We start from the raw sequence: 576,716 nt of genomic DNA, 5'->3' as shown, positions 1-576,716 counted from the left end.
TGATACTTCTGACAGACAACTTTCTATCTCTGCCCCTAACATTTGGACTTCATAGCATCCGCAGAAGGCATGGATTATTGTTAGTTTTACGCTTAAGACATGACTCTGCCGTTGTGCTGACGTATGCGATTTTTCTCTTTGTATAATACATTCTATACATTAGTTTATACTGGATTAAGTGTACATTTTTGTTATTGGTTATTATCCTATACTGGGAGGTTGAGATAATGTATGATAATGTAATTAGCATGACATTGTAAGAAAACAGCAAACTTTCCAGGACATAGACATGTCTTATATGGGCAGAAAGCGTAAATTCTTGTTCATCAAACTGCGCTGTCCAATTTACAGTAACTATTACAGTGAAAAAATAGCATGCTATTGTTTGAGGAGAGTGCAACAACAACAAAACTTTTATCACGGAACTGGTTTGATGCATTCCCCTCTGAAGGTAAATAATGTACTTATATTCAGTAGTCTTGCTCTGATTTGTCATCCTGAGGGTCACAGAGATAACATGTAGCATAGTTTTGTTTGATAAAATCAATTTTTATATTCAAATGTAGGAACTGGGTTCTACAGTTTGAACCCCTGCTGTCTCTGGCTCCACACCCACCCCACCTGGCCAACTAGATGTGTGAAAGTTAGTGTATAGGCTAATGATCCATCATGTATGAAATTCCTGGGAGTGTATAAACTTTAGATTTTGCATTATCATATCATTTTTGTATGTTCTCTATAGTTATGTGTTTGAAAATGTATCAATTTACCAATTCGGCACATTTGGGCATACTTGCAATGCTTCACTGGATCAATCTGAAACTTTGCAAACACACTACTGTGTGTATAGAAAATGCATGTTTTTTTTGTTTGTATTATCTTACCAGATCTAATGTGTTATTCTCCTACATTTAATTTCACATTTCCACAAACTTCAAAGTGTTTTCTTTCAAATGGTATTAAGAATATGCACAGTCCCCAAGAACAAATTCCAGAAAGCGTACAGTATTATATAGAGCCCTTATTGCATGGAACTTCCTTCCATCTCATATTGCTCAAATAAAGAGCAAACCTGGATTCAAAAAGCAGAGAAAGCAACACCTCATGGCACAACGCCTCTCCTCTAGTTGACCTAAATAGTTTGTGTGTGTGCATTGATATGTAGGCTACGTGTGCCTTTAACATTTCTTTATGTAGTTCAGTTCTTGTGCTGTTCTTGTCTATTGATGTTCTGTATTATGTCATTCTGTATTATGTTTTGTGTGGACCCCAGGAAGAGTAGCTGCTGCTTTTGCAACAGCAAATGGGGATCCTAATAAAATACCAAAAAATGCCAAATATCCTTGCTTCAGGTCCTGAGCTACAGGCAGTTAGATTTGGGTATGTCATTTTAGGCGAAAATTGAAAAAATGTCCGATCCTGTTATTGATGTTCCAACATTCCCTCCATCATGTGCCAATATCACTTATTTTTAAGTCTTGGAGAGCTTAAAATGTTCCATTTGATTCTGAGTTGTATTTGCCCATATTAAGTCAGTTAGTTATGACTGAGTATACTGTACTTAAAAAAATGTATTCAGTGGGGTAATTGGTTTTACTGAGAATAAATATAAGAACTAATTGTTCATATTTAATTGTGCCAGCCAGTGTGTGTGCTAATCTGATTGCAGATTTCTCCGACCCCATTTTATAAAAGAAATTGATAACAGAAATCATAATTGTGTTATCTTGTGTGTGTTTCCAACTTTGTTACCTTCAGAGAATGTTCCCAACTTTGTAACCTTCAGAGATCGTTCCCCGCTACCTTTTATACAACCAAAAGAGAATGTTCAAAGAGCATGAAGAAAACTGCCCATTTCAACCTTCAACCTGGGAAACATTGGTGCAACATTATTGGAACGCACAACCTTCAGGGAACATTCCCAGAACCAACATTTGTTTTCTGGGAAGTGTCCTTTTTGTCTTGTAATTTCACATTTGGAAGGTGCATTGAAACAATTAGCTAGCATCTGATTTCATAATTTCTAGAACAGCCAGCTAGCTAACAAGCTACATAAATAATGCACTGAAATGAGCTTCTCTCGAGGGGATCACTATGGTAGCTAGCTATGGCTATTCTCAAGAACAAGCAAGCCACTATCTGAGAAGCATGTCTGACTGATCGAGCATTCTACTCAATGCATTGTTAATGAGCGCTGATTTAATCAAAAGTGCATTACAGTGGCTGGAAATACAAGTACATTGCAAAAGGAGGTAAACACTTAGTAGGAAAAGCTTTTATCATAATTTTTGTCACCAGATGTTAGATGTAGTATAATGTTAGCTAGCTATCTAGCTAAGATTGAGGGGAGACCACCGGACTTTAGCTCGCTAATGTTAGCATTGCTACATCATTTTGACAAACTTGGCTAACTAATGACAACATTGCCATCCGTTTGACGACAAGAAAATGACGGCGAAGTTGTTTCCTACTAAACATTTGTTTACTTTGTTTACTTTCCTCATATTTCCAGGCCACTATAATGTTATTTAGATGAAACAGTCGTTAGCCTTCATCTAGCCTCTCCCGAGTCTCCAAAAACCTGATGATCAGGGTTTCAGGGGAAATGGAAAGACAGCCTGTGACTCGACATCTGGTTTTGAATGTTAGCAAGGCGACACTCCATCTTAACTCCTCCACATTTGCTGGATTGGTTGAACACTGCAGAAAGAGAACCACCCCCGACCAGTTGATTTTCCTTCTCGTCAAGACCAATATGTACAGGGTATCTACAGTACATATGAATTAACCGTACTAATCATATTTCATTCATGTACAGGGTCTACTTTGACACAAGAAAACAATCCAGACTAAGAATTTGCTGAAGGTAACCTCATAATGAATACTAAACTCAGCAAAAAAAAAAAAAAGTCCTCTCACTGTCAACTGTGTGTATTTTCAGCAAACTTATTGTGTAAATATATGTATGAACAACAAGATTCAACAACTGAGACATACACTGAACAAGTTCCACAGACATGTGACTAACATAAATTGAATAATGTGTCCCTGAACAAAGGGGGTCAAAATCAAAAGTAACAGTCAGTATCTGGTGTGGCCACCAGCTGCATTAAGTACTGCAGTGCATCTCGTCCTCATCGACTGCACCAGATTTGCCAGTTCGTGCTGTGAGATGTTACCCTACTCTTCCACCAGGGCACCTGCAAGTTCCCGGACATTTCTGGGGGGAATGGCCCTAGCCCTCACTCTCCGATCCAACAGGTCCCAGACGTGATCAATGGGATTAAGATCCGGGCTCTTTGCTGGCCATGGCAGAACACTTACATTCCTGTCTTGCAGAAAATCTCGCACAGAATGAGCAGTATGGCTGGTGGCATTGAAATGCTGGAGGGTCATGTCAGGACGAGCGTGCAGGAAGGGTACCACATGAGGGAGGAGGATGTCTTACCTGTAACGCACAGCTTTGAGATTGCCTGCAATGACAACAAGCTCAGTCCGATGATGCTGTGACACACCGCCCCAGACCATGAAGGAACCTCCACCTCCAAATCGATCCCGCTCCAGAGTACAGGCCTTGGTGTAACGCTCATTCCCTCGACGACAAACACGAATCCGACCATCACCCCTGGTGAGACAAAACCGCGACTCGTCAGTGAAGAGCACTTTTTGCCAGTCCTGTCTGGTCCAACAACGGTGGGTTTGTGCCCATAGGCGATGTTGTTGCCGGTGATGTCTGGTGACGACCTGCCTTACAACAGGCCTACAAGCCCTCAGTCCAGCCTCTCTCAGCCTATTGTGGACAGTCTAAGAACTGATGGCGGGATTGTGCGTTCCTGGTGTAACTCGGGTAGTTGTTGTTGCCATCCTGTGCCTGTCCCACAGGTGTGATGTTCGGATCGACCAATCCTGTGCATGTGTTTTTACACATGGTCTGCCACTTCGAGGATGATCAGCTGTCCGTCCTGTCTCCCTGTAGCGCTGTCTTAGGCGTCTCACAGTACGGACATTGCAATTTATTGCCCTGGCCACATCTGCAGTCCTCATGCCTCCTTGCAGCATGCCTAAGGCACGTTCACGCAGATGAGCAGAGACCCTGGGCATCTTTCTTTTGGTGTTTTTCAGAGTCAGTAGAAAGGCCTATTTTAGGGTCCTAAGTTTTCACGACTGTAACCTTAATTGCCTACCGTCTGTAAGCTGTTCGTGTCTTAACGACCGTTCCACAGTTGCATTTTCATTAATTGTTTATGGTTCATTGAACAAGCATGGGAAACAGTGTTTAATAGACTGCTAAATGTGTTTTTGTTTTCTCTTGCTTTGTTTGTTATTTTCCATATTATGTCTGAGAAGCTTCCCAGGAGGGAGCTAAACATAGTCCATGTTAATATATGAATCCTTAGAAACAAGAATCATGAAATCAGTAACTTGCTAACGTCAGATAACATTAATATATTAGCATTTCTGAGATTCACTTAGCTAGTTCCTTTGATACAATAGTAGCAATACAAGGATATACCATATATAGAAGAGACAGGAATGCTTATGGGGGAGGTGTTGCTGTATACATTAATAGTAAAATCCCAGTAATGCTTAGAGAAGTGTTATTGAAGAAATGTGGCTGCAGATTCACCTGCCTCATCTAAAGCCTATTATTTTGGGGTGTTGCTATAAGCCACCAAGCGCTAACAGTCAGTATCTAAAATAATGTGTGTGAAATGCTTGATAGTGTACAGTCGAAGTCGGTTGTTTACACACCTTAGCCAAATACATTTAAACTCAGTTTTTCACAATTCCTGACATTTAATCACTGTTTTAGGTCAGTTAGGATCACCACTTTTATTTTTAGAATGTGAAATGCCTTAATGATAGTAGAAAGAAAGATTTATTTCAGCATTTATTTATTTCATCACATTCCAAGTGGGTCAGAAGTTTACATACACTCAATTAGTATTTGGTAGCATTGCCTTTAAATTGTTTAACTTGGGTCAAACATTTCGGGGAGCCTTCCACAAGCTTCCCACAAAAAAAGTTGGGTGAATTTTGTCCCATTTCTCCTGACAGAGCTGGTGTAACTGAGTCAGGTTTATAGGCCTCCTTGCACGCACACACTTTTTCAGTTCTGCCCACAAATTTTCTATGGGATTGAGGTCAGGGCTTTGTGATGGCCATTCCAATACCTTGACTTTGTTGTCCTTAAGCCATTTTGCCACATCTTTGGACGTATGCTTGGGGTCATTGTCCATTTGGAAGACCCATTTGTGACCAAGCTTTAGCTTCCTGACTGATGTCTTGAGATGTTGCTTCAATATATCCACATAATTTTCCATCCACATGATGCCATCTATTTTGTGAAGTGCACTAGTCGCTCCTGCAGCAGAGCACCCCCACAGCATGATGCTGCTACCCCCGTGCTTCACGGTTGGGATGGTGTTCTTCGGCTTGCCAGCCTCCCCCTTTTTCCTCCAAACATAACGATGGTCATTATGGCAAATAGTTATATTTTTGTTTCATCAGTCCAGAGGACATTTCTCCAAAAAGCACGATCTTTGTCCCCATGTGCAGTTGCAAACCATAGTCTGGCTTTTTTATGGCGGTTTTTGAGCAGTGGCTTCTTCCTTGCTCAGCGGCCTTTCAGGTTATGTCGATATAGGACTCGTTTTACTGTGGATATAGATATTTTTGTACCTGTTTCCTCTAGCATCTTCACAAGGTCCTTTGCTGTTGTTCTGGGATTGATTTGCACTTTTTGGTGTTTATACTTGCGTACTATTGTTTGTACAGATGAACGTGGTACCTTCAGGCGTTTGAAATTGCTTCCAAGGATGAACCAAACTTGTGGATATCTACACAAAAAAAATTCTGAGGTCTTGACTAATTTCTTTGGATTTTCCCATGATGTCAAGCAAAGAGGCACTGAGTTTGAAGGTAGGCCTTGAAATACACCCACAGGTACACCTCCAATTGACTCAAATTAAGTCAATTAGCCTATCAGAAGCTTCTAATGTCATGACATCATTTTCTGGACTTTTCCATGCTGTTTAAAGGCACAGTCAACTTAGTGTATGTAAACTCCTGACCCACTGGAATTGTGATACAGTGAATTATAAATTAGATAATCTGTCTGTAAACAATTGTTGGAAAAATTACTTGTGTCATGCACAAAATAGATGTCCTAACCAACTTACCAGTGCATGTTTTCTGGTTCAGGTTATTAACTAACTTACCAGGGCGTTTACAAATACTACAGGAATAAGATCATCCACATGTATTAATCAAATTTTTACTAATACTGTAGAACTCTGTTCTAAAGCTGTATCCGTACCCATTGGACGCAGTGATCACAATATAGTGGCTATAACTAGGAGAATCAAGGTTCCCGAAAGGTCAAACCCGGGTATATAGTGACGCTTCTAGCACCGATGCACCAGTCGGGAGGCCCTAATGTTACCAATTATTTTAATGATTACTTAATTGGCAAAGTGGGCAAACTTAAGCAGGAAATGCCAACAACAACTGAGCCATCCTATTCATGCATAAAAAAAATGGTAATGAAGGAAATGCATTGGAAATTTGAATTTGGTCAAATTTGTGTTATCGATCAATAATGACAAACCTCCTGGCATTGACAACTTAGATGGAAGGCTACTGAGGATGGAAGCTGACTCTTTGGCCACTTCTATCTGTCATATCTTTAATCTGAGTCTAGAGGAAGGAGTTTGTCCTCAGGCTTGGAGGGAAGCCAAAGTCACTCCACTACCCAAGAGTGGAAAAGCAGCCTTTACTGGTTCTAACAGCAGACCAATCAGCTTGCTGCCAGCTCTTAGCAAACTGAAAACAACAGACTTTCAGCATGCTTATAGAGAAGGGCACTCAACATGTACTGCACTGACACAAATGACTGATAATTGGTTCAAATAAATTGATAATAAGAAGATTGTGTGATCTGTACTGGTAGATTTCAGTCCAGCCTTTGATATTATTGACCATAGCCAAAAACGTACAGTACCAGTCAAAAGTTTGGACACAAACCTATTCTAGGGTTTTTCTTTATTTTTATTACTTTCTACATTGTAGAATAATAGTGAAGACATCAAAACTATGAAATAACACACATGCAACCACCCTTTGCCTTGATGACAGCTTTGCACACTCTTGGCCTTCTCTCAACCAGCTTTCATGAGGTAGTCACCTGGAATGCATTTCAATTAACAGGTGAGCCTTGTTTGAAAGTTAATTTGTGGAATTTATTTCCTTCTTAATGTGTTTGAGCCAATCAGTTGTGTTGTAACGAGGTAAGGGTGGTATACAGAAGATAGCCCTATTTCTTAAATGATCAGGTCTATGTTATGTCAAGAACAGCTCAAATAAGCAAAGAGAAATGACAGTCCATCATTACTTTAAGACATGAAGGTCAGTCAATCTGAAACATTTCAAAACCATCAAGAGCTATGATGAAACTGGCTCACATGAGGACCGCCACAAGAAAGGAAGACCCAGAATTACCTCTGCTGCAGAGGACAAGTGCATTAGAGTTGCAGCCCAAATAAATGCTTCACAGACTTCAAGTAACAGACACTTCTCAACATCAACTGTTCAGAGGAGACTGCGTGAAATCAGGCCTTCATGGTCGAAATGCTGCAAAGAAACCACTGCTAAAGGATACCAAGGCTACTTGCTTGGGCCAAGTAACATGAGCAATGGACATTAGATCGGTGGAAATCTGTCCTTTGGTCTGAGGAGTCCAAATTTGAGGTTTTTGGTTCCAACCACCGTGTCTTTGTGAGACAGAGTAGGTGAACGGATGCTCTCCGTATGTGTGGTTCCCACCGTGAAGGATGGAGGAGGTGTGGGGGTGTTTTGCTGGTGAAACTGTCTGTGAGGCTGTGTAAGGGCAATTTGACCAAGAAGGAGAGTGATGGAGTGCTACATCAGATGACCTGGCCACCACAATCACCCGACCTCAACCCAATTGAGATGGTTTGGGATGAGTTGGACCGCAGAGTGAAGGAAAAGCAGCCACCAAGTACTCAGCATGTGTGGGAATAAGCATTCCAGGTGAAGCTGGTTGAGAGAATGCCAAGAGTGTGCAAAGCTGTCATCAAGGCAAAGGGTGGCTACTTCAAAGAAGCTCAAATATTAAATATATTTTGATTTGTTTAACACTTTTGGCTACACATGATTCCATGTGTTATTTCATAGTGTTGATGTCTTCACTATTATTCTACAATGTATAAAATAGTAAAAATAACTAAAAACCCTTGAACGGGTAGGGGTGTCAAACTTTTGACTGGTACTGTATGTTTTATGGCTTTTCAATCTCTGCCATATTGTGGATTAGAGCTATAGTCGCTTGCGAAAGTATTCACCCCCTTGGCATTTTTCCTATTTTGTTGCCTTACAACCTGGAATTAAAATGTATTTTTGGGGGGTTTGTATAATTTGATTTACACAACATGCCTACCACTTTGAGGATGCAAAATATTTTTTATTGTGAAACAAAAGGCAAAAAACAGAAAACTTGAGCGTGCATAACAATTCACCCCCTCCCCCCCCCCCTTGCTACTTTATGCTGTGCCTTAAACAGTCTTGTCTGTAGTTGTCAGTTTAATGCACTAAGATCTTCAGGAGTCTATTTAAACTTTTCAGAAAACGAGGCACGACTCAGGCAACTTTCAGCCATTTTGTTGCCACAACAGCTCCATCTTTCCATGGGAGAGCATCCTCACCTGGCTGATAGTGGACCGTTTCAGCAGGATCTAAAAGACAGTAGGTCTGCTGAAGCACCTAGAGGAGCTGCTGGAGTTTAACCACACACAGCAATGGTTTTTGGTCAGGTGGCCCACTACCCTTCTCATGGTTTCCTAAGGGTTGGAAAACAAAATAGAATAGTTGAAAGGCACACTGTCAGGTTGGGATTTGATGAACCCTAAACTAATATAGAAAATAATGTATTAAAAAATAACTTCTGTAAACTTCTAATCAGGCAAGAGCCCCCTTACAGTCTCTGGTACTGTCCCTTGAGCTGATATAATTGTTCACTATTGTAAGTAATCTGACCATAATAACATTTAATTTAGAAAGTAATATCAGCACCTGAAGAAGAATGTGAAGTGGGTGGAAGCAAAGAGGATTGTAACTGCATGGCAATGAACTTGGCTCCTACTTCGGCTGGCAGACATCTTCCTGGCCTCAGTAATGGTCAGCAGACTGCACCGAGTGGTGAAGGACAGCAGGCCAATGGAGGCTGCTGAGAGGAGGACAGCTCATAGTAATGGCTGGAACGGAGCAAACACAGGGAAACTATGTGTTTGATGTAGTTGATACCATTCCACCAATTCTGCTCCAGCCATTACCATAAGCCCTGGGTGTGTCTTTGTCTGTCTGTCTGTCTATCTGCCTGCCAGCCAGTATGTCTGTCTTGGAGTCCCAGAGCCCGTCCTCACCAATTAAGGTGCCACCAACCTCCTGTGATGGGGGTCAATTACTTTTTTGTTGCCTGGAAATACACTGCTCAAAAACATTAAGGGAACACTAAAATAACACATCCTAGATCTGAATGAATGAAATATTCTTATTAAATACTTTTTGCTTTACATAGTTGAATGTGCTGACAACAAAATCACACAAAAATTATCAATGGAAATAAAATGTATCAACCCATGGAGGTCTGGATTTGGAGTCACACTCAAAATTAAAGTGGAAACCCACACTACAGGCTGATCCAACTTTGATGTAATGTCCTTAAAACAAGTCAAAATGAGGGTCAGTAGTTTGTGTGGCCTCCACGTGCCTGTATGACCTCCCTACAACGCCTGGGCATGCTCCTGATGGTCTCCTGAGGGATCTCCTCCCAGACCTGGACTAAAGCATCTGCCAACTCCTGGACAGTCTATGGTGCAACGTGGTGTTGGTGGATGGAGCAAGACATGATGTCCCAGATGTGCTCAATTGGATTCAGGTCTGGGGAACGTGTGGGCCAGTCCATAGCATCTATGCCTTCCTCTTGCAGGAACTGCTGACACACTCCAGCCACATGAGGTCTAGCATTGTCTTGCATTAGGAGGAACCCAGGGCCAACCGCACCAGCATATGGTCTCACAAGGGGTCTGAGGATCTCATCTCGGTACCTAATGGCAGTCAGGCTACCTCTGGCGAGCACATGGATGGCTGTGCGGCCCCCCAAAGAAATGCCACCCCACACCATGACTGACCCACCGCCAAACCGGTCATGCTGGAGGATGTTGCAGGCAGCAGAACGTTCTCCACGGCGTCTCCAGACTCTGTCACGTCTGTCACATGTGCTCAGTGTGAACCTGCTTTCATCTGTGAAGAGCACAGGGCGCCAGTGGCGAATTTGCCAATCTTGGTGTTCTCTGGTAAATGCCAAACGTCCTGCACGGTGTTGGGCTGTGAGCACAACCCCCACCTGTTGACGTCGGGCCCTCATACCACCCTCATGGAGTCTGTTTCTGACTGTTTGAGCAGACACATGCACATTTGTGGCCTGCTGGAGGTAATTTTGCAGGACTCTGGCAGTGCTCCTCCTACTCCTCCTTGCACAAAGGCGGAGGTAGCGGTCCTGCTGCTGGGTTGTTGCCCTCCTACGGCCTCCTCCATGTCTCCTGATGTACTGTCCTGTCTCCTGGTAGCGCCTCCATGCTCTGGACACTACGCTGACAGACACAGCAAACCTTCTTGCCACAGCTCGCATTGATGTGCCATCCTGGATGAGCTGCACTACCTGAGCCACTTGTGTGGGTTGTAGACTCCGTCTCATGCTACTACTAGAGTGAAAGCACCACCAGCATTCAAAAGTGACCAAAACATCAGCTAGGAAGCATAGGAACTGAGAAGTGGTCTGGTCACCACCTGCAGAACCACTCCTTTATTGGGGGTGTCTTGCTAATTGCCTATAATTTCCACCTGTTGTCTATTCCATTTGCACAACAGCATGTGAAATTTATTGTCAATCAGTGTTGCTTCCTAAGTGGACAGTTTGATTTCACAGAAGTGTGATTGACTTGGAGTTACATTGTGTTGTTTAAGTGTTCCCTTTATTTTTTTGAGCAGTATATGATGGCATTGCAAAAGTAGGCAAAAGTTTAACAGGAAACAACTATGCCATCATTATCATGTTGTCAAATGGATGGTGATGTTGTCATTAGCTAGCAAATTTAGTCAAAAATAGCTAGCAATGGTAATGTTAGCTAGCGAAATTCCGGTGGTCTCCACTCAATCTTAGCTAACGTTTTACTGAATCTAAAGTCAATCTGGCAGCATCAAAATTATGACAAAAGCTTTTCCTACAAATGATTTGCCTCCTTTTGCAATCTTTGTATATCCAAGCCACTGTAATGCACTTTTGATTAAATCAGCGCTCATTGAGAATGCGTTGAGTAGAACGCTCAATCAGTTGGACATGCTTCTCAGATACAGGCTTGCTTGTTCTTGAGAGTAGCCATAGCTAGCTACCATAGTAATCCCTCGAGAGTAGCTAATTTCAATGCATCATTAATTTAGCTTGCTAGCTAGCTAGTTGACTGTGCTAGAGGTAATATAATGCTAGCTAATTGTTTCAATGCACCTCCCAATGTAAAATTACAAGACAAAAAGGACCCTTACCTAAGCTGTTCCTCTATGTCCCCTTGGTTGTGAAGGTTAGGCAGCATGCTAGCTAATCTCGTTCCCAGATACTTCCACCAAAAGGCGCACTCCATGGGGTCTAGAATATGAAGTAAATGCTTGACTGTGTTTTAGGTCACCACATATCCTTCTTGGATGCATTTAAGATGTATTTGTTTGTGTTCATGAAGCTTCCCATGTCGGCCCAGTTGATCAAGAAGAAATAAAGCTATATCAAGGAGGTTCAGTCGTTTTTTCCATTAGTAGAGTCTTAGAGAACTCAGTATTCTCCGCAATGGATGTAAACTAATGACAACACCATCTATATTGCTCATTACACTAATACTGTATCTCCCAATGCCTCAAACCGAGGTGAAAATAAAAGTCGATCAACTCAAGCAAACCGGACATAATGTCAACCTGTGCATGAGAGGAAGCCAAGCTTAACGTTTCAGCATAATAAAGGCTATTTCTCTTAATAACGTGCAACCGGATTGTCTTGTATCATTATAAAGTTATCTTTCTCAAATTAACGAGATAATTGATTATTTCATTATAGTTTCTTTAATTATTTTGTAATAGTGTGATATTATCTTATAATAATTATATACCCCCAAAAATTATGCCACTGTATAATATATCACAATGGTCAAATAAATATGGTAACATTTCTATCGTTGCTTTCTGTTTTGTTCCTAACTAGTACATCGGCAGTCTGGACGTGGCTCGGCCGAACAGCAGAGTGGAGATTGTGGCTGCTATGAGGAGAATACGGGTTAGTTGTCCCCTTCATCTAAACAAACTAGTCACCTACCTCACCTCAGCTACTGTTGTCCCGTTGTCGAACCTGCCACATAATGCCCCATTGGCATGTAGGCCATGGGGTAAATCTATCTAGATATGTGTTGGGGCTAGAACATAAAGGGCGACAGGCGAAAGGGCGACCGAAAGGTTGCAAGATCAAATCCCCGAGCTGACAAGGTAAATAAATCTGTAATTCTGCCCCTGAACAAGGCAGTTAACCCACTGTTCCTAGGCCGTCATTGAAAATAAGAATTTGTTCTTAACTGACTTGCCTAGTTAAATAAAGGTCAAATTTAAATAAATAAAAAATGAAGGAACTGTTTGAAAATTGCTGGGTTGGGGTGTGGATTCAACTCGAAATGTAATTATATGCTTCTGTGTATTGATTTTAAGAAAGGCATTGGTGTGTATGGTTAGGTATAGTCATCCAACGATTGTGCTTTTTTCGCATATGCACTTTTGTTAAATCATCCCCCAGCGTTGCATTGATTATATGCAATGCAGGACACGCTAGATAAACTAGTAGTATCATCAACCATGTGTGGTTATAACTAGTGATAATGATTGATTGATCGTTTTTTATAAGACTCGTGGAGTGCAATGAGGGGCAGGTGGTTAGAGCGTTGGACCAGTTAACTGTAAGGTTGTAAGATTGGATCCCCCGAGCTGACAAGGTGAACATCTGTCGTTCTGCCCCTGAACAAGGCAGTTAACCCACCGTTCCTAGGCCGTCATTGAAAATAAGAATGTGTTCTTAACTGACTTGCCTAGTTAAATAAAGGTAAAACATTTTTTTTTTTAAATTGGCAAAATCGGCGCCTAAAAATATTGATTTCCGATTGTTATGAAAACTTGAAATCGGCCCTAATTAATCGGCCATTCCGATTAATCGGTCGACCTCTACTTTGAACGGGGTGTATCAAGAATGGTCCACCACCCAAAGGACATCCAGCCAACTGGTAGGTGGGGGGGATAGGCTAACGAGTAGCCTTCAGAATGTATCCTATTGGAATATAATCAAATAACAAGAGGCCTATTGCAACCAAAACAACAAGCAGGACCCACAGGGAAACCCACCCATTGGTCATTCCCCACCCAGAACCATTATGGAAGGTCAAGATTCGTTTTGCCTGGTGGATGAAGCCGCATCTCAGGTTTAGCTTGCGTGGCTGGGATCTCACCTTGTTGTAGGTCAGCCTCTGTTTCAGCAGTTCGGCACTCAGATCTGGGTAGATGCTGATCCTATTCTCCGCATAGGTCAGATCCCCCGATTCCGCTGCGAGGCAAACAATTTACGCTGTGACTTCAAAACTGTGGATTCGTATAATCATACACCCTGAGATCCATTCAAATTAAATCACATTTTATTTGTCACATACACATGGTTAGCAGATGTTAATGCGAGAGTAGCTTCTAGTTGTGCTTCTAGTTCCGGCCATGCAGTAATATCTAACAAGTAGTCTAACAATTTCACAACAACTACCTCTTACATACAAATGTAAAGGAATGAATACGAATATGTACATATAAATATATGGATGAGCGATGGCCGAACGGCATAGGCAAGAGTGGCCAACTCTTTCTGTTGTCAGGTGTTGAGAACCGCCATGTTCCCACAAGTGAATTGTGAATGGACAGAATATGCCAGCTGCTGGAGTGAGATAGACCTAGGCCCAGTTTCCCAATAGTAATGTAACTAAGGATTATGAGTATTTTATTTTAACGATGCACCTTTCCTACAACAGCCAAAGATGTAACATGCTTTTTCCCAAAACGCCACGCAGAGAGAACTGTCGCTAAGTGCGTCTTTGGAGCGTCGCTAAGTGCGTCTTTTGGATACTGATGGAACGAAAAAAAGGGGAGCGCTGCTATCAGATCAGCTTTCTCCATTCAAATCTTTCCTTAAAATGTTCATCTTTCTCCATTCAAATCTTTCCTTAAAATGTTCATTATTTCACTATACTGACGACGGATCAGCTCCTAGGGAGATATCATCACCTACGGCTGCAAATATTGAGGTGGATTATTCTAATGCTTACTCAATAAAATGTATTCAATCACTGATTTGGCACATCATTGCGCACATGTTCGGCTACACATCATAAAAGATATTGGGACAAATTACAGATAGTACCCTACAAGTATCAAAATAGAACTCAATTGATTGAACATGAAAGGCATTTCAATATGATTGAAATAGTCCTATAGCCTACTGTTTATATTTTATTGCAGTCATCTCGGTTTTTATTTTAAGCATCTTTTTATACATCGCTTGTTGTGTCAATTGCAAAGACAAGTTATCGGCAGTCACAGATATATGGATAAGCCATGTGATTCTATGTTTAGCGGAGATCTTCTGTGTATAAAGTCATGCGGGAGGGCAAAGAACAACGCACTTAGCTGTTCGACGAGTGGTCTGAGGCAGGCATTATATTACAAGCTTATTTAAGTGCAACGTTAATGAGGGTTTTGGGAAACAGCTCTGAGATTTAAAGATGTTCCTACAAAGGTTCAATGAACTTAACGATTAACTTAGCCTCAACATGCTTTTGGGAAACCGGGCCCTGTAATACAGTGAGCGTCCCACACCTTAATGTCAGTTATTTGGAAATAAGCCTGTTTCTTCAAAGATATTTTGCAAAAGAAAGCCACACATTTCAATGCATGCCACTGGAACTGGAGTCATTTTTGAACATTTTTTACAAGCATTCCGTACAATAGAAATAAAGTATTTCATTGTTTACCATGGCAAATCCACTGTGGCAATTTATCAGACAATTTGAATGAATGGAAACTAATTTTGGTTGAGCTATTATTTTATTATCCCCCACATGGAGAGAAAGAGAACTGCTCTTTTTCAGGGACTCACTGGGCTCATTTGAATTTCCTGATGCACCAGGAAAATTCTCTGCAACAAAAGAGTGATCAAGTTCATATCCGACATCTGTAGGCCTACTTCCAAAGTTTTTAATTTTTCTTCTTAGCTCAGCCTCTGAATGTCATAGAGATTAACCAAAGACCATTAACCCCCAAATGCATCAGAGGCGTGTCTTTCTTGTGCCTTGTTTTTAGCCCAAGGCATCGTCGTTATAGATCACTTTCTATATTCAGAATCCATTTTAGTTTCTTCATAATCTTAAACTAGCAAAAATTAGGCTATGGCATACACTCACGTAGGCCTACCCCCTCAATTCAAACACTGGTATTAGCTTAACACACCAAGCCCTTCACAGCACAGAGGTATTTAAGTAGTGGTGACACTACTGGAGGAACTGGCTGACAAATCTATGGATGGCCTATAATGTAGTATGTCAAACACTTAGGCCTACCTCTTGTTTCTTAAATAGGAAGAAATAGGCTCCAACACAAAGCCCTCTTGTTAGTTAATTCAAATGAAAATGAATACTTAGCCTAATTTCAGCACCATGTGCTGGCCACCTCCCGATTGATTTCTCCGCGGCTGCCGCTTCTCCGCGGCTGCCGCTTTTCAGCACCACAAGACTGTCATGGAAGTTACTTGAGTCTAGCTTATTGTGAGATCAATAACTCTGATAAAAAAAGACAAATCATGGGCAACAAAACATGTTGTTTCGTGGCCTTTGGAGAGGCAAATATCAGAGGAGTGTGACAAATAGGAACCCAGAGCCAACGGCGGCAACCCATGTCAGTACTGTGCATAGCTAACGTATAGGGAAAGTACCAAAATCCCTTGATGTAAACCGTGGATAAAACGCACTACCCTCCCCTGGGTGGCCCTTCTACCGCCTCCAGTACAATTTGACCTCACCACCAGAAAGTGTGACAAATCAACAAATGATTCGCCTTGCAGGACTAAATTGGCATAGATAAGCAACACTGGAACAGACAGAATTTAGTACTCAGGTTTTTAGGCTTTTGTAAAGTCTATGGTGACTCTTTTTCATGTTTTCGTGTGAGAGTGTAGTAGGGCTGTAGTGCAGATGGTCGGACGGTGATCAGGGATGGTGATCTTTGAAGTGAGGCAGTGGGGTGGACATACTTAATAATAGAAACTGCTTTTGGAAGTTTCTCTCTTTTTCTTTGTCCGTCTTAAAATGTAGCCTCTGAACTCAATATTCACCACCATCCTGTGTTTCTTGTCTTATGACCATTTACTTTTCCTATGTCCTGTTGATTCCTACACTGCATGATAATGTTGGCTGTTTGGTAAAAGTAGGCTATGTCATCACTGTTTTAACAGTACATACAAAGGTTATAAGGTTATCGTTCGCTCCTGGTCCTAGCTTACAAAGTCCTGTAAGTGCATGTGAAGTTAGATTTCTATCTCAAAAGAGATTCCTGTGGAACATCACGTCTCCTCAGGGGAAAGTTTTCATCTTTAGTTTTTTTCAAATATGTTCAATTCTCCCATACACCCACCACACCACATGGCTTGCTATCAGTCATTGTTTGTTATTTTTAGACGTTGTTACTTAAGAGGTTCCCGTAAAGGTGCAAACTGCTTGAGAGCCGAGGATCGCTGCCCAGAGCGCGTAACGCTGCTGGGGGATAACAGCAGCTGCTGTTGTTGGCAGGAGAACAGGTTATATGTGAAAATTGTTAAATCAGGCCTTGTTACATTTTTACATTACAGTGTCCTTATTACTGTGTAATTATTCCAGTAAGTACAATATAGTCCTAATAAATATTGTAATTTGTTCATGTTGAACATTGTGGTATTAGCTTGTTTGTACTCATACTGAATGACTGAACTGATAGAATCATAGGGGTCAACTACTGGTTGTATAGGGCCTGCAAATGTAAATATGCCCTTTGCCTAGCTCCCTCTTTACTGTATGTGCCGGCATACAGGGTATAGGTCTGGGTATAGGGCATTGGTATGGGTTTGAGTGTGGGTATGGATATGGTGCACATGGATATGTATGGGTATGGGTGTGAGTATAGGCATGGTGGTGACTGCTCCTCCAGCCCTTGTGTCTCCCACGCCACATCATCTACAGTTCTCCATTAAATCCTTTTGTCTCAAATTAACTACAGAGGTTTCATTTAAACAGCATTACAGCCTTGTTAGAGAGCGATAGAAAAGAGAGGGAGAGAGGGGTACAGACAAATACAGAAAGAGAGAGAGTGCTAGACAGAAAGACGGGTAGAGAGAACAGAGAGAAAGACAGACAGAGAGACAGAGAAGAGAAAGACAGGCAGAGGCATTGTGTTTCAGTGATTCACTCTCAGCATCTAATTTATTTGGCTCTTCAATTATCCTGCTGCCTGGTGTTTACCTGTGTCTATGTGATTGACAGTAATGAGATGGGATCCAGGCGCCTGTCAAATTAAACAACCTCTACTCCATTAATGTCCTGTCCTGTTCTCTGAAGTGGGAGGGATGCTGCTGGGTGTTAAAGTCTTAATGTGATGCTACTGCTGCTCTCTGAGGATATAGCAAGCCTACATCAGGGATCATCATCTACATATAACACTGGTCCTGGAAAACTGCACGGTGTGCAGGCTTTTGTATGACATTTTAGAATGTTTTTCCAGAGCGACTTACAGTAGTGAGTGCATACATATTTTCCATACCAGTCCCCTGTGGAAATCAAACCCACAATCCTGGTGTTGCAAGCGCCATGCTCTACCAAATGAGTCCAGCACTAACACACAACTAACACACCACTGCTTACCCATATCCTTCTTATGTGTAATGTCTGGCTTCCCCACAGGGAGACTGGGTTGGCAGATAGTAGGTCTGTGTAAATAGCTCAGTGGCTTTAATATAAACTTTCAGCAGTGTGGCTGTACTGTAGGGCCTTACGGAGTAGTGCTGTGGGAAGGAGTGATAGCTAGCTAGCCTAGTGTTGTACCAGATGCTTGACTCACACAGAGGTCTAGATCAGTGATGGGCAACTCAAGTCCTCAGGAGCTGGAGTGGTGTCACACTTTTCCCCCCATCCCTAGCAAACATTGCTGATTAAACTAATTGCCTTCAACTAAATCATGATTAGTTGATTGGAGTCAGAATATGTTGGCTGGGGCTGGGGAAAAAGTGGTCGTGTCTACACTTGACGTACACAGTGGGCAACATCATCAGCACTCCTCCCACAGGTCTACAGAAAAGTTGTGCTTTGGGACCGAGAGGCACCTTTTCATTATAACGTTGAGGGATGTTTTGTTTGGCTAGAGTTATGCTAACTCATTTGCAATCTTTTTAGCGCTGCTTGCTAGCTTGCTGGCTAGCTACAGAGGCTAGCTGGCTACCTAGCTAAAGTAGTTAGCTACAGCCATCAGTTGTTGTTGTGTTATTATAATATTTTGGCTATTCCACAGTTTGTAGCATACGGCATTTGAATATAGCGTGGGAACAGACACAATGTGGACATGGTAGACACATTTAAATGTAAATGTAGACACATGACGTGTTCGGAATTCCATGATCAGAACTCCATTATCAGAATACAAAAGCTTAATTAAGTTAAGTTTAGACACGGTCAGTGTGACACCAAACAGGCCCTAGAGGACTGGAGTTACCCATCCCTGGTCTAGATTATCTGTGGGGCTATATAGTCATTTGTGTGGAGCAGTAAGATATGCAGAAGGCTCAGCATATATGAGGATTCCTCTCCCATCTATCCTCTCTGGCTGTCAGTGGGACTCATTCTGGAGTTCCTGCCCTCTCTATCCTCCCTGAAGAGCAGGTCACACACTCAAAGACCCAGTGTGTACGTGTGTGTGTGTGTGTGTGTGTGTGTGTGTGTGTGTGTGTGTGTGTGTGTGTGTGTGTGTACACCCTCTCTCGACAGCAGCAATGTGCCGTCAACAGCACTGACCCAGAGTGTGGAAACAGAGCCAAGACACGCCATCCTTCGTTTCCCAGAGAGACTGACCACTCTAAATCAAACCTTACCCTCCTCTCCTTTTTTCCCTTCCTCCCTTTCTCTCTCTCCCACTCCCTCCTTTTCTCCCTTCGTCTCTCTCTCTCTCTACTTTGCTCCCTGACTCTCACTCTCTCACCTTTCCTTCTTCCCTCCTCGATGTCCTTTGCTAAGCAATACATTAAGCGAGTCATTTCATTCTCCCTTCATTAAATGGAGGCTTGAAACTTTGGCTGATTCACCGGTTCTCTTCTGAGAAGCAGCACAGACTTTTGTCAGGCCCTGCCGTAACTAATGGAGATGCTGCTCTAATTTCAGACCCCTTTTTAATTAAGTTCCACAGCTCAAGACCAAAAATGTAAAAGTAGGCTACAAAAAAGTTTACTAAAATTATTCCAATCCTGATTAAAATGCAATGGCTGTTTAGCATATTGGTAGGCTGGCTTTAGGACCATGCAGAGCATCTCTCACGAGAGAAGCTGCCAGCCTGCACAGCCTTTCTCTCAGCATACAGTGCTAGACAGTTTGATTTTATTTTCAGCCGTTTAGGTAGTGCGGCGATTTTTTTGAATTTGATGTTGGCATTTGAAGTTGACCTTGTAAGCTTCGTGGCCAGCTGTTTTATGCACCGGTTACACATTGATGTTGGCATAGGCGGCACGTCCATTAGGCTAGGGGAAGATAAGCTTCCCCTAAAGTAAATTAAATTACAGAAATAAATAAAATCATTCAAAATACTACACCAGAGGGCATGATTTGGCCACAAATTATCATTACATTTTTTGAGCTAATGAGCTGTGAATTGTTTTAAGCATGTCATTTGGGCAGCGCATTTGGCAAATAGCCTACCAAAAAGTTGATTGTTGAGTTGCAGTGGTCAGTGAAAAGCAGTTAAAGAGTAGATAACATAAACTTAACCATATGTAACATATGGATTTGCATTACAATACGCATCAAAAGTCCCAATGCAAAGTTATACCTCACTTTTCTATTTTTCTAGATATTGCATAAAACTTCTGAAGAATGCCAAAGTCATTCCAGAAAAAAACATTTGCGGGGTGTGACTTAGTATGGAGGTCCCGGCAAGCCAGCCTATTCCCTATGTTGTAAACTCCAACAGAAATAAATAAAAATGTATAACTTAATATTAAACCAAATCGTTTGCACTCATGACTACTGATTTCAATTAAATGTTCAGCTAACTTACTTTATGAATATATAGTTACAAATCAGCTTGCAAAGATGCTAGTCAACTAGCCTGTTAACGGTAGTCCTACTAGCTAGCTAACATTAGCCCTACCAGCCTGCTAACATTACGTTAGCATTTGATGAGTCAGCCAGTTGCTATCAACAACTAGTTTACAGCTACATTAAAGTAAACCAAAGTTTTTGAAATACATAACCACATCTAACCAGTTATCAAAGAATGTTATATGCAATTAACGTTATCTTAGCCAGCTACCTAGCCAGCCAGTTAACGTTAGATATTTTAGCCAGCTAGCTGGCCTAGCCAGCTAACGTTACAACAAGGGAAGATCAGCAAGCACAGGCAGTAACCCATAAAACATAACTAAAACGAAACCCTCCGGCAGATAAAAAAAAAAGCTAAGAGAGAGCAGAGACTTACATATTGACATCTGGGGCCCATCATGGTAAGGACTGTAGGCTGAGTTAACTATCAAACAAAGCAAGAGCTAGTGAGAGCAGCACGTCCGATGTAAGAATCCTAGCTAGCTATTTTAGCTGCATTTGACTGCAGAGGAAACTTCCTCCAGAAATAAATGGTTAAAATGGGATCACTTTCCCGTTTCTGAGAGTGCACTGGTGCTTAACTTGTAGTGTAGGATATGGCTCCACATGTTGGCAATGTTGATTGTTAATATTGCTAGCTACTTTGCTTCTGAGAATACACCCTATAATGTCACCTCATTCATAACTACGGCTGAACCACATAAAAATAGCGTGTTGTAGGTGCTCGTGCAGCAAGGATATTCCCATGCCAATAACCATGGGGTCTGCGCTGTCAGGAAAACTTTCAGACAATGTCCACGATGACAGAGAAAGGAGTGGGCTGTATGACGCAACATTCTGGCTTCTCCACGGTCTGCCTGGATGTCAATATAGAAATAGAATCCCCACTAATCTAATGCAATAATTAACTCAAATAATGTTCCACCACTCCCCCTACCACTAGTAGTGCACTTTTTAGAAAGTTCAGAACCGTTGCCTACAGGCAGTTTATCACCTGGAATTGGGGCTATCTGGGGCAGTGCCAATTCCAGCGTGTGAAATGGAACAAGAAATAGAGTCTCAAATGAGGAGAACATGCTCTACACAGGCTTCAAGTTCAATAATAATTCAAACACGTTGTTACCTTTTTATTAATATATGTTATGCCAATACTGGTACAACACTTTCATCATGGGTCTTTTTTTTATCTGTCAACATTCTACTTTGTGGACACAGTCCCTATAATAATGAAAGTTATTATAGGGACAAAATACATAACTAGTTCAATACAAAATACATAGCTAGTTCAATTTACCCGGTTTATCTCGATCACTGCTGACACTCGAGAGGTAAAGTTACCGGTAGGAAACAGAGGTTGCAGGCTTCACCTTCACACTCGGCAAAGCTCCTGGTTTCAGTCGCATTCCGAATCATGCCTTCCGCTGGTTATAGCCATCGAAATCCTCTGGGGTTAAATGAGCACCGCATACAGTAGTGCCTGCGGTTCCCTTACTCCAATCCAATCGCTTCATCCTGACAAACCGGTTTCACTTCAAAGCTAGCTTCTCGTTTTTAGGCCACAAATGAGTCGTAATGAATGTTGGGTCTGAAATTAAAACTAACACTGGCTGCTTGCTACAACTAAATTACTAAGTCTTTGACCACATTGTGTTGTTGCTTCGGTGAGTAAAAACGAATGATTCCTACCTATTAAATAAGCCTAGGCCCATCACAATACTTCAAAAAAGCAAATGGTTATTGCTAAAGAGAGATGACAAAGAAAATAATCAAATCTGTTTCTAGTTATCAAAATTATCATCTCCCAATTGAGTGAACAGTAACCTATGTTATTGGCACCAGAAGAGAGCATCATCCATATACCCGGTAAGTGTGCGAATATTCACTGTCTTTATCATTGGATCAGATGATAGCGTCGACAGAGATGGTCGCCTCGCTTCAGGTCCCAAAAGCATTTCACTACACTCACATTAACATCTGCTAACCATATGTATGTGACCAATAAAATTTGATTTGAAAATCACTGGAAAGTTGTTTTGGGGGGGACAACAATTCCCTCCTCCAGGCAAGATGGACGTCATATTGTAAAATTTGTGTCTCCCATTTTCGTAAGCCTAGATTAGATGGTTGCATTCAAGAGAAGTGTTTTTACTGATCTGTTTGTCAGTGTCAGCAGAGTAGGCTACTAATTTGTCGTATTAAAAAATATGTTGCTTATGTCTTCAGTCATATAAGGAGAATTGAATGAAATGTTTTTATAAGGGCCTCCCTAGTGGCGCAGCGGTCTAAGGCACTGCATCACTGTGCTAGAGGCATCATTAGAGACCCGGGTTCGATCCCGTGCTGTATCAAAAACATCCGTGATCAGGATTCCCATAGGGCGGTGCACAATTGGCCCAGCGTCATCCGGGTTAGGTGAGGGTTTGGCCAGGTGTGTTTTACTTGGCTCATCGTGCTGTAGCGACTCCTTTTGGCGGGCCGGGCGCCCCCTGCGTCACAATGAGATTCTATAAACGAATATAGTCCGTTGCTATATCAACGGTGTGATGATGATTAAAATTAATGATATAATGATTAAATGATTAAAATTTGAGATCATTACATTATGTTCTTTTCATCATCGCTATGCAAACAAGGCTGATTTCCGCAACAATTTCACAGTTAAGTTTTGTTTAGCTAATCAAATGGAAACATTTCTTCAAACTACTTTTAGGTACCTTGCTAACATTACAACATGAAATCCATGTCTTAACGTCTTGGTGACGGGGGTAGTATTGAGTAGCTTGGATGAATAAGGTGCCATATTATTAGTAGTATTGGATACAAATCCAACCAGGAAGTGGGAAATCTGAGGTTTGTAGATTCATCTAAGTGATTGCCTATCCAGTATGCTGTGTCTATGGGGCCAGATTGCACATCCTAAGGCTTCCACTAGATGTCACAAGTCTTTAGAACCTTGTTTGATGATTCTACTGTGAAGGAGGGGGGAATGGGAGCTGAATGAGTCAGAGGTCTGCCAGTGTGTCATGAGCTGACAACGCGCGTTCATGTGAGAGTTAGCTTGCGTTCCATTGCATTTCTACAGACAAAGGAATTCTCCGGTTGAAACATTATTGAAGATTTATGATAAAAACATCCTAAAGATTGATTCTATACATCATTTGACATGTTTCTATGGACTGTAACGGAACTTTTTGACTTTTCGTCTGCTCGCACCTCATGAATTTGGATTACTGGGCTAAACGCGCAAACAAATAGGAGGTATTTGGACATAAAGGATTTTATCGAACAAATCAAACATTTATTGTGGAACTGGGATTCCTGGGAGTGCATTCTGATGAAGATCACCAAAGGTAAGTGAATATTTATAATGCTATTTCTGACTTTTTTGACTCCACAACACTGTGGGTATCTATATAGCTTGTTTTGGTCTCTGAGCGCTGTACTCAGATTATTGCATGGTGTGCTTTTTCGGGAAAGCTTTTTTTTTATCTGACACAGCGGTTGCATTTAGGAGAAGTGGATCTAAAATTCCATGCATAACACTTGTATCTTTTAGCAATGTTTATTATGAGTATTTCTGTAAATTGATGTGGATCTCATGTGGCTCTCTGTTTATATCTCTATGGTTGCCTCGATTGGTTCTCAATCAGAGGCAGCTGTTTATCGTTGTCTGATTGGGGATCATATTTAGGAAGCCATATTCCTTGGATAGTTTGTGGGTTGGTATGTCTATGTGTAGTTGCATGTCAGCACTCATGTTATATAGCTTCACGTTCGTTATGTTATTTTGTTTAGTGCTCTTCATTTAATAAAGAAGAATGTATTCTTATCATGCTGCGCCTTGGTCTCCTCGTTATGACGAACGTGACAGAACAACCCACCAAAATAGGACCAAGCAGCGTGCTAAAAAGGGGTGGACATCTTGGACCAGGGAGAAAGAGGAGTGGAGGACATCCTGGACCTGGGAGGAGGTAATGGCAGGGGACAAGACCCTGCCATGGTAGCAGGTGGAGATAGCACAAGAGGAACGGCGTCGATATGAGGGTACATGGCTGGCAAGAAGCCCGAGAGGCAGCCCCAATATTTTTTTGTGGGGGGACACACGAGGAGATTGCACGAGTCAGGTCGGAGACCTGAGCCAACTCCTCATGCTTACTGTGGGGAGCGTGTTACTGGTCAGGCACCGTGTTATGCGGTGGAGCGCACGGTGTCTCCAGTGAGCTATTCTAGCCCGGTGCGCTCTATTCCAGCTCCTCGCATTGGCCAGGCTAGAATGGGCATCCAGCCAGGAAGGAGGGTGCCGGCTCAGCGCTCCTGGTCTCCAGTGTACCTCCTTGGACCAGGATATCCTGCGCCGGCTTTGCGTACTGTGTCTCCGGTGAGTCTACACAGCCCAGTACTTCCTGTGCCAGCGCCCTGCGAAAATTAACATCCAGCCAGGACGGGTTCTGTCAGCTCTACACTCCAGACCTCCATTACGCCTCCACAGTCCAGTATGTCCTGTTCCTCCTCCCCGCACTCGCCCTAAGGTGTGTGTCACCAGCCCAGTACCACCAGTGCCGACACCATGCACCATGCACCAGGCTTCCAGTGCGGCTCCAGACTCCAGTACATCCTGTTCCTCCTCCCCGCACTTGCCCTGAGGTGCGTGTCCTCAGCCCGGTACCACCAGTTCCGGCACCACGCACCAGGCCTCCAGTGCGCCTCCAATGCACCTCCAGGGTCCAGTACGCCCTGTTCCTCCTCCCCGCACTTGCCCTGATGTGCGTGTCCTCAGCCCGGTACCACCAGTTCCGGCACCACGCACCAGGCCTCCAGTGCACCTCCAGGGTCCAGTACGCCCTGTTCCTGCTCCTCGCACTTGCCCTGAGGTGCGTGTCCCCAGCCCGGTACCACCAGTTCCGGCACCACGCACCAGGCCTACAGTGCGCCTCGCCAGTACAGAGCGTCCGGCGACAGTACCCAGTCCAGAGCGTCCGGCGACAGTACCCAGTCCAGAGTTTCTGGTGACAGTTCACACACCGGAACCTCCAATGACGGGCCACAGTCCGGAACCTCCAACGACGGGCCACAGTCCGGAACCTCCAACAACGGACCCCAGCCCGGGGTCTCCAGCGACGGTCCCCAGCCCGGGGTCTCCAGCGATGGTCCCCAGCACGGGGTCTCCAGCGCCGGTCTCCAGCGACGGTCCCCAGTCCAGAACATCCGGCAATGATCCACGCAGCAAGGGTCCCCAGCACGGGGCCTACGGCGAGGATCCGCAGTCCAGAGCCTCCGGTGACGATCCACGGCTCAGTACTAGAAGAGCAGACTCAGTGTAAAAAAGGGGGACCGTGTCCAGAACCAAAGCCGCCACCAAGGTTAGATACCCACCCAGACCCTCCCATATAGGTTTAGGTTTGCGGCTGGGAGTCCGCACCTTTGGCGGGGGGTACTGTCATGCCCTGACCTTAGTTTTCTTTGTTTTCTTTATTATTTGTTTAGGTCAGGGTGTGACAAGGGTGGTTTGTGTAGTTTTTGTATTGTCTAGGTTTTTTTGTATGTTTATGGGTTTTTTTCTAGTTTAGGCGTTTATGTTTATATATAGATTGGTTCTCAATCAGACGCAGCTGTTTATCGTTGTTTCTGATTGGGGACCATATTTAGGTAGCCATATTCCTTGGATAGTTTGTGGGTTGGTATGTCTGTGTAGTTGCATGTCAGCACTCGTGTTATATAGCTTCACGTTTGTTTTGTTAGTTTATTTAGTGTTCTTCATTTAATAAAGAAGAATGTATTCTTATCACGCTGCGCCTTGATCTCTTCTTTATGACAAACGTGACAATCAAAGGGTAACTTACGATAATGAACACACCTTGTGAAACAGCTGTGATAACCGACCTGGCAATATTCAAGATTTTAGTTTCACAAATTTTTTGTACACTCACATGGCAAAGCCTCCAATAGCCTACTCAATAAATTGGATGCAGTCTATCACAGTGCCATCCGTTTTGTCACCAAAACCCCATATACTACCCACCAATGCGACCTGTATGCTCTCGTTGGCTGGCCCTCATTTATACTCGTCGCCAAACCCACTGGCTCCAGGTCATCTACAAGATCCTGCTAGGTAAAGTCCCCCCTTATCTCAGCTCACTGGTCACCATAGCAGCACCCACCTGTAGCACGCACTCCAGCAGGTATATCTCTCTAGTCACCCCCAAAACCAATTCTTCCTTTGGCCGCCTCTCCTTCCAGTTCTCTGCTGCCAATGACTGGAACGAACTACAAAAATCTCTGAAACTGGAAACAGCAGCTCACAGATTACTGCACCTGTACATAGCCCATCTATAATTTAGCCCAAACAACTACCTCTCCCCCTACTGTATTTATTTATTTATTTTGCTCCTTTGCACCCCATTATTTCTATCTCTTTACCTCCCTTATCTCACCTCATTTGCTCACATTGTATGTATATAGACTTATTTTTGTACTGTATTATTGACTGTATGTTTGTTTTACTCCATCTGTAACTATGTGTTGTTATATCTGTCGAACTGCTTTGCTTTATCTTGGCCAGGTCTCAATTGTAAACGAGAACTTGTTCTCAACTTGCCTACCTGGTTAAATAAAGGTGAAATATATATATTTGTAATTAAATCATAGACGAACATACTGAATTCTGGTGTGTGGAATATAGAGGTGGATGCTGTGTGGGTGGGAGGTTCTATCTGTCACTTGTTCTCAACAGGCAGCCAGGGACTTGAAGAGGATGTCTGCAAAGTCCAGGCACTGCTTCTCTCTTTGTTCTGAGTGTTTGCAGTGCTAGTGTTTTTAGTTAGTCTGTGTATCTCACATATTATGTGCCCCGTATGATAGAGCAAGATAACTTTCTTAGCAGATAATGACAACATGACAGTAACAGTAGCTGCAGATGATGGGCTGGAGGGTGGTTGGTAATGGAGTACATCAGGTGGATCCACATCTGGGTGTTGGGCAGAACCCCTAGGTCCTGGAGAACAGGAGCAGAGTTAAAAGGGGACAGGGTAGGAGACAGAGGTAAACAAGCAAGCAGGTTACATTTTTCTGTGAGAAAATATGATGGATTAGTGCAGTGTTATAAATGGGAGATATGTACTTTTCAACAGTTTTGGAAGGAAAACCTGCCTCAAGCTGGTCCGCCTCTGATCCAAACTCACTGGCTCTGGTGGATGGGATAAGGCCTGGGGGGCTCGGACAGCCGATGGTCCTAAAAACGTTTGGAGAGGTAAATTGAAGAGGTACATTTTTATAAGCTCAGCACAACTACCATTTCTTGCTTTCTCAAATGTCAATCAAAGCTTTTAACATACTTTGTCTGTGTAGAGCGTCAGGGCGTCAGGGCTTCAGTGGTCGACCATCCAACTGTTCCAACTGAAGAAGATTGTTGGCTTCGACCGAAGTAACCCTAGGAAGACAAGTAGAAAGATATCAGTGTTAGTGAAACTAAAACTAGCTTCAAGTTGCAAATCGTTATTTTCTGAGATGTTTTATATTCACATTAACAGATGGTGACCCCAGCTAGGAGCGACCTGGTTTCCCAGGTCTCACCTTCCATTCGTCCTTCTTCCAAACCAAGTTATTCGCCCGGATGTTGTAGCACTTGGTTCTCTTCTTGATTCTGCTCCGGTAGCTCTACTTCTGTTTCTCCTGAGCCTTGTCGATGTTCAGTCTCACCTTGATTGATAAAAGCAATAAATGCAATTATATTTCAAATTACAAATACATTTCTTACATAATGTAAGAATATACATATTATACATATAATATAATTGAGATGTTATCTCTTGGAGGACCAGAAAATAAATTAACAGCGCACAATCATTTTTATCTGGTCAAAAACCTCCACACCCTTTGGTCCTTGAAGGTGTTCTGATCTGTTTCAACAACTTCCACCACATCAGGAGGGGTTTCAGTGATCTGAAAGGACATTATACAAAAATAACAATAGACAAACAACAACACTAAGTCAATCACTACAGTATATGCAATAATTGTATCTACAATTACGTTGTTTACATCAGTCAACAGCTGCAGCTCCTGTCTGTCTTCGGTGGTTTCCTGGACGCTGCTGTTGTTTGCAAAGAGAATTACCTTCAGGTTGTTCTCCCACCATCCCTGTAGCTGGCTAGCTGACTAGGTAGGTTGAGGTACAGTGGCTTGCGAAAGTATTCATCCCCCTTGCCATTTTTCCTATTTTGTTGCCTCTAGCCACTGGGATTTTTGCCCATTCCTCAAGGCAAAACTGCTCCAGCTCCTTCAAGTTGGATGGGTTCCGCTGGTGTACAGCAATCTTTAATTCATACCACAGATTCTCAATTGGATTGAGGTCTGGGCTTTAACTATGCCATTCCAAGACATGTAAATGTTTCCCCTTAAACCACTCGAGTGTTGCTTTAGCAGTATGATTAGGGTCATTGTCCTGCTGGAAGATGGACCTCCATCCCAGTCTCAAATCTCTGGAAGACTGAAACAGAATTTCACTGTATTTAGCGCCATCCATCATTCCTTCCTTCAATCAATTCTGACCTGTTTCCCAGCCCCTGCCAATGGAAAAACATCCCCACGCTGCCACCACCATGCTTCACTGTGGGGATGGTGTTCTCGGGGTAATTAGGTGTTTGTGCCAGACATAGCGTTTTCCTTGAAGGCCAAAAAGTGCAATTTTAGTCTCATCTAACCAAAGTACCTTCTTCCATATGTTTGGGGAGTCTCCCACATAGCTTTTGGCTAACACCAAACGTGTTGGCTTATTTATTTCTTTAAACAATGGCTTTTTTCTGGCCACTCTTCCGTAAAGCCCAGCTCTAAGGAGTGTGGGGCTTAAAGTGGTCCTATGGACAGATACTCCAATCTCCGCTCTGGAGCTTTGCAGCTCCTTCAGGGTTATCTTTGGTCTCTTTGTTGCCTCTCTCATTAATGCCCTCCTTGCCTGCTCTGTGCGTTTTGGTGGGTGGCCCTCTCTTGGCAGGTTTGTTGTGGTGCCATATTCTTTCCATTTTTTTATAATGGATTTAATGGTGCTCCGTTGGATGTTCAAAGTTTCAAATATTTTTTTATAACCCAACCCTGATCTGTACTTCTCCACAACTCTGTCCCTGACCTGTTTGGAGAGCTCCTTGGTCTTCATGGTGTTGCTTACTTGGTGGTGCCCCTTGCTTAGTGGTGTGACAGATCATGTGACAGATTATGTGACACTTATATCGCACACAGGTGGACTTTATTTAACTAATTATGTGACTTCTGAAGGTAATTGGTTGCATCAGATCTTATTTAGGGGCTTCATCGCAAAGGGGGTGAATACATATGCACGCACCACTTTTTCATTTTTTTTTATTTTTTAAATAAGTTATTTTTAAAATTTCACTTCACCAATTTGGACTATTTTGTGTATGTCCATTACATGAAATCCAAATAAAATCAATTTAAATTACAGGTTGTAATGCAACAAAATAGGAAAAACACAAAGGGGGATTAATACTTTTGCAAGGCACTGTAAATAAGTACAGCAGCTAGCAAAGTCAATCTTAAAACAACTTAAATAATTTCTTCCTATTTTACAATATGTTCTATATAAAGACAAATATGTTGCAAAGAAAGTGTTCTCTTTCCAGTTTTTTTGGTCCTCTGAAACAGTAGGTAGTCAGCAGGTAGTCACCGGCAAAAACACCATCCTTGGGGAGCAATTCTGAGGTAATAATTTTGTGCGGACTGAGCGAGAGCTTATGAGGTGAAATAGAACTTCAACTGCCTGCGTTCTCCGTCCTTCGCGACCGCTACCAGGTAAAACAGAGCCAAGTAACCAGCATAGCAACAGACGCTTTGGTTCCTTACGTAACCTGTCAGAATTTTGCAAGTTCTATGAACAGCCCTAGCAACGGAAGCTCTCGAATGCCATTGTGATGCAGGGGGGGGCACACTTTTAGGTTTGACACCCCCAATGAAATGAACACCCCCACCTCTCTGTCATGGTTTAAACAATTTATTTCTATGTGGTGGCACTGTCCATCCTGTAGTGCTCAATTTCAGCCTCAGCTGAGCTCCTTTACACATCGATTTTCAAATCAAATGTATTTATATAGCCCTTCATACATCAGCTGATATCTCAAAGTGCTTTACAGAAACCCAGCCTAATACCCCAAACAGCAAGCAATGCAGGTGTAGAAGCACGGTGGCTAGGTAAAACTCCCTAGAAAGGCCAAAACCTAGGAAGAAACCTAGAGAGGAACCAGGCTATGAGGGGTGACCAGTCCTCTTCTGGCTGTGCCGGGTGGAGATTATAACAGAACATGGCCAAGATGTTCAAATGTTCATAAATGACCAGCATGGTCAAATAACAATAATCACAGTAGTTGTCGAGGGTTCAGCAAGTCAGCACCTCAGGAGTAAATGTCAGTTGGCTTTTCATAGCCGATCATTAAGAGTATCTCTACCACTCCTGCTGTCTCTAGTGAGTTGAAAACAGCAGGTCTGGGACAATGAACAGTCCGATGAGCAGGTCAGGATTCCATAGCCGCAGGCAGAACAGTTGGAACTGGAGCAGCAGCACGGCCAGGTGGACTGGAGACAGCAAGGAGTCATCATGCCAGGTAGTCCTGAGGCATGGTCCTAGGGCTCAGGCCCTCCGAGAGAAAGAGAGAATTAGAGAGAGCATAATTAAATTCACACAGGACACCAGATAAGACAGGAGAAGTACTCCAGATATAACAAACTGACCCTAGCCCCCCGACACAAACTAATGCAGCATAAATACTGGAGGCTGAGACAGGAGGGGTCAGAAGACACTGTGGCCCCATCCGATGATACCCCCGGACAGGGCCAAACAGGAAGGATATAACCCCACCCACTTTGCCAAAGCACAGCCCCCACACCACTAGAGGGATATCTTCAACCACCAACTTACTTTTCCTTTGTACTTCCTAATTTTTTGCTGTAATTTCATTTACCCTCCACCATATGCCTTGGCTGAGAGGGTAGGCTACCGGCATGTGGTGTAGGCCTTGTGGAGGGTCAACTAAATTAAATGCCTTTTACCCAACTTTTCATCAAAACAAATGCATCGAAAGGTTAGGGCGCATTACTTTTTTCACAGCGACCGGCAATCAGAGTTTACTCACCTATTTTTTTTAACACAACATCACTGGCTACCGGTATGCCTATTTGAAGTTCATGATAATACACATGAATGTCATACAGTGGACACATAAGCCTATAAGCCCATGCATGCAATGCCCTGATACATTTTGTGCTAAAATCTCTGACAGCAGAACCATAAGATGGACAATTATTGTTTTGGGAAAGTATCCTAAAAAACAATGAACAAATAGGCTATAAAGTTTTGCGTATGCTACATATCGAAACACAAATTTGTTATGGCTGCTTTTAAGGACATGTAAATATGGCTCATTTGGCCAACATCCCTCAATTTTTGATGCCGCTGGCTGCGCCAAGATCTGAATTCATATGGATGTCCATTACATTTCTCAAATGTCCAGTAAATTAAAATCTTCCCTTTCATGTTGTCCAGCACCAAATTTTGCTAATGGAGACTCTGAAATGGCATATAGTTTTTATGAAGGTTTTAGAATATTTTCATGTAAATCTGTCACCAATTGGATGTAAACCTAGCTATTGACACCCTCAAGTCCCTGGCAAGTGCACTAGTCCAGTGTCACTTTGATTATGCCTGCACATCACGGTTCACCAGCAGCCCCAAACATCTAAAGAATAAGCTACCAGCCAAACAAGCTTGTAAGAATAGTACTTAAACTTCCCCCTAATACTCATCTGGAGGTTGAGCATTTTTTCATCTAATGACATTCAGAGATTGTCAAGCCAAACCTTCGATACTGGGTAGGCTTACCACGTAGGGAGGGATATATTTTCTGTTTGTCGAGATTTACATCATCTATTTAGAGTGGCGTTGAAAACGCAAACCATGATATTGAATTGCCCGAAGTCGGTAGGCTTTGTTTATTGGTTGTGTTGTGCATTGGCACAGAAACCTACAGTATGTAATTATAAAAATGGCATCAAAATGTTGAAAATCAGATTCCCCCTAGCTGATCATTGTCTGCAGTCGGCTCTGATCATAGTGTAAGGGAGGGAGAGTGAGTATGTCTGTGGTGGTTGGCAAACCCTCAACCTTCTGGCCCGTAGCCCTGAGTGGCATTGACTGTGCCACAAAAGCATGCTGAAATGGCAAAGTCGACATCCACGTTTATAAACACAGGGTCGCTACAGTTAGTTATTTTTGGTCATAAACATTATTTTCAGTTAATTCTATGAGGGGGGTGGTGTTCAGTTCATTTTACAGTACAAGGGGAGGGTCATGTGAAAATATGTTTAATGCTGGGGAGGAGGGTCCATTTTTTTATGACACCTTAAGTTGGACCAGCCCCTGCCCCCCAGTACATTTCGATCTGTCCCTTACCACTTTTAAATCTCATACTTGTGTTTTTAATTGCTATATTGTATTTACTTCATCACCGTGGCCCTTTTATTGCCTTTACCTCCCTTATCTCACCTCATTTGCTCACATCGTATATAGACTTGTTTATACTGTATTATTGACTGTATGTTTGTTTTACTCCATGTGTAACTCTGTGTCGAATGTGTCGAACTGCTTTGCTTTATCTTGGCCAGGTCGCAGTTGTAAATGAGAACTTGTTCTCAACTTGCCTACCTGGTTAAACAAAGGTAAAATAAAAAATATAAACATTTTCATAATTGGATTTCCCTTACGAAAAATGTATCAACCCCGATAGAAATGCCCATTAATATGTTAAGGATATGTTTTACTGCTTGTTGGCAGAGCTCTCAGGGGAATTACTCATTCAGGAGGCACGGTCTTAGCTTAGTGCACTGTACATTAATAAAGATATCAGCAGAGATTCCCCTGTTGCCTCTTTAGAAGATGACAAACTCATCTAGCAGCCTTAGTGTGTTGTCAGCCTACTGAGGTGTGTTTCCTTCCCTCCACACACACACAGCCCTCGGAGCCCAACAACACTCTTCATCTTGTCACAGGGTAATGTAGCCCAGAGACTGCAGCTGCTGCTGCTACTTCATTTAGACATGAAGCTCCCTGGTATTAGAGGCCAGGTAGAAAAGGTGGCTTCTGTATTGGAGAGGTAATGGCTTTTCCTTAGCAAAATGTCAAATGAGAAATCCCCCTAGCTCTACTGTTCAGCCTGGCTGCTAGTGCTAGGCTCTGAGAATGAATGTAGGCATATTAAATTGGCTACCCTACACACATACGCACTCACACACACATATGCATTCACACACCCAAGCACACAGCAACACCATGGAAATCTTGAGGGTAGTCCTAATCTGGAGAGCTGTGATCCACTATGGAAATTGTTTGCTGGTGAATCACTGTCATGTTCATAAACCAATGGCCTCCTCCACAGAGAGATAGAGACAGCTGTGATCTATGCATTTCACTGTAACTGATGCAAATCAGTGTTAGTGATAGTGTTATTCTTCAACTGATAGTGTACTCTTATAATCTCCACATGGCACAGCCAGAAGAGGACTGGCCACCCCTCCAAGCCTGGTTCCTCTCTAGTTCTCTTCCTAGTTTCCAGCCTTCCTAGGGAGTTTTTCCTATCCACCATGCTTCTACATCTGCATTGCTTGCTCTCTGGGGTTTTAGGCTCGGTTTCTGTATAAGCACTTTGTGACAACTGCTGATGTAAAAAGGGCTTTATAGATACATATGATTGAAATTGAATTACTGCTACCTTGAGAACATAATGGATTCTGCTTGAGCGCTTCAAAGTCAAAGTGCGATTCCACGCCAGAGGGATATATTTTTGGTATCTCAAATTATGGCAATTCTCAAAATGTAACTTAATTAGGAGGAAGGATGTTTAACATGCTTTTTACCTTTATATCACAAACCATTTTTGAGAAATTCATGATGAATTTTAAACCCACATTTTAGAGCACACCATAACGATTATTTTTTATTTACCTTTTTTTAACTAGGCAAGTCAGTTAAGAACAAATTATTATTTTCAATGACAGCCTAGGAACAGTGCCTTGTTCAGGGGCAGAATGACATATTTTTACCTTGTTTTGCAACCTTTACGGTTACCCAAAGTATAATGACACAAATATGTTGTCTGTATCATTTACAGTTCACAGATCATAGGGTCTTACAGGAGGCATGTATAGGTCTAAAAAGGGCCTAGAATGGCCACTTTCATCATGATTTTTTTTACTCCCGCTGGCATGGAATCGACCCATACTTTTCTCTGTCTTTCTTCAAATGCTCAACCTTTCTTTAGGTAAAGTGTATTTTAAGAGAAACCTCTGCCTCCAGCAATGTCATGACAGTATTACAACCACAGACCAGACCACACACTATCATCCCACTCCATGCCAAACCAGCACAACGGGAAACACCTCAAGACACATCTTTAAGACAAGTGTCAGCATTTTCTTTGAGCTGTTAATGGAGGTGTCAAAAAAATCTATTCAATAGTTTGTAGTCTATTTACCACTATGGGGAAGTTATTGGAGAGAATCACAGAGATATGAGGCTAACCAAAAGGATCTAAGGATCTAAGGATCATCAGCAGAGATTGGCTGGCTCATTGGACCGTGTCCTGCATAGTTAGCATACTTAGCATACCTCTGCAATCAGTAAATGTTAATAGTCCACAGAGAGCTGTTTGTTTACAGTGTGTTTCAACATTATCATTAGCAGGAAGTTCCTCTAAGCTCCTGGGTACTTAGTGTCACATTACCTCATCCTCTATGTTTGGTCAGTGTTTACCCCAGAATGGATGGCTTACATCAGTGGTCACCAATCTCCAAGCCATTTCTAGTTGATCACCAAACATTTCTGTAAAAAAACAATGATAAAGCCTTGTGTTCCTATTTGTTTCATTCATTCATTTTGCGCCGTTGGCAGTAGGTGCACATGATTCAGCAGCCCTAGTGCCGGGAAAGCAAAGTATTCCCATTTTGAGCCATTCATGTGTCTGATGCACAGGAGGTTGGTGGCACCTTAATTGGGGAGGACGGGCTCATGGTAATGGCTGGAGAGGAATTAGTGGAATGGTATCAAATACATCAAACACATGGTTTTCATGTGTTTGATGTCGTTCCACTTGCTCCATTTCAGCCATTAGTATGAGCTGTTGTCCCCTCAGCACCCTCCACTGGTCTGAAGGTAGAACTCCGCCTTCCCAGCAGGCCCAGAGAGCGAATCAAGTGCACCTATAGGCCTACCCCTGGCCAATCAGATAGCTCAGATCAACGTGTCTGCACAGTTTCCTCAAGCCATAGACTGTAAAAACAAGCCTCGAACACACAGCAAAGTTGATAATGTGAGACTTTTAAACCTTTAAAACCATGACAAGGGAGAGACTCAACGAATACAGCTAAGAACTGCTGTTTATATGAGTAAATTCATGTTTAATTTGTTATGCCTTGATCTGTTTCACCTGTCCTTCTGCTTGTCTCCACCCCCTCCAGGTGTCGCCCATCTTCCCCATTATCCTCTGTGTATTTATACCGGTGTTCTCTGTTTGTCTGTTGCCAGTTCATCTTGTTTGTCAAGTCAACCAGCGTTTTGTTTCTCAGCGCCTTCTTTTCCCCAGTCTCTCTTTTCTTGCCTTCCTGGTTTTGATCATTGCCTGTCCTGACTCTGAGCCCACCTGCCTGACCACTCTGTCTGCCCCTGAGCCTGCCTGCCATCCGGTGCCGTTGCCCCTACTCTGGATTACCAACCCCTGCCTGCCTTGACCTGTCGTTTGCCTGCCCCTGTTGTTGTAATAAACATTGTTACTTCAACACAGTCTGCACTTGGGTCTTACCTGAAACGTGATATATTCAGCACTGTCAACATTTTGTTCAACAGTTTTATAAGCCATAAAATGTGCATTCTCCCTACTTCCACTCACACTACAAACAGCACTGCAGCTGCAATGAATGAATATAGCAAAGTGTTTCACTTTCTCTGGTCATAGGAGGAGAGGCAGCCTCACCCCTGTTCCATCTCTCCCCTCAGACTGACCATCAGATGCAGGTCATCAGTCCAGTAAAAAAAAGCAAATTATTATGCTCACTCAGGTGTGCTTCACAAGTAATACAACAAATGATCTATTACCAACATTTTAAAATATATTTTCACAATGGTCTGTTTTGTTTTTCCAAGTTTCTGTTTCTCCCAGTTTTTTTCAGGTTTCGTTCTCAAAATCCCCAAAATGTTCAATTAATCAGTAGACCACTTTTGAGGTCTGGTAAAAAGCTAAGAAATGTATGTTTTTGGGTGTAGTTACCCTTTAATTAAAGTGCACACCAGCATAATCCCATTGTGTGGTTAGGATGTTTTTGTAGCGCTCATGTGATTGCAGAGTTTGGAAAACAAATGGCAACTGGATTGATCCAAATAATCATGAAATCATTCTGCCAGGTAGGCAGAGGCTACTTTGTAGTTTTTGGGAAAGCCTTTCCATCTCTACCAGAAGAAGGTTTATCATTAGCATCATCGCTAACGGCTACATAAAGTGTAGTAGACATACACGTGCACTTCGCACACACACAGACACAGACTGCGGCATTCCTATGCTGTTTCAGAAAGTTGCAGGAAATACGAATCATTGATGCATTTTGTTCATGTCTTATGATTTAACTTGGGCAAATGAATGAACTTTCTAATAAGTTCAACACATTCAGTTGATTTCTACTCATTTCAGTAAAAGTTTGAATATTGTTGAATTCTGTTTTAATGTCTGGATTCCATCCGCATTCTCAGCAAAGCAGATTTTGCCTGACTCGAATAGAGCCGATCAATCATCTGAGGTAATACCTCACTTCTCTCTCTCGCTTGCTCTTTCTCTCACTCGCTCGCTTGCTCTAACACCCACACACACCTCTCTCACCTCAACACCTCCTTCTCTTTCTCACACACACACACACACACACACACACACACACACACACACACACACACACCTCCCCTCTTACTCCCCTCTCTCTCACTCCTCTCTTTCCTCTCAGTCCTCACCTCTCCCCCATTTGCAGGTGTTTTTACATGGTGATGTTCAGTCTGGAGTCAGGCCGGCCTGGCAGAGAGTGAGGCAGTGAGGGGCCTTCTGTCAGCTTAATGATTTACTGCCAGTTCTGCATTATAAAAACATTGTGACCTCTTAGAGCGTATGTCCACTTCCAGCTGATTTATAGACTGGCCTTTTCAAGTCTGCATCCTCTGTGTTGTCAACATAGCTGTGTGGAGCCAACACTGCAGCTGGGATGATGAAAGTGCATTTTGATCCATAACTATCCGTACCCACCACACTCTTTGGGTTTTGCTTATATGCAAATGTCCTGAAGAGAAGTCAGTGGAGCTGTGGAATTATGGGAGATGTGAAACAGATCTGAGCAGCCAGCCATAAAGGCCAGTCCAGACACACAGACTGCACAGCATTTTAATTCCAGGAAATAATTTCATTAGCATGCCTCTTATTGGACACACAAATGGCTGAATATCATATGGTGATTTGACATATCCAATTAACTGGTCCCATTCTGTTTTCTACAGCCGCTATTAACTCTCTCTGTTGGACACCAGCGTTGTGTTTATTAGCCCACATTAATGGTCTGAAACATACGTGGTGAGGCTCTTTTCTTAACATAATGAGGCAGGCTTAGGCAGGAAAGCACAGCAGTGATTGTATTCCCCGATGAAGCATTTGCAGTTTTATAGGCTACTGTACAACAGTATAAAACGTAACAATGTTCAATGATAGATTGAATCACCTCAATAAAAAGTCCTGAAAGTATTTACCCGAAAAGGTTATCCCAAAATGCAAGAGGCAACTACACTGAGTTTACAAAACATTAGGAACACCGACATAGACTGACCAGGTATTATTCCTTATTGATGTCACTTGTTACATCCGTATAGATGCCACTTGTTAAATCCGTGTAAATGAAGAGGAGGAGACAGATTAAAGGAGCATTTTTAAGCCTTGAGACAATTGAGATATGGATTGTGTGTGTGTGCCATTCAGAGGGTGAATGGGCAAGACAAAAGATTATGCCTTTGAACTGGGTATGGTAGTAGGTGCCATGCGCACCAGTTTGAGTGTGTCAAAAACTGCAACGCTGCTGGGTTTTTCACGGTAAACAGTTTCCCTTGTGTGTCAAGAATGGTCCATCACCCAAAGCACATCCAGCCAACTTGACACAACTGTGGGAAGCATTGGCGTTAACATGGGCCAGCATCCCTGTGGAACACTTGTAGAGTCCATCCCTTGACGAATTAAGGCTGCTCTGAAAGCAAAACGGGGTGCAAATCAATGTTAGGAAGTTGTTCCTAATGTTTTGTACACTCAGTGTACGTCTCCCTGTGGAAATGTTCTTCCAAATAGGGTTCATTTTGACTGAGTTATTGGGATTAATAACATGTTTTTCTTCACCAGGTGCTGTCTCTCTACTTTCACACACAGGTTTAGAATGTGGTGGGCATGTATGAACCTTGCGAGACCATACTGCGAACATTAGAAAAAGTATAAATCTAACCTGGACGTCTGTCTCAAAATGCACATCGGCCAATTAAAATTGTTAATTTACTTGCACGTGGTAGAACGTTACATTGTAGCTGGTCCCATACGATAACCTGGAACATGTTAGCCATTTGCTAACCTCACCAGGTGGCAGTGATTATTTTCTGTAACAAATTTGGTGTCACCCTATCTGCACAAACCAATAGCATTTCTTAAATGGAGTGGCTACGGTTTTGTATTTTCATATGAAGCATAGTACATGTAAGTGTAGGCCTACACGTCTGTGTAATATACCCTATAGTGGCGGCGATTATTTATGTAGCAGTGCGAGTAGCATATGTGTCGGTCTGTAAGAGGGATTCCAATAAGAAGCTCAGCATTAAATTCATTCGTCATCTTGATTGACAAGGTTTTGGCTGCACTTCTCTTGACAACATGTTAACAGAATAAATGGAATCATACATTTGAAAGGAAAAAACAACATCTCAACTGTGATTCGAATTTTCCGCAAATGACAAAAATCATCAGGAGCCAGGCTCGCAAAACACTGTGAGCTAATCGTCCAGTTAAAAAACGGTGCGTGTTTTCGGAACTTTGATTAGCAGATGGTGCTGTTGGGAACAGCTAGCATGTAGGCTTTGATCATGTGCAACTATGTCAACAATTGTAATTGGCTGATATGCTTAAAATTGAACTAAAATGCAAATAACTTTTTCTAATGTTTGCAATTACAGCCCCAGCACGTTTGCAAGCTGTCCGACTTGGCTCACAGAAAGAGTCATTCATTCGTAACTTAACATTTTAAGGCAATGGCAACTTTTCTTTTTAATTTGATACAACTAAAATAACTAAAAGTTGAAACAACTAAAACATTTGACAGTGTGCAGGTTGGCATGCGTAGCCTACATGCTGTATCATTAGAGGCCAGTGATCGTGTGGGACTGCCTGCTGGCTAGCAGCATCAAACAACATGCCTAACATTATAACTATCGACTAACACATGATCAATCACTTAGGGCTGTGTAACAGTGTGTTTGTGTGCGTGTGCGCGCACGTGTGTGTGTGTGTGTGTGTGTGTACGTCTTCCTCTGATCTGCTGTGGCTTTGTTTAGGCTAGTTTTGATTGGCTAGTTGTTTGAGGGCGAGAAAGAGGAAGAAACCTCAAACACAAACAACAAAATAACACCACTGTGTTTTAGACTCAGTTCCTTAAGCCTCACAAGGACGTTGTGTGGCAGGAGAGGAGATGTCTGTGGTTGTCTGGGCTCAGGGTAGAAAAGTCTTAAAGCACAGCTCTAGAATCAGCTTATTATTATTGTGTAATGCCCTGGCCTTTAGTATAGCCACTGTGTTGATATGTTCATAACAAGTTCCCTAAGGGAGAGCCTCACACACACACACCACGGGCTGAGAAGGGTGTGTGTGTGGGATGGGGTAGACCTTGGAGGCTGGGGATGTGAAATGTCAACAGACCCTCTCCACCATCACCCCCTTCTGTCGCTCCATGTCTGCGGCATTCTGGAGGCTATGTTGTTGTGTGCGTGTGCGTGTGTGTGTGCGTGTGCGTGTGTGTGTGTGTGAGAGAGCCAAGCTCAGGAAGGTGTTTCATGTATGGGGAAATAGGAGAACATGTTCTGTATCCAGTTTTACAGAGGGTATGGGCATTTCTGCTTTATCACAACTCGGTTAATGAGTCAGTCATTCACACACACTCAAAGACACACTCAGGGAAAGTAACACATTTAATGAATCATAAAGACCAGGGCCAAAGGAAGGTGAGGGATGAAGGACTGTATGACTTTGTCCTCCAAAGAAAGCCCTACAAGATTGCTTGTTATGCAAACGTATAACTTTACTGTTGCATGCATTGAATGGAGACATTTTCTTGAAAAATGTTCAGGTATGTTCCGGAACTTTCCCCTTAGAGCTCCCTCATGCTACAGATTGCCCCTCCCTGTCCATTGAAGTCTGCTTAATCTGCCATCTTAGTAGTAATTAGTCCCAATGAGGATCACCTTCCAGCCACTAGACATTAATGTCATACAGACAAGCTGCTTGGCTATGACAAGGCAATGGGAAGTAAATATCTCTCTCTGTCTCTCTCTCTGTTTTCCTCTCTGTCTCTCCTTCTCACCGAGTCTTTCATCTCTCTCTCCCTCCCTCCTCCCTCCCTCCCTCCCTCAAAAAGTTTAGTTATTGTAACTGGGCGATGAACCAACACATTACGGCTGAACCAGTACAGTACAGAACATTAGAAATAAATGCCCTCAGAAATACCCCCAAATTAAACCTGAAGGTCTGCTGACAGTCTGCAACTTAAAGCTGATGGTCTGCACTTCAGCTTTCAAATCCGAAGTGTTGGAGTACAGAGCCAAGACAACAAAACATGTGCCACTGTCCTAGTACTTTTGGTGCTCACTGTATATCGATAGTGTGTGGGCAGCACTTTCTCCTCAAGTTAAGTTTGAGAGCACATCCAGATTTTGACAATTAGCTACTAAGGGCCAACAAAGCTTGCATGTTGTTATGCCTCATCTCTCACTGTTTGTCCACTTAATATCCCTCCCCCCACCAAATGTCTTCCACTTTTCCAATGCTTTTGTATGAGAGACCAGGATCAGTAAGTCCTGAATCTACCACATATTGTTTTGTTTTACTGTTTTCCTCTCTTATTGTAGCTGAAGAGCAGTACTCTTTTCGGACACTTTCCTACTCCTGCAATAGCCTATTCAAAGAGAACCTTGTCAACTATGTTACCTCCAAGTCTCCAAAACCTACTTCACCTCCACCAGTACCTCATAACCATATCCAGCGCCGACAGAGATGGCCGCCTCGCTTCGCGTTCTCAGGAAACGATGCAGTATTTTTTTTATTTTTATGTATTATTTCTTACATTGATACCCCAGGAAATCTTAAGTTTTATCACATACGACCAGGAATACGACTTTCCCGAAGAAGATCCTCTGTTTGGACCACCACCCAGGACAATGGATCGGATCCCAGCCGGCGAACTAAAACAACGACGCCGCAGGAGGGGCAGAAGAAGCCGTCTTCTGGTCAGACTCCATAGACGGGCACATCGCGCACCACTCCTGTGTTTACTACTCGCCAACGTTCAGTCTCTTGACAACAAGGTAGACGAAATCCGAGCAAGGGTTGCCTTCCAGAGAGACATCAGAGATTGTAACGTTCTTTGTTTTGTGGCTCACTCGAGATACGCTATCGGAGTCGGTACAGCCACCTGGTTTCTTCACGCATTGCGCCGACAGAAACAAACATCTCTCTGGTAAGAAGAAGGGCGGGGGGGTATGCCTTATGATTAACGAGACTTGGTGTGATCATAACAACATACAGGATGTCCTTTTGCTCACCTGACCTAGAATTCATTGCAATCAAATGTCGACCGCATTATCTACCAAGAGAATTCTCTTTGATTATAAACATAACCGTATATATCCCCCCCAAGCAGACACATCGATGGCCCTGAATTAACTTGATTGGAGTCTATGTAAACTGGAAACCACATATCCTGAGGCTGCATTCATTGTAGCTGGGGATTTTAACAAGGCTAATCTGAAAACAAGACTCCCTAAATTTTCTCAGCATATCGAATGTGCTACCTGGGTGGAGAAAATCCTGCACCGTTGTTACTCTAACTTCCGCGACGCATACAAAGCCCTGCCCTGCCCTGCTTTCGGAAAATCTGACCACAACTCCATTTTGTTGCTCCCAGGCTATAGACAGAGACTAAAACAGGAAACGAGCATGCTCAGGTCTGTTTAATGCTGGTCCGACCAATCTGATTCCACGCTTCAAGATTGCTTTGATCACGTCGACTGGGATATGTTCCGCATAGTGTCAAACAACAACATTGATGAATACGCTGATTCGGTGAGCGAGTTTATTAGCAAGTGCATTGGTGATGTTGTACCCACAGCAACTATTAAAACTTTCCCCAACCAGAAACCGTGGATTGATGACAGCATTCGTGCAAAACTGAAAGTGCGAACCACTGCTTTTAATCAGGGCAAGGCGACCGGTAACATGACTGAATATAAACAGTGTAGCTATTCCCTCCGCAAGGCAAACAAACAAGCTAAGTGTCAGTATAGAGACGAAGTAGAGTCGCATTCAATTCGCAGACAAACTAAATAACTTCTTTGCTCGCTTTGAGGTCAATACAGTGCCAACAACACGGCCCGCTACTAAAACCTGCGGGCTCTCCTTCCCCTCAGCCAACGTGAGCAAAGCATTTAAACGTGTTAACCCTCGCAAGGCTGCAGGCCGGCGCCCAGACGGCATCCCTAGCCGTGTCCTCAGAGTGTGCGCAGACCAGCTGGCTGGTGTGTTTACGGACATATTCAATCAATCCTTATCCCAGTCTGCTGTTCCCACATGCTCCAAGAGGGCCACCATTGTTCCAGTTCCCAAGAAAGCTAAGGTAACTGAGCTAAATGACTATCGCCCCGTAGCACTCACCTCCGTCTTCATGAAGTTCTTTGGGAGACTAGTCAAGGATCATATCACCTCCACCCTACCTGACACCCTAGACCCACTCCAATTTTCTTACCACCCCAATAGGTCCACAGACGACGCAATCACAATCACACTGCCCTAACCCACCTGGACAAGAGCAATACCTATGTAAGAATGCTGTTCATTAACTACAGCTCAGCATTTAACACCATTGTACCCTCCAAACTCGTCATTAAGATCCTGGGTCTCCACCCCGCCCTGTGCAACTGGTTTCTGGACTTCCTGACAGGCCGCCCCCAGGTGGAAAGGGTAGGAAACAACATCTCCACCCGGCTGATACTTAACACTGGGGCCCCACGAGGGGTTCGTTCTCAGCCTTCTCCTGTACTCCCTGTTCACCCATGACAGCGTGGCCATGCATGCCTCCAATTCAATCATTAAGTTTGCAGATTACACTACACTGGTAGGCTTGATTACCAACAACGATGAGACGGCCTAAAGGGAGGAGGTGAGGGCCCTCGGAGTGTGGTGTCAGGAAAATAACCTCACACTCAACGTCAACAAAATATAGGAGATGATCGTGGACTTTAGGAAACAGCAGAGGGTGCACCCTCCTATCCACATCGACGGGACAGTAGTGGAGAAGGTGGAAAGTTTTAAGTTCCTCTCCGTACACATCACGGACAAACTAAAATGGTCCACCAACACAGACAGCGTGGTGAAGAAGGCGCAGCAGCACCTCTTTAACCTCAGGAGGCTGAAGAAATTTGGCTTGTCACCAAAAACACTCAAACTTTTACAGATGCACAATCGAGAGCATCCTGTCGGGCTGTATCACCACCTGGTATGGCAACTGCTCGACCCACAACCGTAAGGTTCTCCAGAGGGTAGTGAGGTCTGCACAACTCATCACCGGGGGCAAACTACCTGCTCTCCAGGACACTTACACCACCTGATGTCACAGGAAGGCCAAAAAGATCATCAAGGACAACAACCACCCGAGCCACTGCCTGTTCACCTCGCTATCATCCTGAAGGTGAGGTCAGTACAGGTGCATCAAAGCTAGGACTGAGAGACTGAAAAACAGCTTTTATCTCATCAGACTTTAAACAGCCATCACTAATATTGAGTGGCTGCTGCCAACATACTGACTCAATCTTTAGCCACTTTAATAATTCAAAATTGGATGTTATAAATGTATCACTAGTCACTTTAAACTATGCCACTTTATATAATGTTTACATACCCTACTCATCTCAAATGTTTATACTGTACTCTATACCCTCTTCCGCACCTTGACAATGCCGTTCGGCCATCGCTCATCCATATATATTTTTATGTACATATTCTTACTCATTCCTTTACATTGTGTGAATAAGGTGGTTGTTGTGAAATTACTTGTTAGATATTACTGCATGGTCGGCACTAGAAGCACAAGCATTAACATGTGTATGTGACAAATACAATTTGATTTGATTTGAGTTTGCCGTCCAGGACCATTAGTCACCTCTTATAGGAAGGGTTTAACGGGGCAGCTCACACAATGGTGTGAAACTGGCACCGATTGTCACGACTTTCGCCGAAGTTGGCTCCCCTGCCTGTTCGGGCGGTGCTCGGCGGTCGTCGTCACCGGCCTACTAGCCGCCACCGATCCCTTTTCCTTTTTCTGTTTGTTTTGTCTTATTAGTTGCACCTGTGTCTAATTGTGTTTTCCTGATGTGCTTCCTTATTTAAGGCTAGTAAACCCGCCCTTGTTTTGTGCGGGATTGATTTTGTGTTACGTGTTGTTCGTGCTCCAGACCGTATACCCTGTGTTTTGGGTTGGTCAGTATTACCCTGTGTTTTGGGCATTGTATTACAATGTGTTTGGGGCATTGTATTTTGGTGCCATATTAAAGTGCACTTTTCCCTTTGGAACTCTCTGCTCTCTGCGCCTGATTCTTACCTCACACACCCAGTCCCTCGTGACACCGATACTGAAACACATTAACCATTTTAGTACAGTGTCAAAGTCCAACAGCCCCTTATTCCTTCCGGAGTCGCTGCAGATCCGACTTTTCTGGACCTCTCTTCCTAATGGCCAAAGGTCCCAATGCTTCTGCGCATGTGCGGAATTCTCTACGCACAGTCTCTGTTCTACTCGTAGAGAACAGGCTACTCTGGCGAATGTTGCTCGTTTAATGAAGTCAGATCAAAGCTGAATCAACGTCTGCAAGATGACATGATGATAGTATTGTACATAACAGAACCGAATAAAATAGCATAGTATAACATTATTGTAAGACAAAAAATACGACCTCATTTTTGTGCAAATGGGCGCATTTTCCTCTCATGCAGCCACAACTCAACAGCGTGCCTCTAGGCAAAACATGTGCTTTGATTTAAACAAAACACAGGTAGGTTACAGTTTTGTTCACACCATCTGTTCTAAATCCGTTCACTATAGCCAACATAATAAAAAAAACAACACTGTACAGAAGATCTAAATGTATATTCCCATGAAACTGATTGTGATCAAGTGGTTGGCATGCAGATGCTGCATGGACGTTTCACTGGTAAAACGTAAAGAATTATCCACGATTGACAGTGAGCAATGTGAAGGGAGGATGACCACAAAAACGTGTGCGTACTGCAAAGTAGAGGTAAAGAAACATGAGCAAAACATGATACAGATCTTTCCCAGGGGGGCGGGACGGGGGCGGAACGGGATAGTTACCAACTGATCTGCAGCCTCTGCCTGTTCCTTTATTTCCTTTCCCTTCTCCACTCCCAATCCCCATTGTTCATGCAGTAATGGATCATGGATTGGCAGTAGCAGTAGAGTCGACAACAGTAGTCAAGCACAGAAAGAGGAGGGAGTACGTGTGTATGTGTGTGTATTCGATCATTGTGGTGTTGGGTGGAGGGAAGCTTAGGCCTATCGTATTGCTCCACCAGTAACATGGTATTCCCATTAAACTGTGACTGTTATCCACCACAATGAAATCGGGGAAGGGAATGTGGATTAGTCTCTGTCCATCCATCTGTTCGTTTGTATTTTAGTCACCCGTGATATTTTAGAAAGCACTGGCCTGATTTTGACTAAACTTGAGTGAAGGATGTGTCGTGCCATAGCGAACCTGCATTTATGGTTGAAGTCTGAAGCTTACATACACCTTAGCCAAATACGTTTAAACTCAGTTTTTCACAATTCCTGACATTTAATCCTTGTAAAAATTCCCTGTCTGATCTGGCATACTCACTAACCACAAATGCTTCGTTTGTAAATTATGTCTGACTGTTGAAGTGGGCCCCTGGCTATCCGTAAATGAAAAAACAAGAAAATTGTGCCGTCTGGGTTGCTTAATATAAGGAATCTGAAATTATTTATACTTTTACTTTTACTTTTGATACTTAAGTACAGTATATTTAAAACAAAATCATGTTTGACTTTCACTTACTGTTAAAGTCGGAAGTTTACAAACACCTTAGCCAAATACATTTAAACTCAGTTTTTCACAATTCATGACATTTAATCCTAGCCAGAATTCCCTGTTTTAGGTCAATTGGGATCACCACTTTATTTTAAGAATGTGAAATGTCAGAATATTAGTAGAGAGAAAGATTTATTTCAGGTTTTATTTCTTTCATCACATTCCCAGGGGGTCAGAAGTTTACATACACTCAATTAGTATTTGGTAGCATTGCCTTTAAATTGTTTGACTTTGGTCAAACGTTTCAGGTAGCCTTCCACAAGCTTCCCACAATAAGTTGGGTAAATTTTGGCCCATTCCTCCTGACAGAGCTGGTGTAACTGAGTCAGGTTGGTAGGCTTCCTTGCTCGCACACACTTGTTCAGTTCTGCCCACAAATGTTCTATAGGATTGAGGTCAGGGCTTTGTGATTGCCACTCCAATACCTTGACTTTGTTGTCCTTAAGCCATTTTGTCACAACTTTGGAAGTATGCTTGGGTTCATTGTTCATTTGGAAGACCTATTTAAGACCAAGCTTTCACTTCCTGACTGATGTCTTGAGATGTTGCTTCAATATATCCACATAATTTCCTACCTCATGATACCATCTATTTTGTGAAGTGCACCAGTCCCTCCTGCAACAAAGCACCCTAAAACATGATGCTGCCACCCCCTTGCTTCACGGTTGGGATGGTGTTCTTCGGCTTGCAAGCCTCCCCCCTTTTCCTCCAAACATAACGATGGTCATTATGGCCAAACAGTTCTATCTTGGTTTCATCAGACCAGAGGACATTTCTCCAAAAAGTATGATCTATGTCCCCATGTGCAGTTGCAAACCGTAGTCTGGCTTTTTTATGGCATTGGCTTCTTCCTTGCTGAGCGGCCTTTCAGGTTATGTCAATATAGGACTCGTTTTACTGTGGATATAGATACTTTTGTACCTGTTTCCTCCAGCATCTTCACAAGGTCCTTTGCTGTTGTTTTGGGATTGAGTTGCACTTTTCACACCAAACTACATTCATCTCTAGGAGACAGAACGCGTTTTCTTCCTTCGCGGTATGACGGCTGCGTGGTCCCACACTTGCGACTGCGTGGTCCCGTACTTGTGGCTGCGTGGTGTTTATACTTGCGTACTATTGTTTGTACAGATGAACGTAGTACCTTCAGGCATTTGGAAATTGCTCCCAAGGATGAACCAGACTTGTGGAGGCCAACAATTTTTCTTCTGAGGTCTTGGCTGATTTCTTTTGATTTTACATGATGTCAAGCAAAGAGTCACTGAGTTTGTAGGTAGGCCTTGAAGTACATCCACAGGTACACCTCCAATTGACTCAAATTATGTCAATTAGCCTATCAGAAGCTTCTAAAGCCATGACATCGTTTTCTGGAATTTTCCAAGCTGTTTAAAGGCACAGTCAACTAAGTGTATGTAAACATCTACCACTGGAATTATGATACAGTGAATTATCTGTCTGTAAACAATTGTTTGAAAAATGACTTGTGTCATGCACAAAGTAGATGTCCTATCCGACTTGCCAAAACTATAGTTTGTTAAGAAATTTGTGGAGTGGTTGGAAAATGAGTTTTATTGGACTCCAACATAAGTGTACGTAAACTTCCAACTTAAACTGTACAAGATTACACAAAGGCGGGAGCTATAGTAATGAACTGAAATTTGTGAGTCACACCAGAGAGGAAGAGGCGAAGCGAGAGGGATAACTGGGACCAAATCTGCCTTCTCCAGCAGGTGGCTTTTTTATTTGAATGTTTTTGCTCAGCCAGCCAGGAGTTTTTGTATGAGAGTGTGGCATTTGGATTAAAAGATGTAAAGGCTTATTTGCTACGTGTGGCTTATTTGATTGAATATACATTTCGTAGTGCTTAGGTTGTTACGAGTGTACTGATAAGTAAGACACGTGACATCCCGGTAACTTGCCCTCTCATTGGCTAGATTGGTCCCACTTGAATGGTCCCACCTAGAATGGTCTCCTCCCGACTGCCTTCTAGTATGAGTCCTAGTCTCTTTAGCTAACATTCCATTCCTTGCCACCCCGGATTTACAGCTGGGGTTTTCTTAGGTTGTTGGAAATAACATTCATAGAATTCAAATTTATAACAAAGTCAATAACAAACATTTCGCTATTAGCTAGGCAAGTTGTATTTTGAGGCTTAAAATCAAAACTAAGATTGCAGTATTTAGTTTGAGAATTTAGACATGAGCTAGCAACTTTTGACAAACTGGTTTCATCTGGACAAACAAAAAAACGTTGCTTAGCAATGTTGATATTTGAAGATGGCAGAAAGGCCAGTCTCTTTGGCACATGACATGGAGTACAGGAAGTAGATTAGCTAAAGAGACTGGTACCCAGGTGTTGTGACGTTGTATTGATCAATGTTACCACTGCTGTTCATCGAATGATTAACTGTTTATAATTACGTTATTATTGACTCAGTAACCTGGGGCACCATGGGAAAGTTTGGTTTTATTGAGTCTCTATTTCCCAAATGAACTCAAAGAATATCAGAATATCGATTTTACAGCAGTCGCTAATTAATTATTTTCCTCTACAGTCTCATCCTGTATGGGGCGGCAGGTTGCCTAGTGGGTAGAGCATTGAACTAGTAACCGAGAGGTTACAAGATCGAATCCCCGAGCTGACAAGGTAAAAATCTGTCGTTCTGCCCCCTGAATGCTGTTCCTAGGCCGTCATTGAAAATAAGAATTTGTTCTTAACTGACTTGCCTAGTTAAATAAAGGTAAAAAAATATATAAATAAATCCTGAATGTTGCATAATCTGGGAATATGCATAAACCCGAGTCCCACTAAATAAGTCCGTACCACACCAATTGAGTTGATTATTTATTTACTAACAAACTAAAACGATAATATAAGATGTGCATACTGTACACAATATGACACATTTTGCACAAAATGGGGATTTAAAAAGAGAGAAAAGCACACTTGGGTACATTTGTAAACTGTGCTTAGTTTAGCCCTAACCTTGCCCCGAACTGCCGCGCTTAAGGGTCAGAATATAATGACGTAATTACGTGTCGAAGGTCTCCGACGGGGTATTTCCTCGTGGACTGAGTTCCTCCTTTTCCTCTGATAGCAGCACCTCTGTTGTTACTGGGTGTAACTCTCTGATTGTCCACACGATGTGAGTGTCCTTTCTCTTAGTGGTCTGTTTCCTCGCCCTTGTTCTGAAAGGGGATCTTCTGAGTATGGTCAGCCGTGTAGCCCAGGGCTCCAGCATAGGAATGAAAGCAGTGTAGACACACGATTCCTTGGAGAGTGGTAACCAGGTGGTCCTGCTTGAGTTCACCTTCTTAGACACAGCTACTCATCCATAGCATAGATTGTTAAAAGGTTCCTTTGTCTTCTTCGACCTCGTGTTGCGTTTTGGGTTTGCGCCTACCTTGGACCTTGGCTGCAGCTCGTGGTCACCTAGTCTGATATGTTAATTCTTAACTCACATGTTTTATACCCTCGGGTCAGAAAGGGGCGTTTCCGTCCAAGTTCTCTGGGCATCGCTAGTTATGAGGCAAGGTCTTGATTTTACACAGATCCAATTTAGACAACTAACTTCACATTTCATCTTTACAAAAACATTCTCTTTGATCAGGACATTTTCCACACAACGTACAGTATGCAAATATCAGGTACATATTGTGAAAACTCTTCAAGTTACAATGTTTTCGTTATAACGCCGCCTATAAATCTTTTATAACATAACAAAAACGACATTCCTTTTCATGTTCCATCTATCTACCACCATTTTGGCATTACGAAACATATTGTCCCAAAGTCCATTTATTGAATGTTACAGTTCTGAGGTAGGTTCTCCATAGGCCCATCATACATTCCATTCCTCAGTGAGAGGACAAAGGGATTTTTCTGCTGCCTTGAGATTTACAATGGGCGTGAGGTGTCATAAAACCCCTCACCTCCATTCCTGACAATCTCTCCCCCTCTGGTGGGTGTGAGAGAGGACTCTGTATGAGTGTGGTCCCCGGTAACCTGACCCGAACAGGTCAGTCATGACACAGGCTAACATCCTTCCATTTTTTAAGATTTAGTTTGAATTTTGTTAGTCACACATGATATCCCAACTGGTCCAAGGGGGAGTGCTGGATAATTTGTGGGGGATGGCATGTATACTGTTGCCTTGTTCTCGAATAGAAGGGGATGGACCTGTGACCGGTGATTCCGTGGAACCCCCAGCATGATTATTGCCCTCATCTCTCTCTGTTTGCCATACACTACTCGCTACGATAGCTCTGTTTATACACATAATTATTCACACTTTCACTGGTGACACTGAGAATGCTGATCGCCTCTCCGCTAACCAGAGTGAGAACATTCTCTCTGGTTGGATATGACCAAGGAATTAGAATCAATTGGGAAGTGGGCTGGCGGCCATGTTGGTTGTACCATTTGGAAAGTTGAATGAACTTGTTCTCTTCTCTCCTGAGAGTGAAGCATTGCTAATGTCCTTCATAGAAACTAGAGTTGTCGTTTTCAGCCCGAATCTGACAGTTCTCAGGCTAAACTTTTTTTTAAATACTTTTCGGGATGGAAAAATGTTTTCAGTGTGAACTTAAATGACTAAAACCAGATTGAAAAAATATAGAAAACATAATGGACATATATTTTTAAATAAGATTTGAGAACCAACAATCACCAAAATAAAATCTAGACAGTCATGGAATTCCAAAAATGATGCATTCAGGAGTATCCCCACAGATTTTCTTATCATGTTTGATCAAATGAACACAGATTTAGCCATGGCAAAATGTGTAGAATTGTAGGAAATTAGCATTAAAACAGCTAAATGTGCTCTCCCCTGCCAGGATGGGTGCATCTAAAATATTATTGTCCAGGGCCCGGGCTGAATTCAGCCGCTCCCATTGCCACACCCCTGATCCACCAACCACCTAAGCCACTTTTTAATGCAGAAAAAACTCTGGATTGATTGAGATATATTGAAGTAAATTATGTTAAGACAGCTCAATGGTGGATATATTATATACATCTACTATAGCCTATACAAGAGTCAAGAGCAAAACAATGCTAAATATGCATGCTAAATATTTCTGATCAGTGATAAATGAGCTACCACCTCCACTTATCAGTCCAGCCAAAGATCAATTAACCAAATATACAGACAGAGATTCAGTGAAACAAAACCACATTGATTGATTTTCAGACAATTCACAGGCTTTTGGTTGGGAGTAGGTTACTACGCAATTGAATAGAAAAATCTACTTGTTAAGCTTCATAACATGCTACGTAAATGTTCTGATCAGTGCTAATATATGATCAAACTAGAATAAAGATGATAAAAAAGGAAAATACAGAACCAGTCAAAAGTTTGGACACCTACTCATTCAAGGGGTTTTCTTTTCTACATTGTAGAATAATAGTGAAGACATCAAAACTTTGAAATAACATATGGAATCATGTAGTAACCAAAAAAGTGTTAAACAAATCAAAATATATTTTATATTTTAGATTCTTCAAAGTAGCCACCCTTTGCCTTGATGACAGCTTTGCACACTCTTGGAATTCTCTCTCCCAGCTTCACCTGGAATACTTTTCCAACAGTCTTGAAGGAGTTCCCACATATGCTGAGCACTTGTTCGCTGCTTTTCCTTCACTCTGCGGTCCAACTCATCCCAAACCATCTCAATTGGGTTGAGGTCAGGTGATTGTGGAGGCCAGGTCATCTTATGCAGCACTTCATCACTCTCCTTCTTGGTAAAATAGCCCTTACACAGCCTGGAGGTGTGTTGGGTCATTATCCTGTTGAAAAATAAATGATAGTCCGACTAAGCGCAAATCGGAGGGGATGGTGTATCGCTGCAGAATGCTGTGGAAGCCATGCTGGTTGAGTGTGCCTTGAATTCTAAATAAATCACAATAAATCACAAACAGTGGCACCAGCAAAGCACCCCCACATCATCCTACCTCCTCCATGCTTCACGGTGGGAACCACACATTCAGAGATAATGCGTTCACCTCCTCTGCGTCACACAAAGACACAGCGTTTGGAAACAAAAATCTCACATCACACCAAAGGACAGATTTCCACTGGTCACATGTCCATTGCTTGTGTTTCTTGGCCCAAGCAAGTCTCTTCTTATTATTGGTGTCCTTTAATAGTGGTTTCTTTGCAGCAATTCGACCATGAAGGCATGATTCACATAGTCTCATCTGAACAGTTGATGTTGAGATGTGTCTGTTACTTAAACTCTGTGAAGCATTTATTTGGGCTGCAATTAAGAAGGAAAGAAATTTGACAAATTAACTTTTAACAAGGCACACCTGTTAATTGAAATGCATTCCAGGTGACTACCTCATGAAGCTGGTTGAGAGAATGACAAAGCTGTCATCAAGGCAAAGGGTGGCTACTTTGAATAAATATATTTTGATTTGTTTAACACTTTTTTGGTTACTACATAATTCCATATGTGTTATTTCATAGTTTTGATGTCTTCACTATTATTCTACAATGTAGAAAATAGTAAAAATAAAGAATAACCCTTGCATGATTAGGTGTTCTAAAACTTTTGACCGGTAGTGTATGTAAATTAGATATTTCTGTATTTCAAAAAAATTGAAAAACATGTTTTCACTTTGTCATTATGGGGTATTGTGTGTAGATGTGTGAGACAAAATATATATAATCAATTTTGAATTCAGGCTGTAACACAACAACATGTGGAATAAGTCAAAGGGTATGAATACTTTTTGAAGGCAATGTACATTTGCCTGTCTTTACAGCCAACTCTGTTGAAAGTTTGATGTTGCCCCTAGATGCTGATCTAAGGTACATTTTGAGGTTATGCTCCTTATACCACAGCATTATTGAATACTCATTTTTGGTTGGCTTAAATGGCATTCATCCCCTACTTACCTGTTTTGGGTAAGCTGATCCTAGATCTCTGCAAATGACCAACGTCTACCCAGTGCTAAATCAGCCAGCTGATAATCAGGTTGGCGCCATGCATCTTGGGACTCTGTACTATAGATCAGAGGTGCACAATTGGGGGACCTCTGTCCGGGTCCGGACCGATTGAAGGTTCTATCTGGACCTTGGCACATTTCTCATAAATAATTGTTAAATTAAATACTGATGAAACAACCCTTTTTTTCGATGTACACATACTGGGAAGGTCCCAGACAGCGCCCCATACTACTGTGTGTTGTCCAATCACGTGTGTTATTTAAATCACTTCACGAAACTCAAAGCGAATGTTTACAATGCATGTTAGGCTCTAATAAAAAGTGCCAATGTGAAGCACCACTACAAGACAAAGCAAACATATCCACAGCAGTCTGAGGTGAAAAAAATGAACAAACTCAAAGCCCAGTACGATCGGTCCACCAGAGTCTTCTCCAATGCGTTCACTGTCCAACAACATGCAAACGAATGTTCACTAAAATTAGCTTGGATTTTCGGTCAACACCAAAAGCCATTTACTGACAGGGAAGTGGTGATGTAGTGCATGAATGCTGTTGCTGAAACTTTACTTGACGGTAAACAAAAAGACGAGCTGTGTGAAAAGATCAAGCAAATCCCAATGTCACGTACAACAACAGCAAGAAAGAGTGACATACTAACAGAGGATGTTTTAACACAGCTTGATGAAGCTATTCGGAGTGCACCATGCAGAGCATTAGCTGTTGATGAACCTACTGATGTGAGTGATACTGCCCAGCTTCTAGTTTATGTTAAATTTTACCACACAGAGAAGAAGGAATTCTGTGAAGACCTGTTAGGTGTAACACCACTTGAGACACATACAAGAAGAAAGGACATACACATGGCCATAAAGGAGATGCTGAGAAGAGGGGATAGATCTAAAAACAAGTGGTCTCTATCACCTCAGACTGCCATGATAGGAAGAGAGAGAGAGGAGCTGTGGCACAGCCTGATCTCACAGTTTACCACTGCATCATTCATCAGTCTGTCCTGTGCGCCAATCTGTCAGAGTATGCTGAAGTGATGAATACAATGATGAGACTCATCAACTTCCTCAGGGCATCCTCATCTCATCAACATCGCCTGCTGAGAGAATTCCTGAATGAAGTTGAGGCAAATGCAAATGACCTACTGCTGCACAACAACATAAGATGGCTCAGTAAAGGCAAGGCGTTGGAACGCTTTGGGTCCATTCGAAAGGAAATAACAGCTTTCCTAGTACAGCTCAAGAGTCAGAAGGCAAGACGAGAGCAAAATGGATATTGTTGCTTTTTTTGTAGACATGACACCTTAATGAGCTCAAAGTGAAACTACAGGGCAAGAACAATTCAGTTTGTGATTTGATGACATCTGTCCGCTCCTTCCAGAGGAAACTGGAAGTGTTCAAGGAAGATCTTCAAGGAGACTGTGCACACTTCCCAAAAGTGCAGGAACAGATTCAGGGTGAGAGAGATGTTTCTCTTCATGTTGACTTCATAGATAAGCTGATTGGAAACTTCAGAAATCGCTTTGACAGCTTCAGCCTTGGACAACAGCTCCTTCTAATTGAGAATCCATTAGTCATCACAGATGTCAGGGGATTTTCAAAGGAGGTGACACAGACCTTCAAGTGGGCACATGCTGGATCTCTACAGATAGAACTGATTGATCTGCAAGCAAATGTTGCACTAAGAGAGCACTTTCAGCACTGTCTGAGACTGTTTTCCCTGGTCTAACCAAAGTAGCACTACACACCTTGACCATGTTTGGCTCCACATACAGTTGTCAGTCTTCTATCTCCACTATGAACATCATTACAAATAAGTATCATTATAGACTCACCAATGAGCACCTACATATGTGCATGACAATGGCACTGACTCCATTCCAGCCAAGGTTCAAATTACTGGCAGCGCAAGCAAAAGCCCATTTCTCTCACTAAAGAAGAGAGATGGACAAGTGAAGTGGGAGAGAGTAGGAGAGATAAATATTAAACATGTGGTTTGTTATTTGTTCAAAAATCAAAGCACTTTTTACAGAAACAGGCACTTTTGTAATTTTTTTGTGAAGCTACAGTCTTGTTTTGCTTGAAATGAGAACATTTATTTATGATTATATTTATTTTACTGTGTCTGCATTGAAAATGTGCAATAAATATTGTTGAAATGTTTTTGAAATGTAGTACTTTATTAGGTATACATATACAAAAACTACATATGCCCCCAAATCATAGCGCGCATTAGACATTTTAATGGTTTGGACCTTTGGGGGGAGAACATGTTAGTCACTAGACCTCTTTCAATTCTAATTGTGCACCCCTGCTATAGATCTATTAATCCAGTCGCTTTGATCTGGCTTCCTCTTCTCCTGCCTGCCAGTTCTTTGAAACTCCTTTCAGAGGATTACAACTGGATAATTATTTCACAGCAAAGCCAGTCAGTGGAGTGAAGTTACTAGCTCAGATAAAAGTGTAATCTATTGTGTCTCTTCAGAATTAGGGCCTCAGTAGAGTGCCTGCTTTCATCCTATTTTACAGAATCCGAATCAGTGCTTTCAGAATCCCCAGGCTATAGATATGGATAGAACTGCATGAAAAGATACCAAGTTCATCCAAGGATCTCCAATATTGCAGTTGTACAGTCATGACTATGAAATGGATGCACAATTGTTCAACATGGTTTGAATTAGGGGCTGGCTGACACTTAGTGAGAAGCACTATTATAAACGCAAGGTATAGTCATCTTCATCATCAATGTCCCTTTGTCCAGCATTTCCCTCAGTTATGAACTGTATAATGATGTATTGTGGCCAGTGTTGTTGTTGCATAATACAGTCAGTACATTTGATACTGTGTCCCGTTGTGGTCCACCAGCTGGGTAATGACATGGCTGGGCTATAACATGTCTAGTCAGGCACTCCAAACAATTCACCATCAACCCATTTAGCTACACACAACATGATGGAATCTCACAATTATTATACAGTGCTATAATTGGATGATGACAACAGTGTTTAATCATGCTCTGTGCCCAGCGAAATACTGGCTGTTTTAACCTAGCTCCGTGGTCAGAGCACATAATGGCTGCAGTTAAAGAAGCATATCTGACGGACTGAGAGCTCTAGTATTTGAAGGTGTTGATTGAAGGTGATGGTACGTCAGAGTGGATCAAAAGTGAGGAATGTACAGACATAAGCTACAAAAGAGCTCTCTCTCTCTCTCTCTCTCACACACACACACACACACACACACACACACACCATCTATCTCTATCTCTCTGGCTTGCTCTCTCTCCATTGTAGAAGGGCTGTGAAACAAGGGTGCATCACTCACAGAGACGTGTTTAGAACTGTGTTGAACTACACTCACGTATAGATAAAGATGAACAGAACTGTTAGTAGAACTACAGAGCAGAACATGAACATCTCTCGCCCACAGAGGTAGATAAGAGGAATAAAGCAGAGCTGGTGTCTGAGAAGACCAAGTTAGACCTGGGTGCTTCTCTTTTACCACGGCCAGGGGTAAAAGAGAGGTGTATTGTATGAGTGGAGTTTATTGAAGTAACAACACTAAAAGGGTTGTGGTGTCCAGTAATTAGTCAGTGTGTGCTGCATATAAAGCGCTCAGACATCATATCAGTTTGGTGGTTATTCATGTATCCTTTGTGTAGAGTGTGTTAAGTAGACTAGGCCCAATGTTATTGTCGAGATGTCAGCCACTGAAATGTGTGCCACTGAAATGGTTTCCCCTCATGTTTTTGTATTCAGTTGTTGTGTTGGCCTGAATACCGCCCATCTGGCCTGTGTGCCTTGTTACATGGATTGCTAAATGCATTTCTCCTCTCACTGTAATGGCTGGAAGAGGCTGTCCTCTGAGACAATCAGCCTGCAGTTACCTCTACATGGGCCTAAATGAAATCCAATAAGAGGAATGGTGATATGAAGAGACCATGCAGCATGGGATCTATCCTCTCAGGAATTGGTGTGTGTGTGTGTGTGTGTGTGTGTGTGTGTGTGTGTGTGTGTGTGTGTGTGTGTGTGTGTGTGTGTGTGTGTGTGTGTGTGTGTGTGTGTGTGTGTGCGTGCAAGTCCCGTTCTTACAGGGTCAGAAAACCAATTTACAGGGTAAGAAAACAAATTTGTCAGTTTGTAAATTGGGTCAACTATCCCTTTAACATGGGGCTGGGACTCTTTATAAAAATAATCACCTAATAGATGGGTTAGCTGACAACGTCACAAAAACGATGCGCACGCTTCAATTGGTCCGTGAGTTGTTGTGATTCTAGATGGCCAGATAGCTACCAACATGTGCAAGCAACTGCCATGTAGGGAATCTTAAGTGACTTGTTTCAGCTTGTTTTATCTTGATACCATGTCTTGTTTTGAGGTGGTTTTGGCTAATTTCATGTCAATGCTAATATGGCAAAATTTCACTAGCTAACCAACAACTGTAACAATGTATTTGAGAGACAACAAGTGCTCATTGTGCAAATGTATTCATGTTTTCAATAAACATTCGAGACAAAATATAGTTTACATGTTGTCAACAATCTGAGCCAACACTGGTTGTTTTGCCCCAGAGTTGTGCACGTGTTGGTTTTGTTGCTAAACAACCAACCCATTTATAGCAGGAACCACACCATGGATGGACTTGAAGCCCATTGAAAACCCGTGGTTTGAATTGAAGAGGGTAGTCCATAAGCGCAGACAAAGGATATCAAGGATCTGGGGAAGGATTCTGTATGGAGGAATGGTGTAAGATCCCTCACTAAGTGTATTCAAATTCATAACACATTTTAGAAAAAGGCTCAGTGCTGTTACCCTCGCAGGTTATTAAAAACAGGTGTCAATTATTTTGACCCATACCTTACTTGTTAAGCAAGATATTACTTGTTAATCAAAATATTTTTCTCTGAGCAATTGTATTAGTATAAAGTAGAATTTCCCAGTTTGAGAACACAAGATGAACTCAGAATTTTAATTATTTATTTTATACAGTCATTTTTCCTCAGCTAAATTAAGGGTGTCAATAATTACGGATCCCACTGTAGCTCTTTCCACTACTAATGTGTAGCTAGCAGACAGATTGAAATGTGTCAGTCTCCTCTCCTTTAGAAAACAATATACTGTACGTAAGTGGCCTTAACTGAAATATCTGTTTTTTCCATCCTAGCCAATATTTATTCAGTTAAATTGTGTTGTATTGAGATGTGACTAAGCCTGTAGGATTTGGCACTGGACAGGACACCACTGGTAACTGTAATCTTCTTTATCTGTCACGCCGGCAGAGCAGAGGTTTCTCTCTTCTGTCCTATCTGTCAGACAGAAAGACAACATGTTCCACATTGTTCTCTACAAAACACACATTTGCTTGTCTCTCTTCTCTCCCTTAGTGGAAGTTATACAGAGTGTTTGTTGCCAACAACAGGCTCCAATAGACATTAATCTGTGCTGGAAGAAACTCACAGAGGACAAAATAGCCATATTTATGAGTGCTGGCCATCTGTAGTTGATATAGTTGGATCACTCCAGGCTTACAAAACCCAAAGACGCACATCTACCCTACGCTTTCCTGTTTAAACTTTCCACATTTTTCCAATCACAGCTGCCAGATTTTTCAATCACACTCGGGAACATCCCCCTCGCCTGTCACCCTTGTGATTCCCTGCTATTTTTCATATTATGCAAATTGAGATCAGAGTTTCCGAGAGGTTCATGCGAAGATGACAATGGAAACAGCAGGTTTGTTACCGGTGTGGCAAATCAGTGTAGGGTAACAGCTGGAGATACAGGAAGAGTATGGAGAGAGAGAGTGGCCTTGTCCAAAATCGGTCTTGCCTACTTTTAAGGACCCTTTTAGGTATAATATACAGTGCCTTCGGAAAGTGTTCAGACCCTTGACGTTTTCCACATTTTGTTACGTAACAACCTTATTCTAAAATGGATTAAATAACTAAAGATGCTCAGCAATCGACACACAATACCCCATAATGATGAAGCGAAAACTGTTTTTTAGATTTTTTTTGCAAATATAGTCAAAATGTTAAAAACGTATTTACATAAGTATTCAACGCCTTTGCTAAGAGTCTCAAAATTGAGCCCAGGTGCATCCTGTTTCCATTGATCATGATTGAGATGTTTCTACATCTTGATTGGAGTCCACCTGTGGTAAAGTCAATTGATTGGACATGATTTGGAAAGGCAGAATTTGATTTGGAAAGGCACCGGTCTATATAAGGTCCCACAGTTGACAGTCCATGTCAGAGCAAAAACCAAGTCATGAGGTCGAAGGAATTGTCCATAGAGCTGCAGCATTGAAGGTCCCCAAAAAATTCTGCAGCATTGAAGGTCCCCAAAAACACATTGGCGTCCATCATTCTTAAATGGAAGAAGTATGGAACCACAAAGACTCTTCCAAAGCTGGCCGTCCGGCCAAACTGAGCAATTGGGGGAGAAGGGCTTTAGTCAGGGAGGTGACCAAGAACCTGATGGTCATTCTGGCAGAGCTCTATAGTTCCTCTGTGGAGATGGGAGAAACTTCCAGACGGACGACCATCTCTGCAGCCCTCCACCAATCAGGCCTTTATGGTAGAGTGGCCAGACGGAAGCCACTCTTCTGTAAAAGGCACATGAGAGCCCACCTGGAGTTTGCCAAAAGGCACCTAAAGACTCTCAGACCATGAGAAACAAGATTCTCTGTTCTGATGAAACTAAGATTGAACTATTTGGCCTGAATGCCAAGCGTCAAGTCTGGAGGTAACCTGGCACCATCCCTACGGTGAAGCATAGTGGTGGCAGCATCATGCTATTGGGATGTTTTTCAGCGGCAGGGACTAGTCAGGATCGAGGCAAAGATGAACGGCACAAAGTACAGAGTGATCCTTGATGAAAACCTGCTCCGGAGCGTTCAGGGCCTCAGACTGAGGCAAAGGTTCACCTTCCAACATGACAACGACCCTAACCACACAGCCAAGACAATGCAGGAGTGGCTTCGGGACAAATCTATGAATGTCCTTGAGTTGCCCAGCCAGAGCCCGGGAACCCGATCGAACATCTCTGTAAAGACATGAAAATAGCTGTGCAGCAACGCTCCCATTCCAACCTGACAGAGCTTGAGAGGATCTGCAGAGAAGAATGGGTTAAACTCCCCAAATACAGCTGTGCCAAGCTTGTAGTGTCATACCCAAGAAGACTTAATGCTGTAGTTGCTGTCAGAAGTGCTTCAACAAAGTATTGAATAAAGGGTCTGAATACTTATGCAAATGTGATATTTCAGTTTTTATTTGTAATAAATGTGCAAACATTTCTAAACACCTGTTTTTGATTTGTCATTATGGGGTAGTGTGTGTAGTTTGCAGGACGAACAACAACAATTTAACACATGTTAGAATAAGGCTGTTATGTAACAACAAATGTGGAGGGCACCGGGGGTCTGAATACTTCTGAATACTTTCCAAAGGCACTGTATATATTTTGTATTATTGGCATACAATATTGAATTTGCCCTTTACCACTATAGCCCATAGAAATGCTTTGAACAACACATTCATAAGTGAAAGAAAAGACAGTCAAAAAATACATCAAAAGGAATAAGGTTTTGAAGTGTTTGGCCTATATCTAGGAGAGAAGAAAGCTCAGGAAATACATATACACTACCGTTCAAAAGTTTGGGGTCACTTAGAAATGTCCTTGTTTTTTTTAAAGAAAAGCACATTTTTTGTCCAGTAAAATAACATCAAATTGATCCGAAATACAGTGGAGATTTTGTTAATGTTGTAAAGGACTATTGTAGCTGGAAACTGCTGATTTTGAATGGAATATCTACATAGGCATACAGAGGCCCATTATCAGCAACCATCACTCCTGTGTTCCAATGGCACGTTGTGTTAGCTAATCCAAGTTTATCATTTTAAAAGGCTAATTGATTATTAGAAAACCCTTTTGTAATTATGTTAGCACAGCTGAAAACCGTTATGCTTATTAAAGAAGCAATACAAATGTCCTTCTTTAGACTAGTTGACTATCTGGAGCATCAGCATTTGTGGGTTTGATTACAGGCTCAAAATGGCCAGACACAAAGAACTTTCTTCAGAAACTCGTCAGTCTAATCTTGTTCTGAGAAATGAAGGCTATTCCATGCGAGAAATTGCCAAGAAACTGAAGATCTCTTACAATGCTGTGTACTACTTCCTTCACAGAACAGCGCAAACTGGCCCTAACCATAATAGAAAGAGGAGTGGGAGGCCTCGGTGCACAACTGAGGAAGAGGAAAAGTACATTAGAGTGTCTAGTTTGAGAAACAGACGCCTCAACTGGCAGCTTCATGAAATTGAACCCGCAAAACACCAGTCTCAACGTCATCAGTGAAGAGGCGACTCCGGGATGCTGGCCTTCTAGGCAGAGTTCCTCTGTTCAGTGTCTGTGTTCTTTTGCCCATCTTCATCTTTTATTTTTATTGGCCAGTCTGAGATATGGCTTTTTCTTTGCAACTCCACCTAGAAGGCCAGCATCCCGAAGTTGCCTCTTCACTGGGGCGGCAGGATAGCCTAGTGGTTAGAGTGTTGGACTAGTAACCGGAAGGTTGCAAGTTCAAACCCCCGAGCTGACAAGGTCTTTCTGTCGTTTTGCCCCTGAACAGGCAGTTAACCCACTGTTCCTAGGCCGTCATTGAAAATAAGAATTTGTTCTTAACTGACTTGCCTAGTTAAATAAAGGTAAAAAAAATAAAAATAAACTGTTGACGTTGAGACAGTGTTTTGTGGGTACTATTTCATGAAGCTGCCAGTCATATAAGTCATATTTCGCCGTTGGTTTTACACAAATAATTGTGCATTTTCAGTTATAAAACCTGCGATTATTTGTTTTTAATGAAAAAATATTGATGATAGGTGTACACAGGTTTCACAGATATTGGCTACTGGTTGCTACTTCCCACGCTGTTGCCAGACAGTAGTACTTGTCAAGCAGGAGCGATGTGCTCTGTGTCCCGGTGTTGTTTCCTTTCATGCCCTCCCCACTGATTAGTAGACTGTATGTATGTATCAAGGTGACATCAATATGAGTTATATATTTTTTTTATTTCTACTTAATATAAACATTAGCTACTGCCAGTGACATAACCGTGATGCCCAGTTGGAAGCACTTTAAATCGGCCGGCATGTCGATAGAACACCGGTGCATTGGTCGCATGCTTATCTTGTCGTGCTGCCCATTCAGTCACACCAAACGGTCTTGAGGGGCAACAAATCTGCCCAATTAGCTGATTCGCTTTCCATACAACCACTCCTTTCAACACACCCACTCGCCCATTCTCCGGTCGCCATATTGGGCTGCAGCTACCAATACTTGAGTCCAGTGGCTACACGACTCAGGCTAGTTCCCAGAGCAGCTAGCTCTCTACAATATCGTCACCAGACTCCATCTTCATCAACCATCTCCCTGACCACCTTCCTCTGATCAAGCCATGAACTGTCCTTCTCCATCTTCGGAGGATTCAAAGACTTGGCCTCTTTTGGTTGACCTGGCCAACTATATTTAGGCTACTCGGGACAATGTATTGCTTGTTGTTTTGCTTTTGATGCACTTTAAGATTGTTATAAATAGCGCTATAGAAATGAAATCTATTATTATTATACCAAAGATGGTTTATTTAGTTTAGTAGAGCTGAAAATCTTTGATGAAGGCCAAGCGGCCGACAAGTAATCTTCATTAAAAATAGTATTCTAGCAAGAGCAATGTGCTGGTTTCTTTTTTCTTTCAACTTATCTAATTGTAACCATACACCTGCAACAAGATAGCTCAGATGTGCGAGTGCACTTTTTTTTATGTTGAAATGTTGAAAGTAAAATATACCAACAGTAAATGTACCAATATCAAATATTACAAACAAGAAACACTTTTCAATGAGAACAGAAATCCACTTTGGGTTTCAAAAAAGGAAGACACCAAAAACAGTACAAAATGAATAAATATTAGCTATAAATAAAATACATACAAAATACATAAAACAACTTCTTAATCATGGCCTCTAAAATGGCATGCCTCCCTGGCCTCTAAATAGGTGTGCCTCCCTGGCAGTCACCTCCTTCTCCCACTCTTTATCCAGCATCCACATCTGGACCCTTCTGGAGGGGAGAGGAGCCCACGGCTGCACCTAGGGAGGATGAGAAGATGATGACCGGTCCATCATCTCCTCATCCATCACCGCATATCATTTCCAGGATGCGGCTGTGGCCTCCACTCCCTCCATGCTAACTCCGGTGGGGGGAACTTTCAACTTCTGAAAATATGGAAAAGGATCGCTCTCAGCATCAAACATACTGCATGTAAAGCAATGTAAAAATGTATTATGCCAACTGCAGTACATTTCTCTGCAATACTTGCACCTTTCTAGCATGTATATCTTCACACTTACGTGAATGTTCTGGTGAAGAATAGGAAATAGATGGAAAAGTGTTATTGCTCTCAGAGAAAAGTGGTACTTTATAAGCCAAGTACAGCACAGCAATAAATGTCAAGATGACATGCAGTAGCGTACCGTTAATTTTTCACTCATGGTTCTCCCACTTCTTTTTCACCCATGCAGGTGACAGCTGCCTCTCCAGCTCACACTCCTTTACATAGATCCTGAAAAGACGTAACATGAAGCACAACATTAACCAAAACATGAGCAAAGTAGAGTGCAGCGTACCATTACTATCACCATAAGAGGTTATGTGCATTGGAACTAGATTAACTAGTGGTATTCAAACTTTTTCAGCGGGGACCCCATTTTTTCCGCCAGAATTTCTGTGGACCAACAATTTCTGGCTATCCCACCCCACCCCATATCTAATGACACAACCTTAAAATCTGTACATTTAGATTTTTACATCAACAAATAACCTTCAATTCGTTGCCTTTTCAATCTCTTATCAAAATGAAAAGAAACCAATAAATACATTTACTCAATAAAATTGTATCTTTCAAGTTATCTTTCTCAAAAGCAGTTGTATATATATTGTCCAATTGTCCAATACAATACTCTGTACTCTTCATTTTGGGTTCCCGCCCAAAAAATGTATACCACTGAGTTTGACCCATTCAGGCTGTAACCGTTCAGGTAGAAACATGCGAAGCATGAATATTACAATCAGCTCAACATAGATGAACCAACGTGACAAATTAGGACCTCCTGCCTCCACCTACCGTCAAGCAATCATAGCTATACGGTGCCCTCCACATTTTTACAAAATGTGGGAATGGCGATGTGGTACGAAGCTCAATTTGACCTTTCTATGCCTACGGAGGTTTCAAAATTGCGTCATACCTTCCATAAATTGGCTCTTACGATGAAATAGTCGTGATCATTTTAAGGACAACAAAAACTACTTCCATTTTAACTCCACTGCAGAAGCTTTGCTATTCGCCATCTTCAAAGTTGTTTTGCTGTTTACTTGAAGAGATCTAGCTATCAAAACTCGCATTCTGCCTCTTCCAATGCGTGGCTGTGAGATTCACGAAAAGTCTGCAGCGAATTCTACAAAAAAAGCTGAAAATATTAGAACATCCTGGCATTTATTAAAACATACTAGATTTTTGAAAATTCACATACCATAAAACGTTATATTTTTGTACTGAGAATACGCAATTGCGTTGTTAACCGCTATTTGTTGATTTCGGTAGCACACACCCATATCTAATCAGCTGTTGTCAAAGCTGAAATTACTATGACATCCGGCATTTAACATATACTCAATTTATTACATACTATAAAACGTTGTATTTTCACATACTCAAATGGCCTTCTATTTAGGACTCAAGTATGTGTATAGGACTCAAGTATGTGTGTGTTTAGGACTCAAGTATGTGGCCAGTTAGAGAGATTTGTCCTGGGCTGCACAGAGAGCTAGACAGTGCCTGTTACTAAAGCCCCCCCACAGGAAAGGAAAACAGACCTTGTACTGTGAGGAATTGGGTCCCAATGATAAAACTTTGGTGGGAACACGTCACATACAAACTTCAGTGTCTCTCAGCCGTGGGAGTCAGAGAGAGCGCGAGAATGTTGTCTATCCCATGGCCTTGCATACTGGGAGGAATCCAGCGAATGCTGTCAGCTTTGATCAATTTCTCATAGAGAGACTGAGCTTTGAAGGTTCTCCAATTACAGGGATTTTTACTTCACAAAAGGCTGTGGCACACTGTCAGCCTGCCTGCCCTGTAACTGTTGGCCTAAGACAGGGCAGGCAGGCAGGCTTTTTTAAGTGTAGATGTACAGCAGTGGCGGTCAGTGCCTTGTAAGATGAGGGAGGATAATTTGGGGGGGGATGACCGTCATTCATATTTCATTCACCCAGTTCAATGTAACAGTGATAGGTTTAGGCTACTACGTCATACTTGAATTATCCCTATCATTAGTCCAACATTTGCAAACAAGAGTTTCTATTGGACAAATTCAGGTATGTTTATCCCTGTTTTGTTCTGTTTGCTTCCGTTTAAGAAATGTTTTTCAACAGAATCGGCAGAATGAATACACCCCTGATCATGCGTAAACACAGTTCACATTCATAGCAGCCACGTTGTATTCCTTCTCGCATCTGTGCGCTCTCCTCTCACCTTGTCCCTTCGCTTGTGGACTTCAATGCACAACACATCAGCTGTATGTGACCAGGCAAAAAAAAACTTTCCAAGCCAAACCGCTACACACAGCCTACATAGTTGTCACTATAATAGCTAAAGTAACGTCATAGTCAGCATAGCTAATAGAACTAACGTGTTAGTAAACCCACTACAACCATGTTGTAATGTTACAGTGTGCAGTTAGTCAGCAGTTATACCAGTGGGTGAGTAGGGTGTTTCAGTAGGCTAAACTAGCTAGATGCATTTGCTAGCTAAGTAAGTGAAAATGAAAGTGATTTTGTTTTTTGCAATTTCGCTCTATATCTATTTCTCTCTTGCTTCTCCTTCATTTTGGAATAAATACATGTGTTCACAACTACTGTCTTTCTCTCTCTCTTTGAGTCAACTACTCACCACAGTTTATGCACTGCAGTGCTAGCTAGCTGTAGCTTATGCTTTAAGTACTAGATTTATTCTCTGATCCTTTGATTGGGTGGGCAACAGTTCATGCTGCAAGAGCTCTGGTGGAGAACGTCATCCGGACGTTGTCATAATTACTGTGTAAGTCTATGGAAGGGGGTGAGAAACATGAGTCTCCTAGGTTTTTGTATTGAAGTCAATGTACCCAGAGGAGGATGGAAGCTAGCTGTCCTCTGGCTACACCATGGTGCTACCCTACAGAGTGCTGTTGAGGCTGCTGTAGACCTTCTTTGCAAAATAGTGTGTTTTCATCAATTATTTGGTGATGTGATTATATTTAGTGTAGTTTTCTAAAAAAAAGTAGAATTTTTCAAGTTTTTTACAATTTACATTTTTATGAAATTCAGCCCCCACTGATGTACAGTATTTTTGTAGTTAATAATAGTTGAAATGGAGTGTCCAGCAGTTCTGAGTACTCCCTTTAGCTGCCCAGTGTGACTGGTCTGGGAGACAGGCTGACAGGTTTAGGGGAAAACAGCACAAACAAAGAGATACACACTTCTCAACCACATAACTGCTTTGGGCGAGCTAGCAAAGTCTTTAGCTACAAAACACCCACAGCAGAGGGCTGTTTGAAGTTGCCATCTTGTTTTGGTTTTCCTCTCTTTGTTTAGGTATCATTTCTCAGAAAAAGTCATCTCTTAAAGTTGAGCTTTTAAGTTGAGACAGTTGAAAACTGTTCATATTGTGATTTACTTTGTCAGTGTCAGAGAATGTGTTAAAAAGCCTTTTCTTCAACGTTAAATCCACTGGTGTTGACACAACTGGTCAGCGGCCCTGCAGTTGAATTCTGATGACTCAGTCAGTGTTTCAGTTCTCGAATGCTGCTTTCTGCTAGCTAGCCTCCTCGCGGCATGCTAGATCCTTAGAAGGAGCTTTCTTAACTCTTTATGTTCTCTCAGACTTTCACAACCATGATCAAAGCTATGTGTCAGTCAGACTCAGGCTCTCTCTAACTATTTGCTGAGTTAACACGGCACAAGTTAGCTCCACATTCCAGCTTCCACGTCTCCCACTCCTGGCTGCGCCTGCAACTGCTGAGCGCTCGGCTTCATGGGGAGAGCAGAGACAGAATTGACGAGGAGCGTATCAGCCTGGATGACTGTTCGTCATCAGTTGTGAGAGAATTAATTCATACTTTGTGTTGTATGAGACAGGGAGGGTTCTTAAACCCTGAAAGCTACAGAAGAATGACTGGAATGTAGATTTGTGTCCTTTCTGAGGATACTTTCAATAATAGTCTGTCACTTTAAAGAGAAAATCAGCAGTTGACACAATAACAAAGTGTCTTCCCCACCCCTGTTTTTGTAAAAATGCTCAGGGATGGGGTTGGAGAAATGTTACCACACTGAAATTCATAGACAGAGCTATGGATGAAAGGACTGACCATCGATAACATAAGAATTAGAGTTTTAACCATGTTTTGAATCTATATTGTGTTTGTTTACAAACATTGAGGCATTTATAATATATATTATTCAAGAATCCATGGGCACATGTCAGTAATTTACAAGTCTAAACATTTATATACAGTGCCTTGCGAAAGTATTCGGCTCCCTTGAACTTTGCGACCTTTTGCCACATTTCAGGCTTCAAACATAAAGATATAAAACTGTATTTTTTTGTGAAGAATCAACAACAAGTGGGACACAATCATGAAGTGGAACGACATTTATTGGATATTTCAAACTTTTTTAACAAATCAAAAACTGAAAAATTGGGCGTGCAAAATTATTCAGCCCCTTTACTTTCAGTGCAGCAAACTCTCTCCAGAAGTTCAGTGAGGATCTCTGAATGATCCAATGTTGACCTAAATGACTAATGATGATAAATACAATCCACCTGTGTGTAATCAAGTCTCCGTATAAATGCACCTGCACTGTGATAGTCTCAGAGATCCGTCAAAAGCGCAGAGAGCATCATGAAGAACAAGGAACACACCAGGCAGGTCCGAGATACTGTTGTGAAGAAGTTTAAAGCCGGATTTGGATACAAAAAGATTTAAACATCCCAAGGAGCACTGTGCAAGCGATAATATTGAAATGGAAGGAGTATCAGACCACTGCAAATCTACCAAGACCTGGCCGTCCCTCTAAACTTTCAGCTCGTACAAGGAGAAGACTGATCAGAGATGCAGCCAAGAGGCCCATGATCACTCTGGATGAACTGCAGAGATCTACAGCTGAGGTGGGAGACTCTGTCCATAGGACAACAATCAGTCGTATATTGCACAAATCTGGCCTTTATGGAAGAGTGGCAAGAAGAAAGCCATTTCTTAAAGATATCCATAAAAAGTGTTGTTTAAAGTTTGCCACAAGCCACCTGGGAGACACACCAAACATGTGGAAGAAGGTGCTCTGGTCAGATGAAACCAAAATTGAACTTTTTGGCAACAATGCAAAACGTTATGTTTGGCGTAAAAGCAACACAGCTGAACACACCATCCCCACTGTCAAACATGGTGGTGGCAGCATCATGGTTTGGGCCTGCTTTTCTTCAGCAGGGACAGGGAAGATGGTTAAAATTGATGGGGAGATGGATGGAGCCAAATACAGGACCATTCTGGAAGAAAACCTGATGGAGTCTGCAAAAGACCTGAGACTGGGATGGAGATTTGTCTTCCAACAAGACAATGATCCAAAACATAAAGCAAAATCTACAATGGAATGGTTCAAAAATAAACATATCCAGGTGTTAGAATGGCCAAGTCAAAGTCCAGACCTGAATCCAATCGAGAATCTGTGGAAAGAACTGAAAACTGCTGTTCACAAATGCTCTCCATCCAACCTCACTGAGCTCGAGCTGTTTTGCAAGGAGGAATGGGAAAAATGTTCAGTCTCTCGATGTGCAAAACTGATAGAGACATACCCCAAGCGCCCAATTTTTCAGTTTTTGATTTGTTAAAAAAGTTTGAAATATCCAATAATGTCGTTCCACTTCATGATTGTGTCCCACTTGTTGTTGATGCTTCACAAAAAAATACAGTTGTATATCTTTATGTTTGAAGCCTGAAATGTGGCAAAAGGTCGCAAAGTTCAAGGGGGCCGAATACTTTCGCAAGGCACTGTAGCAACTGCAGATTGCCACTTTAAATATTTAGATTCTGGACTCTGACATTGCTTGTTCTTATATTCATTAATTTCTTTGTTTTTTATTATGTGGGTATTGTTTTGTATTGCTATGCACTGTTGAATCTTGAAACCCAAGCATTTTGCTGCACTTGCAATAACATCTGCAAATCTTTGTACGTAGAGTGAGTATCTTTGTGTAAGTCTCTAAAAGCTTTGCACACCTGAAATGTACAATATTTTCTCATATTCTTTTACAAATTATTCAAGCTCTGTCAAGTTGATTGTTGATCATTGATAGACAGCCATTTTCTAGTCTTGCCATAGATTTTCAAGACGATTTATGTCAAAACTGTAACTAGGCGACTCAGGATCATTCAATGTTGTCTTGGTAAGCAACTCCTACGTAGATTGGCCTTGTGTTTTGGGTTATTGTCCTGCTGAAAGGTAAATGAATCTCCCAGTGTCTGTTGGAAAGCAGACTGAACCAGGTTTTCCTCTAGGATTTTGCCTGTGCTTATAGCTGTATTCCGTTTCTTTTTATCCTAAAAAACTCTCTAGTCCTAGCCAATGACAAGCATACCCATAACATGATGCAGCCACCACCATGCTTGAAAATATGAATAGTGGTACTCAGTGATGTGTTGTGTTGGATTTCCCCCAACATAATGCTTTGTATTCAGGACAAAAAGTGAATTTCTTTGACCATTTGTTTGCAATATTAAAGCCTCAGTTTATGCAATATTGAAGCATTTGTTTATGATCAAGCCTCAGTTTTTTCTTAACACAATAAACTGTTTTAAAATCACCACTGTCCTCATGGTGATTCCTGAGCAGTTTCCTTCACTTTTTGGCAACTGGGTTAAGAAGGATGCCTGTATCTTTGTAGTGAATGCTTGTATTGATACACCATCCAAAGCCTAATTAATAACTTCACCATGCTCAAAGGGATATTCAGTGTCTGTTCTGTTTTATTTTTACACACCTACCAATCAGGGCCCTTCTTTGTGAGGCATTGGAAAACGTCCTTTGTCTTTGTGGTTGAAGCTCTGCTTGGAATTCATTGCTCAATTGAGGGACCTTACAGATAATTGTATGTGTGGGGTACAAAGATAGGGTATTCATGAAAAAGCCATGTTAACCACTATTATTGAACACGGAATGTGTCCATGCAACTTATTATACAATTTGTTAAGCACATTTTTACTCCTGAATTTATTTATGCTTGCCATAACAAAGACATTTCAGCTTTAACATTTTCTACAAGCAAAATTCCACCTTGACATTATGGGTTAATATGTGTAGATAGATCAGACACAACGTCTAAATTCAATCCATTTTAAATTCAGGCTGTAAGACAACAAAATGTGGAAAATGTAAAGGGGTGGGAATACTTTCTGATGGCGCTGTATGATCACAGATGTCAAATCTGTGATTAGGGGCACATTTCTATACCACGATAGGTGTACTTACAAGCACTACCTATGTATTGTAATATGTGATACTGTATATTGTTCAACAAAACTGAACAGTCAAAATCATGTTTTTCATGAAATTGGAACTGACAACACCCTAACTCTCATCTTAAAACACCAATGGCAACATAATATTCTCTTACCTAATTTAAATATGTACCGCTTTCTAACCAACTCAGAGAATGTGTGTTTGCAGAGGAGTGTGGTTTATATAGCTAGATAGCTACTCTACTGGTGCCCAAATTTTACTGTAGGGTATTAGCAAATATTATTAAAAGTTTACCCTATTCATCTATGGCAAATATACTTACTGTATATATTTCCCCTTTCATATGTGTCTAGTGTTAGCTAGTTACTGACCTAGCCAGGTCTTCAACCTGCGTGGAATGGGAGAACGGGAACGAGAACGAGACGCATTTGTCAAGTCAACACATCTGTCAGTGCTGCTGTGAACTGCATCACAAGAGACAGGTCAAATGTGAGATGTATAAAAAAAAATGCATAATTAATCACCGAATTTGCTTGAGATGATTTTACTGCAACACTGCATTCAAGTTGCTTGACATACAGTAGTTCTTCCTGTAAAGGTTGCGTCATACTGCAGCACACCTTGCGGGCTGCCGCAGAATTCTATGGCACATTATTTTATTTGTCAGCCATTGTTCAATTAATGTTAGTTAGTGCTAGTTTGACCACCAGAGGGCATCTTTGAGAAGCATTTGACAGTCTTCAATATTGGCTGTACTAGAGAATTTAAAACCTTTTTTGTAAGAACAGTATATGGGATTGATTGATTGATTAATATTATGGTGTTTCTATTCCAAGAAAAATTAAAACCTCAGAGTTTTTTTAACTAGGCAGGTCCGTTAAGAACAAATTCTTATTTACAATGACCGCCTACACCGGCCAAACCTGGACGACGCTGGGCCAATTGAGTGCTGCCCTATGGGACTCCCAATCACGGCCGGTTGTGATACAGCCAACCTAACTAAGAAAAACATTTGACAATACAATTCTCCCCCTAACCTCCTCCTTGGCAAGAGACTATTGTCCTGTTAAAAGCCCATAATGGCGATGTACAACGTGACCGTTCGGGAGTAGGCTACAGTACTACAGTAAGAGCAAAATAATCCAAACTTTTCCACATCCTAATTGTAGTCTAACCAATACCCAAATGGAAATTCAGGGAAAATAAAAAATCTCATTGATTTATCAAGACCAGTCCCCATGCTTGTCTCAGAGCAGCGCTGTCTTGACCTCTGAATGCTGTCTTTTCCAGTAAGCATAATCAGTGCTCTAACTCCCCCCTTGTGCTGGTCTGGAGCAGTGATGCAGTGACGCAGGGTACCGTACTAAACCACAAATTACCTCTAAATCCCGCAGCATAATCTCAAAACTTTTAGTTGAGCAACCACTGTAGGTGTTTCAAAGAGCTGTCAGTCAAGGCGAGCTTATGAATTTAAACTCCCCGTCCACTCAGCCTGTTTTTCAAACTTCCTGGTAGTTAGCCATTTTTTTAGCATTTCTATAACCCAAAAATATTATGGCTGATATTTTAGTCACTCAATGGCTATTTTACATGTGAATCAGAATGATTGTTCAGGACCTTTAACATGAAACCTCCCTTTCTCCTCATTTACATCTACCACCCAGACTCACGGCCAGGCTACAGCTCCAAATCCAGTCACACAACCACCATTTACAAAGGGGAGAGTTGGGCCGTCTTGTCTTAGGGTAACAGCAAATCAACAATGTTCGTGCAGATTTTACCCTTGAAAAGGCTTCTGGGGATGATCTACTGTATCCCGTGAGTGAAAAGGCCATTAAAAAATGTGGTATGCCTCCCCTGTACCACTTCCTCGCCAACTTTCTCCTTCCTCTTTTGGGATAAGTAGTCTATTCACTTGGTGGTTAACAGTGAGCCCTGCAGAATTAAGACCTGACAATTGATCACTGGCAGGACTGAGTTCCTAACATAAACTTCACTGACCACAATGTGAAATATTTTACATGTGATGATGTATGTCTTTGCACATCAGGCCTCTTTATGCATATGTAGATATTCCTTTTCTTTCAAAATTTCTAAGTGACCCCAAACTTTTGAACATTCACTTCCAAATTTTGAAAGAAAAGCACATGTTTTGTCCATTAAATTGATCAGAAATACAGTGCAGACATTGTTAACATTGTAAATGACTATTGTAGCTGGAATTGGCTGATTTTGAATGGAACATCTACATATGCGTAAAGAGGCCCATTATCAGCAATCACCACTCCTGTGTTCCAATGGCACGTTGTGTTAGCTAATCCAAGTTTATCATTCTAAAAAGCTAATTGATTATTATTACAAAAATGGGGTTTGGGGTTACAAAATGCAATCAGATAATTATTTGAATTATAAAACGGTAAAATTCTTTGAATTATAAAACGGTAAAATGGTAAGAAAGTATTACCATTTTATTAGTGGTATAATTCAAAGAATGATATGATTGCATATATATATATTTATTACCATTTTATAAGTAGTATAATTCAAAGAATGATATGATTGCATTTTATAACCCCGCTTCCCCCTTCGGCCCAAGATGAATGGTTTTGACCACTCAATTTTTGCATCGCTACAAGCTTCACTGCTTTGATTAGTGCATCTAAAAACCACAAGTCTGTCCTATGATAAAAAAGGCTAAATAAAATAAAAAATGCTGTTACATTTTTCTTGTAGTGTTCCGTGTCCAATGTGTTCAGGATGTTATTGCATGTCATTCGCGGCGTGCATCATGACAAAAGTGAATGTAACCTATCTGTCACGCCCTGATCATAGTAAGCTGTTTATTCTCTATGTTGGTTGGGGTGTGATAGTGACTAGAGTTGGTCATCTAGGTTTTTTGTATGTCTATGTTGGCCTGATATGGTTCCCAATCAGAGATAGCTGTTTATCATTGTCTCTGATTAGGGATCATATTTAGGTAGCCATTTCCTCATTTGTGTTTGTGGGATCTTGTCTATATTTAGTTGCCCGAGTGCACACCAGTAGTGGTTCGTTTAGTTTGTGCTGCATTGTTTTGTTTTGGTGAGTTTCAGTTTATAATATACAGTGCCTTGCGAAAGTATTCGGCCCCCTTGAACTTTGCGACCTTTTGCCACATTTCAGGCTTCAAACATAAAGATGTAAAACTGTATTTTTTTGTGAAGAATCAACAACAAGTGGGCACAATCATGAAGTGGAACGACATTTATTGGATATTTCAAACTTTTTTAACAAATCAAAAACTGAAAAATTGGCCGTGCAAAATTATTCAGCCCCTTTAAGTTAATACTTTGTAGCGCCACCTTTTGCTGCGATTACAGCTGTAAGTCGCTTGGGGTATGTCTCTTATCAGTTTTGCACATCGAGAGACTGAATTTTTTTCCCATTCCTCCTTGCAAAACAGCTCGAGCTCAGTGAGGTTGGATGGAGAGCATTTGTGAACAGCAGTTTTCAGTTCTTTCCACAGATTCTCGATTTGATTCAGGTCTGGACTTTGACTTGGCCATTCTAACACCTGGATATGTTTATTTTTGAACCATTCCATTGTAGATTTTGCTTTATGTTTTGGATCATTGTCTTGTTGGAAGACAAATCTCCATCCCAGTCTCAGGTCTTTTGCAGACTCCATCAGGTTTTCTTCCAGAATGGTCCTGTATTTGGCTCCATCCATCTTCCCATCAATTTTAACCATCTTCCCTGTCCCTGCTGAAGAAAAGCAGGCTCAAACCATGATGCTGCCACCAACATGTTTGACAGTGGGGATGGTGTGTTCAGCTGTGTTGCTTTTACGCCAAACATAACGTTTTGCATTGTTTCCAAACAGTTCAATTTTGGCTTCATCTGACCAGAGCACCTTCTTCCACATGTTTGGTGTGTCTCCCAGGTGGCTTGTGGCAAACTTTAAACGACACTTTTTATGGATATCTTTAAGAAATGGCTTTCTTCTTGCCACTCTTCCATAAAGGCCAGATTTGTGCAATATACGACTGATTGTTGTCCCATGGACAGAGTCTCCCACCTCAGCTGTAGATCTCTGCAGTTCATCCAGAGTGATCATGGGCCTCTTGGCTGCATCTCTGATCAGTCTTCTCCTTGTATGAGCTGAAAGTTTAGAGGGACGGCCAGGTCTTGGTAGATTTGCAGTGGTCTGATACTCCTTCCATTTCAATATTATCGCTTGCACAGTGCTCCTTGGGATGTTTAAAGCTTGGGAAATATTTTTGTATCCAATTCCGGCTTTAAACTTCTTCACAACAGTATCTCGGACCTGCCTGGTGTGTTCCTTGTTCTTCACGATGCTCTCTGCACTTTTAACGGACCTCTGAGACTATCACAGTGCAGGTGCATTTATACGGAGACTTGATTACACACAGGTGGATTGTATTTATCATAATTAGTCATTTAGGTCAACATTGGATCATTCCGAGATCCTCACTGAACTTCTGGAGAGAGTTTGCTGCACTGAAAGTAAAGGGGCTGAATAATTTTGCACGCCCAATTTTTCAGTTTTTGATTTGTTAAAAGAGTTTGAAATATCCAATAAATGTTGTTCCACTTCATGATTGTGTCCCACTTGTTGTTGATTCTTCACAAAAAAATACAGTTTTATATCTTTATGTTTGAAGCCTGAAATGTGGCAAAAGGTCGCAAAGTTCAAGGGGGCCGAATACTTTCGCAAGGCACTGTATGTGGAACTCTACTCACGCTGCGCCTTGGTATACTCATTATGACGATCGTGACACTATCATCAAAATCAAATAACATTATATTTGTCACATACACATGGTTAGCAGATGTTATTGCGAGTGTAGCGAAATGCTTGTGCTTCTAGTTCCGACAGTGCAGCAATATCTAATATCTCATCTAACCATTCCACAAGAACTACCTAATACACACACATCTAAGTAAATGAATGGAATAAGAATATATACATATAAATATATGGATGAGCAATGACAGAGCGGCATTGGTATAACATACACTATATACATAGGAGATGAGTAATGCAAGATATGAAAACATTATTAAAGTGGCATTATTAAAGTGACTAGTGATCCATTTATTAAAGTGGCCAATGACTTCAAGTCTGTACGTAGGCAGCAGCTTCTCTGTGTTAGTGATGGCTGTTTAATTAACAGTCTCTATCATTTCACCTCCCCTGTGAGAACCATGAGCACGGTCTGATTTGGCTTTGCTGTACTGCAGCCGAAGCCTGCCAGCAGCCTACCTTCCAAAGTTTGGACCGTGTCTATTACAATGGAGAGGAATGCATTTCTCTTAACATTTCAATAGTTATCCATATTATCAGAGCTTCCTCTTATTACTATTTCCATTGCAAATTTGCGCCCTCAATTTATGGAAAATTACAAAACTTTGAAAATAGTAATAGATTCCGAAGTCGAACATACTGGTTTCCATCTGTGGCAAAGTTTACCCTACATGCTTATGACAAATCCAGCTCCTAAACCAGTCATAGCCTAGCCAGTTGGCTAATCTTTTGAATACAATGTAGAAAAAGAACACAGCAACAACAGATAACATTAGCTAGCTAGATAAGGTTAGCATGCTAGCTAGCTACACTGACACTGTCTGTACCCTATTTGTTGTTAAGTGACTGGCTGTGTTATACAGATAGGGGACATGACACACTGCTGTATTGCTAACACTACTGTGAGATCTCCTTCATTTAGAATAGAAGGCCTGCTCTGCCAAACATTATTTTCCAGTAAAAATCCCCTCTACTAAAAAAAAACTGAGGTAACAGAGCTACAGAAAAGGCAGGTGTTGAAATATTGTGATGAAATATCACTTGCAAAAAAGTTGTCGCAAAAGCCATTTAAAAAGGAGTGAACCATATACATTCACCAACTGTTAACATCATGCAATCTCCAGGGAGGGACTCCTCAGTGATACATATCATCCTGTGCAATATTTCATTAGTTGAGCACAGGTAATTTGCTTCTCTTCTTTTTTTCTCTCTCTCGTGTCCCTTGATGAAAATCATGGCAGAAACATAGAACAGCCCCTCTGTGAAAATGAGAAATTCCTTTAAAGTAACCCACCAGAGGTAATTTCTTATTCTAGATAAGAAGGTTCCTCCTCCAAAGAATTACATATATATTAAAGTATATTAATGAATTGGGGGTGGGAAGGAACGTTGAGGTGATTTCCATGTGTAGTGGAGAAATATCAACAACTAGGAGTTGGCAAATGGACAGACATTTTCCTTCTCTTGCGCTCTCTCTCCCTCTCTGCCTCTCCCCCCCTCTTTCATTCTCTCTTTCTCTCCCCCAATCATTTGCTATTTTATCAGTTGAAGTGATCTGTACTTTACAGACACTGATGTTTGAAGAGCATCTCTCTCTCCAAAAAAAATTCCTCTCCTCATCTCTCTCTTTCCCTGTCTCTCTTAGTCTGCCAATTACTGCCATTCTCTTGGAGCATTTGCATGGGGGTGTGACGTATGATGGCTGTCTTGTCTGATGTGGCCAGCAGACCATCTGTTAGAATGGCTAGCTCACTGGTGTTGGGTATTGAATTGACCCAGTGAACCGTTAACGATCTGGCCAATGATGCAGTTTAGTAAGAGAAATAATAAAACATTTTAATTCACCAAGTTAATTTTTTTTGCCTCATTGGCAGACAAACTGCTCACTGAATCGTAATATTAAAATGTATTATGCATTTGGATATTTTCTTAAAAGCTTTTTTATTTCTGTCAAGTCAGAAGGGTGCTCAGTCAGTCAGACAGTTAGAAGTTGGTTTGAGAAAAGTGTCAGTGCTGTTAGCAAAGTCAACACTCACAGACTGATTTTGACAGTGGGGTTATCTGCTGGTGTTTAACTGAAATGGAAAGTATTGAAGATTGACAGAACAGTTACCCAAGGCACTCAATCTGTCTGCCCAGAAACTCTTCAGGATCCATCGGACCGGGTGGAGAGTCGCGGACCCACCCATGCATTGTGAAAAGGTTTGAAAGTTTTCACCTCAACTTCACTCAAGGACAGTGGTCCAGAGGACAAGAGGCAGAGCGAAATAACTAACGTCTCGGTCAAGTAACTATTCTCTAAAGAAACTGTGGGACAGAGTACCGATACATAAAGAAATGGGCGATTGAAACTCTTCACAATGTGTGACATTTTGGATAAGTCTGAACTCTCTCCAACTTTCAGTCTGCTAGATTGATTGGGAGGGAGGGGTCTTTCCTGCAAGATTCCCCACAAATATTCCTGATAGCCGGAGTAAATTAAGTCAACCATACCATAACAGCAGACAAAGCCACACCTCAGTCCACTCCAATCCACAGATGCTCTTGGCAGCTGGAATAGCCTTCTCTCTCTCCCATTCCACTTTTCTTCCCCTCTCTCCCCTCTCCCGGCAGGGTGTTAAGATAGCAACCTAGAGCGGCTTAGCCACGGTGTGTGTGTGTCCTTAAAACAACAATCACTCCGCTGTGAAAACAGGCAGACACTGCAGCATTTGTGTGTTATAGCACAGCAGATAAGATAGCAAGAGAGAGCAGGCCACTGGTGTCTCTTTAACAACAAGGACAGAGCCACTACACACTGAAAACACAAGGATATACAGTGCCTTGCGAAAGTATTCGGCCCCCTTGAACTTTGCGACCTTTTGCCACATTTCAGGCTTCAAACATAAAGATATAAAACTGTATTTTTTTGTGAAGAATCAACAACAAGTGGGACACAATCATGAAGTGGAACGACATTTATTGGATATTTCAAACTTTTTAAACAAATCAAAAACTGAAAAATTGGGCGTGCAAAATTATTTAGCCCCTTTACTTTCAGTGCAGCAAACTCTCTCCAGAAGTTCAGTGAGGATCTCTGAATGATCCAATGTTGACCTAAATGACTAATGATGATAAATACAATCCACCTGTGTGTAATCAAGTCTCCGTATAAATGCACCTGCACTGTGATAGTCTCAGAGGTCCGTTAAAAGCACAGAGAGCATCATGAAGAACAAGGAACACACCAGGCAGGTCCGAGATACTGTTGTGAAGAAGTTTAAAGCCGGATTTGGATACAAAAAGATTTCCCAAGCTTTAAACATCCCAAGGAGCACTGTGCAAGCGATAATATTGAAATGGAAGGAGTATCAGACCACAGCAAATCTACCAAGACCTGGCCGTCCCTCTAAACTTTTAGCTCATACAAGGAGAAGACTGATCAGAGATGCAGCCAAGAGGGCCATGATCACTCTGGATGAACTGCAGAGGTCTACAGCTGAGGTGGGAGACTCTGTCCATAGGACAACAATCAGTCGTATATTGCACAAATCTGGCCTTTATGGAAGAGTGGCAAGAAGAAAGCCATTTCTTAAAGATATCCATAAAAAGTGTTGTTTTAAAGTTTGCCACAAGCCACCTGGGAGACACACCAAACATGTGGAAGAAGGTGCTCTGGTCAGATTAAACCAAAATGTAACTTTTTGGCAACAATGGTAAACGTTATGTTTGGCGTAAAAGCAACACAGCTGACCACACCATCCCCACTGTCAAACATGGTGGTGGCAGCATCATGGTTTGGGCCTGCTTTTCTTCAGCAGAGACAGGGAAGATGGTTAAAATTGATGGGAAGATGGATGGAGCCAAATACAGGACCATTCTGGAAGAAAACCTGATGGAGTCTGCAAAAGACCTGAGACTGGGATGGAGATTTGTGTTCCAACAAGACAATGATCCAAAACATAAAGCAAAATCTACAATGGAATGGTTCAAAAATAAACATATCCAGGTGTTAGAATGGCCAATTCAAAGTCCAGACCTGAATCCAATCGAGAATCTGTGGAAAGAACTGAAACTGCTGTTCACAAATGCTCTCCATCCAACCTCACTGAGCTCGAGCTGTTTTGCAAGGAGGAATGGGAAAAAATGTCAGTCTCTCGATGTGCAAAACTGATAGAGACATACCCCAAGCGACTTACAGCTGTAATCGCAGCAAAAGGTGGCGCTACAAAGTATTAACTTAAGGGGGCTGAATAATTTTGCACGCCCAATTTTTCAGTTTTTGATTTGTTAAAAAAGTTTGAAATATCCAATAAATGTCGTTCCACTTCATGATTGTGTCCCACTTGTTGTTGATTCTTCACAAAAAAATACAGTTTTATATCTTTATGTTTGAAGCCTGAAATGTGGCAAAAGGTCGCAAGTTCAAGGGGGCCGAATACTTTCGCAAGGCACTGTACCTTGTGTTTTACAGTGATGGTAGGGCCAGAGTGTAGATTCCTTGTAGTACTCTCAGAGCTGTTCTTCTTTGTTGTTGGGTTGATTCAGGCAGTGGTGGGGCTTCACAGAGAGATCTCCCTCAAGGTGGGTAAACTACCACCGGGGTAAACCTATCCCATCCTGTCGCTTTGAGCGCACTGTAGGTTTTCCTGCACGAGTGTGTGTGGGTGTGTGTGTGTTTGTAATGGGGATAAAGTGTGCTGGAGGTTTGCCAAGCTAATAGAAAGGCAATTTCCATGATTCCAGAGGGAATGGTAATGCTGTGGTCATCATTCTGATTTCTACATTCTGTCTCAAATGTCTTTACTGCTGGCTTTATTAGAGAGCAGAAATATGAACCACACTCAGGTCTCCAATTGGCTTTACAACAGATGGGGACAGACAGACATACTGTATTAGAATAGATAAACAGAGAGAGAGACTCTACACACACTCACACACACAAACACACACACACTCAGGGATATGGTCTAACCTAGATGAGGAGTCCTGTGGTGTTGTATGGATACAGTGGGCGTTCTGAAGCCGTCAGAGAGGCAAGGAGAGGGGGGATAGATACAGTTAGTGTAGAAGTGAACAGTGCTGACCTTGTCCTCTCTGCTGTTCCTGAGCTGTGAGAATGGAGGCTGAAACAATGTTATATCCTCTTTCTGTCTTATTGACGCTCCCGACCAGACTACCTGCTCCTGGCTGCTGACTGCTACACGCTAATGACAGAGCGTTCTTGCTTGGTCTTTCTCTCTACCTCCTCCCCCTCTCTTTCAAAACTCCTCTTTCACCCTCTCTCAACATCCCTCTCTCTACCCCCACCCATCTCTCTATCCCTCTCCCTCCCTCCCTGGGCAGATTAAATGTTATTTGGGAAATGGAGCAAGCGAGGTCTCTGTGTCATACTTGTTGATTAAAAGAGATGTGCTTTTCCAAGCAAATGGAACTGCTCCCCATGCCTTTTCCACTTTTATATTGCAGAACCAGTCCCTGGTAACTGTCTCCCGGTAACTGTATCCACTGTATAGGCCTGGCACAATTACCGTATAGGCATTTAACCATCTGTTATAGATGAAGACATCATGAAAATAATATAACCTCTATCATAATCGTTCCTTTTTCACCCCAGCTGCCAAACTAACCCTGATTCAGATGACCATCCTAACCATGCTAGATTATGGAGACGTAATTTATAGATTGGCAGGTACGGGTGCTCTCGAGCGGCTAGATGTTCTTTACCATTCGGCCATCAGATTTGCGACCAATGCTCCTTGTCTTCTTTGGGATCAGTGTCCCTTCCACGGGACGGTTGAGCTAACGTAGGCCAATGCGATTAGCATGAGGTTGTAAGTGATAAGAACATTTCCCAGGACATAGACATGTCTGATATTGGCAGAAAGCTTCAATTCTTGTTCATCTAACTGCACTGTCCAATTTACAGTAGCTATTACAGTGAAATAATACCATGCTATTGTTTGATGAGAGTGCACAATTTTGAACATGAAAAGTTATTAATAAACAAATTAGGCACATTTGGGCAGTCTTGCTACAACATTTTGAAGAGATATGCAATGGTTCATTGGATCAGTCTAAAAATTTGCACATACACTGCTGCCATCTATTGGCCAAAATCTAAATTGCACCTGGGCTGGAATAATACATTATGACCTTTCTCTTGCATTGCAAAGATGATGGTACAAAAAAATACAAAAGAACGGTTGTTTTTTTCTTTGTATTATCTTTTACCAGATCTAATATGTTATATTCTCCTATATTAATTTCACATTTCCACAAACTTCAAAGTGTTTCCTTTCAAATGGTACCATTTGAATATGCATATCCTTGCTTCAGGGCCTGAGCTACAGGCAGTTAGATTTGGGTATGTCATTTTAGGCAAAAATTGAAAAAAAGGGGCGGATCCTTATTAAAGGACACATCACTGCACTCTATACTCCTCTGTAAACTGGTCACTGGTCTGTATACCCGTCGCAAGACCCACTAGTTGATGCTTATTTATAAAACCCTCTTAGGCCTCACTCCCCCCTATCTGAGATACCAACTGCAGCCCTCATCCTCCACATACAACACCCGTTCTGCCAGTCACATTCTGTTAAAGGTCCCCAAAGCACACACGCCCCTGGGCCGCTCCTCTTTTCAGTTTGCTGCAGCTAGCGACTGGGATGAGCTGCAAAAACCACTCAAACTGGACAGTTTTAACGCCATCTCTTCATTCAAAGAGAGATGATGTATTGTTGTCTCTACATTCTTGCCCTTTGTGCTGTTGTCTCTGCCCAATAATGTTTGTACCTGTCACGGATTCCCCGTACTGCTGCTCATTCTGTTCACCAGCTCCGGGGGTCTACGTCACCGGCCTTTTAGGCGTCACTGAACTGGATCATCACCACCAACCCCGGACTGTCTTGTCTCATTACGCACACCTGGTTCCTATTCCCCCTGATTAGTATGTGTATAATTGTGCCCTCTTTTCCCCCATTGTCCTTGTCGATTATTGTTCCATGTCCGTTGGTCTTGACCTGTGCTCTGCGGTATCAGCTTTCATGCTACGTTTACTGTACATTGTATTACGGTTTACATACTGTGTTAGTGTGCACTTGTTATTACGGGTCTCGTCCCGTGTATTTATTACAGGTTTACACTCCGCTCTTTATTTGGGTTGCATCCCTGATTCGTCACCGTTATTTTCAGGACATACTCTATTTTGGTTAGGGAAATAAATAAAACATATTTTTGTATTCCCGCGCCTGTTCCCGTCATTATTCAAAGTGATAGTACCATGTTTTGTGCTGCCACCATGTTGTGCTGCTGCCATGTTGTGTGGCTGTCATGTTGTTGTCATGTGTTTCTACCATGTTGTATTATCATGTGTTGCTGCCATGCTATGTTGTTGTCTTAGGTCTGTCTTTATGTAGTGTTGTATCTCTTGTCATGATGTGCGTTTTGTCCTACATTTTTAACATTTTTAATCCGAGCCCAAGTCCCCGCAGGAGGCCTTTTGGTAGGCCGTCATTGTAAATAAGAATTTGTTCTTAACTTACTTGCCTAGTTAAATAAAGGTTTATTACAATTTAAAAAATGACCGTAGTAACAAAAAGACGGGAAGGCCGGGCATTCGTGCGGTTGAGTCCATTTCGGCCTTAACATGGACTCTTAACAATGTAATGAAACTTTGTTGCTCTTTGCAGAAACAAGCAAACAATTCTTCGGTTTCCCAGGCAACGCCCTTCACAATCACAATGCAGCAGTAGAAAGTGTAGAAATATATTGAGTAGAATGGGCTTGGAACCTCTAACCCTGGTCATTTGACTGGTAGATTCATAGGTACACTATATTTTACTTCCTGCTTTGCTCCTATGTGTACACCCGAATTGGGGATTCCCTTTGTATTCATTCTATTTCTATGGCAGCACATACCAGAGGTGGGACCAAGTCACTGTTTTACAAGTCACAAGTAAGTCTCAAGTCTTAGCATTCATGTCCCAAGTGAAGTCCCAAGTCAAGACAGGCAAGTCCGAGTCAAGACCAACAAGTCTCAAGTCAAATCTCAAGTCCTAAACTTTGAGTTCGAGTCCTAAACAAGTCATAATGTGCTCTTCACCAAATGTAATACCAATTCATATTTTTAACAAGAGTAATAGTTAGTATATTACATTTACGCAAATCATGAATGCTTTTAAAAATATATATATCTATTACTTTCCAAATAAACTTTATATTTCCATGGAAATACATGGGTAGCCATAAGAAAGACCCCCCCCCCCCCTCTCTCTCTGTGTGTGGTTACAGGAACAGCAGTAACATCAGGCAGGATTTAGGCCACCAACTGCCTTGCCAGTTGTTGCTAAATCTTGGGTGCAATGATCACGTTCCCGCACTGACTGACTGTGTGGAGGGTCATTGATTTAACGTCATGTTAGCCTACATGCTACACTAGCAAAATTACAAATTATATAGCTGTCAGCTATATTAGCCACGTCTTACCGTTCTTTGTGCAGTTTCAAATGTCGAACAAAGTTGTTAGTTGTTGCGCCTCCGTCTGTCATTTTCTTCCTGCATGTTTGCAAGTTGCATTCCGTTTTTTGTTGATACAGCTTAGTTTTTATATCCGAAAATAATAATTTGGGGTATCATCTTTCCAGGGGTTCCATCTAAATTCACCCGGCCGATGTTCCTCTGGCAACTTTTTCTCAGCTGGCACAATTTGATTGGCTGCTGTCCGATTTAAACTGTTCAAATCCGTTAAATGAAGAGTTGATGTGCTGCACACTTTTTTTAATAGCATCATTTTTAATATTTGGGCTTGGGGGAGGGTATCAAGTCAGGTTGAGTCAAAAGGCTCATTCCAAGTTAAGTCATGAGTCATTGGTGTTAAAGTCAAAGTCGATTTGCAAGTCATGTGACTCAAGTCCACATCTCTGGCACATACTATTATAACGGTAATTACCGTGACCGCGGTCATTTGGCAATCACCATCATCCAAAATTTCATGACTGTCACAGCCTTCCCCCTGTGTCTGTGTGAGAGAGTTACAGTGCCTTCAGAAAGTATTCATACCCCTTGACTTATTCCACATTAAGTTGTGTTACAGCTTGAATTCAAAATGTATTAAATATTTTTTTTCACCCATCTACACACAATACCACATAATGACAAAGTGAAAACATGTTTTTAGATTGTTTTTGCACATTTATTGAAAATTAAATAAATACAGAAATATGTCATTTACAGAAATATTCACCCCCCTTAGTCAATACATGTTAGAATCACCTTTGCCAGTGATTACAGCTGTGAGTCTTTCTGAGTTTTCGCACACCAGGATTGTACAATATTTGCAAATGATTATTTGTATACATTTTCAAGCTCTGTCAAGTTGGATGTTGATCCTTGCTAGACAGACATGTTCCAGTCTTGCCATACATTTTCAAGACAATTTAAGTCAAAACCCTGACTAGGCCACTCAGTTACATTGGATTTTGTTTTGGTAAGAAACTCTAGTGTAGATTTGGCCTTGTGTTTTAGGTTATTTTCCTGCTGAAATGTAACTTGGTATCCCAGTGTGTTGGGAAACAGACTGAACCAGGTTTTTCTCAGGATTTTGCCTTAGCTTAGCTCTATTCCAATTTATTTTCATCCTAAAAAAAACTCCCTAGTCCTTGCCAATGACAAGCATACCCATAAACACCACTATGCTTAAAAATATTAAGAGTGGTACTCAGTGATGTGTTGGATTTCCCCCAAACATAAACAAAGCGTTATGGACATTCAGGACATAAAGGTAATTTCTTTGCCACATTTTTGGCCGTTTTAATTATTACAAACAGGATGCATGTTTTGGAATGTTTTTTATTCTGTACAGACTTATTTCTTTTCACTCTGCCCTTTAGGTTAGTATTGTGGAGTAACTACAATGTTGTTGATCCAGCCTCAGTTTTCTCCTATCACAGCCATTCAACTCTGTAACTGTTAAAGTCACCATTGGCCTCATGGTGAAACCCCTGTGCGGTTTCCTTCCTCTCCAACAACTGAGTTAGGAAGGACACCGTTGTCTTTGTAATGACTGGGTGTATTGATACACCATCCAAAGCCTAATTAATAACTTCACCATGCTCAAAGGGATATTCAATGACCCACCAGAAATGTTCGATCAGGTTCAAGTCCGGGCCACTCAAGGACATTCAGAGACTTGTCCCGAAGCCACTCAGATCCCACCAGAAATGTTCGATCAGGTTCAGGAGAAGAGGAAGAGTCTTGGTGGTTCCAAACTTCAACCATTTACGAATGATGGAGGCCACCGTGCCATCATGTCCAATCAATTGAATTTACCACAGGTAGACTCTAATCAAGTTGTAGAAACAATTTTGAGTCTCATAGCAAAGATTCTGAATTCTTATGTAAATAAGGTATTTCTGTTTTTATTTTTAATAAATGTGCATTTTTTAAATGAAAAACCTGTTTTCGATTTGGCATTATGAAGTATTGTGTGTAGAATGATAATAAAAATATTGAATACATTTTTGAATAAGGCTGTAACGTAACAAAATGTGGAAAAAGTCAAGGGTCTGAATACTTTCCGAATGCACTGTACGCACGGCATTCATGCATTTGAGTTTATGTCCACAATAAAATGCCTTAAAATCCTTGCTTATTCTCTCTTCGGACGACGATGACACTCTGACCTGAGTGGGAGGGTGCAGTGTCCAGATGTGTTTATTTCCAAGTACTCTGATTGGTTGGGAATGGCAGGGCTATTTATTTATATTTTTTTTCACCTTTATTTAACCAGGTAGGCTAGTTGAGAACAAGTTCTCATTTGCAACTGCGACCTGGCCAAGATAAAGCATAGCACCCCCCTATCCACATCGATGGAACAGCAGTGGAGAGGGTAGTAAGTTTTAAGTTCCTCTGCGTCCACGTCACAGACAAACTGAATTGGTCCACCCACACAGACAGCATCGTGAAGAAGGCGCAGCAGCGCCTCTTCAACCTCAGGAGGCTGAAGAAATTTGGCTTGTCACCAAAGGCACTCACAAACTTCTACAGATGCACAATCGAGAGCATCCTGTCGGGCTGTATCACCGCCTGGTACGGCAACTGCTCCGCCCACAACCGTAAGGCTCTCCAGAGGGTAGTGAGGTCCGCACAACGCATCACCGGGGGCAAACTACCTGCCCTCCAGGACACCTACACCACCCGATGTCACAGGAAGGCCATAAAGATAATCAAGGACAACAACCACCCGAGCCACTGCCTGTTCACCCCGCTATCATCCAGAAGGCGAGGTCAGTACAGGTGCATCAAAGATGGGACCGGGAGACTGAAAAACAGCTTCTATCTCAAGGCCATCAGACTGTTAAACAGCCACCACTAACATTGAGTGGCTGCTGCCAACACACTGACTCAACTCCAGCCACTTTAATAATGGGAATTCATGTCAAATATATCACTAGCCACTTTAAACGATGCTACTTAATATAATGTTTACATACCCTACATTATTCATCTCATATGTCTATGTATATACTGTACTCTATCATCTACTGCATCTTTATGTAATACATGTATCACTAGCCACTTTAAACTATGCCACTTTGTTTACATACTCATCTCATATGTATATACTGTACTCGATACCATCTACTGCATCTTGCCTATGCCGTTCTGTACCATCACTCATTCACATATCTTTATGTACATATTCTTTATCCCTTTACACTTGTGTATATAAAGTAGTACTTTTGGTAATTGTTAGTTAGATTACTCGTTGGTTATTACTGCATTGTCGGAACTAGAAGCACAAGCATTTCGCTACACTCGCATTAACATCTGCTAACCATGTGTAAGTGACAAATAAAATTTGATTTGATTTGATTTAGCAGTGTGAACAGACAACACAGAGTTACACATGGAGTAAACAATTAACAAGTCAATAACACAGTAGAAAAAAAGAGAGTCTATATACATTGTGTGCAAAAGGCATGAGGAGGTAGGCGAATAATACAAATTTTGCAGATTAACACTGGAGTGATAAATGATCAGATGGTCATGTACAGGTAGAGATATTGGTGTGCAAAAGAGCAGAAAAGTAAATAAATATAAACAGTATGGGGATGAGGTAGGTCAAATTGGGTGGGCTATTTACCGATAGACTATGTACAGCTGCAGCGATCGGTTAGCTGCTCAGATAGCAGATGTTTGAAGTTGGTGAGGGAGATAAAAGTCTCCAACTTCAGCGATTTTTGCTATTCGTTCCAGTCACAGGCAGCAGAGAACTGGAACGAAAGGCGGCCAAATGAGGTGTTGGCTTTAGGGATGATCAGTGAGATACACCTGCTGGAGCGCGTGCTACGGGTGGGTGTTGCCATCGTGACCAGTGAACTGAGATAAGGCGGAGCTTTACCTAGCATGGACTTGTAGATGACCTGGAGCCAGTGCGTTTGGCGACGAATATGTAGCGAGGGCCAGCCGACTAGAGCATACAGGTCGCAGTGGTGGGTGGTATAAGGTGCTTTAGTAACAAAACGGATGGCATTGTGATATACTGCATCCAGTTTGCTGAGTAGAGTATTTTGTAGATGACATCGCCGAAGTCGAGGATCGGTAGGTTAGTCAGTTTTACTAGGGTAAGTTTGGCGGCGTGAGTGAAGGAGGCTTTGTTGCGGAATAGAAAACCAACTCTAGATTTGATTTTAGATTGGAGATGTTTGATATGAGTCTGGAAGGAGAGTTTACAGTCTAGCCAGACACCTAGGTACTTATAGATGTCCACATATTCTAGGTCGGAACCATCGAGGGTGGTGATGCTAGTCGGGCGTGCGAGTGCAGGCAGCATGCATTTGGTTTTACTAGCGTTTAAGAGCAGTTGGAGGCCACGGAAGGAGTGTTGTATGGCATTGAAGCTCGTTTGGAGGTTAGATAGCAGAGTGTCCAAGGACTATGATGGGTAAGTGAAGACTAAGTTAGACTGGGCAGCCAAACTAACATAACTTAAGGGAGACTAAGAGGACTGTGAGGGGAAGTTAGGTAGAGATGAGGAGAGCAGGAAGGCATTGTTTATTTTTATTTTTTTTACAGCTGCCACAATATTTCTTATGGAAATATTAACATCCACGAAATGGCCTCCAACCTAAATGGCACAGTCTCTAATGGGGGCCAAGAAAGGGCCAAAGTCTCTGAAAGGCCACTGGCCTCAAGGGGGAGTTTAGTCCTAGCATGCCTAATCTTATCCCGCAGGACAGCCGGGGCAGAGGAGCAGAACAGTGAAGGGACCAGACCGGGTTAAGTCCAGTCCTTGTGTGCGTCTGGTCAAACTTGATGCCTAGGAGGGGAGGAGGCTCTAAGCCTGGCGGTCTAGGGAACTATGCGCTGACTGTGTCTGGAGACAGCAAGCCTAGTGCAGTGAATTTAGGGCCTAGCAAGGCAGGATAATCTAAACCTGGTGTGATAGGCAAGTGCCCACTAATGAAGGCAGGGGGCTGCAATCCAAGCAAGGCAGAAGACTGCAGACCTGCAAACATGCCAGCTAACTTAGGGCCTAGCATGTCAAGGGGCTCTAAGCCTGACGGGCTAGGACGGTGCGTACCAAATAAGGGAGGGGTCTGCGGTTCACGCAGGGCAGGATACTGCAGACCTGATGACAAAGCGAACGTTTGTCCTAGCTGGGTTGGATACCTAGGGCCTGGCAGAGCAACAAACATAGTGGCTACTAGTACAGGGAACTGTGGACCTAAAACAACAGATGACTGGAAGTCTAGCAGTATGGCAGGAGTCCGGAACCTAAGTCAGAGCAGTGTGAACCTGCAACTAGGGCCAAAGACTGAAGGTCGGGAGAGGCAGGTAGATACTTCGTGGTTAAAGGTTCAAGGGTAGCAGACAGTCGAACCTCGGTCACCCAAGAGGCTGCTTCAACTAGCAGGGGATCCCCACTGGGAGGAGAGGACTACTCCGCAACGGCAACCAGAATGAGCCCCATGGCTACAGCTGGCTGTGGCTCTACGATTGGAGGCTAGTCGAGGCTCTGGCTGAGGGGGATACAGATCTTGGTGTAGTGGACTGTTCCCTCTGGAGTTGTTATCATCTACTGGGGTGCTAGACCACTCTGGGGAGCAGAAGTGGACTCGACGCTCCCGTGACTCTGGCCAGGAGGGCCGGGAGGGCCTAGAGGGACGTCAGTCGCCAGAGCAACTGAACCACCTCGGGTGGAGGTGGTGCTCCCACACTCTCGCAGATACAAAGTAAGCTCCAGCCGGAGAGGCTTGGAGCGACATCGATCTGGTGAATAGCTGGGCCACCTCAAAACATATTGGGGGATCCAGTGGTCCCGTGGAGATGGCGAACACTCAGACGGAGAGGGCTTGGAGTAGTGTCTCTCAGGGGAGTAGCCGGTCCGACTCTGGGAGTACCAGCAGTGGTGCTATCGTGGTGGAGATGATGGCTCTAGCCGGGGATGCCAAGAGCGGTGGCGGTCAGGACAGCAGTGGCGGTAGCTGTACTCCCGGGGCGGTGACTCAGGCTGGGTGGACCTAGAGTACGGACTCCTGATCTCTTCCCTCTCACAGAGCAGATCCTCGTAGTCCCTGTGCAGCTCCCAACTGGAGTGGGTGTGGTCACGTCTTAACCACAGACAAGACCTGGAGCAGGGCTGGTCGATGGTACAATGAGAAAGGTGTGTAGGGCCTCGCAGCTGATCTTCATTGGGGAAGCGACTGCTTTGTGTGTGTGTGGTGTGGGTGGTGACAACAGCCGCATACGGCTTAGGGATGCAGGGTAAATCGTCTGCATCCTGGGGTCCGGAAACGGGTCATCTTCGGCTAATGAAGCCATCCTACCTGAAGCTGGTCAGAAATCCGACAAAATGAAGGACCATGAAAAAGCGGCTAGCTGAAGCTCGTCTGAGTGGTTGGCTTCTAAGCCCTCACCCGCTTTGTACTTAATGCTGATTATGACTTGGGTTCTGACCCTCTACAGGATGTCCAGTAAGAACAAAGCGGATGCTTCTCCTTTCAGGGTTTTTATTCCTTTTCTTCGTCACCACCACCACTTCGGTTCTTTAAAATGGATGTTGATTGGAATGACTTACTTGTTGTGTTAATCCGAATGACTTGTGGTTCTATAAGGCAAGAATATGCACACATGTAAACTGTATTAGTTTAAGGGTTATAACTATGTAATATACAGTACATATGTACATTAATAAATGGCATATGGCATTATACTTATAACAAGTCTATAAAGGGATATAAACACAGCAGCAATGACATGAACCTAAACATTAGCCTCTTGCTGGAGAGAGAGAAAATAATTACTGAGATTGACAAGGGGACAAGATTTATGGCACCCTCTCTCTCTGGCCTTGTGAAGCTGTCATCTGAATCTGCAGGCTGAAGAGATTATCTGATCTGCCCTGCGCCAAAGGGTCATAAATTACTCTGCGCATGTACAAGCTCCAATAATTCTAGAAGCTTGCCCATGGCAGTGCAATACACTAGCAAAGGCCACTATGAAAAGTGCTGTGGTAGCGTGTGCATACAACCAACTGTTTACCAATACAAGCAAATAACTTTTTCATCAGCAATTGTGCAACCAATGAAATAATGGCACTTAGGCGAATAAGCAATAGTTGCAAAGCAGTATCGCCACGCTAACATTAGCTACAGAACAGCAAAACCTGTACAGTAGAAAGGCAACTGTGAGGGGAAGTTAGAACAAAGCGGGGGAGCAGGACAGCCTTTTTTTTACAGAGACAGGATAAGAGAGAGAAACAGGGAAAGAGAGAGAGACAGGGCCAGAGAGAGAGAGACAGGGTCAGAGAGTAAGAGAGAGCGAGAGAGAGATAGAATATTGATTATTATTAATAACGATGTTAATATTGTACATATCCAAAGTAAGCTTTGGCAATATGTACATTGTTACGTCATGCCAATAAAGCAAATTGAATTGAATTGAATTGATAGAGAGATACCTAGTGGGAGAGAACGTTTATTTCTCTTTTGCTTATCAATGTCACTTGCTTTGGCGATGTGAACATGTTTCCCATACCAATACAGCCCTTTGAATTGAATTGAGAGAAAGAGAGTCTTTAAACTTAACCTCAGAACGCCATCATTCAGCTGAGGTCAAACCACTGTCAGTATTCCTCATAGATTGGCCTTGAAAATGAAAATGCCTTGGAAGTAATCTATCGCAAAATGTCTTCCAAATTGAGTTTGCCTGTGTTCTAGCACAGAACCCTATTCTGTTCCAACCAGACTAGATACAGTAACTGTATTCAATCACATTCTTTCCACTGTCAATAGAAAAAGGAAAAAGGGGAGAGGGGGAGGCTCACACCACCTCAGTAATGGAATAGCCCACAAAGTGAGGCACACACACCCCTCTCACTTTCCCTTTCTCTCTTCATTGTACTTTCTCTCTATCTCTCTCATCTATTCATACTGTCTGATAAAATATATGAAATTCAGGAAAGAGAGCGAGAGAGATAAATAAAAAGCTGTACACTGTATTCCCTGTAGTGCGTTTATTCAGCTCTACTGATCAGTGTGTTCCTTTGGTCCCTGTAATGTAGAGATGGAGTGTGTTCTCACTCTCAATGCTGGAAAATATCGACAGCTATCTCTGGTATGATTAATACCATGTGCTAGCTCTCTAATGCTTCTAATAGGCTGAGGGGAATGAGACATCTCCTTTCTACTGGCTGCTGCAGTAGTATCGCAACCACTCCCCAGAATGAAACATGAAACTTTGGAGACAAACAGGTCAAGTGTTGAATGAAGTGAGCCCCACAGCTTCCTTATAAGGAGCCACTTGCCCACTGATCATTCTCAACACACCCAACAACCAGTATATAGTATCAGTTCTCTGTGTCTGACAAGTAGTATAGAGCTGTGGCTTGGCGTATTGCTTCTTCATCCTACGTAATGTATTCCCTGTGAATCTGGTGATGCTTTTCCTGCTACACCCTTTTATCCATTTTGCTGATCTCTTGTGTTTATTAAATGGATTACATGTGAACATTTTAGTCATTTAGCAGACACTCTTTTCCAAAGAGATTTAGCATTTTCATACTTTTTCCAACTGGTCTCCCATGGGAATCAGACCCATTAACCTTGGCGTTGTAAGTGCCATGCTCTACCAACTGAGCCACACGGGATCACAACATGTTCATTGCAACTTTGGGTAGAAACCCAATAGCCTTTGCTCATGATGAAAATAAATTGTGCGGTCATCCTTATAATTCAAGCCGGTCCTCCATGAAAGAAATTCAGTTTGTCCTTCTCTTAGGCTTAATCTGTGTCCAGTAAACGGCCCCTGTCTGTGGGGATTTATTCCCTTCCAAATAGGTCTGGAATAGTTAGGCCATTCTTGGTGAACGAGCAAACCATTTGTCTACAGCAGTTCTGATGGTTTCAATGTTATGGTCGCAAATGGTCTTCAATGGTAAAAATCCCAAACACACACTGTATATTTGCCATATCTTCAATTTAAGCCGACTAGAAAGTGTGCACCCTCAGGAGGAAAGCAAAAGTCATTCCGCTACCTAAGAATAGTAAAGCCCCCATTACTGGCTCAAATAGCCAACCAATCAGCCTGTTTCAAACCCTTGATGGCGAAAAGATTGTGGGGGCTGTTTTGTTAGACATTATCGACCATAGTCTGCTGATAGAAAAACTTGTGTTATGGCTTTACACCCCCTGCTATATTGTGGATAAAAAGTTACCTGTATAACAGAACACAGATGGTATTCTTTAATGGAAGGCTCTCCAACATAATCCAGGTAGAATCAGGAATTCCCCATGGCAGGTGTCTAGGCCCCTTACTTTTTTCATTCTTTACTAACGACATGGCTTTTAGTGTCTATATATGCAGATGACTCAACACTATACATGTCAGCTACTACAGCGACTGAAATTACTTCAACACTTAACAAGGAGCTGCAGTTCATTTCAGAAAGGGTGGCAAGGAATAAGTTAGTCCTAAATATTTTTTTTTAAATACTTAAAGCACTGTATTTGGGACAAATTATTCCCTGAACCCTAAACCTCAACTATATCTTGTTATGAATAATGTGGAAATTGAGCAAGTTGAGGTGACTAAACTACTTGGAGTAATCCTGGATTGTACACCGTTATGGTCAAAACATGTTGATACAACAGTAGCTAAATTGGGGAGAAGTCTGTCCATAATAAAGCACTGCTCTGCCTTCTTAACAACACTATATCAAGGCAGATCCTACAGACCCTATTTTTGTCACACCTTGACTACTGATCTGTCATGTGGTCAAGGGTGCCACAAAGAGGGACTTAGGACACTTACAATTGGCTCAGAACAGGGCAGCCTGGTTGGGCCTTAAATGTACACAGGGATCTAACATTTATGATATACATGTCGCATGGCTCAGTGGAGGAGAGATTGACTACTTTTTAAAAATGTGTTGACAATCTGAATGCACCGAGCTGTCTAAACTACTAGCACACAGCTTGGACACCCATGCATACCCCACAAGACATGCCACCAGAGGTCTCTTCACAAGTCCAGAACAGACTATGGGAGGCATACAGTACTGCATAGAGCCATGACGACATGGAACTCTATTCCACATCAGGTAACTGATACAAGCAGTAGAATCAGATTTAAAAAACAGATAAAAATACACCTCATGGAACAGCGGGGACTGTGAAGAGACACACACACAGGTACAGACACACGCATACACACACAACACTAGCACTCTACACACAAGCAGATTGAAATAATATTGTATGGTGGTATTATTCATTTTGTATTGTAGATATGTAGTGGTGTAATAATGTTATATGATGTACTGTTTTATCTTTTGTTTTATGTGTAATGTAAGAGCCTTAATGTGTTTGGACTCCAGGAAGAGTAGCTGCTGCCCTGGCAGCAGCTAAAAGGGGATCCCTAATATATACAAAGTGTTTTGCAATAGTAATGGTATTAGGTTTGGCTGGATTTAATGGTAAATGTCACGAATCACACTACATATAGCGGTGTTTTATAATATTTGTATTTAAAGAAGATCTACCTTAATGCAATGTTTTATAATTGTATTATTTTGTTAACAGTTGTCACAACATTTTAGTCACTAGAACATTTTTGTAAGAAAAGTCTTCGTATGTTACGGTGCGTGAATGAGGACCCAAAAGCGAATTAACTTAGACAGAGCTTCTTTAATTACCAAACATAGGTAGGCTCAGACGGACCGGCAGATTCCGACAGGACAAGACAAGGTTACAGCAAACATGACGACAGTCTGGTTCAGGCATGAAACACAACAAACAAGAATCCGACAAGGACAGGAACAAAAACAGAGAGAGATATAGGGACCTAATCAGAGGGAAAAAGGGAACAGGTGGGAAACGGGGTGAATGGGTAGTTAGGAGGAGACAAGGTACAGCTGGGGGAAAGAGGAGGAGAAAAGGTAACCTAACAACGACCAGCAGAGGGAGACAGGGTGAAGGGAAAGGACAGAGACAAGACACAACATGACAGTACATGACAGTACCCCCCCACTCACCGAGCGCCTCCTGGCGCACTCGAGGAGGAAACCTGGCGGCAACGGAGGAAATCCTCGATCAGCGCACGGTCCAGCACGTCCCGAGAGGGAACCCAACTCCTCTCCTCAGGACCGTACCCCTCCCAATCTACGAGGTACTGGTGACCACGGCCCCGAGGACGCATGTCCAAAATTCTACGGACCCTGTAGATGGGTGCGCCCTCGACAAGGATGGGGGGGGGGGGGGGGAAGACGAGCGGGGGCGCGAAGGACGGGCTTGATGCAGGAGACATGGAAGACCAGGTGGACGCGACGAAGGTATCGCGGAAGAAGAAGTCGAACTGCGACAGGATTAATGACCCGAGAAATACGGAACGGACCAATGAACCGCGGGGTCAACTTGCGAGAAGCCGTCTTAAGGGGAAGGTTCTGAGTGGAGAGCCAAACTCTCTGACCGCGACAATATCTAGGACTCTTAGTTCTACGCTTATTAGCAGCCCTCACAGTCTGCGTCCTATAACGGCAAAGTGCAGACCTGACCCTCTTCCAGGTGCGCTCGCAACGTTGGACAAAAGCCTGAGCGGAGGGGACGCTGGACTCGGCGAACTGAGATGAGAACAGCGGAGGCTGGTACCCGAGGCTACTCTGAAAAGGAGATAGCCCGGTCGCAGACGAAGGAAGCGAGTTGTGGGCGTATTCTGCCCAGGGGAGCTGTTCTGACCAAGACGCAGGGTTACGAAAAGAAAGACTGCGTAAGATGCGACCAATAGTCTGATTGGCCCGTTCTGCTTGACCGTTAGACTGGGGGTGAAAGCCGGAAGAGAGACTGACGGAAGCCCCAATCAAACGGCAAAACTCCCTCCAAAATTGAGACGTGAATTGCGGACCTCTGTCCGAAACGACGTCTGACGGAAGGCCATGAATTCTGAAAACATTCTCGATGATGATTTGTGCCGTCTCTTTAGCAGAAGGAAGCTTAGCAAGGGGAATTAAATGAGCCGCCTTAGAGAACCTATCGACAACCGTAAGAATAACAGTCTTCCCCGCTGACGAAGGCAGTCCGGTGACAAAATCTAAGGCGATGTGAGACCACGGTCGAGAGGGAATAGGAAGCGGCCTGAGACGGCCGGCAGGAGGAGAGTTACCGGACTTAGTCTGCGCGCAGACCGAACAAGCAGCCACGAAACGACGCGTGTCATGCTCCCGGGTGGGCCACCAAAAACGCTGGCGAATGGAAGCAAGCGTACCCCGAACGCCAGGGTGGCCGGCTAACTTGGCAGAGTGAGCCCACTGAAGAACGGCCAGACGAGTAGGAACGGGAACGAAAAGAAGGTTCCTAGGACAAGCGCGCGGCGACGGAGTGTGAGTGAGCGCTTGTTTTACCTGCCTCTCAATTCCCCAGACAGTCAACCCGACAACACGCCCCTCAGGGAGAATCCCCTCGGGGTCAGTGGAGGCTACTGAAGAACTGAAGAGACGAGACAAAGCATCAGGCTTGGTGTTCTTAGAGCCCGGACGATAAGAAATCACGAACTCGAAACGAGCGAAAAACAGCGCCCAACGCGCCTGACGCGCATTAAGTCGTTTGGCAGAACGGATGTACTCAAGGTTCCTATGGTCAGTCCAAACGACAAAAGGAACGGTCGCCCCCTCCAACCACTGTCGCCATTCGCCTAGGGCTAACCGGATGGCGAGCAGTTCGCGGTTACCCACATCATAGTTACGTTCCGACGGCGACAGGCGATGAGAAAAATACGCGCATGGGTGGACCTTGTCGTCAGAGAGGGAGCGCTGAGAAAGAATGGCTCCCACGCCCACCTCTGACGCGTCAACCTCGACAACGAACTGTCTAGAGACGTCAGGTGTAACAAGGATAGGAGCGGATGTAAAACGATTCTTGAGGAGATCAAAAGCTCCCTGGGCGGAAACGGACCACTTAAAGCACGTCTTGACAGAAGTAAGGGCTGTGAGAGGAGCTGCCACCTGACCGAAATTACGGATGAAACGACGATAGAAGTTCGCGAAGCCGAGAAAGCGCTGCAGCTCGACGCGTGACTTAGGGACGGGCCAATCAATGACAGCTTGGACCTTAGCGGGATCCATCTTAATGCCTTCAGCGGAAATAACAGAACCTAGAAATGTGACGGAGGAGGCATGAAAAGTGCACTTCTCAGCCTTCACAAAAAGACAATTCTCTAAAAGGCGCTGGAGGACACGTCGAACGTGCTGAACATGAATCTGGAGTGACGGTGAAAAAATCAGGATATCGTCAAGGTAAACGAAAACAAAGATGTTCAGCATGTCTCTCAGGACATCATTGACTAATGCCTGAAAGACAGCTGGAGCGTTAGCGAGGCCGAAAGGAAGAACCCGGTATTCAAAGTGCCCTAACGGAGTGTTAAACGCCGTCTTCCACTCGTCCCCCTCCCTGATGCGCACGAGATGGTAAGCGTTACGAAGGTCCAACTTAGTGAAAAACCTGGCTCCCTGCAGGATCTCGAAGGCTGAAGACATAAGAGGAAGCGGATAACGATTCTTCACTGTTATGTCATTCAGCCCCCGATAATCTATGCAGGGGCGCAGAGACCCGTCCTTCTTCTTGACAAAAAAAAACCCCGCTCCGGCGGGAGAGGAGGAGGGGACTATGGTACCGGCGTCAAGAGCTACAGACAAATAATCTTCGAGAGCCTTACGTTCGGGAGCCGACAGAGAGTATAGTCTACCCCGGGGGGGGGTGGTTCCCGGAAGGAGATCAATACTACAATCATACGACCGGTGTGGAGGAAGAGAGGTGGCCCTGGACCGACTGAACACCGTGCGCAGATCGTGATATTCCTCCGGCACCCCTGTCAAATCACCAGGCTCCTCCTGTGAAGAAGAGACAGAGGAAACAGGAGGGATAGCAGACATTAAACATTTCACATGACAAGAGACGTTCCAGGAGAGGATAGAATTACTAGACCAATTAATGGAAGGATTATGACAAACTAGCCAGGGATGGCCCAAAACAACAGGTGTAAAAGGTGAACGAAAAATTAAAAAAGAAATGGTTTCACTATGATTACCAGAAACAGTGAGGGTTAAAGGTAGCGTCTCACGCTGAATCCTGGGGAGAGGACTACCATCCAGGGCGAACAAGGCCGTGGGCTCCTTTAACTGTCTGAGAGGAATGTCATGTTCCCGAGCCCAGGTCTCGTCCATAAAACAGCCCTCCGCCCCAGAGTCTATTAAGGCACTGCAGGAAGCTGACGAACCGGTCCAGCGTAGATGGACCGACAAGGTAGTGCAGGATCTTGAAGGAGAGACAGGAGTAGTAGCGCTCACCAGTAGCCCTCCGCTTACTGACGAGCTCTGGCCTTTTACTGGACATGAAGTGACAAAATGACCAGCGGAACCGCAATAGAGACAGAGGCGGTTGGTGATTCTCCGTTCCCTCTCCTTAGTCGAGATGCGGATACCTCCCAGCTGCATGGGCTCAGCACCCGAGCCGGCAGAGGAAGATGGTAGTGATGCGGAGAGGGGGGCGACGGAGAGCGCGAGCTCCTTTCCACGAGCTCGGTGACGAAGATCAACCCGTCGCTCAATGCGAATAGCGAGTTCAATCAAGGAATCCACGCTGGAAGGAACCTCCCGGGAGAGAATCTCATCCTTTACCTCTGCGCGGAGACCCTCCAGAAGACGAGCGAGCAAGGCCGGCTCGTTCCAGCCACTGGAGACAGCAAGAGTGCGAAACTCAATAGAGTAGTCTGTTATGGATCGATTGCCTTGACATAGGGAAGACAGGGCCCTGGAAGCCTCCTCCCCAAAAACAGATCGATCAAAAACCCGTATCATCTCCTCCTTAAAGTCCTGATACTTGTTAGTACACTCAGCCCTTGCCTCCCAGATTGCCGTGCCCCACTCACGAGCCCGTCCAATAAGGAGAGATATGACGTAGGCGACACGAGCAGTGCTCCTGGAGTAAGTGTTGGGCTGGAGAGAAAACACAATATCACACTGGGTGAGGAACGAGCGGCATTCAGTGGGCTCCCCAGAGTAACACGGCGGGTTATTGATTCTGGGCTCCGGAGATTCGAAAGCCCTGGGAGTGGCCGGTGGATCGAGGCGGAGATGGTGAACCTGTTCTGTGAGGTTGGAGACTTGGGTGGCCAGGGTCTCAACGGCATGTCGAGCAGCAGACACTTCCTGCTCGTGTCTGCCTAGCATCGCTCCCTGGATCCCGACGGCTGAGTGGAGAGGATCCGAAGTCGCTGGGTCCATTCTTGGTCGGATTCTTCTGTTACGGTGCGTGAATGAGGACCCAAAAGCGAATTAACTTAGACAGAGCTTCTTTAATTACCAAACATAGGTAGGCTCAGACGGACCGGCAGATTCCGACAGGACAAGACAAGGTTACAGCAAACATGACGACAGTCTGGTTCAGGCATGAAACACAACAAACAAGAATCCGACAAGGACAGGAACAAAAACAGAGAGAGATATAGGGACCTAATCAGAGGGAAAAAGGGAACAGGTGGGAAACGGGGTGAATGGGTAGTTAGGAGGAGACAAGGTACAGCTGGGGGAAAGAGGAGGAGAAAAGGTAACCTAACAACGACCAGCAGAGGGAGACAGGGTGAAGGGAAAGGACAGAGACAAGACACAACATGACAGTACATGACATCGTATTAGAATTGCACTATAGGGATAGCCCCCTCAGAGAGCTGCCGTTTGTTGGACAATTCAAAGAGTGTTTGGTTGAGGCATTACGTTGCCAATAGAAGGACACATTGAATTGCTTTCATGGACTGGCTGGACAATTTACTTTCATCATGAGCAAAAGCAATTGGTGTTCTACCCAAGTTGCAAAGAAAATGTTGCAATACATTTAATAAACACGAGACCAACAAAATGGATCACAAGATTCACAGGGAATACATTACATAGAATGAAAAAGCAATATCCCAAGCCACAGCTCTATACTACTTGTCAGACATAGAGAACTGATACTGTATACTGGTTGTTGAGGTGGGATTGGTGTGAGGTGTGGAGGATCCGTGGGTGGCTTTTTACCATTTTATTCCTCATGTTTTACTCAATGGTAGGAAGAATTATGGTCCATATTGGATGTTGGGTACTATATTTATTGAATTTTATGTGTATCCTATAAATTAAAAGGGCCAATTTGGGGTCAATTAATTATCTTAATTTCACAGAGATAAAATATAAATTCAACAAAATAATGGTGTAGGAATGCTCTCTGTTTCTAAGTACAGAAACAATTTCTGAATGATCTGAGATGGTGGGTGTCATGACTTACTGAAATGACATGGGACGACTCTATCGCTCTCTTTCTCCCTCTATTTCTCCAAGTCATACGTCCTTAGTGAGATATGAGAGACGAACAGAGAGACAAATTGAGAGAGAGACAAAAGGGAAGAGATTAAGAAAATTAGAGAAAAACAGAAAGAGAGAAAATAATGATGACATGGTAATTACTTTTTCTAGATGAATACTTCTGGAGGACATTGTGATATTCTAACGACTCGCTATGGAAACCACTCTCGCTCTTGTAACTCCGGTAGCCATGGACACATAGCATCTATGTGTGGGAATTGAAGGCCAAAGGCCTCTCTCTTCCAACAACATAACACAAAGGGCAATTGCATGATAACGGAATTACACTTTGACTCAGATTTTTCACTTTAAAATGTATGCCAAACAAAAATCATTGATTTCAAAGTTTAACAAACTGTACAACTCGATGCACAAGGACTACTTTGAACAATTTACTCACATTTTTACGAAAACACTTTTACTGGAAGAATTGTGCAGATGCAAAGTTTGGTAACAGGATTACAGTAAAAGCTCCCTCAGATCACATTTTCCCAAAACTCTGTTAAATATCTGCTCCGAATTAAGATTTAAAGATATCTGCAGAAAGAATGGGGTGTCAGCTATGACATGGCGCATTGAGTAAAAAAAATAAAAAACCGTCGATTATTGAACTACAGTAGGTGAAGTGGATTTACAACATGTAACAGAATAACGGTATTGGAATTATATTATGGATCCCTGATCTGTACTATACAGAAATGCATAATTATGGATATGAATATCATTATCGTCATGGTGAAGAATCCTGAATAGGTACACAAATATCATTATTTTGCTTATTTGGGTGTTATTGTACATACTGGCTATGTTGTAATGAGTTCTACCCCCAAACAAGACCACATTTGGTTGGTCCAGACTAGACCAAATCTGAAACAATCATAGATGTCTATGTTTCACAAGTTTGGACATCACAGTATAAGCACAGTAGAGTAGAGTACAGTATAGTACATTATACTGTACTCTACTCTAGTGTGCTCTGCTGTACTGAACTCTACTGTATAGTACTGTACCATACTATAATTTTCTTTACTTTACTTTACTGTACTGTACCGTTCTCTACTGTGCTCTGCTATACTGTACTATGCTGTCCAAACTTGTGAAATATAGACGCCTAGGATTGCTTCAGATTTGATCGGGCCAGGATGGACTGACCAAATGTCCAGGGTCGGTTGGCTGAAGATGCTCGTCACACTAAATGGAAAGAGGGTAGGTGGTAGTTCTCATGGTAGGTGGCATCAACTGGAGAGAGAGAGAGAGAAGAGAGAGTGAGAGCGACAGAGAGAGAGAGAGAGAAATGGAGAATGAGAGGGAAGTGTAGTCCAGACTGTTTTCAGTCTTACTTTGAACACCAGACGACAGAAAGAGAGAAAAAAAGAGTTATGAGCTGAACATACCTTGACTAACCTGTACCTCCACACATTGGCCCGGTACTGGGACCCCCTGTATATAGCCTCGTTATTGTTATTTATTGTGTTACTTTTCATTTTATTTTTTACTTTTGTTTATTTAATAATTATTAACTCTATTTCTTGAACTGCATTGTTGGTTAAGTAAGCATTTCACGGTAAGGACACCTGTTGTATTCGGTGCATGTGACAAATAAAATTAGATTTGATTTTAACATAACAGTATGCCAGTGGAAGGGAAGACAGTAGCAGGTGACTACTATGATTTCCCATTGTAGCCAATTCAATTGCAGTAATTTCATAACAGATTTTTTGGTGATTTCATAAACAAACTTGATATCAGTAAAACACTATAACTAATTGGTAGGTCTACCTTTACTTGTTACTTCTAATGCATGAACTTTCATTGTCCCCATGAGGGAGACAAATTAGAAAATATCTTAAAGATATGTAAGTTTTTGGTAACGGAATTACAAGGCACAAGACCATGTTTCTTAAACTTACAGAAGGCAAGTAATTTGTCCAAAACGAAATATACAGTACGTGTTGATATTAGTAGGCAGTGGTCTTTACATCAACATTATTGTTTTTTTTATTTATGTCTAATACCTTTTAAGACTTGTTCTGGTAGATCTTGCCCTTTTCCATCTGTTTCGCCCAAAATCTAATCTTTTGCTTCTTCCAAATTGTTTGGATTGAAAATGGTTGAATAATGTGTATGTGTTAATTGCTCATATATAGAGACACTTGGCTTTCATTTGACACCCAATTTGACATCCTCCTATGAACTTCACATGTTGGTGCTCATGGGTCCTTTTACATGAAAATGACCATACGCCTTAATTAATGTCTCAAAAATATAGATTCTTAGCTATCATTTGAAATCCAATTTGATATGCTCCTATGAACTTCACATGTTGGCACTCATGGATCCTTTTAGATGGAAATGCCCCAAACTTGATCATAGTAATATGAGTTTAAGTGGTTTAGGTTTTAATGACTTGTTTTAAAACACAGTCGCCCAATCGCAAATCGATTTCTAGCCACTTGTGGAGATCTGAAATTATTGGATAGTTCTAGGAAAATTGCACAAATTCCATCTTGACTAGAGGGCCAGATGGAGCTATTACCCACTGGGTACCGACATCAATTCAGTGTCTATTGCATGTTGGTTCAACGTAATTTCATTGAAATTACGTGCAAACAACGGTGATTCCACCAGTGCATGCCCAGTGGGTAACTTTTAACTTATCTAATCTTATTAGATGTCCACTAGTGCGTAGGGTCTAGAACGTCCTGGTGTAGTTTGGGCACTAGGTTGTGTTTAACAGCCAATCTGTTATTTAAAAGGGCAGATGGCAGAAGGCAGGTGTCTGGCTCCTCACTCTGTCTCAGTAAAATTATCAGGGTTTTAGATATTGGAAATTGGAGATTTCACTCTTACCTTTTCTCCCAGACAGTCAACTCAGTCAAAATATTACATTCCTCAAACCATTACCAGTTTCTCTTTCTTTCTTGACCTCATTCTTTCACACAGACCCACACTCAAACTCTCTCCCTCTCCCTTATTCCCCCCTCTTCGTCTCTCCCGTATTCCCACTCTCTCTCAGGAGGAGAGGTGTCAGGGAGATTGATTGATCTACCTGATGGTTCCTGCTCGATAATCCAAACGAATTCTACTTGTTAGGATTGAATTAGAGCCCTCATGGATCACTTTGGCCCCTGGGTAGTAACACGCACTGCTGCTCAGGGACTGCGTGTGTGTGTCCGTGCGTGTGCGTTTGCGTGTGTGTGTGTGTGTAGGCAGGTGGGTAACATTATTGGCCTGGCTTTGTATGCTCTAGCTCTCCCCCTAACAGATGGAAGGAAAGTTGGACAGCATGCACACACACACACCACAATTTCTCTCAAGGACTACTTCATAAAGTCTTTAAATGGGCAATCCGCAGTTACTACTGTACATGCATTTTTTTGTACTTATAAATTACTGATATACAGTATACCCATTAATATACTGTAACTTAGAAATGCCTCATGAGCTTAGTTCAGCTGTTGTATCCATCAGAACCCAAGATATAAACTTGTTTTAATCCAATGTTTGTAATGGAAATGTAAACAAACACTGTATTGCTTCAAAACTATACTCATGCCGTTGAACCATATTTCTGTCTATGAGCTATTTGTGAGTAGTTACATTTCTCCAGCCCGATCCCTCAGCTTTTTACTAAAACAGCGGCAGGGATACCACTTTGTCATTAATTCAAGTGCAGATTTGCCCTTTAAAGATTAAAAGCGTGTGCTCTTTCATAAAGTAACTATTTCTTTAAGACCGGACCCTTCCATGCATATGCTGGCTCACTGAACTCGTGCACTAGCTGGCAGACTTCTGAAAGATACCTTTTGCAGAGTTTTACTGTCTGAGGGTGTGTGTGTGCGTGTGTGTGCAGGTAGAATACCGCATCCAACCTCTGTGAAAATGTTTATTATTTTGGCAGTCATTGATGAATGGCTCTGTCATTGTTGGATGATATGAATGGTATTTGTATGTGTCTGAAAATAGCATTTGATACTGAAGATGGCATCACGTTTGTCTGATCGTGTTGTTATTGCTTAAATGGATTACAGAGCAAACGGCTGGAGCCGACCTTTAGGAAATAATGACCTGCTTTTCTGGCAATATGAAGGCTAAATGTTAAATGAATCAAATTCTGAGACACACACCATATAGTATTTACATGAAAAGTATTTCTAAGGGAAGGATTCGTCTTCTAAGCCCTGTTTATTTCACAAGATCTAATTTTCAAAATGGCAGCACAAACATTTATGGTCTCTGGCTTTTTTTTGCAGGGAGCCATTGCAGCGTTAACTGTCGTAATTAGGTCAGTTTATTTGGTCATTTCATGTGTTGTTGAATATCCCATCATCAGTAGTAAATATAGATTGGAAATTGAAAGTGAATGTGCTGTGGCGCCTCTTTACTAGCCTGCCTGACCAGACTAATTGATGTGATTGACTGATGATTGACTGATTATGCTGCATAGATGCATATACTGTATGTGCCAGCTGCCCAGTGAGAGCCATTAGATATATATTTTTGTATGGCCTGTGTGGTCCAGCAGTTAAAGACGCTGACCACAACAGACATGTATGCCGGAGTCGGCATGGGTTCAAATCCGGCCCACTGCCCTTTGGCTCATCCTACTCCTGTCATTCCAAAACTTTCCTATCTCTTCAATAAACCTATAAAATTACAAAAGGAGTGGGACAGCCCTGCTCCTTAAAAAATACCATTAAAAAAAGAGGCCATTTAGATGCCCACACAAGCCAAACAAATATGCACATGCTCAAACACATGTTCTGTCTGTCTCTACCCCTCTGTCTGTCTGCCTTCCTGGCTGTCTGTCTTCCTGTCTTTGCCTGTCAATCAATCCCAACTGTCTGTTAGCCGCTGGCCTGGTAAAAGGTAGTGATCAGCAGATTATTCCTCTTCCTCAGGGTTAAGCAGAGGATGAGTTTCCTGGCAGGCCCCAGCCTCAGACTCAGAGCAGGCAGCCAGTGTTGATTGAGCACACAGTCATGCAATCTCCATAGACAAACATTGGCAGTAGAGTGGCCTTACTGAAGAGCTGGCCTTACTGAAGTGACTTTCAATGTTGCACCGTCATAGGATGCCACCTTTCCAACAAGTTAGTTAGTCAAGTTGCTGCCCTGCTAGAGATGCCCCAGTCAACTGTAAGTGTGAAGTCGAAACATCTAGGAGCAACAATGGCTCAGCCACAAAGTGTTAGGCCACACAAGATCACATAACGGGACCGCTGAGTGCTGAAGCGCCTAACGTGTAAAAATCATCTGTCTTCGGTTGCAACACTCACTACCGAGTTCCAAACTGCCCCTGGAAGCAATGTCACCACAATAATTGTTTGTCGGGAGCTTCATGAAATGGATTTCCATGGCCAAGCAGCCGCAGACAAGCCTAAGATCACCATGCACATTGCCAAGTGTCGGCTGGAGTGGTGTAAAGTTTGCCGATATTGGAGTCTGGAGCTGTGGAAACGCCTTCTCTGGAGTGATGAATCACACTTCACCATCTGGCAATCCGACGGACAAATCTGGGTTTGGCGGATGCCAGGAGAATGCTACTGGCCTCAATGAATAGTGTCAATAGAGTAAAGTTTGATTCAGGAGGAATAATGGTCTGGAGCTATTTTTCATGGTTCAGGCTAGGTCCCTTAGTTCCAGTGCTGCTAACATTGTGGCAGCAGTTTGGGGAAGGCCCTTTCCTGTTACAGCACGACAATGCCCCCGTGCACAAATTGGGGTCCATACAGAAATGGTTTGTCGAGATTGGTGTGGAACAACTTGATGGCCTGCAAAGAGCTCTGACCTCAACCCCATCGAACACCTTTGGGATGAATTGGAACGCCAACTGCTAGCCAGGCCTAATCGCCCAAAATCAGTGCCCAACCTCACTAATGCTCTTGTGGCTGAATGGAAACAAGTCCCCACAGCAATGTTCCAACATCTAGTAGAAAGCCTTCCCAGAAGAGTGGAGGCTGTAATAGCAGCAAAGGGAGGGACCAAATCCTCATTAATGCCCATGATTTTGGAATGAGATGTTTGACAAGCAGGCGTCCACTTACTTTTGGTAATTTGTGGTAATTTGGTCAATTTATTCAAGCCTGTCTCAAAATACATTTCTCATTTAAGACAAAAAAAATATGATTTCTAGAAATGCACACCATTTTGATGTCTTGTAGGAAGCAATCACTCCCCCATTGCTGACTACAAATGATCTATGACTGGGCTTACAACTCACTATCTAGCAAAGGATATGAGCAAATGTACAAATGTGCACTTCGCTATATGTAACTCTTGCTTTGATCTCAAAACAAGCACATCTACTCACAACTGCTCATGCTATAAAAACAGTCTAGTTCAAAGTGAATGGCACAGATCCAGTTGAAGTCAGAAGTTTACATACACTTAGGTTGGAGTCATTAAAACTTGTTTTCAACCACTCCACAAATGTCTTGTTAACAAACTATAGTTTTGGCAAGTCGGTGGCAATCTACTTTGTGCATGACACAAGTAATTTTTCCAACAATTGTTTACAGACCGATTATTTTACTTATAATTCACTGTATTACAATTCCAGTGGGTCAGAAATGTACATCAACTAAGTTGACTGTGACTTTAAACAGCTTGAAAAAATCAAGAAAAAAGATGTCATGGCTTTAGAAGCTAATTGACATAATTTGAGTCAATTGGAGGTGTACCTGTGGATGTATTTCAAGGCCTACCTTCAAACTCAGTACTTCTGCTTGACATCATGAGAAAATCAAAAGAAATCAGCCAAGACCTCAGGCAAAAAATTGTAGACCTCCACAAGTCTGGTTCATCCTTGGGAGCAATTTACAAACGCCTGAAGGTACTACGTTCATCTGTTCAAACAATAGTATGCAAGTATAAACACCATGGGACCACACAGCCGTCATGCCGCTCAGGAAGGAGACGTGTTCTGTCTCCTAGATATGAACGTACTTTGGTGCGAGAAGTGCAAATCAATCCCAGAACAACAGCAAAGGACCTTGTGAAGATGCTGGAGGAAACATGTACAAAAGTATCTATATCCACAGTAAATTGAGTCCTATATCGACATTACCTGAAAGGCTACTCAGCAAGAAAGAAGCCACTGCTCCAAAACCGCCATAAAAAAGCCAGACTACAGTTTGCAACTGCACATGGGGACAAAGATCGTACTTTTTGGAGAAATATCCTCTGGTCTGATGAAACAGAAATAGGACTGTTTGGTCATAATGACCATCGTTATGTTTGGAGGAAAAAGGGGGAGGCTTGCAAGCCGAAGAACACCATCCCAACTCTGAAGCACGGGGGTGGCAGCATTATATTTTGGGGGTGCTTTACTGCAGGAGGGACTGGTGCACTTCACAAACTAGATTGCATTATGAGAATGGAAAATTATGTGGATATATTGAAGCAACATCTCAAGACATCAGTCAGAAAGTTAAAGCTTGGTCGCAAATGGGTCTTCCAAATGGACAATGACCCCACGCATACTTCCAAAGTTGTGGCAAAATGGCTTAAGGACAACAAAGTCAAGGTATTGGAGTGGCCATCACAAAGCCCTGACTTCAATCCCATAGAACATTTTTGGGCAGAACTGAAAAAGTATGTGCAAGCAAGGAGGCCTACAAATCTGACTCAGTTACACCAGCTCTGTCAGGTGTAGTGGGGCAAAATTCACCCAACTTTTTGTGGGAAGCTTGTGGAAGGCTAGACAAAACATTTGAGCCAAGTTAAACAATTTAAAGGCAATGCTACCAAATACTAATTGAGTGTATGTAAACTTCTGACCCACTTGGAATGTGATGAAAATACAAGCTGAAATAAATCTTTCCTTCTACTATTATTCTGACATTTCACATTCTTAAAATAAAGTGGTGATCCTAACTGACCTAATACAGGGAATTTTCACCAGGATTAAATGTCAGGAATTGTGAAAAACTGAGTTTAAATGTATTTGGCTAAGGTGTATGTAAACTTCCGACTTCAACTGTAGACTGTTTAGTCATGCCTGTCAATTTAATAGAATCCTACCAGAGCTAGCTAGCTAACAAGCTTGTGTGTGCAGAGCGGCACCAGAATTAAAAACACTTCTTACCTTTTCATAGTTAAGAAATCCAATGTGAAATGTGATAGCTATAGTATCCCTAACTACCATTGAAAAGTTCATCCATTCTTCTCTAATTAAAAGTGAATCCATTTATCTCTCATTTTTATATCGTTACTAATGTTAATCAATTTTTCTTTCCACAGTATGAATTCAAAGTGAAAAACATAAAGAAGAAGAAGGTCAACATCATAGTCTCAGTGGATGGAGTGAAGGTGGCACTAAGAAAAAAGAAAAAAGTGAGTCTGTTTATAGTGAGTCTTTTATTTATTTTTCTGCAACCTGTTAATATCTTTACATTTGTGACTGTCTGGAGCTTAGGGGCAGGGAGTAGAGTGGATGGGTGTTGTGTTGTTTCTAACCTCCGCTGTCAAACTGTGCCCACTCAGCCATTACTGAGGTGTGTCATATCCTGGGATTCTGTTAAGGAGTGAGTGGAATTCAAATCCCGTCACCAGCAGTGAGAGGGAATGATTAGCGAATCTGTGCCCTGCTAAATAAAGCTCCAGACATGGTAGAGTGAAGGAAAGGAGTGAATATGTGCCTGGCTAAACTAATGTTTCCGACAGGGTAGAGTGGCAGAGTAGCAAATCTGTGCCCTGCTAAATAACGTTCCAGATAGGGTAGAATGGAAGAGAGGAGTGAATCTGTGCCCTGATAAACAATGCATGAGACAAGGTAGAGTGCAGGACAGGAGCAAATCCGTCCTTTGCTAAAAATGCGTCCCCTATTCCACTCACCCCGTCTTTCTCTCTCCGTCTAATTTCTATAAAGGTTTTCTTTATAGCAGTTCTACACTGAGCTAGGTTTACTATAATTCTTGCCAGTAGTTAGACTGGGATTACCTTGGGTGACCTCTCTCCTGTCTCTCAGTTTTACTACAGTTCACTATTAAAGCCAAGCTAGAAGTACAGTCATAATCCCTGGTATGCAAACAAGCATAAAGAAGCCACTGGTATTCAGCAGATGTCTCCTACTCTCCTAACGTCTTCCACCTTCGATTGTTTAGAGTCCTTTATGGAGATGTTCCGTTCTTTCCTCTCCCTCCTTTTTCTCTCTCTCCTCTCTCTATCTCCTTTCTTTCCTCTCTCCAGCCAGTGTTTTCTAAAGAGAGGACTGTACAAATCAGTTATATACGGCTCAAGGCAGCGACTTAGGGCTATGAATTAAATCCAATTGTATTGGTCACATACACATGTTTAGAAGATGTTATTGTGGGTGTAGCGAAATGCTTGTGCTTCTAGCTCCGACAGTGCAGTAATATCTAACAAGTAATATCTAACAATTTCACAACATATACCCAATACACACAAATCTAAGTAGAAATTAATTAAGAATACATATATGGACGAGCGATGTCAGAACGGCATGGACTAAGATACCGTAGAATAGTATAGAATGCAGTATATACATATGAGATGGGTAATGCAAGATGTGTAAACATTATTAAAGTGACTAAGATACAGTAAAATAGTATAGAATACAGTATATACATATGAGATGAGTAATGCAAGATATGTAAACATTATCAAAGTGACTAGTGTTCCATTTCTTAAAGTGGCCAGTGATTTCTAGTCTATGTCTATAGGCAGCAGCCTCTGATAGCCTTGAGATAGAAGCTCTTTTTCAGTCTCTCAGTCCCAGCTTTGATGCACCTGTACTGACCTCACCTTCTGGATGATAGCGGGGTGAACAGACAGTGGCTGGGTGGTTGATGTCCTTGATGATCTTTTTGGCCTTCCTGTGACATCTGGTGCTGTAAGTGTTCTGGAGGGAGGGTAGTTTGCCCCCGGTAATGCGTTAGGCAGACCACCCCACCCTCTGGAGAGCCTTGTGGTTGCGGGAGGTGCAGTTGCCGTACCAAGCGGTGATACAGCTCGACAGGATCTCTCAATTGTGCATCTGTAAAAGTTTGTGAGGGTTTTAGTTGCCAAGCCCACTTACCTCTATAGAAACCTGTAATGCATTTAGCCTCTGTAGAACATTTTAACAAGCCTTAACAACCTTTAACAATGGTGAGGAGTAGAGGATGGGTGGAAGGTGGAGGATGGCTACAAAGAGGAGGTATGTGGCCTGGGTATAAATATCCCCTAGTTGCATTAGCTTCCCCCTCCCTCCCTCACACTGATTACAGGCAGGCCTTCATTGTTCTTAGTGGTCCTCCAGGGCACACCTCTAAGTTAAACCACACAAAGGACAAGTCATGCGTGTGTGCGTGTGCTGTGCATTTCTCCACTCTATCCCACTCTAAATGCCAATGGATGCTTCCATGTCCGCGAGGGTGCGCCGGCCTATCTGCTCCTCGGGGGTCCAATGGCCTATATCTCACCTCCCTACACATCCCAGCCCAAAAAAACTCTGTGGATGTGGCATTAATTATGCAGTCAGTGGAGTGGGAGAATGAGATCCAATACTTGAACACAAACTGCCAGCAAGTCTTCTATATCAAAGACATTCCAATGCAGAATGGATTACCCTTTAGAGTTCACACAGACCAAGGCCCTTACCTTTATATGGGAACCATATAACTTATGGAGGGAAATGAGAACAGAGAGAGGAGGAAGGAGGGAATGAAAAAAGGAGGAAAGAATATAGAAGGAAGAGAAAGGGAATAGAGAGAGGAGGAAGGGCGGAATAGAGGAAGTGACCACTAGACCGTGAAGGATAATTGCCCTCGATAACCCCTGTGGAATAAAAGAGTGAAGCGCCTCAGACTCTGGTGAGGCCCTCTAAGCAGACAGTAAGTGCCTATGCCAGACCCAGATGCTCTGGTTGTATTATTCTAAACAGCTGGAGTGAACTGGTGTTTTTATTGTTATTATGAGCTGTACAGTGAATGAAAGGTATTGTGGTTTGAATGGGGCTCTAATGGGTTGTGTCTGCTTTGTCTCTCAGCCTGCTCTCTGGCCAGGGATGAAATTTCAACTCGTCCAGATACTGCCTCATTTACATCTCACCGAATGGAGGAATGAAAATATATATGTTTGAGCGGAAATAGTGTGTTGGTGGGGAAATGAAAATCAAATGGAGAAATAATTCCAATCGCTCTCCTTTTGACATATATATTATCTCAGTAAACTGGGATGAAGCCCAGTATAGAGAGAAATATAGAAAATGAGAAAGAGAGAGCGAGAATGACAGAAAGACAGAGAGAGATAATGAAAGAGACCGAGAGCGAGAGAAAGCTAGGGAAAGTGAGAGAAAGAGCTAGAGAGAGAACGAAAAAAAAAGCGGCCAAAGAGAACGACTGGTGAGTAAGAAAGATAGGAGAGAGGGAGCGAAGAAGATGGGAGAGACCGAAAGAGACAGAGAGAGCAGAATATCTAAATGGAACATCACAGCTAGATAACTGCTGTATTCACCTTGTGGATTGTGGATCGATTGGCTCAGTATAATCAATATTTCCAGTCCTTGAGCCCAACATCCAGCCCAGCAAGGTCAAAGTTAATTACCATGGCAATCTGAGACACCGTGTTAAATTACAGTAGTGGTAGTTAGTGGCGACAGCCTAATTTTAAAGTGTCTGATGTAGGTGTAAAGGTACCTCACAGAGGACCTGACCTCCTCTCACTCCGCCTTAGCCTCTCTCACACACTTCCCTAACAGACACAAACCCCTGGCTGACTCTCTTCAACACACTCCTCACTAAACCAGTGTTATTCTGTCTTTCCACAGAAGAAGGAATGGACATGGGATGAGAGTAAGATGATGGTAATGCAGGATCCCATTTACAGGTAAGACTTCACTCTTCAACACCATCTTACAGCAGTAAGTTTGTCCCAACAGAGGGCATGTCAGGTCAAGGCGGGGCCGAGGTGATTGCTATGGTGACAGCTAGTGTCGTAACTAGGGCTGTTGCGGTGACCGTATTACCACCACACCGGCGGTCACGAGTCATGAATGCAGTCAAATTCCACATGACCTTTAGTCACGGAAATTGTGCTTCTCCAAGCTCTGATGCTGCTGCTGGTCATTGGCATGCTAACAAACTTGCTAACTGCCTGGTACTCAGCACTCTATTGTATCTCTAATCACTCTGACATCAATGCAAATATTTTTTAAAATTGAATCAAACACTTCATGAGAGCCCATGAGCTCATGTTGAGCAACATTTCTACAAGCTGTGCAATTGCGGGAGAAAACAGAGTTAAGGCCACTAATAAAAAGAGGACGATCCCATCAGCTTGCCAAAGGCTAGGCCTACTATATTTATTTCTCAACTTTCCTAATAGTAAGCACATTGCTTATATTTACAGCAGGAGTATAGCCTACCTGACTGGCATGAAAATAAACCACGGGAGAAAACGTCCTCCATTCTCTATTTAAGAGCATAGATTTGGTATTTGGTATTTTATTAGGATCCCCATTAGCTGTTGCAAAAGCAGCAGCTACTCTTCCTGGGGTCCACAGAAAACATGAAACATAATACAGAACATCAATAGACAAGAACAGCACAAAGACAGAACTACATGGTCAAATAGGGGAGAGGCGTTGTGCTGTGAGGTGTTGCTTTATCTGTTTTTTGAAACCAGGTTTGCTGTTTATTTCAGCAATATGAGATGGAAGGAAGTTCCATGCAATTAGGGCTATATATAATACTGTACCCTTTCTTGAATATGTTCTGGATTGGGGGACTGTGAAAAGACCCCTGGTGGCATGTCTGGTGTGATAAGTGTGTGTGTCAGAGCTGTGTGTAAGTTGACTATGCAAACAATTTGGGATTTTCATCACATGAATGTTTCTTATAAAAAGAAGAAGTGATGCAATCAGTCTCTCCTCAACTCTTAGCCAAGAGAGACTGGCATGCATAGTATTTATATCAGCCCTCTGATTACTATTAAGAGCAAAACATGCCGCTCTGTTCTGGGCTAGATGCAGCTTAACTAGGTCTTTCCTTGCAGCACTGGACCATACGACTGGACACCAATCAAGATTAGGCAAAACTAGAGCTGGCAGAACTTGCTTTTTTGGAGTGTGGTGTCAAAAAATGACATGTATTTTTTCCCCTGCCCCTGTTTCGATACAGGTGCATGATAATGGTCCATTCTGAATCAAAACAAATGTCACACATACAGTTCCAGTCCAAAGTTTTCGAACACCAACTAATTCCAGGGTTTTTCTTTATTTTTACTATTTTCTGCATTGTAGAATAATAGTGAACACATCAAAACTATGAAATAACACATATGGAATCATGTAGTAAGCAAAAAAGTGTTAAACTAATCCAAATATATTTGAGATTTGAGATTCTTCAAGTAGCCACCCTTTGCCTTGATGACAGCTTTGCACACTCTTCAATCTACACACAATACTCCACAATTACAAAGTAAAAACAGAAATACCTCATTTGCATAAGTATTCAGACTCGAAATTGAGCTCATCCTATTTCCATTGATCAGCCTTGAGATCTTTCTACAACTTGATTGGTGTCACCTGTGGTAAATTCAATTGATTGGACATGATTTGGAAAGGCACACACCTGTCTATATAAGGTCCCACTGTTGACAGTGCATGTCAAAGCAAAACCTAAGTCATGAGGTCGAAGAAATTGTCTGTAGAGCTCCAAGACAGGATTGTGTCGAGGCACAGTTCTGGGAAAAGACACCAAAAAATGTCTGCAGCATTGAAGGTCCCCAAGAACACAGTGGCCTCCATCATTATTAAATTGAAGTTTGGAACCACCAATATTCTTCCTAGAGCTGCCTACCCTGCCAAACTGAGAAATCGGGGGAGAACCCGATGGTCACTCTGACAGAGCTCCAGAGTTCCTCTTTGAAGATGGGAGAGGCCTTTATGGTAGAGTGGCTTGACAGAAGCCACTCCTCAGTAAAAGGAAAATGACAGCCCACTTGGAGTTTGCCAAAAGACATATAAAATTACTCTCAGACCATGAGAAACAAGATTATCTGATCTGATGTAACCAAGATTGAACTCTTTGATCTGAATGCCAAGCGTGAAGTCTGGAGGAAACCTTGCACCACCCCTACGGTGAAGCATGGTGGTGGCAGCATCATGCTGTGGGGATGTTTTTCCGTGGCAGGGACTGGGAGGCTAGTCAAGATCGAGGGAAAGATGAACGGAGCAAAGTACAGAGAGATCCTTGATGAATAACTGCTCCAGAGTGCTCAGGACCTCAGACTTGGGCGAAGGTTCACCTTCCAACAGGACAACGACCCTAAACACAGAGCCAAGACAAGACTGGCTTCAGGACAAGTCTCTGAATGTCCTTGAGTGGCCAAGCCAAAGCCTGGACTAGAACCTGATCAAACATATCTGGTGGGACCTGAAAATAGCTGTGCAGCGACGCTCCCCATCCAACCTGACAGAGCTGGAGAAGATCTGCAGAGAAGAATAGGATAAACTCCCCAAATACAGGTGTGCCAAGCTTGTAGCGTCATGCCCAAGAAGATTTTAGGCTGTAATCGCTGGCAAAGGTGTGTCACGTTCTGACCTTAGTTCCTTTGTTTTTGTCTGTGTTTTAGTATGGTCAGGGTTTGTTTTTCTATGTTGGTTTTTGAGTTCGGCCTAGTATGGTTCTCAATCAGAGGCAGCTGTCAATTGTTGTCCCTGATTGAGAATCATACTTAGGTAGCCTGGGTTTCGGGCAGCAGCGATCTCAGGACTCCTGAACATGGGAGGACGTTTTGGACGGCAAGGGTTGCTACAAATGGGTGGAGATCCTGGATGGAAGGGATCGCCTCCCATGGGAACAGGTGGAGGCAGCCAGGAGAGCGGAGGCAGCAGGTAATGGGAGCCAGCGCTTCGAGCGTGCTTAGCCCGGTGCGCTACATCCCAGCTTCCCATAACGGCCTGGCTAGAGTGGGCATCGAGCCAGGTGCCATGAAGCCGGCTCTGCGCATCTGGTCTCCAGTGCGTCTCCTCGGGCCGGCGTACATGGCACCAGCCTTACGCATGGTGTCCCCGGTTCGCCAGCACATTCTAGCATTCCACCTCGCCGCACTGGCCTGGCTACGGGGATGATCCAACCAGGTAAGGTTGGGCAGGCTCGGTGGTCAAGAGCTCCAGTGCGCCTTCACGTTCCGGTCTATCCGGTGCAACCTCCAAGCACCAGCCCTCCGGTGGCAGCCCCCCGCACCAGGCGGTCTCTCCGTCTTCTCCCTACAGGTGCTCCCACCTGTCCAGAGCTGCCAGAGCTGCCCGTCTGTCCTGAGCCGCCAGAGTCTCCCGTCTGTCCTGAGCCGCCAGAGTCTCCCGTCTGTCATACACTGTATTTGAAACAGACACACAAAATGAAAGGAGCCATCCACACCTACAATAAAATCACATTGTCCTTTGTCTAATGCAGTGGTGTAAAGTACTTAAGTAAAAAATACTTTAAAGTACTACTATAGTAGTGTTTTGGGGTATCTGTACTTTACTTTACTACTTATATTTTTGACAACTTTTACTTTTGCTCCATTACATTCTTAAAGAAAATAATGTAATTTTTAGTCCTTACATTTTCCCTGACACCCAAAAGTACTCGTTACGTTTTGAATGCTTAGCAGGATAGGAAAATTGTCTAATTCATGCACTTATCAAGAGAACATCCCTGGTCATCCCTATTGCCTCTGATCTGGCAGACTCACTAAACACAAATGCTTCGTTTGTAAATGATGTCTGACTGTTGAAGTGGGCCCCTGGCTATCCGTAAATGGAAAAAAAGAAAATCATTTGTGCCGTCTGGGTTGCTTAATATAAGGAATCTGAAATGATTTGTACTTTTACTTTTACTTTTGATACTTAAGTATATTTAAAACAAAAAACTTTTAGACTTTTTCTTAAGTAGTATTTTACTGGGTGACTTTCACTATTACTTGAGTCATTTTCTTTTTAAGTTATCTTTACTTTTACTGAAGTATGACATTTGGGTACTTTTTCCACCACTGGTCTAATGTCAAAGGGATAAATATTTACAGTGTAGTAATCTCTGATTTAGTACAGATCAGGGGTAGAACAAAAGCCTCCACACCCAAACTAACTAGTAGAGGTTTTGCTAAAGACTCAAAGACTTTGTGAAGGAGACTGTTGTAAGAAGTTCTAGTGACCTTGTCGGAAGTTCCTCTGTGTGTTGTGGAAGCCAGCAATCCTCTTGGCAGCGGGGTGTGGGTGTGTGTATCTTTCAACACTGGGATAATGAGAGGCTGTGGTATTAGTCCAAATCACAGGATTACCTCTGAGGAAATGGACCAGTCCGTACCTACTGTGTGTGTGTGTGTGTGTGTGTGTGTGTGTGTGTGTGTGTGTGTGTGTGTGTGTGTGTGTGTGTGTGTGTGTGTGTGTGTGTGTGTGTGTGTGTGTGTGTGTGTGTGTGTGTGTGTCAGTCAGTCAGTCATAACTGCAGAGTGTGGGCTCAAGATCTGCTGAGGTCAAGGTTGCCAGGCAGCAGTTTCAGGCCCCTGAACAAATACACACGCACACACACACACAGCGTGCAGGGATTTGGAGGCTCAGACAGGTCTGATGAGAAATTGGAGAAATACAGTGCAGTGTCTGAAGTATACACACACACAGTCTGTAAAACCAATTGAAGGTGCATGCCAAAGCCAGCTAGGAACAGTTGTAGGAACAGTTGTATTCCAGTAAATCAGTGATTAGAATAATACTGGTGGCACTGTCGTGACACTGGGCTATGACAGGAGACGACTACAGACAAACTATCTAGTTATAACCCCCTGATTTATCTATGAAAATAGAGCTCTTTGACTATGCACACCAGTGGTGGGTTTCCGCTCGAAAGAAATATGCGTATTGTGAAAGAAAAACAAACAGAGCTACTGTGGTGGTGGATCTTTGATTTTAAGGGGCTATTTTGCTTCCACTGATTAAGGGAAAGGGGACACCTAGTCAGTTGTACAACTGAAATGTGTCTTCTGCATTTAACCCAACCCCTCTGAATCAGAGAGGTGCAGGGGGCTGCCTTAATCGACATCCACGCCGCCCAGGGGAACAGTGGGTTAACCGCCTTGTTCAGGGGCAGAACGACAGATTTTTACCTTGTCAGGATTTAACCCAACAACCTTTCGGTTACTGGCCCACTGCTCTAACCACTAGGCTACCTGCCGCCCCAACTGTTCTTTGTCAAGGTCAACGGCCAGTGCCAGGACATTTCAGCCAAGAACCTGGTTGCCCATGCCAGGAAGCTGAAACTTGACTGCAAGTGGATATTCCAGCAGGAAAATAACCCCACGTACACATCACAATCCACAAAGAAATGGTTAATTGACCACAAAAATCGACATTTTGCAATGGCCATCTCAGTCAGGTTTTTGGAGCCAACACCCTCCCCATGCCGGTGTCATCAATTCCGAGCCCCACCCGATACCGATATCAGGACAGATTTATATCCGTAACCCAATCCACTCGCATAGAATTGTTCAGTGGGCCGAACAAATAACATCAATTTATTGAATTGTTTTTATGGTCCCAGAGTAGGCCTAGTAGTTCCCCTCCCAGCATCAATTCATTTGTCTGCATGTCTATTCAATATTTGGATAAAATGAAACCATGCAATACATTTTGAACGATACTTTCATAATGAGATGCGAAATATCAACAACACAAATCGTTCTGAAAAAAAGGCCTTCTAATTAGCCTTCTCACAGTAACTAATGAAAGCCTATGCAACACAACAAGCACCTGGGTTTGTAAAAAAAAAAATACAATTATTTTTGATTTAAAAGATTTTTGACCCACAATATAAGTGTTCTGAAACGTAAGTCGACCCACGGGTTGAAATAATGTTTTCATTCAAAACTAAAGCAGATTGTTTTGCAGGCCAACTGCAGGGAACCACCGATATCCGGCCCAATGCAGGACTCTACATCGGATATGTATTTGCTAGCAGCTAGCACAGCCTGCCTCAGGGCTACAGAGGAGAGCAGAGTGGGGGGTACTTCACGCTTGAATTTGTTATTCTGTCAGGAAGATTGAAGCTGCAAGCTGTTTTAGAATGTATAAATTGTTTGTTCTCCTGTTGTTAAGTAGTAGGTGTGTGTGTGTGTGTGTGTGTGTGTGTGTGTGTGTGTGTGTGTGTGTGTGTGTGTGTGTGTGTGTGTGTGTGTGTGTGTGTGTGTGTGTGTGTGTGCGTGCGTGCGTGCGTGCTTTCGTGCGTGTGTGTGTGTGCGTCAGAAGCACAGAGTGGGGGGCTCAAGTTCTGGCGCGTGTGTGCGTGCATGCCTCATGTACCTCTCCGCATGGAGATATCTGCCAATTCCTCCTCAGCAATTACACTGACAAAAGGTCGGTCACACAGCAAGCATACAAAGTAAAAATGATGATTAGTGATATAGCAACCTCAGCTCTGCTGACCAGCTACTCTGCTATTTGGCATCTTTAGGCATCTATGATATGGCTGGACATGGGCCAGAGGTACTGACCACTACCCTATAGAATGCTACACACACACTTTCTCTCTGAGAGGCTGCCCTTGGAAGTGTGGAGGCTCAGGCATGCACTTACAAACACTCTATAGCAGAAGGAAAGTGAAAGAGTGTTTGTGATTGGTTGGTAGCGTTCCCTGCATCAGGGAAAAACAGCAACAGCAGGGTGTTCTGCTTATGCAGCCGATGTCTGTGAGCAGTCTGGTGAATCAACACACTGATGAAGACTAGAGGAACTCTGCAGACTGACTGACTGTTTGTTTTACATCACATGGGAAGGCACTTCTGTATACACACACTCACCCGCAAACATCACACACACACATTCACAAACAACTCTCTCTCTCTCTCACACACACACACACACACACACACACACACACACACACACACACACACACACACACACACACACACACACACACACAGACACACACACACACACACACACTCATGGGCATGGACAAATGCATGTACTCAGAGAGAAACATGCACAATTTGTACACATCGTCAACAGGGGCAGGATATGGAGTATATTTCTAGAACTCACTATGCCTTCCAGGAAATAGCCATCATCATCTGTCAGTCCTCTGACACACAGGTTTATATTTGATCCTGGGCTCCTGGACTTCATTCTCTTCTCTTCAAAACATTTTAAAAGCATTTGTCAAATATGTCAGCTGGTATCATTATTTTTATTTTATGGCTCTCTTTGTCTTCATAGATTCACTCTCTTCCTTTCTCTCTTTCTTTGTCTCTCTCTCTCTCTCTCTCTCTCTCTCTCTCTGTAGATGTGTGTGTGTGTGTGTGTGTGTGTGTGTGTGTGTGTGTGTGTGTGTGTGTGTGTGTGTGTGTGTGTGTGTGTGTGTGTGTGTGTTTCTTTTTATATTTTCCTAATAGAGTAATTACTTTCAGATTAGCAGAGAGGAAGTGAAGGAGCTGGAACAGATTAATTCACAGAGTGCATTGCCAGAAGCCTGCTAACATGGCTTTCCACTGAGCTACAGAAACACACACCACACACACACACACACACACACACACACATACACACACACACACACACACACACACACACACACACACACACACACACACACACACACACACACACACACACACACACACACACACACACACACACGGCGTGGTTTTGTTATTGTATTTGTGGGGTTACCACACCCTGATAACAGAATTAAAGGGGTGGGTAGGGCAGTGTAGATAAATACCTTTGATCAAGCTTTGATTATTGTTCCACACTTTCTCACTAACCCTAGTCTATTGCAGTGACATACCGGAACCAGCGTGTGACGAGTAATCAGACGCAGTAAGTTGTTTGCAACAAAAGTACATATTTCAGCGCTACGCATGTTTCAAAAGAAGGGAACATTCCACGAACAGTGGGTATCATAAGTATTCACCCCGCTTGGATTCTTTTCACATTTTGATGCGTTACAAAGTGAGATTGAAATTCATTTAATTGTGATCTTTTTGTCAGTGATCTACACAAAATACTTCCGAATGTCAAAGTGACAATCAAATTTTACAAATGTTTACAAATGAATACAAATTAAATAACTGAAATATAGCCGTTGCATAAGTATTCACCTCCTTTGTTTAGACAAGCCTAAATTTGATCAGGACTAAAATGTGGCTTAACAAATCACACAATAAGTTACATGGACTCACTCTGTGCACAAGAATGTTTTTATGGGCCTAAGACATTTAATTTAACAGTAAAATGTTTTTCATTGCCTTTCAATTTGGCAAGAACACAACCAGTCATGGATGTTTTCATCTTATTGTCAAACAAATCACTTCAAAAAGTAGGCTACCTGAGCATGTAAAAGGGGGGGGGGACTCATGTCTCATTCAGGGGTTCTGAGACCCCCGTAGTCCCCCATAATTCACAATTTGTCTGTCCCCAATACATACAACATCTGTCCCCCATACATACAACATCTGTCCTCCATACATACAACATCTGTCCCCCATACATACAACATTTGTCCCTCTTTCAAGTATTGCATTTCAATCACAGATTCAACTACACAGTCCAGGGAGCTCATAAAAGAAGGGCAGTGATTGGTAGATGGCTAACAATAACAAATCAGACATTGAATATCTCTTTAAGCCTGGTCAAGTTAATAATTATGCTGTGGATTATGTATTGAACCACACAGACACAACAAATATACAGTTGTCCTTCTGAACTGAGCTGCAGGACAGGAAGGAAACTGCTCAGAGATGTCACCATGAGGCCATTGGGGACTTTAAGGAATACACTTTTTGGCCTAAATGCAAAGCCTTATGTTTGGGGCAAATCTAACACAACACATCAATTAGTAACTGCCTCCTTATTTTCAAGAATGCTTGGTGACTATCTCAGTTGCTTACCAAGAAGACAATTAATGTTCCTGAGTGGCCAAGTTACAGTTTGGACTTAAATTTGCTTGGCTAGCCATGACCCCCAACACCTTGAGAGGTTGAGTATTTGTTTTAAAGAATAATGGGCAAATATTGCACAATCCAGATGTGCAAGGCTCTTAGAGAATAACCCAAGAAGTCTCACAGCTGTAATCACTACCATGTTTTTATTTATTGAATGTATTACTTGTATTTACACAAAGGGGGGTGAATTTTTTTTTTCATTTTCCGTTTTTCATACATTTGTAAGAAATGTCTAAATGTTTTCCACTGTGACATTACAGAGTCTTTTGTGTAGATGGTTGCCAAAGATTACAATGAAATGCTTTGTAACTCAATAAAATGCGAAGAAATCCAAGGGGGTTGAATACGTACGATACCAACTGTGTTCGCGTTTATACATTATAAGCGTCCAGAGATGAAAGGTAAACATACTGGCACTTTTCACAGAGGCGTTTCCTGAAATGAGATGGATGTGTGTATGTGTGTGTGTACAGGATGCTCCAGTGATCTTAATGCCACCATGATTATTTAATCAAGATAATCTCACCGTGTAATCTTGCTTGGACAAACAAACTGTCTGCTTCATTTATATACACTCTCTCTCTTATCACAGCTCAGAGCCCTACAGTATAGTACTGTATCTTCACTGACAGGGTAAAGCACCCAGACTCTCACCTCCCAGGGACCACAGATGGTGTAAGCCAATAATGGAGGGTGTTAACAGTGTACTCTAGTAAAACCGTCAGTCAGTGGTAGCTATTGGCAGACATATATTCTAGTATCATAATAGATTATCGTATGGGACAATATACAAAGGTTTTTGAGAAAATCTTATTTTAAGTGTCATTTGGAGCACATACAGAGAGCTGTGAAATATGGCTGTGGTTATATCTGAAAATCCCTGAAACTGATAAACTCTAAAAAATCCCTCGAGTCCATGAACCTTAACAGCCCAGTTTTACTTACCTAACATAATTTATGGTATCTCTGTTACACAGAATGGAATAGCCACAGAACATATATCAGCTTTGTCAGTGCCTCTGCACCAGCAAGTTGTTAAGTACCGTGTTTTCTCTCTCTCTCTCTCTCTCTCTCTCTCTCTCTCTCTCTCTCTCTCTCTCTCTCTCTCTCTCTCTCCAATTCAATTCAAAGGGGCTTTATTGGCATGGGAAACATGTGTTAACATTGCCAAAGCAAGTGAGGTAGATAATATACAAAAGTGAAATAAACAATACAAATTAACAGTAAACATTACACATACAGAAGCTTCAAAACAATAAAGACATTACAAATGTCATATAGTATATATATATATATATATAGTATATATATATATATATATATACAGTGTTGTAACAATGTACAAATGGTTAAAGTACACAAGGGAAAATAAATAAGCATAAATATGGGTTGTATTTACAATGGTATTTGTTCTTCACTGGTTGCCCTTTTCTTGTGGCAACAGGTCACAAATATTGCTGCTGTGATGGCACACTGTGATGGCACCCAGTAGATATGGGAGTTTATCAAAATTGGATTTGTTTTTAAAATTCTTTGTTGATCTGTGTAATCTGAGGGAAATATGTGTCTCTAATATGGTCAAACATTGGGCAGGAGGTTAGGAAGTGCAGCTCAGTTTCCACCTCATTTTGTGGGCAGTGAGCACATAGCCTGTCTTCTCTTGAGAGCCATGTCTGCCTACGGCGGCCTTTCTCAATAGCAAGGCTATGCTCACTGAGTCTGTACATAGTCAAAGCTTTCCTTAAGTTTGGGTCAGTCACAGTGGTCAGGTATTCTGCCACTGTGTACTCTCTGTTTAAGGCCAAAAAGCATTGTAGATGCTCTGTTGTTAATTCTTTCCAATGTGTCAAGTAATTATCTTTTTGTTTTCTTATGATTTGGTTGGGTCTAATTGTGCTGTTGTCCTGGGGCTCTGTGGGGTGTGTTTGTGTTTGTGAACAGAGCCCCAGGACCAGCTTGCTTAGGGGACTCTTCTCCAGGTTCATCTCTCTGTAGGTGATGGCTTTGTTATGGAAGGTTTGGGAATCGCTTCCTTTTAGGTGGTTGTAGAATTTAACGGCTCTTTTCTGGATTTTGATAATTAGTGGGTATCGGCCTAATTCTGCTCTGCATGCATTATTTGATGTTCTACGTTGTACACGGAGGATATTTTTGCAGAATTCTGCATGCAGAGTCTCAATGTGGTGTTTGTCCCATTTTGTGAATTCTTGGTTGGTGAGCGGACCCCAGACCTCACAACCATAAAGGGCAATGGGCTCTATGACTGATTCAAGTATTTTTAGCCAGATCCTAATTGGTATGTTAAAATTTATGTTCCTTTTGATGGCATAGAATGCCCTTCTTGCCTTGTCTCTCAGATCGTTCACAGCTTTGTGGAAGTTACCTGTGGCGCTGATGTTTAGGCCGAGGTATGTATCATTTTTTGTGTGCTCTAGGGCAACAGTGTCTAGATGGAATTTATAGTTGTGGTCCTGGCGACTGGACCTTTTTTGGAACACCATTATTTTGGTCTTACTGAGATTTACTGTCAGGGCCCAGGTCTAACAGAATCTGTGCAGAAGATCTAGGTGCTGCTGTAGGCCCTCCTTGGTTGGTGACAGAAGCACCAGATCATCAGCAAACAGTAGACATTTGACTTCGGATTCTAGTAGGGTGAGGCCGGGTGCAGACTTTTCTAGTGCCATGCCAATTCTCTCTCTCTCTCTCTCTCTCTCTCTCTCTCTCATATAAGCAGAGCTCCATGGATGACCTTGGAGTCACTCTCAAAGCTCTGGTCACATTCTACAGCGAGCAAGCCAGTCTCATCTACAGAAGCTGGTTTGGGACTAGAGGCTTGGGGATCTAATGTGTGCCACACAAGGCCTTTCCTCTTTATCTGATCTTCTTACTTCTTTATCTGGCTTTTTTTAGACAGACAGACAGACAGACAGACAGACAGACAGACAGACAGACAGACAGACAGACAGACAGACAGACAGACAGACAGACAGACAGACAGAAATCATGTGGTTGAGTTGCAGGAGAAAAATGGAGCGCCACACATTTTTTATTTATTTATACAAAAATAAAAAATATTGAACCTTTATTTAACTAGGCAAGCTCCACACATACACCAACACACACAGAAAACACACACACAATTTACCGTAAGTTGTTGCGCTTTATGCGATCTCCATAGCCCTTGTAACCTTCATCTGATATCAGTCAATGTGAGGAGAGATTTGAGACATCTGAGAATAGCTATGTAATAGAATATGATAAGGACTATTAGGAGAAGGGGCTTTGATTTGCTGGACCAAAAGCCTAAAACTGACCAACCCTGGGCTATGCAGTGTTATGTCTCCTACAAGCAGTCCTCTCTATGACATGACATTACTCTACTAACATCTCCATATTGTGTGAGCATGTGTTTGCCTCCCAGGGGATGAATTAGTGCAGTGGGAGGTTTGTCTTTGTTGTTGCTTAATGGAATAAGATGCATTTCTCTGTTGAGCGCCATCATTGAGCTGTTATTCTGCTCAATATAACCTTCCACACACACACCCACATTGTAATTGTTATCCCCATGAAGTGTATTGAGTCACAATCAGCTCATTCCAGCTCTGACAGGATACAGTATAAACCTCAACACAAGCTGCTAGTCAATTAGGCATGGGGGGGCTGTATTGTACACACACACACACACACACACACCACCGCTGGCTCCGCCTCTTCAGAGTGAAGGACAGCAAACAGAGGAGCATGATAGATGATGATAGAGATGTGTTCTTGCAGGGTATGTTTATCTCTGGTTGTGTTTGTGTTTGACACGGAGATGGAGTAGTGTGAGAGCAGTACTGTACTACACACTCGCTCTCTCCCTCATTCCTGTCGTGTCCATCTGTCTACAGGGGTCACTTAGCAGGCTTTACTTTTCTAAGCCTCTATAATATTCCATGACTGTGCACGGGATGGAGGGAGGTGTGTGTGTGTGTGTGTGTGTGTGTGTGTGTGTGTGTGTGTGTGTGTGTGTGTGTGTGTGTGTGTGTGTGTGTGTGTATGTGTGTGTGTGTGTGTGTGTGTGTGTGTGTGTGTGTGTGTGTGTGTGTGTGTGTGTGTATAAACAAAATATATTCTGTACAGGTCAGAGTGATCAAAACAAAGCAGGCCTTAAGAACAGATATTCATAGCACAAATCATGCGCAGACAAACAAAAACAAGCAGATATTCATAGCCATTCTGCACTAAGAGCATAAGTTTAAAAACAGATATTCTTAGGTGTTTTAAAGTAAGAGCACTACAGTAGTTTATGCTCCACTGCCAGCGTATGGAGTCAGACTGTGGGCTGACTCGGACCCCATCACCAGATGTGAAACGTATTTACATTCACATGTTATCTTGACAGGGGACTAAAAGAGACCAAAACAACCATTTTTAACTTTAGTTCACATCCATCTTTCATGATGTTCTTCTATACTTTAGATATTGTAACCAACTATGTAGTAAAAGTTCATCTGAATCTTTTATGATTTGATTTTATGCTTTTCCAGAGGATAAGAACAGGTTAAAACAAGTTGTAATATCCTGTCTGTAAGATATTGTGATGGCCTCACAGTGTTGTCTGTCTGTGGTTATAGTCATATCCTGTAATGAATGCTAAGAGATCATGATGCTGATATGCTCCATGTTGGCTGCCATCTTTCCTCTGCTGTCTGCGCTAATTACAGTCGAATCTGTCTGGACACACACAAACACACATACAGCTCTATCTGGCAGGATAGAGGGGAAAATATTGATACAATTTGGTTACTATAAGTTACTGTATCTCTCAGAGCGTGTGTGTGTGTGTGTGTGTGTGTGTGTGTGTGATGAGAGAGTACTGTGGCCTTCAGAGCCTCTTAGCAGCTGGTTTATCTGCAGTATATTTCATAGCAGATATAAACAAAGGGTAAACAAAGGCACATCACTAAATTACTATGACATTATATCACCATATCAACCTGCTCCGCTATTAAAAGTGGTGTGTCTGTGTGTGTGTGTGTGTGTGTGTGTGTGTGTGTGTGTGTGTGTGTGTGTGTGTGTGTGTGTGTGTGTGCGTGCATCCAGATTGTCATACCATATCGACCCTGTGCCATCCCAGTATATTCAGTGATACCGGCACTGAGCACAAGGGGTGCTATTTGTTTTGCAGAACAGACATCCCAGCTTATAAAGTTATACAAGTAACAAAAAAATACTACTCATAGTTTGCTGCACACACAATATATAAATTGGACAGAAAGGCTCTTGATCCAGGAGGGGATTCTCTGCTGTTACCAAGAGAAGCTTGATTTTGCAAGAAGCTAACCCGCCAGAAATCTATTAAGTTACCAAGCAAACCAAATGTCATGTATTGTCATGTTGTGTCTTTCTGTCCTTTCCTTTCACCCTGTCTCCCTCTGCTGGTCGTACTAGGTTACCGTTTCTGTCCCTCTTTCCCCCAGCTGTTCCTTGTCTTCTCTGACTACCTCATTCACCCCTTTTCCCACCTGTTCCCTTTTTCCCTCTGATTAGGTCCCTATATCTCTCTCTGTTTCTGCTCCTGTCTTTGTCGGATTCTTGTTTGTGTGTCTCATGCCTGAACCAGACTATCATCGTGTTTGCTGCAACCTTGTCCTGTCCTGTCGGAATCTACCTGTCCATCTGAGCCCACGTGTGTTCATCATTAAAGAAACTCTGTTTGTTAATTCGCTTTTGGGTCCTCATTCACGCACCTGACAGAAGAATCCGACCAAGAATGGACCCAGCGACTTCGGATCCTCTCCACTCAGCCGTCGAGATCCAGGGAGCGATGCTAGGCAGACACGAGCAGGAATTGTCTGCTGCTCGACATGCCGTTGAGACCCTGGCCACCCAAGTCTCCAACCTCACAGAACAGGTTCACCATCTCCGCCTCGATCCACCGGCCACTTCCAGGGCTTTCGAATCTCCGGAGCCCAGAATCAATAACCCGCCGTGTTACTCTGGGGAGCCCACTGAATGCCGCTCGTTCCTCACCCAGTGTGATATTGTGTTTTCTCTCCAGCCCAACACTTACGCCAGGAGCACTGCTCGTGTCGCCTACGTCATATCTCTCCTTACTGGACGGGCTCGTGAGTGGGGCACGGCAATCTGGGAGGCAAGGGCTGAGTGTACTAACCAGTATCAGGACTTTAAGGAGGAGATGATACGGGTTTTTGATCGATCTGTTTTTGGGGAGGAGGCTTCCAGGGCCCTGTCTTCCCTATGTCAAGGCAATCGATCCATAACAGACTACTCTATTGAGTTTCGCACTCTTGCTGCCTCCAGTGGCTGGAACGAGCCGGCTTTGCTCGCTCGTCTTCTGGAGGGTCTCCGCGCAGAGGTAAAGGATGAGATTCTCTCCCGGGAGGTTCCTTCCAGCGTGGATTCCTTGATTGAACTCGCTATTCGCATTGAGCGACGGGTTGATCTTCGTCACCGAGCTCGTGGAAAGGAGCTCGCGTTCTCCGTTGCCCCCCTCTCCGCATCACTACCATCTTCCTCTGCCGGCTCGGGAGCTGAGCCTATGCAGCTGGGAGGTATCCGCATCTCGACTAAGGAGAGGGAACGGAGAATCACCAACCGCCTCTGTCTCTATTGCGGTTCTGCTGGTCATTTTGTCACTTCATGTCCAGTAAAAGCCAGAGCTCATCAGTAAGCGGAGGGCTACTGGTGAGCGCTACTACTCCTGTCTCTCCTTCAAGATCCTGCACTACCTTGTCGGTCCATCTACGCTGGACCGGTTCGTCAGCTTCCTGCAGTGCCTTAATAGACTCTGGGGCGGAGGGCTGTTTTATGGACGAGACCTGGGCTCGGGAACATGACATTCCTCTCAGACAGTTAAGGGAGTCCACGGCCTTGTTCGCCCTGGATGGTAGTCCTCTCCCCAGGATTCAGCGTGAGACGCTACCTTTAACCCTCACTGTTTCTGGTAATCATAGCGAAACCATTTCTTTTTTAATTTTTCGTTCACCTTTTACACCTGTTGTTTTGGGCCATCCCTGGCTAGTTTGTCATAATCCTTCCATTAATTGGTCTAGTAATTCTATCCTCTCCTGGAACGTCTCTTGTCATGTGAAATGTTTAATGTCTGCTATCCCTCCTGTTTCCTCTGTCTCTTCTTCACAGGAGGAGCCTGGTGATTTGACAGATGTGCCGGAGGAATATCACGATCTGCGCACGGTGTTCAGTCGGTCCAGGGCCACCTCTCTTCCTCCACACCGGTCGTATGATTGTAGTATTGATCTCCTTCCGGGAACCACTCCCCCCCGGGGTAGACTATACTCTCTGTCGGCTCCCGAACGTAAGGCTCTCGAGGATTATTTGTCTGTAGCTCTTGACGCCGGTACCATAGTCCCCTCCTCCTCTCCCGCCGGAGCGGGGTTTTTTTTTGTCAAGAAGAAGGACGGGTCTCTGCGCCCCTGCATAGATTATCGAGGGCTGAATGACATAACAGTGAAGAATCGTTATCCGCTTCCTCTTATGTCTTCAGCCTTCGAGATCCTGCAGGGAGCCAGGTTTTTCACTAAGTTGGACCTTCGTAACGCTTACCATCTCGTGCGCATCAGGGAGGGGGACGAGTGGAAGACGGCATTTAACACTCCGTTAGGGCACTTTGAATACCGGGTTCTTCCTTTCGGCCTCGCTAACGCTCCAGCTGTCTTTCAGGCATTAGTCAATGATGTCCTGAGAGACATGCTGAACATCTTTGTTTTCGTTTACCTTGACGATATCCTGATTTTTTCACCGTCACTCCAGATTCATGTTCAGCACGTTCGACGTGTCCTCCAGCGCCTTTTAGAGAATTGTCTTTTTGTGAAGGCTGAGAAGTGCACTTTTCATGCCTCCTCCGTCACATTTCTCGGTTCTGTTATTTCCGCTGAAGGCATTAAGATGGATCCCGCTAAGGTCCAAGCTGTCATTGATTGGCCCGCCCCTAAGTCACGCGTCGAGCTGCAGCGCTTTCTCGGCTTCGCGAACTTCTATCGTCGTTTCATCCGTAATTTCGGTCAGGTGGGAGCTCCTCTCACAGCCCTTACTTCTGTCAAGACGTGCTTTAAGTGGTCCGTTTCCGCCCAGGGAGCTTTTGATCTCCTCAAGAATCGTTTTACATCCGCTCCTATCCTTGTTACACCTGACTTTTAGACAGTTCGTTGTCGAGGTTGACGCGTCAGAGGTGGGCGTGGGAGCCATTCTTTCTCAGCGCTCCCTCTCTGACGACAAGGTCCACCCATGCGCGTATTTTTCTCATCGCCTGTCGCCGTCGGAACGTAACTATGATGTGGGAAACCGCGAACTGCTCGCCATCCGGTTAGCCCTAGGCGAATGGCGACAGTGGTTGGAGGGGGCGACCGTTCCTTTTGTCGTTTGGACTGACCATAGGAACCTTGAGTACATCCGTTCTGCCAAACGACTTAATGCGCGTCAGGCGCGTTGGGCGCTGTTTTTCGCTCGTTTCGAGTTCGTGATTTCTTATCGTCCGGGCTCTAAGAACACCAAGCCTGATGCTTTATCTCGTCTCTTCAGTTCTTCAGTAGCCTCCACTGACCCCGAGGGGATTCTCCCTGAGGGGCGTGTTGTCGGGTTGACTGTCTGGGGAATTGAGAGGCAGGTAAAGCAAGCGCTCACTCACACTCCGTCGCCGCGCGCTTGTCCTAGGAACCTTCTTTTCGTTCCCGTTCCTACTCGTCTGGCCGTTCTTCAGTGGGCTCACTCTGCCAAGTTAGCCGGCCACCCTGGCGTTCGGGGTACGCTTGCTTCCATTCGCCAGCGTTTTTGGTGGCCCACCCGGGAGCATGACACGCGTCGTTTCGTGGCTGCTTGTTCGGTCTGCGCGCAGACTAAGTCCGGTAACTCCCCTCCTGCCGGCCGTCTCAGGCCGCTTCCCATTCCCTCTCGACCGTGGTCTCACATCGCCTTAGATTTTGTCACCGGACTGCCTTCGTCAGCGGGGAAGACTGTTATTCTTACGGTTGTCGATAGGTTCTCTAAGGCGGCTCATTTCATTCCCCTTGCTAAGCTTCCTTCTGCTAAAGAGACGGCACAAATCATCATCGAGAATGTTTTCAGAATTCATGGCCTTCCGTCAGACGTCGTTTCGGACAGAGGTCCGCAATTCACGTCTCAATTTTGGAGGGAGTTTTGCCGTTTGATTGGGGCTTCCGTCAGTCTCTCTTCCGGCTTTCACCCCCAGTCTAACGGTCAAGCAGAACGGGCCAATCAGACTATTGGTCGCATCTTACGCAGTCTTTCTTTTCGCAACCCTGCGTCTTGGTCAGAACAGCTCCCCTGGGCAGAATACGCCCACAACTCGCTTCCTTCGTCTGCGACCGGGCTATCTCCTTTTCAGAGTAGCCTCGGGTACCAGCCTCCGCTGTTCTCATCTCAGTTCGCCGAGTCCAGCGTCCCCTCCGCTCAGGCTTTTGTCCAACGTTGCGAGCGCACCTGGAAGAGGGTCAGGTCTGCACTTTGCCGTTATAGGACGCAGACTGTGAGGGCTGCTAATAAGCGTAGAACTAAGAGTCCTAGATATTGTCGCGGTCAGAGAGTTTGGCTCTCCACTCAGAACCTTCCCCTTAAGACGGCTTCTCGCAAGTTGACCCCGCGGTTCATTGGTCCGTTCCGTATTTCTCGGGTCATTAATCCTGTCGCAGTTCGACTTCTTCTTCCGCGATACCTTCGTCGCGTCCACCCGGTCTTCCATGTCTCCTGTATCAAGCCCGTTCTTCGCGCCCCCGCTCGTCTTCCCCCCCCCCCCCCCCATCCTTGTCGAGGGCGCACCCATCTACAGGGTCCGTAGGATTTTGGACATGCGTCCTCGGGGCCGTGGTCACCAGTACCTCGTAGATTGGGAGGGGTACGGTCCTGAGGAGAGGAGTTGGGTTCCCTCTCGGGACGTGCTGGACCGTGCGCTGATCGAGGATTTCCTCCGTTGCCGCCAGGTTTCCTCCTCGAGTGCGCCAGGAGGCGCTCGGTGAGTGGGGGGGTACTGTCATGTATTGTCATGTTGTGTCTTTCTGTCCTTTCCTTTCACCCTGTCTCCCTCTGCTGGTCGTACTAGGTTACCGTTTCTGTCCCTCTTTCCCCCAGCTGTTCCTTGTCTTCTCTGACTACCTCATTCACCCCTTTTCCCACCTGTTCCCTTTTTCCCTCTGATTAGGTCCCTATATCTCTCTCTGTTTCTGCTCCTGTCTTTGTCGGATTCTTGTTTGTGTGTCTCATGCCTGAACCAGACTATCATCGTGTTTGCTGCAACCTTGTCCTGTCCTGTCGGAATCTACCTGTCCATCTGAGCCCACGTGTGTTCATCATTAAAGAAACTCTGTTTGTTAATTCGCTTTTGGGTCCTCATTCACGCACCTGACACCAAATGCAAAACTGCAGAGCATTTAGCACATTTTAGACAGTTAACTTAATAGTTATATGATATCTAGCTAACAAAAATGTAGTTGTGAATTCCATACTCGAACCACAGTAAATCACCTAGGGTGTGCTGCACAACACTGAGGGACTCGCAAGGTTCCGTTATTTCTTCGTTGTGTGCTTGTAATCAAACACCATGTGATTGGGGACTACCGGTAAGCTTCATGATGAAATATAATGGAACAGGTGAAATGAAGAACGAGATCTGCTTTATCTCCTAACATATTGCACAAGTTGATTGCAGGTATTTACTTATAAAGTAGCGACAATGATTTACATTTACATATACATAGTTTCAACGGTATTGACAATATTAAAAAAACATCCCATGGCTTTTTCCAAATACCTCGGTATACGGTATACCGCCCAAGCCTGTGTGTGTGTGTGTGTGTGTGTGTGTGTGTGTGTGTGTGTGTGTGTGTGTGTGTGTGTGTGTGTGTGTGTGTGTGTGTTTGTTTGTGTGAGTCATCCCGGATAGCTTTGGCTGTCCTGGTCTTTGTTGCACTCTCTGTGCTAATCACCACACCAGGACCTATATCACTGTCTGCATGGTGAGGCATAGTGAAGTGCAGGCAGGGAAATAACAAACTGGAGCCACCAAGAAGTTAGGGGATATCAGCAAGGCCGTTGGCATGACATACACAGTTCTGAAAGGTTGTGTTTAGGTTCTCTCACAGCGGGAGCTGTCCTCTGATTTGTCTAGAAGGGGTGTTTGTGTGTTCGTGTATGTGATAATGTGTGTGATGTTTTCTACCTCGGACTCATTGACGTTTATCATTTAAAGAGCAATTAGGGAAAAAAGCAGAGAACGGGACTGTCTGACTGGGCTGTCGTTGTTGAATCGGACAGATACAGTATATGACTACAAAAGTAGAATATCTCGTTGAATATCTCATTCCCAAATCATAGGCATTAATATGGAGTTGGTCCTCCCATTGCTGCTATAACATCCGCCACTCTTCTGGGAAAGCTTTCCACTAGATGTTGGAACTTGCTTAAATTCAGCCACAATATCATTAGTGAGGTCAGGCACTGATGTTGGGCGATAAGCCTGGCTCGCAGTCGGCTTTCCCATTCATCCCAATGTTGTTCGATGAGGTTGAGATCAGGGCTCTGTGCAGGTCAGTGAAGTTTTTCCAGACTGATCTCAACAAACCATTTCTGTATGCTTTGTGCATGAGGGCATTGTCATGCTGAAACAGGAAAGGGCCTTCCCCAAACTGTTGCCACAATGTTGGACACACAGAATTGTCTAGAATGTCATTGTATGCTGTAGCATTAAGATTTCCCTTCACTGGAACTAAGGGGCCTAGACCGAACCATGAATACAGCCTCAGACCATTATTCCTCCTCCACCAAACTTTACAATTTGCACAATGCATTGCGGCAGGTAGCGTACACCTGGCATCCGCCAACCCCAGATTTGTCCGTCGGACTGCCAGATGGTGAGGCGTGATTCACCACTTCAGAGGTAGTGAGTGTTGCCACCGAGGACAGACAATATTTACGCGCTATGCGCTTCAGCAGTCCTGTTCTGTGATCTTGTGTGGCCTACCACTTTGCGGCTGAGCCGTTGTTGCTCCTAGACATTTCCACCTCACAATAACAGCACTTACAGTTGACCGGTACAGCTCTAGCAGGGCAGACATTTGATTAACTGACTTGTTGGAAAGGTGGCATCCAATGACGATGCCACATTGAAAATCACTGAGCTCTTCAGTAAGGCCATTCTACTGCCAATATTTGTCTATGGAGATTGCATGGCTGTGTGCTCAGCAACAGGTGTGGATGAAAAATCAGGGTTCCACTAATTGGAAAGGGTGTCCACATACTTTTGTATATATAGTGTACATGTCATGATGTAAGTAGCCTCTGGTCTCAATTCAACACAATTATATTACACTTGTTTGGTACTCTAGTTATTCTGTAAAAACTGTGATAGCTAGTTTGTGATTACTCACTGTCTTTCATTGATGTAAATGGGAGATTTACGTGAGAGGTTGAGTAACACAAACATATTTTAAGTTAGGGTTCAGCACTAGGGTAACTTTTGGTTGTTTATCTAGTTCCTCTGTTTCTGTCCTGTAGGATCTTCTATGTATCTCATGACTCCCAGGACCTGAAGATCTTCAGCTACATCGCCAGAGATGGACAGAATAACGTCTTCCGCTGTAATGTCTTCAAGTCCAAGAAGAAGGTGAGATAGACACACACTTTATCTCTCTTTCCTCTCTTGCATGATAATGGTTTACACAGTACCATTTACATGACTGAGCCATGTCCAGTCATGATTGCTAAAGGTAGTGAAGAAATTCACACTCCCTCTTTCTCTCCAGCTCTTTATTTGAATTTGTTTTAATTATTGGTTGGAATTGTGAACAATAGCCAAATCAAATATGAAGTCAAATCCATTCGCCCTATCATATGGTTTACTGCAGCTCAGCGGTCAGGGGGAAGTGGTAAGTGGGTTCATGTTTCAGGATGGTGGTGTGGTCAGGAGGTGTCTATGCACTCGGCATTTGATGGCCTGAAGACCACTGTGATGTCACCGATAACGTGCTCTGGAAGTTTATTCCATTAACGGACAGCAGTTTTAGGACGTTTCTGTCCAGGGAGCGTGTTCTAGTGACTAGGTGGGTGAAAGCATGGTCTGGCATGGCTGTGCATAGGCGGGTAGTGCGGCGTCTGTTATACGGTGGGTGGAGCATAGCTTGCAGGTCTATGGGACAGTGGTGTGAGTACATTTTGTACGGGGCTATAGCAGCAGCCCTGTACAACCCTCTCACACGCTCCCTCCCCCTATCAACTATGCCGCACACACACACACACACACAAACACACACACACACACACACACACACACACACACACACACACACACACACACACACACACACACACACACACACACACACACACACACACACACACACAAAGTCTTAGTCCTGGGAGATCGGGGAGTGAAATACACTGACATTCACTTGGGCAGCTCTGGCCCGAGGCCATTGAGATGGAAAGCACTTTTCCTGAGCGTGTGTGTAGGTGTGTGTGTTTGTGTATGTGTGTGCGTGTGTGTGTTTGTGTGTGTGTATGTGTGCGCACATGCATGCCTGCCTGCCTGCGTGCTTGTGTAAGAGAGAGGGAGAGAGCGAAAGTGTGTGTTCTAATCCACAGTCACTCTAGCATGGAGAGACACAAAGCAATGTGCATTGGAGGGTGTCTGTAATAAAGTGCTGTAGGCCGATGGCTGTACTGTACCAAAACACCACCTGCACGTATTAAACAGTATCCTGACATATTAAAACCTCCCAGTACACGCACACTACATAACTCTACCCAGCCACACTAACAGCTTCTATCTCAAGGCCATCAGATTGTTAAACAGCCACCACTAACATTGAGTGGCTGCTGCCAACACACTGACTCAACTCCAGCCACTTTAATAATGGGAATTGATGTAAAATATATCACTAGCCACTTAAACAATGCTACTTAATATAATGTTTACATACCCTACATTATTCATCTCATATGTCTACGTATATACTGTACTCTATATCATCTACTGCATCTTATGTAATACATGTATCACTAGCCACTTTGAACTATGCCACTTTGTTTACATACTCATCTCACGTATTCATTGATCTGGCCAAGGCTTTCGACTCTGTCAATCACCACATCCTCATCGGCAGACTCGACAGCCTTGGTTTCTCAAATGATTGCCTCGCCTGGTTCACCAACTACTTCTCTGATAGAGTTCAGTGTGTCAAATCGGAGGGTCTGCTGTCCGGACCTCTGGCAGTCTCTATGGGGGTGCCACAGGGTTCAATTATTGGACCGACTCTCTTCTCTGTATACATCAATGAGGTCGCTCTTGCTGCTGGTGAGTCTCTGATCCACCTCTACGCAGACGACACCATTCTGTATACTTCTGGCCCTTCTTTGGACACTGTGTTAACAATCCTCCAGGCAAGCTTCAATGCCATACAACTCTCCTTCCGTGGCCTCCAATTGCTCTTAAATACAAGTAAAACTAAATGCATGCTCTTCAACCGATCGCTACCTGTACCTACCCGCCTGTCCAACATTACTACTCTGGACGGCTCCGACTTAGAATACGTGGACAACTACAAATACTTAGGTGTCTGGTTAGACTGTAAACTCTCCTTCCAGACCCATATCAAACATCTCCAATCCAAAGTTAAATCTAGAATTGGCTTCCTATTTCGCAACAAAGCATCCTTCACTCATGCTGCCAAACATACCCTTGTAAAACTGACCATCCTACCAATCCTCGACATTGGCGATGTCATTTACAAAATAGCCTCCAATACCCTACTCAACAAATTGGATACAGTCTATCACAGTGCAATCCGTTTTGTCACCAAAGCCCCATATACTACCCACCATTGCGACCTGTACGCTCTCGTTGGCTGGCCCTCGCTTCATACTCGTCGCCAAACCCACTGGCTCCATGTCATCTACAAGACCCTGCTAGGTAAAGTCCCCCCTTATCTCAGCTCACTGGTCACCATTGCATCTCCCACCTGTAGCACACGCTCCAGCAGGTATATCTCTCTAGTCACCCCCAAAACCAATTCTTTCTTTGGCCGCCTCTCCTTCCAGTTCTCTGCTGCCAATGACTGGAACGAACTACAAAAATCTCTGAAACTGGAAACACTTATCACCCTCACTAGCTTTAAGCACCAACTGTCAGAGCAGCTCACAGATTACTGCACCTGTACATAGCCCACCTATAATTTAGCCCAAACAACTACCTCTTTCCCTACTGTATTTAATTTATTTATTTATTTTGCTCCTTTGCACCCCCATTATTTTTATTTCTACTTTGCACATTCTCCCATTGCAAATCTACCATTCCAGTGTTTTACTTGCTATATTGTATCTACTTTGCCACCATGGCCTTTTTGCCTTTACCTCCCTTATCTCACCTCATTTGCTCACATTGTATATAGACTTGTTTATACTGTATTATTGACTGTATGTTTGTTTTACTCCATGTGTAACTCTGTGTCATTGTATGTGTCGAACTGCTTTGCTTTATCTTGTCCAGGTCGCAATTGTAAATGAGAACTTGTTCTCAACTTGCCTACCTGGTTAAATAAAGGTGAAATAAATGAAATAAATAAATGTGTATATACTGTACTCGATACCATCTACTGCATCTTGCCTATGCCGCTCTGTACCATCACTCATTCATATATCTTTATGTACATATTCTTTATCCCTTTACACTTGTGTGTATAAGGTAGTAGTTTTAGAATTGTTAGTTAGATTACTCGTTGGTTATTACTGCATTGTCGGAACTAGAAGCACAAGCATTTCGCTACACTCGCATTAACATCTGCTAACCATGTATATGTGACAAATACAATTTGATTTGATTTGATTAGCTATGCTGTAACGAGTCATAGAACCATTATGTGTGTAAGAGAGAGACAGAGAGAATAGGGAGTACTTTTGGTTTCAAGCTGAAGTTAAAGTTATTTGTCTCTTAAAGGAATTCACAGATGTACAGTGAACAAAGCCACACACCACAAGTCAAACTTAATGATGGTGTTGGAGTTGTACTTGGCCATGCAATCATGAGTGAACCGGGAGTACAGGAGGGGACTGAGTACGCACCCCTGAGGGGCCCCCAATCAGGGACAACGAATGACAGTTGCCTCTGATTGAGAACCATACTTAGGAAGCCTGGTTTCACTTTTGAGTTGTGGGTGATTGTTTCCTGTTGTAATGTTTGTTTCACATTTCATTACTGTTTCGGTTTTCGTTTGTTCATTCACTTTGTTATTTTTTATTCTTTAGTGTTCAGTTTAATAAACTAAAATTGACACTTACCAAGCTGCACATTGGTCCGACCTCTCTTACTTCTCGTCAGAAGAAGAGGAGAATCGTTGCACTACGTAGATAGTGTGGTCTACAGCTTATCATGAGATACTCTACATCAGGCAAGCAAAATGTTGAGACTTCCTTAGATATCGTGCACCAGCTATTGTTTACAAATATGCATAGGCCCCCATCCCATGTCTTACCAGAGGCTGATGTTCTGTCTTGCTGGTAGATTGTATAACCCGCCAGCTGTATGTTCTTAACGTCATTCAGCCACGACTCTGTGAAACATAAGATATTACCATTTTTAATGTCCCGTTGGTAAGATATTCGTGCTTTCAGTTCGTCCCATTTATTTTCCAGCGATTGAACATTAGCTATCAGAATAGAAGACAAAATTAGATTAGCCACTCATCTCCTGATCCTCATAAGGCATCCTGATCTCTTTCCGCGAAATCTATGTTTCATTTTCCAGCAAATCACAGGGATTTGGGCCTGGTCAGGTGTCTGTAGTATATCCCTCGCGTTCGACTCATTGAAGAAGAACTCCTCATCCAATTTGAGGTGAGTAATCCCAGTTCTGATGTCCAGATGCTCTTTTCAGTCATAAGAGACGGTAGCAGCAACATATTTTACAAAGCAAGTTACAAACAACGCGAAAAAACAAACAAAATAGCGTGGTTGGTTAAGAGCCGATAAGACGACAGCCCTCACCTCTGACGCCATTATCATGTGGTGGTAAATAGACAGCTACGAGAAATATAGAAGAAAACTCTCTTGGTAAATAGTGTGGTCTACAGCTTATCATGAGATACTCTACATCAGGCAAGCAAAACCTCAAGACTTCCTTAAAATTAGATATAGTGCACCAGTTGTTATTTACAAATAGACACAGACCGCCATACCTTGTCTTACCGGAGGCAGCTGTTCTATCCTGCCAATGGACCGAAAACCCAGCCAGCTATATGTTATTCATGTCGTCATTCAGCCATGACTCGGTTAAACATAAGATATTACAGTTTTTAATGTCCCTTTGGTAGAATAGTCTTGATCGGAGCTCATACATTTTGTTGTCCAATGATTGCACGTTGGCTAATATTACTCACTTGCCTTCGGATCCTTACAAGGCACTGTCTCTAATTCATGTGAATGACGGGGATTTGGGCCTTGTCGCGTTTCTGAAGTAAATCCTTCGCATCTGACTCGTTAAATCATTTTTTTTTTGTCCAGTACGAGGTGAGTAATCGCTGTCCTGATATCCAGAAGCTCTTTTCGGTCATAAGAGATGGTGGCAGAAACATTATGTACAAAATAAGTTACAAATAATGCAAAAAAACACACACAATAGCACAATTGGTTGGGAACCCCTAAAACAGCAGCCTTCTCTTCCGGCGCCATCCTGGTTTCATAATGGTTGTGTCTTCATCACACTGTAATTAACGAGGCTGTCTCCATCACAGACAGTTAATTGAAGGGGAGACCTGCAGGGAATACCCATTCGAGACCAGAGGCCTGGATCAAGGGGAGACTGCCGTGTGTGTGTGTGTGTGTGTGTGTGTGTGTGTGTGTGTGTGTGTGTGTGTGTGTGTGTGTGTGTGGGTGTGTGTGTGTGTGTGAGAGAGAGAGATATCCCTCCCATCAATTGCCTGTTGCCACTCTCTCTGCCAAGAGGTATAACTTTGGGCATCCATCACCCAAGGGACTGCGTGATGGATGCACTTGCACATCTATCACTCCAGTATTAATGCTACATTTTAATTATTTCGCCTCTATGGCCTATTTATTGCCTACCTCCCTACTCTTCTACATTTGCACACACTGTACATAGATTTTTCAATTTGTCTTTTCTATTGTGTTATTGACTACGTTTGTTTATGTGTAACTCTGTGTTGTTGTTTTTGTCGCACTGCTTTGCTTTATTTTGGCCAGGTCGCAGTTGTAAATGAGAACTTGTTCTCAACTGGCCTACCTGGTTAAATAAAGGTGAAATAAAAAAATAAAAAGACTGAGCCAGCGGTTGGCTAACACAGATTCTATTTGACCCCATGCAAATAACTCATCAATCTGTTTAAGTTCCAAATAAATTATGTGAGCCGACATGACTTATTAGTTCATCCTCAAAGACTCATAGAACACAAGAAGAGGATGAGGGCTGTGTCGTGACGTTGTTTTAGTTAATGTGACGACTGTTGTTCGTCGAATGATTAAAGTTTCTAATTGCGTGATTAACTGAATAAGCAATTATTAACTCATTAACCTGGGGAACCATGGGAAAACTAGTTTTTATTGTTTCTATTTCCCAAATTAACTCAAAGAATATCAGAATATCGATTTTACAACAGCCGCTAATTAACCAGTTGCCTCTAACAATCTCGTTCTGAACGTCGTATAGCCCGTAAATCTGCACGGACCCGGGTCTCACCAATGAGTTCGTACCACACCAATCTTAGTTGAATATTTATTTACTAAAAAGCTAAAATGATGGTAAAAGATACACATAGACAAAACACATTATAGGCTATTGATTAGAACTTAGTATAACGGGCCAACACACTATGGCGCGTGTTACCTACAATGGGAATTTCAAAAGACGGAGAGAAAAAAGAAAGTACACAAGATAAATATACATTTGGGTGAATTTGTCAGCTATGCTATTCTAACCCTAGCCTTGCCCCAAACTGCCGCTCTTATGGGTCAGAATATAATGATGTAATTACGTGGGATGATCTCCGAGGATTCTCTGCGTGGACCGTTCCGCTGTTCGATGATGCACTTCTCCTGCGCACCTCCCTGCTTGTCCTCCCGGTGTCAGTGTCCCTTTTGTCTTAGGAGTCTGTTCCCTCACCCTTTTCTCTGGAAGGGGTCTTCTGAGGCCAGACAGCTCTGTAGCTCAGAGCTCACAGCATAGGAATGAAACCCTTTAGATACCACGATTCGATGGGAGATGGAGGCTAGGTGGTTCGACTTGAATTCACCCGATTAGACACAGCTACTCATCCGTAGCTTGGGTAGAAAATGATTATTTTGTCCTCAAACTTGCGTTGCGTTCTGGGTTCATTAACTTTTTTTTAGACCTTGCTGCAGCTGGGGTCACATAGTCCTGCTGTAAATTCTATACTCAGAGGTTTTATACCCTTGGGTCAGAAGTGGGCGTAGCTGCCTTTAGGGCAATTCTCTGGGCGTACCAAGTTAATGAGGCAAGGTCCAGATTTTACTCAAATCCAATTTTAGACAACTAACATTTAATCTTTCCCAAAACATTCTCTTTGATTTGGATATTTTCCATACAACGTACAATGTATAAACATCAAACACATACTAGGAAAACCCTTCACATTACAATGTTTTATTATTTATCTATTAACCTTTAATAACAGAACAATACATTTTCATATTCCATCTATCGTCATGACCACCATTGTGGCTGATGAAAACCATTGTTCCAAAGTCCCTTTAGTTCATGTTTAATATTCTGAGGCTGGTTCTCCATAGTAACAGGACAAAGTAATTTGTCTGTGGCCTGAGATTTACCAGGGGCGTGAGGGGTCATAAAACCCTCCACATCTTCAGACCACTATACCTCTCTTCCTCTGTTGTGGTTGAGAGATAAGAGATATAATCTGTAGATAATCTGTAGGGTTGTGGTCTCCTGTAACCTGACCTGATCAGGACAATCATGACAGTCCCCCTCTGGTAGGTTCAACTTGGAATGATTCTGGATGTTGCAACCCACCATAAGAATGACCATCAGATGTCCTGGTTTGTGGATCATCATAGCAGTCGTCCCCCCCCCCCCCCCCCCCCCTTGGTGGTTCACCCTGGTAGGATTTCCGCAAGCCGCGGACCACCACCAGAATGGACATGGGAGTTCCGGCAGCGGCTCTGTGTTCCGGCCCGTCGTCCAGTTATCCCGGCTAGTGGACCTAGGCAGTAACTTGGCAGACGTTAATAACGCACAACACTCAGGCAATACATCATTACATTTCCTCCCCAAACGAGCGGCATTGGGCTCTACTGCTTCCTAAGTGTCAAAGGAAATTAAACGAAAAATAATGGAATAAAAACATAAAAGTATACAAAATGTGCCTACCACACCTTAATCATCTCATTTGGACTATATATATGTCCAAGGTCTTGGCTAAATAACTCTCTCATGGCATTGTCTCTAATGTCATGTCTAGGGTAATCCTACTTGCAGGTGGGTAGTTAAGGCACTTGCAAAAACTTGGCCCCTGAAGACCAAAGCTTACATTGGGCAGATTACTGGGCTGACCTAATTAGTTCAAGAGAGGAGGCTGGGACTGGGCCCCCTAAGGGGGTTTCAGGATCTATTGCCAACTTCACAATCGCTTCTGTCCCACGGGTGATCCTAGTATAAGACCTCATTAGGTCTTCCATTGCACGTGTGCGCCTGTGTACGTAGTAGGTGCACACGCCAAGGGAAATAAGACCAAGGATCATGGTAACAGTCAGGATACTGTCCGGCATCGTCCAAGAGCGGGCGACAGACCAATCTTTCGGTCTGTAGTCAGCTAAAAGTGCCTCATCCCGTACACTAAGATCAACAGTCATGGGTCCCTCGTACTGGATTTGGTTGTGAATGGCTTGTGGTAACTCAAGGGAACATTTAGTGAAAGCGTCCAGCATTTCAATCTCTGTGTCTATCCTGTCATCGGGAAGTTGGTATAGAGAGCGAAGTTGTCTATGTGAATAATCGCCCCCTCTGGTACCTTAACAAAAACAGTCTGGTTGGGGAGGTTCAATTGGGTGATGGAGTCATGGCGTTCGTAAGTCATAGTGGCGGACGCGAACGGGGTGTTGACCAACCATCGGTTCCCTGGCAGGCCGAAACGACTGAAAACATGGTTTAGCAAAAGAACGGCCGTGGTTTCCGCTGTGTCATTGGTCGCCGGCAGGCACTCCACCCACTTTTTGAATGCGCAAGTCACTGTGAGGAGATACTTGTTGCCTCTGGCTGACCTGGCAACTGGGCCGACCCAGTCGATCTGGATCAAGCTCCAGGGGTGAGACACGCCCTTGCGTTGCAGGGGTGCTCTGTCAATTAAATCGATCCCAATCAGCATCTGTTCAATTTCGATGCTAGTCACATACACGGGGTGGATCAGTGATATGCTTTCGAAGTTTGGATAGGAGCTAGGTAGCTTGAGTGAAACATTGAAGATTCATAACGCATTGTTCCGTTTTCAACCAATGTTTTGCATTGTCCACTGCCCTTTTTAGTTCATCCAGCAAGGTTTCGGATATGAGGGAAATTGTCGAACCCAAATCTATCAGAGCGTGACAGGTCAAACAGTCCTACAGGTATGGCCTGTTCGAGTTGGTTTTTCTCATCATATCCCAACAAAATGGAGTGGGTTGGGAGAACGGAGCGGTTTGTAATCTGTGTCGATTTCCAAGACAGATAAGTCACCTACGAGACCAGGTGGGTCCTCTATCGGAATGGGAGAGGAATCATCTGTTGTAAAGCTGCTTATCTTGTGCATCTCCACATCCGTATCCAAGTCTGTAGACAAAACCTGCGGGCTTGTGTCTAGAATGAGTGGTTCCTGGACAGGGATTTGAGTGGGGGCGGGGGTAATGGAAATGTTTGCATCCTCTGGAATTGCATGAGTTTCAGCGGACTTGGTTTCCAACGATTTTACGCCTAGTCATGATGACTTATCCTTGTCATCCTTCTCAGATTTCTTACGATGCAGTACATCTCTATTCAGAGCTTCTAGATAATTTCGGTTAGCGTTTAGATCATTGTTGAGCACTTTGTTGCCCTTGCCACCCCCTTTGATCGTCATATTTTACCCCACATGTCCCCGATGCAGCACCTTCCAATTCGAGTGATGGTTCCCGCCTAAGCTCGAAAGTCGAGGTGTCCGGGCTCTTAGCCCGGCTTGCTTTTGATGCCTCAAAAGCGGTGCTTGCAAGTTCACGGAGCGTCGAGATTGGCCACCCAACGTGAGCAGTAGGGCCCAAGTAGTTAATGAAGTTGGGAGACATGTTTGATATGAGCAGTTGTTTAAATGGTAATAGATCTCCCATTCCGGTTTCAGTGAGCATACCAAAGTAAGCTGAACGAAGCCGGTGATAGTAGGCTTGTGGATGTTCATTTCGAGCTTGTCTGATATTGTTAGCCAACGAGCTATCGTGTTTGCGAGTCACAGAACCACTGAATTCTATTTTCAAAACCGTGGCAAGTTTAGCATAGTCGTTTTGCATGTGTTGCTCTTGTAGACGGATGAACCTTGTCACGTGTCTGTTGGACGTTAAGGATCTTTTGGTCCTAGACTTGGCACTCCGGTACTGCTTGCAAGTGCGGTACCAGAGAGAACAGTCCATGACTTGGGTGCCTAGAGTCTTTGACAGTTTTTTGGGCTTTCCTCTGACACCGCCTAGTATATAAGTCCTGGATGGCAGGAAGCTTGGCCCCAGTAATGTACTGGACTGTACAAACTACTCTCTGTAGCGTCTTACGGTCAGATGCCGAGCAGTTCTCAATGGTGCAGCTGTAGAACTTTTTGAGGATCCCATTTCAAATATTTTCAGTCTCCTGAGGGGGAAAAGGTGTTGTCGTGCCCTCTTCGCGGCTGTCTTGGTGTGTTTGGTGTGTTTCCATGATAGTTTGTTGGTGATGTGGACACCAAGGAACTTGAAAATCTCAACCCGCTCCACTACAGCCCCGCCAATGTTAATAGGGGCCCGTTCGGACGCCTTTTCCTGTAGTCCACAATCATCTCCTTTGTCTTGCTCACATTGAGGGACAGGTTGTTTTCCTGGCACCATAGTGCCAGGTTTCTGACCTCTTCCACATAGGCTGTCTCGTCGTTGTCGGTAATCAGGCCTACCACTGTTGTGTCGTTAGCAAACTTAATGTTGCAGTCATGTTTGGCCATGCAGTCGCGGGTGAACAGGGAGTACAGGAGGGGACTAAGCACGCACCACTGAGGGGTCCCAATGTTGAGGATCAGCATGGCAGACATGTTGTTGCCTACCCTTACCACCTGGGGGGGCCCGTCAGGAAGTCCAGGATCCAGTTGCAGAGGGAGATGTTTAGTCCCAGAGTCCTTAGCTTTGTGATGCTTTGTGGGCACTTTGGTGTTGAACGCTGAGCTGTAGCCAATGAACAGAATTCTCACATAGGTGAGTATGGGAATGGGAATTTTCCAGAATGGGAATGAGAATTGTCCAGATGGGAAAGTTCAGTGTGAAGTGCGATTGAGATTGCGTCATCTGTGGATCTATTGGGGCGGTACTCGAATTGGAGTGGGTCTAGTGTATCCAGAATGATGCCATTGATGTGTGCAATGACAAGCCTTTCAAAGCACTTCAAGGCTACCAAAGTGAATGCTACACAGCGGTAATCATATAGGAAGGTTACCTTCGCTTCCTTGGGCACAGGGAATATGGTGGTCTGCTTGAAACATGTAGGTATTGCAGACTCTGTCAGAGAGGTTGAAAATGTCAGTGAAGACACTTGCAAGTTGCTCTGCGCATGATTTGAGTACAAGTCCTGGTACTCCGTCTGGCCCGCGGCATTGTGAATATTGACGTGTTTATACAGTTGGAAGTTTACATACACTTAGATTGGAGTCATTAAAACTAGTTTCTGGTTAATAAACTATAGTTTTGGCAAGTCGGTTAGTCATTTTTCCAACAATTGTTTACAGAGAGATTATTTCACTTATAATTCACTGTATCACAATTCCAGTGGGTCAGAAGTTTACATACACAAAGTTGACTGTGCCTTTAAACAGCTTGGAACGTTCCAGAAAATTATGTCATGGCTTTAGAGTTTCTGATAGGCTAATTGACATCATTTGAGTCAATTGGAGGTGTACCTGTGGATGTATTTCAAGGCCTACCTTCAAACTCAGTGCCTCTTTGCTTGACATCATGGGAAAATCCAAAGAAATGAGTCAAGACCTCAGAAAAAAAAATGTAGACCTCCACAAGTCTGATTCATCCTTGGAAGCAATTTCCAAACGCCTGAAGGTACCACATTCATCTGTACAAATAATAGTACGCAAGTATAAACACCATGGGACCACACAGCAGTCATACCGCTCAGGAAGGAGACGCGTTCTGTCTCCTAGAGATGAACATACTTTGGTGCGAAAAGTGCAAATCAATCACAGAACAGCAGCAAAGGACCTTGTGAAGATGCTGGTGGATTTAGGTACAAAAGTATATATGACCTGTCACGCCCTGACCTTAGTTATCTTTGTTTTCTTTATTATTTTGGTTAGGTCAGGGTGTGACGAGGGTGGTATGTGTGTTTTTGTCTTGTCTAGGGTTTTTTGTATATCTATGGGGTTTTGGTATTGTCTATGGTTAGTTGCATGTCAGCACTCGTTATATATAGCTTCATGTTCATTTTGTTGCTTTGTATAGTTTGTTCAGTGTTCTCTTTCATTAAAGAGGAATGTATTCATATCATGCTGCGCCTTGGTCTCTTCGTTATAACGAACGTGACATGACGACAGTAAAACGAGTCCTATATCGACATAAACTGAAAGGCTGCTCAGCTAATTTTTTGGGGCAGTGTGCACATAGCCTGTCTTCTCTTGAGAGCCAGGTCTGCCTACGGCGGTCCGACTCCATGGCAAGGCTATGCTCACGGAGTCTGTAAATAGTCAAAGCTTTCCTTAATTTTGTGTCAGTCACAATGGTCAGGTTTTCTTCCACTGTGTACTGTCTGTTTAGGTCAAAATATCGTTCCAGTTTGCTCTGTTTTTTTTGGTAAATTCTTTCCAATCTGTCAAGTAATTATCTTTTTGTTTTCTCATGATTTGGTTGGGTCTAATTGTGTTGCTGTTGCTGTCCTGGGTCTCTGTGGGTCTGTTTGTGTTTGTGAACAGAGCCCCAGGGCCAGCTAGCTTAAGTGAATCTTCTCTAGGTTAATCTCGCTGTAGGTAATGGCTTTGTTATGGAAAGTTTGGGAATCGCTTCCTTTTAGACGGTAGTAGAATATAACGTCTCTTTTCTGGATTTTGATAATTAGCTGGTATCTGCCTAATTCTGCTCTGCGTGCATTATTTATTGTTTTACATTTTACATTCACAGCATTGTGAAAGTTATCTGTGGTGCTGATGTTTAGGCCTAGGAAGGTTTAGTTTTTTGTGTGCTCAAGGGCAACGGTGTCTAGATGGAATTTGTATTTGTGGTCCTGGCAACTGGACCTTTTTTGGAACACTATTATTTTCGTCTTACTAAGATTTACTGTCAGGGCCCAGGTCTGGCAGAATCTAAGCAGAAGATCTAGGTGCTGCTGTAGGCCCGCCTTGGTTGAGGGCAGAAGCACCAGATCATCAGCAAACAGTAGATATTTGACTTCAGATTCTGGCAGTGTGAGGCCGGGTGCTGCAGACTGTTCTAGTGCCCTAGCCCTAATTTGTTGATGTATATGTTCAAGAGAGTGGGGATCGAGCTGCATCCCTGTCTCACCCCACTGACCCGTGGAAGTGCATTTCAATGTTTTTTGCCAATTTTAACTGCGCACTTGTTGTTTGTGTACATGGATTTTATATTGTCATGTTCTCTCTCTTGGTCTTTCTCTCTCCCAACTCCTCCTCTCTCCAGTCCCAGGCCATGCGTATTGTGCGGACGGTGGGCCAGGCGTTCGAGGTGTGTCACAAACTCAGCTTGCAACACACACACCAGAACGCAGATGGACAGGAGGACGCAGACAGTGACAAGACTTGCAACGAGGAGTCCACACTCTCAGGTGCATCCACACAAACACACACACACACACACAAACACATTCCTGATTGAGTGTAAGATGCTATTTGAGGGGATAGTGTCACAGATGAGTCAGTCTAATAGAGAGACTGTGGCTGTGGAACAGAACAGAATAGTGGTGGGATGACTCTGGCTCCAGTAACTACAGGGCCCTTTCATATGCAGATTTTTTTTATTTTATCTTTATTTATACAGGTTCTCATTGAGATAATATCCCTTTTCCAAGAGAGACCTGGTCCCATAGCAGCAGGGGGAACAACGTTTCAGACAAAACAACTTACATACACTAACACAACATTAAACAAAACTATAAACACACATACTGTACAACAATTACATATTACATTAAAACCACAAACCTCTTGACTAAAAACAGCTGGCCTAAAAACAATTACACTCTATGATATATACATCAATCAAGTGTTTAAACTCCACCAATGAAACTAGATCATTACATTTTAAAATGTTCAGGAGAGAATTCCAGGACCATGGTGCTAAGTAACTAAAACTATTTCTACCATGACCTGTTCTAATTTTTGGTACTGTTAGAAGCAAATCAGAATGGGACCGTAATTTATATTTATTTACTGACCTGACTAAAAAAGAACAGAGATAAAATGGCATATTACCCAAAATGGCCTTATAAATCAGTGTATACCAGTGTTTAAGCCTACGCAAGGTCAATGACGACCAGCCAACAGCGCTGTAGAGATCACAATGATGTGTTAGACGTTTCTGATTTGTAATGAACCTTAGGGCTGCATGATACACTGAATCAAGTGCTCTCAGGGTAGGCCTGCATATATATATAACATCACTAAAATCTAAAACCAACAGTAATGTACATCGTACCAGCTCCTTCCTGGCCTCAAAACAAAAACAAGCCTTATGCCTGTAATAAAATCCTATTTTCAGCTTGAGCTTCCTTATCAAGTTCTCTACATGCACAGTGAAGCTCAGCTTATCATCAACCCACACACCCAAATATTTGTACACTTTAACTTGCTCTATAGTATGTCCAGCCAATGGAGCAATTACATGATTTGTAATATGCCTGGCATTTGAAAATACCATGCATTTTGTTTTACCTGAATTTAGAGTCAGCTTTAAATCATACAGGTTCTGTTGTATGATGTTACAAAGCCCACAGCATCCCCATGTGCCACCCTCCTATACACACCAGTGTTAATTTTGACTATTTTTTAGATTGTCTAGTCTTAGTAAATTTGACTAAAATATAATTAAGTATTAGTCACATTTTTGTCAATTGAATAAGGATTTAGTCTAGTTATTGACAAAATGACAAACAGTGGGCATTTTAGTCAAATAAATGCCCTTTCATTTTAGTCAAATAAATGCCCTTTCATGTTAGTCAAATAAATGCCCTTTCATGTTAGTCAAATAAATGCCCTTTCATTTTAGTCAAATAAATGCCCTTTCATGTTAGTCACATTTTAGTCACATCACATTTATATTGCCTCATTAACATATAGTAAACATAAATCACTGACTTCCATGTGCACAAACATACTTACCTTGTCCTGCCAACATATTTTTCTGCATAATTAACATTACATACAATGCAAACATACACTCACAAGCAGAGCGAGACACACACACACACACACAGACGGAGCTAGAGAGAAAGAGAGAGGTAGAGATCAAATACAAATCTTATAATCAGCTATTAAAGACTACCCACTGGATTCTCCAATTACATTGAATGAACTACAGGACAAAATATAAACCCTCCAACCCAAAAAGGCCTGTGGTGTTAATGGTATCCTAAATGAAAGGATAAAATATACAGACCCCAAATTCCAAACTGGCTATACTTAAACTCTTTAACATCATCCTTAGCACTGGCATCTTCCCAAATATTTGGAACCAAGGACAGATCACCCCAATCCATAAAAGTGGAGATAAATTTGACCCCAATAACCACTGTGGGATATGCGTCAACAGCAACCTTGGGAAAATTCTCAGCGTTAACATTAACAGCAGACTCGTACATTTCCTCAGTGAAAACAATGTACTGAGCAAATGTCAAATTGGCTTTTAACCAAATTCACCCTGCACACCCTAATTGATAAACTAACAAACCAAAACAAAGGTAAAGTCTTCTCATGCTTTGTTGATTTCAAAAAAGCTTTCAACTCAATTTGTCATGAGGGTCTGCTATTCAAATTAATGGAAAGTGGTGTTGGGGGAGAAACATAAGACATTATAAATTCCATGTACACAAACAAAACAAAAATGTTTGTGTACCCACTCCCTTCAACATATATATCAATGAATTGGCGAGCGCACTAGAACAGTTTGCAGCATCCGGCCTCACCCTACCAGAATCTGAAATGCCTACTGTTTGCTGCTGATCTGGTGCTTCTGTCTACAACCAGGGAGGGCCTACAGCAGCACCTAGATCTTCTGCACAGATTCTGTCAGACCTGGCCCGATTCCAGTAAATCTCAGTAAGACAAAAATAATGGTGTTCCAAGAGTAAATAAAAAATTATACCTACCTTGGCCTAAACATCAGCACCACAGGTAACTCCCACAAAGCTGTGAACAATCTGAGAGACAAGGCAAGAAGGAAGAAGGGCCTTCTACATCATCAAAACGAACAGAAAATTTGACACACTAATTAGGATCTGGCTAACAATACTTGAATCAGTTATAGAACCCATTGCCCTTTATGGTTGTGAGGTCTGGGGTCCGCTCACCAACCAAGAATTCACAAAATGGGACAAACACCACATTGAGACTCTGCATGCAGAATTATGCAAAAATATCCCCAGTGTACAACATAAAACACCAAATAATGCATGCAGAGCAGAATTAGGCCAATACCCGCTATTTAACAAAATCCAGAAAAGATACGTTAAATTCTACAACCACCTAAAAGGAAGTGATTCCCAAACCTTCCATAACAAAGCCATCACCTACAGAGAACCTGGAGTAGAGCCCCCTAAACAAGCTCGTCCTGGGGCTCTGTTCACAAACAGACCGCACAGAGCTCCAGGGCAGCAACACAATTAGGCCCAACCAAATCATGAGAAAACAAAAAGACAATTAATTGACAAATTGGAAAATAATTTACAAAAAAACTGAGCAAACTAGAATTCTATTGAGCCCTAAATAGAGCCCATATTTATTGGGTGAAATACCACAGTGCGCAATCACAGGAGCAAGATTTGTGACCTGTTGTTTTATTGTTTATTTCCCTTTTGTTTATTATCTATTTCACTTTCTTTGGCAATGTAAACATATTTTTTCCCCATGCCAATAAAGCTGCTTAAATTGAATTAAATTGAGAGAAAGACAGAGGGACAGAGAGGAGTGTAGTATGTGTTGCATCTCGGTCGCGTCATTGCCATTGTTATCAACGTTCCAGGGATTCCAAAAGTATAAGGAGGGCTAAGGACTTTAACCGGAGCTAATGATTGTTTCGCCCAATGATGTAGTCGAGTCACTTAACCTTGAGTCCCAAGTCCCCTGTGCTCGAGTACGAGTCACCAATGGTCGAGTCACGAGTCGAGTCAGAAGTCCCTATGGCTGAAATTTGAGTCCCAGTGCTTGAGTCCTGGTCCAAGTGCTCAAGTCTGAATCACTGAATCACTAGAATAGATAAAGTTATTTACACAGTCATATACAGTGGGGCAAAAAAGTATTTAGTCAGCCACCAATTGTGCAAGTTCTCCCACTTAAAAAGATGAGAGGCCTGTAATTTTCATCATAGGTACACTTCAAATATGACAGACAAAATTAGAAAAAAAATCCAGAAAATCACATTGTAGGATTTTTAATTAGTTTATTTGCAAATTATGGTGGAAAATAAGTATTTGGTCACCTACAAACAAGCAAGATTTCTGGCTCTCACAGACCTGTAACTTCTTCTTTAAGAGGCTCCTCTGTCCTCCACTCGTTACCTGTATTAATGGCACCTGTTTGAACTTGTTATCAGTATAAAAGACACCTGTCCACAACCTCAAACAGTCACACTCCAAACTCCACTATGGCCAAGACCAAAGAGCTGGATAGGGGGGTGCTCCCTCCTGCTGTTTTCTGAAGTCCACGATCATCTCCTTTGTTTTGTTGACGTTGAGTGTGAGGTTATTTTCCTGACACCACACTCTGAGGGCCCTCACCTCCTCCCTGTAGGCCGTCCCGTCTTTTTTGGTGATCAAGCCTACCACTGTAGTGTTGTCTGCAAACTCATGCTGTTTGGGTGGCCACATTTAAAATACCCAAATGCGGGACAACAGGATGATTTTGCGGGACAGTGAAGCCTAAATTATTACATTTTTTTTAGTTCATCACCACCTTAGAAAAAGTGCCATCCATTTCGTTGTGCTAGGCTTTGAAACAAAGACCATATTTTTAACTCACTTTCAACCTCTTCTTTCTTCAAATTGATCACAGTGAGGTGGGTTTTAAAAGCACATACTCTTTTGATTGATTGAATATATTAGACCCTTTCTTTTAAATACATACAGTGCCTTGCAAAAGTATTCATCCCCTTTTTTTCCCCTATTCATCCTCTTTTTTTCCCTATTTTGTTGCATTGCAACCTGTAATTTAAATGTATTTTTATTTGTATTTCATGTAATGGACATAGACAAAATAGTCCAAATTGGTGAAGTGAAATGAAATAAATAACTATAATAAATGTGAAAGTGGTGAGTGCATATGTATTCATCTCCTTTGCTATGAAGCCACTAAATAAGATCTGGTGCAACCAATTACCTTCAGAAGTCACATAATTAGTTAAATAAAGTCCACCTGTGTGCAATGTACAGTTGAAGTCGGAAGTTTACATACACTTGTTTTTCAACCACTACACACGTTTCTTGTTAACAAACTATAGTTTTGGAAAGTTTGTTAGGACATCTACTTTGTGCATGACAATAGTCATTTTTCCAACAATTGTTTACAGACAGATTATTTCACTTATAATTCACTGTATCACAATTCCAGTGGGTCAGAAGTTTACATACACTAAGTTGACTGTGCCTTTAAACAGCTTGGAAAATTCCAGAAAATGATGTCTTGACATTAGAAGCTTCTGATAGGCTAATTGACATCATTTGAGTCAATTGGAGGTGGACCTGAAGATGTATTTCAAGGCCTACCTTCAAACTCAGTGCCTCTTTGCTTGACATCATGGGAAAATCAAAAGAAATCAGCCAAGACCTCAGAAAAAAATTGTAGTCCTCCACAAGTCTGGTTCATCCTTGGGAGCAACTTCTGAATGCCTGAAGGTACCACGTTCATCTGTACAAACAATAGTACCCAAGTATAAACACCATGGGACCACGCAGCAGTCATACCGCTCAGTAAGGAGACGCTGTCTGTCTCCTAGAGATGAACATGCTTTGGTGCGAAAAGTGCACATCAATCCCAGAACAACAGCAAAGGACCTTGTGAAGATGCTGGAGGAAACAGGAACAAAAGTATCTATTTTCACAGTAAAACTAGTCCTATATCGACATAACCTAAAAGGCCGCTCAGCAAGGAAGAAGCCACTGCTCAAAATGGCCATTAAAAAAAGACTACGGTTTGCAACTGCACATGGGGACAAAGATCGTACTTTTTGGAGAACTGTCCTCTGATATGATGAAACAAATATATAACTGCTTTGCCATAATGACCATCGTTATGTTTGGAGGAAAAAGGGGGAGGCTTGCAAGCTGAAGAACACCATCCCGACCGTGAAGCACGGGGATAGCAGCATCATGTTGTGGGGGTGCTTTCCTGCAGGAGGGACTTTATTATGTGGATATTGTGGCAAAGAAGTGGGTCGAGTGATAAATGGCAGATATGTGAGAGCAGAACTAATAAACGGGCTCTGCCCGATCACTAAAATGGCCACCCCTGTCAGAACTACAGACCACAAAATGGCTGACCACCAAAACTACAAGTCCCTGAAGCAAGGGGAACCCTCAGAAGGTGGAGCCGACCCACAGATAAAGGGTCAAGAGAAACCAGGAAGAGAGAGAGTGCTGGAAGGATCTATGAACAATAGAAAAAGAGACAATAGCGATTGGCTGGATTTACCGTGTATGAGCTGGATTGTTTTGGACTTACCTGTTGGCGTTTGAACCTGGACCTACCGAGAACCGGATTCGTGTACCGAACCCTGCTATCCTTGACCTCGCCTACGGCCTGGGTGGACCAGGACGGAGAAACAAACACACAGGTACTGTCCTGTTCGAAAGAACTCTCATTCTTGGGTGATTTTGTGACAGTTTACCACTTAATTTGTGACAAATGCTCCTAACCTTGAAGAGGTTTGTCACAATATATTGAAGCAACATCTCAAGACATCAGTCAGGAAGTTAAAGCTTGGTCGCAAATGGGTCTTCCAAATGGACAATGACCCCAAGCATACTTCCAAAGCCGAGGGAAAATGGCTTAAGGACAACAAAGTCAAGGTATTGGAGTGGCCATCCGAAAGCCCTGACCTCAATCCCATAGAATATTTGTGGGCAGAACTGAAAAAGCATGTGCGAGCAAGGAGGCCTACAAACCTGACTCATTTACACCAGCTCTGTCAGGAGGAATGGGACAAAATTAACCCAACTTATTGTGGGAAGCTTGTGGAAGTCTACCTGAAATGTTTGACCCAAGTTAAACAATTTTCTGGGCAATATTACCAAATACTAAGTGAGTGTATGTAAACTTCTGACCCACTGGGAATGTGATGAAAGAAATAAAAGCTGAAATAAATCATTCTCTCTCCTATTATTCTGACATTTCACATTCTTAAAATAAAGTGGTGGTCCTAACTGACCTAAAACAGGGCATTTTTACTAGGATTAAATGTCAGGAATTGTGAAAACTGAGTTTAAATGTATTTGGCCAAGGTGTATGTAAACTTCCGACTTCAACTGTAAGTGTCACATGATCTCAGTATATATACACCTGTTCTGAATGGCCCCAGAGTCTGCAACACCACAAAGCAAAGGGAACCACCAAGCAAGCAGCACCATGAAGACCAAGGAGCTCTCCAAACACGTCAGGGACAAAGTTGTGGAGAAGTAGAGATTAGGGTTGGGTTCTAAAAAAAATATCTGAAACTTTGAACATCCCACGGAGCACCATTAAATCTATGATTCCTAAATGGAAAGAATATGGCACCCCAACAAACCTGTGCACACCAAAACTCACAGACCAGGCAAGGAGGGCATTAATCTGAGGGGCAACAAAGAGACCAAAGATAACCCTGATGGAGCTGCAAAGCTCCAGAGCGGAGATTGGAGTATCTGTCCATATGACCACTTTAAGCTGTGCACTCCACAGAGCTGGTCTTTACAGAGGAGTGGCCAGAAAAAAAGCCATTGCTTAAAGAAAAGTATAAGCAAACACTTTGTGTTTGCCAAAAGGCATTTGGGAGACTCCCCAAACATATGGAAGCAGGCACTCTGGTCAGATCAGAAAAAAATTGAGCTTTTTGTCCATCAAGAAAAACGTTATGTCTGGCGTAAATCCAGCACCTCTCATCACCCTGAGAACACCATCTCCACAGTGAAGCATGGTGGTGGCAGCATCATCCTTTCGGGTTGTTTTTCATCGGCAGGGACTGAGAAAATAGGTTCTTGCTGTGAGATGTTACCCCTCTCTTCCATCAAGGCACCAGCAAGTTCCCAGACATTTCTGGGGGGAATGGCCCTAGTCCTCACCATCCAATCCAGCAGGGATTGAGATCCGGGCTCTTCGCTGGCCATGTCAAAACACTGACATTCCTGTCTTGCAGGAAATCAAGCACAGAACGAGCAGTTTGGCTGGTGGCATTGTCACACTGGAGGGTCATGTCAGGATGAGCCTGCAGGAAGGGTACCACATGAGGGAGGAGGATGTCTTCCCAGTAACGCACAGCATTGAGATTGCCTGCAATGACAACAAGCTCAGACCGATGATGCTGTGACACACCGCCCCAGACCATGAAGGACCCTCCACCTCCAAATTGATCCCGCTCCAGAGTACAGGCCTCGGTGTAACGCTCATTCCTTCGACGATAAACGTGAATCCGGCCATCACCCCTGGTGAGACAAAACCGCGACTCGTCAGTGAAGAGCACTTTTTTCCAGTCCTGTCTGGTCTAGCGACGGTGGGTTTGTGCCATAGGTGACGTTGTTGCCGGTGATATCTGGTGAAGACCTGCCTTACAACAGGTCTACAAGCCCTCAGTCCAGCCTCTCTCAACCTATTGTGGACAGTCTGAGCACTGATGAAGGGATTGTGCATTCCTGGTGTAACTCGGGCAGTTGTTGTTGCCATCCTGTACCTGTCCCGCAGGTGTGATGTTCGGATGTACCGATCCTGGGCAGGTGTTGTTACACGTGGTCTGTCACTACGAGGACAATCAGCTGTCCGTCTTGTAGGGTTGTCTTAGGCATCTCACAGTATGGACATTGCAATTTATTGCCCTGGCCACATCTGCAGTCCTCATGCCTCCTTGCATCATGCCTAAGGCACGTTCACACAGATGAGCAGGGACCCTGGGCATCTTTCTTTTGGTGTTTTTCAGAGTCAGTAGAAAGGCCTCTTTCCTACATTTTCCTGACTGTGACCTTAATTTCCTACCGTCTGTAAGCTGTTCGTGTCTTAGCGACCGTTCCACAGGTGCATGTTCATTAATTGTTTATGGTTCATTGAACAAGCATGGGAAACAGTGTTTAAACCCTTTACAATGAAGATCTGTGATGTTATTTGAATTTTTACGAATTATCTTTGAAAGACAGGGTCCTGAAAAGGGGATGTTTCTTTTTTTGCTGAGTTTATAAGACATGTCTATGTCCTGGAAAGTTGGATGTTACGTAGAATGTAATTCTAGTCACATTAGCGCATGTTTGCAACAACCGTCCCAGTATAGGGACACCGATCCCTCAGTTTCACGTTGGACCCGATCAAGACGGACTCTGTTTTTCAAGGTGAAGAGACAACTTATTGTCATATGGCCATTTACTCGCATTCAGAAGTTCAGCACAGAGGGCTTTCTCAACTACATTTTTGTCTTTGTGGGAAACCAACAGTGCATAATAATCTGCATAGAGGAAAAGTTCACATGTACAGGCAGATTTCAGATAATGTATATACAATAGAAAGAAAAGTGGAACCAGCACAGTCCCTTGGGGTACCCCGCAGTTCAATATTTTGGGTTTAGATAGTAAATGTGGACGGGACCCTATCTGTGGTCTTCCTTGCAATTAACTGCTAACCCATTTTACTGCTACGTTGTTAAAGCCCATGGCTCTTAGTTTGTTTAACAGAATCTCATGATCCACGCCTTTTGGAGATCTAACAAAATTTCCCTACGTCTACTTCCTTCCTTATTTGGTCAGTTAGATATTGTAGGCAAGTGTCGGTGGAATGGGATTTCCTAAAGACAGATTGGCGCTCATGTTAGGAAATATAACTGTCAATCTGTTCGGACATGATCTTTTCCGTGACCTTCGATAAAACATACAGGATTGAGACAGACCGATAGTTTCCATGATCTAACTTATTCCCATTTTTATATAAAGGAATGACCCTTGAAAGTTTTAGTTCACTGGGAAAACACCCCAGTGCAATAGACATGTTTATAATGTGAGTTACACAGGGGGTGATAAATTGCGCAGAATCCCTTGTAAATCGGTCAGGAATGTTGTTAAGGCCAATTGCAAGTTCTTTCAGTTTATTTAGCACAGTTGACTCAGACACCTTTTCAAACGAAAAAGCATCTACTTGAATCCCCTGCTGTGAGTAAAACTGCTGGACATGACTCTCCCCATAGCAACGTGACTGACAAGGTAACTTGCTAACTAATGTATTAGCTATAGTTGTAAAAAAGCTATTCAGACTGTCTACAACTATGATCTTGTCTGATGTAATCTTGTCCAATCTAAGACTTCGAGCTCTGGTCTTTAATCTGTTACTGTATCCTAACAGCTTCAGACAGTTCCATAATTTACTCGGATTGTTCCTATTTTCAACTATTTGTCATTAAAATAATCTTTCTTGGCCTTCTGTATCATCATGTTGACCTCATTTCTTAATTTCTTATAGTCTATAAATATATAACCTGCCTTGGAGTTCCTAAACTCCAGAAAGTATTCATTTCTACACTTAATTACCTTTATAATGTTATAGTTTATCCATGGATCTGTTCTTTGCTTAATTCAACAACAACAAATCTGGAACCTGCTTATCTACAGCATCTAAAAACAATTATTTAAAATTGCCCCAGGCATTTTCCACCTCATTGCATTTCAATACAGCAGACCAGTCCAATTTGATCAAACAATTAACAAAAATATCTGCTCTATTATTCTTTATAGACCTAAATTATGTAATGATCACTGAGCCCATAGTGTAAACCCCAGAAATCAGCTGGTATGAGGAAAAACAGATTACAAAAATTCTGAAGAGCTTTAAAAGTAGCATGGCCCTGTTAGAGCATATTTGTATTAAAATCACCAGTAACAACAACCTCTGATTTACCTAAATCTGTACAGTTGAAGCAAGTCTTCTCCAACAATTCATAAAACTTGTATTGGTCTGTAACAGCTTCCGTCTATAATGGGTTTGCATTTTGGTGATAAAATGTCCAACCACACAGCTTCAAACTCATCATGGCTTAAATCCGATCTAAAGTTGAACCCAATATCTGATCTTACATAAATACAAACTCCCCCGCCTTTGCGATTTCAGTCTCTTCACAATTTTCAACTTCAATCTCAGCGTTATTTATCGAACCATCTAACCTTGTTTCGGTAAAGCAAAGCACTCCCATCTTACAGTTACTGGAGAATAGGCGAATTTCCTCAATCTTGGGAAGAAGACTTCTAACGTTGAGATGAGGGATGTGTAGTCCTCTCGTCCTCTCCTCATCTGTTGGAAGTGTCAGCTGAAATTGTTCACTTGAGATGAGTGTTGACTCCATGCAGTCCAATCCCAGCCGGGAAGCTCCACCCAGGGTTCGTGCTGGCATCAGACTAGGGTTTTGCCTTTCCAATCCCCTGCCCCTATCCCCGGGCCTTTCCATGTTCATTTGGCACAACAGACTGTCTCGACTGGGGCCTCCTTCGCGATCCTCTCCTGGTCTCCCCACTGCACTCGGACAGAAGATGGAAGCAGGAGGATTAGGTTGGTTGTCATGATCAAGGTCTGAAAGATCTCTATTCGTTATGCATACCTGAAAGAGGGTCATTGCTCTTTCCCTTCTAACCCTCTCTATTATATCATGCTGCTGCTCCAATGGATTTATCGCTAGAACACGGGCTGGGGCACTGATAAACATCTCTGGACAGTAACGGGCATAGAGTAATTATGAGATTTCCACCATCTATTTGGCATTTACCCCTGACCTTAACCCCCTTTTGGAGGGACTGTGCCTGTTGAAATATACAAAGTGATTTAGTGCCAATCTGGTCTTCTAGCCTGATCTTCTGATTAAAACGTATACTTTCTCAAAAGGACATCGACTCGATGTACAAAAAGTGCCAGTATCTATAAACGTTAATATAAAACAGTAAATTAAAAACTAAGTGTTTGATGTGATTTTAGATTGCATTTGCATTGATGTCAGAGTGGTTAGAGGTACAATAGAGCCCAGAGTACCAGACCATTAGTGACAGGTACTACCAATGCAAGACCAGAGTGCGTAAGAGGAGATTACCGTGACTCAACGGTCACATGGAATTTTACTGCGGTCAGAGCTCATGACTTCTGGTGTGGCAGTGGTCTTCGCAACAGCCCTAGTACAGGCAAGAGGAATTGAGTCAATAAATTGTTTGGTATCCCTTTTCCTTTCTTTCTGTGTCCCCAAATGTTTGCATATAGGCTACTGGTAATGTTACCAGGGCCACGATCAATTGCAAAACGTTCTCGAACGTTGCAGATATAATTCCTCGTATTATCATAATTTGTTCTATTATTTTTCTCTCTGCATTGTTGGGAAGGGCCCGTAAGTAAGCATTTACACTGTTAGTCTACACCTGTTGTTTACGAAGCATGTGACAAATAACATTTGATTTGATAGAAATTCCATGAATAGAACTGACATTATTCCTTATTCAACATGTCATAGAGGCATGTTTGTTCTATATAGCATATGTCTATCTGAATGTTCCAGCACTACCAGCATTATGACCAGGAATACGACTTTCCCGAATCAAATCCTTTGTTCGCACCCCCCAGGGCAATTGAACTGATTCCAGAGGCTGGCCCAAAACACCGCCGGTGGAGGAGAGGTACTCGGAGGGGTCTTCTAGTCTGACTTAGGAGGCGCGCACACCACCCACCGCTTCCGAGTATATTACTTGCTGATGTTCAGTCTCAGGATAATAAAGTTGGCTAGCTTAGGGCGAGGATTTCTTTCCAGAGAGACATCAGGGATTGTAACATACTCTGTTTCACAGAAACATGGCTCCTTTGGGATATACTGTCTGAGTCCGTCCAGCCAGTTGGGTTCTCAGTTCATGATGCAGACAGGAATAAATATCTCTCCGGGAAGAAGAAGGGTGGGATGTATGTTTCATGATTAACGACTCATGGTGTGATTGTGAAAACATACAAGAACTCAAGTCGTTTTGTTCACCCGACCTAGAATACCTAACAATCAAATGCTGACCTTATATCTTCCATGAGAATTCTCTTCAGTTATTGTCACAGAGGTGTATATCCCCCTCAAGCTGATACCACTGGAAACCACATATCCTGAGGCCGGGTTCATTGTAGCTGGGGATTTTAACAAAACAAATTTGATAAAAAGGCTGCCGAAGTTCTATCAACACATTGACTGTAGTACTCATGCTGCTAAAACACTCAACCACTACTACTCCAACTTCTGGGATGCCTAGAAGGCCCTCCCCTGCCCTCATCTCAGCAAATCTGAACACAACTCCATTTTGCTCCTCCCTTCCTATAGGCTTCGCCCACTGAAGATAACACAGCAGCACCGACATGGGCCGCTACCAAGGACTGTGTGCTCTCCTTCTCCGTGGCCACCATAAGAAATACATTTAAGCGTGTTAACCCTCGCAAAGGCTGCCGGCCAAGATGACATCCCTAGACGCATGCACAGATCAGCTGGCCTATGTGTTTACGGACATATTCAATCTCTCCCTATCCCAGTCTGCTGTCCCCACATGCTTCAAGATGGCCATTGTTCCTGTTCCCAATAAAGCAAAGGTAACTGAACTAAATGACTATCGCCCCATAGCACTCACTTCTGTCATCATGAAGTTCTTTGAGAGAATAGTCAAGGATCATATCACCTCTACCTTACCTGTCACCCTAGACCCACTTCAATCTGCTTACCACCCCAATAGATCCCCAAACGATGCAATCGCCATCTCCCTGCACACTGCCCTATCCCATCTGGACAAGAGGAATACCTATGTAAGAATGCTGTTCATTGAATATAGCTCAGCATTCAGCAACATAGTACCCTCCAAGTTCATCATTAAGCTCGAGGCCCTGGGTCTGAACCCCGCCCTGTGCAACTGGATCCTGGACTTCCTGACGGGCCGCCCCCAGGTGGTGAGGGTAGGAAACTACATCTCCACTTCGATGATCCTCAACACTGGGGCCCCACAAGGGTGCATGCTCATCCCCCTCCTCTACTCCCTGTTCACCCATGACTGTGTGGCCACGCACGCCTCCAACTCATCAAGTTTGCAGACGACACAACAGTAGTAGGCTTGATTACCAATAATGACAAGACCGCCTACAGGGATGAGGTGAGGGCTCTGGGAATGTGGTGCCAGGAAAATAACCACTCACTCAATGTCAACAAAACAAAGGAGATGATTGTGGACTTCAGGAAACAGCAGATGGAGCAACCCCCTATCCACATCGGCGGGACCGCAGTGGAGATGGTGGAAAGCTTCAAGTTCCTCGGCGTACACATCATTGACAAACTGAAATGGTCCAGCCACACAGACAGTGTAGTGAAGAAGGCGCAAGAGCCTCAGGAGACTTAAGAAATTTAGCTTGGCACCTAAAACCCTCACAAACTTTTACAGATGCACAATTGAGAGCCTCCTGTCGGCCTGTATCACCGCCTGGTACGGCAACTGCACCACCCACAACCGCAGGGCTCTCTAGAGGTTGGTGCGGTTTGCCCAACGCATCCCCGGGGGGAAACTATCTGCCCTCCAGGACACCTACAGCACCCAATGTCTGTTCACCCCACTATCATCCAGAAGGCGAGGCCAGTACTGGTGCATCAAAGCTGGTACCAGGAGACTAAAAAACAGCTCCTCTAGCACACTAGGACATTAGAGACTGCTGCCTATGTACATAGACTTGAAATTACTGGCCACTTTAATAAATGGAACACTAGTCACTTTAATAATGTTTACATATTTTGCATTACTCATCTCCATATGTATATACTGTATTCTATTCTATTATATTATATTATACTGTATCTTAGTCTATGCCGCTCTGACATTGCTTGTCCATATATTTATATTTTCTTAATTCCATTCCTTTACTTAGATTTGTGTATTGGGTTTATGTTGTGAAATTGTTAGATAATTTATTACTTGTTAGATATTACTGCACTGTCGGAGCTAGAAACGCAAGCATTTTGCTACACCTGCAATAACATCTGCTAAGCACGTGTATGTGACCAATACAATTTGATTTGAATATAAAATATGGCATTCCAATGCACAGTAGAACGTGGCGCTGGTATTATGGGTCATATCTTTTGAATGGTAAGGGCTAGAATCAAGCTGTTTTCTCTGAGGAAAATTGGAAGACTTGGCTACCTTGGCTACAGAACTTGGCTATGAAATGCAGTGAGGAAAGTGGGAGGGTTGAACGAGATTACAAATTCAAATGACAGCCTACTTTTCTATACTCAAGAGAGAGAAAAACATAAATAGACTGTTGTTTTACTATTAAACTCAATTCTGCTCATTTTGTAAAGCTGCGCGTCTGTCCTGCTAATGTTAATTGTGCTCATCACTAAAAAGCTTTCAATCTCTCCCAAAAACTATTGTCCAGTCCACTTGGTAGTCAGGATTTAGTCACAGAGATCGTTATCTCATTTTAGTCAACTGAAATAAAAAATATTTTTTTGTTTAGTTATAGTTTTGTCTGGGTCTATTTATTCCGTTATGGTCTCGTTTTTTGTTGGCGGAATTAACACTGACACACACAAACACACATGTGAGCTGATCCCCTGTTCTCTGTCTGTTCCACTGGTATAAACCACACCAGTCTCTGAGCTCTGCCAGTGGGATTATCTGGAGAGTTAATTGTGAGCTGGAAGAACAGGAGAGCCACAGGAGAACACCATAATGAAGCGCATCTCATCCTGCCACTCTTCTTTTGTCCTCCCTCATCTTTTGGTGTAGAAACTTTCTTTCCAACAACAAAGTCTATTATTCCATTGACCCTCCTTCTATGGCAACTATTCAACATGGCGTGGTGATGAGGCATTTCTTTAATAATGTGTTTGTTCTTACAGCCCGTGAGTTAACAGGAGCGGAGAAGTCGGTGGTTGCTGTGGAAACAGACATTGATGCTGAGGAGGCTCCCTTACCATTACCGGACAGTACGGTCGAGGAGTATAACCGCGGGGTCACTGACCTGGATGGAGTGTACGCTACTGCCAAGACTGACCACACACACCTCAACAACCTCGACAAGAAGGTATGATGGCTGTATGTATGTGTTTTGGGGGTGTGGTTCGGGTATGTTTGGTGGGAAGAAAGGGGACAGGGTTGCAGCCCAAGAAGGCTAAAAGTATATTTACATGCATATACTTACTAAGTCCTGGAATGAGAGAACACAGTAATGGATGGTCATTATTGCTTGTACCACTGAAATACAATACCATTCATCTATCTACTGTATAGATTGCTTAGTCCAGGTAACACAATACCATTGGTCCATCTATAGATTGCTTCGACCAGGGAAATGCAATATCTCGTGGCCTGTGTAATAATGGCTTGAGGTAGCGGAAAACAATAATGTGTGGCCTATGTATAGGTTGTTATGTAGGGTGATACATACTGCTTTGTGAGACAGGGAGAAAACACACACACACACACACACACACACACACACACACACACTGCATTGTCTGATGTTACGACAGATTGCGTAATATCGGGTGATATTGCTATTCTTGGATCGAAGACAATAAAATATTGTTACCAAGACTGCTTGGGCAGTGTGAAGGCATGATTGTGTGTTCTATCTAGAGACCACTAAATGGGGTGGCATGACTCGTTTGCGGCTCTATCTATAGCTTTATCCCTCTGACTGGACTGGAGAGTGATATATTGTGAGCTGTCTTTTTCTGTCTGTTTTTACCAGAATATTTAGTATGTATTTAGCATGAAGTTAAAATGTTTTTACCCTTAGGTAACACTTAGTTAGTTAACCTAATTAGCCACGCTGTTTTCTGCCTTATCAGAAGTTTAGGTAGCGCTTCATAATAACTCCTCATAATGAAGCATTTATAATGGATTAGTAAGTCATTTTTTCATAATTTATTCATTATTACGCCCACATTTGTAAATATTAGTAACCTAGTTATTCACACATTTCTAAACAACTTTTAAAGTATTTAATAATGATTCATGAGATGTTTAATATAGGTCCGTATAATCCATTGGGTATTTTTTTTGTCATTTTTGTATGGCCTCATCTAAAGTGTTGGCTATTTACTTTTTTTACTGTTTTGAGTGACCAGTGTAATTTCTCACAAAAAGATGGGCATGCCATTGGTAAACATTCCAGCAGTACCTGATCCTCCTTAAGGTCTCGAAATAGCCCCTAGAATATAGCTGTTAGGGTGACCATATTACCACCACACCGGCGGTCACGAGTCATGGCCGCAGTCAAATTCCATGTGACCATTTAGTCATGGTAACTAGACTTCTCCAAAACTACGCACTGATGCTGCTGATGGTCAATAGTAGCCTACCAAACTTGCTAACTGCCAATCACTAATGGCCTGGTACTTATCAAATCACATTTTATTAGTCACATATACATATTTATGTGACACATTTTTGGCCTGGTAATTAGCGATTGTCCCTCTAATCGCTCTGACATCAACGCAAATCCATTAGAAAATCAATGAGCTCATGTTGTGCAAAATGTTGTGCAAAATGTCTATAAGCTATGCAATTACGTGAGAAAACAGAGTTTTCATGGCCTCTATTAAAAAGATGATGATCCCATCAGCTTTCTATAGGCTAGGCCTACTATATTTATTTCTCAACTTTCCTAATATTAATCACATTGCTCCACTTTACAACAGGAGTATAGCCTACCTGGCTGTTATGAAAATGAACCACAGGAAAAACGTCCTATTTTAGTGCTATACTGTTGTTTGCTCAGTTACATTTAGAATTTGTAAAACTAAAAGACAGATTAGTCTTTTCATTGTCCTCTCTTTACAGCACTAACAATTTGCTTTACCAATGGTTTGCATGTTTTGGTTTTTGCCCTAGTACTACACAGCTGATCCAACTAATCATCAAGCTTTGATCATTTGAATCAGCTGTGTAGTGTAAGGGTAAAATCTAAAATGAGCACCCCTTGGGGTCCCGAGGACCGAGTTTGGAAAACGCTGATTTAAAACAATCCACAACTTTTTTTTTTTAAACCGCTAATGATCCTCTGTGGCCAAATCATGCTTTAGTAGCCTATGCTTGAATTATTGTATTTATTTATGTATAGACAGGAGTAGGCTAATTAGGCTATATCATTTTAACAATTTAATTATATTTCCTTTAGGAAAAGCTTCCCATAGCCTTATGGACGGACTGCCTATGCTTGCATATTAAAAACGTAACCACGTAACCTCCATTTGCTATTCGAGTGCAGGCTACGGATTACGTTTTTTTTGTGGGCTATTCTAAATCAAAACTAATTCCACCCATAGGCTATATGTAAAGACCAGATTAAATTACGAATAGTGTGATGAGTGAGAAAATGATCAAGTGCTTGTCAAATTGTGAATGAGGAATGAGAAACTGATGACGTGTGTGCAGCCTGCGCAAAAAACAGAGCAGAGCCCATGCCTTTCATGCAACGTTTTTCAAATCATCATTACTGTCGCATAATGTAGCCTTAGAATGTATTAAAAATCAAAACATATAGCCTAACGTTTGTATCACAAATAAAGTTACGCATATAGGAGGACCTGTTTCTTTGATAACACAGAATAGCTGCATGTGTGCACTCCCTCGGAAATCGTTTGAAGGAAATATCCTTTTTATTTTATTCAGCTAGGTTCAATTGTATTCTTCATGTTATAAAATAATAGAAAATAATGCCACAGAATTCTTAGCAAATCTGCTAAATTAATTAGTGTAGCCCACAGCCATATGGCATAGCCAGATCAGAGCCGTACATAAGATCATCTGGGAATATGCCATATGGACATTCTTCTGAAATAGGCTAGATTTTCTTCATATCATGTTTTTTAGACTTGCATAAAAAAATGGTGGATCTATTGTGATGGTGTGGGCTATATTACATTTATTTATTAGAATGTAGATGTTCTGCATCAACATTGTGTAGGCTGTGTGTGAAATCCACGAGATGCTAAACGTGTTAATGTTAATTAATGGTCAATTACCATGAGACAAGCAGTTATTTGCAAGACAATCACTGGCTGACAAAATGTAATGACAGGCCCTACCCTAGAACATATCAATGGTTGGGCCTCCCGAGTGGCGCACTGGTCTAAGGCCAATTACCGTGTGCCACTAGATTCTGGGTTAGAGTCCAGGCTCTGTCGCAGCCGGCCGCGACCGGGTGCACAATTTGCCCAGCGTTGTCTGGGATAGGGGAGAGTTTGGCCAGCAGGGATGTCCTTGTCTCATCGCGCACTAGCGACTCCTGTGGTGGGCCAGGCGCACGCAGTGCATGCTGCCACGGTCGCCAGGTGCATGGTGTTTCCTCTGACACATTGGTGCGGCTGGCTTCCGGGTTAAGTGGGCATTGTGTCAAGAAGTACTGCGACTTGGTTGGGTTGTGTTCCGCCTGTCCCGAGTCCTCACGGGAGTTGCAGCGATGAGACAAGACTGTAGCTACCAGTTGGATACCACGAAATTGGGGAGAAAACGGGGTAATAAAATAATAATAAATATATATAGATTATTATTATTATTCATTTTTATTTATATATATTTTTTAATACTAATCTATGGTTAAATAATAGGCACACAAAAGGATGCTTTAGAAAACATATTGAACATTTTATTCCTGTTGTAATAGTCTGATGTAGAAAATAATGTTTTTAGTCCAAAAATGCTAACATAAGCATTTCTTGACTTTTCTACCAAAACCCAAAGTGTGGACATAAGTAACACAATAAAATAATAATACCGAGGCTATATACATGGGGTACCGGTACTGAGTTAATGTGCGGGAGTACAGGTTAGTCAAGGTAATTGAGGTAATATGTACATGTAGGTAGGGTGTACATAAAGTAGATATGCATAGCTAATAAACAGTGAGTAGCAGCAGCGTAAAAAAAGGGGGGATCAATGCAAATTGTCCGGGTAGCCATTTGATTAACTGTTGCCGAGTAGTTACCATACTAGGCGGGAATACAACCCATAAGGATACTCTCAATGGTGCAGCAGTATAACTTTTTGAGGAACGGAGGACCCACGCCACATATTTTTAGTCTCCTGAGGCATTGTCGTGCCCTCTTCACGAGTGTCTTGATGTGTTTGGGCCATGATAGTTTGTTGGTGATGGGGTCAACAAGGAACGTGAAGCTCTCAACCTGCTCCACTACAGCCCCGTCGATGAGAATGGGGGCCTGCTCGGTCCTCCTTTTCCTGTAGTCCACAATCATCTCCTTTGAGTTGATCAGGTGGAGGGAGAGGTCTCTGACCTTCTCACTATAGGTTGTCTCATCGTTGTCTGTGATCAGGCCTGCCACTGTTGTGTTGTTGCCAAACTTAGTGATGGTGTTGGAATCGTGCTTGGCCAAGCAGTCGTGGTTGAACAGGGAGTACAGGAGGAGACTAAGCATGCACCCCTTATGGCCATGTTGAGGATAAGTGTGGCAGATGTGTTGTTGCCTACCGTTTCCCCCTGGAGGCGGTCCATCAGGATGTCAAGGATCCAGTTGCAGAGGGAGGTGTTTAGTCCCAGGGTACTTGCTTGGTGATGGGCTTTGAGGGCACTATGGTGTTGAACTCTGAGCTGTAGTCAAAGAACAACATTCTCACGTAGATGTTATTTTTGTCCAGGTGAAAATCGCAGTGTGGAGTGCAATAGAGATTGAGTCATCTGTGGATCTGTTGGGGCAGTATGCAAATTGGACTTGGTCTAGGGTTTTCTGGGATGAAGGTGTTGATGTGTGTCATGGCCAGCCTTTCAAAGCACTCCATGGCAACAGACATGAGTGTTACGGATTGGTAGCCATTTAGGCAGGGTACCTTGGTGTTCTTGGTGGTCTGCTTGAAACATGTAGGTATTACAGACTCTCTCAGGAACAGGTTGAAAATGTCAGTGAAGACACTTGCCAGTTGGTCAGCGCCTGCTCTGTGTACATGTCCTGGTAATCCATCTGGCCCTGCAGCCTTGTGAATGATGACCTGTTTAAAGGTCTTACTCACATCGGCAACAGAGTGCGTGATCACACAGTCATCCAGAACAGTTGGTGCTCTCATGCATGCTTCAGTGTTGCTTGCCTCGAAGCGCACATAGAAGTAATTTAGCTCAGGTGGTAGGCTCATATCACTGGGCAGCTCACGGACGGGCTTCCCTTTGTAGTTCATAATAGTTTGCAAGCCCTGCCACATCCGACGTGCGTCAGAGCCGGTGTAGTAGGATTCAATCTTAGTCCTGTATTGGCGCTATAGGTCGCAATTGTAAATGAGAACTTGTTCTCAACTTGCCTACCTGGTGAAATAAAGGTGAAATAAATAAATAACTTTCTGCTTTAGTTTTTGCTTGTAAACAGGACTTGCCAAATGGGGGGCGAGGGAGAGCTTTGTATGCATCTCTGTGTGTGGAGTAAAGGTGGTCTAGAGTTTTTTCCCCTCTGGTTGCATGCTACATGCTGGTAGAAATGAGGTAAAACAGATTAAAGTTTTACTGCTTTAAAGTCCCCGGCCACTAGGAGTGCTGCCTCTTGATAAGCATTTTCTTGTTTGCTTATGGCCTTATACAGCTCGTTGAGTGCGGTCTTAGTGCCAGCATCAGTTTGTTGTGGTAAATAGACAGCTACAAAAAATATAGATTATAACTATCTTGGTAAATAGTATGGTCTACAGCTTATCATGAGGTACTCTACCTCAGGCGAGAAAAACCTTGACACTTAGATTTAGCACACCAGCTGTTATTGACAAATAGACACAGACCACGACCCATCGTCTTACCGGAGATAGCTGTTCTGTCTTGCCGATACACTGTATATTATAAATGTCTTTTTTCAGCCACGACTTTGTGAAACATAAGATATTACAGTTTTTAATGTCCCGTTCGTAGGATAGTCTCGAACGGAGCTCAAACGGAGCTTATTCAGTTTATTCTCCAATGATTGCACGTTGGCCAATAGGAAGGATGGTAGAGAGGGGTAACACATTCGCAGACAAATTCTCACAAGGCACCCGGATCTGCGTCCCCTGTATTGGCGTCTCCTCAGGAAGATGACGCAGACAGATAGGCCCTAAGCAAGTTTGCAGTATTTCGTTTTTTTCTGGAATTCCTGACGGCCCGCCTCCAGGTGGTGAAGGTAGGAAACAACACCTCCACTTCGCTGATCCTCAGCACAGGGTCCCCACAAGGGTGTGTGCTCAGCCACCTCCTGTACTCCCTGTTCACCCATGACTGTGTGGCCACACACACCTCCAACTCAATCATCAAGTTTGCAGATGACACAACAGTAGTAGGCCTGATTACCAACAATGACGAGACAGCTTACATAAAGGAGGTGAGGGCCCTGGGACTGTGGTGCCAGGAAAATAACCTCTCACTCAATGTTGATAAAACAATGGAGCTGAGCGTGGGCTTCAGGAAACAGCAGATGGAGCACCCCCTATCCACATCGATGGGACCGCATTGGAGAAGGTGGAAAGCTTCAAGTTCCTTGGCGTACACATCACTGATGATCTGAAATGGTCCATTGTAGTGAAGAAGGCTTGGCACCTAGAACCCTCACAAACTTTTACAGATGCACAGTTGAAAGCACCCTGTCGGGCTGTATCACGCCTGCTACAGCAACTACACCGCCCACAACCGCAGGGCTCTCCAGAGGGTGGTGCGGTCTCCCCAACACATCACCGGGGGCAAACTACCTGCTCTCCAGGACCCCAACGTCACAGGAAGGCCCAAAAGATCATCAAGGACAACAACCATCTGAGCCACTGCCTGTTCACCTGCTATCATCCAGAAGGCGAGGTCAGTACAGGTGCATCAAAACTGGGACCAAGAGACTGAAACACAGCTTCTATATCAAAGCCATCAGACTGTTAAATAGCTAACACTAGGCGACTTCCACCCGTTTACATAACCCTGCACATTAGAGACTGCTGCCCGATATACATAGACTTGAAATCACTGGCCACTTTAACAATGGAACACTAGTCACTTTAATAATGTTTTTATATTTTTGTTTTACTCATCTCATATGTATATATTGTAGTCTATTCTATACCACTCAGTCATTGCTCATCCTAATATTTATATAATCCTTAATTCCATTATTTTACTTTTAGGTTGTGTGTATTGTGTGTATTGTTGTGAATTGTTAAATATTACTGCACTGTTGGAGCTAGAAACACAAGCATTTTGCTACACCCGCAATAACATCTGCTAAACATGTGTATTTCATTTTATTTGAATGACAAGGATTTGGGCCTGGTCCGGTAGCAGCAGTAAATCCTTTGCATCTGATCATTAAAGAAAAAATCTTTGTCCAGTTCGATGTGAGTAATCGCTGTTCTGATATCCAGAGAATCTTTTTGGTCATAAGAGACAGTGGCAGAAATATTATGTACAAAATAAGTTACAAACAACGCAAAAAAACACAAAATAATATATTCTTCAGAGATGCCCAATACTTTATTTCGCTCCCTTTTCATTTTAAAAGGTTACCATGTTTTGAGGCTCAGTAATGGTGCCACCAAACAAAGCCATGTGTGAAAATAATCTGCTGTTAAAAGACTGAAACACTGGAAGCATTTAAAGATTATACATGGAACATTTCTACCTGCAAATCAAACATTTAACATTTCTACCTCAATCAAATATTAGTAGTACTGAAGGAACAAAAATTCACTAGATCCGGCCAGCTGTTGTGTGCAGGCAACATTTCCCTGTTTAATGATTAGTTTGCGTTCGTGACATCGACAACATTACCAAAACATTCACATTAACTCTTCGTCAAATCCTTGCAACAGCTGTTTCACAACATGTAACATAAACATTCATTTGAAATGTCATAATGTAAATGACAATAGTTTTCACTTAGTTAACACAAACAACAATAAAAATAGGCCTAAAATGTGCTTATGCAGCATTCTTGCTTCAAGCTGCAGGTAGAAATTTCTACTGAACCTCTTAGTTGCAGAAGCATGTATTATTATAGAGGGGGTAAATAGAGGTCTGTGAGGTGAAGTGTATCCTTAAATCCTATTAAAGACAGAGAGTTATGGCGACGGAGTGTTCTATATGGATCTGATTGGAACCAACATGGCGTGAAATCACTACAACAACAGAGGGTTAAGAAAGGCCTCGATCACCCCCTTGAGTCAGTGTGTTTGTGTGTGCGTTTGTGCGTGTACGTATGTGTGGGGGTGTATAACTTATCCACTGTGGGTTTTCTGAAAGCTCATGAAAGGAAAGGAGCCAAAGACCTTAAGGTCTATTTTCTCCTGTCAGGTCTCATTAATTTGACAATGCCTTTTACTTCCAACCACTTCTTCGTCACAGCCACAAATCAATCCAATGACATCATGTGAACAACTTGCAAGACGCCAAGACTAGTGTTGTGGATTAAAGACACAGTCCTTAGATTCTCTGTCCCCTGGGGTAAGAAGATGAAATGGAAACTTAATTCACCTGAATTAAGAGGTGAGAAAATTAAAAGGGGAAAAAGTCATTTTTACACCAATCAATGTGGCTGTTCATCTTCTTCTTTAGTTTTCTAGTGACACTTATTTACCAGATATTGAGTTTACAGACAAGACTGTGCTTTGCACTCTTTTTGTATTGGAGTGGGTTTTGTTGGGTTGTTACATGTAGATGCTACTAGTGCTGTCCCTGAACTTTGAACTCTGCTGTGATCTAGATGTGGGTTGTAAAACAAACAGTTTCGAGATGTGCAGTCTGTTTCTACTCAACTCGTTGCCTCTTGTTTCTTGTTCAGATGCCTGCAGGTGTGTTTTAATGGAGCGTACTGTCCAACAAATGGGCTCCAAAATGTTCTACTGCCGGAAACTGGGGTGCTGCTGCTCACTCAGATACTGGGGGGTCTCTCTCTCTCTGTCTCTCTTTCTATCTGTCTCTCTCAATTTTCCGAAGCCTATTATTGTTTTCACCTCATAGCTGAGGAATCAGGAAGATGGGGTGTTCAGTGTGAAACAACCACTCAGCCTGACATCCATTAACAACACTGAAACTGTAAGGGTCTGTGTGTAGCTGGTGCAGAGGAGTCAGGCGCAGAACAGCAGAGATGAGTAAATAAAAGTAACTTTACTCAAAGTCATCAAAATACAAGAGAATTACCAAGCCCACAATACGGACCACAATACAACAAACAATTACTCACAAACATACATGGGGAAACAGAGGGTTAAATAATGAACATGTAATTGGGGAATTGAAAACAGGTGTGTAAAGACAAAGACAAAAAATGGAAATTGAAAAGTGGATCGGCAATGGCTAGAAGGCCGGTGACGTCGACCGCCGAACGCCTCCCGAACAAGGAGAGGGACTGACTTCGGTGGAAGTCGTGACAGAAACATTAGAGATATAGAAATAGTTTGAAGGTGCTGCAGTGCTAGCATGCTGTTGTGGCCTTTCCTTCTGTTTCTGTAACCCTGTCGTAAAAATCTGTCATGAATGATGTCTTCACTGATTGGATCGGCTCTTCCTCGACTTGTAACCACATCTCCAGTCTAAGGAAGATGATTGGCCCACACATATTAGAAAAAGACCCCTCAACTTAGTTTGGCCAAGATAATTAAAGCAGAATGGTCAGTCCAACACTAAATGGGACAGTTCTGTCTCCTAGGACAGGGTTCCCAAACTTTTTCATTCGGGGCCCCCCTTCCAGCATTGGGGAACATCCCACGCACACGTATATTCATATTTGAGTGACAAAAAAATGACAACAATATCTATGGGCTTAAGAAACGTCATAAAAAAACCTTAGCTGACATGGGCTAGTTGATCTGGACATTTCTGACAAGTTATAAATCGCTCTTGCGAACACCGGGGACAAACGGATGATGCAATACCCAATTTAGAAATTTCACCTTGTGCACTCTACTATTATGACTTTCAAGAATACGTTTAAAGCCCTCCCCTCCGATGACCCCTCTGGGGCCGCCCCACAGTTTGGGAACCACTGTCCTAGGAGATAGTGTTGAGTCCGGGAGAAACTCTCCCTGTAGCGCTGCATGGAATTATACTGAACAAAATTATAAACGCATGTAAAGTGTTCGTCCCATGTTTCAATGAGCTGAAATAAAAGATTCCAGAAATGTTCCATATGCACAAAATTTCTCTCAAATTTTGTCAACACATTTTTTACGTCCCTGTTAGTAAGCATTTCTCCTTTGCCAAGATAATCAGATTTGGCATATCAAGAAGCAGCATGATCATTACAGAGGTGCACATTGTGCTGGGGATAATAAAAGGCCACTCTAAAATGTGCAGTTTTGTCACATAACACAAAGCCACAGATGTCTCAAGTTTTGAGAGCGCATGCAATTGGCATGCTGACTGCAGGAATGTCCACCAGAGCTTTTGCCAGAGAATTTAATGTTAATTTATCTACCATAAGCCTCGTTTTAGAATATTTGGCAGTATGTCCAACCGGCCTCACAACCACAGACCACGTGTAACCATGTCAGCCCAGGACCTCCACATCCGGCTTCTTCACCTGCGGGATGGTCTGAGGAGCCATCCTAACAGCTGATGAATCTGTGGGTTTGCACAGCTGAAGAATTTCTGCATAAACTGTCAGAAACCGTCTCAGAGAAGCTCATCTGCATGCTCGTCATCCTCACCAGGGTCTTGACCTGACTGCAGTTCGGCATCATAACTGACTTCAGTAGGCACAAGCTCACCTTCGATGGCCACTGGCACGCTGGAGAAGTGCTCTCTTCAAGGATGAATCCTGGTTTCAACTGTACCGGGTAGATGCCCATTGTGTGGGCAATGTTGTGAACAGAGTGCACCATTGGGGCGGTGGGGTTATGGCATAGGCAGGCATAAGATACGGACATCAAACACAATTGCATTTTATTGATGGCAATTTAAATGCACAGAGATATGGTGATGAGATCCTGAGGCCCATTGTCATGCCATTCATTACCTCATGTTTCAGCATAATGATAAACAGCCCCATTTCACAAGGAACTGTACACAATTCCTGGAAGCTGAAAATGTCCCATTTCTTCCATGGCCTGCATATTCACCAGACATGTCACCCATTGCGCATGTTTTGGATGCTCTGGATCGACGTGTACAACAGCTTGTTCCAGTTCCCGCCAATATCCAGCAACATCGCACAGCCATTGAAGAGGAGTGGGACAACAATCCACAGGCCACAATCAATAGCCTGGTCAACTCTATGCGAAGGAGATGTGTGACTCTGCATTAGACAAATGGTGGTCACACCAGATACTGACTGGTTTTCAGATCCACACCCCTACCTTGTTTAAGGTATCTGTGACCAACAGATGCAAATCTATATTCCCAGTCATGTGAAATCCATAGATTAGGGCCTAATTAATAGAGTTTAACTGACTGATTTCCTTATGAACTGTAACTCAGTAAAATCATGGAAATTATTGCATGTTGCGTTTATATTTTTGTTCAGTGTTCTGCTCATTTCAACAACACTGTGTCCTTCTCACTGTGTCAGATACCATATTTTAACATGGCCACAGGCACAAATAACTCTAAGGGAATGGACCCCTTTGCATTAATAATACATGAGTTGTGCTGTGTTGAGCAGGCCAGTAATATCAGACAGTCATCAATATTAATGTCACAGGCAGACACACAGTGCTTTCTTTATTCATGAGGACAGAATAGCCAAAGAATACAGATTTAAAAAATATATTTTACAGTACTTTACAGATACGACAGCACGACTGGCTGTATGTCACTCCACACACCACATAATCATTAAAGATACTTCAGGATTGTGTGGTGCCAGGACAACAACCTTTGCCTTAATGTCAGCAAGACAAAGGAGCTGATCGTGGACGACAAGAATTGGAGGGCAAAACACACCCTCATTCACATCGACGGGGTTGTAGTAGAGCGGGTCGAGAGCTTCAAGTGCCTCGGTGCACACATCACTAAATGATTAACATTGTCCACACACACAAACAGTTATGAAAAGGCATGACAACGCCTCTTCACCCTCAGGAGGCTGAAAAGATTTGGCATGGGCCCTCCGATCCCCAAAACGTTCTAAATATGCACAATTGAGAGCTTGTTGACTTGCTGCAGCACCACTTTGTATGTCAACTGCTTGGCAACCGACCGCAAGGCGCTACAAAGGGTAGTGCTTACGGCCCAGTACATCACTGGGTCCGAAATCCTGCCATCCAGGAACTCTATACCAAGCGGTGTCAGAAGAAGGCCTTAAAAATGGACACCGAGGCACCAAGGTACTCTAGCCATCAAAGTCATAGAGTGTTTTCTCTACTACTGCAGGGCACTGCACCAAGTCTAAACCCAGCAGGACCCTGAACAGCGTCTACCCCCAAGCCATAAGACTGCTAAATACTTAACCAACTAGCTAACCGGACTATCTACATTGACCCTTTTTGCACTAACTCTTCTGACTCATCACATATGCTGCCACTACTGTTTATTATCTATCCTGTTAACTAGTCACTTTATCCCTTACTTTAGTAGCCTAGGCCTACTCCCGACCGGTCACGTTGCACAGCGCCACATTTTCCTAATGGAAACCCTGAGGCCTACAATGGCTACTGTAAAATGCATTCTCGTTTTTCTCAAAAACTGAAAAATTGGGCGTGCAAAATTATTCAGCCCCCTTAAGTTAATACTTTGTAGCGCCACCTTTTGCTGCGATTACAGCTGTAAGTCGCTTGGGGTATGTCTCTATCAGTTTTGCACATCGAGAGACTGACATTTTTTCCCATTCCTCCTTGCAAAACAGCTCGAGCTCAGTGAGGTTGGATGGAGAGCATTTGAGAACAGCAGTTTTCAGTTCTTTCCACAGATTCTCGATTGGATTCAGGTCTGGACTTTGACTTGGCCATTCTAACACCTGGATATGTTTATTTTTGAACCATTCCATTGTAGATTTTGCTTTATGTTTTGGATCATTGTCTTGTTGGAAGACAAATCTCCGTCCCAGTCTCAGGTCTTTTGCAGACTCCATCAGGTTTTCTTCCAGAATGGTCCTGTATTTGGCTCCATCCATCTTCCCATCAATTTTAACCATCTTCCCTGTCCCTGCTGAAGAAAAGCAGGCCCAAACCATGATGCTGCCACCACCATGTTTGACAGTGGGGATGGTGTGTTCAGCTGTGTTGCTTTTACGCCAAACATAACGTTTTGCATTGTTGCCAAAAAGTTCAATTTTGGTTTCATCTGACCAGAGCACCTTCTTCCACATGTTTGGTGTGTCTCCCAGGTGGCGTGTGGCAAACTTTAAACGACACTTTTTATGGATATCTTTAAGAAATGGCTTTCTTCTTGTCACTCTTCCATAAAGGCCAGATTTGTGCAATATACGACTGATTGTTGTCCTATGGACAGAGTCTCCCACCTCAGCTGTAGATCTCTGCAGTTCATCCAGAGTGATCATGGGCCTCTTGGCTGCATCCCTGATCAGTCTTCTCCTTGTATGAGCTGAAAGTTTAGAGGGACGGCCAGGTCTTGGTAGATTTGCAGTGGTCTGATACTCCTTCCATTTCAATATTATCGCTTGCACAGTGCTCCTTGGGATGTTTAAAGCTTGGGAAATCTTTTTGTATCCAAATCCGGCTTTAAACTTCTTCACAACAGTATCTCGGACCTGCCTGGTGTGTTCCTTGTTCTTCATGATGCTCTCTGCGCTTTTAACGGACCTCTGAGACTATCACAGTGCAGGTGCATTTATACGGAGACTTGATTACACACAGGTGGATTGTATTTATCATCATTAGTCATTTATGTCAACATTGGATCATTCAGAGATCCTCACTGAACTTCTGGAGAGAGTTTGCTGCACTGAAAGTAAAGGGGCTGAATAATTTTGCACGTCCAATTTTTCAGTTTTTGATTTGTTAAAAAAGTTTGAAATATCCAATAAATGTCGTTCCACAATTGAATGATTGATTGATATACTGTATATTGAGATAGGCCAATAAGTAAGTTATGTTAAGACAGCTACAGGAAACAGGACTCTTAGGCCTACTGCTCCATGTCATTTAAATATCTTAATTTCATAAAAATCCTTGAACCCACCTGTCCCTGAATTTTCCTAAAAAGGTGTACTTACTCTCTAGCAGTAGGCCTACTGTACATTGAGATAAATATCATAAAATACTAAATCTTTCTGAGCATTTCATCCTCAAAGCACAATTAAGGTCTGCTGCACCATATGCATATTAACAGTTGAATTGGTGGAACTTAACGAGAATCCTATCAATAGACACCAGTCTAATAAATCTATTTAAGATGCACAATCACAAAGAAATCCATTCATATTTTGTTGAAGGAGGTCATAAAAAACATGGCACAATTTATTTGAAAGAATAGCGTGTTTTAAGATGTATTTATCTGTTCTATATGCCTAGTTGTTGAGGCTATGGCTGCCCCATGTCAATAAAGTTAACATGTTCATTTAGCAAATATCACACAATTATATTCCCCAGCCCCTCACAATATGAATATGATGGAATATAACAGAATAAAATAGAAAGGAGACTTTCCCCAAATGGGTAATTGCTGATTGTCATCGGTGGGCATGGAGTTGTGGTTGTTCTAGGGAATATGTTGAAAGACCATCTGTAAAAAAAATAAACAGTTTGGCAAAACTAGCTTCATTAAAAACCTATGACGTAATGCATTCCACAACATACCATACCGCAGCATCCCACAAGCTGTGCTGCTGTATGATGCAACTTTTAAATGAGGACCCACTGTATCTACTTCAATTACACTGGTTGCTCAACTAAACGTTTTGCGATTATGTTGCGGGACTTAGAGGTCATTTGTGGTTTAGTACCATACCCTGTGTCACTACGTCATTGCTACAGACCAGCACAACGGGTAGTTAGAGCACTGATTATGCTTTTGGGTCCCAAGGATCTACTGTGTCTCGATAACTGAAAATGAATGGGCGAAAAATACACATATATTTTTGTTACAATTCGTCAGTATTACTTACTAAAACTGTTGTTACAATAAGGTTTTTACTCTAAGAGAAACTTAGACTACAATTAGGGTGTGGAAAAGTTTATTTAAAGGATTATTTTGCTCTTACCGTAGTACTGTAGCCTACTCCCGACCGGTCATGTTATGCAGCGCCTGAGTGGCGCAGCGGTCTAAGACACTGCATTGCAGTGCACACTGTGTTACTACAGATGCTGGTTCAAAACCTGTGCTGGTTGCGACCGGGAAGATCATGGGGTGACGGTAGGCTTTTGGTTTCTCTCAAATCAAATCAAATCAAATGTATTTATATAGCCCTTCGTACATCAGCTGATATCTCAAAGTGCTGTACAGAAACCCAGCCTAAAACCCCAAACAGCAAGCAATGCAGGTGTAGAAGCACGGTGGCTAGGAAAAACTCCCTAGAAAGGCCAAAACCTAGGAAGAAACCTAGAGAGGAACCAGGCTACGTGGGGTGGCCAGTCCTCTTCTGGCTGTGCCGGGTGGAGATTGTAACAGAACATGGCCAAGATGTTAAAATGTTCATAAATGACCAGCATGGTCGAATAATAATAAGGCAGAACAGTTGAAACTGGAGAAGCAGCACGGTCAGGTGGACTGGGGACAGCAAGGAGTCATCATGTCAGGTATTCCTGGGGCATGGTCCTAGGGCTCAGGTCCTCCGAGAGAGAGAAAGAAAGAGAGAATTAGAGAGAGCATATGTGGGATGGCCAGTCCTCTTCTGGCTGTGCCGGGTGGTGATTATAACAGAACATGGCCAAGATGTTCAAATGTTCATAAGTGACCAGCATGGTCGAATAATAATAAGGCAGAACAGTTGAAACTGGAGCAGCAGCACGGCCAGGTGGACTGGGGACAGCAAGGAGTCATCATGTCAGGTAGTCCTGGGGCATGGTCCTAGGGCTCAGGTCCTCTAGTATTTTCTGTGCAGCAGTATGTATAGATGGCCAGAATCTGGCAATCTCTCTACAGCTCCAAAGTACATGCATGTAGGTTCCACTTTCAGAGGTACATCTTTTACAGTTAGGAGACATATCTGTTTTCATTCTATGGAGTCTCAAAGGAGTATAATAAAATTTGTACAAAAATTTGTAATTAGATTCTTTCATTTTTACATTGGTAGAGGAGGCGGTGTTGTTTTCTCAATTAAACTTTTAGTGCCTCTCTCCCTCTAAAGACATAAATCAATCATTCTAAATAACAAACTGGCATTAAATACAATTCACCTCGTTTTTATCACTCACTTTAGGTTATTTGAAAACTAAATCCTCTCCAAAATATTATTATTTAAACAAGCCCTAGAAAGTTGGTTGCAATTTCAGTTTAATCCACCAGAAAAGACAGAACAAATAATACAACAAATATTGTGGTTAAACCCAAAGATACTAATTGATCAAAAAACTTTTGCATTTGGAACCTTTAACAAGTGGAAAGGGTGGAAAAGTATTATTATTATTATTATTATTATTATTATTATTAACCCTGTTTATTAATTTAGAATTATATAAAAGCCCCTTAGATATTCTTACAGACCAGATTTGCCCTAACGAAAAATGACCCCTAGATATTAATTTAGAATCCTCCAATCCTCTAAATATAATTATTGGCGGAGAGTCACATCATTGAAAAAAAAAAAAAATTAAATATACTGTAGGCCTACCTTAGGCGACATGAGTCTCACCAGTGTTGAGTAATGTGCTGTTAAAAGCGGTGTAGGTCTATTTATTTAAAAGGCATATTGAAGTTAGAAGCAATAGGATTTGAAGCAACAGCCTTCCTGCTGTGGTCAACTGTTTCGCACTGCTCTGAGACAAGCATGGGGACTGGTCTTGATAAATCAATTCGATTTTTTATTTTCACTGAATCGTCATTTGGGTATTGGTTAGACTACAATTTGGATGTGGAAATGTTATGCTCTTAGTACTGTAGCCTACTCCTGACTGTCACGTTGTACAGTGCCATGTTTTCCGTTCCATCCTAACAGAAACCCTGAGGGTTTAGTTTTTAGTTTTTCTTGGAATAGAAACACCATAATATTAATCAAATGAATTAAGCTACATTTCTTAAAATCAATCCCATATGCTATGTTCTGACAAAAAAGGTTTTCAATCCTCTAATACAGCCAATAATGAACGCTATCAAAGGCCCTCTGGTGATTCCCTCTGGCGGTCAAACTAGCACTAACTAGCATTAATGGTAACAATGTCTGACAATTAAATAACGTGCCATAGAATTCTGCGGCAGCCCGGAAGGTGTGCTGCAGTATGATGCAACTTTTAAAGAACCACTGTACCTCGTACTCCTGCCCATCGACTCGGTACTGGTACCCCATGTTTTTATTCCTTGTGTTATTATTTTGTTGGGAAGGGCCTGTGAGTAAGAATTTCACTGTTAGTCTACACCTGTTGTCCCGTTAGCGGGATCATTTTCGTCAACATCCGCTGAATTGCTGAGCACCAAATTCAAAGTAAATTACAAAAAATATTTAATTTTCATGAAATCACAAGTGCAATATAGCAAAACACAGTTTAGCTTGTTGTTAATCCACCTGGCGTATCAGATTTCAAAAAATATTTTCAGTGAAAGCATGCCAAGCGTTTATGTAAGGACATCTCTCTCAGCAGACAAAACATTACAAGCAGCTAGCAGCAAAGTCGATTGTTCATGAAAGTCAGAAAAGCAATACAATGAATCGCTTACCTTTGATGATCTTCGGATGTTTGCACTCACGAGACTCCCAGTTACACAATAAATGTTCCTTTTGTTCCATAAAGATTATTTTTATATCCAGGTTGTTTTTACAACATATAATCGATAATATTTCAACCGGACCTTAGCTTTTTCAATAGGAGTGAGAGAGAAAATGTCTGCTCCACTCTGTTGGCGTATGCAAAACGCTGCTGGCACCCAGCCATCCACTGACGCAATGTGATCTTTCTCGCTAATTTTTCAGAATAAAAGCCTGAAACTATGTCTAAAGACTGTTCCGACCATGTCTGGTTGATATCCCTTTAAATGGAGGGAAGGCATGCAATGGAACAGGGAGCTTTCAAAATAAGAGGCACTTCCTAGTTGGATTTTCCTCAGGTTTTCGCCTGCAATATCAGTTATGTTATACTCACAGACAATATTTAGACAGTTTTGGAAACTTTAGAGTGTTTTGTATGCTGTTCTGACAATTATAGGCACATTCTAGCTTCTGGGCCTGAGAAATAGGCAGTTTAATTTGGGCACATTTTTCATCCAAACATCAAAATACTGCTCCTTACACTCAACAGGCTAAGGATTTTAGGAGAGTTCTCTAATGGCAGTGACTGTTTAAGTGTGTGTGTGTTCTGTATGATCCAGGTGTATCCGCTCTCCTACAGATTCACTTGTGAGAGACCATCTCTCCTGTCACAGTATAAAGGCAGTATTGATGCTATAAGGTCACACTCATTAGTTTTGTTTAGCCAGGGACGAACAGGATTGAAACTGAAATTATTTTCAGCTGGGATACAGGTGTGTGTCTGGGTAGGGTTGTTTTGATGGAGTGCACACACACACACACACACACACACACAACTGTAACACAGTGTACAACATCCTAAATTGTCAGAAACTCCCCAAATTGTGTTTCAAATGCCCGCCTTTAAAGCTAGTTTAGGATGATGTGGAGGATGGAGGATGCTTTATGGACGAACCGGTCCATGGGGGACAGGAGTGTATTACCGGTTGGACACGTCAATCCTAGACAATAGTGCAGATCTACTATCGGCTGCATAGGTTATCATCATCACAAATTGTAAGCAAGCTACTACAGTGCCTCTTAAAGACACGATTTACATCGGGAAAAGAGGGTGGGCTATCAGCTGATGTAAATCTGCTAGTTAGCTAGCTTGATTTATTTTACTGATTTGTGATTTACCTCTCAGTCTTTCTGCCTCTCTCTGCTGTGTATCAGCCAACCAGACCGAATATTGATGTTAATATTTATACCAGGTAGCTAGCTACACACACTCGACTGGTGACCACATCTCTCAAGCCATTCATGTTTAGAAACCGGGCTAGCGTACGGGGCAGATCAACAGGTGCAACCAACGGACGTGGTGTGTGGTAGCGACGTTGGCAATGACTTGCGGGCAGTGGGTTCCAAACAACAATTAAATTTTTTGTTTTTTAATTAAACCAACAAAAAAATGGGGTGAGGGATTATACCACCACCACAAAGGGCACTTTGGGAAAAGTGGCATGTCCCTTTCACAGGTAAAGCCCTATCTGTGCACGTGCCTGCCCATTCCTTTATCCAGTGGTCTTTTCCTGTCCTGGACAGTTGCCGGAATATGGGAGGCAGGGAGTGACACTTCAGAGGTGCTTTGTTGTTGACTTCCTAGCCCTTTCCTCCCTGCTTCAAAGTAGCTTGTAGTCCTAGTTCTCTGTATGCAGCTGACTTTGATCCACTATCACACACCACTGTCATCCCTCACCCAACCCCTAATCCACTCCTACCTAGTCCCACTCCACTACCCCCTAGCTCCTGCCACTCACACTCTGTTTCCCACACACACTCAAACACAGCTCTGAGTGTGCTATTGGTGCTGTGGGTGGATCCAGGTTGTCAGAATAGCATAAATAGCAGAGAGCAGCTAGTAATCACTGTTAAAGGATGAGAGAGCCAGCCTTCCTTCTCTATCTCAGGGGTCCATTACTTCCTCTCTCTTTCTTCTCCTTCCTCCCTCCGTTGGGCTGTGGTGCTGGGTGGATGTGGTGGCAGAGAGAAGGATGTGCAGATTACTGCTGCTGCCAAGGACATTTGAGGGGACTGGGGGGAGTAAACACATGCACATACTGCCTTATATACACTGCCATCTGTTGCTACAGCACTAGCCCCAGAACCCTGATTTTCTTGCTCTCGCTCTCTCTCGGCCCAGACTGAAAGGCAGAGGGCCACAGCACTTAAGGGCCCTCAGGGCACCCATAGCCAGGGAGGGAGACTTGAATTGGAACATGCCGTGTGCACTCTGAAGGGAAGGAGATGAGAGTACTTCAGTGTTTTCTGAAAGGAAGGAGTGGAAACTTGGAAGGGAACCTCAATTTGTACTGTGATGTCCATGACTGTCTCACATCAAATCATCTGATCTCCCCTTTGAAGGGCAGAAGTAGCCTACAGATGCTGCAGAGAGGGTGGTAGGGAGCAAGGAGGGAGCGTGTAACATTGGCCATGTTAAAAAATAATTAAGGGTATTTGGGAAGTGTTTTGTTTTTCTTCTTCTTGACCATATAAGGAGTTGTAGTTGTAATTCTCCTCAGAACACAAACTCAAACCCCATGTTATTCTCCTCATTTGTTTACCTTAAAATAATAAAAGCAAATTCAAATGATGTTTCCACTCAAATTGGGGCTAGATTGCTGTAAACACATTTAGCATTCTCTGCAAAAGGATGGATGTTTTCTCTTTCTATTGAGTTAAACACACTTGGGAGTTGGTGGATCAGACAAAGTTTGGGAATCTATTCAGTAGGCCTGTTAGCGTGTTGTTGTTAGCTCGTAATAACTGCTTGGAATCTGTGTGAGCATGTACGTGCACATCTGTCTGTCTCCTGATGCCCGTGGGATATTGCACAGCCTCAGGCAAAATTATACTGGGTTTTATTCAGCAAATTGGTCTCTTTGCTGTTCTCAGTGTGTGTGGTCCAGAGTGCTTTGACTGAATGTGTTGGTATTTCGCTAACCAACAGAGGCTGGAGGGCCCTTGTTCAAAAACCACAGGTTTAGTGTATTTCTCCCCAAGACATAGACTAAGTCAAACCACCCTGAAACCACAAGTGTTTATGTCAATCTCTGAGAATCTACCCAGGAAAGAGATGGAAATATTTATATATGTAGTCTTAAATCAAATCAAACTTTATTTGTCACATGTGCCGAATACAACAAGTGGAGATCTTATTGTGAAATGCTTACTTACAAGCCCTTAAACAACAGTGCAGTTCAAGAACAGCAAAGAAAATATTTACCAAATAAACTAAAGTAAAAAATAATAAAAAGTAACACAATAAAATAACAATAACGAGGCTATATACAGGGGGTGCCGGTACCTTGTCAATGTGCGGGGGTACAGGTTAATCGAGGTAATTTGTACATGTAGGTAGGGGTGAAATTACTATGCATAGAAAATAAACTGCAAGTAGCAGCGGTGTACAAAACAAATGGACGGGGAGGGGGTGTCAATGTAAATAGTCCGGTGGCCATTTGATTAATTGTTCCGCAGTCTTATGGCTTGGGGGTAGACGCTGTTAAGGAGCCTTTTGGTCCTAGACTTGGCGTTCCGGTACCACTTGCCGTGCGGTACCAGAGAAAACAGTCTATGACTTGGGTGACTGGAGTCTCTGACAATTTTTGACACCTCCTATTATATAAAGTAGGTCCTGGATGGCAGGAAGCTTGGCCCCAGTGATGACTACCCTCTGTAGCACATTACGTTCAGATGCTGAGCAGTTGCCATACCATGCAGTGATGTAACCGGTCAGGATGCTCTCGATGGTGCAGCTGTAGAACTTTTTGAGGATCTGGGGACTCATGCCAAATCTTTTCAGTCTCCTGAGGAATAAAAGGTGTTGTCGTGCTCTCTTCACGACTGTCTTGGTGTGTTTGGTGTGTTTGGACCATAATAGTTCATTGGTGATGTGGACACCAAGGTACTTGAAACTCTTGGCCCGCTTCACTACAGCCCTGTCGATGTTAATGGGGGCCTGTTCGGCCCTCCTTTTCCTATAGTCGACGATCATCTCCTTTGTCTTGCTCACATTGAGGGAGAGGTTGTTGTCCTGGCACCACACTGCCAGGTCTCTGACCTCCTCCCTATAGGCTGTCTCATCATTGTTGGTGATTAGGCCTACCACTGTTGTGTCATCAGCTAACTTAATGATGGTGTTTGAGTCGTGCCTGGCCACACAGTCCTGGGTGAACAGGGTGTACAGGAGGGGACTAAGTACACACCCCTGAGGGGCCCCAGTGTTGAGAACCAGCATGGCAGACGTGTTGTTGCCTAACCTTACCACCTTGGGGCTGCCCGTCAGGAAGTCCAGGATACAGTTGCAGAGGGAGGTGTTTAGTCCCAGTGTCCTTAGCTAAGTGATGAGCTTTGTGGGCACTATGGTGTTGAACGCTGAGCTGTAGTCAATGAACAGCATTCTCACATAGGTGTCCATTTTGTCCAGGTGGGAAAGGTAGGCGTGCAGTGCGACTGTTGGGGTGGTATGCAAATTTGAGTGGGTCTAGAGTATCCGGGAATGAAAGATTAGTGGAATCTGTGTAGGTAGCTGGACAGGTAGGATGACTGACAGTGAAGGTGAACAGGTGGTCACGTGTCAGGTGACAGAGGAATGGATGAGACTGAGGCAGGAATTACTTTAACCATGAAGTGGTATATTTACTGGGTAGTCTGTGCTGCATCACAAAGGAAACAGAATGATTGTCATGATCAAATCATAACAATCATTAATTATTAACATAATTAGGTAATTCAGAAATTCAGTTCAATAACAAGTCAATAGGAATCATGCTTAAGTCATTTAGGCTCGTCACTATTCGTCATAATCATGAGAAGAATAATACACATAATTAAATCAGTGATCGGTTATTCAATCTCTAATCCCCATCAGTTTGATATCAGAATTGATCAATTCAGCAAAAAATTAAGTTTCATATTTCACCCTTTCAAGTTTGTCTTCATATGTTCATGTAATTTCATTACATATTAACCATATATTGATGGCATAAATGGCCTGTGATGATCTGTAGGGCCGTGATCATTGACCATTTAGATTACACAGTAGGTTTGAAGCGTGCGCTCCGCGGTAATAACTATAAACAATAACTGATGGTCCCCTCTCCAGATTGCAACAGATAGTTCAGATGAAAGGTTACAGATTCCGTGGACTTACGTGAATTCATGGACGCACAGAATTTATGGATTAGACGGAGTTATTAAGGAAGAGAAAGCGAGATCGGGCGATGGCGATTTCCTCCTTTTAATGTATCGGACATTTCCACCTGACCTAATTAAAGCGCCCCTGGCCCAGCTTAGCAAGTGGCCATGAATGAAAGGATTCTTCCACCAACTCCATGGGCCTTTTCTACAGGGAGGATGTTGTTGATGTGAGCCATGACCAGCCTTTCAAAGCACTTCATGTCTACCGACGTGAGTGCTACGGGGCGGTAATCATTTAGGCAGGTTTCCTTCGCTTCCTTAGGCACAGGGACTATGGTGGTCTGTTTGAAATATGTAAGTATTACAGGCTCGGTCAGGGAGAGGTTGAAAATGTCAGTGAAGACACTTGCCAGTTGGTCCGCGCATGCCTGGTAATCCATCTGGCCCAGCGGCTTTGTGAATGTTGACCTGTTTAATGGTCTTGCTCACATCGGCTACCGAGAGCGTTATCACACAGTCATCCAGAAAAGATGGTGCTCTTGTGCATGCTTCAATGTTGCTTGCCTCAAAGTGAGCATAAAAGGAATTTAGCTCATCTGGTAGGCTCGCGTCACTGGGCAGCTCGCGTCTGGGTTTCCCTTTGTAGTTCATAATAGTTTTCGAGCCCTGCCACATCTGATGAGCGTCAGAGCTGGTGTAGTAGGATTTCAATCTTAATCCTGTATTGATGCTTTGTTTGTTTGATGGTTCGTCTGAGGGCATAGCGGGATTTCTTATAAGCGTCCGGACTATTGTCACACTCCAGCTGTAGCCTTTAGCTCGATGCGGCTGTTGCCTGTAATGCCAAGAGTGTGCAAAGCTGTCATCAAGGTAAAGGGTGGCTATTATTTGAAGAATACTACATGATTCCATATGTGTTGTTTCATAATTTTGATGTCTTCACTCTGCAGTATAGAAAATAGCAAAAAATAAAGAAAAACTATTGAATGAGTAGGTGTCCAAACATTTGACTCCAAACTACTGCATGTAAAGACAACATTAAATTCAGAATAGTCTGATGGGTGACAATATTAGCTTATGTATTATCACTTGTGAATTATGCCCAGTTCATGCATTAAGGCAAGAAACAGTGCATACCTTTTTTTTGTGACGTTATCAAATCATATTCACACACCTAATGTATCCTAGCCTATTGGTTTATATGTTTTGATAAGGTTTGTATCACAACTAAAGTGGCCAAATAACTTCTGAAAATTAAGCTCATTAATCTGCTTTATAGCCAGTGTACAGCCGAACTAGCATAGGCTATGCGTGAGTTTCAAGTTTGGGGAAGATAATTTTCACCATAAAAATGCACCTTTATGATAAAGCATTACATGTATAATCGCATTGGCTGTCACTTTTCGAGAACAGTGTTTTTCCACTAATTGATTGCATTTTGGAACATTCACTCTTATTGTTGCGCTTATTATATGAAAATAATAGCCTAATAGTTTATCAACATTTTGAGCTAAACAATCAGCCTCATTGCTTTTAAAAGGTTTTTTAATACAAGTGGTTGTATTCATTTGGGATCGGGCGCAGTGCACGGTGTTTCCTTTTACACATTGGTGCGGCTGGCTTCCGGGTTGGATGCGAGCTGTGTTAAGAAGCAGTGCGGCTTGGTTGGGTTGTGTTTTGGAGGACACATGGCTCTCGACCTTCATCTCTCCCAATCCCGTACGGGAGTTGTAGCGATGAGACAAGATAGTAACTACTAACAATTGGATAAAACGAAAATTGAGGAGAAAAGTGGGTAAAAAAATCTATAATTGTGAATGAGACTGAAGTGTGTGCAGCTTGTGACTTTTTTCAAATCATCATTAGAGTCCCATCATGCAGCCTTAGAATGTATTAACAATCAAAACATATAGCCCAACGTTTGTATCACCACTAAAGTTGCATAAATAACTAAAGTTGCATAAATAATGTAATTATATAGGACCAGTTTCTTTGTTCAACACAGAATAGCCGCATGTGCGCACTTCCTATGAAATCATTTTGGACAAAATTTTATTTTTTTATATATGTTCAATTGTATTCTTTAAACTATAAAATAATTGTATGTTTTTTTGTCATGGAATTCTAAGCAAATCTTGTCTGCTAAATGAACTAGTGTAGCCCACAGCAATATGGCATAGGCATATCAGGGCCTAACAACTCAGAGTATGCTGTTCTGTTCTTCTGAAATAGACTAAATTTTTTTTATATCATATTTCTTTAGACCTGTTTGAAATAAAGAATGTATTTATTATGATGGTGTAGGCTATATTAAATTGGTTTATTAGACTTTTTTAAATGTAGATGTTCCAAAAGTCTGCATCAGTGGCTGTGGAAGCCAGGAGATCCTAAACATAATTAACGGTAAATTACCGTGAGACAGGCAGTTATTTGATAATCACCGGCTGACAAAATGTCATATCCTTCGATTGTAAACTTTCATGGTCAAAACATATACAGTTGAAGTCAGAAGTTTACATACACACATAGACCTTAGTTTTTAACAATTCCTGATATTTAATCCTAGTAAAGAATTCCCTGTCATAGGTGAGTTAGGATCACCACTTTATTTTAAGAATGTGAAATGTCAGAATAATAGTGGAGAGAAAAGATTTGTTTCAGCTTTTATTTCTTTCATCACATTCCGAGCGGGTCAGAAGTTTACATACACTCAATTAGTATTTGGTAGCATTGTCTTTAAATTGTTTTACGTGGGTCAAGCTATTCGGGTAGCCTTCCACAAGCTTCCCACAATAACTTGGGTGAATTTTGGCCCATTCCTCCTGACAGAGCTGGTGTAACGGAGTCAGGTTTGTCGGCCTCCTTGCTCGCACACGCTTTTTCAGTTCTGCCAACAAATTGTCTATGGGATTGAGGTTAGGGCTTTGTGATGGCCACTCCAATACCTTGACATTGTTGTCGTTAAGCCATTTTGCCACAACTTTGGAAGTATGCTTGGAGTCATTGTCCATTTGTTAGACCCATTTGCGACCAAGCTTTAACTTCCTGACTGATGTCTTGAGATATTGCTTCAGTATATTCACATCATTTTCCATCCACATGATGCCATCTATTTTGTGAAGTGCACCAGTCCCTCCTGCAGAAAAGCACCCCCACAACATGATGCTGCCACCCCCGTGCTTCAGAGTTGGGATGGTGTTCTTCGGCTTGCAAGCCTCCCCCTTTTTCCTCTAAACATAACGATGGTCATTATAGCCAAACAATTGTATTTTTGTTTCATCAGGCCGAAGGACATTTCTCCAAAAAGTATAATCTTTGTCCCCATGTGCAGTTGCAAACCGTAGTCTGGCTTTTTTATGGCAGTTTTGGAGCAGTGGCTTCTTCCTTGCTGAGCAGCCTTTCAGGTTATGTCGATATAGGACTAGTTTTACTGTGGATATAGATACATTTGTACCTGTTTCCTCCAGCATCTTCACAAGGTCCTTTGCTGTTGTTCTGGGATTGATGTGCACTTTTCGCACCAAAGTACATTAATCTCTGGGAGACAAGAACGCATCTCCTTCCTGAGAGGTATGGCGGCTGCAATGTGTTTATACTTGCGTACTATTGTTTATGCAGATGACCGTGGTACCTTCAGGCATTTGGAATTTGCTCCTTAGGATGAACCAGACTTGTGGAGGTCTGCAATTTTTTTTCTGAGGTCTTGGCTGATTTCTTTAGATTTTTCCCATGATGTCAAGCAAAGAGGCACTGAGTTTGAATGTAGGCCTTGAAATACATCCACAGGTACACCTCCAGTGTACTCAAATGATGTCAATTAGCCTATCAGAATCTTCTGAAGCCATGACATAATTTTCTGGAATTGTCCAAGCTGTTTAAAGGCCCAGTCAACTTATGTAAACTTCTGACCCACTGGAATTGTGATAAAGTTAATTATACGTGAAATAATCTGTCTGTAAAACATTGTTGGAAAAAATGTATTGTGTCATGCACAAAGTAGATGTCCTAACCGACTTGCCAAAACTATAGTTTGGTTGAAAAACTAGAGTGGTTGAAAAACTAGATTTAATGACTCCAACCTAAGTGTATGTAAACTTCCGACTTCAACTGTAGACTCAATCGTTGTAAAGATGGGAGAGGTCTGTCCCTAATAAAGAGATGCTCTGCTTTTTTGACACCACACTCCAAAAAGCAAGTCCTGCCAGCTCTAGTTGTCTTATCTTGATTAATGTCCTGCAAAAAAGATCTACTTGGCCCAGAACAGAGTGGCAAGTCTTGCTCTTCATTGTAATCAGAGGGCCAATATAAATACTATGCATGCCAGTCACTCTTTCCTTAGAGATGAGGAGAGACTGACTGCATTACTTCTTTTTTTTTTAATAAGAAACATTGTGTTGAAAATTCAAAATTGTTTGTATGGATATGTAGGCTATGTGTGCCATTTTTAAATGTATGTAGTTCTGTTCTCATCTATTAATGTTCTGTATTATGTCATGTTTCATGTTTTGTGTGGACCCAAGGAAGAGTAGCTGCTGCTTTCGCAACAGCTAATGGGGATCCTAAAAAAAATACCAAATATCATGATGAATAACAATGATTCTGCTTTCTCAAATATACAGGAAAACTCCACTGATTGTTTCTGAATAAAGGAACGGTGTGAAGGTGCTATGTCTGACAAGAAAGGTCTTGAATAACCTCTACTGTGTTCTTGTTAGTGCAGCTTGTCAACTACCCATCGTACTGTATCTGTCCTGCAGACTCAGAGGAGCATGACTCGTCGCAAACTTCTGCTTGACTGAGAGGGATAGATGTTCACCTTTATGGAAACTGACAGGTTTCTCTCTCTCGCTCTCTTTCCTCCCCAGCGCCCCTAACCGTTGCCCATGTATTATATTCACTCCCTCTTCAATTCTACTACCATTATACCAGTGACAGTTCTCTATGCAAACGTACTTGGTACATAAAAACAGTCTTTCAGCTGAGGTATTCTTTTCATCTTCAAACTATTACAATTCTTCTGACAAATTATGTGTAAAGCAAACAATTATTTAACCAGAGTTACCAAAGTAAACAGTACAAAGATGTTTACTGTAGTGATGTGCGGGTTGACTGATAATCCGCAATCCCTGTAGCTATTTCCGTGGAGCAGGCAGGTTTAGGGTCATGAAATATTGGGTGGATGAAAGGTGGGTGGCGGGCGGGTTGAATTTAAATCCCAAAATCCAGCGGGTTGAATTAAAAGAAAACAATGCATTACAAATCCATAAATGTATTATTCGTGTGCAATTCATATCTATAGGCTACATTGAGGTTTCTCTTTCATTGATTTTTGCCTGCCGTTACTGTGTAAGCCTAAACTTCAGGGCCTGTCTGTATGCGTGCCAAATACACACCAATCGCCAAGTGCTTTTGGAAACTTGGGCGGAAAAAGTTAAAGTCGATCCACTGAGGCAAAAAGTACAATGTCGGATTTGAATTCAATAAGATAAAAGCTGCAAAATGGAGAGTTTAAAGAGAGGGGAGGGCCAGAACAGTAATGTTTGGGAAAGATTTTGTTAAGTGGCAAAAGAAGATGATAGCAGTGCCAGCTACATTATGTGTGATAATTGTGAGGCGCTATACATATTAGAGAGTCACAAGACGGGGACATCAAACTGTAGCCTACTGTTCAGATGGGTTAAATGTAATGGTAACATAACTGAAATCGGGACACTGACTGTGTTACTATTTCCATTTTTAATTTTGCAAATGTTTTATAATTGTTCTTACGTTTTTACTCTGCATTGTTGGGAAAGGACTCGTAAGTAAGCATTTCACTGTAAAGTCTACACCTGTTGTATTCGGCGCATGTGAGAAATAAAATTGGATATATCTAAATTTAGACAAGCTGACTAACAAATAGCCAACCAAAATGTTGGAAATTCTAAATTGAAACATATCTAAATTAGGCTTTAACAAATTAGTCTTGCTCTCCCTGTCAAAAATGAGTTCTGCCATCTGACCGTACAGCGCATTTTCAATCGGCCTATTCGTGGATTAGGGTCGGGGTAGCTCCTCCTTTTCACTTTATCACATATAGTCAGCCGGTTGCTGATGGTTTATTAGCAATTGCGTAGGTTCGGGTAAACAAACAACTGACCCGCACATTACTAGTGTACTACACTTGATGAAATCACTGCACACACACACAGACAGAGAGAGACAGACAGAGACAGAGAGAGAGAGATCCATTGTTCATCAAGAGTTGAGAGTAAACAGCTTGTCTGGTAATGTCCTGATTGACCTGTAGATCAGACAGCGACACACCATCACTCATTAACTCCATTATAGACCAGAGGCCTGGATCAAGGGGAGACTGCCGTGTGTGTGTGAGACCATTGTTGATGCCGCAGTATCTGCACCTAAGACAGATGGCAGAACATACATTTGGGGTGTAATTTGCTGACTTCTAAACAAACATAGTGGATTGAGTGAACTGTTTGTTCAGAGAGTGAATCTGTGCAGTGTAATAGAAAGGAAAGGGGGATACCTAGTCAGTTGTACAACTGACTGCATTCAATAGAAATGTGTCTTCTGCATTTAACCCAACCACTCTGAATAATGGTGACTATCCATACGTTATGTATTGTAAAATTGTCTAGCTTGGACCTGTAACTCATTCTTTGTGTTGTCTGTAGCTAGGTTTCCATACAATTGGCAACACATTTTCATGTTAATACAGTATTCAAAAATCTGCATGAGGACAATGTGTGCATTTTCCCACCAGTGGTGTGTTTTCACCAAACGGACTTGCTGTGGATAAAAATCAGTGTGTGATGACGTAGTGCACACAAAATGCTAAGTTCCCGAATAAAATCTAAAGTTGAATTGGTTTTCATCGCATTTTCAACTGTATTCAACTCTTCCAATAGTTTTGTCACAAAATCTGTTGCGTTAAATAGGAAATGTGCTTATAGGTCTTGGCACGTGGCTCTAGCCAACAGCTCACAGACTTACCCCACCAGACATGCCACCAGGGGTCTTTTCACAGTCCCCAAATCCTGAACAAATTCAAGAAAACGTACAGTATTATATAGAGCCATTATTGCATGGAACTTCCTTCCATCTCATATTGCTCAAATGAACAGCACACCTGGTTTTAAAAAAGCAATAAAGCAACTCCTCACGGCACAACACCTCTCCCCTATTTGACCTAGATATTTTGTGTGTGTATATGTATGGATATGTAGGCTGTGTGCCATTTTTAAATGTATGTAGTTCTGTTCTTATCTATTAATGTTCTGTATTATGTCATGTTTCATGTTTTGTGTGGACCCCAGGAAGAGTAGCTGCTGCTTTCACAACAGCTAATGGGGATCCTAAAAGAAATACCAAATATCATGATGAGTAACAATGATTCTGCTTTCTCAAATATACAGGAAAACCACTGATTGTTTCTGAATAAAGGTACGGTGTAAAGGTGCTATGTCTGACAAGAAAGGTCTTGAATAACCTCTACTGTGTTCTTGTTAGTGCAGCTTGTCAACTACCCATCGTACTGTATCTGTCCTGCAGACTCAGAGGAGCATGACTCGTCGCAAACTTCTGCTTGACTGAGAGGGATAGATGTTCACCTTTATGGAACTCCCTCTTATCCACTTGCTGTGGATAAAAATCACTTGCTGTGGATATCTGTGAGCCAACAGATACAGTGTGGGTAGGCTAGTCTACATCGATCATGTCACCAGAATAAGACCCTTGATATTTATTGGAAAGGAGCATCAAGCTCATCACTGTACACATTCACCACCCTGTGAAGTTAATCATAAATCATTTTATCTGTAGCCTAATAAACCGCATGCTTTCCCAAGTCATATTGGGAGGACCACACACCATATCATTTTGGGACTCCAAGTTTACTTCGATACAATGGTTATTATATCAATATTTGAGCATAAAGGCATTTCCACCGCCATTTCACGCATGAGTAATTTTACCGACACAAAAATATCCCACCATGTCGAATGAACAAATTCTTTGTCAGCATTTAGAAAAATGTTCAGAAACTTCCTGTTTCCATCACAGCTGTCATGATTTTTTTTTTATACGGTATGACTTGACTCGCATAAAAACTATGGATGGAAATGTGGGTTGTGTCATGAAACAGTACTTTGGAAACATCCAACAACATATGATTTTATTTCTGAAGCAGTTCTCTCTCCAACTGGCCTGAGCAAGGATGTGCTAATAGGTCCATCAAAATGTAATCTCTCTCTCTCTCTGTATTCTTCAGTAAATGCATATTCTATGCAATTATCTCTGTCTGACACACACACATACACAAATGCAACTCTTTCTCTCTCTCCGACACAGATTGATTTTGCTATTCAAGGAAAAACAATATAGTCCTCCAGGCCTTTGACAGATACAAGCTGCTATTGTTCTTATTTTTCAATTAATTATCGTGTGAATACTATTCCAGTAGTGACATATTTGGTTGTCTGTCTGACATGTAGATGCATGAGCGAGCATGGCTTTTTCTTTTTCTGTTAGGGCCTGTTCAGCAATGCCTCTGTTTTACCTTAAGCTCTGCTTATCACCAGGGGAAATGTTAGTCTGGCTAACACTGGTTGGCTCTCCTCTGTGTCTTTCTTACTCAATCACCCACACGCACAGCCACACTCAGCTCCCGAGCACCGGCCCTTTCCTTCACAACGGTTGGATTTTCAAATTTAGAAAACCAATCGAACCCATTGCACAATTTCTAAGCAAATATTGCATTAACAAACAGCCTCCTTTCCAGACCAGGGTGGTCACAGCTCTCCCTGCGCTGTAAGTCACATGGGTTGCTTCAGCCAGGCTAGGTAAATGTACACTCACACTGCCAAAGAACACATTGAATATGAACATATATAAATATGTCTCTCTGACTTTCTTTCTATTTGTCGACAGTGCCTTCAGAAAGTATTCATACCACTTGACTTATTCCACATTTTGTATTGTTACAGCCTGAATTCGAATTGGATTCAATATGTTTTTCTCTCACCCATCTACACACAATACCACATAATGACAAAGTGAACACACGTTTTTTTAAATGTGAGCAAATTTATTGACAATAAAATGCAGAAATATGTCATTTACATACAGTATTCACAGCCCTGAGTACATGTTAAAATCACCTTTGGCAGTGATTACAGCTGTGAGTCTTACTGGGAAAGTCTTACTGGGAAAGTCTAAGTGCTTTGCACATCTGGACAATATTTGCCCATTATTCTTTTAAAAATTCTTTAAGCTCTTTCAAATTGTTTGTTGATCATTACTAGACAACCATTTTCATGTATTGTCATAGATTTTCAAGCAGATTTAAGTCAAAGCTGTAACTCGGCCACTCAGGAACATTCACTGTATTCTTGGTAAGCAACTGCAGTGTGTTTGGGGTTATTGTCCTGCTGAAAAGGGAATTCATATCCCAGTGTCTGGTAGAAAGCAGACTGAACCAAGTTTTATTTTGCCTGGATATTATGGACTAATTAAAATGCTGTTGATCCATCCTTAGTTCTCTCCTATCACACTTATTGAACTCTGTAAAGTCACCATTGGCCTCATGGTGAAATCCCTGAGTGGTTTCCTTTCTCTCCGGCAACTGAGTTAGGAAGGACGCCTGTATCTCTGTAGTGACTGGGTGTATTGATACACCATCCAAAGTGTAATTAATAACTTCCCCATGCTCAAAGGGATATTCAATGTCTGCTACCAATAGGTGCCCATATTAGCGAGGCATTGGAAAACCTCACTGTTCTTTGTGGTTGAATCTGTGATTGAAATTCACTGCTCGACTGAGGGTCACTTATGTGACTTGTTAAGCAAATGTTTACTCCTGAACTTATTTAGGCTTGCCATAACAAAGGGGTTGAATACCTATTGACTCAAGATTAAAGCTTGTTAAGCAAATGTTTACTCCTGAACTTATTTAGGCTTGCCATAACAAAGGGGTTGAATACCTATTGACTCAAGATTAAAGCTTTTCGTCTGTAATTAAGTTGAAAAACATAATACCACTTTGACATTATAGGGTATTGTGTGTAGGCCAGTGACAAAAAGTCAAACATTTAAAATTCAGCCTGTAACACAACAAAATGTGGAAAAAGTGTGGAAATACTTTCTGAAGGCACTATCTCCATCTCCTCCTTACCTCTTCCATCCTCTCTCTCCTTGTATTGATGGCTCCCTCTCAATCCATCAATTCATCATTAACCTTCTCTCCTCCATGGCAGGTTCCAGAGGAGGCCTCTCTGTTGCTGGCGTCCCCCAGGATGCTGCTGCCGTCGTCGGGTACTCTGCTCAACAGTGCTCCCCTGTCAGTCCACCACCAGATTCAGCTGCTACAGCAACAACTACAGCAACAACAGCAACAGACACATGTAGCTGTGGCACAGGTAGTACTGAGACACATGTTTGTGTAGGTTAACAGATGGTGTTGTTTGAACTATAGTGAGCTGGTCGTTGTTCCCTTCTTAGCTACTATCTTGTTTGTCTGAAAGCTCTTCACTTTGCTAATATTAACCTTTATAAATCATATGTGTGACTTATCTGACTTTAACACCAGCTCTCCCACACACACTCTGTAACGATTCTCCTCTTCGTCTGAGGAAGTATAGTCAAGATCAGACCAAAATGCAGCGTGGTACGTGTCCATGTTACATTTATTACAACTGAACACAAAATAACAAACGTGAAACAACGAAAATCGAAACAGTCCTGCAAGGTGACACAACACAAAACAGGAAACAACTACCCACAAACCATAGTGGGAAAACAGGCTGCCTAAGTATGGTTCTCAATCTGAGACAACGATGACAGCTGCCTCTGATTGGGAACCATACCAGGCCAAACACCTAGAAATATAACACACAGAGCCAAAACATAGAATGCCCACCCCAACTCACGCCCTGACCAAACTAAAACAGAGACACTAAAAAGGAACTAAGGTCAGGACGTGACACACACATACAAAATAATACACAGAATACCAATTACTCACCAGTAACCCAGCTCAGCATGAGGATTATTTACATAATTATTGACAAAACATGATTAATACACCATGCAGTAAAACATTTTAGAAAGTCCATCTGTAGATTCTCTACAGACGATCAGTGACATTTCAACTATCTACTAAACCTAACCCTAACCCTAACCTTAACCCTTACCCTAAAATTAACCCTTACCCTAAACCTAGTCCCAACCCTAACATGATTAACCCTTAGTCTAAACTTGACCCTAGCAAACAGTTGCTTATCAACAGATACAGTAGTATGAACACATCTACAGCATCTACAGATGGACTATCTGGACTATCCAGATAAAGTCTGACCCACCGTGCCTATTGAATTACTGTCATCTTTAGAGTGCTGCACTGTTTAAACAAGAGAGTAGAATGGTTTCAGTTGTGTTATTATCAGAATTTGTGGACAAATTAGATGACCTGAGACTCGACTTGATAGCCAATAAAAATAACTTGAGGCTTGAGTTGGACTTGAGACTGATGACTTGAAATTATCTGGCCAGGTTTGTAATGTTTTGCCACTCATTTTGTGGAACAGTCTACGTGGATTACTCCACACGCAGCCAGAGACAGTAGCCGGAGCATTGCCCTTGTAACATAAAGAAAACTGCAACAAATTGGCTAGTGAAATCGGCACTCTGATTGAACCAGCAAACTGTCTATCAACACAGGTCTGGTGAACTAGCGAACATATTGCTGATTTGCTGTATACTTACAGGATTGAGTGCAGTGCAAACGTAAAATTGTAGAGAGAGAGGATTGCTGTAATAAATAAATATGCAGCTCCAAAAATTGTTTGGTGATCAAGAATATTCATTGTTTACTTCGCTCTCCAAACTTACGCCAGTGAAGAGTGCTTTTTTTCACTTGTTGAAATGATTTCTGCTGCTTTTACATGTTTAAAAGCATAGGCCCTATGTGGTAAATCTATAATAATTTTTTTTTTTTTTTTTTAGCCTTTATTTAGCTATGTAAGTCAGTTAAGAACAAATTCTTATTTACAATGACGGCCTACACCGGCCAAACCCGGACAACGCTAGGCCAATTGTGCGCCGCCCTATGGGACTCCCAATCACGTCTGGATGTGATACAGCCTGGATTTGAAGCAGGTACTATAGTGACGCCTCTTGAACTGAGATGCAGTGCCCTAGACCGCTGCACTAGACCGCTGGGAGCCCCAACATATAATAATACAATAATTTCTAGCATTTCATCATTCCACCCCCCTAACGTTTTTTTGCAACACATAGACATTTTTACATTATAGGACCAGTTTATTGGTTGTAATTGCCAATAGGGTAATTGTATGGTCCTGGGGAACAAGTGCTTATATTATGTACAATAAGTGTACCTGTTTGAGATCCTGCTAGACAGATTCAATGTGGTTTCTCAAGGGGACGCTGTACAGCCTTGCCCTCTCCCTGTGTCCGTTCAAATAGGACAGGTTAAGCCAGTTACGGAGGCTAATGCTTTCGGAATATTGCCCGTGTGTATTTGGTAAACCTACTTGTATATTTTGTATGATATGGCGCTTTCACCATTGGATCACCAAGACCTGTAAATAAATCTACACTCTCAGCACATCAACCTGCCTTATCTTCTGCTGATTTCATGCCCTTATGACTGCTGTGCAACCCCTAGTAGCCTCAATAAATATACAAAGGTTTTTGGTTCAATAAGTCGTTGAATGTATAGATTTTTTTTTAAACTTGACTTGAGACTTGACTTGAAAACTTGTGACTCAACTTGCTCTTAGAATGCACGACTTTGACTTGACTCGAGTCTTGACCCGTTCTACTCGGGACTCGGCTTGAGACTCAGACCTTGTGACGTGAGACTTGGTTGTGGCTCGAATAATAGTGACTTGATCACACCTCCGGTTACTATTGTATAACGTCAGATTGGTTTTCATTTACCTAGTTGGGACATATAGGTCATACGCTCCTCACACTAGCTGTGCGGAATCAACAAACACACACAAGCACACGAAGCGCCTGGAGACCAGTGGCAACAATTTCACAACTGTGCTCAACCTACTGTATTTACACACACACACACACACACACACAGAGCGTGAGCAACAAGCCTGACAGTCTCACACACGGACCTCGTAGAACACACACACAGTCAAAGCGTTAGCAACAAGCCTGACAGTCTCACACACGGACCTCGTAGAAGGTAGTAGAAAATCACTTATGACACTTTGTCTCCCATACACAGTCTTATGTCACAGTCTACTTCATTTTAGGCCTTTGATGTTATGCGATGAGAGATAATGGTGTAGTTTATTCATTTATCCAGCAGTGTGGTGGGAGATGGTTCTCTGGGGAAAGCCCTGCCTCTTCTGATACAACCACAGACAGTATTTTTGGCATTGAAAGAGAACTTTCCTTCTACAAATCCCAGGCATGGACATGGGAATTAGATACAGCAGGGGTTCAAACTGTAGAACCCAGTTCCTACATTTTAATATAAAAATTGATTTTATCAAACAAAACTATGCTACATTTTATCTCTGGCACCCTCAGGATGACAAATCAGAGCAAGATTACTGAATGTAAGTACATTATTTACCTTCAGAGGTGAATGTATCAAACCAGTTGCCGTGATAAGTTTTTTGTTGTTGTGCACTCTCCTCAAACAATAGCATGATGTTTTTTCACTGTAATAGCTACTGTAAATTGGACAGTGCAGTTAGATTAACAATAATGTAAGCTTTCTACCCATATAAGACATGTCCATGTCCTGGAAAGTTTGCTGTTACTTACAACGTCATTCTTGTCACATTAGCACACGTTAGCAACAACCGTCCCAGTAAAGGGACACTGATCCTACGGGATCCTTAAGAGGTTTAACTTGTTACAGTTAGTTAGAAACAAATTATTGAGCCTTCAATTAGACCAGGCTAGAGTAGATGTAGTGTAATCGAGACTGAAGACTAAGTTGTGGGTGGATGCTAACCACCAAGTCGGCTCCAGTTAGAGTGAGGTGGACAAGAATCCAATGAATACTTGACCATTTATCATCAGCACCAATGAGCACTACATCTACTCTAGCCTGGTCTAATTGATGGCTCAATAATTTGTTTCTAATTAGCTGTAACAAGTTAAAACTGTATTGAACTTCCAGTGACACCTGCAAGTCTGGAGCACCAATGAATGCTAATGAGTCCAAAAATTATGTGAGGGTTGGAGTGTGCCCCTGGCTATCCGTAAATAAAACAATTTTATAGAAGAAAATTGTGCCGTCTGGTTTGCTTAATATAGGCTATTTGAAATCATTTATACTTTTCATGCTTAAATATACTTTTGCAATTACATTTACTTTTGATACTTAAGTATATTTTAAACCAAATACTTTTAGACTTTTACTTAAGTAGTATTTTACTGGGTGACTTTCACTTTTACTTTCTATTAAGGCATCTTTACTTTCAATCAAATATGACATTTGGATACTTTTTCCACCACAACTATAAGAATAACAGTGACTATAAGGCATCAAAGTTACAGACAACACTCTTTGGTCAATAACGCATACTGGTGGAGAGTCCTCTGATGGCTGTCAAAACAAAGAATGTTTGGTGTGCTCTGCAGCCATCTTTGTAGGGTCAGGTGACAGGTCACTTGATTGGTCACCTGAGCAGGACGCCATCTTTGTTTAGGAATATAATTTGATAGTGTAACATTGGTCTTTTGAGCGAGATGCATTACACCTACTGTGACATGGCAGAGGAGCAAAGAAACACAGCAACAGTCTCACCGTCAGAAGATCCCATCCCAAACCTTATCTCAGAAAACAATGTACACTGTAACAACCCGTGGAAGCACATGCCCAACGTCTATTACCTTTCCAACCAGAATCCACAGTTTATCTGACTCCTTGGGAGAAGGAGTGCAGGTGCAGAGTGCCAGCACCAGGGAGCTACATCCCAGTGGAGGACAGCAGGCCAAAACTGCGACCCCCGTCGACCAGCTATCCCATGTTCGGATCCTCTGCCCCAACACTGTGAGGGCAAGAAGTGGTCACTACACTAAACTACACCCAACTCATGACTAGCCCACATGACACTGCTGCCCACGTTTCAGTCACACTACCGCTAACATATTCCTCGGCAGGAATGGAAGAGCTGGCGAGATCGACCCTGTAGAAAGCCACCATCGCTACAGAGGCCAGCATCACCACACAGACCTACACTGTCACAAAATCACTGCCACAAACACAAATTTCAAGTAGGCAGTCGGCCAAAAGTCCCTACCAGCAGTATGGAAATGTGACAATACACTCTATCTTGATGTTGTTAATCCCACCAAACCAGTCATGGACTGGTGGGGATGCCCTGAGCTACCAGTCTTCCAAACACCAGCTGTTCCACCCACCAGCTCAGGCTTAGTCTGCATGACACAAGCTCAGACTCCCTCAGCTGCTCTATTCTATTCAACTGACGAACCGTGGGCTGCACCTGCCCAGCCAGTTTATCCTCCATGGACCACTCCTGTCCTACCAGCTTACCAGTAGCTGCCTGCTGCCCCTCACCAGCCAGCTCACTTGCCTGGACCTGCTGCATCGCTCCATCTAGCTTACCCGGCTGGAGCTGCTTCACCTCTCCAGGTAGCTCACCTGCCTGGAACTACTGCACCGCTACACCTAACTTATCCGCCTGGACCTGTTGCACCGCTCAAGCCGGCTCACCTGCCTGGACCTCTTCCACAGTGTTGAACACTATATATCTTAGTGCATAGAGATAGTGAAGCAGCCGTCAGAACATATCAAAAGTGGATCAAGGACGGTGAGCGTTGTCGGAAGTGGGCTCCCGAGTGGCGCAGCAGTCTAAGGCACTGCATCTCAATGCTAGAGGCTTCACTACAGACACCCTTGATCAAATTCAGGCTGTATCAAAACCATGATTGGGAGTCCCATAGGGCGGCGTACAATTGGCCCAGCGTCATCCGGGTTAGGCCGGTGTAGGAAGAATAAGAATCAGTTCTTAACTGACTTGCCTTGTTAAATAAAGGTTAAAGGTTAAATAAAGGTTAAATAAAAAAATACAAATGTAAAGTGTGGCTGCACTAACCATGGCTCCGATGCATGCACCCAGAGAAAACCACGCAGAGAATGCAATGAAGCACATCTCTAAGTGCTTCATAGTGTTGCCAAGCCGAGCTCCAGTGTCCTGCTTGTCACCCCTCTAGACAAAGTCTACCTCACCCACGAGTCTACCTAAAGGTAGTGCCAGTCGTGCTGGCCAGAAGTCTCTGAATATGTATGCCATTTTAGATGAGGGAGCAGAGTGGACAATCATCCTCCCCTCAGAAGGCTAGGAGGAGTCATAGCCCTGAGGACAATCCAACACCACGCTGCTCATCTTACTGGCTCATCAGTCAATTTTCAAGTATCCCCCTGTGGCCAGGCCAGCAGAGAGGTACCCCATAAAAGGAGCTTTCACAGCCACCCGACTGGCCCTTGATGAGCAGTCCTATCCCGTGCCAGCCCGTGCCAGCCATGTAGAAGTGCTATCACATCATGCCTTTGACAAGGCACACCCACTGATGCTCATCGGAGCGGACTACACCAACCTGATAGAGATGATCAGGCTAGGGCCAGCTGGTAGACCAGCAGTTTGGTTGGATATGCAGTTTGGTTGGACACTCCAGAGCCCTGATGGTCACATGCCTCAGCAGATACAAACCCAGCAATGCCTGTTCACATCCGCTCTCTCCTTTTCGCAGCATGAAGTTGGTCACGGCAAGACCAGGAAGCTGTGTACATCCTAGAAGCCTGAACTAAGAGGTTGCCAAAGGACCCCGGAAAAGCAAAAGTATACAATGCCGAGATCCAAAAGCCCATCGAGGCAGGGTGCTTCACCAAGCTAACTGGAGAGGCAGGCCACCAAGACCACCAAGATGACCCAGCCTAGCTGAAGAGGTCCATCTTCTGTGGTCTCACGACAGTAAGCCCCAGTCTACAAGTGCCTGGCCACTTTGGTGGCTCTCAGGGAAGATGCTTCCTTGGCACAGAGAATGGGGGTAGGATAGTGTCACCTACATTAAGACGTTTTGTTCCAGCCTCTGGGATGTTCACAGCTTTCTGGACTTGGTGTAATTGTGTCACCAACTTCTTGCTGCGGAAGGGGAGAACGTCAAGCTGCAAGATTCGCTCCACATGTTGGTAGATGTCATCTACCGTCGGGCAGATGGATGTGAACAGGGTCCTCAGTGCCTCCAGTCCCAGAATTGATAACCTGTGGAATCCTCTCATCAAACCAAACGTTGCTTCGCAGCTTTTAATTATTTTTTATTTGATTAAATATGCCGAAAATGCTGTAAGGTGTTGATAAGAACATGTCTGTCTGGCTCAACTTGAACTTTATTTTCCTCCCTCACTCTCTCTTTCTCTCACTCATTCTCTCGCTCCCCCTCTGCTGTTATCTTTCTCTCAATCTTCACAGACACATTTAGTATGTCCATTCTCCGTGTTATTATTCAGGCTGCGTTCACCATCACCACAGAGCAGCATTTTCGGAGCATGTCTCACAGTCACATCTCAGATCAATCCAGGACAAATATGACACCTTCCTTCTCCAAGGCATTTCGGACAAAACTCAGTTTACCTTTCACACTTTGATCAGCACAGTGTATCTTCTCCTCATAGTCACATACATTTTGGCCTTCACATCTCATGTTCAGTCCTGGCGGTACTTGATGTGTCGTATGGTGGTATATTACCCTGACAGTGCCGTTAGACTGTCGGGATTTACAGATGAGCTCTGACGCTGATGGCCCGCTTTAATGGAGGCTAGATCACCGCTATTTGTCGCTAAGTGGAGTGATGATGGAATCTGTTCTGTCTTTTACCCTCACTCCTTCCTGGCGTTTACTGTCCAGGGGTGAATGGAGGATGAGAATATGGGGAAAGAGGAGGGTGAGGGGTGTGTTGAAGGGGAGTACATTACAGTAAGTGGAAGCCTTGAGATGGAGTGGCTCCATCTAGTGTCTGCACAGTTCAGAGGTTTCTCATTAGAAACAAAGTCCTTCAGCTGTTTTTCTCATTTCATCACCATCAACTGTTTCTCTTTACAGTAATTGCATCAATACTGACGACAGAAAGCTGAACATCCACGTTACCTTGGTTAGAGTTTTGTAGCTGTGGTATGATGAAAGCAGAATTGTATCTTCTGACTCTAGCAACAGTCTCATGACTCCATTCATGCTCCATTCTCCTTGAAGTGAGAGCAATGCAGTGCTATAGAGACATGGGCTCTATAACAGCCAAGAATATGCTCCTTGATGTAAGAAAACCACAGCAGAAAAGTTCCTATAGAAACCATCATAAAGTTGGAAGAAGTGCTCAATGTCAAGTTAGAAGTAGCAGAGTAGCACTCATTGTCAACTATTCACAATGAGATGGGCCTCGTTCTTTGCTATATCCCGATCGATTCTCTTGTCAGGATATATGCAACATATCCAATGACACTGTGCCTCACCGTGGAATGACCTTCCAGCTTTTTTAAAAGAGGTTGCCCCTACAGCTGAAGTCAGACGTTTACATACACTTAGGTTGGAGTCATTAAAACTCGTTTTTCAACCACTCCACAAATGTCTTGTTAACAGACTATATTTTTGGCAAGTCTGTTGTGTCATGCACAAAGTAGATGTCCTAAGTAATTTTTCCACCAATTGTAGACCACAGGTCTGGTTCATCCTTGGGAAATTTCCAAACGCCTGAAGGTACCACGTTCATCTGTAGAAACAATAGTACGCAAGTATAAACACCATGGGACCACGCAGCCGTCATACCGCTCAGGAAGGAGATGCGTTCTGTCTCCTAGAGATGAATGTACTTTGGTGCGAAAAGTGCAAATCAATCCCAGAACAACAGCAAAGGACCTTGTGAAGATGCTGGAGGAATCGGGTACAAAAGTAAAATGAGTCCTATATTGACATAACCTGAAAGGCCACTCAGCAAGGCAGAAGCCACTGCTCCAAAACCATAAAAAAGCCAGACTACGGTTTGCAACTGCACATGGGGACAAAGATCATACTTTTTGGAGAAATGTCCTCTGGCCTGATGAAACAAAAATACAACTGTTTGACCATCATGACCATTGTTATGTTTGGAGGAAAAAGGGGGAGGCTTACAAGCCGAAGAACACCATCCCAACCGTGAAACACGGGGGTGGTCGCATCATGTTGTGGGGGTGCTTGGCTGCTAGAGGCAATGGTGCACTTCATAAAATTGATGACATCATGAGGGAGGAAAGATCTCAAGACATCAGTCAGGAAGTTAAAGCTTGGTCGCAAGTGGGTCTTCCAAATGGACAAGCATACTTCCAAAGTTGTGGCAAAATGGCTTAAGGACAACAAAGTCAAGGTATTGGAGTGGCCATCACAAAGCCCTGACCTCAATCCCATAGAAAATTTGTGGGCAGAACTGAAAAAGCATGTGCGAGCAAGGAGGCCGACAAACCTGACTCATTTACACCAGCTCTGTCAGGAGGAATGGGACAAAATTAACCCAACTTATTGTGGGAAGCTTGTGGAAGGCTACCCGAAATGTTTGATCCAAGTTAAACAATTTAAAGGCAATGCTACCAAATGCTAATTGAGTGTATGTAAACTTCTGACCCACTGGGAATGTGATGAAAGATATAATAGCTGAAATAAATTATTCTCTCTACTATTATTCTGACATTTCACATTCTTAAAATAAAGTAGTGATCCTAACTGACCAAAAACAGGGAATTTTTCCTGGGATTAAATGTCAGGAATTGTGAAAAACTGAGTTTAAATGTATTTGGCTAAAGTGTATGTAAACTTCTGACTTTAACTGTAAGTTCTGGCTAATATTACCCATGTAGACTAATGCACAAAAAAAACACAAAAAAAAACAAGTTAATCCCTTTTAGAGTAAGACTGTAACGTAACAAAATGTGGAAAAAGTCAAGGGGTCTGAAAACTTTCCGAATGCACTTTATCCCTTGATATTGTAGAACTCCGGCCATCATCAGTCTCTCTCCATGTGTACTGTTTCTGAGAAGACATGGCTAGGAATCCAAACAGCGCTGTTTGCTCCTATGATAATCCCAAGGGTTGTCTGTCCCCTGAGCCTGGTGTTGAAGCCTGGGCTAGAGAAGAAACAGTTTGTTTTCTTCTTAGTCTCTGGTTTCTATGATTAGTGACTACTGCCACTGCAGGCGGCAGCCTTAAATGGGAACTGTAATTCTTCTTCTCTTGGTTTAATCCTGCGACAGACCACTCATGGCATTACATTTTCAGAAGCTTAAACTTGAAGTGTGACAGCCCTCGTCTTGCTCCACTAGTTATGGGTTTTGTGACACATACAGAAATACACAAACATACTTACAGTGACACTCAATAGTCTGAAGTCACTATTAAGTGTTTGTTGGTGTACAGGCATATCTCAGGAGTGTCTGTTCTCTCTCTCTCTCATGTGTGTGAACATGCTGTACAGCAGTATCTCGCACGTGTGCATGCATGTGTGTTCTCTCTCTTCCAAGTATGTCCTTATCTCAGGTGTGTGTGTGTGTGTTGTGTGTGTTGTCTCCCCCCAGGTGCACCTGTTGAAGGACCAACTGAGTGCGGAGGCTACAGCCAGACTGGAGGCCCAGGCCAGAGTGCACCAGCTGCTGCTCCAGAACCAGGACCTGCTGCAGCACATCTCTCTACTGGTCAAACAGATCCAGGAACTGGAGGTCAAAATGTCTGGGCCCAGGTCCAGTGAGTACACACAGGATGCATGACCACACACACACACACACACAAACATACGCATGACACACATGCACACACAGACTCCCTTCATCTCATTATCCACTCAAAGACCCTGTTTGTCTTCTCCTCCCCTACTGCACATGTATTCTCTCCCTCCCCCATCTCTCTCTCATCACACACCAGCGTGGACTCCAACGGACCAACCAGCATGTTATCGTGTAACATGTTACATTACTTCACACATTTTTCAGCTGCATCATTATACAACATGTTACACCTCAGCGGACCAACCAGCCCAGCCACCTCAGCCCCCTCCTCTCCTCCTGATATCACACCCCACACCTCACTTCCTCCTAATGTAGTGTTTGATACCGTTTCACAGTCCCTACCAGGGGTGGATGGGAATTAGCCTCATGTTAGCAGTTAAACAGGTGAATGATAGCTCAGTTAGCTCAATGTGTGGAAGGATCTTTATCTTTAATGAAACTAACCTCCTTCCTTACTCTCTCCCCCTTTTCTCCCCTCCCACTCTTCACCTCCTCCAGTGGGTTCCCAGGACAGTCTATTGGAGATCACTTTCCGTTCCACTTTCCCCCCAGTGTTGTGTGACCCAATGACCACTCGACCCCAGGACCACGCCAGCCTCACCCTGCCAGCGCTGGGCATCAACATGGGCGTGGGCCAGGACAGTACGGTCAACCCACTCTTCTCTTCCTCCCTACCCCTGGGCAGCCCCCTAGGTAGGGAACCGTGTCTCCTCAAGCTTGAATGTTTCCGCTTCCTGCCCGGACCCCCAACACCTGACCCTCGCCCTGCTACTCCTCCACAGCGGAGGGGTCCGAATGGAGTGAAAGGTCAGGAGGGGTCGGGGGTGGTGATGTCATCAACCCGCGACGAGGTACTGGGCAGTCTAGAGCTGCTGAGGTTCCGGGAGTCTGGCATTGCGTCCGAGTACGCGTCCACTGATGATAGTGATGAGACAGAGGAGAGAGAAGACAGGGAGGAGATGGAGGAGAGAGAGGAGATGGAGGAGAGGGATATTATATACGGCTGGGGGTCTGACGAGGAGACTCTCCGCCTACTAAATGTGCTCAACAGACAGGGACCACCAGACTGCCTGGGGGATGAGATAGCAGTGTAGCTCGACAACACACATTCACAATACACAAAAGCACATGCTCGTACATGCAACATGCTCTCACACATGCACACACTCCTAAACACACACAGTCACACACACACACACCTTACTGATCGACTCAGACCTAAACACACATATCCCCACCAGGTAAAAACACTAGTGAAGAGCCATAACCTGACCCCTACTTCTCCCCCCTCGCTGCTCTCAGAATAATCAGAAACAGATTTATTTACTGCACCTCTGTGTGTGTACCCCAGCCTACAGGTTATGGCTGAAACTGCTCCCCTTAAACTGTGGTCACTGTCTACATACAGTGTAATGGTGTGAGGAGCCGGTGAGGTATCAGTGTTGTACAGTACAGGCCCTAAAGTGTACAGGACTGTTGACTGGTATACAGACTCTGTTGGTGTTTGTTAGAGAGGAAACCGTATCCACACTTCGTAAGCAAATACTATTTTTAGTAAGAATATGATATCTGTATGTATAGATGGAAAACAACATTTTCTACATGGTCATGTGATGCTATGTTTTATGTGTTATGTTGGTTGATACCATATTATTCCAGTGCTTTTTGTTTCTGAATAATCTGTGTTTTGGAAGCATGTGTGCACTGGTTTTCACAGAACCACCCCTCCCCTGCTCTAACTGGTGTCTAACTTATGTAAATCTGGGATTATTCAGACCTCCGGGTATGCTGTTGCTTTTTCATTCATTTACAAGACTTTGTTCCGTAACAGTGACTAGAGCGCCTACCAGAAACGGTTCCCCTTTAAGGCCTTGTGCACTAACACCGACGTAGAGCACCTGCCAAATACTGCTCTTATTAAGCCCTAGGCACCTAGTGACAACACTCTGTGTGGGTAGTAAAGAAGTTATGGTGATAACTATATAAAGTAGTATATAAAAGGCCCATAGCAAGTCAAGTCACTTCCTCTCAGTCAGGTATACTCAGCTCATCTCTTGCATCAGGTTCAATAGAGAGCAGAGAATTGAAGGTGACAATCAAAAGAACTTAAAAGCAAACTGTTTGATCTCTGAAGTTTCAATTCTCATGTCTGTGTAACCCACCTGACCCAGAGTGCTCTGTGTGTGTGTGTGTGTGTGTGTGTGTGTGTGTGTGTGTGTGTGTGTGTGTGTGTGTGTGTGTGTGTGTGTGTGTGTGTGTGTGTGTGTGTGTGTGTGTGTGTGTGTGTGAACAGTTATCATACTGCCTCCAATCAACCCTTTCTGTGATCTCCTTGAGAGGGTGAGTGAGGTCTAAGCTGTACTCATCCAGTAGTTAGCATGGTGGTCGTGTCAGTTCTCCTCTCTGCCTTACTATGCTCATCCAGGTCACCATGTAGTTGAACCTGTTTTTCACTCTGGGCCATCTCACTGTGGTAGGAGAGAGGGTGAGTTAAGGTCCGTGAGGGAGAGAGAAATACAGAGAGAGAGTTAATTAGAAAAAAGGAGGGGGCAGAACATACTGTGTACACATTTTCACACATCTCTCTCTCTCTCTCTCTCTCTCTCTCTCTCTCTCTCTGTCTCTCTGTCTCTGTCTTTGTCTCTGTGTGTGTGTGGTTAAGATCCAGCTGTTCCACTTCCTCAGTCACCCACACAACAGCATTTGGCCTCCTCCTCTCTAGATCCCCACACACAACCCTCTGGGATAAACACTCCCTATGTAGACTATTTTCATCATCCTCCTTTACTCTCTTCCTCCCCTCTTATCCACTCCTCTCCATTTCTTCCCTGCTGAAGGACATATTGATGATTTATAAGAGCGATTGGCTCCGGACCGGAATTAATTATCTCCATTCTGTAACCTAGTCACGTTTCTACGCTTAATCTACCAATAAGGACTCATCACTCACCCTGACTAAAACACACACAGCACGCACACACACACCTCACTGATTCTTTGTTTAATATTTAGACAGATGCTCTAATGAAGTTTTATATGCACTGTGAAAACTGCCATACACACTCAGACACCCTATCAACACACACACACACACCTTATCAACACACACACACACCCTATCAAACACACACTCAGCCCTGCCACTGTGAAATATAAAGCAAAGTCAGTCGGTTAGAAAAGTTTGTGTGACTCTTCATAGATTGAAGGTTCTTCTGACTCCCTATCCCTCTGACAGTATGATGGTTTCTCCCGGTGACAGAAGAAATGACAGGGTTCTGGGCGACATCACGTGGGGCTGCAGGGATGGGGACAGGTCCCAGAGGTCACAGTGACACTGAAAGGAGTTTGAAATGTTAAGATCAAGGCCTGGTGTCCTTGTCTTTCTGTCCCTGCGCTCCCAGCCACCACAACAGCACCACAGCCATCAACGTCACTGTCACACACAGTGGCCTCGTGGCAATGTTAAATAAAGCCAAACTCCTAGCTCTGTGGTTAACGGAGCGTGGGTCACCCAAGGAGACTGAGCAGGCTGCTGTGGAATTGACAAGACAGACACACACTCTCGCATGCACACACAGCTGTGGATGTTATTGGCAGACGGATGGGGTGGCCATTCCATTTGTGCTTCTAACTGTGTGTGCGTAGGATTTTAGTGACACTGACTTGGTATTTCTGGAATGATGAAAGAGAAGATGCTCTCCCTACCCCTGTCCCTCTCTCTTTCACACAAACCCTACCTGGCAGCATTGAAGCCCTTCTAGAGAAGCGTAGCAGAGGTAACAGGCTGTCACTGCAGCCTCAAAGGAAACAAGAACCCACACTGTCAGGGATGGGGAGAGAGGGAACGAGAGAGAGCCAGGCAGAGAGGAGGAAGAGGGATTGTTTCCACGTAATTTCAATGAAATGACTTTGAACCAACATGGAATAGATGTTGGGAAAAGTGTTGGAGAGAGGCAGGAAGAGAAATGGAGTGAAGGATGAGACTAACAGGATTTTGCTTTTCAGTTCTGACATTTAGCTGCTGTTGGTGTTTACTGTTTACAGAGATATTTACCATATTGTTTACCATGTTCTGAGCTCCCTGCATCTTCTCACATCATCATTTAAATCTAGTCAAAATGCCTTAGCCCAACCGTGTCTGCAGATAAAGAGGTTTTCTGGTGGGTCTGTGTGTGTGCGTGGGTGGGTGTTTGTTTGTGCTTGCTTATGCACATACGTGTGTCAGCCTACGCATGAAAACGAAGAGGTAGTCATCTCTATTCGTGCTGATATATGCTACGAAGGCCCTCCTCCCTCATTAACTTAAAGTCGAGGGTCTGAAAGCAGTGCTCACTTTCAGCAGAGTTCCTTTGTTGGAAGTGCGTGTGCTATGTCAGGTTCGAGGAGAGTTTCATTGTTGGAAGTGCATGTGCTGTATCAGGATTCAAAACGTTCATTCATCTGGAGGTTAGAGGACTCACTATTGTGCTCCTGAGGTTTTTCTTTTCTGTTTGGGTGCTGACACAGTCATTAATCTCACAGCTGACGTGTGTGTGTGTGTGTGTGTGTGTGTGTGTGTGTGTGTGTGTGTGTGTGTGTGTGTGTGTGTGTGTGTGTGTGTGTGTGTGTGTGTGTGTGTGTGTGTGTGTGTGTGTGTGTGTGTGTGTGTGTGTCGTGATCTGGGAACCCTGGTTCTACAGCTCCTGTCATCTCCAACACATTCTAGTTGGCCTGTGTGTGTTTGTGCATGTCACTTACGGGAAAACCACATGAATTTCACATGTGATCTTATGTGAAGTTATTGTGATAGCATGTGACCACATGTAAAAGCAACATGTGATAACATGAAATGACACGTGAAAACATTTGAGCACATATGAAAACGTGATCTCGTGAAATAATTGTGACAACATGGGGATGGACATTTTCAACATGTAATACCATGAAACTACACGTGACAACATTTGAAATTATTCCACATGTGAAATTGCAAATTCGATTTTCACATGTGAAAATGCATTTCCACATGAGTTCAATTTTCATATGCAAACATTTTTCAAATGTAAAAGTGCAAATTTAAGTTTCACATGTGAAAATGAAATTCCACATGTGAAAATGCAATTCCACATGTGAGAGTTTCACATGGGGATCTACAATTCACATGTGAGGTGAAAACATTTTATTCTCCTCCCTTGTGAAAGGTGATGTTAACATGTGAACTATATATTGAATACATGTTCACACGTGAGCCGTATGCTCACAACTGAGCCATATGCTCACAACTGTTTCTCTTTTTTTTTCACATGAGAATTTCAGCTCAACATGTGAAAACTGCAAATGTCATGTTTCTCTTGTAAGGGAAGTAATGAAATGGAATGGGGGTTTTAAGGTAAAATAGTGTAAAAATCATTCAGCTCTGACAATCTTTACATTCAACATGATCAGTTAGCACTGACTTTTCAATATGACCCCATCTGGGATTTTAACTCACAACCTCTGGATTTGGGCACGCTGATGTTTCTGCTGCGCCACAAAGTCTGTAGCATTCTAAGAGTCCTCTACACATTCATTACCTATAATACATATAATGCCGTTAATCTCACTATTCTCTCATCATTGATTTCATTTACTTATGTAAGTATTTTGAGGGGTTTTCTGTATAGTTGTCAAATGTTGGCGAGGCATATTTTTCTTCTTTAATGTTACTCCTGAGTCACTATGAGAATTATAATCGTTTTTCATGAGTGTATTATACAAAGCTGAATCTATTCTAGACCTTTTTGGGTTAGTAATAATTTGTAGAGTGGCTCTATTTTCCATCAGCATGCATTTTCTCACCATTCTAAATGTCTAAAGAATCCATATGTTGTTCTGAAACATGACCACAGATATACTGGGCATATTTAACACGTTTACAACCATGGTCTTGAATTGGACCCACATTTTTCTGGTCTTGGTCTTGACTTGGTCTCGGACCCCTCGACCCTCTCCCAGTTTCAGTCTTGACTCTCTCCCCCCCGGTTTTTGTCTTAACTTGGACTCGATTTGCTCAGGTCTTGGTCTTGAATCGGTCTCACTGCTCACACAACATGCATCTACTGCTGACTCAGGGATATATCTCTCACACACACACACACACACACAGAGAGCAGGGTCTTGGAGGGCCAGACAGACAGTGGTGTGGCAAATTGCTGGATTAAATATTGATTGGAGCTCTTTGATATGGATGGGAATGAAGGCTTACAAAATCGTCTGCGACAACCTCTCCTCTCTTCCTCTCCTCATTTCCTAATTTCTCTCCTCCGCACTCCTCCCAACCTGAATACAACCTGTCCTGTCATCCTCCCTGCTCTACCCATCCTCTCCCCCTGTACTCTTTTCTCTTGCTCTTTTGTGCTCTTTCCATTCAGGCTACTCACACACACGTAAACACACTGGCCCTTTACAGTCCCGTCATTTAAAAACACTTTACTAGGGGCCCAAGGACAGAGCTGGGTTGCGGGTTGCTGGGTGAGGAAGATGAGGGAGTTGTTGTGGTGGAGAATGATGTGAGGGGCATTGGGTATGGTTAGGGGGGTGTTGGCTAATAGGCTGTTAAAGCCTTGTTCTGAGGTCATAGATCAGAGCTGTAGTCTGTCGGGACAGGAGGAGAACACTTAATCCCATCAACCCCTGCAGTTCTTGGTCTAACCTTTGCGCTCTGACCTCCCGGTACAAGCCACAGGAGACAGGAAGCAGGGCGGCGTATGACTCAGTGGGGGGTTAGAGAATTAACACTATTGCTCTCAGACTCCCTCCAGCTACCGTAGTGTACAGGATTTAAATGATTCATTCCCCACCCACTGTCAAAACCCCATTATTTTAATGATTCATATTTTAAAAAACAAGGGTGTGTGAATTATAGATGTTTGGCCTACAATAGCTGTGCTCTGGGTGTGTACAACACAGTATGTGGCTGGATTACTGTTCTCTGAGTCAGGAGAACAGGAGATCTCACTTTCTGGGACATGTCTGTCTCCAAAGTTAGACTTGTAACTGATCTTAAAGGGATACCATGATTTTGTCAATGAGGTCCTTTATCTACTTTCCCAGAGTCAGAAGAACTGGTGGATACAATGTCTCTGAGTGCAGTTTGATTATTTTATTTAAGTACCTAATTTTCCGTTAATCTCCGGTTAGTGCACACACTGCTTTACTTTTGAAGTGAATGAAATTAATCACCACTCATGAGCTCGTTAAATGTAATTTCCCACCCAGCATTTACTCTCGTTAAGTGACCCAGAGTTAGATGAACTCATATATAATTTGTCAAGGATGCCAAGGGAAGCCAGGCTTCCCCCAAAAACATACACCAAGAAAAAAACAGAAATAATTTATCTTTCGTCTCTGTGTTTTCATAATTTTTCTTCAATCCACAAGAAGCTGAGCGAGCGAAATAGTGCCCTCTGTCCCTGCATGTGTAGGCCATTTATCTGATGCGGCATGACATTGTTGCCGCCCCGTAGCATTGAATCCAAGGGAAGCCAGCGAGCATTTGGCCTCTCTTGATTTAAAAAAGAGTATCAAATAATAGCCAATCAGCGTTGAGCTAAACTGAGAGAGCTCAACTGTGAATAGTCCTGGTGCACCCCAATACATTTAGAAGGGAAGCCAGTTTGGATTTCCATTCACTCCTATCACAACGCATCAAGAAAAATACGTAATTGACAGAAACAACTTGAATTGTTGCATCTTGTTGTGTCGTGGTCCTCCGGACTAGCTAGCTAGCTAAAATTGGCCCTTTCCTATTAGCAATGGATGGAGATAGGGATTTGGACTTGTGGTTATGCTTGATTCTCCGTACCAGCCAATGATTAAAACGGCAATTCAGATCCAACCATAAATGCATACATTTCTCCCTGGACTGAGAGTATGGAAGTTCAATATGTAGCTAGATGTAGAAGGCTAATGTTAACTAGCTAGCGTTGCCCATGAAAGGAAGTTAGGCTAGCGAGCAAGCATTTTAGCCAGGTAGCCTTGGACAACAACAAATGTAAAAGTGTACTGTGTACCGTTTCGTCAACATAAAAGAGAGGACGATGGCATTGGCATTTCTCTACAAGTAGGGTGAGTCAACATGTTTTTTTCCACTTGCACGCACACACATACAGACAGACACAAACACACACACACACACACACAAATTAGAACCATGGACAGCCACATCATATTTAGCTTACATTGATTGGACTAAATTGTTTTTGGTATCTGCTAGTTGTCACCGTATTAGTCTAGGCATAGGTGATTTGATGATATTGAAAAGTTGAAGTTGAAATGGTGCTGGAATTAGTGGAGGCAGCTTCTGGTTTCTTTGCAACTTGCTGTACATCTCTGTGGTTATAAATAAATAGTTGTTTAGTAGTCCGAAAATGTCAGAAACATTAACTTGCTTGACCATGCTACAGGTCATGTAACTATTACATGCAATATGCTTTGTAGTTGTAATGTGTTTTTGTTCCTGTCTTTCCTTGCAGTTTGAAGGAAGTTGAAGGTAGTTTCTGGGGCCATTGCTTAATAGCGACGGTGCAATGACTGGAAGTCTACAGGATTAGCTGCTAGCTAGCTGCTCCTGTAGACAAAAATGTCCTTCAACTTCCGTCAAACTGCACATAGACATAAAAATGGTATCCATTAGTTCGCCTGTCTTTGGATAAGTAGAAAAAATGGCTTAGTTGAAAAAATGGTGAATTATCCCTTTAAGTGTAGTTTCATATCATAGCTCCTAATAGAACATGCTTTCATCCTGTCATCACACACACAAACACACTGTGAGGCTTTTTGGCCCTACTTAGACAAGCCTCACTCATGTAGATTAAAGGCTAATCTGTCATCACAGGGAGGCTCTTCTAACATGCTAAATAACCACACGGCCACTTAAGACTGATTGGTCTTCTCTCACCACACACACACACATCAAATGGTCTTGTCGTTGTACGCTAGGCCAGGCGCTAAACGTTAAATGTTGAGCGCTAGACTCATTTGCGTATCAGTAGTAATGGACTCTGCTAGGCTAGGTTCTCTGCTCTCCGTTTGTCAGAACGATGATCTACTCTGCCCTGTGGTACGTTGTCTCGTACTCTCCTCCACTCAGCCCTGTGGTACGTTGTCTCGTACTCTCCTCCACTCAGTCCTGTGGTACGTTATCTCGTACTCTCCTCCACTCTGCCCTGTAGTATGTTATCTCGTACTCTCCTCCACTCTGCCCTGTGGTACGTTATCTCGTACTCTCCTCCACTCTGCCCTGTGGTACGTTATCTCGTACTCTCCTCCACTCAGCCCTGTAGTACGTTATCTCGTACTCTCCTCCACTCTGCCCTGTGGTACGTTATCTCGTACTCTCCTCCACTCAGCCCTGTGGTACGTTATCTCGTACTCTCCTCCACTCAGCCCTGTGGTACGTTATCTCGTACTCTCCTCCACTCTGCCCTATGGTACGTTATCTCGTACTCTCCTCCACTCTGCCCTGTGGTACGTTGTCTCGTACTCTCCTCCACTCTGCCCTGTGGTATGTTGTCTCTTACTCTCCTCCACTCTGCCCCCTGGTACGTTATCTCGTACTCTCCTCCACTCTGCCCTGTGGTACGTTATCTCGTACTCTCCTCCACTCTGCCCTGTGGTACGTTGTCTCGTACTCTCCTCCACTCTGCACTGTGGTATGTTGTCTCTTACTCTCCTCCACTCTGCCCTGTGGTACGTTATCTCGTACTCTCCTCCACTCTGCCCTGTGGTACGTTATCTCGTACTCTCCTCCACTCTGCCCTGTGATACGTTGTCTCGTACTCTCCTCCACTCTGCCCTGTGATACGTTATCTCGTACTCTCCTCCACTCTGCCCTGTGATACGTTATCTCGTACTCTCCTCCACTCTGCCCTGTGGTACATTATCTCGTACTCTCCTCCACTCTGCCCTGTGTTAACGTTATCTCGTACTCTCCTCCACTCTGCCCTGTGATTTTCTGCTACTCACCTCCTGTCTGACAGTTACAACAACATTTCTGTAAGGAAGGCTGCTGTTGTCTGACTAACAGCCCATGTCTCACCCACTGCAGATTTGTGTGTGTGTGTGTGTGTGTGTGTATGTGTGTGTGTGTGTGTGTGTGTGTGTGTGTGTGTGTGTGTGTTCCAGTCACTCTGACAGAAGTGGGTTACTCACAGCTGAGAACAAGGTCTAAAGTTTTTAATTAGATGCAGGGGAAAGCCTGTAAGGTTGATGTAAGGGTCCTCTGACTAACAATGTAGAAGTTGTGTTATTGTCATGGACATTCTCTCTAAGGGTATATGTTAATAATACAGCCAATTATGTGACACTGGAGGTACAACTTTTAACTAGACTTTAAATAGAAGTTTAAATGAAAGATTGAATGACAAAGTATAAACCAACTGGACTGTTACACTGAAGTCCAGTATCTCCAAACTAGCCTGTTGTCAGATATAGGATCCTATGATTCTAAGTTCCAAACTTGTGACCTAACTTTGTTTCCTAGTCCTGTGACTACGGTTTCATTAGGCTGTAGGTGCATCTCAATAGTGTGACTTCTCTTTGTTCTGTTAACTCGGGTCTTTTGTTCTGATACAAAACCTATTTCATTTCATCATGTCCTTCCCTGAACTGTTGTAAAGAGAAAACCGGTACACTGTACTGTATATGTGTGGGAGTGAACGTGCACTTACTCTGAATCTCAGTCTGTCGCTGACCTTGCTTTTGCTCAATAAACGTCTCCTTTCTAACCTTCTCTCTCTTTCTTTCTTTCCGTACTCCTCCTCTACCTGGTTTCTGTGCTATCTTAACAGCTGATAGTCTTTCTATAATTCAGTCACTTTCACTTAATTATCTTTCTTTCATTTAATTATCTTTCTTTTGTGTTTTCTGTATTTCGTTCCTGTATGTTTAGCCTCCTCTCCACTTGCAGAAAAAAAAAGCTTCTGTTTTAATTAACAATCGTAATTAACATGGCAACAATCCCTAAGGCTGGGCTGTAATTGAGCGAGGGAGACCGGTAGGTATTATAGTACAGGGCCAGTCTCAGCCTCAGGCGTAGACAAACAAACTCCAGGGCCTAACATGGGGAGGGAATGTGTAATGGAGGATTTAGGCTGAAGTCTGACTGTGTTTATGCTATTCATTATCATGACCACCAATACTCAAAACACTACCATTATGAAGCCTTCTGACAGGGAGTCTAGCTAAGAGAAGTGTGGGAACTGCGTTTCTAGCCTAAACTGTGGCTATCTGAGAGCTGTCACACACACACACACACTCACATCCAAACACACACTGAACACAGAGTGATTTTCTGTTCAATCTGATCTTCCTAATAGCCCTCCTCTTTGGTCAGACTACAGAGAATCCTTCCCCCTGGCAGGCCTCTAACAATGAAAGGATATCTGTGTTTGTGTGAATAAGCACCTAGATGTCTGCTCTCTCTCTCTCTCCCTCCTTCAAACACCCTCCCATCACTCCAGAATTATATTAGCTGTCTCTCCAAAGACTCACACTAATGGATTTGAACATCTCTGCGGCTGCCCATGTCTTTGAAATAGTCTGAATTGCCGAAGCAACACAAAGTCAAGTCAAGAGCACCTGTGCTGTGCTGTCTCACTGCTCTTTTTCTAGAGTTATTAATGAAGATGTTCCTTTCCATATGTCTGTCCAGAGATGTTAGCTTTTAGAGTTACAGCCAAACCCGGCATTTAGCCGTAAAGTCTATTTGTCCCCCTGAAGTGCCCGTTAATGCCTTGGTCATATTACAGATGGTCATACTGTCAACAAACTATTTGTTGATAAGCAACTGCTTGCTAAGGTTAGGAATAAGGGTTGGGGTAAGGGTTACCTTAAAGTTAGGGTTAGGAGATTGAGACTATCCGAATAAAGTGTTCCCGAAATCTATTAACTTGTTGTGTCGTACTAATGCCTTCCGAGAAACTATTTTCTCCACGAGGTAAGACAATCTATTATTGTACTATGTGGACTGACAACAACCCGCTCCTTTGTGCATTTACCCATCCTGCAATGCACTGTGGTCTATTTTCAGCTTCATTGTGATTGGTGGATGTGGTTATCTGCATGTGTCATGTCCCTTGCTTCCATCATGACTTGTTGATGATTGTGTAACGTGTTGCATCCATATTGAGTAGTTGTAACACTGTGCCTTGTGGGACTCCATATGCTCTTTCTTTCTACACGGACTCCCTATAAACCATACTTTGACATGTTTTTGATGTTGCAACATTCTGCAATGTTGTACAGCGTTGCACAAACATGCAGTTTGAAATGAAACGTCAGGAGTTGTCTTTTGCTCCAGGTCACGTGAAATGTCTATACATTCCATTTATATCTGGAACATTCCACGGTGCCTGTAATGCATCCTTGCGTAAAACAAAAAATACCTTGATTGAATGTGCCCTCACAATACCCTCACTTATATCTTACATGCTCTCCCTCCCCCTCCCTTCCTCTCTCCAGTAGACCACAGTATGTTTGAGAATTCCAACGCCTCCAGAGCTCCAGGCCAGTGGCTCCAGGCCTCCAGGTTGACCCAGGCCTCGGCCCGTCACTCCCTGGTCACAGCTAACCCTGCCCTGGGTAGCAGCCCTGCCGAGGCCCCCTCCTCCACCACTACCAATGGAGGTCAGCAGAGGCTGAAGAACGCCCTGAACCTGGGCAAGGCTGTGGGGGCAAAGGTCAATGACCTGCTGCGAAGGAAAGAGCCCAGTCATATAGGAGACATTGGCGTCACAGAGATCAACAAGAATGTAGGAGCAGTCTGGAGCAATATGGAGGAGATGACCCAGCGAACTACTGCCTATAGGTAAGGAGGGATACACAATTACAGTACACACACACACACACACATGACTACTGCCTAAAGGTGAGGAGGTGTACACTAAAAGACACACACACACACACACACACGGGATACAGTAAAACCCACACACAACCACAAACACACAAAAATTTTCAGATCACCCATACTCACAAACAGTTATACAATATTCACGTCCGCCACATGTCTGGGCCCAATAGTTATAACCCAGCTTTCAGACACTGTGCCTTGGGGATTCAATCCAATATTGGTTTTATCCAAAGAGTAAAACTGAGAGACAGCTAGTTATTTCTAAAAACCAATATTGTATTATTTTCTCTAAAGTGGAACGATTTAAGCTGGGAAATAGTAGTCATCCTCTCACCCCATATAAAAGACCATAACCGTTGAGTCAAAGATGTTTAAATGATTCATCTGAATTTTTCCAAACTGGGGCAGTGAATAAGTGATGAAGAGTAAGAGGAGGGTTAGTTAGACAGAAGCTGAGATTAAACACACACAGAGACTGAATGAGACATATTTGAGAGTTGAATTGCCTCATTTCTAATGTTATTCATACACAGTGCATGCACACACACACGCACACTCACCCTTGGGTCTCCCTTAGTTTAAAGAGACAGAACGAGCTGTCCGTCTACGCTGTAGCTGGTCATTGATCTGTCTGTCTCTTGACTGACACTCAGTCACCTACCTGACACACGGAGCCAGGACAGACATTTCACAGCTGCGTAACTCATAGAATTGGTAAATATGTGATGTGTGTTTAGACACTGATGTGTTGAGAAATGTGAATTGTCAGGTCACGTATAGACAGAGTAGTCATAAATGACTGGTATGCTTTGCGGTGACTCACTCCTTATCACTATGGCAATGATACGGTTGTCACCATGACAATATGCTCATTTATGGGGGAAAGGTAGAGAAATATTCCACTGATAAAATAAACACACAGTCCCACAGCATAGAGCAGGGGGAGGAGAACGAGGGGAAGTTAGACAGAGAGTAAGTGATGGGGAGAGATTGAACAAATGTAAAAATGTGTTATTGTTAAAGTTACAGTAGTAATGGATGTCTCTTCCTCTTCTCTCTCCTTCCAGTCATGCCTCTCAGGACTCCTTCCCTCGTCTGGACCCCCCTCCTCCCGGTAAAAAAAAGCGTCTTCCTCGCACCCTGAAGACTACCCAGGACATGATGATCTCGTCTGACCCCGTCGTCACCACACCCCCCGAGACCCTCGATCACTCCCTCCTCTCCTCCCCTAACAAGACCTCTCTCATCAGCAATGAGCAGACCCCACCGAAGGGAGAGCAGGACGGAGAGAATGACAGAGGGAGAGACACACTCACCGGACTGACTGACCCTCTGGACAGCGAGAGGAAAGAGGAAGAGGTGAAGATGGAGACAAATGGGAGCAGTAAGATGGATGGAGTGGAAGGGAATGAGACAGAAGAGAGGAGAGAGGGAGAGCAGACCCAGATTCAGCTCCAGCTCTCTGTCCCAGACCTTATCCATAAGGACCATTTGGTCCCCCCCAGGTCGAGGACGTCTGAGCCCAGGCAGAAGGCCCCGGGAGCAGACACCAGGCTAGCCTCCAACCCCGTAAAAGCTCCGTACAGGATCAGTGTGAGTGAGGATGGGCTGATGGAGAACAGCTCCCTCTGTGGGAAAGGATCAGCAGACACAGAAGAGCCTGAACAACACCCCGACCTGCTTTGAGAAGAGACACACACACACACACACACACACACACACACACACACACACACACACACACACACACACACACACAAAGCCTCTGGGGAGAGGGAGAGATAATGGGAACAGTGATGTGGAGAGGAGCTGGCAGAAGGAGAGCAGAAGACAGAGATTGTTTGTGTGAGAATAAGAAAAGGAGGGAGGATGTTTTTGACTAGACCCTAGACTAGGGTCTTCACTAGTTACTACAGCCACAAAGTCATAAACCCCACCTATTTCTACAATTTCTCTTCTTAAAATGTGATTTTCAACCTTAACCACACTGCTAACCTTATGGCTAAGCTTAACCCTAAATGAAGACCAAAAAGCACTTTTTTTAATGATATAGACCATTTTGACTTTGTATCTGTGGTAACTAGTGGAAACCTAGGGTTAGGGGAGAGAGATATAGATCGAGATGTAGTGTGTTTGTTTGAGTACGAGTTGGATATAGTGGGAGAGGAACGGTATGTGTGAGAGAGGTAAGAGAGAGAACAAGACAGAGATGGGGAAAGAGTATCTATTTTAACATACCATTAAGGGACATACCAAATATTTTCAAGAGAACCACAACATCTTGGTCTGCCAAACATTGTTTTATAACACTGTTTTATGTCATGTTTTATATTGTTAATCTTGCAACATAATGTAGAAGGAAGATATATACCCAGACATTCTCGATTTCTAAAATGATCTATTTCAAATGTCATAGTGCCCTTTCATGCTGAGCGAGAGAATGTCTTTTTTTATGATCTTTTATAACTGTTGCCCTTCAGGAAATATATCAAGCGTTCAGCAGGGAATATGAAAACCAAAGTGAACACGACATTAACACGGACTGTAAGTTCATGCTGTTGTGTCGGTGATGTCATCCTCACAACACATATTGAGATAAGTATTGTGGCAGACATGCAATTGGGTTTGTGCAGCCTGTACAGTATGTGGGTTTGATTTACATGTGTTGATTGACAGTCATGGTTTTAGTAGTGCCAATCACAGTCCTGTTGCTTTATTTCCTTACAATAAGGGTCAAACGTTTTAGAATACCTACTCATTCAAGGGTTTTTCTTTTTTTTTTTTTACTATATTTTCTACATTGTAGAATAAAAGTGAAGACAACAAAACTATGAAATAACACATGGAATCATGTAGTAACCCAAAAGTGTTAAACAAATCCAAATAGCCACTCTTGGCACACTCTTGGCATTCTCTCAACCAGCTTCATGATGTAGACACATGCGATGCATTTCAATTAACAGGTGTGCCTTGTTAAAAGTGAATTTGTGGAATTTCTTTCCTTAATGCATTAATTAGTTGTGTTGTGACAAGGTAGGGGTGGTATACAGAAGATAGCCCTATTTGGTAAAAGACCAAGTCCATATTATGGCAAGAACAGCTCAAATAAGAAAAGAGAAATGAAGGTCCATCATTACTTTAAGTCATGAAGGTCAGTCAATATGGAAGATTTCAAGAACTTTGTAAGTTTCTTCAAGGGCTATGATGAAACTGGCCCTCATGAGGACCGCCACAGGAATGGAAGACCCAGAGTTACCTCTGCTGCAGACAATAAGTTCATTAGAGTGACCAGCCTCAGAAATTGCAGCTAAATGCTTCACAGGTAGTGTATGCTGTCATTTGTTTTAAGCTTCTGAATCCTTCTGCCAAAAAATGATGGCGCCAGAGACGACCACACACACACACACAGAGAAAGGAGTCTTTGTCTGTGGCTGCAATTCTCACTCACAGCCTCCTCACCCCTCTATTCATCCCATACTCCTATTTCCACCTCCTCCACTCCTCCCTGAGATGAACAACCAGATCCACTCTCTTTTTGACCGTAGCACATTTTAATAAGACTTTACATCAGTGCCTTGCAAAACTAACCTTAGATCAGTGTGTCGGGGGAATTACTACTCAAACAGAACAAGGCTTAGGTATTCTGTGTAGGGTGGTATTGGGGTGTGTGTGGATCTGTGCTTCCATCAGTCAGACTAGAATCTCAGAGAGAGAGAGAGAGAGAGAGAGAGAGAGAGAGAGAGAGAGAGAGAGAGAGAGAGAGAGAGAGAGAGAGAGAGAGAGAGAGAGAGAGAGAGAGAGAGAGAGAGAGAGAGAGAGAGAGAGAGAGAGAGAGAGAGAGAGAGAGAGAGAGAGAGAGAGAGAGAGAGAGAGAGAGAGAGAGAGAGAGAGAGAGAGAGAGGAGAGAGAGAGAGAGAGAGAGAGAGAGAGAGAGAGAGAGAGAGAGAGAGAGAGAGAGAGAGAGAGAGAGAGAGAGAGAGAGAGAGAGAGAGAGAGAGAGAGAGAGAGAAGAGAGAGAGAGAGAGAAGAGAGAGAGAGAGAGAGAGAGAGAGAGAGAGAGAGAGAAAAACACATGAAGGTTGATATAATTGGGAATTTATTTTCATCAAGATTGTTAGCATGTTGTATCAACCCAGTGTTTTCCAAATGGTGGGCCATGGCTGAAAACTAGACTGTGACTAGAAACATGGTTTTGCATGTCTGGAGGTTTGCAAGACTTGATGTATTTCATAATGGTAAACTAAATGCTTGGCATCCACTGTATTTTCAACTATTTGTTTCAGATGGTGTTTTTTGATTAACTGTTTGATAAGGCAACCTAATCATAATCATTATGTAAACTAAAGCAATAATTCATATATATTAAATAATTCATATATTTATCCATGTGGAGTCTAGACTGTTGTTGTCTTATATCGTTATTTCTACATGAGAAACCTAAGGACAGGTGGTTGTAAAGCTGTTTTACAGCATCAACACCTAGCTTACCTGTATCAGTACTATCCTGACCACGTATGTTATATCAGATCTTGAAGTGTGAAGGACTATACTGTACATTTATGGACATTTTGGACATCTTCATAATGATTTATTTTGAAATCATATTTAGTCATAAGTCTAGCAAAATATAACATTTTTCAACTAGTTGTAAAGACATTTGATTGACATGGAATGATATGACATACATTTGATTTATTATGATTGATTTATGCATTATTGTAATTGTTGTTTTAAGTTTTGTATTCTACAAGATGGTCGATATAATTTCACTACTTCAAGGTTGAATGAAGGAAAGACATAATGAGCAAGGATGGTGTGTGTGTGTGTGTGTGCGAGAGAGAGAGACAAACAGCCTGTTATATATTATGACACATATGGACAGTTCTGATGAAGCCCTTTCACTGCAAGTTTCACTATTCATTATTTGTAATACATTCGCCTTCAATTTTAAGAAAAAATATTGTGTAACAACAAATCTGTGACATATATACACAATGCATTCTGAAAGTATTCAGACCCCTTGACTTTCCCACATTACAGCTTTATTCTAATATGTATTACATTTTTAAAAATTCCTCAATCTACACACATGATGACAAATCAAAAAAAAAAAAAAATATATCTTATTTACATAACTATTCAGACCCTTTGCTATGAGACTCAAAATTGAGCTCATGTGCATCCTGTTTCCATTGATCCTCCGTGAGATGTTCCTAGTCCACCTGTGGTAAATTCAAATGATTGGACCTGAATGCCAAGCGTCAGGTCTGGAGAAAACTTGGCACCATCCCTACGGTGAAGCATGGTGGTGGCTGTATCATGCAGTGGGGATGTTTTTCAGCGACAGGGACTGGGAGAATAGTCAGGATCGAGGGAAAGATGAACGGTGCAAAGTATAGAGAGATCCTTGATGAAAACCTGCTCCAGAGCGCTCAGGACCTTAGACTGGGGTGAAGGTTCACCTTCCAACAGGACAACGACCCTAAGCACACAGCCAAGACAATGCAGGAGTGGCTTCAGGGCAAGTCTCTGAATGTCCTTGAGTGGCCCAGCCAGAGCTGTAACTTAATATGAAATGTGGAAAAAGTCAAGGGGTCTGAATACTTTCCAAATGCACTGTATATATATTTTTGGGGGGGAGATTATTTAGATTTTCCAGTTATATTTTTCTTGTTTGTTGTTTTTTGGATAACACTAACTCTTGCTACTGGAAAATATAAAGAAGAAAATTAAATATAAAACTCTTTTACCTGTAACTTATGGACCAAACGGAAAATACTTTGTACTCTTCTGTCTTTTCAGAAGCTTTCCTGTCTATTTTGGGCCATTTCCTGTTGTGCTTCTTTCCCCTCACACAACAATGGCAAATTGTGTTACATTCAACACTGCCACTGTCACATCTTATGCTGAATTTAGGATCCTGGAAAGGGGAGTGGGGAAGACAATCAAATATAATTGGCTTTTCCATATTTATGTATCCCTCCATACTTGCAGAATGACAATTAAGAGCAGAGGCAGAAATAAAATGGCAAAACAGCACATTTCACTGACTGCACCTATCCAGTGTGTGGCAATAAAACATTTTAAAACACTTTCATGTTCAAATGTTGGATTGTTTTGAAGGGGGTAGTCATTTTTCTCTGTATTTTTGCATTTTGCTAGAGGATATTTATAGGGCTACTAAAATACATTCCATTCACCATGGTTACCACATATTGCAAACTGTGGCGACTTTTCTTGTATACCTTTTCTATGCTGTACTGTTTAGCACGTTTTTAGTATGCTGGGGAACTGATTACAAGATCTAGCCAGGACCCTGGCTTGAACCTAATATCTCCTGTCACTGTTCGCAGAAAGCTCTTCTATGGACAAGCAAAATAAAGGGGCTACACTGTAGAACTAATTTCTATTGTCTGACCTCATTTGATGGCCTTGACTTTGCATACATCCTCTCTTACAGAATGGCACGCGTGTCATTTTTCTGTTGCCTTCAAATGCTGCATTGCCTAGACTGCACGTAAACGCTGATGAATATGTAAATGAGATTAAGTGATTTATTTGGTGTAACCATCTCAACGCCATGTCTCAGCTGTCTGTGTTCTCCTCTTCTTTATTGTATTTCATGTCAAATCCTTCCCTCGTCCTTCAAAGGGAACCTGTTTACTTAGCCATCATCTAGACTCAGAAGAGGAACAGAACAAATGTGTTTTTATATCACTTCCTGTGAGAAGGATGAAAGTGAATTCATGTATTAGCTGCTTCTTTATTGTAACACATCCTCTGTCAGAGGTCATTCCACCGACTGGAGGAAATCCTCTGCTTTAATGTATATTTAATCTATTCTTTAATTTGAGCCAGCAGCAGGCAGGCAGCCACTGGATTCCTTCCTCGTCCTAAATATCACAGTGTTCCTATCTTCAATAAACATGTGGAGGATTATTAAAGTCCTGCGCAGCCAAGCGACGCTGAAAGACAGAATGTCACACTGATAAGGAATAGCAAATAGGATTACACAGTTAAACGATGTTATAATCTGAGTTGAACTTTGAACTATTAACATTTTCCAAACAGCGATACTGGCTGAGTATCATCCTCTATGTCCTGGTGTGTGTGTGTTGGTTTTTACATTTTATTTCACCTTTAGTTCACCAGGTAAACTAGTTGAGAACAAGTTCTCATTTACAAATGCGAAGACAAAGCAAAGCAGTGCGACAGAAACAACACAGACTTACACATGGGATAAACAAGCGTACAGTCAATAACACAATAGAAAAAAAAGAAAGTCTATATACAGTGTGTGCAAATGGCATGAGGAGGTAAAGCAATAAATAGGCCATGGTAGCAAAGTAATTACAATTTAGCAGATTAACACTGGAGTGATAGATGAGCAGATGATGATGAGCAGATGGTGTGTAAGTAGTGATACTGGTGTGCAAAAGAGCCGCAAAGTAAATAAAAACAATATGGGGATGAGGTAGGTAGATTGGGTGGGCTATTTACAGATGGATTATATACAGCTGCAGTGATCGGTTAGCTGCTCAGATAGCTGATGTTTAAAGATAGAGGTAAATGTAAGTCTCCAGCTTCAGCTAAAGTCCCCACAAGGATAGCAAAACAAGGAAAATTCTCCCTCGTGGGAACATTTCCCACATTCCCATGAGGATAAAGGCTTTTTTAAGATAAGGGGCTAGGGTTAGAATTAGGAGTTAGGAGTTACAGGTTAAGGAAAATAGGATTTTGAATATAAATACAGTTTAGGTCCCCACGAGGAAAGAAGAACATCAACGTGTGTGTGTGTGCGCGCGCAATTGGGTCTGGAACAGGACTACAGGACACAGGCAGTCAAGCTGGCTGTTTAATCGCACTCCCAAGACAGACTGGCAGACTCTCTCTGGCTAAAACACAAAGTAAACACACACACACTTAATAGAGCCAGTGAGACAGTGGGGAGTTAATCAGTACAACTCATTAATCGGAGTGAGTGAATGCACCTCATTTGATTAGAATGGCTATTTCACTAGTCAACGGTTTAAAAAGGAGCTTCCTTTCCTGGTCTAATACACAAACTAGACAGAAACAGGCCCAGACTGGCAGGTGGACTACACAGGTTCAAGGTGAAGGAAGGTGGTGTACACTTTTTTTAAGGCATGCTACACAGTTAGAAAGGTGACAAGCTCACCTGAGATAACACCAGTGTGTAGAGTCCTCCTGTCTAGCGAGTTTCCTTTTTCTTCCTCTCACTCTCACTCAGATAATCTGACCTCCAACACACACACAATGTATTAGGCAGCCTCAGCAAGCTGAATTGGATTTTATCAGCCTTATCGATCAGATTGTCTGTGTGTGTGTCCGTTCGTATTCCCCTTCTATCCACTCGTGATTAGGTCCCTGCAGGTATCTCATTCCCCTGCTCTCAGCCTATTTCTCTATCTCCCTTGCTCTCTCACTCTCCAGTGAACATGCCTGAATAAGAAAATCGAAAGAATACTAAATTTAAAAAATTAAGTAAGCTTTATGCAACATCTTTTTGAGTGCGGACCGATCACACCTTCGTATTTATCTGAATTCAAGGTTTTTACGCACCAACCAAAATTCCGTGATGGTCACGTTTTGATTAACATGCCTGCGACAGACAGCCATACAGTGCCTTCAGAAAGTATTCACACCCTTTTACTTTTTCTACATTTTGTTGTGTTGCAGCCTGAATTTAAAATGTTTTAAATGGAGATTGTGTCATAGATACAGTGCCTTGCGAAAGTATTCGGCCCCCTTGAACTTCAAACATAAAGATGTAAAAATATCTTTATGTTTGAAGTTCAAGGGGGCCGAATACTTTCGCAAGGCACTGTATCTATGACACAATCTCAATTTAAAACATTTTAAATTCAGGCTGCAACACAACAAAATGTAGAAAAAGTAAAAGGGTGTGAATACTTTCTGAAGGCACTGTATGGCTGTCTGTCGCAGGCATGTTAATCAAAAAATATCTTTATGTTTGAAGTTTATTTTTTTGTGAAGAATCAACAACAAGTGGGACACAATCATGAAGTGGAACGACATTTATTGGATATTTCAAACTTTTTTAACAAATCAAAAACTGAAAAATTGGGCGTGCAAAATTATTCAGCCCCCTTAAGTTAATACTTTGTAGCGCCACCTTTTGCTGTGATTACAGCTGTAAGTCGCTTGGGGTATGTCTCTATCAGTTTTGCACATCGAGAGACTGAAATTTTTTCCCATTCCTCCTTGCAAAACAGCTCGAGCTCAGTGAGGTTGGATGGAGAGCATTTGTGAACAGCAGTTTTCAGTTCTTTCCACAGATTCTCGATTGGATTCAGGTCTGGACTTTGACTTGGCCATTCTAACACCTGGATATGTTTATTATTGAACCATTCCATTGTAGATTTTGCTTTATGTTTTGGATCATTGTCTTGTTGGAAGACAAATCTCTGTCCCAGTCTCAGGTCTTTTGCAGACTCCATCAGGTTTTCTTCCAGAATGGTCCTGTATTTGGCTCCATCCATCTTCCCATCAATTTTAACCATCTTCCCTGTCCCTGCTGAAGAAAAGCAGGCCCAAACCATGATGCTACCACCACCATGTTTGACAGTGGGGATGGTGTGTTCAGGGTGATGAGCTGTGTTGCTTTTACGCCAAACATAACGTCTAGCATTGTTGCCAAAAAGTTCAATTTTGGTTTCATCTGACCAGAGCACCTTCTTCCACATGTTTGGTGTTTCTCCCAGGTGGCTTGTGGCAAACTATAAATGACACTTTTTATGGATATCTTTAAGAAATGGCTTTCTTCTTGCCACTCTTCCATAAAGGCCAGATTTGTGCAATATACGACTGATTGTTGTCCTATGGACAGAGTCTCCCACCTCAGCTGTAGATCTCTGCAGTTCATCCAGAGTGATCATGGGCCTCTTGGCTGCATCTCTGATCAGTCTTCTCCTTGTATGAGCTGAAAGTTTAGAGGGACGGCCAGGTCTTGGTAGATTTGCAGTGGTCTGATACTCCTTCCATTTCAATTTTATCGCTTGCACAGTGCTCCTTGGGATGTTTAAAGCTTGGGAAATCTTTTTGTATCCAAATCCGGCTTTAAACTTCTTCACAACAGTATCTCGGACCTGCCTGGTGTGTTCCTTGTTCTTCATGATGCTCTCTGCGCTTTTAACGGACCTCTGAGACTATCACAGTGCAGGTGCATTTATACGGAGACTTGATTACACACAGGTGGATTGTATTTATCATCATTAGTCATTTAGGTCAACATTGGATCATTCAGTGATCCTCACTGAACTTCTGGAGAGATTTTGCTGCACTGAAAGTAAAGGGGCTGAATAATTTTGCACGCCCAATTTTTCAGTTTTTGATTTGTTAAAAAAGTTTGAAATATCCAATAAATGTCGTTCTACTTCATGATTGTGTCCCACTTGTTGTTGATTCTTCACAAAAAAATACAGTTTTATATCTTTATGTTTGAAGCCTGAAATGTGGCAAAAGGTCGCAAAGTTCAAGGGGGACAAATACTTTCGCAAGGCACTGTATACACACACAATACCCCATAATGTCAAAGTGGAATTTTGTTTGTAGATTTTATTTATTTATGAAACATTTAAAGCTGAAATGTCTTGAGTCAATATGTTTCCAACACCATTGTTATGGTAAGCCTAATAAATAAGTTCAGGAGTAAAAATGTGCTTAATAAATCGCATAATAAGTTGCATGGACTAATTCCTTGTTCAATAAAAGTGGTTAACATTTTTTTAATGAATACCTCATCTCTGTACCCCACATATACATACAATTGTAAGGTCCCTCAATCAAGCAGTGAATTTCTAGCACAGATTCAATCAAAAAGACCAGGGAGGTTTTCCAATATCTCTCAAAGAAGGTCACATATTGGTAGATGTGTAAAAATAAAAAAGGCAGATGCTGAATATCCCTTTGTTAATTAGGCTTTGGATGGTGTATCAATACACCCAGTCACTACAAAGATATGGGCGTCCTTCCTAACTCAGTTCCCGGAGAGGAAGGAAACTACTCAAGAATTTCACCATGAGGCCAATGGTGATTTTAAAACATAGTTTAACGGAAAAACTGAGGATGGATAAACAACATTGTAGTTACTACACCTATACTAACCTAAATGACAGAGTGAAAAGAAGGAAGCCTGTAGAGGATTAAAAAATATTCCAAAACATGCATCATGTGACAAAGAATTTTACTTTTGTCCTGAAAACTAAGTGTAATGTTTGGGGCAAATCCAACACCACATCACTGAGTACCAATCTTCATATTTTCAAGCATGGTGGTGGCTGAATCATGTTATGGGTATGCTTGTCATTAGCAAGAATTAACGTTTTTTTTAGGATTAAAAAAACCCTAGAGGAAAACCTGGTTCAGTCTGCTTTCCAACAGGCATTGGGAGATGAACTCACCTTTAAGCAGGACAATAACCTAAAACACAAGGCCAAATCTACACTGGAGTTTCTTACCAAGACAACTTTAAATGTTCCTGAGTGGCCTAGTTATAGTTGACTTATAATAGTCTTGAAAATGTATGGCAATACTTTAAAATATCTTGTCTAGTAAATAATCAACCATCAACTTGACAGAGCTTGAAGAATTAAAAAAAGTCAAATATTGCACAATTCAGGTGTGCAAAACTCACAGCTGTAACTGCCGCCAAATGGTGCTTTCATCTTCCAAAAAATGTGCTACATTTCTAAAAACATGTTTTCACCTTGTCATTATGGGGTATTCTGTGAAGATGGGAGAAAAAACATTATGCTCTTTCCATGACATAGACTGACCAGGTGAAAGCTACTGTATGATCCCTTAAATCCACTTCAAATCAATGTAGATGAAGGGGAAGAGACAGGTTAAAGAACGATTTTTAAGCCTTGAGACGTGTATGTGTGCCATTCAGAGGGTGAATGGGCAAGACGACAGATTTAACTGCCTTTGAAAGGGGTATGGTAGTAGGCGCCTAGGCACACCGGTTTGAGTGTGTCAAGAACTGCAACGCTGCTGGGTTTTTCACACTCAGCACACAGTTTCCCATGTGTATCAAGAAAGGTCCACCACTCAAAGGACATCCAGCCAACTTGACACAACTGTGGGAAGCATTGGAGTCAACATGGGCCAGCATCCTGTGGAACACTTGACACCTCGTAGTCCATCCCCCGACGAATCGAGGCTGTTCTGAGGGCAAAAGTGTCTGCAATGTTTTGTACACTCAGTGTATGTCCCTGTCAGAAGATCAAGGGAAGTGTGTGTGTGTGTGTGTGTGTGTGTTGGACAGGCCCTCTCGGCCCGACTATTCCTTGTTCTAGTTCTACAGCTATTCATCAGCAGATCAATGACTAACTTCAGGCTGTGAGAACAGTGAATCACTGCAGACCATTCCAATATTCTCTTTCTCACGTACAAGTTGGAAAGTCTCTTCCTTCCGCTAACCATCCATTGGTCTGTCCTCTAGGTGCCCAGTGTGGTTGTGCCCAGACAAGGCATTCGTTATGGGGCAGGCTGTAAACTATTCCCAGTGACAGGAAGCAGCAGGACAATGTGTTAGGAGGCTGTGGGGTGGCTGTGGAATGCAGAGGGCTACAGGGGGTCGGCTCTAATAGTCTTATTACTCACTTGTTTGAGAGCTCTAATATAGGCCTACAACGTATTTTTAATACCTACAATGGGAAATGAACTTGGTCTTGATCAGGGGTTCAAAGCAAAATAATTTTTCAATAATTTAGATCTGAACAGAACCATATTTTTTTTCGCGTTCCGTTCTGCTAGCAGGCAAGCTATAGTTGTTTGATCCTAGGCAGCCGGTTGTTTACATGCGTGATGGACAGACAAATGTAGGGCACAACGTGACTAAAATTTTGCGGGTGGCGAGAGAGGGTGGAGGCGGCTTGAAGCTTAGGGCATCTTGTTATGACATGCATCATCTGAATTAGGCCCACATAATTATATACCAGGAAGGAGCGGCTTCTATGGAGGAACATTGAAAGTCTTTGGACTTACAAGAGCTGGCTTAATGTTGGACCAGAGATAGCTAGCTAGCTAACAAGCTTGTGTGTGCAGAGGGGCACCAGAATTAAAAACACGCCTTACCTTTTTGTAGTTAAATTCAATGTGAAACGTGATAGCTATAGTATCCGTAACTAGCATTGAAAATGTTAATTCATTCTTTGCTAATTAAAAATCTCCCCCTAATTGCTGAATCAAGCTTGTAACGTCAGTAGGCTACAGTAACCTAAGCTTTAGAAAGGGGAGGGGAAGGTTGCCTACACGCGCACTGGCAAAGATTTTCAGCTGGCAGGCAGACACAAGAATACGTTTCTAAGTGAAATAGTGAGGGCTTTGCATAGGCGCCTTGTTGCAATTTTATATGGGACTGAAAGAAATTTCCAGAAGTAAAACAAATGTTATTAACCGGTTCCCATGCTTTTAAAATAACGGTTCTGCTCCGGAACAGTATAGATCACTTTCATTCCCGGTTTGGATTCTGTTCCTCGAACCGGTTCCAACCCCTGGACTTGATACAGCACTAACTCATGCATGGGTTCATATGTTTTTAAGGCATCGTAATGTTTACCACTCGAGTCTAATTGGCTCGGTGTTCAACTATGACGTGTTAGCCCGATATCCAGGCTACCACCATGGGATAGTCCTTTTATAATTAATTATCGGTCAGCCTGTATCCTTCCACCCCAGAAAGTTGTGGAAAGCAATTATTTGTTGGCTTGCTGAAAACATCAGGGCAAGGTAATCGATCAGAGTATGACAGGGATCAATAGACCTTGTTAGATTATGCATTTATCGTGTGTGGTTGTGAGGTCTGCTCAACTCAGCGGCTAGACTGTGGGGATAAAAAAAAAAGAGAAAGCAACAGAAGTAAATAAATCTAATAGTAATAGCAGTATGTTGTGATGTGTGGCTGTGCTGGCCTCTAGTGGCAAACCTACATTAATACATCATGTAAGGTTTTTACATCTGTATTGATATAGCTGATCCAGACTGTAAAAACAAGCATAAATGGGCTAACATATTGCAAACACGAATTAAAAGATAGTCAAGTCAAGCATTCTTTATTGTGAGATAATGCAAACGACAATAAGAACATGTATAATCAATCTCAGAACAACAGAGTTCTGTGAGGCAATACATGGTCTCACACACACACACACACACACACACTTGTTTCATACTCATATTATGTGCCTTTAATAATGCAGATTTGACAGATCAGTTAGTGTGAGTGGAGGGATTCTCAGAGCGAGATATTCACATTACATTTATGTCAGATTAAGTTGTGTTGGAGACACGGTTGTTCTTTGTAACAGGGGGGCTGCCAGCCGCTCAATGGAGTAGGCTTTCACAAAACCCAAAGGAGACAAAAGGATGCTAAAAAAAATAAAAAAAATAAATAAAAAAAGGCAACAGTGATAATCATCATGATTGTCTTTCAGTGGGGAAGGGACATGATTGATAACACATTGGTATCAGTGCTGTAGTCTTTGGAGACTACGTCCTAAATGATATTGCTCGTACTGAGATTTCGCTTTCATTTAAATCAGTGCTGTAAACATGGTTGGGCTCAATTCAGTGGAGTTCAGAGTTCCTGTATAAGCTTAAGTGCACTTCTCGCTAATAAACCTGAATGAAACATAATGCTAATCAACAACCAGCTGGGAGGATGCAGGAAGCCTCCCCTCATTCAAACCACTAGAAATGAATATAAAGAACACACTACCTGTGTGTTACTGCAGTAACTTGGGTCAACAATAACTTCTAATGAGAGTGAGAACAAGAGAGATGGAGTGTTGTGTCAGCTTGGAGGCTATCGCCTCCCCCCACTGATACAGATTAGCCCAGTGACCTCCCTCCCCCTCATTTGCCTAATACCCCCTAGCCCACTCCCAGCCTCCACTTGACCCCTCATCATCAAAGCCAAGTGTGTGTGTATGTATGTATGTATGTATGTATGTATGTATGTATGTATGTATGTATGTATGTATGTATGTATGTATGTATGTATGTATGTATGTATGTATGTGTGTGTGTATGTATGTGTGTGTGTGTGTATATGTATGTGTGTGTGTGTGTATATGTATGTATGTATGTATGTATGTGTGTGTATATGTATGTATGTATGTATGTATGTGTATATGTATGTATGTATGTATGTATGTATGTATGTATGTATGTATATATATATATATATATATATATAAATAAAAGGCTGCCTGTGTGTATATGGATGAGGACCAGGCCATTTTATCCATTAGGCAGAATCTGAGAATCCCAAGGAGAGGGGCTTTATGCATATTAACAAGGCTCTGGTCCTCTGCTGGACTGGCCTATCAGGTCAGGGGGTTAGAGGTCAGAGCTGGAGCAGGATCGAACAGTGATAGATAGGGCTGACAGACGAGCACGGATTGGCCCGGATGTCTGCAAACAGTCACTCCTTCCATCCATTACTGAATAGATTTGGGTCGGGTGGATGCTCAGTGACAATTCTAAAACTTCTCAGAGTAACACAAAAAACTTTCCAAAAGAAAGTTACACAATAATTCTGCCTTCTCTCAATATTGAGTAAACTGGGATATTTTTATTCAAGAGCGCACAGTACTACTTAGCTAGGAAGCTTTTTAGTCTTACTGACACAGCCCCAGGATATGAAACATCTAACTAGAGATGAGAATAGTCTGTGGCCTAAAGAAAGTCTCGAGCTCAAAGCAGCATGGTACAGTTGAAGTCGGAAGTTTACATACACTTAGGTTGGAGTCATTCATTTTTTACGATTGCTTACACAGTAAATTGAAATTTTCCCACAATTAGCAAAACAAGGTTAGATTTGCATAACTGTAAGCACATTGTCAGCTTCACACTATTTGCAAAACACTAAACACCCTTGTATACATCAGACACAGAAGTATATCATGTCACTCCCTTGCAATTCCAAAGCACTGACTGTCAAATTACCACACCTATGAGCCAATCTGTTAAACACAGCCATCAGGTGCAAACGCATGATTGCTGAATTGTAGACGCACCAATCAGGTTTAAGCACTATAAAAATGCAGCAGGTAGGTTGCTGTCTTCAACCAAAATGGAAGGAGTCAGAAGAAGAGTGAGGGTGAGAGGAGGAGTACACAGAGGAGGAGAAGGAAGTAGAGGAAGAGGCAGAGGCCGAGCCAGAGGTCGAGAAAGACCTGAAGCAGGAGGAGAACGTGCACAAAGAAGAAGAGGATGAAACTTATCAAATGACATTCGTGCAACACTAGTGGACTATGTTGTGAACCACGGATTGACGCTGAGGTAGGCTGGACTGAAGGTTCAGCCAAATCTTAGCAGATATAGGGTGGCATCTGTCATAAGGACTTTGACAGGAAAACAGGTAAAAGATCTGTGTACAGTTACAGTAATCAGCTGCTTATTGTCTGCACCATATCAGCACTTGTGATACCTCTTCCTGTGACATTGTACAGTAAGTTACATGTATTATTCTCTACATAGGATTGAGGGTCGGGACAAACAAGGAGGAAGGGGGCCCATATTCACGCAAGAACAAGAGAGATAATAAACATGGTTTTGGCCAATAATGCTATCAGGTTCAGAGAACTACAAGTCAACATTATCGGTGACCATGCCATTTTCAATAATGTCCATCAGGTCTCTCAGTCAACACTGGCACGCATCCTGAAAAGACATCAGGTTCAAATGAAACAACTTTATCGAGTGCCTTTTTAGCAGAATTCAGAGAGGGTCAAACGGCTGTGGCATGAGTATGTGGAGGTTTGTATTGTTCACTTTAGCACTGTGATATTGCATACTGCACACATGACTGTTTTACATGGACTGTATACTAGACCCATCCTGAACTACACAATCTTGTCTTTCACTGTATTTCAGGGAGTTTTGCAGATGGACGCAGAGGAAATCCTGCATGAATTCATATATATTGATGAGGCAGGGTTCAACCTCACAAAAGCAAGGAGAGGCAGAAATATATTTGGCCACAGGGCTATAATCAATGTCCCAGGGCAACGTGGGGGTAACATCACCCTTTGCGCTGCCATTCCACAGCATGGGGTTGTCCTCCGTCATGCCAAAACGGTCCCTTACAACACACCTCACATTCTCGCATTTTTGGACCGATTGCACCACATCGGCACAGCAGGTAATGAAATGCACCAGATGCAATACACGGTCATCTGGGACAATGTGTCATTCCACCACTCTGCTTTGGTCCAGAACTGGTTTCAACACCATCCACATTTGACAGTACTATACCTTCTACCATACTCTCCGTTTCTAAACCCTATCGAAGAGTTTCTCTGCATGGCGATGGAAGGTTTACGATCCCAGGCTCAGGTACCCCTCATTCAGGCCATGGAGGACACCTGTGACCAAGTCGACGCCGCAGCTGTGCAAGGATGGATTCGACATTCAAGACGGTTCTTCACGCGTTGTCTTGCTAATGACGATATTGCTTGTGATGTTGATGAAATTCTCTGGCCAGATCCAGCTAGGCGAAGAGATAATGTATAGTATGTTTACTGAAGTATTTTCTGTACAATATTGTCAGTTTAGATGATTTTTTATGTTGGTTGTTATTTACTGTAATTGTAACCTGTACTGGATACAGTATTTTACATGTCTGTTTGCTGAGCTAACAGTGTTAGGCACACTACTGTAGTAACATGAAAACTGGGACATGTTTTGTTGCGATTCTCCATGTTGACATGTTGACTGATTTGGGTATATGGAGAGAAATGATAATTTTCCTCAGTCGGTAGTGTTTGTATAGTTACACTTTCTCTGTGTACTTCATTTACAGTACTCTAATCACTGGAAATTAGACTTGCTAAAAGTGTTTTAGGTTGGCAACAGCAGTGTAACTGGTTCAAAAAGACTGAAGTCATATGAAATGTGTGTTTTGTATGGTAACAAAATATAATTTTTATGAAGTCGTGTATAGTTTTGACAAAAGTGTTCCATTTTGCAAATGATCTGAAGTGTTACTTTGGGGTAGGGTTGTGCTAATTGTGTGTAGTGTTTTGACAAACCGGGCCCTGTTTTCAAAATTGTGCTTAAACAATTGAAAAGAAAACTCATTTTTCAACCACTCCACAAATTTCTTGTTAACAAACTATATTTTTGGCAAGACTGTTAGGACATCTACTTTGTGCATGACGCAAGTAATTTTTCCAACAATTGTTAACAGACCGATTATTTCATTTATAATTCACTGCATCACAATTCCAGTAGATTAGAAGTTTACATACACTAAGTTGACTGTGCCTTTAAACAGCTTGGAAAATTCCAGAAAATTATGTCATGGCTTTAACAGCTTATGATAGGCTAATTGACATCATTCGAGTCAATTGGAGGTGTACCTGTGGATATATTTCAAGGTCTACCTTCAAACTCAGTGCTTATTTGCTTGACACCATGGGAAAATCTAAAGAAAAATCAGCCAAGACCTCAGAAAAAGAGTTGTAGACCTCCACAAATCTGGATCCTCTTTGGGAGAAATTTCCAAACGCTTGAAGGTACCACGTTCATCTGTACAAAACAATAGTACACAAGTATAAACACCATGGGACCACGCAGCCGTCATACTGCTCAGGAAGGAGACGCGTTCTGTCTCCTAGAGATGAACATACTTTTGTGTGAAAAGTGCAAATCAATCCCAGAATAACAGCAAAGGACCCTGTGAAGATGCTGGAGAAAACAGGTACAAAGTATCTATACCCACAGTAAAACGAGTCCTATATCGACATAACCTAAAAGGCCGCTCAGCAAGGAAGAAGCCACTGCTCCAAAACCACCATACAAAAGCCAGACTACGTTTTGCAACTGCACATGGGGACAAAGATCGTACTTTTTGGAGAAATGTCCTCTGGTCTGAAGAAGAAAAAAAAAAAAAAACTGTTTGGCCATGATGACCATCGTTATTTTTGAAGGAAAAAGGGGGATGCTTGCAAGCCAAAGAACACCATCCCAACCGTGAAGCACTGGGGTGGCAGCATCATGTTGTAGGGGTGCTTTGCTGCAAGAGGGAATGGTGCATGTCACAAAATAGATGGCTTCATGAGGGAGGAAAATTATGTTGATATATTGAAGCAACATCTCAAGACATCAGTCAGGAAGTTAAAGCTTGGTCGCAAATGGGTCTTCCAAATGGACAATGACCCCCAAGCATACTTCCAAAGTTGCGGCAAAATGGCTTAAGGACAACAAAGTCAAGGTATTGGAGTGGCCATCACAAAGCCCTGACCTCAATCCTATAGAAAATGTGGGAAGAACTGAAAAAGCATGTGCGAGCAAGGAGCCCTACAAACCTGACTCAGTTACACCAGCTCTGTCAGGAGGAATGGGACAAAATTTACCCCACTTATTGTGAGAAGCTTGTAGAAGGCTACCTGAAAAGTTTGACCCAAGTTAAACAATGTAAAGGCAGTGCTACCAAATACTAATTGAGTGTATGTAAACTTCTGACCCACTTGGAATGTGATGAAAGAAATAAAATCTGAAATATGTAATCCTCTCAACTATTATTCTGACATTTCACATTCTTAAAATCAAGTGGTGATCCTAACTTACCTAAGACAGGGAATTTTTACTAGGATTAAATGTCAGAAATGTTGAAAAACGGAGTTTAAATGTATTTGGCTAAGGTGTATGTAAACTTCCGACTTCAACTGTATGTACTCGGACTTACAGCACAGCTCCCTCTCTCTCTGTTACTGTCGCTCTCCTTCTCATGTAGTGTCTGTACCTATGTAGTTGTACTGGTTTTCCCTGATCAGTATTGACTGCATAGTCACTGTCCAGAGGAATCCTGCTCTGCCACCTGCATGCTAAAACTCTTATTACACTCGCTGTTATTACAACAAATATCATATAGAAGTTTGTCAATCTTGCTAGCTATGGGCTAACACCAGATACCGCCTTGCCCACAAATCCATTACAGCAATCTAAAAGCTTTATCAGATACATAGAATGTTTTCATATTAGTATATCAGAAGACATAGAAGTAAAGAAACAGACACTGTATTAGGATAACTGACCCAAAGTGTAAACGAAAAACAAAGAAGCTCCCTGAAAATGTTTGCATAAAGAAATGTCATCATCATGCGCCATGGTTGTGGAGATCAGGAAGGAAACTATGAAGGCTTTCATTGGGATCTACTTTGAATAACACACTGAAGGGACAGTGTGCTGAAACTAAATGGGAACATTACAGTGTTAGACTAGATAACACAGAGAAGGCAGCTAAGGCAGTGGACTACATTTGGTATGGGATAACCTCACATATCGATGTTATGACCGGTCACCCATAAGTCCTAGTCAGTGCTTTCACATTTAGGCAGGATGTCGTCAACAATGTCTCAATCAGCCTCGACAGTTGTCACATGGCGCCAGTTGACTGGAAGTGTTAGTTACAAATGGAGTAAATTGCAGAATATCCAGAATGGTGTTTCTGCTCATGTTAATATATGGTCTCTTTCTCAAACATCTGGAGAGGCTGGGCAGGCAGGACGGAGCTTTAGCCTGTTCAATGCCAGCCAACTCATTCAGAAGCATCTGTGCCCAACCTGAAGCGTCCATCATAGTCCAAAATGTGTACGTGTATGCACAGCAGTGTTCTAGAATATTGGACCCTTGGCTTTCATACTTTTAGAATTCTCAGGGCAGCACAAGCATTTTCTCCAACTGTGAAGACATTCAAATGAATAGCCGTGTTGGCTGGGAATTGTGGGGTGGTGAGCGCTCGGGCTGTGCGTCCCCACAGACGGTGTTTCAGAGCTGCATAGCTATGTCACAATGGGACGCCGGACTATCGAGTCTCAGCGTCTGTGGACTATGATTTACGCTTAAGATTCACAATGTTATTGGACTGAATATGAGCAGCAGACAAGGGGAAGACTGTCTGAATAAATACTGCCCCTAACATAACAATGTTGCATGCAACGAACTGATAAGTTAATTTCAACATCTCCCACACACAACATAGGATACAAAACTCTGCAGTATTGGATTAATCTATAATCTCACCATAATCAACAAATACCTACACTAGCACAGCTCTCACACATTGGTTTGTCATGTAGACTAACTCACAGACGTCAGGTAGAACTGACAGTCGGCTACTGTTTTACGAAACGGTCAGCTCGAATGCTCTTCAACTGAAATATTCAACTGTGAAAACCCTATCCATCGGTTCTGAACGTAAAGTAAGCTTGTTGCTTTGTATCGTACAGTGCTAAGGAAATAACACATTCCTTTCATAACATATCGGAGAAAAACTGTTAACTTCCACTCACATCAGCGCAGCCATTCTGGAGTATAAGTAGTATATGGGTCAACTTGGACAAAATGTAATAATAGTATATAAGGTAGAAACCAGATAAAAAATGTCAGAAATAACAAAATAAATTTACATTTTTCATGTACCACAGAAAAGTGCTGACGTTGAGTGTTTGGAGTTTAGGCTCAGAACGTTCTAGAACTCAGCGTGATTCTACTGATGATCTGGAGTGGTACCTTTGGAATTCAAGTCTCAAAACAAACATCTTATAGAAAAATAGGTAATGGGAAGGTAACTTTGGACAAGATGAAATTGTGGCTCAGCTTTTAACAAGAGAGACCCAAGATCAATATATCAGGAACGATTTCAATTACACTAATAAATATAGGATATTCAAGTCGTTGCGTACAGACAAAACTAGGGCCCTATTCAATCCAAACTGCTTGCTGGGTTTACGAAACCCATAGGGTACTTGGTACTGTACTTGTGCTCTTCAAGATCGGTGGACATCAAGTAATTATCTTGTTCAGGGTTTGACATGAGCACCGTGTGCAAAGTGGGAAAGTGTGCAGTTTTGGCCAGTGAGGATCCATTTATCAAAAGTCAAGCCAGCTATGATAAACATATGACCCATCTGAATATGTCAACCGTAGCATCCAGCAGTATACATCCCCATAGCAGGACATGGAAGATTGGATTATACAAATCTTTCCTTTCGCAGACTGTTGCTACATACAGTAAAGCTACAGGACACACTAGGTTAACTCTGGCTCTAAAGGCTGCAGAAAGCAGAGTGGTGATCTGATATGACTATACACATCATGACAGTGACTGACTGAGGCCTAGGCCTGTGCTCTTCAGCAGACGGTGTGTGTGTGTGTGTGTGTGTTCACTGCACGGTCTGGTACAGATAGCCTCTCTTGTAAGCACTCCGGGGGTAGAACGTGGCAACGACAAACTTCCCGTCAAAGGTCCGTCCCGTCAACAGTCTCTGGGCCTCTTTGGAGTCGCCTGCGTTAGCGTATTCTACAAACACCTGGGGGAAACATGCGTGCACACACATATTAAGCCAAGAACAGATGTTAAAAATGCAGGTCTACAATATCTACAAATGTATAAACTACAAAAACTGTATGGAAGTATTAGAAAGACAAACTGCTAATGGGGCTAGTTGTGTGTGTTACCTGTCCTTTGCCTGGGTTCTCCTTGGGGATGAGCAAAGAGACCACAGAGCCATACTTCTGACACTCCTCCGTCATGTCCTCCAAGATGTCTGACAACACAACATCATCATCATGCTAGTTAGTCACAATATCAATGTGATCAGTGTAGGAAATGCAAATTCAAAAAGAGAAATGGGGGGGGGGGGGGTTATTTTGCCACTGTTTACATTTTTCTGGGCATTTTTTTTTTTTTTTAATATGGGGTGTTTTCATGTATTTTTATTTATTCACAATGTAACATCTTACCATTTGTTTTAAAAGGTATAGTCAATGACGCATGAAGTGGACAGCAGAATCACGCAGACTTCCGTAACAACTAAGAGCGCCAAGGGCATGGCTCAACTTCTCCTGTGTGAGGGCATTATCTTGCATTGCGCCCATCTGCAATATATGCAGTTAATCTTGCTGCTCGTGAGTCTATATATAGTCTAATCATATTGTTTATTTCACTGATGACTCGTGGCACTGCCTTGTGGTGCAGCACCACGCACCTTGCAATAGGGCTGCATGATTAATCGAAATTGCGATATTGACATGAGCAATATCCAAATCGCAAGAGGCTACGATTTTCTTTCGTTTGCACTCCGTTAATACAACAAAAACTAGACTACGGTACGTCGTCCAATGAGATGCGCACTAGACTAAATTAAATCACTCTCTACAGTTGAAGTCGGAAGTTTACAAACACTTAGGTTGGAGTCAATAAAACTCGTTTTTTCAACCACTCCTCAAATTTCTTGTTAACAAACTATTGTTTTGGCAAGTCGGTTAGGACACTTTGTGCATGACACAAGTCATTTTTCCAAAAATTGTTAACAGACAGATTATTTCACGTATAATTCACTGCATCACAATTCCAGTGGGTCAGAAGTTTGCATACACTAAGTTGACTGTCTTTAAACAGCTTGGAAAATTCCAGAAAATTATGTCATGGCTTTAGAAGCTTCTGATAGGCTAATTGACATAATTTGAGTCAATTGGAGGTGCATGTATTTCCAAAGTTGTGGCAAAATGGCTTAAGGACAACAAAGTCAAGGTTTTGGAATGGCCATCACAAAGACCTGACCTCAACCCCATTGAAAATGTGTGGGCAGAACTGACAAAGCGTTGGTGAGCCAGGAGGCCTACAAACCTGACTCGATTACACCAGCTCTGTCAGGAGGAATGGGACAAAATTCACCCATCTTATTGTGGGAAGCTTGTGGAAGGCTACCTGAAAAGTTTGACCCAAATCAAACAATTTAAAGGCAATGCTACCAAATACTAATTGAGTGTATGTCAACTTCTGACCCACTGGGAATGTGATGAAAGAAATAAAATCTGTAATAATTATCTTCTATTATTCTGACATTTCACATTCTTAAAATAAAGTGGTGATCCTAACTGACCTAAAACAGAGAATTTTTACTAGGATTAAATGTCAGTAATTGTGAAAAACTGAGTTTAACTGTACTTGGTTAAGGTGTATGTAAACTTCCGACTTCAACTGTACATGCACAGAGGATGCTGACCAATAACAAGTGGGCTCTCCTCTCTGCATGGCATGCACATGCTGGCCAATCACAAGCATAGAGCTCGTAGTTAGATGCTGGTGAGGAGCGAAAGGCTTTACTTGCCAGAGACAGTGTGAGGTTTAGGAACCTCTGTGTGTATCAGAAATATGAGTGCTGCTAGTGCTAATGAGAAAGTTGATTTGGTGCAAAAGAAGGGTGCCTCTACAGTGGTATAGCAGTATTCAGGCTACAGAAAAACGGATGTCAACCAAATGCAAATATTGTGCAAAAAGTGCCTCAGAGTTGTGGCGCCAACAAGAGCAACGACACATTTATTCAATCATTTGAATAATAACCATCTCTACTAGAGGTCGACCGATTATGATTTGTCAACACCAATACCGATAATTGGAGGACCAAAAAAGCCGATACCAATTAAATCGGCTGATTTTTTTAACATTTATTTGTAATAATGACAATTACAACAATACTGAATCAACACTTATTTTAACTTAATAGAATACATCAATAAAATCAATTTAGCCCCAAGTAAATAATGAAACATGTTCAATTTGGTTTAAATAATGCAAAAACAAAGTGTTGGTGAAGTAAAAGTGCAATATGTGCTATGTAGGAAAGCAAACGTTTCAGTTCCTTGCTCAGAACATATGAAAGCTGGTGGTTCCTTTTAACATGAGTCTTCAATATTCCCAGGTAAGAAGTTTTAAGTTGTAGTTATTATAGGAATTATGGGACTATTTCCCTCTATATCATTTGTATTTCATTAAACCTTTGACTATTGGATGTTCTTATAGGCACTTTAGTATTGCCAGTGTAACAGTATAGCTTCCGTCCCTCTCCTCGCTCCTCCCTGGGCTCAAACCAGCAACACAATGACAACAGCCACCATCGAAGCAGCAGTACCCATGCAGAGCAAGGGAAACAACCACAGGCTCAGAGCAAGTGACTTTTGAAACACTATTTGCGCGAGCTAACTAGCTATCCATTTCACTTCAGTTACACCAGCCTCATCTCTGGAGTTGATAGGCTTGAAGTCATAAACAGCACAATGCTTGACGCACAACGAAGAGCTGCTGGCAAAACACACGAAAGTGCTGTTTGAATGAATGTTTACGCGCCAGCTTCTGCCTACCATCGCTCAGTCAGATACTTTGATACTTGTAAGCTCAGTCAGATTATATGCAACGCAGGACACGCTAGATAATATCTAGCAATATCATCAACCATGTGATTATGATTGATTGTTTTTTTATAAAGATAAGTTTAATGCTAGCTAGCAACTTACCTTGGCTTACTGCATTCACGTAACAGGCAGTCTCCTTGTGGAGTGCAGCGAGAGAGAGGCAGGTCGTTATTGCGTTGGACTAGTTAACTGTAAGGTTTCAAGGTTGAATCCCCCGAGCTGACAAGGTGAAAATCTGTTGTTCTGCCCTGAATGAGGCAGTTAACCCAACGTTCCTAGGCCGTCATTGAAAATAAGAATGTGTTAACTGACTTGCCTAGTTAAATAAAAAAGGTATACAATGAATGTTTTTTTTAAATTACAAAATATTATTTAAAAAATAAATACAAAATTGGCGCCCAAAAATACCAATTTCCGATTGTTATGAAAACTTGAAAATCGTCCCTATTTAAAATCGGCCATTCCGATTAAATCGGTCGAACTCTAATCTCTACTTTATGACGATTACATTTTTTTTTAAAGTGCCCGACAGCAGCAAAGCCCCTCAGCCACCTACGTTAAACATGCATTGATTGCTGATGAGTTTTCTGGTGTAACGCTCTAGGGAAAAAAATCCCACACAGACACAGAAATCACTGAGGCTGTCAATTAGCCAAAGCCATGGTTCCGGTCACTGGGCAGCTAGTGGCTGCACTTCCCTTTGTAGTCTGTTTGCAAGCCCTGCCACATCCAACAACGAGGGTCAGAGCCGGTGTATTAGGATTCAATCCTAGTCCTGTGTTGAAGTTTTGTCTGTTTGATGTTTTGTTGGAGGGCATAGCGGGATTTCCTATAAGAGTCCGGGTTGGAGTCCCACTCCTTGAAAGCGGCAGCTCTACTCTTTAGTTCAGTGCAGATGTTGCCTGTAATCCATGGCTTCTGGTTGGGGTATGTACGTAAGGTCACTATGGGAACGACGCCATCGATGCACTTACTGATGAAGCCGGTGAATGATATGGTATACTCCTCAATGCATTCGAAAGAATCCCGGAACATGTTCCAGTCTGTGCTAGCAAAACAGTCCTGTAGCTTAGCATCTGCGTCATCTGACCACTTCCGTATTGAGTGAGTCACTGGTACTTCCTTCTTTAGTTTTTGCTTGCAAGCAGGAATCAGGAGGATTTAACTATGGTCAGATGTGTCAAATAGAGGACGAGGGAGAGCTTTCTACACATCTCTGTGTATGGAGTAAAGGTGTCCAACAGTTTTTTTCCCCCCTCTGGTTGCACATGTGACATGTTGGTAGACATTTGTGGAAACAGATTTACGTTTTCCTGCATTAAAGGCCCCGGCCCCTGGGAGCACCATCGCTGGATGAGCATTTTCTTGTCAATGGCCTTATACAGCTCGTTGAGTGCGGTCTTAGTGCCAGCGTCAGTTTGTGGTGGTAAATAGACAGCTACGAAAAATATAGATAAACTCTTGGTAAATACTGTGGTTTACAGCTTATCATGAGGTACTCTACCTCAGGCGAGAAAAACCTTGAGACTTCTTGAATTTCAGATTTTACGCACAAGCTGTTATTGATAAATAGAAACAGACCCCTCGTCTTACCGGAGGTAGCTGTTCCGTCTTGCCGATACACGAAAACCCAGCCAACTGTATATTATCCATGTCGTTGTTCAGCCACGACTCTGTGAAATATAAGATAATACAGTTTTTAAAGGTCCCGTTGGTAGGATAGTCTTGAATGGAGCTCATCCAGTTTATTCTCCAATGATTGCATGTTGGCCACTAGGACAGATGGTATTGGTGGGTTACCCACTCACCGGCGAATTCTGACAAGGCACCCGGATCTGCATCCCCTGCATCGGCGTCTGCTCTTCATGCGAATGACAGGGATTTGAGCCTGGTCCGGGGGCCGACTCGTTAAAGAAAGAAAATAAACCACACCCCCTTGAGCCTTATCGCTTGATTATAATAATGATTGAGCCAACTTACACAATCATACGCTATATTTTTATGATCATGTTTGTTAATATGTAGGTGTAATAATCCTATCTATTATCATTGTAGCCTATTACAATGTTGGATAAAATCTTTGAATTTGATCATTTCCTTTGGTTTTGTATTCAGTTAGCACAGTATGTATTCATTCATATGATCTCATTTTAGAATTAATGCTACCCTGACACTTGTTTTAACCATGTCTGATGGAATTACCAAGTTTTCACCCAAGTGTTTGAAAATCACAATTCATAAATCGCAATATCTGACCCCCACATTCCAAAAAGTTTTGGCCGTTATTTTGGAAATCTAGGGACAATATTCCCTAAAGCTCTAGTGTACTTCTGACGTTGATAGTGATAATGAGCAACTGTAGGAGCAATTTAGTGTCAGAGGAGAAAGTCGGTTAAAGAAACGCTGTACCCTACCTTCATACTCCTCCTCATTGTGCAGGTGGCCGTCATCAATCAGGTTGAGCAGGCGCAGAACAGGAGAGGGAAGCAGAACCAAGTCTTCTATGTGAGGAGCTGTCACACACACAATATTCTCTCAGTCAATAGGTTTAAGAAGCCTTTTCCAGGGTTTATACAGCTCCATCAACCCCATTCTAAACACATGATTATAATCTTGGGTGATTTCAATGAAAATTCAATATGCAAATGTCATAAAGAGGTAGATGTTTACAAGCAGAGGTGTTGGTGTGGGGGGGGGGGTGAGAGTGGAGAGCTGGTAAAATTATGCTGTATTACAAGCTACCAAGCTGGCTGAGAGGAAGGTATGTGCCCATATCGACTGAATTACCAAAAGGAATGCTGAAGAACGGGCTAAGCAGGGCCTTCTCGGCTGTGCCTCTGTGCTTGGGGTTGTTGTGAAGCATACTGCAGGAGCATACAAATGTCAACGTTAGGTACCTCTCTCGCAGGATAATCATCATATTCATTTCAATAACTTTCCAATGTTGAAAATAGCTAATTATATTTAAGGGAGTGCAGAGTCAATTTGGTACAATGGATCAAATGTCTGCATTTACCTAAAAACAAAACAAAATGAATGTGTTCCTGAATGAATGTTGTTACCTTTTGATAAGGTCTCTGAGGTGATAGACAGGGATGGCAGGAACCACCACACTGTTACTGGCAAAGATCTGGTCGACTATTGCTGCACTGTTGTCCTGCAGGAGCAAAGAACAATAGGCTGCAGAACAGCAGTTTGGACAACACCCCCATGTCTATCTGATACATGTGCATTATCTATCTATCTATCTTTCTGAAGAACATATCAATCTATTAGCTACAGGTGGAACAGAGTCCACCTCATTCCTAGGAAAACAAGTACCCATGTCTCTATTACAGTCCACTGTATGTCTGGTTATGTAATCACAGCGGGTGGCGGTATAAGACCTTGAAACAGGTTAACATTCACAAGGCCGTGGGACCAAATGGATTACCAAGACGCAACACCCTAGTGCCCTCTAAGATCATGCATGCTTAGTCCCCTCCTGTACTCCCTATTAACCCACACCCCCATCCACACCGACGGGGCTGTAGTGGAGCGGGTCGAAAGCTTCAAGTTCCTCAGTGTGCACATCACTAAATAGTTAACATGGTCCACACACACCAACACAATCGTGAAGAAGGTACGACAATGCCTCTTCCCCCTCAGGAGGCTGATAAGATTTGACATGGGCCCTCAGAACCTCAATAGGTTCTACAGCTGCACCATTGAGAGCATCTTGACTGGCTGCATCACCACTTGGTATGGCAACTGCTTAGCATCTGACCGCAAGGTGTACAGAGGGTAGTGCGTACATCACTGGGGTCGAGCTCCCTGCCATCCAGGACCTCTATACCAGGCGGTGTCAGAGGAAGGTCCTACAGTGTCCAATATTCCAGCCACCATAGACTGTTCTCTCTGCTACCGCATGGCAAGTGGTACCGATGCACCAAGTCTGGAACCAACAGGACTTTGAACAGCTTCTACCCCCAAGCCATAAGACTACTAAATAGTTAACCAAATAGCTATCTGCATTGACACTTTTTGCACTAACTCTTTTGACTCATCACATACGCTGCTGCTACTGTTAATCATCCATCCTGTTGCCTAGTCACTTTACCCCTGAATATATGTACATATCTACCTCAATTACCACATCGACTCAGTACTGGTACCCCGTGTAAATAGCCAAGTTACCATTACTCATTGTGTATTTATTCCTCATGTCCTTCTTATTTTTTTCCATTGTTGGGAAGGGCCTGTCTCCTGACCCCTCCTATCTCAGCATCCAGTATTTATGCTGCAGTAGTTTATGTGTCGGGGGGCTAGGGTCAGTTTGTTATATCTGGAGTACTTCTCCTGTCCTATTCGGTGTCCTGTGTGAATTTAAGTGTGCTTTCTCTGATTCTCTCTTTCTTTCTCTCTCTCGGAGGACCTGAGCCCTAGGACCATGCCCCAGGACTACCTGACATGATGACTCCTTGCTGTCCCCAGTCCACCTGGCCGTGCTGCTGCTCCAGTTTCAACTGTTCTGCCTTATTATTATTCGACCATGCTGGTCATTTATGAACATTTGAACATCTTGGCCATGTTCTGTTATAATCTCCACCCGGCACAGCCAGAAGAGGACTGGCCACCCATCATTGCCTGGTTCCTCTCTAGGTTTCTTCCTAGGTTTTGGCCTTTCTAGGGAGTTTTTCCTAGCCACCGTGCTTCTACACCTGCATTGCTTGCTGTTTGGGGTTTTAGGCTGGGTTTCTGTACAGCACTTTGAGATATCAGCTGATGTACAAAGGGCTATATAAATAAATTTGATTTGATTTGAATAATGTTGACAATAATGTGGTAAAAAAACAGTAGTTTAAGCAGGTGTGTTAGTATTGTGGTGGAACAAAGCCTGCACACTCAGTATAGTAGCAATCCAGGCCCAGAGTTGGAGGGCCATTCTGTGGACATACAGTGCCTTGCGAAAGTATTCGGCCCCCTTGAACTTTGCGACCTTTTGCCACATTTCAGGCTTCAAACATAAAGATATAAAACTGTATTTTTTTGTGAAGAATCAACAACAAGTGGGACACAATCATGAAGTGGAACGACATTTATTGGATATTTCAAACTTTTTTAACAAATCAAAAACTGAAAAATTGGGCGTGCAAAATTATTCAGCCCCTTTACTTTCAGTGCAGCAAACTCTCTCCAGAAGTTCAGTGAGGATCTCTGAATGATCCAATGTTGACATAAATGACTAATGATGATAAATACAATCCACCTGTGTGTAATCAAGTCTCCGTATAAATGCACCTGCACTGTGATAGTCTCAGAGGTCCGTTAAAAGCGCAGAGAGCATCATGAAGAACAAGGAACACACCAGGCAGGTCCGAGATAATGTTGTGAAGAAGTTTAAAGCCGGATTTGGATACAAAAAGATTTCCCAAGCTTTAAACATCCCAAGGAGCACTGTGCAAGCGATAATATTGAAATGGAAGGAGTATCAGACCACTGCAAATCTATCAAGACCTGGCCTTCCCTCTAAACTTTCAGCTCATTCAAGGAGAAGTCTGATCAGAGATGCAGCCAAGAGGCCCATGATCACTCTGGATGAACTGCAGAGATCTACAGCTGAGGTGGGAGACTCTGTCCATAGGACAACAATCAGTCGTATATTGCACAAATCTGGCCTTTATGGAAGAGTGGCAAGAAGAAAGCCATTTCTTAAAGATATCCATAAAAAGTGTCATTTAAAGTTTGCCACAAGCCACCTGGGAGACACACCAAACATGTGGAAGAAGGTGCTCTGGTCAGATGAAACCAAAATGGAACTTTTTGGCAACAATGCAAAACGTTATGTTTGGCGTAAAAGCAACACAGCTGAACACACCATCCCCACTGTCAAACATGGTGGTGGCAGCATCATGGTTTGGGCCTGCTTTTCTTCAGCAGGGACAGGGAAGATGGTTAAAATTGATGGGAAGATGGATGGAGCCAAATACAGGACCATCCTGGAAGAAAACCTGATGGAGTCTGCAAAAGACTTGAGACTGGGACGGAGATTTGTCTTCCAACAAGACAATGATCCAAAACATAAAGCAAAATCTACAATGGAATGGTTCAAAAATAAACATATCCAGGTGTTAGAATGGCCAAGTCAAAGTCCAGACCTGAATCCAATCGAGAATCTGTGGAAAGAACTGAAAACTGCTGTTCATAAATGCTCTCCATCCAACCTCACTGAGCTCGAGCTGTTTTGCAAGGAGGAATGGGAAAACATTTCAGTGTCTCGATGTGCAAAACTGACAGAGACATACCCCAAGCGACTTACAGCTGTAATCGCAGCAAAAGGTGGCACTACAAAGTATTAACTTAAGGGGGCTGAATAATTTTGCACACCCAATTTTTCAGTTTTTGATTTGTTAAAAAAGTTTGAAATATCCAATAAATGTCGTTCCACTTCATGATTGTGTCCCACTTGTTGTTGATTCTTCACAAAAAAATACAGTTTTATATCTTTATGTTTGAAGCCTGAAATGTGGCAAAAGGTCGCAAAATTCAAGGGGGCCGAATACTTTCGCAAGGCACTGTACCTTCCACTCGGGTGTCCTGACGGTGTCTTTGAGTTTGATGCCCGAGTACATCTCCAATAGGACGATTGCCAAGCTCCAGAGGTCCACAGCGGCCGAGCAGCCAGAGTCACCATCCACCTCCATCCCCGCCTGGGCCAGGGAGTATTGACGCTCAGCCTCCGGGGCACGGTACCCATCTGTCTGGATGTATTTCACATCCTGAACACAGAAAATGGAGGCAAAATGTTTCACACAGAGAATATTGTATATTTTGTCCATTCTAGCACGACTACCATCTAGTCAGGGACTACAGCTTACTCCAACATCTGTCCTCCACCAGTTTATTTATTTTAACCTTTTTTTTGTCATTTAGCAGACGCTCTTATCCAGAGCGACTGGCACAACAGATTTTACACCTAGTCGGCTCAGGGATTTAACCCAGCAACCTTTTGGCTACTGGCCCAATGTTCTTAACCTCTAAGCTACCTGCCCCCATACCAGAGGTGTACTCATTAGTCCAAAACGTTCCCAGTGTATTCACCCCTGGTTCCCCTCACCAGAGGCCTACAGTCAGAGCCAAACCCCTATTCTTCAGTTCAAATCACCTGGTTGCCCTCTTTGAAGCTGAGGCCAAAGTCGATGAGTTTGAAGCACTCATCGTCTGCGCTCCAGAGCACATTGCGGGGCTTGAGGTCGGCATGGACATAGCCCACTCTATGGAGGAAGGCAAGGGCCTCCAGGACGTCCCTGGCACAGTGCTGCACCAGCCACATGGAGTGGCCCTGCTTCTGGGAACCACCACACTGGGGGCTGCAGGCTCGGCCTTGGGTACTGGCCCTCACAAGCAGCTCAGACACACTGACGTCCAGCAGCTCAAGCAACAGGCAGTGCGTGGCCACACCCACCTGGCTGCGGTTGGTGAACACCCCGTACAGCGTTACTGTGGAGACAGACAGGAGGGGTTAGGGTTACAGTCAGCACAGATTTGATTGGGGAGTGAAGGAGGTTACTAGGGGCTCTGTTTGAATACTCAGAATGCATCCTTCCGTCATCCCTTCCTATTGTAATCACTGATGGGATCCGTAAAGCAAAGTCATCAAAAGGTTAGAAAAAAAGCGTGTTATGAAAACATGGTGTATTATATGAATGTTCACGTATTATGAATGCAAAATAAGTCTATATGGTGATATTGAGGAGGTAGAATTGAGGTCATAATCAAAACCATATCCATTTATAGCCCAGTCCTTCAAAAATGTGGTGATTATCAATAAACATAGACAACAGAATTGTTTTATATAGGGGGCAAAGTACTCTCCAATATCTTATCTTCCTTTGAATTGTTTTATAGCAAATAAAGAGCATGGACCTTACACAAATGAGACGGACAAGGTTGGGTTATTAGCAATGTTCCCTCAAATTTTTTCCAGCACTGAGCAAATTTCAGGTCTGCGGAGCGCAAACTTGAATGTTATGAAAATTCTGAGCAACTCCCAGCACAAGCTTACTGTGAATGTAGGCCTACCAGAGTGGTCTACCATTAAAAACAATGGAGAAAATGCATCCCATAACATTTTAACGTGGCAATAGCTCTATCATTTAGCTTACAGTTGCAGCTAATGTGTGGGGTCCAATGTAGGCCTACGTTTCATGAGACCTTTGGGGGGGGGGGGGGGGGATGCAGCGCTTGACATTAACCTGTTTTTCCACTGGTCCTTCAGACAAGGGGACTAAAAATTTTGTTTTATGCAAGAAACTACTTTACAAAATAAATTGCATTATTATTCCCATACCATTATTACAGAAAATCAGACAAATTATGCTACCCTCTTCCTATTGGCTACTTAGCTTATTCAAGAACGTGTCAAAATACAACACTGCCCCTTTAAGAAAAAGCTCTTTACCTGACTGCTTTTCAAAGATGTCTAGAAATGCACACATTTTGTGCTCTTGTAGGAAGCAATCCCTCCCCTATTGCTGACTACAAAGTATCTATAACTGAGCTAATAACTCATTAACTAGCAAAGGATATGAACAAAATGTAAACGCATGGCTACATGCAGCTCTCGCTTTGATCTCAAAACAAGCTCATCGACTCACGACACAGCTGCAAACAGTCCAGTTCAAAGTAAATGGCACAGACCCATAGATAAAAATGGTCTATATGCAAATAGGCCTATTGCAGTTCTGATTGGTTATACTGCACCGGTTTCGTAGTGTACGGATGAGTCCTGCACAACAAAATAATCCTACATAGTTTGTTTTGGTATGTTGCATTAAATGTAGCTAATATTGCATTGTTTCTAACCCAATTCCACAGTAAAGGGAAACGTTGATAGTGTTAACTAGCAGGGAAAATTCTAGAAAGTTGAATGAAGTTCAATCTCGTGCTTCTCTCGGTGGGCTGATATTTTTTTTTTTTTACACCTTTATTTAACCAGGCAAATCAGTTAAGAACAAATTCTTATTTTCAATGACGGCCTAGGAACAGTGGGTTAACTGCCTGTTCAGCGGCAGAACGACAGATTTGTACCTTGTCAGCTCGGGGGTTTGAACTTGCAACCTTCCGGTTACTAGTCCAACGCTCTAACCACTAGGCTACCCTGCTACTTATGCACCGTGCACAGCAGTCCAGGGAAGAGGCGTGAGCGCACGCAGCTTAGAGGGAACATTGGTTATTAGGATGCTTGAGTACAAATCAGGCTTATCATGAGTTTGTTTGACGTGACTGAGATGGGTTTTATGATATGCCAATCAAGACTTTAAAAACCAGTATTGCCATGAAGAAGTATGGTTACATGCACACAATAATACGATTGAGGTGAATCGTCAGATTAATATAATAGAATGTTTAAAACCTTTATCTGCTTTGCAAGAAGAACGATTTCTTTAGCCCAAGATTTACTCTTAAAAGAGCCTACGATTACGGTTTTAGGTCCAAGGAATTTATTTGTTAATTTTCAGAGGTAGACAGGCTCTGGCACCCAACAACTGCATCCCAAACTTGAATCGACTCTCAATTGCGATACGGTTCTAGAAACATAAAAGCCTTCACTTTCATATCACATCATATACACTTACTGTACCGGCTTAATTAACAGGTACTTAACGACAACACGTTTCTGGCGGTTTTCTTCCATTACACACAGGGGTTCGGAGAATGCTAAATAGCTAATTAGCGCAGGTGGTCCCACTGTCGTCGGTGGATCTTCCGTAAACACGCAGTGTAACATCAAATCAAAATGTATTGGTCACATACACATGTTTAGCAGATGTTATTGCGAGTGCAGCGAAAAGCTTGTGCTTCTAGTTCCAACAGTGCAGCAATATCTAACAAGTAATATCTAACAATTCCACAACAAAATACCTAACACACAAATTTAAGTGAGGAATGGAATAATAATATATAAATATATGGATGAGCAATGTCAGAGCGGCATATGCTAAGATGCAATAGATATGTATATACTGTATTCTATACTATGAGATAGTAACGCAATATGTGAAAACATAAGTGGCATTATTAAAGTGACTAGAGTTCTATTTAATAAAGTGGCAATTGATTACAAGTCTGTATGTAGGCAGCAGCCTTACTGTGCTATTGATGACTGTTTAACAGTGATGGCCTTGAGATAGAGACTGAAAAACAGTTTCTCAGCTTTGATACACCTGTACTGACCTCACCATCTGGATGGTAGCGGGGTGAACAGGCAGTGGCTCGGGTGGTTGATGATCTTTTTGGTCTTCCTGTGACATCGGGTGCTGTAGGTGTCCTGTCAGGTAGGTAGTTTGTCCCTGGTGATGTGTTGGGCAGACCGCACCACCCTCTGGAGAGCCCTGCGGTTGTGGGCGGTGCAGTTTCCGTACCAGGCGGTGATACAGCCTGACAGGATGCTCTCAATTGTGCACCTGTGAAAGTTTGTGAGTGCTTTTGGTGACAAGCCAAATTTCTTCAGCCTCCTGAGGCTGTTGCGCCTTCTTCACCACACTGTCTGTGTGGGTGGACCATTTCAGTTTGTCAGTGGTATGTATGCAGAGGAACTTTACAAAAAAAAAAAAAACTTTCCACCTTCTCCACTGCATGCATGGCCAAGCAGTAATCATGGGTGAACAGGGAGTACAGGAGGGGGCTGAGCACACACCCTTGTGGGGCCCCAGTGTTGAGATCAGCAAAGTGGAGGTGTTGTTTCCTACGTTCACCACCTAGTGGGGTGGCCCGTCTCGAAGTCCAGGACCCAATTGCACAGGGCGGGGTTGAGACCCAGGGCCTCAAGCTTAATGATGAGCTTGGAGGGTGCTATGGTGTTCAATGCTGAGGTATAGTCAATGAACAGCATTCTTACATAGGTATTCCTCTTGTACATAGGATAGGGCAGTGTGCAGTGTGATGGCGATTGCATTGTCTGTGGACCTATTGGGGCAGTAAGCAAATTGAAGTGTGTCTAGGGTGAGATTGAGTATGTCCGTAAACACACTAGCCAGCTGGTCTGCGCATGCTCTGAGGACCTGGCTAGGGATGCAGTCTGGGCCGGCAGCCTTGCGAGGGTTAACACGTTTAAATGTCTTACTCACGCCGGACATGGAGAAGGAGAGCCCACAGTCCTTGGTAGCGGGCCGCTTCTGTGGCACTGTATTATCCTCAAAGCGGGCAAAGAAGGTGTTTAGTTGGTCTGGAATCAAGACGTCCCGTGTCCGCAGCATGTCTGGTTTTCCTTGTATAGTCTGATTGTCTGTAGACCCTGCCACATACGTCTCGTGTGTGAGCCGTTGAATTGCGACTCCACTTTGTCTCTATATTGACATTGCTTGTTTGATTGCCTTGCAGAGGGAATGACTACTCTGTTTGCATTCCTCCACATTCCCAGTCGCCTTGTCAAGGTTAAATGCGGTGGTACGCACTTTCAGTTTTGCGGAAATGCTGCCATCTATCCACAGTTTCTGGTTAGGGTAGCTTTCAATAGTCACAGTGTGTACAACATCTCCTATGCACTTTCTCATAAACTCACTCACAGAATCAGCGTATACGTCGATATTATTCTCTGAGGCTACTCGGAACATATCCCAGTCCAAGGAACCAAAAACAATCTTGAAGCCTGGATTACAATTGGTCAAACCAGCGTTAAATAGTCCTTAGCACGGGTACCTCCTGCTTGAGTTTCTGCCTATAGGAAGGGAGGAGGAAAATGGAGTCGTGGTCAGATTTGCTGAAAGGAGGGCGGGGGAGGGCCTGGTAGGCATCGCGGAAGTCAGAGTAACAATGGTCCAGTGTTTTTCCAGCGCGAGTGCTAGTCGATATGCTGACAGAATTTAGGTAGCATTTTCCATAAATTTGCTTTGTTAAAATCCCCAGCTACAGTAAATGCAGCCTCAAGATATATGGTTTCCAGGTTGAATAGAGTCCAGTGTTCCTTGAGGGCCGTCGTGGTATCGGCTTGAGGGGGGATATACAGTTGAAGTCGGAAGTTTACATACACTTAGGTTGGAGTCGTTAAAACTACTTTTCAACCACTCCACAAATGTCTTGTTAACTTCTTGGTCACATCCGAATGAAATGCATGCCCAAATTCAACTGCCTGCTACTCATCCCCAGAACATAAAATATGCATATTATTAGTAGATTTGGATAGAAAACTCTGAAGTTTCTAAAAAATAACTTATTTAGGAGGCAAAACCCAGAGGACAAACCATTCAGATTTTTTTTGGGGGGGGTCGCTCTCTTTTCAATTCGTTTTCTTTGGGAATCCAGATTTCTAAGGGACTTTCTTGCAGTTCCTACCACTTCCACTGGATGTCAACAGTCTTTAGAAATTGGTGGAGGTTATTCCTCTGTGTAATGAAGAGGTACGGACATCTTGAACAAGGGTCACTTGAAGTGTACTGTTAGATAGTGGAGCGTGACCAGAAAGCTAGCTACAGTTAGTTTTTTCTCCTGTATTGAACACAGATCATCCCGTCTTCAGTTTTATTAATTATTTACATTAAAAAAATACATACGGTTGTATTACAAAAGTAGTTTGAAATATTTTGGCAAAGTTAACAGGTAACTTTTGAGATATTTTGAAGTCACTTTGCGCAAGTTGGAACTGGTGTTTTTCTGGATCAAACGCACCAAACAAATGGACATTTCGGATATATATAGACGGAGTTAATCGAACAAAAGGACCATTTGTGATGTTTATGGGACATATTGGAGTGCCAACAAAAGATGCTCGTCAAAGGTAAGGCATTTCTGCATTTTGTGTCACGCCTGCAGGGTTGAAATATGCTTCTCTCTCTTTGTTTACGGAGGTGCTATCCTCAGATAATAGTATTGTTTGCTTTCGCCGAAAAGCCTTTTTGAAATCTGACATGTTGGCTGGATTCACAACAAGTGCAGCTTTAATTTGCAATCTTGCATGTGTGATTTAATGAAAGTTTGATTTTTATAGTAATTGATTTGAATTTGGCGCTCTGCATTTTCCCTGGCATTTGGTCAGGTGGGACGCTAGCGTCCCACATATCCCAGAGAGGTTTTAACAAACTACAGTTTTGGCATGACAATTCATTTTTCCAACAATTTCACTTATAATTCACTGCATCACAATTACAGTGGGTCAGAAGTTTGCATACACTAAGTTGACTGTGCCTTTAAACAGCTTGGAAAATTCCAGAAAATTATGTCATGGCTTTAGAAGCTTCCGATGGGCTAATAGACATCATTTGAGTCAATTGGAGGTGTACCTGTGGATGTATTTCAAGTGCCTACCTTCAAACTCAGTGCCTACCTTCAAACTCAGTGCCTACCTTCAAACTCAGTGCCTACCTTCAAACTCAGTGCCTACCTTCAAACTCAGTGCCTACCTTCAAACTCAGTGCCTACCTTCAAACTCAGTGCCTACCTTCAAACTCAGTGCCTACCTTCAAACTCAGTGCCTACCTTCAAACTCAGTGTCTCTTTGCTTGACATCCTGGGAAAAATCAAAAGAAACCAGCCAAGGCCTCAGAAAGGAAATTGCAGACCTCTACAAGTCCGGTTCATCCTTGAGAGCAATTTCCAAATGCCTGAAGGTACCACGTTCATATGTACAAACAATAGTACACAAGTATAAACACCATGGGACCACACAGCCGTTATACCGCTCAGGAAGGAGGCATTCTGTCTCCTAGAGATGAACGTACTTTGGTGTAAAAAGTGCAAATCAATCTCAAAACAACAGCAAAGGACCTTGTGAAGATGCTGGAGGAAACCGGTACAAAATTATCTATATCCACAGTAAAAACAAAGAGTCCTGTACAGACATAACCAGAAAGGTCACTCAGCAAGGAAGAAGGCACTGCTCCAAAACCACCATTAAAAAAAAAAGCCAGACTACGGTTTGCAACTGCACTTGGAGACAAAGAACGTACTTTTTCGAGAAATGTCCTCTGGTCTGATGAAACAAAAATAGAACTGTTTGGCCATAATGACCAACATTATGTTTGGAGGAAAAAGGGGGAGGCTTGCAAGCCAAAGAACACCATCCCAACCATGAAGCACAGGGGTGGCAGTATCATGTTGTGGGGGTGCTTTTCTGCAGGAGGGACTGGTGCACTTCACAAAATAGATGGCATCATGAGGATGGAAAATTAAGTTGCTATATTGGAGCAACATCTCAAGACATCAGTCAGGAAGTGAAAGATTTATTCCTGTTGGCGAGGTGCACTGAGAATCCCGGTGGCTGTACAGACTCCGATAGCATATCCCGAGAGAGCCATGTTTGTGAAGCAGAGTATGGAGATATGGCCGTGTGGGAACACTAACCCTATAAAAAAATGGTGTGTATAAATGTATCCTTTAGTTTTTAGAAAAATAATTCTCGCTGATATGAAAGAAGAGGTCCTTATGTTTCCAAAACCGTACCGCAAGCACTGCATGTTAATGTTCAGACCAAGTCTCAGGGCTCTGAGAAGACACCGCACAGAAGACACCTTCGTCCAATGACTTGTGTAATGGAACTGAGAGTCATGATCAAGGGCTATGATTTCCCTAATAATACTGTTTACATGGACACATCTGAAATCATGCTACTTGATGATGTAAATGCATTTAAATGCATGCAGAAAATGACTGATCAAAATAAAATGTTCTACCACAGCGACCATGTTCCGGGGCGGCAGGTAGCCTAGTGGTTAGAGCGTTGGACTAGTAACCGAAAGGTTGCAAGATCGAATCCCCGAGCTGACAAGGTCGTTCTGCCCCTGAACAAAGCAGTTAACCCACTGTTCCTAGGCAGTCAGCAAAAGAGCTGAGGCTTGCGCTACCAGTGCTGGCACATGCATAGATCATACACTGGAAAGCGAGAAGGGTACAATTACAGCCCGCAATTCAGGGCATTCCTGCATTTGCAGGAACCCCTCTTTATACTTCTATTGGTCATTTTTTCAGTTAGGACAGGTGGGAGGCAGGGGCGCTCCAGTACAGTAGGTGGCATTAATGCAAAATAATATTGGATGCCAGCCACCGATAAACCCTGCAGAAGAAAGGACGGTAGCTAGCAAGCTGTCTCCCCAGCCTCCCACGCGAGCGAGAGGCAGGGGCGACCAGTAGACAGTGTCCTTCACCCCTGGCTTTCGGGAACTGTTTTACTGCAGTTCTGTTAACGACGGTGAGGGCAGGTGTTCGGCAGGCGGGAGCCAAGGACACCGTCTAACGGTGACGCTTCTGCTAGCTAGCAAGGAGGTCTCCGGTAGGCAGGGACGGGGACTCCAGTAAGGGGGGGGGGGGGGGGGGGGGGGGGGGGTTCCTGCCAATAGAAGAATGCCAACATGCCGTAACGCCCCAAATTGTGGGCTCAGTTGCGCACTGTTGAAAATACTATTTACATGTACTAATACATTTTAAGATTGAATCAAAACCGAAAATGTTGTGACGCTACGCCCATATTCTTAAGAATTGCATTGTGTGCTCTAAAAGCAAAGAAATAGTGTCCCCTGCCTGTATACTTCGAAATCTTTACAAATATAGTACGACATCCGAGCACTTGTGGTATACTAAATATATCCATACTATGACCAATAAGCATACTACATACTCAACTTACGTCACAATAGTACAGTTAGTATGAGTATTTGAACATTGCTCAGGTGTTTTAATCAGCATATGCTTACTAAGATTGACCTTAAGCCGATTAAGATAAGCAGAGTAAGGTGTTTACATGACTATTGCCATATACTTGGCCTACTGCCATAATACGTTTAATATCAAATAATTAGTGTGCATGTAAACACTCACGACTTACTATGACAGATCAGAGACGAGACTGATGTGTGAGACTTGGTTGTAATTAGAGGTCGACCGATTAATCGGAATGGCCGATTAATTAGGGCCGATTTCAAGTTTTCATAACAAATCGGAAATCTGTATTTTTGGACGCCGATTTCGCTGTTTTTTTTTTTTTTACACCTTTATTTAACTAGACAAATCAGTTAAGAACACAGTCTTATTTTCAATGACGGCCTAGGAACGGTGGGTTAACTGCCTTGTTCGGGGGCAGAACGATAGATTTTTACCTTGTCAGCTCGCCGATTCAATCTTGCAACCTTACGGTTAACTAGTCCAACGCTCTAACCACCTGCCTCATTGCACTCCACGAGGAGCCTGCCTGTTACGCGAATGCAGTAGAAGCCAAGGTAAGTTGCTAGCTAGCATGAAACTTATCTTATAAAAAACAATCAATCATAGTCACTAGTTAACAACACATGGTTGATGATATTATCTAGCGTGTCCTGCATTGCATATAATCAATGCAACGCTGGGGGATGATTTAACAAAAGCGCATTTGCGGAAAAAAGCACAATCGTTGCACGACTGTACCTAACCATAAACACCACTGCCTTTCTTAAAATCAATACACAGAAGTATATATTTTTAAACCTGCATATTTAGCTAAAGGAAATCCAGGATAGCAGGCAATATTAACCAGGTGAAATTGTGTCACTTCTCTTGCGTTCATTGCACGCAGAGTCAGGGTATATGCAACAGTTTGGGCCGCCTGGCTCATTGCGAACTAATTTGCCAAACTTTTACGTAATTATGACATAACATTGAAGGTTGTACAATGTAACAAGAATATTTAGACTTATGGATGCCACCCCTTAGATAAAATACGGAACGGTTCCGTATTTCACTGAAAGAATAAACGTCTTGTTTTCAAGATGATAGTTTCCAGATTCGACCATATTAATGACCTAAGGCTCATATTTCTGTGTGTTATTATATTATAATTAAGTATATGATTTGATAGAGCAGTCTGACTGAGCAATGGTAGGCAGCAGCAGGCCCGTAAGCATTAATTCAAACAGCATTTGTGCGTTTTGCCAGCAGCTCTTCGCAAGCATAGCGCTGTTTATGACTTCAAGCCTATCAGCCTAATGGCTGGTGTAACCGATGTGAAATGGCTAGCTAGTTAGCGGGGTGCGTGCTAATAGCTTTTCAAACATCACTCGCTCTGAGACTTGGAGTAGTTATTCCCCTTGCTCTGCAAGAGCCGCGTGTGTGGCTGTTGTCGATGTGTTCCTGGTTCGAGCCCAGGTAGGGGCAAGGAGAGGGACGGAAGCTATACTGTTACACTGGCAATACTAAAGTGCCTATAAGAACATCCAATAGTCAAAGGTATTTGAAATACAAATGGTATAGAGAGAAATAGTCCTATAAAATACTATATTAACTACAACCTAAAACCTCTTACCTTGGAATATTGAAGTCTCATGTTAAAAGGAACCACCAACTTTCATATGTTCTCATGCTCTGAGCAAGGAACTCAAACGTTAGCTTTTTTACATTGCACGTTTACTTCTCCAACACTGTGTTTTTGCATTATTTAAACCAAATTGAACATGTTTCATTATTTATTTGAGGCTAAATTGATTTTTATTGATGTATTATATTAAGTTAAAATAAGTTAATTCAGTAATTGTTGTAATTTTCATTATTACAAATACATTTTAAAATACAATTTTAAAAATAAAACAGCTGATTACTCGGTATCGGCTTTTCTTGCTCCTCCAATAATCGGTATCTGAGTTGAAAAATCATAATCGGTCGACCTCTAGTTGTAATGACAGATTTGCAATCAGCTGGACAAGAACACAGACCCAAAGTATCCAAGGTTAAATGAGGCTACACCCTTAGCAATAAGACTCATCATTTGATTCTCACAGCCTAGTCATGGGAGGCACACTAGAAAACGAGCACTAATTCCAGAGATTGTGCACAGTACAACCATATTGCAACTCAAACATTTCTTACCGATGTTTTTGTGTCCTTGTATGTCTTCCAGCACGGACCTCTCCTTTTGGTACCCGTAATCTCCACTCTGAGTGTCAGCCTGGAACTCCTTAACCGCGGCCGTACTCGCCCTCCCTGAGCTCACACGGTATACTGAGGCCGAAACGCCTTGCCCTAGCCGGGTTTGGACGTTCCAAAACTCTCCAAATATTTCAAACAACACCGGCTTCATAGCCTGATCAACGCTTCCAGGAGATCCTGCCATCAACACTAAGCTATCTGGACGGGGTACCTTCCCACTTGGATCTGAACTACAGTGAGCCATTGAAATTAATGTCAATCAAGCTAGCTAGACAGCTGTACGCAGCTGCGAAAACATACCAAAAAACCAGCGAGACACCCCGATAAAAATAACAAACGCATCTACGTTACACAAGCCAGCACTGCAACGTGTCGATCGTGGAACTTAATAAATCAGTTGCGGGCTTCAAGTGTAGCAGCCAATAGCAATACTTATGTTCCTAGCTATGTTGACATGTAAGCCACTTCGCATTTGCTAGCTAACGTTAGGCTAATTCTGCTGAATGTGAAAAGTTGGCTACCTTCGCTGGCAAGATAGCCAAGTTAGTCCGACTTAAACATCACCTTAAACAACATGCATGCAGATGTAAACCAAATAAACGACCTAATTGCACGCACTGAATCCAAACACTTTTGTTAAGCCAAGCAGTTTGCATTTCGAAAAGTTTCTTCTTGATTTTGAGGAGAGAGACTTTTGTCATTGTTTAGCCGGCCATGTTCCCGGAAGCAGCAGTCGTAAATTCCTTTTTCTTTTATTCCACTCAAACGTCACGTTTCTCAATTTCTACTTCCTCTCGTACCTGATTGGATAGGTAGTTGTAATTTCCCCTTACAGATCTAAGAACAGTCTACAGTTCAATAACGACATAGAGAGATATAAGAAGGGTAAACAAATACACTGACGGTAAATCAGTTCTTATTGGATGGTCTCATAAGTATTTTACTATCATAGTTGTCTGAGATGGTTAACGCGACTTTATGATTCACTTGATCTTACAAATTATTTATTCAATACTGTAAGGGTAAATGTAAAATGCACAAAAATATGTAATACGGCAAAAATGTGTCTTTAAACTGCAGGGCGTTCCCATTCGATAGTGCCACGTCAAAGTGACGGATGTAGCTAGGTGTACTCGAGGGGGCGGGGGTACGGTGGTCAATACCAGAATCACCGGATAGACGCTGTCCGACCAAATTGATTCATAGACTCCGTTGTTGGTAAGCTTTTATTAACTTAATCTGCTACTAACGTCGTTACATTTTCATCCAATAGTCTAGTTAGCGCATTTTGTTTTTCAAACAGGGTTGTAAAAATAGCTATGAGGTTTAAATTATTGTCGCGCCCCCCCATTGGTAGCGTGCTGTTGTGTAGGACCACAAATTGAATGATGATTGTCAATATGTGTAGGTAGTTAATATCTGATTTGGTTAGCTAACTTAACCGCAGCTTTATGGATCGACATGATGGTGTAAAATGTCTAGTATTACGTTAGCTAGCTAACGTAGTAATAGCCTGTTTGTAAATAGTTTTGGTGCATCAATGGGGCACTTCTTTATCCATTGTATGTTAGAACACTTCCCATGTCGTGGATTGTCTGAAAGCCGTGGCAATGTTCTGTGAAGTTTAGTGTCAATGATATAACTGAATATTGGTGTCCCGAGGATCTGATTTTGCCCTGCTTATTGCAGTAGACGTGGCTTCAAGCTAAAGAAAAGTTATGCCACTATTGAGGTGGCAAGTTGACAGCTCCGCTCATCTGCTGATGTAAATCAAAGGGGAAATTGTCAAATGGGCGTGTGGTCTAGTACAACAAGTCCCCTACTGGAATGTCGTCATAGATGTTTACTGAAGTCACCAAGCTTTGCTTGAAGAAACATGGCAGGCACACCCATGTAATTATGGTCCCACAAAGATCATGGATGTACGTGTTGCTGTTCACCATATTTATGACACAAATCCAGATTGTGAAACGTCTTCTCTTTTTAGTCATTAAGCTAGTGTTGAACCAGAGAGGACCCAGCATCTGTTTCTATTTAGAGCAAGTGTATTCCAATGATGCTGCACCAGTGCTTCCTAATACCTATCTGATGTGACGACAATCATTTTCTATTGTATTGGGTGTGGTAGTTTTCAGAGGAGATTTGAGCCCAGTAATGTGATCCTCATGACTGTGTGGGCAAGTTAAATATCCCTGACACTTACAACACGTTCCTGTTTGCTTCTTTTCTGGGTGTGGTAGGTAGTTTCCCGAGAGGAGATTCTTCTACAGTAGCATAACCAAGCAGTGTGATCATCGTCATGGAGAGCACCAGAAGCAGACTGACCCAGAGGTTGGCAGAAGCTGGCCAGTCTCACCTCCTGCAGTTCTGGGATGAGCTGACCCCTGAGCAGCAGGCTGAGATGACCTCTGACCTGGAAGCTATGGACTTCCAGGAGATCAACAGGTTCTTCCGCAGTGCCATGGAGGTGTCGGGCAGCAGCAAGCAGGAGAAAATGGACGCCCGTATGGAGCCAGTGCCCAGGGAGGTGTTGGGTAGCGTGACCAGGGACAGAGACTGCCTCAAGGACTGGGAGGAGGAGGGTGAGTCGTCTGGTACAGGTGTTCCCAAATGGTGGATTGCTTGGGACCAGACCAGAGTCAAATCCATATGTCAAATACTTGAAAAGTATTTTAATTGTGGTTGGTTTAGCTTGGAATTGACTGTTTTGTAAAGTCGGTCACAATGATGTATGCATTTCAGTCAAAATAGTGCATCTATGCCACAATCTTAAGCTGTTTCTATTGATTTCTTTAAAATTGGGGCTAATTTCATTCAAGGGATTGAATTCCACTGGTTTTCAACATCCTAGATTATTTTACATGCTACCAGGAAGTGAAACAGGCAGGTAGGGAAATCTCATCAGGTTTTATGGTGTGCAGTATAATGTTATAAAGTAGGTGTCTTCTGCCTAGTGTTACATTCTAGACTAGTCGTGAAGTGCGTGCAGCGCGTGTGTTTGTGTGTGTCGGTTGTCTCAGTTTATGCCCTCGCGCAACTAAGGTCAAACATTATGGCCTCTCTCAGATGGATTTGCTCAACTCCTGCTTCCTCGCTCTGTCATCTTCTCTCGCCTCCTTTTGAAAAAGGTCATGGGTAGTCGAGGAGAGACTGGACGAAAATGCTGTTGTATAAAATGAGACTCCTTCTCCACTCGCGCATCATCACACAAATTATGTTTACAGGGGTACATCCCAAAATAAATGTAATTTCTAAATAACAAATTAAGTTAATTGTGCAAGACATTTGATAGGTAAAACAATAAATAACATTTTTTAAAGTTTGCATGCTTTTTCTCTTCCAACAAAACAAGAGGTTTCAAAGGGCATGTGGAAGATTTCAAAACTCTTCTGTGAAGGTGTCTGGTAGGATACACATGACTATCCTTGATGAAACATGGATATTGAAGAGGGGACTCTTCAGTTAGCCTTCTAATGAAGTGATTTCTCGTTGACCACTTATCGGTTTTTCGGGTCACGGAGGAGAGAGGGTGGAGGACAGACTTTTGCCCAAATGAGTAAAGGCCTATGCAATACAATTTCCTCCAACTAAGCAGGGCTACTGAAACTAACCTTTCCAACATGTAACCCCCTTCAAACAGCACAGTGACAGGCAGCAGAAGGGATCATTTGCTGTGATCAGGTAATGGCAACTCTGAGGGGGTTAAACAAGACCTGGTAACCCTTACATGACTTGGCAACCTTAAGGGTTAGAGGGTAAACCGTGATGTTGAAGTGGGGGTCCAGCTCAATGTTTAGCAGGCCTTAGCTGCAGCTGAGGAGGTCCAGCCTGAGTGATGAAGGAGGGGAGAAGAAAAGGAGCATCTGGTTCTGGTTTGGGCCTGATGTAAATGGGGTACTACGCCCTCATTCGTGAGGTCATCCAGCACTGCGTCAGTTCTTAGTCATGGTGGTGTGTCAGGGCAGCCAACATCTACAGCAGCAAGCTAAGGATACATACACCCCAGGGTGTGTATGTGTGTCAGGAAAGCCTACAATGGTACTTCCCGCTCCCAGTACACTCTCAGATGCTCAGAAATGTGAGTGCCCCAACTCTTATAGCAACAGTTTATGTAAGGTAAAGTAGAGCTGTATAATAAGGGTGTTGTTGACCAAGTACACCATATATACAAAAGTATGTGGACACCCCATCAAATTAGTGGATTCTGGTATTTCAGCCACACCCGTTGCTGACAAGTTTATAAAATCGAGAACACAGCCATGCAATCTCCATAAACAAGCATTGGCAGTAGAATGGCCTTACTGAAAAGCTCAATGAATTTCAACGTGGCACTGTTAAAGGATGCCACCTTTCCAACAAGTCAGCCCTGCTAGAGCTGCCCGGTCAACTGTACGTGTTGTTATTGTGAAGTGGATACGTCTAGGAGCAACAACGGCTCAGCCACGAAGTGGTAGGCCAGAAAAGCTCATAGACCGGGACCGCTGAGTGCTGTAGCATGTCTGTCCTCTGTTGCAACACTGACTACCGAGTTCCGTACTGCCCCTAAAAGCAATGTCAGCACATGAGCTCTTCATCTGAAGCTTCATGAAATGGGTTTCCATGGCCAAGCAGCCTCACACAAGCCTAAGATCACCATGCACAATGTCAAGCGTCGGCTGGAGAGGTGTAAAGCTCACCGCCGTTGGGACTCTGGAGCAGAGGAAACGCGTTCAGATGGAAAAATCTCAGTGTGGCTGTTGCCAGGAGAATGCTACCTGCCACAATGCATAGAGCCAACTGTAAAGTTTGGTGGAGGCAGAGTAATGGTCTGGGGCTGTTTTTCATGGTTCGGGCTAGGACCCTTAGTTTCAGTGAAGGGAATGACATTATAGAATATGCTGCGCTTCCAACTTTGTGGCAACAGTTTAGGGAAGGCCCTTTCCTGGCTCTGCTTGACAATGCCCCCGTGCACAAAGCGAGGTCTATACAGAAATGGTTTGTCTTGATCGGTGTGGAAGAACTGGACTGGCCTCCACAAAGCCCTGACCTCAACTCCATCGAACACCTTTGCGATGAGCTGCAAGCCAGTCCTAATCGCCCAACATCAGTGCCTGACCTCACCAATGCTCTTGTGACTGAATGAAAGCAAGTCCCTGCAGCAGTGTTGAAAAGCCTTCCCATATATATAGCTGCAAAGGGGAGGACCAACTCCATATTAATACCCATGATTTTGGAATAAGATGTTTGACGAGCAGGTGTCCACATTTTTATTTTATGTAACCTTTATTTAACTAGGCAAGTCGGTTAAGAACATTCTAATTTAAAACGACGGCCTAGGAACTGCCTTGTTCAGAGGCAGAACGACAGATTTTTACCCTGTCAGCTCGGGGATTCAATCTAGTAACCTTTCGGTTACTGGCCCAACACTCTAACCACTAGGCTACCTGCCGCCCCGTGACTCTTGGTCATGTAGTGTATGTTTAGATTAGGAAGTTGAATGCAATTGAACTATGGTTATTGGGTTATCCTGCTGTTTCAACCTGCAATGATTATATCAGGTCCCCTTGCCAAGGTAGATTATACTTCAGTCGTTATAGCCATAAAAAGTTGATAGTGTTCTTGAGTTTAGTCAAACATCACAAATATGTTTTGGTTTCAGTTATATTGCTTGAATAAGCTCTATTGTTTGTACCATATTTACATTTTGTTAAATGATGGTCTCATGCATTAACTGTTATTCTCTCAACCCCTTTCCTAGGTCTGCGGTGTATCTCCCAGAGCAGGGTGGCTGTTCTTCTGCTAGCGGGGGGCCAAGGGACCCGGCTTGGGGTGTCCTACCCAAAAGGCATGTACGATGTGGGCCTGCCTTCCCACAAGACCCTGTTCCAGATCCAGGCAGAGAGGATACTGAGGCTTCAACAGCTGGCAGAACAGAGACATGGAGCCAAGTGCTTCATCCCCTGGTGAGACTGGGACTGGCAGCATAATAATACACCATATGGGTTACACAGCACATAACATGCAGCTAGTGCTGAGTGACTAGTGCTTTTTGAGGTTGGTTCTATTTTTATTTTTTTATTATCACGGGTTATGATTTCAGTTTCTATAAAAAAATGAATGGACATTAAATGCATTAGACATTTTGTGGGTTGAATGCTCTAACACAGATTAAACAATTTAAAAAGCAAACATATGGAATTATTTTAAGATGGTCATACCATGGATAATTTAGCAATTTTCATTTTGAATTTTAGGACCCCTTTCAAGTGTCAAATTAAATATAGAAATTGGCCTTTACTACTATAGCCCACAAACGCATTTAATAACACATTCATACATGGCAAAAAGAAGACAGTAAAAAAAGGTATCATAAGGAATAAGATTTTGAAGTGTCTGTCGTATAACTAGGAGACATAAGAAAGCTCAGTGTGTGTGTGTGTATATGTACAGTGGGGCAAAAAAGTATTTAGTCAGCCACCAATTGTGCAAGTTCTCCCACTTAAAAATATGAGAGGTCTGTAATTTTCATCATAGGTACACTTCAACTATGACAGACAAAATGAGAAAAAAAAATAATTAGAACATTTTATTTTCTAATGATCAATTAGCCTTTTTTTAAATGATAAACTTTGATTAGCTAACACAACGTGCCATTGGAACACAGGAGTGATGGTTGCTGACAATGGGCCTATGTAGATATTCCATTTTAAAAATCAGCCGTTTCCAACTACAGTAGTCATTTACAACATTAACATTATCTACACTGTATTTCTAATCAATTTGATGTTATTTTAATGGACAAAAAATGTGCCTTTTCAAAAACGAGGACATTTCTAAGTGACCCCAAACTTTTGAACGTGTGTGTAGTCACTTTGTTACTACCAGTCAAAAGTTTTGGAACACCTACTCATTCAAGGGTTTTTATTTATTTTTACTATTTTCTACATTGTAGAATAATAGTGACGACATCACAATTATGAAATAACACATATGGAATCGTGTAGTAACCAAAAAAGTGTTAAACAAATAGCAACCCTTTGCAGTGATGACAGCTTTGCACAATTTGGCATTCTCTCAACCAGCTTCACCTGGAATGCTTTTCCAACCGTCTTGAAGGAGTTCCCACATGCTGAGCACTTGTTGGCTGCTTTTCCTTCACTCGATGGTCCAACTCATCCAACTCATCCCAAACCATCTCAATTTGGTTGAGGTTGAGGGATTGTGGAGGCCAGGTCATCTGATGCAGCGCTCCATCACTCTCCTTGGTAAAATAGCCCTTACACAGCCTGGCGGTGTGTTGGGTCATTGTTCTGTTGCAAGACAAATGATAGTCCCACTAAGCCCAAACCAGATGGGATGGCGTATCCCTGTAGAATGCTGTGGTAGCCATGCTGGTTAAGAGTGCCTTGAATTTGAAGTAAATCAGTGTCACCAGCAACTCCTCTCCATCTACAGTGAGAAATACACATGCGTAGATCATCCGTTCACCCACACCGTGTCTCACAAAGACACTGTTGGAACCAAATCTGAAACTGTCGTTTCTCTTTGCTTATTTGAGCTGTTCTTGCCATAATATGGACTTGGTCTTTTACCAAATAGGGCTATCTTCTGTATACCCCCCTACCTTCTCACTACACAACTGATTGGCTCAAACGCATTAAGAAGGAAAGAAATTCCACAAATTAACTTTTAACAAGGCACACCTGTTATTTGAAATGCATTCCAGGTGACTACCTCATGAAGCTGGTTGAGTGAATGCCAAGAGTGTGCAAAGCTGTCATCAAGGCAAAGGGTGGCTATTTGAAGAAACTCAAATATAAAATATATTTTGATTTGTTTAACACTTTCTTTGGTTACTACATTATTCCATATGTGTTATTTCATATTCTACAATGTAGAAAATAGTTATTTTTATTAAAAACCTTGAATGAGTAGGTGTTCTAAAACCTTTGACCTGTAGTGTGTATATATACAGCGGCAAGAAAGTATGTGAACCCTTTCGAATTACCTTAATTTCTGCATAAATTGGTCATAAAATTTGATCTTCATCTAAGTCACAGCAATAGACAAACACAGTCTGCTTAAACTAATAACACACTAACAATTATACATTTTCATGTCTTTATTGAACACACTGTGTAAACATTCACAGTGCAGGGTGGAAAAAGTATGTGAACCCTTGGATTTAATAACTGGTTGCCTCCTTTGGCAGCGATAACCTCAACCAAGCGTTTTCTGTAGTTGCGGATCAGGCCTGCACACCGGTCAGGAGGAATTTTGGACCATTCCTCTTTACAAAACTGTTTCAGTTCAGCAATATTCTTGGGATGTCTGGTGTGAACCGCTCTCGAGGTCATGCCACAACATCTCAATCGGGTTGAGGTCAGGACTCTGACTAGGTCTCTCCAGAAGGTGTATTTTCTTCTATTGAAGCCATTCTGTTGTTGATTTACTTCTGTGTTTTGGGTCATTGTCCTGTTGCATCACCCAACTTCTGTTGAGCTTCAATTGGCGGACAGATAGCCTTACAATGTCTTGATAAACTTGGGAATTCATTTTTCCTTTCGAAGATGTCCAGGCCCTGAGCCAGCAAAGCAGCCCCAATCCATGATGCTCCCTCCACCATGTCTAACAATTGGGATGAGGTTTTGATGTTGGTGTGCTGGGCCTTTTTGTTTCTCCAGACACATTGTTATGTGTCCCTTCCAAACAACTCCACTGTAGTGTCATCTGGTTTTAAGAGTCAATAGATTCTCTTAATGATTAAAAAATGAGAAATAACCTGCATTTCAGTTAATCGCTCAGCACTACATGCAGCATTACATCAAGCTGACCACCGACCACTGTTTCTCAATCCATTCTTGAGGGAACTGTTTATTTGTTTTAGCCCAGTTTGTGAAATCACAAACAAACCATACAATAGCAGGGTTGGGTCAAAGATATGTTTTTGTGTTCCCCCTCTCAGTTCTTCAGTTTCATCTGTCTGATTTATTAACTACACCTAGATATTGCTAACACTCCCCTGCATCATTCAAGGAAGCGGTTTGATCCCAGAAAGGAGCAGTATTATACAGTGCCTATAAAAAGCTAGTGGACCAAAACCGCTGTTTGAAGCTGGTGAACCAAAACCGAAAGTTACTTTAGTTTTGGTCCACCAGCTTCAAACAATATTTTTTTTCTCATTGAAAATATATTTCACAGCGACGGTACAATGATTCCCTACACTATTCAGTGCTTGCTTTCTCACATAAATGGAAATTAAGTGAAAGGTGTAGAATTATAGCAACCAGGATGAGACTGAGATTTCCACTAGATAATACAGCCACAAAGCCATAATGTCTTTCCCAGTTTGGGAACAGATGCCGCTCAGGCAGGAGAAATCAATAGGCGAATATAAAAGCAAGTCACAACACTGGCAGTTAAGTGAAACGGTGAAACACTGTCATGCTACTATTCGCAACAGATATTATGGACATTTTCTGAAATTACAATGCTATTTTTTTAATTAAAAAAAAATCCCCCTTTAAGTCAGCTGTAATTTGGCCCCTCGGGAGCATTGACTGTATTCTTGGTAAGCAACTCCAGTGTAGATTTGGCTTTTTGTTTTAGGTTGTTGTCCTACTGAAAGGTGATTTCCTCTCCCAGTGTCTGGTGTAAAGCAGACTGAGGCAACTTCATCATGCTTAAATATATATTCAATGTCTGAGTTGTTATTGTTATCCATTTATCAATCCCTGCCCTTTTATGAGGCTTTTGAAAAGCTCCCTGGTCTTTGTAGTTGAATCTGTGATTGAAATGCAATACTTGACTGAGGGACCTTACAGATTTACTGTATGGGGGACAGAGGAAGGGGTAGTCATTAAAAAATGCCAACCCCTATTATTTCACACGAGTCCATATAATTTGTGAAGCCCCTTTTTTTTCCCCCCTTGACTAAACAGAGGGGTGAATACTTAGTCTTTGCATATCTTAGTTATTTCATCTGAATTCATTTGTAAAAATGTGTAGAATTTTCTTTTTCACGTTGAGATTATGGATTATTTTGCGTAGCTCAATTAAATATTTCAATCCCAATTTGTAATGCAACAAACTGTCAAAGTTCTAGGGGGTGTGGACTTTCTATAGGCAATGTAAATCCCTATGGAGTAGATGAAGGGAATCAGTTAGACTATTCAGGAGTGGGTTGACGGGAAGGAGACGTGTCTAGCTGGCGTCCCGTCTTTGGGGCTGGGCCCTCTGTAATTAAGATCAGGCGTCAGGACTAAGCGCTCACCATGAGATGCCAGATGCCATCCAGTCATAAGGAAGTACTTCTGGTTTTGTGTCTTGTGATGGGTTTATGCTACAATGTATTTTTAACCTTAGTTAGATCTCAGCATTCAGCTTTTAAAATTCATCTGGATTCAATTGGTTGCCAGATAATGTGCATTATGAATAACCTTTCTGGAATCTTTGTAAAATGAGAGGCAAGGTTTCCAATCTTATGAAACGTGTAAGTAATTATGCAGTGATTCACAGTGAAAAGTCAAACATTGACAACAACAAAATAATAAAAAAGGAATCATTGTCTTGAGAGTTCGAGAGCATGGGACTATGCGGTTCTATCTGCAGTTTTGTCAACATTTTGTTATTGACATAGCCTTGTTCTGTAACTTCTCTACCTACAGTATATAGTACTCTAATTACCCCAATTCATGTTAAGTTCAAAAGAATACTAGGTTTTAAAAAATGCGGACATCATTCAAACCAATGAGGGTTTAACTTTTTAAAGCCAATCATCTCCGAATCATCTTTTTGCGGATATAACCTTAAAGAACCAAGCTCTCTCTGTGTATTATCCTTGAATCAAACCAAATGTATCATCACATTGCCCCTGCACATAATGACCAGTGAATGAATGAATGAATCACAAAATAAATCATACCTGAATTTCTGCCTAGGTACATCATGACAAGCGGCCGGACCATGGAGTCGACTAAAGAGTTCTTTTTGCGCCACAGCTACTTTGGGCTGTGCAAAGACAACGTGATCTTCTTCCAGCAGGGCATGTTGCCTGCCATAGACTACAACGGCAAGATCATCCTGGAGAGCAAAGCCAAGCTGGCAATGGCCCCAGGTACACAACTTAATCTGTTTGAGAGTGTGTGCGTACATCTGTGTATTTTAGATGTTAATGGGTCGGTACTGATGTGTGTGTCTGTATTTCAGATGGTAATGGGGGTCTGTACAGAGCTCTGGGTACCCAGGGGATTGTGGAGGACATGGAGCAGAGGGGGATCGGGTTCATCCATGTGTACTGTGTGGACAACATACTGGTTAAAGTAGCAGACCCTGCCTTTGTCGGCTTCTGTGTCCAGAAAGGAGGAGACTGTGGGGCTAAGGTTAGTAGCGCTCTGTCTCTTTCTCACTGGAAGTTTCTCTCTATTGCTCTCTCTTTGCCCTCTTCTGTCTCTCACAACAGGGCCAAATGTGACTCATGAGGTCACCCAATATGTTCCAATACTCTTAAATGACTTCCTTCCTTCTCTAGTCAGATCCTACCTCAGTAGCTTAAAGTGGTTTCCTCTCCTGGTCCTCTCTCCCTCTAAAAAAATGTTCACAAAGGCTTTGAGCTGAAAGCAGTATGGTTGGTCACGCTGTGATGAGAAGGAAGATATTGAGATATACCAGACCAGGAAGTTAGTAATGAAACTGTGTTCAGTAAAGGTGTGTTGCGATAAGAGGGTGTGACACAGGGGATAATTACACTGGCCTGGGTGGCAGTTTGCACCTGGTGAAAAGTGATTGCATTTGTTTGTGTTCCCAGTCATGTGAAATCCTAATTTATTTATTTCAATTGACTGATTTCCTTATACTGTATGAACTGTAACTCAGTAAAGTCTTTGAAATTGTTGCATTTATATTTTTGTCCAGTGTAGAAGGGAATGTATTTCATATCGAACACCTGGCTGCCTCCCTGACATGAAGCTAAAAACAAAAGTTATGTAGGTTAATTAAGCATGTGGAGTAATGAGTAGGATTCTGTTTTCACATGCAATGTGTTTGCTTTTGATTAAAACGCTTTGCCTGCCTCCCCACTGAAAACTAGTTTGAAAATGTATGTATGTTTTCTGAACAATGCCTCATGCTGCCTTGTTGACAATATGGCAGAGCAGCGCATATTCTATTACTGTTCAATTTTAGCTGGGTGTGCCTCCTTCACCGGACACGTGAAAGGCCATAGCTCGCGTTTCTAAACCCAGAAGCTCAACATAGCAATGCGCCATAACATCGCCTACAAGTGTGAGCAGGGATTTCTATTGGAAAAGCCGTTTTAGCCCATCTTCATACTGTACTGTCTTTTGAGACATTGAAAACTGCCTTGCCACGACTTCTCCTCTTTAAAGAACTGCACTTCTAATTCACCACAAGGTGGGGTTGTAGACTATCACCCTGAAGGAGTGAAGTAGCAGGCGTTTCTTCACACATACATGGTTCAAACCAAGACGTTTTTCGGCCCACTTTAACATCCCGCCAACTGTTATTTTATATTTTAAAGGCATGGCCCGGCGCCAAAGCCTCAACTTTTACTTCCGCCAACCAATCTAGTCATGATTACGTTAAAGTTCTGTCTACGGCTTAAAGCCAGTTCATGCTTGCTCTGTAAATGTGATTCTGAGGCTCCATATGGAGTGTGACTCAATTGTGTATCCTCCAGAGGCCAAATTGAGCAACATACCAAATCGCTGTGCGTCTCCCAAATTTTGTAATCATGTGGAGTACTTTGTATAGCTCCACATTGACATGATTGGTTGGCGTTAGGGGCGCGAGGTCCAAAAAAAACAAACTCCCTTCCTTGACTACTTCCTTCACGGCTGTTCTGCTCTGCTAAACGCAAGAAGTATGTATACATGCCCTACTATGTCCTACTATCCCATTACTACTATCCTCCTGCCTGTTCTAAACTTTGCGAGGCATGTCACTTCAACCATCTCTTCCCATAGCCCAGGACATGCACTGTTTTCTTAACCACAAATGGATGGAACCATAAACAATTACTGTTGGAATAAAGAAGGGCTAATGCAATTGAAGGCATCAAAAAATTGTTGCTTACTGAAACTCCCAAAGTCAAGTTATAATACAAAGCAATACCAACTATTTCAGCACCGTTTAGATCTGCTTTGAGACAAGCGTTGGGAATCAACGTCAGATTTTATTTTTCACTAAATCTCTGTTCAGGTATTGGTTAGCCAGGCTACAATTAGGCTCATTATTAACTTGGCTCATTAATTAGGGCTGATCAGATGTTTTTTTTTATTCAAAGCCTGTTTATATAGCGTAACATGCATGAGAACTTTGTATCGAAAACTAATGTTTTTGGCTTAGTTATAGTGAAACAAGTTTTACAAGTACATTTATTTTTACCCCTATCAGTTCATTCCTCTGTCATCTCAAGGGAGGTGTTCGATATGAAATGCATTCCCTTCTACACTGAACAAAAATCTAAATGCAACGTGCAACAAATTCTAAGATTTTACTGAGTTACAGTTCATACCGTATAAGGAAATCAGTCAATTGAAATGAATAAATTAGGATTTCACATGACTGGTAATCCAGATATGTATCTGTTGGCCACAGATGTCTTAAAAAAGGTAGGGGGTGGATCAGAAAACCAGTCAGTATCTGGTGAGACCACCATACTGCAGTGCACGAGAGACCGTTCCTGCAAGGTATTTATGGTCGTCATAAAACTGGCCAACTCGCCCAGGAGAGGGGGGTCTTGAAACCTTTGGTTAGCCGGAACCTTTGATGTCTATCCAGGAGGGCAAGTCCTGACCACACCAACCAACAAAATGGGGGGGAACTGAATATGTTTGAGTGCATGTTTGGCACTATTTACATGTGTGCATTTGAATGAAAGTGTGTGTGTATATGCATGTGTAGAAACACCGGCACAGCATGCATGATGCCTCCTTGATTCAACTACTGTAGCAATCTTGCTTGAGTGGCAGTGTCAGTATCCTTGCTTATAATGCTGCCATCTCGGGGGTACTCCTTAATTGTCCAAAATATTTTAAAGCTATAGAAATAAATGTATTAACATCTACATTTTGTTTCTTGACATGTATTCTATTACAGACACTTTAATGTCTCCATCTGTATATTTAGTTAATTCTCTGTCTGGGCAAATAAGTGGTGGTATAGTTCATCTATTCATTTTCTCATCTACAGTGTATTCCGAAAGTATTCAGACCCCTTTTCTTTTTCCAAATTGTTATGTTACAGCCTTATTCTAAAATGGATGAAGTCGTTTTTTCCCTCAATCTACACACAATAATCCCATAATGACGACAAATTTGCTATCGCATTTACAGTTGAAGTCAGAAGTTTACACACACCTTAGCCAAAAACATTTAAACTCAGTTTTTCACAATTCCTGACATTTAATCCTAGCAAAAATTCCCAGTCTTAGGTCAGGTAGGATCACCACTTTATTCTTAAGAATGTGAAATGTCAGAATAATAGTAGAGAGAATGATTTATTTCCTTCATCAATTCCCAGTGGGTCAGAACTTCACATACACTCAATTAATTAGTATTTGGTAGCATTAGTTTTAAATTGTTTAACTTGGGTCAAATGTTTCGGGTAGACTCCACAATAAGTTGGGTGAATGTTGGCCCATTCCTCCTGACAGCGCTGGTGTAACTGAGTCAGGTTTGTAGGCCTCCTGAGCGATATGGCGTAGGTCTTTTATCAAGGCTCTCTCTGTACTTTTCTCCTTTCATCTTTCCCTCGATCCTGACTTGCCTCTGCTTCTGAAAAACATGCTTCACCTTAGGGATGGTATTGGCAAGGTGATGAGCGGTGCCTGGTTTCCTCCAGACGTGATGGAAAACTCTATAGAAACCGGATGCACCTGAGCTCAATTTCTCATAGCAAAGGGTCTGAATACCTAAGTAAATAATGTATTTCAGTTTTTTTTCTTCATAAATTTGCAAACATTTCTTAACCTGTTTTCGCTTGGGGTATTGTGTGTAGATTGAGGACTTTTTTTTTTTTCAATCCAGTTTAGAATAAGGCTGTAATGTAACAAAATGTGGAAAAGGTCAGGTGGTCTGAATACCTTCCAAATGCAATGTAAAGGCCGCGGAGGTTGTGAAATATGAACACGAAACTCGCATCCTTGTGAAAATATAATGAAGATCCATTGAGAGTATGACACTATGCCTGCTCCCTAACAAAGCAGAGTGAGGGTAGAAACGAGATGAAACATGGATTTAAAAATATTTAAAAAACATGGGTTTGCCTCGGGCTCTTTCAAAATAGTACTTTCTTTTTATGTTCCACACGTTGCCGTGGTGCAAGTTTTGTGAGAAAAGTATTTTTGTATTTTATTATATTCTTAGTCTACTATAAAATATATTAATTGAGATCAGGGTAGCCTAATTGTGTCTTGTCTGTTTTTAATGAACAAAACAACTACTGATTTCATGTGCATGACATGGCCGTTTAGCATATAGGCTGCACATACTGTGCCAGTAACATAATTACACTCAAAATATACAACTATTCTTATGAAAATACAATTGATTAGTCTTATGTTTCTTAGGACCAGCCTAAATGAAATTAATAGATTTCTTTGTGATGGGGAATATTCAATGGATTTATAAAAAATGGATTTTAAAAAACAATGCCCACATGTACTCCCACTCCTAAATTGCCCGTATGTGCACGGGAGATATACAAGGCTTATTACGGAAAAATGTGGTAAAAATAGGAATGTATGTATTGTGCTCTAAAAAAAAGATAATTATTACTATATGAGATATAGATATTTTGTTTTATAAAATGTTATTTATTATACCGTAAAGGGTACCTAGAGCAGAGGTGTTTTTTTTACCAATTTTTTTGACCAATGTCAGAAACTGGCTTTAAATGACAGGCTATTCCTATTAAAAACACATCCAGGGAGTCTCGTGCATTGCTCCTTCAAGTAATCTCACTGTACATTGATGGGTTTGATGACCGAGATAATAAGACACGTCGACTAAAACAAACACTAAAGAATACACAAATAACTGCTGCAACTATGTGAAGTGCTACTGGCCTTGTTTTACTGCCTCGTTATGAACAATGAGGGAACCACACAGGCCTCTGACACAGACGGCTTAGACCACTCAACCTATAGTATCACAAGCCTGATGTATGAATCTTTTTTTTTTTTACTACACTTTGAGTTTTGACACTGTGTACTATTTTTGAGAGGAAAGAAAACTGTACAGGGAGCAGTGGTTAAATAGGAAACTTAACTGGTTTCTTCTCAGGAAAGCAACATTTTTTACGACCAAGGTACTTATTTAACTATTAAAAATATCACTGAGTATAGAAAACATTAACACCAGCTCTTTCCATGACAAAGATTGACCAGGGGAAAGCGGTGATCCCTTACTGATGTTACCTGTTAATATATGCACTTTAGTCAGTGAAGATTAACCCGGGCTCCTCCCCTTTAAGGTTTTTAGCCTTTTTTGGTTGTATTTGTGCCTTTTTCAGGGGGTGAATGGGCAAAATAAATCAAAGTGCCTTTGAATGGGGTATGGTAGTAGCATTGACGCATTGGAGTCCACATGGGCCAGCATCCCTGTGGAATGCTTTCGACACCTTGAAGAGTCCACATTTGAGGCTGTTCTGAGGGCAAAGGAGGGGGGGGGTTGCAACTTAAAACTAGGAAGGTTTTGTATGTTTGGTGTACTCGGTGTGAGGCTGTCAGTCTTCTCTAAATTCCTCTTTTTTTTATGTATCTCAAAGACTAGAGATGCACCGGTAAGGGGAGTTTTTGAAACCTCCACTTCAAAATGTGGAAAGAACTCCAAAGACTCCTGAAATTAGCCTCCAAAGCATTTATCATTTTTTTGTGACGTCCAACCAAGGACTACTTATTACACCAACAGTCGTGCTTGGTACATTAACCTGACTGCAGCCTAGCCTGCACATTTACCAGGTCTGTGCAACTTGTCAAACCATCACCACAAAACTTTTTACACTTGAAATATGCCTCTGAAGTACAACTCTACAATGAAGTACAGATGTAATTAAGTTAAACATTTAACGCCAAGTTGAGAGCTGCAGTAAACCCATTCCTGCTGCGTGTCAATCTGAGCTGTGGTGTGGAGGCTCTGCTAGGATCAGAGGAATGCAGGGACCCACCCTCCTGTCGTTAACTGACAGAGACTGCAGTTGTGGCTTCTTCCACCAAGCCTCTCCCCCCAGAGCTAAACCCTTCATCAGCCTGCTGAGCCTAGTCCTCCCCCCACCCCAGCCCTACCCCCTCATCAAGGTCCAGACTCTCTCCCACCACTAAACCCCTCATTAAGACCAGCTCTTTCATTTGGACTGACAACCAGATGGGCAGAGGGCTGGATCTCTGATTTTGGACCAGACTCCAGTCACTAAAATGTACAGTCAAATCCTCTTTAACAATCCCATCCATGTCTTCCTTTCTATCTGCAGTCTTCTATCCAAACCTCTTCTGTAAACGGAAATCCAAATGCTTTTAGTGGGAATGAACTAGTGCACACTTTGGAGAGGAGGGCAGAATCAGGTGGCAGTCCCAGGTGAGGTAAAATCCTTTCCTGTGACGTCACTTCCAGGTGGTGGAGAAGACCAATCCAACGGAGGCGGTGGGCGTGGTCTGTAAGGTGGACGGCTATTACCAGGTGGTGGAATACAGCGAGATCTCCTTGGCTACGGCTGAGGAGCGCAGCGCGGACGGGCGGCTCATGTTCAACGCTGGAAACGTAGCCAATCACTTCTTCACACTACCCTTCCTCAGGGACATCGTCCAGTGAGTCTCTCTCACACACACATACACACACATTTAACATAGCTAAACACAGTTAAAGATGCGCACACAGCCACACACACAGCCCCACATACCTCCATACAGTAAGTGAGTAATTACATGGTGAATTGTTAACCCCCATTAAGCAGGTATTTGAGGTCATTACCTGCCGAGTGAGACCCTCATAACATGAGAGAGAAGTAGTGGCATTTATCAGCTGGAAACATCGCAGTGACTTTTAATGAGTACCCAGAATCTAAGGTGAAGGAAATGAAAGGAGGAAAAAGCTGCAGTTTAGTTTTCTATGTCTGGACGTTGGAATTTTAAATACATGATGTCTTTGCCAGTGTTTTTCTTTCTCTTCATTGTTTAACAGTTATAACCAAGGGCATGTTTCAGATTTCCTGATCTCCCTTGTCTGTCTCTGTCTTTAACTCTCTCACCCCCTTTCTCTCTCCCTTTCCACCTCTCTCTCCCACTTTCTCTCTCACTCAGGACATTCGAGCCTCAGCTGCAGCATCACGTGGCCCAGAAGAAAATCCCATACGTGGACATACAGGGAAGGCTAATCAAACCTGACAAACCCAACGGGATTAAAATGGAAAAATTTGTCTTTGACATCTTCCAATTTTCCAAGTGAGTGCTGTGATTTTCCAACCGGCTTTAGCATGTGTGGAGCTGGCAGGCTGTTTCCCCTTTTAAAGGTTTTACAGGAAGTTAACTAAAATTACAATTCAGTAGTTGAAAAATTTGCATTTATTTTCATTGACTTCTTAATCAGCTAAAAAGTAGAAGCTATTTATTTCAAAAGTTTATACAACAATCCCAGACCCCTAGCCGGAACCCCAGCTCCATAGCCACGGTCCCAGAGCCAGGAAGCACGGCCCGGCCCTCCTCATCCTCTTCCTCCTACTGCTGGGGCTTGAAGAGGCAGGTTTTACAAGCTGCTCCAGCCTCCTCTCTCTCCCTGTGTCTCTCCCTCCCTCCAGCGGTTTAATCATCATGACATCATCTCTGAGTCATGCTGCTGCTTTTAGAACTTTACATGGAGTCAAAGGATTCTTCTCATTGCAATGAGGATGCTATTCTATGTGGCACTATTCGACAACCCTTCACTTTCAGGCTGTTTAAAACTGGAATGTGACGATGATAAATGTGTTTTTTGTTGTGGGTTATCTTAAATGCTATCACTAAATATGTATTTTCCCATTGTGTGTGTGTCTCAGGACCTTTGTGGTGTACGAGGTTCTTCGTGAAGACGAGTTCTCTCCCCTGAAGAACGCAGACAGCCAGGACGGTAAAGACACACCCACCACGACGAAACACGCCCTCATGTCCCTTCATCACCGCTGGGTCCTCAACGCTGGAGGACACTTCATAGACGAGAACGGAATGCGTGTGCCCGCAATACCCAGGTGAGACACACACACACACACACACACACACACAGTGAGTATACGTTCTATTTGACATGTTCATCACCATATAGTCTCCCAGTCACACGTTTTCTCACAGCACTCCCTCACGGTTCCCCTTAACCCTGTGTGTCCTGTGTAATGTTTTAATGTTTCCAGAGACGGATCTGCAGGAAGTGGCACAGCTGATGTCAACCAGAAGTAACTATTCTCTGTGCTGCTGACTGAGTTACTGCATGGTGACGGGGCTTTGGCTTTCTCACACATTCGCACAGTCGCTCACTGTAACCAACTGTCACACACACAAACACCCAGGCTGCCTCAATTCTCTACAGTTGCTGCCTCTCCTTGTCACCTGTCCTTTGCTTTCACCTGGTCAGTTTATTCCCATCAGTGTGGGTGAAGCAAAGGAGACGAGGAGAGAAAAGGACTCGAGTGCTGAAATGCAGCCTGGGATTTACCTGTGCTATAGGGCCCAGGTCACTGGGCAATGTCACAGGGTCACCTGTCCTGTGCAGGTGGGGGCAGAAGTACCTGGCCTGCCCACTGACTTGGTCCCTGGTCCAATAGTCTTCATATGCATCCTTTCTTCCCCTCTTTCTTTAGTCAACTACTGGTCTGCATGTGATTAGATAATTGTAAGCCAGTTTACCACCCTGTTGCTTTCACCTATCAAACCTTGCTAGATCAGTGATTACCTGAAGGAAGGAAGCATAAGATATTGGAGCAGGGTGTAGAGCTAACTGGGATAGTAGCAACTAACCCACGGAATGTGGAGCATGCTGGGTAATGGGCACTTGGCACGCTTTGCAATCGATGTTACTGATGATGTCACTGTTAATATGTCTGTCTGATGGTGAAGGGGAGATGGGTAGACGATGAGTGGCTATTTCAGATCTGATGTTGGTCAGTTACCTGTGATTGACGACAACACAAACTGCATTTAAATCCTCTTTATTGTTCAAGGATGATTCGACACCATTTTTAATATTTATAACATTCATAAATGCGACTTAGTGGTGTCATTTAGATTGTAATAAGGTGTAGTAGCTCTTTTTGTGTGATGTATGCGCTCTCCCAATCAATAGAGAGACTTCCATTTCTGACATTTCAGTGCTGACTTAGTCTTCCTGGACCTAGATTAATCCTACTCCTGGACTAAATGGAATCTCAATTGAAAGTGCTTTTTAGTCCAGGAATAGGCTTAATTTTAGTCCCGGAAACAGGTCTATGAGTCTGTGGAACTGCTGCTGTTGACGCTTTAATGCTTTGCTCCAAACGTTTACTCTAAGAACACCTGGAGCAGAGGATCACACATCCAGCTGCTTTTTCTCTTTTTTTTCCTCCTTGCACAAGAGAACCAACTAAGCCTCTCCTCCCTTCTTATGCCTCCTTCTCTTTTCGCCACAGCCTGAAGGATGGAACAGACCTGCCAATCAAATGTGAGATCTCCCCACTGGTGTCCTATGGCGGGGAGGTAAGGGGGAGGGACTTAACTGTAGGGCCCTGTTCAAATAGAAAGAAATATAAAAACAAGTGTTTCCCATTATAGTTATTAAATTCAGCTTTACTAGCATTGATGATATCCTATCCTGATGTCACTTCCTGTTGTTGCAGGGGCTGGAGGGGCTGGTGAGGGGGCAAGAGTTCCGCCCCACCCTGGTCATCGACAAAAGTGGAGCCCACGAACTGGTGAAGAATGGAGTGTGAGGGACAGCAGGATGGCGGGAGAGAGAAGGAAAGGGTGCTAGTGAGGGGGGGGGGAAAGAGAGACGAGCCAAAGACCTATTCCACTCCTCCCCCGTTTCAGTGCAATAATGCTGTGTTCATGCGCTCTTTTGAAATAATCTGTAACACAGGTTTCCGACATCCAAATACTGTTAATGTGAGCTTCCAAATCTGAATTATAAGTGGGAAACCTGTGCTATAATTCAGTACCATGAGCTCCAACCCCCAGTTGGAATGGGTTTTTTCCCTCAGATTTTTCCAAGGAGCACATAACCGCAGCATAAGATGAAGGACAGAAGCCTTGTGAGGCTGCGTGGCTGGATGAAGCAGTCTGAAGATCCAAGTTATTTATTTTGCTTATAAGATGTATTTTTATATGGATGGATGTCTTGTAGAGGGAAATTACCCCCTACGCGTTTTACCAAGTGATTTGTACATACAGATACAAAGAGAGGAGTACAACGATTGTAATCAGATGATCCTAATATGATTGATTATTACATGTAATGTCGGTACATGGGGGAGGGTTTTACTTCTAATAACTGGGTAGTATAGCACACTACTGCTAGTATTTTGCCCGATTTGGCTTCAAGCCTAGTAGTAGTGTTACATTTACAAGTAGTAGTTGGATAATTCTATTGAAGTAGCAGTAGTTGGATTTTAAGTGGTAGTATCGATATTAACAGATTTAGTTCAGTCGTATAGAGTTGAGACGGAAGGAGAACGACAATGAACCTGTTGAGCTATATGACCTGTTCAATTTTCTTTATTAAAGAAATGTCCAATTTGCAAGAAGCGTAAGCCTTCTTTGATTTAAACTCGAGGTTTGCGTGGTGTGTGTGTGTCGGTTTGCGGTGTGGATTTGTCTGCGAGTGCACTCTGTGGTTATCACTGTGTTGATTTGTCTGTCTCTGTGTGTGTGTGTTTTGCATCAGAAGTCCTGGTGTGTTGAATCAGAGTTTCCAGCAGCAGCATATGGTTTGTGTTTTAAGATGGGCCAGAGAGAGCATGATACACACTGCTGCAGCCACTCAGGAAATATAGTCTGTGGCTCCGAAGCGTCTCTGTCTCGCGCACACACCTACTCTTACTTTTTCCTTCCTCTCTCATGTCCTCTTCTCTCTTACTAGCTCTCACTCCCGCTACAGTATGTCTGACAGAAGGTATTGATTGCAGTGATAGAGGGAAATGCGTCGGTAACACTTTTTGAATGTAAATGTTGAATTTGACTGCGGTAATTAACGATGTCTATTCTAGACAGCTATATTCCTTCAGGCAGATATGAAACATGACCATGTGCATAGATAGAGGTTTAGCAGGCTGGACTACTGTAGTGTGTGTGCTTTCTTCATTAAGCCACCATGCTTTTCCACAATGAAGGAAATGAAACCTTTAAAGGGGAATTCCACCCTGTGATAATTATGATCCTCACTATGCCTTTTATTTCCTGAGTCTGGCCAAAAGTTTTAGTCTACATCAGAAATGGAACACTGTCCGTGATGATGTCATCAGGAGGTGACTGTCTCCTAACTCTTCACTAAGGTGGATCTCTTTCTATCAACTGAGTATAATGTATCTATGGGCTAAAAGTGAATTATTATTATTATAAGTTATTATCATAGTAATAGTACTGTTGTCTGGCTTGCAATTCTAAATAATGTAAATAAAACTAATTCCAGTACAACAGTTGTAAGTGTACTAACAGTGTATTGTCAATGTCATTACTATGGTGAAAATAAATGGGTTTTTTTGTATTGTAAAATGGAACCCTATCAAATGTTTTTTCCAGTGTTGAATTGAAGTTATTCAATGTTTTATTTTGTTGACATTATTTGTCAACAGAATCGAATGTAATTTCTTCCACACAACAACCATAGGCAACATTGAATTAAAATGTCCTGTGCTTCATGAATTTAGCTACCATGAGTTAGTAGTTTGATTACTCCATCAGGCTATCAAAAGAAAGAGTTCTCCTCAAGGAGAAAAAAGCATTCTGATTGGGTACTGGGGTTTGACTTAATTGAAACCATATGTATAGCATGAGGAATTCTGGGATTTTGGCATGCCCCCAAGAATCCTCAGAATGTGATGTTTTTTTTCTCTCTCTCTCTCCCTCCTCCGAGCTCCCTTTTTTTCCAGGGGTGTCTTGCATCAGTCCATTGTATGTGAGAGGGACCTGAGCTGAGCGAGAGTGAACAGAGAGAATAGGCAGGCTTGGATTCTAACAGACTGAACTGGGGACACGGACACTCACAGGAATACTCCACCGCCTCCTCGGAACAAATGTTTTGAAAGGATAAACTCTTTAAAAGTACGTTTCAATTGTCCTTTTTCTCTCTAAAAAAAATAATCAAATATGACTTTCTTCTCCGTGTGTTTCGATGGTAAATGGATTGGGTTTCACTTGAAGCTAGATATATGCTTCTATTTTCTGTAGAATTGTGTCAGTACCTCACATTAGTCTAGGTGTCTGTGTTTTTAGTGTAGTTTTGAACCCATGTCCCATTTGCAAGAGAGAAAGAGAGAGCGTTGCTGTTTGCATGGCAGACTAGAATAGATGATAGCAGAGAGACATGATGCAGCCTTTCGCATATCCACGCTTCACTGTGAAAGCACTGCTGCAATCCAGCTGCTACGCAAATGCCATTACAAACATACTGCATAATACTGTTGCTCTTGTTTGAATTTGAAAATGATTGTGCATTTGCTTGGGTTTTAATGTAGACTATTTGCACTTATCACAGAATGTGATGGCATTAAAAAAATTACTCAATGTTGACTTAAATACAAAACCTAGGAGGCTCATGGTTCGCACCCCTTTTCATAGACTTACACGTAATAATGACAGCTTCCGGAGGACGTCCTTCAACTTATCAGAGCAATTGCAGCATGAACTGATATGTTGTCCACCCAATCAAAGGATCAGAGAATGACTATTGTACTGGAAGCATAAGCTACAGCTAGCTAGCACCGCAGTGCATAAAATGTGGTGAGTAGTTGACTCAGAGAGAAAATAGTTGAACAGTTTTGAACAAATAAGGGTTTTTTAAAAATCTGATTTTTTTTTTTTTTTTCACTTAGCTAGAAAATGCAGCTAGCTAGTTTAGCCTAGTATATTAGCTATGTTGACTATGATGTTACTTTAGCTAATATGGTGACAACGATGTACGCTGTGTGTAGCGGTTATGATATGAAGGTTTGTCTTGGAGAGGTTTTTTCGCCTGGTCACAGACAGCTGATGTATAGTGCATTGAAGTCCACAAGCGAAGGGAAAAGGTGAGAGGAGGAGAGCGCGTAGATGCGAGAAGGAATACAACAAGCAGTTTTTGGGGAGTTTTTTTTACAATGAGCTGTTTGTAATTGGCTACGAAAGGGAACTGTTTGCGTGGGATCAGGAGTGTATTCATTCCCGTGATTCTGTAGGAAAAACGTTTCTTAAACGGAACGAATACAAATACCTAAATTTGTCCAATAGAAACTCTCGTTTGGAATTGTTGGACTAATGACTACGCCCTAGATTAGTTAGATGCAGGCAAGAGTTTGCAAGGCAGTATTGAATGTGTCACTCTCTGTCAAATTCTTCTCTCGACCTGTGCACCTACGTTGTAGTCTTTCATTCATAGGCTAGGTTGTAGCAACCTCATGATGAGTACAGGGAAAATGTCAGTATCATATTGTAGCCTTAACCTATTGAATTGAACTGGGTGAATGGAATATGAATGACAGTCATCCAGTATGCTGTAGTACAAATAAGACCATACTCATAAAACATAATTGTCCTCATCTTAAATGGCACCGACTGCCACTTATCAGTTATGCCATACATTACAGGAAGTTAAACATTTGCTTGGTGGTTACGTCAGTTTTTTACTACGTATTAGTCAATGGAGAATATAGCCTCACATATCCTAGATATATCTGTGACATTGAAAATTCTTAGAAAATTTGTTCAGCAAAATAATGTTGTGCTTCCCAGCTGATAGGATATTGAAGGTCTTTGTTTTGGCTGGTGGAGCAGCAGTGAAACTAATGTAGAAATTGCTTGAGGCTTTTTCACTTTCGTGCTGCCACTTCAAAGCCCAGAGAATTTGTTCTGCTTTGTTTTGGTGGGTGGTCATTCACTATGTTTAGGAAAAGTTTAGCAACTTTTCACCACTTGAGTCCTGTCCCTGACATGTTATTTTGGCTTGGTATTATCATACTACGATATATTATGTATTGTCATTTAGACTAAGGCATGTACAGTATAATGCTATGGTCTCAAAGATTTCCTCATGGACAAACTTTGACCTCCTAGCCTGTAAAGAGCACACCAATCATATTTGTGTGTCAGTCTTTGTCCTCTTGTCATGCAGGCGGTATGTAGGTGTTCGTGGGTGTTATGGAGGTAGTATGTAGACGGTATGTATGAGGTATGCAGGTGCCCTGTGTTATGTGGGTGACATCCACACAGAGGCTAAATTCTACCATTTTTATATGGGGTTTGTAATAATAATACAGTCACTTAGCAGGAGACATTTTTATCCCAAGCAGTTATATATAGACACAGACTCATGCAGGCTCTAACTGGCTGAGCCATCTGAGCCACAGGTTGGTGGAAACGCCCCCAGAGTCATAAAGGACAGTTGTTCTAGAGAGGTCAAGGTGGGGGAGCATGTGGTGTGACCCACTTAGCCATTCCAGGCAGTGTGTGTGTGGGTATGGAAGAGTGTGTGTTGAGCCGGGTTCATGACCTCACTGCCGGAAATAGCCAGCCTGACCTCTCTCTTCCAGCTCTCAACATGTGCTTTAACTTATCAGAGTAATGCACCGCAGGTATTTCAACGGCCCAGTGAACACACACAGCAGGTACTTCTGTGGCCCAGTGAACACACACACAGCAGGTACTTCTGTGGCCCCTTGAACCGCCTCAGTATGGCTTACATAGCAGTTTCTGTGTTAACATTGTGAGAATGAATATCAAGACCGAAGGTCCAACAGTCAGACATATAGTAAACCGAAATTCAGGGAATCTCTAATGGAAAAGTGATCATGCTATAGAAAAATAGGAAAACCATGGGGTGAAATCTAGACAGAGACGCCGAGACGCAGACGGGCGCCCAGACAGAAGCAGAGACGGGCGCCCAGACAGACGCCGAGACGCAGACAGAAAGGCAGAAGCAAAGACGCAGAGAGACAGACGCAGAGACGCAGACGGACAGGCAGAGACGCGGACGGACAGGCATAGAGACAGGCAGACAGAGAGAGACAGAGAGAGACACAGAGAGTCAGAGAGACAGAGACACAGAGAGAGACAGAGAGACACACACAGACAGAGAGAGACACAGACAGACACACACCCACACAGGCACAGAGACACAGGCACAGAGAGACACACCCACACAGGCACAGAGACACAGGCACAGAGAGACACACACACACACACACAGGCACAGAGACACAGGCACAGAGACGCACAGACAGACACACACAGATATACACAGACAGACAGACAGACAGAGGCCACGCCACAGACACACTGGGACCGACAGACAGAGACACACAGGGACCGAGAGACAGACCGAGGCACAGAGACACAGACCGAGAGACAGACACAGAGACGGACACAGACACACAGACAAACCGAGAGAGACATACTCAGACCCAGAGACTCAGACCCAGAGACCCAGAGACTCAGAAACACCAGATTTACTTATCATGTGCTTGAACTCAAACCCTGCCCTAACCGACAGCCCTTCTTTCCACACGGCATAGAGATAAGGTTCCCAGTAATACCAGTTGACAGAAATGTTAAGTTAGAGAAATGGTGTTAGTGAACTATTTTGATGTATAGTAGTTAGGGGTGCAAATTTCTGTCTATTTTGTTGCTGACTAACCAACCCTCATTAACCATTCAACACACAGTTCATTTTTTTCCAAACAGTAAAATGACTTGACCAAAGAAAATACTATGCATGCAGACAACAAACTGACATTTTTAATTAAGAACTTAAGGTAAATGTCTTACAGTCAAAAGGTGATTATTGAAAATGCAACTGCTGTAAAAGCAGGTAATAAAACGGCATTATCTAACATTTGCCAAAATGCAGTTTGAGGGAAAACACTTCTGAACAGCCCACCTAATGTGAGCGGTTCCGTATGCGACAGAGATTAAAATCTCAGTTAGAAACTTAGAAAGAGGGGGAATCTAATAGCAACAATGATGATGGGTTGCTAATATGACTAGGACTGTGTGCGCATTTGGCTTCTGGACAGCGAAAGAAAGTTCACGAAAACCAATAGAACAGGAGAGAAATGCTGGTTAATGGCATGAGGAAGTCTTTATAAAATAATTGCTATGGTTGGATTTTGGCTAGGCTATTTCAAAGTAAGGTTAGACCGTCCTCATTATTTGAAGTAAAGTAAAACATTTGGGTTTCAAACAATTATACTGCAAGCTCACATTGTAAAGTGGTGGGTGACTCGCTGATCGCCCGCCAACCGTTGACTAGGCTATAGTGTATGCAGTCGAATGACGAATGGGAGGCGTGCTTTAATTAGGAGTTGAGATTGAGAAATAAAAATAGTAGCTCTTTTTAATCATGGCCGTCAAAGTTTTTAACACATGATTGCATTTAGAATTGTTATTTGTTGTGCAATGACTGGGCTTAAAAAAGCATGTTTTACTTCAGTACCAGCTTTTTTGAGGAGCTTCTCTTGTGCTGTCTGACAGGTGATAGGCCATTCCACTCCTTAAACTGGGCTCTTTATGCTGTGCGTGTTCGAATCTCATCACGGACAACTTCTGCATTTTAGCTAATTAGCAACTACTTACTACTTTTTAGCTACTTTGCAACTACTTTGGAGGTTAGGTAACCTTAACCCTTAAACCTTATGCTTAACCCTAACCCTAGCCAACGTTAGCCTCCTAGCTAACGTTAGCCTCCTAGCTAACGTTAGCCTCCTAGCTAACGTTAGCCTCCTAGCTAACGTTAGCCTCCTAGCTAACGTTAGCCTCCTAGCTAACGTTAGCCTCCTAGCTAACGTTAGCCTCCTAGCTAACGTTAGCCTCCTAGCTAACGTTAGCCTCCTAGCTAACTTTTGCCACAACACATTTGAATTTTTTAGATATCATATGTTTTGCAAATTCATAACATATTGTACGGATTGCAATTTGTAACATATTGCAATTCATAATATATCGTATGAATTGTAATTCAGAACATATCTTATATGAAATGGATGATGGACATCCACAAATTAATACTGTACTAAACGAAACCTAACAAAACTTATATTTTCGGCGGCTAACTAGTACTTCATTTTGATGTACTATTGTGATTCTTATAGGACAACTGAACTGATGGTTAGTATGCACAGTCACAGTCAGTCTCGTCCTACTCTAAGTACCAGTGTAAAGAAATATTACAACCACCTAAACATCTTTTCTGATTCGTGATCAATTCTGAGAAAACTGGGCTGAAGTGGTCTCTTCCTGGTTCAGATGAGAACAGAGTGAATAAAGACATGAATAAAGATAACTACTTTTCTTTAAGTGGGAATATGCAGTGATTAAATGGGGAGAAGAAAGAGAAAGAGGGAAGAAAGGGAGCTGGTCTCTTAACGCCTCACACAGATGGATGGATTGGCAAGAACCTGAAAACAACAAGAACATTTTATTTCTCTCTCAGCTGTCTCTCTCCCTCTCTTTTGCTCCTTCTCGTGCCTAGTACTTAATAATAACATGTTGTGTATCCGAATAAGTAGTATGATTTTGTATGATATTCAGGGTCCAAGAAAACAGAATCATTCAAACTGTCTAAGTGTTCTGTGTTCAGGAATGTCTTTGGATAGATGTATTTATTGGAAGCTTGAAACTACTCTGTAATAGTACAGTAATTGTGATGGTAGTAGAAATGGCAATATTTGCAAGCAGCAGTAATAGTAGTTAGGGTTGGGAGGTACACAGATTTTCATACCATTTCTGTTCCATACCAGGTATACAGTATTACCGGAAGTGCACCCGCGGCACTATTTTTTCTCTTTTTTTGGGACGCACAAAACATTTTACTCTACAGGGATCTATGTCTATGTTGTGACCAAGAAGCTTGATTATTGACATTTAGCTAGCAAGTTAGCGAAGCAAATGCATAGCTGGAGCCCTGAGCTGGATATCATTTATTTGACACATCTTAGATGTATTAGTTTTACTGAACTTATAAGCAGTGGCGTATGGTTTGGATTTTATTTACAGTATTGCAAATCATCTGTTTTAGAAATACCCCAGTATACGGTATACATTTTATCGCCCAAGCCTAGTGGTCGTGTTACATTTACAAGTAGTAATTGTGTAATTTATTGAAGTAGCAGTAGTTGGATTTTAATTGGTAGTATCGATATTAACGTATTTAGTTTAGTAGTATAGAGTTGAGATGGAAGGGGAAAGACAGTGAGAATGGAGCAGGTCTTGGGCTCTGACATGATTTAAACACCATGGGAGGAAATGGAAAAGGACTTCTTGGATCTGATAATTGAGTTTCCACATTTAACATCCAAAACTGAGGGTTAGGGCCTTAGAATCAGTTAAAATATGTATTTATCTCGCCCCTTTCTCTCTTACTTTGTCTTTCTCACTCTACTCTCCCTCTATCTCTATCTCCCCTCTGTCTCTCTCAGGTCTCATTTAACCCAGCTGGGTATCATTAACAGTGAATAGAGTCCAGATATTCTTACTAGTCAGAGAGAGGGTCACTAGTATATGGGGCTGGGAGGGACACCAACCGGGAGTGTGTGCACAAGTGTGTATTTGAGTGTCTCTCACAGAACCCTACAATTGTGTTGTTGGTTTAGATTGCATCATGATGCGCAAGAAGTATGTGAGAAAATTGCTAATATCGGTCCCATGACTTGAAGTGGATTTCTTAGAATGTTAACATGTGGAAACAGTGCAAGGGAAACTAAACCAAGGCATGGATTGCTTTCATACTTTGTCCATAGACTGCTTACAGGGTAAGGAAACCAATGTGTCATTTAGTCATTTGGGTGAACTACCCCTTTAACATTATCACCCTAAGTAGCACCTGTGGCCCGCCCATGAATGTTTATAGTCTTCCCTTCACCTCGCTTCCAGATGTCACACATTAACATTCCTCTAATGACCAGGGAGAGAAGGGCTGTGGGTGTGTTTGTGCTCGCCTATTGTTTACATCTGGCTTTGGATAGAAAGGCTACCTGGGGCGGCAGGTAGCCTAGTGGTTCGAAAACTAGAGAGGCGGTAGTCAGCAGCACCTGTGGCTGGTCATAGAAGCTAGGCTAGCATTGGGTTACACACACACAGTCCCAGCTAATGTCTGCAGAACCAATAAAATGCTCTCTGCATTGCTTTGCAGTGTTAATATGCCTGTCTATCAGCGGGCAAGTCTTTCGTTGTACAGGAATGTAAGCAGCCATAGCGTGTTTTTTTTGGGGGGGGGGGGGGGGTTGGAATAGATCAACTATGAAATTAGCAGATAGAATTGAAGTCTATCAAATAACATTATTTAATCCCCTTTTTTATATATTTATTCATTATGCCTCTACCCCCCTCTTCCCTGGTTGGAAGCCTTGGTGTAAGTATAACATTTCTTTCCTAATCATACCCTTGAATTAATAAAAGTTTGAATTTAATAGCCCACTAATCACTACCAGATTGTCACGGTCTTGGCCCACACTGACTGAAGTTGGGAGTTAATTATAGCTTTCAGATAAACTATCTTCTTTCTCTCTTCTCTGTCTAATAGTCTGTTTCAGTGGCACATGTGACACATACAGATGAACGTGGTACCTTCCGGCATTTGGAAATTGTTCCCAAGGATGAACCAGACGTGTGGAGGTCTACAATTCTTTTTCTGAGGTCTTGGCTGATTTCTTTTGATTTTTCAATGATGTCAAGCAAATAAGCACTGAGTTTGAAGGTAGGCCTTGAAATACATCCACAGGTAGCCCTCCAATTGACTCACATGATGTCAATTAGCCTATCAGAAGCTTCTAAAGCCATGACATCGTTTTCAGGAATTTTCCAAGCTGTTTAAAGGAACAGTCAACTACTGTAAGTGTATGTAACCTTCTGACCCACTGGAATTGTGATACAATGAATTATAAGTGAAATAATCTGTCTGTAAACAATTGTTGGAAAAATTACTTGTGTCATGCACAAAGTAGATATCCTAACAGACTTGCCAAAACTATAGTTTAACAAGACATTTGTGGAGTGGTTAAAAAACGAGTTTTAATGACTCCAACCTAAGTGTATTTAAACTTCCGACTTCAACTGTACATCACAGTATAGGTTAGGTAGTTCATGCTACATTTAGTTACTGTATATAAATATTTGGTCCGCGCACATCCTGAATACAAGAAGAAGAGAGGGGTGCCGAAGGGGAAACGATTGTGTCACAGTTTATATTATTCTTTGTTTATTAATGCAGCCTTCTCCTGGATCATGTATAACTAAAAAAAAAAACAGCACCTCCCATCCTAGGGGTTGACTGTTTCAGAGTGGGATGTGTGTTTCAGAGCAGGTTATGTGTAGTGACAGGTTGTGTGTTTCAGAGCAGGTTGTGTTTAGTGGCAGGTTGTGTGTTTCAGAGCAGGTTCTTTGTTTCAGATCAGGTTGTGTGTTTTAGAGCCGGTTGTGTGTATGTGTGTAAGTGGCAGGTTGTGTGTAAGTGGCAGGTTGTGTGTTTCAGAGCAGGTTGTGGGTAAGGGGTATGGATGCCCCTTTAATCAAGGCTGACAGGTGATTTAAGGCTGCTATCATTGGCCTGCACATCTTTACTTCACTGTAATGGCCACTATTAAAGCTAACTAGCCTGCCTGGCTCACTAAACAGTCAGGGGCTGAGGGAAGGCTGATCCTACACACACATACTGTATATACACACACACATACACACACAGAGAGAGATGCAAACATTTCAGACTCTTATCATCTCTCCAGTCCTCCTCTCTCCAGTCCTCCTCTCTCCAGTCCTCCTCTCTCCAGTCCTCTCGCTCATGGCACACAGTAGCATGCAAGTGATGTTGACAGTAGAACCAGCCAGGGCAGGGGACCAGGGGTGGGGATGGGCTGTGTGTTGACTCTACCGGCTCTCCCAGGGTGCAAGGACCATCACCCCTCTGTGTGACCATGAGAGGAAAGAGAGTAAGTCTGCACATCTGTTTCTGCACATCCCCCAAAATCCCTATTCAACAGCACAACACCCCTATCCAGTTTGCTTTTGCAATGTGAGAATGTAGGATAACCTGGTTAGGGGCTACAATGTGTTTTTGTTACAAATTTCTCTAGTATTTTCCTCCCCTGGAGAGAGGTATGTGGTTAAACACACACGCACTCACGCACGCCAGCTGAAGCTGAATAAAGAGATCACAATTCCAGCCTCAGGAAGTCTGGTTTTCTGATGGGAGTTTCTGTCCTTGGCCACTTCCTGTTCTGAGCCTGGGGGGACCCAATAGTTTTGGAGAACAGACATTTTCCCAGCACCTGAAGCAATGCTCTAGTTTTATGATTCAGGAACAGCAGACTATAAATTAATACAATAAACTTGGATGAGCTCGGTATCAAACACGCACACATACACACAAACTTCTGATCTATGAACAGTAGACTAAGCTACTACAATAATTTGAACTATGTGGCTATCAAAATAGTACCTCTACGTTAATGCAATACTGTCAGAAATTAAATGAAAAGCAGACTAACAAGAAAGACACTTTATTTCTACTTATCCAGGCTCCTTTTCAGCCGACTACTTTTTCCACTTAATATTAACTGGGCAATTTTTCATTTAAAAGTTTCTATTAGTCAGTCTGTCAAGCCCTTGTCCGTTAGAATAAACGATATGCATCTTCTAGCGATCTATTGATAGGGCAGGCGCCTGTCAGTCACAAAACAAGCCCTGACAGGGAAACGCAGCAGAGAGGAAGAGGCGAAGCGAGAGGTTTTAATCTTGCCAAAATCTGTCCATAATAACTCCAATGCGTTTCTATGGGATTATTTGGGATCGAAGCTTGTCACCTGCCTTCCCGCCTTTGGAAAAACGATTCACGGCCAGCATTATGGGCGAGCCTTAGGGGGCCTGGCCCGCCCTACCGTGCCTCCTTGCCCGTCCAAGTAAAATATTTATAATTTATTTGATCAGGATGTGTCAATCTCAGTTAAACCATCCGAGCGAGCAAAACAGCGCCCCCCTGTCTCAGTATGTGTAGATCATGTATATGATACTGTCTGGACCCTGTCATACTATTTCTGTCCAGACAGCATCAGATACATGGGCTACAAACAGAGGGGCGCTGTTTCGCTCGCATGCTTTCTCGGGTGATATATACTGAACAAAAATATAAATGCCACATGCAACAATTTCAATGATTTTGCTGACTTACAGTTCATATAAGGAAATCAGTCAATTGAAATAAATGTATTAGGCCCTAATCTATGGATTTCACATGACTGGGCAGGGGCACAGCCATGGATGGGACTGGGAGGGCAAAGGCCCACCAACTTAGGAGCGAGGCCCAGCCAATCAAAATGTGTTTTTCCAAACAAAAGGGTTTTATTGCAGACAGAAATACTCCGCAGCACCCCTCCCCTCCTCTGACGACCCCACGGGGGAAGTAACCGGATGTGGAGGTCCTGGACTGGCTTGGTTACACGTGGTCTGTGGTTGTGAGGCCGGTTGGATGTACTGTCAAATTCTCTAAAAAAACATTGAAGGTGGCTTATGATAGACAAATTAACATTCCTGCAGTCTGGTGGACATTCCTGCAGTCAGCATGTCAATTGCATGCTCCCTCAACTTGAGACACCTGTGGCAATTAGTTGTGTGTCAAAACTACACATTTTAGAGTGGCCTTTAAGTGTCCCCAGCACAACGTACACCTGTGTAATGACCGTGCTGTTTAATCAGCTCATTTTTATGCCACACCTGTCAGGTGGATGGATTATCTTGACAAAGGATAACATGCTCACTAACAGGGATGTAAACAAATTGGACACAAAATTTGAGCGAGATAAGCTTTTTGTGATTTTTGAGTCTTTTATTTCAGCTCATGAAACATGGGATCAGCACTTTACATGTTGCATTTATATTTTTGTTCAGTGTAGTTTCAACAGAGAGGAAGAGGCAAAGCGAAATGGCTCACTCTCGCCAAAATCTGTCCAGTAAAAGCCCAATGTGTTTCTATGGGAATAATGTCCAGACCTAAACTTTTCGCCTGCCTTTCTGCCTTTGGGACAAAGACTACCACTGTTAGGGTTGAGACATGAGCATCTCGTCATTATATACAGATCTCTGGGTTCAGCCTTTTGCTAATTGGAAAGGAAAGTTGGTGGGTGTAGTGCACTGTTAGGATGCTGGATTGAGTAAGTGAGTAAGACCTTTAGAAAGGTCAACATTCACAAGGCCGCAGGGCCAGACAGATTACCAGGACGTGTACTGCGAGCATGCGCCGACCAACTAGCAAGTGTCTTCACTGACATTTTCAACCTCTCCCTGTCCGAGTCTGTAATACCAACATGTTTTAAGCAGACCACCATAGTGCCTGTGCCAAGAACCCTAAGGTAACCTGCCTAAATGACTACCGACCCGTAGCACTCACATCTGTAGCCATGAAGTTCTTTGAAAGGCTGGTCATGGCTCACATTAACACCATCATCCCAGAAACCCTAGACTCACTCCAATTTGCATACTGCCCTAACAGATCCACAGATGATGCAGTCTCTATTGCACTCCACACTGCCCTTTCCCACCTGGTCAAAAGGAACACCTATGTGAGAATGCTGTTCATTGACTACAGCTCAGCGTTCAACACCATAGTGCCCTCAAAGCTCATCAATAAGCTAAGGACCCTGGGACTAAACACCTCTCTCTGCAACTGGATCCTGGACTTCCTGACAGGCCGCCCCCAGGTGGTAAGGGTAGGTAACAACACATCTGCCACGCTGATCCTCAACACAGCGGCCCCTCAGGGGTGCGGTCTCACCCCCCTCCTGTACTCCCTGTTCACTCATGACTGCACGGCCAGGCATGACTCCAACACCATCATTAAATTTGCCGATGAGACAGCCTATAGGTAGGAGGTCAGAGACCTGGCCGTGTGGTGCCAGGACAACAACCTCTCCCTCATTGTGATCAAGATGAAGGAGATGATTGTGGACTACAGGAAAAAGAGGACTGAGCATGCCCCCATTCTCATCGACGGGGCTGCAGTGGAGCAGGTTGATAGCTTCAAGCTCCTTGGTGTCCACATCACCAACAAACTAACATGGTCCAAGAACACCATGACAGTTGTGAAGCTGGCATGAAAAAACCTATTCCCCCTCAGGAGACTGAAAGGTTTTGACGTGGGTCCCCAGATCCTCAAAAGGTTCCACAGCTGCAGCATTGAGAGCATCCTGACTGGTAAATTCACTGCCTGGTATGGCAACTGCTCGGCCTCCGACCGCAAGGCACTCCAGAGGATAGTGCGAATGGCCCAGTACATCACTGGGGCCATGTTTCCTGCCATCCAGAATCTCTGTACCAGGCGATGTCAGAGGAAGGCCCTAAAAATTGTCAAAGACTCCAGCCACCCTAGTCATAGACTGTTCTTTCTGCTACCACACGGCAAGGAGTACCGGAGCGCCAAGTCTAGGTCCAAGAGGCTTCTAAACAGCTTCTACCCAGAAGCCATAAGAGTCCTTAACATCTAGTCTACAAGCTACCCAGACTATCGCATTGCCCCCCTCCCCTCTCCACACCACTGCAACTCTCTGCTGTCATCTATCCATAGTCACTTTAATTAACTCTACCTACATGTACATACTACCTTAACTAACTGGTGCCCCCGCACATTGACTCTGTACCGGCACCCCCCTGTATATATTATTATTTTTTAGTGCTGCTCTTTAATTACTTGTTACTTTTATCTCTTATTCTTATCCGTATTTTTTTAAACTGCTCTGTCGGTTAGGGGCTTGTAAATAAGCATTTCACTGTAAGGTCCTGTTGTATTCGATGCATGTGACTAATAACATTTGATTTGATTTGATTGCCCTAAAGTAAATTGATGTTTAGCCAAAATTATATAATTACTCCTGTCTAAATAAGATCATTAAAAAAAACTTTCCAGGGAGAATAACTTCTGGACTGCTTTGAGTTCAGCGACAGACACACCTCAGAGAACTTGGCAGAGGAACTGTTGAGAGAGGCCAGAGAATGGCAAGTATATGGAAAAGTGGTCTGTTGTGTTAGTGACAATGCAGCTAACATAACCAAAGCCATGAAAATGTTTAAATGGACCCATCATCCATGTCTTGCCCACACAATCAACCTGGTTGTAAGAGACGCTCTGAAGGTGATGAAGCCCACTGTGGACAAAGTGAAAGCAGCTGTGGAATACTTCCACAGGAGCACAGTAGGTGCTGAAAAACTAAAGTCTACACAACGCCAGATGGGGATGCTTGAGCTGAGGCCTAAACAAGACTGAACTACAAGGTGGAATTCAACATGTTATATGCTGAAGCGGTTTCTTGAGTCGAAGGATGCCATCATCTCTACCCTGGCCATTGTCAATGCACCTGTTGATGCTCTGACCCAAGAGGAATGGGAGGTGGTGGAGGAGGAGTGTAGAGTCCTGGAACCCTTCGAGCAGGTCACTGTGGAGATCAGTGGAGAGAGGTACAGTAAGCAGTTATTAATACATCATTATTTAATCCAGTATTATATATGTATATGAGCAGTAGATGAGAATGTAGTATCAGTAGACAAAACATGAACCTGAACTAATAAGTTACTGTTCTCTCTTTTCAGCTATGCGACAGCCTCAATAATGATACTCCTGTGTAAGGGTCTGCAGCGAATCACAGCCAGCCGCCAGAGAGAAGCAAATTTAACCACAGGACATGTGACAGAATTGATGGACACCCTATATACATCAATGAACAGAAAGTTCCACAGAATGGAATATAATCACGTGCTATCAGAAACCGCTGCATTTGACCCCAGGTTTAAGCAGTTAGCCTTCAGTGATGCCAGAGCGATTGATGAGGCTCTTCAAAGAATAACCTCAGCAGAAGGGAGGGACAGCCCCAGCAGTCAGCTGGCTCAGGCACCAGGGCAACAGGAAGAAGAGGGATCAGATGGAGCAGAAGCACCAGCAGTAGTACCACAAACGTCTGCTGTTTGGATGCTGTTTGACAAGAGAGCAACTGGGGATGCAGCACGAAGGAATCCCTCAGCAGATGCCATAATGGAGGTCCGATCCTATTTGGAGGATATGGTGCAATATTCTATTATTATTTTGTTCAGATTGTATTCGTTTTGAATTGTTACATTTGTATGCACTTTGCTGATATACATGAAAAAGTTATATTTTAAATGCAAATGATTAATAACATTCTTTTTCATAACAAACCAATGCATTGTGGTTAAGGTAGAGCATTATTTTAAGCATTGTTTTAACACCAATCATAGTCAAACTATCGCAAACTGTTGAAAAAACTTGAAAAAATACAAAACGTGTTTTTTTTAAAGAGCAGTTTGGGAGCCAAAAGAGCCGGCTGTTTATGGTGAGCTGAGCCGAACGACCCGGCTCACTGAAAAGAGCCGGAATGCCCATCACTAATATTTTCCATCATTTTCTTCAAATCTGAAAAAGTTGTGAAGCCACACCCATTTTCTGGAAAATGTCATTATGGGCCTTAAAAGCAAATAGTGTCCACTGCTTGTATACTTTGAATTTTGGCGAATGTAGCACGACATCTAGGAACTTTTAGCATACTAACTATATCCATAGTCTGACAAATAGGCATACTACATACTCAATTTACATCACAAATAGTATGGTTAGTATGAGTATTCGAACAGTTTCAGCCTCGATAATCACCAAGCCTCGGTGTGAAAGAGCAAAATATAATGATCCCATATATCCAGTGAAACTCATAAAAAATCTTCCTGTCCCGAGCTCAATGGCGCAGAAAACTTTGAGGGCCCGGAATAGGCTCAGTTGGTTGATACAATGTTGCAAGTTTGTTAGCGACAGCTTCCGGCTGGACCCTCAGAATTTGATACAATTTGAACTTCACTAGCAATAGCTCAAGTCAAGACAGATAGAAAAGGAGACAGACAGCTGGAGAAAATCAAATCAAATCGAATGTATTTATATAGCCCTTCGTACATCAGCTGATATCTCAAAGTGCTGTACAGAAACCCAGCCTTAAACCCCAAACAGCAAGCAATGCAGGTGTAGAAGCACGGTGGCTAGGAAAAACTCAGCCAGAAAAAGACTGGGGTGGCCAGTCCTCTTCTGGCTGAAAAGAGGGATGAATGTGATAGAAAGAACCAGAATTTTCAACAGGATATTTTTGACTGTTTTTTTTTTTTGTCACCATTAGGCCTATGTATTTTACTAAGTTGATGATGGAAGTTATAGGCCTTCTGCTGAATTGGTCTATATCTCTGAGTTCTATGCTCTCCTTTCTTTAGCTGCCAATGGATCAGTGTATCAATGTGTCCATATGGCTAGCGCTCTTGTCGTAGATGAATCTTTACTTTTAGATTATTATCATTTTACTTCAGATTTTCGTCATTAACCAGGTGACATTATTGAAATGAAACTGATCCATGAAAATGTGCATATATACAGTGCCTTGCGAAAGTATTCGGCCCCCTTGAACTTTGCGACCTTTTTCCACATTTCAGGCTTCAAACATAAAGATATAAAACTGTATTTTTTTGTGAAGAATCAACAACAAGTGGGACACAATCATGAAGTGGAACGACATTTATTGGATATTTCAAACTTTTTTAACAAATCAAAAACTGAAAAATTGGGCGTGCAAAATTATTCAGCCCCTTTACTTTCAGTGCAGCAAACTCTCTCCAGAAGTTCAGTGAGGATCTCTGAATGATCCAATGTTGACCTAAATGACTAATGATGATAAATATAATCCACCTGTGTGTAATCAAGTCTCTGTATAAATGCACCTGCACTGTGATAGTCTCAGAGGTCCGTTAAAAACGGAAATACGTAAAAAACGTTATGTTTGGCGTAAAAGCAACACAGCTGAACACACCATCCCCACTGTCAAACATGGTGGTGACAGCATCATGGTTTGGGCCTGCTTTTCTTCAGCAGGGACAGGGAAGATGGTTAAAATTGATGGGAAGATGGATGGAGCCATATACAGGACCATTCTGGAAGAAAACCTGATGGAGTCTGCAAAAGACCTGAGACTGGGATGGAGATTTGTCTTCCAACAAGACAATGATCCAAAACATAAAGCAAAATCTACAATGGAATGGTTCAAAAATAAACATATCCAGGTGTTAGAATGGCCAAGTCAAAGTCCAGACCTGAATCCAATCGAGAATCTGTGGAAAGAACTGAAAACTGCTGTTCACAAATGCTCTCCATCCAACCTCACTGAGCTCAAGCTGTTTTGCAAGGAGGAATGGGAAAAAATGTCAGTCTCTCAATGTGCAAAACTGATAGAGACATACCCCAAGCGACTTACAGCTGTAATCGCAGAAAAAGGTGGCGCTACAAAGTATTAACTTAAGGGGGCTGAATAATTTTGCACGCCCAATTTTTCAGTTTTTGATTTGTTAAAAAAGTTTGAAATATCCAATAAATGTTGTTCCACTTCATGATTATGTCCCACTTGTTGTTGATTCTTCACAAAAAAATACCGTTTTCTATCTTTATGTTTGAAGCCTGAAATGTGGCAAAAGGTCGCAAAGTTCAAGGGGGCCGAATACTTTCGCAAGGCACTGTAAATATGTTTAACTGGCATGCAGATCGGTAGAAATGGTAGGATACATTGTAAGCTTCCCCAAACATGAAACTCATGAGCTGCCTATGGTCTTTACCATTACACCCATTTTAAAAATGCGTGCAAGCGCGTGCACACACAGGAGGTCCCGTGGAAATCAAATGCCTGTCCAACTGATTCGTTATGGTGCCGCGTCTGCCTGGCAGAAGGATTTGATTGATTTAATGATTCTTTGAATCAATCCAGTGGGTATTTATTTAGCAAACTCTACTATCACATGTGCACTACACAAAAACTGCTAAACAACAACCTCTTGCTAGGTGTACACTTGAAATAAAGGGTAACAACACCCAAACATTTACATTTCTTAGATTTTTCCCAGACCTCTAAAGTGGTCGCCTGATGTGGTTTAAGCATTGTTGTGGAATTAGAACATCAAATTTAGTTAGTTTGAGAGTGAAAACCTGAAAGAACTGGGAAAAACAGAAACCTGGAAAAACAACTTTTAATTTATTTGTCAAGATAATGATGAAATACATAATTTAAAGAACAAACAACATTGTGGCAATTCATATATTGCAGTAGAACTGCAAATCATACTTTAATCTCAAGAGAAGACAGGTTAAATGTTAAAAAATGTTTAATGTTATTTTACATAGAAAATAGTCTTTATCATATAGGCCTAGACCTAGAAAATATCCTAGAAAATATCCAAAACAACGGTCCACTGAATTCCTACATTTTCAGTAATTTAAATTGTCAAGTAATGTCTTTCTACACAATACAACACATTTTTCAAATCTGGGAGGTAAATTCGAAAAAGTATTCAATCATTTCGCTATGTTTTTCAGATGGTATCAAGGCATTAGAATGTACCAGAGGCTACCAAAATAGAGCTTCTTCTACACTTTGTTCCAACAGATTGAATACATTTACTTTTTTTAAACACCTTTCAAGTACACTAATAAAGAGCTTTTATTAGTGAAGACAGCAGCACAAAATAGTCTGAAACAACTTGTAGAGAAGAGAGATTAGGTTGTGTGTGTGTGTGTGTGTGTGTGTGCGTGTGCGTGTGCGCGTGCGCGTGTGCGTGTGTGCGTGTGTGTGTGTGTGGTAGGTATGAGCCAGCCTGCTCAGGTCCAGCCACAGGGAGGTATGAACACACTCCCACGTCTCACCTCCCTTTAATTATCCAGATGTGTCACTTCAACAAGGAGTCCATTGATGGGGAATACGTCCATATTTTAAAAGGGACACTAGACTCTTCTGTGGTAGAAATAAATATGAGGAAAACACTTTCCTTTTGACAGTTACAGGGTGTATTTGGTCTGGGAACACAAGACAGGGCACTGTGTGCAGATAGAACTTGTTAACAGCTCAATAAATATTGTATCACCTTTCTCTCTTCAACGGTTATACCGTTTATCACAGAAATTGTGATATCTGTACTTATCCTTTTGGATCCCGTTTGGATTTGACTGGATTTGACAGTATTTTAATCTCTCTTACTCACTCACTCACTCACTCACTCACTCACTCACTCACTCACTCACTCACTCACTCACTCACTCACACACACACACACACTCACAAGTGATTTGTCCTCCAAACTACAGGGTCTCGATGCATTAGACACAGTCCCTGTGAGAACTTTGTTTGACTTCTCTTACACGGGGTCAAGCCTGCTGATTTTCCTTGTTAGCCATTGTGAAAGCATTGAGAAGTGCTCTGCCGTCTGACGTACGTTGTTTATTCTAAAGGTGACATTGACCCGAGCTGACGTCGATATAAGGTTTTCTGTTGACTGTGTTTGACTTTAGATAGATCAGACAGATGTGCTCCAAGACGCCCAGATTAATCTGATTTGAATGCGTATGGCAGGGTGGAACAGAAGGTTGAATTCCCCTTCAGGCTTTTAGTACAGTAATAAAATCAAACGTTTACTTTGATCCTCTCTCGTTGACTTTAACGTGTTTGACAGCAGTAATGAGGGACCATTCAGTTGTCTAGTTCAATATCAATCCCTATCCCCTAGCCCTGACCCCTATTCCCTGCATGCTCCAGTTTAGTGCGCACACTCAAGCCACTGCATATATCACAAGTCAACTGTATAATTAACAACTTATTTGCACAGTATAGTACATTCAACTCCAACCAGAGCCCAGTGGACATTATAGGCTTTGAAAGCTGGCCCTACTTTGTAAATCTATAGGTTGATTACTATTACTGTAGCAGATATGGGAGTGTATGAAACCCACTCCTGGGTAAAATTAGCCCTATAATAGGCCCCAGCAACCCTATAGAGCAGGCTGTGTACACACACACACACACACACACACACACACACACACACACACACACACACACACACACACACACACACACACACACACTAGAGTAGACTCCTAGCGCAGGCTGTGTACACACACACACACACACCACACACTAGAGTAGACTCCTAGCGCAGGCTGTGTACACACACACACACACACACACCACACACTAGAGTAGACTCCTAGCGCAGGCTGTGTACACACACACACACACCACACAGTAGAGTAGACTCCTAGCGCAGGCTGTGTACACACACACACACACACACACACACACACACACACACCACACACTAGAGTAGACTCCTAGCGCAGGCAGTGTACATATATACATACACACACACACACACCACACACTAGAGTAGTCTCCTAGCACAGGCTGTGTACATATATACATACACACACACACACACACACACACACACACACACCACACACTAGAGTAGACTCCTAGCACAGGCTGTGAGAGGGGGAATGTAAGGGACAGTGTATGGCAGGACACAGGCCTTGTCTGTCAACTCTGCCTCCACTACAGCCCCTCACCTTTTAGGCCTAGGAGGGCCCTGTGCCTCCTCTTGTACCTCACGCTGTTTTGCTACATCTGCCTCTCTTCCTGACTCCCCCTATGTCGCCCTACTGTCTCCCTCTATTTCCCTGACACCCCCTGCAACTCCACCAAACTTCTCTCACTCCTCTGTTCTCCCTGGCTCCTCTCTGCTCTCCCAATGTTTGTGTTGGATGGCCTCCTGCGGACTGTTGGCTTTGGGGCACTTGGTTTTAGAGGCTGATGGTAAACCGTTAGGCCTACTTTCTGCCCTTCTAAGAAAGACAAATAAACACAGTTTACCTCGGAGTCACGTTTATACAGTAGTAGAAAGCTGAATTTACCTCAGACCAGAAGATTCAACAAGTATCTCCTATAAAAATGCTGCATTTTGGGTCTCTACTGGTAAAGCTGCAGAATGTTGGAGTTATTATTAGTGGCTGGAAGAATTTTAGTTGGTCCCTGAAGGGCCGGCAGGTGAATAATGTTGTCTGACCTCCACCAGGAGTAGAAGTTTTCCATAGTGGTAAATGTGAGACAGTCCATAACCCTGTGTCCTGTGTGTGTCAAGACATCAGCCCTACGCTCCACTCCGATGTCTACCTGGATTGAGACTACAGCTGTTACTGAGAGTGAGAGAGGAGGGGGTAGAAAGGTGTGCATGCGTTGAACCTCTGTTACACAATCACATACAGGTCAGTGTGTGCCTCAAGGAAGCAAAGAGAGGACAGATTTTAAGAGTATCTTCACAGAACAGAGCCTTGGAAAATCATATATATATTTTTTTCATTCTAACTCTTCGGCCAGGCTTTTACATAGGAGAGCTCCTCTCCCTGGCCACATGGTAAACACATCTCTGATTCTCCCTCCCTAACACAGGACACGAGCCACCAGCTGTCTGTTTCATTTACTGTTTAAGATCAGCATTAGCTCCTGTATAGCCCATGTACATTAACCCATATAAGTAGGCCAGTGTCTCAGTGTGATATGGCTGTAATCTGATACTACAGGAACTGGAGCTCTTCAGAAGGAGAAACCAACTAGATGATGATGATGATAAGTGCACAATGAGGCCATTCAGAGGTTGATGGGTGTTTGTAAAGGGGAGCTGTTGAGAGAGTTTGTACAGTTTTACAGCTGTTGTGTTTTGTGATTAGCTGATTACTGTAACGCTGTTACAGTGACGTTATTGTATTTGTGAGAGAATAGATGGTTTAGAAATCATACTCCGAAAGCTAACCGACCGGCATGAAAGCGATATTTCTTATATTCTGGAAATCCAGATATCATAAATGTCTATTGGTTTCTAGAAATTGTGTAGAGGTGACGAAGTCGTTCTGTGATATCCGGTGTCATTAGAGGTCTGTCTTGGCAGACCAACAGATCAACAGATCAACACATCCAAACACACTACATGACCAAAAGTATGTGGACACCTGCTCATCGAACATCTTATTCCAAATCATGGGCATTAATATGGAGTTGGTCCCCCCTTTGCTGCTATAACAGCCTCCACTCTTCTAGGAAGGCTTTCCACTAGATGTTGGAACATTGCTGCGGGGACTTGCTTCCATTCAGCCACAAGACCATTAGTGAGGTCAGGCACTGATGTTGGGCGATTAGGCCTGGCTCGCAGTCGGCATTCCAATTCATTCCAAAGATGTTCGATGGGGTTGAGGTCAGGGCTCTGTGCAGCAATGTTCCCTCTAATTTTTCTCGGGACTGAGTAAATTTCAGGTCTGCTGAGCGCAAACTTGAACGTTGTGAAAATTCTGTGCAACTTCCAGTGCACGTTTACTGTGAACACTGAGGCTGTACCCCACATATGTCAGAGTCAAGGCCCGCGGGCCACATCCGGCCCGCAAGAAGGTTTTTTACGGCCCCTGGGATGATCTTGATTTATTATTAGAACCGGCCCGCAGCAAGCCGGCAGCCCGCAGATCTTTTACACGCACCAATACTACATTTCCCACAATGCAAAGGTGACGCACCGAGCAGTAGGCTGCTTCATTTCAATATTTATTGGCACAGCAGTCGTCAGCATCACAGTAAAATTAACTTTCAGATACCCATCAAAAATGGCAAAACGGAAGGTGGATACTGAGAACCGGGGGTTTCAAACAAGGTGGGAGTCGGAGTATATGTTCACGAAGGTAGCTGGAAAACCTGTGTGTCTTCTGTGTGGAGAAAGTGTGGCGGTACTGAAAGAGTATAATCTGAGACGACATTATGAAACGAAACACGCGGACAAAAACAAGAATATGGACATGGAACAAAGGCTACAAAAGGCAGAGGAATTAAAACGAGGCCTCAAATCTCGACAGGCTCTGTTCAAAAAAGCCAAATCACAAGGCCAGGCTGCTGTCAAGGCCAGTTTTATTTTGGCAGAAGAGATCGCTAAATCAGCCCGGCCATTTACGGAGGGGGATTTCATCAAAAACTGCATGATTAAAGTTTGTGACGAAGTTTGCCCAGAAAAAAGGCAACTCTTTTTAAATGTGAGTCTGAGCAGAAACACCATTGCCGAGAGAGTAGACCAGTTGTCCATCAATCTAAAAGAGCAGCTTGTGAAAAAGGGAAAAGATTTTATTGCATATTCCTTGGCTGTGGATGAGAGCACCGACATTTCTGACATTGCCCAGTTGTCAATTTTCATCCGCGGAGTGGACTCCAACCTAAGCGTGACAGAGGAGTTTTTGGCTTTACGTCCTATGCATGGCACAACTACGGGGCATGATTTGTATGAAGAGGTGTCAAGATGTGTAAATGAGATGGAGCTGCCTTGGGAAAAACTCGTGGGTTTGACAACCGACGGAGCACCTGCGATGTGTGGACACAGGAGCGGACTGGTGGCGAAGATACGGGAAAAGATGCAAGAGGAAAACGCGACAGGTGAGCTGACAGCTTATCATTGTATCATACACCAGGAAGCGTTGTGCGGTAAAGCCTTGAAAATGGAGCATGTAATGAGCATCATCACGCGCACAGTTAACTTTATCAGAGCCAAAGGTTTGAATCACCGCCAGTTCAAGGTATTTCTGACGGAGTTAGAAACGGAGCATGGTGATTTGCCTTATCACACAGAGGTGCGATGGCTAAGCCAGGGAAAGGTGCTTCAAAGATGTTTCGAGCTTCGTGAGGAGATTTGTCTGTTCTTGGACAGCAAAGGGAAAGACACAACACAACTCCGAGACGAAATGTTTCTGTGTGAAATGGCTTTTCTGTGTGACATTACGAGTCATCTGAATGCAATAAACTTGCAGCTGCAGGGTCGGGATCGTGTCATCTCTGATATGTACAGTACAGTGAAGGCATTTAAAACCAAACTGACTCTGTGGGAGACGCAGATGCGGAAAGAAAATTTGAGCCACTTTCCCAGCTGCCAGACCATGAAAGAGAAGCTCTCTACCAGTGCGTTCCCGAGCACACAGTTGGCTGATAAAATAGGTATGCTTGCCGCTGACTTTCGACGCCGATTTGCTGACTTTGAAGCACAAAAAAGCAGGTTGGAACTGCTCGGTAACCCATTTGCTGTTGACGTGGAAAGCTCACCACCAAACCTCCAAATGGAGTTGATTGACCTCCAATGCAATGATGCACTGAGGGCAAAATATGCGGCAGTGGGTGCTGCGGAGTTCGCCCGTTTCCTCCCCGGCACAATGCCCCAGCTGCGCATCCAGGCTGCTCAAACGTTGTCTATGTTTGGCAGCACATACCTGTGTGAACAACTGTTTTCTTTGATGAACCTGAACAAAACATCACACAGAAGTCGACTTACTGCTGAACACCTCCACTCAATTCTGAGGATTTCTTCAGCTCAGAGCCTTACCCCGAACATTGATGAACTTGTGGAAAAGATGGGACACCACCAAGTATCACCCTCAACCTCAAACAAGTGAACATTACTGTGCAATCACATATTTAGAGTTTTTACTCAGTTCAAGTTTAAAAGTTAAAATTTAATATTTGTTTTCACTGCATGTTACTTCTCCTTAAACAAAGTGTTGTTTTTGATTAATAGATTTTTGCACTTTATTTTTTTGTATTTCAATCCAATTATATTTTAAAAATATTTCAGTTGAGTGGATGATAGAAAATTGCTATTATTGTTTTTTCTTTGAAGTAAATTTAGCCCACTTTTGCTAAAATAGAAAATATAGTCTACTGATGGTGCCTTGAATACCGGTTTCTTTCATTTAATGTTCATGTTATGGGGATATTTATATAAAGGAAATTTGTCTTTTGTGTCTGTTGAAAATTAAAGATTACTGACAGAGCCATAAGAAAATATTGCTTTATTTATCTGATCATATTGTAATATATTTGTTAGGTTTTCAGTAGGTTCAATTAGGTTCACTAGACTATATGCGTCATTTAAAAATGTTTCAATGAACATTCGAACAGTCCGGCCCTCGTCTTGTAGCTGATTTTTTTATTTGGCCCTCCGTCCATTTGACTTTGACACCCCTGCTGTACCCGCTTTAAGTTAAGTTTTAATAGTGGCTAGGTAGGCTACTGTGGCTATTTGATCATAATGTAGGCCTACCAGAGTGGTATACCATCAAAACAATGGAGAAAATGCATCCCATAACATTTTAACATGGAAAAAGCTGTTCTTTCCTTTTCTCGCTCTTCTTTATTGCCATTTTATAACCAGCAGCACACAGCAATGCTGACCATATTTTGCTTTTATGAGAGATTTGCATTTAGAAATGCAAGCTGCCTCACTTTCGAGGGGCTGATGCGGTTTCCTCTCTCAGTAATTATTTGTCACGTTTTGGAGAAAACCCTCTCTGAGGGAACGGATGTGGCCACTATGCAGAGTCTCCCTGTCATGACGTTAGTAAGCCGTGGGTAGACAGAGGCCTTGTTCTTCCACCAGCTCAGAGGATCTGCAGATCTTTGGAGGAGGGGCTCCTCCAAATAGGATCGGACCTCCGTTATGGCATCTGCTGAGGGATTCCTTCGTGCTGCATCCCCAGTTGCTCTCTCGTCAAACAGCATCCAAACAGCAGATGTTTGTGGTACTACTGCTGGTGCTTCTGCTCCATCTGATCCCTCTTCTTCCTGTTGCCCTGGTGCCTGAGCCAGCTGACTGCTGGGGCTGTCCCTCCCTTCTGCTGAGGTTATTCTTTGAAGAGCCTCATCAATCGCTCTGGCATCACTGAAGGCTAACTGCTTAAACCTGGGGTCAAATGCAGCGGTTTCTGATAGCACGTGATTATATTCCATTCTGTGGAACTTTCTGTTCATTGATGTATATAGGGTGTCCATCAATTCTGTCACATGTCCTGTGGTTACATTTGCTTCTCTCTGGTGTCTGGCTGTGATTCGCTGCAGACCCTTACGCAGGAGTATCATTTTTGAGGCTGTCACATAGCTGAAAAGAGAGAACAGTAACTTATTAGTTCAGGTTCATGTTTTGTCTACTGATACTACATTCTCATCTACTGCTCATATACATATATAATACTGTATTAAAATAATGATGTATTAATAACTGCTTACTGTACCTCTCTCCACTGAACCAGTCTGTGTAGACTAGAGTTTGGGCTGAGTCATGCTTGTCAATACAATATAATCCTACTCCGATGTGTTCTGCCTGCAACAAAATCTTTTGCATAGTTTGTTTGGTTTCGGTGTGTTGAATTGAAAGTGGCCAATATTGCATTGTTTCTAACCCAATTCCACAGTAAAGGGAAACGTTGATAGTGTTAACTAACTAACAGGGAAAATTCTAGAAAGTTGAGTGAAGTTCAATCTCGTGCTTCTCTCAGTGGGCTGATACAGTATTTATTCTGCTGATGGGCAGTCCCAGGGAGCTGCTTGGCTTCTGCGTGTGTGCATAGTTTAGAGGGAACATTTCTGTGCAGGCCAGTCAAACTCTTCCACACAGATCTCGACAAAGCATTTCTGTATGGACCTGGCTTTGTGCACGGGGGCATTGCCATAAAGTTGGAAGCACAGAATTGTCTAGATTGTCATTGTGTGCTATAGCGTTACTAGCTATAGCGTTACCGTTCACTAGAACTAACGGTTCAAGCCCGCAACACGAAAAACAGCCCCAAACTTTACAGGTGGCGCTATGCATTGGGGCAGGTAGCGTTCTCCTGGCATCCGCCAAAACTAGATCTGTCTGTTCGACTTCCAGATGGTGAAGCCTGATTCATCACTCCAGAGAATTAATTTCCACTGCTCCAGAGTCCAATGGCAGGCAAGCTTTTACACCGCTCCAGCCGAAACTTGGCATTGCGCATGGTGATCTTAGGCTTGTGTGCTGCTGCTCGGCCATGGAAACACATTTTATGAAGCTCCCGGTGAACCATTATTGTGCTGACTTTGCTTCCAGAGGCAGTTTGGAACTTGGTAGTGAGTGTTGCAACCAAGGACAGATGATTTTTAAGCGCTATGCGCTTCAGCACCCTGCGGTCCCGTTATGTGAGCTTATGTGGCCTACCACTTCGCAGCTGAGCCATTGTTGCTCCTAGTAGTTTTCACTTCACAATACCACCACTTAGAGTTGACCAGGGCAGAAATGTGACAAACTGACTTGCTGGAAAGATGGCACCCTATGATCGTGCCACATTAAAAGTCCCTGAGATCTTCAGTAAGGCCATTCTATATCCAATGTTTGTTTATGGAGATTGCATGGCTGTGTACTCGATTTTATGCACCTGTCAACGACGGGTGTGGCTGAAATAGCCGAATCCACTAATTTGAAGGGGTGTCCACATACTTTTGTATGTATAGGGTATGTTTCCCACAACCAGAATAAAGCCCTGTACATAGCCAACTGTATGAAGCTCCAGCTTTTACACTGATGTCTGACAGTGGCACTCAATGGCCTGCTTATTGTGAGCATGTGTCAGTGTTTGCTGCAGAGGGCAAGGAGACATTTAGTAGGTGTGTGTGTGTGTGTGTGTGTGTGTGTGTTCTGCTGCTGGATCCTGACATGTTGCCCTATCAGCCACTCCTATGCACGGCCAAGAGAATGTTGTGTTTAGTACGGAATGAACATTTGAAAACTTTGCGTGCGCACACACTCACTCGTACCTCTTTGGCATAGGATAAAGACCAGGGAACCTCCCCTTTGGCTTTCTGATCTCTCCACCTTAAACATGGAATCTGTATTAGGGGAAACAGTTCCACTGTCCGTCCACAGCACCGTTGTTACTGTTTTTATTTTGTGAACGAAACGGAGGTGAGGTGTGTTGAGCAGTGTGGTCAAATTGAATTGAATTGCATATTTTGTTGTTCTATCGCTTGTGCAGTGATGTCGGAAGAGGGAAAAAACAGTGTTCGTTGGCTGCAGTAACTTGTTGTAATATCCCAAATGGACGTTTCACCATTAAGGATTCCAGCTTTAACTCTGTACAGTCCATATTGCACTATTTTATACAAGCAAAGATATAACAACCACTAATGATCCAGTCGTTCCAGTAATAAATGAACATTACCACATGACCATTTTGTTCCCAATGCTTTAAATGCAGCATGGTGTTTCTTCCATAACAAGCTATTGACACAGTGAGCAAGCCACGTACTAAGACTGATTGTGATTATGTAACAACGAGTTAGAATGACGGTAAAGAGTTTACATGTGCCCCCCCCCACACACACACACACACCTTTTACTAGATCATTATGCAAGTGGGAGGCCAGACAACCACACAAGACTAGAGTCAATTACCAAATGCTTTGTTCAAGATCACTGTGAGTAGACATCAACTTTTCCTTTGAGGTTAGACCATTGGCTGTTTGGGTCTGTCGAAGAGAGGAGTCCTGCTGGACCTGTCTCTGTCTCGCTGTATAATCAGTCCCACTGTGGTAATGTCTGTGGTGGCCCACTCTGCTTCTCTCTCTCTCTCTCACTTTGAATTTATTCCTACCTCCTTTTGTCTGAAGTTCTCTAACACACCCACACACATTTACTATTAGATGTTTAGCTGTATAGGTACAGTTTTATGTACATTTTTATTCCTTAGAGCTGGCTACTGTAATGTTGAATTATCCCTGCCAGTTTGACTTTAATATCCCTTTGCTATTCGCTTGTGTTAAGGTAATGATGAATGGAAATTCCACTTTTAGACAGCAATTATTGTCTTTATTGAGCAAATGAAAACCATTCCTCCAGTAAAAGCTGTAGCTTTCCCATAGAACCTCTCAGATGGTCTGGTTCCCTGGAGGAAAGACATAAAACCGCATCAACTGTCTGAATATACCACATGGATCCAAACACGGACCCTTGAACTTCTGTTTCATTTCATCACAGTCCAAATATTCCAAGTTGTATGACATATTTTGACTGTCTGTTGTTTTCCCATTGATTTCAGGTTTGAAGACCCTCTCTCTGTGTGTGTGTGTGTGTGTGTGTGTGTGTGTGTGTGTGTGTGTGTGTGTGTGTGTGTGTGTGTGTGTGGGATGAAGCGCCTGTGGGACAAACACTTTCCGTTGCTCATCCTTCTCTATCTGGTAGGAGGCGTCACCTCACAGGTTAACCCAGGTGAGTGTTGCCGTGGGAACGGTATGGGGAGCTGTGTGTGCACGTGCTTGTGTGTGTTTGTCCATGTGGTGGCCTTAATTGCTGCTGTTGTCTCTTCGATATGAGTAGGACTGTTCTGGTGTCCATGGTCTTCTCCACTTTTACCACTCTATGTGTGCTTCACACAGTGTGATGTCAATGAGATGACCAATTATATTTTACAAGGAAACCCAGAGGCAACGCTTGTTGAGCAGAGACGGATCACTGACAACCAGTAGGCAACAGAGAGAAAATCTGAGTCAACTCCTGATAAATACAATGACTTGGGACAATAGTACGTATGACAACATTATAGAGCTGTTGTCATTAAATAGAGGTTTATAATTGGATAAAGAGCAGGGCACAAGGCCAAACTCTGTGTGTGGTGTGTGGTGTGTGTGTGTGTGTGTGGGGGGAGTAGTAAAATAACACAAATATGACCAACTGGAGACATTTTGTTGGTCTCTACAAGGTCAAATGTTATTTCTAGGGGGTTTTGGGTTAAGGGTTAGGCGCAAAGGTTAGTTATAGGGTTAGGGTGAGGAGCTAGGGTTAAGGTTAGGTTTTTGGGTTAAGGTTAGGGTAAGAGTACGGGTTAGGGTTAAGTTAGGGGTTCGGGAAAATAGGATTTTGAATGGGACTGAATTGCGTGTCCCCACAAGGTTAGCTGTACAAGACTGTGTGTGTGTGGTGCGTGGTCTTTTACAGCTGTGGCAGTCTGCTCTGAGAGAGGGGGAGATAATTGTAGAGTCAGTTCTTCACATTAACATTGCTTTTTAATTAAAGCCTGCTCCAGGCAAACTACAAACACACCAGAACATTTCTCACAAAATTGTCTGGGGTGCCTCGAAGCGAACAAAGCCTATGTTACATATGCTGTAAACTTTTATTTTTCTGTGGCTTGGTGCAGGGAAACAACAATTTATTTTCATGGACTTTCATGAACAAACATCAAAACTTCAACGTCTTTAACAGTGGAGTGACAAAACACACACTAGACACACCAGTGGCAGCCAGCGCCGTTTAAAAGGAGTACAAGCTTGGCACACTTGTATTTGTGGAGTTTCTCCCATTCTTCTCTGCAGATTCTCGCAAACCCTGTCAGGTTGGATGGGGAGCGTTGCTGCACAGCTATTTTCAGGTCTCTCCAGAGATGTTTGATCGGGTTCAAGTTCAGGCTCTGGCTAGCCCACTCAAGGACATTCAGAGACTTGTCCCGAAACCACTCCTGCATTGTCTTGGCTGTGTGGTTAGGGTCGTTGTCCTGTTAGAAGGTGGAAGTTTCACCATTAAGGATTCCAGCTTTAACTCTTTACAGTCCATATTGCACTCTTCACCCTTCTGCCTGGTAGTGTGGTTGCACACCACCACTTCACTTAAGGTTCCAAAACCATATGCATTTGCCTTTATATGCATTTACATAGGTGCAGTGTATTGACACTGCATTAACACATTGCTAAATGGTTGATAGAAATGTCCAAAAACAGTTTTCGCTTTGACATTAATGGGGTACTGTGTGTAGATTAATGAGGATATTTTTTTATTTAATACATTTTAGAATAAGGCTGTAACGTAACAAAATGTGGAACAAGTCAAGGGGTCTGAATACTTTCCAAATGCACCGTAGTAAAACCAAAAGCTTACAATGACTTGGAAGAGTTCCAGTGTTGCATTGGATAGTCAAAGCCAGCTAGCTAACATAGCATCCCTCTGTTTGAACAGGGTGTTTGAGTAGGCTTAACTGGCTAGTTGCATTTGCTAGTTAAGTAGGCCTAAGTGAAACTGGAAATAAAATGACTCTCTCTTGCTTCTCTTTCATTTTGGAAGAAATTAAATAGTTTAAAACTGTTCAACTATTGTCTTTCTCTCTCTTTGAGTCAACTACTCACCACATTTTATGATTTCAGTACTATATTAATTCTCTCATCCTTTGATTGGGTGGACAACATATCAGTTCATGCTGCAAGAGCTCTGATAGGTTGGAGGACGTCCTCCTGAAGTTGTCATAATTACTGTGTAAGTCTATGGAAGGGGGTGAGAACCATCCGGCTACACCTGGTGCTACCCTGAGTGCTGTCGAGGCTACTATAGACCTTTATTGCAAAATAGTGTGTTTTAATCAATTATTTGGTTACATGTGATCATATTTAGTATAGTTTTATCTCAAAATGATACCTTTTTAAAATGTTTTACCATTTTTATTTTTAAGAAATTCACTGAGGAGGATGGTCCTCCCCTTCCTCCTCTGAAGAGCCTTCACTGAGACACCCCCTTCTCTCCATTCATGCGTGTATTTTACAGCCTACAGTGTGGCTGATCTTTAAGACTAGCATGTTGCTATATTGGCAGACAGAGAGAGAGAGAGAAGGTTTATACAAAATGGGTGTTCTCTCCAATGGGACTGAGCAGTGAAGTGGTGGGTGCTGTGGTTGTTTTCAGGCCTGTCTACAACTCGTCATCTCTGTTGCTAGAAGTCTCTGACCGGGTTTATGAGATGTGCTCCGGACATACAGCAGAGTGGTCAGCCTGACAGTATACAGCTTTAGTCTATCCATATTACTTGATCTACAGTCCAGTCTTATCCCAACCTGAATCCACCTCTATTTCTCCATCTATCTCTACTCCAGGCTTATTCCAGTCTCTATGGCTCCTACTCTACAGTGAAAGCATGTCGCCCACTCAGAATGGAAATGGGAAAGACAGAGATGGTATAACTACACTGCTCAGGAATTTTAAACAGGGGAAAGTTGGCATCACCATGCATCTCAGTGCTACTAAATTCAGCAATGCATATTTCCTGCCTTCTGTTTTTTTCCTCTCCATCCTTGCAGCAGAATTACAGTTAGACACAGTAAGTACCTGTGATTGAGTCAACGAGACCCCACGCAAAACTGTAGAGTGACAAGGGACGGACAGACGCACAATTCCCTCATCCATTCTCGGGTGTTTCAAAGAATCTTTGCCCAGTTTAGAGGATTTGAAATCTGGAGATAATTAAGACTTCTCTCTCACTTTCCGTCAGCAAAATGATTCTCTACAATGGGGGATAATTGGGATTTAGAACATTTTGTTGCATGAATTTAAATTAACTTTGGCCATGTTCGGGTGCATTAGTACTCTGCACTCCACCACTTCTGAGTAATCAACAATCCCAGCAAATACACATGGGAAGCCCATTTCAATATACTTTCCTGCTGTCAGTATGTCTGGAATGCATTAACCACAGACTCTGCATGCACAACACACACAAAAATAAACTCCCACCAAGGCTGGGTACAGCCATTGCGCTGGAGATATTGTTCTCATCATATTACAATAGAAAGGCTATGAGACAGTTTACACAAGATGACCAAGGACAACATTGAGTATAATATCAGAGTACTGTGTGTGTGTGTGTGTGTGTGTGTGTGTGTGTGTTTGGAGTCTGTGGTTAGACATCAAGCACTATGAAACAAGCCTGCTTTTCACTGGCCAGAGCACGAGCACAGAGAAGAAAAAGTGGTGGGAGAGGGAAAGAAGCCACTTGGAGCTGGATCTGTGTGTGTGTGTGTGTGTGTGTGTGTGTGTGTGTGTGTGTGTGTGTGCTTACGTGTGTGACCTGTAAGAGTATGTGCCAATATGGATGTGAGAGTGTTCGTCCAGCAGGTAGCCTAGTGGTTAGAGCGTTGGGCCAGTAACCAAAAGGTCGCTGATTTGAATACCCATACTGACAAGGTGAAAAACTCTCATTTGCTCCAGGTGCGTTGTACTGGTATGGCTGACTCCGTAAAACAACACATTTCACTGCACCTATCTGAAAAAACATGTTTTCTTCTCTTTCTCGCTCCACACAGGGCTGGTATTTTTCCACCTTTTCAGAGGTGATCTTTTATTTTTAGACGGTGTGTATGTATACACATTTTACTACACTTGTGAGTACAAGGAAGGCCTCAAGAATAGTAAACCAACCAAAATTCAGAAATGAGAGGACATTTAGCTGGTCCTCATTTTAGGCTGAGGGGTTAGGTTAAGGGTTAGAATTAGGGTTTAAGTTAAGGGTTAAGGTTTAGGGAAAATAGGATTTTGAATGGGAATCAATTGTTGTTGTTTTTTTATTTTATTTAACTAGGCAAGTCAGTTAAGAACAAATTCTTATTTTCAATGACGGCCTAGGAACAGTGGGTTAACTGCCTGTTCAGGGGCAGAACGACAGATTTGTACCTTGTCAGCTTGGGAATTTGAACTTGCAGCCTTCCGGTTACTAGTCCAACACTCTAACCACTAGGCTACCCTGGTCCTCACAAGTGTATAGTAAGTCCTCAGAAGTGCCCCATGGGTCACCCCTGAGGGAAAGCTAGATAAACACCCCACAAACCAACATTTAGGAGAGACGTTCATCCGGCGCACTGAAAAACGACTCTCTCTCTCGCTCTCTCTCCTCCTTTATTGCGTGCTTTAGTTTAGGGTGTGGTCTGAGCCACTGATAATGACTTATTTTCACCAATTACATCCAAGGCAATTACAAATTATTTTTCTGCTTTCTCCTCTATTGTCTCTAGGGATGAGCCAATGAATCTGTCTGGCTGTAGTTAATGGGAAATGACCTTATTATGGAACAGTTTTCTTTTTGAACCAAGTGAATCCCACATAATGTGGTTGTTCAGAGTTTCATTCTGTTGTATTTGTGTCCTGCTATGACACTAATATTGGCACGCTTCATTCATTAAATCAGGTAAATAATGTTGTGATTTTTCAGTTACTCTAGTCTGAAAACAACAATCAATTGCTCTGTGAATGCATGCAAAGTCAGGCCTAGTCTCCCCATATATTAAAGGTCGACTTTCAGCATGAAAAATTGTCCAACTCTGCCTCTTTCTCAATTTTCAAACAGAAATGTGCTCTGCCTTCGGTGCTTCATCGATTAGTCATTCTGGTCATGTGCTCCGCAATCGACGTAGCTAGTTCGTTAGCTATGTTAGCCAATGTAGCTGGCCCCTAACAGCTCCAGTATGTGTTGACGTCATTTCACAGGATTTGTTTTTGGATGGAAGCTGTAGAGATAGGTAAGAAATGGCACTTCTGTAGCCAAATATCTTATTCATCTTTTTTTAAAGCATTAAATGATCTGGTATGGTGGTGCATTGTTATACAGTTTAAAGCTGTTATTTTGGGTTTTTTGCCCAAAGTCGACCTTTAAGCACAGCATTTTCATCACGCAAAAGTGCACAGATCTGTGCAAATGAATACTGTGCACACTGTATTATAATCTACAGTGTGAATCCATTTGATTTCATTGAATTAATTAACCAGAGTTTAGTCAACTGTTGTAAAACATTGTATGGATGTTTTGCTCACTGCTCGCTTATGGAGTCTTAGAGCTGCCTGGAGAGCCAATGAAATGTTCCCGAATACAACACATGAATCAAAACTGACATTATTATTGGAGGAATTGCAGATGTTATCACATTTGATCGCAATTATGTTACCAAGGGTACCACTAATAGACTGAAAATATGAAAAGTGTGTGGTGATTATGGCTGACATGTCTGTCTAAGCATGAAGGAGGCAGGAGATGGGGGAGGGAGGACAGGAGAAGATAAAGAGAGGAGAATGGGAGGGAGGAAAGGAGGAGGTGCAGAGGAGAAGGTAGCCTCACATCTGGAATAGTTTTTTGTTTTGGGACGGATCTGTTTCTGGAGTGAGTCTCACCGCCACTGCCAGGACGAACCCTGAGAGGTTTCCCCATATTGATGTTTAAGCAAACATTTGGAAGAGGGAAGGAAGACAAAAAGAAAGGATAAAAAAGTGAGCTGAGGGGCCATGCTGAAGGGAAAGTCTCCCTGGCCTGCACTTCCTCCTCCACTCCCTGGAACCAGCCTGACCCCAAGATATCACACACTCTGTACATTTCAGTATACACACACATAAACACACAAGTATTTCTCTCTCTCTCGCTTTCTCTCTCGCTCTCTCTCTGTGTCCCTTTGTACTTCCTCTGCCACTCATACTGACCAGCGTGACCCTGTGCTATCGCACACACACACATTCAGATAGTTTGGGGAAATGTTTAGCCGGAAAGCAGAGAAGACATTGGTTCAGTTGTCTCCAAGTTACAGTTTTTCTCAATTGCTTAAACACTATTTCTGAAACCTTGACCCATTTCCTGAAAACATTCAACACAAAACCTCATCTTCAAGCAGTATTTACATAACCTCTGACTCCTCTCGCAAAATGAAACATTCGCCTCAAAACAGTTTTACCTGTGTTCAAAATCAAACACGGCTCTCAAATCATGAACAAAGTGATCAAAATGATATACACTCTCAAGCAGTCAGTAAACAATACACCAAAAAATAGAAAACACATTGCTCAAAACATACAATTCTCAGGGAGAAGTACATTTTTAATCTAAAAAAACATTCATATTTTTACTTCATTGTTTTTTGATGAACGAAAACATGTTCTATCATAGTAGCTCAAAATTGATCAGAAATTACTACTCTGCTTTGCTCTTTGCAATTTTGTTTTTGTTCTTCCTCCTCCCTGTACACCTATTTTTACAGCACTGTACCCTGCATCTCACAAACTTGTCCTTTGTCTCTGTGATACTGTAATTCTTGTTATTTGTTGATATGAACCTGCAACCAGTCAATCTATTGAGCAGTCAGTACTGTTAATAAATGGAAAGCACAATGTTCAGGGCCATACAATTTGTCCATTGTACAGTATACAGCCTACCATGCACTGTACTACAGTATACAATACTAAAAGGGACAAAAATCAAAGGAGTAAACATGTGATCAATGTGTTTCTTCTTGTCTTTGGGCTGAGTAAGGCCAGAGCACTTCGTCGACATCACAAGCAATATTTTCCCTCCTGAGGCAACGGGGGAAGAAGCCTCTTGTGTGCCGTATCCAGCCCTGACATGATTCCTCACCTATATCACCACAGGCTAAATCCATGGCTTGCAGAAGATTTACTCTGGTGTAGGGTTGTCTTTCATACACTTTCCATCTCCAAGAGGAGAAAAACTCCTCAATCGGATTCAGGAAAGGCGAGTATGGAGGGAGGTACAAGTTCATAAACTGCCCATTGATGTTAAACCATTCCCTTACCTGAGCAGCTCGGTGGAAACTGACATTGTCCCACACTATCACATAGGTGGGAATGGGATTCTCATTTAGCTCTTGATCCTGATGCTCTTGAACCTGCTGCTCAAATAAGATATCTCTTAGATTGGCAATAAATCTTAGAAGGTGCTGGGTGTTATATGGCCCGAGTGTAACATGGTGAGGTAGAACACCATGGTTGCTGATAGCAGCACAGATTGTGACATTGCCACCTCGTTGACCAGGGACTTCAACAATGGCCCGCTGTCCAATCATGTTTCGGCCTCTCCTTCTCCTCTTTGTTAGATTGAAGCCTGCTTCATAGACAAAGATGAACACATGGGGTCTGTCCAAGGATTCCAAGTCAAATATTGTCTGTGTAGAAATACAATATATTGTATGTAGGATTTTGTAAGTCGTACAGAGACAGTGCTATACTGTAGAGTACAATTAGGCTTCTGATTCACATACATTGTATGTACTGAAGAGTAATGTCATTCACATAGTATGTGTTAGTACTGTAGACAATCTGGATTACAGTAAATGTTTCTGAATGTACACTTACTTGCACATACTGAGCTCTCAGTTCTTTCACTCTTGGTGAGTTGCGCTCAAAAGGTACTCTGTATACTTGTTTCATTCGCATCCTTTTACGTTGGAGGACACTGTCAATTGTGGAAATGCTCACACTGTCGATTCTCTGGAAGTATGTTTTGTCTTGTATCACTCGTTCCTGGATTTCTCTGAGTCGTATTGCATTATCTTGAAGGACCATGCCAACTATAACGGCCTCTTGCTCCCGAGTGAATATAGCTGTCCTTCCACCTGCATGTGGCAGCCTTGCAATTCTACAAAAAGTAGTTGTGCAGTTACAAAACATTTTCATGCAGTACAATACACACAGTGATTCACTTTACAAATGTCTATTGAAACAGCTGCATATAGTGCAGTACAGTAAATTTGCAATTACAAAAATACAGTAGTGAACTGTACCTGTTCTCTTCTCTGAATGTCCTTACTATGATGGACACAGAAAATCGGCTCAAATTGGGTTGCACTCTAAGACCTGCTTCCCTCATTGTCAGTCCATGGACAACAACATGGTCTACAACTGTTGCTGGAATTTCATCAGATATTTCCACTCTTTGTCTTCCTCTTCGTCCTCCTCTTCCTCTTTCTTGTCCTCCTCTTCCTCTTTCTTGCCCTCCTCCTCTTCCTCCTCATCGCCCACCTCGCATACTCACTCGTCCTCTCACATTGTTTCTTCTATCCATTCTCAGACTTTCTCCTTCCCACCTTCAACAACCTGTTTGCTCTCTGAACTGGCGCATATTGGTTGTGTCGCAGCATTTGAAGCGGGTTAAATACATTTTGAGTGGTTGTGTTCAATCAATGACATGTGTTCTCTATTTGTATTTGATTGTTGCCACTTGTGTTTACCAGTATGGATGACATGTGCATTAGAGTGCAGAATGTGTTTTGGAGAATGAGAATGTGTTCAGAGTTTTGCTGAAAAGTCGAAGTGAGATCTGCAAATGGTGTTTTACCATGTGAAATGGTTTAAGGTATTGACAACAGACGGCATAATTAGCTAAATGAGTTCAGGCAACTGAGGACTTTCTTCAGCCAATGGGTTTTAGTGTTTTAGCAACTGAGAAAACCTGTAATGGTTAGCATCAGTTTTCTACTGAGTAGAGAAGACCGTTGAAGCAATGCTATGGTCAGTGATTATTATTAACCTCAATAAATAATCCATAAACTCCCAGCCCTAACCCTAATATTGATGGAAAATCACCTTCTATTTTTACTTCCAGAAACAGCAACAAAGTAAAGAAATTCTATTTCAGGCTTGTAAAAGTTAAAAGATACCATCTCTTCCATTTCACAAGTAGTTACCCGCTTGCCCAGCGGATCACAGTGAAACAGGATGAAATGTTCAAACGCCCACAGTTAACTTTGATCGGCTCCACTCTGCTACAGGGGAAAGACCACACAGGAGCAAGAGGGTATTCTCTAAAACACACACACTCACTACCCCTTACGTTTGCACTGGCAGAGAGGTTGAATGGATCCCTGCTCTTTATTTCAATAAAGTAACCACACTCTTAGTGCTGGGGAGAGGGGATGTGTTTTTGTGCCCACCCTGACCCTGACTAAACGCCCACCGCTCTCTCAATTTCAGATTGTGATGACTCGAGATTTGATTTTAGAGGAAGGGAGTAGGAGGGTGTATGTCTGTGGTTTATAATAATTCATAATAATGATTAATGTCTGAAGGTCTATGGTTTATAGACAACACCACTGTGGTTGGTCTGGCTGGGCTGGGCTGGGGGAGTTATGATTAAAATATATAGTGTTTAAAACCATGGCACCAGGTGGAGGAGATTAGACACATAATCCAGGTCAATACAGACTGTGTGTTTATGTCTGAGACCTCAGTAAGAGTTACCACCACACAACTTGGTGTAGTGCAGGTGGTCCCGTGAACTGTGCTCGCGTGACGAGTAACTTTGCCTGTGGTAGCTCCTTGAGCTAAGCATAGGCTTTACATTGTTTCAATAACGGGCTGTTCATACTTGAGCGCATGTTTGGGTGTGTGCGTGACTCTGTGTTTGCATGTGTGTGTACTAAAAGCTGTCTTGTGTTGTAGGTGTGTGTCGGTATCCTCTGGGGATGTCAGGAGGGCAGATTCAGGATGAAGACATCTCAGCCTCCAGTCAGTGGTCTGAGTCGACTGCTGCTAGATACGGCAGGTACTGTATACACACACACACACACACACACACACACACTGAGTGTACAAAACATAATATTGAGTTGCACCCCCTTTTGCCCTCAGAACAGCCTCAATTCGTCAGGGCATGGACTTACAAGGTGTCAAGTGTTCCACAGGGATGCTGGCCCATGTTGACTTCAATGCTTCACACAGTTGTGTCAAGTTGGCTGGATTGGCCTATGGGTGGTGAACCATTCTTGATACACATGGGAAACTGTTGAGCATGAAAAACTCTCGTTGCAGTTTTTGACACAAACCGGTATGCAAACCTACTACCATACCTCGTTCAAAGGCTCTTCAATCTTTTGTCTTGTCCATTCACCCACTGAATGACACATACAAACAATCTGTGTCTCATTTGTCTCAAGGCTTAAACATGGTTATTTAACCAGTCTCCTCCCCTTCATCTACACTGATTGAAGTGGATTGAAGTGACATCAATAAGGGATCAAAGCTTTCACCTGGATTCACCTGATCAGTCTATGTCATGGAAAGAGCATGTGTTCCTAATGGTTTGTACACTCAGTGTATACATACATACATCTCAACTTCAATTTAGTAGACTGGACACATACATGCGCCCCCAGAACTACACACATGAACTCTCATGTACACTCGTATGCACTCACACACAAAAGTTTTCAATAGCGTGTGTCCGTGTGTGTGTTTTCAATAAACTGCACATCAATTCCCGCTCTCAGCTTATTGAGGATAAGCCTAGAAAGAGCAAGAGGGAAAGAAACCGAGAGAGAGAGAGTGAATGTGTGTGTGCATACGTGTGCGTGTTGGAGAGTGTGGGTGGCCTGCACTCAGTGTAAGGAACGTAATCTATGTTATTTTTATTCTGACCTAGCTTCCCCTCTCCCTTGCCAGCTCAGCCCTAAATGAACACTTTCACATTAATTTACGACAAAGGTGTTTGTTTAATAGGCTATATGAACTGACATCCAGCCACCACACTCACTTTCCACTCAGCTCTCCTTTCCCTCCACCCTTTCCCTCTCTTTCTGTGTTCTCCTGCCTCCCTTTCGCTCATTTTCACACTCTTTTTTTCTATGCGTTATCTTCCTCTCTCCTCTCTCCCTCTACTTCCCCACTCCTCTCCTCCCTCTCTCAGGTTGGACTTTGAGGAGGGTGATGGCGCGTGGTGTCCAGAGAGAACGGTGGAACCAGACAGCCTGAAGGAGTTCCTCCAGGTAGACCTGCGCTCCCTCCACTTCATCACCCTGGTGGGCACCCAGGGCCGCCACGCAGGGGGCATCGGCAACGAGTTTGCCCAGATGTACAAGATCAAATACAGCCGTGACGGCAGCCGCTGGATCTCCTGGAGGAACAGGCAAGGCAACCAGGTAATCAATCAGTTTTATTATTGATGAAGTTGATTATTGGTTGACAGGGACAGGAATATAAAAATGTTGATCATAAATATTGATTGATAATGGTACTACTGGTGATTTGTGAGGACGATCTAGGTGACTAAGGTAACTGGAAAGGGTGAGTTGTTGCTTATTATTTTTGGCTAATTGATTGATTGATTATTATCTGTGGGTGACATGGCTATAGGTCATTGAGGGGAACAGGAATGCATATGACATCATGCTGAAGGACCTGGAGCCTCCGATCATCGCCCGCTTCGTGAGGTTCATGCCCGTCTCAGACCACTCTATGAACGTCTGCATGAGGGTGGAGCTCTACGGCTGTGAATGGCTCGGTAAGACAGGGGGAGGAGAAAGGGAGATGTGGAGGAGCTCCCTATTGTGAACCATAGGTAGACATATGTAGCACATGGGGATGTGTGAAACTTACTCCTCAGCCTGAAGTGTCGCCACTTGCGCCGCCGAATTGCTAGCCTTTCACATGGCACTGACTGGTAAGACGCTTCAGGAGGTTGGTCACGTGTGCTAGCAAGGCAGAGGTCCTGGGATCGAGCTTCAGTGTGAGTGGAATCAGGAGGAAGTTGTACACGCAAAGAAACAGCGTGACATCCTTTACACAGAGTTCGGCAAACAGTGTTTAGGATTCAGCTCAGTAGGCTAATACAGAGTCCCTCTCTCTGCCAGACGGTTTGGTGTCCTACAACGCTCCAGCAGGAGAACAGATGAGTCTAGAGGGACAGCCTGTCCACTTCAACGACTCGGTGTACGACGGAGCCGTCATCTACAGGTGGGTGTGCATCGCTCCTACTTCCATCCTCCCTCATCATCTTGCTCTTCCTCCTTTCTCTTTTTCTTCATCTCCTTATTCTTTCTCCTTTTCATTCTGCCTGTCTTAAAGTATCCCTCCTCTCTCTCGGTTTATCCAACCTCATCCTCAGTTCTTCCTCTCCTCCTTTTGTCCTTCCTTCACCAATCCCGGAGTTGTGGTTCCACGCTGGCCCTGTTATTGCCTGGTTGCTGTAGTTACGGCAGGATGTAGACAGCGCAAAGGCATGGGTCACTGTGGTTTTGTCACGCATACACACACACACATACATACACACACACAAGAATGCTTCTCTGCACAGTAATGCGCTGGACTGTTACGAACACACACGGAGACAATTACACCGACACATGACTTCTGGTGCATAAATGCGTGCGAGAGTTTGAGTCAGTGTCTTTGGACTAAAACTTGACTTTTTGAGAACATAAATGACTATATGGGTATCCTTGCTGCCTTTCTGTGTTGGTGTTTGAGTCAATGTGTGCTGAATAATTTCCTCCATGACGCTGCCCTCAGTTTCTCTGCTATAGACAGACTTCTATCTCTATTTCTCTCTCTGCTTCTCTTTCTCTCCCTCTCTCTCTGAGTTTGAGTCTGTGAATGTTGTCTGAGAAGAGAAATTGGCTCAGGTTTTGATACCACTGCCAAGATGAGATGTTGAATGTGGAAAAGATGATGCTACCACCTAGTGGTCGGTGGAGGGAAGTTGAACAAACAGATAGCGGAATAGTTTCTCTCAAGCTTCCCAAAATGAATATTGTGCATTGTAAAATAAATACTTGGTAATTAAACATGAAAATAGCAATTGTTATGTGTCAAGCAAGGTTGTCAACACAGAGACTCTCTGGTTCACCCCAAAAAACAAATTTTTAGTTGACTACCTCAAAATCCGCCAACTCTGAGCTATATCTTTATCTGTTCTTCTCTCTATCTTCTCCATCTCCAGTATGACGGAGGGCCTGGGCCAGCTGACTGATGGGATGTGTGGATTAGATGACTTCACCCACAGCCACGTCTACAATGTGTGGCCTGGCTACGACTACGTAGGTTGGACCAACGAGAGCTTCCCCAACGGATACGTGGAGATCATGTTCGAGTTCGACCGCACACGCAACTTCACCACCATGAAGGTGTGGGTGGGTGGGTGGGTGGGTGCTGGTGTCAGGGGCTGTTATCTCCCAGCTGTTTACAGTCTGCGTAAGGGGAGTTGGTATTTTTTTAATTCCCAAATTACAGGCATTACAGTTCTAAATCTTTCAGCTTCTTGACCCTTTTTCCAATCAACAGACCACATTTTCACAGATTTCAGTCTCCACAACGTATTCCCCTCTTGCTCACCCATCTCTCTCTGTCTCTAGGTGCACTGTAACAACATGTTCATGCAGCATATCAAGGCATTCCGCCAGGTGGTGTGTTACTTCCGTTCCGAGGCTGACTGGGAGGCCACGCCCCTTTCCTTCAGCCCTGTGGTGGACGACGTCAATCCCAGCGCCCGATTCATCACTGTCTCTCTGGCCAATCACATGGCCAGTGCTATGAAGTGCCATTTCTACTTCGCTGACGCCTGGATGATGTTTAGCGAAATCACCTTCCAGTCAGGTAAATGTTTACACACACACAAGAGATCACCTCTAAATCATGTGCTGTAGAGAAAACACACCTTGTTTGGTTTGAATATTCATCTGTAAAGTATTATCAGTGCTTTGTTGTGATTTGTCTGTCTGTTCTCTTCCAGACACAGCCATGTACAATACTACCCTGGCTCCACCCAAGACTGGCAGTGGCCCCCCCACCAGCACTCAACCAGGTCAGTTCCCACTACACATGCATTGCACACACGCTTTATCAGTTTTTACCTCTTTTACCACACACTCCCACCCGTGAGCAATGGCTGTGGCCAAAACCCACTTCCTGCTTTAAGATCGGACCCTTTTTTTTCAATTTTCGTCTAAAATGACATACCCAAATCTAACTGCCTATAGCTCACTACCTGAAACAAGGATATGCATATTCTTGATACCATTTAAAAGGAAATACTTTGAATTTAGTGGAAATATTAAATGAATGTAGGAGACTATAACACATTAGTTCTGGTAAAAGATAATACAAAGAAAAAACCATGCACATTTTATTTGTACTGTCTTGGAAATGCATGAGAAAGGCCATAATGTATTATTCCAGCCCGGGTGCAATTTAGATTTTAGCAGTGTACGTGCAACGTTTTAGACTGATCCAACGAATCATTGCATTTCTGTTCAAAATGTTGTATGAAGACTGCCCAAATGTGCCTAATTGGTTTATTAATAACTTTTCAAGTTCATAGCTGTGCACTCTCCTCAAACAATAGCATGGTATTCTTTCACTTGTAATAGCTGCTGTAAATTGGACAGTGCAGTTAGGATTAAGAAGAATTTAAGCTTTCTGCCAATATCAGATATGTCTATGTCCTGGGAAATGTTCTTGTTACTTACAACCTCATGCTAATCGCATTCACCTACATTAGCTCAACCGTCCCGAGGGGACCCACCAATCCTGTAGAGGTTAATTCTATCATCCAATCGAATGGTGTCTTCCCCCATCCCCTCCCCAGGGGATGACCCCACCCACAAAATAGACGACAGCAACACCAGAATTCTGATTGGCTGCCTGGTGGCCATCATCTTTATCCTCGTTGCCATCATCGTCATCATCCTCTGGAGGCAGGTCTGGCAAAAGATGCTGGAGAAGGTGAGAGATCGTGCCTGTTCACACACGTTTTATCTGATTCACAAAGCGTTTTGATGCACCATGTCTCTGAATGAGAAAGTTAGTTTGTAACTGTTCGTTACTATCAGGAAATGCAAAATATTATACAAATCTTACTATTTACCATGTGTTGATCAATCAGGACTGGTCAGATGTGTCTCTTCACCCCAGCATCCTTTATTCTAGGCCTCGCGGCGGATGCTGGACGATGAACTAACTGCTAGTCTGTCACTACAGAGCGAGACATTCGCCTACAGCCACAACAACCCTTCATCATCATCATCATCGTCAGCACCCAGCGAACAGGAGTCTAGCTCCACCTACGAGCGTATCTTCCCCCTGGGCCCTGACTACCAAGAGCCGTCACGACTGATACGCAAACTGCCTGAGTTCTCCCACAGCTCGGAGGAGGCCGGTAAGTAGACACAAAGGCAGGGTTTAAATGACCAGAAAAGACATATGCTGGAGTTGGGTTACGGAGGTTGGAAAAATGGGATGTCTGCATTCTGTAGGCATGAAGTCGCCCTATTGTGTATTATCATGTCATATTGCTGATTCATCTTCAACTCTTTTCTCCGGTTCCAGCATTGACCAGCACAGTGGTGGCAGTGACAGCCTCCAAGGCTCCCACGGCAACATTTGCCCAGGACGGAGTCCCTCACTATGCCGAGGCAGACATCGTCAACCTGCAGGGCGTAACTGGGGGCAACACGTACGCGGTCCCTGCCCTAACCATGGACCTGCTGTCAGGGAAGGACGTGGCGGTGGAAGAGTTCCCCAGGAAACTGCTCACCTTTAAAGAAAAGCTGGGCGAGGGACAGTTTGGAGAGGTTTGTGCTCTCTGGACATCACACAGTAAACAGAAATCAATTCTGTGAACGATTTACATTACATCAATGAAACAAATTTCTTATGCCCTTCTGAGATAAAGAACATTGATCAGGGTCATCGAATAGATTCATCTGGTGATTTAAGCTCGAGATAAAGCTTTCACAACCTTTGTGGCTCTTTAGAACCATCGTTAGTGACCATTAGATGTAGTGTGTGTGTTAAACAGAGGCTCCATGTTTCGTCCCCCTACAGGTCCACCTGTGTGAGGCAGAGGGCATGCAGGAGTTTATGGATGAGGATTTCTCCTTTGACATCAGTGACAACCAGCCAGTACTGGTGGCTGTTAAGATGCTAAGGGCAGACGCTAACAAAAACGCCAGGTGAGGGGGGGCCACGCTCCTGATAGGAGAATACAGTGAATGTCTGCACATACTGCTCTCAGATGTATTGTCCACATAGACATGTTTTTTGAGTGATTCTTCCAGCACCAGTACACCTTTTGAATGTGTGTGTTGTGCGATATATTCCCATATATTAATCAAAGCTCTCACAGTCTCCCCTCTGACTTCTAACCTCTGCCCTTGTCTGTGTTCCTATGTTATCATCAGGAACGACTTCCTGAAGGAGATTAAGATCATGTCTCGTCTGAAGGACCCTAACATCATCCGTCTGCTGGCCGTGTGTATCTGCAGTGACCCCCTCTGCATGATCACAGAGTACATGGAGAATGGAGACCTCAACCAGTTCCTGTCCCGCCATGAACCTGAGGGACAGCTAGCGCTCATCAGCAACGCACCCACTGTCAGGTAAAGGGTGAGGGGAGGGAGGTGTATGTGTGTGCGTGCGTGCGTGCGTGCGTGCGTCGGGTGAGAAGGATGTGATTTTGATTCCTCGGTTGACTTATGTGAAAGCTGGTTCCTGTTGTGAGTATATTGCGTTCAAAGAGGAAAATGAGGACTCGCAGGTGTAAGTCGATCCAACCATTGTTAGCACATAAAATGCACATTTCTTTATTGTGATCTATTCCTCTGAGCATGCCACCCAAAACGCACTCAAGAACTGGGCACCCCTAAGCGCATCCCTGATTTGGCTCGAAATCTGGAATTCAATCAGCTCAGTTTGAGTTGCGGCCTCATCCAGCGAGGGTATTGTTTTCTTGGCAAGGGAGGAGAATTATCCACCTGGACGGACTGTGAGAGGATCAAGTACAAACGTAATGATATCCTTGGGCAAGCTGTAGTCTTCAAATCTGGTGGAGAAGTTGTCCCTCAGCTGCTTGATGTAATCTTCCATCACCTCTGTGACAATGCAGTGGCCTGGTCCCTCTGTCCAAATCGAACAACTCAAGCTCCCTAGTAAAAGCCTGAACTTTTTCCACCTTGTCTACGACTGTTTTCACTCTTACTTGTAACTGCAGATTTAACCCGTTTAAGTGACAGAATATGTCAGCCAAAAAAGCCATGTGTGGGTAGCTTGCAGTTAACATTTCAAGCCACTTTGAAAGTTCCATGCTTAGATTCATAATGACATCTGAGATGGAATTATTTGCAGCAACATTTTCATTGCTGTTAAGACACACTGGCTTGGCATTGGGAAAATATGGTAAAATGAACGCATATCTCTCTGTACATTCTATCCTGAAACTTCCAATTTGATTATCCACCTTTTTTTGAATACTTCTTTGAGAGCAACATTTTCCCTTCCTTTCAAGCTATTTGTTCTGAACCAATGTTGATGTTAAAAAAGAAGTGTAGCCTACGTAGACCTGCTTTTCCCCACCAATCAATGCACAGAGAAATAGACAAAAATAATCATTGAATAGAGACATGGTGATTTTATGAGCTTAATCAGATCCAAATGATTGTTATTGTCACTGAATTAATGATGTACTAATCAGATGTGTTAAAAATGTTCAATTTGTAGTGTTGGCCAATTATAATTGCTAATATTACATACTAATTATGTCCTGGCCCGTCAACTATTAGCTCAGAAGAAATTTTGCCTGAAGCCAAACCTAGTTGACAAACCCTGATTTAGAGACTATTTCGGATGCATTCACACTGAGAAGTGAAATTAGTGCTATCTTGCATGCAGCCATATTGTGGTTCTCACTGGTTAAACTGATTTTGGGGAACTGTCTATATAGAAGTTCCTGTAAAATAAAAACTTTTAAAAAACACACACAAACACTTTCAAAAAGAATTGTGTCCTGTATGAATGAGATTGTTGTTTGTGGGGGGAAAACAATATTTCTGTAACTGGAAGCATTTGGGAATGCATAGTAGAAGTTTCACCGTGTTGTCTGTAATGAGCAAGGTTTAAAGGGCGAATCTGGGATTCAAACAACAACAACAAAGCAGCACTTTAGTCAACAGCTATGGGCTGCAGATGGAAAGATGTAACAACTCTCAAATTCATAGACGGAGCTATGAAGGCAATGATTGACCATCCATGAGATCAAAATTATCAAATATTTTGTACCAAACCCAGATTGACCCTTTATTTCCAGAGGGCAGGCTTTGAAAGCTATCGATGTAATCAAGCGGCTCTTAAGGCATACATACTAAATATTTATTTGGCATGTGCATGTTCTAGGGTGAAATGATTTCTGACCTTTCTACAGATTTATACCGCACATAGATTTTATCAAATAGGGTTTAGTTCACCTCATGTGACTACAAATCTGAAATGATTGAGACTTTCATAGTTTATTTCCAAATATATATTTTAATGCAGATTACCCTACACTATTGACTAACACATGTCATCTTGCAGCGTGGAGTGCATTTTTCCATTTGGTTGTAGCCACAAGCACAGAGGAGATCGGAGAACTGAGGGTTTCGGCCTGTTTCCACCCCTGAACCTAGCTAGCTAGAAAGGTATTTAGCAAACCAGCTAGAATACATGAGTTAATATGCAAGCTGAGTAAGCCTATAAACTGAGTAAACTAGCTAAAATAGCTAGTGAATATGCTTTATCACAATAATCTAGTAAACTAAAGACTAGTAATTGTATCCACAGGAACCTGTATAATGGTATAGCTAATAAGCCCAGCTATCAGAATGGATAATGTGAACTCTAAATTCACCTAAATTGCCTCTCGGTAAGTCTGTCACTGCAAGTTATCTTGTCCCCTGTTCTGTTTATCTGGCTATGCAAATGAAATGACATTGTGAGTCTAGGTAGGTGTGTGACTTGAAAACAGACATAATTGAGACAGTTGCTTTTAACTCTACTTTAAAAGGTTGTCACGAGGCAGTTTTAATCTTTAGTAACAGGTATTTAAATAATACACAATTTTAATGGGTTTTTAGTGGTTGTATCATATGACATTTAAAATGAAACCAAAAATGCATTTTAAGGTTGGTTGCAACATATGATATTAGTGTTATTCAAATGTGTGCCAAAGTTAAATATTACAATTTTTGTTATGAATTACACCCAATTCACAATACTTTTGTTGTTTAAATTCAACCTCGGACTGTTACACCATATGGCATTTTCACCCTTTGACATGCCAAAACTGTAAAAATGTATCGTGCTTTATGATACAGTACATTGATGCGGTGCCAAACGGAGGAGAACATGTAGAAATGTGATGTAAGAAGATGTTTTGTATTACAGTTTGTATTTACACCTTCACAAGGTTATGTGATGAAATTATACAACGGGTGGGTCTAATCCTGAATGCTGATTGGTTAAAACCGCATTCCAGCCGGTGTCAACTCTCCTCTCTTTCTCTTCTCTGCTCCAGCTACAGTAACCTGTGCTACATGGCCACTCAGATTGCCTCAGGGATGAGGTACCTCTCCTCGCTCAACTTTGTCCACAGAGACCTGGCCACGAGGAACTGTCTGGTGGGGAAGAACTACACCATCAAGATTGCTGACTTTGGCATGAGCAGGAACCTGTACAGCGGAGACTACTACCGCATCCAGGGCCGGGCCGTGTTGCCCATACGATGGATGTCCTGGGAGAGCATACTGCTGGTGAGGAGGGAGGGAGGGATGGAAACTGGTGAGACGTGGTGCCCCGCTGATGGTCATACATAGTGTAGATACCTCAGTTTACTTCACGGAATGAGGCCACTGGCTATCAGACCATTCACAATATGAACCTGACTACATTGCACTCTAGTTATAACAATCCCTGATAAAACGTTAAATTGTCTATGTTTCCTGTAATGGTCCAGTGAATGAAGATTCTGGTTATCAGTTGAACTAGCCCCTTTTTAAGCCATAGAAATCAAATCACCTAATGTCTGTTGTTCTGCCTCTTCACTCCCAGGGTAAGTTCACCACAGCCAGTGACGTGTGGGCGTTTGGGGTGACTCTGTGGGAGACCCTAACCTTCTGTAACGAGCAGCCTTACTCCCAGCTGACTGACGAACAGGTCATAGAGAACACTGGCGAGTTCTTCAGGGACCAGAAACGACAGGTGAAAGAAACACGCACACACACACTCAACCGTGACTCACTCTCTTTTGCTGTACATCTACCTGCCTATGTTCTACTGTGTTGTACCTGATTGTCTATGTGTTGTAGGTCTACCTTCCCCAGCCAGTGCTGTGTCCTGACTCTGTGTATAAGATCATGCTGAATTGTTGGAGGAGGAACACCAAGGAGAGGCCTTCTTTCCAGGACATCCACCGAGCACTACTGGAGAGCCAAGCTTAGGGCCAGTACCCCTGGGCCAGCACACACACACACACACACACACACAGACAGACAGACAGACGGATGAAACGCATCAACAACACATTACGCATCCATCAAAAGTTCAACTCAATTCAACTAATGATTCACGGAAAAAGAAAGGCAAACATTACAAATGGCTGTCAGATTGTCTCAGATAGAGAAGCCAAAGTGAATTGTAGCAATGAAAGTTCGGTACTTTTAAAAATGTATAATTTATTCAAAATGATACTATAAATGAGTGTTCCCACCTTGTTTAATGTAGTTTATGGTATTGGCACGTCTATGAATTAAATTGTGTTTTCTTTAAGAAGACTGCCTGAATGTAAAAAAGAATGCGAGTTTCATTGATGTCTTAACAAAACATAAGTGTTCAGTTTGGAGATTTTTGGTGAATTTTTATATTTGAAAAGGTTATTCATCTCAGTCAGTCTGACAGTCTGACAGTTTATTCAAAGCCAACAGGGATAATTATGTTTTCATAAAAATAATGCATTATAATTATAAGACTTAATATTATAACATTATACCTATTGGCTTTTGATTAAGGAGTTACAAGTGATAAACAAATTCATAACATGGACATTAACCAAAACTTAAACATGTCTCAACTGTAGTACTCTGGCTTACACTCTGCTACAGTGTCTGCTAGTGATATTTGACCAAGAGTGCTCAGAGACATCAATATGTTTGACCTCAAATATTCATATTTTGTATTTATATGTATTGTTTATTTGTGTGTTCTGTTTGCTTCTTGTTTACAGTACCAGTCAAAAGTTTGGACACACCTACTTGTTCTAGGGTTTATCTTTATTTTTAATATTTTCTACTTTGTAGAATAATAGTGAAGACATCAAAACTATGAAAGAACACATATGGAATCATGTAGTAACCAAAAAAGTGTTAAACAAATCTAAATATATTTTATATTTGAGATTCTTCAAATAGCCACCCATTGCCTTGAAGACAGATGACACTCTTGGCAATCTCTCAACCAGCTTCACCTGGAATGCTTTTCCAACAGTCTTGAAGTCTTCCCCAAATATGCTGAGCACTTGTTGGCTGCTTTTCCTTCACTCTGCAGTCCAACTCATCCCAAACCATCTCAACTGGGTTGAGGTTGGGTGATTGTGGAGGCCAGGTCATCTGATGCAGCACTCCGTCACTCTCCTTCTTGATCAAATAGCCCTTCAGCAGCCTGGAGGTGTGTTGGGTCATTGTCCTGTTGATAGTCCCACTAAGCGCAAACCAGATGGGATGGTGTATCGCTGCAGAATGCTATGGTAGCCATGCTGGTTAAGCGGGCCTTAAATTCTAAATAAATCACAGACAGTGTCACCAGCAAAGCACCATCACACCTCCTCTATGCTTCACGGTGGGAACCACACATGCCGAGATCATTCGTTCACCTACTCGGCGTCTCACAACACATGGCGGTTGGAACCAAAAATTTCAAATTTGGACTCATCAGACCAAAGGACAGATTTCCACTGGTCTAATGTCCATTGCTCATGTTTCTTGGCCCAATCAAGTCTCTTTTTTTCTTATTGGTGTCCTTTAGTAGTGGTTTCTGTGAACTCTGTGAAGCATTTATTTGGGCTGCAATTTCTGAGGCTGGTAACTCTAATGAACTTATGCTCTGCAGCAGAGGTAACTCTGGGTCTTCCTTTCATGTGGTGGTCCTCATGAGAGCCAGTTTCATCATAGCGCTTGATGGTTTTTGCAACTGCACTTGAAGAATCTTTGAAAGTTGTTGACATTTTCCGTAATGACTGACCTTCATGTCTTAAAGTAATGATGGACTGTCATTTCTCTTTGCTTATTTGAGCTGTTCTTGCCATAGGATAGACTTGGTCTTTCACCAAATAGGGCTATCTTATGTATACCACCCCTACCTTGTTACAACACATCTGATTGGCTCAAAGGCATTAATAGGGAAATAAATTCTACAAGTTAACTTTTAAGAAAGCACACCTGTTAATTGAAATGCATTCCAGGTGACTACCTCATGAAGCTGGTTGAGAGAATGCCAAGAGTGTGCAAAGCTGTCATCAAGGCAAAAGGTGGCTATTTGAAGAATCTCAAATATAAAAAACATTTTCATTTGTTTAACACTTTTTTGGTTACTATGTGTTTCCATATGTTTTATTTAATAGTTTTGATATTTACATTATTATTCTACAATTGAGAAAATAGTAAAAATAAAGAAAAACCCTTGAATGAGTAGGTGTGCCCAAACTTTTGACTGGTACTATATATTTGGGTACTGATCAGCTTTTATTTTTGCATGGGAAAAGTTGTACATTCAGTTTTGTATTTTGTTCAATGTCTTTTGAGAGTGTCATGGAAATTCTAAAGTAAGACTGTAGATTATTTCAAACAACTTTATTATAAGATTTGTAAAAATGGAGCAGTCAACAATCCACTCAACATAGTCCAGAGTTGATAGCTCAAACAAACGGAATTGGCTCTCAGCTTTTATAGAAAAGTCCAACCTCTTTGTCTATGTGGCAGTCCGCAGATGTGTGCAAACAGGTGTGAGGAACATAGTGTATAAAAGGTGTTTAGCTTGCCTGTGCAGATTAAGACTGCTGACGTTGCCACCGTTGTCTGTTCCTTCATGCAAGTTTCCACACAGAAGAGTTCCTGCAGATAGTACAAACGGTATGTCAGATACTTAGGTCGCACCCGACTCTTATCTGTACGCTCAGACGTATGACTAAGCCTGCATCAGCTAAAAAAAACACTAGCATATAACAATGGACAATTCTCTAAGTAAAAACAGCACAGTATGTCTAATTTTGAAATTTTCCACGAGAAGAGTTGTATGAGAAAATGGCAGTTAACTTTGTGGGAGGTGGGGTGGAGGATATGCCTTCAATAACATTACAAATGTTTGTTCTAGAGACGCCTAATCTATTCTCATTCATATATGTGACCAAATCACTGTTCAAATCAGATCTGAGATAAGCTGCATTGGTGCGGGTCCATGTTCGCGCCATACTGATCAGACTATGGTGCTAATCAGGATCCAGACTGGAGGAGAGATTATGGGCCAACTGTATGTGCAGAGTAGTCTTTGAAAAGTGAAACGTAGGACAATATGCTTCAAGAGGGAATGTTTTTTAATGGTTCGTGTGTTTGCTACCTTTTATACAACGAATGTTGTTCTAAGCTATTTTTGTGTTGTATTGAAAGTGTTACATTTGACAGTTTTTCTGAACAAGAAAGCAACTGTTTATGAAGTATCTCTGTTGAAAGAGAGCGAGAGCTGAACGGCCGTTTAAAGGGTTTCTGAATAGAGGGTGATAATCAGTCAGAAGGATTTCCGACAATGTCAACTGCACACGAGGACAGTTGTTGTAACACAAGACAGTTACTATAGTAGCTCTCACGATCACGAAGCCCTACGGCTTCCATATGTTATAAACCTGTCTCCAGGCTTCATACCCTACAGGCCTAGATTTGACGTCATACTTCCTACAATCACACACACACAGATTCAACGTTACTCAGAGGCTTCCTCCTTATCAGCAACCTTTGCCCCTGGACCTTATTATTCACATAGTGGTGTCACTTAATTGCAAACTATTAGTCATAATGCACTATATCTAGTTTATTTTCTATTATGGGCTGAGACCCAAATCAAACTCTATTCTCTGATGATCTGTGTCCTGTTTTATTTCTGTATTTAATTTTCTCATTTTGTTTTATGATTCTCTCCTGACCATGAACTATGTGTATATTGCCCTGTGGGAAGTATATTTTGTACATATATTGTAGGCCAAAGATAAACATGCTAAATGGTCTGGCTGTCATTTTTGTCCCCTGTTGGATTGTTTCAGTAGTGATGATGAGGCATGCATTGATATTCTTCAGACCGAAAAGGGACCCGTTCACAGCATCCCTGTGCTTCATTGTGTTTGAATGCTTTGTTATTTTATTATTACAGATAAGCCAGCTATGAAGAGAATGAGGGTATACTTACAGTATGTATAGTAATAAAGCTGTATAGAGGTTATTACTGTGTTATTGCACAAGGAAATTCAATAATGGTTTAGTTTTATTAGATATTTGTATTCTAATGTTTTTTTGCTTATGAAAAAACAAAATATTTCAGAGAAAACATCAAATTTGTCTGGGTGATAATTTGTTACAGACAAAAATAAAAATCAAATCACCAAAATAATGATTTGTCTATTGTATAGCTTTACAATAAAGACTACATTCACAATATGAATAAGAATAAATACTTTTGTGACACAGCCAAATTATATCTTGGTTCTTGACTGACTGTGGTCTATCGCTGGGGCGACATCCAATCACATCATAGCAGTGGGTTCTACCTGATGATCCATGGCACGAAGCCTCCAGTGATGATCCATGGCAAGAAGCCTCCAGTGATGATCCATGGCAAGAAGCCTCCAGTAGTAGTTCAGAAAATGTGTTTCTGTATTTTATACCTTTATTTAACTAGGCAAGTCAGTTAAGAACAAATTCTTATTTTCAATGACAGTCTTGGAACATTGGGTTAATGACAGATTTTTTTACTTTGTCAGCTCAGGGATTCGATCTTGCAACCTTTTGGTTACTAGTCCAACGCTCTAACCACCAGGCTACCTGCCGCCCATAACAGTTGTCCATTATTATATTAATTTGAATGAGCAAGAATGACTAAAGTCGTGTAATTTACTGGAGCAAACAGATAAAGAAACGTCGTTGCTTTTTTACTCTCTGTCGCGGTTTATGGTCGAGGAAAATCTATTGCAACTTGCTCTTTCCTTAACTTACTATAGTGGCAGCGAGGTTACTGTAATATTAGAAACTACAGTAATGTAAAAATGCGTTGACAGTAACCGAGGACACGTTTTATACGTTACTGTTCCAGTTAAAGGAAAGATTTACCCATTTTGAATGTTATATCATTTTTGTGCACCTCATTTCATGTTTTCATGTGTATCTGCAGTAGCGGGGGCACTCGAGTGGATCACTTTTGTCGAGTTGTTCACTGCCTTCAAAGTTGTATAATATGGGGATAAAATTGTCTGACTTCCTCCTACATTTCAACTGCATGAACTTAGCAGAAGTCGTGATTAAAGGGCATTAAAGCTGAAATATATTTTTGGGAGCCATGACAAATTTCACATAGAAATGTGAGTTATTGACCTGTCATTGTTATTGAAAGCAAGTCTGAGGAGCAGTATTTTATTTTATTTATTTTACCTTTATTTAACCAGGTAGGCAAGTTGAGAACAAGTTCTCATTTACAATTGCGACCTGGCCAAGATAAAGCAAAGCAGTTCGACACATACAACGACACAGAGTTACACATGGAGTAAAACAAACATACAGTCAATAATACAGTATAAACAAGTCTATATACAATGTGAGCAAATGAGGTGAGAAGGGAGGTAAAGGCAAAAAAGGGCCATGGTGGCAAGGTAAATACAATATAGCAAGTAAAACACTGGAATGGTAGTTTTGCAATGGAAGAATGTAGATCTGTTCTATGTGTGATATGTCTAAGATACCTGTTTTCAAGTTACATTGTTGCATATTTTACTTTCAGTTTCTGTTGTATACCAGCATCAAACAGCTGAAAAATCAGTAGCAGGGTTTGAGTAAAGTCACCAGGGAAGCCAAGACAAGCCATATTACAACCTATGCGTTGGGATAATTGCTTGTTTGCTTTATAACATGTTAGTTCCTATGCCTTGACACCCTGATATATAGGCCTAAGGTAGAGACAAAAATAAGAAAAAGTGGCAGAATAAATTCAACCACACATTTGTTTCATTAAAAAAACCTGAGAGCAACATTGTCCGGTGAAGTCCTCAAAATGTATTGCATGTAACAAACATTTACATGACCTACAGCATGGTCAAGTAAGGTAATGTTTCCGACATTTTCGGACTATTATTGATTTTACAACTATCGATTTAGAACCACAGAGTGTTATTGCAGTTTGTGAAGAAAACAGGAGCTTCCTCCACTATTCCAGCATCATTTCAACTTTAACATCATCTAATCACCTATGCTTAGTCTAATACATTGACAACTAAAAGGTACCAAAAACGATGTAGTTCAATCAACGTATGCTAAATATGATGTAGCTGTGCATGGTACTGATTTCTGTGTGTGTGTTGTGTATGCATGCAAGTAGAAAAAAACATGTTGACTAACCGAACTTGTAGAGAAGCGCCAATACCCTCATCTTTCATGTTGCCTAAACAGTCTATGACTTTGTCATACACTTTTATTTTTTGTTGTCCTAGGCTACCTGGCTAAAATGCTTGCTCGCCAGCCTAACTCATGGGCAACGAAACTCTAGGCCAGATAGTTAACATTAGCGTACATGTTGAACTTCCATCCTCTCAGGCCAGGGGCATAATGTATGAATTTATGGTTGGATCAGAATCGCAGTTATAATCATTTGTTTAACACTTTTTTTGGTTACTATGTGTTTCCATATGTTTTATTTATAGTTTTGATGTATTCAGTTTTATTCTACATTGTAGAAAATAGTTTTAAAAAAAGAAAAGGGTGTTGTAAAACTTTTGACCGGTAATGTACTGTATATAGTATGTACACGTATATATCATAAAGATATCTGTTCAAACCCTGTTATAGGCTTTTTATCCATCTCCTGAGATCATTACTTTGTAGACATTGAGGACCACCTGCTTAAGTTAGCTTTCCCTCTACAGCAGAGGACCCTGGATCCATCTCATAGCAACGCTCTTCATAAAAAAATTAACACCACTGTTTCTATGACAATAGGTTCTGTCCTCTCCTTCCCTAGAGAGTGTTTTTGCTGACTGCTAATTCCAGGGTCACCTGTACTATTCTGCTTACCTCAGGGCTCTGTACACTCATGTTTATTGTAGAGGCCAGCTGGAAAGACTGCAAAATAGCTGCACTTCGTTTTGTTTCACCTTTCTTCAATTGACATTTCTTTGTATATATCCATAAAAATGACTGGCTGAGAAACGCTGCCTGCCTCTCTCTCTCATCCCTACCCCCGACCCCTATTGAAACAATGTTGCAAATGTCGGAGAGACAGACTCTGAGAGACAGACAGCGAGGTTTATACAGATCTCCACTGTTGAATACTAAATGTTAGTCTAAAAGAAATGTGACATAATGTCTAGATTATTTTTAAAGTGGAGATCAAGTTTATAATTTCCCTGTCTGGGTTGATGAGACAGTGGATTGCGCAGTCAGGTGGAACAGAGTAAATAGACATTTTAACGTCATAGATTTAGCCAGCGGTAACTTGTAGAATAGACACCGGCTGGAATGCACTTTTAACCAATCAGAATTCAGGATTAGACCCACCCGTTGTATAAACTTTATTCATTTGTGTTTCCTCCAGGGCCTGTACTCGTCAGTGATCTGTCCAGGCTTTGCGACGACCAACCTGACCTATGGTATCCTGCCTTCCTTCCCCACACTCCTCTGGGACCTGCTCATGCCCATCCTCTGGCTGGTGTGTGTGTTGTCTGTGTGAGCGATAATAGTATTTGTTAAAGGAACATTTTATCATTAGTCCCACAAAATTGTGCATGTCAACATCCAATATTTTAAGATATATTGCTTTTAGTCTCCTGATTCCCAAAGTCAAGCAATATCACATTTTCATGATGATGCGTCTTATCCCTCGTGCTCATTTCAACAGATCAGAATCTTTACAAACACATTCACCCGGACCCCCTGCAATGGACACACACACACACACACACACACAATGGAGCAGAGGCTCTGGAATTTTCCACAGATAACATGACATCACTGGTATGTACTAGCACCAAAAAATAATTTGACCTCTCACAGTGAACCATTGAAACATATTACTTTTCTGTATTTTATTTATTTATTTATTTTTATTTCACCTTTATTTAACCAGGTAGGCAAGTTGAGAACAAGTTCTCATTTACAATTGCGACCTGGCCAAGATAAAGCAAAGCAGTTCGACACATACAACGACACAGAGTTACACATGGAGTAAAACAAACATACAGTCAATAATACAGTAGAAACAAGTCTATATACGATGTGAGCAAATGAGGTGAGATAAGGGAGGTAAAGGCAAAAAAAGGCCATGGTGGCAAAGTAAATACAATATAGCAAGTAAAACACGTGAATGGTAGATTTGCAGTGGAAGAATGTGCAAAGTAGAAATAAAAATAATGGGGTGCAAAGGAGCAGAATAAATAAATAAATAAAATAAAATGAATACAGTAGGGAAAGAGGTAGTTGTTTGGGCTAAATTATAGGTGGGCTATGTACAGGTGCAGTAATCTGTGAGCTGCTCTGACAGCTGGTGCTTAAAGCTAGTCAGGGAGATAAGTGTTTCCAGTTTCAGAGATTTTGTAGTTCGTTCCAGTCATTGGCAGCAGAGAACTGGAAGGAGAAGCGGCCAAAGGAAGAATTGGTTTAGGGGGTGACCAGAGAGATATACCTGCTGGAGCGCGTGCTACAGGTGGGTGATGCTATGGTGACCAGCTAGCTGAGATAAGGGGGGACTGACTTTACCTAGCAGGGTCTTGTAGATGACATGGAGCCAGTGGGTTTGGCGACGAGTATGAAGCGAGGGCCAGCCAACGAGAGCGTACAGGTCGCAATGGTGGGTAGTATATGGGGCTTTGGTGACAAAACGGATGGCACTGTGATAGACTGCATCCAATTTGTTGAGTAGGATATTGGAGGCTATTTTGTAAATGACATCGCCGAAGTCGAGGATTGGTAGGATGGTCAGTTTTACAAGGGTATGTTTGGCAGCATGAGTGAAGGATGCTTTGTTGTGAAATAGGAAGCCAATTATATATTTAACTTTGGATTGGAGATGTTTGATGTGGGTCTGGAAAGAGAGTTTACAGTCTAACCAGATACCTAGGTATTTGTAGTTACCTAGGTATTTGTAGTTGTCCACGTATTCTATGTCAGAGCCATCCAGAGTAGTGATGTTGGACAGGCGGGCAGGTGCAGGCAGTGATCGGTTGAAGAGCATGCATTTAGTTTTACTTGTATTTAAGAGCAATTGGAGGCCACGGAAGGAGAGTTGTATGGCATTGAATCTTGCCTGAAGGGTTGTTAACACAGTTTCCAAAGAAGGGCCAGAAGTATACAGAATGGTGTCATCTGCGTAGAGGTGGATCAGAGACTCACCAGCAGCAAGAGCGACATCATTGATGTATACAGAGAAGAGAGTCAGTCCAAGAATTGAACCCTGTGGCACCCCCATAGAGACTGCCAGAGGTCAGGTATTGATAGTACACACAGTATTATCACTAGGTTATTGGTTGTTAGATGCTCTGCATTTGTTGTGACTTAATCAAATCTATTTTTAAGAGTTTGATTCATCTGTGCCTCTTTTCATTGTGCAGTTCTGGCTGTTTATGCAAAAACCTGAGTTGCTGGATCCTTGGACTAAATACCACAGTCTAACCTCAAGCCTGGGAAACAATTACACACAACCTCGCAAGGTATACAAACCACAGATCCGGGAAATCCAGACTGACTCTAAAACGGGATACTGTACACGTAAAACATTGGAAGCCATCTGCACAGTTATTTGAATCTGTGACATCACATGTTCATCACATATTTGTATTGTTGGGTGTTTTTAACACATTACCCTTCTGTATTTTTTTTGTACCAATCTACCAACCAAGCAAGATATCAATTTCAATCATATCAGTGTGGTTAAGTATTTATATTAATTTGGGTGATTATATTTAAGCAATAAGGCCAGAGGGGGTGTGGTATATGGCCAATATACGTCGGCTAAGGGCTATTCTTATGTACGACGCATCGTGGAGTACCTGGATACAGCCCTTAGCTGTGGGATATTGGCCATATACCACAAACTCCCGAGTTGCCTTATCGCTATTATAAACTGGTTACCAACGTAATTAGAGCAGTAAAAATACATGTTTTGTCATAACCGTGGTATACAGTCTGATATACGACGGCTGTCAGCCAATCGGCATTCAGGGCTCGAACCACCCAATTTATAATACTCTAGATAATTTTGAAGTGGTGGAATGTAGCTATAGATGAATACTGGATCCATCCAAATGATGAAATATTAAGTAGTTATTCTATCTGACAGATGACAGGACTTCTGTTTCTATTCTTGTCAAATCCACTCTGACATGCCATCAGTCCCCTGCTGTGTCTGATTGCCTCTCTGTTCCCTTCACAGATGGATATTGATGGGGACATGTCCGAGGCCCTGTATGATAAACTACTGGAACTGGAAGACAAAGTATGCAGGAAACTGAAGGAGGAAAAGAAGGGTATTTGAGCTACTCCACAGTAGCCTGATTGAAGGAACAGTGGATGGGACATAACTCCCATCTAATGGACTGAGACTCCTGTCCTGCAGACGACTGAGACGCAAGAAAGAATCTCATCTGATTGTCACTATTTCATTGATGGAAGTGATGAATTCTGTTTGCCTTATTTGCCTACATTGGGAGGCCTCACAGACAATGAGTGCTGCTGGTATTAGGTTCTGATTTGATTGCCACCGTGTCACTCATTGATGCTGCTACTAATGTATTGTGTCTGTATTGCATGTGTTGTCAGACCTCACAAGGAATTCCACAAACACATTTGAAAGTATGTGTATTCTTTGATGTGTCAAATAATGTAATAGCATTCCAATAAACCATATGGCTTTAATTAACATGTATGCACCACTGATAGCCCTGAATGACTGTGGCTTCAAAGTGGTAGACCTACACTGTAATGTCATCAATTAAGTGTAGTGATTTTGTTAATTTTAATCAGCATATAGGGGGACCTACTGTAAATGTATGATCCACTTCACATAATTGTTTCCCTGGCTTGCTTGTTTTTTTGTGCTGTGATAACAAGCAATCAAAAGGTTTCACCAGACATTGAAATAAAACCAAAACGGCATATAGCCTACTCACAACATAGCCTAGACAAAACATAGAAATATTCACAAGATATACCATCACTGGCTGAATAATGCCTAGTGCCAATCAATCCAAATTGTGCCACGATTGATTGCTGGCTTCACATAAGTCTGGTGCGGTCCCATCGTTAGGAGGCTGTCAGCAGTACTCTCTGCCCAAATGTTAACATAGGTGGTCTGTGTGATCCTGGCCTCTGTGGTGTCCCCGCGGTGCATGTGGTAGTATATCTGCTCCGGGGGAGGGTGGGCACACACCCTGCAGCTGTTGTCCTCTGCCGGTGTCTGTAAGCATAGCTTCCTCGCTGAGTTTCAGGTTGCAGAATGCCCAAACCATCAGTTGTGTAAAGTACTTAAGTAAAAATATTTTAAAGTACTACTTAGGTAGCTTTGGGGGTTATCTGTACTTTACTATTTATATTTTTGACAACTTTTACTCACTACATTCCTAAAGAAAATGCACTTTTTACTCCATACATTTTCCCTGACACCCAAAAGTACTACATTTTGACAGGAAAATGGTCCAATTCATGCACTAGTCAAGAGAACATACAGTGCCTTGCGAAAGTATTCGGCCCCCTTGAACTTTGCGACCTTTTGCCACATTTCAGGCTTCAAACATAAAGATATAAAACTGTATTTTTTTGTGAAGAATCAACAACAAGTGGGACACAATCATGAAGTGGAACGACATTTATTGGATATTTCAAACTTTTTTAACAAATCAAAAACTGAAAAATTGGGCGTGCAAAATTATTCAGCCCCTTTACTTTCAGTGCAGCAAACTCTCTCCAGAAGTTCAGTGAGGATCTCTGAATGATCCAATGTTGACCTAAATGACTAATGATGATAAATACAATCCACCTGTGTGTAATCAAGCCTCCGTATAAATGCACCTGCACTGTGATCGTCTCAGAGGTCCGTTAAAAGCGCAGAGAGCATCATGAAGAACAAGGAACACACCAGGCAGGTCCGAGATACTGTTGTGAAGAAGTTTAAAGCCGGATTTGGATACAAACAGATTTCCCAAGCTTTAAACATCCCAAGGAGCACTGTGCAAGCGATAATATTGAAATGGAAGGAGTATCAGACCACTGCAAATCTACCAAGACCTGGCCGTCCCTCTAAACTTTCAGCTCATACAAGGAGAAGACTGATCAGAGATGCAGCCAAGAGGCCCATGATCACTCTGGATGAACTGCAGAGATCTACAGCTGAGGTGGGAGACTCTGTCCATAGGACAACAATCAGTCGTATATTGCACAAATCTGGCCTTTATGGAAGAGTGGCAAGAAGAAAGACATTTCTTAAAGATATCCATAAAAAGTGTTGTTTAAAGTTTGCCACAAGCCACCTGGGAGACACACCAAACATGTGGAAGAAGGTGTTCTGGTCAGATTAAACCAAAATTGAACTTTTTGGCAACAATGCAAAATGTTATGTTTGGCGTAAAAGCAACACAGCTGAACACACCATCCCCACTGTCAAACATGGTGGTGGCAGCATCATGGTTTGGGCCTGCTTTTCTTCAGCAGGGACAGGGAAGATGGTTAAAATTGATGGGAAGATGGATGGAGCCAAATACAGGACCATTCTGGAAGAAAACCTGATGGAGTCTGCAAAAGACCTGAGACTGGGACAGAGATTTGTCTTCCAACAAGACAATGATCCAAAACATAAAGCAAAATCTACAATGGAATGGTTCAAAAATAAACATATCCAGGTGTTAGAATGGCCAAGTCAAAGTCCAGACCTGAATCCAATCGAGAATCTGTGGAAAGAACTGAAAACTGCTGTTCACAAATGCTCTCCATCCAACCTCACTGAGCTCGAGCTGTTTTGCAAGGAGGAATGGGAAAAATGTTCAGTCTCTCGATGTGCAAAACTGATAGACATACCCCAAGCGACTTACAGCTGTAATCGCAGCAAAAGGTGGCGCTACAAAGTATTAACTTAAGGGGGCTGAATATTTTGCACGCCCAATTTTTCAGTTTTTGATTTGTTAAAAAAGTTTGAAATATCCAATAAATGTCGTTCCACTTCATGATTGTGTCCTACTTGTTGTTGATTCTTCACAAAAAAATACAGTTTTATATCTTTATGTTTGAAGCCTGAAATGTGGCAAAAGGTCGCAAAGTTCAAGGGGGCCGAATACTTTCGCAAGGCACTGTATTTGGTCATCCCTACTGCCTCTGATCTGGCAGACTCACTAAACACAAATGCTTTGTTTGTAAATTATTGTCAGTGTTGTAGTGAGCTATCCATAAATTAAAAAAATAACAAGGAATTGTTATTTCTGGTTTGCATAATATAAGGAATTAATAATATAAAAGTATTCATATTTTTATTTTTACTTTTGATACTTAAGTATATTTAAAACCAAATACTTTTAGACTTTTACTCAAGTAGTATTTTACTGGATGACTTTCAATTTTACTTGAGTCATTTTCTATTAAGCCATCTTTACTTTTACTCAAGTATGACTTTTGAGTATACTTTTCCCACCACTGCAAACCATGCCGCAGAGAAACACGCAAAACGAACCCATGACGAAAACCTTCATAAATGCAGATGTCCTTGTTCATGTGAATCCTGAGCAGCTATATGCTTTCACGAAAGTTGCGGTGTAGGATTAAGATTTAGGTCATTGATGTGCATACACTTTCCATCCCCCATACACTTCTGTCTCTCAACAACAACAATAGGCTATAGGAAGCAAGAAGATATAATGCTGTGGAGTGCTCCAGAAATCCAGACAATTAGATAGATATCCCGCCTGAGATTAATTAGAAAAGTTGTCAATTGCTTTGATCCTGCCTCATAGGATAATCCCCTCTGCACCGTTAGATGTGATGTCCTGACAGCTCAATCACTGTCACACTGTCCCATCCGCAGCATGGTGGGGATGATTAGCAATTGGCTTTTGCGGGCTCAAAATCATGAATCATCATATTCACATGGGGGATAATTCTGCAGAGACTGTAAGAGCTTGTTGAATAAAGGTTCTTCTCCCCAACAATCGAGGCTCTCAATCTTGTTCGAATTTGCCATTTTATATGTTCAGTAGCCTAGACTATTAACCAGAATAATGGCCTAATATTGTTCCCTTCACATTTTATTTTATTAACTTAATTTAAAGGTCATTTCACTTTTCACATATTTATTTCAGGAGACAGCATTCTGTGATGGGCTAAAGTAAACCTTTAACAGAACCAGTCATGGCCAGAATGGGCTGAGCACTGGGCAGCCAGGAAAAGTGGATGTAAAATGGAGCTTCTCTCCTGTATAACAAAGATACTGATAATGAACCATCTTTCTTCTGTTGTGTAACACTTAGTTGTCCTCATTTCTCAGTCTGGTTGATTCTCCCACTATAGATGTGGCTGTGACTATTAACTTGTCATCCCTCAATTTACACTCATGTTGACAGACATCAGTTGGGGCTCAGGTGTCTTACTGCACTCCTAGCAGGAAAATACACCTATCTAGGTCTGGGTCCGTTTTAATCAAATGTCTCGGAGTAGGAGTGCTTATTTAGGATCAATTTAGCCTTTCTATAATGAAACTGATTATTATGGACAGGACCTGCTCCTATATCAGCACTGTGAGGTGCTTGATAAATTCAGGCCCAGATCTCAGTGCTTCAGAGGCTACTTCACACAAATATAATTCTTATACACTCCATAGGCTACAAACAGTAATTCAAACCCTGATTAGGCCTCTGTAATAAGATAGAGATCAGCGGTCCTGGCTCTTCTCTGACTGACAAGTAGCCTATGGCTGCCATCTGCTGCCCTCAAATGACCTTTCCTGACCTTTCTTCTGCCATATGATGATTACTGGTTCTCTTTTAGCTAGCAGCATCCATCTAAAGTGGGTCGCACACTAGTCGGCCCCCACACTTTCTGTGTCACTGTAAGTTGCTGATCAGCCTTCCTGCCCATAGGCAATGAAATCATCAATAGCCCCTAGGTCCTATACACAGCAAAGCTACAACATTGACTGATACCTAAAAAAGGTCACAAACTATTGACTGCTCTGAAATATGCACAGATGTCTCTGTTGACTACCAGAACAGTGTTTTAGATTTGAAAGACAGACTTGGTTATGCAGGCCAAATTGCTATGGGCTCCCGAGTGGTGCAGCGGTCTAAGGCACCTTAGTGCAAGAGGCATCACTACAGTCCCTGGTTTGAATCCAGGCAATATCACATCAGGTCCTGTCCATTGGGAGTCCCATAGGGTGGCGCACAATGGCCATCATTGTAAATAAGAGTGTGTTCTTAACTGACTTGCCAAGTTAAATAAAGGTTAAATTAATATATGGCAAAGAACTATGGAGTCTTTCTTTGGAGAAACAATGTAGCAAAGGGTTTGGAGGTGAGCATGGCTAGTGGGTGTGTGTATAGCATAGAGTTGGTTTAGATGATTATAGAAAGGCTGGGAAAGCTCTTCCATACAAACAAAATATATAATTGAACGCAAATAGCAAACTACAACAGATATAGATATAACATTCATGCTTGTCAAATGGAGAAGCGCAAAAGCATTCACCCGTCCATCGTTGTGGGTACTGTATTTTATTGAGTGATCCGCCCCTTATGTTTTCGCGAAACTCTCCCCCATCAAAGAACTACACGCCCCACCTGGCGCCAAAGTTGAGGCCCCGGATGTCTATCACGCCGGAAGAGAAGGCGGTCCTTTTCCCAGCCATCTTGTGGCATCATTTAGCGAAGTGTTCGCACCAAGCCTCGTAGAATCGGAGGAAAATCCTGCTGAAGGGGCGCCATCATGCCCGGACATATGCAAGAAGGTTTCGGCTGCGCCATAGCCAACCGATTCGACCAACTATTTGACGACGAGTCGGACCCGTTCGAGCTGTTGAAGGAGGCGGAGAACAAGAAGAAGGAGGCTCCTGTCCCTGGTGCCGCCAAGACCGCAGCCCAAGCCGCCAAACTCCAGAAAAAGGAGTCCCAGAAAGATAGAAAGATGGTCCCTGCTGATAAGAAAGATGAGCCTCTGGCACCCGTGCCTCTGAAGAAAGATGGTAAGACTGTTTCCTGCAGTAAATGTCGGATTGGTCTGCAAAATCGCAGTTAACGCTGGATAGTTCAGCATTTAATGTTAGCTAGCTAGCAATGGTTTCAAACCCTCCATGAGGTCGACATGATTCCTTTAGTGCGTCAGTTCAGATCGCAACTAAAGTTGATAAGCTTATCGCATTCGTTGCAAAAAAGTGTCACAACAGTGTGTGGTAGTCTGTGTCCCCTGATAACGAACCTGCTGGCGAACTTGTTTTGCTGCCAATAAAACGCCTCTTAGGGGCCTTGTTTAGCCAGGATAATTAACTAGTTAATTAGCTAGCTGACGTTAGCTTATAAAGTCAGTTTGTTTGCTAAATGCCGGTTGATCAGTGTTGGATGGGTAGCTACGTACTTGCTAAATGCACGATTGGCGAATTGTCAGTTTCGTTAGCTAGCGAACCGTGTATTTACACATTGGTGTAAGCCAACTTCCACAAGCGAAGCGATCGTACTAAAAAAAAATGGGTTTAACTAGGCAAGTCAGTTAATACATTCTTATTTACAATGACGGCCTACCAAAATGCCTCCTCCTTGTTACATTTGAGGGTCGTTTATCTGACTAATTAACGTAGATAGCTATCTTGCTAGTCTTTCGCTACCCGCATTATTAACCCGCGTCGTGACCTCGTGGCTTGGGGTGTACAACAGCACCAACACGTTCTTGACTAGGCAGGGAATTGCGTCATCTTGCGTGGCGTATCGCGGTTGTGAATGAGAATATGGGCGTTTGGTGTTTTTGTCAGATAACACAGCTTCACGAGCATGCTACTCAGTGAACACACAGGATACGACTATATCAATTGGACAAACAACTTGTTACATGTACGTTCTCGTATTAGTGAGCACTCGTACGTTACTGGCTAACTTTAGACGGGTCTACACAATCAAAGTAAAATAGGAAGCCCCTGTATTGTGTTAGGACGTTCCATCCTACTTACACCAGTCAGTAACAAAGTCCAACATGTAAACCCGAGAGAAGAGGAGACAGGTGCTTCAACATGCATTCAGCTGCTGGGATGTAGGGGTGGGAGTCTATTTTGGTCAACAGTGGGAGGGACTTGTCAGACCATACTTGGGGGATGTTTCCATCTGCTAGTACTGGCATGGTGCATAATACAAAGTTCAATGTTAGTTCATAGGTTTATAAAGAAGTTGACATTTTAATTGTATTCCTCTGCATGTTAAATTAATAAGCCCGTACATTCTAGTTCAGAACGTCAGTCCTGCTCACTTTTTTGGAGACTGGTTTTGAGAAAAGCTCTCGCTTTAATGACAGTAGTCACCAATTCACACCCCTGTTTTAGTTATTTTCGCTAGCAAAGCTCTTGAGAAAATTACCCTTGTACTCCTTTTTGTTTTTCAAAGAACCATAACCCCACATTTTCTCATAAGGGGATTAATAATTCCTATGCTCTGTCCTGCTCCAGGACCTGGTCCCAGGAGGATGGGTCGCAGGCCTGAGGGTCAGGGCCCAGCCAGTGGACCGCCCCGTGAGTTCCAGGGCGAGGGCCGCCCCCCTACAGACAGACCCCCCCGGACTGACAGACGGCCACCACGCCGTTTCGAGAGGCCCCCCGGCGGAGAGGAGAAGCCTGGCGAGGGAGGAGAATTCTCTGTGGAGAAGTGAGTACTGGGTAGAGCAGGGGTATATTCAGTTTGCACCAAACAGGATAATACTTTTTTTAAAACCAGTACTACCCCAAACAATAACACGACTAAGATCTGTCTGTGTGCAGGCCTTTGTTCCATCCGAACAGTAACCCATCTGATTTTTTTACAAATACACGTGTATTAGTCCTCATTTAAGACTTTGATACCCACACCGGCACTCTAATGTAGGACAGTACAGTTCTTTCCTTTTAAAATGGACACTAACCAGGCCTTTAATTGTGTTAACAAAAACAACCCCCTTCTCCATTTGACAGGACTATTTCCCCTCAGGCTGTCAGAGGTAACCCAACCACATCTTAATTATGGGGTCCACTTCACTACTTTTCAGCAGCAGAGAAAGTCACACCACCTTCACTGATAATTCCTCAGCTTTGTCTTGTCACTTAGCTTAACCTGTTACAGCACAGTAGGGTGTGTAGGAAAAGGGTGGTGTAACATATATATATATATATATATAAACCCTGTTTGAATGTGTTTAAAATGTGTCCCTCCTTCCTTTGTGGAAAGAGTTGCTGGTCTATCATGAATAGCCAGGGGATTTGGGGGGGGCTCGTAATCCAACAATGACTACGCCAAAGAAGCGCAAGTGTTTTTAAAGTATTCAAACAGTGCCTAAGGCAGGGCTCTCCAGTGCGACCATTTTACTCACATATGTGCCTAAATATTTTGCTATGTGCCCTGGAATTTTATTTTAGGCAGTGTGTCTAGAAAATGAAAGATTCAAGCTTTATTCCCTCGTTTTTATTGTGGTCTGGAATTTATTTGTCTGTCTATATTTTTCAACTTATGCTCCCTCCCTAAAAAAATAAATAATTGTCAGCGTAGAGTCCTGCCTAAGGAGAGATAAGTTACGTTTGCTATAATACTGTTTCAGTGTAGTTCACAGTATTGGTCATATATAATCCATTGTGTTTTGGGTCATGCACTGGGGTCTGTTCGTTGGGATATAGTACAGATCGGTCAGAAAACTCTTCATCGGCTCTATTCATTACTTTTCTATCTGCACCTTTCTGAATGTTTTAACCTCAATGAATACACATCAACTGTTCCCTCCTTTGGGGCAGGCTGCTGATTGGTTTGGTTCCTTGTCTGTCTTCCCAGGCCCATTGGGGAAAGGCCGATGAGAGGACGTGGTGGTGGTGGTGGCGGCGGCAGGGGCAGGGGATTGGGCAGCAGGGGCCGAGGCATGGGCAGGAGCGACGGCTTCGATGCCCGAGGAAAGCGTGAATTTGACAGACACAGCGGCAACGATCGATCGTAAGTCTTCTGTGTCATGTTGTGAATTATGTAGCTAGCTTAACTCAAGGATGGATAAGACGTATCTCATTATTAGGCCTATTTCCTGCTCGAATGGAGAATCTCGGTTCTAAAGTTTAGTCCAGGGCTGGGAAACACGGGGTATATTGCTGCCACAGGTGGCCACTAGATTATCACCAGCTGATCTCTTAAACCATCAATATGAGCTAAAGACACATAGACACAATGGCAATCATCATCTGCCACCGATTTACCTCTACATAACGCAGATATCATGGTTATTTTAGTCATGATTGCAACCAACATTTTCCAACACTTTCCCCCCCCTGGAGGGTATTCTCATTGGAAAATGTATAATCTTGCTAGTTAACCAAACTACGGGTGATTTTGATCTGTTTTACAATCGTTCTGTACAACTGAAATATAATATTTCCTTGTTTACCATGGCAAATCTACTGTGCCAATTTACCTGACACGCTGTATGAATGGAAAACTAATGTTGATGGTGTAGCCTACTCTTATTTGATTCATTTCCAATTTATGTAATCTATTAAATAGAACTGTTTTTAAAATAACATTTTCTCATATGGCCATTTCTTATCAAGATCCAGGGGGGGTATCCCTGGACTGTCCAAGATTTGAAATGTGTAACTAGATCAAGTAAATCTTGATTGAGTTATCTATTTCTTTATCAAATGAAAATGTAGTCTATAAAGTCTTGAATGGCATATTAATTTGCCATTTTAAGGTGAAGTATTTGAATTAAATATAGGCCTCAATGTATTTTTTTTATTTTATACGTTCATCAGCCTTGGTTTCCAATGCTCCTGATAGGTCAGTTTCATTGGGGGCGGGGAGTAGAGAATCTAGACCGGCTGTGTGGTATCATAATCGCTTGACATGGTAACAACGAGTGATCAACTGATCTGCTGTTTTATCCTTGTTTGTTTTTTATGTTATTGCAATCCAGCTTAGTTTAGCCCGCAGGTGCATGTAATCTCCCGCTAGTAGCGGTTCCGCCTGTTGGTTGCGAACGAGCCACAGTTTCGCGAACTCAGATTAACACTAATCCTGGCCTAAAAATACATTTCAATGGAGATCCTCCATTGAGCTTGCTTTGTAGTCCAGGACTACGCTTAATCTGTATCTGGGGAACTGGCCCTAGAAGTATAAGAACTACTTATTTAACGTTTTCCCATCCAGGTTTGTCTCATTGAAATAAACTGATTTTTTTGCTGGAGAGACTATTGAAGTGAAGGTGTGAGCTAAAGCCCAGACGTTGTTTCAGCAGCCAGAAAGGTGAGGAGAAGCGTGGAGGAAGTGGATCTCACAACTGGGGCACCGTCAAGGATGAGATGGGGTGAGTTGCACTGCCAACCTAGCACAACACACCTTCTAAAAGACAGAGTATATCTACAAACCTCAAGGAAGAGTTTTGATTTAACTTGTGTGGTTGTGTGTAAACTAAAGTCAACATGTTGTGTCAAGACACCCAGTCTCTATATTGTCCTGGTAGCATCGCCTTTCAGCATATTGAATGTATGAGAATGAGTGATGTGGATGGGAATGCCGTGCAGCCACACAGGGCTGTTCATTTGGCGTTAATGTACAGGTGGAGCTAAGCTGATGTGGACACTCAGGTGACTCTAAACTCCTTTTTTTCCCTCTCCACAGCGAGCTTGACCAATCAAACGTGACCGAGGAGACCCCTGAGGGAGAGGAGCATCTGCCCGCTGACTCTGAGAATAAGTGAGTTGATATGGCTGAGCCTTCTATCACATCTCCCTCTTCTCCCCAAAGTGTGCACTTCACTCCTTCGCAGGGATTTAACAGTGTGGGCTGGATGGCTTTTCCTCCATATTTTTTATCTCTACCCAGTTGCGTGTTCTGACAGTTCTTTTTTCTAATCTGTCTGTTGTAGGGAGAATGAGGTTGGTGAACCTAAGGAAGTGGAACCCAAGGAGATGACTCTGGATGAATGGAAGGCCCAGCAAGACAAAGAGAAAACCAAGGTGGAGTTCAACATCCGCAAGGCCAATGAGGGAGCCGACAGCCAGTGGAAGAAAGGATACGTGCTGCACAAGTCCAAGGACGTGAGTGGACTGTCTAAACCACAAAACTGACTTGGCCTTCGTTTTGTTTTCCATAACCTCCTAACTCAATTTTCTTCCCGCTCTCTCCAATGAAGGAGAAGAAAGATGATACTCTGATTGAAGTTGCAGTGGAGGCTGAGGGACTCGTCCCTAAGGTGAGGTCTCTCCTCGCACCCACAAACATGTACGTCAAGATGACTGAATGTGATTGACTTGTGTGCAGGAAACAAATGTCCAGTCATTGACGATGCTCTCCTTCCCCCCCCGTCTTTCAGACAGAGGATGATCACCACTTCCGGAAGCCGGCCAATGACATCACAGCCCAGTTGGAGATAAACTTTGGGGACCTGGGCCGCCCCAGCCGTGGTCGTGGTGGACCCCGTGGTGGCAGGGGGGGCCGTGGGCGTGGGGAGGGCAGAGGAGAGTTCCGGGGAGAGTTCCGCGAGCGTGAGCCCAGAGAGCCCCGCGAGCGTGATGGTGGAGCACCCACTAGGCCGGCCCGCGGAGGCCGGACTGACAAGGTATACAAGGACTAATGCTACAATGAACGTAACATGCAACAATTTCAAATATATTACTGGGTTACAGTTCATATAAGGAAATGAGTCAGTTGAAATAAATTCATTGGGCCCTAATCTATGTATTTCACATAATTGGGAATACAGATCTGTTGGTCACAGATAAATAAAATAAAAAGTACACGCCATCTGCCTGGTAGAGTTGACTAGAATTCATCCCAGAAGAGAAACACCCTTCACACATTTTGTGCACAAATTTGTTTATCCGTGTTAGTGAGCATTTCTCCTTTGACAAGATAATCCATCCACCTGACAGATGTGGCATTCAAGAAGCCGATTAAATGGCATTATCATGACACAGGTGCACCTTGTGCTGGGAACAATAAAAAGCCACTCTTAAATGTGCAGTTTTGTCACACAACACAATGCCACAGATGTCTCATGTTTTGAGGGTGCGTGCAATTGGCATACTGACTGCAGGAATGTCCACCAGAACTGTTGCCAGAGAATTTAATGTTAATTTCTCTACTATAAGCCACCTGCAATGTTGTTTTAGAGAATTTGGCAGTATGTCCAACCGGCCGCACAACCGCAGACTGTATGGTTTCTTGTGGACGAGCGATTTACTGATGTGAACGGTGGGGTTATGGTATGGGCAGGCATAAGCTATGGACAACAAACACAATTGCATTTGATCAATTGTCAATTTGAATACACAAAAATACCGCAACGAGATCGAGGCCCATTTTTCTTATGCATCTTGTTTACAGATACGTTATCTATTTCCAGTTATGGGAAGTCCATCAATTTTAGTGCATTATTTATTTAAATTGACTGATTTCCTTATGAATTGTAACTCAGTAAAATCTTTAATTCATGTTGCGTTCATCTTTTTGTTTAGTATTATTATTAATGGTCTGATATGGCAAGAATTTATACGATTTAGAAGTTGAGAGAATTTGGATTGTTTAAGTACAACATATATGGTTATAATTTCACTGTATATGTCTGCTCAATCTCGTTCCTTCTTGTTTTCCTAACCCTCCTCCCAGCCGAGCGGGGTGATCGTGCCCAACGTGGATGACCCAGAGGCCTTCCCGGCCCTGGCCTAAGATGGAGCGGCTGCCCCATAGAGCCCCAGGCAGACCCCTAGGCCCTTCTACGAGGCTTGCATGTTTCTGGATCCTTCAGCAAAAATTATATGATGGAGAAGACTGTCATGGCCCATGACACTTGCATCTGAGGACTGAATTTTACCCGTTTTATTAAAAAGAAAATAAGGAAAAAAACAGATGGGAGAAGAAAAAATAGAAATAAAAAAGAAAAGGACTTCTTGCTACTTCCGGAGCAAATTATTGGTAGAGGTTTTGTACTTAGAAACAAGGTAGCAGGGACGTTTTCATACAGTATTTTTTTCAGAGATTATGCGTTCTTCATTAATACTTTTTTTGTATTGCTGCTTGAAAATACGCATTTCCAAATATAAGGTATGAGAAAGTTGTAATTTGAGCTTGTGGTGTCCCATAGCTTGCTTTGCTATATGATCACTCCAAACCAGGCTGTGCAGGGATGGAACCCAAGCCAACTAGCTCTTACCATACTGGGTATTTCTGAAGAGGTTACTGTATCATCGCTCAGTGACATTTCAAGGACTTTGCTTTAGTTTGCAGTTTTGTGTGTTATTTTTTTTTTTTAAACTAAGGCCTAGACCTCTATGATATAGGCCTGGAAAAGAAAAATACATTTATGGTAAGAGATCTTGAGGTGAGATATTATTTCTGATGGTGCGGATAGGGACATGCCTTGGATTGTTGATCTCCATTTTAACTATTTAAGTGTAGATACACTTAACACTTTTAAAGTGGAGCCTAAATCAGTTGTTTATTAAAATGTATTTTGTATAGAAAAGAGTTTCCAAAGGACTCGATAGCAGGGGGAAGGAATACTTCAATGGTTTAAAATATATCCCTCTGACATATTTAGCTCGTTGCGCTATAGGTGAACCGTTCCCCCTGTACGGTTTCATTTAACCCCTCTTGAGCTGCGTCTCAATGACAGTGGCTTCCTCTCCTTGTTTCTTCCATCTGCACTGATGTGAAAACAGATTTGCCACATCAGTTCAGCTCTGAGGTAAGGAAAAAAACAGAGGAAGCCACTGAGACTTGTGATGTACCTCAGATCCTTTGGAAGCCCTCAGACCTTCTCACACTGTTTACACACCATTCCAGGGCTGCATTCAGCAGTGCACCACATTGTGCAACGTTCAGATCGAAATGCATTGTATAGAACACAGTGAGGAGTCATGTCATCTCTACTCATGGCATTTATCTGCAACGCTCTGTACTCCAGCAGGGTTGTACCCTGCTGAACGGAGCCCAGTATACTGATAACAATGTGAACCTGCTCCTGCAGTATTTCCTGTGGTGGTTGAAGATCCTCCATTTTGATTTCCCCCCTGGCTCCCTACTGCATAATTGCTCTGAAAGAAATACAATTGTGTGTGGGTCAGCCTAGTGTTCTACAGATGTGTGAATCCTAACCCTGCCATTATAGACCTCCGTCGGTAAATAAAGATGGTCGATTCATTTTTGCATTGTGATGACTTCAATTCCGCCACGTACATAAATACAGAATCACATACACACGAAAAGCTGTGTTATTTCATGATGAAATAAATTCACAGATAAAGGTGCAATTGTGTGGCAAAGGTAAAATAAGAGTCAGGACTTTCTGAATTATTTTTTTTGCATAGTCTGGATATTGATATATCCAAATGCTGTTTAATGGTGCACTGGTTTCTGAGTATAGTAGAATTCAAGAAATGTTACTTTTAAGGGCAGATTGCATTAATTCTGAGGACAGACTGTTTAGCTCCCCAACCATGTAATTTAGCTTTTAAATTCTGTTGTCGACTACAAACTGGAACAAAAACCTGCATCCACACTGGCCTTCACAAGACAATATTCCCAAAAGGTGATGCGTCTAAAACCTTATAAAAGAATAGTGCCCTCCAGTGGACATTTGGAGTATTACTTCTAGATAAGCCCTATCTACCATTTGAACATGGATGACACTGCATAGAAGCACTGGCAGACTTACTGTTAGGCTGAAGAGGTAATTAATTTCCTTAGGCCTCACATCAAGGGTTCACTTGAGCTGAGCTTGAGAACATTTTTATTTAAATGCTCTTCTCCTGGCATAATAGAAAAATCCCCATCAGTCTTCTGATAAAAGCTATAGATGTTTTTTTTGCAAGGGCTGCATCGCAATACGACGATTTCGGCCTTCCACATCTGAGGTGTTTGTCAGACCTTGAAAAGCGGTCAACTCACGAAAACGTCTAGTGTGCGAACGTTTTGGCATACAAGTTAATATGACTGATCTATGAAAGAGGGTACAACCCCCTCCCCCCCAAGTGTCACAGGACTCGTCTGAATGTAACCTGGTACCCGGCTGAAAATGTATGGCAGTGAATTTCCACGTCAAAGGTATTTTCACAGTAAAAAAAAAAAATAAGTATTTTTTATTTTAACAACATCACGGATATAGGACAGACACTTAAAAACATTCTTCCTTTTGATAAAATTTTTTGACTGGTTTTCCCATGTATTAATCTTATTAAATGGGCTAATAGCAGTTAGGCCAAATTCAATGTTTCATCAAAAAACATTTTTTTATACCAACAGTCAAAAAATTACTGCCTTGCCTGGTTCATCAACTATTTCTCTGATAGAGTTCAGTGTGTCAAATCGGAGGGCCTGTTGTCCCGGCCTCTGGCAGTCTCTGGGGGTGCCACAGGGTTCAATTATTGTATTCATCAATGATGTCGCTCTTGCTGCTGGTGAGTCTCTGATCCACCTCTACGCAGACGACACCATTCTGTATACTTCTGGCCCTTCTTTGGACACTGTTAACAACCCTCCAGATGAGCTTCAATGCCATACAACTCTCCTTCCGTGGCCTCCAATTGCTCTTAAATACAAGTAAAACTAAATGCATGCTCTTCAACCGATCACTGCCTGCACCTGCCCACCTGTCCAGCATCACTACTCTGGACGGTTCTGACTTAGAATACGTGGACAACTACAAATACCTAGGTGTCTGGTTAGACTGTAAACTCTCCTTCCAGACTCACATCAAACATCTCCAATCCAAAGTTAAATCTAGAATAGGCTTCCTATTTCGCAACAAAGCATTCTTCACTCATGCTGCCAAACATACCCTCGTAAAACTGACCATCCTATCGATCCTCGACTTCGGCGATGTCATTTACAAAATAGCCTCCAATACCCTACTCAATGAATTTGTTGCAGTCTATCACAGTGCCATCCGTTTTGTCACCAAAGCCCCATATACTACCCACCACTGCGACCTGTACGCTCTCGTTGGCCGGCCCTCGCTTCATACTCGTTGCCAAACCCACTGGCTCCAGGTCATCTACAAGACCCTGCTAGGTAAAGTCCCCCCTTATCTCAGCTCGCTGGTCACCATAGCACCACCCACCTGTAGCACGCGCTCCAGCAGGTATATCTCTGGTCACCCCCAAAACCAATTCTTCCTTTGGCCGCTTCTCCTTCCAGTTCTCTGCTGCCAATGACTGGAACGAACTACAAAAATCTCTGAAACTGGAAACACTTATCTCCCTGACTAGCTTTAAGCACCAGCTGTCAGAGCAGCTCACAGGTTACTGCACCTGTTGTAAGGTTGATAGTGTAAAAAAATGTCAACTCAAATTGACTAATTTGAGTTGTACTACCTCACTATTGTGGAGAGATGTACTGTTTGGATTCTTTACATACAATAGAAATAAGCTGAAACATTATGTAATTAATTTCATTATTCTTTTGGCCAAATTTCATATACACAAATGTAAACAGAAAACCACATTTTCGTACCCTACAAAAAGAAATCGAACTGTATTTTAAGACGGTTAAATGCTCTGCTAACAAAAAAGCTGTTAGAATTGTAAGTGTATGCATGTCCCTTAAGGTCCTTGTGTAATTGTAATGTAATATTGTACCCCCTAGCTCGATTGTCCATTGTTTGTAATCTATGTATGCTTGCGTTCCCTCATGTGCTTTATGTATTGTTTTGTTGTTAATACAAATAAAATAAAAAATAATTAAAAAAAACAAAAAAAAAGTATCTCACCACACAGGTCACTGAGAACAAGTAGTCACTGCGCCTGCTCAGATCCAGGTGTTATGTGAGGAGAAAATGTCTGCAGTGCTACTACAAGCTCTGGAGCGCGCTGAGATAACGAAACTCCCGAAAGCTGTTCAAAATAAACTGGAAAAGCTCATCTCTGATCTGCAATATGAAATAGATTTCCTCAAGTCACACCAGGAGCAATTTAGAGTCGATAGTGGTAAGAAATGGCCGAATAGGAGGTCATTATATGTGTACAGCCCCAGCTAACTACGTAGTAGGATAACGCGTGGATGGCCTTGACCGGCAGCATCGACAACTGTTTACTAGCTAGTTTTCAAGGCAGAGGAATATGATGGATTCAAAAATAGCTTTCCAACATTGTTTATCGACCATGTCTAAATTGCTTTGCTACTGTAACTAGCTAGCGTTAGCTGTACTGTCTGGCGTAACCTGGTGAATGAATGACTGAGTAGGGTAACGTTAGCTCAGGGTCTCCCCTGTTGCTGGAGCGCTAACGTTACCCTCCTTCCTGTATGTTCTCCAGGAATAGGATTGGAGAGTCCTGCGTTCTCTTGTTGAAAACTTCTCTACTCTCTGTCCCTATAGCTAGCTAAACGTGGAAGTAGCTAGGCAACTTCATTAAAGTATTTTGATTTATAATTTAGCTTTCAAGACGAGAGCAGCCAAGTTGACATGTGTTGTTGTCACTCTTGCAGAACAACAGTTATTTGAGAAAGTGCAGCGTCTTGAGCAGAGTCAGGAACAGTTTGTGACCCAGACTGAACAGCACCACAAACTCCGAGAGGAGTTCACCAAGATCAGTAAGTGGAACTAGTTATATGATCCAGCCAAAGTCTCTTTAATGACTGCTGCATACATGTAAACACTAGTATGTGATGCATGTTTGGCTATTTACTGACCATGACTAAAGAATGGGGGATGGCAATCTACCATTTCATGAAATTGCTCTTCTTTTCTATAGATGAAGAACTCAAGAGTGTGCGGGAAAATAATAAAAAGTGTGAAATCAACCAAGAAAAGTTTACATCTGAACAGGTGAGACTCATGATCTTGTCACCTCTTTGACGGTTGGTGTTGACACCTTTTGGGGCTTAATATAGATGTACACATTTTTATTCTAGGTCCAGTTCTCAAAAGCCAAAGATGAACTGGAGTCAGAGAAGAGGGAGCTTGTGCATACACTGGAGAGGAGATCTCAGGAAGTGGACTATCTGAGTGGTATGGATGAATCTATGTGGAGGGATATACACACACACACACACACACAGTCTTTATCTAATGTCTATGGGATTTATTTGATCATCAGAGGACTTGCAGCACCTCAATAACAAAGTGGCAGAAGTCAATACAACAAAGATGGGGCTGCAGCTCAAGCTGGATGAGCTCGAATCCTCAGAGGTCAACATCAAGGTGAGCCTATTTGAATGTTCTGTAACTTGTGAACTCTTGAATAGGACCCAGCTCTTAAGGAAGGTGTTAAAATGATCCAATGCATCATATGTGTAATCCACACTGTTGTGCCTATTACCTCCAGTACCGTGAGAAGCGTATGGCGCAGGAGAAGGAGCTGTTGCAGGACCAGACGGCCTGGCTGAATGGAGAGCTCAAGGCTAAGAGTGAGGAGCTGCTGGCCCTGTCACGTCAGAAGGGCAACGAGATCCTGGAGCTCAAGTGCAGCCTTGAGAACAAAGAGGATGAGGTATGACCAAGACAAGCCCAATAATGGACTAAAGGAGCCTAACGTTACTCCTTATAGTCCAAGGACCTTACATGTTCTGTTACAGGTGAATTGGCTGTGGAAGCCAAAACAGCCAAATACTCCATCTAAAAGTGAATTGATTCTCAATTGCGATACAGTTCTAGAAACATAAGACTATTTTCATATTACATAAAAATAATTTCACAAATGCAAATTTACACATACATAACCGTTTTTACCACGGTTGCAGCCGACAGTATTTCTCATTGACAACACGTTTGTGGCGTCAGTCTTCCGTTTATACACAGGTGTTCGGAGACGCAGACACCTAATTAGCACTGGCGGCCCAACTCTGTTTTCCTTCTGTTTTCTGTAAACAAGCTCTGTAACATGGAAATATGGCCATGTGGGAACCCTACCGTTATAAAGATATGAAGTTATTTAACCTTTTTAATTTTTGGGAAATAATTTATCGCTGATATGAACAATCCTTATGTTTCCAAAGCAGTACTGCAAGCGATGCTTGTCAATGTTTAGAGCAAGCATCCGGGCTCTTAACAAAACTCCATGGCATTGTTGAATACTCATTTATGATTGGCTTGAAGGGCATTCTATAGCATCCATTATTTCCCTATTACGCATGGTGTATCAGCACGGTAGAATTCAATGGCTATAGTTCATTCTGATATTTTCTATTGAGCTGTTTCTGAAAGCAAAAGTCGAATTGAAAACATTATTGACATTGTTGAATTCGATTTTCATAATAGCAAGCTAGGACTTGATAGTTTAGTTAACTAAACTAGCAATTACGTTTGGATACCATGGCAACTACTGTAGCTATCTAGTAAACTTGCTAGTAGCTACTTCAGTGGATGTTGAACACATTTCTACCTGCAAATGTGTTAAATTATAGCCATGGTATAAAAGGGATAATCCATTCGTGGCTCTGCGTTCTCTGGAAAATAATGCAACTCCGTGGAATGTCAGTTCCATTCCACCTTCCACGTCGTTCATTATTTTCTAGAGAAAGCATAGCCCCTCGTTGATGATCTCTGACGTAGTTAGCGTCTGAATGGGGTAAACCAAGACATAACAGTAAAAAAACATTATTTTCTAGAGAAAGCATAGCCCCTCGTTGATGATCTCTGACGTAGTTAGCGTCTGAATGGGGTAAACCAAGACATAACAGTAAAAAAACATTATTTTTCTATCATAAATAGTTATGTTGGGACAACTGTACATGCTGGTTTCATATTCATCTATTGAGTATGTTTTTGATATGACAATGTCTCTAAACTATTACCTGACTGGTTTATCCCCATCTACTGTGTCAACATTATGTTTTCGGTTGTTTTTGTAGTTGAACAGAGTCCAGGACCAAGTGACAAGTTTAAAGACTTCAAGTGAAAGCCTTCAGAAGCAGACTGAAGACATGATCAGCAAACTGAAAGAGGCTAAGGAGCAGCACGCTAGCATGGAGGAGAAGTTTAGGAATGAGCTGAATGCCAACATAAAGCTCTCCAACTTGTACAAGGTATGTAGAACAAGTCTAGGATTTGCTTTCAATTCCAATGAGTACTCTATAGCTCTCAAAATCAGTCATGATTACAGATTTTGCTAATTTGATCGGTAAATTTTTTTTGCTTTTCAAATCAAATGTCTTTGTCACATGCACCAAATATAACGGGTGTATATTTTACCGTGAAACTTATAAATAAGCCCTTTCTCAACAATGCAGAGTTAAAAAGTGAGGGAAATTAGCACACAAAAAAAGGAAACGGTAACACAATAAAATAACGAGGCTATATACAAGGAGTAAGGTAGGGGTAAAAGTAGTGATGCACCGATATGACATTTTTTGTTCGATTATGAGCTCCGATATTTTCCTTGACAAAAAACTCGATACCGATATTTAAAATTTTAGCAGCCCTTTGAGCATTCTAGTACAGTTAAATAGTTAACACACACACATGGATGGAGCGGTCTAAGACACTGCATCTCAGTGCAAGAGGCATCACTACAGTCCCTGGTTCGAATCCAGGCTGTATCACATCCGGACGTAATTGGAAGTCCCATAGGGCGGCGCACAATTGGCCCAGCATCGTCCGGGGTAGGCCGTCATTGTAAATAAGAATTTGTTCTTAACTGACTTGCCTAGTTAAATAAAGATTACACACACACACTACACTGACCAAAACGTTGTTTTGTTGGTATTTACGTATGTCCCCATTAGCAGTAAAACATAATCAAAACCAATTTATTTCACTTGCTGTGGTGTTTCGTTGTTCAGTCGTTTCATTCTCAACCAGGATTTCTATGGAATGCCGTTTGAGCCTTTGCGTGTCAAAAAAGATACACGTTAAATAGTGTCATAAGCTTGTCGACCAATCAGGACCTGAATATACACGTCGCATAATTTAAAGCGTTCATAAATTGTTAGTGTAGTTATTACACATTGAATACACTATCACTCGTATTTCATATGTCACAACGATTCATCGATACGTATGCTATGATGCTGGTAAAGTTGTCTCAAGCACCTACTGTGCTGGTCAAAAAAAAAAGCTAGCTAGCTCATGGATGGAAACAATGTTCTTTCCCAAAAGCATAGCTACTGAAACAGATTGTCATTTTGCTATCTTTAGCTAGCTAACTATATAGCTAGGTGTCATCATCTAAAATAAGTTCTTATTTGATACAGCCTGGATTCGAACTAGGGACTGTAGTGACGCGTCTTGCACTGAGATGCAGTGCCTTAGAACGCTGCGTCCGTGCATATGTTAACTATTTAACTGTACTGGAATCCTTAAAAGGCCGCTAACATTTTTAATATCAGTTATCGATGACGGGTTTTTTGTCAAGGAAAATATCGGTATCGGCCAAACATGTCTGTGCATCACTACTGCGAATACAAATACCTTAAAGGGTAGGGACGTGGATCGGAACCAGTTAGTATTTGTTGTAACCACCATTTTGCTTCATGCAGCGCGACACCTCTCCTTCGCATAGAGTTGATCAGGCTGTTTATTGTGGCTTGTGGAATGTTGTCCCACTCCTCTTCAATGGCTGTGTGAATTTGCTGGATATTTACATTTTAGCCATTTAGCGGACTCTCTTATCCAGAGCGACTTAGTGCATTCATCTTAAGATAGCTAGGTGGGACAACACAGCACAGGCATAAAAGTACATTTTTCCTCAACTTGGCTATCCGTAGAGTCAAAGCTAGAAGGTGTGTGGGGGTCAAGTGCTGGTTGAGGTAAGGAAGAGGATTATTTAAGATACTGTATGAAGAGGTAGGGTTTCAGATGTTTTCGGAAGATGGGTAGGGACTCTGCTGTTCTATCTTCAAGGGGAAGCTGGTTCCACCGCCAGGACAGACAAGAGTTTGGACTGGGCTGAGCGGGAGCTGCCCTCCCCTAGGTAGAACGGAGTGATCGGGTTGGGATGTAGGGTTCGCGCATACCCAGGAGGTAGGGAGGGGCAGTCCTCTTGCTATTCCCGTAGGTAACCACCATGGTCTTTTAGTGGATGCGAGCTGGAAGCCATTGGAGTGTGCAGCCAGTGACTGGAAGCCAGTGGAGTGTGCAGAGGAGCGGGGTGACATGAGAGAACTTGGGAAGGTTGAAAACCAGGCGGGCTGCTGCTTTTTGGAGAAGTTGCAGGGGTTTGATTGGTCAAGTGGGAAGCCCAGCCAACAGCAAGTTGCAGAAGTCCAGGCTGGGGAGGACAAGTGCCTGGATTAGGACCTGCACTAATTCCTGTGTGAGGTAGGGTCATACTCTATGGATGTTGTAGAGCATGAACCTGCAGGAGCGGGTCACTGATTTCATGTTTTAAAAAAAAACAAAAAAACAGGGTTTTGTCCAGGGTCACACCAAGTTTCTTTGCACTCTGGGAGGTTGACACTGTGTAGTTGTCAGCTGTGATGGAGGCCTTTGAGCAGGCAGGCCTTCCCGTGAGGATGAGCAGTTTTGTTTTGTTGAGTTTGAGGTGGTGGGTCGACATGCAAGTTGAGGTGGGGGGGGGGGGGGGGGGTGGGGGGGTAGTTGACATCTGTATAGAAATGATAGGAGAGACCACGTGAGGATATGATGGAGGCGAGTGACTTGGTGTATAGAGAGAAAATGAAAGGGCCTAGAATCGAGCCCTGGGGGGCAAAATTAGTGAGAGTACGTAGTGCAGACACAGATCCTCTCCATGTCACCTGGTAGGAGCGGCCTGCCAGGTAGGATGCAGTACAAGAGTGTGCATATCCTGAGACGCCCAGCCCTAGGAGGATCTGATACGTTCAGTGTCGAAGGCAGCGGAGAGATCTAGAAGGATGAGAACAGGGGAGAGAGAGTCAACTTTGGCAGTGTGGAGAGCCTCCATGTCACAGAGTAGAGCAGTCTCGTTGAGTGACCCGTCTTGGTTAGTGTCGAGAAGATTGTTCTGAGAGAGATAATGAGAAAGTTAATCAGAGACAGCAAGCTCAATTGTTTTACAAAAAAATTAAGAAGTGAAAAAGGTCTATAGTTTTTAATGTCAGTTGAGTCGAGTGTTGGTTTCTTAAGGAGGGGATGCATCCAGTGGTATTGGCGGGAACTGGAACATGCTGTCCTCCACGTCGATCCCAAACATGCTCAGTGGGTGACATATCTTGTGAATATGCAGGCTATGGAAGAACTGGGACATTTTCAGCTTGCAGGAATTGTGTACAGATCCTTGCATTATCATGCTGAAACGCATAAGGTGATGGCGGCGGCTGAATGGCACGACAATGGGCTTCAGGATCTCATCACAATATCTCTGTATGTACAAATTACCATTGATAAAATACAATTGTGTCAGTTGCTTATTCCTGCCCATAACCATAACCCCACTGACACCATTGGGGCACTCTGTTCACAATATTGACATCAGCAAACCGTCATACACACTGTCTGCTATTTGAAAACGGGATTTATCATGAAGAGCACACTTCTCCAGTGTGCTAGTGGCCATCGAAGGTGAGCATTTGCCCACTGAAATGCCCACTGAAATCAGTTAGGATGCCGAACTGCGGTCAGGACAAGACCCTGGTGAGGACGACGAGCACGCAGATGAGCTTCCCTGAGACGATTTCTGCTCTGGTGGACATTCCTGCAGTCAGCATGCCAATTGCTTGAGACATCAGTGGCATTGTTGTGTGATAAAACTGCACATTTTAGTGGCATTTTATTGTCCCCAGCACAAGGTGCACCTGTGTAATGATCATGCTGTTTAATCAGCTTCTTGATATGCCACATCTGTCAGGTGGATGGATTATCTTGTCAAAGGAGAAATGCTCACTAATGGGAATGTGCACAAAATGTTTGAGAAATAAGCTTTGTGCATGTGGCAAATGTTTGAGATCTTTTATTTCAGCTCATGAAACATGGGACCAACACTACATGTTGCGTTTATATTTTTGTTCAGTATAGACTAAAACTTTCTTGGTAAATAATATGGTCTACAGCTTATCATGAGGCATTCCAACCTTGAGACTTCCTTTTAATATTAGAGATCGCGCACCAGCTGTTGCAAACAGAGAGACACACAACTGCTGTTCTCATAGAAAAAACAGCTAGAATTATATTTTCCATGTCCTTGTTCATCCAAGAATCGGAAAACAAAGGATATTGCAGTTCTTCAGATCACTTTGATAGGATAGTCTCGAACGGAGCTCGTCCAGTTTATTCTCCAGTAATTGCAGGTTTGCCAATCGAATGGAGGGCAGAGGCGGTTTATCGCGGTTTATCGCCGACATAGTCTCATCAGATATCCCGCACGCTGGTCTCTGTAACACCGCCTCTTCCTTTTTCGAGTGTCTGGGATTTGGGCCTTGTCCGGTATGAGAAAGCATGACCTTCGCATCAGACTCATTAAAGTAAAAATCCTCATCCAAATAGAGGTTTGTGATCGCTGTTCTGATGTCCAAAAGCTATTTTTGGTCATAGGAAACAGTGCCAGAAACATTATGTCGAACATTTTTTAAGATCAGCGCAAAAAACACTAAATGGCATAATTGGCCAAGTGCCCATAAAATGGCTGCTATTCCCTCCAGTGCCATTCTACAGTATTTTCTTTATTTTTTAATAATTTTTTACTTTAGTTACAAAAAAATAGCTTTTTTTGTGGGTAAGCTTTTGGTGACCATTTTAGTTAACAGGTGCATGTTACATTTTCATGGTGGATGAAGTGAATCATTTAGCTAATAAGTGCATTAATTGTTCCTGTCCAAACACTGGCCAACAACCCTTTACCTTGTCTTCCCAGGGAGCTGCTGCAGACTCTGAGTCCAAGAGTGAGGAGTTGAGTGGGGCTGTAGAGGAGCTGCACAAGCTGCTGAAGGATGCTGTAGAAGGTGAGGGAGGGAGAGAGAGACCAGAAAGACAGTCACACACAACTATTGTCTCAATGCAAAACTGTCTAACACAGGCACTATGTTTTCTTGTCATTGGTAGGCTAACTTTATTTGTCATTAGTCTGAATTCTCCTCTCCTTTCCTCTCTACAGCGAACAAGGCCCTGGAGGTGAAACTGCAGGAGATGGATGCCTGTCGGATCAAGGAGGCTGCTGAGCTGAAGGACAGTATCTCCAGTCTGGAGAAAGAACTGGACAACGCCAACGAACTTCTGTCCGACACCAAGCTCAGAGGTCAGACTTAAGAAAAAATCAGCGTTTTTTTTACTGAACAGTTGACTGGACCTTCAAATTACTTTAATAGGGATGCTGTCTCTCCGAGTTAGCATCATTACCAGCAGATTTGACAAACTGGCCACAGTCTGATTTCTATTGATCAAAGAATGATCAAAGAAACCCCATCATCCGAATACAAATCATTCTTGTTTTAGGATGATGGGGTTTCTTTGATCATGCTCTGGAGACTTTAGTGTGAAATTGTTAGCAGTTGATGTTATTCTTTAATAACACAGACCCCAAAGCAAATCAGGGGGAGGAAAATAGGTCTATTCAAAATGCACAAATCATGCTTGGAAGTAGTAGATGGTCATTCTCCCCTGTCCTCAGTGATGCTCTCCAGTGATTCTCTCCCCAGAAGAAAGGGACAGGATCTAGTTTTATAACCCAGCCCTAGCCTGTGGTTGACCAACTAGAAGTCCTTGCAGTACAACATGGCCAAATAACAAGTATTCTATTTCAGGCTAACTGTATAGACAAATTCCTGCCATTTTCTCTGACCCATTGATAAATCATTCCTTATTACAGAAAAAACACTTACCATTGATCGTTATTTCTATTTACTTTCTCTGCGTTGTGTATTTATCTTCGACATATTCTTACAAAATGGAGGAGGAACCTGTTTGCATGGTTGTCTATTTCCATGCCCTGCAGGTGCAGCCTCAGTGCTGTCAGAGGAAACGGTTACCACCATGTCCCCAACTGCAGCCGCCGTGGCCAAGATTGTCAAACCTGGCATGAAGCTGACTGAGGTAACCACTAGAGAACGGCCGACGTGGATTTGTTTTAGGGCCAATACCGTTTTTTTGGGGTGTCAAGGAGGCCGATGGCCAGTATTTTAAGCCGATATTCAATATTTTTGTATATAGTTCCCCCATTTTAGGGGTACCAAAAGTATTGGGCCAAATATGTGTATTAAAGTAGTAAAAAGTTACGTATTTGGTCCCATGTTCTTAGCATGCAATGACTACATCAAGTTTGTGACTATACATATTTGTTGAATGCATTTGCTGTTTGTTTTGGTTGTTTCAAATCATTTTGTGCCTAATAGAAATGAATGGTAAATAATGTATTGTCATTTTGGAGTCACTTTTATTGTAATCAAGTATAGAATGTTTCGAAACACTTCTGCATTAATATGGACGCTACCATGATTACGGATAATCCTGAATGAATCCTGAATAATGATGCACAAATATACTCCCCCAAAAATGCATGTCTTGGGGTGGTGATATTTGTGCGTCAAACTTTCTCGCTGACCATTCACAATTCATTCAGGATTATCTGTAAACAGTAGCATCCACATTACTGTAGAAGTGTTTAGAAATTCGATTTTATTATTTGCAATAAAGGTGACACGTTACATTATTTACCATTCATTTATATTGGTCGCAAAATAATCGGAAAGGTTAGTATGTCTTGGGGGTATGGTATTTGTGCGTCTAACTTTCTCACTCATTCACATGAGCTGGAAAGCAACCAAAACAAAAAGCAAATGCATCCCACAAATTGGTAGAATCACAAGCTTGATATAGTTATTGTGTGCTATGAAGATGGGACCAAATACTAAACTTTTCACTACTTTAATACACATACAAGTGAATTTGTCCCAATACTGTTGGTCCCCAAAAACGTGGGGACTATGTACAAAATGTGCTGTAATTTGTAAATGGTTCACATGAAATGGATGAAAATCCCCTCAAATTAAATCTGGCAGGCTGCACTTCAACCTCATCGTCATATTGTTGTAAATCCAAAGTGCTGGGGTACAGGGCCAAAACAACAGTGTGTCACTGTCCCATTACTTTTGGAGCTCACTGTATATTAGCCTACTGATCATGTTATCAGTAGAAGCATCACTCCAGCTTGCATAGAAGCATCACTCCAGAATGGCACGCCTGTATGGAAGGACCTCATATAGGCATTGCTGTTTGAGACTATAAAATAGCATTTATTCAATGCAAGTAGTTCCAACGTAACGTCATGATTTATAATCACAGATGCTTATGAAAATAGTTGATTTATTATTTTGTCATTTTCCTTGATCAGGATTTTTTTTTAAACATTTTTGCTTTCAGGACGCATCTCTAAACAACTCAGCTGCCAGGACGAAATTCGAAACAACTCAATTGGCTAGTTCAGCTATCTGTCAAGAAAAAGGCGGGTTGTAACTTCAGCCTACTGCTACTTTTGGATAGGGCGAGGCTGTAACTCCGCTCCCTTTCACATCTCTCACCATTAGTGATGGGTAGGATTGGGCAGTATTAGGGCTGTTACAGTGACCGTATTACTGCCACACCGGCAGTCATGACCGCAGTCAAATTCCACGTGACCGTTTAGTCACGGCAACTAGGCTTCTCCAAAACTGTGCTTTGATGCTGCTGATGGTCATTAGTAGCCTACCAAACTTGATAACTGCCTGGTACTCAGCACTCCATTGTCCCTCTAATCACTCTGGCATCAATGCAAAAAAATATACATTTCCCCTGCCCCTGTTCTGAGATGGGTGCATGATAATGGTCCAGTCTAAATCCAAACTAATTTCACACATATTATTTAGTATATGTAAAGACAAGATTAAAGTAAGAATAGTCTGATGGGTGACAACATTATACCATGTGAATGATGTATTATCACATGTGAATGATGCCCAGCGTGTGCAGTAAGGCAAGAAACGGCACTGATTTTTTTCACATCATAGTCGGACATCTCATGTAGCTAGCTCATAGACTTATATGTTTTGATACGGTTTGTATCACAACTAAAGTGGCCAAATAACTAACTAAAAATAATTAACTAAAAATAAGCACATTTATCTGCTTTACAACCGGTGTTGGCAGCGCATGAGTTTCAAGTTTGGGGAAGATAATTTTCACCATAAATTCACCGTTTATAATAAAGCATTACATGCATAATCGCATTTGCGGTCACTTTTGAGAACAGTATTTTCCCGCTAATTGCAATTTGGAACATTCCTGCTTATAGCCAGCCTAATGCAGTGTGCACATTGCTGGGCTTATAATGTGAAGAAATATCCCAGTAGTTTATCAATATTTTGTGGTAAATGTTCTGATTTGTTGCATCAGCCTCATTGCTTTTAAAATGTGTTTTTTTGATGCTAGTTGTTGTATTCATTTGGGATCTATCACATCCCACAACCTTCTCAGAGTATGTTTGGAATATTTATTTATTGCACAGTAGGACAAATTGACCAATAGAATAGGTCAACTTTTGTACTATGGGGATAGTAAATGGACAGACCAGTGCTTTTGCTGTTCGTTAGGCCTACTCGTCTTTTTGGCTGACGAAATGTAAATGCGTGCAGTTGCGTTCCCGATGTGTCTGTCTTCACTTGAAGCCTACTTCGAAGATGAGATGCCTGTGAGAAGGGCCCGATTACGTGACAGGAATTAGCTAATAAGAATTGAGGTATCTGAGGGAGCCATGTGAGTGAGAGGTGCTTCGGAGCAAAGCGATTGGCAGCCAGGAGGAAGGAATTATAATTATTTTATTCAGCTCAAGGGCACAACTGCCACAAGGCATGGTCTATTTTAGGGGGCATTATGTCCAAACGTGGGAATGCATAAATAACTCAAAATTAAGCATATAGGAGGACCTGTTTCTTTGTTAACTGCTCAACACAGAATAGCGGGACTCCTTTGGAAATCCTTTGGAGAAAATATCCTTTCTATTTTATTCAGCTATGTTCAATTGTAGTCTTCATATTATAAAATAATGCCACGGAATTCTAAGCAAATCTTGTCTGCTAAATGAACTAGTATAGCCCACAGCCATATGGCAGAGCCAGATCAGGGCCTAACATAAGGACAACTCAGAGTATGTTATTCTGTTCTTCTGAAATAGACAACATTTTCTTCATATCATGTTTCTTTAGACCTGCCTAAAATAAATAATGGATTAACTGTGATGGTGTAGGCTATATTACATGGATTTATTACCCTTTTTTTAAAAGATGTTCCAAAGGTCTGCATCAAGAAGGTTTTGATGTCTTCACTATTATTCAACAATAGTTTAAAAAATGTCAGATAAACCCTTGAATCAGTAGGTGTCCAAACTTTTGACTGGTACTGTATGTATTCTGTATTTACAGAATTCATCTGCAGAGATTCTTGACTTTGCTCAGCAAATGGTTATATTAAGAAACATGACGCTCATAGTATACAGTACCATGTATTGTGTCATAGTATACAGTACCATGTATTGTGTCATAGTATACAGTACCATGTCTTGTGTCATAGTATACAGTACCATGTATTGTGTCATAGTATACAGTACCATGTATTGTGTCATAGTATACAGTACCATGTATTGTGTCATAGTATACAGTATCATGTATTGTGTCATAGTATACAGTATCATATATTGTGTCATAGTATACAGTACCATGTATTGTGTCATAGTATACAGTACCATGTATTGTATCATAGTATACAGTACCATATATTGTATCATAGTATACAGTATGAGTTTGAGCTTCTTCTTTCTTCTCTCCAGTTGTATACGGCGTATGTGGAGACCCAGGAGGCGCTGGAGCTGCAGCGTGTGGAGAACAAACGGGTGAATAAGTACCTGGATGACATAGTGCAGGAGGTGGAGGCCAAGGGTCCCGTCCTCAAACGCCAGCGGGACGAACATGAGCGCATGCAGAAGTCTGTGGCCAGCCTGTCGGCCAAGCTGGAACAGGCAGTTAAGGTGTTTTTTAATTTTATTTATAGTTTGTAAATTTGTTATACAGTACCAAAAAACCTGCTGTAAGTCAAACGGAGGATATGTGAGGATAGTTAGAAACCAATGTACAGTCAACTCCTGATTAATGCAAGGTTTTGAACTGCACTAAAACTGCACTAAACCAGATCATGCAGATTGTCCAGCGTAAGTGAAAATGTGTTTGAATTGTAATTGGTGAACTGCACTGCACTGCTATGTATTTGAGTTGGTATTGGTGAACTGCACTGCACTGCTATGTATTTGAGTTGGTATTGGTGAACTGCACTGCACTGCTATGTATTTGAGTTGGTATTGGTGAACTGCACTGCACTGCTATGTATTTGAGTTGGTATTGGTGAACTGCACTGCACTGCTATGTATTTGAGTTGGTATTGGTGAACTGCACTGCACTGCTATGTATTTGAGTTGGTATTGGTGAACTGCACTGTTGATGCCGTGCACTAATGAAAGTCCACTAAATACGTTCTGACACACTATGACTGGTTACTATGTGTTTCAGGAGGTGCAACGTCTGCAGAAGGTGACTGACGAGGCCAACAAGCACTCTTCTGTCCTGGAGAGAGACAACCGTAGGTCTGAGGTGCAACTGGCAGACATGGCACAGCAGGTGGGACATCCTGTATTATCTCTTTTAGTGAAGCCTCACTGCTTTTCTTAACATCACCTCTAAAACCTCAGTGTTGTCATAGAATTATGTGTGAAAAAAATCTATACAAATGTTGATTATAAAAAAGTGACTGTTGTAGATATGACTGTTTTTAATTCGGACATAATCAATAGCTTTTTCACCCCATACCATTACCCACCAGATCCGTGTCCTACTCATTGAGCTGGAGGAGGCACGTGGCAACCACGTAGCATTCGATGAGGAGGTGAGCTCTGCTGACATCAGCAGCACGTCGGAGGTCATCACACAGCACCTGGTGACGTTCCGTGGCGTGGAGGAGCTCCAGCAGCAGAACCAGCGCCTCCTGGTGGCCCTCCGAGAGCTCAGTGACGCACAGGAGAGAGAGGAGACTGAGACCACAGGCACCAAGTGCGATATACTTAATTGTCCATGTTCTTTGCTGATCATTTGTGTTTTGCTTTCATCCCAACCCCCTCCCCCCTAAAATAAGTGTCTGATTGTCCGTGTCTCCATCCAGAAACAACCCTTAGCCCCGACCCACTAGATGCTTTTGTAGGTCTGATTTGGAATAGTATAAGCAATATGGTGGTAGCTCCTGCTCCACCTTTCCTTTTGGTTTCCCTGTCAGCAAAATGTTTCTGTTCTCTGTGGATAGGTAAAGGTCATTGTATTCTCCCTCCAGGCGCAGTGAGCTGGAGCGGAGTCTGGAGAAGGCCCAGGCAGAGCTGGAGGCTCTGAGGGAGCAGCGGAGCCACCAGATGCAGCTGGCAGAGTCCATTGTCAGGCAGAGAGACATGTACCGTGTGCTGCTGGCTCAGGCCACTGGAGTCAGCTTCCCTCAGCAAGGTGGGGTTCACATACATTTCCTTCTTCAGGGCCTGATGAGGCTAGTGTAGCCAAACCTTTGTAAATGTGGGTGCAGGAATAAAGCACGGGAGCAACATATACCCTGTGTAGCCTTTTGGTTCTTTATTGTTAGTCAGTTTTGGCCCAGCCCTGGTGGAGAACTTTTAGATTTGTATATTACCTACACACTGACCCTTTGACCTCTTGTCTCAGGTGCAGCACCCGAGGAATTCTCCCTGACCTCCACCCCCCACCGCTCTCCAGCTGCCACCCCCACCACAGCCGCGCCCACTGGAATCGTTACAATGGCGACAGAGTCAACTGAGGCGGTGGAGGCCAAGGCAGCCCTCCGACAGGTGAGCCCACATAATTCTCACCCTTTTGCCCTCAGAACATCCTCAACTTGTCAGGGCATGGACTCTACAAAGTGTCAAAAGCGTTCCACAGGGATGTTGGCCCATGTTGACTCCAATGCTTCCCACAGTTGTGTCAAGTTGGCTGGATGTCCTTTGGGTGGTGGACCATTCTTGATACACACGGTAAACTGTCAAGGGTGAAAAACCCAGCTGCTTTGCATTTCTTGACACAAACCGGTGCACCTGGCACCTACTACCATACCCCATTCAAACGCAATGACAGAGTATTTCTCCCTCAACAGTTTTCCGTATGGGGTGCGCAACTGAATAGTAGGAAGGTGCTCCAAATGTTTTGTACGCTCGGTGTATATGCAACATTATCTGTCCTTCTGTCGCATCAAACCACCATTTTATGATAGATCACAAACAATATCCTTCAATCGGGTTGATTAAAAAATTGTTGCTGTACTCTTATCTGAAGGAACATCTTGTTTGCTGTGTGTGTAGTTGCAGGAGGTGTTCTCCTCCTATAAGAGGGAGAGGTCTGAGAGTGACAAGGCCCTGGCGGAACAGACTGAGAAGCTACAGGAGCAGGTGTCTGACCAGAGATCACAGAATGCCAAGATATCCACCCAACTGGAGTTTACCTCCAAGAGGTAAGAGCACTGCACATCATTCTCAGGACACTACACAATATCACATGATGAGGTAGCTTGTCTTTTTCTTTGAACTCAGGAGTATGACGTTACTTCACAATATTTTAGCAAAGTTTGCTTGATAACTAACGGAACCTCCTTGGCGACTTATTCCCCCCCCCCCCCCCCCCCAGGTATGAGATGCTGCAGGATAATGTGGAGGGCTACAGGAAGGATATTGCCTCTTTGAAGGAGAAGGGACAGAAGATGGCTGCTGTAGCCCAGAAGAATGAGCAAACTGTTAACACCTTGACAGAGGACCTGAGAGTTGCACAGGAGAAACTCAACATGGCAGAGGTGTGTGTTTGTGTGTGTACCTCATGTTTGTGTGTCCCAAGCCTTTTGTTCATTGTGTTAGACAGACAATACTTAGTCTCTCTCTCTTTCGTAATGTGTGTTAGTGTTTTGCTCCGCCTTTCTATACCTGCATTACATCTAGTTTCTAAGCCACAATGAGCTGTGCTGACACTGTTCTCCCCCAGGGTCGTGCTGAGAGCCTCAGGAAGGAGAGGGATATGCTGAAGCTAGTGGAGTCCAGACTGACCCAGGAGAAAGAGACCATGCAGACCCAACAACGAGGACAGAACATGCTGCTCACCAATCTCAAGACCATACAGGTTTACACACACTCCATGTGCTTGCCTATACACAAACACCAATGTCAAGACAATGGAAACAACTCAAACTAACCACTCATAAAATGGTTGAGGCACTGTTCTCTCTCTCTCTGCATTCGTCTGTTTTAACGTTCCACTCCCTGTGTGCTCATCCAGGCCACATTGGAGCGCTCAGAGACGGACACCAGGCAGCGCCTGAGCGCCCAGATAGAGAAGCAGGAAAGAGAGATCGGCCAGCTGCAGAAGAGACTGGGGCACGATGTTGAGCAACGCCACCTGCTGGGCAGAAACCAAGATGTAAGTCCCTGATACCTTTTCTCAGTGCCAACCACAACCCCCTCTACCTGGATTCTATCGATTGTTCTCTTCTATCTTTCCGCTTTCTCTAATATCACACTTCATTTTTTCCCCAGAGACTTGCTTCAAAAAGGCAGCACTCAAAGCATTTGTACATGCATACCAGTGGAGGCTGGTGGGAGGAGCTATAGGAGGACAGTTGCATTTGTAATGGCTGGAATGGAATAAATGGAACGGTATCAAACACATGGAAACCACATTTGATTCCGTTGCGTTTATTCCATTCCGGCAGAGCAATGAGCCCGTCCTCCTATAGCGCCTCCCACCAGCCCCCACTGATACGCACCATAGATTAAATGAACCCCTTCCGCTCTTTTTTTAATTTCCAGTTGCAGCTGATGGATGCCAAAAGGCAGCTGGAGACCCAGACAGGCCTGCTCCAGAAGACCAGGGATCAGCTGAGTGCTGCCCAGCTGGAGATTAGCTCTCTCAGGCTGCAGCAGGGCAGTGAAGAAGGCGGCCGTCCGTCCCTGGGCTCCCAAAGCTCCCCGTCCATTCCCATGGGCCTCAAAGGTAAGAGTACACACAATGTTACAGAATCAACCTCAGTGCCTTCTAAGACCTCAGAATGTTCAGGAACCACTCATAAAAGTTTTTATATCCTGAGAATCAAAATCAAATCAAATGTATTTATATAGCCCTTTGTACATCAGCTGATATCTGAAAGTGCTGTACAGAAACCCAGCCTAAAACACCAAACAGCAAGCAATGCAGGTGTAGAAGCACGGTGGCTAGGAAAAACTCCCTAGAAAGGCCAAAACCTAGGAAGAAACCTAGAGAGGAACCAGGCTATGTGGGGTGGCCAGTCCTCTTCTGGCTGTGCCGGGTGGAGATTATAACAGAACATGGCCAAGATGTTCAAATGTTCATAAATGACCAGCATGGTCCAATAATAATAAGGCAGAACAGTTGAAACTGGAGCAGCAGCACGGCCAGGTGGACTGGGGACAGCAAGGAGTCATCATGTCAGGCATGGTCCTAGGGAGGGAGGGAGGGAGGGAGGGAGGGAGGACACACACACACCTAATAGGACAGGATAAGTACTCCAGATATAACAAACTGACCCTAGCCCCCCGACACATAAACTACTGGAGGCTGAGACAGGAGGGGTCAGGAGACACTGTGGCCCCATCCGAGAATGTTGGAATGGCTTGAATGCGGATAGTACTCAGTTGGAGTTTTCCTCAAGACAGGCACGTACACAATTGCTATTTTCAAATAGTCTCTGATTCATATTTTTCAGACCGCCAAGCTGGTCTACAATTAATTGATTTAGGCCAGTCTAACATTCTCTTAATTGTTTCCTTAAAGTTGTGGGATGTTGTTCTGCTTTTCCTTGTGTAGACATAGGTCAGGTCGGTGTCTATAGCCATGCTTTCATTAGGTCGTCCTATAGTATTTTATAGGAAATGTAGTAAAACAAGCCAAATAAAACCCTCAAACAGGCCTGGAGGGTGTATGCTTCTGGTGCCTGCACCATTAGCAGTGTTATGGTAGTATCATTAGGGTTCGCCACAGCGTTCTTTTTCTATGCTGTCCATGACAGCTGTGACTTCAGTCTGTGGCACTTACACCTCTCTCCCTCTCTCTCTCCTTACCTCTCTGCTCCTCGCCCTTCTTCACCCCCCCTTTCCTCTAACCTCCCCAGGACTCCATGGTTCAAAAGGGGACTCTGAGGATCTGCGTGGCCGCCTGAGGCAGGCCGAGACGCAGGCAGAGGAGCTGGCAGAGCAGTTGAGGACAGCCACCTCCAGCAAAGAGCAGTACAGAGCCATGGCCCAGAGCCTAGAGGAGTCCATGGATAAGGAGAAGCAGGTCAGGACTCCACCCTGACCCCTAACCCCTTAGTAGTGTACCACCCCTTAGTAGCATGCCACCCTATCCCCTAACCCCTTAGTAGTGCAGTTCCATAAGCATTTTTAGCCCCAAATCTCTCACTCACTTCCTCTCCTTGTTCCTCTCTCTAGGTGATGGAGCAGGCTCGGTCCTCCATGGAGGAGCGTGTAAAGGAGGCTCAGGAGCAGCACCGTCATCTGGAGAGAAAGCTCCTGGAGGCAGAGAAGGAGAAGCAGGGCCTACAGGAGGAGAAGAGGAAAGCCCTGGCCTCCGTAGAGCAGCAGGTATGAAGCAGACATCTATGCCCTTATTAAAAATCTCCTCACTGTATAGCTCGAATGGTATAGCTGATACATTCAGTAGTATTTAACCACATCCAGTACGCACCATAGGTGCTGGGTTCACACAATGCCGACGTCCTCATTGTTCCATGTTGAAGATATGAACAGATTCCTGTTTTCCTTAACCCTGTGTGTGTCAGGTGGCTGAGCTGAGGAGGAGTCTGAGCAGTGTGCAGGCGGACCACCAGGAGGCGCTACAGAGAGCGGTGGTGGCAGCAGCCCAGGAACAGCAGGCCATACTGGATAGCCAAGAGCAGGTGAGATGGAGGCTGTGGCTAATTGGCCCTTATCGAGTTGTAGTGATATGCCAACTTTTCACAAGGCATATCTGACCAAGCTATTTGCCACCTTGTTTCCCACTTTCCTGCTATAGAGCATTATCTAGCTTGATTGTCGCTAACCCAAGTAGATGTCAACTATGATAATGTAGCATACATTACCAACCATTCATTAAGTACTGTATTACAGCTAGGTCGTCAGATAAAGCTAGTCTGTAATGCTGGTCTCTCCTCTTCTTCCCCCCTCCCAGGCCACGCTGGTGTCGGAGGCGCAGGATAAGTACGAGCGTGAGATGATGCTTCACGCTGCAGACGTGGAGGCCCTCCAGGCAGCGAAGGCCCAGGCTCTGCAGGCAGCCACGCTCAGACAGCAGCTGGAGGAGAGGGCTCAGAGAACCTCTGCTCAGCTGCTGGAGGCCAGAGTCTCCTGGGAGGAACAGGAGAGGATCCTCAAGGTAGGTAATAGCAGTCGATTGATTAGATAGCAGTCAAGGGAAACGCTTATATTATGAATAATAGATATGGTGTTTGTTGCAAATGGTTTGACGTGTAGATGATGATGGTCAAATTGATTTTTACACTTCTCTGTTGATGTTGGAAGCTAGCTAGTGATTGTGAACTCCCACTAGTTTGCAGGGGTTGTGCTGCTTACGTAGCTGGTGTACACCATGAGGCTATAATGTACATCTCTCTCTCGTTGTCAGGAGGAGATGTCTAAGGTGGTGTCTCGCTCTGAGGAGCTGCAGAGGCAAAACAGCCTCCTCCATGAACAGATTCAGACCATGAGCAGCAAGATAGCCGCCACCCTGCAGCGCCAGGTCAACGAGAGCCCTCTGAACATCTCCCTCACTGAGCAGGGAAAGTCTCAGGACCAGGTCCTCGAGATACTCAGGTAATGGTCTCTCACCTCCTCCCTCAATCTGTCTCTTTGCAAAGCAAGAGCAAGTCTGCCATTTAAAGCCAATTTCATGCAATCACTTCACTTCTGCAACACCTTTTCTCTCATCATATCTTCTGTCCCTTCCCTGTTGTGATGCAGGTTTGTGCGTCGGGAGAAGGAGATAGCGGAGTCACGGTTCGAGGTGGCCCAGGGAGAAAGTCTTCGTCACAGGCTGAGAGTGGAGCACCTGGAGAGAGAGCTGAGAGAACTGCAGGAGAGCTTTAGTGCTGAGCGGGAAAGGATGCAGGTGAGCTGGACAATAAGGACAGCCAATGGTTTATGGGGGGATTTCCGGGACCCAGATTAATCCTATTTCTAGACTAAAAAGACATTTCAAAATCAGAGTGGTGAAAAAAAACACAAATTTTGTTGTCTTCATGATGAAATCGGTATGGATCTGTCTCCGTTCGTTAGTATCTCAAACACCACTGGGCCGATTTTGACTAGACTTGGGGTAAATGATGCGTCTTGCCATAGGTCTGGCATTTACTAAATTACTGGTTTAGTCCAAGGGGAGTGCTATAGTAATTCCAAACTTTGAACAAACTTATCGCCTGTCCCGTTTGAGCAACCGTCATGACATTGTGTACATATATGCATCTCATGAGAAACCAGTTTCACATAAGTTCACCCAACCTATAACCTCCGCCCATTCACAAAAGGTGAACATTTTGATAGGGTGTGAAGACAATCATTGTATAATTATTATATATATTTGTTTAACCTTTATTTAACTAGGCAAGTCAGTTAAGAACAAATTCTTATTTACAATGACGGCCAAACCCGGTCGATGCTGCCCAATTGAGCGCCGCCCTATGGGACTCCTAATCACGGCCGGATGTGATACAGCCTGGATTCGAGCCAGGTACTTATAGTGACTCCTCTTGCACTGAGATGCAGTGCCTTAGACCGCTGCGCAAATCCGGAGTCCCGCTTCCGAATGGCGAGCTCAGGGCCAGGATCTCCTTCCAGAGAGACATCAGGGACTGTAACATAATCTGTTTCAGGAAATCATGGCTCTCTCTGGATATACTGTCCCCGTACATACAGCCAGCTGGTTTCTCCGTGCATCACACAGACATGAATAAAGAACTCTCCGGGAAGAAAGGTGGTGGTGTATGTTTCATGATTAACCACTCATGGTGTGGTTGTGATAACGTATTTTGTTCACCCGACCCTAGAATACCTCACAATCAAATGCCGACTGTATTTCCTCCCAAGAGAATTCTCTTCTGTTACAGTCACAGCCGTGTATATTCCCCCTCAATCCGATACCATGACGGCCCTCAGGGAACTACACTGGACTTTATGCCAACTGGAAACCACATATCCTGAGGCTGCATTTATTGTAGTTGGGGATTTTAACAAATCAAATTTGATGAAAACGCTATCGAAGTTCTATCAACACATTGACTGTAGTACTCATGCTGCTAAAACACTCGACCACTGCTATTCTCTTTCCGGGATGCCTACAGGGCCCTCCCTTCGGCAAATCAGATCACAACTCCATTTTGGACTCCCTCCCTTCCTATTGGCAGAAACTCAAACAGGATTTACCCGTGCTAAGGTCTATTCAACGCTGGTCTGACAAATCGGAATCCATGCTGCAAGATTGTTTTGATCACGCGGACTGGGATATGTTCCAGGTAGCCTCTGAGAATAACATTGATGTATACACGGGCACGGTGACTATACACAGACACGGTGAGTTCATCAGGAAGTGTATAGGGGATGCTGTTCACGCTGTGCTTATAACCTACCCAAACCAGAAACCGTGGATAGATAGCAGCATCGCGCTAAACTGAAAGCGTGAAACACTGCATTTAACCATGACAAGGTGACTGGGAATATGGTCGAATACAAACAGTGTAGTTATTCCCTCCGCAAGGCAATCAAACAGGCAAAACGTCAGAACAGCGACAAAGAGGAGTCGCAGTTCAAAACGGCTCAGACACAAGACGTATGTGGCAGGGTCTACAGACTATTATGGATTACAAAGGGAAAACCAGCCACGTCGCAGACACCATCTTGCTCCCGGACAAGCTAAACACCTTCGCCCACATTGAGGATAACACAGTGCCATTGACGCGGCCTGCTCCCAAAGACTGTGGGCTCTGGCTCTCCGTGGCCGACGTGAGTAAGACATTTAATCGTGTTAACCCTCGCAAAGCTGCTGGCCCAGACGGCATCCCTAGCCGCATCCTCAGAGCTTGCGCAGATCAGCTGGCTGGAGTGTTTATGGACATATTCAATCTCTCCCTATCCTAGTCTGTTGTCCCCACATGCTTCAAGATGTCCACCATTGTTCCTGTACCCAAGAAAGAAAAGGTAACTGAACTAAATGACTATCGTCCCATAGCACTCACTTCAGTCATCATGAAGTGCTTTGAGAGGCTAGTTAAGAATCATATCACCTATACCTTACCTGACACCCTAGAGCCACTTCAATTTGCCCCAATAGATCTACAGACAATGCAATCGCCATTGCACTGCACACAGCCCTATCTCATTTGGACAAGAGGAATACCTATGTAAGGATACTGTTCATTGGCTATAGCTTCTTAGCCTTCAACACCATAGTACCCTCCAAGCTCGTCATCAAGCTCAGGGCCCTGGGCCTGAACTCCACCCTGTGCAACTGGGTCCTGGACTTCCTGACGGGCCGCCCCCAGGTGGTGAAGGTAGGAAACAACACCTCCACTTCACTGATGCTCAGCCCCCTCCTGTACTCCCTGTTCACCCATTACTGTGTGGCCACGCACGGCTCCAAATCAATCATCAAGTTTGCAGATGACACAACCGTAGTAGGCCTGATTACCAACAATGACGAGACAGCCTACAGGGAGGAGGTGAGGACCCTGGCGGAGTGGTGCCAGGAAAATAACCTCTCCCTCAACATCAACAAAACAAATTAGATGATTGTGGACTTCAGGAAAAAGCAGAGGGAGCACGCCCCTTTCCACATTGACTGGACCACAGTGGAGAACGTGGAAAACTTCAAGTTCCTTGGCATACACATCATTGACGATTTTGAAATTGTCCACCCACACTGAAGAAATGTGGCTTGGCCCCTGAGACCCTTACAAACTTTTACAGATGCACAATTGAGAGCATACAGTCGGGCTGCATCACCACCTGGTACGGCAACTGCACTGCCCACAACCGCTGGGCTTTCCAGAGAGTGTTGCGGTCTACCTAATGCATCACCGGGGGCAAACTTCCTGCTTGCGTACTCCTTTACTAATTTCTTATGTATATACTGTATTCTATTCTATCACTCCGACATTGCTCGTCCTAATGGTTATATATTTCTTAATTCCATTCTTTTACTTTCAGATTTGTGTGTATTGTTCATTAAAATTAGATTTGAATTTTCACTAATTCGCCCAATGGGGGCGCTGCGTCATTAGTGGCAGACATGTTTACTGTTGCCTTGTTCATGAATGAAGAGGGTGTGGGTGATGAGAGAAATGGCAGCGTTAAATGATCATGTCACCTAAGTGCTGTTTATGACCTTTAACCCCTGACCCCAGGTGACAGCTAAGACCCTGGCTCAGCACGATGAGCTGATGAAGAAGACTGAGACCATGAGTGTCCTGATGGAGACCAACAAGATGCTGAGAGAGGAGAAGGAGAGGATGGAGCAGGAGCTGCAGCAGACACAGGCTAAAGTAAGACAGCAGATTTACTTTCTCGGGGTTAAATCACCAAACTTTGGATTTGATATCATAACCAATGTAAAAAAAAATCTCAGGAAACCTTCTGTGAATTTGGTCCCAGTTTAGTTTTTAGGCCTGTTTTAGACTGAGGCCTAACTTTTTTTCTCTGTGTATTGATTGACATATTTTTATATATAGGTGCGTAAGCTGGAGTTAGACGTAATGCCCATGCAGGAGTCCAACGCTGAGCTGAGTGAGAAGAGCGGCATGCTGCAGGCAGAGAAGAGGATTCTGGAAGAGGACATCAAACGCTGGAAGGCCAGAACACAGGTTGCTTAGCGACAGAAAAAAGAATACCCCCCCCCCTCCCAAAAATATCTCTAAAACTCTACTTTCTCAAAGTAGTGACACCAAGCTTGAACGATGCCTTCCTTGCGACCCACAGCTTGTCAAATGTCTGTAAACCTATCTATTGAGTTTGGATTTGAAACATAATCTGTTCTGTATGTCCACATAGCAACTGGTGAGCCAGCAGAAGGACCCGGAGGAGTACAAGCGTCTCCACTTTGAGAAAGAGGCTCACCTCAAACGCATCCAGCAACTCACTGAGGAGACAGGCAGGCTCAAGGCTGAGGTGACCAGGTGGGAGTTAGCCTAGTCTGTAATCCAAACTGAATATCACTGTTTTACTATTCTCTTATTACAGGGTACCAACGACCGCAAGGAAGCTGATTTACTTGATACAATAGAAAAATGGGCTCCTCTTTGAAAAGCACAAATGCTACACAATAAATTGGCAAGCTACACAATACAAAGTTTGATAATCAGATGAATGTAGTATAATGTAAAGTCTTTAGTATTTTTGTATTAAAGGGGCTACATGTAGAATTCTAGCATTGTTATTTCAGAAAATGTCCATAATATGTATGCAGTAATAGTGGAATGATAGTGAAATAATATTGTCAACCACTAAATAAATATTTTGGGTCCATACAAAATTGCATTCTGATGGTGCAGCCTCCCAATTTGACAACAAAAGATGGTCCGTCTCTTGTCAAATGGAAAAGCTGCCCCCCCCTCTTCCATCAGCATCACTCAAATGCGTGGTAATCTCCTCAGGAAGAGATTCAACAGTGGCAATAGAAATTGCTCTGCCATTACCTGGTTGGAATTTGTTTTCTTAAATGTTTGCCTAATTTCAATTTGTTACAAAACAAGTATAGAAAATTGCATCATCTAAACCACTGTGAAATCTATTTTAAATAACTCAAAATATCAAATGTTTCAGCTGTTTGAAGCTGGTATACAAAACTGGAAGTAAAAAGACGCAAAAGCGGGTCAGGGGACAGGGAGTAAAGCCAGGAAAGGGGGGGGGGGGTTGTTTGAATTCAGGCTGTGTTGTTGTAATTCACCTAGTTTCGCAAGGGGGCTGCATTCTACATGTAGATCTTTAATATGTGATCTCCCTGTAGGAGTGGCGGGTCGGTGACGTCCCTGCAGAGCCAGGTGCAGATCCTGCGTGAAGGCCTGGGGAAGGTGAGCTCTGAGAGGGATGTGCTGAGGAGGGACGTGGAGGCCAAGAACCTGGACATCCAGGAGAAGTTCCGCACCATCACTCAGGTCAGGAAGATCGGCCGGCGCTACAAGGCCCAGTATGATGAGCTCAAGGTGGAGCACGACAAGGTGGGTTATTTGGTTAAACAACTGGGGCCTTTTCTGGTTTCATAGAGGGAAACTTTTTATTTGTTTTTATTGATTGTCAGGAAGTTGTTTCCTGAAACCCAGCCTTGAATTCACTCCGTCTCCAAGATTCAAGAACAAGATTCCTCTCAGTCCTTTTCTCATGAAGCTAATAATATCCCTACTCATCTTGTCGCTAAATTACAGATGTGCTGGTCTGGAATGGTACCAAGTCGGACAACTCAAAATGTCTAACCTGATGTCCTTGATTAAATAGACATTCTTTTGTGTGAATTCTGCCATGCTGTGTTGAGTGTTGGACTGATCTCCTTTACAGATGGTGTCAGAGGCAGCATCCACACCAGCCCAGGAGCAGGAGGCCCAGCAAGCCTCAGCCCAGGAGCTCCAGGGTCTAAGAGACTCCCTGGGACAGTCTGAGACCCGGACTAGAGACCTGGAGGGACAGCTGGATAACCTCAACAAGGTCAGAGCAGTGTTTCCACTATACCAGTGGTCACCAACGTTTCTGAGTCAAGATCACTTTCTGAGTCAAAATACAAGCCTAGATCTACCGCTCAGATTTTATTTTTTAACATGGCTTAAACGTAAGACTATGCAACATTAACCAATTTAAAAACAGTTATTTCTATAGCAATGTTTGTGCAGTAGGCTATAGCCCCAATACATTATCACTGCATATTGGCTCTGCTTGAATTACCCTGCCAATGTTCTTCTCAGATCATTTGTTGTATTACTTGAGGCACAGCTGAGTGAGCATAATAATGTGCTTTTTTTTTTTTTTTTTTTACTGGACCGAGGGAGGGAGAGCAGTGGGAGCAACCGCCCCTCTGCTCTCCCTCCCTCCACTGAGAAAAGGGTGATAGTTAGAGATGGCCTGGCCAATTTAATAAGGGCTGATTTTCACTATTTTCATAACAATCGGTAATCGTCCTTTTTGGACACCGATTATGGCCGATTACATTTTTTATCCACAAGGAAACTGCGTGGCAGGCTGACCACCTGTTACGCTATTGCAGCCTCAAAAGGACTCTGTGGCTGCAACTAGCCAAGGTAAATTGCTAGCTAGCATTAAACTTATCGTATAAAATTTTTACAAAAATCTTAATATAATCACTAGTTAACTACACATGGTTGATGATATTACTAGGTTATCTAGCTTGTCCTGTGTTGCATATAATCAATGTGGTGCCTGTTAATTTATCATCGAATCACAGCCTACTTCAACTTCGCCAAACGGGTGATGATTTAACAAAAGTGCATTGCCAAAAAAAGCTATCTTTGCAGAAATGTACCTAGCCATAAACATCAATGCCTTTATTAAAATAAATACACAGAAGTATATTTTTTTAAACCTGCGTATTTAGTTAAAAGAAATTAATGTTAGCAGGCAATATTAACTAGGGAACTTGTGTCACTTCTCTTGCGTTCAGTGCAAGCAGAGGCAGGGTATACGCAACATTTTGGGCTGCCTGGCTCCGTTATGAATAGTAAACTAATTTTCCAGAATGTTACATAATTATGACATAACATTGAAGGTTGTGCAATGTAACAGAAATATTTAGACTTAGGATTGCCACCGTTCGATAAAATATGGAACCGTTCAGTATTTCACTGAAAGAATAAACGCTTTCTTTTCGAAATGATAGTTTCCGGATTTTACCATATTAATGACCAAAGGCTCGTATTTCTCTGTGTTTATTATATTATAATTAAGTATATGATTTGATATAGCAGTCTGACTGAGCGGTGGTAGGCAGCAGCAGACCCGTAAGCATTCATTCAAATAGCACTTTCCTGCGTTTGCCAGCAGCTCTTAGCAATGCTTGAGGCACAGCGCTGTTTATGACTTCAAGCCTATCAACTCCCAAGATTAGGCTGGCAATACTAAAGGCTAAAGAACATCCAACAGTCAAAGGTATATGAAATACAAATGGTATAGAGAGAAATAGTCGACGCGTCATAATTCCTATATAACTACAACCTAAAACTTCACAACTGGGAATATTGAACCAACAGCTTTCATATGTTCTCATGTTTTGAGCAAGGAACGTAAAGGTTAGCTTTTTTACATGGCACATATTGCACTTTTACTTTCTTCTCCAACAGTGTTTTTGCATTATTTAAACCAAATTGAACATGTTTCATTATTTATTTGAGACTAAATAGATTTTATTTATGAATTATATTAAGTTAAAATAAAAGTGTTCATTCAGTATTGTTGTAATTGTCATTATTACAAATATATATAGACAAATCTCCCGATTAATCGGTATCGTTTTTTTGGTCCTCCAATAATCAGTATCGGCGTGGAAAAATCATAATCGGTCGACATCTAGACACCGTCTTCCAGCTGATGGCGAAACTCAAGTCGCACTGCATTATTTCTGCGTCATCCACTAATTAATGTTACTCCTATGAACAGAGAAAGTGAAATATTCCTCGACATTAAAAAAACACAAGCCTCTAATAATTACAACGTAACTTATCAAAACACTTTGCTATACTCATTCATTGATCTGCAGTGTTGGTTGTAGCATGAGTGGAAGTAGGGAGAACACGCATTTTAAAGTGTTGACAATGCCGAATAACAACTTAAACATGAACTTACTCAAAAACAGCAGCACCTTGCTGTATTCGTTGAGTCTCCATTGACTTCAAGGCTTCTTTTTACAGTCTATGACTTCGAGGAAACTGCAGACACGGTGATCTAAGCTATCTGATTGGTCTGCCTTAGGCCTAGAGGTGCACTTTATTTGCTCTTAGGGCCGGCCGGGTAGGCGGAGTTCTACCTTTAGAAACATTAAATGGATCCAAATAGGAACACTTTGCCTTCCCTGTGTTAGGGCTGCTGAATCGAGAGTACCAACAACGCGGAGAAAAAAAGAAAAAAAAGGGACACAAGGCTTTATCTTTGGGTTTTTTACAGAAATGTTTGGAGATCGACCGGTTGGTGACCACCTATCTACATTATTTTCCAGGCAACATCCAGGCTCACTTTCACCAAAATTGTAAATTGAAACTAGTAATTGCCTAACTCTTTTAGGTGGTGGTTTCATGGGATAAATCATTTTTCTACTTACCCAGAGTCTGATGAACTCATGGATAGCATTTGTATGTCTCTGCGTGCAGTATGATATTGAATATTGCATTGTCGGGAAAGAGCTTGTTAGTAAGCATTTCACTATACGGTTTTACACCTGCTGTATCCTGTGCACGTGACAAACTTTGAAAGTTGAAGGAACTTAGAGATGGCATTGGCTCTCGAAACAAACTAGCGTTATTGCATTGACTGGAAGTCTACAGGTATGCTAAACCATGGTGTCCCCTCCCTCAGGTGGTGGCTGAGCGTGAGGCAGAGGTGCGTGGGACCCAGGAGCAGGCCTCCGGGCTGCAGACGGAGCTGACCAGGTTGAGACAGGAGCTGCAGGAGAAGGCCTCCCAGGAGGACACCCTCAGACAGCAGATGTCTGAGAAGGAGGAGAAGACCAGGAAAGCCTTCGTAGGGGCCAAGCAGAAGATCAACCAGCTCATCGGTAAGAGGCCAGGCCAGGTAACCTGACTGCGGCGCAAGCTTGTGTGTCGGGTTGAGTCTTGGTGAGCTTTGCATAGAGGTATATGTGAATGCTGATCTCTCATATGTTTTTACTTGTCGTCTCAAACGTTTGCTGGGTGTCTGGGAAAAAGATTAACACCCACCAAATGAGCATAGATTTGGGTATTGGCAGGCAACAATGTCTATATCACCAGCCACGTTGGCGGGGGTCAATTTGCAGGGCTCTACAGTGCAAGCATTACATTTGCTTATTAAAAATAGTCAAAAGTCAAGTTTGAGCACATGTTGCTGTTATAGCAGAATAGCAGGAAAAGGCTGCAGTAGCTGTTTTCAAAGTATTTCTGCTGTTTTGTTTCATATCTGCTAATTAAGAAATATGAATCCTCTGTATCCCACCTCACATGGCAACACTGCCTGGCAGAGGAGCTGTGCGCACTGAGTGAAGTGCTGATACATTTTTGGAGGCTCAGTTCGCTGGAAATAAAGTTGGTCTAATTTACTCGAAAGACTACAAAGTGGGACCTTATCCTTGTGTTTCTTAGCTGTTTATACTGAACAAAAATATAAACCCATATGTCAAAGATTTTACTGAGTTCAGTTCATATAAGGAAATCTCTCATTTTAAATATATTAATTAGGCCCTTATGGATTTCACATGACTGGAAATACAGATCTCCATCTGTTAGTCACAGATTTAAAAAAAAGTAGGGGTGTGGATCAGAAAACCAGTCAGTATCTGGTGTGACCATTTGCCTCATGCAGCGTGTCACATCTCCTTTGCATAGAGTTGATCAGGCTGTTTATTGTGACCTGTGAATGCTGTCCCATTCCTCAATGGCTTTGCGATGTTGCTGGATATTGGAATGCTCTGTCATACATGTCAGTCCAGAGCATCCCTAACATGCTCAGTGGGTGACATATCTGGTGAATATGCAGGCAATGGAAGAACTGGGACATTTTCAGCTTCCAGGAATTGAGTACAGATCCTTGCATTATCATGCTGAAACATAAGGTGATGGCGGCGGATGAATGGCACGACAATGGGCTTCAGGATCCCGTCACGCTACTTCTGTTTATTCAAATTGCCATCGATAAATTGCAGTTGTGTTCGTTTTCCATAGCTTATGCTTGCCCTTTCCATAACCCCACCGCCACCATGGGGCACTCTGTTCACAACATTTACAACAGCAAACCGCTCACCCACACAACACTCCATGCTGTCTGCCATCTGCCCAGTACAATTGAAACTGAGATTCATCCTAGAAGAGCACACTTCTCTAGCGTGCCAGTGGCCATCGAAGTTGAGCATTTGTCCACTGAAGTTAAATTTCCTGAGACGGTTTCAGACCGTTTGCTCAAATTCTTCGGTTTGCAAACCCACAGTTTCATCAGCTGTCCAGGTGGCTGGTCTCAGACGATCCCGCAGGTGAAGAAGCTGGATGTGGAGGTCCTGGGCTGGCGTGGTTACATGGTCTGCGGTAGTGAGGCCGGTTGGACATACTGACAAATTCTCTAAAATGACATTGTGGTAGAGAAATCAACATTAAATTCTCTGGCAACAACTGTAGACCTGTAGTCGGCATGCCTATTGCTCCCTCAACTTGAGACATCTGTGGCATTCTGTTGTGTGACACAACTGCACATTTTAGAGTGGACTTTTATTTTCCCCACCACAAAGAATTTACATATTGCGTTTACATTTTTGTTCAGAAACATTACAACGCATGTTTTTTCAAATGTTTTATTATTATGGCCAAGATATTCATCTACCTGCCACAGTTACTGGTGGACTAAATTACCTTTCACCTCATCCCAACCTCTTCCCCAGGCTCCAAGGACCAGCTGCAGAAGGAGAACGAGGAACTGAAGCAACAGAGGGAGGAGCTGGAGGTCAGGGTCAGTGCTCTGAAGTCACAGTACGAGGGCCGTCTGAGCCGACAGGAGAGGGAGCTGCGGGACCTGAGGGAGCAGCAGGAGAGACACGGGGAGCAGAGGGACGAGCCTCCTGAACAGGGCCTCAACAAGGTGAGATGGAGCACTTCTGCTTCATACCCCACAAGCCTGGATTGCTATTCATTATGGCCATGGTGCGAATAACACATTCTATTCTACCTGTAGGCCCAGGAACAGCAGAGGACCACCGAGCAGAGAGGACCACTGAAGACCACCCCAGCTGCAGACAGGGGCAGGTAAAGTACATGCTACTCCTGCACACCACGTTCAATGATGTTTGGTGTTACATTGTTCACCTGTTGTATTTCCCCATCCCTATAGCGCCAGTACCTCAGAGCCCCCCACTGCCAACATCAAGCCCACTCCTCTGGGGGCCCAGGGCCAGAGCAAGCCCCCTGTCAACCCCGGGAACAAGTCCACTCCCCGGGCCAGCATCCGGCCCATGATCACCCCCGCTACTGTGCCCACCCCCACTCCTACTGCTACTGTCATGCCCACAACACAGGTGGAGAACCAGGAAGGTGAGGAGTTCTGTGGAGCTAATATCATTGTTAAATCAAATAACATTACAACAGATGTAGACGTGACCTTGAAATTCTTCCTTACGAGCCCTTTCCAAACAATGCAGAGTTAAAAAGTAAGATGATTTGGCAAAAAAGGAAACAATAACATAAAAACAATTACAATAACGAGACTATATACAAGGAGTACCGGTACCGAGTCAATGTGCAGGGGTATGAGGTAATATGTACATGTAGGTACTAGGTGTAAAAGTGATAGTGATGTGAATGTTATTGCATAGTTATTTGAGTATTGGTCGTTTTAAAAGTGCTAGATGGCATTGTGTTATGGTAGTTGAAGTGAACTTTATTACTTGAATTTGATGAGATCCACGGGGGGGATACTAATGCACATTTCAGACAGAAGGATAGTGAATCAGACCGTAGCCATGGTATTTCCCTGTCTGACCCCCTAGTGACCCTCTGACCCTTCCAGCCATGCAGTCTTCTGAGGGCCCGCTGGAGCATGTGACTGTGTATGGCAGTGCCAGCGGTTCAGTACGGTCAACCAGCCCCAGCGTTCAGACCGCCAACCCAGTGCTGGCGGTCCAGCAGACCCAGACCACAGCCTTCGTCCAACCAACACAGCAACAGAGCCTGCCCCACACTGAACCAGCCAATCAGGAGCAGCCCCTGGCCCCAGTCGTCATTGAAGCTGCACCCAGCTCGCAAGTGGAGAGGCCTTCGACGTCCACAGCTGTGTTTGGGACAGGTGGGAGACCGAATTTAATCTAACCTGGGGTTTCTATAGATTTGGGGTATAATAGCTTTGTCTAACTAAGCTCAAGGGTTGGCAATGTACTCACTGTATTACCACTGGCCCTCAAATATTGAATGAAATACGCATAACCACCAAGTGAAGTTGGAAATGTGACTTTTCCAACCTTCCAGTTTCAGCCACCCCAGGGACATCCTCCATGTCCAAGAGACCGCGTGAGGAGGAGCAGGACACCTCTACGGTGACTGACACGGACACCCCCCAGGAGGACCCATCTGAACCCCCCATCCCCAAGAAGCTACGCATCATCCAGAGGGTGGACCCAGAGGAGCCAGAGGCCCAGGAGGAGGTGCTGGCTGAGAGCAGTACAGAGGGATTGGTGCCTGGAGAGAGCCACGAGGCCCCAGAGAGCAGCCAGGTGAGTGTGTGCATGCGGGTACCCACCCTATGTCTAGAGGCTGAGAGGGTCTTTTGTGCGTGTAGCCATGTGTGTGTCTATATCAGCAGGTGGTGGAGGAGTACCCAGTACTAGACGAGGCTGATGAGGGGACAGCGTCTCAGTCTGTCCCCGTAGAGCTACTCCTGTCCCAGCCCACAGAGGTCACACTCTCATACGACTCCCCCGAAGAATCCCCTCAGCACGACGTCATCGTCATAGTGACTGACTCGGAGAGCGAGGATGAGCAGGAGGATGACGAGGAAGAGGAACCGGTATGGACTGAGGGAAATATTGTTGATGGAAATATTTTAGGGGCTAGACACTTTAATTGAACTCCCTCAAGGCTTAGCAGATGGAAAGTCTTGCCTAAAATTGAGGTATTTGGCCCTTAGAAACCTGTCAAACTTACATTTTAGTAATTTAGCAGACGCTCTTATCCAGCGCGATCCAGCGTACATTTCGTACTTTTCCATAATGGTCTCCCGTGGGAATTGAACCCACAACCCTGGCGTTTCAAGCACCGTGCTCTATCAACTGAGCCAAACTCTTATCAGAATGGATGAAAAGGTCTATATGCAGCCCATACTCATGAAGATGTTAAATTCACCAATGTGCTGGATTATGAGACCTTTTGGTAACACTTTACTTGACACCCAGCCTCATAACAGTCATAACCATGTCATAACAACTGACCTAACTGGTCATAACTGTCCTGACACATATTTAGACCTGTTTTGAAATATTGCGTTATTTTATGTCTAGTTATGACACCAACGTTAGTGTAAAAACCCACAAACCCTACCACCCAAGGCAAAATATTCCAGTCCATCATAGCCTCCGTGTTAACAGTATGTTTGTCGTATGTGTGTGTAACTCATGTGTAACTCTGTATTGTTGTATGTGACGAACTGCTTTGCTTTATCTTGGCCAGGTCACAGTTGTAAATGAGAACATGTTCTCAACTTGCCTACCTGGTTAAATAAAGGTGGAAAAAAATGACAAAAAGAAATAAAACATTTATTGACCATGTAAAATGATCTTTGTAATTGCGTAATGTGTTACCAACCTTTTTATACCTGCCTCTCTGTAGGACTATGATGAAGAGGAGGAGGATGAGGATGATGAGGATGAAGAGGATGGCGGGATGGGAGAAGAGGGAGAGGAGAGCAACGAAGGTAGCGGAGACGGCAACGAGGCATACGAAGACGACTACACAGAGGTAAGATCAACACGCGCACACTGTTACTAACCCGAACTAGATCATTTCCGGTATGTTTTGTAATCCCGCCCACTCTCGAATTATTTCCACTCTCACGCCTCCCGTTGATATTACAGCCAGCCAATGTTGTAACCACATGCACGTTTTTCTGTGTGACCAAACAGTGTCTCAGCAGTGCTCTTGCTTCTCTCTGCTACCTCATGTCTGTGTTGTGATCTTGTGGCGGTGTGTGTGTGTGGGAGGGAGGGAGGGAGGTGTTGGGGGAACTGGAGGGTTGGCAGGGGAGAGGGGTAAGTGCTGTGTTGTCAGGGTGGGAGTGCAGAAGAAAGTGGGGATGGCGGCACCGTCTCTGCCTAGCTAGCTGTAAAGTTACAAGACCTCTTAAGGGAACGAACACCTGTACAAGGGAAATAAATCAGGACCAGAATGCATTGCTAACTGCACCAACACTGCCGGGCAGTAGGTAGTGTGTGGGAACCACCCTGTAACAACCCCCCCTCTCTCCCACTGTGTGTGCGTTCCTCCTCCCTCAAAGGGTGCTGACGCGACAGACCCAGGCACGGAGACAGAGGAGAGTCTAGGAGCATCAGACTCCACTCAGCGCCCGGACGACTCCCAGACACACAGCTGTAAGACGATGGATACTCTGTCACACACCGTTGTCTCGACAGCCACCTAATGAAACTTTCGCACGAGTGCCTGCGAGAGATGTTATATGTTAGTGTCTGTCCGGATTGAGTGATACATTTCAGTCACTCTGTTGCTAGACTAACCAAGTCATTTGATTCACCATATCGGAAACTCATACAGACATGAGCCTATTTCACAATATTATTGCGTTGTCTGTTGTTTTATTGTGATTTTGATGTGAAGGAGAACTCTCTGTCAAGCTAAACCACTGTTTCCCCTCTCCTGTTCTGTCAGTTGAGGGCAGCAGCAGTATGGAAGCCTTCTCCAGTGACCCAACCAGTTCTGCTCCCAGAATGCCCCGGTCACCACGGAGGGCACCCCACCCGCTGCCCCCCCGTCTCAACATCACCCAGGAACTGGGCCCCCCTGCTCAGGTACAGGTGTGTGCTTATGACTCAATATAACCATTTAAACTGTGTCTCTCTGTGTAAAACAATTGTATTGCAGTTTGTGGTATGGTTACATTTGTGCAGTATCAGGTTGTGGTAACCAGTAATGCGGGCGTCTTACAGCGCTCCATGCGTCGCCAGTCTGTAGGCAGAGTCCCTCAGCTCACCCCTGGGATGGCCAGCAGCGGAGTAAGTCACACCCTTGCATCTTAAAGGGGTATAATGTGAGATTTTGGCAATCAAGCCCTTTTTCTACCCAGTCAGATGAACTCATGAATACTATTTGTATGTCTCTGCGTGCAGTTTGAAGGAAGTTGTAGGTCGTTTTGCGAGCCTTTGCTAACTAGTGTTGGCGCAATGATGAAGTCTATGGGAACAGATGGCATGCTAGCTGTTCCCATAGACTCCCGGTCATTGCGCTAACGCTAGTTTACTCTTTTGCTAGTGCTAGTTAGCAACTTCTTTCAAACTGCACAAAGAGACAAAGAAACGGTATCCATGAGTTCATCTGACTCTGGGTAGTTAGGAAAGGGGCTTAATTGCCAAAATCTCGCCCTATCCCTTTAAACTGTATTTTATGTGTTTTGTTGTCATTGTCTGTATAATATTCTCGCCCCTCCTACAGCAGCACTACTTTGACGATGATGACAGGATGGTACCCAGTACTCCTACTCTGGTGGTGCCACACCGCTCTGACGGCTTTGCAGAAGCTATCCAGTGAGTAACACTTAAACACACCAAAATCAGCAGCTAAACACCACTAGTGAAGTTCCCATAGTACTTCTGACCTCTCTCTGTGGTCCAGTTCTCCCCAGGTGTCTGGTGTTCCCCGATTCCGGTTCGGCACCCCAGAGGACCTGATATCCCAGACCTCCCACTCTGACCTGGGACAGCTGGCATCACAAGGTGGGTAGTGGACTGTACACAGGCACACCTCATCCCGTTTATTTGTTCCCATACCCTAATATACCCTTTTTTTCTGAGCCCTTTAATTTGACGAGAGCTTACTTTTGCCACGTCCGTATCTCCATCTCTCAAATTGTGTGGTTTGTTTATTGTCGGTTTGGTTCTAAAGTGTATCTGTGTGTGTTGTAGGTCTGGGGATGTATGATAGTCCTCTGTTCCTGCCAGGTCATGAGGATGAGTCTGGGGGCCGCAGTGTTCCCACGACACCCCTGCAGGTGGCTGCCCCAGGTATGGTTCACACACACATTCTCTCTACTATCTCAACTCGAGACAATTTGAGAATTGTGACATGTGTATCAGGCTATTAAGTTTCATTATTGGCAGTAATATTTGAACACTCCAGAATTCACTTTCTTCCCCCAGTGTCCACATTCACAGAGGTCCTGCCCTCTGACTGCACCGAACACTCCTCCCTGTCTGTTCCTATGGTAACCAGCTCTACCCCGGGCCAGGCGGTGGCTGGAGGATCCCCTCCTGGGGACGAGAGAGATGTCTTAATGGAGTCTGAGGGAGACCGGTGAGACCATCTTGCTTACTCTATGAAATTGAACTTGATCCACAGCAGTAGTTAATGGTGTGATCCTCCATAGTAAATGACTGTGATTTGTGTATGTCCAGTGTGGAGGTGTCTCTGGAGCCGGTGGCGTCTCAGGCAGGGGAGATGGAGGAACCTGCCCAGCCCTCAGACGACGCAAGCCTGCCTTCTACCAGCCAGGAACCCTCCTCCAGCTCTGCAGGTACTGACCCCTAACATTGTAACCCCTACCCATGCTCCAACCTTATATCAAACTATAAATAGGTGGATTTTATTGGATCAGCATTCTAGTTAGATTTCAGTCAAAATGACAAGCTTTATACCGGTTTTATAGGAGCTTGGTTCCGACCCCCTTGGAATGAATGTTTAATGAAATGGTCCATTGTCTCTGACTAGTAGGACAGATTGCTTTCACATTTGGTCTGTAGGAGCACCCAGTGTTGGAATGAGCCGGGTAACTGCGCCTTTCTCTCACCCTCTCTACCTTAGACACTAGTAGCACTCAGCCCAAACCCTCTAGACCAGGACCCAGCCGTCAACTTCAACGCTGGACAGAGAACCATATGAGGAGAGGTTAGATAACACACACATTTATACTGTACACAGCTCTTAATACCACGTATATTAAACATGTCCACATCCATTGTTGATGTTAAAGCAATTTTAATAGTCACAAGCTAAAACATTTAATGTAAAATTGTTACATTAGCATTGTCTTTGCATTATATATTATATCATGTGATTTGTTTTTACATTGGTAAAGCAGACCGTTGTCTCATCAGTATGTGTCTTTTGATGGAACCAGGGACGTTGCCATCACGGGGTGTAACTGGGACAGGGAGGAGATTCGCCAGATGAACAACCAATCAGAGCTCCTGCCCTGACATCATCGCCATGGCACTACAAGATTGGTCACCATGGTTCCAAAGAGAACACCCGCGGTCACCATTAATCGAAATGACATATCACGTTTTAGAATCGGTTCTAGTTATGATGATCACAGATAATTTCATTGTTATGATTAATCATGTTTTTTATACTTAAAGTTAGCAAGGACTCCGCTTACAAAAGCATTGTGGTGTTGGTTTTTATGACTAATAAAGTTTGTGTGACTCAATCGGTTTTTGATATTCCTGGCTGTTTTTTCTCAGACTTCCTTTGGACAGTTTAAAAAGTCTTTGGCTGAGTTCTTCTGGGGAGTGGCGCTCACGGGAGGAGTAGCTATGAAAGGCCGTTCATCTCTCATATTGACGTTGTAGTATTTGGCTGAAAGACAAGAGGGGAGAGTGATTTGCGGAAAATATGGGCTCACTTGATGTCATTGCAGAGTTTACTTGTTTTGACTTGAACCATGCTAAATGTATAACTGACTGAAAACCACCAACCATGAACCATGTTTTGTCAGAAAAACATGGCATGTGGAAGGCCTCTTAATTGGCCACAGCAGACCCTGAGCCTCATGTTTTGTTTTTGTTAGTGACAATAACCAGACGGATAGAAATACATCCCTACTCAGAGTTAGGAAGGTCAGCTGCTGTTGACAACCTATGACGGGATCAGGACCTAACCATGCTGTGCCAGCAGACCGATCATCTTAACTCCACCATCCCCTCCCTCTTGCTCCAGTTAGTCAGACAGACCAATTCTTTTGACTAATCATGCCAGATCTTTTTCAGAGCTGATCTAATTGGTCAAAAAAACAAGGAAGGAAAAAAAATATATACAGTGGGGCAAAAAAGTATTTAGTCAGCCACCAATTGTGCAAGTTCTCCCACTTAAAAAGATGAGAGAAGCCTGTAATTTTCATCATATGTACACTTCAACTATGACAGAGAAAATGAGGGGAAACAATCCAGAAAATCACATTGTAGGATTTTTTATGAATTTATTTGCTAATTAGTATTTGGTCACCTACAAACAAGCAAGATTTCTGGCTCTCACAGACCTGTAACTTCTTCTTTAAGAGGCTCCTCTGTCCTCCACTCGTTACCTGTATTAATGGCACCTGTTTGAACTTGTTATCAGTATAAAAGACACCTGTCCACAACGTCAAACAGTCACACTCCAAACTCCACTATGGCCAAGACCAAAGAGCTGTCAAAGGACACCAGAAACAAAATTGTAGACCTGCACCAGGCTGGGAAGACTGAATCTGCAATAGGTAAGCAGCTTAGTTTGAAGAAATCAACTGTGGGAGCAATTATTAGGAAATGGAAGACATACAAGACCACTGATAATCTCCCTCGATCTGGGGCTCCACGCAAGATCTCACCCCGTGGTGTCAAAATGATCACAAGAACGGTGAGCAAAAATCCCAGAACCACATGGGGGGACCTAGTGAATGACCTACAGAGAGCTGGGACCAAAGTAACAAAGCCTACCATCAGTAACACACTACGCCGCCAGGGACTCAAATCCTGCAGTGCCAGACGTGTCCCCCTGCTTAAGCCAGTACATGTCCAGGCCCGTCTGAAGTTTGCTAGAGAGCATTTGGATGATCCAGAAGGAGATTGGGAGAATGTCATATGGTCAGATGAAACCAAAATATAACCCACTGGAGGCCTAGCCAGTCTCCAGATCTCAACCCCATAGAAAATCTTTGGAGGGAGTTGAAAGTCCGTGTTGCCCAGCAACAGCCCCAAAACATCACTGCTCTAGAGGAGATCTGCATGGAGGAATGGGCCAAAATACCAGCAACAGTGTGTGAAAACCTTGTGAAGACTTACAGAAAACGTTTGACCTCGGTTATTGCCAACAAAGGGTATATAACAAAGTATTGAGAAACTTTTGTTATTGACCAAATACTTACTTTCCACCATAATTTGCAAATAAATTCATTAAAAATCCTACAATGTGATATTCTGGATTTTTTTTCTTCTCATTTTGTCTATCATAGTTGAAGTGTACCTATGATGAAAATTACAGGCCTCTCTCATCTTGTTAAGTGGGAGAACTTGCACAATTGGTGTCTGACTAAATACTTTTTTGCCCCAATGTATATATCCAAATTGAGCTGCCGGTCTAAATGCAGCTTGTTATCCACCCCACCCAGACATATATGGGGCTCAGAGGTGTCACACACCGTCATCTCTAAGGTATAATCTAGGAATGGATTTTTACAGCAGACAGATCAGTGCAGGGTTTTCCTGCAAACTAGTCTTAAAATAATAAGTTAAAGTAGTGACATTGAATTAAATCATCAAAGAAAGACTACAGGCTTTGATTTGGTCCACAAAAAATATGATTTTGTAGAGGTCTATGCTACCTATAACAGGGGACATCCCTGTCTTGTGCCACTTTCTAAAGACATTGCATCAGATAATGTATTATGTGTATATGTTTGCTTTGGGACATTTTTATATGTTTTTATAAAATGTATTATTTCAGCTGGAAAGTTTAAAGATTCCAAAGTTTTAATAGAAAGCCCTTTTGGCATACAGCAATTATTGATAAATCTATAGCTTGTTTTTTTGTGCATTGTATTAAACTGAAATGTTCTTGTATTTTTAATAAATCCTGTTTGATATGTATCAAGTCTGGGAAGACTTTTACCATTCTATTGCTTAAGCTTATTTTGCCACAATTTATTACATTTATGGGTCTATAATCAGTAGTTGACTCTAGATTTTCCTGGCTTTAATATAACTGAAATATCTGTTTGATACATGAAACTAGTGAGTACTGGATTGAGGGACAAACTTTGTCCCAAAATAATGAATAGAAGTCAATGGGAAAGTCATCCATTCCTGGTGCTGTTCTCAGCGCGAATGTTTGAAAAGTATCTAATATTTACTTTTTGATCTCTGTTTTTAGTGATTATTTTTTGACTGCTGATAATTGGTTCAGGGTTGTTGAGTCTAAGACGGCTATAGGATTCATCCAACTGTTTAATTCTGATTTATATAGATTTTCAGAGAGCTTTTAAAATGGTACTTAATCACGATATTTCTAATTACCAAATGTGTATCTTTTAAAATTATAACTGGTTTACCATGTTTTCGTTTTTGTGAGAGCTGTGAGATATTTACCAGGTTTATTTGCCATTAAGTAATATGCTTTATTTGAGATTAACCTGTAATTGTTGGCTCTCTCCAAAAGTAAAATATCGTAAATCCTGTTTACATTCAGACATTTTATTTTCTTCTTTACCTTGTAAATATTTTTTTTATGGGCTTTTTCTAAGATCGTGATACATTTTTCTTAAATTGTATTTTCTAAATCAGATTTAGCTTTAATTTAGATTATCATTCCTCTAATGTACGCTTTAAAGGCATCCCAGATTAAATTGGGGTTGGCTTTTCTCTATCCTCTGTCTGCATTTGTAATGGTTAAGGTTTTTATTTTTTCGTTTACGTATTTAATACATTTCTCCAAATTCTGTCACTAAGTGTATCTTCTATTGATGTAATTAAGCATGATACCAGTGAATGATCAGATATCACTATATCATACATTTTTTTTAAATCCAGTAAATTGTTAAGTGCATTTTTGGAAATTAATGTAGTCGATTCTTGTATAGCTTTTCTTACTTTGAGAAAAAAAAGAAATAGTATTTTGTAGTTGGGAGTAGTAATCTCCAGTTGTCCTGAAAAATATTTGTAAAGATGAATTTTTTTCAGCCTATTTGGAGGCTACCTAAATTTGCCTTGTTTATTACTACGTCTGGCGATCTTATTGAATGTATGATTTAGGTCACCTGCTAAATTGTTGTTCCTGTCTGGATATGATATAGTATAGCTTGAATTCGATCTACAAACACCAGATATGCCCCTGGTGGGATATACAATGATATCAATGTGTATTTTTCACCATGCAAGGTACAATTCAACATTGGAATATGGCCTTATTGGTCCATGTGCTGGGTTTTAGGGAAAATGTTGTCCTTATTTATCAGGATGATGACACCTGCTGTTACCTGCTGTAGGTGGCAGCATTGTCCTGTCCAACCCAGCCCCTCTTTAAATATGACAGAATGGCATGGCTTCCAAAGTTTTTGTATTTATTTTCAGTAATACCAATTATCCCAACGAAGACGTTCTTTAAAAAAGTATAGTCAGTCAAAGAGACTTTAAAAAAGGAAGATGTAAAATTGAGGGTGGTTTTAACCTTCCAGGCTTGGAATTGTATCAAATTGCTTCCCAAGGGTTTTACTTGTGATTATATATATATATATATATATATATATATATATATATATATATACTGAACAAAAATATAAACTATAGAGTGTTGATCCAATGTTTCATGAGCTGAAATAAAAGTTCACAGATATTGTCCATACGCACAAAAAGCTTATTTCTCTCAAATGATGTGCACATTTGTTTACATCCCTGTTAGTGAGCATTTCTACTTTGCCAAGATAACCCATCCACCTGACAGGTGGAGTATATCAAGAAGCTGATTAAACAGCAAGATCATTACAAAGGTATACCTTGTGCTGGGGACAATACAAGCCCACTCTTAAATGTGCAGTTTTGTCACAACACAAATGTGACAGATGTCTCAAGTTGAGGGAGTGTGCAATTGGCATGCTGACTGCAGAAATGTCCACCAGAGCTGTTGCCAGAGAATTTGTAATACCTAAGCCGCCTCCAACGTCGTTTTAGAGAATTTGGCAGTACGTCCAACCGGCCTCACAACCACAGACCACATGTAACCATGCCAGCCCAGGACCTCCACATCCAGTTTCTTCACCTGGGGTATCGTCTGAGACCAGCCACCCGGACAGCTAATGAAACAGGAGTATTTATGTCTGTAATAAAGCCCTTTTGTGGGGAAAAATGTATTCTGATTGGCTGGGCCAGCTCCCCAGTGGGTGGGCCTATGCCCTTCCAGGCCCACCCGTGGCTGTGCCCCTGCCCAGTCATGTGAAATCCATGGATTAGGGCCTAATGAATTTATTTTATTTGACTGATTTCTTACATGAACTGTGACTCAGTAAAGTCGTTGCATTTATATTTTTGTTCAGTATAGTTAAATGCAATAAATGGTAACAATGGGTACATCTTGAAGATGCCGGTACCGGAGCACCAAGATGAGCGGTAGCGGAGTGCCAAGTCTAGGTCCAAAAGGCTCCTTAACAGCTTCTACCCCCAATCCATAAGACTGTTGAACAGTTCATCAAATGGCTACCTGGACTGTTTTGTATTGACCCCCCACCTTTATTTACGCTGCTGCTACTCAAAGTTGATCTATGCATAGTCACTTTACACCTACCTACATGTATATATTACCTTGAATAACCTGTACCCCTGCACATTGACTCAGTACCGGTAGCCCCTGCATATAGCCTAGTTATTGTGTTACTTTTTAAAACTTTTCTTTATTTTGTAAATATTTTCTTAACTCTTATTTTTCCTCAAAACTGCATTGCTGGTTAAAGAAGTGTAAGTAAGCATTTCACGGTAAAGTCTACACCTGTTGTATTTGGCGCATGTGACAAATAACCTTTGATTTGATGATGCGCATGCTCATCCTCAGAATTTTTTTACCTGTCTATTTTCAAAGGATAAGGCTGTGAACATGAACAACTTCATAGTTAAGAAAACTATAACAACATGGAAGAAAATGAAACGTATTCTACAAGAACCAATATAACTCCCTCAAAACACATCCTTATGGAACAATCCTTAGATAGCTTTTCAGAATTCACAATAAATTGGTCCACATGGAAAACTAAATGCATAGTAAATGACTTGGTAATTCGATTTTTTTTTCTTCCCATGACAGCTTTAAAAAGCAATTTTGGATTGACCAATGTAGATATTTTCAAATATATGCAGCTTAAACATTTTATATCACAAAAAGTTGATTTGAAATATTTTGGAGATGAGAAAAATCTTGAGGGAATCCTATTTGAGTCAGAAAAGGATATTCATATGATAGGTAAGCTATACAAAACCTTGCCTTTCCAACTAACAATCTCTTAGAAAAAAATGTAAACTACTGGAACCAAGATTTAAAAAGAACTGGGGGGGTGCTAGCGGGTCTGGGCAGGTGTGATGTAGTTGATGTTTGTATGATGCTGTCATTTGTATGTTTTGTATTGTTTATAAAAAATAAAAATATATATATTTTTTTAAATATGATTTTGTATCTGGGCTAAATACTTACAGCGTGAGAGGAGGTAGTAGTTGTATCCCTCAGGTTTCCTGTGGGTGGGGATGGACACGGCGGAGGTCACGGTGGAGGGGAAGCCTCTCCAGGTCAGACGGATGTTGATCTCCTGTCCCAGCAGAGACACTGAGAGGAGAGACACAGTTCAGTTTAGAGATTGACAAATCATCAATATTATTGATGATGGTGTGATGTTTGAAATTGAGAGTTTATGGTCTAGGAGTCTGATTGTTGGAGTAAAATGTCATGGACTGAATTGTGCGTCATTGCAGTCTGTCCGTTTACTTTTAGTTACTCATTAAAAACATTGTGTTGTGACACTACACTACGATCTGATTCTGCACCCACACAATCTGTTCTGCTTGTTTTCCCTGAATTACCTGTTTACATACAGTGGACCTTGTTCCCTCTCTTTCTCGTTCTTTCATCTCTCTCCCCTTCCGAGCAGCATCTCTCTCTCTGTGAGTCATCTTTATAGATAAAATGTGCCTCAACTCAAATATAACCTTACCTAAAACCTGAACAGTTCCTCATGTTTTCACCACTACTTCAGTCTGACAAAATGTTCACTGAAAGGACTGAAAAGGTCAAAATGTGGGCGGCTCATTACCTGCTTGTCTGGCAATGCGGTTGTGTACGGTATAAACAGAGTTGTGGGCCTTCCTGTTACATGTAGGGCTGGTGCCAGACTGGTAGGAATACTTCTGCACCAAGCCACCTGAATAGACAATGATACAGATATTAGACATGCTAACTCAGGATACTACATGAGCATGCTTGTTTATGTTATGTTATACCTAAGTCAATCTGTTATCACTGGCATTAGCAATAAAACATAATCTCATGTATTTATCATATCAGGGGTTAAGGGATATTAAAAACTGGGTGGTTCGAGCCCTGAATACTGATTGGCTGACAGCCGTGGTATAGCAGACCGTATACCGCGGTCGGTAGGACAAAAAATATTTGTATATTTATAAAAAAAAAATTGAAATATTTTTACTGCTCTAATTACGTTGGTAACCAGTTTATAATAACAATAAGGCACCTCAGGGGTTTATGGCATATGGCCAATATACCATGGCTAAGGGCTGTGTCCAGGCACTCCGCGAACCACACACCCTCGTGCCTTATTGATTAAATAAACAATGGGCTATGTGTTCTCTGGAAAATAATGAACAATGTGGAAGGTGTGAATTTACCTTCCACCGAGTTGGATTCTTTTCCAGAGAAAGCATAGAGGCCCTAGTTGATTATCCCTTTTAAACCATGGCTATAATTTAACACATTTTCCGCAAGAAATGTGTTCATTTGTATGTATAAATGTGTTCAACATCCACTGAAGTAGCTACTAGCAAGTTTACTAGATAGCTACAGTAGTTGCCAAGGCAACCAAACAAACAGACTTTCTAGTTTAGCTAACCAAACATCGAATTCAACAATGCTAATAATGTTTTCAATTTGACTTTTGCTTTCAAAAGCCGCTCAAAATAGAACATTGAATTCCACCGGTCTGATATACCGTGCATGATACAGAAATAATGCATGCTCTAGCATGCCCTTCAAGCCAATGAGAAACAATGTAATGGTATAATTAAGCAATAAGGTCTGAGGGGGTGTGGTATATGGCCAATACACCAACGCTAAGGGCTGTTCTTTTTTTCACGATGCAACCGAAGTGCCTGGATTCAGCCGTTAGCCATGGTACATTGGTCATATACCACAAACCCCTGAGGTGCCTTATTAATATTATAAACTACCATAGTTGAACACACTTCTACCGCCAAATGAACACATTTCTAGCAGCATATGTGTTAAATTATAAACTGGGTGGTTTGAGTCCTGAATGCTGACTGGCTGACAGCCGTGGCATAGCAGACCATATACCACGGGTTTTACAAAACATTTTATCTGGGTTGGCCTCCCCCTTGGGTTGTGTCGTGGCAGAGATATTTGTGGGCTATACTCGGCCTTGTCTCAGAATGGTAAGTTGGTGGTTGAAGATATCCCTCTAGTGCTGTGGGGGCTGTGCTTTGGCAAAGTGGGTGGGGTTATGTCCTGCCTGTTTGGCCCTGTCCGGGGGTCTCATCGGATGGGGCCACAGTGTCTCCTGACCCCTCCTGTCTCAGCCTCCAGTATTTATGCTGCAGTAGTTTATGTGTCGGGGGGCTAGGGTCAGTCTGTATCTGTCATATCCGGTGTCCTGTGTGAATTTAAGTATGCGCTCTCTAATTCTCTCTTTCTTTCCCTCTCTCTCTCGGAGGACCTGAGCCCTAGGACCATGCCTCAGGACTACCTGGCATGATGTCTCCTTGCTGTCCCCAATCCACCTGGCCGTGCTGCTACTCCAGGTTCAACTGTTCTGCCTGCGGCTATGAAACCCTGACCTGTTCACCGGACGTGCTACCTGTCCCAGACCTACTGTTTTCAACTCTCTAGAGACAGCAGGAGGTGCTGACTTGTTGCACCCTCGACAACTATTGTGATTATTATTATTTGACCCTGCTGGTCATTTATGAACATTTGAACATCTTGGCCATGTTCTGTTATAATCTCCACCCGGCACAGCCAGAAGGGGACTGGCCACCCCACATAGCCTGGTTCCTCTCTAGGTTTCTTCCTAGGTTTTGGCCATTCTAGGGAGCTTTTCTTAACCACCGTGCTTCTACACCTGCATTGCTTGCTATTTGGGGTTTTAGGCTGGGTTTCTCTACAGCACTTTGAGATATCAGCTGATGTAAGAAGGTCTATATAAATACATTTGATTTTACTGTTCTAATTATGATGGTAACCAGTTTATAATAGCATTAAGGCACCTTGAGGTTTGTGGTATATGGCCAATATATCACGACTATCCAGGCACCCCACGTTGCACTGTGCTTGAGAACAGTCCTTAGCCATGGCATATTGTCCATATACCACAACCCCTCTGCCTTATTGCCTAATTATAGCCTTGGTATGAAAGGGATAATCAACTCTGAGCTGTATGCGTTCTCTGGAAAATAATGCAAGTTTGTGGAAGGTTAGTTCCACTCCGCTAACACACCTTTCACGTTGCTCTTGATTTTCCATAGAATGCATAGTCCCTCATTGATTATCCCTTACACAATGGGCTAGTAGTGTGTAAGTAGTGCGTAGGAGGTTGGTGGCACCTTAATTGGGAAGGACGGGCTTGTGGTAATGGCTGGAGTGGAATCAGTGGAATGGTATCAAATACACCAAACACATGGTTTCTATGTGTTTGATGCCATTCCATTTGCTCCGTTCCAGACATTATTATGAGCCGCCCTCCCCACAGCAGCCTCCACTGAAGTAGTTTGGCTATAGAGATCAGTCACCTCTCTTGAAGAAGTAGACAGACTCTTTCCTCTTGTGGTACTCAGGCACAGACAGGGCAGCCGTAATCTGACCTTGCAGCCCATTGAAGCCTACACTGATCAGCTTGGGGAAGCCCATGTCCATCATGCTGTTCTCAAACCTCCAGTAGTTAGCACCCTGCGGAGGGGACAGCACACACATTAATATATATATATTTGTTTTGTTCTGTGTGTCACCTCCACTTAATGTGGTATAGAAGTCTTATAGCACACAATAGGCTTAGGATAGTCACAAGGTGTACTGTACCTTGAAGAAGTATGTCTTGCCCTGGCAGTTGCAGCGGGTGAAGACGGTGTCAATGGGAGAAGGGACTCCCCACACGTCTGTTATCCGATGGGCAGGTCCAGCCATCCTGTTACTATCCATGACCCAGAAATAGTGTCCTACAAGGGAAGCAACACTGGTACTTGCATCTGCATCTTGTCTTCAATCACTTTTCATCCTCAATGTATCCTCTATAGCCTTCAAACTCAACTCTGGACCGCAAAGCCAGATCCATTGCATTTTTTCATTGCTCCCCTCTAATCAGGGACTGATTTCGACCTGGGACACCAGGTGTGTGCAATTAATTATCAGGTACAACAGAAAACCAGCAGGCTCGCTTCAGATCTTGTAAGGTAAGAGTTGAATACCCCTGCTCTATAGTCTATATTGGGGGCATTAAATTGTGAGCCTGGAGGTCTGGGGTAATACTAGTTATCTGTTATACCTGATAATGAATTGCACCCACCTGGTGTCCCAGGTCTAAATCAGTCCTTCATTAGAGGGGAAGAGTGGAAATCATCAGTGCTATGGAACTGGTTTCAAGGTCCAGATTCAAAATTTCCTGGTCTATTTAATACATGGTGTTGTTTTAATAAACTTTAGTTAACTCTCTATACCCTCATGTCTCAATTTAGAACATTCTCTTGGGTTGAAAAACAATCAAAATGTCACATCTATAGAAAGCAAATAAGAGCTGAAGGACAGTCTACTCACAATTTCTTTGCATCATTGAATATTCAGGGTGCCGTCTGAGAGGGAAAAACCCAACATCTGGTGTGTTTGGCACATAGACTTAATTATCTACACCAAGCCGTTCACGCTCTCTGTAGCCGATGTGAGTAAGACCTTTAAACAGGTCAACATTCACAAGGCTGCAGGACCAGATGGATAACCAGGACGTGTACTCAGAGCACGCGCTGACCTACTGGCAAGTGTCTTTACTGACATTTTCAACCTGTCCCTGACCGAGTCTGTAATACCAACATGTTCAAGTAGATCACCATAGTCCCTGTGCCCAATAACACTAAAGTAACCCACATAAATGACTACCGACCCATAGCACTCACAGCTGTAGCCATGAAGTGCTTAGAAAGGCTGGTCATGGCTCACATCAACATTTCCCAGAAACCTAGACACACTCCAATTTGCATACTGCCCCAACAGATGACACAATCTCTACTGCACTGCCCTTTACCACGTGTACAAAAGGAACACCTACGTGAGAATGCTGTTCATTGACTACAGCTCAGCATTCAACACCATAGTGTCATCAAAGCTCATCACTAAGCTAAGGACCCTAGGACTAAACACCTCCCTCTGCAACTGGATCCTGGACTTCCTGACGGGCCGTCCCCAGGTGGTAAGGGTAGGCAACAACATCTGCCACGCTGATCCTCAACATGGGGGCCCCTCAGAGGTGTGTGCTTAGTCCCCTCCTGTACTCACTGTTCACCCATGACTGCGTGGCCAAACACGACTCCAACACTATTATTAAGTTTGCCGAAGACACAACGGTGGTAGGCCCTGATCACCGACAATGAGACAGCCTATAGGGAGGAGGTCAGAGACCTGTGTGGTGGAATTGATTGTAATCAAAAGGAGAGACTTTTAAGATTTCTTCAAAACAATCAAACGTTATTATTTAATTACTGCAGTAATGGAGCTGGTCGGTAATCACCCCTGGAGGTGATCACCGATGGAGCTGGTTTGAGCCACAGCATTTTATGGCAAAGTCCAATCTCTTTCAGTTTACATGACACACAAAAGATGCATGGAATGGGTCACACGGTTAAGATTTGTATGAAAGATACTTAAAATTCACAGCAGACAGTATCTGCTGTAAAAACATGATAACTCATTGTATAGAGATGAGCCTGGCCCCCCAACCCCATACTGGAGCCATCTCTCCCTGATACCATCTCTCCCTGATATTTTGCTCTCACACCTGGCAGTGTGGTGCTAGGACAACAACCTCTCCTTCAATGTGATCAAAACAAAGGAGATGATCGTGGACTACAGGAAAAGGAGGGCAGAGCATGCCCCCATTCTCATTGATGGGGCTGTAGTGGAGTAGGTTGAGAGCTTCAAGTTCCTTGGCGTCCACATCACAAACTAACTATCATGGTCCAAACACACCAAGACAGTTGTGAAGAGGGGACGACAACGCCTATTCCCCCTCAGGAGACTGAAAAGACTGGCATGGGTCCTCAGATCCTCAAAATTGTTTTACAGAACTGGTTCCATCACCGCCTGGTATGGCAACTGCTTGGCCCCCATCCGCAAGACGCTACAGAGTGCATACAGCCCACTACATCACTGGGGCTAAGTTTCTTGCCATCCAGGACCTCTATACCAGGCGGTGTCAGAAAAGGGCCTGAACATTTCCAAAGGCTCCAGCCACCCTAGTCATTGACTGTTCTCTCTGCTAGCGCACAGCAAGCGGTACCAGTGTGCCAAGTCTAGGTCCAAAAGGCTTCTTAACAGCTTCTACTCCCAAGCCATAAGACTGCTGAATAGCTAATCAAATCTTGCTGTTTATTATCTATGCATATTCACTTTACCTCTACCTAAATGTCCAGTACCAGTCAAAGGTTTGGACACACCTACTCATTCAAGGGTTTTCCTTTATTTTTTACTATTTTCTATATAGTAGAATAATAGTGAAGACATCAAAACTATAAAATAACACATATCTAATCATATAGTAACCAAAAAAGTCTGGAACAAATCAAAATATATTTTATATTGGAGATTCTTCAAAGTAGCCACCATTTACCTTGATGACAGCTTTGCAGACTTTTGGCATTCTCTCAAACAGCTTCGCCTGGAATGCTTTTCCAACAGTCTTGAAGGAGTTCCCACATATGCTGAGCAGTTGTTGGCTGTTCTCCTTCTTGGTCAAATAGCCCTTACAAAGCCTGGAGAGGTGTTGGGTTATTGTCCTGTTGAAAACAAATGATAGTCCCACTAAGCGCAAACCAGATGGGATGGCGTATCGCTGCAGAATGCTATGGTAGACATCCTGGTTAAGTGTGCCTTCAAAATAAATCACTGACAGTGTCACCAGCAAAGCAGCCCCACACCATCACATCTCCTCCTCCATGCTTCACGGTGGGAACTACACATCTGGAGAACATCCGATTTCCTACTATGTGTCTCACAAAGACACAGTGATTGGCATCAGAAATCTCACATTGGACACATCAGATTTCCACCGGTCTAATGTCCATTGCTCTTGTTTCTTGGCCCTAGCAAGTCTCTTATTATTATTGTTCCTTTATTAGTGGTTTCTTTGCATGAATTCGACCATGAAGGCTTGATTCACGCAGCCTCTTCTGAACAGTTGATGTTGAGATGTGTCTGTTACTTAAACTCTGTGAAGCATTTATTTGGGCTGCAATCTTGGGTGCAGTTAACTCTAATGAACTTATCTTCTGTAGCAGAGGTAACTCTGGGCCTCTTTTCCTGTGGCGGTCCTCATGAGATCCAATTTCATCGTAGAGCTTGATGGTTTTTGCGACTGCACTTGAAGAAACTTGAAAAGTTCTTGAAATGTATCGAATTGACTAGTAATTTGGACTGTCGTTTTTCTTTGCTTATTTGAGCTGTTCTTGCCATACTATGGACTTAGTCTTTTACCAAACAGGGCCTCTGTATCTTTTGTATACCATATTTAAACAATTAAAATACAGAAATCCCGGTTTTGAATATAAACTATATTGTTGATAAACACATTTAAGCTCAGGAGTTACTCTTGTCATTTTAGTGTTTTAAGTCTGAACTACAGTCTACGTTTTTAACCTGAAAAGGGTCAGGCAGTTTGGCACGACAAGGAGTCTAATGAAATGGATTGGTACACAACACAACTGACGGGATCAAACGGATTTAGAAGGAAAGAAATTCCACAAATGAACTCTTAACAAGGCACACCTGTTAATTGAAACACATTCCAGGTGACTACCTCATGAAGCTGGTTGAGAGAATGTAAAAAGTGTGCAAAGCTGTCATCAAGGCAAATGGTGGCTACACTTTTCTGGTTACTACCTGATTCCATATGTGTTATTTCATAGTTTTGATGTCTTCAATATTATTCTTCAATGTAGAAAATAGTAAAAATAAAGAAAAACCCTTGAATAAGTAGGTGTGTCCAAACTTTTGACTATTACTGTACATATTCCCTCAATTACCTCGACTAACCTGTAGCCCAGCACATTGACTCGGTACAGGTACCCCCTGTATATAAGCTAGTTATTGTTATTGTTAATTTTATATTTATATATTTTTACTTTAGTTAATTTAGTAAATATTTTCATAACTCTTATTTTTCTTAAAACTACATTGTTGGTTAAGGTCTTGTAAGTAAGCATTTCACGGTAAGGTCTACACCGGTTGTATTCGGCGTGTGTCACATAAAATTTGATTTGATTTTGATTTGGTCTGGCACTGACCTCTGAAAACCACCACGGTCCCGTTCCTCAGCGTAGTGACCGCACCAACAGGGCGACCGCTGCAGATGTTGGTGTCGTTGTGTTCATCTGGAGGAAAAAGCCACGTTTAAAAGGAGCCACATGTGAGGACTAATAAGAAAAACAACATGGAGAATGTGTTAAGTGAATCAGAACAATTTCATGTGTCTGACCATGTGTCAACTGGCTAATGTGTTTCTCCCAAGAACTTTTACTGAACAGCACACACAACTTTAATGTCAATTCTTTTTCTGTTTGCTCTGTGAAGGAGTATTTTTTTTCCAAACCACAGAAACTGCTGGACTGACTTGTTAGGCTCTGGGAAAACGGTCACCTTTGACAGTTAATATAGTGCAGCTACACTTGACAGGAGGAAGCTCTTTTCATCCAAGAGAAGTAATACATCTCAGTGCCACCTATAAGAAAAGTAGGGCTGGCGAATCTACCCAGTAATAGCTTTTACCATTAGTAATAAGTGCTCTACAACATTGATTGAGTTTCTTTGCAATGGTATTAAAGTAAGGCAAAGCAAGGTCTAAGCTTACCTGCTTGGTAGTCCCTGGGGTTGTCTGTGCCCAGAGCTTGGTTGATATCCGTGAGGGTGTTTGGCTGGGTGGATTTGGGCTTAGGTTTCTCTGTGGGTTTACTAGGCTTGATTTTCTCAGTGAGTTTGTTTTGGGTTGGTTTGGTGGTGGGGACGGGGACAGGGACGGGAGTGGGGGCGGGAGTGAGGGCGGGAGTGGGGGCGGGAGTGAAATTCGTGGAGTTGCTTGTGGTCTCCTCTGGTGCTGCCTCATCTCCTTCCTCTTGTCCCGCTGGGTCTATTGTGAGACGCGTAGCCAGATCTCCAGTCTGGGGGACACTGTTGTCATTAAAATTATTTGGGGTGGCCCCTCTACCAGGTTTGGACTCGGGACCACTCTCAGATGCTGGTGCCTCGGAGGCCACATTGGGATCCTGTAGGTTCGAGGGTGTGGGTTCAGATTCATCTGGCACTGTGTTCTTAGATTCTGCCTCCTGACCTTCAGGGTCTAATTCACTCTGTCCTTCAGGTAGGAGTTCAGGGGTGTCCTCTGCAGGAGTAGGCCCGGGCTGGGGCTCTGAGCTCGGGGAAGCCTGGTCGGAGGACTGAGGGGAAACTGGGGAGGCGGGGGTGGGCTCAGAGGTGGCCCTAGGGAGTGTTGCAGATGGGCTGCTGCTGGAATAAGGCTGTCCCTCAGCATCACTGGAGTCTGGAACACATGAGATTTTTGTCAGTGTCAGATTTGAATCCAGATGACTCAAAATATTTGTGAAACATCTTATCCAATACAATTTCTAGGAACAGTGAGATAGGACTATCTCTCAAATGTTGGTATGTGAGAGATGGCTTGGCTATCATTTCCCGCACTGTGCCAATATATAATTCTATACATATAAACTGTAAGCTCCTAACCGTACAATGAATTTCCCTGTTGTGACAATAAAGATTGAAATGAATTTGTTACCTGTTGCCTCAGCGTGGGTCTCATTGGCTGGTTCGGAAGTAGAGGGTTTGGGGTTGGCTGCTGGTCGGGTTCCTTCCGAGCCTGGTGTTGCTTCTGTATCCAATTCCTCAGGGAAGGGTGTGTAGTCCCCCTTTAAAATGGCCTCTTTCTCAGGGTCATCCTCTGTATCTGTGGGTTGGGGGTTAGTGTTAAGCGTGGGGTCTAAGGGGTCTGAAGAGGCTGGCTCAGTTGGTGAGAACTCTGACCCGCTGGTGCTCTCTGAGGCAGGGGTTTCTTCAGGGTCATCTGGGTTAGCGGTCGCCTCTGGATCCACCAGACCAGCTTCAGGGTCCTCTGGGTAAGGGCTTGCCTCTGGATCCTCTGACCCAGTATCAGGAGAGGGAACAGGAAGATCTGGCCAGGTCTCACCCTTCACATCTGTGGAAGGGAATAATGGCAAAATGTATGTACATTTTGAATCATTAAAATGTACATATGAGTAGCTATGTTGAGAAAATATCTTAATGTTTCTATCACCATATTCCTGTTCATCCTGGAGTTCTGGTTCTGGGGTGAACAATGGCATAGGCTGGTCGTCTGACAAATCTGGAAATTAATTAGATCGTTTTTTAAATAACTTTGATTTATTCCCTGGGGTTGAGTTATATGGGACATTTGTAATTATTACACAACTCTATTTATTACACAAGTAAATGTTCCTGTTGTTCTAGTTCATCCTGGCATGTCTTAAACCAAACAGTCCACCAGATAAACTATGGACAAAGAACACAATGGCATTTTATCGAGATACAGTAATGGGATCCTGAGGCCCACTGTCGTGCCAACACCTCAAGTTTCAGTATGATAATACACGCCCCATGTCACAAGGATCTGTACACAATTTCTGGAAGCTGAAAATGTCCCAGTTCTTCCATGGCCTGCATATTCATCAGACATGTCACCCATTGAGTATGCTCTGGATCGACGGGTATGACAGCGTGTTCCAGTTTCCGCCAACATTAAGCAATTTCGCACCACCATGGAAAAGGAGTGGGACAACATTCCACAGGCCACAATCAACAGCCTAATCAACCCCATGCGAAGGAGATGTGTCACGCTGCATGAGGCAAATGGTGGTCACAGCAGATACTGACTGGTTTTCTGATCCATGTCCCAACATTTTTTTAAGGTATCTGTGACCAACAGATGCATATCTGTATTCTCAGTCATGTGAAATCCATAGATTAGGACCTAACGAATTTATTTCAATTGATTTCCTTATATGAACGTTAACTCTTTGAAATTGTTGCATGTTGCATTTATATTTTCGTTCAGTGTATAATTACATTATTTCCCTTTGTTTCTCTTTGCCGGTAGGGCCGTGACATATCTGGGGAGACTTGGCCGCCGGGCTCCAGCTCAAGTCACAGCCAGAGAGAACTGCAGCAGTGTGACAGGCTATCCAAAACATCTGGGAGTCACACTCTCTACCAAGTGCTTTGTTGGTCAAGAAAAGTTCAAAATATCTATATTTTTTGTTAGACAATATTACACTATTATTACAGGGAGTGTTTTGACTTTGGTGTTGGAAGATGTTGGGCTGAGTGGATACTGGTGAATAATACATGTTCATTCTTATTTAAGACTAAAGTGTTGGTTGTCCATCTCCTCAGAAAGGTTGTTCTGAAAGTACTGACCTTCACTTAGTTCCACCTGTGGATTGGGAGTCATCTCTGGCTCCTCAGTTGGTTGGATCTGGGGAGGCTCTGGTTCTGGCTCTGGTGTGTCAATCAAGTACTAAATGAGTAAAGAGTATCCAAAAGCAACTACCTTTCCTACAATAATGATCTAAAATCTATTGTTTATAATAACTATTGCTTTATGAAATATACCTTTTGGTTTGTTATCGATTACGTTATCGCATGAGCTAGTCATCGGTGTTGTTGTACTGGCTGGTCTTGAACTAAAACAGAAAATAGTTGAGATGAACTGACGGGCTTCTGCATTTTAACATGCATATTTATATGAATATACTGCATGCCTATCTTTAAATCAACTCTATACCTGTTGATTAGTCATCATTTATGTTATTGCATGAGCTAGTCTTCAGTGTTGTTGTGCTGCCTGTTTTTTTTTGGTGTCTGTAATAATTATTAAAAGAGAAAATAGTCAAAACAAACTGATGCAGGCTACTATATGAGTTTAACATTAACATGCCTATTTGGGATGCTTTCAGACCACTTTACTTTTTCCACATTTTGTTACAGCCTTATCCTAAAATTGATTCATTTTTTCCCCCCTCATCAATCTACACACAATACCCCAAAATGACAAAGCAAAAACAGGATTTTTTAAATTTTAGAAATAAAAAACCTGAGATATCACATTTACATAAGTATTCAGGCCCTTTACTCAGTACTTTGTTGAAGCACCTTTGGCAGCAATTACAGCCTTGAGTCTTCTTGAGTATGACACTACCAGCTTGGAACACCTGTATTTGGGGAGTTTCTCCCATTCTTCTCTGCAGATCCTCTCAAGCTCTGTCAGGTTGGATGGGGAGCATTGCTGCATAGCTATTTTCAGGTCTCTCCAGAGATGTTGGATCGGGTTCAAGTCTGGGCTCTGGCTGGGCCATTCAAGAGCATTCAGACACTTGTCCCGAAGCCACTCCTGAGTTGTCTTGGCTGTGTGGTTAGGGTTGTTGTCCTGTTGGAAGGTGAACCTTCGCCCCAGTCTGAGGTCCTGAGCACTCTGGAGGAGGTTTTCATCAATGATCTCTCTGTACTTTGCTCCGTTCATATTTCCCTCGATCCTGACTAGTCTCCCAGTCCTTGCCGCTGAAAAACATCTCCACAACATGATGCTGCCACCATCATGCTTCACCGTACGGATGGTACCAGGTTCCCTCCAGACATGACGTTTGGAATTCAGGCCAAAGTGTTCAATCTTGTTTTCCTTAGACCAGAATCTTGTTTCTCATGGTCTGAGAGTCTTTAGGTGCCTTTTAGCAAACTCCAAGCGGGATTTCATGTGCCTTTTACTGAGGAGTGGCTTCTATCTGGCAACAGTAACCTAAAGGCCTGATTGGTGGAGTGATGCAGAGATGGTTGTCCTTCTGGAAGGTTCTCCCATCTCCACAGAGGAACTCTGGATCTCTGTCAGAGTGACCATCGGATTCTTGGTCACCTCCCTGACCAAGGCTTTTCTCCCCCGATTGCTCAGTTTGGCCGGGCGGCCATCTCTAGGAAGAGTCTTGGTGATTTCAAACTTTTTTTGTTTTGTTTTTTTGCTCTGACATGCACTGTCAACGGTGGAACCTTACGTAGACAGGTGTGTGCCTTTCCAAATCATGTCCAATCAATTGAATTTACCACAGGTGGACTCCAATCAAGTTGTAGAAACATCTCAAGGGTGATGAATGGAAACAGGATGCACCTGGGCTCAATTTCGAAGTCTCATAGCAAAGGGTCTGAATACTTATGTAAATAAGGTATTTCAAGCTTGTAGCGTCATACCCAAAATGGCTCGAGCCTGTATACATTTTTTTTTTTTTTACGGTTTTCGCTTTTTCATTATGGGTTATTGTGAGTAGATTGACATTTTCTATTTAATCCAAAATGTGGACAAAGAGAAGGGTTCTGAATACTTTCTGAATGCACTGAATGCATAGTGCCAGCATGCCTATCTTTATTGTCATAATATGACATATTATGTCATACTATCATGTACCAGACATTATTTCATACATTACTTCATGTCATACATATTATTTCATATATGAAATCAAAGGCGCAACTTTGACTGGGGATGAGGGGGACATGTCCCCCTACATTCTGAAATTGCATTTTTGTCCCCCCTCACTTTTATAATTGGAATGTGCCTCAAAATGAGACAATGGTGTGCTTTACTTCACAAGACTATTTTAGGTGTCTTGGACATTTTACTAACCTTCTATGCCACACTGGCTGTCGTAGTCTGGGCAACACTTTTTGTACCGTGCACAGTCAGGATCACAGTCGCACAGCCTTCCCCTCTTAAAGGATTCACCACACCGCCCTTTACACGAGTCACCTGGTACCCAGACATACAGTACATCCATTATCACACCAGTCCTGGTTGTGCTATTATAACACATGCATAATACCTGTATGTACATGTGGATCTTTATCATCTGAATAAATGACATGTCAAGCACTCTCATGGATCATTTGTGATAATACAGGGTTTCCCAAACTCGGTACTGCAGACCCCAAGGGGTGCACATTTTGGCTTTTGCCATAGCACTACACAGCTGATTCAAATAAGCAGCTCATCATCACACTTTGGTTATTTGAATGAGCTGTGTAGTGCTAGGGCAAAAACCTAAACGCTCATCCCTTGGGGGGCCCAAGACCCAGTTTGGGAAACTCAGACACCACTAATACAGTAAATATGATAAGAAAAGTCCTTACTGGTGGTGCACTGGGATTCGTAGTCAATACAGCACTCATTGTGAGTGAGACAGTCATAATCACACTGGCACATGTAACCCCTGTTATACTCTCCTCCACATTGCCCATTGCAGCTTGCTATACAGAAAAGACAACAACATCATGTATATTTAGTGTCATTCAGTAGCCTAGCACACGGTTTCCAAAACTCTGTCCTTTCCCTGGATACACGTTTAGTTTTTTGCCGTAGCGCTACACAGCTGATTCAAATAACCAACTCATTATTCATCTTTGATTATTTTAATCAGCTGTGTAGTGCTAGGGCAAAATCCAAAACATGCTCCACAGTCATGGAGATATGTCACAAGTCACCAGCTATGACAGCAGTATCAATATCATTCCAACAATAAGGCCTTGTCACATTTGTCACAGAACTTGTCACTAGTGCTGAGCGATTAGTGCTTTATGAGGTCGGTTCAGTTTTGGTTTCAATTTCTTTATATATTTTTTAAAATATTAAATGTACTATGCATTATGTGGGTTGAATGATGTAACAACATAGAGTAAAACAAACAAAAGTCCCATGATGGTAGTGACTACCCATTACTGTTTATCACTTATTAACAATAATTTACTCACATTACTTTAATAAAATATTTGTTATATTTGATGACTTTATTATTTAATTCCAAGTCATCGTCTCATACAGAGCTGAAGTACATGCAATTGAAGTAGTTCTTCAAAGTAAATAAGACATACTTTTATGACCACTGAATACCAACTATCAATCACTAAATCATGTATTCTTCAGGCTTGCGAAGCAACTGCTTTCTATCCCTCTCGATCCTGTCTTCTCTCCTCTCTCAGTCTCCATGTCTTGCTCAGCACAGACCAGACAAGATTAAGCGGGACGCGCAATGGATTATGGTCACTGTAGGTAATTACCACGTTTTCTGCGCTAAACTATACTGAACAACAATATAAAAGCAACATATAAAGTGTTGGTCCCATGTTTCATGAGCTGAAATAAAATATCCCAGAAATGTTCCAAAAGCTAATTTCTCTCAAATTTTGTGCACAAATTTGTTTACATCCCTGTTAGTGAGCATTTCTCCTTTGCCAAGATAATCCATCCACCTGACAGGTTTAGTATATCAAGAAGCTGATTAATAGTCACATCAAGTTCACTGCACATCACTGCACATCAAGCTCACATAAACATTTCTTTCAATAGAATTCAAATAATTGAACCGATGTCGTCAATTAGTTGTTTAAAAAATAAAATATGACAGACTTTTCAGTTAATTGCTCAGCACTACTTGTAACACTGACAAGATAATGGCTGAATCATACATTATAGAGCCAGAATACACTTTTTCCGTCTCTAGTTAATAATTTGTTAATAAGTCAATAGAAATCAGAGAGTGGGCAAGCAGTACACACAATCTGTTTTACCTTCCCGGAAAGCAGTTCAGTACACTCATGGTAATTTAAATCAAGAGAGTGACAACATGCATCCTTATCTCTAACTGACATTAAAACTATTTAGAATAAAACCCAGAAACACACACACAAGGAGCTGAATCAAAGCAATTTACATACGCAGTGATTACAAATACTCACACTGAGCAGAATTGAATGGGAGAGCACAAGCCAGCAGAAGAGCAAAGAAAACTGATGGAGTCATCTTCACAGGTGTCCTCTGTTTCAACCTGAGCAGTAGCATATCAGACAGAAAGGAGAGAAGAAAAAACATCCCAACTCAGTTCATTTCTATTCCATTAGAATGTATATAATCTATGTACAACAGTTACTTGAGAGTGAAAAGTCTCATTGTACCTTGAAAGAGTAACCCTCTGTCCAGATCTAGCGGAGTCCTGCACTGTGTCTGCTTTTATAAGGAATGGGAGAGAGGCTGGCTGCCGGTTTCGTGTCTGATAGGAATCCCCCCCTTATATTTTGGGTCCTGGTGTGGTAGGACAGTAGGACTCATGAGGCAATTATAAGTTATATTCTTCAAGAATCAATGGGTACATATCATTAATTTATAACTCCAAAAATGTATGTAGCATCTGCTGATTACCCCTTTAAATGTCAATAATCTATCCTCCAGAGTGGTGTCACTACAGACCCGGGTTCGATTCCAGGCTGTGTCACAGCTGACTGTGACCGGAAGACCCATGAGGCGGCACACAATTGGCCTGGGTAAGGGGGGGGTTTGGCCAGCCGGGATTTCCTTGTCCCATCGCGCTCTAGCAACTCCTTATGGTGGGCCGGGCGCCTGCAAACTGACTTCGGTCGCCAGCTGGATGGGGTTTCCTCTGACACATTGGTGCGACTGGCTTCCGGATTAAGCAGGTAGTGTGGCTTGGCAGGGTCGTGTTTCGGAGGACACATGGTTCTTGACCTTCGCCTTTCCTGAGTCCCTAGGGGCGTTGCAGTGATGGGACAAGACTTTAACTACCAATTGGGGAGAAAAAGGGGTAACAGTACAAAAACAATGATAAAGTCAATAATCTGAAAATGTATGAACTCAGATTTGTCTCATTTTCACATATGTTGTAGCATAGACCCTATTTTACATTGTCTGAAGTTTTTGTGTTGTGTCCGCCATCAGATGAGACATACCATACTCTTTAATGCAGGGTGGGTGCCATTTCAATCATAGAAATATAATTCATAGAAAGGACCTATCCCTTCAGAGACTGCAATTTAGCTGGTAACACCATTGACATTTTAATTCAATTTAATTCCACCCACCGTCGAACGTCAACACGAATGGGAATGTATTTTATAATGACCATATTTCTATGATTTTCTATGATTTCAATAGGTTTTGGGAGATTGACAGATTAATTTAAAACAATGGATATTCCAACTCAAGTCAACATTCTCTGATGTGTGGACCTCCAATCATCTTTGTGGTACCATTTGAAAGAGGACATTTCAATGTTATTCATATCAGCCAACACGACAAGAGAATGCTGTTTCTCAACTGATGGCAGGCACAACACAAACAACTGAGATGATGTCAAATATGTGTGTGTGTGTGTGTGTGTGTGTGTGTGTGTGTGTGTGTGTGTGTGTGTGTCTGTGCCAATGTTTGTGTTGCTTCACAGTCCCCGCTGTTCCATAAGGTGTTTTTTTAATCTGTTTTCTTTATCTAATTTTACTGCTTGCGTCAGTTACTTGATATGGAATAGAGTTCCATGTAGTCATGGCTCTATGTACTACTGTGTGCCTCCCATAGTCTGTTTTGGACTTTGGGACTGTGAAGAGACCTCTTGTGGCATGTCTTGTGGGATATGCATGGGTGTCTGAGCTGTGTGCCAGTAGTTTAGACAGACAGCTCAGTGCATTCAACATGTCAATACCTCTCATAAATAAAAGTAGTAATGAAGTCAATCTCTCCTCCACTTTCAGCCAGTAGAGATTGACATGCATATTATTAATATTAGCTCTCTGTGTACATCCAAGGGCCAGCCGTACTGCCCTGTTCTGAGACAATTGCAATTTTCCTAAATCCTTTTTTTGTGGCACCTGACCACACAACTGAACAGTAGTCAAGGTGCGACAAAACTAGGGCCTGTAGGACCTGCTTTTTTGATAATGTTGTTAAGAAGGCACAGCATTGCTTTATTATAGACAGACTTCTCCCCATCTTAGCTACTACTGCATCATTATATTTTGACTATGACAGTTTACAATCTAGGGTTACTCAAAGCAGTTTAGTCATCTCAACTTGCTCAATTTCCACATTATTTACTACAAGATTTAGTGTTTTAGGGTTTAGTGAGTGTTTTGTTACAAATACAATGCTTTTAGTTTTAGAAATATTTGGTGCTAACTTATTCCTTGCCACCCACTCTGAAACTAACTGCAGCTCTTTGTTGAGTGTTGCAGTCATTTCAGTCACGATAGTAGCTGATATGTATAGTGTTGAGTCATCCGCATACATAGACACTCTGGCTTTACTCAAAGTCAGTGGCATGTTGTTAGTAAAAATTGAAAAAAGCAAGGGGCCTAAACATCTACCCTGGGTAATTCCTGATTCTAACTGGATTATATTTGAGAAGCTTCCATTAAAGAACACCCTCTGTGTTCTGTTAGACAAGTAACTCGTTAACTCTTTATCCACATTATAGCAGGGGATTTTCCAGCAGCAGACTATGATCGATAATGTTAAAAGTCAAACAAGACAGCCCACACAATCATTTTATCATCAATTTCTCTCAGCCAATCATCAGTAATTTGTGTAAGTGCTGTGCTTGTTGAGTGTCCTTCCCTGTAAGCATGCTGAAATTCTGTTGTCAATTTGTTTACTGTGACATAGCATTGTATCTGGTAAAACACATTTTTTTTCCAGAAGTTTACTAAGGGTTGGTAACAGGCTGATTGGTCAGCTATTTGAGCCAGTAAAGGGGGCTTTACTATTCTTGGGTAGCAAAACTACTTTAGCTTCCCTCCAGGCCTGAGGGAACACGCTCTAGTAGGCTTAAATTGAAGATGTGGCAAATAAATTTGGCAATATCGTCTGCTATTATCCTCAGTAATTTTCCAACCAGATTGTCAGACCCTGGTGGCTTGTCATTGTTGATAGACAACTATTTTTTCACCTCTTCCCCACTGACTTTATAGAATTCAAAAGTACAATTCTTGTCTTTCATAATTTGGTCCGATATAGTTGGATGTGTAGTGTCAGCGTTTGTTGCTGGCATGTCATCCCTAAGTTTGCTTATCTTGCCAATGAAAAAGGCATTAAAGTAGTTTACAATATCAGTGGGCCTTGTGATGAATGAGCCATCTGATTCAATTACAATTACATTCCCCAAAATGTAATTTAAGGTGCTCCAAAGCTTTTTGCGATCATTCTTTGTATAATTTATCTTTGTTTCATAGTGCAGTTTCTTTTTCTTTTTCTTCAGTTTAGTCACATGATTTCTTAATTTGCAGTACATTTGCCAATTAGTTGGGCTGCCAGACTTAATTGCCATACCTTTTGCCTCATCCCTCTCAACCATACAATTTTTCAATCCCTCATCAATTCAAGGGGATTTAACAGTTTTTACAGTCATTTTCTTAATGGGTACGTCCTTATTAGTAACTGGAATAAGTAGTTTCATAAATGCGTCAAGTGCAGTGTCTGGTTGCTCCTCATTACACACCACAGACCAGCAAATATTATTTACATCATCAACATCATACAAAACGTATTGTATGACCTCTTATAGACAATATTAGGCCAAGCCTTTGGAACTTTGGTTATATGGCTATTATATTGTGATCCTACATCCTATGGATTTAGATACTGCTTTAAAGCAAATATCTGCAGCATTAGTAAAGATGTGATCAAGAACATGTTGATGATTTCATTCCTATGCTGTTGTAACTACCCTGGTATGTTGACTGACAACCACTGGTTACAGTTTGACGTTTTCTCCTGAGTGGGCAGCTTGATGATATCCAGTCAATATTTAAATCACCCAGAAAATATACCTCTCTGTTTATATCACATACATTATCAAGCATTTTAAATATATTATCCAGATACTGACTGTTAGCACATGGTGGTCTATAGCAGCTTCCCACAATAATGGGCTTTAGGTGAGGCAGATGAACCTGTAGCCATATCATTTCCGGTCACAACTTGCAGACTTGTTTACGTGTTGCTGTGCGTTTTGTTGCCAACCTATTTTGCTACCTGACAACTTTATGGTTTTGACTTTTTTCTTTTTTTTTCCTCAACTTTTTCACTCCGGACGCTTTATCTGGACATGGTTTGTCAGGACCTCCGACAGCTGAAGCTAAGTAGTAACATTAACATGATGCCTTCTAATTGCAGTCGCTGTACTCATAATATACAGGAGAACGATCGCCTTATGGCGAGGATAGCTGTGCTACAAGCCCAGCTTCAGATGCAATCGTTAGGCAAGGGTAATTTCAGTGTAGGAAAGGATGAAACAGCGTCTGTGCCACCAGTAAGTACAGATAGTAGTATAAATCCCCTGGCACAGTCCCCGCAGCCGGACAACTTTCTCACGGTTTCTGGAAGGAAATGCTGTAGGAATGCTCAACCGGTGTCGCTCATTCAGCCGACAGAAACTTTCAACCGGTTTTCCCCGTTAAGCAGCGAGTCGGAGTCAGAGGCCGAGCCTTCTCTTGTCTCTACTCCTCCCGTTACGGGGTCTGAGACGCCGAAGCTTCCCACCATTAGCTCTGACAAATTGAAAACTCTAGTCATTGGCGACTCCATTACCCTCACTATTAGACTTAGAACGAATCATCCAGCGATCATACACTGTTTACCAGGGGGCAGGGCTACCGACGTTAAGGCTAATCTGAAGATGGTGCTGGCTAAAGCTAAAACTGAAGAGTGTAGAGAGTATAGAGATATTGTTATCCACGTCGGCACCAACGATGTTAGGATGAAACACCAAGCGCAACATAGCTTCTGCGTGTGAATCAGCTAGAAAGATGTGTCGGCATCGAGTAATTGTCTCTGGCCCCCTCCCAGTTAGGGGGAGTGATGAGCTCTACAGCAGAGTCTCACAACTCAATCGCTGGTTGAAAACTGTTTTCTGCCCCTCCCAAAAGATAGAATTTGTAGATAATTGGCCCTCTTTCTGGGACTCACCCACAAACAGGACCAAGCCTGACCTGCTGAGGAGTGACGGACTCCATCCTAGCTGGAGGGGTGCTCTCATCTTATCTACCAACATAGACAGGGCTCTAACTCCTCTAGCTCCACACTGAAATAGGGTGCAGGCCAGGCAGCAGGCTGTTAGCCAGCCTGCCAGCATAGTGGAGTCTGCCACTAGCACAGTCAGTGTAGTCAGCTCAGCTATCACCATTGAGACCGTGTCTGTGCCTCGACCTAGGTTGAATTGGTCTACACGGACAAGTTCTGGCCTGGTTTAGATCTTATCTGTCGGAAAGATATCAGTTTGTCTCTGTGAATGGTTTGTCCTCTGACAAATCAACTGTAAATTTCGGTGTTCCTCAAGGTTCCGTTTTAGGACCACTATTGTTTTCACTATATATTTTACCTCTTGGGGATGTCATTCGAAAACATAATGTTAACTTTCACTGCTATGTGGATGACACACAGCTGTACATTTCAATGAAACATGGTGAAGCCCCAAAATTGCCCTCGCTTGAAGCATGTGTTTCAGACATAAGGAAGTGGATGGCTGCAAACTTTCTACTTTTAAACTCGGACAAAACAGAGATGCTTGTTCTAGGTCCCAAGAAACAAAGAGATCTTCTGTTGAATCTGACAATTAATCTTAATGGTTGTACAGTCGTCTCAAATAAAACTGTGAAGGACCTCGGCGTTACTCTGGACCCTGATCTCTCTTTTGAAGAACATATCAATACCATTTCAAGGACAGCTTTTTTCCATCTACGTAACATTGCAAAAATCAGAAACTTTCTGCCCAAAAATGATGCAGAAAAATTAATCCATGCTTTTGTCACTTCTAGGTTAGACTACTGCAATGCTCTACTTTTCGGCTACCCGGATAAAGCACTAAATAAACTTCAGTTAGTGCTAAATACGGCTGCTAGAATCCTGACTAGAACCAACATTTTTTATCATATTACTCCAGTGCTAGCCTCCCTACACTGGCTTCCTGTCAAAGCAAGGGTTGATTTCAAGGTTTTACTGCTAACCTACAAAGCATTACATGGGCTTGCTCCTACCTATCTCTCTGATTTGGTCCTGCCGGACATACCTACACGTACGCTACGGTCACAAGACGCAGGCCTCCTAATTGTCCCTAGAATTTATAAGCAAACAGCTGGAGGCAGGGCTTTCTCCTATAGAGCTCCATTTTTATGGAACGGTCTGCCTACCCATGTCAGAGACGCAAACTCGGTCTCAACCTTTAAGTCTTTACTGAAGACTCATCTCTTCAGTGGGTCATATGATTGAGTGTAGTCTGGCCCAGGAGTGGGAAGGTGAACGGAAAGTCTCTGGAGCAACGAACCGCCCTTGCTGTCTCTGCCTGGCCGGTTCCCCTCTTTCCACTGGGATTCCCTGCCTCTAACCCTATTACAGGGGCTGAGTCACTGGCTTACTGGGGCTCTCTCATACCGTCCCTGGGAGGGGTGCGTCACCTGAGTGGGTTGAGTCACTGATGTGATCATCCTGTTTGGGTTGGTGCCTCCCCCTTGGGTTGTGCCGTGGCGGAGATCTTTGTGGGCTATACTCAGCCTTGTCTCAGGATGGTAAGTTGGTGGTTGAAGATATCCCTCTAGTGGTGTGGGGGCTGTGCTTTGGCAAAGTGGGTGGGGTTATATCCTTCCTGTTTGGCCCTGTCCGGGGGTGTCCTCGGATGGGGCCACAGTGTCTCCTGACCCCTCCTGTCTCAGCCTCCAGTATTTATGCTGCAGTAGTTTATGTGTCGGGGGGCTAGGGTCAGTTTGTTATATCTGGAGTACTTCTCCTGTTCTATTCTGTGTCCTGTATGAATTTAAGTGTGCTCTCTCTAATTCTCTCTTTCTCTCTTTCTTTCTCTCTCTCGGAGGACCTGAGCCCTAGGACCATGCCTCAGGACTACCTGGCATGATGACTCCTTGCTGTCCCCAGTCCACCTGGACGTGCTGCTGCTCCAGTTTCAACTGTTCTGCCTTATTATTATTGGACCATGCTGGTCATTTATGAACATTTGAACATCTTGGCCATGTTCTGTTATAATCTCCACCCGGCACAGCCAGAAGAGGACTGGCCACCCCACATAGCCTGGTTCCTCTCTAGGTTTCTTCCTAGGTTTTGGCCTTTCTAGGGAGTTTTTCCTAGCCACCGTGCTTCTACACCTGCATTGCTTGCTGTTTTGGGCTTTAGGCTGGGTTTCTGTACAGCACTTTGAGATATCAGCTGATGTATGAAGGGCTATATAAATACATTTGATTTGGTTTGATTTGATGATTACTTCAACAGTATTTAACATTAGATCATCTCTAAGCTTTACAGGAATGTGTTTCTGAATATAGACCGCAACACCGCCTCCGCTGGCATTTCTGTCTTTTCGGGAGATGTTATAACCATGTCTTGCTACCACTGTATCATCAAAGGTATATCTAAGTGAGTTTCAGAAATAGTCACAAGTAGATGACTTTCATGGACCTTATTTATTGACTTCATGGACCTTGTTTATTAGGCTACATACAGTATGTTAATATGAGCTATTTTTAGCACTTTTCTGGGTTGCTTGATTGCTTTTAATGCTTTACTGGGAAGCTTATCAGAGGTAGACTTACTCATGTTATTTACATTGGAGCTGATAATGCAGGGAAAGCTGCATAAAGTGGTATTCCTACTATTGCACACCGCCTCAGTGCTAACAGTGTAACTCTGGGTTATAGGCTCATGATTACTGCTTACAATAGCTGTAGGATAAACAAATGTATTTGGTGAATTTAGGGGTACATAAATTAAATTACTTACATTGCGTTTGCCAATGCCCCTAAGATCATGTACATTTGATGCAGCATTATGACGACTCATTGTCACAATGGTAGGGATTAACTGAGTTGGTCTTGGATCAGAGGCAGTTGCAGAGGCAGTTGCAGTGCGTCCTGTGTGGCGGATATGTTGGATTTATCGAATGCATGCATCAAACTGTATGCGTAGACGGTTTGACAGAAATGGTAGCAGAAGGGGAATGTTGAATTTTTGTTGCACACATATCTAGATGATGCTGCATACCATTTTGCGCAATAACACTGTCGGTGTGATCGAAGCATAATCTACAACATAAACTCAGCAAAAAAAGAAACGTCCCTTTTTCAGGACCCTGTCTTTCAAAGATAATTTGTAAAAATCCAAATAGCTTCACAGATCTTCAGTGCAAAGGGCTTGAACACTGTTTCCCATGTTTGTTCAATGAACCATAAACAATTCATGAACATGCACCCGTGGAATGGTCGTTAAGACACTAACAGCTTACAGACGGTAGGCAATTAAGGTCATAGTTATAAAAACTTAGGACACTAAAGAGGCCTTTCTACTGACTGAAAAACACCAAAAGAAAGATGCCCAGGGTCCCTGCTCATCTGTATGAACGTGCCTTAAGCATGCTGCAAGGAGGCATGAGGACTGCAGATGTGGCAAGGGCAATAAATTGCAATGTCCGTACTGTGAGACGCCTAAGACAGCGCTACAGAGAGACAGGACGGACAGCTGATCGTCCTCGCAGTGGCAGACCAAGTGTAACAACCCGTGCACAGGATCGGCACATCCAAACAACACACCTGCTGGACAGGTACAGGATGGCTACAACAACTGCCCGAGTTACACCAGGAACGCACAGTTACACTTACCAGATGATCATTTGAAACTGAAGTTATTTTTGGAAGTTATTCTTGAAAAGGGAGAAGCTAACAAATTAGCAACAACATTCTCTTTGATAACACCTGCTGCAGCTGCAGCTAACTAACTGTCAACTAAAGCTAGCTAACTAGACCGTGGGAAAACTACTGCTCGCTATTGCTGTTGGCCTTCAAGAAGGTAGAAGTTTCCATACCTTATTGTAAAAACAGTCCCACCCATTAAGTCAAAATGTGATTGGTTGATTCCATTGTCCCTCCAAAATCTTGCCCTAATTAAGTTGAATGGCAGATGCCATTATCTAGCTTCTGATCGCCAATGGCTGACTTAGCTAGCTAGATCTTTCTCCTAAGAGACAAGCAATGAAAAATCTCTTCAGTGTTAACCCGTTCCTTTCCAACCAAAACTGAAGAGATTAAATCAGAAAACCTAGGCAAATAATAATATCATTATCATTATTATTATTATATTATTATAATCATTATTTTATAAATCCTTAGCCCTTCTCTGAAAGTGTAGAAGGTCCAGTGTTCACCACTGTGTTTGTGTTAGTAATAATTTGAAGAGTGGCTCTATTTTCCCTCAGCATGTATTTTTTCACCATTCTGAATGTCTAAAGAATCCATTTGTTGTTCTGAAAAATAATCACAGAAATACTGGCAATTTTGAACTGTTATTATGGTGGTGATTTGACAAAATTACAGTACAATCATGGTCTTGAAATGGACTTGCATTTTTCTGGTCTTAGTTTTGACTCGGTCTCGGCACTCCTCCAGTTAGGAAGTCAAGGACCCAGTGGATAGGGATGCAGTCTGGGCCGGCAGCCTTGGGAGGGTCAACACATTTGAATGACTTACACACGTCCTCCATGGAGACCGTAAGTACGTAGCCCTTGTTGTCCTCAGGGGCTCTCCTTGTCCACTCAAAGTCGTCATTGTGCTCGAAGCGTGAGAATAAAAGTGTTTTGCCTGTCCGGTAGGGTGGCGTTGGTGTCCACGACGTGGCTGGCTTTCTTTTTGTAATCCGTGATCATTAGGAGCCCCTGCCACATACCTCGTGTCCCACCCGCTGAATTGCTCCTCCACTTTATCCCTATATTTGTTTTTCGCCATCTTGAGCGATCTTCAGAGGTCGTATTTGTACTGTTTAACCATACTATTGTCCCCGGTCCCCTTGCCGTGTTTATAAGCAGCATCTCTCTCCTTTAGCTTCCCTGCAAGGCTGCCATTGTATAGGATGAGCAATGACTAGAATACAGTATATGCATACACTATCGTTCAAAAGTTTGGGGTCACTTAGAAATTCCCTTGTTTTTGAAAGTAAAGTTCATTTTTGTCCATTAATATAGCATCAAATTGATCTGAACTACATCGTAGACATTGTTAATGTTGTAAATAACTATTGTAGCTGGAAGATTTTTTATGAAATATCTTCGTAGGCGTACAGAGGCCCATTATCAGAAACCATCACACCTGTGTTCCAATGGCATGTTGTGTTAGCTAATCCAAGTTTATCATTTTAAAAGGCTAATTGATCATTAGGAAACCCTTTTGCAATTATGTTAGCACATCTGAAAACTTTTGTTTTGATAAAAGAAGCAATAAAACTGGCCTTCTTTAGACAAATTCAGTATCTGTAGCATCAGCATTTGTGGGTTCGATTACAGGCTCAAAATGTCCAGAAACAAATAACTTTCTTCTGAAACTCGTCAGTCTATTCTTGTTCTTGTTAAGAAGTTAAGGCTATTCCATATGAGAAATTGCCAATAAACTGAAGATCTCGTACAATGCTGTGTACTACTCCCTTCACAGAACAGCGCAAACTGTCTCTAACCAGAATAGAAAGAGAAGTGGGAGGCCCCGGTGCACAACTGAGCAAGAGGACAAGTACATTAGAGTGTCTAGTTTGAGAAACAGACCCCTCACAAGTCCTCAACTGGCAGTTTTGTTAAATAGTACCTGCAAAACACCAGTCTCAAAGTCAACAGCGAAGAGGCGACTCCGTGATGCTGGCCTTCTTCGATTAGCTGACACAACATGCCATTGGAACACAGGAGTGAAGGTTGCAGACAATGGGCCTCTGTACACCTATGTAGATATTCCATTTGAAAAAAATCTGCCATTTCCAGATACAATAGTCATTTACAAAATTAACAATGTCTACACTGTTTTCTGATCAATTTGATGTTATTTTAATGGACAAAAAATGTGCTTTTCTTTCAAAAACAAGGACATTTCTAAGTGACCCCAAACTTTTGAAAGGTAGTGTATAAAGTGGATTAAACAGTATGTAAACCTTGTTAAAGTGACCAGTGTACAATGTCTCTATACTGTACATGGGGCAGCAGAACCTAAGATACAGGGTGGAGTACCGGGTGTTAGCCGGTTAGTAACAGTGATTCAGGTTCAGGGCAGGGTACCGGGCAGTGGCCGGCTAGTGATGTTTGTTCAACAGTCTGATGGCCTGGAGATAGAAGCTGTTTTTCAGTCTCAGTCCCGGTTTTGATACACCTGTACTGTCTCCGTCTGCTAGATGGTAGCAGGGTGAACAGGGCGTGGCTCAGATGGCTGAGATCCTTGATGATCTTCTTGGCCTTCGTATGACACTGGGGGCTGTGGATGTCCTGGAGGGCAGACAATGTGACCCCGGTGATGCTTTGGGCTGGCTGCACCACCCTCTGAAGAGCCATGTGGTTGCGGCACTGGAGAGAGAAGCTCTCCAGCCATTTCTGATCCTTTCCTTCACAGCAACTCCACTCAACCACCAGTCATGGTCATGGAGTTTAGGGCATAAATAATACAGGAGTAGATAGTGTATATAGATGCACTGGGGCTTTAGTGGGCAGATAGTCTAGATTAAACACTGCACTCAAATCCACCAATCTGAACATGCTCTCTTTAGAGCAACATTTTACCCCGTTCTTCTCACATTACATAAAGATAACATTTGAGAGCCCCAGTGTCAACTAAATAGGCTACAATAAACATATTCAAACAACAAAACAATCAAACAAAACTATAATTTAAATCATTCAAAATGATTAAAAAGTCTAAAACAAAATGATGAGTTACTGCAATTAGGTCCTCATTTCAAATTAAGCCAGGGTTATAGCATCATGCACATTATATGATTATATTTGGCCATTGAGATTTATATGATCTAATTATAATTATAATCATTCGATGAGGGAATGAAAATGTTGAGGAACTCACTCAGAATGACAGTGAAGGAGAGGAAATTAATTATATCTATCCGGAGTGGCATTACTGTGGTGCACAATTAAAAACCGAACAAATCTCTCCTTCTCCCTCAATCTCTCTGTCTGTCGTTCTCTCTATCTGTTGTGTCAATTTGTAGCATATATTGATGGATGTAAAGATTGTTAGCTATACCGACAAGGCCTGTAATTGCTAACAGGATCAATATCATACTGTGTGCCTATAGCTGCCCCGTATACAGACTCCTACAGTCCAATTGACTCACTGGGGTAAGGCTGAAAACAGAAAAGTAGTGAGATGTTTGTATGACACACTTTGACCTCTAAGATTAAACACCTGCTAACAAAATGTAATATATTTTGAATGTATATTTGTATGTTTGTTTGTCTCCTGATCTTGACAAAACAACTTTTGTTATGTAATAATCATGAGAAAATGATAGATGCACTGGAGCTTCCACTAAGGAAGTCCAGAGGACATATGAATGAAACAATTATTCACACTTTATGATCACAAGTTGTTTTGAGTTGTTTTTGTTGAGATCAAAATATCATTTTCTCATGATTATTACATAACAAAAGTTGCTTTGTCAAGACCATGAGATAAACAAACATACAAATTTAAATTCAAATATATTACATTTTGTTAGCAGGTGTTTAATCTTCGATGTCAAAGTGTGTCATACAAACATTCAAACACACAAACATATTGCGTTTTGTTAGGTTGAGTTTAACATCAGATATCAAAGTGTGTCTTTAAAAGTGACAATGGGTCATGTCAGATAGATTTTGGGGGACATTTAATCCATGTTCTGGGGCCAGGACTAAAATAGCTAAAGATGAATACTACTAACATCCACTACCGTTGTGCAAAACACTTAACCCCTAAACTGTTCCAGGGGCGCTCCACTGCGGCTGACCCTCTGCCGCGCCCACCATTTTGGTGTGTGTGGTGTGTGTGTGTGTGTGGTCCCTTAATGTCTATGCTATGGTGTGGTCCCGCCGTCCCAGAGGTGTTGGAATAACATACGGGAAGCACTCTTTTCACCCCTCTTCGATCCCGAAATGACTTGTTCTAGCAGGTTAGGATAATTGATGTAGCAGGTTAAGAGACTGAGGTCAAGGTTAGGAAAGGGTTAGGGTTAGCAAACATGTGTTCCTAACCTGCTACGAAAATCCATTTGTATCTAAGTGGCTTGAAAATAGTGTCCCCATCACATACAGCAACCTCTGATTTGGAAGCCATATATAACCACTATAGTGTTCAACCGTAGCATAATTGTGTTGAAACGTGTTACCGCTATTTCTATCAGTAGCGTCACTATCCTCCTGATCATCTATTGATCAGTATTAGTTTCACAGTTCCAACAATTTCTGATACCACCAAATCCTCTTGCCCAATGTATCTCCTATTCTTTCAATTGTCTCTTTCCAACTCTCCTCCTCCCTTCCACCGCTGCGCGCTCTCTCACGTTGGCACATTAAACTATACTCTGAGAGCGGGTTTAGCAGCAGTCAGATGGTGGAATGCTTCGGAGAGAAGCAATCCGTTCGGTCCATCATTGCGAAAGGAAAAGGGGCGGTGATAGAGGAAGAAGAGACATGGCATCTAAAGACATAACTGCCTCTTGTTTCGTCAGTGTGAGCAGGGATATTACAGGTAGGGAAATATCAACATTATTCCTATTCCCATTATCTCGATCATCATCATCATCTGTAACGCGTACGGATTCTGGCTTTTCCCAGTCTGCGACTGAACAGGCGCATTGGGGGTTTATAAGCAACACCTCGTTCATGTATGCTAGTGCCACCAAGCTTTGTGTGTCATTCTTTATATGTCATCATCTAGGCTAAACGTGCTTTGCATTATTTGAGCATTTAAAGTTCGAAAATTATGTAAAGCAAAGACACCCTGCTTGCACAGGATTTACGATAAAAGCACAGCAGGCATGCAGATCATGTAAAATCCCCAGGCCTGGGCCATAGGAAAAGGGGCGTTGTGAAAATCATCGTGTGCATCACGCGTGGGTTTACTCGCTCATGGTGTGATCTGCATTCAGAATGTCATGCCAGGTTGTAAGAATAGGAATTGCTACCCTCTCAGCGTGTTGGCAGTGAGCATGGTCTTTCTTTGTCTGCTGTGTGTATGTGTGTGTGTGTGTGACAGAGAGAGAGAGAGAGAGAGAGAGAGAGAGAGAGAGTGTGTGAGTGAGTGAGTGATTGTGAAGAAAGATAGCGAGGGGGAGCAGCATGCATTTTCTTGCCAACAATTTGCATGTATTCTTCACTTCCCTTTATTGAACAAGCCAGACATGGACCTTGTATACTATACTTCTCATTAGTAGAATTCTCAGATGATGAGGCTGCCATTGAGTTGACACAAGCTTACGTCTCAAAAACTCACACCATCAGACCACACACAGGCTCACGCACACTCACACCTACATCACACACAGCTGGCACACACACTTAGGCCTACCTAGCTACACACACACACTCTCTCACCCTCTAACCAACACCACACACACATGCTTGCGTTTGCAGGGAGTCTCTGCTGAGATAATTATTCCTAATGGCTCTATTAACCACACTGTGATAATTAATTCAGTGGAATCCCTGCCTTTCAATCCACTCACCTACCTGCCAGCCACTTCCCTCTGTCTCAGATAGCCAGCTATATAGCATCAGACTCCAAGTGGCCAGAGCCAAAATACCATCTATGTTTAAACAGTCATCATGGTGTTCAAGATCTTCTTCTTCTTCTTCATCATCAGAACATTACTCTAAGGATCCTGTCAGAACAATCAGACTCAGCAGCATTCTCTTATTTGACCATGCATTGGTCACAGGCGAAGTACAGCACATTCAGGACTTTGGATGGTTGGTTATCCATAATCTGATACCTTTCACCATCTCACCCTCTCCGCGTGTCCTCCTCTTCAGCCTCGCCCCTGTCTCTCTGATGGTGACTCTCTATGTCAGTGTGCCTGTCTGTCTGTGAGGGGATGTCCTCAGGCCAAGCCAGGTTATCTGCAGGTGTCTGGCAGGGGGGGTCACACCTCTGACTGGGATTCTATGTGACATCAATGCCTCGGTGACTGAGACTCACTTGAGCAGAGAGGATCCATGTGGTGGCTGGTAGTAATCATATTGTGCACATAAGGTTGTTTGTGTGGGAAGAAAATATTGTCTGGCAATGTATTCTGAATTTTATTAATAACAGAATGAATGCGATTGCAGGTTTTCGCCTATGAAACACACAATTAATAATAAGAAGTTTTTTTTTGATTATTAGATGAGCAATAATGAAAAGCCAAAAGTGCTTGTAGTATGCATAATAAAAGACAATTAACAGATAATAATGGAACAAATACAACAACAAACAGGAGAAGAAAAAACAGGCCGTTTTTTGTCTCGATCCAGTCTCACCAGCCTCAAGTACTGTATTCCAGCTCTGGCTTCCATATATATAAAAAAAATGCTCTCTATTTTACGGCTTCATTCTGTCCTCGCTCACATATCCTTGTTTTATTGGGCAATTTCTGTGCGCCTGCCATGGAAAACAATACTGTTATTTACGTTTTAGTGAAAGATCCAATGGTTTTGGAGACTCAATGGTTTTATCCTCTGATAATCTCCCTCTGTTTATGAAATGCCAGGTGTAAGTTTTAAATGACACGGTTGGTCTGTCTACAGTTGTATGACGAAAGGGCTGTGCACTCAAAAGTTCAAGCTTATCTCTTTCACAGTTCTGATGTACTGTATACTTGGTTGATGTGTGTCATTTGTGTGTGTGAGATGTTTGCTTTGTGTGTTGTGTGTATTAGTGTGTATCTGACCATGGGGATGGTTTTTATATTTACAGAGAGTATCAGGAAGATTGTTGACAAGTCATCCATCAAGTTTATACGCGGCATTAAGCTTGACACCAAAAATGGCAAGTCAGAGGACCGGATACTGGTGAGTCCTGTTTTATCTGAATAACTTTGTCTGGTGAAAATAACATTTGCTATATTGATGCGCTGGCTGCGGAGTGGGTGGTATTCCCACAGATCATTGTTGATCTATTGATATAGAGGAGTTCTCCAGGCCATCCACACACAGTATTACTCCGTCCCTCACTACGTCAAGACAAGTCTGATGCAGTGGAGGATTCCTCCACAAGACATCGGATGGAAACCTGATGGTTGGTATAGGAGAGACATGATGCAACATAGGCAGTATTGAAGTGCAATGAATCACTATGGTCAGTTGCAGACTGAACACAAGCTATGGCCAGGCTGGCCACATGCCATGAATATATTGAGTTGACATGCTGCTTTCCCATGTCGGCTGTGCCTGTCTGGGCATTGTGGTGGGACAATGTAGGACACAGAGGTCTGTAAGAGCATCAGCTTGGGGAGGGATCTGTTTGAGGCTCTGTCTCTGTGAGACCCTGGTGGTGGAGGCAGTGCCAGGCGCGGGCGGACCTCTGCCTTTGATACTGGGGTGCTTTCATCAGAGAATATGGGGCAAAGATGTGAAATCTTCAATAGAGGAGCTGCAGCCCTGCCAGCTTATAGGACTAAATCTGGGCCAGTGAGCTCTTAAGTGTATAGATCCCAACCTATGTAAGTACAGAAAATAGGCAAAAGTATAAGAAATAGAACAACCAAATAACTGAGACTGTACTAACAATTCCACATAAAACTGCATTGAAATGTTTTCATGTTTTTGTGCTCCTGAAAACTACCAGCTGATGAGGCAATGAGCTCACACCCCCAGCTGGGCAGACTAGGCCTTGGCAGTGAGTCGTTCCCCCGATGACTGCTTAATGATTCATTATAGGACGAGTTGGAAGAGTTTTGCAATGTGCACCCATTGATATTCAGGGACTATGTCTCTCTGCCAGGACAATGTTATCCATTAAATCCTCACTGTCCAATCTCTCTCTGCTAAATGGTTCCTTTTTTACTCTGAACTAGAGTAGGGTATCTATCTGGAATTCTAGTCTCTATGGTGCTTAGATTAAGGCTGAGGACAGGGTTAGGATTTAAACGGTCAAGGTAAAGCTTGGGGAAGGGTTTGGGTTAAGAGTAGGGCTTGCTGATAAAGCCTGAGCGAGGGTTAATGTTTTAAGGTAGGTTCAAGTTCAGGCTGGTAGGTTATTTTTTCATTGTTCGTCTTCCTCTCCCATCAGGTTTGCTTGAGGCCATGTCATGTACTTTAAGTTAGGCTTTGGTTTCCTTGCTTGTGAATTATTTAACCTGGTACTGGAAGTACCTTATTCATGTATAACAGTTGCCTTACCCCCTTATCAAGCCAATAAGAAAAGACAGGCATCATCTCTTCTCCAGAAACAGACACATAAAACTGACACATAATATATGATGCGTGCAGTGTGTCTCTTTGATCTGGAAGACTTTGATAAGGACTTCTCTCCTGGGGGGAACTGTCTCCCATTCTCTCCTGCACCATCAGCATGATTTACTTCTATATACTCATATGGTACAGTACTCACACACTGTATCCACTGCCACCTCCTACCCAGTATACCCACCCGCCCAACTCATCACGTTAATGTGATACAATCCCCACGTTTTAATTAACTCCTTCAGACACAGTGTCTTTGAAGTGGTGGAATGCAGGAGTCTCTCTCTTTTCTCTTTTCTCTTTTCTCTTTTCTCTCTCTCTCTCTCTCTCTCTCTCTCTCTCTCTCTCTCTCTCTCTCTCTCTCTCTGTAACTTTAGATACCATCGTTGTGGTTTGCTGTTGTTGTGTGTGGGTGTTGTGGCTGCCGGCAAGTGTTTGGCTCTGATGAGTAGAACCAAGCACCTCTCTCCCGAAATGCAAAATTGAGGGATAGCCACAATTAAATTACTGCATTTTATTAAGAAGGCATACTGTACTAGCTAGTGTTTCTAGAGAGAGAACAAATGAGAGAGAGAGAGAGAGAGAGAGAGAGAGAGGCAGAGAAAGATAGCCAGAGAGAGAAAGGCAGAAGAGAGAAATGTTCCTCCGTCCCTCCTCAGGGAGATGTTTAAAGGGGGCATCAAAGATGAAGGAGCAAATGATCAGGAGCGAAGGAGCAGAAAAAAGAGCAGAGGACGAGAGTCAGAGAGAGGGAGGGAGGGAGGGAGAGAGCAACCGAAACATATTTGCTGTTTGTTTATCCGGTAAAAAAAAAAGAAGTATAAACTGTGCTGTAGCAATATTTACAAAATGTTCTTCGCTCTCCTCTAAAAGATGGAGACAGGAGCACGAGTATAGGGTATATAGAGATTGTGTTTGTAGCTGAAGGCGATTGTATGTGTGTGAGAATGTGTACAGTACACCTGGGTGTGTGTGTATGTGGGCAGACGGGTGAATGTGGGTGCTTTTAAATCACTTCCCTATGGAACTATTATTGTTGTGACCATTTCTATAAACCATCTTAATACACATCCTGAGAATGCAATCATCCCCAGTATACAGCATAGCCCATCAAAGCATGATGCTGTGGCAGAAAAGATTCCTGCCCAGATCAATAGGTGAATACAGAGAGTACTCCTCATTTCACTCTCTCCATTACCATGGCAACCCACGAGAGCGTTGGATGCCCATAGTGAGTCTTGAATGTGCAGTGAACTTTTGCTCAGTATGGATGTCATTTGTTAATGTTTCTCCGTCTGACTCAGGTCCTCACAACATGGAGACTCTATTTCCTGACAGCCAAGGTTCCAACAAAGGTAGCCATAATGATCACTATGTCATTAGCTACCGTTTACCATACACCAAACTCTCAGCATTATGTTAACAAACGTGAATTTTATTACAGATTGAGGTGACATTTAACTTCTTGGAGATCCGAGCCATGAACAGTCACCCAGAGTTTCAGGCGAGTAACATATGCCAGATCAGGTTTTGAATGGCCATGTTGGTGCATCGTCCATGTGGCCTCTTTAATTTGAACTGATTAGTTATTTGAACAGATTTATAATGGAGTAGGCCTATTAGCAACATCATCTCAACATCTGAGCAATCAATCAAATCAGTTAATCTAATCTACAATATGGAGATACTGTATGAGGATCTTGATTCATGTAAGCAGAGCTACAGAAATTCGGTCTCTGCTTGGATATTTACTGCAATTAACTTAGTTATCTGGCATCATGCCGAATATCACTGGTCCGTCTATCACTCTATTAATTGAAACAATGTTGTTGTTGTTTTCCTATGCAGGTCGTCATAGACTTGGACAAGTCCACTTATTCCCTGAGGCTTCAGTCACGTGACCACCTCAGTCATGTGGTCAGCCACGTTAACTTTGCCCTGTCCAGAATATTCAACAACTCTGTTTTCTCGTAAGTGTCCATTTTCAGGCAGCATAGACTCCTGTACCTGACAGCTTTGAAACCCAGACAAATTATAAATAATGTTAGCTATTATGTCCCTTCTGAAACGTGTCCCCTCTCTCTCTCAGTCCCTCCATCTGTCATTCAGACAGTGACCTTTCTGAGGGAAGCAGGAAGTACTCCCCCAGCTCAGAGACGTCTGTTGAAACCCAGAGGGCCTGTGGTAAGAAATGCACAGACAGGCAGGAAGACAGACGGACACAGATATACAGACTGCATAAGAGACAGATTCTAGTTGATGATTGACAGACAGGAAATTGTTGAGTAAATTGAAATGAGAGGCTGAAAGCAGGTCCTCATTAAGTGACAAATGGATAGAGAAACCCACTGCACTGCATGCAGTACATATTTTCAAGTTAATTATTAGCTTTTTACACAGACATTGTAAACGTAGGGTAATTGCACTGCGTGTCATCTCTATTTTCTCTCTCTCAGTGAAACAAACACCTGCTCTGTACCCCTGTCCAGCAGTCAAATAACCAAATCGCCCTCTAGTGGCCTCATGGGTGGAATGTTGTTCATATTTTTAATCATACCATAAATAATAAACATATTGTTGTTGTTTTTTTTACGCTGAATATCCAGTGTTTCTACAGTACCAGTCAAAAGTTTGGATACACCTACTCATTCCAGGGTTTTTCTTTATTTTTGCTATTTTCTACATTGTAGAATAATAGTGAAGACATCAAAACTATGAAATAACACATATGGAATCATATAGTAACCAAAAAACTTTTAAACAAATCAAAATATATTTTATATTTGAGATTCTTCAAAGTAGTCAACCTTTGCCTTGATGACAGCTTTGCACACTTTTGGCATTCCCTCAACCAGCTTCACCTGGAATGCTTTTCCAACAGTCTTGAAGGAGTTCCCACATATGCTGAGCACTTGTTGGCTGCTTTTCCTTCACTGTGCCGTCCAACTCATCCCAAAACATCTCAATTGGGTTGAGGTCAGGGGATTGTAGAGACCAGGTCATCTGATGCAGCACTCCATCACTCTCATCTTGGCCCTTACATAGCCTGGAGGTGTGTTGGGTTAATTTCCTGTTGAAAAACAAATGATAGTCCCACTGAGCGCAAACCAGATGGGATGGCGTATCGCTGCAGAATGCTGTGGTAGCCATGCTGGTGACAGTGGTTCTTCCTGTAAAACTTCATCCTCATCATTCAGTTAATTGAAATTCAAATTTGAAGTCGTGCACAATTATCAGTTTCCATTTTGTTTAAATCGCCCATTCATTGTCAGGTAGAGACACATTGGGACCCAAAAGCATAATCAGTGCTCTAACTCCCCCTTGCGGTGGTTTGGAGCAATGAAGCACTGATGCAGGGTAACGTACTATACCACAAATTACCTCTAAGTTCCGTGGCTTAATCTCAAAACGTTTAATTGAGGAACCACTGTAAGTGTGCCATGAATTCTAAATAAATCACAGACAGTGTCACCAGCAAAGAAGCCCCACACAATCACACCTCCTCCTCCATGCTTCACGGTGGGAACCACACATGCGGAGATCATCCGTTCACCTACTCTGCATCTCACAAATGCATGGAGGTTGGAACCAAAAATCTCAAATTTGGACTCATCAGACCAGTTTCATCACAGCGCTTGGTGGTTTTTGCGACTGCACTTGAAGAAACTTTTTTGAAATTCTTGAAACGTTCCGTATTGAAAAGTTCTTGAAATGTTCCGTATTGACTGACCTTCATGTCTTAAATGAATGACAGACTGTCATTTCTCTGTGCTTATTTGAGCTGTTCTTGCCATAATATGGACTTGGTCTCTTACCAAATAGGACTATCTGTATACGTCCCCTACCTTGTCATAACAAAACTGATTGGCTCAAACGCATTAAGAAGGAAAGAAATTCCAGAAATGGACTTTTCACAATGCACACCCAATTGAAATGCATTTCAGGTGCTTACCCCATGAAGCTGGTTGAGAGAATGCCAAGAGTGTGCAAAGCTGTCATCAAAGCAAAGGGTGGTTACTTTGAAGAATCTCAAATCTCAAATATATTTTGATTTGTTTAACACGTTTTTGGTTACTACATGATTCCATACGTGTTATTTCATAGTTTTGATGTCTTCACTATTATTCTGCAATGTAGAAAATTGGTACTGGTTTTGTTATATTTCAAGTCAGTTTCTTTGATGTATAGTATATAAAGTGTAATAGTGGGATGCAAACTCAAAATGGGATACATTTCAACTCTATATCTGACATGGTACAGGTGTCTTCTTTTGTTAAGCCAATAACAATGTGTGTGAGGTGTATAGTTTTGTTTCAGAGTAGATTTGTTTAAGACTCCCAAGAAACACTCTGTGTGACCCCTATTTAGCCCAATGCAGTAAAAGGTTAAAACCCTCCTCTCTCACCATCATCTATTTTTCTTCCTCTCTGTCTGTCTCAGGAGGGTTTTCCGAGACCTACGCTGCCCTGTGTGACTACAATGGAATCAGCTGCAAGGAGGAAGTGCAGTGGGTAAGAGCGATGGGAGTAGGCCTGTTGTGTGTTAGTGCACTGGACTTTTATAGTGCTTTCACAAAGTATTCATACCACTTGACTTATTCCGCATTTCGTTGTGTTACAGCCTGAATTCAAAACGGATTCAATATTTTTCAACCCATCTACACACAATACCCTATAATGACAAAGTGAGAGAAAAAAAATGTTTGAAAAATATTGAAAATGAAATACATAAATAGGTAATTTACGTAAGTATTCACACTTCTGAGTCAATACGTGTTAGAATCACCTTTGGAAGTGATTACAACTGTGAGTCTTTCTGGGTAAGTCTCTCACCTCTTTGCACACCTGGATTATTCTTTAAAAAATGATTCAAGCTCTGCCACGTTTGGTAGTTGATCATTGCTAGATAACCATTTTCAAGTCTTGCCTTAGATTTTCAAGCTGATATAAGTCAAAACTGTAACTCGGCCACTCAGGAACATTCAATGTCATCTTGGTAAGCTACTCCAGTGTATATTTGACCTTGTGTTGTAGGTTATTGTCCTGCTGAAAGGTGCATTTGTCTACCAGTGAAAGCAGACTGAACCAGGTTTTCCTCTAGGATTTTGCTTGTGCCTAGCTATATTCCGTTTCTATTTATCCTAAAAAACGATCTAGTCCTTTCCGATGACAAGCATATCCATAACATGTGCAGCCACCACCATGCTTGAAAAAGTGGCACTCAGTGATGGTTGTGATGGATTTGCCCCAAACATAACACTCTTTTATTTAGGACATAAAGTTAATTTCTTTGCCAATTTCTTTGCAGTTTTACTTTAGTGCCTTATTGCAAACAGGATGCATGTTTTCAGTTTTCTCCTATCACAGCCATTCAACTCTGTAACTGTTTTAAAGTCACCACTTGCTTCATGGTTGAATCCCAGAGCAGTTTCCTTCCTCTCCGGCAACTGAGTTAGGAAGGACGCCTGTGTCTTTGTAGTGACTGGGTGTATTGATACACCATCCAAAGTGTAATTAATAACTTCACCATGCTCAAATGGATATTCAATGTCTGCGTTTTTTTATCCATCTCCAAATAGGTGCCCTTCCTTGCGAGGCATTGGAAAACCTTGCTGATCTTTGTGATTGAATCTGTGTTTAAAATTCACTGCTAGATTGAGGGACCTTTCAAATAATTGTATGTTTGGGGTACAGAGATGAGGTAGTCATGTTAAACACTGTTATTGCACACAGAGTGAGAGAGTGAGTCAATGCAAACTATTATGTGATTTGCACATTTTTACTCCTGAACTTATTTAGTCTTTCCATAACAAAGGGGTTGAATAGAGGATACCTAGTCAGTTGTACAACTTAATGCATTCAACTGAAATGTGTCTTCCACATTTAACCCAACCCCTCTGAATCAGAGGGTGCGGGCGGCTGCCATAATCAACATCCACGTCTTCGGTGCCCAGGGAACAGTGGGTTAACTTTTAAAAATAAAGGAGATCCGCACACTCTAGGAGCTCAGATGCAAAAAATATATATTTTTTGGCACATTATAAGATCCGATGATAGTATCGGTAATGTGTTTTTGGACCTTCCCTTCCCTTCGTATTCTCGCGGGGCAGAAACTTCAGAGATCAATTGGTAAACTCTGATTTACCACCCCAAGATATCCCTGCACAACGTGTATTTCCGCCCCTACTGGATGGAAACTACAAGTGTAATGGCTGTGCTCAATGCAATGGCACTTATAAATGTAGATCCTTCAAACACCCACTTGGCCCACTTTTTGGAAGAAAACCAGGCGATTTCGTCTCTACGTTATATTGGCATCGAACATGTCACCCTCCCTAGGAGAGAGGGGTGACCTCGACAATTTATTGTTGAAACGAGAGGCTGTCTGGATCTTTAATTTAAAGACCCTTAATCCCTTCGGTCTCAACGTGGACTTTGATCTGAAGCCATTCTTGTGATTATTGTGATGTTGCTATTGCAAATGTTTGTAGGCTTATGTAGCCAAATTGTATCTATGATCGTACGCTATCCATTTATGTTTTTTGTATGCTATTTTAATATATGAGAATTAACCAATGATATCAGGCCACACCCAGCCATGTTTACAGACACCGGCGTGTCTTTTGACACTATATAAACGCGTCAGTGTTTGTCATTATACCCTGATGAAGACACGTCTGTCAAAACGTTGGACATGACATTTTTGCATCTGAGCTCCTAGAGTGTGCTGCTCTCCTTTCTTTCTTTTTTTAAAGTGTTCCACTCCGCTAGCCAGCACCTCGCCTAAATAGGTGTGTGTTTCTTTCGCCTCTAAACAATGGGTTAACTGCCTTGCTCAGGGGCAGAACGACAGATTTTTACCTTGTCAGCTCAGGGATTAGATCCAGTAACCTTTCAGTTACTGGCCCAACGCTCTAAACACTAGGCTACCAATTAGGCTACCTACTTATTGACTCAAGACATTTCAGCTTTTCATTTTTGATTAATGAGTAAAAATGTATAACAACATAATTCCACTTTGACATTATGGGGTATTTTGTGTAGGCCAGTGACAACAATCCCAATTTAATCACAGTTTTAATTCAGGCTCTAACACAACAAAATGTTGAAAGGTGTGTGTATACTTCCTGAAGGTGAAAAAAATAAGAAAACTGCACTTTCAAATGAGGGGGTAATATACTATAGCAAGTGGACTCATGGGTAATCTTGCTCCTAGGATGTGGACACTATCTATCACTCTCAAGACAACAGGGAGTTTAACCTAGTGGACTTCAGCCACCTGGAGAGCAGGTGAGAGAATGGGAGAGGGAGCGAAAGAAAGAGAGCAGACGTTATCAAATGAATGCTGCTGCAGCCTAAGCAAATCCAGTTGCTAAATTCATTTCGAGGGTATTATAAAAATGTACCCATTTCGACACAGTTACTGTTGTGTGTTTGTGACAGAGACTTGGCAGTGATTGTGGCCTCAATGGCATACAACACCTGGTTCACCAAACTATACTGTAAGGACCTACGCATAGTAAGTATCGTTCTGTCTGGATCTCCTTCTGTTTCAATGGTAATTGAACGAAGTTCTAAGCATGTAATGACACAAGATATTTTTCATTTCAGGGGTCAGAGGTCAGTGAGCAGGTTTTGCACACACTCAGTAAGTCCTCCAGCCTGGAAGAGCTCACTCTGGAGAATGCTGGTCTCAAATCGTGAGTTTTCCTTTCTTCACAAAACTCTCTTACTCTTTCTGTCTGAATAAGAAGAGTATTTGAACGAGAGAAAGAGTGTTTGTTTGTGTCATTGTGTCTTTGTCCAAATGTGTGTATTGTATACTGTGTATGTTTCAGTGACTTTGCGCAGAAGCTGTCAGTTGCGCTCTCAGAGAATCCTGCTTCTGTCATCCACTCTCTGAACTTGGCACACAACACATTGGACAACCAAGGTACCAAGCAGATGCCTTATTTTCCTGTTAGACTCACAAATTTGCCTATTTCTGTTTTAGTGACATCTCTCCTCCCTCTGTCTCTTTCTGTCGGTGTAGGTGTGTCTAACCTCATCCAGCAGGTGTGTCGTCTCAGCAAAGGACTGCGTCTCCTCAACCTCTCCAAGACCTCCCTTAACTCCAAAGGTTTGGACTGCTTCGTCTCTCCATCCTTCCATCTCTCAATCTCTCTACCAGCCCCACCCAGAGAGAAGGCCCCACCTCCCTGTCCTCCTCCATGTTACGGAAGCATACACATCCTCTCAGCGTCCCCTGACATTAATACCGGGCAGTAACTTAGCAGACTGGGACAGTGAGCTGGAGAATCAGTTCATGAACACCTTTGACTACATTTGGGTTTTATGAAGCTGCAACAGCTGGTTGAACAGGCCACTAAGCCATGCATGCTAGGTGATATAAACCTCTGTACCTCCTGTAAGTCCCCCCTGAACAGCTCAGTGTGTTGTCAAGTTTTGTTTCTACTATACAGCAGCTTCGCGATTTACGATGTGTCCCCATGGTAACCATCTTTTAGGCGACCTGCTCTCTATTACTTCCCACACTTATTGAGAGTTTGAATACTGAATATTGAATTAAGAATGATACGGCACACGTTTACACAGTCTGATTCTGCTGACAGATGTAGGTGAGAATCACATCATTCAAAATGTTCTGAAGTGTTTTTTCCCCCCTCTTTGGTAAACCTGCATTAGCTAGCTGAATGCATCTCTCATGGCTTCCCCCTCACTCTCTCTGTGTGTCTCAGGTGTGGTGTCTCTGTCTCAGGCTCTGTGCTCCAGTGATGAGTATTCCAACTCTCTACTGCACCTGGACCTGAGCAAGAACCCTGGGGTCCTGTCTGGGGAGGATGCTTCGGTCAGAAAACACACACATAAACGCATACACTGAGTGTACAAACCATCGGGAACACCTGCTCTTACCATAGACTGACCAGGTGAATCCAGGTGAAAGATATGATCCCTGATGTCACTTGTTAAATCCATATTAATCAGTGTTGATAAAGGGGAGAAGACAGGTTAAAGAAGGATTTTAACGTTTTGAGACAATTTATCCATGGATTGTGTATGTGTGCCATTCAAAGGGTGAATGGGCTAGACAAAATATTTAAGTGCCTTTGAACGGGGTATGGTAGTAGGTGCCAGGCGCAACCAGGTGCAACCAGGCGCAGCAGCACTGCTGGGTTCTCCACACTCAACAGTTTCCCGTGTGTATCAAGAATGGACATGTAGCCAACTTTTAATTATTGTTATTTGTCTTTTTTAAATGTAATTTTTTTATCAGAACATTTTTATACCCCTTTTTCTCCCCAATTTCGTGGTATCCAATTGGTAGTTACAGTCCTGTCCCATCACTGCAACTTCCGTATGGACTTGGGAGAGGCGAAGGTCGAGAGCCGTGCCTCCTCCGAAACACAACCCAGCCGAGCCGCACTGCTTCTTGACATAATGCCGCTTAACCCGGAAGTCAGCCGCACCAATGTGTCGGAGGAAACACCGTACACCTGGCGACCGTGTCAGTGTGCACTGCACCCGGCCCGCCACAGGAGTTGCTAGAGCGCAATGGGACAAGAACATCCCTGCCGGCAAACCCTCCCCTAACCCAGACGACGCTGGGTCAATTGTGCACCGCCCCATGGGTCTCCTGGTCGCGGCCGGCTGCGACAGAGCCTGGACTCAAACCAGGATCTCTAGTGGCACAGCAGGCATTGCGATGCAGTGTCTTAGACCACAGCGCCACTCGGGAGGCCCCATCTAGCCAACTGTGACCCCATCTTGACACAACTGTGGGAAGTATTGTAGTCAACATGGGCCAGCATCCCTCTGGAACACTGTTGACACCTTGTAGTCCATGCCCCGACAAATTGAAGCTGTTCTGAGGGCAAAAGGGGTTGCAACTCAATATTAGGAAGGTGTTCCTAATGTTTCGTAAACTCAGTGTACATACACTCACACTTTGTATACAAACCAAAGGTAAAGTAAACGCACTGATTATGCCTTATGCGTGAGTTTCTCAGTTAAACATTATAATCTTTTCTCTCCCTTTCTACAGAATCTGTACCTTTTCCTTTCCCAGCCTAATTGTCTGGTCCATTTGGACCTGTCTGACACTGACTGTGCTGTTGACTCTGTGAGTATCTAGTGGCTCTGTGAGTTAGATTTTCATTTGCACACTTATATAATGTAGGATTTAATGAGTTTCTCTACACCCTTTGCAACCTCTGTCTCTGTTTTTCATCCTCTATAATCCTCAAACCCTATCTTTTTCTCTTTCCCACTAAAATTGCACAACACAACTGTCTCTCGTCTCTCGCGTAGCTATTTGGGGCTCTGCTGAGGGGGTGTTGTGCTGATCTCTCCTACTTGAATCTCTCCAAAAATTCCTTCTCACACAGGTTAGTCACATATTTGAGATGAACTATTTATTTGGTGTGATGTGGCAGAAAAACGCTTTGAGGCTCTGAGTGAAGATAGAACACTAATTTTAGCAAGAATCCTCAGGCAAGAATCCTCAGGCTTCATCTTTTGCTCTCTCTCTCTTTCTTTTCACTCTCTCTATCTGCCTTTATCTCTGTTGCTCCCTCAAATGAGAAATCAGAAATGAGCTTTGTGGGAACCACTGGAACATTGTGTTTCCTCTCTGTGGGTGTGTCAGGGTCGATTTAAACGAGAACTTGCAGAGCCGTCTGCATAGATAAGACTCATGAATATTTAAGCAGAGCTGTTTATCTTCTGACCCAACTTGCTCCCTCCTCTTTGGCCAGCTTCATTTTCTCTCTCTTTCTCATTTAAACTCAATCCTCTCGCCACTTTATACCACTCATCTATACCTCCTTTTGCTCTCCCTCTCCTCTCTCGTTCACCTCCCTCTGACCTCTCTCTTCTCCCAGGAAAGTGAAGGAGACCCTGCCGTTGTTCCGTCAGTTCTTCAGCTCGGCCTTCAGTCTCACCCATGTCAGCCTGGCCTCTATGAAGCTGCCCCCTGATGCCCTGAGGTCAGTTCCCCTATTCTCCAATTCTCCCCTGCTCTCTCTCACACACCTACAGCTCACTAGAATGACAGTGGCAAGTTTAGCTGCACAACACACTGGTCACTATGGCACTTGAGACTGAGTTAAAGGGTGTGAACTTGCAGACAGAGGAGGAGGAAAATGGTCTTTGGTGTTGTAAAACAAGTCAATATCCTTTCCACCTATCACATATTGTTTGTATTTTCTTCCCATTCTGTCTTTCTTTAGGTCTCTTTTCATAGGTCTGACCACAAACCCTCACATTAATGACCTTCACCTGGACATCAGTGGCTGTGAGGTACAAGTCTGTCTTTCTGTCTGTTTGTCTGTCACTGCACACAGAACATTCAATTCCCGCTGGCCTTTATAATTTCCCATCTCTGTCTCTCTGGCATTCTTTTCTTATGTTTCAAGTAAGGACTTAGTGTACAGTAGATATAGAGTGCATGCGGAAAGTATTCAGACCCCTTGACTCTTTCCCCATTTTGTTACGTTATAGCCTCATTCTGAAATTGATAAAGTAAACATTTTAACACCCCATAATGACAGACAGGTTACATTTTTTGGGGCACATTTATAAAAAATAAAAAACAGAAATACCCTATTTAAATAAGTATTCAGACCCTTTGCTATGAGACTTGAAATTGAGGCCAGGTGCATCCTGTTTCCATTGATCATCCTTGAGATGTTTCTACAACTTGTTTGGAGTCCACCTGTGCTAAATTCAATTGATTGGAAATTATTTGGAAAGGCACACGCCTGTCTATATACAGTGCATTCGGAAAGTATTCAGACCCCTTCCCTTTTTTTCCTACACACAATTCCCCATAATGACAAAGCAGAAACAGGTTTTAATACATATTTGCTCATTTATAAAAAATAAAAATAAAAAAAATATCACATTTACATAAGTATTCAGACCCTTTCCTCAGTACTTTGTTGAAGCACCTTTGGCAGCTATTACAGCATTGAGTCTTGGGTATGATGCAACAAGCTTGGCACACCTGTATTTGGGGAGTTTCTTCGATGCTTCTCAGCAGATCCTCTCAAGCTCTGTCAGGTTGGATGAGAAGTGTTGCTGCGCAGCTATTTATCTACACACAATACCCCATAATGGCAAAGCAAGAACAGCTTTCTAGAAATTTAGAAAAAACTGAAATACCTTATTTTCAGTATTCAGACCATTTGCTATTAGACTCGAAATTGAGCTCAGGTGCATCTTGTTTCCATTGATCATATTTGAGATGTTTCTACAACTTGATTGGAGTCCACCTGTGGTAAATGTAATATTTCACTTTTAATTTGTAATAAACTTCCAAATACTATTTCATCCATTTTAGAATAAGGCTGTAATGTAACAAAATGTGGAAAAAGTCAAGGGGTCTGAATACTTTCCGAATGCACTTTAAGGTCCCACAGTTGACAGTGCATGTCAGCGCAAAAACCAAGCCATGAGGTCAAAGGAATTGTACTTAGAGCTCCGAGACAGGATTGTGTTGAGGCACAGATCTGAGGAAGGATACCAACAAAAATTCTGCAGCATTGAAAGTCCCCAAGAACACAGTGGCCTCCATCATTCTTAAATGGAAAAGTTTGGAACCACCAAGACTCTTCTTAGAGCTGGCCGCCCAGCCAAACTGAGCAATCAGGGGAGAAGGGCCTTGGTCATGGAGGTGGCCAAGAACACGATGATCACTTTGACAGAGCTCCAGAGATCCTCTGGGATGATGGGAGAACCTTCCAGAAGGACAACCATCTCTGCAGCACTCCACCAATCAGGCCTTTATGGTAGAGTGGCCAGATGGAAGCCGCTCCTTAGTAAAAGGCACATGACTGTCTGCTTCGAGTTTGTCAAAAGACACCTAAAGGACTCTCAGACCATGAGAAACAAGATTCTACGGTCTGATGAAACCAAGATTGAACTTTTTGGCCTGAATACCAAGCATCACATCTGGAGTAAACCTGGCACCATCCCTAGAGTGAAGCATGGTGGTGGCAGTGTCATGCTGTGGCGAAGTCAGTGGCAGGGACTGGGAGACTAGTCAGGATGGAGGCAAAGATGAATGGAGCAAAGTACAGAGAGATCCTTAATGAAAACCAGCTCCAGAGCGCTCAGGACCTCAGACTGGGACGAAGGTTCACCTCCCAACAGGACAACGACCCTAAGCACACAGCCAAGACAACGCAGGAGTGGCTTCAGGTCAAGTCTCTGAATGTCCTTGAGTGGCCCAGCCAGAGCCCGGACTTGAACCTGATTGAACATCTCTGGAGAGACCTGAAAATAGCTGTGCAGCAACTCTCCCCATTCAACCTGAAAGAGCTTTAGAGGATCTGGAGATAAGAATGTGAAAAACTCCCCATATACAGGTGTGTCAAGCTTGTAGCGTCATACTCAAGAGGACTTGATGCTGTAATCGCAGCCAAAGTTGCTTCAACAAAGTACTGAGTAAAGTGTCTGAATTCCTATGTAAATGTGATATTTCTGTAACGCCGTCGGAAGAAGTGGACCAAGGTGCAGCGTGGTACATGTTCATGATTCTTTATTTAATCCCAACAACAAACAAAACAACCGAAGAACAACGACCGTCACGTTCTGAAGGCTACACAGAGCTAACAAAAAACAACATCCCACAACCTAAGGTGGCCAAACAGGCTGCCTAAGTATGATTCCCAATCAGAGACAACGATAGACAGCTGTCCCTGATTGAGAACCATACCCGGCCAAAACATAGAAACATAAAACCTAGAAATAAAGAACATAGAATGCCAACCCAAATCACACCCTGACCAAACCAAAATAGAGACATAAAAAGGCTCTCTAAGGTCAGGGCGTGACAATTTCAGTTTCTCAAAACCTCAAGATTGATGAGGGGAAAAAACTATTTATACATTTTTAGAATAAGGATGTAACATAACAAAATGTGGAAAAAGTTGAGGGGTCTGAATACTTTTCTGAAGGCACTGTACATAGAAACTATCTTTTGTCAAGGTCTTGTCTTATTGTGCTTTGAAAGTCCTCCTTCCACAAATGTTGTCTCTCTCTCTCTTGCACGGACGCTCTCTGTCTCTGTCTCTGTCTCTCTCTGTCTCTCTCTGTCTCTGTCTCTCTCTCTCTCTCTCTCTCTCTCTCTCTCTCTCTCTCTTTCTCTCTCTCTGTCTCTCTCTCTCTCTCTCTCTTTCTCTCTCTCTCTCTCTCTCTCTCTCTCTCTCTCTCTCTCTCTCTCTCTCTCTCTCTCTCTCTCCCAGCTGAAATCTGCAGGAGCTTCTGTGATCCAGGAGCTGTTCCCCAGGGTCTCCTCCATCGCCACCCTGGACATCTCTGACAACGGTGAGCACAATGACAGACTGCACCACTATGGCCCTATATGGTACACTGCACTCTACACAAGTCGTGACCCAAAGAGGTCTGAGTACAGAAATACTCCTTTCTGAACTTAATCAACTTAAACCAGGTAGAAAGCGTGTAGAAATGATGACATAATTAAATAACGTAATCTCTGAACAATTTTTCTTCAGTCACAGTGTTTTCAATATGGAGCTATTAGCAGCGCTATTTTGGTTGATTTTGTGGCCTCAAGCCAGTGAGTTTATTAACATTTTTCATCAAGAATATGGGGAAAATGTTATTATTTACAATGAAATAGAGAATGTTATTACCTTTTCATATAATTGCTACATTTACTATCAATATAGCATTAAAAATAGTTTTTCTGATTGAATCTTGGCCATTAGTTTTCGCGATGCGAATATTGGGTCGCGACTGAGACATCCTGGTTCAATCTGGGTCCCAAGGTGAAACCAGTTGAGAACCACAGCTCTACACCACTGTGGCACACACTAGCAATCTCCACCACTCAGTCAGCTTATTTTGTGTGAGGTTTTTGTTTGTGTTTTAGCACGTTTTGTATGAGTGGTCTGTGTGCTTGACACTTTTGAGATAGTTTTGTATTTGTGGGGGCTGTGTATTTGTATTTATTAAGGATCCTCATTAGCTGCTTCCAAGGCAGCAACTACTCTTACTGGGGTCCATTAAGGCAGTTAGATACAGTTTACATATTACATGACATTAAATGTCATAACACTTTTCACAGCACATTAACTGTGATCCCTCAGGCCACTACTCCACTACCACATATCTACAATACTAAATCAATTTGTACGTGTGGGTAGAGTGCGTGTCTTATCATGTGTATGTGTAAGCATCTATCTATGTCTGTGTGTGTCTCTTCATATTCCCCGCTGTTCCATAAGGTGTATTTTTATCTGTTTTTTTTTTACATCTGACACTACTGCTTGCATTAGTTACATGATGTAGAATAGAGTTCCATTTAGCCATGGCTCTACATAGTACTGGGCGCCTCCCATAGTCTGTTCTGGACTTTGGAACTGTGAAGAGACCTCTGGTGGCATGTCCTGTGGGGCAGGTATGAGTGTCTGAACAGTGTGCTAGTAGTTTAAACAGACAGCTCAGTGCATTCAGCATGACAATACTTCTTACAAAAAACAAGTAGTGATGAAATCAATATCTCCTCCACTTTGAGCCATGAGCCTATTTTTATTTCTTCTTTGCACATTATCCCATTGCAAATCTACCATTCCAGTGTTTTACTTGCTATATTGTATTTACTTTGCCACCATGGCCTTTTTGCCTTTACCTCCCTTATCTCACCTCATTTGCTCACATCGTATATAGACTTGTTTATACTGTATTATTGACTGTATGTTTGTTTTACTCCATGTGTAACTCTGTGTCGTTGTATGTGTCGAACTGCTTTGCTTTATCTTGGCCAGGTCGCAATTGTAAATGAGAACTTGTTCTCAACTTGCCTACCTGGTTAAATAAAGGTGAAATAACATTTAAAAAAATGAGAGATGTACATGCATATTATTAATGTTAGCTCTCTGTATACATTTATGGGCCAGCCGTGCTGGCCTGTTCTGAGCCAATTATAATTTTCTCTCTTTGTGGCACCTGACCACATGACTGAACAGTAGTCCAGGTGCGACAAAACTAGAGCCTGAATGACCTGCCCTGTTGATAGTGGCAGAGTAACACTTTATTATGGACAGACTTCTCCCCATCTTAGCTACTGTTGTAGCAACATGTTTTGATCATGACAGTTTAGAATCCAGAGTTACTCCAAGCAGTTTAGACACCTAAACTTGCTAAATTTTCACATAATTTATTTCAAGATTTAGTTGAGTTTTAGGGTTTAGTGAATGATCTTTGCCAAATACAATGCTTTTAGTTTTTTTTTATTATATATTTAGGACTAACTTATTCCTTGCCACCCATTCTGAAACTAACTGCAGCTCGTTGTTAAGTGTTGCAGTGATTTCACTCGCTGTAGTAGATGACGTGTATAGTGTTGTGTTATCCGCATACACTACCGGTCAAAAGTTTTAGAACACCTACTCATTCAAAGGTTTTTCTTTATTTTTACTATTTTCTACATTGTAGAATAATAGTGAAGACATCAAAACTACGAAATAACACATATGGAACCATGTAGTAACCAAAAAAGTGTTATTTGAGATTTGAGATTCTTCAAATTGCTACCCTTTGCCTTGATGACAGCTTTGCACACTCTTGGCATTCTCTCAACCAGTTTCATGAGGTAGTCACCTGGAATGCATTTCACTTAACAGGTGTGCCTTGTTAAAAGTTAATTTGTGGAATTTATTTCCTTCTTAGTGTGTTTGAGCCAATCAGTTGTGTTGTGACAAGGTAGTGGGGAGGGGGGGGGGGGGGGGGTATACAGAAGATAGCCCTATTTGGTAAAAGACTAAGTCCATATAATGGCAAGAACAGCTCAAATAAGCAAAGGAAAATGACAGTCCATCATTACTTTAAGACATGAAGGTCAGTCAATACGGAACATTTCAAGAACTTTGAGTTTCTTCAAGTGCAGTCGCAAAAACCATCAAGCACTAAAATGAAACTGGCTCTCATGAGGACTGCCAAAGGAATGGAAGACCCAGAGTTACCTCTGCTGCAGAGAATAAGTTCTTTAGAGTTACCAGCCTCAGAAATTGCAGTCCAAATAAAGGCTTTACAGAGTTCAAGCAACAGACACATCTCAACATCAACTGTTCAGAGGAGAATGCGTGAATCAGGACTTCATGATCAAATTGCTGCAAAGAAACCACTACTAGGACACCAATAAGAAGAAGAGACTTGCTTGGGCGAAGAAACACGAGCAATGGACATTAGACCGGTGGAAATTTGTCCTTTGGTTTGGAGTCCAAATTTGAGATGTTTGGTTCCCACCGCTGCGTCTTTGTGAGATGCGGATTGGGTGAACGGATGATCTCTGCATGTGTACTTCCCACCGTAAAGCATGGAGGAGGAGCTGTTATGGTGTGACGGTGCTTTGCTGGTGACACTGTCTGTGATTTATTTAGAATTGAAGGCACACTTAACCAGCATGGCTACCACAGCATTCTGCAGTGATACGCCATCCCATCTGGTTTGGCCTTAGTGGGACTATCATTTGTTTTTCAACAGGACAACACCTCCAAGCTGTGTAAGGGCTATTTGACCAAGATGGAGAGTGATGGAGTGCTGCATCAGATGACCTGGCCTCCACACTCCCCTGACCTCAACCAAATTGAGATGGTTTGGGATGAGTCGGACCGCATAGTGAAGGGAAAGCAGACAAAAACTGCTCAACATATGTGGGAACTCCTTCAAGACTGTTGGAAAAGCATTCCAGGTGAAGCTGGTTGAGAGAATGCCAAAAGTGTGCAAAGATGTCATCACTGCAAAGGGTTGCTATTTGTTTAACACTTTTTTGGTTACTACATGATTCCATATGTGTTATTTCATAATTGTGATGTCTTCACTATTATTCTACAATGTAGAAAATAGTAAAACATTTAGAAAAACCCTTGGATGAGTAGGTGTTCTAAAACTTTTGACCGGTAGTGTACATAGACACACTGGCACACCTAGATTATGTTGGAGAGGCTTCCATTAAATAACACCCTCTGTATTCTGTTAGACAGGCAACTCTTTATCCATAATATAGCAGGGGGTGTAAAGCCACAATATATGTACATATGTTTTTCCAGTAGCAGACTATGATCGATAATGTCAAAATCCACACTGAAATCTAACAAAACAGCTTTTTATCATCAATTTCTCTCAGCCAATCCTCAGTCATTTGTGAAAGTGCTGTGCTTGTTGAATGTCCTTCCTATAAGCATGCTGAAAGTCTGTTGTCAATTTGTTTAGAGTAAAATAGCATTGTATCTGGTCAAACACCATTTTTTCCCAAAGTTTACTAAGGGTTGGTAACAGGCTGGTTGGTCGGCTATTTGAGCCAGTAAAGGGGGCTTTACTATTCATGGGTAGCGGAATGTCACGCCCTGACCACAGAGAGCTTTTTATTCTCTGTGTTGGTTCGGTCGGGGTGTGACTAGGGTGGGTCATCTAGGTGATTTATATTTCTATGTTGGCCTGGCATGGTTCCCAATCAGAGGCAGCTGTTTATTGTTGTCTCTGATTGGGGATCATATTTACGCATTCATTTCCCCTTTGAGTTTTGTGGGGTCTTGAATATGGATAGTTGCCTGTTAGCACTACTGTTAGCGTCATGTTTTGTTTGAGATTATTGTTTTGTTTTGCTGTGAGTTTCACTTAGTAATAAAAAGATGTGGATCCCAGATCACGCTGCACTTTGGTGCACTTATTATGACAAATGTAACACAGAATTACTTTTGCTTCCCTCCAGGCCTGAGGGCACACACTTTCTAGTTAGCTTAGATTGAAGATACGGCAAGTAGGAGTGGAAATATCGTCCTCAATATCGTGGCTTGTCATTGTTGATAGACAACAATATTTTTTTCACCTATTCCATACTGACTTTACAGAATTCAAAATTACAATGCTTGTCTTTCCTAATATGATCAGTTATACTTGGATGTGCAGTGTCAGTGTTTGTTGCTGGCATGTCATGCCTAAGTTTGCTAATCTTGCAACTGAAAAAAATCATTACAGTAATTGGCAATATCAGTGGGTTTTGTGATGAATGAGCCATCTGATTCAATGAATGATGGAGCTGAGTTTGCCTTTTTGCCCTTAATTTCATTTAAGGTTCTCCAAAGCTTGTTTTCATCATTCTTTCTATCATTTATCTTTGTTTCATTGTATAGTTTCTTATTCTTTTTATTTAGTTTAGTCACATGATTTCTCAATAGATTTTGCAGACAGACTTATTTGCCATTCCTTTTGCCTCGTCCCTCTCAACCATACAATTGTTCAATTCCTCATCAATCCATGGGGATTTAACAGTTTTTACAGTCATTTTCTTAATGGGTGCATTAGCTTATACACGATATTAGGCCCAGCCTTTGGATCTTTGGTTTTCCTAGATATGGCTACTATATTGTGATCACTACATCTGATGGATTTAGATACTGCTTTAAAGCAAATTTCTGCAGCATTAGTAAAGATTTGATCAATACTTGATGATTTCATTCCTGCGCTGTTTGTAACTATCCTGGTAGGTTGACTGATAACCTGAACCAGGTTGCAGGCACTGGTTACAGTCTGAAGCTTTTTCTTAAGTGCGCAGCTTGATGAAAGCCAGTCAATATTTAAATCACTGAGAAAATATACCTCTCTGTTGATATTACATACATTATCAAGCATTTCACTCATGTTATCCAGATACTGACTTTTAGCACTTGGTGGTCTATAGCAGCTTCCCACCAGAATGGGCTTTAGATGAGGCAGATGAAGCTGTAGCCATATTACTTCAACAATATTTAACATTAAATCCTCTCAAAGCTTTACATGAATGTGGTTCTGAATATAAACAGCAGCACCTCCACCATTAGCATTTCTGTATTTTCTGTATATGTTATAACCATGTATTGCCACCACTGTATCATCAAAGGTATTATCTGAGTGAGTTTTAGAGATAGTCAGAATATGAATGTCATCTGTTACTAGCAAGTTATTGATTTCATGAACCGTGTTTCTTAAGCTACATACAGAGCCGTCGGAAAGTATTCAGAACCCTTGACTTTACAGCCTTATTCTAAAATTCATGAAATTCTTTTTTTTTGCTCATCAATCTACACACAATACCCATAATGACAAAGCAAACATTGAATTTGTTGACATTTTTGCTAATTTATTACAATTAAAAAAATGTTAATATTCAATTTACATAAGTTTGGCAGCATCAAGTCTTCTTGGGTGTGACGCTACAAGTTTGTCACACCTTTATATGTTGAGTTTCTCCCATTCGTCTCACAGATCCTCTCATGCGCATGTTATGTATGTTAGTGCAGAGTGAGCTGCACACAGTGTATTTCCTACTTGGGCACACCGCCCGAGTGCTAACAGTATATCTCTGGTTCATAGGCACATGATTACTGCATACAGTAGCTGTAGGATCAGCAGGGCAGTTAGAGGGACATACATTAGGTTACTTACATTGTTTACCAACTCCCCTGGGATAATATACATTTGCTGAGGCATTGTGACAACTTAGCGACACAATGGTAGGTATTAACCGAGCTGGGCTTTGGTCATTGATACGTCCTTGTCTCAACGCAGCCTTATAATGCTGTGAAAGGATCCAGGAACCCAAATTATTCGGGTGGATCCCATCTTCCTTGTAAAATGTGTTTTGTTTCCATAAGCTGTCGAAATTGTCAACAAAAGTTACACCCGTTGAGCTGCAATAATCAGGTAGCCAATTGTGAAGAGAAAGTGTTTATTTGATGTAGTTGGGTTTGTGGTTTGTGTTTACAGGGCTGGATGCAGACCTTCTCTCAGTCCTACCAGCTCTCTCCAGACACACCTCCTTAAAGCACCTGTATCTGGGCAAGAACTTCAACATCAAGAGCAGCAGGTAAAGCACTACAAAGGCACAGTGTGTGTGTGTGTGTGTGTGTGTGTGTGTGTGTGTGTGTGTGTGTGTGTGTGTGTGTGTGTCTGTTTGTGGGGGCATGCGTGTGCACGTGCATGTGTGTGCGTGTGTCAGTTTGCTTCACAGCTTGATTTTCCTCAGGCAGACTGGGATGATTACGATAGCGGCAGGAAATGACTAGTGCCAGAGCTCCTGCTGAGTGTAGCCTGAACTGCCTCTCTCCCCATGGCTCTATCTACAGGGTGCTGGAGGAAATCCTACAGAAGCTGGTCCAACTCATACAGGAGGAGGAATGTGTGAGTGAGAATGCGTCAACATTCACACATTACACAATATAATATTCCATTTTATATTCACTGATTGTACTGCAGAGTTTTTACACAAACGCACAAACACTATAGGCATTAATTTACTCAGTGAAAACTCATGGTCAAATACTGACATTCACCACACACACATGCTGTATTTGACATGGTACTCTCTCAAACTCTTTATCTTCTACAAAATTGTGTTTTCCTTAATGTATATCACTCCATGGCTCTGTTACTGTGGAATGTAACATATTGTGCCTTCTGAATGATTCACTTTGTGTACAAAGCTATGACACATCGCTCTGTTTATTACAAATGCTGAGTTCCTACGTTTCTCCTCAGCACTGCTCCCAACTGTTCACAGCAGCGTTTTACCATCTCTCTCCGCTGTCATCTCCTTCTCTGTCCTCTGTCCTGTCCAACCCTCTTCTTCTGCCTTACCTTTCACCTGGTCTCCACCCTTACCTCTCACCCAACCATCTCACCCCCACTGCCTTGCCCTCTCCCGTCTCCCTCACGCCACACCCTTTCTCTCTCCCTCTTCCCTGTCCCTCCTCAGGCCCTCCAGTCCCTCTCCCTGGCTGACTCGCGGCTGCGTTCTCGCGGTACAGTGCTAGTAAATGCTCTGGGTAGTAACACCTGCCTACGTAAGGTGGACCTAAGTGGGAACAGCCTGGAGGACATTGGAGCCAAGATGCTGAGCAAAGCCCTACAGATCAACACCACACTCAGGCAAGAGACAGAGAGCGGGAAGGAGAGAGATAGAGGGTATTGTCAGGTATGGTGATGGTTGTTTTTAACACTTCCTCTCCCCTGTCCTGAAAGGAGTGTGACGTGGGATCGTAACAACACCTCAGCTACAGGATTCCTGGATGTGGCTCGAGCCCTTGAACAGTGAGACGATTTGTTCGTCAAACACACACATGCATGCTCGCACACATACACACACTCAGTCTTCTAAATCCGTTATAGCTCGCTATAGCTTATTTTACAGACCCCTTTGATGAATTTGTACGCTCAAAATACAGGAAGCGAGAAAGTTGATATAAATAGCTTCCAAGAGAAATGGGGATGCCTGAAGCTATGTCTAATTTTGATGTCCTGTTGTTCAGAAAGAATTTTCAGAATTAGCTGGCTAATATATCAACTCAGATACATGTGAACCAAACCTAGCTTACTGTACACATTGAAACTTGCGATCTCAAATGGCCTAGGGTTGTGTTTAGGCTATAGATCACATTGGGGGTATTAAGGGGGTATTTTGGAAGGGATTCCGTTTACTAGGAATATTAACCCTTACCCTTGGGTCTGTAATGCAATTTTCTATAGCTATCTTTCTCTATCTCCTTTATTTCGCTGTCTCCTTCCTCTCCATCTCTTTCCTTTCTCTGTCTCCTTCCTAACTCAAACCCCTTGTCTTTCTCTCACCTCCGATGTGTTCTCTCCCAGTAACTTCACCTTGCAGTACATGCCCCTCCCCCTCAGTGACATCAGCCAGGCGTACCGTAGCGCCCCCGAGAGGACAGAGCAGGCACTGACCAAGGTGGGCTCCTTATGCTCCCATCTAAATCCTCCCTCCAACCCTCTGTTAACCATCCTCTCCTTTCTTCTGCCTCTCCATTTCCTCTCCTTTCCTCCAATGTTTCCTTTCTCTACTGGCACCATCATTCTCTCTCTCTCCCTGCCCTTTCCATTTCAATTGACTCTGCTTCATTGACATTTTCACACAGTAGTATTGCCTGTGTGAGTGAATGTTTTTTATCTGTGGCCATCAGATCCAGCGTGCTCTGCTGAGGAACAACCAGACTCAGCGCTTCTCTCAGAGACAGGCTCTACGGCTGCACCAGGGCCTGGTCACCAGCACTGCTGAACAGGTAGCAAAAGTACAGTCTATTCTGAAAGTATTCAGACCCCTTGACTTTTTCAACATTTTGTTACGTTACAGCCTTATTCTAAAATGGATAAAATAAAATAAATGTCCTAATCAATCTACACACAACACTCCATAATGACAAAGCAAAAACTGGTTCCTAAAAACAGATATACCTTATTTACCTAAGTTTTCAGACCCTTTGCTATGAGACTCGAAATTGAACTCAGGTCCATTCTGTTTCCATTGATCATCCTTAAGGTGTTTCTATAACGTGATTGGAATCCACCTGTGGTAAATTCATTCCCGAGACAGGAATGTGTCGAGGCACAGATCTGGGGAAGGGTACCAAAAAAATTATGCAGCATTGAATTGAATTTATTTTGGGTAACAGACAAATACAACAAAATGTACGATGTGGATCCAGAGGATATCACTTAAGAGTATTAATTAAAACGCTTGTTTCCAAAGTGGTCCTCGATGGTAAAAACAATAACACATATAATGATTAAAAGGCAAGACAAAATTACAATCAACCTTAAATACATTCATTTATATTGACATCCTAAAAAGTGGCACTATTCTCTGCACTTCTCCCTAACCTTAAAAATCACCCATATTAATTTCACATTAAAACAATCTATTAATTGCACATCATACCGATCCTTCAAATAAATTGGTCCACTCTTGGCTCCAAAGGCAACAAGCCCACCTCCCGGAATTCCTGTATCCCTATGTGGGTCCTAGGGTGGACATTCAGCATATACTGTACAGTACCTGATAACATTATTTTGCATGACGTGCATTCTCTTTTTCAGCTTTTTTGATAGCCCACTATACCAGGCAGAGCAGGCATTATCAAAATGACACTGAATCAAGGCTGAGACAAGCAGTTTCTTAACTTTAATGTTAAAATATCTAGTGTCACGATATAAAATTTTAAATTTTTTCCGCCAATTTAGAAAGAATTCTGGCAGCAATCAGGTTTCCAGAAAGGGATTGATCTAGGGACACACCAAGATAAGATACACTTGTTTTAGATTCAATCTCATTGCCTGCACAGTTTACCGTTATCTAGTCAGCCCTAAGCAATCTACATTTCTTCCAAGCAAAATCGAGTTTTTCCCAAATGTAGTGACAATTTGTTGTCAGACAACCAATCTCTAACAAAATGCAAATCCTTACTCAGGGTCTCCTCTATGTAAACTGTATCCTTCCCTGATACCAGTATGTCTGAATCATCAGCATAAAGCAAGAGTTTGCACATTACTGTATCTGACATACAGTGCCTTGCGAAAGTATGGTGGGAGACTCTGTCCATAGGACAACAATCAGTTGTATATTGCACAAATCTGGCCTTTATGGAAGAGTGGCAAGAAGAAAGCCATTTCTTAGAGATATCCATAAAAAGTGTCGTTTAAAGTTTGCCACAAGCCACCTGGGAGACACACCAAACATGTGGAAGAAGGTGCTCTGGTCAGATGAAACCAAAATTGAACTTTTTGGCAACAATGCAACACAGCTGAACACACCATCCCCACTGTCAAACATGGTGGTGGCAGCATCGTGGTTTGGGCCTGCTTTTCTTCAGCAGGGACAGGGAAGATGGTTAAAATTGATGGGAAGATGGATGGAGCCAAATACAGGACCATTCTGGAAGAAAACCTGATGGAGTCTGCAAAAGACCTGAGACTGGGACGGAGATTTGTCTTCCAACAAGACAATGATCCAAAACATAAAGCAAAATCTACAATGGAATGGTTCAAAAATAAACATATCCAGGTGTTAGAATGGCCAAGTCAAAGTCCAGACCTGAATCCAATCGAGAATCTGTGGAAAGAACTGAAGACTGCTGTTCACAAATGCTCTCCATCCAACCTCACTGAGCTCGAGCTGTTTTGCAAGGAGGAATGGGAAAAGATTTCAGTCTCTCGATGTGCAAAACTGATAGAGACATACCCCAAGCGACTTACAGCTGTAATCGCAGCAAAAGGTGGCGCTACAAAGTATTAACTTAAGGGGGCTGAATAATTTTGCACGCCCAATTTTTCAGTTTTTGATTTGTTAAAAAAGTTTGAAATATCCAATAAATGTCGTTCCACTTCATGATTGTGTCCTACTTGTTGTTGATTCTTCACAAAAAAATACAGTTTTATATCTTTATGTTTGAAGCCTGAAATGTGGCAAAAGGTCGCAAAGTTCAAGGGGGCCGAATACTTTCGCAAGGCACTGTATCATTAACGTATATAAGAAATAGGAGAGGCCCGAAAATTCCACCTGATATTTCTCTAAACCAATTCACTGCTACATCATTTAGACCCATGCATGTCAGTTTCATCAGGAGAATATCATGGTCCACAGTGTCAAAAGCTTTGTGCAAGTCTAACATGACCCTACCTGTATAGTTCCCCTTCTCACGTTCCTGCTTAATGTGGTCAAAAAGGTGGATAAGGCAAGTATCAGTGGAATGAGCTGTTCTAAAGCCAGATTGTAGTTCATAAAGAAGTTTGTGCTCAATTAAGGTATCCCTTCAGTTGATAAAACAAATCATCTCTCAACAACTTTGGAAAGGGTGCTGAGGATTGTCACAGGCCTGTAGTTTCCTACATTTGTTTTACTGCTCTTCTTGTGGAGTGGAACCACCCGGGCTGTTTTGAGATCCTTGGGAAATGTATCACTACTAATAGAAAGGTTTACAATATGCGTTATAATTTTAGCAGTGACACAAGCACTATCCTTTATGAATCTTGCAGGAAGGTTATTTGTTTGTGCTCATTAAGCATAGTAGATTGGAAAACGTTGTCCTTTGTTATCATGCACAGCTCTAACAAATCATTTGTGATACCTTTGCTACGGTAAAAGTTGTTCATGAAAGACTGGCTATAGTGTCCAGAGCAGGTGGGCAACTTCTTAACCAGAGACGAGGCTATACTGGTAAAAAAAATGTGGTAAAATAATCTCCAACCTTTGCCTGGTCTTAACATAAAACATCATCAATATCCAGACCAATAGTACAGGATTTTAACTTATGATGGAGTTTTGGAGCCAATGTCCTTTAACATTTTCCACAGTTTACAAGGCCGATGTAAGTTGTCATAAACGGCGTCTATATAATGTTGGAATTTAGCCTTATCCATTTTGTATCTTGTCTTGTTTCTACAGGTAATATAACTATCATAATCTGGTTGTAGATTTGTCCTTCTGAAGCTGGCCAGGTAATCAATCCCTTTTCCTTATGAGGTCTAAGATCTCAGAAGAGATCCATTTCTCTGACCGCTGTTTGATTCAAATTTGTTTCATCGGAGCCAGAGAGTCAAGTGAAGACAGAAACAGATCTTTAAAAATATACCAAGCTTGATCATCACAGTTTAGTACATGAGACCAATCCAAAATGCCATGTATTGAAGCATTGAAGCATTGTAGGTCCCCAAGAACATAGTGGCCTCCATTGTTCTTAAATGGAAGAAGTCTGGAACCACCAAGACTCTTCTTAGAGCTGTCCCCCTGGCCAAACTGAGCAACCGTGGGAAAAGGGACTTTGTCAGGGAGGTGATCAAGAACCCAATGGTCAGTCTGACACAGTTTCAGAGTTCCTCTGGGAAGATGGGAGAACCTTCCAGAAGGACAACCATCTCTGTAGCACTCTACCAATCAGGCCTTTATGGTATAGTGGCCAGACGGAAGCCACTCATCAGTAAAAGGCACATGACATCCCACTTGGAGTTTGCCAAAAGGCGCCTAAAGGATTCAGAAAATGACAAACAAGATTCTCCGGTCTGATGAAACCAAGATTGAACTCTTTGGCCTGAATGCCAAGCGTTTGGAGGAAACTTGGCACCATCCGTACTTTGAAGCATGGTGGTGGCAGCATCATGCTGTGGTGTTGTTTTTCAGCGGCAGGGACTGGGAGACAAGTCAGGATCGAGGGAAAGATGAACCGAGCAAAGTACAGAGAGATCCTTGATAAAAACCTGCTCCAGAGTGCTCAGGACTTCAGACTGGGGCGAAGGTTCACCTTCCAACAGGACAACGACCCTAAGCACACAGCCAAGACAATGCATGAGTGGCTTCGGGACAAGTCTCTGAATGTCCTTGAGTGGCCCAGCCGGAGCCTGGACTTGAACCCGATCTAATAGCTCTGGAGAGACATGAAAATAGCTGTGCAGCGACGCTCCCCGTCCAACCTGACAGAGCTTGAGAGGAGCTGCTGCAGAGAAGAGTGGGGGAAACTCCCCAAAAACAGGTGTGCCAAGCTTGTAGTGTCATACCCAAGAAAACTTGAGGTTGTAATCGCTACCAAAGGTGCTTCAACAAAGTACTGAGGGTCTGAAATCTTATGTAAATGTGATTTTTCAGTTTTTTATTTTTAATACATTTGCAAACATTTCTAAAACACCTGTTTTTACTTTGTTATTATGGGATATTGTGTGTAGATTGATGAGGGGGAAAAACTATTTAATACATTTTAGGGTAAGGCTGTAACGTTGCAAAATGTGGAAAAAGTCAAGGGGTCTGTATACTTTCCAAATGCACTGTATATGTGTGTTAGTTTTATGTGTGTAATTGAGAGACAATGAGTTGAGCCATGTTAGAGCAATAATATTGCTCTAATGATGGCTTATTGCTCTAACGAGGGCTCAACTCATTGTCTCTCAATAATATTGCTCTAATGATGGCTTATTGCTCTAACGAGGGCTCAACTCATTGTCTCTCAATAATATTGCTCTAATGATGGCTTATTGCTCTAACTAGGGCTCAACTCATTGTCTCTCAATAATATTGCTCTAATGATGGCTTATTGCTCTAAGGAGGGCTCAACTCATTGTCTCTCAATAATATTGCTCTAATGATGGCTTATTGCTCTAACTAGGGCTCAACTCATTGTCTCTCAATAATATTGCTCTAATGATGGCTTATTGCTCTAAGGAGGGCTCAACTCATTGTCTCTCAATAATATTGCTCTAATGATGGCTTATTGCTCTGATGATGGCTCAACTCATTGTCTCTCAATCACACACACGATGTATGCATTGTATGTCTTTATTGACACTCCTCCTGCTTCTCTGTTCTCTGTTTCCCAGGTGATGGAGCGTCTGTGTGTGCGTGTGCAGCAGCAGGTGTGTGTGCTGCGTGGAGTAGGGGAGATGGAGGAGATTCAAGCTGCTAAACAAGTGCTGAAGGAGGCCAGGAACTCTCGCGCGGTGAGCGTGTGTGCATACCTGAATCATTTCTCTAATCTCTCGATTGTAGTTGAGTGTTTAAGTGTATGTGGTCTTCCTTTAAACTAGGGTACCAGTGAGGATTTCACACACTGGACAACTTGTTACAGCTGTTGATACGTCATTGATAATAATCTGGCAAATTTTCTGCCAGGCTCTGGCTTTTTCTTGTATAGAGATCTCAGAAATGCACTGTAACTACCTAACATTTAGCGTCTTCTTATGTTACGGGGTGAAACCAGTTTTCATGGGCACACAAATCTAAAATAATGAACGCGATTGCAAAATCAAATGCTTGTAAACAACAGAGTCACCTTACCTTGATACTTAAAACCTAAATCGATACTGTCATTAAAATGGTTCTTCAATAATTATGCATAATACTTGTTGGATGTGCATTTGGTGTCCAGCTGATTAGATATGCCCTGGTATTTTCCCACATCATCATCTGATCCAGGAAGACATTTTCTGAATGACAGTCAAGTGATAAACAGCTGTTATGATAGCACATGCAATGCAACAACAGCCCAAGTGCTGGAAAAAAAAGGTGTTCATGAGGAATGTCCAGAAAATGTTGGTGTCTCATTCCTTACGCTGGTGTGCCTGGATCCACATTGGATCTAATATCCCTAGCAAATTGATCACCTGTTGTTGTCTGCTTGATTTACAGTAGTGTCTTTTTTAGATTTAACAGAGAAAGCATCAAGTTAATGTGTTCATGTTTTCATATGTTTTTCTGCCTCGGATTGGACACGGAGTCTACTGTGCGCAATTGGACTATTGCGCAACACCCAACGCTATTCCTATTAATTATTCTGGATATAATGACAACAAATTACATACATAATTACATAAGCTTATCCACAATATGATCTGGTAATGAAATAACATGACAAATACATTGTGTTTCCATTGTTACACCTGCAATTTAAAAAAACACAAGTGGCTTGAAGTAGCCTACTTGAAGTTGTACTTCAATTACCGGAATAGGCCATCCCTTGAAAAATGTTCTAAATTTTGGTGCTTGAAAAGTCATTATTAATTATTGTAGCCAATTTTGTAAGTTCTCCTGCTCCTTTATAATTATCTGTGATTTCATTTTTTTAATACATTTCTGTGAGAGATGTGACCACTTTCGTTTGTTTCCCGCTGCTTCAATTGAATGGTGTTGCGCTCCTCTGTCGAGTAAAACTATGTGCTGTTATTTTGAAGACGACAAGATCTAATGTTGCCTTCAACTTGGCTTTCCATACAAATCCTTCGATTAAAAAAGGAACCTGGTATTTGGTCAAATTCGCATTAGAAAAACAACGATGCTCACCATTCAAATGGTGAGATTAATGCTACCGCTATTCATAGCTTTATTATGTGTGCCCGCGTCGGCTACAGAAAAATCACCATGCGTGCATCTAATCGATTTAGTCAGGCAATGTCCACATTATTCTCACATATTTTAGAATGTACTATAATAATAATTTGAATATCAATGCATTGGCAAGGCCTAAAAAAATACATTATTCTTAAAGTGTTAATAATGGCCTACTTTTTGACACTTTTTGCATGCTTTTTAGGGGGAGGGGTTGGGGATATATATTAGGCCTTATATGTATAATTATTTAAAATATATAATTGTATAACATTGAATTTGACTTGCCAGGGTATGAACCCTGCTTAAAAGATGTATAGTCCTTTGTCTATGTTGTTGTATTGGTGCAGTTAATGGGTACATTTGCATATATTAACTTTTATACATGTGGAACTGCATTGAAATCATTTTGACATTTTGATCCCAATGGCACACATCAACCCCATTATTTGTGTATTAATGTGACTCTCTCTCTCTCTCTCTCTCTCTCTCTCTCTCACACACACACACACTCTTTGTCTCTTTTTTTTTCTCTCTCTCTTTTTCAGCTGTACCCCTCTCTCTGTGAGCTAGCTCATGTGCTGTCAGTAGATGGGCCAGTCAGACAGAGACTGGACTCACTGGCAGGAGAATTGGCCAAGGCAGCTGACAAGGAACTACAGGTGCAATCCTCAATACATCCCATATTTATATAAACTTTTGATTTACTTCTTCATATTTTTTTTAAATAAATTAGGCAACACAGGGAATGGTTTAATATTTCATTGATTTATTGATTGTTTAATTGGCTTGTTGATTGACAGGTGATAGTTGACTCCATGGTGTCTCTCTGTCGTGAGCTGTGTCCGCTGTCCTCCTCTGCAGCAGAGAGATTGAGTCCTCCGCTCTCGTCCGTCTCTGAGCGTGTGTCCATCCCTCGCTCAGCCATCCGTACGGCCCTGATGGAGCGAGCAGCTCAGGACATCCACCGCGCGCTGGAGTAAGAAAGGGAGGGAAGGAGGGAGGGATGGAAGGAAGGAAGGAAAAAGAGGGGGAGCTGAAGGAGGAAGATAAGCGATGCAGTCTTATTTGTTTAATTTAATCAGTGTGGGTATCTGTGAACTAATTCCATCATACTGTCTTCCCCCTCCTCTCCGCCCTGCCTCCCTCTCCTGCTCCCTCTCCCTCTCTTTGTCTCTCTCCCCCTCTCCCAGAGAGGTGAAGCTCTCAGTGGTTTCCTATCTCACCAACTCCATTGTGGATCAGATCTTGCAGGAGCTCTACGCCACTCAAAAGACCCTGGTATAGACATGCTGCCGTCTGTCTGTGTGTCTGTCTGTCTATAGGCCGGATATCGATTCTGCCACCTTTTGCCTACCATAACCAGTAACACTTTACTTGAAGGGGCACAAATAAGGCATTCATAACACCAGTATACACCTTAGCAGTATCCTTCACAACAACCTTTATAGCACCTTTATGAAACCAGTCATAACACCTTTATGAGCGTTGCTGTATAACAACCTTCATAATACATTTATTCATGTGTAGCGTCTGCTCCCTGTCCCAGACGCGTCAGGTGTCCCAGGTGAAACGTTGGGAGGGGACATGTGATGGAGGGACAGGCCGGAGGTCACACAGACACAGAGACTCTCTGGACATCACAGACGAGGAGCTGGGCACCAGCATAGTAAGCATTGTGTGTTGACATTGTCTGTCTAGGATATGTGTTGGTGTTTTGACATCTTTCTCTTCCCTCTATAGGACACAATTGCCATTAAGAAGCACAGCTCTCGAACTAGGCGAATACGACCTGTTTCAACCAGACTGAGTGAGTATATCTCCGTCCCACTATCTCTCTATATCCCTCTATCTCTCTCTTCCTCCCAGCTCTCTCTCTTTTATAGGTCCATTAGTGACTGTGTCCTGCTGTGTCTGTTTTTCTCTCCCTCTTTCCCTCTCCCTCATTCGCCTTCCTTCTCTCTCTCTGAGTGAGCCACTAATGGCTTGTGTGCATGCCAACCTGAACCCATTACTGCCTCAACATATTTGAGTGCAGTTGCCAATTGTTGTAGTTTTTAAACTGTGTTTATTTCAAGCACAGATGACAGCACCACATGACTGCTAAGGGAACTTCTACCCCCTTCCTTCTCCATTTCTCTCCCTTTTATGCATCTGTTTCGCTCTCATCTCATCATCTTTCCATCTTTTTTTCGCTCTCTCTTTCAGGCCTGTGTGATGACTCCAGCTCCTCCCCGCCCCCCTCTACGTCCTCTTCTTTCTCAGCCCTCTCTCGCTCCGCATCCTGTGAGGGGCTGTCTGAACTCCCTACCCAGGGTGCACCTCTACATCATGTGACGCGTGTTAGGCCGAGGCCCCCACGGAGACACCGAGCAGGACACGCCCCCTCTGACACAGTAAGAGGAAGCTGACATTAGGATCTCACCCCGTATGGAATATACACTACCGTTCAAAAGTTTGGGGTCACTTAGAAATGTCCTTGGTTTTGAAAGAAAAGCCCTTTTTTTTGGTCCATTAAAATAACATGAAATTGATCATAAATACAGTGTAGACATTGTTAATGTTGTAAATGACTATTGTAGCTGGAAGCGGCAAATATTTTATGGAATATCTACATAGGCGTACAGAGGCCCATTATCAGAAACCATCACTCCTGTGGTCCAATGGCACGTTGTGTTAGCTAATCCAAGTTTATAATTTTAAAAGGCTAACTGATCATTAGAAAACCCTTTTGCAATTATGTTAGCACAGCTGAAAACTATTGTTCTGATTGAAGAAGCAATATAACTGGCCTTCTTTATCAGCATTACAGGCTGAAAATGTCTAGAACTTTCTTCTGAAACTTGTCAGTCTATTCTTGTCTTCATCTGGCAGCTTCATTAAATAGTAGCCCCAAAACACCAGTCTCAACGTCAACAGTGAAAAAAAAGAAAAAAAACATATCTCAGAAAAAGTCTTATCTCAGAATGGCTAATAAAAAGAGAAGCTTAAGATGGGCAAAAGAACACAGACACTGGACAGAGGAACTCTGCCTAGAAAGCCAGCATCGCGGACACTCTAATGTGTGCACCGGGGCATCCCACTCCTCTTTCCATTCTAGTTAGAGACAGTTTGCGCTATTCTGTGAAGGGAGTAGTACACAGCTTTGTAAGAGATCTTCAGTTTCTTGGCAATTTCTCGCATGGAATAGCCTTAATTTATCAGAACAAGAATAGACTGATGACTGAGTTTCAGAAGAAAGTTCTTTGTTTCTGGCCATTTTGAGACTGTAAGCTGATTAAAGAAACAATACAACTGGCCTTCTTTAGACTAGTTGAGTATTTGAGTATTTACCAGCAGCATACCACACTTCCTACCACTGCTGGCTTGCTTCTGAAGCTAAGCAGGGTTGGTCCTCGTCAGTTCCTGGATGGGAGACCAGATGCTGCTGAAAGTGGTGTTGGAGTGCCAGTAGGAGGCACTCTTTCCACTGGTCTAAAAAAAATATCCCAATTCCCCAATGCAGAGATTGGGGACACTGCCCTGTGTAGGGTGTTGTCTTTCGGATGGGACGTTAAATGGGTGTCCTGACTCTGAGGTCATTAAAGATCCCATGGCACTTATTGTAAGAGTAGGGGTGTTAACCCTGGTGTCCTGGCTAAATTCCCAATCTGGCCCTCAAACCATCATGGTCACCTAATAATCCCCAGTTTACAATTGACTTTCATCCCCTTCCTCTCCCCTGTGACTATTCCCCAGGTTGTTACTGCAAATGGAAATGTGTTCTCAGTCAATTTACCTGGTAAAATAATGGATAAATAAATAAAATCTGGAGCATCAGTATTTGTGGGTTTGATTACAGGCTCAAAATGGCCAGAAAAAAATAACTTTCTTCTGAAACTTATCAGTCTATTCTTGTTCTGAGAAATTGCCAAGAAACTGAAGATCTCTTACAAAGCTGTGTACTACTCCCTTCACAGAACAGCGCAAACTGTCTCTAACCAAAATAGAAAGAGGAGTGGGAGGCCCTGGTGCACAACTGAGCAAGAGGAGAAGTACATTAGAGTGTCCGGGATGCTGGCCTTCTAGGCAGAGTTCCTCTGTCCAGTGTCTGTGTTCTTTTGCCCATCTTTAGCTTCTCTTTTTATTGGCCAATCTGAGATATTGCTTTTTCTGAGATATGGCTTTTTTCTTTTTCTTCACTGTTGATGTTGAGACTGGTGTTTTGCGGCTACTATTTAATGAAGCTGCCAGTTGAGGACTTGTGAGGCGTCAAACTAGACACTCTAATGTACTTGTCCTTTTTCTCAGTTATGCACTGGGGCCTCCCACTTCTCCTTCTATTCTGGTTAGAGCTAGTTTGCGTTGTTCTGTGAAGGGAGTAGGACACAGCGTTGAATGAGATCTTCAGTTTCTTGGTAATTTCTCGCATGGAACAAGAACAAGAACAAGAATAGACTGACGAGTTTCAGAATTAAGTTCTTTGTTTCTGTCCATTTTGAGCCTGTATTCGAACCCTCAAATGCTGATGCTCCAGATACTCAACTAGTCTAAAGAAGGCCAGTTTTATTGCTTCTTTAATCAGAACAACAGTTTTCAGCTGTGCTAACATAATTGCAAAAGGGTTTTCAAATGATCAATTAGCCTTTTAAAATGATAAACTTGAATTAGCTAACACAATGTGCCATTGGAACACAGGAGTGATGGTTGCTGATAATGGGCCTCTGTACACTGTCATGACGTTGGCCTGGGGGTAGGTTTATGACAGTCATAAATAACTCTTCCCCCCTTTTTCCTCTCTCTACCCTACTAATGTGACATTTGAAAATCCCTTGGTTAACATAGAGATTCTGGGAACATCAGAAGGTGGGGGGAAATGAACTATATTCTGGTAATCCGACCAATTGAACATATGCGGTGGTACTTAATGAATATTCAGTTCGGTTGTCATCTGAGACATTCTCATCAATGATAGGATGACATAAACTCTACAGTGGAAAGTCTGCACATTGTAGTTATCGGATTTACATGGAATTGTTGTTCAATTTAAATGTTTGAATATAAAATTATTGGTGAAGAGATTAAATGTAATTTTAGCTTCCAAATTAGAGATTTGGGTTTTCATAAGGTTAGGGCTCTGCTCAATCAGTGAGCAGATTTAGGCTCTGCTCAATCAGTGGCCCGCCCCTGTGAAGAGAGATGGGTTATAAAACTTTTCAAACACACCCTTCTCGCTCCACTACATAATGCCTTGACAAAAATGTAACCTCCTGTCCCGAGGATGTGAGGACGACAGTCCATACGTTAAAAGGACTAACATGTCAACTACAGAACTAAGCCAACCTCAGCGTGAGCTTTGGTTGCGAATGGTATGAACTTTGAACTCTTATTCACTACAGAAGTGATACCTCCTAGCCGATGAGTTAGCAACAGCAGCTGCAAACGTGGGCTAGGAAAGAACAGACAGAGTATCCCATCTACCACACAACGATGTTACTACAACGTATACAATTTACCACCAGAGACATTCTTCAAAGGACAAAGGACTCGGTTGGGCAACGTGGCCTTCCATCTACGACCAACCTACCGAAGCACAGCTCAGAGTAAATATTTATTGCATTTTCCTTTTCCAAATGGGCGGTAATTTAGAATGCATAAGATACTGTATTTACGATAGCACAGCTTCTTCCTTTGTTACTCAGTCTTCCCGCTCTTTCACTCAAACCCAGCCCCTTTTCCTTGTGTAACCAGCTGTCATATCTGTTCCGCCCACTAGGGACGTTTTCCTTTATGATGTAATTTGTAATCAAGGTATGATTCATTCTGTGCATATGTAATTCTGTGTGATTAGTTAGGTATTTAGTAAATAAATAATTAAACCCAATTTTGTATTGCTGATTCAACTTGTTAGCCAGGGTTCGTGAAGATAATTCAAAATAATTTACAACTTTCAGATGAGACTGAAATAAGGTGACGATTAATATTGACTGCTATTGATGTAAAATATTACTAGGTCTTTAAGAGTTTATTCGGAAGATAAAAGCTCTATAAATATTATTTTGTGGGGCTCTGACTTTGTAGTTAATTACATTTACATGATTAGCCCAATCAGGTAATATTAATCACAGAGAAAGGATTTTATAGAATAACATGTCATATCACTTAATGTGACACGACAACACCTATGTAGATATTGCATAAAAAGTCAGCTGTTTCCAGCTACAATAGTCATTTACAGCATTAACAATGTCTACACTTTATTTCTGATCAATTTTATGTTATTTTAATGGACAAAAAATGTGCTTTTATTTTAAAAAACAAGGACATTTCTAAGTGACCCCAAACTTTTGAATGGTACTGTATACTACTGAACTGCTGACTGTGTGTGATACTTAACTATGAATATGGAAATACAGGATCTATATTCGCTTACAGTGGGGAGAACAAGTATTTGATACACTGCTGATTTTGCAGGTTTTCCTACTTACAAAGCATGTAGAGGTCTGTAATTTTTTTTAATCATATATACATTTCAACTGTGAGAGACGGAATCTAAAACAAAAATCCAGAAAATCTCATTGTATGATTTTTAAGTAATTAATTTGCATTTTATTGCATGACATAAGTATTTGATCACCACCTACCAGTAAGAATTCCGTCTCTCACAGACCTGTTAGTTTTTCTTTAAGAAGCCCTCCTGTTCTCCACTCATTACCTGTATTAACTGCACCTTTTTGAACTCATAACCTGTATAAAAGACACCTGTCCACACACTCAATCAAACAGACTCCAACCTCTCCACAATGGCCAAGATCAGAGAGCTGTGTAAGGACATCAGGAATAAAATTGTAGACCTGCACAAGGCGGTGATGGGCTACAGGACAATAGGCAAGCAGCTTGGTGAGAAGGCAACAACTGTTGGCGCAATTATTAGAAAATGGAAGAAGTTCTCCCTAGTTCAACTCCACTCGCCGTGTTTGGAGGAAGAAGAAGGATGAGTTCAACCCCAAGAACACCATCCCAACCGTGAAGCATGGAGGTGGAAACATCATTCTTTGGGGATGCTTTTCTGCAAAGGGGACAGGACGACTGCACCGTATTGAGGGGAGGATGGATGGGGCCATGTATCGCGAGATCTTGGCCAACAACCTCCTTCCCTCAGTAAGAGCATTGAAGATGGGTCGTGGCTGGGTCTTCCAGCATGACAACAACCCGAAACACACAGCCAGGGCAACTAAGGAGTGGCTCCGTAAGAAGCATCTCAAGGTCCTGGAGTGGCCTAGCCAGTCTCCAGACCTGAACCCAATAGAACATCTTTGGAGGGAGCTGAAAGTCCGTAATGCCCAGCGACAGCCCCGAAACCTGAAGGATCTGGAGAAGGTCTGTATGGAGGAGTGTGCCAAAATCCCTGCTGCAGTGTGTGCAAACCTGGTCAAGAACTACAGGAAACGTATGATCTCTGTAATTGCAAACAAAGATTTCTGTACCAAATATTACGTTCTGCTTTTCTGATGTATCAAATACTTATGTCATGCAATAAAATGCAAATTAATTACTTAAAAATCCTACAATGTGATTTTCTGAATTTTTGTTTTAGATTCCGTCTCTCACAGTTGAAGTGTATCTATGATAAAAATTACAGACCTCTACATGCTTTGTAAGTAGGAAAACCTGCAAAATCGGCAGTGTATCAAATACTTGTTCTCCCCACTGTATATATTCACTTATGAATATTGTATACACCGAGAGGCCCCTGCTGTAGTAGATTTCTCATCTGAGTGCAGAAGCATAAAGAAGTAGATATATTAGCTAATAAATTATACATTTAAGGAGACACTGATATGGCAACACATAGTTAATGTAAGTGAACTTTAAAACCTCATGGAGTTACATCGAGATACTTGCATATTAATAAAACAGAATACAGATGTTATTTGCATAGCTAATGACCACTACAAAGACAATATTCCCTTTTGATACAAGCAAAATGTATAACTAATGGCTATATTAATTGCTTGTTAAATAGACCTGATGTTAATATTGATACATCTGGTTTATTTAACAAGCATTTAGTATAGCCATTATTTATACATTTTGCATGCGTGCCCAAGCACATTTTCTATTCCAAAAGAACCATTATTCATGTGATTAAAGTAATGATAATACAACTTTGACTTAATTTATGGTTCATGCATAATTCTCACCCCATATTCCCAAATGTTAGGGCCTCCCGGCAGTGGCAGCGTGCTGCTCTGTTTTTCAGAATGAATTGGATTGGGTCCAGGGTAATCTATACTAAGTGAATTACTCCAATTGGGTTAAGTCATCTCTCTGAAGCTAGTATAAACCATTTGTATTATTACCAACATAACATTAAAAAATACATTGTAAGCCCCTCCAATAAGCACTTACAAATAGTGTGGGACATCAGTCTTTATTTCTGGAATATAAATGGATGCTTAAGAATAGTATCGTAATTCTGAAATATCTCTCCTCGTCCCCAGCATTGCACTGAAAATGGAGCTGTCACTCCTCTTGATGATGGACTCCCAGATTTCTACTCCAAGAGAGTTCTCCCTGATAGGTAGATCCCTCTCTCTCTCTCTCTCTCTCTCTCTCTCTCTCTCTCTCTCTCTCTCTCAAAAACAAATAGGAGTGAATGGCACACTATAAGCATGATCTAAATTGCATGAATCACCTCCAAAGTAAGTACAACTCAAGTCATTTAGCATAGGCCTACTTTCCATTAGTCCATAGACTACTTTCAGGATAAGGATTTTAGGTGCGCTCTGCCTTTACTAATAGCTTTAGAGAGTACCCTCTCCTCTTGTCACATGCCAGCAGAGTAATGCTGGTCCATGCTAGAGTATATCCACACAGCAGATCATCTGGTTAAGTAGATGCTTTTAGTATTATTACATTTACTGTTAAGCATATTTCTAAATGAATGTACTCTGGATAAAGTGTTGTGTGCCATGAATTGTATCCTTGCAACGTCTCTCACTGCCAGGAAGTGTTTCAGTGAGGCAGCTGCCCAGAGCAACATACAGGGACTGATGACAGGGTGAATAAGTGAAAGTACAGGTGCTGACTAGGGACAAACTGAACAGGCTTATGATATAGACATATACTGAGTGTACAAAACATTAGGAACAACTGCTCTTTCCATGACAGACTGACCAGGTGAATCCAGATGAAACCTATGATCCCTTATTGATGTCACTTGTTAAATCCACTTCAATCAGTGTAGATGAAAGGCGAGGAGACAGGTTAAAGAAGGATTTTTAAGCCTTGAGACAATTGAGACATGGATTGTGTATCTGTGCCATTCAGAGGGTGAATGGGCAAGACAAAAGATTGTGCCGTGCCCTGATATTATTACTGTTGATATCTGGAAATGTGCATGTACACCCTGGCCCATCTACTGTTGCTAACCCCAATTCTGACTTGTGCTCTGATATCTGCTTCACTGATTTCTGCTCTCGTAAAATCCTGGGTTTTCTGCACATTAATACTAGAAGCTTATTACCTAAAATGGATCAGTTGAAAGTGTGGGTTCACAGCTCCAATCCAGATGTTTTGGTCATTACTGAGACGTGGTTAAGAAAGAGTGGTTTGAACACTGACGTTAACCTTTCTGGTTATAACCAGATCTTCCAAAGGTGGAGGAGTGGCTATCTTTACCAAGGATCACCTTCAGTGCTCAGTTGTCTCCACCAAGTCTGTCCTCAAACAATTTGATTTGCTGTTTTAAGCATTACACTTTCAAATCGCTTTTTGTTGTCTGTTTCTGGGTGTCATCATTCACCATCAGCACCGGCCTGTACCCTAAATGACCTTAGTTCTCTCCTGGCCCCATACACTAAGTCTGAATTTGTCCTGCTAAGTGACCTAAACTGGGACATGCTTAAACCACCTGACCAAGTCCTAAAGCAATGGTACTCCCTAAATCTTTCTCAGATTATTATCAATCCCACAAGGTATGACTCCAAACACCCAGAAAATGCTACTCTCCTTGATGTTATCCTCACAAATAATCCTGATAGGCATCAGTCTGGTGTTTTCTGTAATGACCTATCTCGGATCACTGTTTTACAGCCTGCGTTTGTAATGGCTGCTCAGTTAAACTGCCTGTCCTGATTTTTCATAAACGCTTGCTAAAAAAACTATATTGAGCAAGCCTTCCTTCATGAACTGGCCTCTGTAAATTAGTATAGAATCAGCGTGATCCCCTCTGCCGAAGACGCTTGGACCTTCTTTTTTTATATTTCCAGTGGTATTGTTAACAAACATGCCTCCATAAAGAAAATTAGAATTTTAAAGAGGTTCAGCCCCTGGTTCGACCATGATCTGGCAGAGTTACTCCACCTCAAGAATTCCATTTGCGAAAGGCACGTGCATATTCAGGCTGACTGGCTCTCGTTTAGGCAAATGAGAAATAAGTGCACTCAGGCTATCCGGAAGGCCAAAGTTAATTACTTTAAGGAGCAGTTATCGCTCTGTGGGTCTAACCCCAAGAAGCTCTGGAAAATGGTTCAAGACCTGGAGAATTAATCCTCCTCCTCACAGCTGTCCATGTCCCTTAATGTTGATGATGTAGTTGTCACTGACAAGGAGCACATTGCTGAGCTCTTTAATCACCACTTCATTAAGTCAGGATTCCTATTTGACTCAGCCATGCCTCCTTGCCCGTCCAACATTTCCTCATCTCCCACGACTTCTAATGCAACTAGCCCCGATGCTCCTCCCTCTTTTCCCATGCCCGCTACAAAGTTTCTCCCTGCAGGCAGTCACTGAGTCCGAGGTGCTAAAGGAGCTCCATAAACTTGAACCCAAAAAAACATCTGGGTCAGATGGTTTAGACCCTCTCTTCTTTAAGGTTGCTGCCCCTATCATCGCCAAGCCTATCTCTGACCTTTTTGACTTGTCTCTCCTCTCTGGGGAGGTTCCTATTGCTTGGAAGGCAGCCACGTTGCGTCCTTTATTTAAAGGGGGAGATCAAGCTGATCTTAACTGTTATAGGCCAATTTCTATTTTGCCCTGTTTATCAAAACTGTTGGAAAAAATTGCCAATAATCAACTGACTGGCTTTCTTGATGTCTGTAGTATTCTCTCTGGTATGCATTCTGGTTTCCGCTCAGTTTATGGATGTGTCACTGCAACCTTAAAGGTCCTAAATGATGTTACCATTGCCCTTGATTCTAAGCAATATTGTGCTGCTATTTTTATTGAGTTGGCCAAAGCTTTTGATATGGTAGATCATTCCATTCTTGTCGACCAGCTAAGGAGTATTGGTGTCTCTGAGGGGTCTTTGGCCTGATTTGCTAACTACCTCTCTCAAAGAGTGCAGTGTATAAAGTCAGAAAATCTGCTGTCTCAGCCACTGCCTGTCACCAAGGGAGTACCCCAAGGCTCGATCCTAGTCCCCACACTCTTCTCAATATACATCAACAACATAGCTCAGGCAGTAGGAAGCTCTCTCATCCATTTATAAGCAGATGATACAGTATTATAGTCAGCTGGCGTTTTGTGTTAAACGCTCTACAACAAAGCGACAGGATGTTCTTTACCATTTGGCCATCAAATTTTCCACCATTGTTCCTTATAGGACACATCACTGCACTCTTTATTCCTCTGTAAACTGGTCATCTCTGTATACCTGTCGCAAGACCCACTGGTTGATGCTTATTTATAAAACCCTCTTAGGCCTCACTCCCCCCTATCTGGGATATCTACTGCAGCCCGCATCCTCCACATACAACACCTATTCTGCCAGTCACATCCTGTTAAAGGTCCCCAAAGCACACACATCCCTGGGTCCCTCGTCTTTTCAGTTCACTGCAGCTGGAATGTGCTGCAAAAAACACACAAACTGGACAATTTTATCTACATCGCTTCATTCAAAGACTCAATCATAGACACTCTTACTGACAGTTTTGGTTGCTTCGCGAAATGTATTGTTGTCTCTACCTTCTTGCTCTTTGTGCTGTTGTCTTTGCCTTATAATGTTTGTACCATGTTTTGTGCTGCTACCATGTTGTGCTGCAGCCATGTTGTGTTGCTACCATGTTGTTGTCATGTTGTGTTGCTACTATGCTGTGATGTCATGTGTTGCTGCCATGCTATGTTGTTGTCTTAGGTATCTCTTTATGTAGTGTTGTGGTGTCTCTCTTGTCGTGATGTGTGTTTTGTCCTGTTTTTATAAAAAATATACAGTATATTTTTAATCCCAGGCCCCGTCCCAGGCCTTTTGGTAGGTCGTCATTGTAAATAAGAACTTTGTTCTTAACTGACTTGCCTAGTTAAATAAAGGTTCAACCTTTCAATAAAGGTTTGCAACTCACTATTATGAAGGTGTTCCTAATGTTTTGTACATATTTTTCCTGTATAGCTATGGTCAGTTTGTCTCTCTTTATATCTGCCTTTTGACTTCACCCTTTATCTTCTTCCTGTTTTGTTCCGCTCATCTCTCTCTACCCTTTCCATCTCCTTTTCCCTATGTCAGTCAGTTGTCCTCTCTCCATAAAGCCCACTCTCTCAGGCGAAAGAAAAGACGCAATATGCTGGCCATCTTTGGTTTCCGTAGGAACCGCAACTCAACTCTCTCCAATCAGGGGCCAGAGTCTGGCGGAGATGGGTGTGGGGAGGAGTGTCACACTGTTGCCACGGCACCCACAGGGTTGGTGAATCCTCAGTATCACACACACACACACACACACACACCCAGGTAGTATGATATATAAAGCCGTGCAATCTACACAGCATGATTTATATCAGTGTCGCATGTAGATCCTCACTTTCACTTAATACACATGTTTACCCCTTACCTCTTTATGAATATGTATCACTCTCATTCACTCTCTTTCTCCCTCTACCTTTCATTCTCTCTCTGTCCCTCTGTTAGTATGATGAGCATTAAGTGCATGCTCTGGGTACCCTGTGTGCTATTAGTCTAAATCAGTGCTGGGAAGCAGTTCTGTATTGACATGAGGAATGGTCATGCTGCCGGAGAGCACTGCAGATGTAGATGACACCAGCGTGTGTAAAACAGATGTAGACGACACTAGTGTGTGTAAAACAGATGTAGATGACACCAGTGTGTGTAAAACAGATGTAGACGACACTAGTGTGTGTAAAACAGATGTAGATGACACCAGTGTGTGTAAAACAGATGTAGACGACACCAGTGTGTGTAAAACAGATGACACCAGTGGGTGTAAAACAGATGTAGACGACACCAGTGTGTGTAAAACAGATGTAGATGACACCAGTGTGTGTAAAACAGATGTAGACGACACCAGTGTGTGTAAAACAGATGTAGATGACACCAGTGTGTGTAAAACAGATGTAGATGACACTAGTGTGTGTAAAACAGATGTAGATGACACCAGTGTGTGTAAAACAGATGTAGATGACAGCTGTTGCCCTTCTCCCACTCAGATTATGAGATTCAACAGAAGGATGGCAATGATGATGCAGTCTAATGAATAAAGATGTTAAACATTATGCAAGTCTAATATATTCTATCCCAATATTAAAACATTATTATAGCTTAGCCTGCTGGGTTAGAAAGCCTAAACAGGCCCCATTTGTTATCCACACCAAATCAAATACTATCCAGGGGCCACTGAGCAAATTCTTGGTTGACTCTCATTGTTTCTCTGACTGTCCCCTTTGCTCTTCTCTCTCTCAGGACAGCCACTGAGAATGTCTACACGCTGCTGCAGCCCCCTCGTTCTGCTGCCAGGGCCTGCTCTCCTGGTGAGGGGGCTGATGGGAAGGTGGAGGACCAGAGGGGGGAGGAGCCAGTAGGCCTGAGCCTGCAGCCACTGCAAAGCATACCACCACAGCCTGGCATGCCGGGCAGCAGACACCCCTTCTACTCACCCAGCCAGGTAAGTCTATGCTGTATCACTTGTCGTAGAAAACATTCATACTGGTTGATGAGTTCATGGTTATAATATCTCTTCTCATCTTTTCCTCTGTGTTATTTACAGCCATCAAAGCTAGAGACAGCGCATGAGCAACCTGCAGATACTGACAGACATTGGTCAGAGGACAGACAGGTGGACAGACAGTGGACAGAGGGGCTTCACACAGACAGAGAGAGGACATTAATAAGACCGGCTGACAGACACTCTGACCGGCACTGGACCGAGGACAAACTGTCAGACAAAACATGGACAGAGGGAAGAACAGCAGAGAGACAGATGGACAGATATTGGACAGAGAGCAGGCATGCAGATAGACTCATGGAAAGACAGTGGACAGTTGACAGACACACACAGAGACAGATCGACAGACAGTTTGATCGAGATAGACAGTGGACGGTGAGCAGACAACAGACAGACAGAAAGTGGGCAGAGGGACGACTGACAGACATACAGATAGACAGACAGTGGATAGAGAGCAGGCAGTCAGGCAGACAGTCTGACAGACAAGCCCAGGGACAACATCTGGCTCAGAGGCCTCTGCCCCCTTACCCGTCAGACAGGACTCCATCACCTAAAAGTGAGACTGACTCCCAGAAAAACATGGAGGCAACCGTGGACAGACAGAAGTACTCTGACACACAGACGGACAGACATCTGCACTCAGACACTGCTGTAGGACAGGTGGAAGGGTGGAGGGGTGGAGGAGGGGTTCCCCCTGGACGGGTTTCTATGAATGCATCTAAACCAGACCCTCCTCCCCAAAGCAGCAAACCCATCCAGTCCAAACTGAGACAGAGACATCTACAGGAGAGCTCTGGTACTGCACCTGTCTCTTACACATTGTTGTGTTGATTTAAAGGTGCAATATGCAGAAATCGCTCCGCCATTTCCTGGTTGCTAAAATTGGAATAGTTCGCATAATTTCAGTTTATGTGACAAAACAAACAAAGTGTGGGGTTTGGTAAGATGATTCAGTGTAGAGAATTATTGTACCATCTAAACCGCTATAAAATATATTTTCAGCTGTTTGAAGCTGGTGTACAAAACCGAAAGTAAAATAAACAAAATTCAGCCTAAGAAGGTGAAGAATAGAAATAATGCACATAAAACCTATCTACCGCTTCTTAGACTTGCTTTCAGTGAAAATGACAGATCTATAACTCACATTTCTATGTGAATTTAGTCCGGTCGCCCAGAAAGTTACATATTGCAGCTTTAATGATATTATTACTCCATCTTTATCTTCAGGTGCAGAGGAGGAAGCAGACGGAGATAGGGATGGTGGAAGAATGGAAAGGAAAGAGAGAGATCGAGGCAGAGATGCAGAGGGACAGCCACCTCCCATTCCTGAAAAGGTCTGTCTTTTCATATACTTATGGTTGTCATATTTATGTGAATATAACAGTATACTGGCCAGTTCACGAAAATGGTTTGCTCCTACAGACAGTGAGTCACGTGACTGTGGCTTGCTATATAAAGCAGGCAGACAGGCGTCGAGGACTTCAGTTACTGTTCAACTGAACGTTAGAATGGGCAAAATGAGTTACAGTCCAGTGGGAGAAAACAGCTTGTTGATGAGAAGTTGAAAGAGAATGGCAAGAATCGTGCAAGCTAACAGGCAAAAAACGGCACAGTGCAATGGTGGTTCGCAGAATGGTATCTTGGAACGCAGAACTCACCGGTCCTTGTCACGGATGGGCTGTTGCAGCAGACAACCACACCGTGTTCCACTCCTATCAGCTAAAAATAAGAAGAAGCGCCTCCAGTGGACATGCGGACACCAACACTGGACAGTTGAGGAATGGAAATACATTGACTGCTCCATCAAATCCCGGGTTCCTGTTGCGCCATGCTAAGGGAAGCGTCAGGTTTTGGAGTAAGCAGCATGAGTCCATGGCCCCGTCCTGTCTGGTGTCAACGATACAGGCTGGTGCTGGTGGTGTAATGGTTTGGGGAATGTTTTCCTGGCACACGTTAGGTCCTTTGATACCAATTGAGAAACATTTCCATGCGCCAAAGAATTCAGGCTATTCTGGAGGCAACCTGAGACTAGATGGGTGTACTTAATAAACTGCCCACTGAGTGTATGTGTGGTTATGTTTAGATATTAATTGATAACTTTGTTGATTTTGTGCCCCATTTATTTTCAGCCAAAGACATCCTATGTGTCTTCTCCAATTGAGTTTGCCAATGAAAGGCCGATCCCACATCTTGCACCATCTGCATTCAACAAGCCAGTGCTGGGATTGGCTGACAGGGCTTTCAGTCAAGGTATTAACAAATTAAATCAATATCATTTTGTCGTTACAGTGTATGACAGTGTATGATTGACGGTGGTATATGGTGTGCAGGTGAGGAAGCAGTGAGACCTCAAGCCCCAGTGAAACCCCAGAGGAACAGAAAGGCTATGTCTTGTGACACAGGTACGTACACCTGTCAGCCTGTATGCCTGTCTGCCTGTCTGCCTGTCTGCCTGTCTGCCTGTCTGTCTGTCTGTCTGTCTGTCTGTCTTTCCAATAGTTAGTCAGTATGCTTGTATTGATCCGTGGGTGTGTGTTTGTGTGTGTTAATATGTGCCTCATGATCACACACTGTCTGACTGTTACCTTGTACAGTATTTCCTGTGTTCATTTACCCCAGGCACTGACAGGGATGCCCTAATAATCTCGAGAAGCCCTCAAATCGCAAACCTGTGAAAAAACCTAGACTACTCCAGAACAGAAACAAATCCTTGGACTATCCTGGTCTCTCTGCCTCTGTCGCTCTCTCTCTCTTTCTCTCTCTCTCTCTGCCTCTGTCTCTGTGAGAATGGGAGCATGTGTTTCCTCTCATACTTAATGCATAAAAACAGATATGTTTCTTTGGATACAGCTATATTTGTGTGTTTTTGGTTTTACCATCATTGTGGGGACCAGAACTGTTCACAAGAATATAAATATCTGGGGACAAATGTGTGTGTGTGTGTGCGTGCGTGTGTGTGTGTGTGTGTGTGTGTCTCAGACTAAACAAAGCAACGTTTTCAATCACCCCTTAGGTCGGAATAGAACTCAAACATGACTTCACTGTTGTTAATTATCTGATCAAATTGTGTCTAATGAGATTAATCAGTAATCAGGAATGTCTCTCGTTCTGTGCTCTCCCAGACAGCGTCAACTCAGCGTCTGTTAGCAGAGAGCTGTTGTAATGTCGATGGAATTAAGCTGCTTCAGACCAACCAGCCAGAGGGTTGTCATGACAACTGGGCAGCATTTTGTCCGATGTGGAAGAGGAGAAATATGCGAGGGAGAAACTAGACTCTAGAGAGAGAGGGAACACACGAATACAGAGAGAGAAAGGGAGAGAGGGGGAGGGGAAGATAAATGTCTTAGAGTGCAAAATGATACGGACATCGCTAAGAATAACTTACCTACTGCGGTATTATTGGAACACACACATGCTATTCCTAGTCGGTCTCTGTCTGTCCCTTGCCCTCACTGTCTGCTTTCCTGTCATCTCAATGGAAACCTGCTGAACTGTTTTGCAGCTATTCGAATGGTGTTTGCTACTTTTGAAAAACTACTGAATTGTTGTCTGCACTTACAAAATGGCTAAAACACTGTCATGCTATAATGCTAAGGGGCCAAACATTGGAGCATTTTTGTTATCATTATTGAGAGTTACACTTTATTTTGTATTATTATTGTTTATGTAAACCAAGCTATGTGGCTAAGCTCGACTAAAGAAAGGAATGTGTCTATTAGAATGTTATTTCTAAATCTGCAATGCAATTTGACTGCTGTGAACGTTGGTTGCCATAGTTGAAACTTGAGAATGAGTTGTTGCATATTATTAAATGAAATATTTATATCTAGTTCTGCTTTCATGGACTGAAAGGTAATATATTTTATAGAAAAATTCAATAAAAAAATATTATATGAGTATACCCTATGAATGAATAAAAATGCTGTACTGGAATACACACTGAGAATGTCATCCTTTTTGTGGTTTGGTTCATAATAGGATAATAAAGGGAGGTAAACGATTTTGCCTTCCAAACTGCGTTCACTATGCTGTTTAACCACAGAATTACCACTCTGGGTCATAATACTTTAACCAGCAGGGTGGCAGCTACATTAGGCCTCCTGTAATTATCCCTAACAGCAGGTGGCGACCAACCCCAACAAATGAAAGGCGGACCTCTCAGCAACAGAAAGACTCATAATCTAGAACACCAAACACGTGAGCTGCTGAGAAGCAGTCTTGCTGGTTGTCATTAGCAACCATGTCATGGCCCTATTTCTGAAGATGGTGGAATGAGTCAAATATGGGCTTTGGCTGGCTGGTGTGCTAAGTACTAATGAGCTATTCATATGGAAATGTAATGAAAAGCTGCTTCTTCAAACTCTGTAATTAAAACTTGAAAATACGGTTCTACCACTGTGCCTACAGATATAGAATCCTAAATTGATCACTCTTGTTGCTGAGAATTTTCCTCCACTGCAGGACATGCAGATGAGCTTCGTTATTTATATAAATTCCTACTTAAAACAAACACGAATCAATGGTGATATTAACAGTTTTGCACTTTTCATGTAGCCTACTTTTGGCCAGCTAGTAGCCTAACCACCGATACTAAAACATTCAAATGCTGTTGCTGCAGGATTATTTTTCCTGGTCAGATTAAGATCCCACACCTGTAACTTCTCATATCGTTGAATCTGTGTCTGATGATTCAATGCATCATTTTGTCGATAACTGTTTTAAGCCGTAGATATTTATGTGTGATTGTAGTTGTTTGAAATGCATTTCCACACTTGTGGACTGTCTTCATGGGGTGGATGGTGGAGTGGGTGGGAGGAGGCCCGACAGACAAAAGACACAGGATCTTATATTGATCTATTTTATCATTGGCTTTCATGCACCTGGCAGTTAATCATCGGGATTAGAAAGAAAAACACTTACTTTAATATCCTCTCTTGGATATGTTGACTTAATTTGACTGTCTGGACTTATTGTCCTACCGTCTATCAATATGAAAGGTCGTTTTCTATTACTCTACATTTACCCCCCCCCCCCCCAAAAAAAAAAAATATATATATTATATATAATATATATAAAAAATATATATATATTTTTTAATAAAATTGTTTAAAAATACTGTATTTGAATATCAAATCATTTCTGGGTAACAATGAAGTACCTTACTGTAATAGTTTTCCATGAAAGTGGTCAAAAAGAAACAAAGAATTTGGGGGGGCAGAAAAATATTTCTCAAGCTAAAATGTCAGGACTGTCTGAGAGTGGTCTGAGTGGGGAGGGGAAGGTGGTGTATTAACCACAGTGTGGATCAATCCACCAGGGCAGAAGGGCATAATGGGAGGAAAATGTAGCCTAACCTGAAAACTAGCTGTTATTGGTAGAGATGTTTGGAACTGGTCTATTAACTTATATGCAACTCCACCCAAAACCTACTGATTAAAATGTCCTGTGTTGATTGTATTTTCAACCAGTAACTATTAGGAAATAACAGCTGAAATGATCAGGCCTCTCCAGAAGGTTTGTATGAAACATAGTAAAAGTAGAAGAGAATAGGAAAAACAATTATTGGTGTTTTAAGGACAATATAGGAAATACAATAGATGTGAAAATGTTTAGCAATTCAATTTCAGCCTGAAAGCATTTTTTATTCAAAATTAAAGAAATGTTATTTTTTTGGCTTGACACTTTATATACACTGAACAAAAAATGTACATGCAACAATTTCAAAGATTTTACTGAGTTACAGTTAATATAAGGAAGTACAGATGACTGGGAATACATGCACCTGCTCCTTACAGATACCTTAAAAAAAGGAATGGGCATGGATCAGAAAATCTGTCAGTATCTAGTGTGACCACCATTTTCCTCATGCAGTGCGACACATCTTCTTCGCGTAGAGTTGATCAGACTGTTGATTGTGGCCTGTGGAATGTTGTCCCACTCCTCTTCAATGGCTGTGCAAAGTTGTTGGATATTGGTGGGAACTGGAACACGCTGTTGTACACGTTGATCCCAAACATGCTCAATGGGTGACATGTCTTGTGAATATGCCATGGAAGAACTGAGACATTTTCAGCTTACAGGAATTGTGTACAGATCCTTGCGACATGGGCCACCACATTATCATGCTGAAACCTGAGGGGATGGCAGCGGATAAATGGCATGACAATGGAGCTCAGGATCTCATCACGGTATCTTTGTGCATTCAAATTGCCAAAATGCAATTGTGGGGCACTTTGTTCAACCATGGGGCACTTTGTTCACGTTGACATCAGAAAACCGCTTGCCCACACGACACCACACGTGTTATCTGCTATCTGCCCGGTCCAGTTGAAACCGGGATTCATCCATGAAGAGCACACTTCTCCAGTGTACCAGTGACCATCGAGTCGGTTATGACGCCGAACTGCAGTCAAGTCAATGATGACGAGCACGCAGATGAGCTTTCCTGAGATGGTTTCTGACAGTTTTGCAGAAATTCTTTGGTTGTGCAAAACCACCGTTTCATCAGCTGTCCTGGTGGCTGGTCTCAGACGATCCCGCAGGTGAAAAAGACAGATGTGGAGGTCCTGGGCTGGCGTGGTTTCATGTGGTTTGCTGTTGTGAGGCTGGTTGGACGTTCTGCCAAATTCTCTAAAACGACATTGGAGGCGGTTTATGGTAGAAAAATGTACATTCAATATTTTGGCAACAGCTCTGGTGGAAATTCCTGCAATCAGCATGCCAATTGCACACTCTGTCAAAACTTGAGACATCTGTGGCATTGTGTCGTGATAAAACTACTCAACTAATATTTCTATATATTGTGTATGCTTTTAAAAAAACGTTTTTACTCAAACCAACCATGTGTCGGATTGGACCTGTATGTTTGACACTCCTGCTCTAGAGCCTACCCTTCTTACCTCTTCAAAGTAGGAGGAAGCATATGCAAATAAAAGACGACTGGTCATTTGTCAGAATAATTACATCCTGTGGGCCAAAAAGTCCATCCCAACTGAACGGGCAAAAATTTCACTAAAAGGGCATTATCATAATGTTCACAATTTCAGAGTGTTATTTTGGCCTCATATTGTGGAAATATATATATATTTTTTAAACACTTTTTGACTGTGCTGCCCCTTTACACTGCCAGTAAAGTGCTGAAGCAATCAAGATTACTATGAGCGGAATTGTTAGATACTCCACCTGAAATTGGAAAAATGTGTCACCTCCTCATGCCCACTGGTGCACCATTGCCTGGCTCATAGTAAATGACATGTTGTACCTTTTCATAATAGGGCCCTATAGACCCAGAGTAAAGAGAAATGGTAGCCAAGGACTGATGTGTGTGATCGGTTGTGGTCAATAGTTTACAGTAGACACTATAGTGTGTGTCTGAGTGCCGCCCTCGCCCCCGCTGTGTCAGAGTCTGACAGGTCTCACATGTGTTGATTCCCTCCACACAGAGCTGACGCCCCCTCGGCTGAAAAGACTACCGGTAATCACAATTATTATCAGACTTTAAATACCACTATCACAATTCTCTGCAATTACTATTGAGTTCCTGTCACCCTGTGTATATACAGTACTACCTTCAGCCCCAAATGTAGTGCCACGCATTTAGGAATACTTTCTCTGTTTTTTCTCAATCGGTTTTTCAGAACTTTGTGTTGAGTTTGTTGTACAGTATTATGTGTATGTCTTAAAGTTATTATAAAGTGATTGAAATATGTCTGTACAGAATGAATCTATCTCCCTAGCATTACAAGACCATAATGTGCGTATTATACCAAATGCACTATATATACAAAAGTATGTGGACACCCTTTCAAATGAGCGGATTAGGCTATTTCAGCCACACCTGTTGCTGACAGGTGTATAAAACCGAGCACACAGCAATGCAATCTCCATAGACAAACATTGGCAGTAGAATGGCTCAGTGACTTTCAACGTGGCACTGTCATAGTATGCCATCTTTCCAACACGTCAGTTCGTCACATTTCTGCCCTGCGCAGGTCAACTGTAAGTTTTATTATTGTGAAATGGAAACTTCTAGGCACACAACTACTCAGTCGCGAAATGGTAGACCACACAAGATCCCAGAACGGGACAGATGAGTGCTGAAGTGCGTAGCGCATAAAAATAGTCTGTCCTCAGTTGCAACACTCACTACTGAGTTCCAAACTGCCTTTGGAAGCAACGTCAGCACAATAACTGTTTGTCGGTAGATTCATGAAATGGGTTTCCATGGCCGAGCAGCAGCACACAAGCCTAAGATCACCATGTGCAATGCCAAGCATCGGCTGGAGTGGTGTAAAGCTCCCTGCCATTGGACTCCGGAGCAGCGGAAACGCGTGCTCTGAAGTGATGAATCACGCTTCACCATCTGGCAGTCCGACGGACGAATCTGGGTTTGGCAGATGCTAGGAGAACGCTGCATAGTGCCAACTGTAAAGTTTTGTAAAGGAGGAATAATGGTCTGGGACTGTTTTTCATGCTTTAGGCTAGGCCCCTTAGTTCCAGTAGGGAAATCTTAACACTACATCTTAAAATCTTAACACTATATAATGACATTCTAGACAATTTTGTGGTTCCAACTTTGTGGCAAGAGTTTGGGGAAGAACCTTTCCTGTTTCAGCATGACAATGCCCCCGTGGACAAAGTGAGGTCCATATAGAAATGGTTTGTCGAGATCGGTGTGGAAGAACTTGACTGGCCTGCACAGAGCCCTGACCTCAACCCCATCGAATACCTTTGGGATGAATTGGAACGCCGACTGCGAGCCAGACCTAATCGCCCAACATCAGTGCCCGACCTCACTAATGGTCTTGTGGCAAAATGGAAGCAAGTCCCCACAGCAATGTGGAAAGCCTTCCCAGAAGACTGGAGGCTGTTATAGCAGCAAAGGGGGGACCAACTCCATATTAATGCCCATGATTTTGTAATGAGATGTTCGACGAGACTACTTTTGGTCATGTAGTGTATTTTGAGTTCTGAAAGGCTTTACAGGGTTGCATGAATATGTTCCAGTGTAATCCCAAAAACTAGCGAGGGAGGGGTAACGGAAGGGAGCGATGAAGGGAAGGGAGGAAAGATAGAGGAGGAGGGGAGGATGGAGGAGGACTAGGGAGGGGAGAGAATTAACAGATTTAGTGCCATCTCTCAGTTTGGGAGAGCCACTTAGTATCGACCACCTTAATCCCTTCATCCCTCTCTTCCTTCTTATCCCTCTTTACCTCTGTCTCTGTATCTGTCTACTCGCTGTCTCTCTCTCTCCCCCTCTCTCTCTGTCTGTCTGTCTCCCCCTCTCTTTTCTTTATGTGTCTGTATTTTTGTCTATTCAGATGAGTCTTTTTAATGCCTATGTTTGTGTGGCTGTTCAGATCCAGCCCTGTAGCCTTCTGTATACTGCTGAAATGTTGTAGTTATTAAGCTATCCATAGCCATTCTCTAACTGGAACATATAATTCTCCAGGGAGGAGATGGTCGGCTAGGGTCATTCATCTATTCAGGCGGAACTAATGGTAATTTGTGGTACAGGAATTGCTGTTCTCTGCAAGTATGCGAATTAAAATGAAGAGTGGTTGCCATGGCAAAAAAATGGAAAAGGTGCGTTGCAGCATACAGTAGCTCATCTGTGATGACTACACACAGTATGTCACTACGGTCCATAGACCAGGTACAGATATTTAGAAATTAATTGTTGGGAAGTTTTAGAATCAAGAGAAATGAAATTAGGAGCCTACACATCTAATAGAAAAACATGTTAAAACTAGTAACATGATCGTGATTAATATTGGACTGAAGTATTGACACTTCAGGTGGGGTGGGGTGGGGGGGGGGTGAAGCAATAGTCGTTGGAGGGGGGGCTGCTGACAGCTTAAAGACGCTTTAATAAAGCGTGGGTATCTGTTAATCTGATGCCAGTTACAGAAGCAGAATCAGCTCTCTAATCCATTGACTAGCCTGATAATCCCACTCACAACGAGACCTCACTCATTAAGTAAACAAGTAAACACACACACACACACACACAGACAAACAACACATACTGTTGAAACTGATGCCAGACAGCTCATGGTACCAGTACTGTGCGGAACCGTTTCTGGCATTGGTAAATCTCACTTCTAAGAATTGGGGTGAAATCAATTAATCCTAATTGGAATCTACCCATAATACTGTCTGTGAGAAAAGGGGGTGGGGAGGGGGTGGGGGGGTGAAGGAGGGAGAATTAAATGGGAAAGATACAGTGGGGCTTAACAGTTGAAGTGGTGGATTAGATCTATTTTACAATAATACTGAGATTAGACACAGACACACAGGGGAGGGAGGGAGATGGACTATAAACAACTGTTGCATCAGTGAATAATCCATAAAATAAAGAACTGGAAGAGGAGAACAAATTGTAAAAACTTTAGGGTAAACCATTCATTATTTGTAGTAGAACATCATCTGACTGTGTATCTGACATTCACCTGTGTTTCCTGTGCGTTGTTTTACAGTGCACTGTTGTCCTCAATATTGTTGTGGACTCAGGATATAGTAGGAGAGGGATGGACTGAGAAAAATATACACAGAGACATAATAAACAGTCATTTTCATGTCTCAAAGAAAGAATAGGGTTAAGGCAGGTTATACTGCGTGCATGGGAAGTGAGATAGAGTGAAGGAGGCAGATCCTGCGAGGGAGGTGCCCTGTTCTGTGTAATCCTGCTTCTTGTAACAGAGTTAGTCAGGATTAGGACATGTATCTGTGGGATCAGAGGGAGTTAGAGGGTCCCTCCAGACCAAAACCTCACACCATCTGTCTCAGTCAGTGCCCTGCCCTGCTCAAAAACAGGCCAAATCGCTATTTTACTCCCTGAAGTCCCTCTGCCTCCATTCTCCGTTTTCTCTACTATCCTTTTGACCCTTTGACCCAGGACAGGAGCTGTTTTATCGTATTAGGGTAAACAAACTGAGGTGGCTGTGGGGTTGGGGTGCGTCACTGGCTCTGTGGCAGGAAGAGCAACCCGCTCGTGTGGCTAATTATTGCCCTAGGCCGAAGCCTGGCCCTCTGCTCAACCACACAACACAAAGAGCCGTGAAATACCTACTACACATATTACACTCAAAACTGCGTATGCCAAACCCGAGTGTGATTATTACAGTAACTTATGTGGATAGCAGCTCAGACTGCTCCATTTTCAGTGACTCAATAGAAAAACCATAAGTGGCTCTAAAGAAAAACCTTTGCTATCATCATTTTAGAGGGGTGCAGCAGCATCACTTCTGAAAGTTAGCCAGCTGACATTGATAAACACACAGATATAGCCCTACATTTTCCGGTTAAAAATGGGAAAATGTATAATGGGTGGTTGGGAGCATTGAGTCGGTTACCGTTTCAATCTCTTCATAGATTCATAAATATGAGGTTATTTCAGAATAGCTGGCTGATTCATTGATTATAAATCACTGTATCCAACCATCGCTGCGGTAGACTACCTGCAGGTGAGGAATCGGAGCATCTGAAAGGTAGCACAATGTTTCGAATCAGCTGAGGGGATTGAGAGAAATTGATAGCCTCATTCTATTAAAGCACTGCTGGAGTGTTGCTGTTCAGATGAAAGTGCTCAGAACAAGGGATTTTACAAAGGAGAGAAAGATACATGTCGGTTGGTTATGGGCTGAAACAGAGTCAGCTATTGAGGTGTCTGTACGCGGTATCATACTGTATGTGAGTTGTGATGTCTGAGCTATGTTGATGATTACACTACAAGTTTGCATTTCCTGCTCTGCAGGACAATTCTTAGCAACAAAATAGTGATCAAATGAAGGTCCTGCTTCTGTATTTGGCATGAAGAATGAGGTAAGTTCCTCTGTACCTCTCTTTGTCCCGCAGACTCATGGGAGGCCCTGTTGGTTTAACCACTAAGCTTTCCCCCCGGAAACATAGATGACGGGAGATAGTGAGGGAGAGATAGAAGGGGGGGGGGGGGGGGTGTATGTCAATTTGTAACTGTTTTTGCAGTTCTAGAGACAGTAGGATTGTCTCTGTGCGTCCTTTCGTTTTGTGTGTGGGTGTCTGTGTGTCCAAGCCTGTTGCACTATGTATTGGTTTTGTTTATAGCCTCCAGATCAGATTTGAGCAGACAATATTAACTCACTGATTACTTAACGAGACATTACTAAGACACAGACTCCAGATCAGATTTGAGCAGACAATATTAACTCACTGATTACTTAACGAGACATTACTAAGACACAGACTCCGGATCAGATTTGAGCAGACAATATTAACTCACTGATTACTTAACAAGACATTACTAAGACACAGACTCCAGATCAGATTTGAGCAGACAATATTAACTCACTGATTACTTAACGAGACATTACTAAGACACAGACTCCAGATCAGATTTGAGCAGACAATATTAACTCACTGATTACTTAACGAGACATTACTAAGACACAGACTCCGGATCAGATTTGAGCAGACAATATTAACTCACTGATTACTTAACGAGACATTACTAAGACACAGACTCCGGATCAGATTTGAGCAGACAATATTAACTCACTGATTACTTAACGAGACATTACTAAGACACAGACTCCGGATCAGATTTGAGCAGACAATATTAACTCACTGATTACTTAACGAGACATTACTAAGACACAGACTCCGGATCAGATTTGAGCAGACAATATTAACTCACTGATTACTTAACGAGACATTACTAAGACACAGACTCCGGATCAGATTTGAGCAGACAATATTAACTCACTGATTACTTAACGAGACATTACTAAGACACAGACTCCAGATCAGATTTGAGCAGACAATATTAACTCACTGATTACTTAACGAGACATTACTAAGACACAGACTCCGGATCAGATTTGAGCAGACAATATTAACTCACTGATTACTTAACGAGACATTACTAAGACACAGACTCCAGATCAGATTTGAGCAGACAATATTAACTCACTGATTACTTAACGAGACATTACTAAGACACAGACTCCGGATCAGATTTGAGCAGACAATATTAACTCACTGATTACTTAACGAGACATTACTAAGACACAGACTCCAGATCAGATTTGAGCAGACAATATTAACTCACTGATTACTTAACGAGACATTACTAAGACACAGACTCCGGATCAGATTTGAGCAGACAATATTAACTCACTGATTACTTAACGAGACATTACTAAGACACAGACTCCAGATCAGATTTGAGCAGACAATATTAACTCACTGATTACTTAACGAGACATTACTAAGACACAGACTCCGGATCAGATTTGAGCAGACAATATTAACTCACTGATTACTTAACGAGACATTACTAAGACACAGACTCCAGATCAGATTTGAGCAGACAATATTAACTCACTGATTACTTAACGAGACATTACTAAGACACAGACTCCAGATCAGATTTGAGCAGACAATATTAACTCACTGATTACTTAACGAGACATTACTAAGACACAGACTCCAGATCAGATTTGAGCAGACAATATTAACTCACTGATTACTTAACGAGACATTACTAAGACACAGACTCCAGATCAGATTTGAGCAGACAATATTAACTCACTGATTACTTAACGAGACATTACTAAGACACAGACTCCAGATCAGATTTGAGCAGACAATATTAACTCACTGATTACTTAACGAGACATTACTAAGACACAGACTCCGGATCAGATTTGAGCAGACAATATTAACTCACTGATTACTTAACGAGACATTACTAAGACACAGACTCCAGATCAGATTTGAGCAGACAATATTAACTCACTGATTACTTAACGAGACATTACTAAGACACAGACTCCGGATCAGATTTGAGCAGACAATATTAACTCACTGATTACTTAACGAGACATTACTAAGACACAGACTCCGGATCAGATTTGAGCAGACAATATTAACTCACTGATTACTTAACGAGACATTACTAAGACACAGACTCCAGATCAGCGAGTTTAGATTCAGAGGATCATGAAAAAGTGTTTGTTATGCATTTCTCCGCTTGACGAATTTCAAAGGGGTAAAGAAAACTGCTCTGTTTCTGAGGCTAATTCCAAGAGACAAGGGGGTGTGAGGGGACATGGGGGTGTGAGGGGACATGGGGGTGTGAGGGGACATGGGGGCAGGGACAGGCAAAGAACAAAGACATGGATCATGCCCAGATACCTGTATTATTATATCACTTGTCAGTTCCTTTGGTATCTTCGAGTTGACTTTTTCATGTAGAAAATCAAAGAATAGAAGAGAATTGACGTCATTTCCACTACTCCATCTACTCCACAAAACCGCATTTTATGATAATCCAATAGGGTCGTTCTTGAATTGAGATGGCATTTGCATCCCTTACATTTGAAATACTTTGAGATTACAAATAGTTACACATCATATATGTTTTTGTTGATATTGAACTTTTGATTAATGACAAGTCCTTCATACTGCAACACGGTATGTTTATGCATTGTTTAAAGTGCTTAGGGTAAGCAAATTGGTGTGTAGAGTTCTTGTGACATGTTTTTGTTATTTAGAAATAAATATATATTATTTTAAATGCTAGACAGTGAACAAAAGTATTTATTATATTGTATGGATTAATAAAATCAAAGAAGGCTATTAAAATACTTTTATTTTACTAGTATAATGTGTGTCCCTCAGTTTTATGCATTGGTGTTAATGCCTTCAAAATCACTGGTTACAAAGATATACAAGGACCTTGAGCATTCTCTCCAGTAGCAAACTCTTATCGGGGAGAGATCTATATTAAATAAAATGATTAGATAATCACACCATTTTAGCATGTCATACATTTAAGGGTTTATTTGTGTGTCTAAATCCAAAGAGTTACTTGGTGTTAGCAAATTGAAAATGAAGGGAAATACCATTGTGAGAATTGTTAATCATGTCACTTTTTTAGTAAATTAATCAATTGTTTGGTCCTCACAAGGATAGTAGAAGAAACGTGTGTGTGTGTGTGTGTGTGTGTGTGTGCATGCACGTGTATGTAGAGTTGGCTAGGGGGATGGGTGTAGGTGCCTAGGTGTATGTTGCGGAGAGAGAGAGAGAGAGAGAGAGAGAGAGAGAGAGAGAGAGAGAGAGAGAGAGAGAGAGAGAGAGAGAGAGAGAGAGAGAGAGAGAGAGAGAGAGAGAGAGAGAGAAATGTGAACCATGTTTGCAGAGAGCCATGGCTTTAGAGAGGGATATAGGGGTGAGAGAGAACAGGGGAGCGTGACGAAGAGAGGGAGAGAAGGATTTGCAACAGAGAGGAGAGAGAGGGGGCAGTGATACTCAGTGACAGAGTACCGTATACACTCACATGCGCACACACCCTCTCTCTCTTTTTTTTTTTCGCTCTCTCTGTGTACGCGTGTCTGTAAATCACTCATTCAGTTTAGTCACTGTTGTGGGGGGAAATGGTGAGAGGACCTCCAAACCTATCATCCAGTCTATGACCTACGGTAAGAACTTGTTTTCAACCTGTCTGTCTCTACACATCCTTTTCTCATTCCCTCTCATCACTCTCTCTTTCGGGGCTTTATCTCTCCCTAGTTCTATTCTACTCTTTTCTCTCTCTTTCCCCATGTCTCTCTTTCTTTCTGTCGGTTCGTTGTCCCTCTACTCTGGGCCGAAGCCAGGTTGAGGCCTCTGGGGCGCCCCATCACAGTTTGCTCTCTCTCTGTCACGGTCCATTGGGGACATCAGGGGGTACAATTAATGTGTTGAGCATTGGAGTGGAACCAGTAGAAACATCTGTCTGACATGAGTTATCATCATTCATTTGACATTAATGACGATGTTCATCATCAGTATAATCAGTGCTGTTACTGATTATTTGTTGTGGAAATAGTAGGTGATGGTGTCCTATTAATTTTGTGGTTGTTGTTCCTGAATCTTATTTCAAATGTACTCATTTAGCACTGTATTTAGAAATAGGCACGTGTACATGATCAGACAGCTTTTCAGTTTGTTTATGTATTTGTTTTGTGGTAGTTAGCCAACAGTCGAAGTTTCAAAACGTTCTAACATGAAAAAGATTGCAGAAAGATGGAGCGTCTCTGTCTGAATGTAATATATTTTGACATGTTCAGTGAATGTTGGAGAATTGCCTTTGAGGTCTCCTGCTGTAAGACTGTTTGTTGTCCTGTAATTCATATTTATCCACAAAATATCCAGGTAAGTTATCTGCACTGTATAAAGTGTTTCTTAGTTCAATTTCCCTTAAGGAATAAAACAGCAGAGAAAAGTTACAGGGCTTCATTCATTCGCAAACGTTGCTTTGAAACGTTTAAAAAAAAGAATGTATCGGATTTAGGACACTATTCAATCTGTACCGTTGAAGCGGTACAGATTGCTCGATATACATTTTAAGGTAATTCTGGATTGAGTCAATATATGCAGCGTTTATTGTGAATGACATATGCAGCGTTTACCGTGAATGACATATGCAGCGTTTACCGTGAATGACATATGCAGCGTTTACCGTGAATGACATATGCAGCGTTTACCGTGAATGACATATGCAGCGTTTACCGTGAATGACATATGCAGCGTTTATTGTGAATGACATATGCAGCGTTTACCGTGAATGACATATGCAGCGTTTACCGTGAATGACATATGCAGCGTTTACCGTGAATGACATATGCAGCGTTTACCGTGAATGACATATGCAGCGTTTACCGTGAATGACATATGCAGCGTTTACCGTGAATGACATATGCAGCGTTTACCGTGAATGACATATGCAGCGTTTACCGTGAATGACATATGCAGCGTTTACCGTGAATGACATATGCAGCGTTTACCGTGAATGACATATGCAGCGTTTATTGTGAATGACATATGCAGCGTTTACCGTGAATGACATATGCAGCGTTTACCGTGAATGACATATGCAGCGTTTATTGTGAATGACATATGCAGCGTTTACCGTGAATGACATATGCAGCGTTTATTGTGAATGACATATGCAGCGTTTACCGTGAATGACATATGCAGCGTTTACCGTGAATGACATATGCAGCGTTTACCGTGAATAACATATGCAGCGTTTATTGTGAATGACATATGCAGCGTTTACCGTGAATGACATATGCAGCGTTTATTGTGAATGACATATGCAGCGTTTATTGTGAATGACATATGCAGCGTTTACCGTGAATGACATATGCAGCGTTTAACTTTGAATGACATATGCAGCGTTTACCGTGAATGACATATGCAGCGTTTATTGTGAATGACATATGCAGCGTTTATTGTGAATGACATATGCAGCGTTTATTGTGAATGACATATGCAGCGTTTACCGTGAATGACATATGCAGCGTTTACCGTGAATGACATATGCAGCGTTTATTGTGAATGACATATGCAGCGTTTACCGTGAATGACATATGCAGCGTTTATTGTGAATGACATATGCAGCGTTTACCGTGAATGACATATGCAGCGTTTACCGTGAATGACATATGCAGCGTTTACCGTGAATGACATATGCAGCGTTTATTGTGAATGACATATGCAGCGTTTATTGTGAATGACATATGCAGCGTTTACCGTGAATGACATATGCAGCGTTTATTGTGAATGACATATGCAGCGTTTACCGTGAATGACATATGCAGCGTTTACCGTGAATGACATATGCAGCGTTTATTGTGAATGACATATGCAGCGTTTATTGTGAATGACATATGCAGCGTTTATTGTGAATGACATATGCAGCGTTTATTGTGAATGACATATGCAGCGTTTACCGTGAATGACATATGCAGCGTTTACCGTGAATGACATATGCAGCGTTTATTGTGAATGACATATGCAGCGTTTATTGTGAATGACATATGCAGCGTTTACCGTGAATGACATATGCAGCGTTTACCGTGAATGACATATGCAGCGTTTATTGTGAATGACATATGCAGCGTTTACCGTGAATGACATATGCAGCGTTTACCGTGAATGACATATGCAGCGTTTATTGTGAATGACATATGCAGCGTTTACCGTGAATGACATATGCAGCGTTTACCGTGAATGACATATGCAGCGTTTACCGTGAATGACATATGCAGCGTTTACCGTGAATGTGGTCTCCGCTAACACAGGAACATTGCGTTTAAATTTACCAGGCCTTCTTAACTAGCACTCGTATTTTACCTCCCCATGCAAACTTTTTCCTCATGTGGGTGCTAGCAAGCTAACAAGCATACTAGGTACTGCTAGTTATAAACAGCCAATCTAAAGGGCTGGAAGCTTTAGTGAACTTCGATTGGGCAATAGCGCTGCGACATCACGTAGTATTTGCATAAAGTTCAGCTTTCCCCAACTTTGGTTCCGCCCTGGTCATGCTCCCTCGCCAATGCTCGCATCGCCCAATGGTCCCCCCGCCCACTTCGTTTCCCTCCAGTGAAAATGAATGGAGCCTCCATTGTTTCATCGCCCTCCTCATGTTATATTAACATGTACTGTCATGTTTAACTTCAGCGATACGGATTGAAAAGAGCCCAACATTTCATGGGCTTGGAAATCTCCTTTGATATTGGGAATGCTAATGCTAGTGAATGTGTTTTGAAAAATGTAAATATACTTTGACTTGTTAGGTTATGAAATGACTGAGGTGTCTTTCAATTACGAACATTCTGAAGCCGTGAGATGGGGTAGAAGTTATATTATATTGCAGTTCAGTATCTTGAGCAGGGTGCAGGGTGTCCCAAACTCAGTCCTGCCCCCAGTGTGCACGCTCTGGTTTTTGCCCTAGAACTACACAGCTGATTCAAATCATCAAAGCTTGATGAGGAGTTGGTCATTTGAATCAGCTTTGTAGTGATAGGGCTAAAAAACGAAATGTGCACCCAGGGGTGGCCCCAGGACCGAGTTTAGGAAACCCTGATCTAGAGTGCACTGTCTTTGCTGGTTTGTCCCCGAAATTCAGATAGCATTGAAATGACAGACAGCAAGACTCAGTGAAAAAGATTAGTGGGACTTGACTATGGTCAATTATTTCATTATCACACCATTCCAGTCATGTGATGTTACACATGGTGTCAAAAAAAACAAAGTCTCTATTGTTTGATAAAGCCTATATCAGACATTGGTCTTTGCTGCTTAATAGCATGTTTATGACTGGCATATAGTAGGAGTGTTAGTCATATAGTAAGACAAGAATGTAAGACACATTTCTATAAAATATAATTGCTATCAGTGGGTAGACGTAGGACAGGTAGATATGGATATGGATCCATGTGTGTGTGGGTGGGTGTGTCTCTATGAGGGACAATGGGGATCTGGTGAGGATTATTCGCTTAATACTTCAACATATAAACAGACCATTGGACACATACTCACACCGGAGAACAGTACTACCTAACATACTGCTGTAGAATCACTTCATTGAGTGCACAGGGTGACAGTTCTGATTTCTCTACTTTCTGGAAAGTTGCTATAATTGTTTTGTAACTGGTTTATTACTTGTACATGCTGACAAATTGTAAGACATACAGAAAGAGGTCTGGTGAAGAGGTCATTGGCAGTATGACGTGTTCAATTCTGTTCTTCCGTCTATGGCCAGATTGTTGTTCTTGTGTTTGTTTGCCACATCCTGTCCTCTTCTCTGTCCTATTGATGTTATCTTGACCTCAGTTCCTGTCTACCTAACACATAGAGATTACTTTGTACCAACTTTGAGAGAACAATCATCTATGCCATTTTCTCTCTCTCACAAGGACACAGGAAGACTGATTTTTCCACAGAGGACATTCGTCAGTCAGTCCATAACTGGACACCAGGGCTGTCTGAGAGTCTGGAGGCATCAGGCCTGTGGTTGTGTATGGATTGCTGCTGCACTAAAACAGAGAGGTGGATTAACACACAACCCTGACACACGGACAAACTCAGTCTGTTCCCAAAGCGGTGGCCATGTCGTCTCCCTCTCTTCCCATGCCCTCCCTCCCCCCCAGTCCACTGGCCATGGAGTACCTCAATGACTTTGACCTCCTCAAGTTTGAGGTGAAGCCTGACAGTCCTCCTCTTCCTCCCTCCTGTACGCTCCCCAAGACTGGCCTCCCCCTCGATCCCTCCAGTTCCCCTGGCCCCTACACCAACCACCCTCCCCAGGACTCCAGCCTCAGCTCCAGCCCATACAACTCCCTGCCCCCCTCTCCAACGCTGAGCGATGCCCACCCACCTCCCTCAGCCTCCTCCTCCCTCTCTTCTTCCTCCTCCTCCTCCATCTCCTTTCCCCTGTCCATCTCAAACAGCTACACCTCTGGCATCAGTTCGGGCTCTCAGGGGAATATGGAGGGTAGCCCCTCCCATGGGGGTGCCCAGGGTCCTAACCCTGCTTCTTTGGAAGACCTGATCTGGCTGGCAGCACTGCAGCAACAGTTTGGAGGGGAGCCGGGGGGGCCTGCATCCCTGTTGGGGGCATTGGGAGGAGGGCCAGAGCGGGGAGACAGAGAGAGGGGGCCGGTTGGCAGCTTCCTGGGCTGTGAGGACGCAGTGGAGGCTCTACTGAACTCAGCTGCTGCAGCTGTTAGCTCGCAGGTATGTAACACTGTCCAACTTGTCTAAGGATGTCTGTAAATAATATGTTGTTATTCTCTTCTGATAGTGGGTTCGTAATAACATGTATAGACTATAATCAGTGTTTCTATTTCTCTCTCTCAACCTCTTTCCAACCCTCCACTACATCTCTTCTCTCTCTCAGTTTCCAGTGCTTTCCCAGAGTTCCAGCAGTAACCTTGGGGATTCAGGAAGTGACAGTGGAGGTGACATCTCCTGCTCCAAGGGGACAGATATGTGCCACCGTCCACTCCTCTACCTCTCCTCTGGCCCCCAATCACTCCCTAACGCCAACCCTTCCTCGGCAACCTACCCACAACCCCAGAGCCCCTCTGGCCGACTTCATCACCATCACCCACATCATCATCATCATCACCCTCACCACCCCATGCATGGCCATCATCTTCACCATCATCATCACCTCCAAGTAATTAATGGGGTCAAGGGGCGTGACAGTATGCAACAAAAGATGATAGAATAACTGAGATAAGTGTCACTGTGGGAAGGCTAGCAACAATAGCACAACACCGGTTGGAGCTGGAGCATATGGGAGAGGCGAGGGAGAGGTGATAGAGGGATCATGCTGTAAGGGATTGGGATTAAACCATTAGAACATGATTATGGGTGCATGTCGTGTACCTGCTATAAGTATTGAAAGCATGCCTCAACACTGAGATGACAATGAGTTTGGCTGAAGACATTACATGTTTAAAAATGCATTACTTGTCCTGCAGGGGCAAGAGCAGAATATGGAATTAAATGTAATAATAAATGCATGTATTTGTAATGCGTCAACATTGATAAATGAACTGTGTTAAAGCTAACACTTACTAGGCTACATCAATATTCTCCCCTTAGTCTCCCCTGGCTTTGCAAGAGTAAAGGGCGCTGTGTGTGGGGCTGCTAGTGCTGCTGTATATGGTTCAGTACTGTACTATAGCTGCATTCCCCATCCAGGTGTCTGAGAGAATCTCTATGTACAGTGTGTGAAGCACAGGGTGAGCTTATGATAATATCTGCTATTATTGCCATGTATAATCCTGATCACTGTCACTCACACTCTGTCAGATTACCTGACAGATTATGGACATGTGTGGCCAAAATGTGCCTCCTGACACAAACAGTTGGGCACACTCACATCACACACACACAACCACATATGCACAACTCAGACACACACACACAAACAATCACAGAATCATACTTAAATAGACGAGCAGACTGTAATCTAATATCAGTATTACGTATAGGCCTATTTATAACTAGTCCACCATATTTCCTACTATACGTAAGTCAGACAAACATGTTTAAGTCCTCTCCACAACTGAAATTCATGTCAACATTTTGAAGTAAGCATCTCTCTCCACCTCTCCCTGTGTGCAGTGTGGTGGGGTGGATGAACGTTTCTCGGACGAGCAGCTAGTGAGCCTGTCAGTGCGGGAGCTGAACAGACACCTGCGGGGCGTCAGTAAGGACGAGGTGGTGCGTCTCAAGCAGAAACGCCGTACGCTAAAGAACCGAGGCTACGCCCAGTCCTGCCGCTACAAACGCTTGCAGCACCGCCACGCACTGGAGTCCGAGAAACACGTCCTCACACAACAGGTAGGATACACACACACAATAACAACAACACACCATTGCCAACAACTCCAAAATAATAGCTCTAAGAACTCTCTAATCTCTCTGTCTCTCTCCTGTCTGTCTCTCTCCCCTCTGTCTCACTCCTGTCTGTCTCTCTCCCCTCTGTCTCACTCCTGTCTGTCTCTTTTCTGTCTGTCTCTCTCCTGTCTGTCTCTCTCCTGTCTGTTTCTCTCCTGTCTGCCTCTCTCCTGTCTGCCTCTCTCCTGTCTGTCTCTCTCCTGTCTGTCTCTCTCCCCTCTGTCTCACTCCTGTCTGTCTCTCTCCCCTCTGTCTCACTCCTGTCTGTCTCTTTTCTGTCTGTCTCTCTCCTGTCTGTCTCTCTCCTGTCTGTCTCTCTCCTGTCTGTCTCTCTCCTGTCTGTCTCTCTCCTGTCTGCCTCTCTCCTGTCTGTCTCTCTCCTGTCTGTCTCTCTCCCCTCTGTCTCACTCCTGTCTGTCTCGCTCCTCTCTGTCTCTCTCCTGTCTGTCTCTCTCCCCTCTGTCTCACTCCCCTCTGTCTCACTCCCCTCTGTCTCACTCCTGTCTGTCTCTTTTCTGTCTGTCTCTCTCCTCTCTGTCTCTCTCCTGTCTGTCTCTCTGCTGTCTGTCTCTCTCCTGTCTGTCTCCCTACACTCTGTCTCTCTCCTGTCTGTCTCTCTCCTGACTGTCTCTCTCCTGACTGTCTCTTTTCTATCTGTCTCTCTCCTCTCTGCCTCTCTCCTCTCTGTCTCTCTCCTCTCTGTCTCTCTCCTGTCTGTCTCTCTCCTCAGTTGGAACAACTACAGTGTGAGCTCTCTCGGGTGCTGAGAGAAAGGGACGCCTACAAGGCTCGCTATGAGAAGCTCATCAGTACAAACAAGGCTCAACCTACCCGCGCCAACAACTCCCCCTCACCACCCCCTGATTACTTCCTCTGAGGATATACCCATGGTGGAGGACAAAAAAGTGAGAGATGTGAGCGGTGTGTGAAAGAGGAGGTCAGCCTAAATAAGGCCGTCACTGAGTAATCAGACTTGGGGAGGAAGGGAGGGAGGGTTTGGTGTGTGTTTGCGTGTGTGAAGGTTGGCAGATGGGTAGTGGGGTTAGGACAAGGTCCTATATGACTGTCAAATTAGCCCGCTGAGCAATCAGGTGGACTGTTAACTAAGGGTTAGAATCGATCCCTATATTTCTTCATAAACAGGACTAACGGTGAAAACTGATATCACTGTGACGTTCATAGTAGCACAAAGACCCAATGAGACATTTTCAGGATGCATCCTGCGCTGGTGAAATCAGGGCATTGAAGGACACAGGTCATCCTCAGACTGACCAATGCGCAACCAAGGGCTTGTCTTCAATAAAAAGCTCCATTGCATAATTCATCGCCCCTATCAACTGATCTATGCATATTTCTTTCAAGCAGAACAAATGAAAAGATGAACTTATGTCCAGACAATGGATGGGTTGAATCCATTCCCTGACAACACACTGACAACACCCAACACAGTGTGATGGTGTAGGTCTGCTGGGCTCATTGGAAACCCACAAGTCTGAGTAGTGCAGTGGTGCAGGATGTGTGGGGGTGTAGGATGATCTTCAAGTGTCCATGACATGCAGTTGTACTCACCAGCTAATATTTCACAGTTGCCTACCAAGACGTTTTTACTCACCAAGACATGTTACTCACTATCACATTTGAAAGAAGAAGAATCATAGAAAAAGAATGTACAAGGATCATTTTCCTGAGAGTATTATTGTGGTTGTGCTAAATGAATACGGAGATACACTCATGTATAGAATTTATGCATTTAGAAAAAGCATGCAAACGAATCCATACTTTGCTTGTTGAAAATAACAAAACTATGACAATGAAGAATAATTGCGGTGTGCTATCTGTGATTGGTGTTTTGTTTCAAGAGGATGAACGGACATCCCAAGAGAGCTCTTCTGTCAACTTGTACTGTAGGAACTCCACAATCAATCAGCTTTCCCACTAAGACGTAAAGCAAGAGACTGTGGTTGATGTAGTTGTTGTGGTCAATTTGGTCTGTACAAAGAAAATCCACCAAAAAGGCAGAGTGCAAAATGATATGTGTGACTGTGTACTGTCGTCCAACTTTAATATTACAATCTAGGGTGTGCTGAAAACACTTTTGTAAGAGAGCGACGAACATAATGCGACAAGCACCACAGAGCTGGACACTGTGGATTCTCAAAGACTGGGGTGAAATGCAAGAAAATGCAGACATTCAGAGACATCTCGTGAAATTTGACCAGGATGGCGACATTAGAGCTGTTTGTTTTGGCTAGGTGTAGGTTAATTAAGTGATTTCTCTGTTTTATTTATTCACTTATTTATTCACAGTATTTATTCATTGTTTATTTATGTACCAATTCTTACTATTTTAATTTGACTGGTTTACAATTTCATCTACAAGCTTAGTGTGTACTTTTATTTCCAAGCAGGATAAATCAATACTCTTTTTGATTATTTTCAACAGTTGGATTACAATCATTATTGCCATCATGGCTTATGCTCCTGTTGTAGTGTGGTTTCCTATGAAATAAAGACAATATTTTTACCATCCTTGGTAGCTATGTTTCTTTTCCACTGCTTCTCTGAATTTCTCTCTTTGTCTCCGTTTCACTTGTGCTTTAAACACCTAGTAATCCCTCCCTCGATCCCTCTTCTCTGTCCCTCCCACTTTTCCAATCTCCTGTAGACCTGTTCTATTTACTTCATCCGCTCTTCCATCTCCCTCTCCCTCTATCTCTCTGTCATTCTGTGTCCATCTATAGAGAGGCAGTGACCCTGGTTGAGCTCTGTTTGGGATGACCTCACCCTTGGCCCTGCCTCCCTCTCTGTGTCTCTCGCTCACTCTCTGGCATGTATAATAGGGACAGGATTAGGGCTATAATAGCGCCCTGACTGCTCACTGCCGGAGTCCATTGTAGCATTGTGTGGAGAGGACGTACACAGAGTAACATGAACACTCACCCCACTCACAGTTACACACAGCCACACACACTCACATTCAGGCAGGCACACAACACATATGTTAAAATACACACAGTTTCCAGTGATGCGTAAATTAATTCACATTCATACAATCTCAGCTAGAAAATATTCAAGGTGAAAAATGTAAATGATAGAGAGAGACGAGAAACAGACACTAGCACTGGTGGACTTACCATTAGGGAGAAGAGGCAATTGGCTCAGGCCCGACATCATCAAGGGGCCTCCAGATCCCACGAATAAAAAATAAAAAATATATATAAAAATATACAAAATAATATACAAATAATTTCTCCGCTTGAGGCCCCCACAAGCTCCACTCGAGAAATAATAAGAAAATAAAAAATCTGTCTGTTTAAGCTAGAGATATATACGGTATGTCTTTTTTTTACCCCTTTTTTCGTGACATCCAATCGGTAGTTACTGTCTTGTCCCATCGCTGCAAACCCTATTGACTCGGAAGAGGCCAAGATCAAGAGCCATGCATCCTCCACAACACGACCCTGCCAAGCCGCACTGCTTCTTGACACACTGGTTGCTTATCCCAGAAGCCAGCCGCACCAACGTGTCAGAGGAAACAATGTCCAGCTGGCGACCGAAGTCAGCTTACATGCACCCAGCCCGCCACAAGGAGTCACTAGAGTAACAAGGACAAGGAAATCCCGGCCAGCCAAACCCTCCCCTAACCCAGATGACCCTTGGCCAATTGTGCACCGTCAATTGTGCGCCACCTCACGCCTTGTGCTCCCAGTCACGGCCAGTCACGGCCAGCTGAACCCAGTTCTGTAGTGACGCCTCAAGCACTGCGATGCACCACTCGGGAGGACCTGAAGTTACTGGGCCGAAAAACGAATGTGCTGTTTTATATCTCTCAGACACAAGACAGACACATCAAAACATACTTCCTTTTGATAAAATTTTGAACTATTGATTTTTCCATGAATTAGTCTGTTATTCAATGCGTTTCTATAGACTTGGTATGGTCATCTTAAAACAATTCCATGTTATCTTAGTAGTAGTCTTGCGTTGTCATACATCCAAAATCACTTCCCTGTCACGCCTCCCTTGGAGGTCTGGAGAATTTTGTATTGCAAAAACAGTTTGAGTGGTCCGCTGGGTTTGATTGGATGTTACATTTCAAGAACCCTCCCCTGGGTCCTGGCCATTCTGCCGCACTAGGTGAGACAAAATAATTGCCACCCCTACTAGAATAGTCCCATTAAGCAAAATGACGTTGGAAAGATATCTAAAATACTTATTTTCCCAGACGTTGAAGGTTTAGGTTCTGATTGAAAGGTGAAAATAAATATTTTTAAGACATTGAAAATACGTATTTTTCGGGAGTTGAAATTAAGTTAATTTACAGTTCTGAATAAAAGTTGAAAATACGTCATTTAAAGAAATCTATGTTTGGAGCAAATAAAGGCTGGTCTAGACTGGATAAAATTTAAACTAAACATAGTCTGCAAAAAAAATGTAATAAAGATTGCATGCTTGCTGAAGTAGGCCTATAGCCTACAGTGTTACCTGAAGTTGAATTTTAGGAATGCTCATCTATGTGGTAGGCCTACCATTTGTAAAACACAAAAAAAGACCAGGGTGTAGCCTACTATGTCGGTCCGCAATGGAATTTTAAGCCCATCCATGTGGTGGGCCCACTGTTTGTAAAACAGGCAGTTTCCATGGCTTTATTAGACTGGCATTTGCCTGGGGCTTCCAGATAACTCATTTTGCCGCTGGACGCTAGAGATTTAGATAATATGAGAGGAGAGAAACAGAGAGAAAGAGAGGCAGACAGCTGGACACAGAGAGACAAACATAGATTGAGAGAGAGTGAGTGTGAGAGAGAGAGAGAGAGAGAGAGAGAGAGAAAGAATATGTTAGAATTTAGACGTTAAACACACACAAATATTAACACATGTACAGTAGTAGTAGGTTGTATGCCCAAAGACTTAAATATGCACATCAGTGGAGGCTCCTCAGAGGAGGAGAGGGAGGACCATCCTACTCAGTGAATTTCATAAAAATAAAAGGAGTGAAACATTAAAAAAATTATTAGTTTTAGATAGAACTATACTAAATACACAGTGTACAAAATATTAAGAACATCTGCTCTCTCCATGACATGGACTGATCAGGTGAATCCAGGTAATGATCCCTTATTGATGTTACTTGTTAAATCCAATTTAATAAGTGTAGATGAAGGGGAGGAGACAAGTTAACAAAGGATTTTTAAGCCTTGAGACAATTGAGATGTGGATTGTGTATGGGTGCCCTTCAGAGGGTGAATGGGCAAGACAAAATATGTTACTGCCTTTGAAAGTGGTATGGTAGTAGGTGCTAGGCACACCAATTTGTGTCAAGACCTGCAACGCTGCTAGGTTTGTAAAAAAAATGTCCATTAAAATAACATGAAATTGATCAGAAATAGTGTAGACATTGTTAATGTTGTAAATGACTATTGTAGCTGGAAATGGCAGATTTTTTAATGGAATATCTACATAGGCGTCTAGAGGCCCATTATCGGCAACCGTCACACCTGTGTTCCAATGGCACATTGTGTTAGCTAATCCAAGTTTATCATTTTAAAAGGCTAATTGATCATTAGAAAACCCTTTTTCAGTTATGTTAGCAGAGCTGAAAACTGTTGTGCTGTTTAAAGAAGTGCACAACTGGATTAGCTAACACAATGTGCCATTGGAACACAGGAGTGATGGTTACTGATAATGGGCCTCTAGATGCCAATGTAGATGTTCCATAAAAAAATCTGCATTTTCCAGCTACAATAGTCATTTACAACATTAACAATGTCTGCACTGTATTTCTGATCAATTTGATGTTATTTTAATGGACAATTTTTTAAACGTTTTCTTTCAAAAACAAGAACATTTCTAAGTGACCCAAAAGTTTTGAATGGAAGTGTGCATTATACACTTTCATTAGTAGGCTAGGTTGTAGCAACCTCATGGGGGCTAGGCTATAGGGAAAATGCAAGTATCATGTAGTAGTCTAAACATATCGATGTTACATTGAGCTGGGTGAATGGAATATGAATGACCGTCATCCAATATTATATAATAGAAATAAGGCCATGCTCAAAAAAAATCGTCCTCCCTAATCTTAAACGGCGCTGACCGCAACTGATGCACACACACAAACACACGCGCGCGCACACGCACGCACACAAAAGGCAATGCATGGTAGAGTTATTGGAGAAAAGAAAACGAATCTGCTTCCCCCTAGTGGCGAAATGTAAACCTATTACTGTAACCATCCTGGAGCATCCAAAAGGTAATTTAGAGCGGAGTAAAATTTGCTCCTTCTTTCGCATGAACTTTTCTCTACATGGAAAATGTAGTCGACGCAGATGTAGGTCAATAGCCTAAACACCTTTTGTCTAAGAAAATGAAAAGCTGACAACGACCATTACACGTCATTTAATTGAGTCATAAATGCAGAAGAGCGAGAATTGGATAGGACACTGCAGGAGGACCGAATTTACTGTACAGGAGAGCACACTGTGGGGGAGAGAAAGGTGTTTTCAGTTGCCTATGTAGCAGAGTCTGTGTGTGCGTGTAGTGTTTGTGATTGCGCATGAGAGAGAGAGAGAGAGATAACCGTTTTTGGTGTGGCTTGAGGCAGAGAGCGCGTGAGTAAGAAGAGTGTGAGGGCGGGAAAACACTCGGGATTCCTTAAAAGTCGATTTCTGACTGGTTGTATTTCAAGTTGCAGATGCCGACAGATGCGCTCAAAGACAGTATCAGTATCGAGGAAACACTGGTGAAGGTAGGCGAGGATGTTGAAAGAGAATGTGCTGGGCAGCCACCTTTTTAACAGTTTATATGGATGCAAATATGTCATTACTTAACGGTTGCTTCACAAGACATCTGTCAAGAACGTCTATCGCTTGCACGCGTTGTGACAGGATGCGGGAAGTGCTGACAACATAACAGAAGGGCTCTAATTGATTTGGTTTATTCTTTGAGCTTCAAATGTAACTGACATGAACTTGTTCATGGGCAGGAGGCCATTCAGTTCTTAAAGGTTATCTGCGTCTATTTGTGCGTGTGTGTGTGTGTGTGTGTGTGAGCCTGTGCGTGAGCGTGTGTGCTTGTGTGAGAGAGAAAGAGACAGACAATCGAGAGATGAAGCTAGAGAAAGCGATGGAGAGATATAAAGGGGATAGAGGGAGGCAGAAGCAGTGTAGATGTCAATCATGAGGGTGATAGACACAGTGAGATAATGTCATGCATGTGCCTAGGGCTTTTTTTTCAGATCACACTAAAAGTGATGACATGTCAGGCACAGAGTGACTAGCCCACTGTCTATTACAGTCAAATTGGTTCAAGTTTTCCTGAAGACAGCTGAGGATGTGGTAGTACACTAGGTAGCGCAGCATTGCACATTCAAGCCACTTCACAATCCTTGCTATCTATCTATACAATTGTATGTGTGTATGGTAAGCTGCTACAGAGTGTGGAATTCTGATGGAAATGTGGTCTCAAAGTCAGAGCCTGGTTGGTCCATGTTCTATGGGAATTTATAAACTGGGTGGTTTGAGCCCTGAATGCTGATTGGCTGAAAGCCATGGGTAAATCAAGAAAAAACTTGGTATGTTGGTAACCATTTTATAATAGCAATAATGCATCGTGCATAAGAACAGCCCTTAGCTGTGGTACAGTATATTGGCCATATACCACACCCTCTTGGGCATTATTGCTTAAATATTGTGTATATTTATTTATTTGTCTCTCTTTTAGTGTGATAGTATGACTCTGTCCAGTGCACCGCCTTTACGCAGAGGAAGTACCCCTCTGCCAATCAAACACCAGCTCAGACGGGAAGAAGCAGTTCATGATGATTGTGATTGGACATCAGGGTTGGCTGGACCTTCTCCTCCTCCAATCAGTTTCAGCCTGGTGAAGGATGAGACCATCACCTCAGCGGTAGAGGGGAGACCCTCCTCTGAAGGGCCCTTTCGAATTGCCCTGCTGGGTCAGAATGGGGTGGGCAAGTCATGCCTTGCTATCGCCTTGGCTGGGGATTTGGATCGAACTGCATCTGTGGATTCTGAAGGTGCATTGGTGTTTGGATGTTGACAAAAATATATGAAAGATATATCTGCTTGTGACCCGTCTAGTTTTCCCTCAGACTGACCACTGTTTTTACAAAAAATTGGCCTATGATACTAATTGTGCCTGGCAAAACACCCCAACGTTTTGTATGTCTTGTAAAAAAAAACATAAACTGAAAACCTTATTTCCACCATCTCCACCTGAGACTTGCCTGATATGTCTCTCTCTCCCTCAGGGGAGGGCTATGTGCACACTGTTACCGTGGACGACGAGGACTGCACCATCCTTATCTACGACAACTGGAGGCAGGTGAGCCTAACAGCACATCTGTGGTCGCACTCTACCCCAGCCTTTTCTCTCCCACTCCTTACCCTTTGTCTTTCCTCATGGACTAACTCTTAATGTGGGAGTTTCCCCTGTGGGACTCTGCAATTGACTGGCTTGGAAGCTTCTTATCATGTTATTTTCTACAGGTTTACCCCTATTGCCCTGGGTATTCTTCTAACGTGTTCATGGATGTGTTAGGGAGGGAGCTGCTCACTGAGCAGATGTACAGTACTGGGGACATATTCTCCTTCTGCTGTTCCTGACCCAGCTGGGGGGTTGGGTATTGTAGTAGCTCTCCAGTCTGAAAAAACAAGATTTAGTGAATTTGGGTCTTTCCTTTTTGTTGACCTTATATAGATTTATTTTATTGCGATTCTGCTTATCTAATTGCATCATTGACGTTGTTCTCTGATTGTCTTGTGTGAGAGACCAAGATATGTTGGTGATGCTGCTCAGTCTATTATGTTCAGTAGAATATGAGTTAGCCTTTTGATGCAGTCCAGTCTCAAGATTGGAATCTTCAAATCAGATTTTAGAATTCCAATTTAGCTTTGCTCACTGAGTGTCCCTGAATAATTTTCAGTGACTTATGAACGATTCACTCGAAGGGCATCCAGTGTGCGTGTGTGTGTGTGTGATCGTATTCTCTGCGTGTGTCATCAGTAATTGACTTGGTTCCCAGTTGGTGTGATATGGTAATTTGTCTCTAGGCAGCGGGGAATCGTAGAATGAAAGAGCACAGGGCTCCACTCTCAGTCTTGACTGCTGCAGGCAGCACACTTTCACTGCATACCACCAGAACAATATGCAATCATTTGTTTGAAATTTTTGAAAAAACACAATCACACGGTCAGGGCAATGGGCCAGAAGGTTGAAGGTTCGCCGACCACCACGGACAAGCGCACTCCCCCTGCCTGTTTCATTATACTACGATCAGTGCCGGCTGTAGACAATGATCAGCTAAGGGGGAATCTGATTTTCAACATTTTGATATTGATATTTATATATTTTTTAAAATATAAGCAACACAATTTCTACCAACAGGTTTCTGTGACAATGCACCACACAGCCAATAAACAAAGCATACTGAATTCGGGCACTTCAATATCATGGTTTGCATTTTCAATGCCACAATAAATAGACTATGTCAATCTCGACAAACAGAAAATACATCCCTCCCTACCTTGTCGGCCTACCCCGTATCGAAGGTTTGGCTTGACAATCTCAGAATGTCATTCAACTTTTTGGTGTTCTGTAATAGATGTCACTTTCTAGTCATCAAATGGTCGCTGCACAGTTTGGATTGATTGATTTTATTTCTCAGTAAAAAAATACATATATATACACACAGTACAAAGTTTTTTTTAAAGTGACCGGGATTGCATAATAAAGTCGGGGACTTATTTCCAGTATGGTCCATATTTTTTTACATAAATACATACACAATTACATATACAGTATACAAACACATTACAGAGATACAGATAACATTTTTTTATACTGTTCACACATTAGCCAGCTTTTGACATTCTTTATAAAAGTGGTTATGGTTGGTATGGCTCTAAGTTGCTGTGGTAGTTAAAATGTGTTCTTACCAGATAGACTCTTATATTTAAAACAATGAATATTAGTGTCTCTGGCTCTGATATAATGCTGGTGGACATCTTTAATAAATTAAAAATTGTTGGATAGGTACCTAGGGACTGAGGCTGTAATAATTATGTGGACCAGACTAAGCCTAGCTGCTTATTAAAATGCTCAACCTTCAGATGCGTATGAGTGGGGAGTTTAAGTAAAATTCTTACAAGCTTGTTGTGGCTGGTCTGTAGCTTATTGTTTAGATGTTTGGGGCTGCTGGTGAACCGTGATGTGCAGGCATAATCAAAGTGACACTGGACTAGTGCACTTGCCAGAGTCTTTAGGGTGTTTATCAGTGGAGGCTCCTCCTCAGTGAATTTCATAAAAAGTAAAATGGTTGAAGATTTTTAAAATTATCATTTTTAAATAAAACTGTTCTAAATATATTCACGTCACCAAATAATTGATTAAAACACACTGTTTCGCAATGAAGGTCTACAGTAGCCTCAGCTGCACTGAGGTAGCACTATGGTGTAGCCGGGGTAGCACTATGGTGTCGCCGGAGGACAGCTAGCTTATGTCCTCCTCTGGGTATATTTACTTCAACACAAAACCTAGGAGGCTCATGGTTCTCAACCCCTTCCATAGATAGAATTATGACAACTTCTGGAGGATGTCCTCCACCCTATCAGAGCTCTTGCAACATGAACTGACATGTTGTTCACCCAATCAAAGGATCAGAGAATGAATCTAGTATTTAAAGCATAAGCTACAGCTAGCTAGCACTGCAGTGCATAAAATGTGATAGTTGACTCAAAGAGAGAGAAAGACAATAGTTTAACAGTTTTGAACAAATTAATTTCTTCTAAAGTTAAGGAGTAGAGAGAAAGAGAAAGATAGCTATACTTCGTAGTAGATTTTGTTACACTTTCACTTTCACTTACTTAGCTAGTGTCAAATGCAGCTAGCTAGTTTAGCATACTCAAACACCCAGCTCAAACAGAGAGGAATGCTATGTTAGCTAGAGGGCTATGTCTATCCAACACTGGAACTCTTCCATAAGCTTTTGGATGTATTAATTTATAGCCACCTGGGCCCGCCGGTGTAACCGCTAAACTGACCAAACTGTACTACATGATTATAGCGGGTTTAGTTCTAGTAGCGGGTTTAGTTCTAGTTCTAGTAGCTATGCCTATTTTGAATATGGCGTGACAACGATGTAGGCGGTTTGTAGCAGTTATCAGTCATGATATGAAGGTTTGGCATGGAAAGGTTTTTTCGCCTGGTCACAGACAGTTGATGTGTTCGGCACTGAAGTCCACAAGCGAAGGAAAAAGGTGAGAGGAGGAGAGGGCATAGATAGCTGTGAGAAGGAATTATATATACAACAAGCTGTTTGTATGTGCCTGGTATGAAAATGAACTGTGAATGTTTTGAGTGTGATCAGGGGTGTATTTATTGCGCCAATTCTGTTGAAAAATGATTCTTAAACGGAAGCAAACGGAACAAAACAAGGATAAACAATTGAATTTGTCCAGTAGAAACTCCCGTTTGCAACTGTTGGACTAATGATTACACCCTAGATCAGCTAGATGTAGGTAAGAGTGTGCAAGTACTGAATGTGTATTGAATGTGTCACTGTCTAACAGCTTGATTACTCATAATTCTCTCGACCTGTGCACCTACGTTGTAGTCTTTCATTCATAGGCTAGGTTGTAGCAGCCTCATGATGAGTACAGGAAACATTTGAGTATCGTGTAGTAGCCTTAACCTGACAATGTTACATTGAGCTGGGTGAATGAAATATGAATGATAGTCATCCAGTACGCTGTAATATAAATAAGGCCATGGTCATAAACATTTTTTATCATCCTCCCTCATCTTACGGCACCGACCGCCACTGGTGTCTATAGCTAGGTTTTCATCCAATTTGTGCATGATTTTCATGTGAATATTCTAAAATCTGAAAATATCTTTTGCAGTCAAATTCCCAAGTACCGAATATAAAAAAAAAAACATTCAATGGGTTTACAACTCTAGTGCCTACTGGTGGTTTTGTTGCAAAAAAAAAGTTTTGGTATAGTGAATGTGCCCACTTTAGCCAAGAGCTCTCAGATGCAGCGTGGGTATAGCCTACATGATGAGATTATTATGGACAAAAGTGTGAGATTATTTTAATGGCATTAAAAGGTTGGATGGAAACCTGGTTAATGTCAAGCCATTTTGAGGATGCTGGAATTATATTTTTGAAGTAGCTTAATCCGATTTAAACATTGACTGGTTGTGTTTATGCCAAATATAAAAGGTAATACATTTAAAAAGATAAATGACAAATATTTAAGCTATATTGAAGCATTAGGTTTTAGGTGCGCCAGGCTAGCCACTCGAATTGGAGAGGAGGCAGAGCCTGCTTTAAGCTTTCCTGAATAACTAGGCCTGCCTGGAGCATATGTGGCCACATTATTATAGGACGACTTGGGAGAATGATGATCTGCAACAGACAGCGTATCACTAGAATTTTGTACTCACTTAAAAACAATAATGCAATTATTCATTGCATTGTGGTGTTGTAGGCTAATCTAGGGGTAAGGGGACTAGGCAACAGGATAAACAGAATAGCAGCAGCTTGCATGTGAGTGGTTATGCAGGTGTATACAGTCGGTATAAATGTATGTGCATATTATGTGTGAGTGAGCAAATTATGGAGCGATTGTTTGTGTGTGTTAGGGCCCTGTGAGTGTGCATAGAGACAAATATTGAAATAAAAGGTAAATAAGGATATAAGGTAAACTCAGTGCGTGTAGCTATTTTGTTAGCTTTTTATCAGTCGTATTGCTTGGGGATAGAAGCTGTTCATGAGCCTGTTTGTGTCAGACTTGATGCACTGCTACCTCTTGCTGTGAAGCAGCAGAGAAAATAATCTATGGCTTGTGTGGTTGGGGTCTTTGACCATTTTCCAGGCCTTCTTTTCACACCGCCTGATATAGAGGTCCTGTAGGAGCTCGGACCCAGTGATGTACTGAGCTGTCCGCACAACCCTCTGTAGCGCCATGCAATTGAGGAAGGTGCTATTGCCATACCAAGCAGTGATGCAGCCAGTCAATATGCCCTCAATGGTACAGCTGTATAACCTTTTCAGGATTTGAGAGCCCATGGCAAACTTTTTCAACCTCCTGGGGGGGAAGAGGCACTGTCGCACCATCTTCATGACTGTGTGTGTGTTTGTACCATTTTAAGTCTTTAGTGCTTTGGACAATGAGGAACTTGAAGCTGTCTACCTGCTCCACTGCTGCCCCGTTGATGTGGATGGGGTATGCTCACCCCTCTTTCCTGTAGTCCACAATCAGCTCCTTGGTCTTGCTGATGTTGAGGGAAGGGTTGTTGCTCTGGCACCACACTGCCAGGTTACTGATCTCCCTGTAGGCTGACTCATCGTTGCCTAACACCTTCGTTTCATCAGTGAACTTGATAATGGTGTTGGAGTTGTGTTGGTCACATAGTCGTGGGTGAACAGGGAGTACAGGAGGGGACTAAGCACACACCCCTGTGGGTCCCCTGTGTTCTTCACACCCCCGTGGGGCCCCTGTGTTATTCACACCCCTGTGGGGCCCCTGTGTTCTTCACTGTTCTTCACTTAACTTTTCTTTCATGTGTAATGTTGCAGCTGGGCTCTCTGCTGCCTATCAGCTACTCCTATTTGTTTTTGTGGATTCGGCAGGTAGCCTAGTGGTTAGAGCAATGGACTAGTAACCGAAAGGTTGCAAGATTGAATCCCTGAGCTGACAAGGTGAAAATCTGTCGTTCTGCCCCTGAACAAGGCAGTTAACCCACTGTTCCTAGGCTGTCATTGAAAATAAGAATTTGTTCTTAACTGACTTGCCTAGTTAAATTAAGGTAAAAAAATGTATGCAGCTTTTATGTGTGGTAAGGTTGCTAGCTAGCCTATTGCAGATCTGGATAGAGGGCAGGATAGGAAGTTAGACTGGTAGAAGATATTGACCTATGGTGTAGTAAAAGTTAGGATGCGTTGAAGCGTAGTGCATAAGGGAAGTACCAAAACACCTTGATATAGGGGAGGCGCATGCAAGCAGATTACGACATTTGTCTACATTGGAAGAATTTATATAGTGAGTCCTTCGAAAGAGCAAATGTAAACCAGGGAAACCTCCCTCCTCTGTGCCCAATAAAAAAACACAACCCTCCCCAAAGCAACAAAAAAAGTAAGACAACCCTTCCCTATTTTGGACCACCTCAGTAAAGTTTGAACTGTCCCTAATGAAATGTTGCTGCTGACCCTCATTCACAAGGCTCTAAAAATGTGCACTTTAAGACACATAAAAATATGTGTAGCCAAATGTTCCTATCATTTTGAAAACCTGGCAGCAGGGTTAACCGCTTTCTTATTCATAGGAATAACATATACACTACATGACCAAAAGTATGTGGACACCTGCTTGTCGAACATACAGTGCCTTGCGAAAGTATTCGGCCCCCTTGAACTTTGCAACCTTTTGCCACATTTCAGGCTTCAAACATAAAGATATAAAACTGTATTTTTTTTCTGAAGAATCAACAACAAGTGGGACACAATCATGAAGTGGAACGACATTTATTGGATATTTCAAACTTTTTTAACAAATCAAAAACTGAAAAATTGGGCGTGCAAAATTATTCAGCCCCCTTAAGTTAATACTTTGTAGCGCCACCTTTTGCTGCGATTACAGCTGTAAGTCGCTTGGGGTATGTCTCTATCAGTTTTGCCAAACATAACGTCTTGCATTGTTGCCAAAAAGTTCAATTTTGGTTTCATCTGACCAGAGCACCTTCTTCCACATGTTTGGTGTGTCTCCCAGGTGGCTTGTGGCAAACTTTAAACGACACTTTTTATGGATATCTTTAAGAAATGGCTTTCTTGCCACTCTTCCATAAAGGCCAGATTTGTGCAATATACGACTGATTGTTGTCCTATGGACAGAGTCTCCCACTTCAGCTGTAGATCTCTGCAGTTCATCCAGAGTGATCATGGGCCTCTTGGCTGCATCTCTGATCAGTCTTCTCCTTGTATGAGCTGACAGTTTAGAGGGACGGCCAGGTCTTGGTAGATTTGCAGTGGTCTGATACTCCTTCCATTTCAATATTATCGCTTGCACAGTGCTCCTTGGGATGTTTAAAGCTTGGGAAATCTTTTTGTATCCAAATCCGGCTTTAAACTTCTTCACAACAGTATCTCGGACCTGCCTGGTGTGTTCCTTGTTCTTCATGATGCGCTCTGCGCTTTTAACGGACCTCTGAGACTATCACAGTGCAGGTGCATTTATACGGAGCCTTGATTACACACAGGTGGATTGTATTTATCATCATTAGTCATTTAGGTCAACATTGGATCATTCAGAGATCCTCACTGAACTTCTGGAGAGAGTGCGGTGACTGCACTGAAAGTAAAGGGGCTGAATAATTTTGCACGCCCAATTTTTCCATTTTTGATTTGTTAAAAAAGTTTGAAATATCCAATAAATGTCGTTCCACTTCATGATTGTGTCCCACTTGTTGTTGATTCTTCTGAAAAAAATACAGTTTTATATCTTTATGTTTGAAGCCTGAAATGTGGCAAAAGGTCGCAAAGTTCAAGGGGGCCGAATACTTTCGCAAGGCACTGTATAATTCCAAAATTATGGGTATTAATATGGAGTTGGTCCCCCCTTTGCTGCGCTAACAGCCTCCACTCTTCTGGGAAGGATTTCCACTAGAGGTTGGAACATTGCTGCGGGGACTTCAGCCACTAGAGCATTAGTGAGGTCAGGCACTGATGCTGGGCAATTAGGCCTTGTTCGCTGTCAGCCTTCCAATTCATCCCAAAGGTATTCGATGGAGTTAAGGTCAGGGCTCTGTGCAGGCCAGTCAAGTTCTTCCACACCAATCTCGACAAACCATTTCTGTATGGACCCAGCTTTCTGCACGGGGCCATTGACTTGCTGAAACAGGAAAGGGCCTTAATCAAACTTTTTCCACAAAGTTGGAAGCACAGAATCATCTAGCATGTTATTTTATGCTGTAGTGTTAAGATTTCCCTTCACTGGAACTAAGGGGCCTAGTCCGAACCATGAAAAAGTCTCAGACCATTATTCCTCTTTCACCATACCATACAGTTGGCACTATGCATTCAGGCAGGTAGTGTTTTCCTGACATCTGCCAAACCTAGATGTGTCCGTCAGACTGCCAGATGGTGAAGCGTGACTCATCACTCCAGAGAACGCTTTTCCACTGCTCCAGAGTCCAATGGCGGCGAGTTTTACACCACTCCAGCCGACGCTTGGCATTGTACATGGTGATATTAGGCTTGTGAGCAGCTGCTCGGCCATGGAAACCTATTTCATGAATCTCCCAACGAACAGTTATTGTGCTAACGTTCTTCCAGAGGCAGTTTCGGGAACTCGGTAGTGAGTGTTGCAACCGAGGACAGACAATTGTTATGCACTTCAGAACTCGCCGGTCCCATTCTGTGAGCTTATGTGCCCCACCACTTTGCAGCTGAGCCGTTGTTGCTCCTAGACGTTTCCACTTCACAACAGGAGTACTTACAGTTGACCGGCGCAGATCTAGAAGGGCAGAAATTTGACAAACTGACTTGTTGGAAAGGTGGCATCCTGTGACGGTGCCACGTTGAAAGTAACTGAGCTCTTCAGTAAGGTCATTCTGCCAATGTTTGTCTAGGGAGATGGTGTGGCTGTGTGCTCGACTTTATACACCTGTCAGCAACAGGTGTGGCTGAAATAGCCAAATCCACTAATTTGAAGGGGTGTCCACATACTTTTGTATATATAGTGTAGATTTGGTTGTTCTATACAAGTACAAGTACGGCCTTTCTTATACAGTACATAGGAGTGTATTCTTATTGAAATTCATATGACAAAATGGAAGGTAAAGTGGTATGATTGTGGTGATCTCTCTCTCAGGACCTGTCTGATCTCCAGTGTGAGGTGTGTGTCCTGGTGTTCTCTGTGACGGACCGGCGGAGTTTCCACCGCACCGCCCAACTCCGCCTCCTCCTCAGGGAGACGCAACCGCAAACTCCCATCATCCTCGTGGGCAACAAGAGCGACCTGGTCCGTTCACGTGAGGTCAGCACTCAAGGTGAGGCAGCTTGGCCCTCTCTTTGTTACAGGACTGCGATAGAACGATGTCCCCCATTGTCTCTGCAACCTTAAGATGCTTTGTATAACCTGCACTGTCCTAGCGGATACCTTTCCCTAAAGATTATCTCTCCCTATACCTTTCCCTTTGCTCCCGCACATTGGCTAACCGGGCTATCTGCATTGTGTCCCACCACCCGCTAACCCCTCTTTTTACGCTATTGCTACTCTCTGTTCATCATATATGCATAGTCACTTTAACCATACCTACATGTACATACTGCCTCAATAAGCCTGACTAACCGGTGTCTGTATATAGCCTTGCTACTGTTATTTTTAAATGTCTTTTTACTGTTGTTTTGTATCTTTACTTACCTACACACAGACATACCTTTTTTCACACTATTGGTTAGAGCCTGTAAGTAAGCATTTCACTGTAAGGTGAAATGCTACACCTGTTGTATTCGGCGCACGTGACAAATAAACTTTGATTTGATTTGACCTTTATTATCTCTACCTATTCCTTTCCCTAAAGATTATCTCTCCCTATACCTTTCCCTAAAGATTATCTCTCCCTATAGATGCTCTCTCCTCTCATTGCCTTATTCCTGCCTGCCATCTCCACCCTGCGTGTTGTCAGGTTGAGTTCTGTACTGTATCTCTGCAGGGTACTGCTGTGGGGGGAGATTTACAGGAATACAGACGGAAAGTGGCACAGCGTTTCAGCTGCAGTGCAGTGTGGGAGTATGGGGGGAGGGGATGTGCATGCTGAGAACTGTGCATGAGATACTGAGAACACACACCCTATTCATCTAAACGTACATATCAACTGAGGATATGGCTGTGTGGTATGTTCAGAAGACCAGCCTGCGCTCGGCTGTTTGGTTCCCTCAACCTGTAACACACAAAACTTTTGTTCTTTCAAACTTTCTCAATTTCACCCCACCCTTCTCTGTGTGATAAGTGTTTCTCCAGAATGCAGCTCTTCAGACCTAGACGTTTTTGGATTCAGTGTTATGTAATCTCAGAGCCAAGAGCCTTTGTCTGAATAGGCCTGAGGCAGAGAGTAAGGCATTCTGATTAATTGCTTTTCACAGGCATCGGTTGAAATTTCCCTCAGGAGAAAAAAACAACATTTACCATACCTCTCTTCCTCTCATCCCCTCTAATAACAAACACAGTTTTAATTAGGACCAATTAGGGCAATTGCTTCTCACCGTCTTTCATCATCTGGCGTCTCATTCCCGGGATCTCTGTCTTGCACTCTATCTTTTATTGTCAGGCGGTGGGTAACTGGTGCAGTGAATCAGGCGCAGGAGAGCAGAAATGAGTGTACAAGGTATTTAATTCCACAACAGCACCAGTATACAGACAATACTCAAGGTGCGGAGAAATACCGGTCACTCGAAAATAACGGGTGTAAATACATAACCCGGCAAACATAACCAGCCGACAAGTACCGACATGAACAATCAATAAACACGCACACTAACATGTGGGAAACAGAGGGTTAAATAATGAACATGTAATTGGGAAATAGAAACCAGGTGTGTAGAAAACAAAGACAAAACAAATGGAAAATGAAAAGTGGATCGGCGATGGCTAGAAGACCGGTGACGTCGAACACCGCCCGAACAAGGAGAAGGACCGACTTCGGCGGAAGTCGTGAAATCTATATGTGCTATATACTTCTTTTTAAGAAATGCTTTCACTGTGTGTGTATTTGTCCTGGGAATACTAGTCTGTAATGACACAATAAATCCACAGAGGCAGGGATATTGATATTGTAGTGTATCTGATGTCAACCAGAGAGGAGCTGGGCTGAGTCACAGGACAATGACATAATAAGAGGTGCTTTATCATGTAACTAATATGAATGAACCTGTGACACCAGCACATCACTGTGTATCCACCCAAAATGTTCTCATCCAAAATGTGTTTACCACTGACAACTGTGCTTATGGGTCTTTCTTTTTCCCTCATCATCGTCATCATCGTCTCACTTTTTCTCTCTCTCTTCTCTCAGAGGCCCTCACCAGCGCTTCTCTGTTTGACTGTCTATATGTAGAGATGTCAGCCTCTCTGGATCACCGCACGGCAGAGCTCCTGGAGTATGCTGTGAGGTTAGCCAGGGGCCTCAGCCCGGTGCCTCCAGGGGCCTGTGGGCACGACATGGCTGGCGGCCGGGAGAGCATCACCCACCGTGCCAAGCGTTTTCTCACTAGCCTGGTCCCACGCTACCCCCGCGACAGGGAACGAGAGGGGGGCAAGTTCTTTAGACAAAAGTCCCGGTCCTGCCATGACCTGGGTGCCCTGTGATCAGGGATGATGGAAGGGATAGAAAGAGAGAGGGTTGGCTAGAAAGAGAGAGGGTTGGCTAGAAAGAGAGAGGGGTGGCTAGAAAGAGAGAGGGGTGGCTAGAAAGAGAGGGGTGGCTAGAAAGAGAGGGGTGGCTAGAAAGAGAGAGGGTTGGCTAGAAAGAGAGAGGGTTGGCTAGAAAGAGAGAGGGGTGGCTAGAAAGAGAGAGGGGTGGCTAGAAAGAGAGAGGGGTGGCTAGAAAGAAAGAGGGGTGGCTAGAAAGAGAGAGGGGTGACTAGAAAGAGAGAGGGGTGACTAGAAAGAGAGGGGTGACCAGAAAGAGAGAGGGGTGGCTAGAAAGAGAGAGAGGTGGCTAGAAAGAGAGAGAGGTGGCTAGGAAGAGAGAGGGGTGACCAGAAAGAGAGAGTGGTGGCTAGAAAGAGAGAGGGGTGGCTAGAAAGAGAGAGAGGTGGCTAGAAAGAGAGGGGTGGCCAGAAAGAGTGTTGGCTAGAAAGAGAGAGGGGTGGCCAGATAGAGAGGGGTGACTAGAAAGAGAGCAAGAGGGAAATAAGATGTAAGTAATCGCAAAATAGAGATGATTCAAAGAGGTAAATTATGGTGACGAGAAAAGTGAGTGTAAAAGTGAGTGATGGGAAGAGGATACAGTTGTGGGGGATGACACATGCATAAAGCAGAGAAGAGCAGGAAGAGAGAATTGCATTAAAGAAGAGATGGATGTATCTGGGTTTATTTGTGTAAAAATGTTGTACTAGAGAACCATAGGTGATAGATAGAAAACCATTCATTAGCTAAACACCTGTAAATACAACACAAAGCATCATACTGTAGTGGCGGAATTGATTATCCACCTCTATTCCCATGTGATTTCATTGAGGATCAAATAAAATAGTTATAGAAGTCATGAGAAAGGAAGGTGACTCTTTTTATCTATGTATTTGTCTGTGTGTTCTGTTACAGTTGAGAGACTTTATAGTGCAGAAACTTCCCTGAATGCTCTTCGCATTGTAGAGATACAGGTAACTGCCTAAATAAAGGAAACACTTGAGTAAATGAGGGGTACAAAGTATATTGAAAGCAGCTGCTTCCACACGTATGGTTCCTGAGTTAATTAAGCGATTAACATTCCATTATGCTTAGGGTCTTGTATAAAAATTTCCAGTTGCAGATTATTTTGGCTACCATAGCTAGAAGGAGATTTTAGTGACTTTGAAAGAGGGGCCTCAAATGAGTGTGGGGCTTTAAAGGGTGTTTGTGTGTGTCTCTGTCACCAGATCTCAAACCATTGAACACTTATTGGATATTCTGGAGCGACGCTAGAGACAGCGTTTTCCACCACCATTAACAAAACACCAAATTATGGAATTTCTCATGTAAGAATCCCTCCAGTAGAGTTCCAGACACTTGTAGAATCTATGCCAAGACACATTGCAGCTGCATTGAAGCTGTTCTGGTGCCCTATTACACCTTATCACACTTTCTGTTGGGGTTTCCTTTCTTTTGGCAGTTACCCGTAGTTTCCAGGACAGGTGCAATAGGGCAGTCGAAGTAGCAGCCCTGATATTACATAGTTTTGATTATTTTCGTGAGCTCTTCACTTGCTTTTTTGAGTATACAGACAATCTTGTATCCATGGGGATACAGAGAAGGGGTAGAGAAAGGGCCAGAGAGAGAGAGTGAACTTAGAGAGGGCATAAGAGATAAGGAGGGAGGGGATGGAGAATGCAGCCAGGATTTATTGTATGTAGAGTTATCGTTGCCAGGTTACTGTTGTCAAGGAGACTTATAATCTTTGTGCCATATACATTTGTGTTCAACATTTTCCCATACAAAATTGGGGTACACTTCAAGGGGAGTGAATGAGATTTCCGAATGTGTTTATGTTTATTGTTGAGAAAAGGACTCTGTCAGATATCAGTATCCCACAACATCACTCTACCACCCTTTACTCCACTCTCCTTTCACTCCCACTCACACCCACGCTATTGAAGAGCAAGCATTGAAACAGAGAATATAATCATGGGTCATCATATCATTTTCATGGACCTCATCAAAGAGAAGTGGAGAACACTGCTGTAATCAGGGAGAAACCGAATTGGAAAGAATCCCCCCCCTTTAAATGGTGGCATGAAATAATATTTTCACTGTAACTCATTCCCCTGGATCCAAACCCCTGGCTGGGAGCAGTGGGGGTGGATAATGGATACTGGCAATAGTGGAAAAAGTACCCAATTGTCATACTTTAGTAAAAGTAAAGATACCTTAATAGAAAATGACTCCAGTTAAAGTTAAAGTCACCCAGTAAAATACTACTTGAGAAAAAAGTCTAAAAGTATTTGGTATTAAATATACTTAAGTATCAAAAATAAATGTAATTGCAAAAATATACTTAAGTATCAAAAGTAAAAGTACAATTATTAAAAATAAATTTAAAAAAATAGTTGTTTATTAAGGATAGCCAGGGGCAAGCTCCGACACTCAGACATAATCTACAAACGAAGCATTTGTGTTTAGTGAATCTGCCAAATCAGAGGCAGTAGGAATGACCAAGGATGTTTTCTTGTTAAGTGCATGAATGGGATAATTTTCCTGTCCCGCTAAGCATTCAAAATGTAATGATTACTTTTGGGTGTCAGGAAAAATGTATAGAGTATAAAACGTGCATTATTTTCTTTAGGAATGTAGTGAAGTAAAAATAAAAGTTAAATAAATAAATAAATGAATAGTAAGGTAAAGTACAGATACCCCCAAAAATGACTTAAGTAGTACTTTAAAGTATTTTTACTTTAGTACTTTACATTACTGGATACCTGGAACATAGGCAGATAACACACTGAACCAGCATACTGTTTTGTCTTAAAATGGTACCATTTTAACTCAAGACTAATGTAAATTAAAAACAACCACTGCAGATATGTTGTGTGATGAAGCTGGCCGATACATAACAAGGTTTCTAATCAAAGTGTGGAACAGTCCAAATTGGAGATCAAAACAATTACATTACTCCACAAACAAGCTCTTAAGGCCCTGAATTCATACTGTCCAGTCTCAATTTACCCTGTAGGTTATTGTAGGACCATAGGCATTAAAAGCAAAACACTGGTTTTCCAATGTTTGTGCATCGATGTGAGATTTTGAGAAATAGCCTATCCTGTGAACGTGTCTGAAAGCGGCTACATTTCATAAAAGGCGGAGGCTTCTGAAGAATGGCCAGACACCAGTGCTGTAACCTTCTTGTGGTTAGTGAGGTCCAGCCTACACTCTGGTGTAAGACACAATGGTGGGTGAGACCCATTAGTAATAAAAGAGCACATGATAAACTGTGAAGATTGAATATGTAATGTGGAAGCAGCAGCATGCATATGCAATACATTACATTGCCAAAGTCTATCATAGGAAGGTGGCTTGTACAAGTATGTTCTTAATTTAATATGAGAAACAATTTCGAAAAATACAGTTTGTCATCTAATCATTGTAGAAGCTGCAAGCCACCGCTGAGTCACCAAGCAAGAAATTCAGTCACTTGACAAAGTCACTGCCCAACTGCCAACTAATCTGAAAATAACTGTCTAGATGTCATAAACATTACAGTCAACTCAGATAATATAACGTGGTTTCCACTTACAAATGTGTTTTTATCATAAACGGACCACTCCACGGTAACAACTGAAGTCAGTAAAATATTTAAGTGATAATGCCCTTGAAGCCGGTGTTTGGAATGGATTTGGTCTGTAGCAAAATTTGAAATGGTGTTTTTTACGTTGGATAAAAGCAGAGACACAGAGTTACAAAATGGTATATCATATACTGCATTTGAGGAACAATGGGGAAGTATTTCTGCTTTGAAAGTTGATAAACTTGTAACCTCAGAAAATGGACTTTGAATGTTTTGGTACCTACTAGAGTGCTTTTCTTTGTCTACACTCATTCAGCATCGTTCACACCCTCTTAAGCTTTAGCCGCCACCCAAACTCTGACCATTTTACTCACCCTAGCAGAGCTGGTTAGGCTTTTCATGTTATCCAGAGCTTTGGTGAATGTAACTGTGCTGCTGGCTGTAACTATAAATACATAGGTGTCTGGCAAGACTGTAAACTCTCCTTCCAGACTCACATTAAGCATCTCCAATCCAAAGTTAAATCTAGAATCAGCTTCCTATTTCGCAACAAAGCCTCCTTCACTCATGCTGCCAAACATACCCTCGTAAAACTGACTATCCTACCGATCCTTAACTTCGGCGATGCAATTTACAAAATAGCCCCCAACACTCTACTCAATTTCCCTCAGCTATATTTAGACTGGTGTTGTTCATGTTTTGCTGTGTTCTAGTGTACTATGGAATATATTGCTTTCTTATTCTTGACACTTCTCCCAAGCATATTTAAGGTTAGAACTACCTTTCTAAGTGTTCTGATACTTCTAGCTTGGAGTTGTATTTTTATGATGACATAGCTACAGTATTTCACTTTTTAATGTGTATAGTATTGCTTACTAGGTGTGTCCAATCAATTTTGTAACCACTCCCTCTTCAAATTAGGGCTAATTGGAAAAGCTGTTCAGAAGAGGACATTGTATTATTTCGTTGTACTCCCTGACGAAGGCCATGAAGCCAAAACGCGTCAGATTTTTAAAACCTTGTTTCTATTGAACATGCCATACAAATAAAGGCATTTTAATTAATTATATGAAGAGTATTTTTTTTAACGAGGCATGGAGTCCAGGTGAGTCAGGACGCGAGGTGCGCGTAACGATGGTGACAAGTGTGCTCAATAACGAGCAGCCTGGTGACCTAGAGGCCGGAGAGGGAGCACATGTGACATTACCCTCTCCCCAAGGAGCGGCTCCAGCCGCAGTACGCTGACCAAAATGACGATCCCGGGGATCAGTAGCGGACCGGTCACCTCTGCTGAGGCGCGGGAAACCTGTCAATCTGGCTGAGACGCAGGAACATGGCGACCTAGAGTGCCCGAGAGAGAGCATACCTGACGATACCCCCTCCCCGGCACACTCGGCTCCAGCCGCGGGATGCCAACCAAAGGGACGATCCCTGGGATCAGGAGTGGACCGGTCACCCCTGCTGATGCGCAGACCAGCTGAGGCAGGGGAGTTTGGCAATCTAGTTGAGACATGAGAGACTGTAGCGGCTCCCGGACCTGACATCTTTCCCACTGACACAAAAAAAAACGTGTGCTTCCCTTTGGTGAGGTGTGTGTGCCATAACAAGCAGCCTGGTCACCTAGAGGCCAGAGAGTGAGCACACGTGACATTGCCAACAATTTAATCACGTTTTTTTGCCAACGTTTACTGACACCAGCCATATTCAACGGGTGTTGAGCGTTTGTAAATTCATCAGTTATTCTGCGCTCTGGCACACTCAGACGAGAGTGCTCTGAAAAACGGAGTAGATCGCCAGACTGAATTTACGAATGCACCCGAAATCGTTACTTGCATAGTGGAGTCTTTTGTTAAGATATGTAGCTAGCTAGCTATCTAAAAAATGAACAATAATCCCAACTCATGACGATACTACCCGGCATGATATTGGCACGGGTGTTGCTAGGCCCGAGACGAAGTAGAGGTCCGGCAAACTGTGCCAATATATCCTCCAAACACGGGCTTCGAGCGCATTATCACTTTTATACAACGTGTACCAACAAATTAAAATAATGAGTGACATTTTCATTAAAAACTTTACATTATTGATGAATTTATTCATGCTATTTCATCTTTCCACAAGATATAGTCCCGACACAAATCTAGGGTTGCTACCCAAGCCGGCTGGTGGTTCATTCTATCCCGTTGGGTTGCCAGAGATGCGACCTAGTCATTCAGTCTTTTTGTTTTGTATCTATGGACGCGACCCAGACATTTGTTCTAAATGTTCCATTGCCATAGTGGCTGGCAACATTCTTATCCCTTGCTTGCTAGCTAACCAACTATGGCTAACTTACTGGAAAGACTGCAAACTAGCTGCACTTTGCTGTTTCATTTGACATTTTTCAATTTGCATTTCTTTGTATACAGTGCCTCCGGAAAGTATTCAGACCCCTTGACATTTTGTTATGTTCCAGCCTTACTGTCACGCCCTGACCTTAGAGATCCTTATTATTCTCTATGTTTGGTTAGGTCAGGGTGTGACTCGTGTGGGAAAGTCTATGTTTTCTATTTCTTTGTTTTTGGCCATGTGTGGTTCCCAATCAGAGGCAGCTGTCTATCATTGTCTCTGATTGGGGATCACATATAAGTTGTCATTTTCATTTTGGGTTTTGTGGGATCTTGTTTTCTGTTTAGTGTCTGTACCTGACAGAACTGTGCGCTTTCGTTTTCACGTTTGTTATTTTTCTTTGAGTGTTTTTGAATAAAGTATCATGAACACTTTCCACGCTGCGCTTTGGTCCACTCCTTTCGACGAGAGCCGTTACACTTACTCTAAATCTGATCTTTTTTTTAAAATGTCTTCTTCAATTTACACACAATACCCCTTAATGACAAAGCAAAAACAAGTTTTTAGAAATGTTTGCTAATTTATACAAATAATTTTTTTGAGAAATCACATTTGCATAAGTATTCAGACCCTTTACTCCACACTTTCTTGAAGCACCTTTGGCAGCGATTACAGCATTGAGTCTTCTTGGGTATGACGCGACAAGCTTGGCACAGCTGTATTTGGGGAGTTTCTCCCATTCTTCTTTGCAGATGCTCTCAAACTCTGAAAGGTTGGATGGGGAGCATTGGTGCCAGGTTTCCTCCAGACGTGACGCTTGACATTCAGGCCAAAGAGTTCAATCTTGGTTTCATTAGACCAGAGAATCTTGTTTTAGGTGCATTTTTGCAAACTCCAAGAGGGCTGTCATCTGCCTTTTATTGAAGAGTGGCTTCTGTCTGACCACTTTACCATAAAGGCCTAATTGGTGGAGTGCTGCAGAGATGGTTGTACTTCTAGAAGATTCTCCCATCTCCACAGAGGAACCCTGAAGCCATGTCAGGGTGACCATCAGGTTCTTGGTCACCACCTCTTGGTGGTTCCAAGCTTTTTTCAATTTAAGAACGATGGAGGCCACTGTGTTCTTGGGGACCTTCAATGCTGCAGAAATTTTATAGGACCTTTTATAGACAGTTGTGTGCGTTTCAAAATAATGTCCAATCAATTGAATTTACCACAGGTGGACTCCGATCAGGTTGTAAAAACAGGATGCACCTGAGCTCAACTTCAAGTCTCATAGCAAAAGGTCTGAATACCTATGTAAATTAGGTATTTCTGTTTTTAATTTTTTATAAATTTGCAAAAATGTCTAACAACCTGTTTTTGCTTTGTCTTTATGGGCTATTGTGTGTAGATTGCTGAGGTACATGTTTTATTTATAAAAATGACTCCTTCCCGAAGGCACTGTATATCCATAAAAATTATGTCACCTGTTTCATGATTTCAACTGGCTGAGAAACGCTGCCTGCCTGTCTTGCCTGTCTTGTTGCAAATGTCGGAGAGACAGACAGCAAGGCTTATACAAATCTCCCCTGTTGAAAGCTAAATGTATGTTGTGTATGTTTTGTCATACCCGTGGAATATGGTCTCATAAACCAGAGCTTTCAGCCAATCAGCATTCAGGGCTTTAACCACTCAGTTTATGAAGGGAAATAATGCACACTCTAGAATGACCTTCAAGCCAATCAGAAATGAGTATTCAACAATGCCATTGTATAAGAATATGCAATCATAATGTACAGGACTCAGTGTAAATTTTGGAAACTTTGTCATTAACTTGTTTTTCATGACAGAGTCATATGATGAAGGACAGCAGCTGATTTAATCCTTATCAGGACCTTTCAGGACTGCTGGTGCAACCTCCCACTGAGCAAACATGAACTGAGAAATCATGGTCACCATCAGTGGTGTAAAGTACTTAAGTAAAAATACTTTGTAATACTCGTTTTTTTTGTATCTGTACTTTATTTTACTATTTATATTTTTGACCAGTTTTACATTTACTTCACTACATTCCTAAATAAAATAATTTTCTTTTTACTCCATATATTTTCCCTGACACCCAAAAGTACTCGTTACATTTTGAATGCTTAGCAGGACAGGAAAAGGGTCCAATTCAGGAGAACATCCCTGGTCCACCCTACTGTCTCTGATCTGGCGGGCTCACTAAACACACATGCTTTGTTTGTAAATTATGTCTGAGTGTTGGAGTGTGCCCCTGGCTATCCGTAAATAAATAAAAACAAGGAAATGGCGCCATCTGGTTTGCTTAATGTAGGAAATTTGAAATTATATATATTAAGTATATTTAAGCAATTGCATTTACTTTTGATACTTAAGTGTATTTAAAATCAAATACTTTTAGACTTTTACTGAAGTAGTATTTTACTGGGTGACTTTCACTTTTACTTGAATAATTTTTTTTTAAGGTATCTTTACTTTTACTCACATATGACAATTAGGTACTTATCCCACCATTAGTCACCATATCAGCTGCAGCTTTACCAGACAGACGAAATCCTAGTGCCTTGGCCCTTGTTCAAGCTGACAGACCAGAAGGTAGTGGTTGGTTATTCAGCGGGCCATACGTCAGAATTCGGGGGAACAGCCTTGTCTCTCAGAAAAAGAGTAGAGGAGGAAAGTGATTCATATAAGCGTAGGGATATGTCCAGGTAGAGCTCCTGAGCCACACTCCAAACCACCTCTTCAGTTCTCCATCAGATTCTGAATCCCACCAGGTAAGTTGTCTTCTTCCCATTGTCCTATCATCCAGATGTCTTCTCTCTATTCATCTTCTCGCCCCAATCTCCCTCTCTATTTACAGTTGAATTCGGAAGTTTACATACACCTATGTTGGAGTCATTAAAACTTGTTTTTCAACCACTCCACAAATTTCTTGTTAACAAACTATAGTTTTGGCAAGTCGGTTAGGACATCTACTTGGTGCATGACACAAGTCATTTTTCCAACAATTGTTTACAAACAGATTATTTCACTTATAATTCACTGTATCACAATTTCAGTGGGTTAGAAGGTTACATACACCAAGTTGACTGTGCCTTTAAACAGCTACCAGAAAATGATGTCATGGCTTTAGAAGCTTCTGATAGGCTAATTGACATAATTTGAGTCAATTGAAGGTGTACCTGTGGATGTATTTCAAGGCTTCCCTTCAAACTCAGTGCCTCTTCGCTTGACATCATGGGAAAATCAAAAGAAATCAGCCAAGACCCCAGAAAAAAATTGTGGGTACCACATTGATCTGTACAAACAATAGTACGCAAGTATAAACACCATGGGACCAGGCAGCTGCCATGAACGTACTTTAATGCTAAAAATGCAAATCAATCCCAAAACAACAGCAAAGGACCTTGTGAAGATGCTGGAGGAAACAGGTACAAAAGTATCTATATCCACAGTAAAAAAGAGTCCTATATCCACATAACCTGAAAGGCCGCTCAGCAAGGAAGAAGCTACTGCTTCAAAACTGCCATAAAAAAGCCAGACTACGGTTTGCTACTGCATATGGGGACAAAGATCGTACTTTTTGGAGAAATGTCCTCTGGTCTGATGAAACAAAAATAGAACTGTTTGGCCATAATGACCATCGTTATGTTTGGAGTAAAAAGGGGGAGGCTTGCAAGCCGAAGAACACCATTCCAACCATGAAGCATGGGGGTGGCAGCATCATGTTGTGGGGGTGCTTTGCTGCAGGAGGGACTGGTGCACTTCACAAAATAGATGGCATCATGAGGAAAGAAAATTATGTGGATATATTGAAGCAACATCTCAAGACATCAGTCAGGAAGTTACAGCTTGGTCACACATTGGTCTTCCAAATGGACAATGACCCCAAGCATACTTCCAAAGTTGTGGCAAAATGGCTTATGGACAACAAAGTCAAGGTATTGGAGTGGCCATCACAAAGACCTGACCTCAATCCTATAGACATTTTGTGGGCAGAACTGCAAAAGCATGTGCGAGTAAGGAGACCTACAAACCTGACTCAGTTACACCAGCGCTGTCAGGAGGAATGGGCCAAAATTCCACCCAAATTATTGTGGGAAGCTTGTGGAAGGCTATCCAAAATGTTTGACCCAAGTTAAACCATTTAAAGGCAATGCTACCAAAAACGAATTGAGTGTATGTAAACTTCAAACCCACTGGGAATGTGATGAAAGAAATAAAAGCTGAAATAAATCATTCTCTCTACTATTATTCTGAGATTTCACATTCTTAAAATAAAGTGGCGATCCTAACAGACCTAAGATAGGGACTTTTTACTAGGATTAAATGTCAGGAATTGTGAAAAACTGAGTTTAAATGTATTTGGCTAAGGTGTATGTAAACTTCTGAATTCAACTGTATCTGCTTTTTATACTTGCCTACACTGGTGTCAGTTCACAGATCACAATAATCAAATAACTCACATTTCTTTAGTGTACTTGTAAAGGGAATTGTATTTTGTGCATCTTATCGTTGGTGTCATAAAACAGTCCTTGGTTCCTGTCTGTGTCTGGTCAAGATATGAGAGGCGGAAGGCATCATGGCCCCTTCCGGAGGACGATCTGGCAGAACGCCCAAAATATGTTCTCTAAGTTAAGATATGAGACGGAGCCAGTCCCATGTAGGAACCAATCCAATGAATCATGTTTATGTAGGTTTAGGTAGTCGTACATAAGGCTCTATGCAAGTAATGCCGTTTTAGAGCTCACTTCAGACCACTACTTTATGCATCTAAGTTTGACTGTGAACTCTCCAGCTTACTGACAATAAAGAGTGACCCGGTGAAGGTCTGCAAGGGAGACACCGGTGCTGCATTCCCTAGTGCGGGTATTCCCAAACTAGGGTACGGGCAATGCCGTCGGGGGTACGCCAAATAAATGTTGTAATTTTTTTTTTTATGTCTTCACATTTTCAAAAAGTCCATTTATATTTTCCAACGGGGCTAAACATTTCAGTTAGGTTTTTTTCTCACCTGAGTAGCCTCATTTCACTGCCAAAAATAAAATTAAACCATCTAGTGTTCAGTGAAATACAACACAATGTCAAAAATACAGGTAGCCTAGTCAAATAAGTAACATTCAATCACATTAACCGTTACTCTCTCGCAGGAATTCCACTAATGGTTTGTATGTAGCCAAATGTAGCTGCTGCTCATTCCATTTGCTCAAAAATGGTTAAAAAAAAGTAAGGCCCACGTCCACAGAGACACATACCAGCTCTACTGGTAGTACTGCTACTACCAGCAGTACTACACCTGCACCTGTCAACTACACAAGTTGTTCTGCTTCCACGAGCCCATCCAATGCTAACATCAGTAATTCTACATTTGTTGTTAACCCAGCTAGCATGGAAACTGACATTTGTGAATCTGATGCAGCCGAAGAGCTATTGCCCCCTTACCATGGAAAGCATTGAATAACAGACAGGGACGTTGGACCTAAGTCCTCCACAATGGTAGGGGGCTTGCCTGTCCTAGCCACTTGTTAGCTCACCATATAAGACGCTTCTATCCCATTCTTATTACTGGTATATGTTGCTTTGATATATGTCTTACTGCTCGAAAGTCGTCTTAATTCTCGCTCAATAAACTCCTGTGGCTTATTTTTCAAATTGGCATGTTTTGTTTCAACAATTACTGCTTCGCATACAAGCCAGTGAATTCTATGCATTACAGCTGGATGAGTCAACAGACGTGGCGGGCCTGGCACAGCTCTTGGTATATGTCTGTTATGTTTATGGGTTGTCAATTAAGGAAGACATCCTCTTCTGCAAACCACTGGAAACCAGGACAACAGGAGATAATATTTTTTAAGTACTGGACAGCTTTGTGACATCAAATTGACTTTGGTGGTCAAGATGTGTTGGTATCTGTACTGATGGCGTAAAAGCCATGACAGGGAGACATAGTGGAGTGGTAACACGTGGGCAAGCAGTTGCTCCTGACACTACTTGGGTACACTGCAGCATCCACCGAGAGGCTCTTGCTGCCAAAGGAATGCCTGATAGCTTGAAATACGTTTTGGACACTAAGGTGAAAAAGGTTAACTTTGTTAAAGCAAGGCCCCTGAACTCTTGTGTATTTTCTGCACTATGCAATGATATGGGCAGCGACCATGTAACACTTTTACAACATACAGAAGTGCGCTGGTTATCAAGGGGCAAAGTATTGACATGTTTTTTTTTTAATTGAGAGACCAGCTTAAAGTTTCCTTTACTGACCATAGTTTTCACTTGTCTGACCGCTTACATGATGATGAGTTTCTCACACGACTGGCCTATCTGGGTGATGTTTTCTCTCAACTGAATGATCTGAATCTAGGATTACAGGGACTCTCTGCAACTATATTCAATTTGTGGGACAAAATTGAGACTATGATTATGACAAGGACAACACACAGGTCTTTCCATCATTGTATGATTGTGTGAGTGCAAATGAACTCAAGCTTACGGACAATGTCAAATGTGACATAGCGAAGGACCTGAGTAAGTTGGGTGCGCAATTACGCAGGTACTTTCCCGAAACGGATGACACAAACAACTGGATTCGTTATCCCTTTCATGTCCTGCCTCCAGTCCACTTACCGATATCTGAACAAGAGAGCCTCATCGAAATTGAAACAAGCAGTTCTGTGAAAATTTAATTTAATCAAAAGCCACTGCCAGATTTCTGGATTGGGCTGCACTCAGAGTATCCTGCCTTGGCATATCGCGCTGTTAAGACACTGATGCCCTTTGCAACCATGTACCTATGTGAGAGTGGATTCTCGGCCCTCACTTGCATGAAAACTAAATACAGGCACAGACTGTGTGTGGAAAATTATTTAAGACTGAGACTCTCTCCAATACAACCCAACAGTTCAAATTTATTTCAATAAATCTAATTTATTTATAAAGCCCTTCTTACATACGCTGATGTTACAAAGTGTTGTACAGAAACCCAGCCTAAAACCCCAAACAGCAAGCAATGCAGGTGTCAAAGCACGGTGGCTAGGAAAAACTCCCTAGAAAGGCCAGAACCTAGGAAGAAACCTAGAGAGGGTGGCCAGTCCTTTTCTGGCTGTGCCAGGTGGAGATTATAAACCTAGAGAGGAACCACGCTTTGAGGGGTGGCCAGTCCTTTTCTGGCTGTGCCAGGTGGAGATTATAAACCTAGAGAGGAACCAGGCTATGAGGGGTGGCCAGTCCTTTTCTGGCTGTGCTGGGTGGAGATTATAAACCTAGAGAGGAACCAGGCTATGAGGGGTGGCCAGTCCTCTTCTAGCTGTGCCGGGTGGAGATTATAAACCTAGAGAGGAACCAGGCTATGAGGGGTGGCCAGTCCTTTTCTGGCTGTGCCGGGTGGAGATTATAACAGAAAATTGCCAAGATTTTCAGGACACCGGATAAGACAGGAGAAATACTCCAGACATAACAGACTGATCCTAGCCCCCCGACACATAAACTACTGCAGCATAAATACTGGAGGCTGAGACAGGAGAAATACTCCAGACATAGCAGACTGACCCTAGCCCCCCGACACATAAACTAATGCAGCATAAATACTGGAGGCTGAGACAGGAGGGGTCGGGAGACACTGTGGCCCCGTCTGACGATACCCCTGGACAGGGCCAAACAGACAGGATATGTGCATCCTTTTATGTGCATCCTTTCAAGCACACCGTTCTCATTAACCTGTGGTGAGTTATTCACAATTTTCGATGAACAAATAAAGTTTTACATGTAAGATGGCTAAATAAAGTGCAAAATTATTGATTATAATTATATTATTATTTGTGCCCTGGTCCTATAAGAGCTCTTTGTCACTTCCCACGAGCCGGGTTGTGACAAAAACTCACACTCATTCTTATATTTAATAAATGTATCAAATGTGTGTGACAGGCTTACAATGATGGCAAAAAACAACATTTGAGAGTGAGCTGACCCTGGTGCTAGAGGGGGTACGCAGCTAGAGGTTGAATGTTTGAAGGTGTACGGGGGCTATAAACAGTTTGGGAACCATTGCCCTAGTGGGAAAGCATAAAGGAAATTTCCTGTTTGACCAAACACGACGTGGACTCGCCCAGACCAGACTTTACCTGAAGATACCTGATCCGCGAACTTCTGAGGGACATGTCTTCTGAATTTCAGTAAGTCAATTTAAAAGAATCTGTAAAAATAAGGTAAGCAAGTAATGCACAAAAAGGCACCCATAGTCTTATAGAGAGAAGGCTATTCACTAGTTTTATGAGAAGACTAGAGCGAAGACATAACGGTACCATGAAAAGCCCCGCTAACAGCTGTCTGTAGGCATTTCTAAGAAATGTCTATGTGGTGTGGCAGACCAGGGGGTTTGGTCAAGACGTTTACACAGATCAGACACGGACAGAGCTGGATTAGCTCGGTTTCAAGGGTGTTTATTTAAATAACAAACAAAAGAAAAAGAATAGGTCTCCTCCAGGAGACCTCCTCCGTGATACCATCTTCCGGGCTGTATCCTGGGGGAACCAAACTGAGCTCCCTCCGTTATCCCTGTGACTGAGCACGACTATACGGGAGTAACCTCTCTTCCCCCAATCAGCCCCTTGATTACTCATCTAGCACAATCAGCTCCAATTACTCCTGGCAGGAGAGCCATAGAGACCTGGCATGTCCAGCAGAGGGAGCCATCGCCTTGAGATGTAGACTCAGTCTGTCACCAGGCCTCGACGAGTCTCCCCCTGGTGGCTGACCTGCTGTATGCCACAGTGGACTGCAGCCACAACAAACAACACAAGGTATTTTTGAATATGGGTTGTTATTTATATGTATAGCAGTGTACATATGGTGCATAGCAAGTAATGACAAGAGAATTGTTGAAGATGCACATTGGGAAATGAAGAAGATTACCTAGTGTGTTTGAGAATAATACTAAGTGAATGTGGATGTGAAAGTTGTGTGATTGTGAGATATTACATATTAAGCTGATTGAAATTTGGATAATAAAAGGATTGAAATTATTACTATTAAGATTGGAATTTGGATAATAAGAGTGACATTTGGATGAGATTGATTGGAATTTGAATATTAAACTGATTGAAATTTGATAACAAGATAATAAGAAATTTAGCTATAAATACGTTTTTCGATCTGCAACATTCTCTAGGGTTTTGTCCACCAATGCCCATTGGATCTCCAGGTAGAGGATAACATGTCTCAGAGGATAACATGTCTCGATTAGTAACGAGATAACATGTCTCTGAGGGTAACATGACTTCCGATGACATGAGGATAACATAACTCATCAGTGGAGTTTGATGGTATAATGTTATTATGTAATTGGAGATATGAAAGGAGAAAGTACTATTCCCAAATGTGCTGTTAAATAGAACAACTAGTGTAAATATCTAAACCCCTGTATGAACAGAACCCTAGTCTAAAGGAGGAATTGATGAAGGAAAGAACAAATAGTGTATAAGAGGAATTTGACAAAGCAAGGTATGAGAGTATTGTGTACTTGACTAATTTACTGGAGATTAACAGGAGATTAGCTTCAGCGTGAAAGCTGTGGTTGTGAATGTAAGTGTTAATTTGAGAAACATTTCTAGAAGTTTTTTTTAACACTTTAAATATGGGTAATGGAAATAGGAAGAGCAGGATGGACGATCCGAGCTGGGAACCAAGGGGGTTTTGTAAAAAGATGGCTAATACATTTGGTAGGGGGGTACTGAACCAAATAGAAGATTGGACAAAATGGACAGATGGAGATTTCCCAACTGACGGGACACTGAGCACTGATAAACTGGAGTCAGTGAGAAGTCAACTTGAGAGAAAAGAAAGACGAATGAAAATGAAACTAAGGACCGAAAGACACTGAGAAGGCACAGCTGATGTACTACTCTGGAAGAGGAAGAGAACATCAATGAAATGGCGGTAACCGTGGAAACCGAAGAGGCAGAGGCCAAGGGGCCCCTGCTGGAGCTGACAGAGGGGGAGACTGGAGCTGCTACAACTGTGGGAAGTTAGGGCATTTCTCAACAAACTGTCCTGAAGGAGGAGAAAAACAAAACGATTGGCCTAGCCCACCTGTTGGTGTACAGGTTGACAACCCATTTGGAAGAGGAGGAGGTCAAAGGGCCTACCAAATTTAGGATGAGGTGGAAACAGAAGAAGAAACTAATGAAGAAAACAATGAAGAACCAGAAGAAACCTGTTAAAAGTTCAAGTTGACCACCTTGTCAACCCAAAAGCCCCTGATTGACGTTTAAGATAACAACCATAAAACTATATGCTTCTACACCTGCATTGCTTACTGTTTGGGGTTTTAGGCTGGGTTTCTGTACAGCACTTTGAGATATCAGCTGATGTACGAAGGGCTATATAAATACATTTGATTTGATTTATATAACACACCAATTTTACCTGTTAGTAAACCATCTGGTGTTTTTGTGTTGTGCAAGACCTTAGACTAGTAAACAATGCTGTACATCCTAGAGCACCCCTGGTGCCTAACACTGTAACCATTTTATCCCAGGTGCTTCCAGGTAGTTATTTTTTGTGTGGTTATTTTGGCAAATGCTTTTTTCAGTATCCTGTAGCTGAAGAGTCAATGGAGTGGTTCTCATTTACATTTCTTGGTAAAAAAAAATGGACTTGGACGTTGATGCCCCAGGGTTATGTTGAATCACCGGCCATCTATGTTGCCCCTGGTGGAAGCATTTTGGTTCATTATGTCAATGATTTGTTGGTTTGCTCACAATCAGAGGAGAGTTCTCACGAGGACACTCGAGCATTGTTGATTTTCTTAGCAGAAAATGGTCAGAAAGTTTCCCCAAATAAAATGCAGCTATGCCGGAGCTCCGTTAAATATTTAGGTCATGACATTACTTCTGAGGGTCGTTGCCTCTCCAAAGATGCATTATAGACAATTAAAGTGTTGCCTAAACTAAGCAGCACATGATGTCTTTGTTGGGTGTGGCTGGTTACTGTCATCCATGGTTGAAAGACTATGCAAAGATCGTTTTTTATTTAACTAGGCAAGTCAGTTAAGAACAAATATTTATTTACAAAGACAGCCTAGGAACAGTGGGTTAACTGCCTTGTTCAGGGGCAGAATTACAGATTGTTAACTTGTCAGCTGGGGATTCAATCTAGCAACCTTTTGGTTATTGTCCCAATGCTCTAACCTCTAGGCTACCTGTCTCCACCATTGCAGGACTGTATTTATGGGAGAAAGATGGAGGTGAGTGAAGTTGTGGTCTGGATGGATGAGGCTGAGACGGCATTGGTAAAATTGAAACAAACTCTGATGTCTGACCCTTGCCTTGGCCTGCCAGACCATATTAAATATTTTCATTTATTTGTTTCTGAGATGAGTGGGTTTATGTCAGCAGTTTTGACACAGTATCATGGTGTGGGAACCTGTTGGTTATTATTCTAAACGTTTGGATAGTGTCATCAGGGGAATGGTTTCCTGTTTGAGATCGGTAGCGGCTGCTGTTTTGGCATGTTCTGATATTGTGGCTATGTCTCCCCTAACCATCCATGTGCCTCATGCTGGGCAAGTAATTATTACACTGGCAAGAATGGCTCCTTTGACGCCTGCGAGAATGCTAGACAATCAATACATTCTGTTGACCATGTCCCATGTTACTCTGAAACACTATAATCTTCTCCCCACAGCAGAGGCTGTTGAAGACCATGATTGTGACTTGGCTATTGAAATTGACTGTAGGACTAGGTTGGACTTGAGAGACACCCCATTAGAAAATCAGGATTTTGAGTTTTTTTGTAGATGGGTCTGCTCAGAGTAATGATAAAGGTGATGATAAATCCTTTATTTGGCTATTCTGTTGTGACTAGTTCGGAGATGGTGGAGAGTGCAAGGCTCCCATCGCATTTGTCAGCTCAAGTAGCAGAATTATTTGGTTTGACTAGATCTTGTGTTTTGGCTAAAGATAAGCTCTGTTAACATATACAGTGGCTTGCGAAAGTATTTACCCCCTTGGCATTTTACCTATTTTGTTGCCTTACAACCTGGAATTAAAATAGATTTTTGGAGGGTTTGTATCATTTGATTTACACAACATGCCTACCACTTTGATGATGCAAAACATTTTTTTATTGTGAAACAAACAAGAAATAAGAAAAAAAAGAAAGAAAACTTAAGTGTCCATAACTATTCACTCCCCCAAAGTCAATACTTTGTAGAGCCACCTTTTGCAGCAATTACAGCTGCAAGTCTCTTGGCGTATGTCTCTATAAGCTTGGCACATCTAGCCACTGGGATTTTTGCCCATGCTTAGGGTCATTGACCTGCTGGAAGGTGAACCTCCGTCCCAGTCTCAAATCTCCTGAAGACTGATGCAGCTTTCCCTCAAGAATTTCCCTGTATTTACTGCCATCCATCATTCCTTCAATTCTGACCAGTTTCCCAGTCCATGCAGATGAAAAACTTCCCCACACAATGATGCTGCCACCACCATGCACCACTGTGGCGATGGTGTTCTCAGGGTGATGAGAGGAGTTGGGTTTGCGCCAGATATAGTGTTTTCTTTTATGGTCAAAAGGCTACATTTTAGTCTCATCTGACCAGAGTACCTTCTCCCATATGCTTGGGGAGTATCCCATATGCCTTTTGGTGAACACCAAATGTGTTTGCTTATTTTTTCTTTAAGCAATGGCTTTTTTTCTGGACACTCTTCTGTAAAGCCCAGCTCTGTGGGGTGTATGGCTTAAAGTGGTCCTATGAACAGATACTCCAATCTTCGCTGTGGAGCTTTGTAGCTCCTTCAGGGTTATCTTTGGTCTCTTTGTTGCCTCTCTGATTAATGCCCTCCTTGCCTGGTCTGTGAGTTTTGTTGGGTGGCCCTCCTTGGCAGATTTGTTGTGGTGCCATATTCTTTCCATATTTTATTAACGGATTTAATGGTGCTCCGTGGGATATTCAAATGTTTTCTATTTTTTATAACCCAACCCTGATCTGTACTTCTCCACAACTTTGTCCATGACATGTTTGGAGAGCTCATTGGTCTTCATGGTGCCGCTTTCTTGGTGGTGTCCCTTGCTTAGTGGTGTTGCAGACTTTGGGGCCTTTCAGAACAGGTGTATATATACTGAGATCATGTGACAGATCATGTGACACTTAGATTGCACACAGGTGGACTTTATTTAACTAATTATGTGACTTCTGAAGGTAATTGGTTGCACCAGATCTTATTTAAGGGCTTCATAGCAAAGTGGGTGAATACACATGCACGCACCACATTTCTGTTTTTTTAAGAATTTTATTTTAAACAAGTAATTTTTTTCATTTCACTTCATCAATTTGGACTATTTTGTGTTTGTCGATTACATGAAATCCAAATAAAAATCTATTTAAATTACAGGTTGTAATGCAACAAAATAGGAAAAACACCAAGGGGGATGAATACTTTTGCAAAGCACTGTACACCGACAGTAGACATGCATTTGGTGTAGTGCATGATTTTGGAACATTGTGGAAGAATAGAGGGATGTTGACTTCCTCTGGAAAACAAATTGCTAACGGTAAGCTTGTGTCCTCTCTGTTGGAGGCATGTTCAACTCCCCTCGTCAATCTCGTGATAAAGTGTCAGACCCATACTCCCTCTAAAGATGACATTTCTCTGGGGAATGCCAAGGCTGACTGCAGCTAAACTGGCTGCATCTTCTTCTGTTTCCCCTCTCCTACAGATGGCAGTAGTTCCAGCTCCCACCAACTTTTTCTCTGTTAATGATATTGTTGCTTTACAGGCCACGGCTGATGCTTCAGAGAAATGCAAGTGGGCTGCGTGCTGTCATAAATATGCCTCGGGTGTATGGCTTGATGAATGGAGCAGACCTGCCATGCCCCGTTGTACATTCCATTATCTTGCAAAATTATCACATGGTCAAGACCATGTGTCAAAAGTAGGGATGGTGAATTTTGTAAATAAACATTGATGTAGGTTTTACTGTGTTTGATTTGTATGTCGCGGCATTTCAATATTCCCTGCGTCCCAGCCACGGCCTGAAGGACATTTTGAGCACTTAATGATGGACTTCACTGAATTGACCCCTTGTGAGGGGAATAAGTATTGGTTGGTGATTGTTGACATGTTTTCTTAATGGATTGAAGCTTTCCATTGCAGGAGAGCCACAGCTCGCGCTGTGGCAAAAGCACACGTGAGAGAGATCATACCCAGGTGGGGTCTGCCATCAAACATATCGTCTGACAATGGTTGCAGATTGATTTGAGAAACCATTTTACCTATCATCCCCGATCAGGGGGTGCGGTAGAAAGGGCAAACCGATGTTTGGCTGTGCCATGCGGATGACAAATACACCTTTTTCCCCAGAATGCTTCTTAGCCAGATCTAGCAGGTGAGGCTGAACACTGTTTGAACCCAGGTGATTTCGTGGTGGTGATAGACTTCAGGAAAAAGAGTTGGAAGGACCCCCATTGGAGAGGCCTGTACCAAGCTCTTCTGACCACCCTCACTGCGGTGATGGTTGCTGAGAGAGATTCCTGGATTCACGTGTCACACTGCAGACAAGTTCCTGATCCAGAAGATGATGGGCCAGTTCCAGTGGTGCAATCTGGCCCTCCTCTGCATTAGCACAGGAGTGCTAATAAGAGCAGTAGGTTGTCCTCTTGTTGGAGACCTGACAGAGGTTGAAAAGTACTGAGCCAAAGGGGCCAACGCCGGCCCGTAGTTGTGGCCCAGAAGGAGATGGTCATCATCGAAAGAGAGCCCTGTAAGGCCCACAACAATGAGGACAACTTGTTCTTCTCTAGAGCAGAAATTGTTGCTAATCTTACATCTGGACAAAAAGAGTGTTGAGTGTGTGGTTTGGGGCCAGTTAAGGTAAGAGCAGGTTTACCGCTTGTGGGAGTTTCCATAGGACTTATCATTCTTAGTGGAGATGCCACGTAACCCTGACCCTATGACGTTCTCTGTATTACACAACCACACAGTCCCATCGTTGTTGGCTAGGACAGATAATGCTTAACTCCCACCTAATTCAGTAGCAGGAGTGATGACAACCCCTTGGTGTATTAGAGGAGGTAATCATTTGGGTGAACTAGAATGTAATTGTATAATGTATTACAATGGATCCAATACCTGTAAGTTAACTGTTAATGCCAACACCTATGGTACTTCAGTCTATAATGACATTATCCCTTTCAGAGGAGCTCCGAATGGAACCTATTGGTCGTGTGGAAAAATGGCTTACTATAGCATTCCCTCAAACTTGGGAGGTACGGGTACTGTTGGGTTTGTGGTGACAGCTATGAGAACCATTCCGAATGATGAGAGGGATCTGAAGGCTTTGTTTAAAGACTACAAACCCCCTGGAATGAAGAGCGATAAGAGATCCCTCACCGACATCACTCACACTCTGGCACCCGCCTCCAAGTTCAAAGTAACATCTAGTAACACTAGACAAAGATTTCCCCAAGGCATCATTTCCCCCCAATCAATTTAACATGTAATTTGGGCTACGATTAGCTTGCAGTTTTTTTATGAACGCCCAAGAGTCACCACTTAATTCTGGCGCATTATATATTTGAGGAAAAGTTACGGTTTCATTAATAAAGGCTTAGAGTATGTGAATGTTGCTCATCCAATTGATATTCAGTGTAAAAATGAAAACCCCATCCAACTATGGTTTTAATACTTTATCAACATTGTATTATGTCCAACAGGATGTAATGTTGCTACATATTACCACATTTTCAAAATAATGTCATATTATTGTACATGTAGAAAAAGTCTTAAAACAGACACCACAGTTTATATTAATCTCTTTATTTATTTTTTATTACCTTTATTTAACTAGGTAAGTCAGTTAAGAACAAATTCTTATTTTCAATGACAGCCTAGGAACAGTGGGTTAACTGCCTTATTAAGGGAATGATTAGAGGAATGCGCTGTAGTGCTGATTTTACAGTTAGTAAACTATCATGGTAAACATTTCATGAGACATGACACACAGCCAGGCAGGGACCCATGATAGTTCCCATCTTGGAGGCCTGGCAGGGTCTGGAATGGTACTGGGGCTCCTCACAAGCTGCAGGCCTGCAGCTTCTTGTCAGCCTGCTTCAGAGACACCCAGGTGTTGAGCATGGAGGCTCGCAGTTTGGACCACACCAGGTGGTCACTGAGCCCGAAGATCTGAGCAGCAAACTGGGCCGCAGCTTCTGGGGAGAGGACGGTGGAGCAGCCAAGACCTGCGGGAGAGGAGCTCACAGGGTTAAAGTAAACACACAGATACAATAAAAATGGAGAATTACCACACATTACTGAATACACACAGCAAGAAAGACCGCATGCAGGGATGTACTCACCGCTTGGCATGCGAAGGGATGACCAGATGTCCTGTGCCCCCCAGTTGGGGGTGATAGGAGGGCAGTTGATGACTGGGTAGACGGTGTTTCCTGACATCACTGGACCAAGGCCGTTGCTTCTGCCCGCCACAGCCACAAACACAGTTGGTACTCCGTCACCTGGGAAAATACTGCACATTAGCTCATCCATCCTAATATAATGTTTTATATTAGATAGCCACTATACTACACAGTTACTCCACATACCAAGCCATTATTTAAAACACTTTCAGAAAAAAAATGTATAGATCAGAATCTTCCACTCTCAATAAACATAATAAGCAAGCAATGGCTTTTACAATGCATGAACAATCTACGCAGAGGGGTAGCTATATTTGTAGGGGTGCCCAGTAAGCTTAGGGCTAAAAGACTGAGCTCAGCCCACCTTCATATTCAGCTTTGATGCGGAGAGTTTCATCTGGTCCTTTGTGTGCCGAGGTGACTCTGAGTTCACAGGGGATTCCGTAGGAGCCACAGGCCTTCCTGATCTTCTCACAGTGGGCCGTGTCAGAGATGGAGCCCATCAGAACCACCACTCTGCCACTGGCCTGGGGCTCCAGCAGCCGCTAGACAAAAACACACTGCCTGTTAGCCTCTACTGAATGCCTGGACTAACCTATGGGCTGTACTTGTCTGGTCTGCATGTCATTTCATGACAGATTAAAACAAATTAAATTGGTTAATTTGACAGAAGTTGTTCACCTGAGAACCTGATAATGTCTAAGAGATGACACTGGATTGGAACACAATCAATAGACACAACCAGTTAATGTTAAACATTTTTTAACCCCTTTTTTCTCCCCAATTTTGTGGTATCCAATTGGTAGTAGTTACAGTCTTGTCACATTGCTGCAACTCCCGTACCGACTCGGGAGAGGCGAAGGTCGAGAGCCATGCGTCCTCCGAAACACAACCCAACCTACTGCTTCTGCTTCTCGACACAACGCACATCCAACCCAGCCAGACGCACCAATGTGTCGGAGGAAAGACCGCATGCAGGTCACACCTGGTCATCATGCACTGCACCCGCCACAGCAGTCGCTAATGCCGGCCAAACCCTCCCTAACCCGGACGACGCTGGGCCAATTGTGCGTCGCCCCATGGACCTCCCGGTCAGAGCCTGGGCTCGAACCCAGAATCTCTGGTGGCACAGCGACGCAGTGCCTTAGACCACTGCGCCACCCGGGAGGCCACCAGTTAATGTTAAACTACCTGATTCTCTATCAGTATGGTATGTTGATTCAACACAAACACTAGTGCTTGTCCTCCTGATAACAGCTGGTCAGCTCAGGCTCTTTTAGGCTAGAGGGCAATAGGGCACAGGAGTAGTGGGATATACAAGGTTAGCTTACCTTCACGCTTTCAGAGACCCACTCAAAGTTCCTCTTTACCATCTGCATAGCTTCAGGAGTCACCTCCTTCAGGTCCCGGTACACCTGCAGAGAAGAGCACACAGGTTTACACTACAGCTAATGTGGTGTAACTCAAAATCTGAGGTGGTTAAATAATGGCAACATTAGATTTTTTCCATTAAGGGATGGCAGGATGGGAGAATTGAACATAGCAATGCGGGAGATCACCTCACCTGTTTGTCTTTCTGCTGACTCCGATCTCCCGCTGGCCACAGCCTCCAGGAGTCATTGTCAATCACGTCAGCAAGCACTATCTCTTTAGTGCTCACATTCACACCAAACTCAATCTGTCAACAACAAAAAAATACAAAAAACATTCAAAAGCAATGTTTTACGGGAAGACATTAAATTAAAAATGCCCCAACATGACTTCCACATCTAGCTTGTAGCACTGTGCTACCCCCCATGACCAGCAGAGGGTGGTGCTGAGCTGCATACCTTCATGTCCACAAGGGTGCAGTTCTGGGTGGCCCAGGCCCTCTCCAGGACCTCAAAGATGGCCACAGTGCTGCGGTTCATGATGTCCACCTCACAGCGGCCAATGGTGAGCCCAGCCAGAGATAACTTAGTCTCCAGCAGCTGCTCCTCTGACCATTGAGGGTCATTGTTGGCATCGTCCTGGGACAAACACAAATGGTGACAAAGATAAGACATTGATGTAAATTGTAAAACACAGCAATATTTGTATGAAGGAGGATGAGTTGATGCACCTAACTTTCAATGTTGTCCCCTGAGCGGACAATGAATGTGTGCAAATCAAACCGGAAGATTGGATTATGGGAGAGGATATGTTTCTACTGGGCATGATTGGACAGAGAAATACACACACACCTTGAAGAACATTTCCATTTTCAGAGGGTAGAACCTGTAGCCCTCCTTGACCCCTGGGTTCCTCTTGAGAAAGGATCCGGTGGCCACCCTCCGACAGACCCACTCGATTGGTATCATCTCACAGCGGGCCGCCACGAATGCCTTCTCCGACTGCTGCCTCACAAAAGCTGTCTTAATGCCTGAGGGATAGGGACATCACAAGGTCTTACTCAGCCATTGATGATTAAATCAAATGCACTACTACTAAGGCCACGAAGCCAATTAACAGCCAGTCAGATATGCCATTGTCTTAGATGAAGGGGAGGAAAGAGGGCTAGAGTGGGACACATTCTGAGTTGCAACGAATTCATTTCCACAGTTAGGCTTACAACATTTATTTAAAAAATAAACGCAACATGGAGTTATTTCTGATCAAGTAGTGTTTAGTAACAGACTACTGTGATTCCAATGTCAAACACAGGAATGTAACATGGCCTGGATATTCAGAACAGCTGGCCACTGTGCTCAGTTAGACAGAACAATCCCTGATAATAGCTGTTTAATTGCATTCTAGCCTGCAGACGAATCCATTCATGAATTGTTGGCACACTTAAATGTCCCAGAACAATGTATATTTCTCACAGATCCAAGAAGCTTTCGAATTGATTACAAAACAATCTGATGTTCTCGACACTTGAAAGGATGAGAGGTATGGCGGAGGGCACAATTAAACAAAGTATCACAAGCACCCCCACATGCATACATTGCCAAACTAATCATAACATTTACATGTCATTAGCACTTACTAACTTGCATAATTGATAACAGTGTAGCCTGACGACTCACCCGCCTCCTGCAGCAACTTGAAAACACAGCTCGTGGTTCTGTTTGCTATCGCGGCCTTGCCCTCCATCTGGTCCTTCCTCGCTGCATTCCCTGCTGTGATTTGGTCCTTCGACTGGACCAAAACATGGCCTGGCTCATCCGCGAGTTCGAAAATCTGCTTGGTCTTTCCCTCGTTTAGTTTCTGTCCCAGTTTCAGCTCTTCAAAACCAGAAAACAATGAAACAGTGAATAACCCCAAACATTGGTTCATCGATTTTTACGATAAACGCGTGTGTACAATAGACATCTGATTGCATCATCATTTCAATTATCCATCTTGAAATTACTTGATGGACCGTTTTGCAAATGAACAAACATAAGTAATGGGCCTACAAGTTGTACTTTGGTGGAAAACATACCTGATGGAGACGCCATGTTGGAAGACGATCTGCAACCCTGAAAAGTAAAGCAAGCAAAAATATATTAAATCAAGTGTGGGAAATGTACACCCAAAATATCTTATTTATAATTTTCGCAACTTCACCCGCAACCCGTAGAAAAGTCAGCACAGAAAGAGGACTCTGCAATGAGCGAGTTCGTTGTGCAAGGCTTGTTCACTGGGTGGGCGGGGTTTGTTGATTTAGACTCAGTCAAAGTAATGAAGGCCTCTCTCCACGTGGGGGGAAGTTATGCCTCATCACTACATATATCAGCGATACAATGGCTTATTTGTCGTTTTTTGATTAGTATCTCTTGAATACTTTCAAATAAATCTCATTGCACCTTTATCACACACAAAAAAAAAACCCAGGGCGAATGATTGGAAATCTTGGACTAGCTGACATTATCAGTCAGTCATCAAATCTATATACTTTTTTTTCGTCTGTAAATTGTCGGCCTAGTACTTTCGCAATCTGCCACGGATGATTCCGTCTTGCCAGGGGCTGTCAACTCGAAGTAACGTTACATTTTATCGAGTCAATTCAATAGGCTTCATAGCAAGCATCCCCATTTTGTAGCCCTGTACTAGATTGAGCCCGTCTGTGTGTAGACGCTAACCAACAAGAGGAAGCATACTTTCCCGCTAGCACTATTTTTAACACGTGGTCAGTGTGTAAAACGTGGAATTGCACTGCTGTGAGTGTGAAGTATACAAGCTGAGACGCGCAGGGACTGAAGAATGAGCGAGTTCGAAGAATCTGGCATCGGAGAAGAGTGCGGAGTGTTTGGCTGTGTTGCAGCAGGGGAATGGCCAACACAACTAGAAGTTGCCAAAGTGTTAACTTTGGGTCTTGTAGCGCTACAGCACAGGTGAGTTTGTTTTCTAGCTAGCACGTTTACATAGCGCCGTCAACTATTTTGTATACCCATCCGCTAAGCACAAATTCCGACTATCTTTCCCATAATTGATTATACACTTGCTTTATCAAACCCTCAAACCCATTGTGCAACTTTCACTGAGAAAATACATTGGAGGGAGCGGTCCATTTCTCAGAACAACACATGATGTGACGTCAAACTTTCTTGATCACTTCTTGCTAAATTGGACATTTTAAGTGTTACTTTGTTTCCCGTGAAAGTATGGACATCTCGTCCTTTGATTCCAGACTAGCGCTGATACATTTCTCCAATGGAGACTCAACTCAATATCTTTCGTAAAGGTATTGTGTACCACGACTTTCAGACTCTTATTGTATACAGCAGTCAACTGGTTACTATGATGCTAAAACATAATTTTTCACATTCTGACGCCTACCTGTTTTTCTCGGAATGAGTCAGAGGCTGCCATGGAACAGACTGAGTTGATCTCTATAATAGGAATGTATTGATCCTCCTCTTTGTACTGGAAGTCAATACTCTCAGCACAGCTGCCCCCAGTGTCATGCCTTTTCACAGGTCTATGTGTATCTATAAAAATAAAACAAGGAATCAATAGGGTCAGTACATCAGAGATTGAGTTGAGGGGTTAAATGCCTTTACTCAATTTTTACTGTGTGTAGAAGTCTGTGACACATGGGTTGTGTTCATATAGGGCGAATATATAGGCAGCCCAATTCTGATCTTTTTCCCACAAATTGGTCTTTTGACCAATTTGGATCTGACCGAATATCTGAAGTGGTTGATCAAAAGACCAATTTAGTGGAGAAAACAAATATCAGAATTGGGGCTGCCATGATGTACAAAAGAGCTATCTGGCGCAGATTCTTGACCTTGGTCCTCTCAAATTGATCGTGCTAATGTGCTCGAAGAATATTTCAAAATGTGTACAAAAGAATGTGATCTCTTCAGATTTTGATGACAGATTGTAATCTTGATTTTACTGAAAACACTGTTCTACTTTTTGAACAGATGGGATACACATAAGCCATATTGCAGTTTTGTAAAGGCCAATGTTGTAGTCTTTTCTCAGCAGTTTCCTGACTCTTTACCAACCCACCCTCTCGTGATTTGATTAGGAGACTCCTTGGCAAGTCACTGGACTGACTCACCCAGTCACACTGTCCATCGTTAGTCTGTTACTGAGCCTTTGGTCATGTGTGGATTTTAAAATGAGATAAGACATTCTCGTGATGTGACAAACATAATTGTTGATGGAGGAGGTACAATTTAACCTTGATCCAATGCTTTCCTCTTCAGCCCTCTTTTTGCTGTCGCGTCCTCTCTTTTATCCATCTCAGCATTGCCTGTAAGAAACCAATAGGCATATGACAAATCAGTGTTAATGCACAATATCAGAACCTCTTTTCCTCCACCAGGTTCTGCTGTCTCCGACCACCAGCTTTGGGGCTGATGGGGGTTAATTTTTAATCTGAGAAATTAGCTTGTTATAGGCTATAACATAGAGATGTGGGAAATGTCTGAAGATGTAATGGCTTGTCTGTTATCTTTTATATGGTCACCACTAAATTATATTGAGTGACCTTCGGTTTATCTACAATTTCTATCTGAGGCACTTTTTATTTTTTTACCTGTGTATGCTCGTTTGTCCTCATTCCTGGGGATAACCTCATAACTTTGAGCTGTGTAAGAGTTAACTGGACGAGTCCTCTCTTCATGTCCCATTCTTGCAGTTGCTCTATCTGACGACATGAAAATGGCATCTTTGCCATCCTCGTACCCCATCATGGCCGCCCCAGCCAAAATGGCACCAGCCTCTGTTTGTTCCTCATATCTCATGGCAGGTCCACTATCCGACCTGGTCAAAATGGCATCCACCTCATCATAGAACCTCATAAGGTGGCGCGGGTCCGTGCCGTCAGCCCTTCCCCTCTGTAAGGAGCGGTACAGGTACTTGAGGTTCTTGTATTTGGTGTGACACTGCTTCCAGTCACGCTCCACCCCCTGCTGCAGTAGTCGGCAGGAGATCTGCACAAAGATGTCCCTCTTCCTGGTGGAGCTCTGCAGCTGCCTGCACACGCCCTCTTCAGACCACACCTGGATCAGTGCACGCACCTCCTGGTCACTCCAGTTCCGTCCTGTGTCAGACACCGTTACCACGTGGAACTGCTCGGCGCTAGACTGGTCCAGTGGTGATATGTGGGCCTCTATTAGGGTGGGAGACAGAATAGTGAGTGGGCAACGGGCATAGCTGTTAAATTTCAGAAGGCATTTCTGCTGTAGGTTATTTGGTTACACATACCTAATTCCCTTTGATTTGGGTCTGTGTCCAGCTCATAATCGTCACTATTGTCATCTGAAAGAGACATTTGTTCCAGGACTGTAAAAAGTAGAACTAAGACTAGGCAATGTACTCATTCAGTATCATCATTCATTAAAACCTCACCATCTATCTCAATGACCAGGTCTCCTGCAGGTGCTGTTGACTGTGTCTGGCCTCCAAGAATTTCCAGCCTCCCAGCTCCCTGGTCAACATCAGGTCCTCTCCTCTGCATATCATGGTTCCCATCCTTCCCATCAAGTCCCCTATCCAGCAATATGGCCTCCAACTCGTCGAAGAATTTCATGTACCTTCCTGGGCCACTGCCGCTGCTGCCTGCAGCGGCCTGGGCGCTCTTGGCCATCTTGTACTCATACTTGAGGTTCTTATATTTTGTGCGGCATTGTTTCCAGTTGCGCACCACTCCGAAACCTCTTTGCATGCGGCGGGCCATCTCCTGGAAGATGGCCTTGTTGCGTAGCGTCCCTTTCAGACGCTGCCGGACGTGGCGGTCAGACCAGACGCACAGCAGAGCCCGCACCTCCTCATCTGTCCAGTGGCGGCCCCCCTCCGGGCCCACGCATTGGGCGTAGGGGAGAGCCCCATGAAGAATCTGACCCGGGCCTCCTAAACGAACACACACATACGCTTACATTTTTAAAGGAATGTGAATCAAGGGATACTTTTTTGATATGGTCTGTTACAGATACTCGGGTTTATTTAGATTCAGTGTAATCCTTTTTCTAGGCTACTGGTATGTGACTCCAGTTGTGTCCGAGTCAACATCTTGGTCACAAAGCAGCCTCTGAGGCTTCTTATTTAGATGAGGGATCATTTAAAGACTGCTAGTTAGACTACTGCTGCATATACTAAACAACTTAAGATTTGGTACTACATTTATTAGGCATAGTCTATGGTCCACTGTTTTTCTGACATTATCTTAACAATCCATCACTCACAGCTAGTGTGTTGGGATGTCGCAGCTCGTTTTATTTCATTGCTTCCTATAACCTACGCCAATTGCTATATACTGTAATTGTTTCAAAGTTTCCATATACAAATATTTTGTAAGCACTTGTATATTTCTCTCCCAATATAACACTGTTCCTGTAACTCCGAGTTACCTTCCTGCATTGTGACTAAGGAAGAGTGGGCCTCTTTCTCACTGGTCAGATCCTCCTCCTCCTCTTCCACCAAGTCACTTGGGGTCATTTGGGTGTCCATCATGGCTGCTGCCCCCTGATTGTAGTTGTTGAATGTGCCTGGTGATTCAGCCTTCCTGGGTTGCAGTCCCAGCCTCCTGCACTGGGCTTGACACTCCCTCCAGTCCCGCAGCACGCTGAGCCCTCTCAGCTGCTCTGAGATGCATTCAAATGTGGCTCTGCTGCTGACGCCTGAATGCTGAGCTGCTCCCAGCTCCCCCCACACTGACAGAAGAGCCAGCACCTCCGCTTCCCCCCACTGTCCTGCTGTTCCTGTCTCCTCTACCTCTACCGTGTCTTCTTCACCTCTTCTTTGTCTCCCTGCTCCTCTCTCCATGTTTGAGCTGACCTGGAAACGCTTCTTTCTCTCCCAGCCCCCCTTCCTCTGCTGCCCGGTTCCCTAGGCAACCAGGCGTTTAAGCCTGAGAGGAACGCCCACGCAGCCTCACTACTGGCTTAAGCTTTGTGATGTGGGGGAGGGATGGACTGTAATCCGAGAAGCAGCTTGGCAAATCGTCTGCAGCGCAAGGCCACTCCATATAAGGAAACTCCACTGCAGATACACACAACCCCCATTTCTCCCCCCACACCACTTCTCCTTCACCAAAACGGTTTAGTCTGCCCCAAGGCATTATGCATGAATAAAAGCTGGCCTCAAACATGTTGCATCAAGCAAAGTCGAGTAGGTTTGGGTGTAAGAGATTTAAGGACTGCTGTGTCATTGTTGCAAGTGTTTCCACCTCACTAAAACTGTCATTCAAGCAATCTATTTGTTTTTGTTTACCTAGGGGTCAGGAAAGTGCTGGGATTGTCACAAGCAATGGAGTCAACCCACCAACGTACAACACCCTCAAGGTACAAATGTGTGACAAACAGAACCATTCAGTATGGAAACATGAAAGAGAAATGGCTACAATCCTACTCATTCTAGATTACAAAGATACTCAACTTGTCCTCTAATTTACACAACATCCCATCAGTGGCCTCAAACTAGGCATAATACTATCACCCCCCCCCCCCCAAACAACAAAACACATTTTTAAACCCTTCCATCTGTGGGAGATTCAGTCCTATTAGTTAACTAAAATCTCAGAAGTACAAGGAGAGAACACACTGTATAGAAATGAGACACTTGTAGCATAAAAACAGGCATGTGATATCATCACTTAAAGCTTTACTAATCACAGTTTGGCTACATTTATTTTTAATGCACAGGGTTTTAGGAGAGCAAAGTTCAGTGTGTGTGTGCCCAAGATGTCCCTGTCTGCCTATGTGTTGTGATTATCTACGTCTCTTCCCAACTCAGGGAATGGGCTTAGTGAACAACGCCTTCCCACCTGAGAACCTTTTGAAGCTGCGCTACGGTAACCTGGGCATCGGGCACACACGCTACTCCACCACGGGCATCTCTGAGCTGCAGAACTGCCAGCCCTTTGTGGTGGACACACTGCACGGCAAGATCGCTGTGGCACACAACGGGGAGCTGGTCAATGCAGCTGCACTGCGTAAGAAGGTGGGTTGTGCTGTCATATCCACCGACCTTGTGTGTTTTCTGTTTTAAAGGTACATTACTGTGTGTGTTATGTGTATGGCAGGTGATGCGTCACGGCGTGGGCCTGTCCACCAGCTCAGACAGTGAGCTCATCACCCAGCTGCTGGCTCTGACTCCACCCATGGAGGAGCTGGATGCCCCTGACTGGGTTGCCAGGTTGGTTCTAGAACCTTCTATTCTAATAATACCCCATCTCCTGTGACACTCTTCTTCATCTTGATTGTTTATTCTCGCCATTGCAGGATAAAGAACCTGATGCATGAGACCCCGACATCCTACTCGCTGCTGGTGATGTACACAGATGTGATCTATGCTATCCGTGACCCGTATGGAAACAGACCCCTCAGTATTGGGCGCCTCGTCCCCATTTCTAAACTCCACACTGCAGGTATTTTTGGTCCTTCCTTAGCGCTGCATGGTATTTTTGGATCTCTTGATTTGTGCATTATCTATGAGCAGGGTTACTAATCTATAATCAAATATAGAGCAGCACCCTTAAAGAGGTGGAAGAGGATGGATGATTGACAGGCCATACTCTGTCCACTGTCAGGTGCTGGCGAGGGGGAGACAGAGGGCTGGGTGGTGTCATCAGAGTCCTGCAGCTTCCAGTCCATCGGTGCCAAGTGAGTGCTCTCATCACCATGGTTACCGTTCTCTTATTGCCATGGCAATGTGTGGCTCACAAGCCTCTTTCTGCTCGGTCTGGTCCTCAGGTACTACAGAGAGGTGATGCCTGGAGAGATAGTCCAGATCTCCAAACACGGTGTGAAGTCCCTAAGCATCGTCCCTCGCCCTGAGGGAGACCTCCCTGCATTCTGCATCTTTGAATATGTCTACTTTGCCAGACCAGATTCCATATTTGAAGGTAGGCATATTTAGAAGTTGGCCTAGCTAATAACACTAAAACTGATTTAGTACTTAGTCGGTGAGAGTAGTGAATAGTTTGACTGGGAGATTATGGCACACAATGTGTTTTTTTTAAAAACATTTATTTAACTAGGCAAGTCAGTTTAAAAAAAACAATAATCTTATTTACCATGACGTCCTACTGGGGAGCAATGCCTTGTTCAGGGGCAGAATGACAGATTTTCACCGTGTCAGCTCGGGGATGTGATCCAGCAACCTTTTGGTTACTGGCCCAACGCTCTAACCACTAGGTTACCTGCCTTTGGCCTGATGCCAGAGCACCTATAGTTTCCTCCTGGTGTTTCAGGTCAGATGGTGTACACGGTGAGGCAGCGCTGTGGACGTCAGCTGGCCGTTGAGGCCCCTACAGAGGCAGACGTGGTCAGCACTGTGCCCGAGTCTGCTACACCGGCTGCACTGGGATATGCTCAACAGGTGAGGCAGCAAAAACACACTGATCAGGTCTTCTCTGTTTTCCATGACCATTTAGTAGTCGCCTATAGGACGTTTTGATAAGTTGCATGTCTTGACTATTCTTTCATTTTTTTTATGCTTGGTATGTATGCATGTGCTCCTCTTGGGCTTCAGTCTGTACTATGCTGTTCCATCTCTGCAGTCGGGACTGCCGTACGTGGAGGTTCTGTGTAAGAATCGCTATGTTGGGAGAACGTTTATTCAACCAAACACACGCCTCAGGCAGTTGGGGGTGGCCAAGAAGTTTGGGGCACTGACAGACAACTTTATAGGCAAGCGAGTGGTGCTCGTTGATGACTCCATTGTCAGGGGCAACACCATCTCCCCCATAATAAAGCTCTTAAAGGAAGCAGGAGCCACAGAGGTGAGTGGCCCAGAGTTGGATCATTATCAGCCCTCTTTCTATCAATTATACTGCAGGTAATCTCTCCTTGTTATAATGGTTGAGTACTATACTAAGTTTGGTCTCGCGTTGTCTGTAATGACCACCCATTTTGGTTGCTTACCTCCCTCCTATAGGTTCACATCCGTGTTGCCTCACCACCCATCAGGTTCCCATGCTACATGGGCATCAACATCCCCACAAAAGAGGAACTCATCGCTAACAGGCCAGAGTTTGAGGACATTGCGGGCTACATTGGTGAGATTTGGAACGCTACAAAGTTCATGTTTTTGAGAGTAGTCCCCTCTAGATTCACATTTTGATCTGTGACTTGAGACATGGTTGGCTAACACCAGTTGTATGTGTGGCAAACTGATGTGTTCTGTAGGTGCAACCAGTGTGAGGTATCTGTCGGTTGAGGGCCTGTTATCAGCGGTGCAGGGAGGAATCCCCTCCCTCCAGGGGAAGGATGAGAGGATCAACACCAATGCCAGCAGGAGAGTGGGCCACTGCACCGCCTGCCTCACAGGCAAATACCCTGTGGAACTGGAGTGGTGACCGTTGACCACAACCCTCTCAAGTCAGACACAGCTGAAGCTACCATAGATGACCACAACCAAACTGTTCTCGATCACACTACTGCTGTTTATTGTACTTAACCCTGAATCATTTGGGGGCATTAATGCTGCCATTCTGGCAACACAACCGTATGCATGTATTACATTTGAACCCAGCCTTTTCATTCCACGTAAGATTACATTCCATTGTTACTGAAAAGCAACATTTTGTGAGGTGAAAGTAGCTGTGTTCCAACCCCTTATTTCTATCCTCTCATAGGAGAGATGTTACAAGTTGCCTTATCAGCTGTAAGACGCAGCAATGTTTAGTAGAAACAACTTGCCTTTGTTTCATATAGCCAAAAATCTTTAAATAGGAAAATACATATGCAGACCTGTTTAAAGTAGTTGAATCTTGTCTCCCTTATTTACATGAATCCTCTTGTAAAGTACATTTCAGATTCTTTATGTTGATCATAATTAGATTTTCCCTATTGTGATATGTAAGAAAATGTAAGGTGATAAAATAAATGCATACAGCCAAAAAGTTTTCAAACTTGTTTTATTACAAAGTCATTTAGTATGTATTTTATGCATCTATCTGTTCCAAAAACAGCTATTGTTATCCCAAGGGGGCATAAAAAAAGACCTCGTGGGAACACTGTAACAAATGAGTCATTGGAACATGTTTTAAAAGCTGATAAAACAGCAACATATTTAACAGTCATATCATCTAGAGGTGCAGGCCTTTCTGTGGGCTGACATCATTTATACAGAAGCTGTCTCCTAGAGAAACTGGGGAAAGAAGGGAGGCTGGTTAACATGAGAAACAAAATGAATCTTCAACGACAACACAGAACAGACTGAATAAGGTCATGGTTACCTTGGCGAACAGCCACATTGGCACTCTGCCTTGACAGGTGACTTTCCTGGGGGGAGAAATGGTCTCATCAGAACTGAATATATTCATTGCGGTGGTCAAAGTTCAGAATTTTATTTTCCAAGAAACGAACCTGGATGAATCCCAACAAATCTGTTGTATTTCGCTCTCTAAAACAGGAGACAGGACAGCAATGTTACAAAATAGAAGGAAACAAAATACTGGTATTCTGTGTGTACATTGTTTCTGTGGAAGACCCTTACACAAGCAGGAGAGGGCTGATCAACATGCAGGCCAGACCAGGAGCCTGCAGCTTTCCTGACTGCTGCGTCTGAGTGGTGATGGGGGCTGTGGCGGATCTGAAACAGGCTGGCCCTATGCGGGCTCCAGGTGTGGGAGTCACAGGAGATGTCCCTCTGGATGGAGGATAGATGCGTGGAGGACAAGTGGCTGTCTAAGCGATTCTGGCACCTGATCATTTCTCTCCTCTGGCGGAGAGATCCTGGTGAGTACACGCAGGAGTTGTCTCTGAAGCGTTTGGACTCTGGGGAATGTTTCTGGACCAGCTCCCTGCGACGCTTCCTCATGACAGAGTGGTGAGGAGACAGGGCCAGGGCAGCCAGAGCAGAGGAGGAGGGGCCTCTGGTGGTCTCTGCTCTCCTCTCACACATGCGACAGGAGGGGACCGATTTGCCCTGACAGACAAGCTTGTGGTATTTGCCCTGACACACAAGCTTGTGGTAAAGCTTCTGGAAGTCCTCATCGATCTGCTTAGTGGAGTTCCTTAGACTGATGGATGGGGAGAATGAATCCAGGGAATAGTGTCGCTGGAGCTTTGGCTGAGCTGCCCCAGCAGTAGACTCCTGATGTGTGACTCGAGATGAGTGGACTTTCAGTTGGGAGGTACTGCAGGCGTCTAGGTGGTGAAGCTTCCTGGGTGACATCAGAGGACTCTGAAAAGAGGGGGAAAACGCAGGGGAAGATCTGGGTTCCACCGTCACCATGTTTCTCTGATATCCAGCCACGCCTGATTTGAGGCTTCTATGGTCAGTGTTAGGAGATGCACGCTGGCCTTCCCAGCTCAGCAGTCTGGCTCTGTAGGGACTCTGTGCTGCTGAGACAGACCGCTCTGTGTCTGAAGACATGTCCATACTGACCACAGGGCGTACTGCTGTGAAAATCCTCTGACTGGGGACGGCACACCTCAGAGATGGGCTGCTCAACCCTCCTGCTGTGTCAGGACTGAAGACAAGGGTAGTATACCTAACCCTGGTGGGTGGGGCAGAGGACATAGACACCGTGAAGGTTTGGTTTAGGGGGGCCTCATCTAGCTCAGGGTTCTCCTGTAGGGAGGAGTCTGCAGAGGGAGGGGAGGAGGCTGCAGAGAGAGGGGAGGAGGCTGCAGAGAGAGGGGAGGAGGGAGCAGAGGAGGCTGCAGAGGGAGGGGAGGAGGCTGCAGAGGGAGGGGAGGAGGGAGCAGAGGAGGCTGCAGAGGGAGGGGAGGAGGCTGCAGAGGGAGGGGAGGAGGCTGCAGAGGGAGGGGAGGAGGCTGCAGAGGGAGGGGAGGAGGGAGCAGAGGAGGCTGCAGAGGGAGGGGAGGAGGCTGCAGAGGGAGGGGAGGAGGGAGCGGAGGCTGCAGAGGAGGGAGCAGAGGGAGGGGAAGAGGGAGGAGCAGAGGGAGGGGAAGAGGGAGGGGAAGAGGGAGGGGCAGAGGGAGGAGCAGAGGGAGGGGAAGAGGGAGGGGAAGAGGGAGGAGCAGAGGGAGGGGAAGAGGGAGGGGAAGAGGGAGGAGCAGAGGGAGGGGAATAGGGAGGGGAATAGGGAGGGGAATAGGGAGGGGAAGAGGGAGCAGAGGCGGCAGGACTGGAGCCTGCAGAGGAAGGACAAGAGGAGAAGTCCATCAGTGGAAAAGAGCGAGACGGTTGTCCATTTCCTGAATTTGTCCGCTTCCTGGGTGACTGCCTCTCTGCTGGCCACTTCTGGAGGATGACCTTGGTCTGTGGAGGAGGATGGGTGCCGTTTGTCCTTTTGAGGTTAAACTTTGGACTCTTGGGATTACTCACATTCAGTGTGGTGTTCTGAGATGTTGGGAGGATGGATTGGCTAATGTTGAGGTCAGGTTTTCTGTGAGCTGGTCTCAGGGTGCTGTTGAAGTTTCTGTTAGACGACCACCTGAGTCTGTGGTACCTCCTTAGCACCCCTACAGCCGCGTCGGACACATGTTGGCGCCTCCAGGCCTCTCCTATCTGACTGAGCATGCTGGGATACAGCTCCTGTAGAGTGCTCCGTTGACCGCTCAGAGAGCGCTCCAGCTCCCAATCCTGCTCCTCTGGTGCCCCCCACAGGTTACTTCTAGTCTCATTCACCTTGGAATTGTCCACCCCTGTTGGAGGCGATATAAATCCAATTTATTCATCAGAAATGTCAAAAACAAAAGAAAGTGCTGCAGTTGTATTTCATAAAGTCACTGGGGTTTATGTTGAAATAATTAACGTACAGTGGCTGTTCTCGGCAGCCTGATGCATAGCAGAATCGTTACTGGGGGCAGTGACAGCACTCGTGTCTAAGGCACCCTCATCGACACAATCACTGTTGGCATCATACTGGTGGTATGAGATGTCCATCTGTTGGAAAACACGAGAAGTACAGTAAGATTTATTTTTCCATGGGGTTTTGTTATGTGTATTTAAATATTATTCTTGACAAACGCTACTATTATTTCTACTAGTATAACATTGCATTTTAGCTACACTGCTTATATATTTATATACTGGATTCTTGACATATCTGGATTACTGTTACGGTGCCGCTTGGGTTAATTGACTCATTCGGACATTAAGATTTTATATGTATTGATTATTCGCATAATTGTTGACCTTTTACTACATTGTTAGGAGCTAGTAACATAAGCATTGTGTGGCACTCGCTATAACATCTGCAAAACGGTGTATGTGACCAACAACTTTGATTTTATGCTATAGTAATGTGAACTGTTAACATCTGGTTGGACTCTAGTCTCCAAACAGACAGATCTGTTCTGTCCACAATCAGTTTTCTGTGTGTGTAGGTCATTGCTCGATAGATTTGTATTTATTTATATATTACCTTTATTTAACTAGGCAAGTCAGTTAAGAACAAATTCTTATTTTCAATGACGGCCTAGGAACAGTGGGTTAACTGCTTGGCTACCTAGGCTACCCTGCCGCCCCAGATTGGGAGAACTCCAATTAGATTAAGTAAAAGCAATTTACCTTGAAGTATCCAGTGGTGTCATGTGGCCTGTGTATTTCAGAAATATCTGAAATAGCAAAACATAACTTGAATATAGATTTAGATCAATTGAACAAGTGCACATCTCACAGAGAAACAACATGTTGTAGTTCCCTACCTCCTAGTGACAGCTCTGCCAGGCCAGCATCACTCTAAAGAAGGTAGATAAGAGGTGTGATCCAGAAAGAGATTCCTCAGAAAAATGTAAAGTCAACATAAACAGAAAATGTACAAAGTGGATGTAAAATAATTAGCCACAGATCATTTACAAACCTTTGACAATTCCAGCTTTGACAGCGCCAACTCTGACTTGAACATGCAACGGCTCACATCTTCTCCATCCAATGACAGGATACATGAAAAAAAACAAGAAAACATCAAGGCATGGAGCCAATTCTTTTGAGTCCAGATGGTTTACCCATCAACATAAAGCTGGCTACTTGTTGTTGACAAGACTAAACAATTATTCTTCAAGCACTGAAGGTCCACAGTGACACCATAAACTGACTTTTGTTTACCTTGGGGAGTTATGTCCTCCAGGTTCACCTCAGTCCCATCATCATGCAGCTTTGAATACTGTTGAGCCAGAAAGAGTAAATACAGGCACATTTGGATGTTTCCCTATAGGGGGGAGGTCAGAGACCTGGCCGTGTGGTGCCAGGATAACAACCTCTCCCTCAATGTGATCAAGACGAAGGACTACAGTCGTGAAGAGGGCAGGACAAAGCCTATTCCCCCTCAGGAGACTGAAAATATTTGATATGGGTCCTCAGATCCTTAAAAGGCTTTACAGCTGCACCATCAAGGGCATCACTGCCTGGTATGGCAATGGCTTGGCCTCCGACCGCAAGGCACTACAGAGGGTAGTGCGTATGGTCTACACTGCTGCTACTCTCTGTTCATTATCTATGCATAGTCACTAACTCTACCTACATGTACATATTACCTCGACTAACCTGTGCCTCGTTATGTTATTTTACTGCTGCTCTTCAATTATTTGTTGTTATTTTTTACTCATCCATCTTTTTTTAATTTTTTTTTTACTTAACTCTTATTTTTCTTAAAACTGCATTGTTGGTTATTAAGGGCGGGCTTGTAAGTAAACATTTCACTAAGGTCTAAACCTGTTATATTCGGGGCATGTGACAAATACAATTTGATTTGGTACATGCTTAGTAGTCCTGAGTGCCATTGATGAGGGGTGTGCATTGTTGGAGCATTTCGTCCCGTGGCCATAAGGGGGATGTTGGCGAGAAAGACTAGCTACTACCAAAGTGAGTCGCTACATACGGTTTGAAAACTGCATCTGCTCTGCTACTACTAGTTAGTTGGCGAACACCAAAAGAGTGTGTCTTTTCTAACTATGATCATCATACAAAATCGTCAGAAGAATACTACAAACTTCTAGTTACAGTCACGGGCTCACGGCAGAGTTACAAGTTAGCCAACGTTAGCTAAACTGACGTTCCCTAACGTTAACTAGCTACCAGTCCATTTCCACCTACCTTCTCAACGATTCTCTCCAGATTATCAGTGTAAATCTTGACATTGTTCTGAAATTTATTTTTTACGAAGTCGTTCATGTTGTCAGTCTTTATCAATCAAAACACTAAAACGAAAAAAATGTATTCCCCTCATTTGTTTGCTTCTCTCCGGGTCAAGGGCTCTGACTAGCGGAATACAGCTTCGACCGGAAGTAGTTTTTTTTGTAGCAGGTTAGGATAATTAATGGGGTAGGTTAGGAGACAGGTTTAGGTTATGAAAATGTTTAGGTTTTATGGTTAGCTAAATTGATATTCTAACCTGATGCAAAAAGTCCCTTCAGGTCGTAGCTGTACTCCAGCTAGTCACGAAAATATTTTTAAATTTCCCGCAACAACATACTGAACTATGATTGGATGTTTCACTATGTGACACGGTTTTTTTCTACATGGTGTGATGTCATCTTCATGCGACAAAACATCGACCAGCCAACAACAAAATCAGTAGTTCTGTAAAGTAATGTATGTAACATGAATTTGATAGTGAATAGCCATACTTTAGATTTTCCGTATTCACCCGGAGATGGCAACGAAAACACTACAAGACATGGTGCTCGCAGCTTCCTCTTTGCATAGTGGCAAAATAGCTGTCACATTTGACAATGGAATAACAGGAGGATGTCCTATGTTGCTTTATTACCACGAACTTGTTGCTCTTGGAAATGAATTAACACTTTTTCTACAGATACAGTGTGTGCAAAATACAAGAGCAATTGCATTATATTGTCAGCCAGATATCAACCTTCCTGTGTGGATTCTGGGGTAAGTTTAGTATTGGAAATCAAAGCAATTGTATATTTATACAATAGATGATCTGGAACAGCACCATCCAATTAGCCCAAATTAGATCCATCTCTATGGCAATATATTATTCCCTGCTCTCTTTTTAATGGTGTGCAGATAGCTAATGATTCTCAATGGGGGTTGATCCATTTGATCAGCTGTTGCATACCATAGATTAGTATTACCCAAGTCTACTGTAAGTTCTCGGCTTGGACTACTGTAAACACAGCTCTCAAGGGGATCCTCTGTCTGTCAGCATCCTCCAGTTACCTGCTGCATATGTACCACTGGACCCAGATGCCCCAGCACTCTTGTCTGCCAGTGTCATGAAGCAGTGTGGGCTGAAGTACTGTGTTCTACAGAGTGACCTATTGCAGGTAAGAGTGGACTTCACAAAGCATTATGAGAGTGGTTTATATTACAACTGTGGCTTACAATTATGATTACTTGCTGACAGGTTTCACCTTCTGACTATTTGACTCTATCTTTCTCTCTCTTTCCCTAGCAATTCCAGATGGCATTTTCCAACCTCATGTCTATAGAGGTGTGTGCAGTGTGGTCTGCTCACAACCTAACCCTCGTACTAGTACAGCACAGACCAACTGCAGCCCGTAAAGAGGAGCCGAATGCTGACCTTTTTACTCCTGCTGCAGTTCCAGAGAGTGCCAGCCAGGGGGCACTGGCATATATATTACACACATCTGGAACCACAGGGCTTCCCAAGACCGTGAGGGTACCACATAAGTGTATAGTGCCCAATATACTGCACCTCCGGTATGTCCCTTTGGTTGGATTGGTGTAATGCATGTATTCCTGTATATCAATGTCCAGATTACTGATTGCATTGAATGTTAAGAATTTCATTAAATGTTGTTTGTTAAACAGCATTCTGTCTTTATCTCTTCAGATCTCTGTTTCAGATGACACCAGATGATGTGGTGTTCCTGGCCTCTCCCCTGACTTTTGACCCTTCAGTGGTGGAGATATTTTTGGCGTTGTCATCAGGGGCACGTCTCCTCATCGTCCCCACTGTGATTAAGAGAATGCCCAACAGACTGGCTCATGTGCTGTTTAAGAAACACAAAGCGACCGTCTTACAGGTTACTATGACAGTGGGATGAGAGTAACTTATCAAGCCTTTTGTTGCTTTTTGTTGTTGCATGTGCTAATATTTTGTCTACCTCAGGTGACGCCCACTCTGCTTGGGCGTTTTGGAAGGCGTGTCCTACAGGAAGAGGTCCTCTCTGCTGGCTCTTCTCTACGTGTGTTAGCCCTAGGGGGCGAGGCCTGTCCCTCCCTAGCCCTGCTCCGTAGCTGGAGGCAGCAGGGGAACTGCACTCACATCTACAACATCTACGGCATCACTGAGGTTTCCTGCTGGGCCTGCTGCTACCACTTACCAGAGAGCCTCCTGCAGTCTACTGACATGTGAGTGACCACTGAACCCTAAAACCCTGACTGTGGCATCCAACTGCTGCCTAAACCAGCACCTCATTTTATGAACCTTTTATCCAATTCTCTGCACCCTGGACATATAATTGATTTGACTCTGTTGTTTACCGGGATGGATATTTCACAGGGCTGAATCCTCTGTGCCGCTGGGTCCTCCCCTGATGGAGACCACCGTGGAGCTAAGAGATGAGGACGGCTGCGTCATCACTCAGGGGGAAGGACAGGTGTTTATAGGTGGGATGGACAGGGTGTGCCTTCTAGATGACGAGGTGACTGTTGCTCCTGGTACAATGCGGTCCACAGGAGACTGGGTGCAGATTAGAGACACACATCTCTACTTCCTCGGGAGGCGGGACCGACTGGTCAAACGCCATGGACAGCGGCTGCATCTGGACACCTTACAGCAAGTCAGTACCATTTCAGACAGCATGTCATGTCAGGCACATATCACCAATTTTCCTGTGCTATCCCCACCTCCAGTCATTGATCTTTCAATCCTCCATATCCCCCTTCAGGTTGTAATGAGTCTACCCCAGGTGGAGGCATGTGCTGTGGGTCTGTATGAGGGGTCTCGGCTGGTGGCCTTTGTCGTAGCCTGCTCTACGTCTGGAGAACAAAAGACAACCCATTCCTCCTCCCCTGTAGAGCACCAGGTAGAGCATCTTGAAGAGACTGCCCCTTCAACTAGAGGCCTACAGAAGGCCATCCTCCACAGGTTGTCTCAGGTCCTACCCAGTCACAGTGTTCCAGACACCCTAGTCCTGGTCCCGGCCCTACCACTATCCTCACATGGTGAGTGACACTGTCCTCTGTAGCTGAGCATCGCTAGACTCTACTGTAGATGCTTACATTCTAAAACATTTTCTATCAGGGTTTTACCATTCGTTTTTTGACCTTGGTAGTATCTGAAGTCTGGTGTAAATGAAATGGTGTTTCTTCAGGGAAAGTGTCTATGGGTGAACTTATGAAGATCTACCAGAGACAGAGAGCAGGTTCAGAGTCCCATAGTGCACTGGGGGACATGGAGACACTGAGAGAGAGACTCCAGTCTCTGTGGAGGGTACAGACAAGCCATTATGTTGTTTTATTATGGTCACATACAAGTCAGTATCCCCTTTACATCAAGAGTTTACATATTTGTACCTGTATATTTGTGTGTGTCAGGAGACTTTAGGTCTAACGGAGGATGAAGCCATCCAGGAGGACTCCAACTTCCTGTTAAGTGGAGGCGACTCTCTGCAGGCCCTGCGTCTCTGTGATGACATCACCACTGCCGTTGGAGTGACCTCATCAGGGCTTCTGGAGGTTATCCTGGACGGATCCTTCTCAGAAATACTGCGCCATGTTGCCATAGCAACACTGCCTTTCCCATCTGAGCACAGCCAGACATCCCATCCTGTGTCCATGAAACGCCCAGCAGACCCTGTCTCCTCAGCACAGCCCAAGAGACAGCATACAGACCCCTACTCTAAAACAGCTGCAGAATGGCCTCTGGGAGTTGTAGTTCCTTCTTTGAAGAAGGCTGTAAGATGTACAGTGGTAAGGAGAGCAGGGGAGGTTGTAGAGATGGGTCAGTCACACTCTTTGAGGACCAATGAAAACTCCTACTCAGACTCGGAGGGACCAATCAAAAGAACGAGAAATACACAGGAAAAAGGAGCCAATGAGAGTATAGAATCCAACCACTCCCAGACATTTGGATCCAATAAGTGGACAGAAAGCAACCATTCCCAGGCTGTGGAAACCAATGATCCCAGTGCTAGCAGTGTTACCCCTCCCTCCAGAGAGGCTGGTGGTCTGGGGCTGGTGGTGAGCTGGGAGTCAGACACAGGGAGGTGTGTAGACGCCTCTCCAGTCCTGCTGGTCCAGAGAGGAGCGGATGGATCCTCAGGAGGCACCAGGGCCACAGTGTTCATTGGCTCCCATTCCCACAGGATGCAGGCCCTGGACCTGACCACCGGGGGTCTGCTGTGGGAAAGGGTTTTAGGGGACAGGATCGAGTCCTCTTCTGCTGTGTCCCGATGTGGAAGACTCGTCGTGGTTGGTCAGTATCCACATAAAGCATCTGCTTTTTTTGGTTATGATAAATTGTTTAGTCTATTCTACTCTACAGTGTATATTTGGGGGCGGCAGGTAGCCTAGTGGTTAGAGCGTTGGACTAGAATCCCCGAGCTGGCAAGGGTAAAATCTGTAATTCTGCCCCTGAACAAGGCAGTTAAACCACTGTTCCTAGGCCGTCGTTGTAAATAAGAATTTGTTCTTAACTGACTTGCCTAGTTAAATAAAGGTTAAAAATAAATATTGAGGGTCTATGTTGTGTGTTTGTTCTCAGGGTGCTATGATGGTGGTGTGTATTTCCTGTGTGTGGAGTCTGGGGAGACACAGTGGGTGTTTGAGACTGGAGACGCAGTGAAGAGCTGTCCTACTGTGGACCCTCTCACAGGCCTAGTGATGGTGGGGTCGCATGATGGCCACGTCTATGCCCTCGACCCACAGGTGTGTGTATGTGCATACCTTTCCAGTGTAAATCTTGCATCACATGCTTAATAGTTATGTGTTTTTGTGTATTCTAGGTTCGGCAGTGTGTTTGGAAGCTCCACTGTGGGTGTGGGGCGGTGTTCTCCTCACCCTGTCTCCACCCCTCTCTCAGGCAGCTGTATGTAGCCACCCTCGGAGGACATCTCCTCTGTCTCAATCCTGTGAGTGTCCATGCTTCCTTACCTGCACAAATCACACTTAGTAGTAATACCCACTCTTGTTTACTGACATGGCTCAGAAGCACTAGCACTGTTTGAGTGAAGACAACCGACTGACTCAATGTTCTTCTGTTAGGACACTGGTGCTGTCCTGTGGACATATTCCAGGAAGACTCCATTCTTCTCCTCACCAAGTTGCTCCTCGGGTCACATCATCATCGGCTCTGTGGATAGAAACATCTGCTGCTTCAGCCACACAGGGGAAATGGTGAGAGGAAGAACTGGCACTAAGATAATGGCAGTTTAGTGTCTTGATCATCTTCATTTTCCTCACTGAAGTGTTTCATTTGTGTTAATGCTTTGTGTTTTCACAGGTCTGGCAGTATGTGACCAATGGACCAGTTTTCTCATCCCCATGCATCACACCAGACAAGCAGAGGGTTGTGTGTGGGTCACATGACGGGTGTGTGTACTGTCTGAACTGTACTGACGGCTCATTGGTGTGGCGCTATCAGACCCCCAGCAGGGTGTACTCCAGCCCCTGTGTGTTTGAGGGGTCAGCATGGGGTAAGGAGGGTACATTGGTAGGCCTGGCCTCCACAGACGGGACCCTGTGCATTTTGGATGGAGAGGATGGGACTTTGAGAGCATCTCTCTCTCTGCTCGGGGAGCTGTTCTCCTCTCCTGTGGTGTGGGAGCGCTCCCTGGTGGTGGGATGTCGCAATGACTTTGTGTATTGTGTGGCGCCGACAGGGGAGCTCAAATAGATTCCTGAGATGATATCGTGTTTTTGTACCCTATTATAATATTAAAGAATAACATAGGAAACAAATGCGTTGACACTCATTTGAAGGAGGAATATGATTCTAAGCTTTGAGTTCAGACATCAGTATTTAATTTACATAATTCATAACATTTGCATCACTTTAAGATGTTCTCATGAATACCTTTTAAGTCAGACAAAAAAAGTGCAAATATTATCAAACAATATGTTGTTACATACAACACTGTGTACACTATACTATTGCACACAATCAAAGTTAAACAAAAATGCCAAAGTGATTGAGCCTTGGGGTCCTCTTTTTGACCAACGTTCTGGTAAAACCGCCTCTAACAACACACATACAGGTCTTTACATTGAGTAGTGAGAGCAAGGTTGTGATGGGAGAAATAGCCATAGGATGTCTGTCATCAACAGACAGCCCAGCAGATGTTCTCATAGCAAGGCTGGCTGGTTCACATGACATTGAGGAAAATGGAAGAGGATGTGATATAGCTGTAAGCTTATCCCATGATGGGATTCACAGAATGGGACTTTCCAAATGCTGGAGGAGAAAAGGCCTTATTATAGGTCAACACATTAGCGGTGACATGACATATGTTACAGCCGGTAGGTTCTCTCTTTCCACACCAAAGCAAAATACAGGACACAATTAGAGTGGTAAGAGCATTGTGCAATTCACAACCACCTGACACCTGGTCTTTAATGGTTTGTTTCAGTACAGTCGACATTTGATTATGACAGACCTAGTGTTATTTTACAAACTGCGGTGAGATTCAAAACAACTCTGTCATGGCAATGTATTTATCTTTTTTACAATATAGCATCTTTGACAGCTGTCACAGTCATCACGGACACAGTGAGAATAGTTCTATACTAAGTACTGCTTTTGAATACGTTTGTTTGTTTGTTTTTTAAGAAAAAAAGAAGCTTATTCTGTACATTGGAGACAAGGCTCAGAGATGACAAATATATTGTTTCAACATTGTTAAAACCAGTGCTTGAAATAAACCCCACGAGATCAGGAAATGTTTTTATTTTAAGGGAGATAAACCAGGGGTGATCATCTGTCATGTTGGGTTATTGGCTACTGGTAGCCCTTAAAACACTGTCCCCAAAGTACCCTTGAAATGAAGAATCTTTATCCTTTTTCAGACCTGTCAAGACACATCTTTCCAATACATCAGCATTTTTATCTTGTATTATGTTTAGTGTATGATCTATTTACAGCTGTGGAGCTTTGATTGGCTACTGAAGGGAAGGAAGGGTTGGGATTGGCTAATGCAATGGCCAGCAGTGGCCATGATTGGCTGCTATAGGGTCTTTTGACTTGTTGGAAGATATTATATAGTTGATAGTATACAGCCAGGTAATCTTGAAAAAATAATTGAGTTTGTGTTCATGTTTTCGTGTAAGAGCATGCTTGAACTGAGTGTTCATGTTTGTAAACGTGTGATCATATTTATATTATGAATGTGAAACACACTTTTGACATATTCAAACAAGTGCATGGTTATTGTGGCATGGGAGGAGAATGACTTGGTCTGGTGGCTGAGGTTAGAATGCAAGGTCAGGTGCACACCAGAGAGGAGAGGTCAGGGGATGGTTTGGGACAGGGGTCATAGTTCATGGGCAGTGTGTGTGTGCTGTACTGATGCAGTGTAGAGGTTAGAGAGTAGGTTATTTGATGATCTGAGGGCAGTCACTCCAGGCTTTAGCCTTGCGCTTGGCCAGAGCCAGCCAGGCCGGCTCAGTGGACACCTGGGGAGAGTCAGTGGATGGGAAGCGCTTGGTCAACTCCTTCACTGCAGGGGGCGATGGTGTGGGGTCTGCAATCTCAACTGGAACACAAGACCCAGAGAGAAAGGGTTATAAAGCACGCCGAGGACGCCATAAAAGTGTAGTCATCCATGCAATTTACATAACAGATTGGTTTGATTATGATGATCCAGATGTAATAGATGTGAGATATCCTAACTGTCCGATCTGATCTTGGGAAAGTGTGATGTCAAACACTTGTGAATATGCTAGCTCTTACCTGTGACAGAGCTGGGCAGGGTGTTGGCTTTCTTCAGGAGGTCCCGGCGCTCCAAGCGGCCCAGGAGGGTGTCTGGTCTCTTAGCTTCCTCCGGTATCTGTGGTTTCGGAGGGTTGGTGTTTCTACTCCCCTTACCCTCCATAGGACTAAGCAACACATCCTATGAAACACAGTTACCTTTCAGCTGTGCTCTCCTACTGTTATTGGTACAGGTGACTACTGAGAACGTGCATGTCTTTCTCTACATAAGCACATGTGTGTGTATGTATGGCATTTGTGTATGTTAAAGTGCAGTAACATACGCTGTCTTTGTCCTTGGTTTGCTTCTCAGACAGTTTGTGGCTGCGGCGTTCGTCTCGGCTCTGCTGCTGCTCCCTGAAGCCTTTCTGTTTCTGCAGCGCTAGCGTGATCCACAGAGGCCCTGACTCCTTGTCCTGGACCCGCGTACTGTCCAATGAGTGCCTACTCTGCAGTGATGGCTTTCCCTCTGTAAGGGGCGAGACGAGACAACTATCATATACTGAGACATTCACACAAAATGACTCAAGTAATTGAAATGCAGGAGTGACTTTCCTACTCGCTTAAAAAAATAAATCTCTGTCTTGGACTAGCAGCACAGGCGTTTCCCAAGGTGACACTGACCTCTTCTGATGAGCTCCGTCTTCCTGTCAGCCTTCTCCCTCCAGGGGATACTGATGGAGGGGAAGAAGGACCTCTTCTCCTTGGGCTCCCCCTCCCCCTGGCTCTGTCCCTGGCCGTTCCTGTGGAGCTGGGCCACAGCTGAGGTCTCCTCCCTCCTCCTCTCACCTCGCTCCTCATGGCCAGCTGAATCAGCCTCCACCCAGCTCCTCTGGACCACTGCGTCACTGGAACTCTCTCTGCCCACTTTGGGGAGTGGAGAGGGGGGAGGGGTTGCAGGTTTAGGGGATGTGCTGGGTCTCTGGTAAAGTGAGGGTTTGGACGGCAGCTTCTCCCCCTCGCTGTGCATGGAAGGGGTGGGAGACTTGCCTGCTTTGGCCCGGGGCTCTGGAAGAGATACAATCACATGTCCAGGCTTGACCCCAGGAATGCTCTCTCTGAGTGGAGATGCAGGGCTGGAGCTATTAGAGAACACTGAGGTGTCAGAGTCGCGGTCAATGGGGGTCAGAGGTGAGGGGACCCCATCAAAGCTGTCGCCGGCACTGTACCTCTTCTTCCTCTTGTCTGTCGACTGATCACTGTGGAAGCGGAGGGAGTAGTTGGTCCTCCTCAGCTTGATCCCAAACGGAGATGGCTGGCCCTTCTCCTCCCCCTCCTCCCGGCCATCAGAGTCCTCTGATTCTCCTCCCAGGCTCCCAGTATCTGTCTCAGAGCCCTTGGGTCTGGGTGAGGCCTGGGAAGAGCTGGGGACTATGAAAGACGGGAGGTCTTTGGCAAACATGCACTCCCCTGTTCCATCTGCAATCCGGACAGTCTTACCGCCCCGGCTCTGGGTCTTGCTGTCTGGGGCTGGTGAAGCTGCAGGGGGAACAGAGGCACTGGAGGAGGTGTCGGAGACAGCAGATGCTGGCCTTCCTCCTTCCTTCTCTTCCTGACTCAACACCTCAGAGTTCCTGTTTGAGTCGGCAAACTTCTTCCTGGCCGGGGTGATGGAGAACTTGGCGCTGGCGGACATGGTCTTCCTGAGGTTGCTATGGAGGAACGGACTCTGGTCCTCACTGCTGGGTCGGCTCTGGCTCTGGTGGTCTGGGTATTCCTCATACTTTCCCTCCCCCGCCCCCTTGAATATCTTGGAGCGGATACTGGCCCACTCTGCAAGGACGGCTGCACTGGACTGGTCTGTGGACTCGCTGAGGGATTTGGTTTTCCCAGACTTGCGGTCTGGTGAAGTCTTGCTCTTGGTTGGTGGTGGGGTGCCCATGGCAGCTTTCTTTTCATCTGCCAGACCCAGGAGAGACTTACAAGCTGTTTCTTTGATGTGGTCCAGGTTGACAGCAGTCCCACAGAGCTGGGCACCCGTCACCAGGATGGCTGTGTGGGGGACATACTGAGAGGACGGGAGGGTTGGGGAGTCAGCTCCTCCAGGGGACGAGGCCTTGACTCCCTCTTTGTGTTCAGTCACAGCGCCCCCCTGCTGGCTGGAGGCCGGCGTAACAGGCGTCAGGTTGACCTTCTGGAACAGAATCTGCTTCTCCCCAGAGGACACTTTGAAGGTGAACGGCCTTTGTCTCTCCTCCATCTCTCTCCAGCGCACCTCCTCCGCCCTCCTCTTCCTTTCAGGGTCAGAGCTGCTCGCAGCCACTTCTGCACACAGTCTCTTCTCCTCCTCCTCCTCTGCAAGCAGTTTTCTCTTTTCTTCCACCTGCTTTTTCTTCCTTTCCTCCTCTTCTTCTGCCTCTTTCAGTATCTTTTCCTCCTCGACACAGAGACGCTCTGCCTCCAGTTCGTGCTGCTTCCTCTCCTCTTCCTCTTTCCTCATTCTTTCCTCTTCCTCTTTCCTCCTTTTCTCTTCCTCTAGTGTCCTCTGCTCCTCCTCTCGCTGCATAAGCTCCAATTCCTCCCTCATCCTTCTCTCTTCTTCTCTCTGTATCCTCTGTTCTTCCTCTCTGATTCTCATCACTTCCAGTTCTCTCTGTCTCCTTTCTTCTTCCTCCATAATCCTCCTTTCCTCTTCTTCTTTCATCCTCCTCTCCATCTCCTCTCCCTGCCTTCTTTCCTCCTCCTCTTTGCGTATAAGTTCCTCCTCCTGTTGGCGACATCTCTCCTCCTCTAACTCACGCAGCCTCCACTCCTCTGCTTTCCTCTTCCTATCCTCTTCTTCCTCTCTGTGCCTTTGTTCTGCCAGCTCTCTCTTCCTCCTGGACTCCTGTCTCTCGTCCTCCTGCAGTTTCTGCTTCTTCGTTTTCTCTGGGGGTGTCTCTTCCTCAGCGGTTCTGTATTGGACGTCGGCTGCATCTGTTTCCTCCTGCAGTATGCCAGGGATATCCACCTCTTGCAAATCCTGAAAAAAAGTATGTATTTTGAATTCTATTGTTGAGCTCCATCTCACTCTATTCCATCTACATGACAATTCTATGCATGCACATTCATACCAAAGAAAGACCACCAACTGTAAGGAACCTGAACCCCTCTCACCTGTGTGAATCGGCGGTGCTTGCGGGAGATCCTCTGGTTTTTGGGTTTGACAGACAGTTTATGCTTGGCAGCGGTGTTGTCCAGCCTAGGGACAGACTGTGGGACTCCGTCCAGGTCAATGGACTCGATGGTACCGGTGGCTGGAAGAACTCGTTTGGACCTAGGAGATTTCACTGGAGTACTTGGAGTCCCGGTCTGGGCAGCTCCGTGGCTCTGGCTGGGCCCTTGGCTCTGGCTGGGCCCTTGGCTCTGGCTGGCCCCCTGGTTGTCATGGAAAGAATACATTGTCAATCTCTTCCTATATTTCCAACACTATTTCTTTAGGTTACTACTGTAGCATTATAAGCTAACAGTGAACCAAAGAGAATGCAATTAGTAGGTATACCAATGGTGCCCAGTCTGCCATTAATAATCCTGCCTTTACCTTTGTCTCTGTGTCCACTGGCTCAGCTTCCACCTGGGCTAAGACCTTCAGGGGGCTCCTGGGCACCTCCTCTTCATCTGAGCTGCCCTCGTCTCCCTCACTCTTCCTCAGAGAGGGGGGCCTCTGGCCAAACTTGATATTCTGTGCTATCTGCCTCTGCACATTCAACACGTACACACACATTTTGGGTTTGGTGTTAGACATTGACGAGAGCAGTAACGCTAAAGTGTCTGTTAGAGTGTAATTGATTGTTACCTGGGGCAACGGTTGACTTACGAGTCATCAACCAAGACTGTGAACATACATCACAGACTGTGTGTGTGTGCGTGTGTGTTTAAGTCCCACCTGCAGGTTCCTGACTTTATCGGAGACGTTTTCCTGGGACATGGTATGTTCTGGACTGGGCTCCTGTACTGCTTCCTCTGGGATAAACACACTGTCGTGGGAGAGGGCTCGGGAGCCAATGGGGTTCAGCTCCCTGCAAAGACAAAACGGACTCTACAGATATAGTATGTTATTACAGTCAGTCATTCATTTCTGACAGGGTGTAGTGTCCCTCACACACTCTAAACTCCATAAATTAAAAGCTAAAAGTCAGTCAAGCAGTTTATAGAACACATTTCAACTAAACCGCACCCCTTTCTCACCAGACCGTGAGATTTAATCGACTCTGCTGACATGAAAATAGATAAACAGATCCATTGCAATCGAGAAGCCACATGGTAATACAGTGTCTTCAGAAAGTATACATACCCCTTGATCTATTCTACATTGTGTTGTGGTACAGACTGAATTCAAAATGAATGTAAAAAAAAAAAATCTAACCAATCTACATACGATACCCCATAATGACAATGGGAAAACATGTTTTTATACATTTTTGCAACTTTATTGAAAATGAAATACAGAAATATCTCATTTAGATACATAAGTATTCACACCTCTGAACCAATACTTTGTAGAAGCTCCTTTGGCAGCGACCACATTCTTTCTGGGAAAGTCTAAGAGTTTTGCACACCTGGATTTTACAATATTTGCACATAATTTTTTTTTTTTAATTCTTCAAGCTCTGTCGAGTTGGTTGTTGATCATTGCTAAACAGCCATTTTCAAGTCTTGCCATAGATTTTTAAGCCGATTTAAGTCAAAACTGTAACTAATCCATTCAGTCAGGAACATTCAATATCATCTTAGTAAGCAACTCCAGTGTATATTTGACCTTGTGTTTTAGGTTATTGTCCTGCTGAAAGGTGAATTTGTCTCCCAGTGTCTGTTGGAAAACAGACTGAACTAGGTTTTCCTCTAGGATTTTGCCTGTGCTTAGTTCAATTCCATTTATTTTACTCTTAAAAAAACTCCCTAGTCCTTTCTGATGACAAGCAACCCATAACATGATGCAGCCACCACCATGCTGGAAAATATGAAGAGTGATACTCAGTGATGTGTTGTGATGGATTCGCCCCAAACATAACGCTTTGTATTCAGAACATGAAATTCATTTCTTTGCCACATGTCTTGCAGTTTTACAAACAGGAATCACAGGATGCATGTTTAGGGATATTTGTATTCTGTATAGGCTTCCTTCTTTTCACTCTGTCATTTAGGTTAGTATTGTGGAGTAACTACAATGTTGTTGAGCCATCCTCAATTTTCTCCTATCACAACCATTAAACCCGGTTTCCTTCCTCTCCGGCAACTGAGTTAGGAAGGATGCCTGTATCTTTGTAGTGACTGCGTGTATTGATACACCATCCAAAGTGTGATTAATAACTTCAGCATGCTCAAAGGGATATTCAATGTCTGCTTTTTTAAATGTATTACCCATCTACCAATACGTGCCTTCTTTGCGAGGCATTGTAAAAACCTCCCTGGTCTTTGTGGTTGAATCTGTGTTTGAAATGCACTGCTCGACTGAGGAATATTACAGATAATTGTGTTGGGTACAGAGATGAGGTAGTCATTCAAAAATCATGAAAAACACTATTATTGCACACTATTATTGAGTCCATGCAACTTATTATGTGAGTTGTTAAGAACATTTTTACTCCTGAACTTATTTAGGCTTGCCATTTAACAAAAGGGGTGAATACTCGACTCAAAACATTTCAGTTTTTCATTTTAAATTAATTAGTAAACATTTCTAAAAACATATTTCCACTTTGACATTATGGGTTATTGTGTGTAGGCCAGTGACACAAAATCTAAATTGAAATTAATTTTACATTCAGGCTGTAAAACAACAAAATGTTGAAAAAGTCTAGGGGTGTAAATACTTTCTGAGGGCA

At 42.8% G+C, this 576,716-nt stretch overlaps 15 protein-coding genes, 1 long non-coding RNA gene and 2 pseudogenes across 56 annotated transcripts in view; 12 read left to right on the top strand and 6 right to left on the bottom strand.

The window, feature by feature from the left end:
- LOC110521692 (carboxyl-terminal PDZ ligand of neuronal nitric oxide synthase protein) overlaps positions 1 to 223,522 on the top strand; it is a 235,352-nt gene extending 11,830 nt beyond the window's left edge. Inside the window, exons 2-12 of one of the 2 annotated variants that reach the window (XM_090231870.1) lie at positions 12,323 to 12,394; positions 109,490 to 109,582; positions 113,019 to 113,077; positions 134,705 to 134,813; positions 148,064 to 148,208; positions 163,694 to 163,878; positions 196,972 to 197,133; positions 207,331 to 207,496; positions 208,036 to 208,230; positions 220,021 to 220,363; positions 221,476 to 223,522. In XM_090231870.1, coding sequence (XP_090087996.1) covers positions 12,323 to 12,394; positions 109,490 to 109,582; positions 113,019 to 113,077; positions 134,705 to 134,813; positions 148,064 to 148,208; positions 163,694 to 163,878; positions 196,972 to 197,133; positions 207,331 to 207,496; positions 208,036 to 208,230; positions 220,021 to 220,363; positions 221,476 to 222,094 — 2,148 coding nt within the window. In that variant the 3' untranslated portion in view covers positions 222,095 to 223,522. Of the gene's footprint in view, positions 1 to 12,322; positions 12,395 to 109,489; positions 109,583 to 113,018; positions 113,078 to 134,704; positions 134,814 to 148,063; positions 148,209 to 163,693; positions 163,879 to 196,971; positions 197,134 to 207,330; positions 207,497 to 208,035; positions 208,231 to 220,017; positions 220,364 to 221,475 lie in introns of both variants that reach the window. The other variant, XM_021599469.3, reaches the window with a different exon arrangement.
- On the top strand, positions 25,664 to 56,263 carry LOC149983982 (general transcription factor II-I repeat domain-containing protein 2-like; annotated as a pseudogene).
- Positions 223,523 to 238,451: 14,929 nt separating the features above from the next.
- Positions 238,452 to 241,767, top strand: LOC149983981 (uncharacterized). Its single transcript, XR_016495209.1, has 2 exons — positions 238,452 to 240,432; positions 240,700 to 241,767. It is a non-coding gene; the product is annotated as an uncharacterized LOC149983981 (long non-coding RNA).
- LOC110521691 (serine/threonine-protein kinase Kist) lies at positions 241,465 to 264,291 on the bottom strand. Of its 2 annotated transcripts, XR_016495208.1 has the most exons (10): positions 263,462 to 264,265; positions 252,804 to 253,138; positions 252,220 to 252,417; positions 248,722 to 248,816; positions 248,447 to 248,523; positions 248,074 to 248,172; positions 247,468 to 247,563; positions 247,253 to 247,332; positions 242,924 to 243,012; positions 241,465 to 242,775 (listed from the first exon to the last, which is right to left on the bottom strand). XR_016495208.1 is itself a non-coding variant. In XM_021599467.3 (8 exons), the coding sequence occupies exons 1-8, from the start codon at positions 263,763 to 263,765 to the stop codon at positions 242,629 to 242,631; spliced, it is 1,344 nt and encodes a 447-aa protein (XP_021455142.3). In that variant the 5' UTR covers positions 263,766 to 264,291; the 3' UTR covers positions 241,465 to 242,628. The 2 variants fall into 2 exon arrangements, 1 of the variants encoding a protein (XP_021455142.3); XM_021599467.3 differs by lacking the exons at positions 247,253 to 247,332; positions 247,468 to 247,563 and having other exon boundaries at positions 263,462 to 264,291.
- A 79-nt stretch (positions 264,292 to 264,370) lies between these two features.
- On the top strand, positions 264,371 to 285,256 carry LOC110521690 (UDP-N-acetylhexosamine pyrophosphorylase). 2 transcript variants are annotated; one of them, XM_021599465.3, is made up of 11 exons: positions 264,371 to 264,739; positions 265,762 to 266,103; positions 269,259 to 269,463; positions 274,441 to 274,616; positions 274,709 to 274,881; positions 281,131 to 281,324; positions 281,817 to 281,957; positions 282,548 to 282,736; positions 282,896 to 282,937; positions 284,147 to 284,213; positions 284,354 to 285,256. In XM_021599465.3, exons 2-11 carry the CDS (start codon positions 265,821 to 265,823, stop codon positions 284,444 to 284,446), a joined length of 1,563 nt encoding a protein of 520 aa, XP_021455140.1. In that variant the 5' UTR covers positions 264,371 to 264,739; positions 265,762 to 265,820; the 3' UTR covers positions 284,447 to 285,256. The 2 variants fall into 2 exon arrangements, with proteins under 2 accessions (XP_021455140.1, XP_021455141.1); XM_021599466.3 differs by lacking the exon at positions 282,896 to 282,937.
- A 1,305-nt stretch (positions 285,257 to 286,561) lies between these two features.
- LOC110521689 (discoidin domain-containing receptor 2) lies at positions 286,562 to 339,152 on the top strand. Of its 8 annotated transcripts, none has more exons than XM_021599462.3 (17): positions 286,562 to 286,775; positions 314,443 to 314,612; positions 324,369 to 324,471; positions 325,612 to 325,843; positions 326,058 to 326,205; positions 326,555 to 326,657; positions 327,643 to 327,826; positions 328,055 to 328,295; positions 328,432 to 328,503; positions 329,287 to 329,423; positions 329,628 to 329,856; positions 330,027 to 330,271; positions 330,525 to 330,652; positions 330,881 to 331,078; positions 334,027 to 334,261; positions 334,560 to 334,709; positions 334,817 to 339,152. In XM_021599462.3, exons 2-17 carry the CDS (start codon positions 314,531 to 314,533, stop codon positions 334,946 to 334,948), a joined length of 2,619 nt encoding a protein of 872 aa, XP_021455137.1. In that variant the 5' UTR covers positions 286,562 to 286,775; positions 314,443 to 314,530; the 3' UTR covers positions 334,949 to 339,152. The 8 variants fall into 8 exon arrangements, with proteins under 8 accessions (XP_021455137.1, XP_036824607.1, XP_021455138.1 ...); XM_036968712.2 differs by having other exon boundaries at positions 286,563 to 286,775; positions 329,311 to 329,423; positions 329,679 to 329,856; XM_021599463.3 differs by having other exon boundaries at positions 286,563 to 286,775; positions 329,311 to 329,423.
- LOC149983980 (general transcription factor II-I repeat domain-containing protein 2-like) lies at positions 331,173 to 331,929 on the bottom strand (annotated as a pseudogene).
- Positions 339,153 to 350,585: 11,433 nt separating the features above from the next.
- LOC110521688 (SERPINE1 mRNA-binding protein 1) lies at positions 350,586 to 359,118 on the top strand. 2 transcript variants are annotated; one of them, XM_021599461.3, is made up of 9 exons: positions 350,586 to 350,957; positions 352,422 to 352,617; positions 353,767 to 353,922; positions 355,214 to 355,282; positions 355,597 to 355,671; positions 355,844 to 356,015; positions 356,111 to 356,170; positions 356,291 to 356,536; positions 357,586 to 359,118. In XM_021599461.3, the coding sequence occupies exons 1-9, from the start codon at positions 350,702 to 350,704 to the stop codon at positions 357,643 to 357,645; spliced, it is 1,290 nt and encodes a 429-aa protein (XP_021455136.3). In that variant the 5' UTR covers positions 350,586 to 350,701; the 3' UTR covers positions 357,646 to 359,118. The 2 variants fall into 2 exon arrangements, with proteins under 2 accessions (XP_021455136.3, XP_021455133.3); XM_021599458.3 differs by having other exon boundaries at positions 355,211 to 355,282.
- A 2,584-nt stretch (positions 359,119 to 361,702) lies between these two features.
- On the top strand, positions 361,703 to 399,245 carry LOC110521687 (nucleoprotein TPR). Of its 12 annotated transcripts, none has more exons than XM_090231862.1 (49): positions 361,703 to 361,901; positions 362,401 to 362,505; positions 362,667 to 362,740; positions 362,827 to 362,923; positions 363,012 to 363,115; positions 363,240 to 363,404; positions 364,765 to 364,938; positions 369,681 to 369,768; positions 369,921 to 370,061; positions 370,758 to 370,855; positions 374,619 to 374,816; positions 375,352 to 375,459; positions 375,662 to 375,888; positions 376,163 to 376,326; positions 376,540 to 376,682; positions 377,190 to 377,338; positions 377,512 to 377,674; positions 377,860 to 377,994; positions 378,151 to 378,291; positions 378,681 to 378,864; positions 380,000 to 380,166; positions 380,319 to 380,471; positions 380,669 to 380,785; positions 381,058 to 381,261; positions 381,511 to 381,698; positions 381,846 to 381,993; positions 385,280 to 385,417; positions 385,604 to 385,735; positions 385,923 to 386,047; positions 386,878 to 387,088; positions 387,423 to 387,569; positions 390,441 to 390,639; positions 392,488 to 392,684; positions 392,778 to 392,848; positions 392,934 to 393,133; positions 393,609 to 393,884; positions 394,064 to 394,308; positions 394,398 to 394,601; positions 395,420 to 395,548; positions 396,084 to 396,177; positions 396,473 to 396,612; positions 396,751 to 396,816; positions 397,256 to 397,344; positions 397,433 to 397,533; positions 397,723 to 397,821; positions 397,957 to 398,110; positions 398,212 to 398,330; positions 398,618 to 398,701; positions 398,934 to 399,245. In XM_090231862.1, exons 1-49 carry the CDS (start codon positions 361,751 to 361,753, stop codon positions 398,984 to 398,986), a joined length of 7,059 nt encoding a protein of 2,352 aa, XP_090087988.1. In that variant the 5' UTR covers positions 361,703 to 361,750; the 3' UTR covers positions 398,987 to 399,245. The 12 variants fall into 12 exon arrangements, with proteins under 12 accessions (XP_090087988.1, XP_090087987.1, XP_090087986.1 ...); XM_090231861.1 differs by having other exon boundaries at positions 397,253 to 397,344; XM_090231860.1 differs by having other exon boundaries at positions 396,473 to 396,618.
- LOC100135939 (uncharacterized) lies at positions 398,775 to 421,419 on the bottom strand. Of its 6 annotated transcripts, none has more exons than XR_016495207.1 (15): positions 421,088 to 421,221; positions 420,872 to 420,960; positions 419,270 to 419,386; positions 418,767 to 418,889; positions 416,516 to 416,596; positions 415,356 to 415,424; positions 414,840 to 415,256; positions 413,898 to 414,584; positions 413,335 to 413,421; positions 411,663 to 411,828; positions 408,869 to 409,005; positions 408,583 to 408,739; positions 405,855 to 405,962; positions 405,242 to 405,370; positions 398,775 to 399,394 (listed from the first exon to the last, which is right to left on the bottom strand). XR_016495207.1 is itself a non-coding variant. In XM_090231864.1 (15 exons), the coding sequence occupies exons 5-15, from the start codon at positions 416,751 to 416,753 to the stop codon at positions 399,276 to 399,278; spliced, it is 2,034 nt and encodes a 677-aa protein (XP_090087990.1). In that variant the 5' UTR covers positions 416,754 to 416,781; positions 418,767 to 418,889; positions 419,270 to 419,386; positions 420,872 to 420,960; positions 421,088 to 421,214; the 3' UTR covers positions 398,775 to 399,275. The 6 variants fall into 6 exon arrangements, 5 of the variants coding, with proteins under 5 accessions (XP_090087990.1, XP_036824392.2, XP_090087991.1 ...); XM_090231864.1 differs by lacking the exon at positions 411,663 to 411,828 and adding an exon at positions 416,711 to 416,781 and having other exon boundaries at positions 421,088 to 421,214; XM_036968497.2 differs by lacking the exon at positions 411,663 to 411,828 and having other exon boundaries at positions 421,088 to 421,419.
- A 12,662-nt stretch (positions 421,420 to 434,081) lies between these two features.
- LOC110521686 (capping protein, Arp2/3 and myosin-I linker protein 3) lies at positions 434,082 to 485,670 on the top strand. Of its 5 annotated transcripts, none has more exons than XM_021599448.3 (39): positions 434,082 to 434,455; positions 436,661 to 436,755; positions 439,452 to 439,502; positions 439,592 to 439,651; positions 439,996 to 440,117; positions 440,237 to 440,331; positions 442,588 to 442,658; positions 445,363 to 445,436; positions 445,590 to 445,665; positions 445,758 to 445,846; positions 445,985 to 446,079; positions 446,179 to 446,265; positions 446,885 to 446,994; positions 448,189 to 448,266; positions 448,455 to 448,531; positions 449,027 to 449,131; positions 449,375 to 449,444; positions 452,393 to 452,474; positions 458,916 to 459,015; positions 459,275 to 459,329; positions 459,904 to 460,076; positions 460,170 to 460,238; positions 460,794 to 460,887; positions 461,120 to 461,218; positions 466,296 to 466,415; positions 468,348 to 468,461; positions 468,603 to 468,778; positions 468,993 to 469,080; positions 469,349 to 469,468; positions 469,543 to 469,609; positions 470,008 to 470,195; positions 476,283 to 476,362; positions 480,284 to 480,457; positions 481,472 to 481,673; positions 481,776 to 482,529; positions 482,961 to 483,067; positions 483,863 to 483,983; positions 484,064 to 484,135; positions 484,856 to 485,670. In XM_021599448.3, the coding sequence occupies exons 1-39, from the start codon at positions 434,323 to 434,325 to the stop codon at positions 484,894 to 484,896; spliced, it is 4,584 nt and encodes a 1,527-aa protein (XP_021455123.1). In that variant the 5' UTR covers positions 434,082 to 434,322; the 3' UTR covers positions 484,897 to 485,670. The 5 variants fall into 5 exon arrangements, 4 of the variants coding, with proteins under 4 accessions (XP_021455123.1, XP_021455122.1, XP_090087984.1 ...); XM_021599447.3 differs by having other exon boundaries at positions 484,353 to 485,670; XR_002473179.3 differs by lacking the exon at positions 483,863 to 483,983 and having other exon boundaries at positions 434,274 to 434,455; positions 484,023 to 484,135.
- An 11,291-nt stretch (positions 485,671 to 496,961) lies between these two features.
- Positions 496,962 to 506,486, top strand: LOC110522778 (uncharacterized). Its single transcript, XM_090231856.1, has 5 exons — positions 496,962 to 497,194; positions 501,461 to 502,280; positions 502,444 to 502,737; positions 503,682 to 503,900; positions 504,688 to 506,486. The coding sequence occupies exons 2-5, from the start codon at positions 501,654 to 501,656 to the stop codon at positions 504,832 to 504,834; spliced, it is 1,287 nt and encodes a 428-aa protein (XP_090087982.1). The 5' UTR covers positions 496,962 to 497,194; positions 501,461 to 501,653; the 3' UTR covers positions 504,835 to 506,486.
- A 3,877-nt stretch (positions 506,487 to 510,363) lies between these two features.
- On the top strand, positions 510,364 to 524,245 carry LOC101268910 (Rem2B). Of its 2 annotated transcripts, NM_001281320.1 has the most exon segments (8): positions 510,364 to 510,450; positions 510,648 to 510,701; positions 511,676 to 511,991; positions 512,226 to 512,299; positions 520,849 to 521,026; positions 523,052 to 523,396; positions 523,791 to 523,836; positions 523,871 to 523,942. In NM_001281320.1, coding segments are annotated over 5 exon segments (915 nt in total). In that variant the 5' UTR covers positions 510,364 to 510,450; the 3' UTR covers positions 523,345 to 523,396; positions 523,791 to 523,836; positions 523,871 to 523,942.
- A 20,836-nt stretch (positions 524,246 to 545,081) lies between these two features.
- paics (phosphoribosylaminoimidazole carboxylase, phosphoribosylaminoimidazole succinocarboxamide synthetase) lies at positions 545,082 to 554,056 on the bottom strand. 3 transcript variants are annotated; one of them, XM_021599442.3, is made up of 15 exons: positions 553,505 to 554,056; positions 552,507 to 553,007; positions 552,363 to 552,416; positions 551,692 to 552,267; positions 551,335 to 551,406; positions 550,479 to 550,630; positions 549,142 to 549,178; positions 548,744 to 548,941; positions 547,919 to 548,097; positions 547,526 to 547,705; positions 547,261 to 547,374; positions 547,028 to 547,111; positions 546,061 to 546,241; positions 545,637 to 545,795; positions 545,082 to 545,519 (listed from the first exon to the last, which is right to left on the bottom strand). In XM_021599442.3, exons 1-15 carry the CDS (start codon positions 553,917 to 553,919, stop codon positions 545,353 to 545,355), a joined length of 3,069 nt encoding a protein of 1,022 aa, XP_021455117.3. In that variant the 5' UTR covers positions 553,920 to 554,056; the 3' UTR covers positions 545,082 to 545,352. The 3 variants fall into 3 exon arrangements, with proteins under 3 accessions (XP_021455117.3, XP_090087980.1, XP_021455118.1); XM_090231854.1 differs by lacking the exons at positions 550,479 to 550,630; positions 551,335 to 551,406; positions 551,692 to 552,267; ... (1 more) ...; positions 552,507 to 553,007; positions 553,505 to 554,056 and adding an exon at positions 549,595 to 549,731; XM_021599443.3 differs by lacking the exons at positions 550,479 to 550,630; positions 551,335 to 551,406; positions 551,692 to 552,267; ... (1 more) ...; positions 552,507 to 553,007; positions 553,505 to 554,056 and adding an exon at positions 549,267 to 549,370.
- LOC110521685 (amidophosphoribosyltransferase) lies at positions 549,595 to 558,000 on the top strand. 2 transcript variants are annotated; one of them, XM_021599445.3, is made up of 11 exons: positions 549,595 to 550,033; positions 554,371 to 554,437; positions 554,889 to 555,095; positions 555,178 to 555,290; positions 555,377 to 555,522; positions 555,685 to 555,757; positions 555,848 to 555,999; positions 556,348 to 556,475; positions 556,657 to 556,878; positions 557,034 to 557,154; positions 557,285 to 558,000. In XM_021599445.3, the coding sequence occupies exons 1-11, from the start codon at positions 549,903 to 549,905 to the stop codon at positions 557,452 to 557,454; spliced, it is 1,530 nt and encodes a 509-aa protein (XP_021455120.1). In that variant the 5' UTR covers positions 549,595 to 549,902; the 3' UTR covers positions 557,455 to 558,000. The 2 variants fall into 2 exon arrangements, with proteins under 2 accessions (XP_021455120.1, XP_021455121.1); XM_021599446.3 differs by lacking the exon at positions 549,595 to 550,033 and adding an exon at positions 550,179 to 550,383.
- Positions 557,999 to 563,510, bottom strand: hjurp (Holliday junction recognition protein). Its single transcript, XM_090231855.1, has 10 exons — positions 563,109 to 563,510; positions 562,122 to 562,179; positions 561,877 to 561,935; positions 561,722 to 561,755; positions 561,585 to 561,631; positions 560,831 to 560,957; positions 558,597 to 560,716; positions 558,467 to 558,503; positions 558,337 to 558,382; positions 557,999 to 558,248 (listed from the first exon to the last, which is right to left on the bottom strand). The coding sequence occupies exons 1-10, from the start codon at positions 563,184 to 563,186 to the stop codon at positions 558,218 to 558,220; spliced, it is 2,637 nt and encodes an 878-aa protein (XP_090087981.1). The 5' UTR covers positions 563,187 to 563,510; the 3' UTR covers positions 557,999 to 558,217.
- A 12-nt stretch (positions 563,511 to 563,522) lies between these two features.
- On the top strand, positions 563,523 to 568,907 carry aasdh (aminoadipate-semialdehyde dehydrogenase). The gene is made up of 13 exons (XM_021599440.3): positions 563,523 to 563,906; positions 564,184 to 564,304; positions 564,433 to 564,701; positions 564,835 to 565,027; positions 565,114 to 565,355; positions 565,507 to 565,786; positions 565,895 to 566,171; positions 566,321 to 566,439; positions 566,544 to 567,423; positions 567,712 to 567,875; positions 567,953 to 568,078; positions 568,212 to 568,343; positions 568,450 to 568,907. Exons 1-13 carry the CDS (start codon positions 563,668 to 563,670, stop codon positions 568,840 to 568,842), a joined length of 3,435 nt encoding a protein of 1,144 aa, XP_021455115.3. The 5' UTR covers positions 563,523 to 563,667; the 3' UTR covers positions 568,843 to 568,907.
- A 40-nt stretch (positions 568,908 to 568,947) lies between these two features.
- cracd (capping protein inhibiting regulator of actin dynamics) overlaps positions 568,948 to 576,716 on the bottom strand; it is a 28,527-nt gene continuing 20,758 nt past the window's right edge. For 3 of the 6 annotated variants that reach the window (XM_021599436.3, XM_021599437.3, XM_021599438.3), the window contains exons 3-9: positions 574,778 to 574,910; positions 574,433 to 574,588; positions 574,009 to 574,269; positions 571,537 to 573,874; positions 571,197 to 571,381; positions 570,895 to 571,054; positions 568,948 to 570,697 (exon numbers count right to left, since the gene is read on the bottom strand). In XM_021599436.3, coding sequence (XP_021455111.1) covers positions 570,537 to 570,697; positions 570,895 to 571,054; positions 571,197 to 571,381; positions 571,537 to 573,874; positions 574,009 to 574,269; positions 574,433 to 574,588; positions 574,778 to 574,819 — 3,303 coding nt within the window. In that variant the 5' untranslated portion in view covers positions 574,820 to 574,910 and the 3' untranslated portion in view covers positions 568,948 to 570,536. Of the gene's footprint in view, positions 570,698 to 570,894; positions 571,055 to 571,196; positions 571,382 to 571,536; positions 573,875 to 574,008; positions 574,270 to 574,432; positions 574,589 to 574,777; positions 574,931 to 576,716 lie in introns of all 6 variants that reach the window. The other 3 variants (XM_021599439.3, XM_090231852.1, XM_090231853.1) reach the window with 2 other exon arrangements.

Source organism: Oncorhynchus mykiss, chromosome 4, assembly GCF_057628025.1.
Source record: "Oncorhynchus mykiss isolate SJ-2025 chromosome 4, ASM5762802v1, whole genome shotgun sequence".
Taxonomy (NCBI): Eukaryota; Metazoa; Chordata; class Actinopteri; order Salmoniformes; family Salmonidae; genus Oncorhynchus; species Oncorhynchus mykiss.
Note: the sequence above shows the minus strand (reverse complement) of the source record. Positions and strands in the feature narration are given on the sequence as shown.

What these genes read in the sequence shown, in the direction of transcription:
- LOC110521691 (XM_021599467.3), bottom strand. Translation starts at nt 263,765, where the DNA reads ATGGCTCACTGTAGTTCAGATCCAAGTGGGAAGGTACCCCGTCCAGAT. An exon ending in GTTCTTCAGCATTCCTTTTG is followed by an intron (nt 248,173 to 248,446) that starts GTAATTCAGTCG and finishes TGTGTGTGACAG; the next exon opens with CTCCTCACATAGAAGACTTG. An exon ending in AGAACCCAGGCAAAGGACAG is followed by an intron (nt 242,776 to 242,923) that starts GTAACACACACA and finishes TGTTTCCCCCAG; the next exon opens with GTGTTTGTAGAATACGCTAA.
- LOC110521690 (XM_021599465.3), top strand. Translation starts at nt 265,821, where the DNA reads ATGGAGAGCACCAGAAGCAGACTGACCCAGAGGTTGGCAGAAGCTGGC. An exon ending in GCCAAGTGCTTCATCCCCTG is followed by an intron (nt 269,464 to 274,440) that starts GTGAGACTGGGA and finishes ATTTCTGCCTAG; the next exon opens with GTACATCATGACAAGCGGCC. An exon ending in GACATCTTCCAATTTTCCAA is followed by an intron (nt 281,958 to 282,547) that starts GTGAGTGCTGTG and finishes TGTGTGTCTCAG; the next exon opens with GACCTTTGTGGTGTACGAGG.
- LOC110521689 (XM_021599462.3), top strand. Translation starts at nt 314,531, where the DNA reads ATGAAGCGCCTGTGGGACAAACACTTTCCGTTGCTCATCCTTCTCTAT. An exon ending in GGAACAGGCAAGGCAACCAG is followed by an intron (nt 325,844 to 326,057) that starts GTAATCAATCAG and finishes ACATGGCTATAG; the next exon opens with GTCATTGAGGGGAACAGGAA. An exon ending in GGCAAAAGATGCTGGAGAAG is followed by an intron (nt 329,424 to 329,627) that starts GTGAGAGATCGT and finishes CCTTTATTCTAG; the next exon opens with GCCTCGCGGCGGATGCTGGA.
- LOC110521688 (XM_021599458.3), top strand. Translation starts at nt 350,702, where the DNA reads ATGCCCGGACATATGCAAGAAGGTTTCGGCTGCGCCATAGCCAACCGA. An exon ending in CGTGCCTCTGAAGAAAGATG is followed by an intron (nt 350,958 to 352,421) that starts GTAAGACTGTTT and finishes GTCCTGCTCCAG; the next exon opens with GACCTGGTCCCAGGAGGATG. An exon ending in GCGGAGGCCGGACTGACAAG is followed by an intron (nt 356,537 to 357,585) that starts GTATACAAGGAC and finishes CCCTCCTCCCAG; the next exon opens with CCGAGCGGGGTGATCGTGCC.
- LOC110521687 (XM_036968489.2), top strand. Translation starts at nt 361,751, where the DNA reads ATGTCTGCAGTGCTACTACAAGCTCTGGAGCGCGCTGAGATAACGAAA. An exon ending in AGAGGAGTTCACCAAGATCA is followed by an intron (nt 362,506 to 362,666) that starts GTAAGTGGAACT and finishes TCTTTTCTATAG; the next exon opens with ATGAAGAACTCAAGAGTGTG. An exon ending in ATGGAGTCTGAGGGAGACCG is followed by an intron (nt 398,111 to 398,211) that starts GTGAGACCATCT and finishes GTGTATGTCCAG; the next exon opens with TGTGGAGGTGTCTCTGGAGC.
- LOC100135939 (XM_036968497.2), bottom strand. Translation starts at nt 420,935, where the DNA reads ATGACTCCATCAGTTTTCTTTGCTCTTCTGCTGGCTTGTGCTCTCCCA. An exon ending in CGAATCCCAGTGCACCACCA is followed by an intron (nt 418,890 to 419,269) that starts GTAAGGACTTTT and finishes TCTGGGTACCAG; the next exon opens with GTGACTCGTGTAAAGGGCGG. An exon ending in CCCCAGGGACTACCAAGCAG is followed by an intron (nt 413,422 to 413,897) that starts GTAAGCTTAGAC and finishes TTTTTCCTCCAG; the next exon opens with ATGAACACAACGACACCAAC.
- LOC110521686 (XM_021599447.3), top strand. Translation starts at nt 434,323, where the DNA reads ATGCTTCGGAGAGAAGCAATCCGTTCGGTCCATCATTGCGAAAGGAAA. An exon ending in CAGAGCAGGCACTGACCAAG is followed by an intron (nt 460,888 to 461,119) that starts GTGGGCTCCTTA and finishes TGTGGCCATCAG; the next exon opens with ATCCAGCGTGCTCTGCTGAG. An exon ending in ACGCCACTCAAAAGACCCTG is followed by an intron (nt 469,081 to 469,348) that starts GTATAGACATGC and finishes TCCCTGTCCCAG; the next exon opens with ACGCGTCAGGTGTCCCAGGT.
- LOC110522778 (XM_090231856.1), top strand. Translation starts at nt 501,654, where the DNA reads ATGTCGTCTCCCTCTCTTCCCATGCCCTCCCTCCCCCCCAGTCCACTG. An exon ending in CTGCAGCTGTTAGCTCGCAG is followed by an intron (nt 502,281 to 502,443) that starts GTATGTAACACT and finishes TCTCTCTCTCAG; the next exon opens with TTTCCAGTGCTTTCCCAGAG. An exon ending in ACCTCCAAGTAATTAATGGG is followed by an intron (nt 502,738 to 503,681) that starts GTCAAGGGGCGT and finishes CCCTGTGTGCAG; the next exon opens with TGTGGTGGGGTGGATGAACG.
- LOC101268910 (XM_036968402.2), top strand. Translation starts at nt 510,648, where the DNA reads ATGCCGACAGATGCGCTCAAAGACAGTATCAGTATCGAGGAAACACTG. An exon ending in TCTACGACAACTGGAGGCAG is followed by an intron (nt 512,300 to 520,848) that starts GTGAGCCTAACA and finishes TCTCTCTCTCAG; the next exon opens with GACCTGTCTGATCTCCAGTG. An exon ending in ACGTGAGGTCAGCACTCAAG is followed by an intron (nt 521,027 to 523,051) that starts GTGAGGCAGCTT and finishes CTCTTCTCTCAG; the next exon opens with AGGCCCTCACCAGCGCTTCT.
- LOC110521685 (XM_021599445.3), top strand. Translation starts at nt 549,903, where the DNA reads ATGAGCGAGTTCGAAGAATCTGGCATCGGAGAAGAGTGCGGAGTGTTT. An exon ending in ACCAGATTCCATATTTGAAG is followed by an intron (nt 556,000 to 556,347) that starts GTAGGCATATTT and finishes CTGGTGTTTCAG; the next exon opens with GTCAGATGGTGTACACGGTG. An exon ending in CACTGGGATATGCTCAACAG is followed by an intron (nt 556,476 to 556,656) that starts GTGAGGCAGCAA and finishes CCATCTCTGCAG; the next exon opens with TCGGGACTGCCGTACGTGGA.
- paics (XM_021599442.3), bottom strand. Translation starts at nt 553,919, where the DNA reads ATGGAGAGAGGAGCAGGGAGACAAAGAAGAGGTGAAGAAGACACGGTA. An exon ending in GCACCCTTGTGGACATGAAG is followed by an intron (nt 547,375 to 547,525) that starts GTATGCAGCTCA and finishes TGTTGTTGACAG; the next exon opens with ATTGAGTTTGGTGTGAATGT. An exon ending in GGGTCTCTGAAAGCGTGAAG is followed by an intron (nt 546,242 to 547,027) that starts GTAAGCTAACCT and finishes GTTTTTGTCTAG; the next exon opens with CGGCTGCTGGAGCCCCAGGC.
- hjurp (XM_090231855.1), bottom strand. Translation starts at nt 563,186, where the DNA reads ATGAACGACTTCGTAAAAAATAAATTTCAGAACAATGTCAAGATTTAC. An exon ending in GGAGGACATAACTCCCCAAG is followed by an intron (nt 561,936 to 562,121) that starts GTAAACAAAAGT and finishes TGGATGGAGAAG; the next exon opens with ATGTGAGCCGTTGCATGTTC. An exon ending in GGCAGAGCTGTCACTAGGAG is followed by an intron (nt 561,632 to 561,721) that starts GTAGGGAACTAC and finishes TTGCTATTTCAG; the next exon opens with ATATTTCTGAAATACACAGG.
- aasdh (XM_021599440.3), top strand. Translation starts at nt 563,668, where the DNA reads ATGGCAACGAAAACACTACAAGACATGGTGCTCGCAGCTTCCTCTTTG. An exon ending in CTTCCTGTGTGGATTCTGGG is followed by an intron (nt 563,907 to 564,183) that starts GTAAGTTTAGTA and finishes TCTGTCTGTCAG; the next exon opens with CATCCTCCAGTTACCTGCTG. An exon ending in GACTCCAGTCTCTGTGGAGG is followed by an intron (nt 566,440 to 566,543) that starts GTACAGACAAGC and finishes TGTGTGTGTCAG; the next exon opens with GAGACTTTAGGTCTAACGGA.